The following is a 567,541-nucleotide window of genomic DNA, read 5'->3' on the forward strand; positions in this document are numbered from 1 at the left end:
GTATGATCAACTGAATATACCATCACAACTCACCTAAAAATACATATTTCCAGACAAAAGACTCAGTAAGAACTTCTTCAAAGTGTTTTACCACTTTCTGCCTATTACATGTGTAGAAAGCCTCAAAGCTTTCCATGACCCTGAACAGTGAAACTTACTTATAGAAAATGAAACATTTTCTAAAAGTTTATTGTTCATAAACTGTTCGTCCATGAAGCTTCTTCCTAATAGTGCATTTGTGAGTTGACACAAGGTCTTTTTTTTTCTCACATGCTTCATGAAAAGATCAAAGATTAAACCTCTGAGTGGATAGTTTGAGAATATGCTTCATATGTCTTTGTTACAGCAAAGTGTCTGTCTGTGTGTGTGTGTGTTTGTGTGTGTTTGTGTGTGTGTGTGTGTGTGTGTGTTTGTGTTTGTGTGTGTGTGTGTGTGTGTGTGTGTGTGTGTGTGTGTGTGTGTGTGTGTGTGTGTTTGTGTTTGTGTGTGTGTGTGTGTGTGTGTGTGTGTGTGTGTGTGTGTGTGTGTGTGTGTGTGTGTTTGTGTTTGTGTGTGTGTGTGTGAGTGTGTGTGTGTGTATGTGTGTGTGTGTTATTATAATAATAATGTGACCCCCCATCTTCAAAATATAAAAAAATAAAAAATATATAAGGAATATTACCAGTAATATTATCTATTATCAGTAATAGACACTATATACATATTTAAATTTGCATGACATTTACAGTACAGATTGAAGTTATATTCAGAATTGTGATCTGGTTATTGCAGATAAAACTGTCCTAGGATCAATCAATTGACAGATAAACCAACAAGCTGCTTCCCTTTTGGGGTTAGAATTGCATCATCGGAAAGTGAGTTTACTGAAGAATCTGGCTCCCAAAGATGACATATGTGTCCACACAGACCCTGACCCACAGGGGATTAAAGACTGATGGCGACTAATGAGTTGCATCATCACCTTATCATGTTACTAAAAGATGTAAGAGAGTAACAAACTGGATTCAATGATATTCATTTTAATTAATATTGTTGTTACACATTGCCAAACAAATCAAAAGAAGGATTAAAGTCTCAAGCTGAAGATCTCCACAATGTAATTTGTAATGTACTATAGTGCTGTGTGTATTATGCATGTATGTTAATTAATTATGTAAAAAATATAAATAAGGGGAAACCAACTGAATATTTCAACTCATAAAAGTCATTTGGCATTTTTTTGTCTTCCTCCCTGTAGATCATGATTGTGATCCAAATTCAGGCTATACAATGTAACATAACAGCAGTTAGTTAGTATATAAAGCAAATTGAGTCAATGGTCAGTTGGTTTAGAGGATCAAAATGAAAAAATTTCCAGCCATGAGGCACTGCATATCACCAAGGCTTCCAACAAAGGTTCATAAAACGTCTGGAATTATTGAATGTCTCTTTTTTTTTTTTTTTTTTTTTTACTGGTCCCTAATTAAATGCAGGAATGTTTGTTGATATTTTTGAAACTTTCAAAGTGGTATGTATCGCTACTGTGCAGCCCTTTCTATCAATATGTGAGTCAACATAATTTTCACTTCTGTTTTGTTGGGGACCCAACATTGTTATATACTTAGGCCCAACATGTTTTGATATAAATCACAAATCACATTAATAAGCAAATATGAGTGAAAACAAAGTATGAACTTGGATCTGAGTCAGAGTAGAGACAGACATGCAGATGTATCCCCAATAAAATATGTGCAAGAATAAAAACGTCAACCAAACAGTGATAGAGCTATCATTTCCAAAAAGAAATTCAAACAAGCAAGGATGTTTAATGTAATATTTTATTCCTCCTCAGCCATTTGAGCTCCATTAAAATCAGCAAAAAACTATAAGTAGTTAATTAACATTCTGAAGTCCAGAGAGTTAAAGCCAAACACTGTCTTCTGTCTGTCTGTCTTCTGTGATGCTTGGCAAGTCCTGTACATGGCTGAATGATATTGTTGAGGACTGCACTGACGGACCAGACATGCATTCCTATCTCATGGCATTCAGCTCTCATAGAAAATGAGACACGCAACACCTAGGAACAAAAAAGAAGCGATGTGTAATTAAATTCCATTCGCAAGTAAATATACAGAATGTGTTCATATATCTGCATCTGGTCATCTAAACTTACAAGAAGCCTTTCCCACAGCCCAGAGGTCCAAAGAACAGTTCTGTTGGGAGGCAAACCTTTCTACACACTCCACTTAGACTGGGACAAGACCATGGAAAGGATGCCGCCTCATTCTCCACAACTGCAATCACAGATGGGAAACATTAGCTATATCTAAAGTCAAATCCTTTTGCTGAAAGATAAAAAATGGAAACATGCAGATAAGAGCTGCAAAAACATACAGATATATCATATTAAGACTTACCATTAAGCAGCAAAACCACAAAAAGCACCAACACAGCCACACGATAAGACATTCTTGCGTCTGAAACTGTTGCTCCAAAATGAGGATTAGGCTCTGGACTGTTTGTATTTTGGTCAGAGGGGAGGAGTGAAGATAATATGAAGCAGCATACTGCTCATACTGGTTCTTTATTATAGGATTTTAGACATACTTGAGGGAACGTGCTTTTCTTAATCACATTTAAGAAATCAACGTCTCTGTGCCTAGCTCGTGACAGAGAGTTGTCATGAGACAAGAGAAAAACATTCACAAGAAATTGCAGTTATAGCTGATTTAAAACACATGCACATCCTTACCTCTCACTGCTCTCTGAGACTGAGGGCAAGAGCGCTCATTATCTCTATTTAATCACAGAAACAGTGCTGGCTTACCCAATATTACAGCACATTTCAGCATCTCATGTGGTGTTGTTGATGATTATTATGTTTTGTGTAATGCAAAATTAGTTGTCGTTCTCCTTCTCCAGAAATATCAGTTTTGTCGGTTTTGATCTGGGACCCTGGCAGGGATATCTGGGGCAAATTGTTGTCAGGTGACAGATGAGAAGTGAAACTAACAGAGTTGCTGTGTGATGGGAGCATTCCTTCTTCAATTGGAAATTGTTTAATTCTCTATCTAGATTTTATTTTCTACTTCTCTAGTTAGCGAGAGGAGTTAGTGATTTCAGCACGACATGTTTGATCCCTTAGACCAGTCTGAATAATCAGGGCAAATATCCCTATTTACTTTCATTTTATTATTGAATGTCCGGCCTAATGTGAGTCTATCTGAGGAAAATACAAATGAAGATGGAAAAAATTAATTTTAGAAATCTGCCAGAAAACTCCTTTTGTTGACTGCAATCATATAACCTTTTGCTTCGTTTCTATCTGCATGTACATGTTGACCTAAATGGTTTGAAACAAACACCATTGGTACAAGAGGACACCTGGACCAACTCCCACCACACAATTCAAAGTGAGCACTGCAGAAAAGTCTATTTTAGTGAGGCTCAGATAAGGCACTTGTCCTTTCTTTGGTGATGGCATCCAGTGGCACATCCAGTGTATGCTGTGCCCCGTGGCCATCCATTTCCTTGCCTTGATTACTGCTTTATAGAGATGGTCCAGGTTAGGATGTGGACCACTACATTCATAAGTTCCTCTCCAGACACCATCGCTGGCACCTAGGCAGTCAACCCTGGAAGGTTCCCAGAAGTACAACCTAACCCTAACCCACCTCCTTGGATAATTTGGCATTTTGAGCCCCCTAACTTGAGGACTGTGGCCTTTAGCCAAGAGGAGGTCTTCCATGAGGGGCCTGCCAAACCCTAAAACAGCCATCATAGAGGAATGTCAGGATACCAACCTCCAATGGGAGACATGCTCAAGTAGGACAAGATGTTGATTATGGATGAGAAGACCAAGGATAGCTATACCCAGTGGCTGATCATCATTTGATCAACAATTGTTGTTGTTAAAGGTCACTGGGAAAGTGGGGGAGCTGCATTTGAATGGAGCTGCATGTTAGACATAAAAGACTAGTTTGCAATTTACATTAATTTGGATTGGATTGGATTGGCTTTATTGTCACTGTAACAGTACAAGTACAATTGCAGCGAAATTACAACAATCACCCCGTCAACACATAACATAACAGGATGACTGTAGCAAAAAAAAGGGGGGGGGGGGGACATGTGGAGAGGAGAGGAGAAAAAAAAAGAAATAAACCCAAACTATACTCCGGGGGGGGGGGTACAGTGTGGATTTGATAAAAAAAAAAACCTCGGCAACATAAGCATATATAAGCACATTTTACAACATATCGACGCAAACACTTGCTCCAGGGGAGGGGGGAGGGGGGGAGGAGGTGGTTCCAGTACAGACAGGCAGCCAGCCTTAGCCGCTGCCATTGAGGCGCCGCCATCGGACCCCGCCCGCTGCACTGGATGGGAAGAAGCGGCGAAGGCGTGGGATGGGGTTGGGGGGTTGGGCTGAGTTAAGGAGGGAGGGGTAGGAGTAGAAGCGTCTCACTGCAGCGATCTCGTGGGGGAGTTGTTCCAGCACCGGCTGCGGGGGCCGGAACGCAGATTAGATTATGATTGTTTGGGTTAGGGCGAGCAGTCGTATTTCAATAGACACGGCTTACTCTGTTAGTCCATTCTGGTCATCTCCATCCATTCTCCTTTGCAAAGCTGAAAGCTTCTCCAAGATGTGACCCATATTGCGATTAATGACCACAGTCTGAGCGTTAACAGCTCTGTCTATTGCCACAGACAGGGTGTTGACAGCTCCTTCCAAGGTGGTTCCCAAGTTGCGGTTCACAATCACAGTCTGAGTGCTTACAGCTTTACTCACTCCACTCCAATTTACAATAAAGGCTGGTCCCAAGTGTGATTAGTTACCTTGTCCAGCTTTCTTGGCCCTTCCTGAGCACCATTCATTTATTTTAACTGCCCCCCGCGTTACCTGCCCCTGCCATAAACTACTCCATTATGCTTTTCCACCCTTATGTATACTGTTAGAAATAACGCTGGTGTTTTTCCGATGGAGAAAGCTGACGTCATTTGTGAGTGATGGATCCACAGCTTGTCACAATGTCAAGTTCAGTTGTACTGATATAAGAAGAGGGCCTCTGCTACATTGTTTGTGAATTACAATAAAATCGGCTGCCCTGCTGAGATGCAATTCTAAAATAAAATCCAACCAAAGTTCTGCTGTAAATATGACTGGGTGGTGGGTATAAACCAGTGTGAAGACTTCCATTGAAACAAATGCCTGAACAAATAATTGCTATGAATTGCATTAGTTTAAAGGTCACCATCCTTCAGACACAGTTTCACCAATGTTACATCAGTGTTCTCCAAAGGGAAGTCATTACTGTTTTGCTCTCATCCTCTGTCTCTATTCTCCAGGTGCTGTCCAGAGAGGTCTCACCTGTGGAATAACAGCGGTGTCTAATTGCTTTCTAGAGGAATGGAAACATGTAGTGGACTAATGACCTCTAATGAGTGTGTTTACCCATACTGTTGACACACCAATACATTTCAAGGCATTATACATCATTTAAAAAGGATTAGGGCAACATTTGAAAGAAAAGAAAAAGAAAAAAAAATCGGAAATATAAGAATTTGAAAAGAAATTTAATTCTTATTTTATTCTCAGGATTCTGACCTTTTTCAGGATTCTTTCATCTCTGAATCCTGAGAAAAAAACAAAACAAAACATTTCATATGTGGCCCTAAACCTCCTTCCTATTTAAATTGCTGGTACATTAGTGATAGGTTTGTTTGATTAGTAGAGGTCATATAGAAAAGCTTAAAATGTCAGAGAAATTGTAACATTTAGAACAAATTAAACGAAAGCTTAACAAAGCAAAACATTTTGAACACACATTGTTGATATTCAGGGTTGCAAAGTGTTATTCCAAGAAATCAGCAACCATTGAATCACTTTTCATCACAATTGTTTCACAACAATTTCCCTTTCTGCTACAGCAAGACACGTTTTTAAGTTAACCTGACAAACACTGTAATATGCAGAAGTACACACAACCCCCTTGGTCAGTTTTGGGGAGGCCTTGTCTCAGGTGAATAGACTGTTAGGCTGGACCAGTTCTTGGTCCCTGGTAACCTGAATTGCATGGATAGATTAATTCAGGTTTACCACCAACCTTGGTGGGTTGGTGCATTTTATAGCAGCTGTGGTACCCCTTCACTAAACTCTATAACTAAACAGTCCTATATTATGGTGATATTATGGCCTTGCCCAGGTCTTGGTAATTCACCTCAAGTAGAAAATTGTTATAGGCCCCACGTAATGTCTGGTTAGCAGACATACACAAAACACAGGCTTGTTGTACTACCAGACAATTTTCTGATGATACCCTAACTCAGAATAGCTGCTTTCTTCAAAATGTTTGATTTAAGTTCGGGCTACAAAATATGTTTATGGTGGATGTGTGAACGAGTCAAGTAAAATCCAGAAGTTCAGAAAGTTACATGATGCATTCAGGTTTTGTCAGAATTAACGTGATATCTTTGTTTGCACATGTATACAGTGTAAAGAAAAAATCCAGTTTAATGTGAAGGTACTTCTGCATGAAAGGTTCAATGTGAACTCTAGTTATACTTTATAGTCTTTCATATCTGCTATACACCCTTTGCAAATCAGGTGTCCAAATAAATATCAGCCAATTGTTTTTTTTTATCTTTTCCTCACCAAACACTCACGTTTCTTGTTGTGAAGAAGAATTTTGGTTACTGTGGTAACAAGCAACACATTGATGAAAAACACACTTGAGCCAGTGAAAACAGCACACGTTAAGTCCACCTCAAGCAATAATAAAAGGCCACCCAAGCTTGACCGTGCACTGCATGCAGAGGAGGGCAGCCACACAGGTAACGAGACTCAACAAGAGTTCCTAAAAGTGTGTTTCTGTATCCTGAACCTGTGTTTTTGACAGATATGTCAGTAATTATATTGGTTTATGGCTGAGTAATATTTACCTGCACCCTGGACTGAAATGCCTCATAAAGCCAGAAAGTTTTGTGCAAATTATATGTGATATTTGGTACCATCCAATTACTAATACTCTATTCAAAGATATAAAAAATTTCAACTGTCCTAAAAGCATTGTTTTTCCTTATGTGGCTTTTCAGCTCATGGTACAAAATGTATGGTATATAATGCACTTATCTTTTGGCAAGTAGAATTCTGTTAAAATTCACACCTTTTTCTTTTCAGAGTTCGACTAAAAGATGGACAACACTACAGCACTAACATTCACAATGACTGCATATGCTGCCATGGAAAATTACAAGCATTGGATGTTTATTGTATTCCTCCTGCTTTATCTCATCATTATTATTTTGAATGTACTGCTCATTTCTATCATACACCAAAACAAAGAGTTGCATCAACCTATGAATGTGTTCACGTGTATGCTATCCATCAATGAACTATATGGCAGTACTGCACTGTTACCCTCAGTTATGGCTGTGCTCTTATCTGAGACATATGACCTAAGTGTGAAGTGGTGTATGGCTCAAATCTATTTCCTGCACACATATGCAAGTGCTGAGTTTTGTATTTTAGCTGTTATGGGATACGACAGATATGTTGCCATCTGTTGCCCACTACATTACCACAGCATTATGTCTAATTCAAAGGTATTTATGCTTGTTGTTTTAGCAGGGGTATACCCACTGGTTGTGTTTGGAAGTTTTTACTCACTAACCTTACAGCTGAGCTTGTGTGGAAAGGTGGTGCCAAAATTATACTGTGTGAACATGGAACTGGTCAAAAATTCATGTTCACCTGCATCATACATTAGCACTGTGGGACTTGTGTTTATTCTGCTTCTTGTTGTGCCTCAGGTACTGATGATTGTTTTCTCTTATGCACAAATTTTAAGAGTATGTAAGAAATTGTCAAGAGAATCTCAATACAATGCTCTTAAAACTTGCATCCCACATTTATTATCGTTGATAAATTACATCATCGGTTCCCTTTTTGAAATTATCCAAACCAGATTCAACATGAATCATGTAGCTGTTGAGGCACGGATCTTCCTGTCTTTATACTTTGTTGTCCTTCCACCAATTGTCAACCCAGTGCTGTATGGACTCGGTACTCAAATAGTTAGAGTTCATATACTGAAACTGTTTATTAGGTATAAGATCCTACCAACACTGTTAGCAAAGGCAGTAAATGCAGCTTAAGTAAAGAGTATCCTATTATGCAGTGCAGTGACAAAAATTAGTAGAATTTCAGACACTTCTTTCTTTGATAATTTAGCTTGACTCTAAATTGTATCTAACTGATATTTTTAATAAATCCTCATTGAGTCTTTAAATTTAACAGTGCTGACAATTTTAATTATAACTAACTAACTTAACTATAGATATTGTCATTGGTTCTATTTTGGAAGTGGAAAACAAAAATGCAGTATAGTAGTAGTAGTAGTAATATTTCACTTTAACACTTGAATATGATATGCTGTTGTTGAATTTGATGATACTAATTGATTTTGTGTTAAGTCCTATTTATGATAGGAAAGAAAATGAGTATGAAAGATATTCAATATATAATTGTTTACTGTAGATGATTGCATTTACTTTATTAATTATTTAAAGTTTAATATCATGATATCAAAAGGTTTTGACACCTTTAACAGAGACAGAAAGTTAGAACCACAGATTCATCATGTCCTATTAATTTCATAGTCATCTCACCAAACAGTTGCATGTAATTTGTTTCATTTGTGCATGTACTGTAATCATTCACTGTACCTGAAATAAAAGGTACGGTGAATGATTACAGTAAAATAAAATATACATGTTTTGAAAGATTGTCATATATGTCTTGTAACTTTATTTAATTATAATTCCAGTGAACATATGAATAAACTGTATGTGTTTCATAAGGAAAGAAATGATCAAAACTGTATTTTGTTTGTGTAGCCACTTGTTCAACAATCACATTTTATATATTTCTCACTTTTAAATGTTATCTTAGCTCACCAGTAATAATAATAATCAATAATAACTGTTCATCCTTAAACTCACTTTTATGCCGGTTAAGTGTCACTCTGGCTTTGAAGCTTCAACCTTGACGCTGCCTGGCAGTTACAGTGTGATAACGGTACTTTTATTTTGCAAAGTACACAACTTACTACTTTCATCAGCACAAGGCATGTAGTTTATTCAAGCTGTATTCATAGTATAGTAGTATTGCAACTTTACCACACTGCCTGTCCTATAGTTACTATTATTTAGACTAATTTCCATGTGCTGTAAAAGAGATCCGTGATCTAAATGGGACAAACCTGGTTAAATAAAAGTTAAATAAAAAACATGATGCAAGTTTCCAAAGTTGTTTTTATTACACGTGTGCAATAACCTTTACAGCTGTTGCAGCTGTCCATGAGATATATCACACATATACATATCTCACATGAAGGGGACACTCCTGACAAGTGTCTATCATTAATCACATTATGAAATAATGAATGAAACAATGATGAACTGTACAAATCTCAAAAGTCATTTAGAGCCAACTTGAGGGAAATTCAACAGACATGCAGCACATTTGCATTTAAATGAGGAACATACAACACTGGATGGGATTTTAAAAAATCATAAGATTAAATGATTTATTTTACCCTGAAATAACACTGAGCAGCTGGATAATGACAACTATCAGAGTACCCAAAGAAAGAATATTATATGATTGCAATCAAAAAATACACTCTAGATACAGTATATTGGATTTTTTTTTATCATTGTCATCATTGCGACTTTTTGTATTAAAAGTCAAGTCAGACCTGAGTATGTAGAGCAGGTATAAGTAAAGACAGTGAGTAAGATGAAGATGGAATTGAAGATTATATGGAATGGCTTTCTGTGGGGAATCAAAGAGAAACTGAATGGTTATTAAACAGTGAAAGAAGCTGATGGCCTCTCTGTTAACCTTAACCTCAACCGCAAACAGATCAGAAGAGGGGCCTCTAAAAAAATAGCAAATTACAGTGATTTCATGGTTACAGTACAACAGGAAGCCTTACAGTAATAACTTTGCTACTATCCCTAAACGTATAAAGCCTAAGACCCTGTGAGTAAGTATCTGCAGGCCTTTATTGTGACAAAGTTTAGTTTAGTTTAGTTTAGTTTAGTTTAGTTTAGTTTAGTTTAGTTTAGTTTAGTTTAGTTTAGTTTAGTTTAGTTTAGTTTAGTTTAGTTTAGTTTAGTAATTCATCACATCAGTTGTGTTCAGTTTAAATGACCACATCATTTTGTTTAAAAATGTCAAGTCAAACTTTTTTCACTATGTCTATCACTATTTGGAATTCTTTATCACTCTGTGTGAAGTAGCGATAAACGTGCTCATTAGCAGTCACTGTGTTACATCCCCTTGGAAGCAATTAGCAACTGATTCCTAATGAGAGTGAGATCATACATGAGCTATGGACAATACCTGGAGAAAATTACCTTGGAGAAAATGGGATGAAATGTGATGCATGTAACACATCAGTCAATCAGAAAATTCTAATAACACTGATTAAAAAGGGAATTAAAAAAAAAAAAGTGATAAACCTACATTTACAGACAGACCTATGACCTTCATCATTAAACTCAATTTCATTCCTGAGGAGGGGTTCAGCTGTGTATTGGCTGTAAAACACCGGAAACACAAACATGCTGCAGATCTACACATATTTTTTGTCCAAGGAACAAATGTAGGGCACCATATTCCTTAACAGCCCGAGCAGCTTCTGTCAGACTTGTCATCTCCTGTGAATGTTATAAATTAAATATTGATCTGACAAACAGAACTGCAGCTAATGTATGGATCCATTATGGTGCAGATCAAGAATAAGACACCACTGAGTGTTAAGTTGATGTGCATAGATGTCTGAGTGAAGCACTGAAGATTGAGAATATTTAACACACACTATGAGGGCCTACTATTGTGAAATGTGGGGGTCATAATGTGGATGAGATCGAGCCTCTAAAACTTAGAGGACAAACTAATGCAAAAGTGAAAACAGACCATAGAGGTGAACTGATCATCTCTCACCCCATGCTGATATCAACTCAACTGTACTACTACTCTTAATAAAATATCATCAGACTTTACAATTGTTAAATAACAGGTACCTCAAGATATAATGTTTTTCTTAATAAATACTGAGATTTCTGGTAGCTGCTGTTGTTTTGTTTATGGTAATATTTCCATTAACTGTATCAAATTCAATTGACCTGTAGTATACATTAACAATAACTTCATCAATAGCATAGGAAATAAACTTTTTTTTTTAATTTAAATTGCAGGATGTGAAATCATTGGCCTATAGGTAAGACCACATGACTTCACTACACAGTAATGAATGTATAAAAGCTGCTCAGCGCAGTTAAGCACAGATGGGGGGGGGGGCTAAACTCAAAGATAAAACCTATTTCATCTCAGATCATTGAGCAAAGTGCAAGTATAAGTGTGTATTTGATTCAGCATGAAAAATCTTTCTGAAGTGACATCTTTTCAGCTGTCTGATTACCATGGAATGGAGGACCTGAAGCCAGTGTACTTCTGTATGTTCTTGATTATATATGTAATTATTGTTGCTGAAAATGTTGCGTTAATCGCAGTGGTCTATTGTGAGAAAATCCTGCATGAGCCAATGTATTTGCTGTTGTGTAACCTGGCTGTGAATTCTTTGTATGGAAGCAGCTCCTTTCTGCCAGCTGTCCTGAGCAAGCTGCTGTCACGTTCATATGAGATATCTCTATCGCTGTGTCTGACACAGATCTATGCTATACACACATTTGCCATCACTGAATTCACAATTCTAGCAGTGATGAGTTATGACAGATATGTGGCCATTTGTTACCCGCTGCCATATCATGCAATCATGTCACAGAGACTTGTTAAACTCATTGTTTTCATGTGGCTTTACCCCATGCTGGCATTTTTAATTGTTTTCATTTTTACCCTTCAGCTCAGGTTTTGTGAGAGAACCATAGAAAAGGTGTACTGTATGAATTACTTACTGGTGAAACTTGCTTGTACAGATACATTTATTGTTAACATAGTTGGCTTACTATCTGTAGTACTATATGCAATTCCACAACTTATCATGATCTTTTATTCATATGCACAAATCCTGAGGATATGTTTATCGTCTTTCAGCAAATCCAGGGTCAAAGCCCTCCGGACTTGCACCCCCCACCTACTAGCTGTAATTAACTACTCTATCGGCTGCTTTTTGGAAATAGCGCAAAGTCGATTTAATGTTAGCCACCTGCCTTATGACTTCAAGTTGTTTTTATCTGTGTACTTTTTGATATTCCCACCCATCCTTAATCCAGCCATCTATGGTTTGAGTATCCAAGTGATAAGAGTACGACTGTTGAGGCTGTTCAGCAGAAAAAGTAGGCAAGTACAAATAATGTAGCTCAGAGGGCTGTTGTTATAATGCACTGAAAGAGTGTCCTGCATTGTGCCGTGAAGACTGATGCCTCTGGAAAAAAACATAATATAATCTCCTGTCTCTCCAGGTTGTTTAATCACATTTGCTGTCTTATTACTAAAACAAGATCAAACCAGCCAGTTCACAGAAAAACATGTGAAGTGTTGAATTCATGTCATGCCATGCGCAACTCCTGGAGCATCAGCAGGCTGAAGCTCAGGCTTTGTGCATGGAAAGTAATTTACTGCTTTTCAGTCATTTCGTCTGTTCCTCCATGGATCCTGGATTATAATGCAGGGAAAGCTGTAAAGGCGCATTTTTCAGTGTTGACTTCATTTCATTTGTTTTGCTGGAGTACATATATCACTGGAATTTTGAAAGTAATGACACACCTTTTGTCTTTCACATTTTGTCCTGCCTGCACTGCAAACTCTACAATCACTATTGTTTGTTTAATTATCCCAGTTGATCCAGTGTTTTCAGTTGCAAATAAATGCAAAGATTAATGGTAATGGCAATCTGATAGGTTGTGCTTTTTTAGAGTTTAGATCATAAATAATACATTTTAGTGCAGTGTTGTTGTTAACTGTATCCTCCTTGAGTCATACTCTTTTTTCCCCTCCTGTTCAGTTAATGTCCAGTTAATACTTTAAGTGACACAGTCAGCTGAGGATATGAATTAACTGTCATTGAAAGGAGTCTGGTTTTGATTTGACTGAGATAACGTATATATCATGAAGTAGTGTGTGCTGATTCTAATGTGTTCCTTTTTGTATCATTTACTACAACTAATAAAGCATATTCTGCCCTGTCACTGCCTGAGGTTTTAGTATCATCTTCCATTCCACTGTTTTGCTTCTTCTTGTGAAAAAAATATTTTCACTGAAAATTTGGATAAGCACAATTTAAAACATTTGTTAAGGGTTTCTTAATATGAAACAAACCATTTGTGCATTACGTATGTGAAACCACAAAAAATTACTTCATGGGGAAACATAAATGAACCCTGTCTATCACAGTGTATAGTCAGATTGCATGACTGATGTAGTCAGTTGTTTAGTGTTGAAACGATCACAATCTGCCACATAAACAGTGGAAAATTCCTCAAAACAAGTATTTATCTACATCTTTTCCATTTGTGCCTAACCATGTGTGTTCATAAATACAGTACCTGTAATATTACTAGCATTTTTGGGTTTTTATTTGTATTACATCTACTACTGTATTTCCAAAAAGCAACAAGATAGTTTTAAGGAAAAACTGCCTTTTAACAGGTAGAAACCTTGAGCAGAACTGGGCTCTCCCATTTAGGGCACATAGTTTATGGCTTGCTAACGTGCACTCCTCCAAAGAGTTTTTAGACAGACAGCTGAGATTTTCTCCTTGTCCTGAATTACCAGCAAGCTGTAAACTATAGTCAGGTCCATAAATATTGGGACATTGACACAATTCTCATGTTTTCGGCTCTAAACACCACCACAATGGAGTTGAAATGAAACGAACAAGATGTACTTTAACTGCAGACTTTCAGCTTTAGTTTGAAGGTATTTACATCCAAATCAGGTGAACGGTGTAGGAATTACAACAGTTTGTATATGTGCCTCCCACTTTTTAAGGGACCAAAAGTAATGGGACAATTGACTGCTCAGCTGTTCCATGGCCAGGTATGTGTTATTCCCTCATTATCCCATTTACAAGGAGCAGATAAAAGGTCTAGAGTTCATTTCAAGTGTGCTATTTGCATTTGGCATCTGTTGCTGTCAAATCTCTATATGAGACCCAAAGAGCTGTCACTATCAGTGAAGCAAGCCATCATTAGGCTGAAAAATCTTAACAAACCCATTAGAGAGATAGCAAAAACATTAGGTGTGGCCAAATCAACTGTTTGGAACATTAAAAAGAAAGAACGCACCGGTGAGCTCAGCAACACCAAAAGACCCGGAAGACCACGGAAAACAACTGTGGTGGATGACCGAAGAATTCTTTCCCTGGTGAAGAAAAACCCCTTCACAACAGTTGGCCAGATCAAAAACACTCTCCAGGAGGTAGGTGTATGTGTGTCAAAGTCAACAATCAAGAGAAGACTTCACCAGAGTGAATACAGAGGGTTCACCACAAGATGTAAACCACAGGTGAGCCTCAAAAACAGGAAGGCCAGATTAGAGTTTGCCAAACAACATCTAAAAAAGCCTTTACAGTTCTGGAACAACATCCTATGGACAGATGAGACAAAGATCAACTTGTACCAGAGTGATAGTAAGAGAAGTGTATGGAGAAGGAAAGGAACTGCTCATGATCCAAAACATACCACCTCATCAGTGATGCATGGTGGTGGTAGTGTCATGGCGTGGGCGAGTATGGCTGCCAATGGAACTGGTTCCCTTGTATTTATTGATGATGTGACTGCTGACAAAAGCAGCAGGATGAATTCTGAAGTGTTTCAGGCAATATTATCTGCTCATATTCAGCCAAATGCTTCAGAACTCATTGGACGGCGCTTCACAATGACCTGAAGCATACTGCGAAAGCAACCGAAGAGTTTTTAAGGCAAAGAAGTGGAATGTTATGCAATGGCCAAGTCAATCACCTGACCTGAATCTGATTGAGCATGCATTTCACTTGCTGAAGACAAAACTGAAGGGAAAATGCCCCAAGAACAAGCAGGAACTGAAGACAGTTGCAGTAGAGGCCTGGCAGAGCATCACCAGGGATGAAACCCAGCGTCTGGTGATGTCTATGCGTTCCAGACTTCAGGCTGTAATTGACTACAAAGGATTTGCAACCAAGTATTAAAAAGTGAAAGTTTGATTTAAGATTGTTAATTTGCCCCATTACTTTTGGTCCCTTAAAAAGTAGGAGGCACATATACAAACTGTTGTAATTCCTACACCGTTCACCTGATTTGGATGTAAATACCTTCAAATTAAAGCTGAAAGTCTGCAGTTAAAGCACATCTTGTTTGTTTCATTTCAACTCCATTGTGGTGGTGTTTAGAGCCAAAAAGATGAGAATTGTGTCGATGTACCAATATTTATGGACCTGACTGTATTCTACAGCAGGAAGATCACTTCTCCTATTAGCCTTGGCACAACTACACATGTGCAATAAGTGGTCACCAGGAGGCCCAGTTGGGATGAGACCCCTTCTGACAAATGTCATAAGCTCATTGTCTCACCATTAAATTGGGACCTAATCACCTCAACAGCAGATGGAGGCCCAGCAGGACGACAGGGGGCCATGTTCTGAGTCTCTGCCCCTCACATACAGTCTATTTCAGCCTCTCCTTTATGTCAGCAATTACAATTGTACCTCTCAGTAAATATACAGTATAAAGGTCTAAACAGTCAGCATTAAATCCCCTCCCAAAATTAGGAGTGAAAATAGCAATAAACATGGTCTCAAGGGATGAAAATGTCTTGCCACCCCTGAATGGGAATGTATAATGATATTCATAAGAGGCCATAGACTGAGGGCACAGGAAAAACAGTTTCTTAGCAACACACTCTTACAAGACCTTTTAGGCCATGTTATGAGTCTGGTTCCCATGGCTGAGTATCTGGGTGTCTCGTCTGTCACAAATCCCAAATCCAACAAATACTGCATATCAAAAAAATAAAAAAAATAAGAAAATACAAGTAAGTTTGTGGTTTGTTGCAAAGGCAAATCATGACTGTTTCAATTCAATTCAAATTGTTACATGAGTGAATACCTTTTAGGCTTTTTTTTAAAAGAAAAGATGACATGACAATTGTGCAAGTTACTGTGCAGTGGACTCTCTGTATACTTCAAAGGTCATAAACTGGTCAACCCTGCTACCTAATGCTCGTTTTCCATTCAGTACTCAGAAACCATTTCATATTATCAGTTGATGAGAAAACACTGATAGCTCGGAAGCATTAAAAAAGTCTTATGTCTGTTTGGTGTAATTACCTGGGGAGTCCTGTTCACGACTCTGTATCATGTCATTACTGAATATCATAAATTGTAGTGTTTAGTGAAGAAGAAAAAAATCACAAAGCCAGTGATGAGGTGGAAATCCATTCATAATGAAACTACCTTATCAACAAATGTAGCATTCTGCTATACTTTTCATTGGAGATATTATTCACATCTGTTATGGGGGACTGTATGATGCAGAACCATACTACACACACTTGCATGCATGAGGTCCATCTTGCCATCAGCACTATAGTGTGTGCTGTTATAGTCTGTTGGTGTTATTGAGTGTGATTTTTGTGATATTCAAATCTTAAACATGCTTGCTACTATCCTCTTTATTCAAAAAGGTCTTGAAACAATTACAATTCAGTAATGACTGATGTTTGTTTCTCCCTATCATTAATTACAGTTAATAAACAAAACATGACTTAAAGGCATCACTCAGTAAAGAGCTTGCAGAGGTCAAATGACAAATGATATTATCTTCTAGGTACAGCAATTTCAGGAGAATTATCAACAACATTAAAAAAAAAACATGTTAAGTGCATCATGATCATTGGGATCAAAAAAAATAATTCATCAGACTCTCACTATTATGTTCTGGTCTCCAAGTCACTACACTTCACTGCCCTCTTGGGGTGAAAAGATAGAGCATTCATCCAGCTGTATCTGTTCACCTTGCACCTCTCTATGGATCTCTACTTGTGTGCTGTGTATGCCCTGTGTGTCATATGGAGGCCATGACAAGGTAGAAGGTATGTGCAGCCAAAGTAAATTAAGGGGATGTGGGCAGAGGGCAGGGGGAAGGAACAGACAGTGGGTAAGTCACAACATATCAATGTCTTTATTAGTGCTAAGACTCTTAGATATTATAATACGAAGGTCATTAATATGGTACAACATCTACTGTATAGGGAATTGAGACTCAGTCTGCTTTTCCCTATGTTGCCCTCTGTCTGTGTAAGATTGTGCACCAAGATAAAGATTCAAACAAAAGAAAACAATTAACTAGTTTTAGTTACATTTTTAAGAGCTAGGTCTTATCATTTTAGACTTAAAGACAGCTGTAAATGTCTTAGAGGCAGAGGGCATCATACACTGATGTGAAAATGGACCCTGGGCTGAGAAGATAACATTGCAGCTGTCCTTGTTCTTTGCATTTTCAGGGTGAAACCTACCTTGGAGGACTGAAGCAAGTTCCTTGTGGTTTCTACAGTACAGTACCTTTTTTTGCATCCAAAAATCACTAGCATTGGAAATGTTTACCACGAGCATTGAAACTGTTTCACGCTGACAAGTTCATTCTGTGTTGACAATATGAGATTCCCCTTTGACGTGCATACTTACGCTGCAGATAGGGCACTGGTATCCTGTGTTGAGCCTCTTCTATATAATTCAGTTAATTATAACACTTACCACATCCTATAAGAAGGCCCAAGGCTTTGTATCTACCAGGATTGTGTGTTTTATATTTGCATATTATTTTCATCCTCTGAGTCAACCTTTGTTGGACTGCCTGGAGTCATTTCTAAAAATAGTCATTTAAATGTGATTATGAGAAACCAAAAAAAAAAAAAAAAAAATTAACAATGGGTATCGTGTGTGCCCATGCCATACTTTATTTAATAAAAAAGTAATGTAGCTACAATATGGCACACCTCAGGAATGTCAGTCAATTTCAAATGGCATGGTGATGTGTTTTAGTTATACAAAGCATGCTTGTACATTAAACACTTAATAAATACAATTTTTCCTCTTTTTGTCATGAACATTTAAAAAAAATCTACTTTTCTGGGGTAAACTGTAAAACAAGTCTTAAAAACACAAAGCGGTAGAGGGGTAGACACCAGTATTCTCCAGACCAAACACACTTAGAAATACAAAACTGTTTTACAAACAATCAGGTAGACAGCATGCATACAAAAATAGACAACTATTCTCATCATTCCTTAAGTAATTTACAATACTAGTTCATTATTGCCAAGCGTTATATTTTTGTGCTCCTGTTTTGATGAACAGCTTGCTTTCTATATCTTCCCTCGTCTCTCTTGGAAAAGTACAATGTACATTCACAATCACTGAGGCACAGCACTTGATTTACAATTTGTATACTGTAAGTACCCCAAAACATTGTCGTTGTAGTAATGTAATGTTAAGTATATATATATATATATATATATATATATATATATATATATATATATATATGTTTAACACCCTGTACACTCATAGAACAAACATACCCATTAATCATACACACATGCATAACAAAATGTTGTGTACATCCAAAATAGCTTTGCTTTTAATTCCCCTATCAAACCTTACTGAGCAGCTGTACACAACTCCAGCATGTTGTTCAAAATGATTCACCAAGAAGCAAAGGGAGGCGGCCATGCATGTGAGCGACGAATTACAAAGCTTTCCGTCAAGTCTTTGATGCAGACACAAAGTGCTTATTTGCTGGTCAGAAACCCTGTTACTTTATCAAGCCAGACACCTTTTCTGCCTTTTGTGACAGCCGTCATCTTTAAAAGAGCGAGATTGGGTGAAGAGGGACACCGTGTCTTTGTGCTTTTGCACAATAAGTGAGGTTGAACGAGTAGTAGAAGGAGAAGAGATGGAGAGCCAAGCAGGGAAAAGATGGTTTTTGGTGCCTTTTATATCCAGCAAGGGGATGCCAGCTGTGTGAGGCACAGGCAGAGGCAATACGGTCAAGGTTTTATCAACAAACTGATCCTCTCAGGCTACCCTAAAAAGCCCAATGACCGGTTTGTGTCTTGAAGAGGGACATTCTGCAAGGAAATTAAAAGGCTAATTAGTAATTGGCAAATACAACACATATGGAAAGATATAAATGCTTAGAACATGTTGTTATACCTTCAGTGAGCTATGGAGGAGCCGGAGGCGATGGAGTTTGTCATTTAGCAGGGGGTCATTAACTCTGCGGACAAATGAGCGCTTATACTCCAGGCGGCTGGATGATCTGTGGTCAGCTGAAGTGGACAGACTTGTCTGCTCCAGAGCCCGGTACAGATCCCCCAGAGAGTCTGCCTGCATCCTGCAGTCTCGTCCATGGCCTGGCAAGAAGGACAAGCAATAATTCACAAGATTTTATAACAAACTAAACTCAAGGATGAGATTTCTTACTTTTTTTTCCTTTTTTTTTTTTTTACAGGCAATCACTAGTAAACAATCTGCATTCTGACAATGATTTTAGAGTGAGTTCGGAAAGACCCCTTCAATTTTTTTCACATTTTGCTATGTTGCAGCCTTATGTTAAAATAATTAAAAAATCCATTTTACCCTCATCAGTCTACATTCAATATCCCATAAGGACAAAGCCAAAGCGGAATTTTTGAAATTTTTGCAAATTTATTCAAAAGAAAATAACAAAACAGACAAAATGGCAATTTGTAACCTATCTTTATGGCAGATGAATAAGTCTGTCAAAAATGTCAATATAAATAAAAAGGAGAAACCACCACACTAATTCAGACTGGATTCAGTATTCAGACCGTTCACTATGACACTTGAAATTTAGCTGAGTTGCCTCCCATTACTCTTGATCATCTTTGAGATGTTTCTATACCTTGATCACAGTCCACCTGTGGTCAATTCAATTGACTGGACATGATTTGGAAAGGGACACACCTGTCCACACAAGGTCTCACAGCTGACAGAGCATATCAGAGCGAATGCCAAGCCGCGAGGTGAAGGAACTGTCAGCAGAGCTCAGAGACAGGATTGTGTCGAGGCACAGATCTGGTGAAGGCTACAAAAATATTCTGCTACACTGACGGTTCCCAAGAGCACAGGGGCCTCCATAATACTTAGATGGAAGAAGATGGAACAACCAGGACTCTTCCTAGACCTGGTCGCCCAGCCAAACTGAGCAATCAGGGTAGAGGCAACCAAGAACCTGATGGTCACTCTGGCTGAGCTCCAGAGATGCTGTGTTCAGATGGGAGAAACTTCCAGGAGGACACTCATCACTGCAGCACTACACTGATCTGGGCTTTATGGCAGAGCGACCAAACAGGAGCCTCTCCTCAGTGAGAGTTTACAAAAAAGCTCCGACATAAGAAAATATGAAAAAATGGAAGGGGTCTTCCTGAATGCACTATACATTAATTCCTTTTATAACTGAATAAACACACTTCAGATACATAAAGTTTAACAAAAAATAATGTTCAACCTTGGGGCAGTTTTAGTGATTGAAGACTAAAGGCAAAGCTTGAGATAAAGATCTGTCTGTGTGTTGCATACAGTGCTGCAAGAAGTATCCAGATCGTTTACTTCAGTAAAACTACAAATAAAATGTAATGTAAACATACATATTTACAGCGTGCAGCTAATTTTTTTACTATTTTATACAAGACTGCAATTATTGATTATTTTTAATCTTCAGATTATTTTCTCAAATAGTTGATTTACTGTTTCATTTGTGACACTTCAGAAAATACTGAGAAATGTTCATAATAGTTACCAAGAACCAAAGTGACACCTTCACAGTGCATGTTTTATCTGACCATAGGTCAGATCTCAAAATGATTCCGTTTAGTAACTGAATAATTAGTTAATAGTTACTTAATAGTTCATTTTCTGTTGATCAACTAATCAATGAATCAACAATTCCTTTCAGCAAGACCCTTACTTGTGTAACATCTCAATATACGGTAATATCAAAATTCCTAAAGCAAATTAAACTGTAACTGTAATAAATCTTAAACAAATATTTAAATTTAGAGGACTTTTTTTTTGTATTTTAGTTATGAAAACCTTAGTATCATTCCCATTTTCCATTTTTCCCCCTATTGGCCACACTCCTTGTCATACTGTCTGAATCTTCTCTTGTTTACTCAGATAACATATGTATGTTCTTCCTCGCAGACTCTCAGGATGCACATTTCTGCTCTTTTTAATATCATTCTTCAGGATGAGCAATAAGGGAAAAACACACAGCTTATCCGTACATCATCCTAATAAAAAACCAGGACCCCTCTTGTCTCCTGTTTTCATACACTGCCCTCTGTTGGCATGATACTAACGTTACACTAGAGCTCTGAATCTGTTCGTCGTCACCCTATTTTGTGTTGTAGAAGCAGGGTGGCACGTTCTGAAGCTTTGGGGCTGTGCTTTGAAATGTATCACGCTTTATTTGCCGCCTGTTTTGTGTTTGTCTCTCGTCTTTACAGGCCGTTGAGGAGAGAGTGAACAGTAGAGCAATGGATAAATGAGGACAAGGAGAGAGGACCCTTCGGCGTCTTTCTTTTTGCTGTTCAGAATTCAACATTAACACGGGCTGAAAGGATTCCTCCTCCCTTCACCATCCAAACCGTGCCAAGAGGCACAATAACATCTCGATCAGGCAAGAGAGCGAGAGAAAAGACAGAGAAAGAGAAAGAGTGAGCCTGAGTGTGTGAGTGAGAGAGAGAGAGAGAGAGAGTGGACTGCCAAGATAAATCAGTATCAAATAAGACACTAAATTTCCTCTCACTTAGTCAAGTGCCCCGGAGGTCTTTGAGGGGCGGCAAATGGGCTGGCTTCAAATCCAACCCAATAAAGCAATGATAGCCAGTATTCAACCTCTGACATTTGCTGGCTCTGGCTGCCTGTTAGCAGCTTTAATAAAATAGCTGATGACAAATAAGTGCACTTGCTCAGCACTATGCAGATGAAAAGACTGACCTACAAATAACAGTTAGCAGAAGAGGTCCTTACATTAGGACAAGCCAGGATGAGCTCAGTGATATTGTTCAGTGTGTGATACCTTGATCTTCTCTAATGGTCTACTGCAGTGCCATGTTTCAGATCTGCTCATTTGAGCTGATTTTAAATTGCAATTCATTTAACACTGATGATAAAAAAAAATTTTCATACAAGACCTCGTGAATAGTTCATCCAGTACTTCTAACGATCTGTTTTGACTTCTTGCTAATTAATTTTCACACACTTTCAATCGCAGCACGTGGTGTTAAGGTGCTACATGTGACACAGGTTGGTGGGAAACATGTCTTGTGCAGGAACTTTATATTAAATATCAGCTAATTATTGATCTTATTTGAGTGTTTATGTTCCTCCTAAACACAAATATGTATATATTTGTGTTTGCCAAATATAATATATTTTTTTACCAAATCATACTTTCTAATTGTCTAATTATTATGTGTGATATAGGTTGCAGTTATAATTGTATAATTGTAACTGTAGTTAAAAAGTTGTGAAAAATGTCCCTTACATTTTCTTAAAATGTCCATATTTCTTTGATCACTATCAAAATTGTGTTGATCAGCTAATTGATTAGTCAGCTTATTGTTTTAGCTCAAGTTTAGTTCAATATGGTTTAGAACTTACGATTTAAAGTGTCTCTGCTCGTGTTACATGTAAGTCTGACCTGTGTCTCTGGCCTGGTCCAGCTGATAGTGCTGAGTCTCTCTTGGATCCGATGCAGCGGCAGTGGCAGCCAGGATAGCATGGAGCCCGCTATCCCTGGGTAGCGTGAAACTGCGGGGTTTCCCTCCTGCCTCTGAATCGATACTGGCTCTGAGGGGCAGAGGCAGGGCTCTGTATTGTTCTTGCAGCAGGCTGCGTGGTGCAGGCAGGGTGGACTGCCTGCGGTACTCCATCGCCAGTTGGTCTCTGTCCTCAGGTAGCAGGGATTCCTCGACAGGAAACGTCTGGAGGTAGTGCATCCTCGTGTTGCTCTCCATCTGCTCCTGCCATGAGTTTCGATGGCTGCTCGTCTTCTGCCCAGGGGAGACGCTGTGGTTGCTGCCTTCCTGAGGCTCAGAGTGGAACTCCTCATGAGAAGAACGAGACTGGAACGTGTCGGAGGAGGAGAGGTGGCCACGTTTTGGTTCCAGGTATGGACTCACCTAGATAAAAACAATTAGAAGTAAAATAAAATAATGACACTTCTGTCATGTAGGGTGATACTGACTAGATCTATTCAACTAAAGGCTGACAGACTCACTGAGGATGCTCTGGGATAGGTGTCATAAGGTGGTGGCGGACTGTCCTGTTTTGGCATCGAGGGCATCTCCATGTCCTCGTGATCACTCTCACTCCAGTAATCTGTCATAAACCAACAGATTATATCATGTTTTATTTCTATAACAGATACAAAATCAGCTATTTAAAGGCAGCAGGAAGGACTAAGGGACTGGGGTTCAGATACTTAAAGCTGGAACAAATCACACACATATAGAATTTCTGATTGAAATGGATATTGAACTGCTCCGTCAAGGCGGTATGATCAGCCCTGCCTGTGGATGAATGTTGTGAAAGGTGCAGCTGCAGTGTCGGTGTAATGTAGGTGTGACGCAGATAAGTCCAAGTCTGAGTACTGTTGAGGGTGAGGATGAATCTAAGATGCGAGAACTTCCTGTTGAGTCTCCTGGAGGTGTTAAGGGTCTAATTTAGCAACTTGTCTGTGAAGGAAGATGCCCCCTCTTCATAAAACCAATGACAAACCTGCTCTCACCCGCCCACCTTTGCTAGGTTTCTACATAGGTCCTCTAAATAGCTCAGGGGTATGTATGAGGGGGGTTTTATTTCCTGTCCATACGTAAGAAACCGAAGAACACCAGTATGTGAAAATAAAAAGTACGCCTTCCGCCCCTAAAATTGGCATGTATATACAGCACAAAGCAGAGAAGGTTGAATCAGAAATAAGATCTATTTATTGACTTCTCTACATGAGGTCTTGTTTCGCCAGGTTATTGCATCAAATCACACAATACAATCCAGGGTTGTAATCTAAGCAGTTCAATCCCATATTTATTTCCTTAAACGCCTTCTTTCTTTGACTGTCAACTAACTGCAAAGAGGAAGGAAAAAGAAAGATACGGAAAAAAAGAGTGAGAACTTATCAATGGAAAGATTCAGGACAAAAAGTAGTTCCCCAACTCTTCACTCTTAAACAAGTCTGCAAAACTAAAGAAGCAACAAACACAACTAAAACACATGCACACACTTCATACGCTGACCTGACGTGATATTAAATATCAACAGCAATTTGGTCATATAATGTAAATCTAATATTCGTGTATCAATCATTACTTAGGGAGCAGTGGTTTCTAGAGACGCATTAAGAAGTAAAATGTGAAATGCCAATTGGCAGATTCATTTTATTGGTTGGGCGTTAAGGTCATGAAGCCTGTAGCACTGAGCTGCGTCTTTGGAGCAGGTGTAAGATGGAGCTGAAGGTGCTGATACACTGTGATGGAAAATCACTTCTGTGAACCTGTGTTAGCAAATTAAAACCTCACCAAATTGAGGCTAAGTAAATAATTATCCACGCATTCGTCACTACTTATTTATATGTGGCTCTTCGATCTAAAAGTAACAGCCGGATGTCTCACTGCTTAATCTCAACAGTTTTATGTAACTGTTGACCAGCAGCCTGGAACAGATGAAGAATCTTTTGCAGCACCGTGAAAAGAATCTGTGACTAATCTCACCTTGTTCCTGGCGAATTTTCTCCTGCTCGGAGTAGCCAGCCACTGCCATACTGAGACGACTCAGCCACCTGTGTGGGAGAGCAACAGTCGTGACGCACAGCAGTTTCACATCCAATAAAACATCCTGTGCTCGTGAGTGTATGTGTGTGTGTGTGTGTGTGTGTGTCTCTCCTTGTTTGACCAATCACCTTACAAAACTGCTCTGTTTCAAGATGGACAGTCCCCTAGGGGTTTCAAACGTGGCTGCAGATGTGAGAGAGTTTACAGCGTGACTATCACAGCCTCATTAACTCACCGGGACATGTCGTCTACATTTTCCGCTGCAAAGTAGAAGGTCTTTATCTTCGGATGGCAAGCCTTGAAAGCACTGCAAAGGAAGCGAGGGTATATGTAAGCCGAGCACGGGGACATATAGCGCACGTTAACATATGAATGCAGGTGACTGCCAAGATAAACTGGCACACGATTACATGTACTCTAATCCAGACTGACACAAAACAGGAAGACTTTGCATCATAAGATAAATGGCTCTGTTTATTTTTGGCGAGTTTAAGGGTACGGGAGTACACTGTCATAATTATGAAACATAATGCCGTCACAATCATTTTCAAAAATGCTGTATTTACTGGCATTTAACCCAATAGTGAACAATAAAACCATCAAACACATATTTGCCACCAGGTATATTGTATTCACCAGCACATGGTTAATATTTGAACCATGCTGAACTGTCTATATGGGATTTACAACAACTTTCTTTGGGTACTTTTAAATTTAAGTTTCAAAAGCATAATGAATAATGATAAGGCTAACTTTTTTAACTTATGGTAATTTATTGCATGATCTTAATCTTTTGTTGTTTTCTTAAAAACTCACTGTCACATTAACTCAACCTTGAGACTGCTACATTGCAGCCAGGGAAGGTAGTTATGCACCATTTCCCCCATGAGGTCCAAGTCATCTGTCTCTTTCTTAAGTAGCAAAGAGATTCACGTCAAATTATGATTCTTGCGAAACATACATAATAAAACCAGCTGTGCAAGTAAACTGCTGTCATGCAAATGAACTGCTTTCACAAGTTAAGTGTCTCACTCTTTCCTCAATCTCTCCATTTTACTAAACTCTCTCCATCACTAAAGGCGTCAAAATTCATCCTGAGCAGATTTACAGCCCACAGGTCTGACAAGCACAAATGGGTGGGCTTAGAATTGCTGGAAATATCACTTATAAAATGAGATCTACACATTTCTTGTTTTACATTTTTTTGCTCTAGTTAATTACTTTATACACTATGTACTAATAGATCATTTCAGTCTCCTACAGCTACCATTTTTAGTTTGATGCTTCTTAGTATATTTTTCTTAAACTCAGATTTACATTTATATATAAAATTCTATAAATAAAGCAATGAATATATGCATCTCCTCCTGCCTGCTTACTAAAATGCTGTTGTTTGTGAGTCCAGCATCCTCCTTTGTAAATTGTCTGTTTTGCCTACTCAGTCGCCTAAGATATTAAATATATCTGCTCTTTTTATCTGCCAGGAAACAATTTACACAAGATTACCTCAACACTGATAGTACATTAGCAAGATTGTATCTTCATATGCATCATGAAGTGTCTGCTTTTAGCTTTGTGATTTGTATTGTATGTAAGATATTTCTATCATTTTTTTTTTTCTCATTTTGAGGCTAAATGGAAAAGCAATAGAAATCTGTGAGGTTGGATGTTTGGTGTCCAGATGAAAACTATTACTTACAACTTTCTTCTGCACTCAGTGGCACGATCAATCTTGAATTCTGGGAGGCTGACAAAGCCCTCTGCCTTTTCATCCTGTGACCAGCAAAAGCAGAGTGAAATCAAAGCAACATATAATGAATAAAATCAAAAATAAAGTCAAAATGATGTTATTCACCTCCTCATTCATGTACCAGTACAGGCACGTGTCTTTCAGGATGAACCAGTACTTCTTCCACTTCTGCGAAAAATATGTTTTAGCATCCTTCTTCTTCCACAGCCAGCCCTCGCAGTCTCCCTGACCCAAGTCCCTGCAGGAAATCCGCCGCTTGCTGATTGAAGACATGGGGCTTTCAGCTGCAGGCGCCAGCATGGGAGCAGAACAGACAAAGGGGGTCAGAAAACGCTCCTCATGAAACACCTGCCCATGTTTGAGTTTGAGTGTACATGAGCGCTCAAGTCGAACTCCTTAAACCAGTGCTCCTACCTTTACTCTTCTTCTTTGACCTTGACAGCAGTGAGGATCGCTCAAACACCTGTAATGTAAAGCAAAACAGGATGACGACATTCACCTACTTCTACACTAGCTCACAACGAAAAGTTTGACAGACACAAGGGACTGACATGGTAGAGGGATGCAGAGTCAGAGCTGGATGTGGACAGGGAGACTTCCATCTGGAGGGCGGGGACGAGCGTGTAATGGGTGGGGCTCCCGCCTCGCTCAGTCTTCCTCCTGTTCTGACTCAGGCTGCGTCCCAGCAGGAAGTCCTCTCCTGGCGTTTTATCCTCACTCGCAAAACGCAGTAAGGAATTCTCTGCAGGGACAAAAAAGAAGCAAACTCAGTCACGGCAACTCAGACTTTATGAAATAAATTCATACTTTAAAAATATATAATTTCAATACTAAATGCTCTGTATCACGAGATGCTGCACCATTTCAGTAACCTAAAGAAGATTTTCTATCTTTTACCACATTAGTTGCTACAAACTGATAACACTTCATCTATATAATCTACTGTAAGACCAGTCAGCTGCCTGTGATCAGTGGATGCTGACATTTCAAAAGACTTCCACTACAGTATTTGAAAGGCAATAAAAATCTACAGAGGAAGGCAGTTGTCAGGCAGGAAGGCCACAAAATTTCCAAACACTGTTTCTTGTAGATAAATATAGCACCATCACTTTTTTTTTTGAAAAGCCCAAAGGAGCAACATATCAGCACCATCCCCTGAGGAAACAAACACATCACTCAAGCTTGTCTTTGAGACTGAAATAAAGCAATTCAGTCTCCTCCCACTCCATTTACCACCTAGCTCAACGTTCACCGACAAAATGTGAAAATCTCAGGAAAATATATTTCTACCGTTGCCAAAGCAACAGTGTACTTTTTATATCCAAACACAGGGAAACAGCAAAACTGAGAGCAAGAAAGAGAGAAACAGGGAAAGAGGGATGAAGGGGAAAAAAAAAAAGGAGCAGTGATAGATTATGAACATATGGAGGAGAGAGAGGCAGGACCTGATATCCAGCATGTTATCAGTTATGACAGGCCAGCTCATCCTTCTACTTTTTGGCATGGAGATCTGAGAGGGTGAGGATATAATGAGATATCCACCCACTCACCTCGGTTCCCTCTGTCCCTCTCTGTCTTCCTTCTTTCTGTGCCTCCCTTTCTTTTTCTCCCTCTCCCACTGCCTCCCACTCACCTCTCCGGCTCTCTCTCTTCAGCTTGGCCAGGTCTTCGTTGTCTCCCACCCAGTTGTACTCCACTGGCATTGAGATGGGCCTGAGCCTGCCTGGAGCACAGGGAATGTCAATATTACACAGCTGCCCACACACACACACACACACACATCAAACATCTCAGAAATACACAGACGTCACACTCACAGGGCACTGAGCTCTTGGCTCTGACAATTACAGCAGTGAGTCCTCAGACGGGGAGGGGGGCCAAGGTCTTACCATAGGTGGGAGTGCTCCCCCTGCGGACTGACGACACCTCTTGGTTCTGGTCGTACTCGTAACAGTACAGTATAGCATCCTCCTCCACCAGAGGAAATCGCCGCCGACACTCCTGGTCTAGGTAGGAGTTTGGTGACTCAGATCCCTCTGCGACATGGACGTCCGATTGAGGATCGTCACCTGGCAGATTTCCCTTGTCATCTCTGCCGTAACGGAAAGTAGGAAGCAATTTTAATGTCAGTTGAGATCTGGACTATTATGAGAGAAAATAAAAAGGCAATGGCACTATCAGAATGTACTGCAGTATATAAGCTGTAAAAGAAACAGCAGTTTTTAGTTTAAAGGATAGCGCCATATTTGTTGTTGTTAACTAATCCCATGAAATAATGTGTTAGTCCATAATGCAATACTTTTCACTTCTAAAGCTTGTTTGTAGCTCTAAGCCCAAGGCCAATTCATTTCTGCTTAACATTTTTTTTTTATCCATAATCTCCTAAAACAGTTGGTTTTTAGCAAACGTTACTCTAACAGGAGCAAATAGCGCATTTGTTTCGGACTATTTTCAACTTGTGCATGTGCATTGTAAAGGCGTAACATGTCATCCACTGATTCTGGACAAAAATGGAGCTCCACGGCACACGCCAATAATCAGGCTTTGGCAGTGGTCCACTTGTTAGTAGGATAATGTCACTGTTTGTTTCGGTCATTTCATGTGATTTGTTGACAATGAGAAAAACATAGAAAATTACCAGTCTTATCCTTTAAGTTTTAGTTTCAATCCTTTTACAGTTAGTGAAAAATTTACATTGTATGGGTCTATGAGGCTGTAATCGACCTGATGAAGGTGCTTATCAAAAAGTCAGCAGATAACTGAAGTGAGCAGAATTCATCCTCTTGAGACAGTGTTTCTCTGTATAAAAATTCATGGCAATCCATCCAATAATTGTTGAGATATTTCATTCTGCACCAAAGTGGTGAACGGAGTGAGAAGTTGACATTAAGACATTAAAAAGATGCCTTCATTATTTCACACCTAATTGCAGTTTGTATCCATGGGGCCTGACAAAAATGTGATGAATGTGTTTCCCTCCTGCTAAAACACCTGCAAAGCCAGTTTCTGAAATAATTTAAATTGTGCGTTGTTTACATCCGTGTTTGCGTGCTGCAGCATCTGTCTCCTTCACTGCCTTTGTGGGGGCAATGTTACACTTCTTTGCAAGTCACCACCACTGCCTGTCAATCAATGTTATACCATGAAACTGGTAGCAGGAATGTGTTTCAAGTTGCCTCTGTGTTCACTCGCATGCAAGCACATAATACAAGCCAAACCCCCATAGTGTTACTAGTGGTCAAGGACTCCGCAGTGGACCTTTAATATCTGGTAAAAGAAGCACGGTGTGAACTTCTAAGTGTTTTACGTATGAGTGTGTGTTCACCTGGGCGTGTATGGCTCTGCTGGAGGTGGGGGTATGTAGAGGTCCTGCAGGGCACAGCTACTCCTCCTGGATGGAGTGCTTAAAGTGCTGGTGGGTGTGGCAGCACTGCTGCCGGGGCTCTGAGGGAAGATTGGCTGTGTGTGAATGATTGTGTGTGTATGCGAGAGTATGTGTGAAAAAGAGAGAGCGAGACAGACAGAGAGAGGAGAGAGAGAGAAAGAGAGAGAGAGAGAGAGAGGAACAGTTACAGGGATTGACACATTGAAAATTTGGAGTTCACAGTCAGTCAGTCAGTCAGTCGGGGCCTGCTCCTCCAGTTCAGACTGCGCTGCTGAGCATCTCAACCGTGAAATGAGCAGTGTACTGTATGTTTCTGATGCTCCAGTTCTAACTGGTGCACACAAGAAGACAGGTTTGTGCGCAGTCGAGTCATCCCTCTCATTCAGGTCAAGGAAAATCTGCCCTACATAGTCTGTTAAATACAGTACATTGAGATAGACTGGTCCTTCAGTATTTATGATGTCTTTATAACAATACATGCAGGCATTATCTTCTTAATGACCTTCTTGTCACATTTGTTATATTAAAATAGGGGCTAGGACGGGGGGGGGGGGGGGGGGGGTCATCAACTTTAATAGACAGAGAGATCTAATCCAATCACAAGATGCCTGTTTTGCAGTGATAAAACACTGACTTATTAAATGTGAAAGATTTTTTTTCAACAACAGAATATTAATTTCTCACTAGACAAACTATGCTAATATGTTGCGTAACTCGCAGCTGACTAATATCAGATATGTATTATCAGGAGATGTGCTCCATCATAAAACCATTATGCATGGCAGAGTTACTACAGGGCTTCCACAGCACAATGTTCTTTTCAATACCTTCACAGCTTACCTTGACATGCTTAGTTTTATTCACATCTCAGAACAGGAAACGTGTTCTTTTTGTCCCCTTTCTGTCCTTAAAAACGCCAGCAGGAGAGCAAATTTGATTTAGGTGGAGAAGAAGAATGTGAGAATGTGACGGGGGAGGAGGCTGAGCAGGACTGCGCTTCGGGGCCTCAGGGGGAGAAAACATTTTCTCTGGCCTGGGACTCAAAGAAAGGCTGAGCTACTTTAATACACATCCCTCTCATTTCCACCCAGTCTGGCTCAGGCGCGCGATCCTAATAATGTAATTGGTTTGGCTGAAGTAGGACAGCAGATGCCACTTAGAGCTGAAATGTGAACTTGTGAATGAATGATGCTGGAACCTTCAACCAATTAGTCACAAGTTTTGGGACAAAAAAGAGGTGGACGCAGTAAAATCATTACCTGTGCAATGCAGCGCAATTCCCAGAGCTGCACTATTATGGCTCACAGCCCAAAAGCATCTCTTTGAAATTGCTTTACAGAAATGGAACATTATGGGTTTTACAATACTAAAGTCTCGTCTAATGCTCTTGTTTTAGAGTGTATGCTATTTAAAAAAAGCGTCTGTTTATTTTCTATCCTGGCCATTTATAGAATGACCTGGGATTTTGGTGTCTAGCGTCAGGAGTCTGTGGAGTCTTATTTTTAACACGAGCAGTGACAGAAGCACAGAGAGACACACACTTATAAATAACACAGAGGTCATATTCACATAGAATCGAGGATGGGCACAACATTATCTGTGGAGCATGAAAGCAGGCGTCATACTTGCAGAGCCAATGGTTTCCATCGCATGTTTTTGAGCAGAGCAGGGGTTGAGGTGAGCGTGCTCTGTGGGCGCTTCTTCAGCGTCAGGGTGACACCTGCAGGGTCCCCGCGCAACAAGTTCACCAAGTTCTTCAACTGCCAGCCCACCTAACAAACAACAAAAGCATGACAGGGGTCTTCCTCGGCACACAAACTCAGACAACAGATATTTGTCAGAAAGTGGGTTACGCCTGACCCGCTTCGTGCGTAGCTTCAGCTTGCCAAGCCGCCATCTTATTCAAGGTGCTGCTGTGGTCTTTATTTTAATGATACACATGGATCCCGATGGTTCGGACCTGAGGCACACCCCGGAGCCTTGCAGGCTCATATAGATGAAGACATTAAATGCAAAGCTGGATGCCAAAGGGCATCTTGCACACACCCTGTGACATAAATCTGCGGGCACTGTCCTGATGTGGTACTCTCCAGTGTTGTGAACAGCTGCATGCCTTGTAAATAGTCTTTAACCCAGTTTTGATGACATTTGGCACAAAGAACATCCCGCCCAGAGAAACACACTCTGCTGCTGAACCAAATATGCCAGGTCCAGTTTGGGGAGAAAATATCCTCTCTTGCTTGGCTGACTCCACTGAATTTCAGTACATCTTGCGTATCCCATGCAGCCTGAGAAACCGAACATTTTTCAGGCTCTGACCTACCAATCACTTTGTACCTTTCCATGTAATTTTTTTTCACCTTAACAGCCTCCACACAGAAATTCTTCACACAGAAAGTCCATTAAAGAGACAGACAGGCTGTAACAGACACAGAATAAAGCCTGCTTTATTCCATCATAAAAAGATTGTTTTGCTATGTCTGGCTGACACAATCTGTTTATTTAAAGCAGTTTTTCAGCTTTTTTCAGCGATCTACTGCTCTGCCACCTGAGATTGCCTGCTTTAAGGTGTTTCTTACTTCTGATATTCTGGTAACAGTCTCCGTTGTTAAATTTACTGTCCTGCATGGAGCCTTTTTATGTGTTCGAGGCCCTCCCCATTTATTGACCATTCCTGCACCAGAAATTCAATCTATCATAGCCGCCTTGGGTTATTTATTTCTGACATGCTGTCTTTATTTTTTACAGCCTTCCAATCCTGGGCTCAAATAATTTTTCGTTTCTTTATCTTATTATGCACATGTTATAACTTTTTCAAAGCTTTTGCCTCAGAGGATTTTTCCTTCATTCATTTCCTTTGGTCAGTGTAACTCCCTTCACATCCATGTTCAAGTCCAGTTAACACTGGTCTGTGTCGCACTGCTGGACTTCTCCCAGTTGCCCTAATTATAAATCACTGAACTGTTTCAAACATCTCCTCTTTCCTTTGTGATATTTTTTTTAAATGATCTTTGTTCAACAATCTCTCAACCCTGAAGATTTTTTTTTCTAGCTTTACTTTTAAGTACTTCTCCTCTGGTTTTTTATCTTCTTGTGAAAAGAGATGGTGCAAGGAACCCTCGGCCATCACAGACACCTTGTTTCTCCAAAGGTTTAACTATGAGTCACGCTACATTAAAAGTATTAACATTATCACAGCTGGTTATGGCGGGCTTTGTGAGTGACAGCGCAGTTTTGGATCAGCAGAAATGTCAGCTGAGTTCACAGATTGACATCAACTACTTAAGCTGTCAAGCTCACTCATTTCAGCAACAGCCTCAGCAAGACGTCTTTCCTTCACCTCCAGCCCCTCCCCCATCCACCTCTGAACACTTGTGTCTCAGTTCCATACAACATACTGATACTATCTAGCAAATAAAATATAATAATCTTCACTTTATACCATTTTCTTCCCAGCTAGTATACAAGAAATTCATCCAGGATCCTGGCATTGTGCATGAATGGCCTGCTGGGCCATTATGAATGTTATCAATGACACCTGTGCTTTTCCCTCTATGATGTGTCAAAATGTCTACTGTGGAAAAGGTCTGTGAGGACATAGTGCATTTCTTTTTGTTTCCCACAAGGAGCATGCACTGACACCTCCCTGCTCTCACTTTTTCCAGCTTTTAAACTACACTTAAAGAAGTGAAAAGAACGTGGCTTGACAAGTCTGCGTTTGCACTTATTCTCTTTCAAAATGGCTGCATTCAGTGGGTGAGGTGACTGACTGAAATGAACCTGACTTGAGCTGTGTAATTATCATATGTCTTGCTGTTTCCGACACAAGTAGCAATTATTTTAGACAAAGGTTGCTAAATTTAAATTGTGCACCACAGGAAGTTTTTGCTTTCATTTCCGTAGAATTTATACTATGCTACATACAATTCAGCAACAGGCGGATTGTGCAGTTTTGTCTCACTGGCAAAACCTGTGAAAGGACAATTATTTTGGCTGAATAGACCACTGCTCAGGTTAAAGTTGCTAAAGCAATATGAGGTCTCCAGACTCCCATGTTAGAATAAGAAGGATAAACTTGGTGTTTGGGGGCACCAAGCATGAACAGCAGAACAACAGAACTCATCAAACTCAAGCCCAGCTGGGAATCTTTGTCATTCACCATCCCTCTTTCCCTTGTTTCCTCTTATCCCTCTATTGTGTATCTCCAATAAAAAAGGAGAACAAAGATTGTCATTTTTCTTGCTTTATCAGCTGCAATACGACTAATTGGAGTGGTTTAGGAGAGGTCTAATTAGTAAGTAAGAACACCTCTGTGGGTGCGAGTGTTGGTGTCTAGGAACTAAACTAACAGAAATCCACACTGGAAATGGTGATTTTTATCTACAGGGCTCTAAGCAGATACCCCTGATCAGCTGAAGTGCTCTTGTGAGCATGAGATAAATGACTAGCCCCGTGATGGGCAAGGTTACATATTCATCCAGTCAGAGTAACATATTCACATCCTCAAAAACTCCCGACAAGAGACACTACAGCTAGCCACTTAGACAACAGCAGGTCCAGAGTGAATGTGCAGTGTGAGGGAGTTGCATACAAAAGCACGAAATACACACAATCCGAGGCAGGTACTTCTTTGTGTACAGATCCAACATGTATGAACTCAACTTTCTGACTTTCGGAATCGACCTTAAAACCGAAGAACAATGCACATAAAAATCATATATAAAAATATAAAAATCAATTCAGACAGCAAATACTGTATGAGAAAACAGATAAAATAAGCCACAGAGAGAAAAAAATATATAGTCTCACCACTGTCTGATGATTAACCTGAATGACTTCATCTCCAGCATGGATTTTCTTACAGCGGTCAGCCAGGGACTGATGGATATAGACAGAGAGGCAGAGTCATTAACTGCTGTTCCGTTTCACTGTCATGACAGAGATTACTGTGATACAACCAGAAGTGACACACTTCACTTTACATATTACGCTACAAGTGGATGAGCAGTGAGGCGAAGATCTACATATGTGAACACAAAGGGGCTTGTACTCACTCCCTCTGTCGTCCCGGTGATCACATGCAAACCATCATATGTTGATTTGATATACATGCCCTGTGGGAAGACAGTGGGAATATAAATTGACATTTACATTTGAAACATAAGGCACATTAAACACATTGCATCTCAGCCTCAGCAACACAGCCATTGGCAGAACAGACCGGGGTCATAGCATATCTGCGAAATCACATTTGTTTTAATCTGCTTGTTGTGCAAAATGAGTATGAATATGCTCTATCTCACTTATTTTAAGCAGTGGTAAAAGATGAGAGTGTTTTTATATTGAGATCATATTTGCTTAATCAGAAAAAAATGTTTGAATAACCTGGGGGAGGTCCTTAAACATCATATGGGTGTACTTTTCAAACATACCCAGCACAGTCTGAATTTATTTATGTGAGACCGACTCAAATGCTCCTCCAAGCAGATTGAATCAAACATGGAGGATTATTTATCTGTAAACACTGTTTGTCTGTTGCAAAAAAAAAGCTAAAACTCAAAGCTTCCACTAAAAGGGGTCTAAAGTGCACCACAAACACATAAACACATACACATAAGCACACAAACACACACACAGACACGCATTCACACAGAAATGCATGTGTACACATCACACAATCTCACATACGTACACACACACACACACACACACACAGATACACCATTGCAGCAGGCCAGTCTTCAAGATGAGTGTAAGAGGTTTATTTTTAGGCCACTTGGCCCACTGTTGTGTTCAGGTTTCGATGAACGGTTGAGAGAACTTCCATGCCCCCTGCTAGCGTTTGTGTGGGGGTGGGGCTTTTATTGTGGCCCCAAGCTGGGAAATCGTGCCGGAGTGTAGGTCAGTGCAAAGATGGAGTCCAACTAAGTGCTGACGGACAGTGGCGGCAAAAATAAGTGTCGTCCTTTCAACTTAACACAATATCAGTACAGTTTGTCCCAAAAGTAAGAGCATACACAATCTGTTGATGAATTGCAATTTGCACATTTTAACTGGTTGTATTTTGCTCTTTTTAACATGCACAACATGCTCGTTTCATGTTGCTTTTTATCAGCTGACTCATATGCCCACTAGCTCAGCAAAACCCAGACAGCTACACTGACCTCCATATGATGCTGGTCATGATACCAGCCACAGTCTTTATATTTTTCCTCAATATTCCTACTGTTTAGAAAGGTGAAATAACACCAAGTAATACCAAGAGTTCAACAGCCCCTGTTCCTCCAGAAACAACATACAGGCACTCTGGATAACCAAGACACTTAACAGCAAGGACAGTGCAGCAACAAGGACACTGTTTCTAGAAAGAGACCTTTCTGAATTTTTAATGCTCTTTTTTTTTTTTCAATGCTGTGAGCACCTCAAATGCAATTCAGCTTACCTGCACTGTGCTGGGATTAGGGCTGAAATCTCAGAGATATAAATCTCAAACCCTGGGCAATAAAACCCAAACTATCTGCATGATGATCACTAGCTGCATGATACCTCTAGAGGCAATTTAGTAAATTTGGTTTTTGTAATTTGATTCAACTTGATTCCATTTGTGCACTTGGTCTTTTCTGGCTCCCAAAAACTTTACATAGGTGTGTTTAAGTCTTAGAAAAGAGAATTAAACAACTGTAAAATCTTTTTTTTTTTTTTTTTTTAACTAACCAGGCAAAGTTAGTATTAGCAACTGAATTAACTACTTTTGCAGTGAGTGAGATACATGCTGCAAGATCATTTGCACATGCCGTATTCGAATCAAACAGAAGTCAATATGCTGCTATATGAGTCATGCTGTTGTGATTTCTGTAATTAGTAGGTTTCACCATCATCATCCAGCGTTATTAGAAGGTTCGTACTTTACTTTTTTGGCACAGTAGCTTTTTCTTGCGTTCATTTCATCAAACCTGGAAAACAATTTAACATCTTGATATATTTGAAGTTTCTTAAACCATATTCAAGTAAAATGAAACACATACTGAAGGCCATGTGCAGGTACCACATATGCTTCTTACAGATTGTTGGGTTTACCATGAGAGAGCGCAGTCCGTGCAGTGCGATGCTGTTCAGCAGTAAAAAGCTAACACAAACATTTTTTTCGGTCCACAGTAGCTACCCACCATGTGATCGTCTCCATAGATCGATCATATCTCAAGATGTCAGTCTTGATTATTATTATGAGTTCATTAGATTTGGGTGACTTCACACTACATAGAAACATATTTAAATAACGCAGTGGTCACCTTCATTATTGAAGCTAGAGTGTCAACCTTGTATTGGGCAGCAGTTACAGTACAATTACTGCTGAAAATGTATATTCCTCAGTAACTACCAGCTATTATACCACCTTTCACTTATAGGACAAACATTTGGGCTATTTTCCCATCTTACTATTCATTTCAATACAGTTACAAGCACGGTTTTTCTGCTTTAACTTTCTGCTTAATTACTAACTAATTAATAATTTATTGCACTGCCGCCATTTCTTGTTACATCAAAATTCACAAGTGATTGTTTAATTATTTCTTGCAATTACTATGTAATTAAGCAGCCTGTAATTTTAAAGGTTGCCTAACTTTGTTGATCTTCACTACAAATAAAAAAAAAGGTGACTGAAATCTTGTGAAAGCAGTGATATTCTGCCATCGAAGCATATTTTTACTGACACATTTTTGCAGGTTTATATGCATCATTAACACCAACTAACCACAAAATCTCAGAGCAGCAGCAAGTGCTTTCACCTTTCAGACAAAGCCAATAACTACTTCACATGTATGGTGTTTGTATATACTGAAGACAGAGCTACGCAGCTTCAGTAACAGCACAGAAACACACATGAGCATCCTCTCATGACACTCTGGGCAGGAGGACCAATGAGAATCTCCCAAAAAATGAGTGTGGCTCTGTAAGTCTGACTGAGGGTTAGTCTTACCAATCCTTCAGTGGATTTTATGTTGGCAAGCTGCACAACCTCCAAATGCGCAGCCTGCGACACCATGGGATCCGAGGACAGAGAGATAATGTGGTCGCACACTCCAGACAGAGTTTTACACTGGGGATGACATTATTAGGGACGATTACAACCTTAAAGTATCCGCATTATAGCTTCATTTTCATTAGATGCAGTAAAACAAAGTCATCAACTCACCACATGCAAGATTTTGTTTTCTGTTTCGTACACAGAGCAGTCCTGAGGAACATTCAGAGAGCACTGTTACCTCAAGAGAACGTGTCAAAATGGAGTTATTATTGGTATTTCTGCTGTAGGTGGATGTAAGCAAAAAAACCGAGCTGCTTGGCACCTATAACCCCCAACACTCCCACACAGACATGCACAAACACAAAACAAGTGAATCATCAATGCGGAGGCATGTGTCTCTCTCGCATTCTCTCTCTCTCTTCCTATGCCAGTCTTCCTCTCTCAGCCTTCAACTCTTTCCTTTTCGACCTCTTTCACACCCACTTTTAATTTTTTCCCAAACAAACTTATCTCTGAACTCCGTATAAACATTATCCTCCACAATGACCATGCTAAAACTGATTAAATATCTATTCCCTCATTATTTACTGATCTGTCAGGGTTCTACAGATTGTGATCATTTATGGGCCTGTGTGCAAAGAGGAATATACTGATATTAAAATCATTATAATCTGTGATAAAGCTCTAACATTTGATCTGACCTGCCTGTGTCTTTATTTCTGAAATATTTTTACATGTATTTTAACTGGAGTTGAATGTGTTGGTGCTTTATATGACAGCATATCTAACAGGTGGAAAACAAGTGATTAAGGCTTTTTTATAACCAAGTCCATCTTCAGTCATCTTCTAAGCACTGACAGTTGTAATTTATAAAACTAGAGCATGTGTGCCTACACGGAAAGTTCATTCATTCTCATTAGCTAAACCTGAAGTAGTTAAATATGCATACAGTATGTCAATGATGTTTTAACAGTTAAATGGATTGCAGAATTTCTTTGTCTCTCTTTACTCCTGTTTAAATATGTATATGGATGCAATGTGTGCAAAAATAGGAGCTGTGTTATGGTATTACAGGCTCTAGACTGATGTTTATACAAGGAATTAAATGAGATGCCGCTTCAGTTTTTTCTGTATCAAGCGCAACACATTTTCTAAACTTCAGCTTTTAAAAACAGATGCACATATACAGTCTATGTATAATGTACAGATATTTCTATAACTATTCAATATATGAACACAATTTTGGACCCTTTTGGACATGTGTGTTTTACAACTGAGACAAGGTCTAGTGTATTTTGGCATTACTATAGTATTGATATGTGGGAAATGAGGTTACTATTATCTAGTTAAGCTATTTTGATTTAAAAACATTTAAAACATTTACAGGGTCTGAGCTGTATATTATAATATTATATTGTACATTTTTTTACCTGTTGTACAATTGTTGTGAGCTCAAGACAAAGCTGGATCACATTGTTTCTGGTCACAGAGTAATCTGCCACTGCAGCAAATGGAGACCTGAAAAAGAAGGAGCACCTGGAATGAACCATTAGATCATTCTTCCTTTGAGACTAAATCACTGGTAAATCTGTGGGAACATTTCCAAACACACAATTATGCGCATCAGTGCACATACGTGCGCACACACACACACACACACATTTGGATTATTTCATTTCAATCCATGTTAAAGAGTTTTCTACTGGACATAAAGTCAGATTTTAGAGACTAGTGAAACATTAAATGATTAATGTACATAAATTGTATAAAAATAGCATAATAACAATATAAATATAAAAAATAGCAGTAGCATAAAAATAGTAAATACCAAACGTCAGAACTAATACACTTAAACAATCTTTTTATTCTAATTTACACTCACTCAGTCAACAATTATGGACTTTCAAAATAAAAGGAGGCATAGATTATTGAATTGTAATTAGAATGGATGCTGCAGAATATGGCTGCCTCTATGGTGGAAAAAGAAACAGCAAATCACTTTGTTATTTCTGTTGAATGTCGTCTGCTTTGAACTTCCAAACTCATCAAACACACACAGACACAAACAGACGCAAACACACACATTGGCACAATCCCACAGAGAAGCAAGGGATAAAGCAACATATAAATAGACTTGCTCAGTGCCTTTTTGCCCACCCTGTCAAAATCTACTTATATAAGGCCTTTACTCATCTTTTCTTGTCAGCTAATTGGTCATGGACATAACATAAAAAACAAAACTGGTCTGTATGTGGTAAGAATTGGAGTCTCCACAAAAGAACCAATGCATCATGCCAGATAAACAAGACTGTCTCATCCTTTTTGAAGCCACTTCTTCTATATTTAATCTGATGCATTACAGCAGCACAACTGGTGTGTTATTTTTCAACCAGTGTGAAATGTTAAGAAAATGTAAAATTCAAATAGTCCCTCATATCCAGTCCAACCCAGAGTTGCTTAAAAATAAAGTATGTATTTAAGCTAAACTTCATGGCTAAAATATGCTCAAGGACCAAATTTTCATTGAACAAGGAGGAAAATCTGAGACAAAATGAGTCTGAACCAATGAACATGTAAGTATGTGTGTTTACACATGCCTTTTAACATGTTTGAATGTATAACAGGTGCAGCGTTTTGCAAATCTCACCTGTCCAGCCACGCCAGAAGGCTTTTGGCTGCAGCGATCAGGTCCACCACGGAGGTAAGAAAATCATTGGGTAGCTTATGTGTGGCTCTGCCGTCGTAATGGCCGCTGCGCCGCCTGCCTGTGATGAAGTTCTGCAGGTTCTTGGCAGATGCATTAAGCTTATGAGAAAGAGTCTTCAGATTCTCAGTCTCCAGCCCATAATTCTAGAGGAGAGAGGAAAGTAAATTCACTTTGTTTGACCAGTTTGTCAGTGTTTGTTTTGACTGCAATGCATTCCAGGAATTTCTCCAGCGTGGAGACCGAAGTGCAATTGTTTTCGTGACACTGCTCTGTGAATAAAAAGACTACTGGCAGACCAGCCCACCTTGTCACACTACCAAAGATGCTGCTCATATGATGAACATGTGAGGAATAAAACCAGCGACCCATCTGCCCTGCCCCGCTCTCCTCCAGCTGTCACTTTGCATGCGTAAGGACAGCAGAACGCTCATTACCCTGTGCGTCAAACTGCACGTGCGGGCCTGTGGGCGTCTGACTTTCTTGGGAGGAGAGAGCGCGGCAGGAGGGCCACTAATCATATTTAATACAGCAGTGCCTGAGAGACTTAAAACTAAATCCCAGTTACGTAAGGAGCTTTGAGGCTGAAGCAGGGCCCCCCCTGTGCAGCAATGCAGGATGAGAGGACTTTAGATTCAGATTGCATCTGTGACCTCGGCCCACTAAATCTCCATCCAGTCTCACTGTGTCTCTCAGGCAAACACAAACCCGTCCTCATCTCCATTCTACCCTCTCACCTTCATTCCTTGTTTTAATCAGTTCTTTCCCAACTCTTCCCTTTTATCTTCCCTCAGGGTAACAGTCCATTGTGTCGCGCCTTTGACACTGCTTCAGACTTTGTTATAAAAGTAGTAAATGCTGTGTATCATTGGACTGTTCCACTGATTGAGTGGAACAGTCAATCAGTACTACTATTATTTGTCAGTGCACAAATAATAGTAGGATATGAAAAGGAAGGAAATGACAGCATCTTAAGAAACGACTCGGCAGGGTGCTACAGGTAGATGTCACACCTACAATATCCTTCTTAATCTAAAGAGAGCTTTATACATTTATTTCAATAAACGATTAATCATTTGACTCATTTTTAAGCATAACTTTTAGCTCCTTAAATATGAGGATGTGTTGCTTCTCTCTTCTACGCTGAACGTATCTTTGGGGTTAGGACCATTGGTTGCACAAAATAAGCCATTTGGAGACGTCACCTTGGGCTCTGGGATTGTAACAGGCATTTCCCCCTGTTTTGTGACATTTTATGTACCAAACAAATCATGGCTGCATTGATAAAATAATCTGCAAATAAACCTTTGAAGACAACAATTTGCAGGCCAAAAGAGGTGACCTATGAGTTTTGAACTTTTGTGAGGTAACAGAGGTCTAAATCAAGAATCAAAGATCCCAAACTGCAGTAAACACACCAATGAATAACTGGAGAAATAATGAAAGCAAAGTTTTCCAGAGTTAAAATGTTTCACCTGCAAATTAAAGGAAAACTTTTCTGAGTGAATACATTAATTAAAATGTAGGGTTAGGGAGGAAATTCATGTTCAAAGACAAAATGGACATTTGATAAAGCCTCTCCTGTGAGAGGATAAATGCTACATTCCTGGACTGGGCAGGACAGGTCACTACAGCGACACGTGGAGTGAGTGTTTCACACTTAATATGATGCTCTAACTACTTCAGCAGCACTTCAGCTCAACAGCTGGACAGCAGTCTATCGTGATGACACATGTTTCTGAGACGAAGTGCACAAATCAGTTTAAGAGGAGGCTGTAATCCATGTCAGCGCTAACGACAGCTGTAAGATTTGCGTGTGGAGGATATTTTGGCCAGATTATTAACTCTGGTAGAATTTGCTGTGATGTACTGAGGCCTAAAGCAGTTTCCAGTTGTGAAGTCTAAAGCCTTTAGTGATATATTTGAGAATATCGGGTTTATTCTGACAAATCAAACCAAAATTAAATAATTCCTGGGATAACTGACATTGTTAACTGATTATCAGATTCATGGATGATGACTTAAATACAGCTAACACATAACTATCAGCTGAAATCATACAAACACAAAATGTCGGTTTTTCAGGGCTGAAAAACAACCTCGTTTTCTAGCTCGATCACAACACTTTTTTAAGTATCTTATAAACTGAGGAGGCACCAAATGTGCCACACAAACTTCATTCCACAGCAGTGGTCCGTGACTCTTTGAAGAAACAGTACAAAGTAGTGGGAAGACAGTGTGGGAAGCTTGGACTCACCAGAGCACAGAGTAAGTCCACAGCCTCCAGTATAAGCTCCTGGTGGCCGATTCTGGACACTCCCAAATCCTCCAGCTCCTGGTGGGTGATACGCAGCAGCTGGTCCCCCCCTACTTTCTCCTTCTCGAAGGTCTTGATGTACTGCTGCAGGCAGTCGTCCAAGCCTGCGGGAGCCACACAGGATGACAGGAAAACTTTCAGCACAGCACGTCATTTTGTTCGCTGGCAGTATCAGATTTTCAGATTTCTTGTGAAATCTCTATATTTTCCAATACAGCTTGATATCATTTTCCTTGCCAGAATTCGTGCAGTAAATCTGTAAGGTATGAACACAGGTTGTGTTCGGTTGTATCCTGTGAAACAATCTGTGTCAGACAAGAAATGTGACAGATTCCTCCTCATCAACAGTCCCAAGGTGCATTTTCAGTTTCAAACTAGAAAAAGCTTTCAACTAAAAAAGTGTCAATACGCAGCAAACTTAACATCTTTCACTGCTGGAGCAGGTGTGAAGTCTTTCAGGGAAGCAGTTGATGAAGTGCCGCGCTAAAACAAAGTGTCTCATTCTGTAACTCCTGTCTGCATCAGGGTTTTTAGCTTATAAAGTGAGTTTTATAACTGGAAACTGGAAACACATTCATAAATATCAGAAACTCTTAGAAAATGCAACAAAAAAAATCCCACAAGTTCTGCTACAGACTTAAATGAGACCTCTGTCTGACAACAGAGATGGCACGGTGGTGTTGACTTCGGCAACACGGCACTGAATTGCATTTTAGGCGTTAATGATATTGCGTCCGCCCTCTGCACTTCGCCATAACCACATACAGTTAAGTTGAAACCAGGAACATAATAAAAAACTCAACAAATAGATCTTTGCTCTGCAGATACAATTTGATTTGAGAGCTGATGTTTCTGCATCATGGTTTCTGAAGCAAACACATAAATGAGCTGGAAAAACTGATGCTTATTTTTATATATGTCAAAGCTAAATGTCACTAGAAAGTGCTCTGCATGCTAACTGGCCATCCTTTTACCAGTGGGGACAGAGAGAGTGGCCTTTGTGGGGCTGTCTTCTATACACTCGGTCTGGTCTGTTTCCATTTTCTCAGTGAGAGCAGGACACACACACACACACACACACACACACACACACACACACACACACACACACACACACACACACACACACTGACAACTCTTTGCTCATCTCATCTTTTCATCGCTGTGGACCAATCATATACATGTGACTCAGTGCTGTGCCTAAACCTGATCAGGCATTCACACTGGGTTTAGCTGGCAGCTAAACGGTGGAGAGGAAACATAGGGTGTTTCATGGTTTTGCATAAAATTTAAAGGCTTAACTAATCAGCCTCTTTACCAAGTTGATTGAGGCTCATTACGTCAATGAAGTATTCCCCATGTTGTCATAGAAACCATGAAGCAGGGTTTTGGCAGGGACTCTCCCGCAGGACAAAATAAAGAAATAAGTGAAGAGGGGACATGATGCTTTCCAAAAAGTGACTGCATGGTAGCGAGAGGCATCTAACTAACGTAGCTGCTGATTTCATAAGCGAAAATTCAAAAACTCCCAGAGGATTTAGCATTTTCAAATGTCATCGTCAGGCATCATGTTCTGCTGGTTTGATGGGTGCTGAATAAACAAAGGTTATTACTATAATTGAAACGGGAGAGTTAAGTCTCACATCAAAGAGAAGTGAGATTAAGCCGAGTCACATTTATTTTTAGAGCACATTCAAAAACAACACAAGCTGACCAAAAAGCTCTTCAGAAAAAAATCGATAAACGCCCAGGCAGTAAAATCTGAATAAAAGACTAAAAAAAAAAAAACAACCGCACGGCACACAGCAACAACAACAACAAACACAGTCAAAGGCACAGAAAAAGAAAAAACATCAAATGGATCCAAACGCTGAAGAATAATAGTGCAAATTAAGCCTGTACTTAAAGGAATCAATGGATATGGTGGATCTGATAGAGAGGGAGACACTGTTCCACAGTCCGGGGGCTGCAACAGCAGAGGCCCGTCACCACCGAGCTTAGATCTAGAAGATTACTGTCCATGAATGCTAAAGTTTGGTGGGTTTAACTGAACCGCTATATCTAGTCACATGACTCAAGCAGAACAGTCATAGACGTCCCTGCTAAATGGGGAATACTTCGCTGATTGCGCTGAGTAAATCTCCACTACATCAATTTTCCCGTCCATTTCATTCGGGGGTCAGATTATCAGGCACGCTGAGGAGAAATTAAAAGCACAGCGCTGACACATCCTGATCTCCATTCCAGATAATCCGCTGGTAATGTGAGGTAAGAGATATATCTAAGGCTGTTTAGCATTGTTGTAATGGATTTGTGTTAATCTGACTTGTCATTGATCACTGTCGGTGAGTGTGTCAGACAAGGGGAGAGTGGGTGTGCAAGAAAGACTGAGAGAGCGCAAAGATAAAACTGATACACTTCATGAAACATGAACTACACTAATGCAGACTGTCAGCGAGAGGAAAGAGATTATACTAAGCCTGCATTAAGTCTGCGCCTCAAAACACACAGACAATTAATAAAAACAAGACTGAAAATGGACATATCACACGTGTTTGCACAGCTAAGTTTGCTCGTCAAGAGCAAATTTTTCAGTCAAAGCTGGAATTCTTTTCTCTTGTGTGATGAGAATCTCTTCTGTAAAGCGGCTTTGTCACAGCTGGGAATGGAGCGTCTTCCTCGCACAAAACACTGACAGGGAGGGGTGCAGAGTGGGATTGTGGGAAGGTCACAGGGTGCCCCTATTTGGCCTCCAGTGACATCAGAGAGCGGTATGCTAATAATGGATCTGTGAATGCAAACAACAAAATGCTGCCGTTCCTCAGGAGCTGAGAATGGATGTGAGACCCCCCCCCCCCCCCCCCAGTTTCCTCTCTCACAGTGTCTCTAAGTGCCACTCTGTCCCTCACTTTAAATTACCATTACTCGGCTCTGGGCACAAGAATCGTCTCTGCTCCACTTGTCAGATGTGGGACACTGAAGAGCCCGTGCTCACATCCAGTGTCCGCTTCTTGCTCCCTACATTTCTCACGTTTGCTATCAGCTTATTTACAGATCTGCTCAGATCTCATTTCAACTGTTTAACTGGTCTTTCTGTCTTTGCCTCTCTCTACATCCTCTCATCGCTGTGTCTGTATCAGCCGTGCGTTTGCATTTTGTGTCTTTAGTGCCGCAACACATTCTGAACATCCTGTTTCAATGGCAGCATCAGATTCAGGTACAATTTATAAAACACACCACTCATACAGAGTGAGAGGTCTGATCATCACATTATGTCTGAGCCAGCAGAAAGAGGCCTGCAGGCTTAGAGTTATGACTAACTGTGTGTGTGTGTGTGTGTGTGTGTGTGTGTGTGTGTGTGTGTGTGTGTGTGTGTGTGTGCGCGTTGGTCTTGAGGCAGTAAAGATGTATGCATGTGTACGTTTCATCTGGAGCATCTCTGAAGGGCTGTGGCCTGACACGTGAGCACGTGGCTCTGCAAAACAACACACAACAACACTGAAACCATTACAGTGCTGACAGACAAGTGCACAGACCAGGGCAGCACCCTCCTCCTGCCTTTAACATTTTCTCTTACGTTTTGTATAATTTGGTAGTGACAGGCTGCCTGTGGTGATACATTTGTAATGCAAACAGACAAAAAGCAGCAACGCACTGAGCAATGTGTGCCCCTGGAAGTGTCCTGATAGGCTTGTGTGGGCCACTTACACCGAGTCTTTGGAGACCGAATGAGGAGACAGTTTTCCTCTGAGGAACTTCTCACCCAACGCAGCTACCAAATCCCATGAATCATTAATTCATTTCAACAGCTGTACATTAATATATTCAATTTAGCAGTTTCTCTGAATGCCCAGACTCTCATTAATTACAGCACAAACATTACTTTCTCTCTCAGCAGCTACTGGCCTGAGGAGTCACCACACTGGACCCTATCTGTGCACGTCAATTTGAAGCTCATTATTCTGCTGGATGTTTCCCACATTTAAAGAGACGCTCTAATTTACACTAAAACGCTCTTGTGTCTGACTTCAGAGCTCATATAGGATGCTGTTAAATACTGCTGGATGAATCTCACCTAAGGTTTCAGTGCACTGTGGGCTTTTTTTAAAACTGTTTAATCTCGTCTCAGGCCTACATGACGCTCTTCTAAGTCAGCTGTGACTTCTTAATGACTTGGAGCATCTGTGGATCAACATTTCGCACAAAGCCACGATATTTGTATCGTTGCACTGCCGCGATAGTTCCTATTTTATCCATGCACATGTAAAGCTTGAACCTCTCCGCACAGATTCTGACCCCAGATCCAGAGAGACGGGTTAATTATTCGTGTGTAATTACTGGGTCTCCGCTGCGTTTCCCAGCCTCCTGCGTTAACAATAACCGCCGCAGGACACAATAGAGGTTTTGGGCTCTGGAGGACGTGTTGGTCCTCAGGGACAAGTCGTCTCCACATTGTAAGTGCCTGGAAAAATCGATCAAATGATTAAAGGCTGCGATTAAAAGCCTGTAGAAGGCGAGTGTCGATGAGAAAAAAAAAAAAAAAAAAAGCCCGAGGCTCAGCAGGTGTTTTGTTCTCTCTGGGCATCTCCTGTGAATCTGTGCAGAAACGCATTTCGGCTCGGAGCGAGCGGGAGCGCAGGACACCACAGCAGCGCAACAACAGCAGTTTGCTGGTCTCTGCTCGCATCTGGCCGCCGTCGTGCAGGAAGCCTTACCTTTCATCCAGTCCACCACCTGACCGGAGCTCCACTTGCTCACAGGCTCCATAACCAGTGCCATGGCAGAAGTTTGTCTTGTTCACGCCTGACAAAAGAAAAACACTCCCAACAACCCCGCTCCCGCCCCCCCACCTCCCTCCCTCCCTCCCACCCCTCCTCCTTCAAAAAATAAAGAATATTAAAAAAAAAAAAAAAAAGAAAGAAAGAAAGAAAGAAAACGAAACAAATTAGTTAAATCTCTATTTTTTTTTCTCCGCTGGGGGTTGGGTGTTTACAAACAAAAAGAAGCAGGTCCAAAAGGTCCAGTCTGAGCGCAGCCCGGCGGACTTGTGCACATTCCTGCGCTGCTTGCTCGCTTGAAAGAGCTCTTTTACTTGTCATTCACGTCAGGCTCAGTGGCGCTGATGGCGGTGGGTCGCTGCTGCCCGACCCCCCCCCCCCCTTTCCAAAATACATCCCAGTACCATCCAGAGCAGAGGAGGACAACGCACAGACTGTCGGTCACACTGGTGTCTGGAAAGGTTGGGCTCGCACTGAGCATCCTCCCTCACACACAGACATGGAGTCATAGCGCTCGCCGTGCGGAGGGTATGAGGGGCGATTAATGCCACGGGGGAGGCGGAGGGAGTGAGGGGGTGATGGGAATTGATGACATCAATTACAGGCCTGCCAGATTGTTGTTGGGAATAGGTGGTGAATGAAAGCAAAACGGGATTACGTGACAGCACTTTGTATTGCGAGTTTCAAGGTAGAGAAATTGACTGTTTTTTGTTTGTTTGTTTGTTTGTTTGTTTGTTACAGTACCAGGTAGAGTGGAAACAATGTAGTATTTAATATTCTTCCAGTGGTTTTAATGTTACCTGCCAAACACAGCTTCACAATCCTTCTGGACTAAGTAGGAATTTTTTTTGTAATTTTGGTTACTGACTATTTTTATGATTGAATCTACTTCATTAAACCCCCCCTGCCTAATTTGAAATCTTTATCCCAGCTGCACGGCCAGTGCAACAGTGGAGAAAGCTAAACTAATAGTCAATGGAAAATCTTCTGCATACTGCAACAATGTAAACACAACAGAAGTCGCTAACAGATTCATTCAGCACAACGGCAAATCAGACAATGGTTCCCCTGCTTCTCCTCCCCAGCCCCCCAGCCCCCCAGCCCCCCCCCCCCCCCCCCCCCCCCCCCGGCACTAATCGCCCCTCATACCCGCCACTGTTTCCCCTGCTGTCTTTGTGGCTGCTCACGCCTCCGTCACACAAAGCGCAGCGGAGTGGAAAGTCGTCGCTGTCTCGGCCACTAACGAGCCAAGGATGCCGACGTGCCCCTCTTTTTTTCCACCTAGGCTAACCTATAGGTACACAGCTCAGGGTATAAGTGTATATATGTTTGGGTAAATGCTGCACACTTTTCATTTCTACATGTTTGTTATTATTTACTACTGTGCTTTCTCTGTGTCATTATTTCTTTCATTAGGCTGAGGAAAATGTTTTTTTTTTTTTTAGGCCCAACAACTCTTTCATTAGTAGAATAACTAACAATGATTCAACAGCACAGATAAAAGATGAAAAGTGACTTGGCTGGTTCATTTACCTCGCATCAAATCAATGGGCCACATTAAAATGATAAATTCTCCAGAGAGTGAGTAAAGAGCTGTATGGGGCCAATGCAGCAGAAACCCCTACAGTGTTAGCACTGGCATCCAAGATGATCAATAATCATGAATAAATACAGAGGCAGAAAACCATACAGTGAGAAGCTGGATATGTTTTCCATTAGAAATGAAAGAAAAAATGAAATATATCATAATGATAAACAAACAAACAGGCTTTACAGCTCTTTCACCAACTGCAGAGCCCTTTTTAACCTTTATGAATCATATTTTGCTGTAGCCGGAAGAAAATTGCAGCCCTGCACTGGACATGCACACAAACACTCACAGTACAGTATCTGTCTTGTATAACAGCAGCACCATGATATAAATTCAGGTGAAAAGATCTGCCTCGTGAAGGGATGCAATGAATTAGGCCTACATAAAAAATGCTGAACCATGTTCATAATAGTCAATAGTCAATATTCCTCATTAATACTGAATGACTTTGATTAAGTCTTTATTAACTGCTATACAGACAAACTCCCTAAGTATGAAGAATGTCAAAGAGGAACTTGCAGGTGTTGGGGAGTGCTACTGCACATGAAAAAAAAAAAAGTTGTACAAAGAAAGCCATTTGTGGCTTCAAAACTTCAAGTGATGTCACCTGACTCAAATGATGTCACTTGAGTCAACGTCATTTGGGCTGAAGACTAGAAGTTTGAAAAATATTGTTGGTAACAAAGTTGCCAGGTTTTGACAAGAAAACAAGTTCATTTCTATAACATTGTTGAATTCATGGTGGGCAGTTTAAAGAATAAACATTTTCCATGTTTATTATCATTAATAATAATAATCATCATCATCATCATCACAATCATAAGAAATATTAGTTAAACAGGACACTGAATCAGAACTGACTGGGGCCTTCCCCTGTAAACTGTAACTCTGCCTTCCCAGTCATAGCAAATACCTGTTAAAATGTCCTGTGAAAAACACCTACTGCTGTCACTACACGTTTTGCTGCGTTAATGACTGAAGCAGTAAACTGACGATGACCTCTGTGCGCAGGCTCTGTTTGTTGCAGTGCTTTGAAACTTGGTAAACGCACATACCTCAAAACTGCTCTCATGTGCAGTTAAACTCCACTATAGATCTGAAACAATTTGTCGATTAAGGGATTAGTCAATTGACAGAAAAATTGTCGGGAACTATTTTGATAATGGATTCATTGTTTCAGTCATTTTGCAAAAGCCACATTTTAGATTTCACCCTGTCAACGGAGATTAGTCACGTATCACTGTAAACTGAATATTTGGTGGTTTTTGTGGCTTTTAGGACTTTTGCTCGAACAAAAAACATTTGATGATGTCACCTTAACAAACTTTTTTGAGATTTTTTAATACTTAATATATTATAATTTATATTATACACATGCATATATATCATATTAAATATAATATAATATATATTAAATGTTTTTAGACCAAACAATGAATCAAAAAATGATAATTATATGACTATGAAAAGAATCAGTGGTAAGATAAGCAGTTAGATAAGCGGTATAGATACTGGATGGATGGATGGATGGATGGATGGATGGATGGATGGATGGATGAATCAGTAGTTGTGGTGCTAATCCACTACATTTCAGAAGTCCCAATTTTTCAAAAGTTTCCCCCACTACATTTATTTGTACTTAAACCTCTGAAACCAGGACTTTTGCTTGCAACAAAGTGAAGCATACTGTGTGGTATGTCTACTTTTATCTGAATAAAAGACCTGAAAACTTCTTTACCACTGGATAATCCCCCTCCCCAAAGAAAAGCTGCCTGTTGGACGCATGTTTTTCACACTTCGGGCCACTAGGGGACAGAGTCTGCTTCACAGTGTGTCGCTGCTGATGTTTGGTCAAGAAAGAAGAAGAAACTTTGCTTCCTGAGTCGGAAAGAGACGGAGGGATGTTTTCTCCTCATGGCATAAATAAGTGGTAATAATGTGTTAATGTAAGTACCAATGCGTCTTATTTATATCTATGACCATTAAGAAAGCAATGTTATGCAACGTTATGTTTACATTAAGCTCACTTACCTTGGTTTAAGCTTCTTCTTCGTCTGTGTTAGTTTGCTTATTCCTATAATCAGAGTTACAAGCTAACCTCCTCAGGTAGCGTTAAATTATATCCCTTTGACATTATTTGGCAGGTGGAGGTCCTGGTGTTGTTGAGACATACTGACTGAGTCTGTCTCTGTCATGTGGAGAAGTCAATACGGAAGAGAAAAGTTGAAATAACCCCAGAAAAGTCCAAACTAGCTCAAGTAACAGTTAGCTAAAGCTGCTACCAGTGTTTCAGTCAGTCTGAAAGATATGCAGCTTCAGCTTATTACCAGTTTATTACAGTGTTTTCAAAGGGAACTCAAATTTAATATGAGGGCTCAAAAGTGGATAAAGGGATTTGAACAAAATTACAGTGACTTTTCCCAAAGTTGTATGCATCAAGTTTATGACAGCATTACAACAGAAAACAGAAACAAACATTAATAGACACACTGATGATTATGTCTGTGCTTTATTGCATTTGTTTATCCTCCTGTTCTCTACCTTCCAGTCTGTGACATGAACCTTTGTTATTTCAGTCACTTGCAAGTTCAGCAAACGAAAGTGCACAAAGCTCACACAATAACGATCAAGTGCCTGAAACTGCAAACCACAATGAAACTGAAACCATTACTACAGTTTACTGATTGTTACATTACTGTAGGTTGTTATGTCTGCAAACATATGTTCACCTGATTTACTGATCCTTATATCTCGTAACAAGCATTTGAATGAAGCATCTGATTTATTTGTTTGCACTTTTTTTGTTTAAAAGGTAAATATTTAGAAGTTTAATTGTGTACACCGAAACTCTGAAATTCTTAATGGTCTCAGTTGTCATTGGCAGTTTTCATTCATATGGTGTAAAGGTCTTTATACACCCTGCTAGAGACGTTGAAAGCTGATATGTTGTTTTCTTCCACATCTGTTCTTCTGCAGGTACAGACAGGTTGCTGTCCAGAGTCCAGCACTGGAAAACAAAAAGTGATCACTGTTGGTGTTCGTCATGTTAGTCATTGGCTGACCCTCTCTGTGACATGATGGACGACACTGAAATGGAGGCAGTGGCCTCGCTGTCAGGTAGTTCTTCAATTGGGGAAGCAGTGTCTGGCAGAGGAGTGAATCCACAGGGTGAATCTAATGAAGATGATGAGCTCTACTACATCCCTGAGAGAAGACCATCGCTGGACCTTGGACAGATTCCAATGGATACCGGACAATGGTACTAAGAACATTTTCACATACAATCCCTCAGGATCCTCTGTACCACTGTTGGGTAGTATTTTTATGGCAAGAGGTGAAAAATACAGCTTAATTAGTAAAATAACAACAAGTCTTCTTGGTGATATAGAGACTATAGTCTTTATGTCTATGGGAGAAACCATAAGGTTATCATGTATTGTCTACAGAGGCTACAGGTGGACTGAAAGAAAACTAGACTTCTGCTGCTTCATCAAGTTTTTTTTTCATTTTCAATTTCCACGTATTGTCAATAAAATATATGAATAATCAGGTGTTATATACCTGAATTTAATGTGATGAATGTATCACAAAAATACCTTTGCTTACAATTCTACTTTTTTAATACTTAAGTCATTTTTATGCCTGTGTGCCGACAGCCCGGGCTGGAGGCGTATTGTTTTCAGGTTGCCCGTACGTACGTAAGTCCATCCATCCGTCTGTCCCATCTCATGGACACACTATCTCAGTGACGCCTTGACAGAACTTCTTCAAATTTGGCACCAGTGTTCACTCAAGGATGAACTCATTAGATTTTGGGGGTCAAAGGTCAAGTTCACTTGACCTCACTTTTTAGCCATTACTCAAGACGTCACACAGCAATTATGACAAAATTTCACACAAATGGTTAATATTTCATATGACTCTGGGTATACAGGGATGTAACCTGAAACTAGTCTGAGTTGGGGAGGCATACAACCGCAAGGCAGTAATTCTAGTTTTACTTTGGATTTTAGAAGATGAAACAAGAAAACTGAAGCAGCAGTTCAAGGAGAAAAATAAACATGAAATTAATCATAATACAAGATGGGATTAAATCCATGCTTGTCCATCAACCTTCAAAAGTTTTTGTCGCCCCTAATTCAAACACCCTAGACTTGATGACCTTGGTGCTACTTGTGAAAGACATTGAAGCTTAAATTGGACTGCTTATCTGACATGTGCTATGGAAGTCGGTGATTGCTTGTTATGTGGCCTCTAAGAAATTAACAAACTGTCTTTTTCCACCTTTTTTTTTTTTTCAGGCCGTATGTGGGCCGGGGCCCATCTCCAGCTATGAGCTACATGTCACTGACAACTTCAGGGAGCTCAGTCGAAATGGATGATGAAGATGGATCTTTCACAAGGTGCAAACAAGAAAAAGCATTCAGCAAAACTTAAATCAGTCTATAAATTTATACATTCATCACATCCATAAATCCAGGAAGCAGCTGTGCCTAACAATGTACTGTAACTTGCCGTTACTCTTATTGTCTCCATTGAGAACTGTAGTATAACCTTTTAGTTACACTAATGCCACTAAGTCCTCTTGTCTGCCTGATTTAAGGGTCGAGCTGCAAAGAACAGATTCATACTCTAGCTGCTACTCCTTTGACAGCGACGATTGTGAAAAGAGAACCCCCAAGTAAGAAATACACGCATGACAAGGCACTGACACATTTGTGTGTGACTACATACTAGATTGACAATAAATATTTTTAAATGTCTCCACTGTGGCCTCACCAGGGTTAAAAGCAAAGATGAAACTGTCTCAGAGCCCTCTGACACACCTGAGTTAGTCCAACCCAGGAATGAGAGTAGACATCCTTCTCTGACAGTGTCATTCACATTCAAGGTCAGTTTGTGTTCCTCTACTGCATCAGTTTGCAAGAAATTAAATACAAAACATCCCTCAGTTGACGACAGCAGCACTGAATTTGATCCTTCTTTTGGAACCAGGCTATCAGTAACACTCTTGGGAGGTTGTCCGAGGGGGATGTAATGAGATTCAAGACGATGCTGTGGAGGCGTTACCCACAGTCATTCAGCACTCCTCCCCAAGGCATGGACAAAGTGGACCTTGTGGACCGCTTGCTCGAGTGCTACAGCCTTGAAGTATCTTTGCAGATCACCAAAGCCGTTCTTGAGGAGATAGGGCACAAAAGGCTGGTTAATTATCTCCAGAGTCTGTGCATCAGAAGTAAGTACACACCTGTTTGTCTTATTACTATAAATTTAATCTTAATGAAAGGGGTGGATGATACAATTTATTTATATATACACTTTTTCCTTTTTTCAGATGAAGTGCGTCACGATTTATGTGAGACTTTGAAGAGGAAATATGGTGAGGTATGTGAGGACTTGCCCATGCAGGAAGAGAAGAGGCAATTTGACGATGTCTTCACTAATCTTTTCATAAGCTCAACATGTGATAATGGCCCAAATATTGAACATGAGGTCATGAAAATAGAAAAACTGGACAGCAACCGGGAAGCAGGGTCAAGCGTTTCTACCAAGGAAATTTTTAGCACTGAAAGGCTGGTGCACTCCAACATAAGGTTAATATTGCTCACTGGAGTGGCAGGGTCAGGGAAGTCGATGGCCATCAGAAGGTTAGTCCTCGATTGGATTGAAGAGCAGTCCCAGCAGCACTCGTCCTTTTTGTTTCCTTTGCCGTTCAGAGAACTCAAACAGTTTGAGGGCTCCAGGATCTCCCTGTTGGAAATAATACAAACACTCTACCCAGAAACAAAAAAACTGAGGGATGAGGATTATAAATGTGAAGACTGCCCAATAATGTTTGTCTTTGATGGTCTTGATGAGTACAGTGGGAAGCTTGACTTTGAAAACACTGAGCTTCTCGGTGACCTTACAGATCTGACCACCCTGAATATCATTGTGGTCAACCTCCTCAGAGGGAGACTGCTCTACCGTGGCCTATTCCTGGTCACTACTCGGTCGCAAGTGAGGCGTGCCATTCCTTGGGATACTCATTATGATGAGATAGAGGTCCGAGGATTCTGTGACCCTGAAAAGGACGAGTTCTTTAAGAGGAGATTTAAGGATCCAGATCAAGTAGCCCGAGTTATCGCCTATATCAACTCTTCCAAAACCCTCCGCATCATGTGCCACCTCCCCTTGTTCTGCTCACTGGTTGCTGATGAGTGCCTTCGAATATTTAGTGAACAGGGGACACAGGCAGAGCTGCCCAGGAGCATCACCTACATGTACACAAAGCTGGTGCTAGCACTCATTCGGCAGCATCGCGCATTTAGAGCTCCAGATCGTAACCCAGAGGAAGAAAGAGACTTTCTTATGAAACTTGGAAAGTTGGCCTTCAACATGTTGGAAAACGGCCAGTTCAAAATTACCAGGTCTGACTGGAAAGACACTGGAATCAGCGATGAGGAGGCAGTGATTAACAGTGGACTGTGCACACAATACGTCACAAAGCCATTCGTCTTGTTTCATGAGAAAGTCTTTAGCTTTATTCACCCCACTGTCCAGGAGTACCTGGCTGCTCTTTATGCATTTCTTTCCTTTACAAATCAGGGAAAGAACATTTTTGAGCAGCAACTGAGGGGCAAGTTCAAAGGGATGTTCAAGGGACACAAAGCCATGGAGCTGTACAAGAGCGCTGTGGACAGAAGCCTGCTCTGTGAGGACGGCAAACTGGACATTTTCCTACGTTTCCTGTTTGGACTGTCACTTCCAACCAACCTAGAACTCCTCCAGCCATTCTGCACTTCTCCTTTAAAATGGCCATCACTGATTGAAGATGCTGCTGCCCTCATCAGGAAGAGGACCAGAGAAAATCAGAGTCCTGGGAGGAATGACAACTTGCAGCGATGCTTGGAGGAGCTGGGTGTGTTAGCATCAGGAGCAGTATCCTCTTGATTTGACGCCTTTAAAACACTCATCACTGCACAGAATCATTGCACTACCAAATGTGTGTCAAGGCGTCCACTGAGTTCCAGTCAGAGGACAACTGGGTAAGACAGGTGCCTGTCCTAGTGAAGAAACATGTGTCTCTCCTGTTCATCCAACTTATGATTTTTTCACACTAATGGAGCTTTAAAGCATTTAAGACGCAAACATAATCCCCTCTTTAGTTCAACAGGGACATTAATGTACCACAGATGTGAAAACAGAGCATTTTAAAGAAATGGAGATGGTGTGATTTGATGTGTGTTATAATAGATTTCCAAAAGCTTAGAGTTGGCTGTAAGGGCTGTATGTTTTCCTGTTTTTATAGAATGCATATACAGTCAAAGATGTTTGGTATACATATTACTAAATATTGAGTTGAGCTCCCACCTAGTCTACTGTTGTGCTAGAAATGACTTAGAATTAGGTTTTAATTGCACTGTTAACACAATATCAGAGGAATATGACTCTTGCCTTTGTACAATTGGAAAATTATTATTGGAATATTTGCGAAAACTTCCTCAGGTTGCTCTTTTAAGTTTTGCTATTCAGTTACTCTTTGTTGGCTGCTTGTTGTTTTGGTATATAAGGCAGTAATCACACTGAAGCGCTGCAGTTCTTTAACAGAGAGCTAGATCGAATATTTTATTCATTCCCTTTGGTAAATTCAAATTGTGTATCCAACACGGCTAAAAAGCAGCTCTATTGTAATTCCTGTTGTTTACATCGCTGTGATATTGCTGGTCTCAGTGAATTAAGTTGAGGTTATGAAAATACTGACAGTGATACCCATTGGAAAAAAAAGTTACAAGTAAATGAAGCAATTACAAATAAATCTTTGATGTAAAAACCCCGGGGTTTCATCAGCACTGCACGCTTGAGTTTGTGAATGAATTGCCTGGTTCAACTTTGACTCATTATGTAATGTATTTTCAAATGCTTCATCAGTACACAAATTTAAGATGGCTCATCGCCAGCACACAGACAATGGAATGACATACAAACATAGCAAATAAACTTACACTATTCTCTCTATATTCTGCAGTTAAACGACAGTAACTTTGCGTAGTAGAGTCATGTAAATTACACTGATTTGACAGTTTATCGCAATTTTATCAAGGATGCATTCGGTTCCACATAAAGTGTTGTCTCTGGATGTCGTTTCCTTGGATAAAGAGGGGGGATCCTCAAAATGCTACATCAGATTTTTACATTCTAACACTACTAGTCTCACTGAAGGGAAGCCTTCAAAAGGAAAATTATGTGCTATTGTGGAACCAAATGCACCCCAAGTCACATTTACTCATCCAACTCGTCTTTGTCATAATTCTCCCACCCGACAGTGTAACGTGTAATGGTAAATTCACAGATTACGTTGATTCTTACCAATATGAATCATTTTGCAAGATAAAACATGGCTCAGAGAAATCAATTTTTTTTACATCAGTAACAGTCAGTGTTTCCTTTTTTCCCCTACACCTGAACCTCTTGTTGCTACTAGTTTTACATGCTTTTGGGCCATTCCAACAGCGCTCATCACAACACAGGTGAATGAGGAATTGAAGTCCTCTGATGTGACATTCTTCAACAGCAAACTTCTCTGTAGGATAGCACCCTCCGCCAAAGTTGACCTAAAACAAACAAGTCATTATAGCTGAGCTGTGAGTTTGTTACAATAATCATTGTCTACATTGCTTTCTAAAAACAGTCTGCAGAACTGAATCTGAGGCAAATTGTATATGGATTATTGCTGTGTTATGGTAATTTTGATTGAAGTGTTAATATTAGGGCTGCACAATTAATCAAAATAGTATACAAATTGCAATATGGCAAAGTGCAATATCAGAACTTCAAGAGATGCAAAATTTTTTTGATAAAGATAAAATGTGTCATAACATACATAAATGAAACACTGAAAGCCCGGCCTATGTATAATTTTCTCCAGATGTGAAGGAACATGCTGGTCTGGTACAAGACCCAACAAAAATCACATTTTTTATATTTTTTTCCCCCCAAGTTGAAAAAAAAAATTGTGACTCATCACAATATCTGCCATAATCGCAATATGATTTTTTTTTTGCATATCGTTCAGCCCTAGTTAACACCATAATACTCACTCCTCCGATTCTACTATTCCACCATTGCTGGAGATGTCCTCAGGGAAAGAGCCATTGACGAGCCAGTAGATAAGTGTCACCCCATCCTCACACTTTGTAAATGCATCACAGTGAAGTACCAGCGTCTCACCTTTTAGTCAGAACACACAGACCAGAGACCAGAAACACAACTTCAGTATATTTATGGAAACCCTTACAAATAGCTTCATAATAAAAATCCCCAGGAGCTGTCGCCCAATAACAGGCCCACTGTAAATGTCAGGAAACACTTTATGGCAGTTGGTAATTTGTGTGGGGACAGATGTTACCTAGATGAGCTTTTTTTTGGACTTGATCTGCCCCAATGATTTCTGGAGATCCATCCTCTGAAACTGAAGAACAGAATGACAAACATCAAGAACACAGAAACTGAATCACATCAAAATAAAATGTTGTCATCCACAAAACAAATTGTACCTGGAAATCCGTCTGCGAGCAGCAGACACAGAGAGCCCAGTGCTATTGCAGAGACACGTGTTAACAGCCAATGCCACAATATAATCAAAATGAATGGGTTGGTGTTATTAAATATTACCTTTGACAACAGATGACAGCTTCATATTGACTGCTCCAGTGAGAGGTTTTTGTTGCTCACTGCCGTTCGGAAATACTATATATACACAGAATTCACTTCCCCTTCTCCCACTCAAAACACATGTATGGACATTCAGAAAATACATTGGGGGATTTCCTAGCGAACTGGCCTACTCTTGCTGACACATCATTACATAAATCATAGTTCTCAGTCACCTGATTCCACTTATGTCATCAGTAAACAAGCAGGTGGTTTTAACTGTTGGAAACATAAACAAACCTCAAGCATGCACGTTTGAAGCATCATCATAGACACAAATCTAAACCATGTGACATTTATTAAAGGATCGTGATCAAAACATTGACAACAAAACAAAACAGTCATGTTGGCCTTGTTGTACACAGTCCCTTTGGGACCTCAGACTGAACAGATCACATTAAAATAAGACCGGCACCATCAGCACTCTCACTGAGTTTAAAGGATCATCCTGGGATGTTTTCTTTCCTCATCAGGTCAGAATTTGTTTGAACAGTTAATAATAATAGTTACTAGCTGGTATCTTAGCTTTGTGCTTACCGGGTCACTCCAATTTCAGAACTGTTAAAGTTCACCCAAATTACAGAAAAATATTTTCTCACCTATAGCAATATCTAGCCACGCAGATATAGTTTGGTTTTTATCTGGCCAGGCTTTCTGCTGCCACCCTAATAAAACGGAGGTTAATATAATTTAGTTAGTAGTGCCAGCAGCATAGAAAAAGATTTCAAAATTGTAGCAGCAATGTGTCTTCCCTGAAAATCTGAGTAATCCACACAACACGCTGTCAACAGTTTCATGGGGACTATTTCTTTGGTAGAAAGTAGTTCCAAAGAAAACAGCTGACAGTTAAACCTCGATACACCTACAGCTAAGTGAGAAAATGTTTTTATTTTTTTCCTTTTTGTAATTTAAGTAAACCGACCCTTTTATAAAAACAGTTAATCATGTGAGCAAGTAGACAGTGACATTCCTCCAATTTAAAATCATACAAACTTAATGAAGTGAGATATTACACAGGGTAACAGTCAAAGCAAAGACTGTTTTGCCAGGTTGGTAAGGATGAGTGTCCATGAAGACAGTGGGGGTATTTTGAAATCTAGTAACAAGAAGTTCCATCTTAACAAGCACTGTATGAGGAATCCTCTGTACGCCTACGATGACGACGAGGTCCCCACTCATATGGTGCATGACTCTTAGCGTTTAGGAAACTCTCACCCATGTCACGTCAGCTCAAAATAGGGAATCAGTGTCAAGCAGGTCAAACAGCTATATGAGTGCTTACATAAGTGACGCAGTTGCAAAATAACTCCAGAGGAAGTCTGTGGATACTGGGTTCATGTATTTGAGAGGCAATGGAAGCAATGATATTTGTTGATTTCCATTTAATATTTATTACTCATGTGACCGACATGAGGATGAAAAACTCTAGCATGATCCTTTAAGTATTAACACACTTAAGACATAAATTAGTGAAACTCACCTCTCTAATGATTTTGAGAACCACTTTACTAGGCTGTAAGATGCACAAACCAATTATTAGGTGTAACGCTTTGTGAAGCAAATCCTGGGAAATTGACACAGACATCCAAATTCAGATTACTAATAAAATTCAAATAAACCGTAAATACAGATATGTGCCTATAAATATATACAAAAAGTATAGACACTTTTTATTGGTGTTTTAGTTCAATGTTAGGCCCACTCAGTCTTTTGAGCCAGTGCATATCTTCTCTGTATGGCGTATATGTCCATTTCTGCCAGTTGCAGGTCACTCCAGACCCAGGACATAGTTGATACCTTGCACAAATCCAATTATAACAGGCTGCCAAGCCACCAAGTACCGAAGCCAGTCTAAAAGTTGTCCATACATGACATGCGGCCTCTCCCAGCTATATATAAAAAAAAAAAAAAAAAAAAACAGGTTAAGGAAAAAAAACTTTGAATAGCAATAATAAATGTTGACACTGTAAAGCCTTAGTAACATACAACTGATGGCATATGATCAAGATGAGTCCCTTTTAGTTTTTGCGAAAGTATTATTTAGTGTGTGGAGTTGCACCAGTCATCTCAGCTGTCTGAAGTGTGAACTCAGCCAATCACAAAAAGGAACAGGAACTTGTTATACAACCCATAAATGCCACATCTCTTGTTCCCAACAGCATGCAATGAGCTGCCTGAGAAATGTACCTGCACTTTACTGTCAGAACTTCCTGTTACAAACACCTTTCCCCTCTAACTTGGCACAGATGGGATTCCTAAACGTTGATTAGGTGTCTGTGACTGAAAATGTCCAGGTCAGGTTCAGATCTGAAAGTAGTTTCAGAACATTTGTCCTCCATGATTTCCATGTTTGTTTGCCTATCCTCTTTACAGTCTGTGCATGAACATTGCACATTATTATATATGAGCTCACACTGGTCAACTCAGGATTTACTGACATATTTAGTGACCAAAAAAAAACAGTGAAACAAGCTCATGTGTGAGAATTCAACAATAAAAAGGATACGGGTTACTGAACATCCTCTTCAGATCCACCTTCTCTTTGCAGTAAGGGCACATCTGCTTCTTTCCAACGATACACCATCCTCTTATGCAGAACTCATGGAACCTGGATATGGAGTTAAGGCTCGGCACAGGAAAATGTGAGCAACAGTTTAAAGCAATATAGAGGCCCAAAACTTCTTTCTGGCAGCTTATTGTTGAAATATGAAAATATGTTACATTTGTAGACATTGTGAAACAACCTGTTAGATCAGTATTAATGTCCTTATCTAACCAAGGGAAAAAAGACAAGATCTTTCAATTGATATGAAAAAAATACTTCTATAATCAAATCATATAAAGTATAAATCAGACAAAGATTTGCAGCCTATGAAATTGTAATGTCCTGCAAATTCTTTTTGCATATCTCCCAATATACCGAGCACTTTATTAGGAACGCCTGTACGCCTACTCACTCAATTATCCAAAAGGCCAATCATGCAGCAGCAGTGTAATCCATAAAATCATGCAGATACAAGTCAGGAGCTTCAGTTAATGTTCAAATCAAACATGAGGATGGAGATGAAAGGTGATCTCACTGATGTTGACTTTAGCATGACTGTTGCTGCCAGATGTTCTGGTTATAGTGTTTGTGAAACTACTGATCTCCTGGGTCAGATTTTCACACACAACAGTGTCCAGAGTTTTTACTCAGAATGGTGCAGAAAAGCAAAAACAAATGATGAGGGAGGTCAGAGGATAGTGGCCAGACTGGTTGGAGCTGATAGAGAGGCTATGTAACTCAGAAGCTACTCTTTACAACTGTGGCGAGCAGAAAAACATCTAATAATGCACAACACATGCAACCTTAAATCCACTGACCCAACCTGCCTTGTGTTAACAGTCCAAGCTGGTGGTGGTAGTGGTGAAATAGTATTGGGGAATGTTTTCTTGGCACACTTTGTGCCCCTAAATACCAATCAGTCATGGTTTAAATACCACAGCATATCTGACTATTGTGGCTACTTTCAGCATGATAAGGCACCATGTAACAAAGCAAAAGTCAACTCAAACTGGCAACCCCAGGCATCAGATTTGAATCTAGTAGAAAGTACACCTTCTTTTAATTTTTTTTAGGGGTTGGGGACATGATAGAAAATCATCTGGTCCTTAGCAGGTCTTAAAATTAGGTAAATACAACCTCAGATGAACAACAACACGTGACATGTTACACCGTGTCATTATTTATTTAACAAAAACTGGGCCAAAATGCAGAAGCAGTGTGGTGTCAAACGCCCTTGATTAACTGATCATCAGCAAGTGGGACCACGTCTATAAAAGCAGAGGTTTTGGTAGTTTGCTGGTCTGGAGCATTCAGGTGTGTGTTAACACAATGCCAAGGAAGAAAGACATCAGCAATGATCTCAGAGAAGCAATTGTTGCTGCCCATCAATCTGGGAAGGGTTATGAGGCCATTTCCAAACAATTTGAAGTCCATCCTTCTACAGTGAGGAAGATTATTCACAAATGGAAAACAATTAGGACAGTTACCAATCTTCCCAGGAGTGGACGTCCCAGCAAAGGTCAGACTGTGCATTGCTCAAAGAGATTGCAAAAAAAACCCAAAAGCTACGTCTCAGACTCTACAGGCTTCAGTTAGCATGTTAAATGTTAAAGTTACTAACAGTACAATTAGAAAAAGACTGAACAAGTATGGCTTGTTTGGAAGGGTTGCCAGGAGAAAGCCTCTCCTCTCTGAAAAGAACATGGCAGCATGGCTTAGGTTTGTAAAGTTGCATCTGAACAAACTAAAAGACTTCTGGAACAATGTCTTTTGGACAGACAAGACCAAAGTGGAGATGTTTGGCCAAAATGCACAGCACTATGCCATTGAGTCGACCATGAACTCCTCTGTATTCCAGAGACAAATGAGAGGCCATCTGTCCGACAGCTACAGCTTGGCCGAAACTGGATCATGCAACAGGACAATGATCCCAAGCACACAAACAAATCTACAACAGCATGGCTGAAAAAGAAAAGAATCAAGGTGGTGCAATGGCCCAGTCAAAGTCCAGACCTAAACCCAATTGAAATGCTGTGGCGGGACCTTAAGAGAGCTATGCATAAACGAGTTCCCACAAACCTCAATGAACTGAAGCAATGCTGTAAAGAAGAGTGGGCCAAAATTCCCCCACAACGATGGGAGAGACTGATAAAGCCATACAGAAAACAATTACTTCAAGTTATTGCTGCTAAAAGTGGTTCTACAAGCTATTGAATCATGGGTGTACTTAGTTTTTCACACACAGCTTCTCCATTTTGGCTTCATTTTTGTTAAATAAATAATGACACAGTGGAATCCATTGTGTGTTGTTTTACACCTAAGGTTAGATTTAAATAATTTTAGAACCTGGTAAGGACCAGATGATTGTTTTTTATTATTTCCTGATACGTAAAACCATAGTATTCAAAGAGGGTGTACTTTCTTTTTCACATGACTGTATATTCTTATATATATATATATATATATATATATATATAGGTAAGAAAAATGCACACAAAAACCACTGTGAGAGTCAATGACTTTGCATGCTGTTTACAGTGTACAAGCAGCACAAGATAATAGTGGGGGAAGTAATGTAAATTCAGATGAACAGTCATAAAATCAACCGTCTAATATAAAGGTCAAGTTAACTCTGTCAATTCCCCTTTGGGCTGCTCATTTAGTGCATGGTACAATACCAATACAAATACGTGACTAAACCTTTTATAGAAATGAAATTCTGTGTAGGGTGCCCTAACTTCTCCTTCACTAATAAGCGAGATAATCATATGAACATATGTCAATAACTGATGGGCAGGATACACATGGTTGCAGGATAATCTGTATGTGTTCTCAATAATCCCTTCCTCACTGACATCCACGAGGATGGGCTGACCACACACAGCACAGATATTGTCAGAGAGGTGCTTGGTTGGCATCCCAGATGCACTGTAATACTAAAAAAAAGAGAGAGAGAGAAAACAGTTAAATTTACATTTTACCTTACAGTCAATACCCTCAACAGGTTACTGAAACATACACTGTCTGAAACATAAAGTGTCTGCAATCTATCCACTTACCCCAACGGTTGAAGCCATGAAGTCTGCACACATTTCTGCAAAGTCCCTTCCTAGCACCCCGTAGTACAGACCGTAGAACAGTAGTGAGACACCAAAGTCCATTGCATCCTCTGGCTTTATCCTGGACAGAAAATTAATGTTGTTGCAGCTGTGTTCAGCATCAACTTTTGTTCAGCCAATATGAAAGGTATGTATGTTTTATTAACGGTATTATTTCCATGCTACAATAAGTGTCAAAGAAAATTGTAAAATATGTTTTTGTTTGTTTTACATATTTGACCATGCCTACAAAAGATTTTAAAAAATCAGCTATTCCAGAAAATTAAGAAATCTAAGACAAAGGCTCTCTCTCAAAGGAAAGGAAGTATCAAAATTAAGTGGCATTTTGAGATAGGAAGTGGAAAATATGTAGACCATGTCATTCAGGAAGGATACACGGGAAGTGGTGCTTTCCTTAGTCCATTTTAATTTCAACGTTCAATTTCAATGTTTAGCATACATTTGTTCCTCAGGCAGGAGAGACAATCCACATTATGCAATCAAGTAAGAAGTGAGGAGAATAAGTCCCTGTTGTGAATTTACAACCGAAAAATTACGCAGTTGTAACATTTTCAATTAATTTAGTTTGAAAACAGTCAGAATAGACTCATATGACCTCATATGAAAGATACTAAAACGTGTATCAATTGGAGAGTGCATAAAACTAATGTATCAGTATCAACATAATCTGTAAAAACAGCAAGACATGTTTACTTTAAATAGTAAGCAGTACTAGACTAGGTCAAAACCTTTTATAGGGTTGGACCATGTATGGCCAACAGGACACAGTTTAAAACTATTGCTGGTAGTGGAATCACTACTTTCAATGGAAAGTAGCTAAAGCCTAGAAAAAAAAAGGAAAATGCAAGATGGCAACATGCAAATTAGCATATTCATGGAGTAATTGTGTGATATTCTTATTCTGCCTAGTGTCAACTGGTTTCAGCCCTTAATCTGTTGGCGTCTCTCCTACTGGGCTCACATATATAGTATTTTAATATGACTAAATTCCCAATAAAACTGTTCTCATTCACATGTTTTTCCGTTTCTGTTATCAGACAATGGATCAAATATGAAATGGTCACTACATGTTAACCAGCAATTAATTTCCAAGATGCTGCTCTGCTGCTTAAGTCTTGATTTTATAACTGTGACATTGTCTGACAAAATCACCAATACTGTGCTTCAGCTATATTTACTTGTTAAATGAGAGAAAGTAAGAGGCAACAGAATATATTTCTTATTTTGTCTCTTACAAAGCACACAGCCTCTGTCTGGATAACAAACTGCTGCTCCACCTCTTTGCCACTTACTGAACAGAGTAGACACAGACATAGGTGTGCCTCTCACTAGAAGAGCAGTATTGGCAACCCTCTTCTTTGGAAAGTAGCTATGGTTTTTCCAAAAAGTCACTAGATTTGTCGCTATGTGCTTTTCACATCTTTAAATGTCTTGTTTTGACTGACCAACAGTCCAACATCTGAAGATATTCTGTTTACTTTTGCAGATAACAGGAAAATTCAGATAGTATTCACATTTAAGAAGGTGGAACCACCAATCTTTTTCTTTAAAGAATAACTTTCATCCATCCATAATCTCTACCGCTTATCCGCACAGGATGATGGGGGTTCTGGAGCCAATCCCAGCTGACATTGGGCGAGGGCAGGGTACACCCTGGACAGGACGCTAGTCTATCACAGGCCTGACATATAGAGACAGAAAACCATTCACACTCACATTCACACCTACGGGCAATTTAGAATCTCCATTTAACTTAATTTTAATGTGCATGTCTATGGACTGTGGGAGGAAGGCGGAGAACCCGGAGGGAACCCACACAGGCACAGGGAGAACATGCAAACTCCACACAGAAAGGCCCCAGGCCCCGGGTTCGACCCAGAACCTTCGTGCTGTGAGGCGACAGTGCTAACCACTGCAGCTAAAGAAAGACTTGAATTAATCTATTATATTATATATATGAAATTGCAATAGCCACATACACAGAGACTATCAAGCAGTTTTTAAATCATCTGAAATTAATAGCTTCTCTGTCTGAGTATTAGGATAATGTAATAACCATGTATGTTCGCACATCATTGTGAATGATAATATCTTACAGCGCCAAGATATTTTAATCTTATTATATGATGTTTACTCGTCATGTGACTAGAGTTTACCTTAAGTACATATACCTGAGGTCATTAAGAAGGCAGTAAAACAGTGCTGTTTGCTCTTTCTTTCTGATAAAGACACTCAAATTCTAGTGGTCAAAACTACATAGATTAAAAGAAAGAAAATAAGGGAAAAAAAGGTAGTAAAACTCCTATCAATGGGGTATTCAGGTGAATGTGGAATGTTGTGGGAGTGGTGATCGGAAAGGTTGTCATAAAAAACGTAAATGAAAGATAAAATATCAAGCTGGAATAGATGGCTACTCTTCTCACAGCAACCTAGGGTTTCTTTTTTTAGTGGTTTAACAAAATCTCTACTGAGATTTTTGAACAGTTATGGAGCTGCATTGAGGGGAAAAAAGACAAAATGTAAACAAAAAAGGGGTTAATTTAGAATTGACGATACATACCTGAATATTAGGTTAATACCAAAAAGTGTAAACATGACAACACTGTAGCCAACTATTCCTGTGGCATAGCTGATCTTGTAGAGGAGAAGGAACCACTTATACACCAGCCTACAGAACCCAAAGAAAGGCATTTGTCAGAATATTTTAGAATAAGTTACAGACAGTTCAGTCCTCATTAATGGAAAGGCAGATCTGTTAATATACAGGGTATGGTAAAGTGTAAACGATGGTTATACCTTGGTGTGGTGCAGGCCAGTGGCTTGCGAGTGGCACGGTAGGAGATGTACGCTGTGATGACAGAGAAGATAAACCACGTGGTCAAGAACCTCCACCAGTGAAGTTTGGTAGTAAAGTAGAGAGGAACTACCCACATCTGGAACAGAGTCACCAGCTACAAGATAGGACAGCATACATGTTAGAAGATGCAAGTACATCAAGGATAAAAAGTTATCACAATCAGACATTGTGTAAACATAAAAACAGAGACACCACTGACAAAATCCCATTTTTTTTGATAGCATGGGACAAGAATGAAAATACCATATTTCTTCTTAACTGAGGAAACAAGTATTGATACAGTCACATGATGCTACATTTAATTATGTGTCTTCAGATAATGGTATTTCCATTATTATTATTATTATTCATTGTTATCTTCCATTGTGTCTTTTGTGTCTTACATTGTATGACTTTGGATGTCTCTGTTTCCATTGCACAAGGACTAGCTGGGCGATGACCAGGGTGACTATGAGAATGAGCACCATCTCTGCGTGCATGGCCTCATGGCCTTTGTGTTTGGCATGCATTCTTGCATGCTCCACCCTGTGGAAAAAGTGGAACACAATCAACTAAAGTTACATTGTCGCACAACTTGATGATTCATAATAATGCAGGATAGGCGTGTCTTTAAAGCTGCATTAGACAGCCCTGCACACTGATGTCTCCCAATGGTGAGGACTTGGAACTGTTTGAAACATGTGAAATCATGAAATATTACTGCACTTGGTCAGACTAGGTGAACACCCAAAAAAGAAACAGGCAAAAGATTAAATTGGAATTCAGTTGGAATATAGTTCAGTTGGAAAAAACCTTGTGTATGGGAAAAGAGGGGGAAAAAATATATTATATATGTTCAAAAAATAATACAAAAATAAATGCACAATCCATTAAAAGTCACTAACCTCCACTTTTCTTCTGGTGAAAGCTTGGACACATCAAACTAAAGATGGAAAAAGACAAAATAATGAGTATTACTGTCAACACTGTAACAATTAAGCAGCTAAACACACTGATAATACAGCTTAGGCATTTGAGAAAATGTAAACACTTTAAACATAAAGGAGGCGGTATTGCTGTAGCATGGCTTTGCAGAGTGCACTGTATAAACCTCATTTGAATACTTAAACAATATTTGTCCTTCTGAGACAGATTCAATGATACTTTGTAGTAAGGTAAGAGTTATGTTGGGAGTTCTGAGACAGTCACAACTGATTAGTAATAACAAAATAATCACACCAAACTACTGCATTGAGTATCACCTCTCACACAGCAGGCTTTAGAGGAGCTATTTGTGAGTTTTCTCTGCTGCTGAATGCCGTTTCTTGTCGGAAGTGAGTGAGTTAATTATCACTTAATAAGAGCATCAGCATCATTTTGGAGTACTTGCACGTTCTCTTGTGACTTTACATTGTAAGAGTGAGGAAACTGGCTATCAGGGTACATTAAGTCCCCAATTTACAGACTTAGATTCAAACCACATACACTTGATCATCAGTGGACCAAACACAAGTATCTAATGTACATTTGTGCCAGCCATGCAGCTATTCTGCCTCTGAAGTACACTTACCAACTGCACCTCACATCACAGACAGTAATAGCTTGAAATAGTTCATTTTGTAGCGTTTTAGACTTTATGAGCACCTGCTCTGACATCAGTTTGACTTTTAGGTTTGATGAGACCATAAGATTGAAATTCCACCGGAAGTGGTTTGGTCGGTTCCCCTGACTTCACCCTTCAGAAAAGGCAGTAAGTGACCTTTGACCTCATCAGCCACATCAGCTTTAATTTTACAGTTATAATGTCAAGCTATAAGTCATTTACGAACGAAGTAGTGTGTACGGAGCTGGAATAGCTCTAATAAATGCTAATCTTCTTTTGAAAAATAACATCTCAGCTACTTTAGTCGTATAAAAGCATGATTTAAACGTTAGCCGGCTAGCTAGCTTAGCATTCTTAATGGCTCACAGGGCGTTTCTCGCTTGCCCTGTTAATTTTATTGAACGTATCGCAACCAGTCATATTAAATGTATAATGCACTTACAGGCACTATACCTCTGCTTGGTAACAGATGGCTGTGTAACAGTGGCTAGCTGCTTACGATATGCTAAACCGTGAGAAGCAGCTAACACAATGTTCCGTGTTGGAAGCTAGCAGACCAGTAAAAATTCACCCCCGTCTTTTTTATCCGCCGCGGTGCCTCCGTGTGGCCCATTACTTTCACCTGATTCGGTTCATCATGATGCTCCAGTCCATGGTCGTGCTCTACTCCATCAACCTCCACCTCAAACACCCCGGCCATCTTCGGAGTGCTGCTTTACTATTCCGGGTCCATTAGCATTAGCGACAAGCTTAGGACTGTCACTTCCGGTCGTGTCTGGCTTTCCCCTTCAAAATAAAGGTTTCTTCTTCTAGAGCCTTGAGATTTTACGGTAGTACTTTTACGGTTTTCAGTTTTTTGCTCTCCCTCAGTGTCCATATCATTTTAAATCCAAATTTCCAGTCCAAAAAACTAAATAACCATTTATTCTCTTGAATATTGTCTCCATTTGTAATACTGTATACATACATAATTTTAAAGTTGTCCTCTACCCGCGCTATTTTCCGAATTTGTGTCATCTTGTCTTATATTTGCATTTATTGTAAATTTCGAGTATGGTATGAGGATATACTCGACTGTCTCACCCTCGCATTAATGGAAAAACCCGTTGGATTTTCTCTATGTTGTTAAGTGTACAATGAAAGTGCTGTGCCCAATTCTCGGCCTGTTTATTACTGGTATTGTTTGCCATTTAGTTCCCTTCAAAATAAAGCTCGGAGATAATGTAGGTCAAATAGTGCGCCTCTGACTTTGTTACATCGAGATGAAGTCAAGTCAGTTTAGAAGTTAAAGTCGGAGGGGCTGCTGATTTATTCCAACAGTATGTTTTGAAATTTAGACAGAGCTATTAACAGAGATTTATTTAAGGCAAATTCGATGTGCTTGTGAGAGGTAAAAGCGAAGACTGAATGAAAATTAGATGCTGACATTGGTGGAAGAATCTTTTACAAAAAAGAACAACAATACATCTGTGTGGAAAGACAAGCCAAAGTCATGCATTCAAAATCTGGCATAATAACATACCTAAAGTAGAAATAGTAAAAGTACATTATAGGTGTAACTTTCATGTTGCAGATGGTAGGTGGGGCTAAATAAAAAAAAATAAATAGTACTGCTGGGTAACTTAATCTATAACAGTACATTATAAATAATTTGTTAATCATGTATTAATACGAAGAATCTGTAATATAAATTAGTGCATATAAATGTAGTGGACTAAAAAAGACAATGTTACCCACAGAAAAGTGAAAGAAGTATAAAATGCAGCACTACTTTCTACTACTAGATAGTGAATGTGAAAGCCACTCAGACTAAATGTAACTGCAAAAATATTCCTAACTGCAAATAAAAACAATGCAGTATTTCCTGAAGTTTTACCTTTGATTGTGAATTGCTTATGAGTATAACTCACTTAGCCTGTATACTTGCTGCACTTATACATCTCCCCAGCTTTAAACTTTTCAAATGTTTATTTACATTTATTTAATGTGCAACTTTGTCCTTCTTAAGTGCCACTAAAACTGTCTGATAATTACCATCGTTATGGATGTCACCCCAGAGGTATTACTATAATATACTATACTCAGTAGACACATACCTGATTTAGATCTAAAGACTCGCCATGATATCTACATTTTATATTTTGTGTATTATTTAATTCAAAATGCAGTGCCCTAGTTATTTCAAGTAAGGAAGGAAATGCATCAAACGAGTGACGCTCATGTGTGGTTGTTGTCGTGTTATTACAGCGTGTATCCTCCAAATAACAACACATATGAAGCAGAAATCCTGCTGCTGAAATAAAGTTGATAATTACATATCACAAGAAGACCTGTTGTTTGGAAATATCCCGCCAGATTTCACCCGGAAAAGGCGACCGGAAGTTATAAAAAAAAAGCGTGAGTGGTGGACTGTGGTTGGTTTAGGAGTCGGCCGGGGTCGTCTCTGATTGGCTGAGCCGCTGACACAAAGCGGTGTAACTGGCCTGCGGGTTGTTGGCGCTCTCAGTTTGAGATTGAACTGTGTTGGCTGATTGTCCTCACACTGTAATAACCTGCTATAACTACACTAGCTTCGTTCGTTTGGAGAAGATCACACCACCAACAGCTGTCTGAGGAAACCAGTTGCTTTGCTGCCAACATGCATGTGATCAAGCGAGGTATAGTAGCTAACTCACATTTTCTTGCTGTCAAGTGCTGTCAGATAAGGCAATGCAAGGATGCAGGAGATGTATAGTACTGGAAAATTCCTAAAAAGCTATGATGAGTGTTAATAATACAAAGAAATACCACAAAAATACACTTTACCTAGTCCTCTGCTCAGGTCCAGCCATGTTAAAATGTGTTTTGTTTCTTTGCGCGGGATGTTTCTGTCAAACAAAGAGCAAACAAAGAGTAATGACAGGACAGAAACGTCGTCACAGTTTCTACGATACAATACATAACATTGAATACACTTTTTTTTTTTTAGATAGCGGCGACACAGCCGAGACATTATCGTCTTTTATTCTTTTGCAACTTATAAGTAAAGGCGTTCACGTCCATTAAGTGTCCTCTGTAGTAATGTGTGTGAGGAGGGTTGTTGTTGGCAGGTGCTGGCATCTGTCGTAATGGCGCGAAACAGGTGTCTTCCTGTTGTTGCATTAGTAAGTGGTGGGACAGGTGAGGGAAACCAGCTAACAGCTGATGGCTCTGGTGTGGTTATATTTATCAAACCCGGAAATTAACCGCACTTGAACATGACTACATGGGAGGCGGAGGATGACTCAAGCTGCTTGTTGTTTTTCAGATGGCCGCCAGGAGGGAGTTACTTTTGATAAAATCACCTCACGCATCCAGAAGCTTTGCTATGGACTCAATTCTGACTTTGTGGACCCTGTAAGTTCAAATACAAAAACTCTGCATGTTTTTAAACATTTTTTTTAATTATTATTTTTGAAGAACCATCTTTATCTCTGTGTCTGCAGACCCAGATTACAATGAAGGTGATCCAGGGTCTGTACAGTGGAGTCACCACTGTGGAGCTGGACACCCTGGCAGCAGAGACCGCTGCCACCCTCACCACCAAACATCCTGACTATGCAATCCTGGCTGCGCGAATAGCAGTGTCCAACCTGCACAAAGAGACCCAGAAAGTTTTCAGTGGTGAGTAAAACTGTGGAGTTAACAAAGAAGAGATACTGCTCTATGACAAGCTGTATGATTTATGTAGTTAAATTTACATGTAAGTAAATGATACCATTGATGCGCTATACATGAATTTAGCCATCATGATGCTCTCTGGCGCCACATATTTGTTAAGTGATGGAGCTGCACATTGTACACTCAGGAAAATGCTTAGTCTGGATAGTTAACCACCCAAACACATCTCATCTTGTAATCAGTTTAATTAGTAGATAACTATATATAGATAACAATAGTCACACTTATTTCATATGTGGCATTTGCTGCATCCTTGATCTTTTCCCTAAATTTTTTTGTTTAATTTCATCAAAATGTATAATTTTTTATAATGTTCATGGATGTGCTCTTTGTCTTCTGCTATAAAACAGTGTAGGAAACGCTGACATGATTCATTCAACACTGTAAAAGTGCTGTAATTATTTTTTCACTTTTGTAGACGTGATGGAAGACCTGTACAACTATGTCAACCCGTTAAATAAACGCCATTCTCCTATGATCTCCAAGGAGACGCTCGACATCGTCCTTGAAAACAAGGCTGTACGTTACATATGATATATTTTGTTCATGTTTTCAAACATAAAATCACTGTAATTATGTTTTTTGTATTTCTTAACATAATGCCCTCTATTCTTTGCAGCGCCTCAACTCAGCCATCATTTACGACAGAGACTTCTCTTACAACTTCTTTGGGTTTAAGGTAAATACTAATAATATTTATTTCATACATTTAACATCCTGCTCAGATCCTTGGTGTATAATTTTAATTTGTCCTTTTGCTCTAATAGACTCTTGAGCGGTCGTATTTGTTGAAGATTAATGGCAAAGGTAAGGGTTGATTCTTTTTTTCTTTTTCTTTTTTTTCAACTTCTTGAGAAACATGTCCTCTGTTCTTTGGATGTTTTTTATTGTTTAATTGATTACTAATCAGCCTCTGTTTCTGCAGTTGCTGAGAGGCCCCAGCACATGCTAATGAGAGTGGCTGTTGGGATTCATGAAGGAGACATTGATGCAGCCATTGAGACGTACAACCTGCTGTCAGAGAAGTGGTTCACCCATGCCTCACCTACACTGTTCAATGCTGGCACCAACAGGCCACAGCTGTCCAGGTAAGGACTACAAAAATGTTGGCATCTGTAGTCCCTAAGAAAAGTTGACCAAATGTCTTATTCTTTCCTTTAAACTTGATTTTTTTTTCCTGATCTACTTTGTTTGGGTTTTTGCAGTTGTTTCTTGCTAGCCATGAAGGATGACAGCATCGATGGTATTTACGACACACTGAAGCAGTGTGCCCTCATCTCCAAATCAGCTGGAGGTATTGGATTGGCAGTTAGCTGTATCAGAGCAACAGGCAGCTATATTGCTGGGGTGAGAAAAATACACATTACACAGAGTAAAAATCAAGGAGATATAGAGGAGCTTCAACTTATCATGTCAGTTTTTTTGTATAACTTAATGTGGTTCATGTATTTCAGACAAATGGTGTTTCCAATGGGCTGGTTCCTATGCTCCGAGTGTACAACAACACAGCACGTTATGTGGACCAGGGTGGCAACAAGGTAAAGACTGAGATTTACAATACACACAACAATGATGCTTGACACGGTAGCTATAGAGATTCATCTAGTAGTAACTTTAATCACCTGACTGTCTGTGTTCGCCTGTTCAGAGACCCGGGGCCTTCGCTGTGTATCTGGAGCCGTGGCATTTCGATGTGTTTGAGTTCTTAGAGTTGAAGAAGAACACAGGGAAAGAGGAGCAGAGGGCCAGAGACCTGTTCTTCGCCCTGTGGATCCCAGACCTCTTTATGAAACGAGTGGAAAGCAATCAGGTGAATACTGGAAGAACTCACCACCCAAACTCAGATCTCACATAGGTTACAGTTTGAATTACACTATATATTCTATAATCTACTGTGTGTTTTCTGCTGGCTTTCATACTTTTAAGCTCCTGCTAAAATGTTGAACATTACAGTTTTGATAAAAGTCTCGTTGTTCCTCTGATTTTCTTGTAGGACTGGTCTCTGATGTGCCCCAGTGAGTGTCCTGGATTAGAGGAGTGCTGGGGAGAGGAGTTTGAGGAGCTTTACACTCAGTAAGATCAACACACCAAACTGTTCTCAACAAACAGCTCATTTCTCAGAGCTAACTTGTCCCATGAATCCTGTTTGTCCTCAGATATGAGAAGGAGGGCAGGGCTAAGCGTGTGGTGAAGGCTCAGCAGCTGTGGTACGCCATCATCGAGTCACAGACAGAAACTGGTACACCATACATGCTCTACAAGGACGCCTGCAACAGGAAGAGCAACCAGCAGAATCTGGGCACCATCAAATCCAGCAATCTGTGCACAGAGATAGTGGAGTACACAAGCAAAGATGAGGTGAGGGGATGAAGATATTATATTAGTACCTATTGATTTAGCTTGTTGCTTCTGTGAACTTTATTTGAACCACATTCATTTGTAAATATTATTTTTTAAATTAATTTGCCCTTTCTTCAACTCAGGTTGCAGTGTGTAACTTGGCTTCCATTGCCCTCAACATGTACGTCACCCCAGAAAGGACCTTTGACTTCAAGAAGCTTGCATCTGTCACCAAAGTCATCGTCAAAAACCTGAACAAGATTATTGACATCAACTATTACCCAGTGCCTGAGGTATGCTCTCGTGGTGAATGTTGCTTCTCTATCAACCTTGCAACCAGGTGTTGTGTGCTCAGTATTAACAAATGGCTCGTCCGTCCTGCTTTACAGGCTGAAAGGTCCAACAAGCGTCACAGGCCAATTGGAATTGGTGTGCAGGGTCTGGCCGATGCCTTCATCCTCATGCGTTATCCATTTGAAAGCCCAGAGGCCCAGTTGCTCAACATTCAGATCTTTGAGACCATCTACTACGCTGCCCTGGAGGCCAGCTGTGAACTTGCAGAGGAGTTCGGCTCTTACGAAACCTACGCTGGCTCTCCTGTCAGCAAGGGAGTGAGTAGTGTTCACTATGTCTCAAGTCCGTCCTGGGATACAGTTCAGAAACTCAATCGCAGGTCCTAACTGATTTTATTTTTCAGATCCTTCAGTACGACATGTGGGGTAAAACCCCAACAGATTTGTGGGACTGGAGCGCATTGAAGGCCAAAATTGCCAAGTAAGTCTTCCTAAATGTCTTCCTTGTTCTTGATATTTCTTATCTCATATCTACAGCATGTGGAGTTTTTAGCTCATCCCTGACTTGCACCTTCCTCCGGCCCTGTGTGTTTTCAGACATGGTGTGAGGAACAGTCTGCTCTTGGCCCCCATGCCCACAGCTTCCACTGCCCAGATCCTGGGCAACAATGAGTCCATTGAGCCGTACACCAGTAACATCTACACCCGCAGGGTGCTCTCAGGAGAGTTTCAGGTCAGCACTGAATGTACCCGCTGTTTTCTGTCTCCAAAGTCGTGTGTCCATAGAGGGAAGGGCTACAAGTGTAATTTCTGCCTCTCCTGTAGATTGTGAATCCTCACCTCCTGAAGGACCTCACAGAAAGAGGACTGTGGAGTGATGAAATGAAGAACCAGCTGATTGCTCAGAATGGCTCCATCCAGGTGAAGGGTCACACTTAATAAAATCTTAACTGATTAAATTATTCACATCACTGCTCTAAACGTTCTTATGATTTTAAACCTTTGTTTGTCTGACTTTTCCACAGGACATTGAGGAGATCCCTGATGATCTGAAGCAGCTGTATAAAACTGTGTGGGAAATCTCCCAGAAGACTGTCCTCAAGATGGCAGCAGACCGTGGCGCTTACATTGACCAGAGCCAGTCCCTCAACATCCATATTGCTGAGCCAAACTATGGCAAACTGACCAGCATGCACTTTTATGGTTGGAAATTGGTAAGTCAGGACTGAGGGAAAGTAGGCGTAATGCTAGCTGCATTGTGGGGCCAAGAAACATCTTAAAGCCTATATTCTTTTCTCTGCAGGGCCTGAAAACTGGCATGTACTACCTGCGGACAAAGCCCGCTGCCAACCCCATTCAGTTCACCCTGAACAAGGAGAAATTAAAGGAGGCCCAGTCAGCCAAGAGCGTGGAGGAGGAGACCAAAGAGCGCAACACTGCTGCCATGGTCTGTTCCTTAGCGAACAAAGATGAATGTCTGATGTGTGGCTCTTAAGTGAAATGTTCACTCAGACAAGTGCACTCCCCCTTTAACACGGGTTTTGCCATTGACAATGTATTTTTGGAAACAGCATGTGCTTTTTATTTGTATATGATGTCGAAACAAGTGTTTAACATTTGCCGCTGTCTTCAAGTCACAAATCTTTGCAGCTTTTATTTAATATTTCCTGAATTTTCTTCATGTGGTGTGTATAGAATTAAGAGGGTATAATGAACTAATAGCCACCCTTATTTTTTATATTGTTTTGTAATAAGTGTGTTTGATTAATAAACTATTGGTCTGTATTTTAGGTGTGGAAAATTAAACTTGTTATGCAATGGTCTTGATTTAAGTTTAATTATTACATTATCGTCAAGAATATGTCAATCTTAAATTATCCATCAAAACCAGAGCATATATACATTCTTGATGTTATTCTACACGTTTAGATCTGCATTTATTAAAGTAAACAAAAAAAAATCTATCTAGATAATTTGTAAAATAAGGATGGGTAAGAAGTCAGCTTGCTGATCTTAATATTTCATGTTTAATAGGAAATGAGAGGCAGGGATGTGAAGCTTCTCTGTTTTAACAGCTGCTCCAATAGGGTGATGATTGTGATCCTCTGGTGATACAACATGGCAGTAAGATATCAGTTTTTTGCTGGTGAATAATGTTGGAATATGTTTTAACTTTCTGTGCTTAATTCAGCTGGCAGATCAGGACAAAAGAACAGGCTCACATCACCCGACATGAAAGTGGAAATGGTGGTGACATCAGTCATGTAATACTGCAATAAAGTGCTATATACCAATGTGTTTTTCCAGTGGAAGAGTTTGGATACAGTGTCTTGGGGCAGGAGATGCTGCAGGTGAGGTGATGAATTAATGAACTGGTTTGTTCATGCATGCAACCTCATGGGAACCTCATGGCTACGTGTTAAGCAAGCTGAGACTTGCACTGTCACACTGTAACATCACATGTAGATCTGCCGCCTACCAAAAAGAAACACGAAAAACATATATTCATAACCTCAGTTAACACTGAAGTAGCTTTCCCAAACACTAGGTTCATGGAATACAGAGACTCAGAGCCAAATATAATTTTAAAGAATTTATTTGTTTTACAAAGAAACTTGACTGCAAAAACATTGACTGAACGCAAGGATATTTCCTTGTAATATCTTAATATCATGATGAGAAACCAGTGACTGACAGAGAATCTTTGCTATTAAAAAGAGCACTTGTAAAATGGCAGTGAGGACAGGGACACCCAGCGTAAATGAGCACTAGCTATGAGAGAGTTGCCCTATTCAGCTGACAAATGAACCCCACCCCAGTAATGTACAGTTTGAGGTGGTCACTACTTTTAGTGGCCTAATTAGTGCAACGTCCTTGTTACAACGTACTTAAGTGCCTGATGCTTATTGAGGTGAACTGGTGTAAGTTGTCTGCTATAGTGAATGAATCTCTCCAAGCTGCTGAATTTAAGGTGTACACTGACTTTTTTGGAGTTAAAACCATTGGTCATTTTAAAATGTGATGACAGGATTGGCAACAAAATGATCTCCTTCTTGGTAAATAATTACGAGACATTATTTAATTCTAAATGTTTAAGTCTGACTTGTTTAGAGGATAAGTCATTACATTTGCTAAAAATGAGCTATTTGCATTAACTTTAAGAAGAAACCAGAAGACTTCTCTCTTCCTGTGACAGAAGATACACAATATCATTTTTTTTTTTTTTACACAGCATATGAGTAGATGAGTAATATATGAGTAGGATTTTTGCAGGACTGGTCACACGATATGTGATTTAAATTAGACCCCTTAGAGCTCAAATGAATCTTGTTTGAACCATACAAAAACATACAAAGCTGCAAAAATGTCAGTCTTCTGTTTTATGGTGGATATAGTCATACTATACTATAATTTTCCAAAATGTGGAACTTTTGCATTTTTGCAGTCCTTAAAAATGTAGTAGGAGTGCCAAGAGGCAGCAACATCCATTATTACCTCACAATATGAAAGTGTGGATTATTAAAAAAAAATCTCTTTGGAGTATGTGCTAAATAAATGTCACGACAGTGAACTAATTAGATTATAAAATATCCTGTTTACAAACCGACTTAATATTTGCTGGCACTTATTTTTCAAGGCACCTTGTCACAACCTAAGTGTTGGTGAAGGGGATTAGTGGGTACGAAATATTCAATCCGGTGCTGCAGGCCGTGGGAAAACCCAAACTATTGCACAAATCACAAATCTCCAAGTAGCCTGTGGTCGCACAAACCCTCTTCCCAAATATTGGATAAGGTGACCAATGTGCAAAACCCTAAAAAAGTCAGTGTGATCTTTTGAGTGGGACGTCAGCAACGTTATGGACTCACCAGCGACCCATCGATCGACCCCTCCCCTTCTTGTGAACCAAAGCCTGTGTCCTGGGAGCTGCTGCTGCCTGTCGGCGAGGGAATGGTTTTCTTGACTCCAGGTTTGACGTTGCTCTCCGCTACATTATGGTCAAACATTCTACCCTTCGTCCATCTTGCCTCCACTTTTTTTTCTTGCAGCTCTATGTCTGTGAACTTGTTTGCTAATTGTTTTGTCTTTTCATTGCTGGCTTTGATGCTCTCAGTTGGTTCAGTAGTTGTCTCTGTGTGTTTTTCGCCGACCTTTGCCCCTGTAAGTATTCCTTCTTCCCTTATATTTTTCACCTCATCCTGTGCAGCCTCGGCCTTCGCCTTTTCTTCAACGTTAAAACCTGTTCCTGCTGCCTCCTCCTCTTTGACTTTATTGTAAGTATTTTCATTTTTGTCTGCTTTGACCTGCTCCTCCTTCTCAGTGTCCTCCTCATCCTCGGTCTCTACTCTCGCTCTGCCTTCCTCCATCTTCACCACATCACAGTCCCTTACCTGCGTTGACCCCTCTGCTCCACATTCACCCACCTGACTCTGTTGTACATCTGACCCCTGCTTTGTATCTGAGTCATCTTTTTCTTGATCCACCTCTTCCTCTTCTTGGTGAACTGTCACTTTAAGTGGTGAGTTTTTGTCATCTTGTCTGCTGTTAAAACCTCTGAAATTGTTCTTGGCACCAATTATGTATTTCCCTAGTATGGAGGAGCCATCCTTTGTCACAGCATCACTTGGAATGTGTCCATCATCCACCAGAAGCTGCTGGATCACTTTCATATCATTGTGTATCCTGCAGACCGCTTTGCTCAGATCAGTGATGCGATTACCAATATCTGAGGGAAGAGAATCCTCCAATCACAACACAGCATTCAGACGTTTGAATGATAAATAATGCTACAGCTTTCTACAGGCTGGGAGACTGAATCAAAGTGCGACTTCTTGGCTAAAATGCCATAATCACAAGAGGCACACACCAGGACTGGACACTGCTGCCAGTTCATTAAACTTGTTTTGCAGAGCAATAGTATCATGTCTAATTTATTATATTCAGTTTACAGAATCAAAGTTGTTTTCTTCTTCTGTAAAGTCAATAATTTGTTCCAAAGCTGCACCTATTCTCTTAAGTCGTATATTCAAACCAACAGAACTGAGTGTTCAATATTAAATAGATAAATATTTATGAATTAAATAATCACATGTAACATGTATAAATGAAAAAAAAGTGAAATAATCTAAGAAAAATTTATTTCATGTCTTTTTTCAAAAATCTGTTTATATTTCTTAACATTTTTTTCATGCCTCTTTTCATTATGGTAAATCTTACTCCAAACCACTCAAAAGTATAACATTTACATCATTTGTAATTTTAGAATTTTTTATCTAGAAAAATGGAAGAGAGAAATGGGGTGCCATGCACATGCGAGCCAGGTGTGTGAGCCCCGACAGACTGGTATCAGTGTCACAGTTACCTTTCCTCTTGGTCTCCTCAAACTCCCTGCGAGCTGACTCGATGTAGCGCTGCACCAGAGCCCTGATCACTTGCTGCCGGTAAGGTAACTGGCTGTCTTCAGATCCCTTATCGTTGGACTTATTACATAAAACAGATGACATAAAACATGTTTACAATCATACGCTGCAGTGCAAGGTACAATTAGCAAAAAATGTGTCGACTGAGATCATTCTTTTACTACAGTCACACTGACTCCTATACGTGAGCATTAAACTTACCATAGAGGCTATTGGGGGATATTTTTGCTCAGAATTACAATTGCAGCAGCAGCAGATTTGTCTGAAGATACCCCTGGAACAGAATTTGAATTGAATTAATAAAAAAAACTGCAAAAACAATGATGTGTCTTTGCAAGTTAAAAGTGTTTTGAAGTTTAAGAGCTCACCTTAAGATGTAAAAGATGGCTTTGGGTGAGGGGATGATGTTGAAGGGTACAGGCATGGTGAGGCCCTCTCTGAAGTAACTGAGGTACAGCTTTGACCGAGCAAATTTCCACTCAACATCTGCATCATCCTGAAATAAAAATGTTGGGATGTTAGTGATCATCAGTAGGGTCTCTACTTTTAATGCACATGTGACATAAAAAACATCTCTTTACCTCGATTTTCTGAAAGGAGTTGGTGATCATAGCAATAAGCATGTTGAGCAGGATGATGACAATGACGAGCGTGAAGATGCCGTACAGAATCCTTCCTACAAACTCTGCCACCACAAACTGTGGCATGTCCACGTAGTCCTGGTTGGCCACGCCAAACATGGTCCAGAATAAGAAGTGGAAGGTCTCGTTGAACCTGCAGCACAGCAGTGGAGAGTTCTCATAATGAGGCTGTTTTCATACCATTATTTAACTAACCATCCTTAGAAGAGGAGCATACTGTACCCCACAGAAACTGTCTGGAACGCCTTGTGTATTCACAATTTTTGGGAGCAGTTTTCAGTCTTCACACCACAAATGTTAAGAGTTTGTTTTTAAGATCCAATTTCTGTACATTGTTTAAATCAATATAATTAAATTGATTTAACGCCTGCAAAAAGTCCAGGTGAAGGTCTCAGAAACAATAAACAGTAAAAATAGAAAGGCATTAATCAAATTACCACCAACATTAATCTATTTGAAATTTGTGTATTGGTTAATAAATAATCTGGTTTAGGGACAAACGGATACTGAATTCTTGAGACTGATATTGTTAATTATTGGTCTGACAATGACACATAGTATCAGCGGATGTTTGTTTTTTTACATAAAAACCTAATATATACAAATATTTTGACAAGAAACCCTTAAATTTGAAACTTAACACTTAAACACTGACAACAAGTTTCCAGGAAGTTACTGCTACCAGCCAAGAAACAATCCAGCAGGTACCTCCCAAATAAAACAAATCAATGTTTTTATATTTGAGTTTTAGTACAGATTAAACAAACACTATAGAGCATGTTCATTAGTGAGCTTTAATGGTGCTGGAAGGTAGGTTTCGTTAAGACTTAGTCAAAGTCAGCCGGGCTGTTTCCCCCTGCTTCCAGTTTTTGTGCTAAGCTCGGCTAATCACCTGCTGGCTCCACCTTCATGAGAACGTTAATTAATCCTCTCAACTAACTCTCGGGAAATAGCCACGTAAGCGTATTTCCAACAATGTGAAGCTACTCTTGTAAAAATGCTTTTGCAGCTGTCCTAATTCTGTCCATGTGTACATATATTTGTAACCTCAGAGTTAGCGCAGACTCCTACCTGCCAAGATGCGGAGAGATGACATAGGGAACATAGACATTGTTGATGCCACAGAGGAAGGCTGTTCCAATGATCATCAATATAAACATGAATCTAAAAAAAAGAAGAAAAAAAAATATTCTCACTGGTTTTATAATGTGCACTGGATTCTTATGCAGGCAATGACCAATATACAAATATGCAGATGTATAAATAAGGAGGCGAAATGAAAAGTGCTTATACCTCATCATATCGTCAATCATCTTTCCTATGGAGATCTGCAGAGTTCCCAGAGACTCATGGGCTGGCAAGATGTAAGCCAGACGTGTAAAGCTCAACATGCTGGTCACTGCAAACAGCACCTCTGAAATCAGCTGGGGGTCCTCCTGATGCCAGTCCGCACGCACTTGGGGACAATTTCACAACAGACCAGTTCAGACTTAAAAACTTTAATAGACTTCCAATGGTCAATTCTGACAAATTATGTGACATAATTTTCTCACCAGTCTGGGTGAAGTAAACACAGTCCTCTGCGCCGTTATGATCATTGCAGAGGAAGTAACCTTTGAGCACGATAAGCACGCGTAACGCAAAGGACGCCAGGTACATGCTGAGCACCATCATGTCCAAGCAGTTCCACCAGTCCAGGAAGTAACTCCGCAGCCCCTCAATCCACACTTCCTTACACTCATACCAGAAGAATCCTACAAGCGACAGCACAGTATGATTTAAGACCTTTTTTATCCTTGTTTTCTGTGTGCCATCAGTGAACAGAGTTACAGTAGAGACAGTAAACCTACCAACCACCCACACCATGTGGAAGGAGCTGTGCAAGATGTTCTGCTGCCGGGAAGCAAATTTGTCTCGGTACAGCTCCATTGTTATTGATTCTCCGAGTAACGTGATGAGAAACCACAGATAGGAGGCTGAGTGAAGGAGAAACTTGATCACAGGAATCTTTAGGATCTTTCCTAACTGGTGAAAACACAAGAGAAACTGTTCTTTTACTTCTATTTTCTCAACTGAATGTCTCTCCTGACAGACTGTGACACTTTTACATTAATTTAAAATACAACCGTTTGTCAGAAAGTATAAGACACCTCTACATTTGGAGATTTTTGGGCAATGTGACCTTTGACTTTGGTGCAATCCAGTAGATGAGGCAGAGGAAAGGCATGGTGAGAAAGATCCCCACAGAGACAAACAGCTTCCAGGCCGTCCTGCTGCCTCTCCAGCCTGACAGGCTCCCACACCAGATTGATGAGAGAACCTGTTGGCAGATTGGGTGTGCCACAAACTACACGAAAACACACACACACAAAAGGGAGACAGAAATAGTGGGTCAACTATGGGTTTTCTTTTACTTGTCTCTGGTCGACAGCAGTTTCTACCTCTAGCTACCTGCTTCTGGTTGTAGTTGACAGCAAGCCGCAGTCGTGACAGGTTGGGTATTCCCTCCTCAAAGGCCTGCTCATCTAAGGCATCCTGGCTCTCATCTCCACAGCTGTTAAGGATTGTGGTCACCTCGCTCTGGTTGCGACACATGCCCAGCAACTCAACAGCAAACTCCTGACAGAGCTGCTCCAGGCCTAGGTACTGAGGCTGCGGAAGAGAGGCATCACAGCCGAGGTCAAGCAACAACACAAACACCCAACATGAAGAGTAAGCGGGGATATCAAGAAATTTCGTCAGACCTTGAACTCTGGCTCTTTCTGAGAGAGCTTCCGGAGCTCTCTGCTGAGACTGAAAGCGCTGAGCATGGCGTCATCAGAGGTGACGGACAGGTAAGCACGGCTGGCGATGCCACGGTAGGTGTTGATACGAGACAAGGAGAACTTCAGCAGGTCATACTGCCGCCCGTTTCGGCACTCCAAACAGGCACAGGATATCTTATGTGGCCATGGGATGATGTGACCTTTTTGGGTGAGCATGGTGACTATGTCATATAGGTCTTTCTGGCAGGCTAAGGTCAGAGGGGTCACACCAGGGGCAAACTGGGAATTGTCAATAGAGTGATCAAAGATGGCCTGAGAGAAGGATCGAACGTCCATCTTGTTGCCTTTCTCTTGGTCCAGGCGGTCCAGCAGACGCTTCACCACTCTGGGCTGGTTGGTGTCCACAGCCACCAGCAGGGCCTCGTGAATCTGACGAAAGTCAAACTTGACCCCCTGCAGGAGGGTGTCCATGGCATCCTCGTTGCCCAGGCGGATGGACAGGTTGAGGGCCTCTCTCCACTGGCGGTCCTCAGATTCATCCAGCTGGCGGATGATGCCATCGCCAGTTTTCAACAGTCCACTCAGCAGCTGTATTTTCCCTTCCTGAATTGCACTGATGAGCTCCGGAGGGAACTGCATCTTCTTGTTCATAATCTCGCGCCATTGTTCTGGCTGAGGGACAGGACAGGGCAGTCGGCAGCAGTATTAGATGACCATTCACGCATATTTAAAAAATGAATATCACATATCGGGGAAAACACAGCTTAGTTTGATTTTATGAAAAAAACAAATGAAAGTGGATAAAATGTTTCTGTAGGAAAATCAAAGGATGTACAAAAATTTAAAGACATACTACAAGTGAGTGCACAACTGGGAACATTTTGTATTGCCAAGGAAAACACAACACATCAATAAAATATAGATTATATATTCTGAACAATGAAACTACTTAGAGGCTGCATGAAGCACGGTATCTTTAGATTTAGCCAATTTTCTATCCTGATTACAACATTTTTTTAAACTCTACTCTATTGAATAAAAAATTCAAGTCAAATTCAAACTCTGCTTACCGTAAGGTTTTCCATCTCTGATGACAAAATATTGCAATTTTGAGCGACGATCCTAAAGGGAGAACACAATCACATTCTCTGGAGACATTTAATAAATCTTTTTGCCAACTATTTTGAGCTTCAGCGGTGAAGATGAGAGATATCAGTAGATTTCAGAAGCAGCTCCAATCAGAGGACTGAGCACTTTGGTGTCCTGCGATCATGTGCTACCAGCTGACTGCATGGACCCAGCACCCACAAACTCAATAACACACTCTCATCCCCCATGGGGCAATGCCAATTAAAATGTAACCGGTTATAAGTGTTTCATGCTTGGCTGGGCCCACACCAAACTGTTACTGCATTCAAACAGGAATTAACTCTGGTCTCCCCACTGGAAACAGCACCACGGTACAATTAAAGTAGCTGTTACCGAACAGGCAGCAGCTGTCATCACTTTCCCCAAGAGGACCTGGGAGTTCACAGCAGTGGGAAAAACAAGGCGCCGCAAGTAAAAGATTTACTGATTATTTTCATGCAGTTTGCTTTGTGGAAGCAAATTCCTGTTCAGTTACTAAAATTACACATTTTTGTCTCTTGTTCTTTAATCTTGTCTAGAACATTTCAGCTTCTTAATATAACCCTTAGCCTGGATTACTTTTTTATCCCTATGGTTTTGAGAAGCTTCTCTGATTTAGTTGTTGGCTCTTTGTCAGGGTAGAATCAGTCATGTGTCATTTCAGCCATACTGTATAACTGCACTGACGGGTTTGGGACAAATCCCTTTTGTCACCACTTGTTATATTTACTTTATCATAGTGTCATCATCAGTTCCCAGGGTCTTGTGTGTCTTTCAGTGTTGAATGTGTGCCTACCAGACACTTGATGATACCACACTCAAACAAATTGAAAGGGTGGCCTCATATTTTCCATGGACCAAATATCATTTCTTTAAGGCAACCACTACAAAGATGATCACGGCATGAATCCATTCAGTTATTAGTCATCTTATTGAACATCCATCTTGTTTAGAAGTGAGCCCTGCCTTGCTGCTGCCTCTTGTGAACATAGCATTGCACAACAGAGGGAGGGACAGCACCGCTTTGGAGCTAAAGATGAGGTCTTTGTTGTGGCCGTTTATAATTGTTCCGGTTTTTCACACAATGAGGAGATGGACTAAACTGTCATTTGATTTTAAAGGTCAAAGTGGTGTTAAGTTAGGGCTCCTAAGATGGATGTGACATAGATTTTAGCTTTGATGTGGTTGATACATTTTAGCTTTGATGTGGCACAGTGTCCTGTTTCTTTTTCGTGACAAATACCCAAATGGTATTTTCTCAAAGGTTAGCCAACACAAGACAAAAAGAAAAGAATCAAATGAACGGATGTAAAACAAAGGTCTAAAATGTGTCCTTTGTTAGAAGCTGAAAAAGAATTTAAAAGACTTTCTGACAGACAACAATCAGAGGAATTTAACAACAATGTCAGTGTATCAATAAAAAAAAACACAAACCAAAAAATAAAAAAGTGGTCATTTACCCAAAACAGGCTTTGGCTACGGTCGGCTACAGGGAAACTTTGGAGTTGTGGCAACTGATTAGCAAAAAAGAAAACACCTGCATGTAATGACCTCTATGCAAAGAAGTGCAAAAACATAATCATATTTTCAGAAGAAATATTTACTATGTAAAAGAACTACTTCGTTAAAGTACAATATAAACAGATTTTAATTTACAAACTCTGGTAACTGACATTTCTAGCAATATTTTACCCTGGTATACAGAGTCCACATATTAATTTGCTTTATGTGGTTTAATATTCCTCGTTGTAAATTTTTCCCCTCTTTCTCAGAATACTTCTACTCCAAAAATCAAAATGAACCTATTTATGTGTAGAAAAATGTGACTGCTGAAACACATTAGGAGGTGTTTGCATTGGATGTATAATGTAGTTTTATGATGCAAAAGTGAAGCAAAAGTTACTATAAAACTATGTTACAAAGAGACATTACCTGTAACCAAATACTTTCAGACAACTATATATATATATAAGAATGAATTTTGGTTGAGTGCACATTATGTATAGTGTATTTGATTGTTTTAAAGTTCTCACTTTATGGCACAGACTAAACTTTCTCGAGTTGGAGTAAAATCTCGCTTTAAAAGTAAAACTGCTGCAGAGAAAGATGTTTTGACGCTGACATTTACTCCTTTTTATGGAGATTAATCATGATTTAACACTTGAGATGTTACATCATGATTGAAACATTTTAAGTTTAAAAATTTGAAATTTTTCAAAAAGAAAAAGATCAACATATGACGGTCCTGATGCTGGTAAGACTCAACCAAGTATTTAACAACGAGGAAACCAGCAGTGTGTCCTTACAACACTCTTGATAACTGAGAAAAGTCATGAGACAGTGAAAACAATGATTTCTTATAACATTCACAAATTAATACCACTCTTAAAAGTAAACATACATCATCTCCAACAGGTCAAATTCAAATGAAATTCAATGACGTCAATCATTATTCAGTTAAAACACTTCAGTTAAAGCATCAACAACAAAAAAAAAAAAGAGCGAGAGAGGAGAAAGTCCTCTATATTCACATATAACTCCTCAAACACAAAGTTAAATACTAAAACTAAAATCCATTACTAGATGTACAGAGAAACTCATGTTTCACTTTATGTGTGAACGTAGTAAAGGTAGTGTTCACGTTGTGACAAACAGTGCAGGTCAGTTCAGTAGGTTTTAGAGTTACTCCTTCCTCGCCTCTGCGTCCTCCTTCATCTTCTGCTCCTGCATACGACTCCGAGTGGAGCCTAAAAGAAGAAATTCGTCAACAGAGGAACATATATCCACAAGCTATACAAGTGACAGAATATCAAAAGACAAAAAATTGACTTGAATATGTAAAACTGTTTTCACTTACTCATCTCTGCAAGCTTCTGTATCAGTGTAGATTCTCCACCAGATTTGCTGTAAATTGAAATATATGTAGTGCTTAATTGAAAAAATAAATAAATAAAAAATGGTAGACTACATTTTCGTAACTTTGTTCACCAAACTCCTTCAGATAACATGTAATACGATGAGTGTAATTTGTACTGTAACAATGTGCTCTGTTTTCAGTTCAATAAAAACTGAGGCTCCGTACTCTTGTTATTTCTCTTTACTTGGTTGCCATTAATAATACTGTGTTCATGTGTTGAGTGACTTTGATGTAAAGTTAGTAAATCTGGGTGCTACTATACCATGGCTAATATAACACCATTTGTGACCAACCTGCCATCGGCTTCATCCTGTCCGTCCACATCGAATCGTAACCTCTTCAGAGGCTTTGGAGCAGAGCCGAGATCCAGAGTCCTCTTAAAGGAGCGGTCGCTGCTGTTGACCATCTGGTTGATCTTCTGGAAGCGACTGGACAGCTGCAGATGAAAACAAAACGCAAACAACAGAGCCAGTGAGGAAAAGATTCATGCCACTGCAGCTGTTAAATTGAGATTTTACTTCAATATGTTACAGAGAAAACAAAACAGGCACATACCCCGAAAGATTCACCGATCGATACCAGCATTCTGTAAGGGTAAAGAACAAACATGAGAAAAATCATATGCAAAGAGACTGATCATGCTATTTCACATGTGAACAGCCTTTTCTTTTTTTTTTTTTTTACCAAAACTCAATCAAGTTCTCTGAGGAGAACATCAAACTGCCTTGAATGTAAAGAACTGACCTGGAGCGAGGAGTCATGATCCCCGGGGACATGCGTGGGCTTTTCAGAGGGGAGATGTACACATTATTGCTGCCAGGCACACGCAGAGGTGAATTAGGGAACTTGTAGGGGCTGCGTGGCATTTGTGGGATTGGAGAGAGGGTAGGCGGCTAGAAGAAAAAATAAGGGAGCAACAATGAGAGGGTTTAGTAGGTACATACATTTATCTGATTGTACATGTATTAAAATCAAACCAGAGCCCCTGAAAGGGAAAGTGTCTCACCCTGGTAGACGCATACTGTAGGATGTTGGTTTTCAGCTTCTGCATGAACACTTGGTTGTAGAAGACAATGATGGAGTCATAGTGGCCTTCAGAGATCAGCACATGTTTAAAGGTCTGCAACACAGTGACATGAGGAGACCCAGCGTTAAAAAACTTTTTATATCATAATTCAACATGATGCATGACGGCAAAACACAGCCTGAAGGATTAAAAAATTATTAATGAAATTTTCACCTCCTGGTTGGTGTTGGGCATGTTCTTGTACGCCGTGACGATGGTCTTGAAGCGCAGATCAACACTCTTCACTTTACAAATGGCATACATGGCTGACATCATCAACTATAAGAACAACAAGAGGCAGTTTGAGAAAAAATTCAAAGAAATAAACAAAAACAAGAAAACATGAGAGAGATACTGAGAGATCAAGAGTAAGAGACTGACAAAAAGACAAATAGTGAGAGAAATGGAACAAAGAAGAGAAAGCAGCCTCTTGTCAGGTTACCTGGTCGAGGTGACGGTCTCTGATCAGCTCGTACTCATGCTGCAGTGTGTGCTGGAAAAGTGTCCATATGATGGGCTCCAGTTCAGGGTGGGAGGGCAGCAGGTAGGAGCAGAGTATCTTCAGCCTTGTATAGGCCAGGCGGTACACTACAGAGAGAAGAACCCATGAGAAAAAAAACCTGAAGGATAACTTGTTTGAATAAAACAAACAAAAAATATTTGTTCTTAACACTTTCTTTAGTCTTCTGATTTCTGTTATAAAGGAATCCATCTCTGACAAAGAAGTGGAGATGACTGAATCTTTGTTTTACATTTGTAAAGTGAGGAAGGCAGAGACACAGTTTTGTGGGAAATATAACTTAAAAAGGAATCTGCACTAATCAAAAATAAATGAACGAAAGCTTGAACAACATCTTACACTTTTTATAGAAGAGGCTGAGAGAGTTGGACTTTGGCTGTCGTGGAGTCTGAGCCGGCTGGGTCAGAACCTGAGAGGAAGCTTGAGAGCTGGCTGTGGCCGGGGAATCAGGAGGTAAGACACGATGGCCCGGACGCACGGGGGACAGATATCTGTCAGAACAATGCAGAAACCAGTGGGTCTTGTTAGATATACCATCAACACTAAAGAAAATATCCAATTAAAAATTTTATTAAATGTAAACCAAATCACAGGTAATTGGAGGGTTAAGAGTAAGGAAGAATAAGCTTAAAGCTACACAAAGGAAGACTCATGGTGAGTATAAGTCATGGAATTTAACAGATATAATTTTTTTTTTTTTTTTTTTTAAATACCATGATGCTTATCGATGACTTATAAGTGACAAACTTCTGACTAACAGTGATTTCACAACAGCTAAAAGGGTTTTGGGGTCTAAGGAGATCTCGTAGCTGCTGCATACCAAAAGACAGACTGATAACAGACTCACAGGTCAGCTGCAGTGTGGTTGTGTTGCAGTGGTTGGCTGAAACTGGCTGGGGTCTCCACCTGCTCTGCTGCTCCGCCCTCATGCTCCTGTTTCAGCAGCTCAAACAGTGGGGAGCCCTGGGGTGACACAAACATGATGATTTACACTTTCAACCACAGGTGCACGTAAATCATGTTAAGAATTACTGCATACTGTTTACCTGAAAACATTTCAAGGTGTAAAATTAGGACAAAAGAGAAAAACCTACATTTTATATGATCTGAAAGCACAAATTGATACAACTGTACAGTTATCTTAATCACAACATTCCTCTTGGTGTTACAACTGTTCATTTATCTATTCTATGATTTGTTTGTTTTCTTGATTAATCAATTAGTCGTTTTGTCTATAAAATGTCAGCAAATAAAAAATGTCCATCAGTTTCCTTAAGTCTATGGTGACATCTTTAAATCTCTTGTTTTTTCGAATCAATGGTGCAAAACTCAAAATTGTCCAATTTACAATGATAAAAAAACAGAGACAAGCAGCAAATCCTCATAATGGAGGAACTGAAATAAGTGAAAGTTTGGCATTTTCTCATGAAAGGTGAAAATGTGAATTATCACTGATGATGATGAATTGTCAAAAACGGTAATAGACTAATAGATAGATAGATAATAGTAATAGATCTGTTTCTCATTTTATGTTGATCTGGACACTCCCCACAGTGTCCTGTCTGATTTTAGTGATAAATGGAAAACCAAATGATCATTTGATTAAAAAAAAGTAAAACATTCATTTCAGACATGCAGGTAAAGATCACATACTAAGACAACAATTAGATCATACCGGGAAGTGGGTGTGGTTACAACTCAGCAACTTACACAGCGACTGCAGGTACAGACCTGCTATTAGTGCATTCTTCATGTCATACTGGCCACACCCGCCTGACGCCATTGACACATTTCAAAGGTACACTTGGTATCTGATTGCTCAAACTGCATTCAGTGACGTGTAACTGATACAACACTGCAACATTTTATTGGGATTAGTGAAATGATTGCGCTCATAAGTTTTGTGATCTTTGTGTTCTACCGTAGACGTTTTCAAAGTCTCCAACTTTTTCTGATTATTGCTTTGAAAATTGAAAGTGAAACACCCCAAATGATCATAGTCATGTAAAGAAAGCATAAAGCTCTGTCATATACCATGTTACCAGGAAGACAATGAAATTTCCTGGAGAATGTACAAAATTCTGTGATATTTTGGGAGGTTCATGTAAAAGAAGAAAGAACGAAACCCCCAATTTCATTTTGTAATTGAAAGGAAATTGTGAATATTAAGAACCACGCTTATTTCTGATAGATTCTCGTTACTCAAATTTCAGGTGAATGCAAAAACAAAGCAGCGATGGGAGGACTTTGTCCCCAGTGGAGGCTCCTCCCTCTGTGTTTCAACTGCCTACAGAGTTCTTTGTGTTGGAGCCTCTGATTTGCAGCCTGCTATGAGGTTGCTGATTTATGGTAAGGCAGGAGCAAAGTAACAGTCAGCATGTCCCCCGCCCCAGGGCTACTGCAGGAATAGACAGGAGAACAAGAGAAGGGAAGGACCACTCGACTGTGCACAAAGTTGAGGACAGACACATGATTCTTCTCTCAAAGGACATTTCAACTGTGGAAAAGACTAAAAACTCCAATTAAATGAGGAATACTGGACGTGCAGGACAACTTTCACATAAGGAAAACTGATGTGAAGAACTTTGGATACCAATACAGGTATTTTGTAGAGTTGATGCTTTATTCCTCAGTATTTCACAAAATAAAACATCACAAACTGAGCTTTCTTCAGTATTTCAGCACAGTTTTTCTACACAAATGACATTTAAGTTTTTCCTGCCTGTTCCTGCCTGGATTCACAAGCTGAACTTGGATTTTTATGGACGCACAAATACACGACTGACGAGAAAGTTTTTGGTCTGTAAATATATTAAACTTACCAACCTGCTCTAAAGATGTATAATAGCACGCCACACGCTTATAACACTCAAAATCACGCAACCTGCAATAAGAGTGATGAGTTCAAGTACCCTCTGTACAGCTCGGTTTTCAGCCTGGTGTTTGTAGTTGGACTTTTGTTCAACATGGTGGCTGTATACATCTTTGGCTGCACACTGAAGCTGCGAAATGAGACGACGACATACATGATAAACCTTGTCGTCTCAGACTCTCTCTTTGTTCTCAGCTTGCCTTTTCGAATTGTTTACTTCATTAAACGTGACTGGCTATTTGGAAGCGTGCTCTGCAAGATCTCGGTGGCCCTTTTCTACACCAATATGTACGGCAGCATCCTCTTCCTCACCTGCATCAGTGTCGACCGTTTCCTGGCCATTGTGCATCCGTTCCGGTCTCAGACTATTCGGACTAAGAGGAACGCCAAACTGGCCTGCTGTACAGTGTGGGTGATGGTTCTTTCTGGAAGTATACCCACAGGTTTTCTTTTGGACACCACTTCACCCAGAAATGCCAACGGCTCCGCAAACTACTGCTTTGAAAACTACTCCAAAAAACAGTGGAAGTCTGAGCTGTCCAAGGTGGTGGTTTTTATCGAGACTGTGGGCTTTATCATCCCGTTGATGGTCAATGTATTCTGCTCGGTCATGGTGCTACGGACATTGAGGAAACCACAAACCATCAGCCGTGGAGGGAACCTCAACAAGGTAAAAATCTTAAGGATGATCCTTGTGCATCTGCTCATCTTCTGCTTTTGTTTTATTCCCTACAACGTCAATCTTATGTTCTACGCCATGGTCCGCTCCAATGTCCTGAAGGGATGCTACGCAGAATATGTGGTCAGAACCATCTACCCCATTGCTCTATGCATAGCAGTGACCAACTGTTGCTTTGATCCAGTCGTTTACTACTTCACTTCAGAGACCATTCAGAGCTCCATCAAACGCAAGTCCACAGTGTGGTACAATAGTACCAAGCTATTCGACAGATTACACATGGACAGCTCACAAAGTAGTCCAAATACAACACCGAAAAACTTGATTCTGAGATCAAAAATGTTTGTTAACGAGTCGACAGTCTAGTCACAACTGTATTATGTGACATGATGAAAAATTCACTGAGTGTTGCTGGTGAAATGCGATTTGGATCTGAGGACATAGGTGGAAGCAGTGTGGCCTTGAAGATCATAACAACACAATGGTTGCTAAGGAGTCACTCTCAGTGTCTACTGGACACCACAGACACTTTAGACTGGGACTTATTACACTGATCTCTATTCTGTCAATAAAAGAGTAGGCGAGGTCAAACATTTGAAAATACCAATGTGTGTTGCAAATATCCCTTATCAGGATAACAATTCACAACTCTTTTATTAGAGAACAAGTTATGAGTTCATAATGTGCATTAGTGCAAATGACAGGTGCGTGAGCCTAGTCACGTGCACGGTGCTGCAAATAAGTATTAGCATTTGCACATGACATTGTAATTATAGCGTTTTTCCTCTGTGCGGTTTTTCCTATAGGAAAATTCCTCTTTAATAATTGTGAACCAGTATTACTGTTTTTTTTTTTATGTACTGTGCTGTCAGTTTCTAAGTATTTGTAGACTCACAAAGACTTTTAAGCACTTTATAGAGCAGCATGTTCTATAACAGCATAACCCCTTATACTGAAAACAAATAAAAGTTATTAACTTAATTTTTTTGAGTTTTAAATTCACTACTGGTTTGACAGAGTGGAGTATTGTGAAATGTTTGACATTAACAGGGTATCAGTTATCTTTATGTCTCTTAATCCAAATCCAAATCATTTGTCTAGACTGTTGAGTCATACAAGTACTAACAACTCAGGTACACGTACTGTGATTGGCCAATGCCATGAATGCAAAATGACTCAATACATTTCAAATACAGATTACAGGTGTGGTCAATAATTGACTGCTGCATTGCATGAAACAATGCATTACCACTACCAATGGGCTTATCTACATTACTGGTCACTTCTGTAAAAAAATAAGGAAGTGTAAAAACATGAGTACATGTCAGAAATGTAGAATCTGTTCTGCTGAATTTCTGCATTTACAACAAAACTGAAATATGTGGTAATTAAATTCAAGGTGAGTTACAACACGAAGAATTTTCAATCAACTCCTTTACACAGACTAGATTTTGCAATTTTAAGAAGAATTTAAAGGGAAACACTAAAGAATGAAGCATCTAAGCCAGACTAACTAAATGTGAAAACACAGCTCACAGTGTAAATGGAATATAGTGCAGCTTGAATACATGTGAAATATTTGTCCCTTCTTGTGAAAGCTGTGTGCTGCAAGACCGAGCACTGCTGCATTCCTGTTGAGAGGCGTTGCCTGAGGGTCGGCACTGACATGGGTAGTCTCATCATCACCATGCACTGATGAGGAAGATTGTGAAACTGAAGCAGGCGAGCGACAACATGCCTCCTTAGGGAGAAGAACGTTTACAAAGTAGATCGCAGGGGTGGTTGCTGCAATGATCCCAGTGAGTCCAGATCCAGTGAATAGTGCAGTAAATGAATCTAATCTGGCATCTGAGATAAATAAAAGAATTTCTGATTCTTATTTTTCCATGATTGGACTCCTTACATTTCTACATGTGCACTAGCTCCCCTCCACCTAGCACAAATGAAATATTTGTACTGGATTAATAGTTTTTTTTTTTTGAATTTATTCTAACTCACAGTTGACATGATAATCACATAGACTTGTAATTCTTATGAATATAACAATAATTTATAAAAAAAAGAAATAATTATAATGATGACTGATACATTTTACTGTGTGAAGACGGTTTGTTGAATTAAATGGTAAAAACACACCATCCCCTGTCTGCTTGTATTGATAAATGTAAGATGATTTTTTTGCACACAGGAGAATAAATCTTAACCAGTTATTTTGCAGTTGTGTCCTTCATTTGTTTTGTTACGTTTCTAATTCAGATTTGTGTAAAAAGGGCAAAGTTGTGTGTAGCTAAGTGGTCACATGTGCCACAGTAGCCTAATATTCTACAAATTAAGATTATTTACACATAGACTTTATTGGTTGTTGGCTGTTTTAATTACATCCAAGTTTAACTGGTAAAGTTTAGCTTTGTAAACACACAGTCACAAGACTTGTCCTGGAGGTTTGGACCTTATTTCTGACTCATTAAGTCATATCTTTGGCTCTACTAACCATGAACACAGATCTACACTGAGTTCTTCCATGAGAGCACCGGTCCCAAGGCTGACACAGGATACACTGCTGTGTGACTACAGCACTGTTGCTATTGCTCTATCAGCTGCCTGAAAAATACAGTTAACGATTAACTCCAGTCACTCCTGTAGGTTTTTAACAAGCAGCCATAAACATGACTCCCACTATGACGCTAATGAAACTATGCCAGTTTAATTGTCAGGCTAATCATAAAATTCAGTTCAATGAGGAAAATAATTGGTTCAAATCTGTCTGATCAGGCTCCAGCTCTCTAAACAATTTTACTTAAAGAGCTAAAAATTAGGCAAATAGACTAAATTGTGTGTGTGTGTGTGTGTGTGTGTGTGTGTGTGTGTGTGTGTGTGTGTGTGTGTGTGTGTGTGTGAGAGAGAGGAGAGAGGGAGAGACAGAGCAAGATAAAGGGAGTGAGGGAGGAAGAGAGAGCAATACTCTGGTCTGTATGTGAGTGTAGGTGTGAACTGCTCCAATCAGAAGCATCTCAACAAGTTATCCTGAGGCTGTTATCGTTATCACACTGTCACCGCTCTGATGACCCTGATACTGGTGAGTGATTCAGTTTTATCTGTTTCAAAATCATCCTACTGACTTTTATACGTACAGTATATAATGGATTAAGATATGTAATTTTTACAAAATGAAGTAATTAACTGTATCAGCTTATTAGGGTTTGGTCGAAACTTTAAATGAAAGTGTGTGATATTTTATCATTTCTTTGGCTTGTGATGTGATGTGATGACATTAAGAGTCACAGAACTGCTACATGCTTTGCAATCACATCAAGCTCAGTTCAAGAGTTACATACATCATCAGACACTCTGCATGGGTGGTAACAGCTACTGTAAAATAATTCAGTTATCAAATCACCAAAGCAGTGAAGGTCAATAAAAAAAAATGATGAAAAATTATCATTTCATTTACAGAATGAGGGATTAAATGTGAAAAGGTGACAGATAAAATGAAGGGGCTAGGGAAGAGAAAATTAGTTTTAAATGCTTGAACAATAATAATAATAATAATAATAATAATAATAATAATAATGATAATGTCTTATCAAATAATATGAGAATTAAAAAATGTTAATTGCAACACTACTTGAAAGCTGACTGAAAATGATGATGTGTATTCATTTCACAGTAACATTTTTGAAATTAAGATTCAAATATAAAGAATCATGAGATAATTAGTGTTAAGATAATAGTGGGAGCTCACTCAGTCAGTGGTAGTGATTGGTCATTTGATGACTGGAGTGTTTGGAGCCTAAATTCTTGGTCAATTCATCACAAAAAAGCTAAATTATATAAAACGACAGAGGGAAATGTTTTCATCATGAAAAATGCATTCATGAAGTGCGCTTACAATCAGACCGTCCCTAATCCTGACTGAAACTAGATATTTGCTTATGAACTGAAATCTAGAGTGTAAAAATGTACTATCATTTTAAATTAAGATTAACTTTATGAGCTTTGCTAAATGTTTATTTACTGCAGAGGGGCTGTGTTTCATTGTGAGTTGTTTCTTTTTTTCCAACTGCCTGTAATGAAACCAAATGTTTGCTTTTTTTTATGGGAGCAGTTAAAACTTTATTGACAGAATCCGTTCAACTGTCATCTTGTATATCAAACACTAATTCAGGTGTGTCAGCAGTAGTGGCGTATTTACCTCAGCAAATTTACATTTCCATAAAACAGGAGACATTTTGAGTTTATGAAGTCTTTACTTGCCACAATTTTAACAGCTCCGGCAGCAGCTACTGAACATGTTCCTTACTCCATCTTATGTTCACTACAACCAACCTTATTTCCTTCAGATATGAGAGTGACGCAGTGATTTAAAGTGTTGGAGCAGCAAATCATTTTGGGGCATGGAGCTGTGGAATATGACTGACGAACCAGCCAAGCCATTCTCACCTCTGTCTAACTGCACTGTGGACACCAGCTACCGCTTTACCTTCTACCAAGTGTCCTACAGTGTCATCTTCCTGCTGGGGTTGGCCACTAACAGCCTGGCTCTGCGCAGACTGTGTCTATCTCCCTGCACCATCAACAGTACAGCCATCTATATGGTCAGTCTGTCAGCTGCCGACTTGTTTTTTGTGATCTCCCTGCCTCTGAGAATCTACTACTACAACCAAAGGGCTCGAGCCTTGTCCTCTGAGACAGGAGACCTGTCCACTTGGACTCCTGGGGTGGCATACTGCCACCTCACTTTCACCCTCAAATACATCAGCCTGTATGGGGGCATCTTCTTCCTGGTGTGCATTGCTGTGGACCGTTATTTTGCTGTTGTGCATCCGTTGGCATCAACGCTCCGTAGGCTGCGTGTTGCACAGCTGGTAAGTGGGGGGATCTGGTGCCTAGTGCTGGGGCTGAGTGTGAGTCTGCCTCTGCTGCGCTCTGCAGCCGCTCGCCAACACCAGCCCTGTCTGTTGGACCCGTCATTGCAACGCCACCGAACCATCATACTGGCAGCCCTGGGCCTAGTGCTGGGGTCATTTCTGCTGCCTGCTGTGCTACTTCTCTACAGTTACTGCAGAGTGCTGAGCGTGCTTCGCCACCCGAGACATCGCTCTCGCAGCCGGCACCGCAGCCGCCAGCACACTCTCACAGTCATTTACTGGGTGCTAGGCATCTTCCTCTTGTGCTTCCTCCCCTATCACATTAACCTGCTTGGATACACCCTCACACATGTGGGGCTGCTGCCCTATTGTGGCCTGGCCAAGGTGACCAAGGCTGTACACCCTGTGGTGCTGTCACTAGCCAGCTCTAACTGCTGCCTCAACCCATTCATCTACTATTTCTCCAGCAGCCTGTTGCACAGGGAAGCCCGTTCTTAAGAGCACTAGGGTGCTTCAGTGAACAAATTAAACAACTGAGCAGAACTTTGTCTATTTACATACAGTATTCAGTTACCTATACTATGTGCACTTCTTTGCAGGTAATACTGTAGGTGACTCTGTATGTTACATATGTTATCTGTATTTTGCATTACAATGGGTTGAATGCTCCCTTTAGTGTACTGCAGAGTGTTGTGTCTCTGGAGCAGTCTGAGGTTCAGCGCCATGTTGGGAAGCAATCGGCCAGCTACGGTTGGTTTAGTTACTTTGTTCAGTCCAACTTGCGTTTAAGAGACAATGATATGCAATGAGATTTTTCATATGCAGTGAATGCTTCATTTATGTGGAATCTGCCTCATTTTACAAAAGTGCTCCTTCAAAATTATGGAGCACTTTATATGTTGATCTTATATATAATTTATGTTATTCCTGAAGTGTAGTAATTTTTCAAAATGTGCAGAATGAGTTTTTTTTCCTAGGCCAAAGGAGGCTATATAAGGTGGACATATTTACATATCAATGTCTTAATGTTGTGTTATGTGTGAATCTTATCAAAATACTGTGACACTGTTACATGTATACTACAGTAATAATGAAAGATAAAACTGACCGTCCTCCATGCAATCCTCTCCATGATGAGGTTTTCACATGTCTCCAGATGTTTGATGATGTCTTTGCTCAGTGTGGGCTCAGCCTTGATGAAGCTCTCAATGACTTTGTAGAAGTCAAAGGCAGAAAGTTTGAAAACATCCAGTATCCAGGGGAAACACACATCTGTCTCAACTGGGTCAACACCAACACCACCACCACCACCACCTCCATGGTTGTATCCTCCAGCCTTGAAGCTGCTCTCTAATCGTGAAGAGCAAACAACATAATTACAACTTGCCAGAAGAAGTTTAAACATCGATCTGTATTATTGATAAGATGTAACACAGCTATTTAAAAAGGGTACGCAACAGCATCTGTTTTTAATTTGTACGCAAATTTCATGACGCACCTCCATATGTTGCCATGACCACCTCCAAAGCGCAGGCCAAAAGCGATGTGTGGAATGTGGAGTCATTTAGGAGTTTACTGAAATGGAAATCAAATGACTCAGCTCAAGTAAAATAATGCTTGATGACACTTCAAAACAACAAATAGCTTCAATGCATTTCCAAAGTTCAGCTAAATGAACAAGTGAATATACATTGACATTAACTGGCTTCATAATTCTCCAGTGATGTGATTAAAAAAAAACAAAACAAAACAAACATACCTGAAATTTTGCACAGACAATCGCTTCTCTTCCTACAAAGTGAAAAAATTTAAGTATTGTCATTAAGAGAAAAACAACATGAACGCAAGTTATTTCAGGCACTGTAGCATCTTGAGTCAGAAAGTTTGGGAACTTGTGCTGTACAGTCTACACTTCCTGTGAGCTGCTTCCTGTTGACAGACTTCATTTTCTGTCCACTATGTTGGTATGAAAACAGAAATTATAAGGGAATAGACAGTGGGAAAAAACTGATGTTACATATTTGATAATATAATATGCTTTTCTTTTTCTGGGCAAACCTAAGGACTGCTAAATTTGAATTCACCAGAGCCTCCAAATAGAGAGATGCACAATAAAAATACAAAATTGAAACATTTGAATAATAAGTTAATGACAAACAATCAAACAGGTCACTCACTGATTTCAGCATTTCCTCCATCACTTTGTAATACAGTCTGACTCCAAGGGTAAATCTCTGAAAAACAAAAGAAAGATAGATTAGACATTGCAATCATTTCAGGTTGGCATGTGTTGCCATTGTTTGTCATTTTCTTCTTGAGTATTAGTTCATACCTGCTTGCCAAGTACGACACAACGTGGACCCACTGCCTGACCAAATCTTTGGCTGAACGCCTGTTCAAGTGTCTCCAAACGCTTCAGCACATCCTGCGTCGGGTCCACAGTGCAATTCTGACCAGGAAAGAAAAAAAACAGGATATATGTCAAAATAAGGTAACAAGAGGCAGTTTCATGGGACGTTTTATTTCGCAGCAACACCTCTAGGGACTCACTTTGAAATATGTATCCAGGTTAGTTGATGGCTGGTCCCCGCTCGAGATTAGATCCCCCCTCAACTGCTGAATGGAGGTCATGGCAGCTCTGATGAGACAAAACAAAAAGATAAAACAAAAATGAGATGGTGAAACTCAAAACAATTTGTACTATGAAATATGCCAAATAAACTACATACAGTACAATTAAACCCAGAACCCAATCTCCAGTGTTTGGTTTTCCACGAATGGATTCATATACACAATTAATAAACAATAACTTTGCTTTCTAGACATCTTTAAAGATACTGTGTTATAATTTATTATTTTGCAAAATAAATAATTATCTAAGTGCTGTTTCATCATTACACCCCCACACCAGCTGTGACACTTATGATACACAAAGCTTTTAAAAATTATCTTCAATGTAACGATTGCAGATATGCCTGCCAGATTTGACAACTTTCTTTTTAACCAAGTCAACTAAGCCAAGAGTGTTTACAGACTCTCATGTGAGAAGGTTTGAAATTGTAAATGTTAAAAGTAAAATTAAAGAAAAAGTTGCTGCTGAAAGTAAACATGAGGACTCGCGCTGTATTCATGTAATTTTGGCAGAATGCGAAGAACAGGAAAAACTTCTTATTCTGACTTGGGAGTGTTCATGCATGACTGGCCCCAGTGCTAACTTTATAGTCTCAGCAGATAAAAAGTTTGAGTTAGCTAGTGTTGCTGCGTTAAGTATTTGTATTAATTTGTTACCAAGTAAAACCAGAGAAAAAGTTTATTAGCTATTAATAGATTGTGTTAGTGTATTGGGTTAGTGGTTTTATTTGTATATAACTGCCAGAGATGGTGCATTTGCAGCCATTCTGCCAACAGTTTGCTGACATATCTGTAGTTCTTTTCAAGTGAGACATATTGTCAGTGTCAAAAATTCCCAATATCACTAGATAAAAGTCAGAGGGTGAGGTAGAGGATTTTCCTACTCAGTGGTTTAAATGATATGACATGAACACAGCATCAGTCCCTGGATAAACAATAAACACAACAAAGAGCAGGTGAATGACTGCTACCTGCTTACCTGATTGGAGTCTGTGGAGGGATGAGTACAGCGTCTTCATCTGGCAGGTTTTTCTTTGGCGTTCTCTCCCCCTGTGATCTGAATGCAGGAGGAGATTATTAAACACCTTTCTCTAAATTCTACTAACTGAGCTACCAGAACATTTAAACATTGAATAGTGAAGAAAACTAATTACATTTCGACTTTAGGCACAAGGACAGTCTCATCTCCGTCAAAAAACAGCCGTCCATCAATGTCCCTACTTTTGAGGTAGTGTTCTTCATATTGTTGGTCGAGGTCATTCACCTAGGGTGACAAATAAAGGTTGAGGTTACTTGCAGTTCATAGGCTCCCAAAATACAAAATAAACAGCATCACTGTATCACAGTTGTTCCCAATAGTTTGAATTTTCTGAATCAAATTCTTGTTTACAGTTGACTCAAATCCAAAAGGGCTGAATGCTAAAATACACTAAGGCATCAAAAACAATGATTCACCATGTTAAACAATTGCTGCATTATTATACTTTGATACTTTTGTACATATTATATATAAATGAGGAGGAGAAAATCGTATTTAACAACAGCCTTGACCTACTGTGTAAGAACTATTTCACTGTTGCAGGAAGGCCAACTACTCACTCTTGACCTCTAACAATACATCAAATTTCATTCATTAAATGATATAAATATTTTAGATGTAAAATTTGATTCTGTAAACTACCCCTGCAATCACAGACATCTGACATCAGATAATAATAAGGAATCAGACAATAGAGAGCTAACATCTGCAGGGATTTCTAAACAGCCTGAGGAATGTGTAGTGTCGGTAAACAAACATAAAATCACCTGAGTGAGTAAAAGTAGAAACAACAATTTGGTTTTAATCCAGGCTGGACATAAAGACATAACTCTTTACATTATGTACATCAGCCAACTGACACTACAAGATGAATCTGCAGTCCTTGTTGCACTTGCACAAGACTTGTTTAGAGATTGTACGATTACAACCATGCCAGTCTGTCTGTATCTGATCTGATCTTATAAAACATAAACACCTCTGAAATAAGGAAAGGACCCAACCTGTCTGCACAATGTCAGATACAGCTGTGCAATAAAATTATCTGGGCCAAAATCACACTTCATGCTTCAAATTTCATGTTTTTCCCAATTTATCCAAACCCTTCATAGGTTAGAACAAAAGATGAGACTTACACATTATTTATATAAGACAGTTGTGTAAATATCCGTTACTGGGGTAATGTAAGAGAAAAATAAATATGTCCAGTATCCTTCTTCAGTGGAGTGTGTTGGTGTCAGCAAACATAGTCATCCTGTCTCTGCTGTTGTCATACCTGCCTCTGCAATATACCACCTAGGCACACTACAAAGGATCCACTGTTTGAGCACCCATTTTCCTGACACCATGTATGTCAAAACAAACATGTAAGAGGAGCAAAGACGACGACCAACAGCTGTCAGACACTCAAACATTCAACAATGGCAACAGCAAGCAGGAAAAGATAACTAATGGAGACAGTAAGTGCGGAGCAGACAGAGTGAAACCAAACAGTAGAGCAGGTGTTGTGACGATCACAACCCCTACCTGAGGAAAATCTGGGGATCTCGAAAGATCCAGTGAGTCCAGGAAAGCTGAGAAACTGGTCTGGTATACATTCTTCACCTGCAAATACAATTGATATAAAGGACAAATGAGGCCACAAAAACACAGAGGGGATAGAAATTAGTTTACATGGTGACTGTAAGAACTAAAACATGAGGAGTGAGAGCTCAGACCTCTTCTGTATTGCATTCGTTCTCTTTGCACAAGGTTTCGAGAAGCTGCACATCCATCTCTGGCTCAGGAGGTCGGGATTTGGCTTTGCTCTGGTTTCGACGAGATGTTCGTGTTGGGGGGCTCTGGACTTTACTGATGGATGATTCTGAAAGAAAAATGTTTAAGATGTTAAAAAATCTATGGAAGCCATGAAATATAAATCTTTTCACAACACAGGATCTCTGATGTTGCAATTCCGTTTTTCCATTACCGTACTATATAAATATATATATTATACTTACTCCATTGTGCATATGCTTTTTAAACAAATAATAACTTGAAATCACATGAGGTCTAAATGTGCAGTTCTGTCTACATCATGACTCAAATTTTTTTTTTTCCTGTTGTTTTTGAAGAAATTCTTACATTTTCCAAACTTTCAAACTTAGTTGTTCAGTAAGAGGCCATTACAGTTTATTGAATAAAGACAGATAGCCAAGTAAATTAGCTCAGAGCTTACTGTAAAGAGGCTGCAGAAGGTCTGGAGAGCAACGCTTGATGAATAACTCCAGTGTACAAAGCAACAGCTGGAATGATATGACCAGGTCATCCTCCATCTGCAAGACCCTTCCTGTAGACAGCAGAAATGTAGCACATGAGAAGCACCATCACAATACTACTGCTGCAGACTAAAGAAAACAGAACTGTAGTGGTGAGGAGAAAATCTTTCCCATTCATATGAGCTCTACAGCTGAGAACGGAGGAGGAAGGAAGGATGGAAAGAAGAAGATGGAGCAATGTGAAAACTATTCCATCAAGTGTGTTAACAGCTTGATCCTACTTGTTTTTGTTACTGGTAATGTGTTAAAGACTCAACCTACCTTTGGCCAAAAGAAACATTGTCCAGCAGCTCCGCATGGTCTCCCTCTCCCTTGAAAATGAGACATTGAACCATTAACCTTGCACTAGCATCACATTTTTTATACCAAGCACACAATTATCAAGCACAAGGCAATGAAGACACTAAAAAAAGGAGTGTGGCAAATGCATTTCACTCATGTGGCAGAGAAGTCTCCAACTTACTTGCCCTCAGCAACCAAAGCAAAGATTTTCTTGCAACTCCTGAAACAAAACAAAAATTTAGTTCAGTTGCAATTTTGCCAAAAATAGTTCTACATGAATCCAGCACTTGTACTGATCTGAAGTGTTCACTCACTTCTCAAACCTCTCGTAGATTGCCAGTGTCACATCATACTTCTTTTCCAGTCGCGTGAGTGCTGAATTCACCTTGGTGCTAATTGTGTCCAAGTTCACATCCAGCTTCCTTACCAGAGCCATAAACTGCTTTACACTACAAAAGGAGGACTTTAGGTGAGAAAACCATAAAAGAAATTTGAAGTAAAATAATAGGAATACAATAATACAATAAAATGGTAAATAAATAATTGTCAAAATGAAAAATGTCTGAAATGCTTGTCTCAACAGGAATATTCTTCACATTATTTCACAATCTCTTTTTTTGTACCACAGAAGTGAAATAAAAATCTTGTACATTTTTTACTTAAAGGACCTAAAAACAGCAACTGTATGTTTTAAAAAGCGTCCTGAACAAGACACTGTTGTATTGAGCAGTACTCTTCACTGATGAAACAAACAGTTTCACTGTAATAGCCCCTCGGTGCTCAGACCAGCCATGTAGAGGATATGCCTACTGAAATCAGGGATATCATAATTCAAGCACTATGAATGCTGCCGATTTTTGCCAGTGACACATGACAAGTACTTACTTCAGATTGACTGCTTTCAGAACCTGAGTTAAGGTGAAACAAGCAACATCCATGTCTGTCACAGTCACAAACAGACAAGCACCCCACAGCCTTTTCTGACTGTCCTGAAATCAAATGTAGAAAAGAGAAATGTTATAAAAAATGTGGCATTTTTCTAATCACAGACATTAATGAATATAACAGAATGTTGAGTAGGACTGAAACCAGAATACAACAGATCTGTTACAACAAAGCAATACAATACAAACATAACATGTTTGTCCACCTTTGTTAAAAACTGTTTAAATTTCCTTTAACAGGGTTACCGATAAAAACTGAACCTGTATTTAGTACATGTGCTAATGATTTCATCTAACGTTGCAGAAAAGCCATGATTACCCTGAGCTTTGTCCAACCATAACATGACAGGAGCGTCACACAAGGACACTGTGCAACACCGCCTGATTAGACTAATGTTGGGCACAACTAAAACACTAATTAGACTGTTTGTGACTGTGTGAAATGATACACGTGCCTGATCATTATGTGCAGTGCATCCTCGCCTGCTATCCTTTCACCAGTGGTGACAAGGTAAACTATTTGGATGACATTTCTTTGAGTAGCTTTCTCATCTTCTTGCACTTCTTGAATGCCGTTCAAAATTGGTGACTCGGCTCCTGTTAGAAAGACAAAAACTAAAAAGCTGTCTACAATTTTTATGTCATGCTACGATTACTGCAGGAGGATAATGCACTAAAGCTTGGTTTGAGCAGCCTTCCCCTTGTAGGGCAAATTAGTTTGAAAATGCTGTTTGTTGTCGGGCCATGTTCATTTGAATGGTTAGGGTCTGCATGACCATTTCCTTCTGACCCAAACTATGAACAGTACGCGAGCTGGTCTTGTCCCTTTTGTTCTGTTATGGGGTAGCTGTCAAACACACTAACCCAGTTTCCACCACTGTCTTTTCAATAGGGCAGCCAGCAGGAATAACAACATGACACATTCACAGTCACATTACTGCTCATGAACACATACAGCGACTTCATCCATGGACTCCTGAACGGTTTTCCACAGGGTCCAGGCACGGTCACACACCGAGTCTGTGACGTGAAGGCTCTTGCACAGGGCAACAAACTCAGCATCCTTGTCTCTGTGTCTGGGGGGGATGGAGACCACAAAAGAAAAAAAAAAAAAATCAACGTTATGGAGGGTCTGGAGATCAAAACACGCCTCCCAGAGCAGGTGTATTTACGTGTTATAACAGCGTCACATCACATGCTGCACATTATACTGAAGATTTCTCCCCTGTTGGCGGCCGAGCAGGGTTGAGAGGTTAAAACTCATCGGTGTAAGCTGTAAAAACAGGCCTGGCTTCGTCTGAAGTAGCTAGCTAGTCAGCCTCACGGTGAGCCGCAGCTAACAAGACACAAACTAACGTTAGCTAAACATTAAGGCGGTGGCGTAAAGACATTTTTTACAGAGTAGGGAAGTAATTCGCTGCCGAGACCTGAATGAGGCACAAAAAAAACCCGTCTCTTACTTTTTAAGAGATAACTCTGGACTCTCCTTCTTGTCTGGAGAGGCACTTTCAGCACTGGGCTTCACCCCTTTGCTCTGTGTCGGCCCAGAGTGTCGCTTTTTAGGTGGCATCTCGGTCTACGGTTGGCTGGCGGACAAATATAAAACTTAAAAATAGAAATACGGTCTGAAGGCGGCAAATAATGTTTACTAAGTTTAAATCCCACTGCACGAGTTCCGTAGCAACAATACAACAAAACCTCACTGACTTCCTGAAAGAGCGTGCGTTTGATTTGTGACGCGGAAGTGAGCGACGGGGGGTGCCGGTGCCGCCGGTGTCTCAGCGGTCGTTACACGGCCTCCGTAGTCAGCCACAATCCCGTGGATATTCACCTCTTCGCTGACTTTAACGATCATTTATCTCTATTTAAACCAAGTGCTGCAGCTAATATCATCAAATAACCCGTTTATAGCCCTTTATGTGTCTCAGGCTCCGTGTGAGGATACGTAGGAGATCATGTGACCCAACGAAAACGAACTAACCCAAATCCACGAGATGAAAACGCGGGAAAACACATACGCAACATCCGCTCATTTGCATGTGTCCCGCCATCCAGGCGATTCACAAAAGGCTTATCTACTGCACGGGCAGTAAGTAGAAAAGTAGACGACTCATCACTGCAGTTCATCTAATGTAATTATATAGTTACTACACTGGTTTAGATTGTGCATATGTTCACTTTATCCTCATTGTTTCACTTCATTACACAAGTTACCTTATCACTCACCAAGGAAACACGCGTTTAAATACCGTCAGATCGGCTGTAATCTTTTCTCCTTGGACACTTTAAGTGTGTCTTTTTAGTATATTTTAATGACCATGGATTAAATACACCCAACCAACACCCCACCCATGTGCAATCATTGCCCTCTTGAGGTAAAATTCGCGTATTGTCATTTCAAATGATTAGAAAGTTTGAGAGAAACTTGGGTCATGGTCAGACATTTAGAAAACAAACCCCCCGTTGCCTCCATTAAACTCTATTTAAACTGCAGTGTCATTTTATTTTTGTGTGTGTGCATTGGATGTGAGTCTAACCTCACAGCAGACAGTTAAAAATAGCTTGGCTCTATATACTAATCACAGTTTTAAATTGTTTTCAGAAAGACATATTTGGCAGAAAAATCACCAATAAGTGAAATTACAAATAATAATCACAACAAAAGCAAATAATAGATTAAGATATGAAGACATTGATAATATTTAATCCTTAAGCACAGAATTATACAAGAGAATGGCAACAAAGTACAAAGGCAAAAAAGATGAGGTTTATGACATGACATACACTCAAAACAAACAATAATAAAACGTTACTCAATGGTTTAAAAGTGATCCTGCTTGAAGGATGCTTTGAGCACCCCTTTATATTAAAACACGCAAAATTAAAAGTTTCATGTGACTGAAAGGGTTTAAAAATGCAGACATTGCAGATTTGGCGGATCTACAGTCTACTCATCTGCAACGTGTACACAAGAGCGAGCACACATGCCCTTGAGAACAGTTTTGACGTGAACGGCCTGGAAAACGATGAGGAGCTTTCATCAGTTACTCCAAATTAAATCTTTAAGCATAGATGACAGTAACGAAACTTCAGGCCTCTGTGAGAGAAGTGCACCTAGTATGGTGATCAAATGTTATTTCTCTGGGACAGTCTATTTCAGTCAGCCGCATTAATCGGTGACCAGTGCATCCAGGTGAACTGCCTCATCTGGGGGACGTATGATTGTAATTATTCTTTCACTTATGTCCCTGGTTAAATATCATTGAGCTTATCTCACAAAGGGTCTTCTAAAAAAAAAAGTATTGATCTGATTGTCATAAATTAAGCAGTGAGGTCAATTTACCAAGAACTAACATTTTAACAACCGATTGTGATGTTTTCTCAAAGCAGGCCCTCAAATCAGAGTAAAGCTTGTCCTCTCGGGAAGTTGTGAGAAATACTAGCAAGATGACAACAATCATGTCCTCAAGCGGGCAATACATTTAAGTGATGAGTGCCTCTCCAGATAATACATTTAACCAGTGACATATGATGACTTCAGAAGGGCTTTCTGCCAATAAATAGCGGAGAGGAAATTCGTCACTGTAGGACTGTAAAAACAAAACTCCAGTAAACATAAAAACTAGAAACATACATGTGTGCAGATGTCCACTGATTCCTATCTATTTTTATCTTCTAAAGAAAACAAAGGTTAGTCAGAAACTTCTGTACATCCTCTGTCATCAGCATTAATGTGTAATGTAGTTGTAAGTGTGACTATATCAATTTATTGTGAGCAGCAAAGCTTTCACTAGGAACATTTTTTGCAGGTATCTGCAGGAACTGCTAGTTTGACATGTAGACAGTCGGACAAGATATCTTAGACATAGACAGTACCTTGACAAATAATTCATTTGGCAAGCTATTTTTAAATTAATTTACTTATTTAAGCATTCATGTTAAAAAGTAAGATGAATGAAATCTACTCCTGGCTGTGTCGTCAGCACCGACGGCTGTGAATCGTGGTCACTTCTCCAGGTCTATCAGTGCTGTGGGTAACAGTCAAGAGTCTCTGTGCTTCTTTTTGTCCCTCCTCCTTGGAACAAGATTTAAAAAGAAATCTGGTGCCCCTGACTCCTGTCAGTGAAAACTCATTGTTCTACTCTACAATGAGAATAAATATGACCAGAAATATGCTCATCCAAAAGTCCCGTCTAAGACGAGGATAATCCAGACTTTACAGATGTGACCTTATATTCTACACGATGTAAAAAATAAAAAAAATTTAAAAAAAAATTTTTAAATCCTATCCAATCATAGATAATAGTTTAAATAAAGCAATTCATCCACACTGCCCTGCAGGACACATAGACACCACCAGAGCCTCGCTGGGGCCAATAACATAATGATACATTCCTCTTTCTCTTGACAACGTAGTTTGCTCATCGCTGTGCGTTCATCACTGCTTTCCATGCTGTCACGCCTGGCTTCCCGCCTCCCACGTCATCGCAGTAAAGTCCATGTCTGTGAGCGTGACAGTGAACGGAGCCTCCACTCTCTCGGGCTCCACGTGCTCCTGTACTCTCCCTGTGCTGTTCAAGTTGTTCACCCTCCAGGAATTCAGAGGTCGAATCGCTTTCTGGAAACGCTGCGGAAAAGAAGCAAGAGACAGTCATGAACCTTCGTACAGAGGCCACCTCATCTGCAGGTGTTATATATTTAAACAGGTACAGCGGTGACAGTCAGTTAAGGCTATACTACTAATGGTCTGTTGTAACCAGACCTCACAGTGGCAGAATGACACAGTGGTGATACTAACGTCCTTCAGTGTTCCAGTTTCTTTGCAGATGGCCACAATGGCCCAGATGAGGATCTGCAGACAGCAGGTTGCACCCATGCACACGCCCAGCGCTTTACCCCACCGTGGGTACACATAGGACCCGTAGTGGAGTGATGTGTTGTACATCTCAATGAAGATGTACGTCAGGATGAACTACAGCCGCAGAGGGAGAGGCACAGAGTGAACACAGGAAAGTTTCAACTTCACAAAAAGCCACAGTGGCAGCAGAGGGAGAGAGACTGAGAGGACCAGCAGAGACATGCTGCAGGGGGAACTCAGATTGAATGTCAGTTTCTCCTCCTGAATTATTCAAGACTGTTGTTTTGAAGATTTCAGGCACAGTTGGCTACATTTCAAATAAGTGATGTTATTTTAGTTTCGTTGACCTTTTTGTAGCAGTTGGTAATAGAAATATTATATATTATCATACTTTCTTCTCCTTCAGTTTCTGATAAACTATTTGGTCATTTAATGTGGTATTTTTACCTCTCGGGGACAGCTCAGTGTCTCAGCCCTCATCAAATTACCCTTTGAAAGTACAACAATACATGACAGTAAAGGTGCCATCAAATAGGTATTTTAATATCTATCAGCCCTATTGTGGATGGTAATTCTGCTTCAGGCAACATACGGAGAAGAGGGGCAGAAATAAGAGAGGGAGTGACGTAACATGGATTGTGCAATATATGCACAATATTATATGTTAATGTATATGTTGTTATGTGATATGTGCTTTAGCTCAACAGTGCACTTAAGCTGGTAGTGAAGGTCATAACTGGACATTATTTACTTAATAATAGTCATAATTATTGATTTGTCAAAATAATCTGAATAAAAATTAATATTTTGTTTCTAACCTCCCATTATAAATTATTGACGGCCGGATAAACAGAATCTCAAAAGGTGATGTTCCTTATTCCCTCCTACACAAACAAGATAAGGGGTTTTGTGTGGGATGCTCCATAGAAGCTGCAATGCTGATTTGTATCCAGGAATTAAATCATGTGATGTGAGGTGGTTTGAAATACTAAAGAAAAGCAACAACATAATGGATCAGATAAATGTGAGAATTGTTAAGAACCTAATAGAGGAGATTAGCCATTAGCTAGTGACTGCTAAAGGAATTCCAGCCACAAAAACAGATGAACCAAACTGTCAGAACTAATTAAAATCAATACACTTGACGACTATGCCGTCCTCCTCTTTCATTGTTCCAGCAAATTGAACATTTCTTATTGATTCCGTGGAAGGCACTATAAGAGAAGACAAACCCATGGCCCATGGCCCATTTTAATTGCTTTTTAAATGGCTCTATTTCACAACTTTCTGTCAACTACATTTAAGGAAGTTTTAAATGAAATTCTGAAAAGCATTTGTCATAGTAATTACAGATAACCAATGCTGAAGTCACATTGTACCTGCATCTAGCAGTAACAAATATCAAAACTGGCGTGTTTACTCACCAGAAGAAGAAACGGAGTGAAGAAAACCCAGCATGCTTTGAAGTAAAGCAGCACTTTGCTGCACCAGGGAGGGCAGTGGCGGATCATGTCAATAATATCTTGACAAAACTGGTTGACTCCTTATAAGAAAAGTTGATTAAGAGATGCATATTAGGAACTCAGGAAAAACCAAGATACTTTTTGTAACACAAAAGAGAACATAACAGAAAATGTGTTCAATTTCTTCTTAAGAAGAAAAGAATGGTAAAATGATGTGATGCACAGCAGCTAAAAAAACTGCTTGAAATCAGTGCAGTTTAGAGTAGAAACTGGATTTGCTTTGTAGCCTTCACAACACAGCAAGTCAAGTCTCTCTTCTCACGTGTCCTGGATGACTGAGACTCATATAGAGGAATGATGTTGTGTTAGAGGAGTTTGATGTGAAGGTTAGGGGAGTGAGATGGGCTACCATAGAAGAAGGAGATGCCAATGCACATGAAGAGGGTGATGATGATGAGGCCGAAACTAGTGCTGAAGGAGTCAATGAGAGTGAACCAGTAAATCCCTCCCTATGAAGACACAGACAGCATGGGAAATGTGAGTCTGATCACAGAGAAGATGCATTTGCAGCCACATTCCTCACTTAATAGAGTTCGTGGAAAACACACTCACATCAGTCACTAACAAGAGACCAAACAGGTAGAAGCAAAAACACAGCGCGCCCAAGAACAAGGACTTGTGCAGCGTGTTTGCTCTGAGGTGCGGGAACTCGTCCAGCACGGCAGTGGTGATGCCCTCCATGTTGCCAAACTGTGAGGCGGCAGAGAAGAAGATATCATACATGCTGAGGTGGATCGTGTTTTTGCCAGTATCAAACATACAGTTAATAAAGTCTGCAGCCTCACCAGTGTATCGATCCCCAGCATAAAGAGCATGAGGAAGAACAGAATGGACCAGAACACGGAGCCTGGCAGGAGAGCAAGGGCTTCTGGGTAAGCAACAAAGGCCAAACCAGGACCTAAAATTAAAAAAAATACATGAACTTCATTTATTATAACATGCAAGTTTAAAGTGTAGTAGTAGTAACTTGTTTGAGGATGCCTGTGCCATGAAATCCTATTGACTCTAACTGCAAAGATTAGACTAAATAAGCACACAAACACCATGATGCACCAATGAAATGAAATGATCTTGAGAGAATGTATTCATGAGGTGGTTTTAGAACTGCACACAGGTGAGATGTTTATTGTTTTCACTGGTCAAGGTAACTACCTGTATCTGCCACCTTTCCAACAGGCACCCCCTTCTTCCATGCCATGTGACCCAGGATTGAGAATATAGCAAATCCTGAAAAGAAGCTGGTGCTGCAGTTTCCTGTGGTGATAATCAGCGTGTCCCTGAAATCAAAAGAACCATGATTAAGAGACTGAAGCTGTCAGGACTGCAGCAACAGAGCAAATGTTAGAGCAGAGCGCAAACTCACCTGATGACGTTGTTGTCAAACTTATTGTAAGAGGCCATAGAGAGCAGCCCCCCAACTCCAATGCCTAAGGAGTAGAAGATCTGTGAGGCTGCATCATTCCACACCTGCAATGTTTCAGACAGAAATATACTTTAAAAAAGGAAAATTTCTATCGCCATATCTATCGCAGTAACAAGGCACTGAGTTGACAACCTCATATGTGCCAGTCTACTGTCAGTGGTACCTGTGCATTAGCTAATCGGTTCCAGTCTGGTGTGAGGTAGAAAGCGACACCTTGAAGAGAGCCCTCCAGTGTAGCTCCTCTGATCACCAGAACAATGAGCACAAAGTAGGGGAAGGTGGCTGTGACGTAAACCACCTGGAAACCAGGACAACATATACAAGTTTTAGCAACTTATGGCAGAAAAGGGCAGGAGTGTGTGTGTGAGCTGACAATAACAACATTGTGTTGTTTCACCTTGCCAGAGCTGCGGATGCCCTTGATCATACACAGGAAGATGATGATCCAGGCTGCCAGGAGGCACAGGGCCAGGGGCCACCGGACAGGGCCCGGGTCGTGAAGGCCCTCACTGTGAACTACACCCAGTACTCGCTCACTGCAAGAAAACACAAGTCAAGCACAAACATATATTACAGCACACCTGTTACCACACCTATTGCCATGGGTAATACATATTAACTGACACAAAATAAACAAGGTGCAGTTGCTAGGCTGGTTTAATAAGTAGCTATAAAGACAATTTATCTGAACAAAAAGACCATTATTCATATTGTTCAGTTTTCAAATATTTTTCCTCATTGTTTAACAGAACAATAAATCAGAGAAGATTTGGAAAATTGGCGACATTTTAGTCCAGTGCTTTAGTGCTTTAGTTTAGAAGAAGAAGGAGAATAATATAATTAATATTTTCTTATCTTATCTTTCTGTGACATATTGACATATAATAAGCTGTAACCTGATCTATGCCTTCATAATGCACAATTATGATATACGGTATAATTTAATATACAATGTATTACCATAGGGAGTTGCACATATAATTATAATACTTTATACTTAATATTAAAAATTGCAAATTATAACGGTCTGCTTTAAGACAATGTTGTATTGACACTGTTGTTTTGGATTAACAGTTCCAACACTTTCCGTTGTTCAAGTTTTTTTCTCTACTATAACAAAGATAATGACGCAACACATCATCATCTAGACATGAAGCTCAGTATTCATGTCATTAAAAACATGTAATCCCAATCAATTCATTGTTTGCTGCATATCAATAAACTCTTACTTTCAGACAGCTTCATTATGGCACTGAGGCTGAGCATTACACTGCTTTCACCATGCTCATAACACCATACAGCCTTTCAAGCAAGAAGTATTCAGAGAACTGAGGAGTAACTTTAAAGTATTATAATCATCATGCCTTACAACTGTTGTTATAAAACATCATAATGCTTGATATTGTCAAGGTGCAAGTCTTATATACTTTGTACGTGTTATATAGTATAATATATTTACAGGAATTAAAAGTAAGGTGTGACCATAAAGTTCCTAATAATTAACTGAAAAGGTGACAGTTTAAGTCCAGTTATTGTAAACGATACTGATGTTTGTTGATAAAAAAGTAACAAAAAGTATTTGCACAAGGTTTGTGTGTAATTCCAGAGTCTGTCAAAAATGAATGACAAATGTATTTGTCCTGAAAAAGAACACTGAATATAAAAGCAGGGAAATGGCAGGAAGATGTAAAGTATACACTATATTTACAGTCTAAAGAAGTCTGAAGTAATAAAACAGTCCATATACATTTGCAAAGCAAAAGGTTTGATCCCTTCAAATAAGAGAGGTGGTGAGTGGTTGTGTGAAAAAGCACTTACTTCCAGAAGATTTCTGTGGGGCTGAGGGTTTTACCAGTGGAGCTATTCCCAGTGTTGTTACCACAGAGACCTGCATTGCCTACAGCTTCACAGGACCAGGGCAGAGGGCTCTGGAAGGAGCTGCCCAGGTAGTAAAATGTCCACGCTATGATGACGTTATAGTAGAGACACACCAGCGTGGACACACAGAGCATCCCAATGCCGATACCTGCAACAAATGACAAGAGAGAGAGGCCTTAAGTATCTCAGAAAAACAGGATGTGAACTATTGTGTCAGACACTGTATATAAGATGTCAGTAGGATTCATCTAATGTCTCAGAGCACTTATAGCCCTGTATACACACACACACACACACACACACACACACACACACACACACACACACACACACACACACACACACACATATATATAAATCTTTGAAAAATGGTTGTGTGTATGTGTATAGATTTCTTTATTTCTTTTATTTTTTTTTACACCTCAGAGTGACTGCTAATTACAGCTTTCAAGAAAATTCAATGGTGGGACAGTTTACCAGAAATTATTAATTTCCTTTTATAACACTTGGAGGCCTCTCTCTTAATTTTCAGTTCAACAGACAAACCACCCTCATGATGAAACCTGCTTTTTCTGGCCCTACTTTTTGTTCCTGCAGGTTTCTCTCTCAGATGTTTATATTTAGCATCTGAGCTGGCAGGATCCGCTGCGTGACGTATAGTAATGAGGTGGCGAGCTGATGTGAGTCAGCAAGTTATTGTCCTGGACTACAGTGTCTGGTGACAGTGGCATTGTGATGTCAACTTGAGATCCTGCTAATGCAAATCATCACATGTGGTCCAAACTGGATGCTCAAGATTCCTTGAGAATTACTACAGAGCTGTGATTGGATTTTGTTACACTACTTAACATTGTCTAGATAATTAGAATTAAGTATCGACTCACATTAAATTACCACACTGACATCAACGTGTCTGACTGTTTCCAAGGTATGTGAGTGTGTCGTTACTGGACTAAGAAGCATGAGAGCGCGGGTCATTACCTTTGAGCAGAGGGCAGCATTTCCACACAGTGATGGGGCCAGCTGCTCCGTACTGGCCTAAACTCAGCTCCATAAGAAAGAGTGGAACACCCGTAACAAAGAGCATAATGAAGTAGGGGATGAGGAACACACCTGTGAATATCAGAAATAGGTCAGTGTGAGGAAGGGTGGTGCTGGGAGAGACATCCACAGGAATTATATGGTTTGCCGAGCTCAAAGCCGGCGGCCTGTAGAGGCAGGTTGTCGCGCACACAGACTCTGTCTACTGTAGGTGGCAGACAGATGTTATTCTGCTTTACTGTTCGTTAAGCTCCAACATGCTCGAATTCAGATGAAGATGCCCAGTATGTAAGGCTGGCTTTAACAGGCAGACCACATGGCTGCTGTGTAATCAAGGAAAAACACACTGTCTCTACTTATAGGATTAGTAAATGCTTTGGGTTCTAGCTCCCAGAACCAAAGGCTGCCATGGAGAGCTGTGCAAATCAAGCCAGCATGATTAGCGGGACGACGCACACCCAAGGGCAGGGCAAAGAGTGCCTCTTGTTCAAATGGGTGTAACAAATTATTACAGACATACCACCCGATATTTAAAGCATTTGATACTTCAGAGGGAAATGGACATGCTTGTAAACCACTCACCTCCTCCATTGCGGTAACAAAGATAGGGGAACCGCCACACGTTTCCCAGTCCCACACAATATCCAATACAGGAGAGCAGGAACTCGTACTTCCCTCCCCACTGCTCCCTCTGGACAGCTGGGGTTGGAGTGGGAACAGGACTCGGGGATCTGGATTCAAACTGTGATTGCGGCACAGGTGTAGCTATCGGGTTGTGGCCATTTTGAGTGACGGTATGTCCGTTCAAACGTACTGAATTCTAGAAAGAAAAACACAAGCGCATTGTTAAAAACAGTGAAATGAGAGAGGGAATATACAGTAATACAGACATCAGTGAAATCTGAAACTGATAAGTTCTCTTCGCTTTTTCATGATAAGGTCATCAAAAATGTTTACATGTACAGCAGAAATGACATGATCTAGTTACAGCTCGGAGGTGCTGTGGGTGATCTTTTATTTCAATTGTAAAACAAGCTTTGCCTGAGCTTTACTGTGTCGGCCGATCTAACTCATGAGATGTTAACAATTATCAACTGGACGATTTATTCCTCCTTCTCTCCTGTAGGCCATCCACCTCTAAACAAGAGAGAGAGGAACTGTTTTCTCATGACAGGTTGCAGTGAGGAAGTCTGATTAAGATAACAGCTTCTGCTTTATGTGCTGTTACCGTCATTGTTATATGTTTAAACATTAACAATCCATCGGTGACGCAAATACAGTAAACACGGATTCATCAAAATTTTAAACAAAAGTTTTCAGTTATCCAAAATATAATGTCTTGATATTCCTTATAACACAAGGTGTTATATACACAAGGAAAATATACGTTAACAGGCATAAAGACATGGATATGAGAACCAGGAAGTCGAGATACTGCACAATGTATGTGGTCTGTTTTGACCAGAGGAGTGATAGAGCAGTATGTTTAACCAATTGATGCCTAGAGTAAACCAAGAGAAGAGGGATGGATAAGGTTCAATGAACAACGTCAGCAGTGTTTATTCATTAGCATCTTCAGTATCATTATGATTTAGAAATATGTAGCACAAGAAGCATTAATTCTCTACTGACTTAGGAACTTAGACTTGACAGACATAACAAACTAGTTATTAATGTTTGGAAAATTATGCAATTATTAAGCATAAAGCAATTCATCAATTATAAAAGCAGTTGGCGAAACGACTAATCCAATTAATTATTTATCATCAATTAATATTGATTAATTATTTCAAAAATCTAAAAAATGATTTACTCCCTGAGAATACCACCGTATATTATCTAAATAGAGGCACTGCATATTTATGTGGTTCACAATTGCTTTAATGATGTTGGGTACCAGCAGCATCCCCCTCATTCTGTTTCTGTGAGTCAAACTTTGAGAAAAGTTTGGACAGACACATCTGTTGAGTGGGTTCACCGGCTCAGGCTTTACCTCTGCGGTCCACAGCCCTGCAGCCTGGGAGCTCGGAGCAATGTGGACGGACAGGTTAGACCGCCTCACCCCGAGAAGTCTTACCTTTCCTTCCCGGTAGGTTACATCAAATCGCCCCGAGAGAGGGGATCCCACACTGGTTAGAGAGACTAACCTGCCTCTTAAGCCCACCACACAGGGCTGTGTTTGGTGTGGTTTCAGCGGTAGAAAGCCTTGAACCTCCGCTCCTACCTGCGTCGTGTTTGCACTGCCTGCACCGGGGCTCCCGGGCGCTGCTTTGCCGCTTTCGTCCTGCATTTCCCCCGCGGCAGAGGTGGCGCTTCACCGCCCGATTTACCGCTCGGTTGTCCGCATTTTTAGAAGGAGGGGTCCTCTTGGAAAAACAGCATATTGTTGTAGCTTTGGCGGCCGGTGAAGAGGAGCGTGACACCGCAAGAAGGCATCGGCGATGACGATAAGGAAACAACCCGGTGGGCGGTGAGGTGAAGGGCAGGGAGGCAGGGCGCAGGTGCGGGAGAGACACGGAGGAGGACGGGACGCCTCCTCCTCCTAACCTGCGCTGTTGTGTTAGATTCAGGGATGTTTTTTGGGAGGGGCAAGTGAGTCGAAGGAAGCAACCTGGGGCTGGCAACATGACCAGTTTTTTTTTTTTTTTAAAGAGACCGTGGCCAAGCTATTCACTTTATTTTGAAAAGAATATGTGAAATGTTTTGTTTCACCAGAAAAGTGTGTGTAAGCAAGTTATATGAAAACTATATGGCTGCTAAGTATCATGCGTTTAAGTTGTACTTCAACAGTAATTTTAGGTCATGCACAGGTAGGACATTGCCTTAAACATTAGTACTGGAGCATGAAAGTTCATTATTAGGTTTGGGAACAAGCAATAAAGTTTTAAATGCTGGTAAAAATAAATAAATAAATTAATAAGTGCATGGACCTTGTGCTTAATTTATTTTGTCAAGTGATTGCACTTAATCTGAAATGTTATTTCTGTTTCTTCCTTTTGATGTTTGGGGATTTCTTGACAGAAGTCATAGTTCACTGCTAAATGTAGCTGTTTCACATGCTGGTGTGACCAGGCTTTCAATGTCACACTCAGTTCTGTCGCATAAAGACTACATGCAGAGGACAGTTTCCTGTCTCTGTCCAATGGTCAGAACTATCAGCACCTCTAAGGCTTCTGTCTCTGCAACCCGTTGAGGCACAGAGATGTAAAAACAACAGTTTGTGGTTTAAGTGGGAGTTACACACTAGACTTCCTTCTCGACAAACAATAGTTTTGTGCACTGCCTCCTCTGATGATATACTCTTTCCACACCTGACCACACCCAGCTGCGATCACGGGTATAGTCAGAGATTCAAACTTGTTTACCTTTCAACCCCTAGAGGTCATTGCAGCAATGTTTACCTTCTATACTAGATCTATTGGAGTAGAGTTACTCTTTAAAAACAAAATTAGATCTTCATTGTTTTCTGTTTGATCATTTTTTCCCCCTCTGTCTGTGCGTGGTGTTTTGTGAAGTTAGTCAGTACAAACCATAAGTTACATAAACTATTAAATAGATTTAGAAGAAAAAAGATAAATATAGTAATTTCGTGTCCATGGATTTCATATGATTTACAGTATTAACTAGTTTTCATGCTTGATTTTCGTGACAGGGAGGTTGTGACAGTGACAGATACAAAGTGTCTCTCATTGTCTGTGGTTTGGTTGCGAAGGTAGAAGATTCTTAGGTTTCACTTGGCTGTGAGAGAAGCTGTAAATCTTGTGTTAATCTGCCTGTGTGTGACATAGAGATAGAGAGGGAGGGAAAGAGAAAGACAGAGAGAGAGAAGCAGCATCTGACCACACTTCTCGATGCAACTTCCTGGTGTGTGATGAGTGAGACAGAACTACATCTGAAAACAATCAACCACAAACATTCAGCAAATACATTCAATATGACGACCGCAGAAAGTCGCGGCACAGTATAGAATAGCTCCCGTCATCAGTGTGAAAAGAACATAAACACATATTATCTACTGAACAGCACTTTACTTGGTGCATTGAAGGTGAAGAGTTTAATGTCCTTGAGGGCTAAACAGTAAAACGACTGAACCGAGACAGCAAACAAATACTTTAACAGCTATTAGCTTCACAAGCCTATAGTATTGATGGTCTGATGTTGGGTGTCTCTTTTTCTTTCTTAGTAGCTGTTCACAAACTCTTTAATCCACATAAGCTCATGATGCTTCTCTAAATCCATCCAATCTGTTGAGTGTCTATACTTAACAGCACCACTCAACAAATCTGGGTCAATATATGGCACGGTGAGGCTGCACAGTTGCTGTTTGTGCAGACCAAAAGTTACCACAGTTGGAACTTGAAAGAGTCATATGATTTTAAAACGAGGATTTAGTCAGATTCTGGCACGACAACAGCTAACATCTTCATTACGGTGCACTGAGGTGGAATAAACCAAAACTGGACAAGAGCTTGAAGAAGTGAGAAGCTTTGAGGATTTCACCAAGAAAATGGAAGTCCGGGAGCGACTGAAGAGCCACTGGAGCCGGTATTTTTGCAATCAGTCGCCAGTGGAGTTCAGCTCAGATCCATACAGCAGCACCTGGACTGACACTGAACCAGCAAGGTTCAGGAGCTGTAGCAGTCGGTCATTTGCCATGGATGCTAGGGTAAGACTAGATCATTTGAAGTCAGGGTGTAAGTCACCCTCGCCTTGCTGTGCCATGGATGGGACACTGTACAACTATAACCTCTGGGACGGCAAGCCTAAAGACGAAGAGTCTGCTCTGGACTTGGTAGAGCTGCTTGATGTAGAGGATGATGGGCAGGATGAGGAGAGCTGGTAGGTGCCATCAGACCATCAATAATATTCTTTTGAGAGTGTGGCAATGAAAATGTGTTTCATTTCTCTGGCCTCACCCAGGTCAGACTTTAGTAAGGGACAATATTGAGAGAAACCCAGGTTTGATTTACTGTCCAAGTCACTACAGACTTTAAAAAACCTGTGAAGGAGCTAGAATGAGGTGGATACTGATCAGGGGAGATAACTTCCTCATATGCCCATATGATATTTGAAAACTCTTGGTGAGTGAAGTGAATGTACTCTCTTATTCCTCACAGGTTATATGAGTCTCCAAAGAAGCAGGTGACTGTGGAGAAAACTGAGTCTGCTCTCAGGTGGTGTCGACGTGTCCTGGATAACCCTAGTCCTGAGATGAAGGCAGCGTGTCGTCTGCTGATAAATAAGCTGGATGAAAGTAAGCAAGCAGCACCTATAGGCTCACTCTCTCAGGGGCGATCATTTTGTTCGCAGGTTTACTTTGTGCCGTCTTTCTGTATTGTCAGGACCAAGCAGTCACTTCTACAGACGTCCTGCAGTTTCTCATCGCACTGACACTGTTTGCTCTTCTATGCACAACAACGCAACACAGAGCACCTCTGAAAGTTTAGGTAATCTAGTGATGACAGCTTTAACAGCCTCAATTTATAGGTTATCTTATACAAAATAACCCGAGATAAAGTTTATAATTCTTCAACACTGATCAGTATTTTAGTCACATATTTTGCTTTTATTAATTTGCACAGATAACAATGAGATGAGCATCTGCCATGACTCCATAAACACAAACTACAGACTGGAGGACATCACAGATGTCCACATTATGGCTCGTATACAGGAGGCCAGTGAGTATAGAGGAGTCTTTTTGTGATTTAGTGCACACTGCATACTTAGTGTTGGATGGAGATAACTTTAGTCTTTGTCTTTCAGGCTTACGACAAGACTACGTTTCTACACCTGCTGCTGCTTCACCTTGGAGAAGCCCTGAGCCACCTGCGATGCTTCAGTCTTATTTTAACACCACAGTAGAAAATGATGATGACTTCACTCTAGGAAATAAAACTGAGGTTTCACCTTCCTCTCGATGGCGGCCTGCTCTGTTGTCACTGAGCTCTTCCTCTTCCTCACCAACATCAGCTGCTAAGCAGAGCTGCCAAAGTCCAAAACTGGCCAGACTTCACCAGCAAGTCACCCAATTCAAGCTGCTTAAACTCGCTCAGAATCAAGGTACACAGAGCATGCACGGTCTGACATCTACAGACATCCACATTATCCTCATTAGGTTGATGTAAGGCATTGTGATTACTGATTTAATATAATTTAATTATAATTGATTATATAAATATGAATAAAGAAATAGCCAATGAATACATTTTTTTTACAAACTGGAGTGTTATGTTACATGTAAAAACCGCTCCTGTGATTTTCCAGTTTTGGCAGCACATCGACAGACCTTGTGAGGTTGACTAAGTGTGTGTGAACTAGATAAAACCCTGATGTGTTTCGCAGCAACATCACCAGGCAGGACCAGGTCACCTGCGCGGACCAGCCTCCGCTCCCTCCAGGCTGTTAGGAACAGCCGGAGTTTAGAAACAGAGAGCTGCCACCCTGCTGAGCAAATCATTCACCCTGCATCAGGTGTGCATCTTTTTCCTCACATAAAAAAAACAGAAAAAAAAACAGTCTGCATTGGTCTGATGTGGTCATGTTACATGAGAGCTTGTCACTAGGTTGGCAAAAATGACATGACTATTAAAAAACTTTATTGTTTTCCTTCCGCTGAAGCAGAGACACATCACACAGTTACAACTGATTGTTTTCCCAGGTTCATCATCAACCCAAATGGGGTCAGGTCAGTGGTCTCCATCGCTTTCTGCAGCATCCATGAACTCCAAAGTCTCGTTGCCCTCAGTGAGAGACTCCTCAGCCCGGGTGACAGCCATGAAGAGACTGCAGAGGTCTCAGTCTCTCAGCCCCTGCAGGATTCCTCACCCTGCTAAGGGATACCTGTCTGTTCATGGACGTGTCTTTGCCGCACCTCAGAGGTCGACCGCCGTAGCTTGGGCCAGAAATGCACCATCCACTCAACGGTGAAAGATGTCACCGGTGAATCCCCGATACTTAAAATGACGACTTATAATTAAAACATAAAGAAGTCCATGTAATATTTTGAAGCAATTTACTTGCATGGTGGTTAAACCTGACTAATCATATAAATATCTTTACACTGTGAAGGAGTTAGTGTCTGCTTTAGAACTTTTATTTCACAGCATGATGCTCGTGGGGGAAGATATTGTATGTGCTGCCTCTGTGTGAACTTTCCATTACATGAGCTGGGATATGAGTCATCTTTCTCTCCAGCAGCTTGTAGATAAAGATGCCTGAGTGTGAAGCTGGCAGTGTTGCATCCTGGAGGGGTCCTGAAGTCATAAGAATGTAGAAATGTCAGCAGCCTTGTTCTGCTGATAAATTCACCCATCTGAGACGCCCTTGAAATTATGACAGTGAAGACTAATACTCTGTGCTGCAGCACTCAGTACTATATGTTCTGGACTATCAGTGATTTTGCAAGCATTCTGTATTGCATATGCATAAATGCATAAGCTCAACTAACTTCTAGGGCAGATCTTATAATGCATCAATGCACATAGCGGCACAATGTCATGAATTGAAAGAGTATCAGCGTAGGTCACAAACTGACTCATATAGATGCTGATTTGAATGTGGAAGTGCACTCAAACTTCACTTCAGATTACAGAATGGACTGTTTTCTGCAGATCTGTTGCAACAGGAAGTGTGCCGCTTGCCATCATGTAAGAGACTCTAAACAGGTGACCTCTGCATAAAAGGAAACTTGCTTGTTACCAGGAAACAGAGGTGCAACTTCTCCAAAAACACTCAGTCATTCACTTCAATAGTAGCTGCATTTTTCAGATTTTTCTGTGTTGACAACATGATGTGGCTTATCACAACCAATGAATTTTCATTGTTTTCACAGTTTTTTTTTAAATTCAAAACTACTTGAATCCTCACAGAAAAACAGTTTGGGCCCTTGACATCAAATTAAGTGACTATTAAGGGGGAAAGTCTTTAGATGTAGCACAGGTCTAGTAGATGGTATCACTTGTCTCAGAGAAGCTATATTTCTCTTGTGTTGCTACATGTCATCTGAGGTCCAGCACTGTGTTTACATTGCTGTGGTTTAAAGCCCTTTCAGTCTTTTATTCATCTTCTATCAGTCTGTTCAGTCTCTTTGATCTCTTCTCACTGTGCCTGAATGGGAACCAATGAGCCCAACATGGAATGAATATAAAGTGTTGAAGGAATGACCTCAAGCGTGCAGTTGTTTATCATAATGGCCTGGTGAAGAAATGAGTGTGTTGTACTAGTTGAAATGATACATTTGACAAGAGATTTTGGCTCTCGAGGTGCAGAGTGGTGCTGGAGTACCCTCTGCTGTTCACTGTGAGTTTTATTTATGAACTCATCTGACTGAAGGTGAAAACACTAGAGGAAGACTAGCATAAACTATATATTTATGCTGATTAAGTGATTATATGGTGCATTTTTACAATCAGCAACACACTATAATTCAACTGTTTTATTCTTTTGTTGAAATGAGTCTTGTGTTTTGTCACCTCACCTGCACAAAATGCACTGAGCACAAAATCTGTTGCACTTATGTTTTTATGACAAATAACCCGAGCTTGTCACTAGTGCTATGCATCTTTCATTACAATCTAGTGAATATGTAAATAGATTTAAAAAAATCTAAACAAGAAAGACATAGATATGTCCGCAACTGGCTTTTCCTGATTCTTCTCTAAAATGAGCTTGGCTGATGAGGAAACTTCAACTGCATGGACCTTAAGCCCTCTGATCTACTTCTAACTGGATCACCATGAGACAAGACCAGAATTATGTCTCTTCAATACACAAGAAGAGGAGGAAGAGAAAAATATTTTGTGATCTTCAACTGGATATTATATATATATATATATATATATATATATATATATATATATATATATATATATATATATATATTGTTAGTACGATTTTATGTTTTTTTTTTAAAGACAGCTGTTTGTTCATTTTCAATTTATTCAATTTTTTAAGTTGGCAGTGAAGAAACAACAGAGTTGCTAAACATTTTTGTGAGCGCAGGATATGAACAAGCAATAGTACAAAACAACTGAACACACACTGCCATATCAAGATACATCATGATACATATATAAAAGGCAAATTGAAATTGACAATTAGCTGTACTGTGCTGCGCCCTAAAGGTAGAACAGAGCTAACAGTACATAAGGAAGCTATAAACATAAACCATCATTTACAAAATAAGAAAAATGTACAATATATTTACATGAGAAATCTCAATTTCTCAATTTTAAAACAATGTTTTCTTGATTACTGTGTATAGAAAACAAAAAAATCAACATAAAAGTTAACTAGTTGTCGGAGTCCATGTCGCTGTCTCCCCCAATAGATCGGAACTCTTCGCTCTCCTCGTCTTCACTGAGTTGGACCTGGGAGAGCACAGCTGGGCCTCTCCTCCGTGCTTCATCCTCTTCATCTTCCTCCTCCTCCTCGCTGATGCCGTACTCTTCTCCGTTACCCATGCTAGAAGGCTGCATCTGACTCTGGCTCTCCGTCTCCTCGTAGCTGCCATAACTGACACAGGAGAGAGGCAGAGTCGTTAGGAGGCATCAAAGACCCACATCAGCACCACCGATGTGATTCAATTATAGCAACACAAGATCAGACAATAAGAGACATCTTTATTCTTGGGTATTGTTATAGAGTACTGGGTATTATTTAGTCTGCTGTACCTGACGTTGCTGTCTTCCATGTGAGGCTCATCGGGTCCATCACCATCGTATGACATCATGCTCTCGTCCTGCTCCATACCCATGCGTGCAGTCTCTTGAGCTCTCCGTGGAGGTGGCGGTCGCACATCCACCTCTCTGTCAGAGTCGCTGCCGCTCTCTGACAGGTGAATGGCTGGAGGGGACACACAACGCATCAGCGCAAAGATCAAACACAAAGCACATGGTCTTCACTGATGAATGGTTAATGTTTGTTTACGTCTAATAACTATTTTGATCATCTGTCATTCTCAATTTTGGGTTCACCTCTCCTCACCCATTCTCTTTATTATGTTCCCACTTATGCCATTAAGAGAATAATTCACTTTATTTTTCCCAATTCATCTCCATAAGATGTGTGTTTCTTTACTTCAGTTGTGACCACTTTCTGCCCCAGGTAGACTTACAGGAGAAAGGGTTGTCACCCTCCTCTTCGCTGGCGTCATCCTCTCCGTCAGACATGAGCAGGTCCTGGTACAGCACGCTGGCTTGGGCAGGGCGGTTGGATCTTCCTTCCTCTCCATCATCTTCGTCGTCATCCTCTTCTTCCTCCTGGTCATGCACCCGTCTGCGAAGTGGCAGCAACATCTCCTCTTCATCGTCCTCGTCCTCAAGATCTCCTTCCGCGTCCTCTGCCTGGAGACGAACGAGAAGTTAATAGGAAAGCAATAAGTAAACTAATTACGTAATTATTTAAAAGATATCTATAAAATATAACTCCTAAGATGGTGCAAGAATTAAAAGAACTCATTTCCTGAATTTGTTAATAAAGTACAACACAATTAGGTGCTTTGGGGTGAGGATGATATGTGTATACTTTGTTAAAAGAAAAAATCTGTAATTTTTAGCCTAAAGTGACATGGCTTGAAATGGAGGTGAATCTTATATAGTACTTAGATAAATATACAAATGTTTTGGTGTCAAGTTGGTACATTTTCCTGGACACCTGACATGTCTTATCTGCTATATCTCAACTTCACACGGCACAAATTCCCAGGACTGTTTGGTTCTTCTGAATCAACGTGTTAGCGCTGAGACTGAGAAACTGGCTTTTAAATTTTACGCTCCACATGAGTGAAACAGTGTAACATGCAATAATTTTGAATATCTTAGCTAACTCATGGCAGTGTGAATGTGTGTGCTTTTATATAGTATATATTTATATAGTATTGTATATTTTGTTTCAGAGCTTGCCCTCAGTGGCCTTCCCTGTTTAAATAAAGGTTTGAATGAATTCATGTATACAAGTACATCAGTGGTGACCTCAAAGAACTACAGGACTTTTCATTAAGTCTGTCTGTCTTACAGGAGCAGGAGTCTTGGGTTTGCCGTCGTCTTCCTCCTCAAAACCTTCAATGTCCACATCTGACTCTTCCTCCCCAGGTCTTCTGCTGTGGCGTCCCTAAGAAATAGGATCATAAAAGTCTGAGAACACCTTTGCCGTATGTTGAAGGCAAGAAGCAAACTAACAGTTCACATCAGTTATCCGTAATGTTCTTGTGTAAGAAAGAGCTTTTAGATGAGGTACAACAAAGCAAGTAAACAGGCCTGATGCTCTGAGGATAGTTTGAGGGGAGGTGGCATGTGGTTGCAAGCCTTATTTCTGTCTCTCTCCATACCTGCCCCCCTCTCTTCTCTGGAGCAACCACTAGAGGTCCCTCAGAGAAAAGGCTGCTGGGCTCTCTGGGCAGACTCCCTGAAGCCCCGCTGTCAAACAGATCAGCAGGCTGGCCAACACCACACAGAGTGGCACACACAAACAGGGAGACAGGACAAGACGGCAGGATCGAAGGAGAAAAACAGGTTGGGAGAGAGAAGACACTACAGTGAAGAAACTAGATTGTAGAGAGAAAATGTGAAAGTCTAGACAGGAGAGTTAGTGCAGAGAACGATAAAAAAATACAAGGGCAGGAGGAGCACTACAAGGTGTGGCGAGGAGACTACTCTACGCAGAAAAGTTTAGACTACCTGCCGTGGCACGTTACCGACAGCTCAAGTCTACTGTCAGTGTAGCAAGATACACAGGAAACCACCGATTGCCAGGGTAGTGAACAGAAACTGAGTCCTGGCTACTGTCCTACCTGTGGTGTGTATGGCCCAGGAGTCATTGGGTCCAGACTCTCTAGGTCTGCAGCATCCAGAGCTGCCTCTTTAGCAGTCGAGATGTCCTTCTCCAACTGGGTCAAGTGCTCATCATACTGGAAACACAAAAATAGGTGATTATTACAACACTAGTTAGTGTTTTTCCTGCTCATGGAAATAATCTTGGTACATGTTTGGCTGTTGTAATTCTCCAAATTTGACCCAAGAGAGAAAACACTTATTGAAGCAGTGTAACAATACATGTTGTAATAGTCAAATTTCCTCTCTTTTATAACCCCCCATGTTGTATAAATTTACACTATACTAATGTTGTACATACACTATGGTAAACGGAGGGATTCATCACCTATAAGATGAAGAAGATAGGTTTTCACTTTTTTTAAATCCTGTTCTCAGCTTTCCTGATTTAACCAACTAAGAATCAGACTCAACGCACCTCTGCCAAGGTCTGCTTGCACACGTTGACAATATCCAGGGCTGTCTTTGTGTAAGGACTGTCTGGACCTGTGAAAGACACAAAAAGTAATTTTTAATAAATTACAGAAATCTGTTTTAAGGGTTTTAAGGCCTCAGTAACAGTGACGTATTTACCATTGTAATTGATACTGTTGGTGTGAATGAGAGTGACATCTGAGAGGAAGGCATCTCTGTTCTGGTATTTGTGTTTGGAGATGTTCTGTCGATCCATGAAATACAAACAGAGAGAGAGAGACACTTCTGTTAAATCTCTTTGTATTGCTGATTTTTGAAAATTTGTTTTAAGGCCGACACCTTGTATGACCCTCACCTTGCGGATGCTCTCCAGATCCATGGGGTTTATGATCACCTTATAATAATCGGGTACAAACTTTTTGTTGACAGGATGATGGAACGGCCACGACTACAGAGAGGAGAGGGATTGAGAATGAGCTGCAGATCATTACTTTTATTTCACGTTACCTGTTCCTTATCAAAAAATATCTACCTGCACAAAAAAAAAATAAATCAATGACTGTGGTAAGGAAATGTTGAGAAGAGGTCACTCACATCAGGAACCACCATCATTTTCTGGGTCACTATGTTGTCCAGGATGAAGGAGAAGGCCACTTGATCGTCATCATCCAGCAGTGGGTTGATTGCTTTCTCCAGCCTCACCAGCCTGTCCTCCTTCTGGGGACACAGGTTTAAGCGTTAACGTGGAAACGGACAAAAGGACGGGATGATGTGAAATCAGATGAAACATTTACACTCACACTCACCTCCTTCAGTTTAGCATCGCACAGGTCCAGCATGGACTGTGCCACCTGTGTTATCGGATGCTTTGCCCCTGGTGAAACAAAAACAGAAAGCGATCTTAACACACTGTTGCGTGCTTAAATTAAAAGTCTTACTGAACCTTCGATACAACTTGAGTCACTTTTTGAACCTAACAGATTGTTAAATACATTGTTTTAGCTTTACCGTTGTAGGTGGCGCTGTTTTTGACGATAAGCTCCACCGCTTCACGGAACTCCTCCCTCGATGGGTACATTCGTTTGCGTACATTCTCCCTCAGCGTCTGCAGGTCCATGGGGCGAGTGATGATTTTGTAGTAGTCCTTCACAACCTTGGCATTGACAGGTGTGTGGAACGGATATGTCTACGGAGAGGAGGTGAAGTTAGTAGAGTAGAGACTGCAGAGCCATGTATGGGAACAGTGAGATGTTGGGGTGAATGAGTGTGTTCATCACAGGTCTTACATTGGGGTGATCCCGCATGTCGTTGATGATGCTCTCTAGCACAGAAGACAAGGTCACCATGGGGTCAGTGCGTCTGCGGTGGATGGCTTTGTGTGGTTTCTGTGAACAGGAACAGTGGAAACGTTTAGCTAAAGGGACTCTGAGGTCAAAAAGTGTTAAAACACAAGCTGTACATAGTCATTGCTTACATTGAGATAGTCACAGTGCACAGCGCTGCCCACACGTCTTTTCTTCTTTTGTGGGAGCTGTTGCTTGGGGAACTTGAGCACTAGAGACTTCCTGCGGACCTCATCAGCACTGTAGGAGAAAAAAATGGTTACAAACTGTAGGGAGTAGTTTTGACTAGGAATCCCTCACATACTTTTGAGGGATTCATGGACCCAAGTTTAGAAGATACTGCACGTCTGATACGATGAGATGATGATAAAGGCAGGAAGAACAAGGACAATCCACTACCTCTCAATGAGTTGTTTGCCCAGTACGATCTTGGTGCCCTCCACCTTGATCAGTTCCTCATTGTCATTGTGGATGACAGTCTTCTCCAGCTCCTCTTCCTGCTCCTCTGTCATGGCCACTGGGTTAGAAGGCGGGGCGTTGGTTTGATAGTACAGTGGACAGAACTTGTTGGTTCTCATGTGTCCTATGGCTCCACATGCTCCGCACTTTAGCTAGGGAAAAGAGGCAAACATTAAGGAACACGACAAAAAGTCTACTTGTGCTATGTGATGACAATACTGGAAGAACACTACTACAAACTGACGTAATATCCAAACCAAAATACAGCAAATTGGCCTGAAGCTTTCATTTAGCTGGGTACTAAACAGCTGGTGAAGAAAAGGTGACAGAGAGGAGTATAGTATTGAATCAGCAAGCTTACTTTTACCTTGAGGTCTGGTCTCTCTTTGACCTTCTTGGCCTTCTTCTCTGGGGGTCCCTTGATCTTGTCCTTCTCTTGGTTTCTCTTCAGTCTCCTCAACTGCTCCTGGATACGTCTCCGCTCCTTCCTCATCTCCTCTCTGTGCTGCTCATCGAAGAGGGCAAACTTTCGTCTGCAGCCACAAATGTAAACAACACTGGCTGTTTAACATGCACTGGTTCATTTGTGGTGATGGCACGGACCTAATCAAGAGGCATTTCTATGACATGAGGCATAAGGCTTTCTCCTTAATGAGCTCCATGAATCTCAAATAGAGAATCCAGCATTATGCTGACCTACTGGTCGACATTAGATGCTACACAATTAATAAGCAAAACTCTAAGGATATTCCATTCAGAGAGAAGACCAACTATTTTATTGTAAATACAGGACATATTGCAAATGTTACTTTATTTTATCAATAAGACACAGCTAAATAAAGATGAGACCTACTTTGTAGAGAATCATTTTTTAACTGTAACATCACCACAGCACCAAACCTCAAAGAAGTGATTGATCTTAGCCTGACATGGCTCATTGTGGATCAAATACCACTGTAAAGATAAGAAAGCTTGACTTACATGAATTCATCATCCTTGGTGGTTCTTATCCTGGTGTAGGCATCAATGACTGAAGCCTTGCGTACTGTCTCACAGCGGACATATTCCTTGCCGTCCTCATCCCTGAAGGTGCGATAGATCTTGAGTCGTCGTCCCGTGGCCGAGGAGTTTAGGCTTGTGACGGAGGACGCATCGTCGTCCTTGTGTGAGCTGGTGGACAAGGAACTGGCTGTAGAGTGAAGGGACGTAAAGTTTGGTGAGAGACATAATATTTCTCAACTTTAAACAGCTAAAACATGTAGTCAGTGAACCATGAGAAGTTAATATGACATGAATAAGTACACAAGCCTTTGCGCCGCTCCTTGCGTCCCTTGTTGTCACGGTCACTCTCCTCGCCCATTAGCATCCTCTGCAGCTCCTTCCTCTCCTGCTCCTCCCTCTCACGGGACAGCTGGGAGCTGGTCTTCTTGTTCTGCAGCATGTTCTCAATGTTCTTCCCCATCTCCTCAAAGTCACTGTCCTCTGCCGAGCTGCTGTCTGTGTCTGTGGAGAGCACCTCTGTCGACTCTAACACCCTGTGGTGGGGGTGCAACACGAACAATGACTCCAAGCGTGCTCGGACAGAATTTGTGAGAACATATAAAGAGTCTAAATGAGAGTCTCACTTGTTCTGCAGGTCAAAGATCCTCTGGCACTCTTCCTTGTAGCGCTCCTGGTGTTCAGCAACAGAGAAACGAGACCCTCTGGCAAACTTGCTCATGGGTCCCTCACCTGAACGCGCCTGCTCTGTGGACATGGTCCTCACCACGTCAATCACCTCCCAGCGAGAGAGCTTCTTGATCTAACACACACACACACACAAAGATGAGGTTGAAAAAAAAAAACCAACATACCATAACAGTAAAGACGCATGGGATTCTTACATACAGAGTATTTGCAGATGTTGTAATTAGAATAAGTAAAAGACAGGAGAACAGACAAGTTTTAGTTCCATTGTTGTGATTAACACAGTGGTTATTGCAGCTCAAACATGGGATTCTCTTGTTATGGTGCAGTCTCTTCAACCACTAGACCTTTCTACATCAACTTCACGTGTTTGCATATTGCCTTGTTCTTACTTCTTCCTCTGGAACACCAAACTTGCGCAGCAGCTGCTTGGCATTCTTCAGTGAGAGTCTCCTCAGGTCAGCATCCGTCCCTGTCACTGTCTTCTTGGCAGGCTGCGGCTCTTTGTCGTCCTGAAAGACCACACAGGATCACTGTTTTCACCCTGTGTACTTACACAAAGCAGAACTTGGAGTGGCAGAATTTAGCTTTAACCAGTCAGACCTTCTGTTGTGTGGGTTTGTTGGGCACTTTGACGTAGGAGAAACCCTCTCCACAGCCTGTAGGATCAGCCACTCCTGTAACCTCCAGCAGGCATTTCCCCTTCATGGCAGAGATGAAGGCTCTTGTTGTGTTCCATGGAGCTGTCCGCACCTAGGATGTGTGAAACACATCATTCAGTGTGGTGTAAGTCTGAAAAGCTTTTTGTTATCTCAAGTATGAAACTCTTCATTATTAGGAAACGCTTGGATCCATACCTCATCATCAATCTTCATTTGAAAGTCCTCTTCATTCTCCTCCTCTGGAGCAAAGAAGGATTTCTCACCATATCCGGCATCCTAGAGGAGCAAGATAACTTATCGTGAAGCAGGGGACGCAACCATCAGAATCAGGTTATTTAGAGGCAAACATGGTTGTTACCTTGAGTCTCTGCTCGGCCACCAGCATGCTATAGTAAGCACAGCACTGCTCTGGAGACACCATGGCTCTGATCTCTTCTTCTGTAGGCAATCTGAAGTCAGGCTTCAGCACCCACCAGTTAGAGTCCATGCCTGGCAGGAGGACAAAGCAATTTTCTCTTACCTGCCATCTTACTCTTGATCACAGGTTGCAGTAGAATAAGCGAAAAAAATCTTGCCTTCCTTGTTTCCATTATACATGGGTACATTGTAGAAAATTTGCTGATGTAAATACTAAACATTTGTATCCTGTGTCCTTCTACTGTCCTTAGCCTACGTCTTACCTTGAGGGTCAAATCCATAGTAGGCGTAAAAAGCTCTTTCCCTGTTCAGATTCCTGTCTGTCAAGTCAAGGCGCACACACACTGCTGAGCTCATGCTGCTTCAAACAGCACAGTGTCCCTCCATAATCTCAACATTACACTGATACAAAGCAACTGGGTTATGTTGGTGCTACAAATGATGAAGATGATGAACATGCAGGGTGCAGAGTAAATGAATGAGCAAGCTCTACCTGTACGTTTGAAGTCAGCACAGAGTTTTAGTCGTTTCCTGATGCTGCTCTCAGAGTGTGAAGGAAAAGCTTTCTTTATATCCTCCATGCGGATTCTCCGGGGCCGATCCTTGCTCTTCCAGAACAAGCGGTAAATGAACACCTACAGAAAACAGGCGCGACAGTTCAGTATTTGCAACAGCAGCAGCTGACATTTCTGGGAGAGGTCAGTAAATTAAATGTACCTGAAGGAAGTCTCTGATATGGGTATTGGCTCGTTTGGAGTTGGGACCAGGAACCTCAAACAAGGGGCACTCCTGACCAACAACAAAAATGTCTACAAGCTCTCTGATGTAGTAGCCGTGTCGCGTTCGTAGAACCAAGAAATCAGTCTCTGGCATCTTGTGCAGGTAGATTGGAGCACGGAATAGGTTGTTTTCAAATGCCTAAAAGAAAAGAATAAAACATGTCACAGTTTGCCACAATAACAGACCAGCGAGGAAATACCTCATCTGAATATTGAATCTCTGACTGTGATGGTGTTTACCTGGAGCAGCTGCCCAGGATGCAGAGAACCTAGGAAGGGGGATGTGTGGCAGTACACAGTCTCTCCATATTTACAGTCAGGTGCTCCAGGATCTTTTCCAGGTTTCTGAAGAATACAGTGACAACACCATGATGTACTTAAGATTTTTAAAGACCTATGCACAGCCACGAGAGTGGAAAACAAAGACGAGACTCACCCTTTTGTAGTAGTTTTTGATTTTACTGGCCATGCCGACTTGCATGATGAGAGGGGCGTATTCCTCACTGTACTCTGCCAGGATCAGATCTCCATCTTTGCCTGTCAAGTCCTGCGATGTCCGCATGAAGAACATGTCCCCTCCTCCTGATGCCTGCCGTTCCTGCTCTCGCATCTATACAAAAAACATTGCCACATACACCGCTGACATTAATACAAAAATGGAAGAAAAGCAGCTTATCTGTATGTTCAAAGGGCAAAAAATGCTTGTTCTGAGCAGGGCTCCACCTTGGCCTTCTTCTTGATGTGTTTGAGCAGTGGCTGGACAGCATGAGGACCTGGCTGAGCCAATGCACCAAACGAGTACTTCTTCAGAGTTGGTCGATGAAACTGGCGAAGCTTCATAGGCCCCATGTGAGTGGGGAAGAAGGGTTGTCTCAGCTCTAGTGCCGGGATGGAGTGCTGTTAAAGAAACATTATAACTGGTTTAAACTTACATTTCACAGGTCATGGCTCTGTGTTTATTCTATATGATCTGTCACAATGTTTATTTTCAGGGGCCGCTGCTTACCTGAATAATGTTTCCACCGAAGGTCCCCCTCAGGCCCTGCTGTTTGGGATAGTAGAACTCATCATTGGAGAGGTTCCAGGGGTCCTTCACTTCAGGCTGGGACATGTTCTGAGTTGAGAAGAAGGAATGTAATGTCATTCAAACCTTTACTATTTTTTTAACTTCTATCCTGAGTCCAAAATGCCATAGTTGCTGCTCACACATGGTGGTGAGTTTTGTAACCTCAGGTGAAAACTTTCTTTTCACTCTATTTGCTGCTTCATTATGTAGCCGGATCTTCCTTATTAGAGTCATATTTTACTAGTTCTTCTTTCAAATGACCTGTATCTCCACTGAAGAAGCAGATTTTTATCTGTCATTTCTCATAATCAAACACGCTCCCTCCTCTGCCCTGATGAAGCAGCATACCTGCTGTGGCTCATCTTTTATTACTCCTGTCTTCCCCAGCAGGATGCGGCTCTTTTTGATTGCAGTTTCCTTCTTATTTTCTTTTGAAGGGGAATGGGACGTTGTTTCCTCCTTTTCATCAGGAATCTCTACAAGAAGCAGTGTGGGAGGTGTCAAAGTAAACAGACTAAAAATAAGCTGTGGGTTAGCTGATGCCTATTTTGAATAAAGCAGGACAAAAGTGAACATGCAGCCTAATGACATGAGTTTTTTGAATATACCTAGAATGATATTCTCATCATTAGGATCCAGTGTGAGAACAGGTGGTACGAGCATGTGATCCATCTCCTGGTCATCCCAGATAATGTTGTCTTCCCAGCGTCCGTACACTAACTCCTCGTTGTCAATGGGAAAAATGGAGAACCAGGGACAATCTTCTTCCTGAGAGTCTGGAACAAAAACAAATAAACACAATACAGAAAATGTAATAATTAGCTTTGATGAAAGGCCTAGTGAACCTAATATTTGTATCGTAACCCAAAAATAAACTCACCTTGATTGTCATGGTTGTTTTTTTCCCGCTTTGAGCTAGAGACTGAGGAAGCTTTGGGCATGGGTGGTGGTGTAGGTGGCACCAACTGTGAAATACTTCTCGTCAGCCCTGTAAGATTAAACAGCTTATTATATTTCTTTTACACACATGAAATATTACAGCCGACTCCCTCACCATCAGTTACCATTGTACACAAACAATTGTAGAATTCTGTATTTTTTCCAGGCATCTCACCCTGCTGAGCGTTGTAAGCGTTGGCGTTGCGGGTCATACTAGAGGGGAGCCATCCTGCCAGGCTGGCCCGCTGAGTCTTTGTGCCCTTGTGTTTTACATCCTCTCCATTCCAGATAATGTCATCCTCCCATTGCAGTTGCGTGACCATCAGGAAGAGCTCGTTCTCAAGGGTTGCTCTGTCCTCACCTCGATCATCATTGTCATTATTATTATCATCATCATCATCATCATCGTTGTTGTCGTTGTCCTGCCTCTGAACCTGGAGATATATTATACACAAGATCAGTAACACAATCAGTATAATTTCACTGTGGTGGCTACAGATGTCCATGTTAGCGTACCTCTTGAGCAGTCTCTGTTATTTCTTTAGGTGTTTCCTGCATCTGAGGCTCACTTGGCTGGTCTTCTTTTAGCTTTAAGCCATAGTTGAAATTGCTTCCGTCCTCTGGGACACCTAGCATGTCGTACCAGAGCTGGGCTGGACCATATCTCCATTCTGCTACTTTAGGTCGAGACTCTGTCTCCTTGTCTCCATCACCACAAGTCTGTGAGAACTTAGATTCTACTGGAGCCATCATTGTTATCTGGACAACACAAAAACACAAAGTGTTGAATACAGTTATATAGCGCCTGACTACTACCAAGTAATATTATGAGAACCTGCCACAACATGTAACATATGAAGATTTACCTCATCATCAGAGAGACACTGCTCTGGGGGAGGAGGGGTTGCATACTCATAAATCCATCCAGACTTCTTCTCCTGGCTTTGCTCTGTAGGCTCTCCTTCTGGAGGGGGGGTCCCTGGCTGAGGGTCTCGGTGCTTCCGCTTCTTCTTCCTGCGGGCACTCCTCCAAACTGATGGCATGCTCTTTCCAGGACCAAACAGCCGTAAGAACCTAAGCACCTAGCAGTACGTCCGAGACAACGTGTGTCAGTGCACGAAATATGATCAAATAAACCTTTGGTATGTCTAATGAATGTCTAATGTCTAATGAAGTCCAGATCAGTGCAGTGCCTCTGAGGACGCTTTACCTTTCCAGGCCTAAACTCTGGGAAAAGCTCTGTGACATTTGGCAGTGCTTTGGCAGGATCCTTCTGCATGATGCCGGCAAGAGGCAGGTTGAGTCTGTCTGGGGACCCTCCAACCCTGGAGCCCTGGCAGGGGCGGTCAGTTTCTGACTCAGAGTCTGAGGAGCTGCTGAAGTCAACCTTATCAGCCGTTGAGGATGGTGCAATAATTGAGGGCAAAATGATGCCATCACCCTCTTCCCCGACTATTAGGATAACAGATCACAGCAGCAAGAGAGACAATCAAACTTCATCATCAGATATTTGGGATCTACAATACTTGGACCTAGACTGAATTGCTATTGAATTTACTTCATAATCAAGTGTAAAATCTGTTCTTCAGAAGCAATCTAAACCTTTCACAATAACATTGACTCTCATTAAGTACCCTTCGCAAATTCACTTCCTTGCACACTCTAGAGCCGCAGTTCAGTAAAAAAAAACCTCTGTGGAAGAGGATAAGCCACACAATTTCTCCCCAGGGGCTAATTATGAGTAAACATGTACTTACCATTTGTGTTCTGAGAGGAGGGCTCATCTTTCTTAGCAGACGTAGGAAGACTTGGTGGAGGTGGAGGGGGCATAAGCTTAGAATCAATATCCTCACAGTCGGCATCATAGTCATCCTCATCATCTAGGATTAAGGAATATCAAAAGGTTTACATTAAGATTAAAAAGTAAACAAGAAAAAAGTAAACAAAGTCAAAAAGTCTGTAACTTTTGTAAAATCTATACAGTTTTTAATTTTTTAAAGATAAAAATCTTTTTTTTATTTTTGAAATCATATCAGTTTTATGCATCATAAGAGAAAAAAATAAATGTAAGCAAGAAAAACTCAAATAAATATAATTCTAAGGAGCTGTAAGATGATCACCTGTTTTTTTGCTGGGCTGCAAAGACCCCATGGCCTGACGGTACTTCTTTGTCTCATCCTCAGCAACCTCACTGATATCAGAATAATCAACTGCATCTTCAGTGCTTTTCACCCAACCTGGATGTTGAGGCAAAATATCAAAAATGTTATTCCATCCTGTTTCTGGCTTCATTAATGCAAAGTTCCTTCACATGTTTACCCTCACCCTCTGCATCCACACTGCCAGAGTCTCTGCTCTCCTCCTGATCACCATCTTCATTAGCAGTGATCTCTGTAATGAGTGAACCCAGACCCAGTGTACCCAAACCAGCCAGATGCTTTTTGGACTCCTGGGGTAAGGAGAACAGGTAGAAACAGAACATTACAATGAGCAGATGTGAGCAGTTAATCTTCAAAAATATATGTAATGCATAATAATTCACAATGGAAATTATAATCTTATTTTAAATGCTATGCAAAATAACACTAACTAAAATTTACTCTTGAATGTTGCAGTAGAGAAAGTATTTTTAAAACACCTACATTGTCCAGAACACTGTCATCCTCTAGCTGTCCATCTTCGTTGATGTTTCCAAAGAGGAAACCAGTTAGAGAGAAAGGGCGATCTTGGTCCTCGTCACTGTCGGAGTCTGACATCCTGAAAGGTCATGAGACGTAATATTGACATTGTTGGCATTTGGCCCACCTTCTCATCCGAAGTGACTTGCAACACAGAGACATCACTGCGTTCCCTGAATGATCATGCATGAGTGATGCATCCATGCTGTCTATGTATCAACAAACATTGCTAAATTAAGGTTTAAATCGCTGCTTGGAAAACTTAGATTGCAATACCATATACAAGTGGACAACTTAAACAGATTTTGCATGTACAGACCAGACTGTAAAAATTTGGACAGTTACACAATTTTTTTTCTCCAGGCTCTGTGCTTTAGCACATTCAATTTGAAGTAAAATAATGTATACTACATTAAAGTCTCAGCTGTGTTTACATCAATACAGAAAGTACTGTGTGTAAGATACAGCCCTTAACACATAGTGCCTAAATCCCAAGGGTTCAGAAGTAACTAGACACTTGATACTAAATGTTACTTGGGTAGCTGTTTGTCATTTCAACCTTAGCTTATACACAGTAGAGCTCACACATGGCTCTGAACTGATTGAGAGTTTCCATTTAGATTGAGGTGGAGTTGTCTGTCAATATGAAAGGTAAAGAGGTAATAGAGCAAGTCTATCAAAAAGTGATGTCAAGGGTAATTGGTTTCCCAAAATCAACAGTTGGGTACCTTATAAAAAAGTAGGTGCACATAGGAAACTAGAAAATGAAAATCAACATAACTCTTGTGGATGACCAGAAAATCATTTGCATCCAGGCTTGCATGTTTCCTTGTGTCAACAATCAGGACATGACTTCAGGACCATAACATCATAGGATTCACCACAAGATGTAAACCTCACAAACAGAAATTGCAGTTTGCAGTTCAGAAAAACATACAATAAGAAAGCAGTTCTTTCGGGGAAAGAAGGAACAGCTCACAACCTAAAGTTACCACTTCATTTGCCAAACATGGTGGTAGTTAGAGTGGTTACAATGGCTACGATTTCGCTGCTGATGAAAACAACAGGAGGTATACACAGGAGCATTCTGTGCTCAGATTCAGCCAAATGCATCAAAACTCACTCAAGGGTGCAGAAGCAGAATATCCTCGAGTTGAAACAGAAAAAATCACCTGATCTCAATCTGACTGAGGTCAATTCCATTTGCTTGGGACCAGACTGATGACTGAGACACTCACAGCAAGCAAGAGCTGAAGTTGACTACAGTGAGGCCTTAGAGAGCATCTCCAGGGTTAATACAAATATCTGCTGCATTAGAGGCTGATGTAAACCTGCTCAAATAAAGCTGAGACTTTTAATGTTGCATCCATTATTTTATTTCCAATTAAATGTATTCAAGCAGAGAGCCTTAAGAACAAATAGATATGCAACTCTCCAAATACTTGGGTCTGTTAGAGCATGTATTTGTAAACACAAGGATGTCTTTAAAGACTGCATTTTATGTACTGTGATGTTATACCTGGAAGTAGCTATTAATATTTCTCTTTTGTGGGTGTATGATAAACCTGCTCTTTTTTAAATCATCTGGTTTTCACTCACTACTGACTGGAAGATCTAACACCTGGACAGGCCATTGAAATATCATTTTGTCCCCTTATCTTTACCCAAAGTTGACATTCAGTTGCAAATGGCAGTATTTCCCACCGTTTTTGTGTTTATTTCTGCATTGCAATATTGGGCAAGTATCGTAGCCAACAATGTAACTTTTGTTAGTTCTTTGTTTTGTAACTAGCATTTCAGCGTTATTCAATCTCCTTTTCTCAATTACAGAAAAGTAGTGGGACAATAAACTTATTCACTACCGATTTTGACCTGAAGATTTGCGACATACACCACTGTTAACGTTGTGCTACAATGAAATGGCGCTACTTAAGTTTGCTAAAGTTAGCTTGCTAACTAGTTAGCGTTATATGGTCAAAACCAAAAATGAGAAATTGCATAGATGCAACATACACTTACCTTGCGTGACTTCGCCTCAGATTTCGTGAGCTTGCGTTTTATCCAGCTTCATATACTATCTAATACTACTATCTAATGCTAACCTGCTAAGGTTCAGTCTGGTAACGTAAGCTAGCTCAGTGTTAGCCAGAAAAATAACACAAGACGGTAACTAAAATCTATTTTGTTAAATTATTTTCCCTCTGTGCCTCCATCTGCTCTGTGAGGCCAAGACAAAAACCACACAAATGTATTTTTGGGTTCGGCATAAACCTTGTTTTTATTTGTGTGTCACAGACTGCAGAGAACCGCAGGCTGAATGTAGCTAGCGGAACAACTCCGAGTGACCCGGATGATCAACTTGATGCGTTCAGGTGCTTCTCCAACGTAGTAAACTGTCGAGTTTGCCATAGCGAGGGGAATATTCAGTACCCAAACATCATTATTTGGCAATATGTATTGTATACAGCCGAGTGCTGCAATATTTCAAAGGAATATAAATTAAATTTTTTGGAGAATTTTTTCCCCTTATCACATCATAAATGTTTATACAGGCCCAAAATCTTCAGACAAAAGCTAAAAACAATTCAGATAAAATTATAGAATTATTATAGAATAAATTATAAAAAGGGGGATTAAAACTGAACAATTGCCTGACAGGGGATTAAAATTTGAATTTTCCAAGAGTTTATGTCTAATGTCCAGTGAATTATAGAGATATTTTCTTATGACTTATGACAATTTCTTTCCTATGTTGGAATTTCCTCACTTCCTTTCTGAATGTCAGAGCCATACTGTATTATGTCAGGGATAAGGACTTCTATTATATAGTTTGGAAAGTGCCTGTGTTGAAGTGACCGTTTTGGTCAGTGCTGTCCTCTCTAACAACTTTAACAGTTCTGTTTTGGTTGGTCTTTTTGCCTGCGCTTTTGTAGCATATTCAAACCTTGGCTCCAGAGTGTATTCTTTGCTGTCTTTATGCTAAACATCCAATGAGCATGAATACAGACTTGAAGGCACCTTCATGAGAACACATAAACTCAATAAAAATCAGTTATTCCTAATAAATGTACTTTTATTGATGTGAAAAGTAGATATGACGTTGTGAGCTCCAGTTTTTAAGTATATTGTGATTTATTTATTTAGCATATTAGAAATTTCAAACATTTAATCCTACTTATGTAATCAACCTAGACTGAAGAATGTGCACTTTAGTGACATTATAAGAACAGTAAGAGAGTATGTATCTTAGTGCATGCTTGATCCTATCCACTGTAGAGTTTCCCTTGGTCAGTGGGTTTCAGAATGGATCCCAAAATCTGATTTATCAGGGGGATTTCTTACCAATGTACACTCCTCAAGCAAGCATCTTCACATTTACATGACGGGATGTATTGTAAAATGAATCAAAGGTAATAATGATAAGTGGTAATCCTTAAGTGGTGAAAATGTATTTACTGGAAGCACCGTTTTCTCCCATCTTTCTACTTAACCTGTACCATTATATCATAACTACAGAGGTCCCAAACGTCTAAAGGGAAAGAGGAAAAACGTCAATAAAAACAAATGTACAGTAACAGTTTAGCCAGTTTTAATAGTTTTAAAACACTTGGTTTGGAAAAAAGTACAAAAGTGATCCTGGACGCCACAGTATGAAACCAGCCCAATAATGCAAGGTGAAAGGTGTGTTCCTTTAAAAAGCATCTTCTACAGACATGTTAATTTCAACTGGCCTTACCATACACATACTGTACTCACTAAAACAGATACAAGCAATAGTTTAAATACAATGGCTGACCCCAGTAATACATTTACAAGTGATTCTTAAAAAACTAATTAAAAGGAGCGGGGAAAAAAGAAGTCTGACCACAATGCCATCCGGTATCTGGCAGTAAAATCATGCAGTATTACAATCGTTCCACTAAAGAGAAACAGCAAAGCACTACAGCTGTCACACAGTGAGAAAGAGGGCAGCCAAGAGGTGTCTCTCTATCAGACAGCCTTTCAAAGTGTTCATTGGTTGTTTTATGAATTGTTATTGAGAGAGATCTCTACTGTTGAGCAACAGCTCAGTGGTCACCTTTCTCTCATTTGCATACATTGTAAAGTTGCGCAGGGTCTCCACTAAGGAGAACTTGTCTTCCACAATCGCATCCATTTAGAAAAATATAACTAATTGCTATTGAAGAAAACCCCAAAATGTGGGATATTCTCTTAGTATGTTGTGAGGAAATAAAAAAAGCTAAGAAATACAGTTGAATAAATAAATTGCATGACATCCATAAAAATTAAGTGGATACACTGAGTCGACAGAATGCTATCCACATATGCACACCATGCTTTTTGTTTTGGCCCGGCAGTGTTAAAAATGAGGGCTCCATCCTCCACCCCATCCAAAGTCACATCCTATGATCCAGTGGAAAAGTCACCGTAAAATGTCTAAAATATGTTGACATTTAGAGAAAGGTTTCTTTGATTCAACAACTGATATCCATGTACAACATGGTCTCTGGCTTTACCAATTAAGAAGTAATCAATGTTGATGGCAATGAGGAAACACAGGAGGGAGACTTTCACAGTGTTACAACAATGAAGCCGCTCTGTGTTGTTACCCACTGGCCAGCCTATTGTTAGGGCAACAGCAGTGAGCTTCCTGTCCGGTCAAACTTTTTTCCTTTAGAGAGAGCAGCCACTTGTTTCATCAACTCCCTGTTCTTGGCCTGTGGAGACAAATGATTAACCAAGTAAGAAATTAAATGCATTTTTGCTGTTTTTAATACCTTAGTGGAAGCATCTGTAAAATCACAACACACGAGTACATTACAATTTACCCGAGATCCTGTTTGTGTTTTAATTTGCAGAAAACACACTCGCAGTTTTAGGAAGCATTCAATGCATTTTTTTCATCACTTACTCATCATTGAGCCAATGCTACAAACTAAAGCCTCACATGGGCTACCTTCAACTGCACAGACTGCACTGATGAAAACATGTCTGGTGCGTGAAACATAAGGACCACATCAGCCACAGATTCACAATTACAAAACAGCCACCATAATAAAAAAAAGTTAACACCACAGCGTTTGACAGGAAATGGCTCAACTGATGCACTCATCGTATCCATAACAACAAGCTGCAAACTTACGCAACATGTGATTCATCCATGCTTTTATCTGAGGCAAAAAAGTGATACAGGTCCTTTATGTGTCCATATAGTGGTAACAATATTCTACATAAAACAATATTATTTCCTAATAGTGTTAAACGATTTAACCTGGCTATGCTTTAGTTATGATTATGCCCCCCCCCCCCCTCAAAAAACATGTGCGGGTTCCTACCTGCTGCTGCTCCATAGACTCTTTGTGTGATTTCTCCATTTGGTTCATCTTCACTCTCATGTTGGATTCCTGGTACTGAAAGTCTGCTTTGAGCTCTGTGAGCTGGAGGAGAGTTTTATATCAACACCTCAAACTAATCCAAGCAACCAACAGTGATGCAGCTTTGACTCATTCAAGCTGGAAGTCAGGTGATGCTGATGACCTACCTTTCGGTCCTTCTCAAGGATGGTCTGGTCCCTTTGCTGCAGAAGTCTCTTCAATGACATCACTTCCTCTTTCAGCTGGCTGATGAGAATGAAGTTGTCCGTTCCTCCAGAATCCATTGACTGGGTAATGGAACTACTGATAGGAGAAAGGAAAGAGCATTAGCCTAATGCCGAGATGGGTAGTCAACATGTGGGAGCAAAAGGAATGACTATTTTTAGGTGAAAAACAACGTAAGCTAAGTCATTTATTATTTTTTCAAACAATTAGAACACCTATTATACCTGTCCCCATTGGATGGCTTCATCTCCAGTTTTGGTTTCTTCTTTGGAGTCTCCTTCTGGATTGAAGACGATTTATGGCTAAAAAGAAAATCAGATGTGAAGTCTGGGCCTAAAACCTCCATCAAAACAAAGTTTTCTCAGGTTCATTTAATGGGTGAAATGAGAAGGAACATTTTACCTCTGCTTCCACAGTCCCTGGTCCTGCTCAGGACTCAAGCTCCCACTCAGTCTGCAAAAGATGGGTAAGCTTAGCAAATAACAGCATAAAACAGACACAAAAATCTTCCTTTCTCACCATTCTGGGCTAAGACTCAACGGCCTGACTGAGCAGCCTGGGGATGGAACTGCAGGAGGGAGAAGTGACAAAACAGACAACATACTTGTGGTGAGAGCTGCTGTGTCTGTGTTGGTGGTGGTGGTGATGATGGTGAGGTCTGGAGTGGTGGTCTTTCTCGTTCAGAGATGAGGAGTTGGAGGAGCCAAAGCCCTTCCTCTGCTCCTTGGTCTTTTGCAGGACACGGCGGTAGGACAGAGTGCAGAGCCAGCACAGCAGTTTTCCATCCACCTATAAGGAGACAGTAACTCATAAGGCTCGCTGTTACACATTCACCGTATAATTAGACCACATGTTTATCTGGTTTATACCTTTCTCCTGCCTTCCTCCTTGCGGTCAAAGGCGCATTGCTGTTTGCACTGCTCACAGGTCTGTGGAGGTCCATATTTCTTCTCTGAGTTAGTACAGCGCTGGCACTTTGTCCCAATAAAAGCTGCAATGATGTTACAGTACTGGCAGGGTTTGGGCTGTAAAGGCAGACAAAAGACAAAGTTAGAAGCGCATTTACACATAATGCGAGTTTAAACAAATATACACTAAGTGCAACTGGAATCAGTGAACACAACATGAGTCAAAAGCGTGTCAAGAAAACAAAACAAAACAAAACAAAAAAACAGGATAAACTTGTTACTCACAGTTCCAAACTGTTTGACGTTCTGGGCACATTTCTTGCAGATTGTATTGGTTTTACTGCGAAGAATAAACCAAATGACACAAAATGAAAAAAATCCTTTATATTAGCCTAAATGACAGTTGAAATTCACCATTAGATGCATATGTCTCACCTTTCCTGCTGAAATTCAGATCTGCAATACGTGCACTTCACTATTGGGTGTGCAATGCGACACTCCTATGGTAACAAACAAATAAATGTTCATGAGCATCTGCTGGCAAAAGCTGACAAATTTTATTACATATCCAGTGGACACTCGAACGAAAAGGAAACAAAGCCACCCTTTAAGTTGTTTGTTGTGTAACAACTCTAGGCTACAACATCTGTGGAAAAAGCCATGTACTATAATGTCATGCATATAAAGTCATGCACGAGCCTGCCATGTACTATAATTTCTTTTGTTCAGTCAATGCAGGACAGAGAAATCAAACTGTGACTGCATTAAAGTGTTGATCGGCTGACCTTGTGCTTTAACTATCCCGTGCTAAGAAAAATTTCTCTGCATATTCAGGGAGAAAATAATGCTGGGGATGTTTACAGATTAATAATAACCCTGTCCATTTTGTCCACTTTTATTAAATATGAATCGGTGCAGACTGACTGTTAAGAGAATAATGGTGGGAACAGAAGCCTCCGAGGTTAACTTCCTTCGTTACAACACTTTCCTCTTCATGTAAAAAGAAAAAGTCTGTTCCTCAGCTGTATGAAGCTCTATAAGAGCAACAAGTTGGCAAGTGTGTACATCAATGGCTACTTCCTAAACAATACTTCTTCCGGTTCCCAATGGATAAATATTACGCAGTTAATTACATGGTATAATGTGCTATTGTTCTTTAACAAACAGCGTGGTCGTGCGGAATCATAATAAACAAAGTTTCAGTGACTGCATTTGCATGTCCAGGCTGGAAAGACAGAGGCTGTTACATAACCCGAGCCTTGCTAACTTGCCGCTTGCCGTAATACAATCACACCCAGACGGCAAAAAAAAAAAAAAACAAAAAACACTCGCACACTTCCACAGCCTTTAAAAACCAGTGTTGTTTGTGTCCTGTGTAGAGTCGCTCCCAAACCTTGCACAGCTGCTGGCCCTGCGACAGCTCCTCGAAAGGATACCGCTGGTTACACTTCGTGCAGGCGTACAGAGCCGATGTTGCCATCCTCGCCCAACTAATGTCACCGAGCTGGGAGAAGCGCTAACGGAGTCCAGCTGCAAACTGAACGGATCAACAGCGCCCTTTCCTTCCCTCTCCTCTCCAGCTGCTTGCTAATTGAGACCTAAGAAGCACACACTGTGTTGGCATCCAGCGTTAGCTAACGTTAGCCGGCTGTGCTAGGCAGCGCAGGGCAGCACAGAAATAGCTTAGTTAGCTGGAGGGAGCAGGCGAAGAACAATAAACTGCAAATCTCTCTGAGCTTTCACTGCTTGTACGTTATCCGACCGGACTGACTTCTCATCGATCGCTAGTTATCCCGCCACATAAGCGATCCGTCAGCACAGATCGGGCTATTTGTGTTAAGTTTCCACTGCTCTCCGCAAGAAAGGTATTTTCCTGTTTTCCTCCTCTCTTTTTGTATCAACGCCGTCGTCGTCATGTAACCGGAAGTGGTCGGCTGCTTCAGAAGAAGAAAGGAAACCTATCGCGACACAACATCCGTCCGCGGGATTCACAGTTTGAAAAGCTCCGAGCCAATCACCTGTCTGCATTCACTCAGCCCGACCTGTGCAAAATGTCATCAACTGGTTCAGTCTGATTTTTAATTGACACAATAATCACAAAGTAATATGTGAACACAGGTGTTATTGATCCAGCCTGACAAGCTCTTTCATGGGTAGGTCATTGATGTCAGCTCTATGATTGGTTAGAAATTACAGCAAGTGAATTGCAGTGGCTGTGCTGTTGAACATGGTTATTCATTCTATTTATGTTGGATCCCTATACTGTTGATTCATATTGTTTCAAGGATATTACATTTTAGAGTTTAGTCCTTGTCTGGCGGATGTTTTGTAAATATCAGTTTAGCCTTTCTGAATAAGATTTAATCTTAAAATATGTACTGTATATGATGCACAGTACCATATGAACTAGATCTCTGGTCTGAATTTTGGATGACATATCAATCAGCACTTCCAGAATTATATATATTAGCACAAGTGGTCTTGCTGCTTGGCATCTCTGCCCGGCGCACCTCCGACAGTGCCCTTCTGCCAGCTGCGGGGTCGTCAGCTGGGAGCCACCCTTCATGGATGTTTCCCTCCTTTAATCCCAGAACATCTCAGGGTGGTGGAGCAGCGGTAAGGACGTCTCCCTACTGCCCCCCGCAGCTGGCCCTAGGATCCTTGCTTTCCCCACAACTTATCCTTTCTCCGGAGCTCCTCTGCTCAACCAGATCCTTAGTGGCTTTCTTCAGGGTGGTTCCTCTGATGCCCGGGGACTTTAGGAGGCGCTGTGTGGAGGCTCTGGTGTAGCCTCTGCAGCCACCCTCCACTGGGAATGTGAATGCCCTCCACGCAGCTTGTAAGCACGCTGCTGCCACCTCCGCATACCAGCCCTGTGTTAATGCTGCCTTAAATCCGGAGAGGATGTGTCGAAGGCTTGGGTTCTGGGAGCTGCAGAGCTGGCAGATCTCCTCTGCACCATACCACAGTGTAGGTTCTGGGGACTCATATGTCATATGTAGCTCTGATCAGGAAGCTGAGCCGAGTTTGGGGTAACCTCCACATGTCAGCTGTTCTGTTTGGCCGTCACTGGAAGAAGATCTCTCCCTCTGCGTTCAGCAGGGCAAGCCCTCTGAACTGGCTGATACTGTGAGATTATTAGAGGGTTGATTAATTTCTATTTGGCCTCGTTGTTTTGTGTAGTGTATCCAGTGAGGGGACTCCTGGTTGACCTGGTGTCATGCATAATCCTGTGCAGCAGCTACATTAACTTTGTTGTGCCAAAACCATCTCTGTGACCTGTTGGAGTCAGTTGCTTATTAATTAACAAATAGGATTTCTCAATTTCTCAAAAAGCCTTGAAAGCTCACACTGAAAAACTGTAAAAAGCCAATGCACAACATATGCAAATAATGTTTCCTCCTAAACCATTTTTTACTCACACAAAAAACCTCACAAGTTCATCTGACTACATGGTATCAGCACTTTTATTAATCAATCATTTTAATACATTTTGACATTTGAAAGTACAGTTTGACATTGCTGTCATCTGAATACAGGTTTTGTAGTAGTACATACAGCATTGCAGCCTCACTTAAACTGTGTGGAAAAATGGTTATACTCTAATAGCTCTACATTTTTAAAGGGAGAATAATTCAATATCAGTGGCAATACAAATTTATTTTAAGTGATAGGAATCCATGAAGTCATGGGAATAATGAGTCTGTTAATGGGTAAGGGATAACTTAAATCCAAGTTATGGCAAGTCATCTAATATTTAGTTATGAGAATGAAAAAGATTGAATATGGTCATGCTAATATTTTCAGAGCCATTGCAGTCTGAAACTTAAGACTTTTATATTTCTTCATTTATTACAAAAGGCACTAGTTATCTTATATTTTATGGCAAGACTACTATCATAAGAAGAGGCATTATTGCTAATGTCACTGGAGCTCTGCTACCATTTACAATACTAACAGCTAAACCCAGGAAATAGAATAGATTTTTTTTTTCACACCATGCTAATGTGTCAACAAACCATACTGATCCTGGAAGTTGTGTCCTGTGTTTATTGCAAGTATTGAAAAGTATTGAAAAAAAGTATTGAAAAAAAGACCACTTTCTGCTGCCTGTAAAAAAAAAAAAAAAAAAAAGGCTGATACTAGCAATACTCACTCAAACATTTTGAGAAAATTACCATTAATTAGGACTTATGAAATATTGCATATTCTGTGCAGCTTATTAACATTGCATGGGAACATCTCTAATGAACTTTTGACGTGAGATTGTGTTTGTGAGTCATAAATACATGTCTGGACTAATGATAATAAATAACATTGGCTAGTTGGAAAAAAAGAAACTTACAAAACTTAAATCAGTCAATGACAGGAGTGTAATGACACATTATCTAGTTATAATAAAACAAACAAACAAAAAAAACAAAACAAAAATGAATATTTGGTCACAACAATCTAAAAGCACTGATTTGTGAAACAACTTGCTTTTTTTAATGCACTCTATGACTATTTTTTAATATTGGAAGAAGCTAACATTACAGCCCTTTGGCTACATTTTTAAATCAGTAATTAACAACTCCCAAGCCTTTGAGTTGTTGTTAGAACTAGAGTTTTGACCTCAGAGTAATATTTGCAGCACTGTAAATCTTCACAATTGGTTTAGCTCAACAAATCATTATCGAACAAACGTTTGCAGTGTAGAGGAATGAAGGGAGTGTCCTATGATATGTATAAGGCATACATATTTAACCCGAGTAATATTTTAGTGTACTTCAAATACTATCAACACTGATTGTAGGTAGGTCGATATGCTAAACAGTCTTCATGATTCTGGTTACATTTCCCCTCGACCCTGGAGGGAGAGTACAATATGGCTGTAGTCAAGCAGTCTGAGACAGACACACGTCTGTTACAAGCAGATTCTACAATACCTGTGAGAGATGCAAGTGCAGTAATCTGCTCAATCAAACTTTTGGTGGTAGTGTGTCACTCAAAGAGGCAGTTTGGTACATAGGTCCTTCATGGCGCCAGGTGCGGCCTACTCATTACAACTGCATGGCACCTTCTCACAGGCAGGTTTCAGCTTCTGAAACTATGTTGAGGGTCAAGCTGTGTCAAACAAAAGTCTGCACTGGAGTGATGGAGCGTGTGGGGGAGCCCGCCCGCTCAGAGGAGGAGGAAGCTGAGCGATTGGTCACCTCTCGTTGTAGCTCGTCCACTCTCTTCTGCAGCTCGGCGCGCTTCGCCAGCAGCTCTTTGTAGCGCTGATGTACAGGTTCCTGGCAAAAGAAAAAGGCAGTGTGTAAAGCTCAGGCACTTAAATGGAGTACTTGGAGTGTGCAAACAATTTCCATTAAATACACTGAATTCTGGAACAAGACGCAGGCTTCCTTGACATGCCTGAGGTCTCATGCGAGGGTTCCAGCGGATGTAGTAGCCAACCCAAAGCTCCAGGTGGCGTAGGCTGACTACAGGGAACAGCACGTGGTTGGAGTAGTTCACATAGAGAGGATTGGTAAACTCCTCCAGCTGGCTGTTAATATAAGACCACAACGACACTGTCCTCTTGGGAATCTCCTGTAAAATAAAGATGCAGTTGTCATAACACTGAATGAGCAACAAACTCTATGAGTAACAGACTTTGCACCTCACAGTCTTTTCAATATGTTACTTAAAACATGTCCTTTTGCAACAGTAGACACAATATCAAAATGCTCTTACTTCCTTCAACCTCTGCTGTTCACTGTTACACAAGAACGTCCCAAACAGGCAGCTGTACAAGTGGTCCAGGATGGTTACCAGGAAGTACTCGTTAAACTCAAAGGCTGCAGGAAACTTGGACAAACACAGCTTCATTATTATCCATGAAAAACTGTTATTCTGAAGATTTTTTTCACGTTTCGGTAGCATTTAGTGTTTACCTGACGAGTCAGCTGCCACACGCAGTCAATGAACTGAATAAAAACAGGTGACCGGTCTGCGTCTGTGTGGTTTTTATCGCCATGACCGATTCGCTGAAAGAAAAAGAGGAACGAGAAAAGGATGATCAGTGATGCCACTTGAAAAGCCACCACACATTTTACTGGAATATCCACAGAGTGTATGAAAGCTTGTCTACCAGCTGGAAGCGGTGCCCGAAACTCAGCCACTCTTTCTCGAGCAGCACCTCGAAGCCGCGAATGGTGCGGTAGTAACCGTCCAGCATGAGCATGGCCAGGGAGGTGAGCTGGGCTGTGCGGTCCCAACCGTCGCTGCAGTGGACCACCACTGACGTTTTGCCAGACTCCACCTTGTCTGCAATCCGCAGCGCTCCTGCCAGGATCAGCTACAAACACACACAATTTAGTCAAGAGCCTGGGAATTGAATCATATTCATTAAAAAAAAAAGAACTCATTCCTCTCCACAGCGATGAATCATTATGCTCACCTTGATGTGCTCAAGCCAGTGAGTGGACTCCAGATTGGAGAGCCAGTGGGAGTCCTCGATGTTGGGGTAGACCACATCCTTCAGCTTGCGGAGTGACTCCCTCATCACATGGATATTGTGAATATCCAAGAACACCAGCTCTGCATTTTGATAAGCATCCTCACTTTCATATCCTCCCCCTTTCATCTGAAGAAAACAAGCAGAGAAGAGATGGGGTATTAAGATCGGCAAAACTCTTCAGCAAGATTCTTACCAGCTCCAGTATGTCGTCCTACAAATGAATGTAACCTCTGACCTTCATGTACAGGCGGCAATGACAGCACATTTCCTTGAAAGAATATTTAAGAAAATTAACCTTGTTGGCAGCAGCATTGACACTGGGCCTGGCATCAAAAATGAAGAGTTTATGGGACTGAGCGTTAGCATCCATGATCGCCTGGAGATATTTCTCATCCTCTTTGCTGCGCTTTCCGTTTACCCCAACCATGGGCTGACTGCAGCGCGTCACTGTCGCTTGGCTCTCTGGATGGATCCATGATAAAACCTACACAGGGAGTGTAGCAGATTGTTACCAGACGGTCCGCTGAAACCAGCTGCACAGGAGAGGGTAATTACAACCGTGCTGAGGGGTGGTCACTCACAGGTATCCTGCCCTTTGCTCGGAAGGCAGCTACTCTCTTCACCTCTTCGTCTGGTATGTTGACAGGCACTGCCAGAGTTGATGGGTAGGTGTCACACATCTCGTAATGGTCGTTAATTTTTGTTATCCTCCAGCTTTCATTGGGTATACCCTTCCAAGAAACACACAAACAACCAATGCAATAATCTTCCTTTAACATTTAGCTAAGAAGTCAGTCATCTTCAATTATATGGCTGAATGAAATGCAAAAAGAAAAAAAAAAAAATCATATTGCACTTATTTGACACTGTGATACGAGTCAGGATTTCAGTGAGAATCATCGTTTTTGCATTTCATTTTTACTGAAATGTTTTGAAAATGATGATGTGCTTTTACCAAACAAAGAAGTCACCTTACATCTGGAGAATATGATTTGTAGGTGCACAACAATGTTGTGACACATTTTACCTTTAGCAAAAAAATTACAGCTCCTGCAACTTCTTGCAGGTCCTGCGATTTGGATATTGCACTTTGCTGTATTGCGATATCGATTATATTAGGATCAATTCTGCAGCTACCTGTCGTTTGTACTCTGAGACAGCGTCGTACACCTTCCATCCATTTTCAGGAAAGACTTGGCCATATTCAAAGGCAAAGATTTGCTATGGAGAGTAGGAAAGGAATTTGTCAGTTGCTGGACAGTGCAGAGTTACAGTGTCAGAGACCGCGTGGCTGAGAATCACTCACCAGCCCGTTGGAAACAGGAAACGCAAATTTTATCAGCACTTCGAAAATGGACTTCCTGAGTGTGTCCTCCATCTGCTTGTGTGCAAATCGTAGATTACGCATATCCTGCAGAAAGACAGAGCAGCAGGTCATGGTCAAGTTCAGGGGTCACCAGCAGTACGGTCAAAAGAGTTTCAGTGGTGTAAAGCTACTACATGCAGTCACAGTAATTTCCCATTACGCTATTGTGAACATATTATGATGACATTGTCTCAGATTGTGCTGTTAAGACAGCTGAGATAACAAGAGGTCCATCCTCTGTGATTTAGCACTGTCTTGCATCCGTAACCTGTAAACATCTGAACTGCCATATAAAACAAGTGCAGTTATTCCACATCTTACTCACCTTGCAAACTAGCCCATAGGACACATCACCACGGCTTGATGCACTTCCAATCTTTTCAACACGACTCACCACCCCAAGGGGCAGGTCCAGCACAAATGATGGCTCCTAGAAACCAACTACACATTACACACACACACACTAACAAACACAGAATGATTCATCTACATCTCCATGAATTCATTTTAAAAATTCACAAAACACACCCTGTCCATGCATCTGAAGAAGAGTCTGTAGTTTGTAACTGTCACTGTTCCCCTCAGTGCCCCAGTGAAAGGACAGAAGTAGGTGACATCCTGGGCTGTAGAATAAAACAAATATATCAAATACATTATGCGGGAAAAGATAATAAATGCTGCTTTTCTTTTAATACATGCAAACTACTTTGATCTGAGTTGGGACTGCAGCCAAGAGAAAACCCACCTATGTCCTGCACGGTTTCATTTGGAAGCAACTGTGGTTCCTCTTTGTCTGAATCTCTAAGCACCGGCTGAAAACATGAGATATAAATTAGACTGAATGTGGAGCAGCATCTGGTCACAAACCATGAAACTTGCGACGGTAAAAATCATATGGCATTATTCAATAATTTGTCGGTAGATACCTTGACAGCAGTTTTGGGTTTGACCTGAAGGAAACAGAACAGAGGGGGGGGGTCATGCTGCAGTCATTATCATTAGCTGCTTATCTGAGGCAACAGGAACTATGTGCAGGTTACTGACCCTGAGCTCTGGGGAAAACTCTGCAGAGGTGGACACAGAGTCAGAGGACATCACGGAGGGGGGCTTGGCCTGGGCGGACCGGTCAGAGCGAGAGGTGGATGTACTGTTGACAGATGTGGTGACAAATGATAAAAAAATGAAATACAGAAGCCATCTCGCATCTCACTTCATTCATGTTTTTCTCTCCTGTCTTTGCAGTGGTGTTAAAACCATCGCTTGAATAAATAATTAGTCAACTATGGAAGCTGAGGATTTTTTTTTAACTGTTGGTCAGAATCACAAAAGCAAATGTTATAATAATGCAGCATTTTGGTGCTAAAACAATCAATTATTATAATCATTACACTATGGAAAATTACCAATAACCAGTTTTGATAACCAATTGATCATTTTACTCATCTATCAAACAAATACGACAATGGGTCAATTTTTTTTCCCACCATTTTCTGATGTTTTGTTGCCTAAATAAATAACAGATTGATCGAAAAACATAATAGACACCTTATCGATAATGCATCTACGTGCAGGGGTTTTAGCTGTGAAATGACTCAATGAGCAAATACATGTTGCTGCTCTGGACTGACATCTGCTCACTTATATAGTAACCGATGACGATGACAGCCATTGATCTATGTCCCAATTTACTGTCAACGTAAATGTTCATTTCATGAGAGTTTGTTAACCAGATCACATTATTTGTGGTTTAGCGGTCACTTACACTGTTATAGGGTTGTAAAAAAAAAGCGCACTAGGATCGCTCCAGTTATAAAATCTAAATAAGTAACCCCCTGTTAGTTAGTTAGTTAGTTGGTTAGTTGATAACTTTGGCAGCTTAATGAGCGACGTGCTGCGGAGGGTTTAGCTACCTGGACAATGAATCAACACTTGGCTGCCGTGAAGAGGAGCGCTTCGAGCCCAGACTGTCGACGCTCCCGCTCTTCTCCATGTTCCCCCGGCTTTCGTGTTTGGACAACTGGCGGTGTGGACCCCGAGTGAGCGACGGGAGTCCGTGTATTTACGGAAGAAAGTCTTTACAGACCCTCTCAGAGTACAGTAAATCCGCACAAACAAAAGGAAGCTGCCATCTTTTCCCAGCAGCCTCCCAATCCCGGTCACAAGGATTTCGGAGATTGCGCCCCCTGTTGGTTCACCCCCCCCCTGCATGATACCTTCACTGCTCTCTGTACGTTTGGATATTTTTCTTCTGTGAAATTGTTGTTTTGTTTTTTGTTTTTTTGTTTTTTTAGCTAATAATCAAAAGAGAAATCGCAAAGTGGACAATAACACCACTTTTCAAATTATTTGTATAAATAAATAAGTAAAAATAAATTGAAAAGTTTAAAAACAAAGTTGCATGAATCCCACTCCTCTAAACATCTTTAAGTCATTGATCAACTTGCTGCTGGAATAATTAAATTAAAAAAAAAAAAATGTATTACACTATTGCATCAGGTCACACAAGTAATCACATATTCATAATGGATTTTAGACAGTAGGTTCATACTGCGTTTGGATAGATGTAATAAATGGAGAGTAGTTTTTTAGCTGCGTGGGGGATTCTCTATGAATATGTGTTGAATTGTTAACACTATTCTGGATATTTAAAAAAAAAAGATTGTGTTTAGCATATTATTGATTCAAATAATCCTAATAATCTTCATGCACTTCCAAACTACAAAAAATATTCCAGCATGTGAGCTATGTGTTGTGATGCTGCTTGCAGAGAACCCAAACTGAATGTGATCTATACAAAAATCTTAACAGCGGCAGGGTCACTTCAAAGAACCCCATCGTCATATACATGCACAAAGAAACTTTTTGTCTTTTATAATGTTTTTATAATAATAGAAAACCTTAAACTGACATTAAAGACATGAACTTTATGTCATTCAAGTTTTTTGGTTATGCAACATAATTGATATTCTGTAGAAAGTTCCTCATTATTATTCTATACCCAGTTCAAGCAACTTAATTTTCCAAGGCTCAGTCTGTATTTATTTGAACTTATCAGACCCATTTTACTGAAACTTATATTTATTCTAAGAAGTTGCCCACTAGACACAGCACCATGAATAAATGCAGTACTCAGAGAATTAAGCAAAAGGTAGAATAAATACTTGAAAATCATATTCTCCACATCAATCCTTTGCAGAGAAACTCTTGAGAACCATTTCAAACACAAGCCTTTGTTTATTGAAATTAGTAAAAAAAAAACTTACAAACCCAGCCAGTGAATCACATTTAACAATTAAATCCACTTGTTTTGAGCTTTATTCTAAGGATGTAACTCAATTCATATATATACAACATTTCACCTGTTGACTGTACAGAGACTGATGCATTTAATTTTAAATGCTAAAAACCAAATGGAAGGAGGAGACCAAAGAAATAAGCTAAAAAAAAAATACAGACAGTAAAATTAACACACACCAAGTCCTTTACTTTACATATTTCTCCATAAATTTCTTGTGGAACTCAGAGCGCAGCGTATCGTTGACGAATCGCTTCTCTTTCCGTGCCTCATCCACTCCTTTGGCGCAGTTTTTGAACACGACATCATCATCCCACCTAGAAAGATATAAACAAATTCCTTGTTGTTGATTGGTGATAAGTGATGATAACTTATTTCCCCTCAAATACATCACTCATATTATGCATACTCTATCAGTAAAGAGTTTTAATAGACCCCAATTTGTGCAGTTTTTATTGAAAGTTCAGCAGTTCAAGTCCAATGAATGACCTTAAATTGTACAAAGCTGTAAACTACCCATGCTAAAAAAAAAAAATTACATTGAGACAGTTGGTAACAACTGGTAAATTGGAGGTGTTCGAAACCTTTTGACCAGTCGTCTTCATGAATATGTTTGTGTGTGTGTATGCATTTGTGAGGTACCTTCTCTTGACCCTGAATGTACTCTGACTCTGGTTCATCTGTTGTTGTTGTTGTTGTTGCCCTGCCAAATTAATCAACGGATTGCCACTCAAGATATTCTCCATACGAATCCTCTCCTCCTCTGCCTTTTGCTCCCGCTCCTAAGATGGGAAAAGATATGAATTCACTTAACAAAATTAAGTAACATTTGCCTCACCTCAAACATAATTTCATGTTTTAACTTTCTGATTTTACTGACAGCCCAGTATCAGTATGAAATGACATTTTACTTTGCGTTCTTGCTCTTCAGCTCGCTCCTTCTTGATCTTCTCCAGTTCTGCCAGAAGAGCTGCAGTGTCATCATCATCACTGTCCTCCTCAGAGTCCTCATCCTCATCATCCTATAAACAAACAAATAAGCATCATTTGCGAGGAAGCTCAGTGTGCGCTAATCACTAAGTGTCCACTAAGTCTTTAAGTTCAAGTACTAACATCAGTGAGAGGGTCATCTGCATCAAGGTTGGCTGCTGGGATCTGATCCAATCTGGGCCTCTTTGAAGATGATGATGAAGATGATGATGATGTGGTGTGCTCTGCAAAATTGAGGTCAGTGCAGCATTTTAAGTAGTGGTTTCCATGGGTATAAACTTTAGATAAACTTAATCAGAAATATACAATCAACGACATTGATCAGTAAGTGTAATATCTGCAGAGAGACCAACCTCTTGGTCCCCGCTCTCTGGTCTTGTCACGTGCAGCTACACGCTCCCTCTCCTCAAGCTCCCTGCGGAAGTCACGGGCACGCACCTCCTCAGGGGCATCCTGGGTGGGTTGCCTGAGATTGGGAGAGCATTAGGAGGGGGAAAACAGATGAGAAATGAACAAATATTTAGCTTTCAGTGTATGTCCACCTTCAGAGTGAGCAGATGAAAGATGCAGTAGGAACAGTTCAGAAAGGTTGTAAATCAGTGCCTGACTAACCAGCAGTGCACTCAGTGACACACTGATTACAACCCAAAACTCCATTCATGTTTGACCTACTGACCTGTACTTGATCTTAGTGTGACCTGGAAGATCTCGGCTGGAATACTGCTTGGATAGAGCACTCAAATCACCTTCTCCTTTACCTCTCCCTCCTCTCGCTGGCTCAAACGTTGGTCTTGCAGCTGTAGTCATCTTGGATGGCTCTGTTGTGGCAAACACATGAAAGGAGAACTGACATGAGCTGAAAATCAAGTAATATTCATCTGAAGGTGAAAGTTTGATTTGTGGGAAAATTTATGTTTGGTTTGTGGAGAAGCCAATATTTACTGTAATCTCTCATACACAAACCAATTAAATGGAGAAAATAATCAGCAGAATAATTGATAATGAAAATAACTGTTAGCTGCAGCCCCTTACACAGATTTCAAGTCAATCTCTCAATAGTGAAGCAGCAGTGTCCTCGTCTCAGTTAAATTATTTTAGATTCCTCCTTTATGTTTTTAGAAAGAAAAAAGACTGCTGTCAACTAAAAATCAACCATGCACAATTTGTATGCAGGGGTAGGGGAACACCCCTTATAATTTTCATCTGATCTGATTGTGTAGTAGTCTAGACGATCTAGCAGTGTACTTGAGAGGAAACACCACTTCCCCAGCTGATACGTTATCAATAATTTGATTTGTTCAGTCGTCAGACATGAAATAACTGAAGAACATTCACCAACAAGCTAAGAAATAAGTTACGTAAGTAAGCGTTTTAGCGGATCATTCAATAAACTATTGAACAGCCAGGTTCTTGCAAACCCGTTGTTTGGAGACATGCACCCTTCGTTTTTGAACAAATTAAACTGACTGTTAGAGATTATTCGAGTGAAAAACACATGCTAGCCTGCTAGCCATTACAGTTAACGAGCTGTTAGCAAGCTAACCAGTTCAACAACGGAAAACAAAGCTATTTCACCTCCCCGACAGACTTTATACCGTCAACATTCAATACGAACTGTTTCAGAAAGTTATATGTATATTAAAATAAAAACAGAATTAAAATAATGGGGATTTTAGAAAATAAATTTGGAGCAATAAGACTTACAAAGCTGCTACCACACGACAAAAATGAAGACCCGACACAACGGTGAACGTCACTTCCTGTAGAAAAGGTGCGTTCAAAAACACTGAGAAACGGAACTGAGAAAACTTACGTGCAACAGATTAGTTATTGTTGTTCGTTATTTAGAAATGAGTCTAATTAATAATTAATATGTGTGTTGCTGTGAGTTCTTCAGTTTCTATTTTTTTTCTCCTTTGCTAGCGAGAACAAGTACAGTGTCTTTGCAATGAAGTGCAGTGCTGTAGTGAGCAAGGTAGGGGGCACTTGTATCAGGTGATAAAGAAAAATCAACCAACCCTCCGTTGCATGCCTGCCTCCTGCTGTAAGAGGTGGTCTCAGTTCCGACATGTCAGGGTGTTTCCATGTAATCACAGAGCACAGTGAGTTAAAAGCTGGTATGCTGCCATTGTTAGTTTAGTGGAACATACCGTACGTACCCGTTACCATTGCAGTCTCATGTGTACTACATGGTGATAACAGGACTTTGGAAAGTCATAAGTCATATTTTGGTCGCATTGTAAATTGAATTGCATAGTTTCCACACATAATGTGCAAGCTATGCAATGCAGCCTTCCAAGCTTCCAACCCAAACTTTATTATCCCCAGGGGGAAATTGGTCTACTGCCAGGGGAGACATGAAACGTCATGAAAACATGCATACTTAAAAATAAGATAATAAAGTACATGAAAGAAAAAAAAGCTTAAAGTTAACCAAAAAGCCCATACACAATGTGTGTTAATATTGATATTTTTATTCTGCTGTGAAGTCACAACTCTGGTCTGACAATCTCAGATTTGATCAAATCTGGTATAACATTTTTCAAATTTCTTCATTTCACCGTGGGACATGTTAATGTTTACAGCATGCATTTTAATGACACAGAAACATGGTTAAAATGTCACCATGTCACCTCCGCTTTATGCTGTATGTGATTTATCACGTTGATGACCTTTTGCAACTGTACTGTGGCAATTCTAAGAATTTTATTGAAGATGTTGGCTGATGTTCAAGGAAGCAAAACCAACGGAGGAAGTTCTGCTGGATTCCATACAACATATCATGTGTCTAGAAGGTCTTACTTTACTTTGTCAAGTGTAAAGGTTCTACATGACAGTAAAAAGTGGTGACAATGTAAAATTCTTGCCAAACAATTTTAGGTATTTTAAGAGTGAATATTTCCTGCAAGCTCTTCAGTGGCCTCTTTGTTTGTTGTGATCTTAGTCATAATAGATGCTGCGCATGTGTGTGTGTGTATGTATGTATGTATGTATGTGTGAGTCAGTTAGTGAAGGAACAACAGAAAGTGTGATATTGCCTTTTTAAATATGTCCTTTTCAGGGTATATTTAAAGGGTTACTTCATCCAAATTATAAAGAAAACATATATACATAAAATTCATGAAATATATTTTCTTAGTCATGTATAGTTGTATCAAACAATGCAGATAGATTTGGTTTTTGGTCTGTCTCTTAAAATGATTCCCACCATCCTGATACAGTGGAAGTGAATGGGTTCTGGTGCTCACTGCAACCTTTAAAAATCAGTAGTAATGTTTCTTTATAGAGACAACATGCATGATACTCTGTATAATCTACAGACAAAACTGTAAACATTAAAGTTGATTAATGTAAAATAATTGTATTTGTGTGTGTGTGTGTGTGTGTGTGTGTCTGTGTGTATATGCTTGGATGCATTTTGGCAGAAGTGGCATTGAAGTGTTCTGGTGAAGGAGTAGATTAAATACCAAGCAGTTAAAGATCAGGTCTCTCTTGATTCCTAGCATCACCCCTACTGGAACAGCATCTTTGTGAAGGAATATTTGGAGATGAACAAAAAGGTTTCTTATGAAATGTCTTCATCTAATGAGCTGCAGGGTTTCATTATTGGCCACATTAAAGTGTAGTAAGTGTAGTGTACAAGGGTAAAATCAGTGGAGTAAAAAAAACACTAAGTACAAAATTGTAGGGTTGGTTTAAATGGTGTAAGCTGTGACACATTGGAGAAACTTGAAAGAACGATGCTGGAAAGAGCTCTTTATTTGATTATTTATTTCAGGATAGAGCAACGGTGAAAATCTTGCTGGAAAACACCTATGCAATGCATCATTTCACATGTAAAAAACAAACAATGGCATCCATGTTGCTCACCCCCCCCCACCCACTTGATCAACCTGCATGGTAGCATCCAGGCGCAGCATTTCAGACTGGATGGAATGGGTGGAATCTAAAATGACAGGGGTGGGGTGGGGGCTCAGGTTGAAATATCTCTAGCTTCCTGCCTGTGTGAGACAGAGATCCAGAGGAGGCTCTGACAGCGCCAACACAGCTGACTTCACAGGTGAGAACACAATATGGTGCAGGGAAGGACTCAACACTACTTCTGATGTCATGTTCATTGACTATGCAGGCTAAGGGCTCATTATAAAGTCAGAATTGCTTTCATTTTCTATGCATAATGAATTTGACCTGGTTAATTGGTGCTGGCACATCTTCAGAGAGACTGATCATAAGAGATTAAAACACTGAGCGCAGGTCAAAATGTTAAGAGGAGCACGGTGATGGGGAATGACACTGTAAACACAGGGAGATAACTTCAGAGTGGAAGGGTGGATGGTGAATATGCAGTCTATGTGCATGGACACTGTTACATAACAGGGAGATACTGTTCACACTTGGATGATATTTTTGAACAGGTTTTATTTTAATATAAAATGTGGCGAGCACAGGGAAAAGCACTGAAACAAGATGTACAGATATGTTGTTCCAATGTCTATCTGTGCTCTAAATTCTGATTCAACTGAACAGGCAGAAGTTAAACAGAGGGGTTGGTGACGAACAATAAATACTCTTTGTCACTTGTCACTTTTACATTCTGGGAGAGCTGTTTCTGAGCAGAATGCAGTTTTACAGGTTGTGTACAGAGATGTGGGGGTCATTAAACATGTCTCTGGTCTGAAGTCACTGGTGAGACCAGAGACGGAGACAGGAAGCAAATACAGTACATCACACTTCTGCACACACAGTGAGTACTGTGCTATTTGTGTTGATGTTTAAAAACAAACCTTTGAAATTTTTCATCAGGTTGAACATCTAAGAAAAATATTAGCATCATGTCAAAAGGTAAGTCACAATATTTCATCCTTTTATTAGATTCAATGTTATGTAAGCATTCCTGGTATCCAAGAATATCCTGACGCAGTGTGTGTTGTGGTGTAGATGTTGACAGAAGCCAGGTGTTTAAAACCACCAGGGTGCGGACTGCACTGAAGAATGATGGCAGCTGGATCCAAAAATCTAAAGAGGAAAAAGGGGAACAAGACGAAGCGCGGTACGCTCAGCAGTTATGGCGCAACTTCAAAAGCAGAGTGTTGATTTAAAGCAGTGACTGAAGCTGTCATGTCTTCCTCTGCGGTGTGGTGTAGCAAGGCATCACTCCCACTGTATCCGCAGAAAACACCATGACAGCTATGGGGTGCTCTTTAGTTTTGTCCATTTGGAGAAATGGTGGAAACATGCTGCACATTTACAACAACTTCTTCTGTCTTGCAGGACGGCCCCCGCTGTGGAGAGAAGACCCGCTCCAGTCAGGCAGAACTCATACGTCCTCTTCACAGCCAAGAAATTTGAGTGAGTACAAATGAGCAGATTTCAACATTAATTAAAAAAAGACAAATTAGCCATTGAGAAGTAAAAGGACACCAGGATTCTTATCATAATGTACAGTAAATGTATGAGATCTGATTATGTAATGTTTGGTAAACATGATTTTAACAGCTGTGTCTGAAGCAGGTGCTACTAGATTTGTCATTTCTGACTGACAGTCATTGTTTTACAGATTTACAAACAATTTAGCTGCAAAAAAAATGAAACCATATTTAAATATCAGAGCCCAGTTTGACATAATGAATAATGTTTATAACAATTCCGATATTGGCAGTTCTGAAACTGTCCTTTGACTCTGTTGTGTCAGTGAATAGAAATTAAAATGTTTCAGGCACAAATCATCATCTGTGATATTAACATATGCAAACATTAACTTAACTCTGCTGCATCATAAAGATCTACAGTCTGATGAAAGATTGTTCATCTTTATACAAACCTTAACCTTTCACCCCAAGGCACACAGAAACAACTGCCTTCCTTTCCTATGTTTCCTGTGAGCTTAACCATTGTAACCGTTATAAAAACATGAATCCCCTGTTTGAACGCTACAAATATTTTGCCAGCCTTACATTTTTAGTGATCATGAAAAGGCTGTACTAAATACTAATATCATCATTTTGCTGAGGATAAATAAAAAATCACAATCAATTTCTGCAAAATGGTATTCTGCAATTAAAAATGAATACAGCCATATTTAGTTATCTACTTTATGTTTAATTAGACTGTTAAGATGTTCTGAAACAGTCGCTGACTGTTCGCACAATAATTATGATTAATAATACATATAGTGTTGTTTCCTGCTTGGATATTGTTTTTAGTTGTACCTATTGCATTGATATTACATCATCTGACTTTAACGCTTACATGACACACACACACATGCACAAGCACAACCCCCTTTGGTAAATTATTAAGGGTAAGGACACATTTGTGCTGCAAAATATTTCAAAAAATCCTTTATTCTGGATTTTCTCCCTGAGGTGACACTGTGGGCTCCCTTCTACTGAGAGAGTAGAAAACATCACATATTTGAACAAACCTACGTATATAGACACTCCAGGGCACAACTTTCCTCAACAGTTCTGAGATATTTTAGACAATATATTCCATTTATAAGTCTCACCAAGCACATTTTGAATACGCCAGCAAAGGAATAAAAGATTCACATCTGAAGTGAATCAGTGTTTTCAAAGACATGTTATCATTTCTCTTCTCAGTGTCAGTGTAAGGAAAGAAAAATCATGTTCTGTCAGTGTGTTTCACAGCAGGCTCTCACACCACAAAGAAGCAATCACTTAGCAACACGTTTATAAGTGGATCTTTTTTTGCAAAAAATCCTCTGGATACTGGACCATAATAAATCTTGCCAGATTTTTCTTCTCTCATACTTCTCATGTTCAATGAATATAAACTACATGAGTGAGCAACTTGTCTGATCAGTAAAGAACAGAATTAGAAAACAGCTCAGAGCACACAACTTCATCAAGCATAACACTGTCTGTGTCTATACTGTCTGATGTTAGTTAGCTTATCAAGCTGGCTCACCACCATTTCAACCAGGAAAAAATTACAGAGCTGAAGTTCAATTTGTCACACAGCCGTAGTTTCCAACTATTTGACTTGTGATCTCCCAAAATGAAGCAATGTCTTCTTCTGAGCCCTCCTCACAGTCTCTGTTCGACTAGCTTGTGTAAGTCAGTGCGGTCTCTTGCTCAGTGTTTCTTAATCGGTCTTTGGGAGGAAATAAAGTGTGTTCCTCAGCTTTACAAGACAAATCAGCATTAGCCATTACATCACTTTCTTTAAGAAACTGAAACCTTCATTATTTTAACAAAGTTACACAATGATTACTTTGTGAGCACAGAAAGAACCCACACTGTCATAACTTGGTTCTGTCCATATTAATAAAACCTCTCTCCTATTATTACAGACACGTCTGATTTAGCAGTGACCCCCCCAGCTCACTCAGACTCACCTCCTCTGTTGAGACATGACATTTAGCTCACAAACATCTAGGGCTTATGGGAAATGTTGTTAAAAGCAGCTAAAAACATAAATATTGAATAAACGATATTCGATTATTCTTTTCAAATAACTACTGTACTCATCTAAACACATGAAACGAGCCACGACATGTTCCACAGCTGTATTTTCAGTCATTAGCACGCTCACAAACGTCACTGGGAGTATGAATGTGGTTCTCTTCTCTTGCTTTACCTCAGCTGTCCATACAGAGTTGTGACCAGCTCATAGTAAACGTGTTTTTTCTCCTTCTCAGACAGTTTTATTTGAAAGACTTTGAGGTGAAAGCATCCAACGATTACAGAGTACTCAGAAAAAAAGAAAGCATAATGTTGTACAGCAGAAACGTAGCCTATAATTTTTCTTTATTACTCCTTTAAAAATGTTTTGACTCCTGTAGTTTTATTTTGGGACACCCACAGGCTGGGAAACGCTGTTGTGCAGCATTCAAACATTATTACTCAATTACTAAATCTGAGCACAAATTTGACGGGTAATTAATATCAACACAGCCCTTTCTTCTTTGCGAGCTGACAGAGCACTCTGCAGGAAGGCTCTCTCCTCAGAGGTACTGATGGCTGACTGATAGTCTTGGGTAGTAATGAGCTACAAGGAGGGTCCAGCAGCTGTGAGGTCTCCTACGGTGTGCACCCCCTGTGCTGATGCGGACAATGTGGGTCCAGCTGCCGGGCTCATGCTGTGCGATGGCATTAAATGACCCTCGTTGATGATAAAGTGGTTCAGTGGGTAGATACCACATTTCCTAAAGCCTTCCTTGACAATCCTGATGCCCTCATCTTCCTTTGTCACCTGATATGTCCCTTTAAACACACCTGAGAACTCCTTCTTGCTTATTGCAAAGTGAGAATCAGTGGCACCACCGTCACCTATGAGCGCCGCGAAATGCTGCCTCAGGAGCACAAAGAGACCTGCGTCGAGTGGCTGCAGGAAGTTAGAGCAATGAGGCGGAAGGCACAGAAGGATGACGTCCTCCTTACGAGCTGCCTCCACCACCTCAAGGTTCACAGGCGACTTGTGGCCGTCAAAAATCAGCAGCAGTGGACGCACCTTCGGTGCATGCAAAAGGAAATGTTTGAGGAACCATTTCTTAAAGAGGTCAGAGTTGATACAACCCAAGTCTGACCATCCATAGAGGGCATTTGGTGGGCCTTGTGTCTTGTAACATACTCCCCCTGGATAGGCTTTTGAGTAGATAATAAATGGGGGAATGTCCTCTCCAGCTGCGCTAAAGCAAGCCAGGACGGAGATGTGGTCCCTTGAGCCTGGCGTTGGCTTGTAGCCCAGACTGGCAGGTTTGGGAAGAATCACCCTCTTCCTGCCCAGCTGAAAGCCTGTCTCATTGCAGTTGAAGATTTGGTGAGGCTTGTCTGTGAGTCCGTGAGTGTCCATGACACTGCTCAGTAAATGAAAAAACTGATCCAACGCTTCCTTCCTCACACATACTGTCCTCCCACGGACAACATTGTCTGCTGGCTGAATGGTAATATTCTTTTCTTGCCGTTTTCTAAAATTGAGCCACCAGGTCTGGCCCAATTTGGAAAATGCCACCCTCCGATGCTGCCGCTTATAAATGGATGAGGCAAAGGACACCAGCTGCTGCTTAGTAAGAGGGAATCCATGCTTGGACATGTATAAGGAGAACTCAACTAACAGTTCCTCGTCTGCAGATGTTATAAGCTGAGCTGGCCCGCTGCGACTCCCTGGTGTTACCCTTCCACTCACTCTGTCCCCCAGTGAAGATTTAGGGACTCCAAACTCCTTGGCAGCCTGTCTGACTGTGCACCTCCCTGACTTCACCTCGATCAGTGCACGTTCCATGGCCTCTTCTGTCCATTTCTTCTTCTTCTTCCTCCCAATTTTGTCAAGATGATTTCTCGATGGCATTTTTTCTAGGATGGCACAGGAGATGCAGTCATGAATGATGCATTAAACCAATACAACAACAACAAATACATCTTACTATGTATTATTTAAAATCACAAAACCAGATACAACCAGTGACACATTTTCCACATCACCTATTTAAACTAATGTAGCCAAAAATGAGCCACGCTCTGTCTGGCCTTCTGCCTGTTCTGCTTCCTTTTGATCAAAGTTTTGTTTACAAGATGGCTATCCTATCTGTTGTGGCTTATCTAGCGTTCATTTTCACTGCATAATGGATGGATGCACAAGGCCGAAGTTGGCATCTGATTTGCTAATTAAAGGGGAATATTTCTTAGCTGATTCTCTGTCGCAGCATCAGTTTAAGGCTTTAAGAACCTTTGATCCCCTTTCTGATAAACCTCTTATCAAATTATGAAGACAAAAAAGCTGTAGTGCTGTTTTTAGTCCATCCAAGACACACAAACGGCCATACATGGAACAGTTAGATCAGTTTCTCACCAATAAAACATTTATTTTATTTGAAAAGACAGAAACATTTCTTCATCCAGGCCACAAATACCTACATATAGCCTTGGTGTAATATACCTGCAACAATGCAGACTAGTCAAACCTGAATAGGAGTGTGTGAAGACTTTGATCCTGCTTAGATCTATTTAACTTTCACTTCTTTTATGGCAACAAGGAGATTTCACTGATAGACACTTTCCACATTAATCTTTCCCAGGTTTACTTTCCTTTTTGATGTAGCCTTGATCGTTGCCTGGATGCAGAAAAACAATGAACTTCTTCTTTTTACATAAAAAAATCATAAGTTTAAAATCTGAAACACGGTCTATAACCATCTATGCTCCTCCTTGACCCGCGGCGCTAATTCAGTCTCAGGTTCATGGTGGAGAAATGCGTTAATTTAGCTACTAAAAACGATACTGTCCGTGCATCGTCAGTCCTTAAGAAAAACACTCACTGACTTACTGGTCCTGAGGAGCCGTCGTACTAAGTTTTAGTGGAGGACAGAAAGCAACTCCTGTCCTTTACAGGCTGTTGTGACGCTGGAAATTAACGTTACAACAATGTGAAGCCTGGTGGTTTTTCAGACAAAATTACGCTTAAAAAACACAAACCATGTGGCAGTGTTTGTCCCGAAGTCGCCGCTACATGTCTGTCGGTTGCACAAAGTTAAAACTACGCGGTGGCACTTCACTTTGAGCATGTATTTTCCTGCCTAGCATTAAATGCTCCTTCCCAAGCCAGTAGACAGCGGAACAGAAGCGGAAGTTCAGTGGAGCTGTCTTCAAAATAAAAGTATGCAAGTTCCCGTTTCCAAAATAAGTGTTCGACTCTCTCAAGAGTTATATCGATATCATAAATGATGCATAATTGACTCTAGTCCAGGTTTGTGTGCCTCTCGTGTACAATCGTACTACATGAGTGGCAAAAACTAGGACAAAATTGTCTCATGAATGTAGCAGGATCATATTCCTTGATCAAGAAGTCCCAACCCCGAACATCGGGGTTTAAAACTGTACGCAGTATATGGTTTTAACATCGTTTATACACATTGTGTTGCCAGTTAAGGGTCTATTTGTCAGCTTTACTTCATCAAGCAAAGAAGCTTTTTTTAAAAAAAAAAAAAAAAAAAAAAACCCTCTCAGCTCTTATGCTGTTATCCTTTAGATATATGTGTAATTGGTTGGTACTCACACTCTTGTACAGTTCACAGTTTTTAAAATGTAGCTATTTTTTGGTGCAGGTCATAGATTATTCTTTCACATATATAAAAGTTTAGAAATGGTGTCATATTTTGAAATTGCAAGTGAAAGTGACAAGTTACCTGTTGTAATATTATAAATTTTGATAGCTTTGATAGAAATTTAAAACTAAATAATTCATAAATTGATGAAAGTTTTCATTGGTTGTGCAGGACTTACTGTAATTTTCTACTGTTTTGCAATTTGCTAAAAGGTTATAAATGCCCAGGTTTGTTTCTTATTCTTACCCTGTAGATTGGTGGATCCTCCACTGAGCTCTCCTCTCCAAGAGACACAGCTTTCTTCATCTGAAGGGTATGTTTGTGCTGCATTCTAATTAAAAATAAACTATGTAAACCATGAGCAGCTACACACCATTAAAAAATTGCAAATTCATTATTTTCTGTTCTTTGCTTTAGTGATTCAGCTAATCAGGCAAATGGTGATGTTATTCCTCTCCAAAAAAATGCTCAGCCCGAGGGGTCAACAGTGGCGGCCACAGATGATACAAAGTTAGTATATGAGAGCATCTCTCCACTGACTGTAAATGCTGGTATGGAATTTAAAGATGCTGAGTGTTGGGGTTTCTTATCCATGTCTTTTCACCACATAGTTGGTAATAAGTGACCTCCTCTGTTACAGGCCCCAAGCACCCACAGAAGAACTTATCCAAAATGGTGAAGCGCAACTGCAAAAAATTGTTGCCAACACAGCTGCGGAAAACAAGGAAGAATATGCTGATACACCGGTTGACCAGTCAAATGTAGAACCAAGTAAGAGGGCTGCTGAAGTCTCTGCAGACGTTCATGTGGCAGAACACATCCAACATGGTGAGGCACAAACAGTGTATCAAGCAGTGTCTCCTGTGGAGCCAGCTGAGCAACCAGTTGCCAACACAACAGCAGAAAACAAAGGAGAATATACTGATACAGTAGCTGAGCAGTCAAACGTCGAACACAGTGAAGTCAGGGTCTCTGCAGTTGTTGAAGTGAAACCTCAAGAGGAACCTTCAGTCGAAACAGATCTAGAAAATGCAGCACATTTGGAGGATGTAGGAGTAGAGTCAGCTGAACCACCTGCAGAGAAGAGTTGCAACAAAGGTCCTCCAGAACATTCAGCAGAAGAAATAGTTAAAGCTGAAGCTGTGGTGGAGCCATTGCCTGAAGCGAGTGATGTGGTTCGTGCAACACTAGTTGTTCTCAAAAACAGTCAGGAAGCAGACCCTGACTTATTGGTAGAATCGGCATCCGAATCACCCATTTACTGTGCTACAGAAGCTGCTACAGAGGGGAGTTGTGAGAGATGTCCTCCAGAAAAAAGTACAGCAGAAATTGTTGAAGTTGTAGCTGAGGTTGTGGTGGAGGCATCGCCCGAGACCCCTGCTGTATCTAAAGCAACACCAAGAGACGAGGCTGCCCTGCAAAGCACCGGGGAACCAATCCTTGATTTTGTATCTGAATCTCCTATTCACTCTGCTGCTGAAACTGCAGACAAGTCTGTGGAGCCTAAAGTCGAGTCTGCAGCTCCAACAGAACCAGCTTTAAAGGCCAGAGCTGGAGAGGTAGTTGAGGGTGAAGTCCAGCCTGTTAATAACGTTGTTGTCGAGCGAAGTGCTGAGCCAGCACCTGAGAATTCAGCAGATCGTGTGATGGAGTTGAGCATCGAGGATGCTCTTGAACCTGCAGATAAAGTATGTGACGGAGCCATTGAACTGACCGATGCATTAGATGTGCCGCCATCCACGGCTGAAGCTGTTCCTGAACCTGTGGAAGATCCAAAACAAACCCATTCAGAGGATTCAAAAGTGAACCACTCCGATGACACCAACATGTGAGTAAGCTCTCTTATTAAACCAAACATCACATCCACTGCTTTTGATAATAATATTCACATGTTTTCACTTCTGCAATGAAATGCATCTTATTGTTTGCTGATGATTTATTTTTGTAGCACTGAAATGTTTCAAAAACCCAGGGAGGAGCTACCATCCACGCACACTCTGAAACAGACCAGGTGACATCTCACTTTAAAGACAACAACTTCAAATTTCAAACCTTATTTTAGTCATGCAAAGTGGGCAGCAGTGCAACACAGTTTTAAGGCACAGACCCAAAGTTCATACACAAAGATGAAATTGGGTGATAATCTTTTTTCTCACATTCTTTCTACCTCAGTGATGGCAAAGCTGTTTGTTCGTTCTGTGACCAAGTAATTGATGGAAACATCAAGATCACACTCAGTGAACCTGTGGTGATCTGCCACCCGGACTGTCTAAAGGTTTGTCCTGTCTATTAGAAAAGATACTGTTCATACCGCACATAAATACTGATTGACACACTCTTGTCATTGCACAATGTTAATGTTGAGCATGTTTTGCAGTGTGGTGTGTGTGCTAAAATCCTGGGAGATCTGCTGACCCCAATGTTCCTGCATGACCAAGTGATCCACTGTGGTGGCTGCTTTGCAAAAGCTCTCAAGGCCTGAAGCCTAACTGGGACAAACATGTTGTCAGATGACTCAAAGCATACTGTGATTAATGTGTTGTACAGAACCTCACCACTGTTGCCTTAACTTTGTTTTCTATCTTTTGACCCAATTTTCCTGCCGAACATTTTTTAGGACATAAGAAATCTGCAAAAACAGTTTGGCTCCAGCATATTATTTATTACTATAACTGCCAAAGATGCTTGAATGAAATACTTTGCAGTCAACATAAGTGGTTTTATTGCAACAAACTGTGTAAGGTTAAAATAAAATCCCAGCTCAATGGTTCAAGTTTAAATGGTTTAATCAGGCTTAATTTCAAATGAGCACAAACAACTCTAAGTAGCACGGCTACACATCAAACACTTGGAGGAAAGTTATTGAAGCATCAACACCTCAGTAACATAAAATCAACTTATTTTAAGCAATAACTGAAAAATCTCCAGGAAAGGGATACAAATAGTTCTCCCCCTCTCGACAAAGTGGTATTTGAACAAAGCAAAATGAATTATGAGTAATTGTAAGTGAAAGCAAACAGGGAGATGGGAGGACACATTTAACTCTTGCAGAGAACTTTGGTACATTCAGCTTCACTTGTTTTAGTTCATGCAATGTTGATACACAAGATGGTGATAATGAGGCAGCAGCAAAATCATATTCAGAACCAATGTATGCATCAGTAAACACTGAATGGTGTACACGCAGTTATGATTTGCGAGGCAAGCTGTCATTACTCTTAATTATTCATGAAACGTCACAATCTAACAACAGCATCGGCACCAATGAAGCCTCAAAAAAAGGATAAAATGAGAGATGCAACCTGCGAGGGAAAAATGAACAACAAAGCTAAGAGAGTCATCTGAGAGGAGGATTTGAGGAGAAGACCAGAGCTTGCTGCTAGGGTGAATCATCTTCATCTCTCTGTCTGTTGTTCATACAAAACAGTGATGAGAAACACATGCCTGTTATTGGACAAGTCTAAAGAAATACTAGCAGGTGATCCAGGTTTGGAAGTTGCTGTTTCCAAGAGGATGAATGGAAATCTAGTGCTGACTGTCCATCTCTTAGCCAGAAGCTGGGGCTGACTGGGATGGAGATGTTGTTCTTAGCGAATGCCTTTCCTTCCCAGAAACCGCAAGACTGCATAGTTGTAGGTGGTGGGGACCAGATACAGAAACTGCAAAGAAGACATTGATATGGATGAAGACAGAACAGAACAAAAAAGCTTTTCACTTATGTGCTGGGATAACATTAAAAAAATAATAATTTTAAAAGGTCAGTTCATCCATAATATAAAAAACATACTGGTCTAGCCATGCAGTTAGTTTCGGTTTGGAGTTGTCCAGGCTTCGAGGTATCAGTTTCTAATATTTCTGCTGCTACTACAGTGAGATTCCAGATAATCCACATTCTTTGTTTTGACCTATTTCTTCAGTAAAAAGTAGTTGTGTTAAACTGTTCAGAGCAAGGCCTGTGGATCAGAAAAAGTGGCAGGGACACTGTTTTTGGAGAGAGATGTTGAGTAGTCAAAGCTACTCAAAACACCATAAACTAAAATTCAATCATCTCCATTTTCTTTGGCTGACAGCCAAAATCACAGGGGCAGATATCATGAAATATGACCAAATGAAACCAAAACTCTCTGAATTAAATACCACAAATTATAACTTTGTTAATATTTGGGGTGAACTGACTGTTAAAATGTGGTTTAATTACTGGTATTTATTATAAGGAGCTTAGTTACATAAAAACCTGACCAGAAAGCAATTGCTCACCAGTGCTAAAAGAGTGACTCCAGCACCAGCAAATGCAGCTATGTACAAGTCATAGGTGACGTAGAACTGTAAGAAATAAAAAAACACAGGTCACTTTATTTTTTATTCAGAGAATTGAACCAATCCCTTGTATGTTCGCATCATTCCTTTGCACAAAATACTCACACACCTATCCACAAATCATTTAGAATTGATTGTTTGTTGATTCTGCACACTGATTTTAACGCAAGAATGCTGACATCAAATACTGAATATTGGATATTGGATTCTTCTACTCACCTCACTGGTTTTACAAATAGATGCCAAGGTCATTCCACAAGCCTTGCCTGGCATTGCATTCCAAGGAAGAAGACCTTAAATGAAGACATGACGTAAGTGATTTATCTCTTACTCTTGCTGAATGATGGTGAGTTATGACATATTTAGGTTCCTGTTTGCACACAACACATCAGGGAAACAGCAGTAACAAAACACAGGCCTAGTTATCTTAATTATTTCATAACTAATTCAACGACCAGTTTTGTATCCACTCCCCAATGATTAATTCATTGCTTTCAAGGACACATTAACATTCTCATCAGGTGGACATGCGGTCAGTCATTATAAGAACAACGCACCATACTGCCTGGCGTCCATGCAAATCCAGCCATGCTGATTAATGCTGGGGGTTGTTTCAGCCAGGATGTTAATGTTGTGGCAGGTCTGCTCCATGTTGAACAAGAAGAAGACTGGGATCGCAGTGAAGGCAAACACTGCCAGCCAGATGAAGGCCAAGATATACGTCACTATGATAAACTGTTGAGAAAATAAGTGAGCACATAAGGTCGGAGAAATGTGGTGTTGAAGCTCATGTCTCTGTGTGATAAATGTCCTGTCACTGAATCGGCTATCAACCATAATTCACGGTTCTGTGTAGAAATTGTAGAAACAAAGAGCATTTCACGGAGATTAGGAGCTAAAACAAACCAGAATCCAGCATTTTACCAATGACCTGACGTCATATTACCCCTCCCTCTTCACCCCCGTCCCCCTCTCTGCTCCCCCGTTCCCGCTCTTACCGTCAGGCTGAGGCAGCGGCCGCATTGGGTGCTCCTGAATTCACCAAAGGTCTGCTTGACGGCGCTTGTGGTGTAGAAGCCCTCAGCCAGCAGCAGTATGCCGTAAAGGAAGAAAAACGATGCCAGGCCATAGATCACATACTGGAAATATTTGATACTGGGATAGTAACAGGGAGAAATCAGTCAAACAGCAAAAATGAAGCAATTCCCGAGAGGTCAGTAATCATCATTTGACAGAATTTAATGCACCATCACTCACAAGGAGGCCATGACCTCATAGTCCTGAACGTTGCGGGCGAAGTAAGTCGCGACAAGGACTTCGGTCTGGGTCAACGCCTCGTGCCCGCAGCCACAAAATAACGCCATGCCAGCATAGCACAGCAAGGTGGCCACCAGGGATGGGTAGGGCACTGCCCCAATGCACCGGATACAGCAATCATAACAACCTGAGGGGGCATAATATATCAGCACACAGGCGGCACACACCGCACATATAACCACACAGCACATCTACGCCACGGTGGGGAACCCTTTCACCCTGTCGGGGAGTTATGAAAGAGGCCTCGCTCTGTCTGCAAATCCATGAGCATACACCAAACCCCACCAACAGGCAAGAAAGCAACAGAAAAAAAATTAGACAGCAGGGATAAAGAAGAGTTCAAGCAGCGATTCCCAATAAAGCGTCCAAACAAAAGCAGTCACCACTGACTTCACGACAATCTCACACACTTCTTCCAGGGTAAGCTGTGCTGTTGAAGCAGGTAGCAAATATCCAGAGTGTTAATAAATGCATTGGCAGAAATGGGATAGAGGAAAGCACCTAAGGCTTTGCAAAGCCAAGGCTGCCTGACCGGAAACATTTGCTGCTTCTGATCGTGTACTCCACAACAAGAAAGATCCCAGTGCCAACCAGTGATGTACAGTGCTGCCTACAAGGTATTGCCACTGTAAAATAAGCCTCTCTGCGCTGATTTCATCCGTATGTGCAAGCTCCTCTGCTCGTACCAGCACCTTACAGCTAAACCCCTACTAACTCTGGTCCAGCCCTCTTTCTCCAGAGGTTACAGGCGTCACCAGGCGAGTGAGAGATGGTGGTGAAACACTGGCTTCAGGGCCCTGAAGAAAGAGCTTCTCTTTGTGGCTGCAAATACAATATCCTTTGTCTTTGCAACGATCAGGGGGGAACAAAGGGCAGCGATGTCAAACAAACAAAGACCATAGTGCCACAATACACATACACACACACAGTAGTATGTGCTGGCAGGGGGGTCACCAGGATCGTCTCAACACCACTGGCAATGTCACTACTCAGGCCATCCTCCATCCACAGCTGGCTGAGACTGGTACCATGGCACTGAGTGTCAATGCTGGGGCGGGGGCTGAGTTCAAGTGTTCAAAGAGTGGGTGGAAGCATAATGAAGGAGAGGGGCAATTTGAATATCTTCACAACAACAACAACCCCACTCAAAATTATGATTACGCATTGTGAAATCCTTAAGTGCCTTAGGTGACTGTCTCAATGTGATAAATCATTTCTGACAGTCTCACAAATTATAGGATGAGTTAGTTGGAAGGAACAGAGGCTGAGAGTTAAACAAACTGCCACTACAATATAAATAGTAACAGCAGGAAGATTGCTAGAGTCCCAAAAATGATAGTGCCTGCAGACGCCCACGCTTCAGCTGTGCCCTGCTGCAACAGTGGTACAGTAACAGAGTGATGTAGGCCATCATAACCTCTATCTGAAGCCAGTGCAAAGGGTATAAGTGCATTTGACAGTAGATGCCAGATAATCAATCAAGAGAGCAAAGCTGTTAAAAATTAGTTAAATTTTAAAGTTAGTGCACAAGTTGTGTGTAAGTGAGAAAACATTGTTATCACAAGTTGTTTGGGTCCACAGTCCTCATGGAAAGTTGCTAATTTATGCCAGTAACACATGTGGGAGTTTCTGACCTCTTTCACATGAGTGACCTGGCGTGACCTTGGCATGATGAGAGTCTCTGGCTATCTCTGTCAGCCACTGTGATTTCAGTCTAGTTTATGATTAAAAGGGGTCAGGGGATATAATAATCTGAAATTACCTCCTTCTTTTGAAATCCTTGTTGTATGTTAAACTATGTTATTTATTAAGAACAAGGGCAAAACAGTGAATCAATGATGGTCAATAATCCAGTCAATCCAAATTAAATGATCAATAATCCACATGTGGATATCAAAATACTTTTAATAAATGAAAACACAGGATTAATTTGCAGCAAATCCTGCCCACAGTGCATGAGGGCAACATGATGTCTAGGACACAAAGGACATATTAAAAGCAACATTAGTAAGTTATTGAAATTCACATTTTCAAATCACATTAATAATAGATGATAAGAGTTATTAAAAATTCTATGCACTCACCCATGTCCAGAAAGAAGTGCGGGGTTATTGGAGTTTTGCTGGGTGGCTTTGTGACTGTGATATGAGGATATGAGAAGTTATTCCCCGCCACTCCTATATGAATCTGACTCGCGCTTTTGTCTCATCAACAATAGATAGACCACATCTCCCGGAGTCACATCTTAAAGTCACAAAGTCCCATTTCAGCTGCCAGTCATTATTTATGGAGCAATGGGTTCAGGACTGGGGACAGAGAGTGGCTCATAAATTCTAACATCAACTTTTTTTCTTGGTATTTGGTGCTATTTAATGTAGTTGTAGCTGCTAATACTTTTGATTACCTTCAGATATTTGGGTAATTTAAGTTAGAGCTTTGCATGCACAAATGCATACAGTATACCAGAAAATACATTCATTAAATGTATACACTTCCATGCAAATCTTAAATAATTTTAACCCAATTTTTAAGGACAAAAAATATTCTGTTTTCTTTAACTTAATTTACACAATGCAAATCAGCTCTCACAAATATCCAGTGATTTTCACGTTTTCACCACAGAGTTCTTAAATCGTTGTGCACATTCACTTGGGTTGCAGGGTGTTTTATTAACATTCAACAGTTCATATGTTTATCATCAACATGCACGTGTTGTTTATCTGCACACACACGCTGCATGTCAGCGCGACACAATAAACATCTCTGAGGGTCCTTGGAGCAGCATCTTCAGAAACACACAGATAAGAGGTATGCACAGACAAAGAGTGAAATAAATCGGAGCACCACTGACTGACATTGATGAAGTTGACTAACAAGGGTGACATTGACGGTCGGGTCCAGCTGCTGCCCTCCTTCCCTCCCTCCCTCAAGTTTGACCCAGTTGATGTCAAAGCTGGGTTCAGCACAAAGGAGCCAGTGTGGAGCGGGAGAAAACACCACTTTTTTTTATTTTTGGAGAAGCCCTCATCCTATTTTTGCTTGCCATTTTAAACCCATGACAAACAACTGCACATAAAAGGGCATTAATCATAACATCGTTATATTATATTGCATTATTTTAGATTTAAATTAAACACTTACAATATTTGCAACAACTAGACTACTCTATAAGTTACCATCACAAACCCTGAGTTTATTTTGGGAGCAAGAGAGAGACACTGCCATTTTACCAGCTGGGCTATATTTTATCATTCATGTGATAATCATCAGGTCCCTTCAAACACGAGGACATTTGAGGGACTGATCTATTGCTGAACATAAATTCCCTCCTATTGAGATGGTGGGTTAAAAAAATATTGTGGATTTGTAAATTGTTTGGTGTGAGTTTTCAGTCTGCCTGAGATACACCGAGCAATAACAGATCGAGTCATTAGTATGTAGAAAGGATTAATGACACCGGCTTTGTTAAGCTGAAAGTGAAGAGTGCAGGGGAATGATGCCTATGAAATCTCTGAGAAAATAATGAGAGAGAGACAGAGAGAGACAGAGAAAGAGAGAGCAGGAGGGCGAGAGAGAGCAGCAGAGAGAGAGCGAGAGATGAGAGGCATTAATTAACCTTTGTACTGTATGTGAATGTGTATAATGGCTGTCAGCTTTACTTGTGAGATGTGAATAAGCAATAATGTTGACAATCAAAGGACAGGATGAGGTGGGAGGACAAGTTTTAGAGGCTCGCTTGCTTGGGTGACATGAAAAGAGAATTTATAAATAAACTATATTCCACAAAAAAAGATGCAGATGGTGGTCAGGGATGTGAGCAGCTCGGATGATGAATTATTGGGTAACACTTAATAAGACTGCACAACAATCATTAGATAATGCATGAACTGATTTTGAATGAACACATTATTCTACAAGCTTTCAGCTAAGTTGCAAATGCTGTCAGGGTGCATACATCAAAGTATATTTTGCATAATCAATAGAAAATAGTACCTATACAACGGTCAGCAGCATGGACAGCAGTGGCAACATTGTGAGTGTACATATATCAAGGCACTGTATGTGACTGTGTTTGCAGTATGTGCATGTGATATGGCACAGTGCTCTATCTGTGAGTCATTTTGTTAACTGTTTGCTGTGTGGCCGATACACTCGCCAATATTTACGCACTAAACGTGGTAATATGCATGTGTTGATACAAGGGAGGAGGAAGCCCTGCAAAAATATTTGCACCATCTCCTATCTCTGTTATGATAATGTGTGTTATGTTATCTTGTGGCGAAAGAACAAACAGCCATCAAACAAACAATCAGGCACTTGGAGGACAAAAACATCTCAGGCTCAGTCGGAAATGAATTCAATGTCAATGACCTCCCATGGTGAATGCCTAAATTATTTGTTTTACCGCATGATTAAGTAAGTGCCGAGCTCTTCTCCAACTGGGTGTTTATTTGCTTGCATGTGTTGATTGTCTTTCATGATAATCTCAGACTCTGTTGGCTGTGTATTTGAAACCTGGAAATCTGTAACCAGTCATGGGTTTCAGCATTTTTAAAGATAAAACCTAAAACTGCATGAGGAGCAGAGCAATAGCAGATAGACGAACATTAAGGAAAGATGGATGGAAGAGGGAAGTGGTGATGAGCACATGTGATGGAGAAACATGAGGAAACATGCTATAACCATGCTATAAAAAGTATATAGCAAGGATACTCAAATAGACTACAATAGTTTACACAGCACTACATATGCAAAACTGAATCGTTAATTTCAAACATTACCTAATTTACATTTTTGTAGCGTACTTCTCACCCACACACCCACACAAACACACGCACACCCACACGCACACACACACACACACACACACACACACAGGGGTGCTATATTTTGCACTACCAATATTTTGGACATTTTTACCACGTTTGAGCAGTATTTGAGTAAGATTTCAATCCACTGTTGCTATGATTCCACAGTAATTTCTTATGTATGCGAGTTACAAGGCATTTTAAAGTAATTACAGTAAAAATACATTTTCATAATAAGCAATGTACCATGAGAAATATGTATAAAATAGCTCGATAATAGTAATAATAATACTGCTTTTGTCTTTTCCCAGATCTCATCTCTGTCCACCACGAGTTGTAATGTCACTTTGTTCCACGAGATCAAAATAGAACCTGGAAATCTGTAACCAGTCATGGGTTTCAGCATTTTGAAAGATAAAACCTAAACTAAACCTAAACTGCATGAGGAGCAGCGCAATAGCAGGTAGATGAACATTAAGGAAAGATGGATGAAGAGGAAAGTGGTGATTAGCACGTGTGACGGAGAAACATGAGGACACATGGGGTTTGTATAGTGAAGTCATTCTTACCACACCGTATGCTAATTTGACCAATAATGTAATGTTTATCAGTGTCACAAAGCTGACTCACTCTGATAATGGCCCGACCCGACAGATGTAAGGATGTGAAAATAGGCATTATCTTGGTGGTGAATCATATTTGACAACAACCAACGCCAACCACTGAAACAACCAGCAAGTCAGAATTATTTTGCCTTCTCTTGACATGTTCCATCACCTTTTATATACAGTCCATGTCCATGACTCATTCTGTGATGCCGACCAATAGCACAGTCTTCCATGCACACTTACAAACTCAGCAAATCGAGACAGCAATGTTGGAGCTGCTAGGTTTACACGTTTAACTTAAGGCTAAGGATAAGTTTGTGAAGATGTGGCAATAAAACCTATTTTCCTTCCTGCACTTTTCACTTTTTTCTTTCTATTAAAAAAGCACAAGGGAGCAAGTATCACACCGTTTCGGACACCATTGTGTCTTTACATTGTTGCTCCCTGAAGTTTACCCCTGGTTGGCAACAACTACTGCCTTGTCTCACAGCCAAGCCATGACAAGAATTTCTGACTCTTTAATTGCCCAATTTGACACAATTGCCCTATTGGGTAATAATATTGTGTAGTTTGAACCTGGCATAGTGATACTATGTAATTTTTGCTTAACAGCAGTCACTGTGACCACAAAACGGTAAAATGTAGAGTAACAGTAGTCACATAGTAAGCAAACTGTCAGTTACACAACATTACCCTTTGAAAAGATTGCTATCATTAGCAAACATAAGCCACCATAAGCTACTGGTCAAACCAGACAAGCAAGACTGTCCTGGTAAAACCCTTGAATGTATGAAATTGAACAAGGGTTCCTTATGAATTCCATGTCATTTTTGTCATTTATTTTTTCAAAAATTAAGCAGTCTTGCTTCAAGGGCGTATTGCTATTGCTACACAGCCAACATTAGCATTAACAGCTGTTTAGTTACCAGTGTAGAGCAAACCTTGCGAGTTCAGCATCAACCTTCTCTCCTTTATGAACAAATAGCCAGCAAAAAGGCAATCGTATTGTTTTGCTTCTGTTTCTATCACTTCTTTTTCTCTACTGAGGTTTGCATGCCACTTCCTGGCTGAAGCTTTAAACCAGTAACTAAGCAGCTGTTACTGCTAAAATTGGCCACGTAGCAATAGCAAAACTTATCTCTTTTAACCCTGACCCTAAAATAAACCTAACCCAACTTAATTTCATTCTCAGAATGAGCCCAACTTGGCTCTGTTTATACATTAAACGAGTACTCCACTGATTTAGCATTACGCTCATTATTGGACTCATGATGGACATTAAAACTGATGCACCAGAACCACAGATATTGTCCTTTTTTTTGCCACTGGCAGTTCGGTTGGACATTCAGATGTGTTATGCTAGTAGTGACCAATGTAGCCTTGAGTTTCTAGCCTCAAGCAGAGATGAGGAACAGGCTACAGGTCTGGTAGGCTCACTTTTTTCAATTTTTTTCATTAGACTTAGTCTTCAGCCCTAACTAATTTATGTTTCCGTGCAGCTTCCTCTAAAGCCATGAAAAGCTTATAAAGCGTTTTTTTTTTTCTCATATGAAGTAGTACTTCAAAATACCTGTAAAAAGAGCTTGATGTGAAAAATTGGTGAAGTTCTCCTTTAACCCTAACTCTAAAGTTAGCCCTGACCCAGACAGCTACAATACTACATTTCACACAATTATGATTATCTCCTGAAACTGTAGACCTTTACGTACACATTATCCATATAAAGGGTGATCAAATCCCACCTTGTGACACGACTCATCTTTCGTTCGAAAAATCTTTTAATAGTCGTCTCATTTAGATTAAACAACATTATGATAGGTTCAAAGGATTCAAATCTTAAAGCTTGATGTCCATCGCGTCCATTCAGCAAAGGATGACCCCTGGGTATGCACAGAGTCCAAACCACAATCTGTAAGTTTCATGAAACTCCTTTTTAAATGTGAGTAATTGAGTTGGTATACATACAGTTACAATGTAATTACAGTTATCTTTCTGAAGACCTTACAGTATTCATAAACAAACGACAAATCAAATGTTGGTCTAAGTTTATTCTGTACAAACAAGCCAAGCCAAAAGAACCATGAGTTGGTTAGAGTAGGAAAACACATCTTAAGCGATTCTCTTTTGAAAGTGAAGCATTAGTTATAGTCCTACAATGTATTAAGCAAAAAATATGGACACATGAAAAAAAAAGTATATAGCAAGGATACTCAAATAGACTACAATAGATTACACAGCACTACATATGCAAAACTGAATCATTAATTTCAAACATTGCCTAATTTACATTTTTGTAGCGTACTTCTCACCCACACACCCACACAAACACACACACACGCACACACACACACACACACACACACACACACACACACACACACAGGGGTGCTATATTTTGCACTACCAGGTAGAAATATTTTGGACATTTTTACCACGTTTGAGCAGTATTTGAGTAAGATTTCAATCCACTGTTGCTATGATTCCACAGTAATTTCTTATGTATGCGAGTTACAAGGTATTTTAAAGTAATTACAGTAAAAATACATTTTCATAATAAGCAATGTACCATGAGAAATATGTATAAAATAGCTCGATAATAGTAATAATAATACTGCTTTTGTCTTTTCCCAGATCTCATCTCTGTCCACCACGAGTTGTAATGTCACTTTGTTCCACGAGATCAAAATAGATATCACAGAGTAAGAAAAAGCTTCCCATACAAATCCAACTGTATAAACATTATAGTAAGTTCTTGCTAGGTAAAGTTCCAAAAAAGCCAAAGTGGAAAATGAAATGCACTTTTTTCTTTTTAACTGCCTTTTAAAATGAGTATTAAAAATGACTCTGCAGTTAGACTTCCTATTATGAGAGCAAAGGCAGGATGTTGGTGGTTGTACACCTTTGGAAAAGACAGAACAAACATATTCAATCCTATTTTACGTACACATCCTAAATACAGCTTTACATTTCCATGTTTTACGTATGTCACATTTCTAATCTCCATCTCCTGCCAGGCTATACCCGTGTGGTGGAGTGGGTGCTGGGCAGGCCTGCAGAGCTGTAACCAGCTGGGAAGGTGCTGTAAGGACTCATGTTGGAGAGGCCCATCAGGGAGTTAGGGATCATGGTGATGTTGTTGGGGGTCATCAGAGGGATGTCGTCAGGGGAGCGGCGCTGGGTAAGTGAGTAGTCCAAGCTGGGGGAGACGTGAAGAGGATTGTGAAGGGCCTCACACTGGTTCCTTTGTTGGGATGACAGGGTCTCATCTACAGTGGTGGTGTGGCTCACGTTGTTGCCTTTGCTGTCTCGCTGGGGACTCGGCTGCTGGGACGTGTCCTGCCGACTGCGCTTGTCCTTGCGGTAGTACAGGGCAGCGAATGCCAGGACATTGAGGAAGAGCAGTGATGCCCCTACAGCAATGGTGACACTGAGCTCTGTGGAGTAATCTCTTGGGTTCGGCATGATCAGAGGACCCATCTCCCTCCCCCCTTCACCATCATTGTGAGCAGTGGATACAGGAGGCCGCCCAGTGCTGCCAGACCTTTTGCCATTGGACTGGGTGGGATCCAGCGGGGTGACCTTGGTGGTGGTAGAGGAGTAATGGAACATGTCGTGGAGGTTGTAGAGATGGGGTACCAGGTGTTTCCAGAAGGCCACCTTTGTGGCACGGTAGTGATCACGGATACGAGGCTTCAGGCCAATGTGCAAGTACAGCTGGTCATAGGGGTCGTACTTAGACCAGGCCACCTCCTCGAAGCGGTTGGCCTTGGTGTGGATGAACTTGGTGTCCTGTGGCACTGGCTTGTTAGGATCCCTACGGACACATCATAGAAGATTTGGGTCATAAGAAATAACTGTGTTGGGTGAAAACTTTATGCTATTATGGTTGGTTGATAAATCAATACATATTTATAGACTTTCAGCAGAAACATATTGCAATGATATGATATTATCAAGTTATTGATGTAGGAATTTTGTTGTCAAAATGAATGATTCAGAACAAGCCAACAAGATAAATGAACAACATTTGTTACTACATTTATTTCTCCACACAGTGGAACACAGTTCACTGCACTGAACATTAGGTAGCTGGATGTTTTAAAAATGCAATTTTGCTCATGTTTACCATACCATAATGTATAATGCTATCAGAAAATATACGTACCAAGGATTTCAACCGCATTGCCTAGCCATAGTATAAATGCAATTTTACCATTCCAAATACAAATGGAAAGAGAGGAATTGCACCAACATAAGGGCAAAAAGGAGGTCAACACAATGTAATATCACCATCTCTCCTCAAGGGCTCAGCATTCCCTCATTCCTACACACTGACACTACACAGCAGCCTACATTGACCTGTGCCGTGTTTCCTACTACCCGGGCCATCATCAACAAAGAGTCATTGCCGCTGTGCATTCAGTGTGCAGGAAGACTCCAGTGGGTTAGCAATGGAGTCCTCCACTACAGTGCAACTCACGCACTGTATGTATTGCTTATCCTCAAAAACACACAAATCTTGCAAATCTTTGCCACTGTATGACAAATAACAAAGCAAGCTGTCAGATGGAGAGCTGTGGAGTTTTACTCTGTTGCACTTTCAACAGGATGCTCTTGCAGCGCTGAGTTAGTGTTGGTGTGATATCAGGTCAACATCAGTCCATAGCTAGTCTCGAATAATAAACTCTCATTTGCTGAAAACTGAAAAATGTAATTAAGCTGGAAGTCTCCAGTCTCTTTTGTTCTGCTTATAATTATTATCCAATATGTGTATATAGCATGTACCTAAAAGAAACCTATAGTTAGATACATAGAAGATTTTTCACAACTGCAGTTGGCCTCATCAATGAAGCCAGAGACTGTCACTGTCTAATTTAAGATATCTGCCTTTCAGTTCTTGCTTTGCTTTATCTTTCTTTGTATTTTTCTTCTTACTACGTTTATTATCATGCACTAAAACACCAAAACAAATTCTTCATATGTGAAAACCGATTAGGGCAATAAACCTGATACTGAGTCTAATTCTGAAGGTAGATACATGGATGATTTTTTTGTGGAAATAAATGCTAAACAGCCAGAAGGAAAGAAATCTCCACAGCGAGGAGTTCATCTCTGACCACTGATTTAAAGGCTATAAGGATATACAGTAGGCTAAATACATAATATATATTATTTGTCTGATTATTTGTACCAAATTTACTTGAAATCACAACTCATAGTAAAGTCGGGAAAGGTTTATGGAGTACATCTTAACTGCATCTTCAAATTTTTTCTTGAACATAACCTTTAAGTTAAACAGTTAGGAACTGCTTTAAACATTTATGTGAATTAAGCTGTAAATTTTAAGATCCATCACCTTTGGGAAGTCTGCCAAAAGTGATGAAAATTTGAGAGACAGCCATTTTTCAATCTCGGCACTACTGGAAAATCTGTGTGTAAAAAATGTGTATAAAGAAGCGTATACGCTCTTTAAAAAAGAAACAACTTGGCATTTAAAAAGACACGGCTTTCACTACACTGTGTGTAAAGAATTGTGTGTAGTCTGCAGTTTTCTCAGTAGATTTAACAATACAATGGAGCATAACCTCATTTATTTTTTAGTGTTTGACATTGGGTACAAATTTTTCTCAAAAGTACAGGTGCAAAATTAAGCTGTTTTTTTTTTTTTTACATATATGCTTTCCTCAAATCAGTTAGAGCAAGTGGAAGCACACATAACATGCAGACAGACATGTCAATTTACAGACTTTTGATGTTTGTTAAGGAATTCATATTAATTGACAAAAGCTGAAGCACCACTTTTCATATGCAAGTTCTTGTGAACTAACAAAAGAGAAAAGGAGAAGAGGCTAGAAGACGTGGCAGTGGGAGTTCAGGCTGCACTTAATTAGGAGGAACTACTTAAGGCTGAATCCCACAGTCCTTTAATCAGGGTGATAAAAGAAGGGTAAATGTAGACAGAAGTTTAACATCTCAACACGAATCAGCTCTGCACAAGTAAGGCATGTTATGTTATACCCCCACACTCTCACCATTTCTAAGCCAAGACTAGACTGCAAAATGAGATGCTGAATGAGATTCTAGTGCATAGTAACCATGTGTAAATAAGGCACATTCATGATAACATGTACTTTGGATTTGTTACTCACCCGCTCTTGGCAAAGTTGGTCCAATAAGTCATAACCACAGCACTGAGCATAATGTCATTTCTAGAGAAGTTACAGGGGAACAGGTCAGTCGGGCCCACCATGGGGATGCCAAATACATAAGGCACCTCATCTCCGTGCGCTGAGTCTGACCACACAGGCTTCATAAGGCTCTGGCAGTGGTGGTAGAAGGCGTAGAAGTATGTGGGAGAGCCGTAGCGGGCGTGGAGGTCAGCCGTCACCACTGAGGGCTCCACCCATTGGTGGTCGGTGAACAGAGCCACCAGGGTCTTCCTCCTGGTCTCCGGGTTGTCCTTGTCAGCCCAGTCTGTGTACATGAATTTAATCGTCTCCCTCAGCGTGTCCTTCCCTTCTGGGTAGCCGTACAAACTGTCCACAAAGTCTGACACAGCAAAGTCAAAGTCGCTTCCAGACACACCGTCCTCCAGGTCCATCACGTTCTCCACAAAGCGCAGTCCCTCTCCCTGATTAACCCCCAGCATTATATCATAGTTAAGGAACTCGCCCTGCTCCATCAGGATTTCGGGGTCATCTGGGATGACATCTCCATCAATGACAGGGCCGAAAGCCACGCGGTATCGCGCAGCTTGGATGTCTTGCTCCACCAGCTCCTTAGCACTCTTCTTCTGCAGGCAGGAAACCATGTCCACGGTATCCAGCACGTTGCAGCCAACCCTCTCGGCCAGCATTCGAGTGTACTTGACTGGCTGGTAGTTGACAGCCCAGCTGGACAGAGCTGAGCCGCTCTGGATGATGGCTCTGTGGAACAAACCTTGGGACACAAAATTCAGAACAAAAAAGACAAAGGACGAAGGCCCAGAGAATAGTGGTTAATACTTTACCCCACCAAATCATTATAATTAAAAGCATTCTGAACTGCTCTAAGCAAATACATGATTCACTTTACACTAATTGCTTTTAGTACTTAAATCAATTGTTTGTTGCCACTCAGAAGTTAGGCAGACAAAAGCAAACATGCCTACATGTGATGTAGGTTGGCATACTAGCCAGGGAGATAAAGCAGTATAGAGAGATTACAGGACAGATAGTTGAGCCTTGCTGATGAGAAGCTGCTCAGTGAAGCAGCTGGTAGAAGAAATGAACTGGTAATAGGATGTTGGTCCCATCCATTGTTATTATAATGATGAAAAAAACTAGCTTTTCTCTGTTGATCCTCTTATTTGTGTCATGTGGTGTCATTGCCATATGCAGATGAGGGTGAATACTTGTCAAATTAATGATCAATTTGCAGCATTGTTTCTGCGCGGAGGTGCAGAGATAGCTTACTCTGCAGCAGTTACTGAAAGACATACAGTAGTTGTGGAATTGTTAATACTGTGTGCCTAACAAGCTGCATAGCTTACACATAGACTGCTGATGCCAACTGTGCGGTGGAGGGTCTGTGCAGGGAGCTGAATATGCAGTGACTCTGATCCTTCAATGTTGATACAGTCAACACGCTGCTCTGTTGAATTGTTTATATGCAGTATGTGACCTCTGTCTCTGGGGATTTTGTATCTAAAACTAAAAATGACAAGTGATATGTATCAACTCAAAAAATACTCTGCTGAGGTTAAGGCATTGCAGTCTCTGGAAAAAAGAGTGCAAGGACGGTGTCACTTTCTCCCTCCTTTGCTGTCATTTATTTCAGATTTTTTTAGGGCAGCATCTAGCCAGTCTACTTCAAAGACAGTCGGAGATCTTTGTGCATTTGCTGCAGCCGAGCTAGGGCATCAAATACAAACCTCACAAAGGACAGATGCCGCAGCCTCCCAGGCATTGATAAAAACACACAATTTCTGCCCTTCCTGTGATTCTGTCCAGCATCAATGGGAGGACCAGAGCAATAATAACACAAAGAGATTCAATTCCCGGTGGACCACCCCTATTGAAATACACACCTTTGATTTTTACAAGGAGCTTTGGATAAGTATTCACCAAATGGCATGTTGTCATTTTTAGTGGATATCACATGCTAGTTGCGTGTGGATATTGTATGCTGGATATAATTAAATTTACATTCATTTATATTGTAATTTAAAAATAATCTTACAACAGTTGATGATGAAGAGAATATCCCCTTTTCAATTAAAACACTTGCTGCGCATATTTGCGGGGAAAAATTACATATTAGTTTTTTACAGAAAATATCTGAAGTACTTTGTCTCTGCACACCAACCTTACAATGCATTTAATCAAGGTTTTATAATTGCAGAAGACCACTAAACCAAAATCAATGGTAATTTTGACACTTTTACCACACAGCGCAGGTAGGCAAACAAGGGTAAAAAAAAAAAAGATGTGACACTGAGAGACTGAAAAATTAATCATTCGGAAAAACTGACAGAACAGGTGAACGTGATGACATGCTGAAAACTTTATAATGCCAGTAGGCTTCTTTAAGAGCTTCACATTTTAAGAGGCAAAGCTTTTAGGCTGATTAGATTGAGTAGAGGGGAACAAAAGCAATCACTTACTTAACGAATACCCCCTTTACCCCATTCCCATATCATAACACTTCATCTCTTGGAAAGACCATTTAGAGCCGCACTTGCAACAACATTGTGGAATGAGAACAACACTCCAGAATGTTTAAAAACGACTGTTTGAAAAGTAACGTTGATTATCGTTATCTTCAAGATAAGAAATGAATTTGATTGAGAACAAAATGGATTCTCGCCTGTCAAAGTTTGTGGATTTTGACGTTGCTTTTACATTGCTGTATTTTCCTGTGCATTGATTGCATTGATAATGCGATAACTTAAATGGCAGATTTTTACCCTCTGAGTGGTGGGACAATGTCAGCAGACTGACGCAGGATGCACCAATCCCAGATCCAAAGACTGTGATGCGACCCGGGTCTCCTCCAAAGTAACCGATGTTCTTACTGATCCAGCGAAGAGCTTGAATCTGGTCCAGGAGTCCATAGTTTCCTTTTGCTGCCTGGTCACCGGTACTGAGGAAGCCTGAAATATACAGAGAGGACTGAAATAGAGAGCTACAGTATATGTCACAGCTTTGATCTAAAGATGTAGCCCAGCAGGGCATATGAATAAACTGACACCGTTTCCCCTCAGGTGCAAATATGCCTTTGCTCTCTCCCACAGTGTCTCGACTACTTTAGTCAACTCCTTAGTCTCTAAGCCGCAGTGCCCCTCAGGAAGTGAACAAGGCTCCGCTCATCAAATCTGAATGCTCTCCTCGCAACAGTGACTTTGTAACATTCAGCATGCATAAAAAAGTAAATCTTTCACCTGTGCCTATTTCTTTAAATTAATTAGATGAAAACACACAAAGGTCAGTGGTGTTCTAACAATTGATGCCATTACTTATTGCCTTGTCTAGTTTCATCTAAACAACAAAGCGTTTTGAATGTTAAACACTGGCAAATGAAAAACTCTTGACTTTGTCAATGCTGTACCCTGTCCATACTGTATTTAAAGCATTTCTTCTTTCAAGAACGGTGAAGGCTTGTACACATCAGATAAATCCATCTAAAGGAAGATAAGATACATTTTCAGAATGGGCATAAAACAGCTTGTGTGCAACAAGGACATGGTATGATAAGTATTTAGCTCGCTTTTCCTCTGAGGACAACATTTGTATGCAAATCAAGCTATACCATGCTACCAAAATCTTGTTTACCTATATTTTCTCATATGTCTACTTCATTTTATAGGTTGATAATGGCAACATAAGTGGAAATCAATGACTATAATTACAGTTTATTTATTGCTCCCAGATTAAACAAAGATAAATACCCCATTTGAAAGAGTTACCACACAGAGACATCATAATCACCTAATATTCCAATTCGGTAGTTGAGCGTGACGACAACAACATTCCCATAACTGGCTAGCACGCTGCCGTCCATCATGTTCCCAGTGCCCTCCATATAGGAGCCTCCATGAATGTAGACCATCACAGGTCGGGCTTCAGAGTCCCTTATATCTGCAACGTCAACACACACATGCTGAGCAAACAACTGCAGAGGCAACAGTAATGAAATGGAAAATTAATGGAGCACTGTTTCTAAAACTTTAAATCCCAACTGTTCAGTATGAGGTATGGGTAAAGGCTGCTTAGAAAAGATGCCTAGAAGCAGTGGTAGGCCTATGGTTTGGAAGCTGTAATGACATTCAGAAAATGTATGGTAAATACACTCTGACAAGGGGTGTATGAATAAAATGGTTGAATATAATTTAAAAACAGTGCATTCAAGTGCTCAACCAAGCATACTTGTGCTCTGTACCACATCTGAGATTCTTTGCATTAGAGAGAGAAAGAGAAAAAAACCTATTGATTTGACTTGTGGTTTGATCTCATTTGAGGAGAAAAAAAATGTTTAATGTGTTTTACAGTTCAACATATAATATGCATGCACAAGCATAAAAAACAAACTTTATATGTGTAGACTTGAGCTGAAAAGTAACTAATCGAGCTCTTGTTATGTACAAGCATGACCGAAAAAAGAAACACTGTTATTTTTCCTATAGAAATATAAAATCTATGATATCAGACCAATCTGTTACATAGACTAACGACTGGCTTTAAAAGGGACCATAAGACATATAACTAGATAATGCAATCTATGGATCAATGTGCACGGCAGCAGAGATGTAGCACTTACTGAAAGGATTTCAACATAGCTCAATTCAAAACATAAGGTGCAGTAACAGCAAATTTATGTAATCTGAAATCAGATAACATTTTTCTTAATCCACTCAAAACAAGGGTCCCTCAAGAAAATAAAAACGAAGAATTGTGAGATCTTCATCCACCAAACTCAAACTAAAAGAATCCATGCAGCAAGACTTTGAGCTCTTAAAAATACCTTCAGATATATGAGTCTCAGCGTGTGAGTAAGCCGCCCCCTTTTTCTTGTGTTGGCTCCCTGGGATTCACATACGGGGAAAAAAAAAAAACAAAAAACAAAACAAAAAAAAAACAGAATACAGAATACAGAATTGAAAATAGCATGGTTGAGTGTGCTTCTTATTTAATGTACGGTCCAATCAAAGTGACAGTATCAGGAGAAAAAGGATCCATAAATTAATGGCAAGAGGAAGAATAGCCCATTTACATGCACTATGTTGGACTTTTCCCTGTCGTTGCTTTTTGACAAGATGTAGATGACATTATGTAAAATCTTTAGAGATGTATGACACGGTTAAACACAATTATAAAATGAGTTAGAGTTACAAAACAATATGTGCTGTATTTCTGTCTTAGTCAAGTAAACAAATTGTTGTTCCTTGCTGCACCATTTGTGCACGCACATATACACATACACACACTGTTACCTTTGAAGGGTTGATTATTTGTATCATTATATTGACGCAATTGCCTCAGCTTTGACTGGAGCAATACATCTTTCTCTGTTCACTTTATCTCTCTGTACAACTATATATCTACACAGAATACCACATCGATTCTTCAGGTAAACCACTGCAGGATAATTACTGAAGATAGGAGGTATACGGTTATTTAATGAATAATCAATAAACTCAGACTTGAGTGGGGCACCAAGCCACAAAAATAAATATTTGGTGTGAATTTCAGAAACCCTCGCTCTAATCTGACATGGCAAAAAAAGATAAGCAGATAAGCGAAAGGGAAAACAGCAAAGGTTTCACATCAGTGAAACAAATAATAAAGTCACTGAATGCCTGGGGTGTATCTTAAATAAACAATGGTGGAGGTCTATAGTAAAAAACAATAAAAAAACAATAAAAAAACGATAAAAATGTGTAGAACCAATGGGTTAATTCATTGTCTTTTAAATATGAATACAAATGTGAAATCTAATTAACCTGTGTGCTGGGTGACGTGGCTTTTATGCAGCACACAGACCAGGGGCTTTATGAAAGGTGGGCTGCACCATTTTGGACAGCTACCTCTCAAGCAGGCTGTTTATCTGTTGTTGCTACGCTACCATAGAAAAGGCAGTCAAAGAGTGGCATGTTACACACACCAGCTGAACACTGTGAACGCTAAGTGTCCTGTATTGCACCGAATGCCTGAGAGGGTGACAATATATTCTCAGGGCCCATGTTCAACTGGCTTATTGAAGTAACGTGATTTAGAGAACATACAGTATTACTGTGGTATTACATTGTTCTGCTAATCTACAGATTCGCCACAGACACACAAAATATTCCCTTGCTGGTTCATTTCACAGATCTATTAGATACAAAAAATAGGAAAGCATTCAGCCAGCGATAGACAGTTGACTCCTGTACTTCACTAATTGGCCCCCAACAGACACACTGTCTGAACAAAGCAGTGATTCAGAAGAAAATATAAAGAAAATTGTAATTTTTTTAACAAACATGAAAAGCTAGCTTTACTAAATCTCCTAAGTAATTCTTCATGATTACTTTTGATGTTGTGTGCTGACAGCCAAATGTGCTAGGCTCATCGTTTTAACAGCTGAAAATTACTGCTTAGTTTAAGCGGACCAATACTTGAACAACACCTTACCACAGCAATATTTTACTAGATGTCTATTAGTGAGTGAGCAAGCATGTACCCCAGTGCATTTATATTTACTTACACCTCTCTATGTGTATCTATACACATGTAGCGGTATCAGGCCAGTGTCTTCATTTGCCATGACTAACAAAATATGCGTAATTTCCTGTGTAATCAATAGAACCGTGATTGTTATTTCAAATGGAATATGACTGCAACACGTGGGTCCATGGTGACATCGCTTTGGATGGTGAATCAGCCCTTGGTGGCAGCAGCGACATGAGCAGTGGTCACAAACACATGCTTTATGATGATCACAGGACGCCATCGAGTAACGGTGGTCAATGGATATGGAAAGTCATTGCTGTCCATTTTACCACACCAACTCACCATCCTCTGTCGGAGCGTAGATGTTTAGATATAAACAGTCCTCGCTTTGATCCTGAATGTAAGTGGCTACTGTGTCCAGGTTATAGGTGAACCATATGGGCATCATGATCTCTGGCACGGTGTTGTGGATGTTCTGAGGGCACACAGGCATGAAGTGGGTAGCATTCTTGATACCTGACCAAGAGGAGGGCTGGTCTGGGGGCATGAAACGCTTCTCGCCCACAGGCGGGGCAGCATAGGGGACCCCTAGGTACTGATCAACGGGCCTGAGCACCTCGCTGGGCACAGGAACCCTGAGGCCTCGAAGTTTCCCGAACTGGGTGGTGACTGTTGGGTAGAATTTCTGGCTCGTTGCCTTGGTGAATGACCAGCAGGAACATAATATCCACCAAAGAAGAGCACAGTGGGTGATGGTTACTGTCCCTTGCTGATGTAGCAGGTGTGCAGGCAACAGATGGTCTCTAAATGTAGCCAGCCACATGGTCTGGGCAAGACAGTGCCCTTTGCACAACACAAATGCACACTGTAGTGTCTGTTCAGTCCTGCTGTACTGACCCTGTCAAACAGACATCACTCACTGTGCCTTTCACTCCGGCGGTTATCAAATCCAGATTGACCTCAGCTAGGTTTGGAGCACCTCCACTTCCACTTTTCATTGCAGGGCACACAGATCTGAAAACAACATGATTAGAAAAATGGTCATCAATGAAACATCGAAACTGTTGAAGCTTGATAAAAAAATGAAATTAAAAAAAAATTGTATACCAGCTTAATATCAGTATGGCACGTCCACTGAAACACTTTGATGCTAATAATGTTTTGGGACAAATTGCTGGCTTGAAAGAGCAAATCTATGCTTTTATATCTATAAATCACTGAATACTGATCTCTGTGTATCAGTGGAAGAGGCGATGGGAAGAATCTGAAAAACCCATCTGCTGTGATGTTAGAGTGACGCTGTGAAAGCATCTCAAGATAAAAGGTGTTAAGTACCTCTTTTCTTACGTAAAAGACACAAAGTGAAGAGCAGAGACAAATCTTTAATACGTGTTCAAGAGGGATTAAAAAGACATACTCACTGGGAAAGACATTTCTGATTTCGTTGTGATATTTCAGTCTTCAATACATTTCAAAAACACCAAATATCCCAAATCATAATATAGGGAATGTTTTCGTGTCATGTATGTAGCTGATTTGAAGATGCATAATGGATATGTTGAACAGCCGCAGAACAAACATATCTGATGGGACCACACTAGCACCAAACGCTCCTCATAAAGCAGAATAATTGCAGGTTAACTGAAAGATTTTAGGCACGCTTATAGACAGCAATAGACCATTTGAGTTCAATATCACAGCAAAAGAATCCTTCAACACTTGTAGTCTACATTTTTCACTTCTTTCAGGAAATACGTACAGATCTTTACTCAAAGGAAACTGGAAGGTAAGAAGTTTTTTTTTTTTTCCCCAGTTTTTATGATCAGAAGGAATCTATGTTTATGCTTCACAGCATTAGGAAATACTGCTATTTACAAAGTTGACGTAATGGAAGCCATAAATGAAATCCTGTTGGTTCCATACATTTCTTATTTCTAAGTGGAAGAATTCCTTGATCTTGGATATGTCATCTCAGTTATATCAGACTGCTTGATGCAAACACATGATCTGTTTGAACCCAACTGCAGTCACCAGAGCTTCTGTGCAATGACAAGCGATAACTAGTTACTCGTTCGTCAGTGTGCACGCTTCAGTAAACAGGAGAGTACACATTCACCCGTAATTAGATGTGCATACAGCACGTCAAATAAGGTATCAAAAGTAAACTCACCCATGGAGAACTACAGTGAACAAACCGAGCTGTACTTCTCCTAATTAACTACTTTGTAATCCAAAATGTATCCAGTCTCCGTCCTTACAGTCTAGGAGAGCAGTAAGTATGACATGCTCAGCTCAAGGTTCTCACGGGCTCGACAGTGAACAAAGCAAAAACGAGCTTGTTTAACTAATCAAATTTATTGACGAGTGCTACCTCAGGCATTGTGACAGACTGCAGCTAAACAGCTATCGTTCAATCTGATGAACCTTTCTGTTAAGACAGGGGGACAATCTTTTTTTTTTCCTTGGAATTTGAGAAACTAATTAACCTCAGTTGTGGCGCATTGGCTTTTTCTCTTCGCCTGCAACATTTTGTGTACCCTAGCAGGAACGTAAACACAAATAAAGGCACAGCTCATTCTCAGTTTCACAGATGCAGCACATCACCTGCTATGAACATCATTACAGTGTGTCGGTTTTTATGCAATGAGACAAGCCAGATACATTCAGTCTCAAATATTAGTATCACAGAGGTTCATTGTAGAAATATTATATTTCTCTGCCCTAAGCCAGCTTTGTCCATATTAATTAACACTTCCCCACAGCCAAAAAAAGGACAAGGCTTGTTCCATGCCCATCTGCTATGTGACAATGATGTACGGCTCCCAAGGCATTAAAATGGAAAAGAGAGGGAACCTGATTTTTTTTTTTTTTTTTTTTTTTGTAGGATGGAGCACATCTTCTGGTTTGGAATTGACATTGATAATAAATCATTTGAATTTCCATTTGGAGGCAATAATCCTCTCTTCCCAAAATCTGCTGTGAAATGGTTATCACTTATCAAATCAGCAGTAACAGGCTGTACAGAGGGCATCACCAGTCAGACTTGGTTAAGAAGCATAAAAAAAAAAAAATAAAATAAAATAAAAAAAGACACCGCTGGGGCTTCTGTAGATCAAAGCGATGATATGAATTCTTAAAATGAGCGGCAGCATTTCCTTTTCAATTACACATGCATTCATGATATTAGCGTCAATACATCAGCATACTCTTGCTATCTGACATCAAATCAAACATCTAATTCTATTCACTGGCACAAGGCTGAGGCCGCTTTTTAATGGCCATAGAGTATTTTATTTGGTTTTTCTGATTGTTGCTGCTGCAGACGGTCTAAGCAGCTGAGTACTGTCCTCAACTAGGCTGCAGACCATCCTTCCTCCAACTTATGGTCTGCGATGGGACAGATGTGGATAAAAGCTTTATAGCTTCCACCAAATGGGCCATGTAATAAAAGTGAGCCATCACTCAGTCAAGTTTGATTCACTGCAAGTTTTCAGGGCAACACACCCAGCAACAGGAGAGGAAGAAAAAACAAAACAAAACATGGTTTAAATATTTCTTGCCAATTAAATACCTGCAATGACTCAAGCAACTGAGTGATATGTTCAAAAATAAAAAATGTTTTACAACCATGACATATCATTCCATCAGGCAATTGTGCAGCAGTCAGATGATCATGCATCACAGTGGTGGTTTGGGTCAAAAGACCTGGGCCAAACACTTAAATCCTCATTTGACCGACTCGATCCTAGTTAGGGACCTATTAGAATGATTGCTATAATCGTGTTTCACTCCCACCATTACTATCTCTGCACCTACATCATTGACAGGCACACAATTCAACACCAATTCACCACTAATAAAAATCTCTGGGACAACATTATCGATTAGGTTCTGGTTGCCTGGGGGCCCTTGACATGAAAGCATCTGAGAAGCAGCCTCGTGTGTCAGACATACTGGGCTCCCAATGCCCTTGTAATTCGACTGGTGTGGATCGAAACCGTTTTAGTGGATTCCCCCCAAAATCCCCCTAATTTTGCACTGCATCTGAGGCTGATGCAGATAAGACTGCCTCACGGGAAACATGCAGGTAGCACTCAACATAATGATCAGTGCTTTCTAAATGAATGCAAGGGTCCAGACCCACGGAGGAAACCAAGCCACAGCCCAGATAGCATCGACAAACTGCTGTAGTGTGTGTGCGCTGCCTCACGTTGTGACTGGGGAGCTTGTTTAATCTGGGTCTAGGACGCTGGATAAAACGGGGAAAAAATACTGACGAGCCAACACATATCCAAATATCCATCTATCGCTCAGCAATCGCTTTAAATGAAACAATCAGTGAAGGTGTCAGTGATCAATCTGAGCAAAGATTCATCCCTGCTCGAGAAAAAAACAAACAAACAAAAAAAAAAAAAAAAACAACAACAACCCCAGAATAATCATTAGGTTAACTCACCTGCTTTTACAGAAGCGGATACGCGCTCCATCCCGAGATTTCCTCCATACCATGCCCGTCAGTTTCGCTGTAAGACAATGGGCTGTGTGTGTGTGTGTGTGGGAGAAAAAAAATGTCTCCGGTCCCGGTATCAAACACACCGATCTTTACTCTTATCTCCTGCTTCGCACAGTCTGTGTGCTTTGCGCATTCACGACGCCAAGGTCAGGAGCGCCAGCGGTTTTAATGGAGCCCCACTGCCAGCGCGTTACTAGGCAACCGCCGGGATACGCCAGCGCATTAAACTCGCCCTCCGACAACCGACGAAATCCCAATTTAGAAACCATCAACTAACCACCGCCACCCCGCTTTGTGAAACCCGTCCACCTTCGAGCAGATAATAAACAGCAGGCTTAAGTGGCCGTCCGAGGAGTGCGCAGGCCTGGAGAGGTGCGCCTTTCCAGTGCAATTACGTTTCGCCGGGATCCTTCAGTCTTTTAGCAAATTGTGACAAATGAGGTGGGAAGAGAGAGAGAAGAAGAAAAAAAAAAAAAAAAAGCCAGAAAAATTGCAAATTGTTTTGTTGCTTTGTAATGTATTTTAAATAAGCTAATATGCATTTACTCTAATCAAATGTCTGTTCTCACCAAAAAAAAAAAAAAAAAAAAAAAAAAAAAAGCAGTGCTGAGGAGCTCTGCAATGACAGCCCTCAAACATCACGGTTAACAAACAATGGTTGGACAATGCTGTCTGGCAGAATGGCCACAGGTGGCAGGAGATTAGTTCAGCACAGGAAGGTGAAAGTTGCCTCTTTCTTAAAATAACTCATATACTCACAATGATGATTTTTCTATATGTGTTGATTTTAAGCATGCTTCATTGAGGGATTTGAGATTGCTCAGCTGTCACACTTTTTGCTAAACTTTCTTAGAATCATAATATGAAAGCCAGTCTGGGATCTGCTTTAACCATGCACCATAACATATACAGTATGAGGCGATATCCAGACAGTTGCTGACAGCGCAAACAGTTTCCCCACATATGCTTTTTTTTTTTTTTCTCAAATGCCCACTGGCCATACTGCATGCTGTGCTTTGTGCATGAATAGAGCAGAGAGATTGTCTTTGCAGTTTTTCGGAGAGATACTGCCAAGTGATGTCTGTTTCAAGCTTGGTTACCAAAGCAAGAAAAGCTTTTTACAGAAAAAAAAAGGTACTTCTAATGTTGCTCAAGCAGGGCACAATCTTTGTTTTTCCTCGGAAGCAAATGAAGTGTGAACATCAGATGCAGGTAGTCGATGCATCCCAGGTTAGCTGTGATTGTAGCTGGGTGGTGTGGATCTGCAAATGCAGAGTTTCTTAAGTGGACTATTTTTTGTAGAGTGGACTTACCAGTATTACCCATGTGGCATGTAAAGAGTCCAACAAGCTCATTTTGGAAGGAAGACATTTTAATTAAAAACACTTTTTCCATTGCAGATATTTGCATCATGGACAGTTTCTCCACATGAACCCTAAGTGTGGGCTGAATCAGCATGACCAGGCACAAAAACAAAACAGCTTCTGTGGCCATGGTTGTGCCATGATATTCATTGTCCTTTGGTGAGAAAAGAATAATAATTTTCATTTTCTTTCAAAATGAAATGATTCATATCCAGGGTTGATCTGACATGGGTCGAGCATGTCAGCGGTGGTGCTCGGAGGACTGTTGCCATGGTACCACAAGCTTAGAAAAACAAATTCATGTCAATCTGTCAGGCACCATTTATTTCATTTCAACATGTTCAACAGAATTTGCCCTATATGTGCCAAATGCAAGTGTAGGCAGGGATCAATCTGTCAGGGTCCCCACTTTATCCTAAAGGCCCAACTAGCAATGTATCATAAACCTTAACCTGTCCTGATGAGTTGTTGTTGTGTTGTTGACTGAATGTTGTTTTATCAAACTGAGCCTGATTGGGCCCCATGGTTGCAGGCCTAGGCTACCAGACTCTCTCCTACAAGTTCCTCTGCAGGTCTTGTTTAAGGCTTGTGCCTAAGATTTTTGGGGAGAACAAACCCAGTTGTCTAGTTGGCCATGGAGAAGCACTTTTAGTTGTCCTCATGGAAATTCAAGAAAACTGTCAGATGGGTCAGGAGGGGAAATAAGGTCAAGTCTGAGCTGTTTTCAGCAGGGCTACAAAAATGCTGACCTTTACTGACTATAATCCGGTGGTGAAGGGGCAACAAAACTCATAAATATAAGCTACAACTGGCCTCTGTGATTGCGAGTGTGTATGAAAGATTAAGATCATAGTCAAGTAAAAGCAGAACAACCTCAGACATCTGAAACGCGCACCGAGTAGAGCTGCTTCTCCCTAAAATTGAAAGGAGCGAGTTGAGATGTGTTGGGCATCTGATAAAAATCTCTCCTATGTGGAGGTATTTCTATCATGTCCAACTGGGAGAAGACCCTGGGGCAACGCAATGAAGAGAGATTACATATCCCACCTGGCCTGCTAACTCCATGGGATCCTTCAGGAGTGGAAGAAAACTGTTGAAGAGAGGGATGCCTGTAATACCTTGCTGTTGTTGCTGCAGAATTAACTGCAAATTAACATTTCTGGTAGTAATTTGCAACCCTTCCTCAATCTGCTGTCTTCAAAATGCTCTTTTTTTTTTTTTAGCTGTCATGCATATGTTTCAGACACTATAGGCTATGAACATCCACCTTGCTTAGCTCTTACATATCGCTCAAAGAAACAGAGCTGCATCTTAATTCTGACCTCTTTTTTAATAAGGGTCAGCACTGTCTTTGTTTACCGGATTCCCCGCGGCCCCTTCCCATCCCTATTTTCCCCTGCTTTGCTCCTCAGGACCCACTGCAGTGTCTGCTGTGTGCTGAGAGGATACAATACCAGCATGCCGGAATAATGCGCAGCACTCCCATCGTTCTCCCTGAACAACCACTTCACTACATTATGAATATGAAACAAAGTCCACTGTCTTTGATGCTTCACTAGCATTACTTGTTTTTCTTAGCAGTGCACCATATATTTTTTTGGTAATTTATTGTGGTACTTACGTAGTCATTACCTCTAGCTATTCATTAATTAATTAATTTTATTTTAATTTTATTTTTGTTATTGTATTGTTGGGTGGTATTCATATTTGTTATTATTCATAATAATGAATAATATTAATTATTATTCATAATAATTCATAATAACAAATGTCTATTTTGTTTCTTGAATACACTATAAAAGATTAGATTAGATTAGCTATATGAAACTTTAATGAACCCCAGGGGGAAAGTGGGTCATGTAGCGGTAGAGAGGAGGATATACTGAAGGTGAGAGCAAACAGAAACGACTGCTGTGGATACCAGAGGAAAGTAACACAACAGGACGTATGAAAATATGGTGGGGCTATAGTGAATATAGCCTACAGAATATTGAATATACTGCCAATTTTATAACAAGAAACAGATGCAGTCCTTCATTTTCAGGTGAGTGAATGTTAGTTTGTAGATTTACAGCACAAATGCAGTGTGTGCAAATGTGCATCAGAGTAGATGGAGGAAAGTAAACACACAAACCTGTCAAAATATGCAAATAAACTATTCATATGCTAATAATTCTACAATTGGGGACAACATATTTATAGATGCACCTAAATCCCATAATTTAGTTACATAAGAAAAATTTTCATCAATTACCATTCAAACCTGCACTTAGTTGTTGCTCTCAAACTACGCTCAGTGTTCCCTTTTCTGCAAGACTAGAGATACCCTGCAGAAATTGTGTTATTGTCAGATACTCCTGAGCGCTCTTTTGGTCCGGTAGTCCCATGCAGGCAAAGAAGTTGCTTTACACAGAGATCCTTTTCCACCAGTAATTACAATAATATCTAAACAAAAGGTCTCATGAAACCGCCCTCAGAAGAATAAAGTGGTATTCCCTGTGCCTCATAATTAAGTTCACAAAAAATATGTTGTGTAAATGTTATTTACCTGTGGAGTTTATCACACTAAGGGACAGGTATGCAGATCAAGTAGGTACAAATCATTTCACATTGTATATTGAGATCTCTCCACTGTGATTTCCCTTCCAGTGTCTCTTGTTCATTGTCAGTATCTAATAACAAAACATGTGAGTTGTAATTACTATTTGATAGGCTATACCCTGCACCAGCGAATATGTGTGAAGAAGGACAATGCAGGATTCTTGCGAGATTTTAAGGCAGCCTGGCCGAGAGGAACAACATCCTGCAAGACACGACTGAGGGCAAAGGAACGACAGTGTACTGTCGTGTTCCTTCCACGTTCCCGTGATGCACTGCGCGGCTGTAATCGCTCCGTGGAAGTTATATTGTTAGATAAATCTTCAAGTTCCTGAACATATTTATTGGTCGGGATACTGCAGGCATTTGTAATTTCACCGACGTGTAATTTAAGGATTTGAAAGCAGGGTAGCAAAGTCCAAGCCCCCGAGGTTACCGTTGTGACCCGTAACTAAGGCAACGACGAATGACGTGATCCGCGGGAGAGTAAACGTTAAAAGAGCAGCCAAACAATTCCGGACTGTTTGTGCTTTAGTTCACGGTTTCCTCTGTGGAGTATGGAGAGACATGACTTGGGGAAAGAAAGACTCATAGTACCCACTGATTTCACCTCACCACCGGGTTCAAGTAAGTTGTTTCTTCAGCTCGCATTTTCACATTTGCCAGTAACTTCGAGCAAAGTCGAGTTCAAGATAACGTTAGCTGACATTAGCCTTCAGTGTAACCTAGTTAACGTAACGCATTAACTTAGTCTATCTACAGTTGAAAACTCTAGTGTAAACTCATAATAACAAAAAAAAGAGGTTGCATTTAGCTTAGTAAATACCAGACAACTAGTCTAGTCAGTGCTCACACTTGAACATACTTTCATGCTATGTAGGAAACGTCCAGGAGGACCTGGTACCCCCATCGCATTTTGCATCGAGTGTCCAGTCTGCTGGAGCACACAGAGGCGTTCAAATCACTGGGACGCCGCCATCCATCTCCTGGATAAATCCAGGTGTGACATCAGTACCATCAGGGGATCCCAGTCCTGCCAATCCATGGCTTGCCATCACTCAGGCCCAACAGGAAATCTTGGAGCTGAGGAAGGAAAATCACCGTATTATGATGTTACAAGAAAACAGGTTAAGAGGAAGGATCCCTGTAGATCACCCTTCAGATCTTAGGGCAAGGTATCCCAAAATATGTTTTATATGGTCAGGAATACCATTGTTGTTAGTTGGGTGACGCATTGTGTACATGAACTGGCCTCTTCCTCAAACACAGATGTGCAGAGAGAAGTGAGCAGTGGTCCAGATGGGAGTTAGAGTGGCGTCTGGAGGCGGAGAAGCACAAGGCTGAAGCTGAGAGGTTTAAGGGGCAGGTGGAGGCCCTGAAGGAGAGCGCGGAGAGACACAGAGAAGAGGTTAGAGACAGAGACAGCACTCTGAACAGGTAGGAAATATGTTTATGTTATTATACAGTCAATCCATTTTACAATTAAATGTGACATTCTCTGTGTAAGTAAACATTTCAGTTTAGTAATTGTTTTGATCAAGCTGAACGTTGGATAACCTTTGCATAACAGACAGAGCCATGAGTTGGAAGCAATGCGTGAAGAGCTATGTAAGGCTAAGACTGAACTCAGCCAAATCAGAGAAGAGCTCATTCACAGCAGTGCACAGAAGGAGAAAATAAGCTCACAGGTAATGCTGTTTACAGACACAATATTTCATTTCAACACTGAAGTTCACCAGAGAATTACAGATGTCTTTTAACTCATTTTGGCAGTTTGTATTCTGATGTTTTTAGTACAGTCTAGTAGTCTTAATAATACCATATGGTCACCTGGCAGTTTTAATTTAGTAAGTTTCACTCTGATTAGCTTCACATGTGAATATTCTTCTATGATTAACATTTCTGTTTCTTGCAGCTTGAAAGACTGAAGGCCGAGTCTGGTGAGGAAATAAAAAGGCTGAGGAGAGATGTAGAGAGGAGGAAAGAGGAAACCCAGGAGCTCGCTCTGAAGGCTGAAATGGGCAGATTACAGGCTGAGGAGGAGGCCAAACAGCAGTCCCTTAGACTGTCAGAACAGTTAGAGGAAAAGCAGAGGAAGCAGGAGGTGGAGGTGTGTGTGCAATTAAATTTGAACGGTCATAAATCTTGTACTTACTGATTTGGGTGACCTTTCTTAAGCTCTATGTCCAGCATCCAAGAACCCATGTCAGCAAGCAGCTGCTCTGCTGAAGTATCCCTGAATCGAAATCTGAGCACGTATCTCAGTACTTTTCTGACCTTCCTCTGGAGGGAAAGGATGGGTGAAAGGAGAGCTTCTCCTTGGGGATCAATAAGGTATTACATCATTATTTGTATGTGTCTTAAAATGTCTATTGTTTTCCTCTCTTAACTTTCAGCTGCAACAGCTGAATGCTTCCCACTCTGCAGAGCTGGCTGCAACAAGAAAAACAATCAGTGAACTACAAGACAGACTTCAATCAATGACCTCAGAAGTGCTGCAGCTAAAAAGCACTCTGATGGAGGTATCTACTGAGAGAGATGGGCTGAAAGAACATTTAAGGTGCCACATTCAATCTAAAACTGCTAAAGAGCTAAACATCTATCTACATTTATAGTCAGATTCACTGATTCTTTTTTTGGGTTGTTGTTCATTTTTCAGCCAAATGGGACAAGCTTTTGAGACACAATCTGCAACACTGCACAGCCTCAGAAATTACATCGGCCAGCTTGCCCCAGAGAAAAGAGAGAAGGAACAATTAAATGAAGCTGTTGAGGTGGAGACATTATAAACAGTATTGATTGCGGGCAGCCCACTGTAAAGTACTTGCATGGAAAAGCACTTTTAAATGTTGTTTTTCAGTAGAGCAATGGAAGAGTGGTGGAGGAAATGAGTTTTAAATTTATGAATTAACATGCATATTATAATAATTCACGCTTTATTCTAATACCGTACATTTTGTAGAGGCTGAACAAAGAAAAAGCAGCTCTTCAGATGACCACAGAGCTTTTGACAGTCAGGCTTAACTCTGTGAATGAGATACTTGCCCTCCAGGAAGAGAAAATGGTGAAGAAGGTGAGTGTTCTTCACATCAAAATGCATTATTTTAGCCTAAAAATAGTCTGAAGTGTTGATGCACCTGATGGATTTTCAAGATGCTCAGGTTGACCATGTTTAAGATTTATGATTGAACAGCTCCAGACAGGATGACAAAGCCCTGCAGGAGTAATTCAGTTGGCTGAACACTTCACCTGTGGTGCTCTATTGAGCTGCTGTGCATATATAGTATGACTCTGCGGGTGACATATAAACCGTTTTTTTTTTACTTTGAAAGCATTTTTCCTTCTTTTCAAGTGCATTTGATTTTTAATGCAGGTTATCTTGCAGAAACTTGAAAAGGTTGCTCAAAATAAATAATCACAACAGAGGACAACTTGTATCCTTTAGTTTTTTGATGCTGATGCATTTTAAAGCAGTGACTGTTTTGTCTTATTTTGTCAGAGGAAAGGAAAAAAGCATTTAGTATGCGGTTTAAGAAGCTTTAGTATCCTTCAGAAAACATCATGGTTAATTTGTAAGAAAGAATTAGCCATGCTCATATTAATAATTTGCTAAAGTGGGGTGTGTGTGTGTGTGTGTGTGTGTGTGTGTGTGTGTGTGTGTGTGTGTGTGTGTGTGTGTGTGTGTGTGTGTGTGTGTGTGTGTGTGTGTGTGTGTGTGTGTGTGTGTGTGTGTGTGTACCACACCTGTGTGTTTCAATAGACCTCGACAGACGCACTTGTGAAGAATGGATCTGAAGGCCTTCAAGTGATTCAGCTCTGGAGAGAAAAAGTGTTCAAGTTATGTGTTCAGCTTCGCTCAAAGGACATTGAATTAAGAGGAGAAAAGGAGAAACTCTTTTCAAAAGTATGATCTGTTAATATACAATGGCACAGTGATGTCCCAAGTCTTTGGAACAGTGTTTAAAGTGCAGTACTGTTTTAGTTCAGATCCATGGGCCAGCAGCTCCAGCAGGAGCAGCACCGGGCTAGTGTCCTCCAGCACAGTCTGGATGACAGGATAGCTGAGCTGGACCTGGAGAGAGTGGAAAAGGAGGTTAGTACCAGAGCAAGTGATGTGATTTACTGTTGTGGCTGTCTGAAATTTTGATGATGCACAATAAATTTGGGGCTGCTTCGGAAAGTGATAAACACTTGTACATTTTTACCTCAGCAGAGGATGCTGACTATATGAAAACTTTGCTAGTTTCCAAGAGCAGTTGTGGTTTTAAGAACAGCAGCTGGCAACAAACTGTGCATCATTGAAGATTTGTGTAAGATACTCTATCATATGGATATATGTTTTTCCAACCAGACATTGAAACAGGACTTGGCTCAGGCTCACGAGGAGAATTCTCAGCTAAAGTCACAGAGCCAGAAATCAGAAGCGGAACTTAAAATCCTGACAGAGGCAGTGCGCAGGTAAAACAAATTAGAAGAAAAGCAGGCAAATGCAAAACCACTGTTGTTGTCAGTGCTGAAAGTTTCATCACAGGTAATACACATTTAGCTGCGGTTCACAGGTTCAGTCTGGCATTTGAAAGCAAGGTGGCAGAGGTGGACACAGCTCAAACAAGGCTCAGCACTTTTACCCAGCGGCTAACTTTTGCTAAAAGACGAGTGGAAACAATCCAAGGTGAGGTCATACCGGAGGTTGATGGGATGACTGCAATGCTTCACTTTTAAATGCAGGTCTGTATGTCCAGTAAATAAGTTACACCACAATGTTTTTGCTTTACAGGTTTGATCATGAGGAGGGTGGCTCTGCAGAAAGTTCAGCAGGCCAGTAAACAGGAAGAACAGGCTGCTCACAGGTTTCATCATTTATTGATCACAGACATTTACTCCATAATTCCAAAAGTAGGATCAAATGCACATTACACTCATTCTGGAGCCCAAAGTGATGTCTTTAAAAGTGTTTATTTATTCGAATCAATAGCCTCCAAATCCACAATATTCAATTTTTTATATAAAACGAAGAACGTCTACCACCTCTTTGAATTTTTTAAGCTATAAACAGGTGTTTAATACTTCTACTAGTTAATTGATTAAATGAAAATGAAATGAATCATACTAATCAGATTGGAGTGAATTTATTAGGAAAAGTATTTAATCCAGTAACGCTTTCAGCTCAAATTCAGAGAGTTAGCAGGGGAATTCAAGCCCACTAATGCAGTTCATATTGCAATTATATGTATATTTATGTATACTCTGTCCAAATAAGGGCATATTACTTTACTAAACATGCATAAAATTATAAAAGAATATTGTTTTGTATTGTTTTGTTGGAGGTAGGTAATGGTAACAAGGTTAAAAACCAATACTGTGACATTAATAAGAATATTTTTGGCATATACCGTATCAATATATCACAATATGACAGTTTAATGTAATATTACGGTAGACCACATATAAAAGCAGTTGTTCTCTGGCTGTTTAGAGTTTAGCTTGCTTTGTTATACACTGTGCAGTTGCCTCTCAGCCTCTCTCCTTGACTTTCTGTTCATTTATTTGCTCTGCCATCTTGACTGTGTCGCCCTGCAGCATCACAAACCTCCAGACAGAGCTTAGTTTGGTGTGTGAAGAGAGAGACAAGCTTACACAGGAGCTCAAAAGAACCCCGGAGCTCATCGAGAAAGCTCTGGCTGATCTGAAAGAACAGTGTGAGTAACCTTACAACTCATGACAACTTATTATAATGCATCATCTGTTGGCTGCCCATGTTTTGGCAATATATCTGTCTCAGTTCACTTTCTACATCTTCCTCAGATGAAAGCAAACACAGGCAGCAGCAGCAGGAGCTGGAGCAGAGCTGGGTGGAGGTCCGACAAGCTGTGGCAGGCAGAGAGAAGGCCGAGCAGAGCCTGCAGCAGATCCAGGCCCAGCTGGAGGAGAACAAGGTCAACCTGGAGAGACTCCGCTCTGAGCTGCTCATCCAGCAGGAACACAGCGAGCAGGGTGAGGCAGCAGCTACATTAAGCTGCATTACTGTTTTTCAGCCTTGACTTATCCAGGGAAAACAGAGTGAGCACCCCTGCTCTTTTTCAGAAATGCCCTTCATCACAGTCTCCTTATATTCACGCCTGGGATCAGTCTGCTACTCCCCTCTGCTCAGTAGCTCCACTGGAGCAGTTGGGGATTAAGTGACATGCTCAAGAGCACCTTGACTGTAGTTGTTCACAGAGAGTATCCCCTGAGGGAAAATATCTGGCTCTTTAGCTGCTAAATGCTCCATTATTTTCAATTAATTACTTGCTAACTTTGTCTGTTTTCCGTTTGGTGCTAGACATGTAGAGTACAGCTGGTGTTGTGGAGCTGTTTTTGCTGAAAACAGCTGCCTTCAGTGGCTGAAAGCAGTGCTACGAGAGCAGTGTGAGTTTACCAAAAGTGTGAAAACTAAAATGATGATCTTGAAGTCACTAGAAAACTCTGGAAAGCTGAATGGAACTGTAAAGTTGGGTGAAAATTTTCTCTGTGGGTTTGCCACTATGACCGACTCCTTTCATATACATGTTCTCATGTGAGGCATTGTTGATATGTAAAAAACTGCTACTGATTATACCCACTTGAATGATGCAGACATCAGATCTATACTGTTGGATTTAATTTCCTTTTAAATACCAGGTCTTGACATGCTTCACCGTATATTCCTCAGCCTTTACTCAAACAAAAGATCAACAAATGTTTGCCACTGGCTATAATTTAAAAACTAAATAGAAGTGCTTTTTTTTTTTCTGACCTTTAGGCTACTGCCACTTTACTGTAATGCAGTTTGTTATGCACTACCATGGTCTCATCGTAATGATTGATAAACCTGGAATTTATCCAATCAGCTAAGTTTGTAGAGGTCTTGCTGGGTGTGAACATTTGCTGACAGATGCAATAAGATCCAGTTTATCCCTCAAGAAACATACAAATACAGCATTGCACTCTGTGAGATGCAGAATTAAGGAATGATGCATTTGTTGTTCCCCTTCAGCCCTGCAGGAGAGGGTGTCTGAGACTGAAGACCGCTGTGCCGAGAAGCTGAGAGAGATGGAGGTTCAAGTCAATATGGCCAGGAGAGAGCACACCAAAGCAGGTAGCAGGATTATCACCATGCTACGTCAGCCCACAGAAGCTTAACATGGGGGGCTGAAGTCATATCTCTAACACAGACTGTGATCTAATATGATTGGAGTTGTTTACACAGCATATCGCAACATTTCCCAATGGCTCTTAATCTGTCTGTGTTGTCTGTTGCAGTTATGACTTTGCGGCAGTTTGAGAGAGAAGCAGCAAGGAAACGGGAAATGAGAGAAACTCAGTATTCGGGGGGCGCACACACAAATGGGGGAGTTGAGAGTGACCAATTGAAGGAGACGGAAAAGGACAAAAACCTGCTGCTGGTAAGACTTTCCAAAACAAATGACAGTTGTGAAAAATGTTGTTTCTGTCTTCATTTCTTTTGATGACCTCGTATGACCTGAATCTGTTCCAGGCCACTGCCGCTGAACGAGGGCTGACGAGTGAGTATCCAAGAGTTCACACAACAGCTCCACAAAACTCTGCTGCTCCTAGGGAACAACGACAAAAACCTTCAGAGAGGAGTCGCTCAGTGGGGGTAAAAGTCCAAGTACCTGCAGACGGTAAGAGGTGTCCTAACTCCTCATGCATCACATGTTTGGTTTTTTTTCCCAACATTTGTACAGATATAACTGATGTGACTAATGACCTGTCTGTGTCCTGTCAGAGAGACTCCTGTCTGTTTTGGAGGAGCTCCACACTCTCAGTGCTGCAGTGGTAAACAGCTCTGAGGACTCAGCGGAGGAGGAGGGACATAATAACAGCGTGGGACCATCCACAGGCAGTCTGCACAGCTGATACCTGAAGATGAATCACTGGAGGCAGTGAAAGCACCTTTAATTTGTACAAAAGGTGGGCAGTGTTGGTGATTTAGGAGCCAAGAAAACGCAGTCAGTGGAAACATTTTGAAACAGTTAGAAAAACATATACGTATACATAAATTTAACACAAATGTAAATTCAAGATTATAAAACTCTTTCATTGCATCTTCTGCATCTGTCTCGAGGGAGACTTTTAATTACAGACAATACAGGAAATACACTGATGGAAAAAGTATTTCATTTGCACATGTGTTTGTGAAATCTCTGCAGGCACTCCTCAACCAAAGTGAAATGAAAGATTTAGATGATTATGTGAATAATCAGGTTTTTCATTCTCTTGCTTGGACTAAATCACCTCACCAAGACCATGTTCCACATTCATTCCACTACAGATCAAATGATAAAATTTATCTCCATTAAAAAAGCTGGACAGATGGTGATCACTTAAATAAATGCAAATATATGACTAGATCTGTCAGTTTCTGCCAGATAGCAAGCAAAGAGAAGCCTGCCAGATAAAAATAAAGCTGACACAGTACTTGTGCTTCTAATGCGAACAGAAGTCTGTATTGTTGAAGTTTATGTGACAGTCCAAGTACTTCTTTGCTATGCAGAAACTGGTGTCTTACTTTTCAGTGCAACCCATAATAAAGTATTTTTATAGTGCATGTTCCATGGTCTTCGACAATATGGTCTGGGGGGAAATGCTGATGAAGAAATTCATGATTTGATGTCAAAATCCAAATGAAGAAGAGCAGCTTACATCCGATATCAGAGTTTTACAGTATGTTAGATTTTTGCATAAAGAATTTCAAAAGATACACAGGATCTATAAATCATCTGAGAAAGTTAATGTGATTGGTGCATCTGCCTGTTGCTCTCCTAAAACACATGAACACTTGGGAAGACCTATATGATTTAATCTTGAAAAAAAATCTATATTTTCTATTTGAAGTTCCTTTTATGGAGGTCAATTTTAAAATGACTTCGCAGTCATAGGATGGACGATGATAAACATCATGATGAACCAGATAATAGTGCTATTTGTCACGTTGTCATGAGTTCCAATAAATTTTGCAATAGCTCGAAGTTTTGAGCCCCTAGGTAAAATAATTTCACCGAGACCCAAGTCAGGGCATAGTCAAAATACTAATAAAGTCTAGACTTTTCTACTCTATTTTCTAAGAGCATCAAAAATAATTTGCAGGGACACACTCGCTGCTTGATAGGTGATTCATCATGGCAAGTAGAGGATTAAATTTAATTTTTTAAAAGAATATTATTGGATTTTGGTAGTGCCGTGCTACTCATATCTGGTGCCTGAGAGTTTACAAAAGTTTGCAGCATGTAAGGCATGAGAGTATTCTAATTTGTTTTGTATATTAATGTGTATTGTTTTAAGTCTGTGGTCCAAAAATCAATAATGTCATTGATAACACAGTGAAGGAATTATGTATTACATAGACTTCATGATTGATTCTTAAGGAAAGTGCTACCAAATTTAATATTCCATTTTTGACTATGTATCTTGTGATGTAGCTTAGCTCACACCATGCATTAACACCATGTATTCATGTCAGAAGCAGTCATATTAATATCACTGTAATATTAATAATTGTGAGTCATGACAGCAAATGTTCAGGTACACTGACAGCAAGAAAGAAAAACAATTAACAGCAAATCATGTGTTCTCGTGTCCCGATTAAAACCAGCAGATGGAGCTATTGTCAAAGGTGAGATCAGCACATACAGTGATTTCTGATGTTCCTGTGGACTGTTCTTTGTAAAAGGCATTTTCTTCATTGGAGACAAAATGATAAAGAAGTAAAGAACAAAATGATTTCAATAGGTTATACACATATTCTGACCTGCAACTTTCAATAGTGAAGGGAGTGAGGGTGGACATGTGCACATGTAATGAAAAGGATTCTATCATCTATCAGATTTAATTTAATTTAATTCAGTTAATCTGAACAGGAAGCCTGTACACAACCATTTAATGCTGTGCTGTGTTTCTCCACAAACTGCAAACAAACATGAGAACAAGACTCTGGTGAAAGACTTTCAGGTTGATGCCAAATTTGTTGCAGTAATGAATGTTATAATATACAGCCTGAGTAAATGCATATACTGTATATATCTTCATTGCCTCAGCCGTGTGGAGAGAGTAGCGCTGCAGCCAGACAACACTGTGGTTAACTGATGAATAATTTAGTAGAGCATTGCAATTCAGACAAGACATGAAATAAATGATGTAATAAAAACCAATAAGCTCCTGAACAATTCGGAATTAATGGCATATAAAATAAATGATCCAAACAAACAAACAACTGTTAGCTGATTTCATGTCCAGGTTTCCAGTGTGCTATTGTCGCGTCTGTAGTAACATTACCACAGACCCTCGACCAGTTCTTTGATACCAGCTTCACTGACCACTGTTTTATTTATTGATAGACTGCAAAGCACTGTTATGTGCATGTGTGAACCCTCCTCTCTGTGGTTCTGAGGCTGATACTGTGCTGTCAGAGCGCAGAGTGTCAAATCAGAACATCTGTTCTCATCTGCCCTGCGTGTCATCAAGTGTCTGTGTCAAGGCGCTACGTCTTTTTCTGGTATGATCAAAATGCCCAAACCTTTAAGTTCATTCCACTGTTTGGATGTTGTGGAGTGAATTTAGCCCTTTCACTCAATGGTATTGGTTTATTTTCAAGAAATGATTAATGACCTTATTATTGTTAAATACTGTATCAAATATTTATAACACAAAACACAGAAACTATTTATTTATTTATTTTTTTACAAATACCATGGAACTAGGAAAGGAGACAAATGTCAGGTGCTCTTTGCAAAATTTCTCCATGGTCCAGGTGACCCACTTCTTTTTGCTGGATTATGTTGCAGTAACATTCAGGACACAGATACAGCACACAGTACACAGCTTGTTGCTCACTCAGCAAACCGTGTTTTATACATTGATAGTTGGCCACAGCCAACGTCAAACTTCAAATCAAAAAAGTTTATGCTCTTTCTGTGATATAGTCTGTCACACTTTGCCAAATGTCCCCAAAGTGGGGTCCTCTTGGGGCCAGTCCTCATTCAAGTTTGCTACAGCCAGTGACTGGAATAAGCTGCAGATCCCTGAGACTGGTCAATTATTACCACTGTATTTTCTCTCAGGGACATTTAGCTGTTCCTTTTGAACATCCCAGCAATCTGCCTCTTAATTTTGCTGACCCTAATATGTAGTTGTAAAATGGGTACTGTACAGGAGCGCTAACTGCTGCACAGTTGTTTTTTTAGATGAGATTACAAGAAACATCACATCCCCAGTCCTCACATGACAACAACATTTTGGATTTAGATATTAAACTGTCAAACAAACAGCGCCACGTCTTTGCAAAGCTCCTGCAGGCCAGAGGTCAGAGCTGATTTGGATCTGTGTCTGAGGTTGATGTGATCCAGTAAGATAGGGGTGTCGACCACCAGTGCCGCATGCTGCATCAGAGCCTGGTGGATGGTTGTGCACTGCTGTGGCAGGCCATGCTACAGGGTAGAACAGCAGCCATGGAGGAGGCAGCCAAGTAACCCTATTTATAGATGCAGGCAATGTGGGGCATTGTTTGGAGGGGGGGTTGACAGTGGACTGAACTGTTTTCAAACTACAGCAACTGCTATGCTTTTACCATATTTTCCTGTGGTGTGTTTAAATTAAGCAGAATTTTATTACTGTTTGGTGTCTGTTTTCCTGTAGGCCAAGTTAGTGTACTGACCTCTGAACAGTGACAAAAATAGATGATGAAAATGTACTCAGGGATCTGACTAAGAGCATCAAGTACTGAGATTTTTCATAGAGGAAAATTCATAACTAGAAAAGATTTGAAAAATTATAACATATTTATTATTGATAACTAATTGTACTTTTTGCAGATGAAAAATATTGGGGAAAATCAAGTACAAGTAGGTCTACCTTCTAGATGTTTGTACATTTATTTTAAAGTTTGTGATCAATAAAACACCAGCTTGAAGCCAGATTTCAAGAAAAAGTGAAACCGGCATGCTGCTTCTTTTCGAAGCGGCAACAGTAAACATGTCTTTTTCCATGCATGATGAAGTCTCCACCTGTGCTAATCAGTCACCTTGTTTGGAGCTGTAATTGCACTTCCCCTTTGGGATGATCGGTGTAATTTGGAATGCAGCGCCGAGATGTTGGCAGTGTTTACAAGATGCCTGAATGAATTAACAAATGTTTTAAAGAATACTCACCCGTTGTTATTACCACGGTGCAACTCCCAAAAAGGTGCTTTGCCTGTATGTGATTTTCGTGCTCTTGAAAATAAAAAGAATATGAATTAAATATTTAAAAAAAAAAAAAGAGGAGGGTGGAATCATTGTACTAAAATGATGATCAGTGACTGTGCAGGTCACTCTTGGGGCAAACTCAGTTATTAAAAGTCAATGTATGACACGAGTGACACCTGCTCAGGAGCTCCACAGGGTTTCTTAAACTGTTTGCTGCCAAACTTTCAATCCAGACCTGGACTGGTTTTGTTAATGATTTCATTAAAAATGTGAACTGAGGTCCATCCATCCATTATCTATACTGCTTATCCGTACAGGGTCACAGGGGGCTATAGCCAAATCCAGCTGACATTGGGCAAAGGCGGGGTACACACAGGACAGGATGCAGGGCTGACATATAGAGACAAACAACCATTCACACTCACATTCACACCTACGGGCAATTTAGAATCTCCATTTAACCTGATGTGCATGTCTTTGGACTGTGGGAGGAAGCTGGAGAACCCAGAGAGAACCCACACAGACACAGGGAGAACATGCAAACTACACACAGAAAGGCCCCAGGGCCGGGGCTTGAACCCAGAACCTTGCTGTGAGGTCACTAACCACTGCACCACCGCGCCGCCCTTGAACTGCGGTCATTACTCTTGAAATAGCACCTACTTTAAAAGATCTTAATAAGTAAAATAGTGTGAATCCCTAAGTCTGAATACAAACATTTTTGTGTTTGTGTCTGCAGCCAGCTTCATATTTTCCCCCAAATTCTTCAGTCATCAGTATTTTAATATCTCCATCAGTTTCAGTTCAGTTTTAGCATTTACTGTGCTGATACATATAAAGCAAATCAAACATCTAATATGCATTTAAAAAAACCACCAGAGCCCCTGTTTCTTCGTTTGTGTATCTTTGGGAAATGTTGGCAGTGAACATTTCTTTCACAGAGTGCTTTGCTGTTGGATGCGATTGCAAGTAATTCAGGCTGGGTTCAGCTTCTGCTGGCAGGACTTGAATAAGCAGAATTGAAAAACTGAAAAAACACATTTAGTTTTCAGAAAATAGTAATTGAATATTTGACATAACAGTGAAATATTGAATCATCACATCAAATATCCTGAAGAGTATGTTTGGACGTGGAGTATGTGAACCATGGAGAACATCAATTGAAAGTCAGCCAAAGGGCAGAAAGTCTAATGTTAGTTCTGTCCTTTAAAACATCTGTTGTCGCGATCTCATCAGGCAGAAAAAGAGACAAGGAATATTTGAGAAAACAGAACATAGATAATTAAAATTGCCAGGCTCATTTGTTTTGTTTCTGTGAGTGCTTTGCCTGTGGGATATTCAGTTAAAGATGTGGGAATGTTTAATCAAATTTCCATTAATATTCATCTGTGCTGCTGCACCTTAGCTCCCTCTGGTTACCGACATGCTGTTCAAATAAAGCCTCCTAATTACCAGACTTTTTAGACTTTCATTTCGTCATTTTCTCCATTTGCTCACAATCTGTTCTACAAAGTATCATTTTGATTCAGTTGCTACTCTTCCAAAGGTCCTTTGTTAGAGAGTATCACTATATGACAGTTTAATTATATACTCAATATAGCAATGGACAAGTGGACTTTTCCCCAGAGTGGAATAAAGTATTTTTCAGTTATGTATTATCACAGTTTTTCATCATGTCTAGAAGAAAAAAAAATGTCAAAGTGAAGCAACTGTGCCATCTGCAAACAATAAATACTTTTCAGTTTTTGACAAACCTAATGATTTCATATCACTGATTCACTCCTCTGCATAAAAACATTGCCTTGAGCTCCCCCCCTGTAGACAGATATACTAATGCTTGCACTGGTAATAAAGTAATAGGACATGTAACCCAAACTCATTTTTCAAACACTGTACCTGACAGACATCTGAGATTATCAATTTGCAAATCTGTCTACAAGGTATGCAGATTTTCACTCAAACCAAAGCAGCTGCCGTGATATGTGGAGTCAAAAGCTGAATACTAATTGTTCTCAGTGGCTCATGGTCAGAGACTCAGCAATGTACATCAAAGCCAATAACATTACACTGGATGATATATGAATGTAATACGATTTTTCAAGGAAAAAAGCAGTGAAGACAGCATTTTTGAAAATGAATTGAGAAATACTCAGATATAGTGTCTCATCCCAGTCGCAGTTCTGAATGGATTTATATGCAATGCGAGCTGTGATTGCAGCTTTGAGTCTGTATCGGCTTGGTGCATTTGATTTTGGGGATTTTGCCTCATTCTTTACTGCAGATTTGCTGAGGCTTCGTGAAGATGCATGTGGAGTGACTGAGATCAGTTGCAGTATCTCTTAAGTCACGCTTGGTTTTCAGTCCAAGTCATATCAGAGCTTTGGTTGGGTTATTCAAGGATTTTCTCATTCTTGCTCATGCCTTTGTCACATCCTGTTTAGATTATTGTGATGCACTTTCTGCTTGCGTCACACATTCATTTTTAAGTAATCTCCAGTTTGTTTGAAATTCGGCTCCAGGCAAAGTCTCCTTACTAAGACTCATATTTGACCTGTTTAAGCCTCTTAACACTCGGCACATTTCAAATTGATTTAAAATCCTATTAATTACCTATAAGTCTTTCCATGGCAGCGCTCCAACATGTATGCTTCTAAATGTACAATACATTAATTTATACACATTCACAGTTTGAATTTAGACTGTAAGAATGCAGCAAAGTTAAATTCATAAAGGTAAATACTTTATGAAGGCATATGCACATTATGCACTGCATTTACCTTCCTACTATATCACTGGGCAGTAGTGCGCACAGCTTGGTAATTATCTATGCAGTAAATTTGCCACATGGCATACACACACTTACATTTCCTAATTAGGCTTATAAACACTGTGATCAACACTCTGTGTCCAGTATTTTGTAAATTATGCAAATACTTTCGGGACCAAAATTTGCTCCACTGACTAGATCAGACTAGTGAGTCTACTGGGTGTGTTTTGCACAAAGTGTCTTGTTTTATTGATGACGTTTTATTCAGCCATGCCACTTGTATGGCTCTACATGAACGGCAGTGTTGGTCTGCTGGTTGATTGGTCCTCCACTGAAATATCCCAACAACTGTTTGATGGATTGCCATGAAATTTTGCTGAGACATTTATGGTCCACAGAGGAGCAATCCTGGTGACTTTTCCTCTAGTGCCACCACAACTACACTAAATGGATTGCCATGAAATTTGGTCCACACGTTCATGCCCCCCTTAGGATGATTTGTAATAGCTTTTTTTATTCTCTGACTGGAATGACAAGCATGGCCATAGACTCCTGTTGCCATATTTTCTTTCTATAAGGAAAACAGCAATGTATATATAGAGATTAGGCACACAGAGCAACATATTAAATACGCAGTGATGCATATAAACTACTGGTGATATACTGTAAGTCATTAATTTGTCCAAAATTGCGTTTAGCACATACTGTATAACCCCTGCCAAAGTCAGATAAATATATATATATTTTAGGCTTTTTATGCCTTTATCTATAGGTACAGTGAGAGAGAGACAGGAAAGTTGGTAAGAGAGAGAGAGGGGATGACATGCAGCAAAGGGCCAAAGGTCAGATTCGAACCCCAGGCCGCTGCGGTTAGGACTAAGCCTTAATGGTACACACTGTACCAGGTGAGCCACCAGGGCACTTCAAAGTATGATATTTTCAACCAACAGAACATGGAAAAGAAGTAAAAATAATCTCAAAGGTCTTTCTTTTTTGCAAACACTTGAATAGATTAAATGTGAATCTCTTGTCAGCTGACTCATGTCCTGCTTGTAATCCCCTAAAATAAAGTGATACCTGCTTGTTATCACAGGTAGAGCTGTGAGCTGAGATCACGTAGAAAAATGAAAAAAGAAATCAGCAAAATAACTAGATATTATATCCGTTTGTTCAGTATTTAGAAGCCAAGTTTCCATCTTCCAGAATGTTCTGCAGCCATCACCTGCAGGTCAAACTCTGACACATCCTCTGCTGTTTACTCAGAGATGATTACTCAGAGCTGTCAGATAAGACCAGTGTCATGACAGGACACATCTGCACTTTGCTTCTGCCCACTCAGCTGCTCCAAAGAAATATGTTGGCCCCCTTCTGCCGCCCCAACAGCATCCTCAGTATTCAACACCTTAACAAACTCTCATGCTGATGAGCTGGCTCTGTGCACTTGACATTATCACTCTGGTTTGGTTTTGTGCGCTTGCAATTCCTGAGTGGTATTTCGTCTTGTTTGTTTCTGCTCTGAAAACCCATTTGTTTTGTTTAAACCACAATAACATCATTTTAATGATGAGATAACCGGCAGAAGTAAAATATGTCACTGAATAAGATTTGAATGGTCAATATCAAAGAGACAGTAATTGAAGAGCAGTATAAAATGACAGTGTGTATTGTAAGATGTGGCATGTGGAGAGGCTCAGAGCACTTTCTGTATCCGAGGCTCGACGGTGAGCCATAAATACAGGGGTTTTACAGGAAGCCTTAGGAGAATGAAACACAAAAGGTTTTATCGGGGAGTTTTATAGCACTCAGCGAGCTCTTTTTATCTCCTGACCTTTCTGGGGAGCTTCAGACCACTTATTGCAGCCCTGACCTTGGGTACCATAACACAAAGTACAATGTCATAATTTCATCTCAAGAATTTTACGGGCATTACTCTTGTTTAGTTACACATGAAACCTGTCTTGGGAGCATGTTACATGCTGTTCATGGTTTTGGTTTGGTGTTTTATTAATCCTGGTTAATCCACTGCTCAATATCCCCTCAGGTTTTTTCTCTGTGTGTATGATATTGGCACAATGCAAGTTGTGATATTATGCATTATCACACTTTTTATTTGCTACCTCTTGATCCCTGACCAAGAATAAATAATGGCACTAGATTCACAGAGCGCTGTTTGGTTTTGAAGACTTTGTTTACAACTGTACTTCTCATCTTTAATTATCCGCTGCCAACCCTCATTTACGTTATCTGCCCAAGGAAAATGAGGCTGCACACGCATCAGAGCACTTCTGCTGTGCACTTTTCAATTCTCCCAGCAGGCTTTGGCCCTAATGTCACCTTAAATGTGAAATGCAGAGCTGTACACGTGGCTGCAAAGTTCTACATCCAATTTCACAGGTTCCAGCTCTGAGCAATGACGCCAGAACAGAGACTTTGACTCAGTAAACAAGTAACGAGACAACATGTATTATTTCAATTAATAAACTGTACAACAACAACAACAGCAGGAGTTAGAAAACACTAGCTCTGCCTTATAGCTGGTAAATTCTTAAGAGATTATACAAGAACCAAGTGTGTATCAGAGCTTTCTTTTCAGCCATTAAGGCTGAGGGGAAAGAATGGCAGCTTTTTATGAAATGTAGCGACGCAGACACTTGCACAATGCAAATCTGATTTTTATTTGTATGTTTGCATCTGTCTGACCAATCAGTGGTTTATTTGATGACTTAATTATTGTGGATGGCTGATGTGTCTGATTGTAACTGTGTGCTCTTTCTTAACAGTGCTACGTGTGACACTGGATATGCCTGTATTTAGGCCACTCCACTCCCTCAGGCTTACAACTTGTGTGCATAATTCTGTGGGTTATAACAAGCATTTGCTATATATAAAACAAGGTTAAGTTCACAGAGAGATTGCTATTGACAAGTGATTGATTGTCTGTACGTTCAGTGATGTCTGTGGCTGGCAAAGTATTTAAAGTATTTGCACATTATTTCTACTTTGATGCAAACCTTCAATCACCTGAAACAGTGCTTATGTTTGTCTGCGCTGTATCTCACTATTTAGCAGGACTTCACTGTTTATCATCTTATTGCCAATGTTGCTTCTTGGAGCGATGCCAGAACCACACCACGCTATTAACTGCACCCACCATATGGTCGACACTTCATAAATGCCATTCTTACTTAAACTCCATTGGAAGTTATGGAAAGGCCCGCTGACATTTAGACTCAGCTGACTCTCGCTGAAGAGCCTGTGCATCAGACGGAGAGTGAGAGACTCCCCAAACAGATCTCATTTGCTGCTGAGGGAAAGTGGGAAGGATGCCCAAGGTGGGCTGTAGTGGCAGTGCAGTGATAACCTGAAAGCTCTCCTAAATACTTCTAACACTTATTGAAATGCTGTCAGATATGTGCTGGGGGAACTCCTCACCGAGGCAGACTGTTATCCTCTGTGAAACCAGAGGTTCGGTGCACAACTGTAGAGGCTGCAAAGTCACGCTGGTATGAATTCCCCCATCAGCAACTCATTAAGAGGAAGAATGGATGCTGTTATAAAAATGGCAAATATGTCATCATGATTCTTAACATGTATGGTGATAAATTTACTGCAGAAAATGTTTCATAGATTTCATATCACTTGATACAGAAGCTTATTCCTGCTGAGAAATGTGCTTGTGTCCGACTGTGACACATTAGAGACTGTATAGAAATTATTAGCTGTGCTGGGGGTGGGTATCGTAATTTTTCTTTTGCTTGAAGAAAGGATAGCCTTTCTGATCTGATTTTTTTTTTAGCTTGCCTTTTATAATATAGGCACATAAATCAAAATCAAAAACACGACTTTAACTTACACCATTGTTCAAAATTGGGTATCAGCATTTTTACTGAGGAGCACATCAGTGGCTCACATTAGACGTCCCATTAAGATATTGAGGTGTATATTGGAGTATGTGACATACTGTAGGGAGGACATTACTGTTTTTTCTAAGTCATGATGAGAACTTAAAGAAAACATTAATAATGTTGGGGAGGACGTGTATGTGAGGAAGTACAACAATAAGCTCAGCCTCCCTGAGTGCACCAGTAATTTTTGTACAGTACCTTATCTGGCTCAGGAGCATGGACAATTTGGTGAAGTGTAGTTTATTGCAGGCTGTACTTTGGGCTGTACTTTTATTAACTTGTTGTTGATATTCTGATAACACACTTACACAGTTTATGTGTAAGTGGCCTGAATCTAATTGGATCATTTTTCAAGTGGCAGGGAACTCATACCTACAAACGACACACTAACAGTGGTGTATGTCTGCGAAAAGGTCATACCATCCACACAGTATTTTCCCTTATGAAACTGAACTTAATTATAGTGCAGTTGTTCAACTCGTTGTGTCCTATGAAAGATTAGAGTTGTATGCCAAGCATTAAATCACATCCAGATCAATAAGCACAGACTCTGTAGCCTGTTCTGCTGTGCTGGTTTTGCAGCAGACTAAAAAGGAAGCTGTAATGATTTCTACCGTTCCAGCACACATATACTGTACAGACACACACGTCCCTGTTCCAACAAATCACACTCTGTGAGCATAATTGATATTGTATTGCTCAGCTAGTCTAATGGACTGTAAGAGTCGCCCATAGTGAGTAAGCACTACTGGAGTGAATAAAACGATATAATGTCTTGAAAGAGATAAATAATTAAGGAGGATGAACCTTAGGCAGAAGAGTGCTTGTCCTTAAAAATGGTGTTCAATAACTAATTTAAGTAGATTTAAATCACACTCCTGTGCTCTACTGCAGCTTGGACTACAGAGTGAGCTTTTGAATTACATACAGTGTCATAAAAACGCACTATGAAAGACAACGATTAAATTTCAAAGCCTGAAAATCACCTGTAAACCTAAAAGGCAGCTATTAGGTTTTTATAGAGCTGCAGTGTTTTAAATGAGAGGGAAAAAAACATCCACTTTATGGTGTTTACGCCAAATCAGGCACAACTGCTTTAGCAGAATTTGATTACTGGAGTATATTTGAGATTGGCTGCAGGTTCGCTGACTTTGTAGCTTTTCAGGCCAGACATTATCTGGCAATCTCCATGTGAGGTGAGAGAGATGAGTGCATGCTGCGCTGCCGGTGCACCCATGTTGTTCATGATTCCTGTGATGCGAGTCTTATTGCAAGGCAGAGCACAATTTCCCTGCCATGTTGGTGGTGTAATAATTGGAAGGCCCATGTTAAACCTCAGAGAGTTTCTATAAGATCTGTCTGTGCACTGATCCTTCCCTCATAGACTCTGTGCTGTCTGTCTGGGATACAGCCAGTTTTAAAGACTTAAGATAATGAGCTAAGAATGATAATGACTTCAGGCATCTTACTATATTTTGTATTTTCAGGGATGTGTTGGCCACAACAACGGCGCCTCGGTGTGTATGACACTGAACCAATGAACCTCATGTCAATGATAAATTCAATACATACAAATTAGATTGCTGCTCCTGGACTCCTTGTATCAGCTATTCAGGCTGCCAACAAAACTGACTATGAATTCAAAAGACTAACACAAGTGAGTCAATTAGGATTCCAGCATATAGTATTAGTTGGGACACTTGGCAACCAGTGATTAAACACTGATAAATCAGTGCAGTAGCTCCCACATCTACAGCCTCTGCACCCAGACACCTGCAGGGGACAGCCTAAGATTACACTGCCAGTGTGGAGGGCTACTGCTGCATGGGTGCACACATGTGAACACTAGATAGATAGATAGATAGATAGATAGATAGATAGATAGATAGATAGATAGATAGATAGATAGATAGATAGATAGATAGATAGATTTACATGGCCTCACTCACAAGTCAGCACTATAGTGTTGAACTAGATGCGTGTGTGTGCTGCTCTGACTTTGCACCACACACACCAAATCCAGCTCAGGCTGCACCGCCTCACACACCAACTCTGCAGTGACGTGAGGAGGAAGACTGGAGGCTGCTCTTATTATAATTCAACGTCAGACCAAGTTTGATAAACGCCCCCCACTGCCCTCCCTCATCCCTCTCCTTCTCTCTCTCTCTCTCTCTCTCTCTCTCTCTCTCTTTCTCTCTCTCTCTCTTTCTCTCTCTCCGTCTCTGTGGTCCATTTCAAAGGTCTTTATCCACAGTAAGGAGACCCACTGTCCCTCTCCTCCTCCTCCATCTTTGAGATAGAGCATTGGCTTTAGGTTTCCTCCAGCAGCAGCAGCAGCAGCAGCAGCAGAGACGCTGGCGCTGCAGTTGCGCTGGCACATATTCAACGTGGGTGCACACAGTGAGTGAGAGAAACACCCGCCGCATCTTGTGGATTTCTTTGCGTACAAGCCCGTGTACATGGTTCTCCCTGCTTCTCCTCTGTCACATCCAGACCAGGAGTTGATTCCACTTCTCGGAGAAAAATGTGGCATCGCGCAATAGCGACAGTCGTTGTTGTGTTGTATTTCTGGGGGGCTTCGCGGGCAGGGTTTCCGAATCAAATCAACATCGGTAAGTTCAGTGGGGTACTCTGACTACATGTACATTTCTAATCTAAATAGGACACGTCTCAGCAAGTCGCCCTGATGGGGTTATTTACATAATTCATTGCCAAGTTGGCTTCTCATCAAACCAGGAGCTTGTAGGATTTTGCGCGTCTTTTGTGGGCGGTTTGGTAAAAATAGAGTTGATCCAAATTGTCGGAGCGAGTTTCAGTGTCTGCAGCGCATTGTTTAGTGAGCGCTAACACATTTCTTTGTTGACTTGCTTTCTCAAATGAACTGATCTAGTTATCTAGAAATGCTCTTATATTAAAAGTGCATTCTTCATGTGTGCCGGGATGAGCTCATTGAGCGCTGTCATATGTAACATGTCCCCCCCCCTCTCCCCCCCCCCCTGTAGGTGGACTGTTCATGCGCTCCACGGTGCAGGAGCACAGCGCCTTCAGGTTTGCCGTCCAGCTGTATAACACCAACCAGAATGTGACGGAGAAACCCTTCCACCTCAATTACAATGTTGACAACCTGGAGTCCTCCAACAGTTTCTCCGTCACACATGCGTGTGAGTAGTTACACACTGTATAAACCTCTGAGTAAGACTTGTCTCTGTGTAAGAACAGCAGGGACGCCTCGCTGTTTCCAGTTTGAAATAAGACATGATGCAGATATATTTTACACAGAGATGATGGCGAATGTTGCTTATGAACTGAATCTGGGGTTTGAATGAAATGGATGGTCACCTGCCAAGTGTCCTGCCTAATACACAGACTCCTCAGTCACAGGCTGCCATCCAAAATTCACCAGCTGGATGATAGAGCATGATGGCTTCTAATTGGCCAAACCCAGTGATTTTGTAAACCGAGTAATTCAGTAATTCCAGAGGGGAAAACAAACATTGCTGCATCCTGGTTGTTGTCTGTTTGTTCTCTGGCTTCAGGTGATGGTTGCATGTTTTATTGTGGCGCGGGCTACTAGTGAAGTTGGTTATGTCGTGCAAATTGTTGCATTTGATCTTGTCTTTCTGTTTAAACTTTTCCCATCTCTCCACCAGCATGTCCCTAAAGTAACCTTCACCTCTGACACCTTGATAATTAGGCTCATGTTAAATATTTATAATTTATATATATTTATGTTTAACATTTGTGTAGCTCCAAATCGTTCTACTTGATTGTAGGTCCCTTTGATAATGGTTTAAAATATCACATTAGGTTTTACCTGCAGCACAGTGCTGAAAATTCGCCTGACCGCACTCTTGATGGATAAATAAGGTACTGCATCAACTGTAACATGCTGTAATCCATGTAGTCACCTCCACGTACATGATGGATTTGGTGGGAAGGCCTGTGGAGTGTGAGATGGCTTCATAATTGGTCTACCAGTCACTCCTCTGCCATGTAGGGCACCAAGTTCTGTCTGGAGAATTAATTTGTTATCCTTCTTCCCACCAACTGCACTTCACACTTCACGCTTAAGGATCAGCTGCAGCTCTCCAAACTCTGTCAGCTGCCGTCCAGACGCCTGTGTAACCTAATGAAGTGAGAAAAAGGCCAAAAAAAAAAAAAAAAAAAAAAGAAGAAGAAAAAGAAAGGAGCATGGAGCAAAATTGTGCCTCACACACCAGGGGCTCAGTTATAATCAAAATGCAAAGTGCCTTTGAAGTGATGTAGTTGTTGGTGTGTGTATAGCAGGGAACAAGGAGCAGGCTCGGGGAGAAGTTGCAGGCGGATGCAGGATTACACACATTCACACACTCACACCTTGACGCTGCCCAGTTCGACCACAGCCTTGCACTGTCGGCTGCTGAGTAATTACACTGGAGCAGCTGTGGGGTCAGTGCTTAGCTCAAGGGCACTTCCTCCGTTGTTGTTGAGGAAGAGATGAATCTAACATGCTCGGCTTGTCCAGATCAGGGACAAAGTACAAACTCTTCTACTTGGGCCTGTTGTTCATTTTAAGGAGGCAAAAAGGAAGTCATTATGGAAAATAAGTCATCCAGCAAAGCACAGCGTCAATGAGCTGTTTTTCCTCCAGTCATCTTTAACCCACAGATTGTGTTTTGGTTACGTACAAATAATTGCATTATGTACATAGGGTATAAATACATAGTTTGAGTCATTTATTCCACAGGATAATGTTTCTAATGCAAGTTTTGTAAGGAACTAAAACAACCTTTTCCTTCCACATGTGGAGCCCTGTAGTGAAAATAGAGCCCCGCTGAATGACAAAAGCAATTACTGTGTATTTTTGGATCATGCGCCTATTAACAGTTTAGGCCGTAGCCAGGACTGACTTTGAGTAAACCTGATTCCATTGTTTTTGAAAGAAGCTTAAGGTTTTTCCCCCTAAAACCAAAGAAGAAAAACAGGATAATAAGAGGGATTCATTTCATTGAGATGAGCTGATGCAAGATGAGAACTGGTGCTAGATGCTCTCATGTTGAAAAAGAACAGTGAGCGGCTCATTATGCAGACCAGCCAGTTTGTGACTAAGTCATTGCTTGAAACCGCACCAAGCTACATGATTCTTATTATAGTAGTCTGGATTGTATAATGTCCTGTTTGCCTGGCAGGTGTTGATGTAGCAAATGAATGTGATGATTATGATTTGACACATTTCTATTCTGGCAAGAATTACAGGTTAGTCATTGCTATGCTTTCCTGCAGCTCACATCATTACATTTTGAAAATATTAGCAAAGTGTTAAGATGACTGAGATTTTAAATCTGCTTATTGCTTGTGGTCTTTGGGTTTGCCTACAAAACTCCCTCTTTAGTAACTGAATGAAAGAAAGGATAGATCGGTTGTACAAAAGAGAGGAATTACTTTTTACTCAGAGCTCATTTGTTGCATTTGTTGTATGTATTCTGACTGAAATAAAGCAGGACAACACTGCTGTCCTCCAGCTGGGTCAGTATATAATGATTGTTACAAATCCCTGATGGCAAATGACTCTGTTATTGGCAGTGTGGATCAATAGGTGGAAGGCTATAGTCCAGCAGCAGTGTGTGTGTGTGTGTGTGTGTGTGTGTGGCTCCAGTTTGTTCTCCAGTATGGAAAAATCAATTCTCACCAAGCTTTCATTTTCTCTATCGCAGTCCCTCTCCTCTAATAAATGCCTGATTCTCCAACTTCCTCTGGCCAGAGATGCTACATTTTCAGTTTGATGCTTGCATTGCAGATATGACAGTTAAAAAAAACAAAAACAAACCAACCTGTAAAACAGCCAATGGCGTACTGCAGCAAATAATTCCCAGTCACTGTAAATGGATTGAATTGATCCTGACAAAGAGAACTTCACTCTGCTGTTGTGTTTATTATCTCACCAATTTGTGGCTGGAGTGAAGCTGCAGGATGTATCGATGTGACACCTTTCCCCAGGCCAGGATGGAGTGTGCATAAATGTAGAGATAGGACTGATACATCCATTAAGACTAAGGTCAGGGCAGGAACTGATGAGATAAACCAAGTGGGATTAAAGCCTCTGGATGTAGTGATGGGGCAGATATAGGAAGCAGATTATTTCAAGTTGTTCAACATATAATGAAGCTTCTGTGTTTATCCTCACTGTCTACTACATCAAACATTCTTGCAAAGTGTAAATGCATGACTCCAAATGAGTGATTTGTAAGCTCATTTTATTGAATATTTCTCATCTGATGTGCCACTATGTGATGTTAAAAAAAAAAAAAAAAATCTTAAAAATGCCACATCATGCATTTTTTTGAAGATTATCCTTCTTTATTTTTCTTGTCTAAAACAAAAGCAGGATGAATGCGCTCGCACCAGAATTCATCCAGAGATGAACTTTGATTTCATCAAACGTCAATGTGACTGTGTGTTTCTTCTTAGATTGTCTATTATGGCTACCTATCCTCCCTCTGCTATGACTCAACCAGTGTGATGCTGCTCAGACAGAGGCTAATGTTAGAGCACTTCAGTGTGTAGGCAATGGACAGTCCCACTAATGCAGCATAGACCAGTTTATGTAGCCAGATATCCTCCTCCTCCTTCTCCTCCTCCTCTCCTTCTTCTCCTTCTTTTTCTGCATTATTAAGACTGCATAAGCTCTCTCCAAATAAGGAATTATTATTATTATTATTATTATTATTATTGCCTTATTATGGGAATAGAAACAGTGCATGGGACAGACAAGTAGCAACACACAATGGCAAATGTATTTTTGATAATTATTAGAGCAGAAGAGCTGCATTTGAGAGGAAAGAGGTTATACTCACTTGGTGTGAAAGTCATGTTGATCATAATTAGCTGTGTATACTGAATTATATGCTTGAATGGAATAGTTCAACATTTTGGGAAACACGCTCCCTCTGCTTTCTGAGATGAGAAGATTGATACCACTCTCTAGTCTCTGCACTAAATATGAAGCTACAGCGAGCAGCTGGTCATCTTCGCTTCACATAAGGACTGGAAACAGGGTGTTTCTAATCTCCTAAACTAAGCTAAGTGGCTGCTGGCATTAGGTTCATATTTAGTGTAGAGAAATGGGAAAAATATTCATCTTCACATCTAATTCTTGGCAAGACAGCAAATTAGCGCATTTCTCAAAAAAGTGGAAATATTCAAGACAGTATTTAAGAATGAAGCAACTCAGAAGCAACCATCATTTCAGAAGCTGTGAGGGTTTAGGAAGAAAAAAATAGTTCATCCAGTTGGTCATTAGAGTGTTAGAGCTTTTATAAATATTAAAAGGTAATTGTTATTTTCAATTTGACAATGCTTTACATGATTTTTGCTCTAGTTACTGTTGTAAAACAAACATGCAGGGATGTAACCAAACAATACATAACCTTGGATCCATCATAACTCCGAGAACTCATTTAAACCGACAAGTCATGAATGATGCATGAGCACCAGAGACAAGGTTGTCAAATTGTTAGGCCTGAGGGAGAGCACTCATCATGATCGTTCCTATCTTAATCCACATACTATAGCAGCGCCAGTATCAGTGAGGTCACTAATAATCAGTGGAAGAAGAAGTCCGCTCTTGGCTTTAAAGCTACACTGTGCATGCTTAAATTCAATTATCAAAACTTGCTCAGCATGAAAAACAGCTTCACCACCTTGACTTAGGTATTTGGACAGTCAGACGCTTGTGTTTGCATTTGAAAGCTTTAAATGGATCCTCTCCATTTGGGAGCCCTTGAACAGAAAGAGACACTTACCCAAAGCATGTCCTTTTTATCACGATACACTGATAAAAATATCTGAGTTACTGCTACTGCAGCCAGAGTCCTGTCAGTTTGGATGACCTGCCCCAAGTTGACAAGTACTCATCCTCAGATTTGTCATGGCGTTGTCGTTATGGAGCATAACAAATACATACGAGCTTTTACAATGTCTTTGGAGTCATTTCATCTAACTTAAGAGTCATTTCAGTTGCAGGCAATGCTGTTTTCTAACTGATACTTTCACTGACATGAATAGATGGTTTGAGCCTTAATAATAAGATAATAATGATAGGAGCTTTTAGGATGTACTGCTGTGGGGCAATACAGCACTCATGGCTCATCATGCAGCATAAATGCAGTACCTTTCTTTGGACAAGGGAGTAGTGATGCTAAATAAATTGCCATGACGACAACAGAGGCTTTTAAATATCAGCTGACTGGAGACACCGGTGTCTGTCACGTGCAAAAAGCTCCATGTATTCGGCCGGACAGGCTCGTAGTTATCCTAAGATGAAGCTTATTTCTTGTTTTCCTCAGCGCTGGCTGGTCAAAGTGCTGTAAAATGGCGGAGTAGTAGTGAATAGGTTTGGGGCCAAGCCACTGGAGATGTACAGTTAGTTTTTCATCCTGTGCATCAGAATGTGCTTACATGCCAGTGCTGTAACGGAGCGACAGTGATCACTACTGACAAGCTACAGTGATGCTGCAGCAGTTTGTTGCAGTCTTACACAACGTCTTTCAGCACGACTGCCTCTGAAAGCTGTGATGTTATTCACTAAATGTTACCTGAGATTTTCCAAGGACAACAAGCTGAACTACACAGAGTGATGCAAAAGAAAAACAAAGATGCCACTGGGGCAGTGAATAATTTAGAGCAGCCGCTTTCATACATTTTGAAAAGTTGTATATGTGCCTCAGTGGAGTGAAGGAACTGAATGTTTTTAATGTACTTGAAACGAGAAACAATTCAAACCTCATTACTTTGATATTGATGTTTGATATTTTATTGCCTTTATTCAGTCTAATTTGTGTACATAGTACAGAACACATGGTTGATTAAGCTGATTAATCCTAACAGTGTATTAAAATGAAGAATTTTGATATTGTGTTCAGTTGTGTGAAACATCAGATTCTCCACGTTATAAACATTTGTATTTTCTTGATGTCTTTTTGATGTCAGGCCATATTCCAGTGTCTTCTGCAGCATTACAACCTTTTTAAATTGAGTGTATTCGATTCCTCTGTCTCCTATAATAGTGGTCCTTGGTTGATGTTTTTGCAGAATATGCAAAGCGTGTGTAGGTGGAGTGTTAGCAGTGCTTTTACTGTGGTGCAGTGCAATATTAAAGTCTATTCTTCCATACAAGGCTCCAGTATCCCGAGGCCTTGTCTGTGTATTGCTGCTGTAGATTTCCTTCTGTCATGTTGTTTTAACATGTGGGCTGAATCCAGTTGTATTTCTCAGATTAGGGCTAATCCACGAGTGTTGCCCAGCTCTTTGCTCATAATGAGTATCTGCAGGGGGTAACCCACTGGAAGAAAATGTGTGCTTTTACGAAGCTGTAATCTGTAGAGAAGAGGGAATTCCAGCCAACATGCAACCACACACTGCCTGAGGAGAAACACCTACTCAGGCTTCAGTCCCTATATGCCCTGTGCTTTCTCTGTGGTTGGTCATCTGAGACGAATTGCACAACAATGCAGACTGTAATGCGGATAAAAATATGAAACACTTAAATGTCATAACACAGCGATCATTTAAACTGTGTGCACTTCACCTTCAGTTAGATTTTCATCTCAAAACAAACATTTGCTGTGATTTTATGGTAATATTGAACTAGCGCCTCCTAATGTAACAAGCCCGTCAGTAGAATCAGTGCAGTTTATTAAACTCAGACCACATGAGATGCTGAAAAGAATCACTATTAAAAAGCTCATGCACATGTTGGAAATATTGTCTGAAACACTTTTTACATCACGGTATTTTACAAAGTACGATGAAATGTCATTCATTTTGATTTCCCACCTAAGGCCACTGTAAGACAAGACTGTGCTAGCAGCACTGTGAGGCTTGAGCTAAAATGCCAACGTCAGCATGCTAACATGCTCACAATAACAATGCTGATGTGAAGCAGCACAATTTTGACCTGATGACGGTGCTGGATGAAATGTTAAGTTGTTACAGTTCATCCTAAAGGTGACATGAACTTTCCTGGCAGTCCATCCAATAGTTGTTCAGATGTTGACTACACACGAAACCACAAATGTGAACCTCACGGTGTCACTAGAGGAGAGGAGAGGTCAGAGGGTCTCCAAGGTCATTCGTCTTCTAGCTAAAAACATACATGAAGTGGACACAGTTAAAGCATCACGGTGTTACTGTGTAACACAGCAGCCTTGTCATAACTAGAAGCAGCGTTGACCTTAAGTATGGCAGAATATCAACATCAGTGCAGGATCCATTTTTAATTTTGACAGCTGGGAATGCATTTATTTACAAGGAAATGAAAATCGGATTACTGAATTTTACTTGACTTTTGTCCCACACCACGACTTCAATGTTTTAACTTGTGGAAAGAGGCTTGAAAGAATGAACTGAACTGCAGCACCCTGAAAGGTTAAAGGATGACACATAATCAACCAAGCTCCTATTTTGTGCTTTGAAAACAGACTTCAGCCACAGGTGCGCAGCTACACTTGCACTTTTCAGAGTTTTGGTCTCACGTGTGTCTGTTTTCAAATGTGGCCTTTTATTTAACATGCGTCCACTCATGCTTATTCACAACCCCTGCTGCATTCAGTACAGAGGGAAACTGAATCGCAGATTTTTCATCTTTCCATGTATTTGTGGTGAGATGTTGCATACAAATAGAGTGTAGTTTTATTTTTTTTTCATGGTGCCTGTGCAGAAAAATTTGGAAAGCTACCCATAGCTACCCATTAGATTAAAACATAAAGGATACCTATACTTGTAAACTATTTAGGTTTTTTTAATGAGATCATGCTGGAGATGACAGTATACTGAGTGATTCCTGTGTCAACCCAGTCCATGGATGGTTCTCTGTGTGTGTGTGTGTGTGTGTGTGTGAGTCTTGTTGTTTTCTCTCCAATGCATGCTGGATAGACTACAACCCCCATGACTCAAAACAAGCAGAAGCCCTTAGTGAACTTGGCTACTGATGGGAAAATGACTACAACTGTTGATACTGAGGATGTTTGGAAATTCCTGTGGCTCAGTACAATGTGTCCATGCCCAGGTGTCAGATACAGACAGAGAAATATTCCCACGACATCCTGTCCCGTCGACACATTCAGCAGCTGCTGGCAGAACACAAAGGTTGCGTGTTACCTGGAACAACAGGGGAGTGATGTTGGCTGTGTCTCCTGACCCTGCAAATCATCATTTAGCGAACGACACCAGCTTAGCTGCCCAGCTTGTTTCCACGAGGATACACTGAATCTGCGGAGTGTCTGTCAGTCAGCACATTCCCCAGATTTGTAGGCACCCTCTGTCCAGCTTTGTAATGCTGTCTCATTTGACAATCTCCTTTTAAATTGGAATGGAAAGAGGTCTTCATTGCTTTTAGTTTCTGAGTTCCAGTAATTCACAGCTCTTTGTTTCCTGAACGTTTCCAATTCAAATGAATGGGAAAGTGGTCTCAGAATTTTGGAACCCACTGTATGTATATTATGTAGTACATATGTATCATAATAGGACCTTGATTTACCATTCATAATTGTTTTCACAGTTGTACATCATGCAGAGGTTACAAAAACCTCCATGTGTCATCATGTCATTCTTACAGCTCTATTGCTGAAGGGGAATAGAGGGAGCTGCATGTCACCTACATGTGTCATCATGGGTTAATGGGCAGGATGTGTCACATAAAAGATGATGTAAGAATCAGCGTGTAGCATTCAGTCTGAGTGAGCTCTGTATCAGCTGCTTGTTGAATGACATAAAGTCTTACTGCGTGAATTTAACACTGTGGTTTATTGTAGAAACCCAATCGTCAGCTCAGACATCAGATTCATTCACTGTCTTTAAGATAACTGATCAACACCGGCCACTGTCTCTCTATTCTGGCCACGCCAGCAGTGTGGCAATGTCGGTCGGTTGGTCAGTCGACCACTTTGGTCCGGACTGAAATATGTCAGCAACTACGTGATAGATGGCCTTGACATTCTGTAAGATGACATTCTGCCCCGAGGTTGACATTTGTGGTTTTAAGTGAAATGTCTCATGTCTGCCATAAAATGTGGTATAAAACGTCATGTCCCCCTCAGGATAAATTTGAATCATTTTGCCTCTCCCTTAATTTTTCATCTCGTTCCATCAGCAGAGACAGCAGCTGCATGTTTGTGCTGTGTCCTCTGCCCTTTTCTCTTCATAAACATGTGACCCTGGGACAGGACAGGTATCCCCATGTGAGACCAACACAACCTCTCTCTCTTTCAGTGAAATGAATTGATGCCCTGCTGCTCTCTTCTCCTCCAGTATTGCCACAAGCACTGCTCTTAGAAAAGCGGCAGAAAAATAACTTTCCACCAGGCAGCAGCACACACATACACTTTTTGTGTTATCGTCACAAAAAGTAAAATTGTTGTCCTCACTTTGTGCAAATGCAGAATCCAATCCCTTCAAACCTCAAGGCGCTCACCAGTGACTCTGTCCAAAAAAGTTCATTCCCTCATCTCAGTGTGTGTCCTCCTCTATCCCTTCCCTCATTCTCACTTTCTTATATGCATAAAGTTCAATTTCCTCGCCGCGTGTGGTGTTCAGGCGAGGATAGCAGCGCCTTTCTATTCCCCCTCAGCAATACAGCTTTAAGAATTCACTTTGTAGGCTGGGCCCTGCTGTGCCCATACACTACAACTTCATCTCTACATCAGTTTTATGATAGACTCAGAAAAACATTCCCCCGAACTGTCAACAGGAGAGACCCTAAAAGCTCTGAGTTTCTGGAAGACGTGAGACAGCACCGGTGCTGCTGCATTAAGTTTGAGAGACGGAGGGTGAGGGAGAGAGCCATGCAGATAGCAGCTGTAATGACAGGCAGATGTGGGTGTTCGTTAGGTGATGGAGAAAATAAGATGGAAGTGGACGGAGAGTGTGAGAGGTGTTAGAGACAGAGATGCTCAGAGTCTGCAGTAGCTACAAAAAAAAAGCTCCTCTTTCCCGCTGTAATAAAGTCAATGATGCGTAACTTTATTGCTGACCATGATCAGGGGAATTTACTGTAGTTGAATAGTGTTTACTGCTTGATGAGCCCAAATATACGATTTCATTAGTCCTTTAGGGGAACAGCTGTCTATTTAACCTTGACAATCAAAAAATATCGGTGCCATTTTGAGAATAGAATTGGATGATATTGGCTGAGCTTAGAGGTGTTAATTTCATGGCTGCCTCCTATTTCCGAGATGAACATTGTCTGCTGCTGCTGAAATTTGTGAATCTGAAAACTGAAAAAAGCTCATCTGCTCTGACATTTTTCTTTTTAGGAAGGGGGAGCATTATTTACCACAGGCTATTTATCAAATGCTTTGAGTCCTTGAAATGGTGCTTAGAAATGGTCCTTCAGTGCACAACAATGGTGCAGCACCCCCTGGAAGATTTTTGTGCTCGATTACAGTATCATCTCAAACAGGTGCAGCTATTTCATTTCTGTGGATGCCTGCGTTTGTGTATTTCTTACACCAGTGAGATCTGATGTGATGTGTGAAGGCTGAGAAAATGGTGGGATGGAGGAATGATAAAATGACTGAGAGAAAGATGACTGAACCGAGCTATCAGGCGTGTGTGGGTGAATGAATGGTCGTCTTAATGGAAAAGTCAAGCTGAAGAGAGGCAAGTGTTGAAAAACATAAGAGCGCTGAACTCCAACTGAACACATGGAGGAATCACACAACTGTGAAATTATTTTACCGCATTTGCAGACATAAATGTGTGGGGACATTTTCAACCTTTTAACCGATCATATCTGAAGTGTGTTTATGTAAAATACAGTTCCTTACTGTGTTCCCTTAAATGTGCCAAATGTTATTCGCTAACCCTTAAGGGTACTAAACTAATTCTGGGTGTGTGAAATAGCCCACCAGCTGTTTCTTTGCAATAAAGTATATTCAGTTTTCAAGGGGACACTAATTCGTGCACAGATAATTTAATAATGACTTGAAGAAGCAAACATTCAGTGTTAAACACTGTTTGATTTTACTTGAAGAGACACATTTTTAAAAAAACTTTTAAAGGAGCTATTTGTAAGTTTTGCTATTGCCACAGAGTCAACATTAGCATTAGCAGCTGTTTTCTCACCAGTCGAAAATAAATGTTGCGAGATCAGCAAACTTCAGTCCTTTACTTGCCAAGAGCTGTGTGCAGTGGTGGAAGGCAGTAGAGACAATGTTAACTCTTGTCTCTATTACAGCTTTTCTTCCATTGATTAGCATGCTAACGAGCTAGCCACAGTCCATCTTGTCACTTTCCAATATTGGCTCACTGTAGCCTCCAATCTGCCCTGAAGACCTAGCGCTGCTCAGAGGGTGTATCATAACCACTTATATATAAAATATAAAAACAATGGCCGAAGCTTTTGTCAAGTGGCAGTCACCACCACCTGCTCCCAGCGAGAGACCACGTTTAAGTAATGATCTATTCATAATTAGCAAATACTTGCTTTCAGTGAATCTACAACCACTAATCATTCACAGCTTAGTACCAGGAAGTAATTTCACTTGAGGGATCACATGTCACCCAGGTTACTTGTAAGTGATTTAATTTCTGAAGCAATGATGAAGAGACACTGAAAACTTCACACCTTCTGTTATATGCGTCAGGGCTATGGTCCTTATGTCCATTGTCCCTTGACTTGTTACCTGCTACGTGTTTTTGGTTTTAGTGTGGCATTATCTTATGTGCTGCATCATCTCAGCACCAATAAAAACAAAAGAAAAGGAAAAACCTCACGTGTCAACTCTTAAACTTCCTTTTTGAAGTAGCAGGACCCCACTAATTTGGCGTTATATGAATTCATGTATAAAGAAACTGTGAATTAGCATTAATTGATGATCAGTTAAGTGAAAAGCATATCACATAAACCCATATGTGATTTAATCATTTGTTAATGGGGCACAAAGGGAATTCTTGATACATCCTGAAAAATTCATGGATTAAATCACCAGGAGTCATGCTCCACTTATACATTGCTTCACTTGTCTTTTGTTCCCTTATTATAAAGTGTTAGCAGACATTTACACAGTGTGTTACAGGATACACTTTACACAGAATAACTGGATTTCAGCCTACAGATTCTGGAAAAAGACAGCTCATTAAATCCCATCAGGTAGATAATCACATCATTAAACGCTGATTTGTGATACTGAGCAGCTTCAATGAACAGTGTTGTGATCTATGTGGAGCAGAGGGTCATAAATACCAGAGCAGCATTTCCTTCATTTATTATTAATATTAAGACATAGGTCATATCCCTGATTCAGCCCTGCTTGGTGTTATTAAACTCATTTATTATGTACAAATAAAATAAAATACTTAACACTGTGTTAGACTGAGTGTCTGATGCACTAAGTGTTTATGGCTGGAGCTCATTTCCATAGGCACGCAGATGGTAGCAGATAGAGCTTGATATAAATCTTTTATACTGCTTGCACATTTGCATGCTCATGTTTCAGGGTATTTGTCCATTAAGAGCTGTGGCCAGTGCACTGATTTCCCCATTATATCTAGTTGATTACCCAAGCAGTTGCATTTAGATCAAGGAGAAGTGAAGGGCACCGGGCAGCACAGCATGGCCACGGGGAGCAGACATCCCACATGCCACACATTTATTCAGAGAGCCACTGCTTCCCTCTGATTAATTCCATCATGAATTCTCTCCCATCCCGACCTTACATTTAAGTTTTTTACCCATACATTGGTCACTAGCAGACATTGAAGTGATTTTTGGGCGTCCTCTGTGACAGCAGGAAGAGCCGATCATAAATTACTGTTTTGACTCTGTGCTTGTCTCCAACCTGAACCCGCTGTCTGTCTCCGTCGCCAGTCTGCTCCCAGTTCTCCCGAGGAGTCTACGCCATCTTCGGCTTCTACGACAGGAAGTCCATGAACACGCTGACCTCCTTCTGCGGGGCGCTGCACACCTCCTTCATTACACCCAGCTTCCCCATCGACGCTGATGTGCAGTTTGTCATCCAGATGAGGCCCGGTTTGCGAGGCGCTGTTCTCAGTCTGCTGGACCATTACAAGTGGGAGAAGTTCGTCTACCTTTACGACACTGATAGAGGTAAGAGTAGTAAGTAAAACGCTTTCACACATCTGTGCAAACACCACAAAACTAACACTCGGCAGAAGACAGATGCATAGTAGCAGAAATCTCATCTCATTGCAGGAGAAAGTGGAAAAAGTTAAGACACGCCAGGCACTGCTCATGCAGATGTGTTATTATACAGTGTATATGATCACTCTTTAATATGTAAATCCCTCATCCCCAATTCTCATTCTAAGTGGTCTGATGCATTTTAATCTATGTCAGTAATGGCCCTAAATTGCTTCACTATTTGGCTGAATGCTGCTTACAGAGGCACTCAATAGCTCCTTGCTTCCGAGGAATGAGTCATTCACAGGTGCCGCCATAGTGTGACTCCAGCCGCCTGAGCCTCTAATCCTCAGCACTCTCTGATTATCATTTAGCTCTAATTGGATTATATAAAGACAGAGCACAACATATTCTAACTTCTGCATGTGCTTCATGGCCTCCCGCTCCCCTCATGTAGGCCAACTATTTACAGACTCGGGTCTTTGTCGTCCTCTGAGGATCAGCAACTGCAGAGGCCTTGTGGAGACACAGCACAACAACCTGTCTGTTAGGATTTTGGACCACAAGCTGGTCACGGAGTGATTGTAGCAGCAAAGATGTGCTGTATGATGTGATGCCGTTGCCATGCGTTTCAAATGAATCAGTAGGTGTAGAAGTTTTCAGGGTGCAGTCTCTGCCGTTAAATGTGCCAAACTGTTCAAAACTGTGCATTCTAAGTATTTTTAAACTGACATAGAGCATTTCTAGGACAAGTGCACTCCTTTTCCACTTCCCCCGCCTCACTTTATATATCTCCATTTCAGGTGGGTGTCTAATCTACCGCTCAGTCATGAAACAAATTCTAACAGAGCCATTTTGTGCATCTGTAAAAAATGCTTTTTTTTTGGCAGTATGTTGAACAGATTTACATACATCTGGCACAAAGTAAAAGCTTATTTAAACCCTTATAACAAACACAGTCAACAGCAACACTTCTGGGGGGGGGGGGGGGGGGGGGGGGGGGGCTTGTTTTATTGATCTGACTGATGTGTCTGTGAATCTGTGGCAGATTGCAGAAGCTGATAATTGGTTGGCTGGCGTGGTTCACACAAAATGATTAAGGAGTTTATAGCCTCTCCTGGGCACAATCAACCCTCTCAGAAGTGCTTCCTGATGTGGCCCTTAGAGCTCTGCTTGACTTTGCTGGCCTCTCTCACCTGCTGCGTCGAGGCTGACGGGCCACCATCTGTAAAACACGGCCCCTTTCCACAGCGTGACACAGTGTAAACACTGTAGTTTAGGATGGATTCCCACATGCTGCACAGCTTGTGTTTGCTGAGAGGCTAGTTAGCCGTCCTATTTTGGCTGCCAGTGCCTTCTCCATCAAGGTCCTGGAACAATATACCCACCACTCATCCAAATGTCAGTTTAATCTTCATTATAGGAAGAGGGCTCCATTCAGGGCCAGAGAGGGATGAGCAGGGGGCTTCTGAGAGATGCTTTTGTGAGTGAATGTTGTTGTTTGTCAGGGACTATGACAGTGGCGTTTTACAGTGATACATATAATGTCTGTCCCTTAACAAGACACTGGCCTTATCTCAACAGAGGACCTTCATCAGAACAAAAATCAAAGGCATCTAAAGAGTCAGCTTGAAATCAGAAAAATTATTAAAATGAATCTGTCAGTTCCCTGCAGTAGATCTTGGGGAAGTGGACTCTGTCTCCCATTTCATCACACACCATAAAAGGATTTTCTTTTGTCATCATAGCCTGAAGGCATAACTACCATCAAACCTGTGTCTGTAGGATGAGATTTTGACTGTAATAGAAACTAAAATGCCCAGCGATGCCTCTTCATGTATGAACAGCACATTTAATTTTCAGTGTGTATTTCAAATTGGACATAGTATCGACAGCAGACAAGTTCAGCTTCACTTTCATGTTGGCGATGCTGTCCTATGTCAGCAGTATTGTACTGATTTAAACTATTTTAATTGACATATTCATAATAATTACTACATAATGAATAGAGCATGGTTCACATAGCAGATTTCTACAGGAACCTGCTCCTGTTTTCATCTCATTACAAGAACTGATTGTTTGATAATTGATTAGAAAAAATGGGAAACTGAGGAAGCCGCAGAGATCCAGGAGAAACACAACAAAGAAAAAGACCAACTTTACACTTTTACACACACAGGTCATTAAAGATATGTTTATCTGCTGCAGTGGAACATCACCTATTTATCCTGGATGTACCGAAACGTCCTCATTAAACAGACTAATGGCCGCTGGCAGGAAAGACCTCTTGAACCGAGAAACATCTGGGCATCACCAGCTGGCCACTGAGAGAGGGACCGCACCAGGTTTAGCTTATTTACTGCAAATTGCAAATACTGCTTCACCATTTTGCGGGAGGTGCCGTAGTATAACCATTCACAACAGTTCAAAAGACTTTACAGCACACAGTTTACAATTAACCGATCAGTAAACTGAATAAACCCGTATTTCAGTGCAATGTTATTCTGTAGTTTTTTACGTTCAGTACTTAATAGATTGAGATCAGTGCTGGATGAAATACTTCTCACTTCAAGTTTCAAAAATAATAGAAAACCTTTATATTACGAAAAAAATCTATCGATTAGAAAAATGTTTTCACCCAGTAGAAACCACCGAGGCCCAGAGATGGAGTCACTGTGAAAGTGCCTTGAGCTGCAGTTTTAAGAAAACAAAGGTTGTACTGATGTCAAGAGAAACACAGTCCAACTTCTGCTGTGAAATATAAAATGTGAAAACATTTCCACAAGACATGAGGGTCTTAATAGATAAAATAACTTGCTGTAGTGTTTGTTTTTGGGGTTAGTTTTGAGGATCATCATTCCATTAAAGAAACATAAAGAAGAGAAGTAGTGCATGTTTTCCATTTGATACTTACAGAGGTGATTGTGGTGTATTATGGTTTGCACCTCTGCTCTAGTCCTCTCCCTTATGATGATCTCTATCTCTGGATTCTTCTGTCGTTTCTGCCGCATGGTGTAAAACTGTAGGTAAGTGCAATCGGCTAGAAGCTAGAAGCAATGTCATTCTGCAGTTTTTGAGGATTTTAATGTACTGAGATCAGTAGTGGAGGAAGTTAGATCTAAAAGATATAAAAGTAGCAATACTGCAGTGTAGAAATACTCCGTTACAAAGAAAAGTCCTGCTCTCAAAATTTTATTTAGTAACTGTGTCAAAATATACTTAAATACCACAATGGAAACTCATTATGAAGAATGGGCCATTTCAGAAGAAAGTACTGTATTAGTAGTATTATTGGATTATAATTATTGATACATTAACATGTACAGCACATTAATGTTGCAGCTGGTGTAGGTGAAGCTAATTTTAATGATACACTGCTGGGGAGCTTGTGAATTTCCATGCAAGGTTTTACCTTATACCATAATTTATCTTTAATCTGAATTTGCAGTGTAAATAAAGTCATCAACTAGATGCAGTCGAGCAGAAAGTACAATATTTCCCTCTGAACTGAAGGGTAATACAGAAATACAGAGTTTCAAATGCAAAACACTTAAGTATAGAAGGCTGCTTGAGTAAATGTACTTGTGTGAGATCTAAACCTTGCTGTCTAATGTAGGCCTCCTGATTCAAGTACTCAGCGTAATGCAAACTAGATCTTAATTTCTTTTTGTTGCCATCAAAATGAAGGACTGCAATCTAACCACCTTTAACTGCAGCTTTTCCTGCATTCTCCCGCTGCTCTGACAAATGGGGATGGTCGGGATGGTGGAGAATTTGCATTCAGTGTGTAATCACACCGCCCTGCTGCTGAATGTCTGGTTGGTTTCGTCTCCGCAAGGAAACATCTGATTAATTGCATGCTGCTAAAGAGCTGCACTCAGCAGCCAGGCACACAGGCTCATTAACAGGGAGTGGGAGAGACAGAGAGACAGAGACAGAGACAGAGAGAGTGGCACCAAGCAGCTGTTCCCTTTTATGAACACCTTCCTGCACCTTCACTTCAAGATGGACACGTATCAATGAGCCTTTACCCCCCTCTGTGGGTAAACAATGTTTTCCTCCCGGGCCCTAATATTGGGACAGAGGCAGAGATTCATCAATCAAGCTCGTCTGCTTCAAGAGAGCTGTTTCCCCCCTGTTCAAGGACTCTATTATGCCCTGTAGAAAACACAGAAAGAGCAAAGGAGAGCGTCACTGGGATACACATGTAACAGCATAGACAAGTAGTGACTGAAAGGTGCTAGATGGGTTTCAAAGGATAATAAAAAACAAAGAGATGCAGATGAGAAAGCACAAGACTCTTGCTCTAAATAAAAAAACATGACAAGGTTACACAGGACTATGTCAAATTTAATAAACTTTCAAAATAGAACAGTACTTTTTTTTTTCTTGTATTCTTACAGATAACATATTTATTTGGCTCAGTGCTTTTGAGAATCTTCTCTAACTCAGCGTGTTGAATGAATTTTATATTCTCCATGGGAATCAGATTGCTTTTAGATTTACAGCAGGGAACGGAGTGTGTTTGGAAAGGCAGCTCAGATGCTGCGTGTGTGTAACTGTGCGGTGACCTCATTGGTGAAAACCTCAAAGGGCAGTGTGCATTCACTGAGAAGATACAGCTGAGGCGTTAGCTGTCGGAGTGTTTCTGCATGAACCAAACCTCTGTTATCAAGCTCTCACTCTGTCAGATGCCCAAAATGGCACCAATTGATCCATGCACATCCACGCATGCAGAGGCAGTGCAGCTTGAAAACAACATCAAACAACATGTAAGCTGCAGACATTCTGCTGCACTCTGCAGTATCGAGCCCATTGTATCTTCAAAATCACGTATGTGAATTATTAATGCACAACACCAAACATTTTCAAGAGTTTTTCAACCTGGGAAGGGCGAATTTATCAAATCTGATGGTTTCTCAGCATGGATGACTTGTGAATTATAGACTCAAACCACCATAAAGCACAGATTTAAATGAATACAGCCTCTTATTATGGACATGTTTGCCTTCAGATGTCGAAACTTCTTCTCCATTGAACAGATTTTCTGACAAGCTTGCGTTGCAGAAACAGTAACACACCAATGTCGCTCCAGCAACCATCAGAAAGACATTACATACTTTAAACAGTTGCATCACTCTGTAAATCTTTGTGCTATGTTTTAAAAGGGTAGTTCCAAAGCTTGGTGTCATTACAGACAGTCTGTAGTTTGGGCATCTCCATGTAGCCCCCTCACTCTGCCAATGTATGTAAACAAGCCCTTATTGCAGCAATCTGGCTGCATGATTAATTGCATTGTTAAACTGGCAGCAGTGGATAGAAAATGTACATTTGGATCTTTTCTGCTCTGTGTTCATTCACACATCTTTAATGTTGTTAGCTGAAAGCGTTCAGGGTTGGATGAAAAACTTGTCTCAGTGCAGAGATCGTTGTTTCAGGACCTTGGACAGTTCCTACATCCCACACAGCTCCCTGTACCCTCACTACTGTGAGCCACTGTGACTAATTCATGACAAATGGATGACAAATGAAAGCACAATGGCTCAGTGAAAAGGTCTTTTTGATTAATAAATCCACTATGGTGAATGTAACTGTTGTTAATCTTCTGGAAAATCAATGTAGGAATTGTTAATTCAGACATAGCAAATAATTCTACATGTGCACTTAAGTTTGATGGGAGAAGCGTTTGAGGGAGCTCTCACTTTATATTGTGAAATGTGTGTTGCAATGGAAATAAAAGTTATATTTGACTTTTACTTATATTTATTACATGGAGGTGTCAAAATTCATTTGAGATCTTACACATCTTACACTCTTGTCAATAAGCAGCCTGAAGTGAGATCAATCACATCTGCTGTATCTGTTGCTATTATCAATATACCATCAATGCTTTTTTGGGTGCTATATATACATCAATGCTTTCCCCTCTGCTTCTTGACTCACAATACTGCTACTTAAAAAATGAGGGATCAATACACAGGCTAATTTCAATCATTGATCATTGAACCTTTAACCACCAGGTGTGATTCCACTTATGCCGCTCTTATTTTGAATGTCTGTTCACTCCTGTCTGCTCAGGGAGTGAACAGGGCACAGAGCAGGCGAGCAGCTCAGGAGCAAGAGGTTTATTCCAGCTACAGTTGAGATTTTCCTCTCTCCCGCAGCTCAACATTGTTGTCTCGTCTGCTCGCAGACGGAGAAATAGCCACGTCTTCAAATGAATAGAAAAGAAAATGAAACTGTGACGGAGACGAAGAGCGAGGGAAGGAACAGAGGAGTCAGCAAAGCCTTTGTGTCTCTCCTGCGTCAGAACACAGCAAATGGCACAGAGGGCCAAGCACTGTCAGACATGCTGTCAGATGCACCAAATGTTTTTTACTATGAATTTGGAGCCCCCCCCCCCACCCTCTCATCTTTTACTGTGAGAACCAGCTTGTCATATCTCATCTGCTCTAACCTTAGCACTTTGCAGGGTGAAATAAGAAACCAGGTGACTGCTTCATTAGCCACTGCTCTGTTTATGCCTTGACTTTTGTCTCTGTGTTGCTAAAATGCCTCTTATCTATTTCAGGACACTAGCTATCAGGATAACACAAGGCCATTACAACAGTAGTCTTTTTGCATTATGAAAGAGATTGATGTGATGTGCGCTTCCCTGTTTGCCCAAGAGGAAACGCCATTTATATTTTGCTTAAGAGATGGGAGGGTGTTTTTTTTTTATAGGAGAGTAGAAATAGAACAGGCAGTTAGTGCAGCTCTCACTGATGGTCAAGAGCCAGCTTGCTCCATTTCTCTGTATCTGGTTCAAATCCAAATATCTATGCTTTATATGCATGTGTTTTTTAGTCTCTTGCTCTCTCTTTATGTTTTTATGAGTATATGTATTCAGGGTCTGAATCATCTTAAAGCGCGACAGAAGTTACATAAAAGATGAAAGGAAACAGGAGGAGAAATGCTCAACATTCTGTTAGCGACTTTGCAGCTGTCATTAGATAAGAAATAATCTGTTTGATTAGCTCTGATCAGGGATTTGGCAGGAGTGGGTGGTGTGGGGGTGCAGGGCTCTTTGCAGTTCAGCTAATTTGGAACAAGGAGCTGTTATCTGCATTGGTCTGCATTGGGAGTAGGCGTTGTTAGGCTAATTGTACTCAAAAGTGTCCTTTTACTGTCATTTGGCAGCTCTAATTCTTTTTTATTTCACCGGCTCTGTTAACATAGCCCACTGAAAACACTCCTCTCAGTGGAGCCTCGTATAAGCTTTGAGATTTTTTGGAGATTTCTCTGAAGTAGGTTCAGTGGCTTTGTCTGAGTTCCCTTTGGTGTCGCGCTCAGCTTTGGGCTTCCCATGACAACGGCACAGTTCAGATGCCTGCGAGAGAATTTTAAAGAGGTCACCTTCTCCAGGGAGGGGGAGGGACGACTGAGTCACAGTTGAGACTGCACACCACCCTCAGCCGTCATGTGAGCCGCTGCCCAAGACAGAGAAGAAGAAACACACGGACAGGTGCCAGCAGAGCCTCAGTTACTCTCTTTCTTCCAGCTCTGTCTGCCACAGAGGAAAATAAACCTCCTGCTAAATGTATTATTCTACATTTGATCAAATATTTTCCCTTCATGACTTAAACATTTTTAAGTAACTTGTGAAAGAAAAACAACCAATTATATAATACACCAGTTAGTTTAGTCCAATGTGCAATACATGGCCGTGAGTAGCTTACAATATTATTTTGCTCACACAATAGCTAAACAGTGCTGTGCTCTATAAATCCAATCCTCTGAGCTGCAGAGAACACCACATCAGAGGAGCACAGTCTGATCTCCTGGGCAGTGCTGTGTGGGCTACTGAGCTCATATATTCAAGAGAATCCCACATGCAGGCCGGCTCGGCTTTGTGTTGCCTGCTCTAACAATGGCCGTCATCTTTAGGCATTCCTCTGGGTGCATTTTGTGGACAAACCTCACAGCAAAGTGTGTTTAACAGTGTTTGTGTTTGTGGACTTGAGCATAACCACAGTATGGAACATAATCTCATTATTGTGCTTATAGTGTGGTAGCTTGAGAGGATGTGACATTTGGGACAACATATACAGTATTTGTGTTGTTCTGTGCTTGATTTCTTGCAGCTAGCAAGTATTTTGCCCAACTCGTGTTACGCATTTGACCATTAGTTTGCCGCTCTTCCTGACTGTACTTGGTTCTTGCTCTGTAAATGTCATGCTCATTTGCTTTGACATTAAAACATTTTACCTATTGTCACCATGTTGCAGGTCTGGTTCATGTCACCACTTATCTCTTCAGGAGAACAGTTGTCCTCTCCTCCTTCTCCTTGAGAAGCTGCCCCATTTGTGAGCTGATGAAAGACTGTCTATTTGAGCACTGGGGCAGCAAGACTGCAGGTGATACTGCAGTAAAAACCCAAAGCTTTTTATTCCCTTTTGTTCTTTGCTCACAGATACTGTATCTGTCTCTCTTTGTTTTTCAGACTTCAAATTCCACAGATGCTTGCATAACTGTATATGTGCAAATATAAAGAAGTATAAATGTTAAGAAACAGTACCATAGATTTCGAGTAGTTCAATCATGTAAATATTTCTTTTTTATTATGTCATTTGTTCTTAGTTTTCAATATTTACAGTGGAAGGGAGAATTCGTATTTACTTAAATTTGCAGTGAATGACTTTTGGATACCTGGGGGCGGTAGCAACAGTTGCCCTTTTACACCCAGCAGATATAAAGCAACAAAAAACCTTCTTTTGGAGTCATGTTTCTGTCACCTGGCAAATCTTCCAGTATTCACTCTCCCTTTAGCTCTGTTTTTGGTCTCCACCAACTCCTGATGGAAATATCTGGCTCTTTATTTGCTAAATGTTTATCAGCTAGTTGCTAACTTTGTCTGCCTTTTGGTGCTCAGCAGCCCTATAAACCCACTGTTTTTAGAGTTGCTGTGGCCTAAGTGACACTGACAAGTGAGAATGAACCAAACAGTAAAGTTGTGGGCTAGAAAACCAAAACAAGAAGCTACAAGTCTCTATAAAGCTGTAGAGCTGAGGTGAACTGCAGAGTTAGCTGATTCATCTGCTGAGCACATGTATTCCTGTGATACGATAGTTATAAGACGTTGAAAGAAAAATATTGATTGTAGCTGTTACAAAGCATTAAAACTGTTGATCAATTCATTGCCACTGGGAACAGAAGAACACCAAAACAACCTGATTCACACACAGCCCTAATTTGTCTAATACTTGGCTAATGCTTTAGCAAACAGTTGCCTGTTCAGACATTCAGCTGACACACAGCAACATTTTCATGTATTTGTGTTTCTGACAAATGTACTTCTAGTATAAACTGGTCTCATTGCTCTGTTTCAGTCTCTATCAGCTTCTGAGAGGGAAATATGTGGATTGTGTGCTCGCTAGATGTTCCACTTTCTTCACTTGCTAACATAGTCGCTACGTTTGTTTACTGAAAACTGCAGCTTCCTCATCAAGACCGAAATAGCCTTTATACAATATAAGAAAGTGAAAGAGTGAGCCGTAAGAAGTTAAAAGCCTGGAAGACCTGGAGAGTATTTTGTTCCTGAGTCTAAATTTCTGTATTTATTGGCAAGTCTAAAACTGAAATTTAACATTTAACTGATTCCTATTCCCCCTGAAGTCAAAGCTGTTTCTGCAAAATGTTTTTTGGGTGCTATATATAGCCTTGAGACAATATGCTCATGATTTTGAATATGTATTATTTTTCAGGATGGTACTGAATAATTGACTCTGTAAAATGCCCTTGATGGTTGCCCTGCCTGCTGGCTGTTGTAAACTATACCATCTGTTTACAAAGTCAACCCAAACTCTTTGACCAAAAGACTTTGTCATCTGTGCACAGACTGATAAATCACACCAGTGTTAATATTCACCAAGAGACCGTCGTGTCCTTTGACATTCAGATCTCACATCTGCATTGTGGCTACTGACGTTAGAGTGAACTCAATGTCACATTCAGTTAATTCCTTCAGTTCAGGACATTTTCGAACTTAGCTATTATTTGCACATATCGTCAGTTGAGAGCGTACTCGATAGCTTAACATCGACAAGCTCACACAAACGTTTAAATCCAGAATATCCAGCTTAGTTTAGTGTCAGAAAAGGAATGAAAATAAAACTCTCAAGGGAACCATTTGTAAATCCCCCTAAATCCTTTTCTTAAGCAACTACTAACACATTTCAAAATGTCATGCATATCCCAGCTTAAGGTTTTCAGTGCTATGTGTCAGAATACTGGGAGGAGAGCTGACACTCAGCCTTAGCCTTTTTATTTCCCCTCTGGCTCCGGAGATTTACTGTGCTGGAGTCTAGTTTTGATATCTTTTAACTGATACTGAAAAACAAAAAAACAAGTTTCTGCCTGTTTGACTTGATAAAGGCAGGACAATGACAGAGTTGGGACCAGTCTGAGGTTAACTCAGCAGTTTCCTATCTATAATCACTCTTTACAATGCACTGAGACAGGACAGTCACACAACACCCTTTCTGAATTCCCTGATCTCCCTGAGTATCAGACATGTGGACGCACGTCGCCTCTTTAGACTCCTGGTTGTCTTTTGTAGTGGTGCCCAGCAAGAGCCACTTGTCTTTAAAGGCCATACCTGATCTGAGTGCTGTTTGCTGAGCACTTCACTGTGAAGGTCACCAGCAAGGGATTGGAAGGTGAACATGTCAGCCGAGTCGCTGTGCTCTGAATACAGGATTTGTGTTGGGAACACGTCAGCTCAGACAGTTGAATGGTTGAGCCTGTTGAGAATAGCAAGGTCTTTTTACTGTGAATGCATGATTTTTTTTATATTACTGATTAAATGGTGCACATAAGTCAGAAGTACAGGTCAGCACTGCCTAACGCGTTTTTATACTGAGTTATTTGCACACTAATACTAAAGACAAAGCCCAAAAGCCCTGCTAGTAGCCCCCAGAAGAACATATTGTACATCTGTGGTTTCCAAATAATTTTAAACCTCTGCACGCCTACATCGTAGTATTTTTTTCAGGTTCAGTCATCTCTGACCAAGGTGAATGCTGAGATGTATCGGTGTTTCTCTGAACCTTTTACAGTGGCAAATCTTTCTTTTGTTTGGTTGCTACATCCAACTGCTGTGTGCAGTACCTGGAAGGCACAAGTCAGACTGTGTGTTTGCGTTATTATCACAACAGTAACTGTGATTTTTTATTCCATTAATTGCAGCATAGCTGCATATTGAGTAACAAGGCTTTTGACAAGGTAATTCTCATGTTTACAGCTGATATGTTTGAAATGTAAAAAAGTAGTACATTTGTCTTTTAATGTGTTGATATGTTATTTAAGTGTACATTAAAATGAAAGACGAAAATTAAGAAATGTTTCAGGTCCCTTTAACCTACTTTTGTTGTACCTTTTGTCATAAATAACCATTCAGATTTAATCATAATCAGTGCAACTCAACCAATTGAAGTGGCCAGTATTATCACAGAGGTTCCATCTTTAAAGATATTTTTCAACCTTGCACATTTTAATAGAACTAAAAAGGAATTTAGCACTGATAAAAGCTTAATTAATAATTATTATTCATTCAATTACTAATTATTCACTACCTGGTACAATGAAGAAATGGGTGGTGGGATTCATTGCCATCAGCTAATCCAATGTACACTTCCCTCTGCATCTACAAGAAAACCAGTAAAACCAATATGGCACATAGTTTGACTGGACTGATCTGAATTTAACAATTTTTATGGCATACAGATGGATGTGTTAGTTGAATACTGAACCACGATTGGCTTCCAAACTTGTGATGTCACATGTTCATAGATATGCATCTTTAGTGAGAGCACAGAGAAACTTTCCTCCTGCAGACAATGAAAGTACAAACAGCTTCTAGTGTCAAAGTGTCATTGAGCAAAGTGCTAGTTTCCATTTATAATACCCAACATTTACAAATGATGCATAAATAACTGTGTAACCTGGCCAAACTAAGTCTAAAGTATTAAAGAACACTCATTTATATATATTTCTACATAAGCCGATAAGGCATACATACAGAAACTGATATAAACCGTTGAAGTAGCCATGATAGTGAAATGCAGTCTGGTCTGTGCTGTAGGGAGATCATTAACTGGGACACACAGCGAGAACCAGTGTTCACTGTGTGATGCCTGCATCAGGTAGAGAGGCTCTGTAGCCGACTTGTATTTACATTAACATATTTTACACCAGCTTATTCAACACCCGTAATAAAAACCATTATTTTATGGAATCAGTGGTTTTGGCCCTGCTCTGAGAGAAAAGGGTAACACAGCATACGATGTTGCCTCTGCTCCTCTCGTCCAGTCAGCTGTAGTGTTTTAACTCTGTGCTAAACAGGAAAAAAAAAAGTCTGCACCTTTTTTTTTCCTGTCCATTAGTTATGACCTAATACAGCACGTAATGAGCTTCTGCCACCACGCGCTCTCACCACCACTCAACTGTACTGTTCCACTGATAATATAAATATGCAAATTTCTGATGCATGTTATTAATTTCTACACCCTGTCATTTTGTCTCTTCGGAGCTGTTATACATTCTGCTGGTTTTAATATTTTTTCTGCTTGATAATGTGTTACCTTTTCAAGGTTCGCTGGTCTTCTTACATGCTTTTCAAATGGCTGCACTTCATCCTAGTTTATACTTCTCAATATACAATGAACTGGGTTTATGTTGAGCTGCGCAAATTTTAAGTTTATTCAGTGAGATTAGACACAAGCTTTAACATCTGCTGTTTCAGTACGCAGACGGATTGATGCTAGACAAGAGATTGATCACTTTAAAAAGGCAACATGGCCCGTGGCAGTGAGCCATTTTCTGTCACTTCAGGTCAATCAGCCAAACACTCTGTTTATAATGATCTTGTATCTATTACCCACAAGAATAAACATAATACAAATGTAAATGAATAACCTATAAATCACATTTATTTAGAACAACTCGAACCTGAAAGCTCCAGTGTTGCTCAACCTTTTGGTAATGTAACCAGTCAGATTTTAATGGCATTTTCCAAAAGCCAGGATATAATTACTTCTTGTGGTTGTTAGCATTTGTGTAGACGCTTAGCTCAGAGAACATTTTGTTGGTGTGTGTAGGTCCAAATATGTTGTTGTATTTGTCATCACATAACAGATGTTTTGTTGAATGGGCTCCATGAAACCTTAAAATAGCTCAGCAGGAGATTCTGGCTTCCTGGAACAATCCCAGGAGACTAACGATTCACCTTCACCTCCTTTTAACTTCACCAACAACAGAATATACTCAGATTTACAAAAAAAAAAAAAAGAAAAGAAAAATCATAATGCAAAGTAGCTGATAATGTCCCCACTGATTTTATTGTAACATTAGATTAATGAATTCAAAGCTGGAAGTTATTGTAAGATGCATAAAATGACAATAACATGTTGTCTCTGGAAGGAAATTGATAAGCTGACGGCTGCCTTGCTCCAACAAAAACTGCCCAAAAGAAATAGGCACTAATTATTTTTCTGTCTTAAACTATTTAAAACAAACAAGATCTTTGTGGTTCCTCTTCCTATCAGCTAGAGCCACTGACTTCTCTTTTTGGCTGATTTAGAAACTGGCTTTATGACCAGTCATGACTGCTGACCATGAATTCTTAAACCCCTTAGTAAACTCAGTGGAACTACCCACATCCCTGTATGTGTGTACAGTGGCTTTTCAGTGTCCCTGCTTAGCCAGGCTACTGTTAGCTCAGCTTCTTCCTTTCATATGCCTCATCTACCGATTCATCCCATGGCACAGTGAGCTCCGCAAAGCAGACACACCATTGAGTTTCACCATTTGTGCTTGCTCAGCTGCTTCTTTAGCAGTTCGTTTCACTACATTTGCTGGAATATGTGCTACATGTCTTATTGTGGTGTCTTGTCTCACCTTTAGCCTTAAATTTGGATGTGTGAATATACCTCAGTGAGGCAGGACGGAGGAAACTGAGGTGACTTCCTGTGACACACTGCTAAAGTAGCATAGGACACCAACTATGCTCTGTAACCCCGTCTTTGTTAATAGATGCCACAGCTTTAACTTAATCTTTTGTGGGTGTACAAATCTGTCTGTTTACCTGCTGTAGACAGTTTCTGTCTCCATTTATGTTGGATCACTATTTAAACAGATTATAAGCTGCAGCACATCTGCAGGTAATTCTTATAAGAGGATTTTATTTTTTATTGTTTAGATAAACATTTCAATGATGCATCATGGGTTTGTTAACAATTTTTAATAAAAATCTTTTCACACATTAAACATGCTGCTATTAAACATGTTGCTAACCATTGCATACCCTTGCAGCTCTTGTGTTTGGATTCCCAGCACAGCTTGTATCTGCTGCTGTGCACTGAAATCCAAAAAGACAGTTGTGTGATGGAGCACTTCTCCCTCTGCTCCTCCAGGTTTTACAATCCTCCAGGCCATCATGGAGTCGGCCGTAGCCAATAACTGGCAGGTGACAGCTCGCTCAGTGGGGAACATTGTGGATCCCACAGAGTACAGACGCATCATCGAGGAGATGGACCGCCGGCAGGAGAAACGCTTTCTCATCGACTGTGAGGTGGATAGGATCAACTCCATACTGGAGCAGGTAGAGAGAAACACACCGTCTGCTTTAACTGAGGAAAATATGGCACGAGAAACACAGCTTCTTTCTTTAAATGCCTTTATTCAGCCTCATGTCTCTGCGCGTTTCATTGTTTCTAAAGGAATAAACACTGTCTACTCCTCACTTTTTGCCTTGAACACCAGCTCCATTCACACACTTAGTAAAATAAGGCACATTCGTTGCTTGCTCTGCTCCCTACATTACATGTCTTTTTTGTTATTACCCTAAGCACTTGGAGTGCATCATGATTGCCTCAGATCTCAGCATCCTCATTTAGAGACGATGCTGAAACAAGCAAGACGGGTACATTCAATTAAGGCTTGTTATTTGTTGTTTTTTGTGCGCACATTGTTTGAGGTCACCTGGGTTTAATTCATGTGGAGGAATTAAACAGCCTCCTCATCCTTGTTTCCTAGGTGATCATCAGCTAGCAGTTTTCCCACATGAGTCTTGATTCACATTCAGTGTTTGCTAAGGTGTGCCGCTCACTGTGGCTGCACCATAGAAAATACTTTATCATCAAAAATGTATTCACTGAGGCTTAGCTGGGACTTTGCTCGCTCACTCAGAAGATCGTTACTGTTCATTTGGAGGATTAGAAGCTATGTTGCACATGTGGTCACAGTTTGTCTTGCAAATGAATTTTGAAGTGTGCTGTTTCTCAAGCTTTGTGCAGTTGGATAGAGACCAGTGATTAAATACACTTGCTTCAAGCAAACGGATGGACTTTTATTTGGATAGTCGAATGTTGATAATCTCCACTGACTAACGCAAATCCTGACTTAGACCAAATCTAAATGCTTCTGACCTTACTCCCAACCTTAAAATGAAGTTAGCAATGACAATCTACACCCATGGACTGCTTCCATATACTATAGCAATGTAAATATGTCTTGAAGCCAAGTAGCCTCAAAGTATTAACACTAGACCAATTAAATACAAGACCGTTCTCACAAGAAAAACCCCAGTATTCATCTTTTAAACCAACCTTTGTTCATGTATTGCTGATTTTCATCATCGTTCAGACATACAAATAAGTACTGTCCTTTTTTAGGAGGAAAATTGAAGCAGTGCGACATTGTTATCCTGCTGCAGTGATTTGAAAGTGCTTGGGAAGAGGTCACGGTGGATGTAGAGGGAATTGAAAGCAGTGGGTCAGTTTTTAGGTATGAGTGCTTGTTATGAAATAAAATGAGACCGACTTGACAGCAAAAAGTTGTGTGTTTCTTTTTAGTTTGAGTTATCGCATCCGTTGTACACAGCTATACAGCAGAGTCGTGCTACAAAAACCATTAAGCCCACAAGTATAGTTTGTTTTCTAAATGTGTGTGTGTGGGCTTGTTTGAACCATTACTCCTGAACACATCTTAACCTTCTGTTCCTTGCTGAGATATTTGTGTGTAAAGCCCTCTGCCCCCTACATAATGATCTTCATTACCACCGGCCTAACCAGTTTTCCTCTGACCTTCACTGCGGATCCGTCTTCATTTCCTCTGACGCGGGGGAATATGTTTAGTGACAGCACAGGACATTTTCATTAAAAGAGAAGTTTGCCTTCTTCACGTTGATACAGAGGGTTTCTTCGAATGTTCTCAAATTGCCTCCATATTAGACTCATGTTATCCAATCAGATGATGGTGGTCATTTGTGTGTCATGTCAGGCTGATCTGATCATAATCTCCTCACTCCTCATTAATGTGAATGGTGGCCTCATGGGCAGCATCTGTCAGAGGAGTGTCTCTGCAGATGCTCCAGAGCGGCAAGACGTCCCTGCGTCTCTAGAGAACAACTCCTTGTACGAGCTGTGACATCAACACTTGCTTTAATGTAATATCAGCTCCCACAGTAAGTAGGACACACTGTCCCATAACAGCAACAACAATGAGCCTACTATAAATAGCCTACCCTCCTAGCCTGAGGGAAGATCTCTCACAAAGTCAGGAGTGAGCAAACACATCGAGATCACTCAGGCAATAAGGACGCAACTATTCTGGACATGATTTATTCTGATTTATTATTCTTAATCAGACCTCAGACCTCATGAAGAGACAATAATCATCACAATAATATTTCAATTTGTTTGATACCTGCATCCAGGCCATTACGTCTGCCTAGTGCATTATTAATGAATTCATATGCAGGCGTCTATCATTTAATTTGTGCTAATTACTTTTGTTATCAGGGCAGCTTCAGTTGCAACAGACTGTATTTGTTGATAGATGTACTGAGGGATTTTTTTCCTCCCCTGTTGGCTCTCTTACCATCTTTAAAAATATCAGTCTGCTCATCCCTTCAGTAAAGTAAAGACGGAGCGATAAACACCTCTAAGGCTTCTCATCAATAATAGAGGCACAGTGGATTTATAATCGCTGCCAGAGAGGACCCGTCACCTCCAGCCTCCTCCTGCTCAGTGGACAGACAGAGAAAGAGTTAGAGAGAGAAAAGGACTGGAAAGGCAGAGAGCTTGTGGGAATTGAGCCATGTAGTGTGAGTCTCCCTCCCTCGTGCTGTGGAGGGAAATAGGAGAAGTGCTGAACACCCAGAGGTGCACTGAAATTCCACACCCAGTGAGTAGGATAGTAAAGCAAGATGCTGTAATGGCATTATTCAGATTACATCAGTGTGGATGTTATTTAATCCTGGAGGTGAAGTGTAGTTTTGTCTGTTGCTTTGCGTGATGGCAAGACATTAAAAAATGTTTTCTGTAGCGTAATTATTTTCTCTGAGGAATTGATTTTTTAGGTTTTATGTTTACCATGTTCACTATCTTAATTTAGCCTGTTAGCATGCTAAAATTTGCTTATTAGCGCCGAACACAAAGTACAGCTGAGGCAGAAATTTTGACCGGCTGGTGACACCAGAGAAAATGTCAGAGGATCACCAAAGTCAATAAGATACATACTCCAGGGACCTTGAAAGCGTGTACTAAATTTCATTGCAATCCATCCATGTTGAGATTAGAGCTCCAGAACCAGGCTGCTAGCTGCAAAAGTGTATACATGGGACTCTCAATGACCCCCGATTGCTCAGAGTAGGTTTACCATGCTGTGATCTCATCCTCTAATGCTGACTCAGTTCAGAGACAGAGTGGATGGGACAGTTTTGCAAATGATGCATGTATGTGTAAACTTCAGTTGTAGCATGAACATTTTAACTCTAACTTGTGCTGTTTTTGGCCACTAGTGGCGCTGTGGAGCAACATGCTTTGATGAGGAGCTCCTTGTATTGTTTGTATTTCAGGCTCTACCAGCATGAGCTTGAGGATCGAAATGAAAACTTCATAGGGTACCTTTAATTATTCTAAAGGAAGCAGCGGATAAGACACAACTGCTTATTTATAACCAAAAACAACCTGAAGACCAGTGAACATAACGGTTATAACTCTGGTGAATTTGGCTACACCAAAATAATGGATTATAACAATATAAATATTAACAGGAGAGAGGACTTGCATTGGCCACTTTACATTTATTTGTCCCATTGCATTTGCCTTGTTTCCTTAATTTTCCAAATCTTCTACATTAGGTCATGACTGGGTGGCTACTGTGTATGTGACCTCAATTTAAACATGAAAAACCTCAATGAGAAGTATGTGACACCGCAGCTTGACCTATAATGCCCCACAAATAAACCCCGACAACAACAACCGAGCCCCATCCATGCTCAGACCTTCATTTCCCTTTTCTTAACATTGACTACAAAACGAAAACACAAAGAAAAAAACACATTGACTGTAATAAAGGAAGTTATTGTTCAGCCTACTTTGTAGCCCAGCCGTCCAAAGGAGACCCAAGAGAAGTCTGAGTTAAAAGGAACCCAAATGAAAAACAACATCAAACACACACAAGTAAGAGAGTTGGCAGCTGTAACAAAGATAGTAAGGACATTACAACTTCACACCCATTTTTTATTTGGCTGATATTGGCACTCAATAAGAAGAGTGTATGGTGTTAGTGTGTAGCTGATGGCTATTGCAAATCAGCCACTTGCACCATCAGACAGTGCCCAGTTTCAGGAACAAGCCTAAAAATTATCATTGAAGTGGTTGTATTGTACTGAGTTAATTCTATAGATACTAAAGATAATGTTTTTTTCATGTATTATTGTGTATATTGTGTATAATGTGAGGACAGAAAGAAGTTTCATCACGTGGCACAACTACTTTCCATTCAGAGGTTCGGCTTTGTAGTGAGGATTGGCGAACAATAGGTTTTACTGTGGCATTTGGATCAGTGTTTGACTGATACACAGTTATGTCCTTCGCCTGCTATTTTTTTTTTCTTTAATGCATTTCTTTGACAGTTAAATCCCTCCTCACATTTTGCCCTGTTTCTGGTAGCATAACAACAATTAGTTGACTGGTGAAAAGGGACAGTTATCAACCTCGCGATGGCCGTTCCAGTTCTGAAGAAGGCAGATGACAAATCACTGTAACAAAGAGATGCCTCCATCTTTGGGAAGAGAGTCAAATCCTCTTGAAGGCACTTGGGCAGACATCCAGCTCTGCACAGGACTGTGGCTCCAGTCTGCTTAATTAGAGTCTATTCCCACAGGAATATTTAGGCTGATCATCCTGCAGCTCGGCCCAGCCCAGGTCGGCATCAGGCAGCACAGCGCAGACCTGCCCATACAGACTGGTGTACAGCCGAAGTCCTGAGGATGGACAAATAAACATAATTGAGACCTGAGACAACCGCTTTCACTCTTTCTCTCTGTCTGTATGTGTCCAGCAGTTACAGTTTGTCACAGCACAGAGAGATGGCCCCTTGTTTCTGATTATATCCTGAACAAGGATAAAGAGGTGAATACTAATGTAGAGCTGTAACAGGAGTCTGAGTGCTGGGTTTATTTGTCTGTTAGCGATGATTCATTTGATTGTAATGCACTAGCGTGGGATGGAAGGTGATGTGCTGTGATTTATTTTTAACTGTGAAGTTTAAAACTCTGTCCATATTTGCAAGGGAGCATCCTGCTGATACACCAGGACCTCACTACTGGTTTAGAGACTGGACAACATTTTTGGATTTTTGTTTTGATTTTGATTCTTAAGTTAAAGTAATACATTTTCAGTAATGCGCCTTTTCACTTTCTTGCACAGTTAAATGAGGAGATCAATACCACTCTCATGCCTGTATGCTAAATATGAAGCTTCAGTCTGGAAATGTTTAGCTTAGCTTAGCATAAAGGCATGAAACAAGAGGGAAACAGCTAACCCGGCTCTGCCCAAACACATGACCCCTCATAACATCACATGTTGTTTTTATCCTGGCTGTTGCTTCATATTTAACAGACAGATTGAAATGAGAGTGGTATCAATCTTCACATGTAACTCTTGGCAATAAAGTGAACAAGTGTGTTTCCCAAAATGTTGAATTCTTTTGAATGTACCCAGTGGAGTTATGTTGTAAACAAACACAGCTGTTTTCATTTACTATTTTTTCACCAAAACACATTGTGTGTATCCATGATGCCTAAAAACATGTTGTATGCATTTCCTTCATTATAAAACATTTTTAAAGCTAATTTATTTTGAATGTTTTAAAACCTCCATTGGTTACACCCAAGTCTGTTAGCTTGTGGTCTTCTTCAACCTTAATTTGTCTCGTTGCTATATTTCTTGGCATGTTACCAGCACCAGCTGTCGATCAGCATAAGAGCATGAAACCATGGAATGACCGTCATGTCGCTTGCGTGAATCCACATCAAAGTAGGGACCCGCTTTTAAAAACATTGCTAAATAGCACCACTAGTGGTCAAAAACTCTACAGGAAATTTATACCAGTTGTCCTTTTCTCAGTCATGTCTTGGGTACACTGATTGCCCGCCATAAAACCATCATCACTGTATATGATCCAGATTCAACCTTCTTCTCAATTCTACAGTCTGTTTCCAGATGAAAACATTCCTTAGCTGCACTGCTTATCCTTCAAGGGCTGCTGGGGAGGCTGGAGCCCATCCCATCTGACATTGGGTGAGCGGAGGAGACAGGCCGCCAGTCCAGCTGACATACAGACACAAACAACTATTCACGCTCATATTCACACTTTACACCCACGGGTAATTTTTCCGTGCGTGGGTTTCTTCTGGGTATTCTGGAGGAAACTGCACCACAGTGCCGCCCTAGATGAGAACAGCTGACTGGGAATGGCACCCAGGCTATCATTTCCATTCAATGAGCATTAAAAATTTAGGAGCTAGTCGGTACAATCAGTACTGCAGGTTGCTTCTCCAAGGTCCTCTTTTCTCTGAGCTGTTTGGAGAGACAGTTTTGTTAGAAATGGATTTTGACAGAGAAGAAGATATGAGTCCTGTGACACTAAAGGTGTTGTTCTCTCAGTGACTGTAGTGCCTGACCTCCTCCGGGTTCCTGGTGGTTTCATGTCCTCACAAAAAGCGATTATCTCAGGGGACCATGAAACTGGAGCATCAGGATCCTAAAAATATTTGTTATGCCCAGATGCTTTTTGTTTTTTTTTCAGAGCTCAGCAAATCAAATGAAATGATCCTTTACCAGAAAATTCACCAGGCTCATTTAGTCACACATGGAAATAATCTTTTTCTTCATGCAAGTCAAAATATTTTCAGGTTGTTTTGAAAAGAAGTACTTGACACAGAAGTGGTAACTCAATCAACCAAAGGAGCATGAGAGTGAAAAATCAACAGTGAATGACTTTGAGGCAATATTTGACTGTTTGAAATATTTTATTCATGACTGCAGTAGCATATTAAAACTATTGCACTATTTATCAAAACAAGATACATACTATATGTTTGTGAACTTTTCATTCGCTATAACTAACAAGTTAAATAGAAACACGAACACTCCCACGTCATTATTTGTGTTGGTGTGCCTCGTTGCCACAGTAAGCCATAAATGTTTACAGTTGATTATTTCCTAACAGCTAAATGAGTTTTCAGAAACAGCAGCTGAGGTGTCAGGTTTTGACACTCGTGTGTGAAGTGTGAAGTCTTGTGCTTTCTGCCTGAGTGTGCAGCTGACAAACAGGAGTTGTACCCAGCCACTCCAGGCGCTGCAGCTTCGTTACGTGCTCGCTGCGTTGTAGCGCTGGGGTCACTGCAGCCCCCCTCCCATGTGAAGGAATAGCAAATCAAGGCATTTTGGAAGACAACAAGCAGAAAAGCTTCCAGGATTTCAGATTTGGTGATTGAGGTGCAAAATGACCAACACAATGAAATAATTTTGCATTTCCTAGGAAAATAATTGGATTTATTGTTGAAATTGCTCAAAGTGTGTAAGCCGGTCGGAGGGCCGACTTTGGAGCATCAAGGACATTCTCTCTTTGCGGAGACAATTACATTGAGGTGACCAGAGAGTTTTAAAGTGCACAGGTGGGAGTGAGAGCACAGGTGTGAGAGGAGTCACTGAATCAAATCATGTCAGACCTAAAAGAAAAACATCAGTAGAAAAATAAACCGCGGGGATGCCTGGCCTTGTTTCAGTTCTGTTTTTTGTTTTTGTTTTTTTCATCTGGGTTGAAGCTCTGTATGAAATCTCTTCAATATGATATCACTTTCTCTCTGGACATTTAACATTTAGATGATTTCAGTGCCTGAGTATACTTAAAAAACTGTGGGCGAGCGTAGAAAGTGAAAGGACAGGGGAAAAAAAACACACACACAAAAAAAAAACAACTATCCACCCCCACAGTATCTTTTTGAAGCTCTGCAGTAGAGAACCAGAATCGAGACAGATATGGAGAAAGTGAGTGCACGTGAAAGGGTGAGAGAGAGAGAGAGAGTGAGAGAGAGAGAGAGTGGGGGGGGGGGGGGGGGGGGGTTGGGGTGTTTGGCTGGTGAAGAAATTTCAAAGAAATCAGCAAGTGCAGCGCTCCCTGTGTCTGCTGGCTCAGACAGGTGCTGTACAACGTTTTAGGTTTAATTAAGTCTCTTGTGCAACTGAGACAAGCGGCGCGGGAAGAGGCAGACTGTAGAGAGAGGGGGAGAGAGAGAGAGCGAGAGAGGTTTGCCGGAGCCTTGACCTTATTTTACATGTTGAAGTTAATGGAAAGGAACAAGCACTGTCATCACAGTTTCTCTCCTCTCTGTGTGTGTCTCATCTAAAAACACACAAATGTACAAATGTGCCCACACGCTCCCTCTTGCCCTTGCAAATGTAGCTTTAAAATGTCTTTCCTTTTTTTTTTTTCCTTTCTTTCTTCCAACCGCTCGCTGTGTGTTATGAAATTGAAGGCCTTTGTCATTTCTGAATCTCAGCCTCTCTAAATGTTCTCGGTGTTTCGAGATGTGTATGTGACTCACTGTGTGTCTCCTCCTGCGACTTGTAGGTGGTGACCTCGGGAAAAAACAGCAGAGGATACCACTACATCCTCGCCAACTTGGTGAGAGCTCACAACATGACACAATTTAACACAACACAGTAAAAAAAAAAAAAAAAAAAAGGAAACACAGAACATGACTACACAGTGTGATGAAATTCACTGCAAAGACATGCAACACTCAATATGTACTTATGATAGATTTCATGATGGACAAGCTCGAGCAGTTTTTAAATGTTTTTTTTTTCTTTGCTGCTAATGATTCCTTGCTCCACTACCAGCCAGTTATGCTCTTTGCTCTCAGGGTTTTTCCAACATGAGCCTCGACAGGGTCTTTTCTGGTGGAGCCAACATCACAGGTTTCCAGATCATCAACCCAGACAGCCCCATCGTCCAGCAGTTCCTCCAGCGCTGGGAGCGCCTGGATGAAAGAGAATTTCCAGAGGCCAAAAACACTCCGCTGAAGGTCAGAGAGGAATAGAGTCGATGCTGCAGTTAGATTTTATTCAACATCTTCAAAGAGCCTTTTTTTCCTCTCCACTTTTTCTTCTAAGTTTTAAAGTAGTAACTGTGCTTAAACAAGAGAAATATGTCAGTCTGAATCTTTTCACTAAGACGCTGCTAAAATAACTTGTCACCTGCTTGTCCTTGAATAGAGGCGGCTTTCATACTCCGACAATTTTTATGTCAATCATAATGGCTTTGATTTTCTTACTTTTTACATCAGTGCCACTGCTCTCTGTGCATATCAAGTGCTGCTGCGGAAATAGTAACCTTGCTGTGGTTGCAGTACAGTGTTTGCGTGATGTCACTGGTGGGTCACCGGGGTTTCTTGTGGCCTCTGTCACAGTATACATCAGCGCTGACCCACGATGCCATCCTTGTGATTGCGGAGGCCTTCCGGTACCTTCGGCGGCAGCGAGTGGACGTGTCTCGCAGGGGGAGTGCTGGTGACTGCCTCGCCAACCCTGCTGTGCCCTGGAGCCAAGGCATCGACATAGAGAGAGCCCTTAAAATGGTAGGACTGAGGGCGCTTTCTGTCTGTGATTGTTATTTTTGCATTCTATGGTTGAATCTTTGCTTTATCTCACTCTTCACTCTGTTCCGCTTCAAAAAAGATCAATTTTACTGTTGGAGGATCAAACTATCTTTTTCTGTTTTTCCTCATCTTCCTGTTTCTTTCAATCTTGAGAGATCACTAAACACCAAGCCACAACTTAACAAATCATGACTTACATCTATGACCATTATTGGGTAGACATGTGCACTTAATTTGTACATGAATAAGTGCCGTAACCAATCCAGCACCATATTTCATTCATATAGCACAATTAAATATTCTTAAATTTGTCAGTTCCTTACTGCAATGTGAGAAAATTAACAACTTAATGAAATATTTCAGTTGTTCTGACCTATAATCTTCCCTTTGTCTCTGCAAAGAGTGAAACAATCTTTCCCATCTTTAAAAAATCTGACCTTTTCCATAGTTTTGCACAATATTACAGACTTGCTCCCCCTCCACAATAATCTGATTGGTCCAAAACCAGACCTCTTAATCAGCCCAAACACTTACCTTTCAAATATACTTAGAATATAAGAAAAAACATGATTCTGTTGGAAATGTGTATTAAACAAACTACACAACCAAAAGGCACTGTGGAAAACGTTGGACCATTTGTTGCATGTTTTCATGTGGAGTTTGCTCACCTGCTGTGTGTGAGGAACAGGTGTCATCATTCCTTTCTCGGTGCCTGGCAGGTCCAAGTACAAGGTATGACAGGAAACATCCAGTTTGACACGTTTGGTCGGCGATCTAATTACACTATTGATGTGTACGAGATGAAGACAGGAGGCCCCAGGAGGGTAAGTGAGCACCTAGCCTTGAAAACACCAGTCATAGTTTCAGTCATGTGTAACTACCCTTTGCTGGATTAGCGTATGAAATAGATATTAGTGCTGCATGTTGATGAATACAGGCGAGTTTCAGGCAGCTTTGTGATATGGATCTTGATTTCTCCTGGCATGCTGGCAGCACATGAGTTAGTGTTGATTCTGATTTGGACAGAAGCAAGTCTTGCAAAGCCAGCCCAAATCATGTGAGCACACATTCCCCCTGAGACTTGAATCTGGAAAACATCCACTGAGAATCAGCTGAGCCCTGCAGATAGAAGCTGGACCAGTCTACAAAGTGTTGGGGATTGGTAGTTCAGATGATGACATGGCTCAAAACTCAGAAACCTCATGAAGAAACAAAGTGTAGCTGCACAATGAGGCATCACTCTGCTGCTGCAGGGCATTTGTTTCGCCTCACACTTATTCAGAAACTGATAATAGTCAACAATTTAGAGGCATTTTTCAAGATGAGCTACCAAGTATTTCCAAATTGAAAATTTGATGCTAAAACCGCTGACAGCCCAGTGAGTGGTGCATGTGTGAACATTTGATATGTTTCATGTTGACGCCTGAATAAAGCACAGAGCTGTCAGTTACTTGAAGTGACATCAAGCAGAAGCCTACGCAGCTCTAGCAGACAACAACAAGCAAAGTCAAGCTTGTGGGCCGGCTTTGCAAGATTATAAGTAGCTGATATTATTATATGTATGCATTTCATATTTAAATGTGACTTCAGTTTTCAGCGTTTTCTTCGTGGAAATCCTCTGACAAAGGCTTTAGACCATCATCGCGGTAAAACTCTCCATTAATACCCTCTGTAATGATGCTGTGAGGTGGGTTAGCTTGTGAGGCGGGTTTTACAGCTTAAATCCTATCAGGAGTATTCACTTGCACCTACTTGTACCTGCCCCTGTAGGATTAGAGTGCAACTTAAATTAAAATGCATGTTTATTTTATGCTGTAGCATAGAGATGCACACTGTAAATCAGTATCAAAAGGAAGGAAATCAGTGTTTTTGGCCATATACCCATTTAACATATTTTATCTTACACTATATTTGAAAACAGATTACCCCTAGACATAAACAGAAAAGAGCTGTGAGCTGTGGGACACATTCGCTTCCCTCTTCAGTGTGTCCATTTTCTCTACAAGCATGGACACAAGTCCGGTCTTCTGCATTGACTTACTAAACAAGCCAGCAAACATCCACAGGGGGAAATGTTCACTTGCTCGAAACAGTCATTTAGCTGGTTAGGTTGACAGCTGTAGCACTTGTCAATGTTGGTTAGTTTAGATACTGAATTAGGTCCTTGATCTTCAATACCACTAACAGAACACTGTCTATCCCTTTATAAGCTTGTAAGACACAGTTACCAGAGCAAGTCTAGTCACAAACACATACATCCAGCTTTAGCTTGGAGGTTAAAAAGTAATTTCTGAAATATATTCCTTTCAGTAATGATTTTTAAAAAAAAAAATTATTAACTGTAAATGTGAAAATTTTACAGCAAAAGATTTACTTTTCTAGTTTCAGTTGGACTTTATATCTCCAGATACATGGGGTCTCATTGTGCCCACTGCTCTGCTGTAATTGGGCTTTGTATAGTTGTGCAGACCAAAGGCAAAAACAATGCCGCCTGAGCACACACATACACAGACCCACAATGCTGGCACAGTGGCTTGGCTAGCTCCACGACCCTGACCTCTGACAGGGTCCCCACAGAAGCTGGCACCAAGAGGAAGTGGCCCCATACTGTCCACATAGCTCAGCTCACAAGGCAACATACATCACAAAGACCCTTTAATCCAAACTCAGTGTGAGACAATCTGCAGTGACAACAGAGTGAGTACTGTGCGTTATAGCTACCAGCTTTTGGGGGACATTGATTTCTTCTTGGCTGAATAAATCAGAGTGTAACAGAAATAATCATAATGCAGCTACTGGAAGCAGACACAGGCCTGTGTTTGTTTTTTTGTTAGATTTTACTGTGTGCTATGTGTAGTATTAATAGAACAGTAGAACAACCTACTGCACGGGCTAGATAAGACACATTTAAATTTATTAGATTTGTCTTACTGGTATTAATTTTATCAGCCTTCGAGGGCTCCACTGGTGCTGCATTCCTGTTATATAAGAGAACATTTGCTGAGCCAGGAATAGATTACTCCTACTCTGCTCAAGTGTAGCTCAGGTGAAGTGAGAAGCACCACTACAAGCTTTTAATAAAACTGTACATCAGGCAAAACCAACACTGTCTCCTGCTGCACAGATAGAGCAGACCAACTTGCATACACTTGGAGGCTCTACTGTAAAAGAAGAAAAAAAAATCTCTCTCTGCTTCTTGTAATAACTGTGAACCTTTATGTCATTTTCAGATCGGCTACTGGAATGAGTACGAAAAATTTGTATATATAATGGATCAACAAGTCACCAACGAGTCCTCTTCTGTGGAAAACCGAACAATTGTGGTCACTACTATTATGGTACACTCTCAAGCAGGTTTTAAGTGTTTCACCTTAAGATTTCTGCCACTCAAGGTCAAGGTGTCCATTGTTGCAATCTGTCCTGGGAGGGTAGAATTATTTTATTTTGAGTTGCTTTCCATCCACTCACTACATGTTGAAACAGTCGATTCACAAAGAGTGTTTCAACTGTATCCGTGTGGGTGCCAAAGCATTTTGGTTTTTTTATATTACAGTGGGCTGTTGTAGTAGTGACATCACAATAACGGCTTTGGTAAAGATAACTATAGAGATAGACACCATCGTATTCACATTCAGTGCATACGTAAGTAAAATGTTTCCCCCTCATAAAGTAAAATGTCGGTGACGCTGGGGACAGCTGTGTCTCACAGGAGACATGAAATGATCTGCACACAAGGACATAAACAACTAAAGGCTGCAACCTTTGGCTGTTTATCTCTGCTCAAATTCACTTCAAGTTACCTAAAGGTTTGGCACTGAATTGTAATGTGAGATTTCTCTAAAACCAGTGCTCCCAGTATATCAGGCCCAGGTTTAGACACAGAGCTAGTGAGACTAGTTACAGACAGTAGATTGCAGGTTAGTAATCATCAGCCATTTTTAAATGTAAGATAAGGTGCGCCTTATCTTACATTTAAAACCATGGCCTCTCGCTCCTTCTGACTTTGCCTATTATGTTTTCATCTTAGGCAAATTCAGAATGTAATAGTCATACATTCTCATTTCAACGTCTGGAAACTCATTATCCTCATGACCAGGCTGGAAACACAGCAGTGTTCAGAGTGAGGGAAGAGAAACAGAAGAGTTCTGTCATTGCATTATTTTCTCACTGTCAGGCATGCCTTTGATTTGAATAAAGACAACTGTTATTTCAGATGCATCACAGTCATCTCATTAACTTCATCTTGCTTTTCTTATGTTCCATAACTTTAAAGAAAATGTCATATTCAATGAAAGGCCACCCTATTATTATAGGGAGCAAACCTTTCATTTTGTCTTTTATAACATTGTACGTGACTGCAGGATGGAAGAGAAGGTAAAGAAGGACTAGCTCAATCAAGAAAGGAGTAAAACTGTTGGATACTCTAAAAGCATCACGTAACAGTCTCCTCTGAAGATGACTTCTATTGTGAGTCAAATAACCTCTGAAAAACATGTACATGCCGTGTGACAAAACAAATCACCATTGATGAATATCCCCAGATGACATCAGTTCATCTACAGGAGGTTTAATGGCAATGACATGTTTTAAATGTTGGAGGAATCACATGATCTTTTCTTGAAATCCGAGGCACAGAGATGATGTGAATCAGTCAAACAACATAATGAAGAAAACAAGCAGATTATTTTACTGTCATGACAGAACAAATGAGAAGCAAATTGAATGAGTATAACTTTGTATTTGGCCACTACTTTTCTGAAGTGGTTGACAAGTTTTCTGCACAAATGAATGAGTCTTCCTGTTTCTGATGTCTTTAATCTCTCTGTTGTCACTGACGTTTACTTTATGAACTGGAAAAGTGCTCCATTCAGCTTGTTCTTCCCTTCTGCCACACTGATGCAAAGCACATGCAACCCCCGCCTGTCGCCCATTTCCACAGATTTAGATTTTGGATGAGGACAGCATGAGGGAGCCCTGACATCCTGCTTTGCCTCCTTTTATATGTGTTAGATGCTTCACTCCTCCCGCTGGTCCAGATGGCCTCTTTACTCCAGCAGCGGCCCGCTTTTTTAGTCTGTCAATCCCCCAGTAACATGCCTGTAACTGCTGTTGTGTAGATGTGTTTAACCTCTGCTCTGTTTGTCTTTTTATGTTCCCCACGTGTTTGTTTGTCAACCCTGCATGCGTGCATGCTACAGTACCAAATCAAGGCCCATGACCTATGAGGTCTGGCCACTGTGAATGTGTGCATTTTTTTCTTTACTATGAACTCAAAATTATGTCTAATTAACAGGAAGCTCCATATGTGATGTACAAGAAAAACTATATGCAGCTGGATGGGAATGACAGATATGAAGGCTACTGTGTCGATTTAGCTTCTGAAATTGCAAAGCATGTGGGGATAAAATATAAGCTGTCAATAGTGCCGGATGGGAAGTACGGAGCCAGAGATCCAGAGACCAAGACGTGGAACGGGATGGTGGGTGAACTGGTTTATGGGGTAAGTGTTAGTCTGCCTTGGTCTCTTATGAAGGGAAGGGGGTTAACTGTTTAGCTTTGATCAATTCCTGCTCATTAGATTATTGTAAACCATAATAAATGCCTTGAAGTGTCCTTGGTACTTGAACAGAAGAGAGGTTTTATAAAACTTCCTCAGTCCAGAATCAAACCAAACCACATACAGTATGATGCAAGTTTATAGTGAATATCACCATGTGAAATATTCAGCGTCACCAGCTTCACCTCACTCACTCTGAATTGTCTGATGACAGAGTTGTCTTTGGTAATCTGATAATTCAAAGATAATGCTGATAATCGGTCATGAAAAAACAAACAAACTCATCTCATTTGAAGCACAGCAAAAAGAAATATTGATATCTGGTTGAAGTGGACTTGGTGAGTTTTACAAAGCACTTCTTCAACTGTAAATTCGCCTCGACTGGTTTCATCATCCGTCTTGTGGCTCACTCACATTTGAACTGGCTTTCACAAGACGATTTGCATCTTTTATGAGACCTCAGCTGCTGAATGAATAATGTAAAAAAAGAATCTCACACGGCAGGCTGGGATCCAAACAAATCTGCATGCAAACACTGCTTCAGTGCAGATTTCTCAGTTTAACACCTGTTGTTTGTGCAGTTATGAGTTCACCAGTATTAACAGCTTAGATGAACAGGGGTAACCCCCTGTGGTAATTGAAATGGCCATGACAAGTCCCCAGCTATATTTCTGCGTCAACAATGAATTTGTATTGCCAATAATGAGCCACTCAGATGTAAATGAGCTCATACAAGAAAAAATGCATTCAATTGAGAGCCCTCCTAACTTTATCTAAGATGTGAATCATCTAGGTTAAATATTTCCATGGTTTTAAGTCAGAGTGTGGCCCAGTTACAGTACCACTCTCCCCTGCAAGCCTTTGTCGCTGCAGTGAGATACTAATTGATGAGGCTGTCAGGCGTTGCAGAGGATCTGACGAAGGTGAATTTAACAGGCTGATTCACATTTCATGGACTCCTTACATAATCTCCTCCACCTCGGTCTTCCAACCCTCCGCTTGATTCATGGAGGAGATTTGGATCGAGACAAAGACATTAGCCAACACAAATGCTGAGTGACTCATTTTCAAATGGCAGCCTCACTCTCGCTGCCGTTATCACAGGTCTGACGCTCAGTATATCTAAGCTGCTGAATTTCACTGTGTCCAATCTCTTTATTCCATGAATTCACTTCCCGTGCTTCCCCGTGTGTATGTGATTATAAGCCAGTGTGACTTATATGTAGATATGGTTATTGGTTTGACTTCAGGTTTGTCAATATTGTCTTAACTAACTAAACACTTTGGTGAGTTATTTGTGATTTCTTCTGTAAGACTAACTCCCAGTGTGCCTGTTCCCATTTTCACAGAGAGCTGACATAGCCGTGGCTCCTCTAACTATAACATTGGTACGGGAAGAAGTGATAGACTTCTCTAAGCCCTTCATGAGCTTGGGCATCTCCATTATGATTAAGAAGCCTCAAAAGTCCAAGCCCGGGGTGTTCTCCTTCCTGGACCCACTGGCCTATGAGATTTGGATGTGTATTGTTTTTGCCTATATCGGCGTGAGTGTGGTGCTCTTCCTGGTGAGCCGTTTCAGCCCATATGAGTGGCATCTGGACGAGAACGATGAGGCCAAAGACCCTCAGAGCCCCCCTGACCCTCCAAACGACTTTGGGATTTTTAATAGCCTGTGGTTCTCCCTGGGTGCCTTCATGCAGCAAGGATGCGATATCTCACCAAGGTTGGTTGTTGTGTTCATTCTCCACCACCTCTCAGTTGTCCTCGTCCTCTCTCTGCATTTTATAGTCCCATGCGTACATTTCCATTCTGCCATGGTGCATATAGGTTATTTTGAGATTTGGTGCCGCCGCTGTCCACCTAACCTCATGCTTCACTTCACTGCACTTTCCTCCCATAAAAACCTCACTCTACTGTGCATCCATTTGTTTTTCTAGCTGCATGCTGGCAGTGATGCTTTGCATCCACAAAATAACTTATATCCACCATGCTGAGGGCTGTAAAATGCACAGGGGTCATCACATTTCATCCAAAGTAGCTGCTCGACTTCCTCATGACTCTTGGAGGGCTACCGTGTTTTTGCTGCATGTCCCGTTTTACGGTCATCAACTTGGTGCATATAATGTATTTTGTGTGGAAAAACCGTCATCAGCACCATAACTACATGATGTATTGTCCCAGTACAATGGCCGTCCACTCTATTCATTCAGTCATCCATCCATCTCTTCACTCATCATCACTGTTGTGGTGTCCCTGATCTCTTCGTCGAGGATCCCCGCTTCTGACATCTTCTCTTCTGGGAATTTCAAAGATTGTAAAGAATCTGGTGGAAGACAAGTGACAAGAAATTTTCACAGATTCAGATTAATTTGATATTGAATGGAGCCCTCCATTAATGGATTAATGATGTGCCACTGGGAAAATGTGGGTTTTAAATGATGAGACATTTAACATTCTTTCAGTTTTTATAAATTTGTTTTTAGGAAACCAAAAAAAAAAAAATTTTTTTATTAAGTCCAATGACTTAATGACTGCCTCTAATTTCCACAGTTACAGAGAGCTGATCACTGCATCTGACGGTTATAGATTTGATACCACAGGCTAAATATGAGCTCAGGTTCCCAGGTCTGTTGTTAAGCTTAACTTGAGTCAGTTCCATGACGAACCTTAGAGGAAGCTTTGGGTCCACAGTAAATTAGTGAAAGGAATCAATTAAGCAACAAATTACTCTGGCACATGCAGTCTTTGAATAGAAAATGCTGATGCCATCTTTTTTGCAGAAGTGTAATATAAATCTCAACATAGAGCAGCAGTTTCTAGGTCGTTGTAATCACCAGAAGAGGAAGTGTATTTTCTGATTTAAATACCTTAATCACACCTTCTGTAATCTCTAGTGCTTCTTTTGTTGATACAACTTTGCCTCGGGCTCAACTATATTTAGACCAACTCAAATCAAGTGTGGTAAACTGACGTTAATGTGACCTTTAGATAATTATCCCAATGATTGCAGCCACTTTACAGATAAAACATGAAAAAAAATCTCCCCAGAAAAGCAGTATCTCTCTGAAACCTTGATGATGGACTAAGAATGCAATGCAGATTTGAATGTAACTCTGAATGACAAACAAAATATTTAGATAGCACTGTCAGAACAATCCGGAGCAGTACATATGCAGCGCAGTGATGCGGTGCAGATGGATCCTCATTTGAAATGAGAAATGTGAGTTAATCTGAGAGCAGCACAGTCAATAGAATATGTACGTGATCACAGGAGTTGAGGATGGCACCAGAGAGAGAAGTTAAATTTGAAAATGTGAACCTGGGGTTGAACTGAGAGGTGCAAATTTGAAGTCGGAGCCTTTACGCTGATGTGAAAACTGTGAAGAATTGGTTTAGGACCAGCGAGCAGGATGGGAGTATCTGTGTGACAGAGCGGTTTGGCTCATCACACCCTGACTTCAGTAACAGAGAGAGTCTCATGCTGCTTTTAATTCAGAATAGTTGTATTCTCTGTGATCTAAATTTGTGATGGAGAGTGTTACACTTTGCAACAGAATAACAAGATCAAACACCAACTAAAGCCTTCACTCAACATCAAACACGGGCTGCAGCAGAGACCTCAGGTAGATAAACCAACTACCTGGCACAAGATGATGTTTACAGTTACTTAGCAATGTTAAGTTGAAGATCAGGAACTGATTTATTTCACCAAAGACATGAAATATACACAATATAGCAGGACGCTGCTGTCCTTCGAATGAACCCAGGTAATCTTAGACAGATTCTGGGGCATCACACGAGTCTGCAGGCTGCTGTTTGTTGGGCTGAGCATTTTTGGCTCTGGGATGGTTGCTCACCTAAATTAGTTCCAAAACTAAATGTGGACACATTATACACATTATATTGAATTAATGAGGCTTATTATGACTTTCAAAGATTTAATCAGCTGTAAAGGCTGCTACATTGAGTTAATGATACTTCACTTAAATTAATTTATGCTAATATGTGAGAGCATGGAGCACCAGGGACACGCAGATAATACGGTGCTTCTCATCATCTGATAAGTCACCTGGACAGTTGATCCAACACTTTACAGAGATATTTCATCTGATTCTGAGCTTCACGTGTCAAAGCTGTGAGCTGGAGCCACGGTGGGGAACGATCCTATTTCCCCTCCTTACACAGATCTGAGCACACTGCTCTCGTGTCTCTCTGCTTTATGTCCTCCTCTCAGGTCTCTGTCCGGGCGTATCGTCGGAGGAGTGTGGTGGTTCTTCACCCTCATCATCATCTCCTCCTACACAGCCAACCTGGCTGCCTTCCTCACCGTGGAGAGGATGGTCTCTCCCATAGAGAGTGCGGAGGACCTGGCCAAGCAGACAGAGATAGCCTATGGGACGTTAGACTCAGGCTCTACGAAGGAGTTCTTTAGGGTGAGTGTCTCAACTGGCTGTCATCCATGCAGTCACTGCACCGCATAACTAGAGCCGCTTTAACATAATGTTAATGTTGGCCAAAAGCGCAGAGCTGAATTAATCTCTGGAGCTTTCATGTGGGTTTTGATTTATTACCTGCCGGGTAATAAATTGAATGAATAATCAATAAAAGAATGTCTAGAATTGTATTTTTCCCTGATACAGCACTAATACTACAACTACACTTGATGAATTCAGCACAGTATTTTATGAAAAAAAGAGGAATTAAGTATGACAGCGGGAGTAAACAGCTAAAAGAAAATTGCATGCATTTGTTTTATTAAGTGACTTAAAAGACAGGGATGGATAGCGAAAGAAAGTTCATATTTTTCAAGCAGAGCGTTATTAGGCACAAGAGGGAGGGCCTGTTATCAGCCTGGTTGCAAATCCACTTTGTCCACAACATTAACTTTGCATCTCTTTATCAAAATCAAGATTTTTCTTCCAGCTGTACACTTTTTGGCAACAGGAATAATTCAGCTATGCAACTGAGACAATTACTTTCCCTCCTCCAACCATAAACTGAACTGATTAGCCTCACAGCACCTCCACTAATATGTGGATTCATTTGCAGTGCTCCCAAAGCAAGGGCACAAATACTCAAGCTCACGCACACACACCCATAAAGATCTTATAATAAAAAAACAGATAAACCTGCAGACTTAAAAGCGCTAATAATTGGACATCAATTAGTGTTGGCCGTTTGGAAAAGCAGGGGACAGATTGTATGAGCCCGTATGTAATCGTTTTGATACTTGTGGATGAATGTATGAAATTCTGCATCAGACTGTGAAGCTTTAGTTCTGTCTTGGCCTCTGAATCGCCGTCCATATCTCCGATTTGCTCAGTGTTTCATAAAGAATGATGTGAAAGGAAATGACAGTTCTGTCTGATTATCAGGCTTCTTTTGTGTGTGTTTGAAACTGTAGAGGAAAAAAAACTTTGAAGAACAACTACAGGATGTCATTATAATTCCAATTTGTGGGCCTCTGTAAAAAAAAAAAAAAAAAAATTGCACTCTCAAAGAAGGCGTCCTATTCCTCCGAAATGGAAATGTCATTCACATCCAATGTCCAGCTCTGAGCTGTGCCTATTTTTAGTCTGCCTCGGTCTCTTGGCGCGATTGCTCCGAGTGAGTCTGAGACATTTGATAAATACAAACTGTGCACTCCTTTAGATTTGGGAGTGATCAGGATGGAGCTGTGTGTTGGTTTCAGACAGTGCCTCGGGCCCTCGGGGAGTTACGAAATCACATCTTACACTCTCTACTGAGATTTACAGACAGCTAATGCAAATACGCTGGAATACAGTGAGGATAATAGAGCATGTTTCTATTAGATTTACTTATCTGCTCCATTTTACACCTGCTGCTGGCGGGAGAGGGCTTTCTTGTTAGCACAGTCAAAGCATAATCAAATTAAAGCATGCACAGTTCTCAGGAGAAAAAAAAAAAAAACACATTTTGGTACATTTTTTACCTTTGGGATGAAAGATTCTTCTTCTTGTTTTGTGCTTAACAGTGAAAGGGAGTGATTTTGCAGGGCTGGTGTGTGTAATGTCTCTGTGACCCAACTGGTTTACAGTGTAAAGCCGTTGAGGCAGAGTGACATGATCTGCTGTGCCAAGCTGAACTGAAGCTGAACTGAGGTCGAGCAATCAGCGTGATCAGTGCTGAGGAGGTCATCTGTAACTCACTGTCTCCTGCACTGCAGCGCTTTAAAACATTACTGAAACTCATGAAAAATGTGGCTGTTCAGAAAGAGAAGGAGAATCCAGAAAACCGCAGCAGAGGAGACGGCAGGTGAATCCAAATGGTTGGTTACCACTGAAAATTACATGAACTCTTTCAAAGATCTGTGTAGGAGAGTTATAGTTGTCTCCAAAGTTGCAAAATAAATTTATTAGAATATGTCTCATACTGAATCTCATAGCTGAAAGAAACTCTCTTGTTTTACTGTGTAATAATTCAAACGAGACTTGTTATTGTAACTGGAGAGACAGACAACAGATGCAATATAAAAGGAGACACTAAAGTTTATTGGAGTTGTTTGCCACTTTTACTTCATTTAAATACTTCCATTAAAGTCAAAAATGATACAATAAAGAATGACGATAAGTGATTGGCACATGCATCAGATCTAAATTCACTTTTGACGTGTCTGCTGGGTCTTTTTTTTTTTTTTTTTTTTTTAATTAAAATTCAGCAAAATATCAAACTGATTATTTTTGAGGCTTCCTGGTGAAACGTCAGAATTAAAAGCAGCAGATCCGCTCTGTGGATGTGCTAATCCATGAAGCATTTGGCAGGCTGTGATTTGTCAAAGGTGCTCCCGAGGAGATAATTGACAGGCGTGGAGTGACTTCATCCTGTGTGACAAATATTGTGTTTTTCTTCCTCCAAACTGTCATTGCAGAGGAGCCATTCTGAGCAACGTTATTGAAAACTGGTGATGAAAAGCTAATGATTAGTAGGAGCTGTAAATACATTTACAGTGATCTTCAAAGAGGATGCATCACCTAATCCAGGTCATACAGCCTCCTCAGCACACGTAATACATAATGATATCTCACACAGTCATTTTATGACTCTTATTTTTTCATTTTATTTGAAACGCTTTTTGTTCTCGAGCCGCTGAGCTCAGAGTTATAGCTTTACTTTAAATAGATTTGAACTCTTAATTTCTATTCTCATGTAGATTGCATGTATGTGTTTATGTCTCTCTGCTAATATGACATGAAGGCAGCAGGGAGTTCTCTTAGCTTAGCATAAAGACTGAAAGCAGGGGGAAAAATCTACCCTGGCTCTGCCTATTTTTAAAAATCTGTTTTTTTTTTTTGTTTTTTTTTTTTACATTTTTTTGTGTGCGCATTAAAACAAATGAAATACATGTTAATTAGTCATCTTTAGGGGTTTGGTAGGTGAATTTATATATTTATTTTAAGTATGTTTTATGTATTTGCACGGCCGTTTCTCGCTGTTTCCAAAAGTAATGCTAAGCTAAGCTAAGCTAATCGCCCCTTGGCTCAAGCCTCACATTGAGCACACAGTTATTAGAGTGGCATTCCTTTTCTCATGCAACTCTCAGCAAGGAAGTGAACAGGCGAAATCCCCAAATGGTAAACTGTTCATCTAATCCTCATGTTCAACACATTGTTTTGCGCTGAATTGTTGCATGTTATTTTTCCTTGACCTTCACTTGCTTCTACTTACAGTGAAGTTGTGATTTGGTACATGAATAACTTTCAATAAGCTGCTGATGCTGATGCTAACATGTTGCCTTTGATTATGTGTTACACAGTGAATAATGTTAGATTGAATGTCAGAAGTCTTGGGACATAAGTGGAGAAAAGGAGCATAAGTGTTATAATAAAATAGTTGTAAGAGGTTTCTCTGTATGTGTGTTAGAGGTGATTTTAATTACTGCGGTGCTGCTAAACGAGCCATGCTATTATTTAATAACTTTATTAACTTGTTTCCACTGATCATGAACATACAGTGAATGTGTTTTAATTACATAGTTCACCACGCATGTAGAAGAGCTGCATAAGATAGAAATGAAACACCAGGGTGATTGCACATGCTTTGTTTAGTCTGTCGTCTCTGTTTTGGGATGACAGCGTGACAGACGTACACAGAGGGCCATGAATCACTCTCAGCTCTTCAGCCGACTGCTGACTGGGAGCTGAACTGGTAGCTGGAAGAATTTCAGTTTTGACCAGTTTGTTTCCAGAAGGGATGAGGGGCAGCAAACCCAAATTCCTTACTCGCCAGAGGATATGACCTTTCTGTGGATATGCTGTTCATTAATAATGAATAATTTGTCTTTGTTAAGCCACAACTGCTGCAGTGGGAGGATTTCTCAGTGGATGTATCAGTCTGACAGCATGAGAAGTTTCACAGATTTCAACACAGGCTCCTGACAAGCATACATCTTCATGTAACCCAGAAAAGAATTGCTGTTTTCACACTATGGTCCGGCCTGTCGTCAGGTATTATTGTCATGTTAAAAGTGTTTACATGAACACTCAACTGAACTGAAATCGTGCATATGTCAAGAATGATTCACTCACTAGCCCGAGCCCACAATCCATTACATCTCTGGTGAATTATTTATGTTGCAGTACACAGCACTGAGCTGACATAGTTTGTCAGTTCACTCCGATGTTTTCTTTTACTTTCACCTACCATACGTGATGTTGGACTGACTCACACAGCTGCTGAACACACAATCTGGATAAAACTGGCTACACAGACTTGTTTCTTCTGTATCAAATACTATAAATAACCAAGAAAAAACACATAGCAGTGCCCAGTTATCAAGGACAATCAAATAATAGATAAGAGAGTAAGGTTCTCTAAAGGTTACAACTTTAGAGAACATTCTAAGGATGTTTGTTATAGGTTAAATTCTTGCAACTTGTTTTTGTGAAAATGTCTTGTTCCCTCAAGGTTCTTCAGGGAACCTCCAGGGAACGTTCCCCCAAGGTTTTTAAGAGAACCTTCGGGGAATTCCTAGTATGTTCTCTAAAGTTGTAACCTTTAGAGAACCATTAGGGAATGTTCCCCAGGGAATCTTCAGAGAACCTTCCCTCAAGGTTTTCCAGGGAACCTCCAGGGAACGTTCCCTCAAGGTTTTTCAGAGAACCTTCAGGGAACGTTCCCCCAAGGTTTTCCAGGGAACCTCCAGGGAACATTCCCTGAAGGTTTTTCAGAGAACCTTCAGGGAACGTTCCCTCAAGGTTTTCCAGGGAACCTTTAGGGAATTCCTAGTATGTTCTCTAAAGTTGTAACCTTTAGAGAACCATGAGAGAACAAACAATTAGGGAAAGTTGTAACCTTTAGAGAACCATTAGAGAACAAACCATTAGGAAAAGTTGTAACCTTTAGAGAACCATTAGGGAATGTTCCCCAGGGAATCTTCAGAGAACCTTCCCTCAAGGTTTTCCAGGGAACCTCCAGGGAACGTTCCCCCAAGGTTTTCCAGGGAACCTCCAGGGAATGTTCCCTCAAGGTTTTTCAGAGAACCTTCAGGGAACGTTCCCCCAAGGTTTTTCAGGGAACCTTCAGGGAATGTTCCCCCAAGGTTTTCCAGGGAACCTTTAGGGAATTCCTAGTATGTTCTCTAAAGTTGTAACCTTTAGAGAACCATTAGGGAACAAACAATTAGGGAAAGTTGTAACCTTTAGAGAACCATTAGAGAACGAACCATTAGGAAAAGTTGTAACCTTTAGAGAACCATTAGGGAATGTTCCCCAGGGAATCTTCAGAGAACCTTCCCTCAAGGTTTTCCAGGGAACCTCCAGGGAACGTTCCCCCAAGGTTTTCCAGGGAACCTCCAGGGAATGTTCCCTCAAGGTTTTTCAGAGAACCTTCAGGGAACGTTCCCCCAAGGTTTTTCAGGGAACCTTTAGGGAATTCCTAGTATGTTCTCTAAAGTTGTAACCTTTAGAGAACCATTAGAGAACAAACAATTAGGGAAAGTTGTAACCTTTAGAGAACCATTAGGGAATGTTCCCCAGGGAATCTTCAGAGAACCTTCCCTCAAGGTTTTCCAGGGAACCTCCAGGGAACATTCCCCCAAGGTTTTCCAGGGAACCTCCAGGGAACGTTCCCTGAAGGTTTTTCAGAGAACCTTCAGGGAACATTCCCCCAAGGTTTTCCAGGGAACCTTCAGGGAACGTTCCCCCAAGGTTTTCCAGGGAACCTTTAGGGAATTCCTAGTATGTTCTCTAAAGTTGTAACCTTTAGAGAACCATTAGAGAACAAACAATTAGGGAAAGTTGTAACCTTTAGAGAACCATTAGGGAATGTTCCCCAGGGAATCTTCAGAGAACCTTCCCTCAAGGTTTTCCAGGGAACCTCCAGGGAACGTTCCCTGAAGGTTTTTCAGAGAACCTTGAGGGAACGTTCCCCCAAGGTTTTCCAGGGAACCTTCAGGGAACGTTCCCCCAAGGTTTTTCAGAGAACCTTCAGGGAACGTTCCCCCAAGGTTTTTCAGGGAACTTTCAGGGAACGTTCCCTCAAGGTTCTCTGACGATCCCACTAAAATAAGTTGCAAAAATTTAACCTTTAACATGTGGAAGTATGAAAAGTTTCAATCCAAAGTTAATTCTGAGATGCTTCTCCATTCTCCAAGGTCAGAGTGCAAGGTCACGTTAGCCCAGTTTAACGCAGCTTCTCTATTTTGCCCCTCTATTGTAGACAGCTGTGTACTCCTGCTCCCCGGTGGCCGGCGATCAGCCTCTTGCTGGCCATTTTTAGCAGCGTACTGAGTGTCAGAGCAGGGCTGTGCTGTGCATGTCTGTAGCTGCTCCAGCTGGCAGCTGGCTACGCCACAGAGGTGAAGCTGTCAGTCCCAGAGTGAGCGGGTCAGATGTGTTAAAGACTGTGACATTACAAAACCAACTGTACACACAGTCAAACAACAATCAACAAAACTATTTGAATTGGTATTTGGCCAAATATCATGTGGATTCATGGATATTTGACCATGTTAGAACAGAAATAATGAGCATCGGATCACTCATGACTTCAGTCTACTTTTGGACTAAATTAGTTTATGATAGTAACACACCAAATTACAGGAAACGGGAGAATAATTAGCCAGTAGTTCTTATTTTCCGTGATTGCAGGGGTCATTTGGATACAGTGACCAGAATAATGAAGACAGTTTGTCAATTTGTCTGCTACTTTTAAAAAAGATACAATATGTACTCAAAGGAGAACGTCAAACGTCAAACGTCAAACAAGAAAGTCAGATGTCAGAAAGATACGGGAAGATAATCAGGCACCAAAGTACAATAACAAGAACCAACAGATAGTGTTTTGCTGTTTGATAGAAGATGCTGAAAGGTCCAGGTGGACTGATGCAATCGTAAATCTGTATGTATGAGTGATTTTTATGCATTTACAAAACACATTAGTTCTAAGGGAAAACATGTATTAGTGAAACCTAAACTTAAGTCATTGTGTTCATTTGGTGCCAATATGTTAAAATCCAAGACAGACAAACACAACATCATATTATATTTTCATATTCAGTAACACAATATTGACTAGAAAGACTTGCTTTACTAATATGACTGAGAAATTATATACAAAAAGATAATACATAATTATTAATTAATTAATTAAAATAATTATTAGAACAATTTGTTGAACTCTCCACCCATTTCTTTTTGTTGTTTAGTATATTTCACCACCATTTACCAAAATACATATATGACATGTACAATGTGTAACATATTAAGCAATAATAATCTTTCAAATCTTATTTTGTATAGATTTAGCCCAAAATAGATATATCAATGTACTGAAATATAAAAAAGACAAACATCTAAGTGACTCAGTTAACAACCTGTCACCATAAAGTCCTGACATAACCTCTAAAAGTTCCTTCAATAATATCTAATGTAAATGATTAGTCTACTGTAGGCTACTGGTATAAAAAAGAGACAGACTCCACTTTACATGGAGGAGTGTAAGTGAAGTCTGTGCGCTTAAATATTCAGAACCTACAGTGCAATATTTGTGTCTTCAGTTGCTACATATTTTCAAGCTGTTGTAGCATCAGGCTGCACAACAGGTTGTTATAAATGCACCAAAGTCAAATCAAGTGTACTGATAATATTGAGCCGTAAAAGGATCGATTTGATTGAAAAAAAAAATCAAACCATGATGGCTGTGAATCCAGCTGTAACCTGCTGATAGGAACACACACTGAGGAGGAGGAGGAGGAGGAGGAGGAGGAAGAGGAGGTCAGGGCTGTCTGTTAATATTGATACCAAACATGGTCGGCAGTTTGCTTCTGCTGAGCTGCCAGATTGTCAGACTTCAGGCTGCTGGCAAAAGGCCCACTACCTCTGCTGCACTGTTTGCATTTAAAGGGTAAATCCACTCTGAATTACAAGAGGCAGAAAACTGTCAGTGCACTGCCCTCTATGTGCTGCCATGTTCAAGCATATTGCACTTCAGTGATGTCACAGCAGCTGCTGTAATGACTGAAATCGCCTGCTGTCACTTCACTGATCGGGGCGTGGCCATGAAGCACAGCGGCAGCAGCAGTTTTTTACCTGCGTGATTCAGAGTTTCTTTAAAGGAATAGTTAGAAATTTCGAAAAATTGGCTTAGTTGCTTTCCTGCTGAGTGTTAGTCGAGGAGACTGATACCACTTGCCTGTCTGTGCATTAAGTATTGTGGTAGAGCAGGGAGTTGATTATGTTAGCTTGTCTGAAGTAAATATTTGTAACTCTTGGAGGGATCACCCCCCCTCCTCACTTGAGTAATTTTCATACAGTCCCTAAGTTATGCTGGTCACCTCCTCCATGCTTATCCCACTGAGTGGTATCGATCTTCTCATGTAACTCTGGATGAGACAGCCACTAAGCCACATTTTTCAAAATGTCTAACTAATTCTTTAAGTCAAACCCACAGCGGCTCATTGTGAATGTTGTTTATGTTTTATGAAGTACATAACTAAACTGTTTCTGTCTTCTCTCTGTGTCCTCAAATGCAGCGCTCCAAAATAGCAGTTTATGAGAAAATGTGGTCATACATGAAATCAGCAGAACCCTCAGTGTTTGCCAAGACAACACCAGACGGGGTTTCCCGGGTACGAAAGTCGAAGGGCAAGTTCGCCTTCCTTCTCGAATCCACTATGAACGAGTACATAGAGCAGCGGAAGCCATGCGACACCATGAAAGTTGGCGGCAACCTCGACTCTAAGGGCTATGGTGTGGCCACACCCAAAGGCTCTGCATTAAGGTGGGTGGGATAATATAACAATATCCTCCATGTTGTTATAGTATTCCACCTACCCTGATGTCTCCTTTTGTCATTCTCTTCTTCCTCACCCCTTAATTCTTCTTTTTTTTCCAAGTGCATCAATGAGTGAACAGTATTATGAGTTATTTGAATTGAATCAACATGTTCAGCCATTTTCTGTTCTGTCCTATGTATATCTGGTTTGTGTCTTTGTTACTTTCTTCTTTCTCTTAAGGTTATTGGTATACTAGTCACATGCAGTAAATCCATTTGAATGCTGATGTGCACCGTCACCTTTCCCCAACCTTGTTTGTTTTGCTCTTTCACCTCCAACCTCTCCTCTCTCCTGGTTTCTGTGGTGCCCTTTTGCATTGCTTCTAATCCAACACTGAAAGATTTCTTTAATTAATTTGCTAGTTAAAATGCTGGTCTGTCAGTTGTGATGAATGTTAAGCTGCATGCTGGATGTTCTTATTTCTAATTCAGCAATGACAGAATGTCCCCATCCCGCACACTTCAGTTACAAGCAATGTAACCCTCCATGCCACCTCTCTAATATTTAACATTTTCTTTGCTGTAAAAATGCTTCTTACCCTTCCACACCAGTGAAATTCTTTACCAATTTGTCCCTTCCGTGCTCCCCTTATGAACCATTGATATTTATCACTATTTTTTACTAATATTCTATATTAGATTTCTCACGGACCTGTTCATTTTCTTACAAGTTATGTTTTATCGTTTCAAGAAATGCTGTTAACCTGGCAGTGTTAAAACTGAATGAGCAAGGCCTCTTGGACAAATTGAAAAACAAATGGTGGTACGACAAGGGAGAGTGCGGCAGCGGGGGAGGTGACTCTAAGGTCAGCCTCAATGTCACCAAAGTCGGGTATCCTAGAACAGAGTAATCGGCAAGGCTGTCGTCACTGACTGTAGTCTTTGAGTCCAAATACAAGTTACTAGGTTACTGATGGATATGTTTGTTTTTCCATTTTTATGATGCAAATGTGATCAACTGGGAACCCTTTACTTGGCTAATGGAGGAGAAAAAAGCCCAATAATGTGAGATAAGTGCAGAATTAGTGCCAGAGAAGATGAGAAAACTGAACATTAGGAGTTTAATATTGTGCTTGTGACAGAGTAGTTGTTTCTGTGTTCTTGGTCTGTGGTTATGAAAGACAGAAACAAGCTTTCCCTCTGGTTTTTATATCTACAGGCCAACACGAAAGCTTTGTATCTTCATACGTGACTTTCAAAATACTGCCAGAAGGATAAATTTGCAGATCTAATCTGATTTCAGATTATCAGTATCTCTGAGTTGAACGATGTATGCACTCTCCAATCAGACGCCTGGGCGCTAGGCACAGGAAACAGCGTTGTCTTGAGGGGACTAAGCATCACAGGCAAACGTGAGAATTCTAATGACAGAGTGACAACTAACGGTCCAAACTTTTTTGTCCAACATCCTCTCACCGAAATCCAGCGTAAGACTGACAGAAACCTTTGGTTGGTCTTGATCCAAGGCCAGTCAAAGTCTTTCCATGGCCACCCTGACCTGGTAAACCCTGCAGTAGTAGAGTGTAAGATATGACCAGGGGCTCCATTTGTACAAGAGGATTTGATTTGAATAATTGAATTGAATTGCAACTTTCGCAAAGCAGCAGCAGTTAGTTAGATATAACTGAGATAACAGAGATTAGATAATAACAGGAAAATGGCACACATTGTTTTCTGGTGTTTACTTGTATTACAAAAGAAGTTGCATAGTTTTGCTTTAAATGTGAAGTTAAATCAAAGAAGATTAATTAAATTAAAGACAAAGAGCCTTTTCATACTGTGCACATGTTTCCAGCATAATGTATCCTCACTATTTTAGAGCTGTGCACGTCAGGCTCAGCCCTGCAGAAGAGCTGGGGCCTTTCTCCAGATCAGTCTATGAAAAACTGACACTGATGAGGATTTCTCTTCAATCAAATCTGTTGTACAACCTTTCCGTAAATGAGGCCCCTGATCTTGTGTTTCAGATGCCAGGGCACAGTAAAAGCCCTACTGTGAATCCATCTCTGCCTCTGCTCTTCAGCTTGCCTCATGACCACAGCACTCCTGGCACATTGTGAGAGAAGAGACAAAGCAAACTTTGCTGTTATTAACTGTAGTCATTCATTTCTGAGTGAGCAGAATATGGATACTACCAGTGGGATAACACAAAGAAGCCGTCTCCTCTCGCTGGCAATTTGCCTCGACCCCCTCGGTTAGAAAAAGAGTAAATGATCAGTGTAACACTATCACATCTGACTGCCATATTTCTTTCTCCTTATTTCACTTTCAGAAATGCATGTGTGGGTAATCTAACAATGAAATATGCAAATATATTGTATGTAACTACCACTGAGAAAATATGACATTCACGGCATAACTTCAAATCAAGGAAATGTCATCATTGGGCTGAAAAGTTTTAATTTGGAACATATATGTAGAAATCAGTCGAGATATTTTAATGTTTTTATATTCAGTCATGCTCACTGAAACCAAACAAAACCCCCGAGCGTTAAAGTCACACATCCTGACATGTTTACAGGTATTTTTTATTAATCAAAGCTGGATGATATAAAATATTCACATCGTTGTGGGTAATCTATGTTTCTACTGTGTGATGTTTGTTTCATTTGACATCATACATAATGTGATTTATGTCTTGATTTGGCCATGTGAGTCAGTGCTGTACATGTGTTGTGAGTTATTTTGTGTGGTCGTGACTGTTTTTAGAGCCTGTTTTCCTGTTTTGCAGACAGACTGAAGGGTGAAGTTCTGATATGACTTAAATCAGAGGGACCAGAGGGTAATTTGTCCAAAACAGCTCAAAACAGCTACAGGGGGTGGACACAATAATAGAAACATCTGTGCAATGTGTTAAATCCAATACAACAATAAATACTATCTTTGTGAAGTCTGATAAGATGTAAGGTAATAGTACGGCACCTCCTTGACACATATAATTAAAAAAAACGGAACATTATGAATTATCAAGCTTCACAAATATAAGATTGATAGCACTGGCTGTTGTATTGCTTTCTAACAGTCTGCACAGGTGTTCATGGTATTCTGTCCACCTCCTGTACCTAATAAGAGGGTTGGATTCAGACTCTTTGTTTACCGTTTTCAAAATGAGTCTGTAATGTGAGAAATTTAATTTGTTTACCCTCTGAGTAGCTTCAGTCCTCGAGAGAATCAAGGCATTTCAGAATATTATACACAGACACATCATTATCAAATAGTCCCAGTTTTGAACAAACTCTGATTGATCAACTGGAAGGATAATCAATAAGCCTTCAGATCATCAGACTGGGGAAGAGGTGAAACTGACAGAACAGACAGGCCTTGATTGCTGATGTGAACCACAGTATACAGTGTGTTGGTTGTTAACACATTTTTCAGGATTAGAGTTACACCTGGAGAAGTGAGCTGTGAGTGGATGGGGAGCACTGAGTCAGGAGGAGAGAGAGCCTTTTGCTGAAAAGAACTGATTTTCACATGATATTGTGCAGTTAATTTTACATTTTAAAGATTTAGGCAAACAGGGAGGCACGGAAATGGGTTACAATTGAAGAGATTCAAGATTTAAAGGTTTGATTTTTCACATGCTCATACAATATGTGCAGTAAAATACATGTGAAATACTCTTGAGGCTGGTGTGCACCAATAAGAGTAAAAGAGAAAAAGAAACACAAAGACTTTTTAGTATAACTATAAACCACGAAAAGAAATTATATGAAATATATTGAAATTATATTTACAATTTGAAAGTGTTTGTATGTAAAATTAACATTTAATTAAATGTTATTTTTATATTCTTTTATAATTTAGTTTATATAAATAATAAGCAGTACATAAACATTTAATTGATTGTGTTTATTAATGTATTTGTCAACAACTGTAACGCTTCCTGTGCACACTCATATAGTTAAAGACTTACAAATGTCATTACAGCTGTGTGCAACTACATCATAGTTAGTTATAAAACATTTATTAAATGTTCATGCGCTGCGTATAAATGCAAAATAGGACATTTTAAATTAAAGTGCAAACAGAAAGTTAAAGTAAATTTTCTTGACAGATACATCAGCGGATATTGTAGATTTGGTGAGTGGGTCTAAGCTGTGGACCTTAATTCACCAAACACTTCTCTTTCAGTGTTACTACAACTCATAAATGACTTGCTTTTGCTCTCTACATTTGGTGACATTATGTGTCTGTTTGAAAAATGGTGATCCAGAAACTCAATGTGTAACCGCACTTGGCAGCACAATATTGTTATTGTAGGTTGTTGCATTAATTTGTTTGTTGCAGACCTGCTCTCGGTTGTTTGTGAGTGTGAGTGAAGCCAGGTCTGAGACGTCACGTATTTTCTCTGTTTGGGCAAACTCTGTCGAGCTGTGAGCCGACTGCTTACATCAGAGGAGTGGGAAGCTCACAGTGTTTTCTGTTTGAACAGTGAGTGACAGGCGGAGTTGTTCACCAACACAGACCAAACTGCAACAGGCAACAGAGCAAAAATACTTAACTGCTACAATTTTATGTCTGGAACAAAGTAATTACAAACCCAAGCCGCTACGAGCAGTGGAAGGGAAACAGAAATGATGTGTTTCACTTCTGAAGTTAAAAACAGCCCTTCAGCCATGTCTGCCTCCGTCATGAGTTCTCTTAAAGGCTTCAGCAGGGATGATGATGACAGTTATTTAGCTCTATGCTCTTTGATTATTAGATACAATGTGTAACCAAACAACAAACTTGTCCTTGCAGCTATCGATATATATCTATTTCTATGCAGAGAATATGGATCACATTCTGCTTTTATCTCAGTTTGATGACGAGAAGAGTTACAGGAGAAGGTTTTAATGTTTCTAAACTGTGATCCTGTACAGTGCGCTTCAGTATATTATTTAAGTCCATGGCCACCACCTGGTGGTGTATCTGAGGGTCTTTATCTGATGACCAGCAGGTTGTTGCAGCAAGGTTAGGGAAATGCTTAATAAAAATAATATAAGAACAATATGTGTTTGTATACATACAATAAAAGCCAGTCACTGGAGTAGATCACCCTACCATCAACATTATGTGGCTAGATGACAAAAGGTTATTACACTGAGGAAATCACAGCACATGAATAAATGTAAATATGACACTGAATTGATTAATGTAGCCAAACAGCCTTGAATCTAAATCTTTGGTTTGAAGGCCTCTTCACTTTATCTGTTTGTCACCCTGCTGAACTGAAGCGCAGAGCCTTGTCTGAACACACAGCAGGTGTCACAGGGACATAAAAACCCTTGAAACCAAGACATGAGTCACTAGATACTCCTCAATAACTATCTACAAAAACGTTTTTTATACAGTGATGAATGCAAGGTGCTCAAATAGAACTATTATAAAAAGTTACCAGTTTTTAGGTATTGCTTCCAAATGGATCCAAAAAAAAAAAAACAAAACTCACTTGAAAGCTTCTTTCTTCTCATTGTGAGGTAAAACAAACAAAGAAAATCATCACAGCTGTGCCTTTCACAGAGCTCTAACTGGAGAACAGGACAGCAGATCATTCACTTAACATCATGCATGACTTGTTTTTATTTTATTTATTGACTTTTTTGTGTAAGTAAGCAGAAAACATGATTTGTATTCGATTTGACATACAAAGAACACAGTGGTGAATGCAATATATTTGATGATGTTGGATTACAAACACTGATATTTTTTCTGAAAGGAAATCAGCCTGGAAATCAGGCGGTCAAGGAAATTGAGCGTAATGTCTTGCAAAACAACCCCGCCCCCCCCAAAAAAAAAAAAAAAAATCTCATCATCACGCATTTGGTTCAGAAAGTGTCTTTAGAGACTCTTTCAACCAAATTCTCTCGACCTCTTCTTAGCTTACTGTTGATAAGTAAAATAATCTTAGATAATGTGTGAAATTTTCTTTTGAAATTTTGAAGCAGGACCTAAATTTGCATTTTTTTGCCTTCATGGTTTGTACAAAAAACATGTTTCAGTGTGTGTGTGTGGGGGGGGTTACATCACTTGTTGTGATTTAAAGGGGTGATTTTGTGAGACATTAGCCTGTAATAGCTGTTGATGAAATTGGACTGCTGTGTTTTGTCTGTTAGTCAAGAAAGGGTTCCTGTTAGATCCACCTTGCTAAACATCAAAAAGGCTGCCCATAGCGAAAAAATGTGCCCTCAGCAATTACTGCCTCTGTTTTCTTTCATTCTGTGAAAGCTATGCAGCAGCTGCTTTATTCTGCAAGTTCAAATCTTTCCTCTTCTTGTGATCAGTGTGTGCCGATTACTCAAAGCGATATAGCTGGGGTCTGGCATGCTAGGGTAGTCATGGATTATGAAAGGTCATATTATTTATATTCACATATACTGTAGTGTTGCTTGCTATCTGTGATGTGTTGGCCAGGACCCTACTCTATCGCTTTGCACAGTATAAAGTAGTTTAAAAAGTTGAATAACATAAAATAACATAATAAAATGTTATTTATGTTATTTCCCACGTGAAGAACTCCTGTAAACCTTGCAGTATTGAAACTCAGTGAACAAGGCATCTTAGACAAGCTGAAAAACAAATGGTGGTACGATAAGGGTGAATGTGGAACCAAGGACTCTGGAAGTAAGGTCAGTCGCTGCAGGTCTTTTTATACTGATTGCAAAATGCATTTTGACCTAACTGTTCATATGCAAACATCTAAAGCATACATGTAAATCATGACATGATATATCTGATGTAGTTGCTTGTTTGCCCTCAGACTAACACATAAAAAACATTAAAAACTAAATTTGCTTTACACATAGTCTAATTTATACACACTCTGATCATGATTCATTACATTAACATGAATTCATTACTACTGTGTGTGAACTATTCAAGATTTGTAAAATTGCAGCATGATTGCACACTATTTTTTATTCATACCATAAAATTTTTAAAAAGTTGAATCATAGAATTGAAACCATTATACTGCTATTTTGTCGTCCAAACCTCTATTGAAATTTAGTTTATTGGTGTTCTTATTCATTTGTATGCAAACAGTGCGTATTAACGCTGACATGACCAGCTAGTTTCCCAAAGGCATCCTTATTCTGACCAAGTCCAAACTGACCTTTAAATACCATCTGAGCACAAAGTGGTCAAATGGTATTTAATAGTCATGTCTCGTAGATGGAGTGTCAGAGTAGGGAACTTTTTTAAATTCCTTTCAGTAAGTTTAGAAACCAGTTAACTGACTTTTTAGTTATGAAAAGTAGAATTTACTGCCTTAAGGCTGACAAAAATATCCCCCAGGGTTAGAATGCAAATGGTAAAACTCACATAAATGAATTTCAATATTACTGTTTGGCTTTTAATAGCAGCAAAATGGTTCAATTCGCCTTCCACAGCTTGCCACTTTGATTGTACAAATGCAGTGTGTTGAAGTTGAGCAGCTACAGTATGCTAGTGAATTGAGGGTTTAATCTGTAGACCTGTACGACCACGACCGCCTTCCTTTAGAGGTGGTCTCGTAAAGAGACCATGAAGCAGGATAGATAGCAGTTCTCTACATTCACCTTCTCAGCTCTTTAGAGATAATGTCAGAGGAGGAATTAGACACATTTAAGTTGTTCTAATTTATCTCACTTATAGGTTAAATTAATTAAGCAGCTAAACCTCAGAGGGTTTTGTAGACAGACTTAGCAACCTCCTCAGAGTTTCTGTTCAGTCATAGTGCAGCAGAATGTATATGTAGGATTTATGTTGGTGTGGGTATACAGTACATGTTGTTTGAGGTCAGCCTCAGAGTGCCATTTAAAAAAGTCTTAATGGTGGTCTTTACCTCCCCCAGGACAAGACAAGTGCATTAAGCTTGAGCAACGTGGCAGGAGTCTTCTATATTCTGGTAGGAGGGCTTGGCCTGGCTATGACCGTGGCTTTGATAGAGTTCTGCTATAAGTCACGACAAGAAACCAAAAGACTGAAGCTGGCAAAGAACGCCCAAAACTTTAAGCCAGCCCCTCCGGCAAACACCCAGAATTTTGCCACGTACCGTGAAGGCTACAACGTGTATGGGACAGAGAGTGTTAAAATCTAAGGGGTACGTCTTCTCTTGTTGCTTCCATACTTACCTCCATACTCCAGTGTTAGTTTTCAACGAGTGTTTTAGTTTGTGGTAGTATTTTAACTTAATGTAAGTATAAATGTTTTATTCATTTCAAGTTAATTCACCTTAAAATGTCTAGTTTTCTGACTTGACATCGTTCGTTTTGAAATCATGAATTGAATGCATGAATTGCCAAGAGAGAGTTTATCTAATTAAGTCATCTACAGTATTCACAGAGTTCCCAGCATGCATTGTTGGAGTTAAATCAAACTTGCTTGAGTAAAACATACATAATGGTCATAATTGTTTCTTTTCATAATCTTTAAAATGAAGCAAATGTATGTGACTGTGGTTAAACGCTGATTGAACTTAATTCCTTTAATTCATTGAACTTGATTCATCAAGTTCAACCAACACAACTCAGCTGGTTTTGTGTTTTCACAACTCACCTTGAACTAATTATTCAACTGAATTTCAGTTCCGTCTCCTTCCTAAGGCAGCAGGGGAACTTGTGTTGTTGAGTTAAACCAGGTAGAAATACGGTAGCTGGAGGGTTTGTTTTCTGTAATAGATTCTTACCCTTTGCTCATCTCTTGGCTTTTCAGACATGAAATGTGTCAATCCCACTGGTGCAACCCGATGGAAACAGCCACTCTGTGTGACCCCGACACCCCGAGGCTGGCATCCTGGAGGCAACAGCCTTCTTTCTCATCAGCTTGGACACAAGCCTACAAGTCAACAAGTGCTCATTCTGGGTTGTGAGACCCATCACACTAACAGAGGGCAATGACGCAACAGGACTTTTGCTTCTGGAAACATGGGATTTGCCTCTTGTAGTGCCTTATGGAGCATTTCGGCGTCATGGCAATGCAATTAAAATTTAATTCACTTGAAAACAAACAACAACAACAACAACAAAAAATAAATCTGTGGAACTAGGGGAAAACATTGCTTCAAATGACAAATAGATGAACTGTTGTAATTTCAGTTGTTTTCTATTTTGAAGAAGAAAAAAAAAAAAGCCATGATTTGCAATCGAAACATCCTGGAGTACTTATTAAGTCATTGGAATCCTTTACAGACATATTTTTGTGGTGAAATCTTAAGTTGGATAAATGTTATATTTAGTGAAGTAAAGTCATTTTCTTGTTTTACTATAAGACTATTTTCAGTGTCATAATATTTAGGACAAGCATCAATCAATAAGGCTAAGTATCAATACACCTGACAACATTGTACCCCAGTTTTTACTCAGAAAATATCAGTAATATGAAACTAGTGGTCATCTGAAACTGCTTAGGTGGTGTTACTTTCAAAGCCTGATGGTCATCATGTACAACTGACTCTGTATTCAATTAGATGCTTGTTTTAAATCATCCACCGGAGACTGCATTTGTTTCAACTGCCACAATTTTGAAACAAGACCATTTTTATTGAAATGAGGTCCGCTTTTAATCACTTAGTGCCATACTGTTGAATTCAAAAGAATTATAAATCCTTTAGAGACTAGGAAGGTGACCCCTTTTTATGTAACGGCATATTCAAATGGTTTAACTGAGCTTATGGTTTACACTTTGTACACACTTAGAAGCTGTTCTCATGTAAATGCAGTATCTGCAGCTGTGAATCTCAACATTTTTTGGTAAATGAAAACACACCATAGCTTCTTTGGTTGTGATAAGCTTTCTGTGTCTATGCATTATGCAGAAGGTGAGCTGGTGAACTGTACATTGAGGAAAGAGCTATGAATGAAACATTTGTCTGTTTGTATAAGTGAACTTTTTATAAACTGAAGGAAAAACCTAAAAATGCTACAAACCATGTACGCCTACGTTTGTTTAGTATATCAGACTTTCTCATCCTTTTCTCCCCAGATAAAGTGCATGTGAATTTGGTGATAGTTTTACCAAACTGCAAATCCAAATGGACCCTGGTTTAGTTAGCGTCCGATGACGACATTTGATCCAGTTTGGTTTTAGTTTTTCCAGTTCATTTGTATCAGTACCTCAGCCATGAGAGTTGCATGTGTGGACACAATGAACCTCTGTGGAGAGGTCATGTACAAAGGATTTTATTACATTTCCTTAATAAAAGCAGGTTTATATTCATCTTTTGGACTTACATCTTTTTTTCATGTAAAAATCAGTAACATACATAAACTGCCAGTGTAAATGTTGAATAAGACAACCGAAGCTATTTTGTTGAGGATTCATTTTTTTCATTCATTCAGTTAAAAGGGTTAGAGTTAGGCTTCCATATGTTAGGAAAAAAGTGTCAGTTTTTCTTATTTTACAGGTCCTACAATTTCCTGGTCATTTCAGAAAATATTTTACATTAATAACTTGTTTTCTGGTACAAACCGTACCAAACTTCTGTGACAGTTATTTGAATTTAGTTAGTTGAGCTGAATTTATAAGCAGAACATTTAGATAAAACTGACAGATATCCATTTGAACCCAAAAAAAAAATGTAGTATAGGAAACCTTGTTGTCTGTATTTGCTGAATTATATATTATATTGTTTTAGCACATCTGGAAGGTAAAGGAAATCTGTTGTACAAAGAACAGCAGTTCCCATTTTGACAAGTTAACACAGAGGTGGATTTAGAATCTGATATCCATAAATAACAAGAGAGTAAAAATAAATGACCAGTCTTTTAATTGAACCATATCCATAATGAAGTTCCATTTAAGTGTCAAGCTGGGCCTGTAAGACTCTTTATCAAAATGTACTTCAATGTGTTTCTACCATCCAACTGTATCTGTGGTACAATCAGTAAAGACTTCAGTTTCTACAGCTGCTGAGTGACTGTTCTGTGGATTATCAGCCGCCTGTTTGTGAAGAAGAAAGAAAGGTAAGAGACAATATCAAAGTGACACACTAGGAAAACTATTATTTATTGGTTTTTGTTTTTTTAAAAAAAGCTTACACTCATTGAGTACAGCAGATAAAATCTCCAAAAGTCATTTCAAACAGTTGCATTTGGAGTACAGAGTGTTGGTTTTTTTGTCTGATTTTTTCTTTACAATTCTACATTTGAAGGTTGAATTGGCATTTTTATAAATTATGTAAAAACCTGATTAACACAAAATCACAAAAGGACTGTAAGGGACATCAAAAAAAGAAAAAAAAAAAAAAGAAATAACATGATGTGGATTTCATGTTACCCTCTTTATTATTGTACACAATATACAAACTGGTCCTTTGTATAATTTTCCTCACTTGTGCCTACCGTTTTACATGGATTAAAAGGTGGAGATAAATAAATAAAAGTATCTAAGTATCTCAAAAGGATATGAGGTAAGTGAGTATGGAAAGCATGTTAACTCCAATAAAACGAGCATAAAGCAAAGCCTGCCAACGTACAAAAGAAATTACAAATTTTCAAGCATAAGATTATTGAATCCATGACCAGATGATGCCGAGAGATCATTTCATACAGTAACCATTTTTCTAATTCGAATAATGACAACACTGAATAGAGGCAACGCATTGTGCCCATACTGAATAATAGAAAAAAAACCCCAAAACAAAACAAAACAAAAAAAAAAAAAAACGGCTGTTTGCAGTTGATTTACTGTATACTGAAATGGAAAAATAACAAGGTGATCTGTAAGTTGAAATAACTACAGCTAACAACAATTGGGGAGGGGAGTTTACAGAAAAACAAGACAGGCAGAAATGAGAGCACGAGTTGACAACGTAGTACAGATGGAGTTGCAGATGACTTGCAGATAAAAGCAGCTTCACCAGTTCTGCTGTGGATCAGAGAGAAAACGTACATCAAACACTGACCGCAAGTTGTATTATCAGGAGCTGTTTACAAAGATTCTGAATGCTTCTTACCTTCACTCATTAGTGCACATTATCTGTGCTTGTCAGAGGATTTATGAGTGTGATTGTTAAGGGAAATGGTGAAAGACTGAAATGCTGACAACTACTGAATTATTGTTTGTTTGCCAAACACATGTTCTGACATCGTACAGAGACAAGCCTTTAAGCATTCAGGCTGCTTCTTCTTCACTGTCTGACTGATGTTAAGAGAGTGTGATCTGCTACAGTGTAACATGATGTAGATGAGCAACCTTCAAGTAACAAACAAGTCTTTTTTCCATCGCATGAAATGACAAAAACATGAATAGTTTTGAGGAGTACCAATGTGATATTAACTGCCTGATATGAAGAGAGTGAGCAACAGTCTTAATGCAACATGGGGGCTTTTAGAAATGTCCAATTGAAGTTATAAGATCCAAGTAACAGAGCACATGCTCAGTTTAGTTTGGCACACTGTAGCTACTGAAGACAGGAATGAGCGCATAGTTAAATGCTAAAATTAGACGAGTCAAATGGTTCTAGGTGGATGCTTGGCATACAATTTATGTTTACAAGCAAGTCATGTTGGCTGGCTTCTTAATGGAACATGGCATCTACTGCAATATTAAACGGTTACTGAGTGTGTTCAGTGACATAAAACAGATAAAAATGGAAGTAATTCTCTCATAAACTAATTTAGTGCTGGAAAGGCTGCAAGAGTTTTCATAACTTAAAACAAGCTAAGCCAACAAGTAATGAGCTAAAATGTAGCCTTGAACAAAGCAGGTAATCAAAGCTGATTTGTTTGTGATTCACTGTAGCAGGAAGGAGCAGCTAAGTAAAAAGACTCCATACCTTTCAATATTACAATATCCACACTAAACAATACAAAACAGCCATAATTATGATCTCGGTGTCTCTCTACGTTTAAGGATATTGCTTTTTCTCTTCCTTTCCTCCGCTGCTGTCCCTCTTTTCTTTCTTCTCAGATTTCTCTTTATCATGTCTGGACTCCTTTAGCACATGAACACAAAGAGAGGTATGAATTGAAACATATCAGTAGTAATGGATATAAGACCATGTGAGTATTAAACATTACTTAACATCTTAATCTACTAGCGAATCAAAAACATGTACATTAACTGAAAAAGTCAGAGTTGTTTAGCTGAGGGACAAGAGGACGAGAAGTTCATGAATTAAAGGTCATGTACTCTACAAACAGAGCAGGAGAGTGTGTGACACTGGTAGAGGGTGACAAGCAGAGCTGACCTTTTTGCCTCCGGAGGACGTTCGCTCAGGTTTCACAGACTCAGCCTTCTCTTTACTGGAAGATTTGGATCTTTTGCTCTTCTCTTTTTCAGCTGAAAGCGGGGAGTCACAGGAAGGACTCGTGCTCTTGCTGTTTTTGGAGGAATCTGGGAAGAGGAGATTTTTGTTAGTGTTATTTTTATTTATTTATTTTTTTTAAACACTGCACTTTGTTCCACTGTACTTGCTGGGTTATCTGCCACTTACTGGTTCCGTTCTCATCCTTTCTACGTTTGGATTCTTGGCTTGTCTCACGGTCATTGACAGCATGGTCCTAAAAGACAAACAACATGTCAGACAGTATGTTAATTATGGTAACAACACATCCTGACCATAGTGATTTACACTTCATCATTAATCCAGCTACTAAGAAAGGGCAAACTCTGAAATGTCTGAGGAGTTAGGGGTGGGGTGTGAGACCTTTCCCAAAAAAAAAAAAAAAAAAAAAAAAAAAAAAAAAATATCACTAAGAGCAGTGGTCTCGTAAAATACTGACTCGTTTCCTGTCTTTCCGATCCTTTTCTTCCTTCTTCTCTTTGGATCGGCCCTGTGTGTTCTCTGACTCTTTCTTCTCCGTCTCCCTCTCTCTGCTCTTGGACCGGGCTACTGAATTGTAGTTGATGTGGTGCTGCAAAGACATTTATATATGAACAGAACAAGACAAACGTATTTCAGTGTTGTCAAATAAAACTGTGTCCCATTCTAAAGCCACTCACTGCAGTTTCATGTCTCCAAACAATTATGATTTAACAATTATCACAACTTGGCTCAAGTTGAAAATAACTGGAAATATGTTTTAAGATGTAAGTTGTCCCTAGTCTGTATATCAATACAGTGACCAACACTTTAGTTTCTTATTAACTATTATTATATGCTACTTATGTATTAAAGTGTTACCATACAAGGGATACATACATACTTCTTTTTGCAAAATGTGGTTGTGGTGATGTCTGACAATAAATATGGTCTGAAGCGTGCACATGCTGTTTAGATTCTGACGTTTTTCCATAATAATAATAATAATATTGTCTTATAAGACAGAATCAGAGAGACAGTAACAATGACACTGATCAACAGAAAGAGGTGCACTGTGCAGAGATGATACAAACATGTCCACACAGAAACAAGGCTGGAATTGATGCCTCTACTGAATATCAGCTTGAAGGGGGAAGAGCACTGATGACATCAGGTGAGTAAGCTGAGACCATTTAAACAAAGGGGCCACTTAAACTGAAAACCTTAAAGCTGCACTACTTAATACTCTTTATATTGACAAAAGATCAAATTACTATGCATTAAATAAAGAAAATACCCCAAAGTCATCACATGGCTGCAGGCCTCCTCAGTTTTATGGAGCCTTTCAGCTTCTTTTAATTTATTGTTTTTGTTTTTACATCCTACAACTCCACTCTCATCAACTCAGTTTCCAGCCACACGAGGTACCTGTTTTCTGTCTGGCTGTCTGAACAGCACCAAACAGCAGACAAAAGTAAGGACTAGTTAGTGAACAGTGTGGAGCATCTTACAGTTAATGAGATAGTATCTTGAAAACTGTCTGAAAGCAGAGCAGACTCAGGTGGTGAGAAATATGACTCCAAGTGAATGCTGTTGTCACTTGTGTTTTCTGAACGTATGAAAAGGCGACCGTTTCCCATGACAACCTTAGAAATGTGGTAATATGTCAAATGCAGTGATTTTAGCTTATTCTGCTGCCTCTAAGTGCCTATAAATATCAGTTAATGCAGCTTTAAGGATTACCATCAAATTTAATAATGGTAACACATGAACCAATACACTATTACTTTTCTTATTACAAAGTGTAAAGAAATAGATTGAGAAAAAAAATTTGTTATTTCTTGTCAGCAGCTGTACATATTTCTGGCACAGAGAGAACAGACAATCTGAGAGAAGGTACAAGTAGCAGAGTCAGTTCAAACCTTGGATGTGGACTCCTTGGGTTCGTTGCTATTGTCCTGTAGGGATGAATGGAGATGACAGATGAGCTGGGAGGGGGTGGGGGTTGGGAGGAGGTTGTCAGACAGCAGTAGAGAGTTGGAAGAAGGGGTGGGGGGGTGGGGAGTCGGGGCTGGCCGGACCAACAGCATACTTCTCCCTTGACCTCTGACCTTCAAGGACTAAGGCTTTGACAAGGTTATTACATAGAGGAGAGTTCATAGGCTCAACATCTGGAATGTCAATACTTAAAATAGAAATACCCTGAGCATATATGAAATAACTGCTAGTCTCATTACTACAGACAGCATAATATAAAAATTCTACAGCGCAGCTGGTATTCAATACATCTAAAGTGCAAGTGCTGTATATAATGGATATGTGTCTGCCTGTGTGTGTAAGACAAATCACTCAGTTCTTATGTGCTTGACTGCATCCCTACATAGGTAACTGTTGCTGTCACTTACAGTTCAGGAATGGATAAGACACATGGAGCCTATTTCTCTGGCGGAAGGGTAAAATAAAGACCTATCACAAGCTTCCAGTGGTTTGGGCAATGCTCCAGACGATTCAGGCTTCGCCCACTCTTTCCCTCTCTCTCTTTGTAGGGGCAGGCTTATTTCCTCTGCATTTTTGGCTGATTCAAAACTGTGACATTCATTTTCTCCGTCGATCTCAGTTGCTGGTGGCTCTGACTTTCCATCGAATGCTTGCCAGGAGGTAGTACGACTGATGCTGATGGTTGGTAGTTGAAGGGGTAGCGTTGTAGGGGCCAGCAGGACTGACTGGACACTCATTGTATGACGTGGAGACTGCATGCAGGCCGTTTTAACAAACGGAGATCGAGGATGGGACTGATGACTCAGCTGCAGCAGAGAGACGCTTCTACAGCAGAGTGCTTTGCTGGACATCATTCGACTCTGTGCTGGATCCAGGTACGTTGACGGGAAAACAAAATACATCACTTTAACCAGGAAATCTTCTCAGCTCGCAAAAACGGGGGGAAAAAAATCTTGGGCACCATTTCAAATGGGAAAACACTGGTCTTGATGTTTTTAAAAAAAAAAAAAAAAAAAAAAAAAAACAAACAAAAAAAAAAAACAACTTTGCCATTGGAATAGGTGAAAGCTCTTGATTTGGCAAGCCATTTTTCTTTAGGTGAATATTATTCTCAAAAAAAGCAAAAAATCCACGAGGAATATAGAAATGCTTAAAAATTTTCTTTCTTCCCAAGGCACACTGACTGCTTTCATTAATAGGAAAATAGATAAATATTTCAATATGAAAATACTCGATATATACAATATTCTCTTGGCTAAGTCCTTGAGGGGTTTTCTCCCAATTCTGCAAAATATTATGCTGATGTCCATGGAATGGTTTCCAAATCCCATGGATTTGGTTGGGATTTCCAGATGCCATGCCTGCATGTACGACAACTCTCCTTGGTGATCTTCAGGGCTGCTGGAATGTGCAACGGCAGGGAACGCTCCGGCAGATAGAGAAGAAACGGGCACAGCCTTCCTCAAGCCATACTAACCTTAACAGACGAGGAGTGGGACGGAGAAGAGTGACTGTCGAGCTTTCGTCTTTTGTGATCTGTAAAATTAAAAAGGAAGACATTTGCGTTGATTTGAGCAGCACTTAAAACCAGTTTCCAAAAATTCCTATTCGGAAAAGCACAACTCTCTATCAACATTATTTTTACTTGATATCATGGATTAAAATAAATGTGTTGAAATAACTGCATCAGGCACCTAAACAGATTCATGTGATTCAATATTGTAAAACATGATGAAGTCCAAGGGGGTAGGTACTGTTACAGACATTATGTGGACTGAGAGTCGTCAAATGTTTCCATATGAGCTGTGTGCAGAACGCAGCTGTATAACAGATGCCCAGAAAGGCTCCTTACCCCTCTCAGATTCGGCTGATTCAGATCTGGGAACTGGTGACTTTAGGGACCCAGTCACAGCGCTCCTGTCTCCCTTCTCCTTGTTCTTGGACTCCTTGATGGCATCACGCTCCCTGGACGGCTCCATGGGCTCCCCGTTGCCAGCTTTGGCCTTGTCATCTTTGCTGCTCTTCTCCTCAGCCTTCACTTTCTCCCTGTCTGCCTTGGGGGTCTTTTCCTTACCCTCACGTGCCGCCCGCTCCTCCTTCCCTGCTCTCTCGTCTCTCTGCTTCTCCCTTCGGTTTTCCGCCTTTGTCTCAGGAGTGCTGCCCGGTGTCTTTTCCTTTTTCTCTTTTTTCTCTTTCCCACTCTTCTCTTTGTCGTCCCGTTCTTTAACGGCTTTGGTGCTGCAAAGAGATGAATTTTTCCTTTTTAAAATTCTTCATTCAAGTAGAATAATACGCTTATATGCCTCTGACGCTCAGGCTAGTTTCAGACGTGTTTTATGAGGTCACTGTGATCTTGAACTTTAACCAGCAACATCTTATCAATTCATCCTTGAGTCCAAATGAATGTTTGTGAAGAAATTTTCTCAAGGCATAACTGAGATATAATGGAATGGAAAGAATGGAATGGACAGACATATGGATGGACAACCGGAGAACATAATGCCTCTGGCCCTGGCTGGTGCTGTCGTGGAGGCATAAAAATGTTTCATACAAGAATTTGCTGGTTCTAATACAGTACTATAGTTATAGTCCTTTTGAGCTATTGTATTATATAACTACCCAGTAGATGAGTAGTTAGCCACGACATCACCGCTCACAGTTTTATTGTTTGTTATTTTTTAACTGTTTAAGATAAGTTTGTTTCATAGCAGCTCTTGGTACACCTACCTATTAAGAGCACCGTTCCCATTGCTGGTGGTCACTTTGGCCGCTGCACTGTTGGCTTTGTTCACTGGCTTTGTGGTCCCCTGAGATTTGTCCTTTCCCCGATCTGCAAAAAAAAAAAAACAAACCCAAGAGCTGTATGAGTACAGGAGTTATTAATACTACTCACATGCATGTTTGGGTTTGTAGCCTCCATTAGATTTTAAACAAATGCCAACTGTAACATATGCTGCAGTTACTGTTGCAAAATGAGAATTTGAATGCAAGGATCCAAATAAACTTTGCTTTATAGCAGATCTTAGTCAGGTACAATACCACACATCAAACAGCAAGTTCTTACTAGATAAAACTGTGAAAAAAATTAAGGTGCACTGCATTTAAAACAGCTTTGCAGTGTTTCTAATCACGCACCGCCATCCTCTGATGTCCCCTCCTCTGTCTTGCTTGTGCTGGTGGCAGGCTTGCCTGTGCTGCCGGGGCCATTCTGTTGACTGGCAGGGGTGGCACTGCGCGCTGGCTGCTCCTTGTGGTGAAACTCATTCTCAGGAACCATGTGCACCTTCTGGCTTTTCAACCGACCTGAATAACTGTAAGACGCATAAAGGGTTTGCACAACGCAGAAACAAAAACCTCAAAAAGAACTGAGTGTCACACAGTGTAAGAAAACACAACATTCAGGGAGGACAAAACTCAAGTACTTGAGCTTTATCACCACAGCATTTCCCTGCAAATACAAACCCCTGTACACTCATCTATAAATAAAGCACAAGTGGATACTGATCACCAGATTCAAGCATCCATACTTAAGTACAGACTTCACCAAGAAAAGAATTTGTCCCTGAAGGTTTTCAGAAATCTAGGTTGTGTGCCATTTAGCAGATGTAAAACAAGAGCAACTGGACTTGTAATGTAATTTTAAAGACTCACTACTTCATTAGGACGTGGCTAGATAAGATTATCCTTTCAACTTTCACTTGTGTATCGCTCAAAGGCTGAATGACACACACTGTACAAAAACAAACCATCTCCCATGTCAACTCTAAAGCTAAAAATATAGCGTACTGACCATCTTGAAAAATGTTAAAATCTTCAACAGCCTGTCTAGCCATCCCTTTTGATAACAACTCTCAAATATTTGTGTTACAGTCACCACTCCTAGTGTGTGAATGCATCAAAATAATACATCTCCAAATTCAACAAAGTTAGCTAACTGTATGCTCCACAGAGAGCTGAACAGCACACAACGCTGTGTTACCCCATTGCTAAGGCATAGAGGTCTGGTCTCTTGTCCTTCTCCTCGAGGCAGATCTTGTGGACGCGGCACTCCAGAGCTTGGCCCAGGTTCAGGACCTTGGGGTAGCAGGGCAGGATCTTGGTAAGCACGATGAGAATATTCCGGATGTGGGTGTAATCTCCCGTCTCCAGGCAGTGAACTGAAGCCTAGATGTAGCAGAGGCAGAGGACATTAGTATAGATAAATACAGAGAGCTTCAACTGACATTATCTGGACAGAATTTTCAACAACAACAACGATAAAGAGGGGCTGCTCACTTTAGTCAGCATGTAGTGCCATTTGTGCACCACATGCCTGAAGTTCTCATAATCAAGCTGATCTGCTTTGTTCCCTCCATCGAAGCCTGTGGCTCTGAAGATGGTCAGGAAACCTGGGTAATTGACGCACTCCTGTGACCACACAATAAAAAGAGACACATCAACTTGCAGCTCATCCTACATCAGAAAAATGATACAAATAAACCAATGTTAAGTAGAACAGGTAGAACTGGATACCTTCTCATAGATTGCACGGTCGCTGTGCCAACGGGTCACTGTCTCCAGCATGCAGCAGAGGAAGCGCCCGTAGCGGTGAGACTCATTCTCTGTACAACTGGCCACGGTGTAAATGATCGCAGAGAACACCTGCAGAGTGACACAATGTATTGTGTTTGTTTGAACAACAACATGTGCAATGTTCCATATGGACAAAGTCAGCGTGGTTTGTGCCAGTATCTGTAAATCATAATTGAGGTCTCTGAGTTTTACAAAAGTGGTATTAATAGACCAGCAGTTATTAAGTGTTCCTTTCAAGCAAATTGATGTTGCACTTGAGGGGTCATTGAACCACTCAATGCATTTTTAGCACTTACATTTCTTCTTTAGCGTTATTGGGCCAAATTAGAGCCTCTAATATCCCCCTCCATTAATCACATGATTAATGTTTATCCTTTTTCATATAAAGCACTTTGTAGCTTTAAGAAGACTGCTGTTAAAATATCATAAGTCATCATCATCATAAGTGAATACGAGTCTGAGTGTGTTAAGTGTCTTACCCTGTCATAACACAGAAGGGTGCAGAAGTTGGGTGTCTTCTGCTGGTGGACCAGCTCAACGAAGCGGGCACAGTACACAGCGTCGATCGAAGAGAAGATGCAGCGCGGGAACAGACAGAGCTGGAGGAACTTTGTTATGGTCTCATTCTTTGTGGATTCTGTCAATAAACATTTAAAGTTGTCTTGGTAAGAGAGAAGGATGGTGCAATCAACGTTAGATTCACCTCTAATATTGATGCTGTGATCATGGCAATGACTTGATCAACTCTGTCTGGATGTCCCCCTTAACTACATCATCAGTCTTCTTGTGACTAGACTAAAAAGGACAAAACTGAACTTCGCTTCACATTATTCACCTACTGGTGAAATATTGATTTCATTCCAGTAGGTGCTGTAAGTTAATTTGGGAGAAACTTAACTTTAGCTTTTTGTGTTTAAATATCTATCACACTCTTAACAGAGAATTCACAGCATTGTGGAAGACTGTACACATGCAAACTAAGATCCATCACTGTCACTGGCGCCAACATTTGGATACTTACTGGCCAACAACCAGTTGTCTTTCTCTAGTTTGAGGCGGTGTAGAACTCTTTGGACGTGTTCCAGCTGCTTCTTCTCCTCCTCCTGCAGTTTTTCCTGCAGGGCAGTGCAGCGTTCCTTCTCCTTCTTTTTCTTATTTAAGGGCTACATTGGAAGGAAACCACGGAAATATTCACACCATATATACAAACAACTCAAAGCACTGATGGCAACCTATAATAAAATCTCTTGTACATTCACAGGGTGTTGCACTCCTTTGCATTAGCTGCATTTTGTGATCTACTGCTGCAACACAAATGCTTTGAGTGTAAAATGTAAAAATGTTTAAGAGTGTAAACTACTCACTATCTCTGGATTCTCCTCGATGGCCTTGATCTGGGCCTTGAGCTTGTTGACCTCGCGTTCATAGGCAGCATGAGGCACAGCCAGGTCATACATGGTGAGGGACCAGAAGGTGGCGTAGAACTGAGGGCGGAGGTCGTCCCAGACCCGGGCAGGATGGAGGGACACCACAGCCTCGTGCACCGGCGTCATCACCTGTTCACAGGCTGCCACATACTTGTGAACTTTCTGCTGCTGCCGGTTGCCTTTCTCTGCTTTCTTCAGCTCATCGTACTTAGACTGTGAGTAAAAAGGTTTAGTTAGGGGTCTCTACATTTTCTCCAAAATGTTATCCTAGATCCATATTTTAAAATCTTGATTTAAAATAGTTTTCTTAATGATGAATTAAATGTGGCTTTTGGTACGGGCAGCTTCAACATATTAAGAAAATTAAGCCATAGTGTCTTTTTTTAAATGTTTTTTTTAAGGGCTCAGCCTTAAAATGGGTCAGCCTTAAGACAGCTGAAAGGCAGCCTGTTGAGAAAAACTGCTGCACCTTGTTCCGTTTTAAGTAGAGTAGAGTAGTAAAAGTCAAAGTTGAGCCAAGTCTACCGACATGAGCTTGAATATTCAAAACGATGAAAAATGGTGTCAACGTATAATCAGACAACTCTACAAAACAGATCAAACAGTAAACCACCTTACAAAAATGAATACCTGATCATTGTGTCGATGATAAAAACAAGAAGCTCTCTGGATCACAGAAATATGACATGAAGCGCTGAGGATCTGAAAGAGCAGTCGACTCACCAAAATCTGATGGGCGTACATTGGCCGAGACAGGAAGAAGGCAGCATCATGTGGAGTGTGGAACTGGTTACAAAGGATGTCAATAGAGGGAACCCGCTTGATATAGTCTTCTGTGCTGAGGTTGGAGGCCAGAAAACCACCAAACTGCACCAATGTGTCATGACACTGCAGGAAGACAAAGACTTCAATCACTTCAGCAACAACAACAAAACATTGTAAATCATAAACTGTAATAATTATGTTTAAGATTTATCTTGCTAGAAAGTGAGACATGTGCAGGCACAGTTATATTTTTTACTTTAAAAAAAAACCAAACAAACAAGAGATAGATTGGATTCATATATTTCGGTAGGGTTTATACCTGGTCATAGAGATGGCCAACAAGTTTAAGATGTTTCTCTCCACCTTCTAAGAAAACCACACCATTCCGTTGCTGGGCCATGAGTAGACACAGTGGCAGGGCCAGTTCGTGGTCCAGCAGTGCATCCTTGAGACGCTGTGATGACTTCTTTGTGTTCCTGATCTGGCCAAAGTAGCCGCCCTGTTGATAGAGGTGAGCTAAGATACAGCACTGGTCCAGGTAATCATACACATCTTGCACACAAGACTGCATTAGGGAATGATAACTGTACTTGAATCTATATACCTCAGCTTTGAGTTGCTCCCCTCCGGTCATGGCCTCTAGCTGCTCTGAGGTCATCTCATCTGTGATCTCAATGCCAGCCATTTTCTGCACCACCTCTTTCAGGATCAGCAGGTCAAAACTGCAGGGAGAAGACAGACATACAAACCAAAATGTACATCCACGCATTCAACAAAGATGCATAAGGACTGAAGCAATGGCCAAGCATGGGGTATTAAAAGCAACTGTGTTCTTTCCAGCAAAGACACATTTAAACATCAGTGTAGATTAATAAGGATATGTTAAACCTTTCACAAACACAAACACATTTTCAGGAAAAGGCTTTTATTTTGAAACCTTTGGTCTGTTTTGATGTTTAGGTAGTGATGGTACCATTTATGAGTAAATTAATAAGTTGTATTTAACATTGATTTTTAAAATAACTTTATGAGTAATATTTATGGCAATGCAAATAGTGGGATTGCTTGTCCACACACACACACACAACTATCATATCAATGTACTAAGACCAATTTTGTAGGGCACTGTGTAGTCAATCTCCTGTTGCTCAGTTAAGTTGTAATGTAATTATCTATTAAACCCCAGTAGTGCTTGAACTCAGCATATCATATCTACACCAGTCATACTTTGTCATTTGGAGCTACATACCTCTTCCCTGCTTTTAGCTGATTGGTGACATACTGAAGAAGTCCAGCCAGTTCAATAGGGTATTTTCTAAACACGGCTCCACACAGACTTGCCAGGCCTTGGTTGACAAGAGAAACAGTTGTACATTAGATACTCAATAAATCATCAAACAATTTTCTCCCCTCTTGCATGCTAATGACTGATGTGGCCATTGTACAGCGACAGGCCAGTTAAATGTTAAGCCACATACTCTGAAGCCATGAGGAGATGGTGGTGTCATCATGCTTCATCTTCTCCTTCTCTGGATTGGCTAGAGCCTCAATAATGCAATCTGAAGGTAGAGTTAAGTGGAACAACGGGAAAGAAGCCAACCCATGAACACACAAGCACATGTAAACACACACACACACACACACACCCTCACACAATGGCTGAAAAAAGAAGGCACAGTGTAGGATACAGGCCAAGACATCATAGTTGAGGGATGTGAGGTATTTCAAGGAGTCCACCACTGGAACGATGAGGTTGTCGTACCACTGGATCTGAGACAGCATCTGATATACAACAGGAGAGAGGACTGGGTGAAACATCATCATCTGTAGAGGATATAGATTATACCTGACCTGATGCCACCCCCTTACCTCCACTGAGTGCCCTAACAAGTCTGCTAAAGTCATCTTTGTGGTAGATGTTTAACCTTGTGGGAGCAATGTTTTTAAGTGCTGATGGTGTAGGAGGCAGAGAGGTATTATAATGCCAACCAGGTAACATTATACAGACTCCCACTATTGCAAGTGTAAAGATTCTTTGATAAATGATAAACCCTCCACATTGTGATAGCATTGTATAGAGCTAATAAGTGAGACACATGTGACCTGGACACTTACTGAGAATACTTTCAAATCTCATGTTACAGTTTAGTGTAAGGATATATCATACCATGCTATTTGAAGCTGAAGACGTTTCAAATGTTTGTTCACATTTTATGCCAAAAGAGGAAGAATGTTAATGTTAAAATGATTGTAAATGCAAAATGTCATGTACCCTGTATTGAGTTTTATACTAAATTGCACTATTTTTGTCAGTGCAGCAGGCACAGGGTCCCAATTTTGTGGGTTTTTACCAAGTAGGTTTTTACTTAGATACATGAATGCATGATTTATAAGCAGGGCATGAGGTGAAAGCAATTCCCAGAGGAGATGCAATTGCGAGAGCAAAGAGGGGCTGGGAAAATATAATTGGTATACAGGGCAAGCAAGGTGCTACATGCTGTGGAACATTGTTTATTTTCTACTGCAAAAATATGGAAGGAATTTGTCTTTGCAGTTTGTTGACGTAATTCAAAATGAGACTGAAGCAAAATTAAATAAATCACAGAAAAATACACTTACATAATCAAAGAGGATGGTGGGATTGCTATGGCTCAGTTTGCCAATCTGCCTTCCAGATTGTTTCACATTTTCTTTGGTCAACCGCCTGTGGAGGGAAAAAAAAGCACAAGACAGGAACCAGCAGATTAAAAACACAAGACGATGTAAAGAGTGCTGTAAGCAAAGACTGTCACTTCTGGAAGATTCATAGCAAACTGGAAATGCTCTTATGGCGGTCAGCTTAACATAACTGTCTTCAACAGCATAACAGTGTTTACATAAATACTGGCCCAACACACACACACAAAAACACTGTATACTACAAAATCCCAGTGTCAGTGTTGAACTCTGCTTTCAATGCAGCCAATACATAACACTGACATATCTCTAAATGTTACTATAAATCCATTTTACTGAGTGATGTTTATTATATTTTCAAATATTGTTAATTTTGCATTTTAATATATATGTACTTAACTATTTTCAAAAATTTTATATTTTTTTAATATATTTATTAGTTTGGGCTTTTCAAGACGTGTATAAAAAACAAAACAAAACAGTATTTTCGGATATTAAACAGTCTCACACTGTTCCTGAAGATTACTGTGAAAATGTAGTGGGTGATTCTGTGAGAGAGCAGCAGAAGGATTTAAAGAAAAAAAAAATTGCTCTGACATCTGACAGCAGTGAACTTCTGACAATAGTGTAATGTGTTCAAAGTTAGATTGTTTTTTAGTCCAAAACGTCCGAGTCATTGATTCAGGACAAATGACTGCAAAATGGCGGAGAAATGTCCCAGAAATTCACTTGGTGACTGACACTGGCTACAAACTTAACCCATTCATTCGAGGTTAGCTATGTCTTGCAACAGTCTGCAGAACAGAACAGGTCTGAATTAGCTGGTAAAATTAATAGCAGATAGAACACATTTTAACAAACATACACAAAGGGGAAGCACGCAGTAACAGTGCACTAGGTTTTGCAAAGTGACTCACTTCATTATGTATTTGGCCCTTTCCACAGTCTGTGCTTTGACTTTAACCAACAGCGGATGGCTGGAATATGTCTCATTCTTCCACTGTCCATATAACCGGTACCTGAGGGAGTATGAGCAGAGAAAAAACACAATTAAACAGAGGGTTTAGCTTTGTAGCACTCAAACATTTAAAGGACTGGCATAGTAGGACAACAAGAATGTACACTTTAACAGCTGTAAAAATCTTCACCCTTTCTCACAGTAGGCTTTAGGGAAACAATTTTAACATAAACCAAACATGTCGGCTTGCAAATATTGCAATCCAAAACAGTCCTTGAATAATAAAATAGCCACCTCCAGCCTAGCATATTGTTAAACTGTTATTACACAGTATGTGTGGCTATTTGCCTGATAGCAGGGGGAATTGCCACCCCATTTGCTCTTGCAAATAAAAATGGACTGCTTCTTAATGGTTGACTTACTCCTGAAAATCACATGATCACCAAATTTTTTGTGTTTCATATTTGCAACAAGCAATGTCAAGGAATATCTGAAATATCTGGGATAAAAGAGTGAGCTGCAGCCCTACAATAAGTTTCAAAAAACACACAATCACTGACCAAGTGTCAGTCAAGTGTCTCACACGAAGGCTCCAACATTGACAGGAGCACCAAGTTTGCCTTTATTCAGTTTGCCTGGCAGCTAGCAGCTCACTGTTTCTCCATCTGTGTGTGGTCTTTGACTGCATTTGATGAAACTGCTCGTTGTGCGTCGTCTCCAAAGAGAAAAGCAAAACTCGTCTGGCAGTATAAAAGAGTCAATTGCCTTTTGCGTTTAAAAAAAAAAAAACTCTTATACTTGCTAATTTTGGTGTAAAAAGGGTATTAGAAGGCTGGGAAAAAAATAATCGCTGGAGAAATGCTACTGCCTTCCACTATATTTAAATACAAAATATTTACAAAACAAACCCATTTTGCGCATGTGTCAACGAGACTGTTGCTAGCTGATGCCATACAGTACCTAATGTGAGTTAAATTAACCACAGTAATCGACCATGGTTATAGTGATAATTAAATTTAAATAAAATTTAAATGGTATTACTAACCATCTGGCATTTTTACCTTGATTTATTATGAAGCTGGTAACCGTTTAATCTCTAAGAGGTAGAGGAAATGGTTGAACAGCATAAAACCCCTCCATTCTATTGGAAGCACAAATTTATTTAATTATCTTTATGTAATAATTCATGCTGTTGCAAGCTGATTTATGTATTTTAATTTATTTATTGTGAGTGAATGAAATTATTTAACAAACCAGCGTTATTGTCTAATGTTGTTTTATGTTTGTGCTACTGTTTGTCAACTGGGTTTCCTCTGTGGGGATTAATAAAAAAATATCTACCTATCTAAGGATGCAATAACAAATTCAACACTAAGAGAAACCCACTGTACAATACACTGACACAGCAGAGTAGAAGTAAACTGTGCTACATTTTCAGTTTCTAACAACTTCTTACTTTGACAACATCAGCACAGTTTAGTGTAGAAAACTGTGAAATTATCAACAAAGTGCGACTAACTTCAGTTACGAAGGCAGCTACATTATTAGCTGCGACAAACAGACACAGACAACCAAAAGAAAAACATCACCATTGGGAGTGTGGAGTGTCATTATTCATCAGCAGTGTGCCAAAATATCCAAACAACAAGGTCTAAAAATAAAATCCTTGTATTGCTTGGGAGCAAAAAGAAAAATGCACTTTGCACAATCAAGCATGGTTTGAAGAACTGAGCCTGACTGTGTGTGCTACTCCTTCCATCCCAGGTAGTAAACACCATCCTGTAACCCTGCCTGAGGGTTTACTACCTGACAACTCAATTACAGAGTGCTGCATGCAGTGAGTGTGAGTGTGTGCATCTCACCTGTGCTGGTAGGGAAAGAGTTTGAAGAGACCCCACAGTTCCTCGGACATGCAAGCATTACACTCCATCAGGGAGAGAGAAGGGAGTAGCACCTGGTCTGCAATGCTCAGGAAACAACTCAGTAGTGTTTCCTGCAGTAAACATAGAATTAATATGAATAAGATCCTCACAGTAGCATGTACTGCGGAGTGGAAGATCCACTAAAGCAAAACAGCAGAATGTGCTATTTTAAACATTAATGAATTAAAATAATTATTCTTATATTTACCAGTTTGTCTTTGACATCAGGTCTGCCATCATTTTGGTACTAGGAAGTAAAAGACACCAAATATGAGTATGGTTTAAGATTTAGGTTGCAGACGTAGAAATGTAGTGGTTAAAGTTTTGTACCTCTTTCATGAAGGCCTTGCCCAGACGCACAATCTTGGCGAAGAGGATCGGGTCATGAGAGAGGTGAGGGCCCAGGTAGCAGAGCATACTGAACGTGTCTCTGCGCAGGTCGTCAAAGCTCTCTGCAGGCCGAGGGGCTCGCTTGTTCCTCAGCGGATTCATTACACATCCCCTTGCCCCTTTAGGGACACCAGCCCTGAGAGGAACAGACCAGTGTGTCAGAGTCTGAACATTAATTTTTTTCCCCCAGCACTTTTTTTTTTTTTTTTTTTTACTGGACTTGTAAACATGAAACGTTGGCACTGAGAGGTCAAACTGGAATAAGAGGTACTTGTGCATGCTTTCTGTTCTGACTACATGTGGTGGCCAGTAAGTGAAACATGGCAAAATCAGCACCTTCTGTAAAGAGGTTCCACAGTCAGGTGTACAAGCTGGCAGAGTGCCAGTGCAATGGCCTTATGAGAAGTAGCATAGAAGGAAGGCATCTGGTCCATAATACTCTGGGCGTGGTGCCAGTCTCCAATTCTAAGCAGAGCTTCCAACAGACCAAGCTTCTGGTTATCAGGTGGCTGTGTGGGCACAGAAAAGAGAAGCAACTGAGTGCCTGTGAATTATTAAATATGCCAAAGTTCAGTAACATTCAATGAGGTAGTTAGAGCAGAGCGGTCACAAAACTGAGCACAGCTGATATCGTATACTTAAGTGATTTTTTTTAACACCAATCTTATCCATATATCTATATCATGTTGTGAAGGCTGATAACATGATACTGTACGTTATCAAAGGTAAATAATGACACAGCATCCGACAGCATTTGGACAGAAAAATGTAAACATAACTATCCACAGATCATTTGATTTGGTGTGAATCTTTGTTTAAATATTATTGTGTATTAAAAAATGTAAACTCTACATCTTAATTGGACTTCAGGTGACTGAGAACCAGCTTTAAACAGCAGATATTTCTTTGCCATTTCCTTCTAACATCCATCCAAACCGACAGCATTCCTCCAGAAGAGGCTTATATTTACGGTATGTTTGAATAATATGACAGTAAGTGCTTTCATACCTTCTCATTCTTTTCCTCTTCCTTCTCTTTCTCCTTTTCTTTGTCTTCACTCTTCTCTGAGGGCAACACCACCATGACCAACTTGCGGGCAATCTGCTTGGCCTCTGAGATATCTCGTTTGTGTTCCTCCACAATGGTGGCATCTTGTGGCATAAGCTGGAATGACAGAGAGGCAACAAAACAGACGAGCCTTCAGTCTAGGAACAAATTGTACTACAAGAGGGTTCGCATTTAACAAAGGTGACATAACAACTAAATGTTGCATTTGATCCTTAAGGCATGATTGGATTACACTCACTACCTTCGCTTCTGCAGAATTTATATTCTCAAATTTTGACCGACGTGTGCCAAAAAGCTACACATGTAAAATGAATGAATGGTGATGTCTTTTAATTTGTGTGACTCTTTGCTGGACTCCAGCTGTTCCTTTTCCTTACATGTACATAGAGATCTTCCAGCTCTATTAGGTTGTGGTGAAGCAGAGCAGCAGCAATGTGGTAAAGTGACTTAGGGGTTTCCTCATTGGGCTCCTGAGAAAAGACACAAGAAGTTAATAAACACATTATCATGAAAATCAAGTATAAGTGACAAATGAAATATGGTTCACGCTGTAATCTCTGGATTGTTTTCTGCCATTTAAGATATCAGGCAATGACCATACTAAAAACAGAAGAAGCTCTTGCAAACACAAACACATTATAAAACTACTAGCAAGCATTTTAAAAATCTACAACTTCAATATATTAATATCAGTTTTGGATTTCCCTGCTTATGGGTGAGTTTTTACTACTGGACACATTCTAGCTTTCATCACCCCGGCTTAATGTTCTCACCTGGTAGAATTTGAACTTAAAGCCCAGGATGTGGCAAAGGGTTAGTGGCTCACACATGTAGGACTTGATGAGAGACAGGAAGAACTCATCTTGGTCTGATCGACTCTCATACACCTCCAAGATTATGTCCAAAACACGATTAGGGTCTAAGTTGAAACATCCTGCAGGCAGAAGAAAAAGAGGAACTTAGCAGGCAACAGAACACAATTAAGGGAAAAAACAAACAAACAAAACCAACAAACCACTACAGTCGCTGAGTCACGAAACTGTGTTTGTATAACAAAGACAGAGTCACAAGGGCTTTTTAAAAGAAAATGTAATAGTAAATTTGAGACCAGAATATACCATAAAAAAAACATCTGAACAATTTGGTAATTAAAGACTTGTCTAGACAAGTAAGTCTTTAGTGAATAGGAACAGGTAACTTCAAAGCCTCAGTGCTACTGAGGCCAAAGTCCTGTCAACTCTTGTCCTCAGTATGAATGGGACTGACTGCCAGCAGTCTATGGTGTGAAGATCAAAAAGACTGGCAGGTAGCATATGAGGACAGACTTTCTGTGATACACAGGTACCTGGCCATGCAAAGCCAAACAGCAACACAACAGAGTCAATGCTGAATCTAACAAGTGAACAATGAAAGGAGGCCAAATCAAATCAAATGTGATGTGATGTGGGTTCTGTCAGAGGTTTTGGTGAAAATCCAGGTAATACAAGAGCCTTGGTATGTCCATTATTGTCAAAATCAAGATTGCAAGACTAAAGAAACAGCAGCACCATATTTAATCCAGTGAAAGACTGGTCGGGTACCTATGAGGGACTTGATGCTCTCCAGGACAAGGTGGCTGGTGATGTTGCCCGACAGGTCTTGCCCAAGCTCAGTGATTAGTTTGGCATAACCTTCATTTTCCTCCCTTAGCAAGTTAAACTTCTGTTGCTTGTAACTGAGAAGACATAAAAAAAATAAACAAATATTTAATATACTTTATGAAGCAGAATAAAACGTGCCTTTTTGATTCATGTATGTCTACATCACGACTAAACTCTGCATTCTACTTACAAAAGTTTAGTCTTGATTTTTACAATCTTCTGATTGAACTGATGGGCTTGTTTTATAAGTCCAAGAGATTCAAGGGTCTCTGGATCCAGCCTCTCTTTCAGGATCGCCTCTGGAACGAAAAACTGAAAGAAAAAAAAAAAAAAAAGTTATTCAATTTGTTTGAGTAGTTTATTACAGACCCAGCTGTCAAGAATCAATAATACATCTGTGACACTAATAGAAATGGATGTTGTCAAATTCTTCTAAGTGTATCTCAATAAGAGTTTCAGAGTAGTATAACTATGTTGCAAATGTGGCAATTGTCTTGTATTTTGGGAATACAAATAACTTTATTTAGCCTTTGTATTCAATTTTAGTCTGAGGTGAATGCAAGAATTGTTTTTGTCTTTTTTTCTGTCAGTTATAAATAAAAATCTGATATTAATTGAGCCATATTGTTCTTACCAAACATGCTCCCACCAACTGTGTGTAATGATCACGTTTGTTTTTTTCTTCCAATGCTCCAGTCTCTAAATCTGCAGGAAACATAATCATAAAAAACATTATTAAAGTAAAAATATGCCAGGTTTGCTGACCACTAAAAGCTATAAAAATATTATTTGCAATATTTTAATTACTTTTAATGCTGTATTTCAAATACTGCAACTGAATATTTAAAAAAAAAAAAAAGAAATTACCTAGTATACTGAAAACATCTGCTAAAATTGATGGCATGTCATCTCGGAGTTCCTGAAAGCAAGATTAAAAAAGTGTTTAAGATGGACAGAAACAGTATAGGATTAATTCTGGCACAGTGACAACCAAATCACAAAACTGTATCCCAGACTTAGTATCACATGAAACTCTGTATGTTTACCAAACTTATAAAAATAAACAAAGGCATTCCCTTTCAATATTTAAAAAACAAATAGTTTACTATATAACTTTTCTGTCATATAACATTCAGTCTGGGTGAGCACTAAAATGTGCTGATGTGTGGATAGTGGATATAATCAAACCATGACATCATGAATATGAGCATAACTGTGCCTGAGCTGCCTGTACCATAAAATAACAGAAATACTGAACCCCTTATATGCCAGAAAAAAAACTGTACTGCATTTCCTGCGCAGAATGGAATATATACAGGGAATAAAAGGACTAACACAAAACAAAAGGTTTGTCTATTTGTAAATATACAGCATAGATTACCATCTATGTTTGACTCTCAAGTAAAAATTAAAAAAGACACTAATACCATCATGTCCCCAAGGACGCTGGCGACAACATCCAACTTGAGGTTCCCCTGTACAACTTGCCAGCAGAGCTCGTATAAGGCGGCCTGTATATCTGCAGGGGTAAACAGACAAGGAAAAACACAGTTCATCTAAAACTGAACTGACAGAAAAAGACAGCTGACTATCAACTGTGAAAATTCATGTCTAAAAATTTAGAATTGAAGCCTTGAATGTAAATGGACAGATCTATGTGAACTTTGCACAACTGGATGCTGTAATTTTATTCCGCTCCTCTTTGCAAGTCAAATTCTGCAACGTTGCAACCTTTTATGTATGATCATTCCTGTCTGGCAAACAAAAACAACATAGTGTAGATGAATTTGAACATTAATCCATTCAATGGATAGTTTTAGTTATTCTAATTAGTTGGCTTCTAATAACATTACATTATCATTACATCCATATAAGTTACCTTTTGAATTTCATTAATTTTGCAATTTATAAACAACAGTATATTGACATATCATTTACCTATTTTGATCTAACTTTGGTACATGATACATGTTCAAAATACTTCCTTTTCTTACATAGCTGATCAATTTGAACTATTACAATTGCCATGATGGATGTGTGTTTGTGTTTATTACAGGGACAAAGCAGACAAAGATGTGTGTATAACACAACTGAGGTCATTTTCAACTTACCTCTAACCTCACTTCCATGATCTGTTTTCTCTGTTAGATCTTTGCAGAGTTGTACACTAAGAAGTAAAGAGAAAACATTCTTGTCAGAACAAAACAACTGCATATATTAAACACATCTTTATAATTCAACATTTAGTTTATTAAATTTATGGGTTAACCTTGCCAACACAGTGGCTTCACTGGTTACAATTAACTGCACACCTACTAACATCTGGATTACATATGCAACACCATGCCCTCTCCACAATATCCCAGATTTTTTTTTTTTTTTTTTTTTTTTAAATGGATGAGAAACAAGGGGATATTCTAAAATTCACAGGAAACTAATCAGGCACTTTGTGTCAGCTCAATGTCGCCAATTAAAACTTACAAATCAACGCGCCAGACAGCCCCTGATCTCTGCCACTGATTCAACACATGCAATCAGCTTAATGATTGCGATAAATACAATCTAGCATTAATGATGCTTGGTGCACTTTGAGAACTACTGTACATGCAATGATCAATTACTGATGCTCAATGGCGCCAAACTGATGGCTTGTCTGCATGGTTGATATTCAATTGATGCTGACAGCCCATTTTCACAACTTTGCGCAAAAAAATACAGCACTAAATCAACTTCACAACCTCGCCTCTCTGACTGTGGTCAACCCCACTGTTTCACTAGTATAAATGAGGGGCTGTCAGGCAGATCCAAATATCCACCAAAACTTTAGGAGGCTTGTGAAGAAAATATCATTATTTGACCTGAAAAATAGTGGTTACTTAATAACAACACAACACTTGCTTATCAGTACATGGAAATTACCCTTTTACTTGCAGCTAAGCAGAGATGGCACTGCATCCCTGAAGTTATTGGGGGGGGGCGGGCCTTCTGATATGGGGCCTTTAACCTATACCCTCTGACTGGAGGATTTACCACTGTGCTATGCAGACATACGCTGTAATCATGTATTTAGATGTTTTGAGTGAGGGCAACTTCTTTCCTCAAATGAACACATTTAGCACCTCATGTGATTTCTGGATTGACTGAAGTTTTGCAGCTTCATTCCAACTCTGCACAGAAATCATGTTAAATATATGAGATGCTTTACAGTCAGTGCACAGGGGAGATCTGTACCACAGTCAGAGACACAGCCGAATGGGAATATAAATTTAAATCCAGGTATCCGTGTTTCTGGAGAGCAACATTTTACAGGGTGCTAGTTGCAACTATCTTGAACAAATTTCTGTCAAAGTGCTATCATCTACAGTGACAGACCTTATATGCAGGACTGTGAATTAAGTAGTCTGAGTTGGTGCATCCCACTGCGGGCCTGTCTTAAATACGCAAGGCCTAGAACCAGTAATAGCAGCTAGCACTGTGGATGAGCCTATTGTGCCTCCGCCTGTACGTGATGGTGGCGCTCAAGAAAATGAATGACAATCGTATTCAAGCAACGTTTCTCAATTTGATAATGATAAAGCCAGCAGCACCATTTTACCCTCACTATTGATGTCCAGATGTTGTTAGGAAAAACTTCTCTGCCATTGATGCCGAGATTTCTGCATTTTACATTTTGGTATTTAAGTTGATACTCGCTGTCCAAATATCACCGATTAACACCGAGCGCCTACTTCTGTCGCTAAGTAAAGCTATATTTACTGTGAAATAGCCATCTGCATGCTGGATCACACAATATCTGGCGTTAGTTAACGTTAGCTGACAATACATGGCGTTAGCTGGACGTTAACAACGTTACGACTACAGTCTTCTTATCCGAGAGTTTTATTTGTCACAAGAGAACTTGTATCCCACAAAATAATTAAATTCCCGTGTTATTATTTTTTTCCAACCTCCCATGCCAAGGCAATACGACGTTTAACGAGCCACTCGATAACACATACACCAGCTAACGTTGTAGCTAACTTTCTATAACGTTGTGTGAAGACTCGTCGTTTCCCTCCACTTCACTAATCATTACAGTTAACATTATGCAGCGCTGGCCAAGAAGTGTTTTTTCACCAACTGCGCATCATTTGGCAGTTAGCTATGCCTACTTACTTGAAATCCGGCACAAAATTATTCAATTTATTAACCTAACAAGTACGAAATCGGTGAAGCACAAGAGTGAGCTACAAGAGTGCTAACTAGCTTAGCTGCGGTAGCCATCGTGTTTACAAATTAACTAAGAGTCTAGTGGGACCGTAAGCTAGCTAGATTGCTAGCATACAGCTAATGTTAGCCAGTTAAATTAAAGTGATGCATCCACCCCGTTAAACAGAGTTAATCAACCGTATTAACTATAAAATACTAACTGCACGGTTTTTTATTTTTTTTTCTCAAATATCGGCGCTAGTCGGGATTTGAAGGCCACTGAATGTGTTTTTAGCCTGCTAACGTTACCGTTTATGCTAGCCACTTGACAGGCTGGCCTTAAACTGCATTGCCAGATTGTTATCAGCTATCACCGAACAACTGTTAAAGCACTGCAGCCTTCTAACACAGCGTTAACATTCAGATGTACTCACAACTCGTGTTTTCCTGATTTTTCCCAGTTTTTGAACCATTCACCAGGGAGGATAAGTGTCGCCATTTTCCATACAAACAGCCCGGATGTCTAGTTCATCATGGCACACACAGGGTCAAATGTGGTGGTTAGCTGCCGCCGCTGCTGCTGCTAGCTCAGTGCTGCACGGTGGGACAGTGCAGGCTGTGTCTGGAGGCTTTGTTCACAGGGAACTTTATGTTCTGAGTGGTGATACACGTACACCTTAGTTTCTTACTTTTACATGGTAATTACCACTGTATTTCACAATATAAGGAGTTAAACTGCATTAAGCAATACTATTTCAAACTACCCCTTGTGTTTTGTGTGTTTAAGAGAGCATCCCGAATTTGACAAAATAATGGCACAGACATTTTTTCCCCGAAATCCTCACTGCACTTCTTTCTCATCTGGACAAGCCGATCACCATTTGCTTGTTGAATGTGTGTAAATATATGATAAAGAGAGAAAATATTACATTTGTGAAATATAGGTAACTGCTATAGATATTCAAAGAAAAATTAAAATAAGGACAGTATTTCTGTATATCCTTCAAATTTTCAATTGGAAGCATGGATTGACAGCCATGTTCTTAAATCATCACAAGGTCGCAGATGGTTTATTCTTTCATGTTACATCTCCAGACATAAATACAAATCTTAAAGGATGCAATGGGCACTTTGTAAATAGAATAAAAACACAAATTTAATATACACAAATATTTAAATATGTGTAAACATACAGATGTATGCACATTATCAGCAGTTCAATGCAAAACAGAAAAGATCCAAAATGAAATGATTGTTAATTTACAGGCAATTCTAAGATGTATTTTTCCCATCTGCCTAAAATGAATTGTTATGTGTGTATATGGTAAGACCATATGATCTGTTTCTCCAGTTTATGGTGAGATGGTGAGGAAATAAGGGATTTGTTTGTAACTACAATACGAATACACCCTTTTCCATTAAACCTCAGTCTGCCAGCCAGGCCAATACACAGAGGTAAAGAAATATTGTAACAGTCCACTGAAAGACAAACAAAACAATGTACTCTATGTATACTTGCAAATTAGTCTGTTAACTTTGAATAGTTACATTCTATTTCTTTAACCTTTCCCTAAAATTTCAAGCAAACATAAACTGCAAATATAAAATAAGCACCAATTCACAATATATTACACATTTGTCATTGTATAATATACAATTCTGATACTATAATAGTTGACTAAAGAATTCTAAAACTTTGTAATTTATAATAATCCTATAACTCTTCTGCACACTTGCAAATTGGAAAGAAAAACAACACAAAACAAATAACACACACTCTTAACCATTTTTCAAAACCTTTCTTTTCAAGATTGCAATTATGGCATGTCTGTGTTCTTAGATATTAGATAATATACAATGGAGAAAAATATTCAAGATATAGGAGAGATTACGTGTTTAAGGTTGAGTCAAAATTTTATGTACGACATGATGAATCCTCCAAATATTAAAAAATAAGTTTAGATGCAGCCATCAATTTGTCAAATTACTACAATTGAGCAACTGTAGTTAGCAATTACTTTTTCACCCATTTGTTATAGAGATGAAAAGAAAATACAAACAGCTGGCCATATCTATAGTAACATAATCATTTCCGTTAAAAAGGATTATTTCAGCATCTATGTGAAATAACATGATTAGAAACCATTAATTTACATTTGATTGTCATTACAAAATAGCTATAAATCAAAGTCATCTATAAGGTATAAAAGCAGAACACATACATTTCTAAAAAATACCATCACAAAGAAATCTGAGAATGCCGTATATCATTTGTGGCAAGGCCTTTGAACAGTATGAGACGCCAGTTCACATTATACTTTACTGTGTACATGTTTTGATATATGGCTACATGCCATGCCAAAATCTACAGTTTAAGAGTACACCAGGTGAACACATTATCACTAACACCTTTTACAATGCAGTCCAATTCAATAGCCCTGAAATTAATGCTGATTTTTTTTTTAAGCTTATGATGTTCAGTTTCTGTTTGGATTGCATCAGAGAGGCGTTGATTGGAGGCTTTGATAATTTTTTTTAAATATGGCTGTAAAATTACCATAGAGTTGAATAAACACCCCTGTGACAAAGTGCAGTAACATTATAGTGTTCAGCAACAAATGAACGCTACAAGCATCATAAAGGTCGTATTATTTTGCAGGGCTATAATATTTCTATCAACTTGTGTTTAATGAAATTGTGTTCACCTCACCTGTATATTGGCCACTATGTATTTACATCAGACAATTTTTGTCTACAGAATGAAAAAGATTAAAGGTATATATTATTAATTTGAATTTCAGTCTGTTACTGTCCCCTCACCATGCAACTGCCACATAATTTCTGTACTGGCACTTTTATTTAACCCAAATAGCTTCACCTTGTTTTTTGGGCAACTGAGGAAAAATAGAAACATTTCTCCTGCAGTGTGACAGAAGTCTGGTGTGTGAAAATGACAGAATAAAATTCAAATTCAAGCTCTCCCTCTAAGTTTTAACAAAGTGTTGAAGAGGCAAACATTGGTGTCTCGCAAACCATTTTACAGTAGTCCATTTTCTCCATTCTGATTTTCACAGATAACAGTCGTCCATCTTATCTTCCAAGGATTTTGATGACACATTGTCCTTCTTTTTAGTACATTGAGACATTGAGAACCTACAAACAAACACAAAGTATTTTACAAAAATAAGATATTACAAATCCACAATAAATCACAAAAAACAATATTCCAGCACAATGTACGCCTAATAAATATTACTTATTTTTCACACTTTGTGTGTGAGGGTTATTCAGTGTTAACTGTGGTTTTCATTTGGTCAAAAACAAATAGAAAACAGCATTTGAGACTTTTGTATTTGTTAAAACAGTACAGCATCCGCGCAAATTAATACAGGGTTGAGAAATAACAAGTATTGTAGTTTTATATATACAGCATATTCTGTAAGTATATGAAAAGTACTTGGGTTAACAGTGATTTTAATTGGCATTTCAATGGACATTTTCATGGCTTTTTTGCCATTAGGGTGGCCTGGGAATCCAGTGTAAACACTGTTAATCCAAGGTGACTATTACTGCTGTCCTCCATGATGGAGAAAGCTACAAATGTTTCAGAGCCACCTTTAGCTGATGAGTATTTGATACACAAAAATTTAATTTTTGGTGAAGTATTCTTGTTAAGTTGTGATATCCAACTGTAATGATTATAATTGTCCTTAGACAATAAGTCATGAGAGAACTAAGCTAACTTGAGATAACAAGCCTAAAAAAATACAAGCATCAGTAAGCACCCATGTACAGCAACAAATATAACATTTACATATTCAGTTTCAAAAGAAGGAGCAAACAAGTAAAAGGTGTTATAAGAAGTGGAAAATCCTTACTGAATCATCCATGATGGAAGACGGATCAAAGTAGTCCGGCTTTAGTTCTGTTCTTTCTCTGCGATTCTTTGATGCCGGCTGGAAAAATAACAGTTCAGTCAGAACAATGCACCACAGAATATAGTGGAAATAAGAAAAAAAAGAATTTGAGCTTAATAATAGAAAAAATGTGAAAAATTCATTCATCATCAATTGTGGCTATCAAATGCTGCAAGTTTACTCAGGGAGGATGTAATCATTCACTTTTACTAATATTTAATATTCTAAAATATAAGTGTTCATGTACACTGTGATCCCACACATTCACACTTCATGTACCATCATCAAATCAACATCAGCTGTTCATGTTTTCCTATATGAAAGAAGCTTGCTCTTAAAGTTAAAGCCAGTAAAGCATGACTGGACCATAAAGGGCCATTTGGTTTTTGCTGACAGTAAAATGTGGATGTAGAGCTAGTTACATTTACTATAATATTTACACAAGGCATCGTCTGATGGCATTTCTTTTATAGAAACACAGAATCCTGATTACATTTTATCCCCTTGGAATTATAAGGTTTTATCTCAAACTTTTGACGCGAGTTATTCTATATATACTCTTCAAAAGGGACAATTTCTTAAATTACCAAATCAATGTCCATTGTGTCAAAATCCATGCCCTCGTTGATGTCCTCCAAGCGGTCCTCTGATGACATCATCACATCCTCCACGATTGGCTCCTCATCGTCCTCCATGAGTCCGGAGCCTCGACGACTGAGAAATACACAAATGTGATTGTTAGGAGATTATACTTTTTCACATAGTGTCTATTATTCACAAACTATTAATTGTACTCTAAATCTTACATTGCTTGCTGCATGTGGTTCCTCATCTTGGCATAGTGCATGCTAACCCGCTCTTGCTGCTGACGGGCCTCAGCTTGTTGTCTCTGTGTCAACATCCAAGTAACCTGGGTACTGTGGGACAGCGGGGAATATTTAACATGACATAATAAGGCTCTCAGAAAGCACAAGAGCACTGTAGGCAGTGGCTATATTTGCAAATGTTAATTTCATTGTAAGGCAAAGGAAAAGGTTAAGTTGCTTAAGAAAATTTTTGATTTTTAATGAATTTGCACATGTTCTAAACAAGTTTTCACTTTGTCATTATGAATTACTGAGAGTAGACTCATGGGCAAAATGGAAATTTTATCCATTTAAAATTAAATCTGCAACACAATGAGTGTCTGAATACTTTCTGAAGCCACTGAATGCAGAAAGGCTTTTGTACTTGTAATCAATGGCAGCCTGGTGGTGATGGTGTGGCTGCTGCTGGGTAGGCACAGGCTGATGGGGCTGCTGCTCTGTTGGCATGGTGTATGCAGTTGTGTAGCTGTCCTCTGGCCTCATCTTCTTTGGATCCCTCAGTACTGTAGATGTGAGGTGGGGTGAATGCATCATCACTGGAGTCTGCACGTTCTGCTCACGGTTCATCCAGACTGCGTCACTACTGCTGCAGCTGTTCTCTTCTGCTTGAGAGAATAATTTCTTAAACTCCCTGAACACATGCAGTGGCCATAGTAATGTTTGCACAGAGTGCTGGCAGGGGATGATGGCAATTCATGTAAAAGAGGAGGTTCCTTGCTGACTGAGACACATTGTTGCGTTGCTCACCTTCAGGCAGTTTCCTTTTGCTAGCAGTGGCTGGCTTGGACTTCTTACTTCTGATGGTGGACCCCCGACTGCTGATCCCACTGATGACAGACATGGTGTCATCGTCCCCTCCAGCCTGCAGGGAGTTCCTGTAGGAGATGAGGGGGAGCCAGCACTCTTCTCTCTGCAGGGCCATCTGAAACGTCATGAATCGCTCCAGGTACATGTGACTGTAGAAGTCAGAATGACAACAGTCAGCCCCTTTTCAGAGTTCCTCGTCAGCTCTGTGCTCACCACAAACATAAATCTCTGCATGTCTTGTGCCTCAAACTTACACTGTTCTCTTGTCCTGTCGAATTAGTTTGCTAGAGAACTCGCTCAGAATATCCAAAAACGCTAGATTAAGCGGCGGACTCCCCTCTCCCTGGGGACTAGGTTCTTTAAAAGCAAATTCAATTCCATCCCTAAAACAAATACATGGGAAATAATGAATGAACAGGTTTCCTCATTAAAACACACACATCACTGTAAGAGCTGAGTTGCATGCCAAGCTGTAAACCACATGGTCTTGGATCAGGACTGTTACTTACTTATGTAACATGGCAATAGCCTCCCTGGTCTTCAACTGATCCAAGCCAAAAGTTAATGAGAAGCGCCGGGCAAGCTCTTTAATGCCGCAGAAGGCTGACGAGGAGCGGTCGAAATTGAAGCCAAGTTCAGATAACATCTCATTGAATAGCTAAAAAAAAGAAAACAACAAAACATTACATTTCTTTACAGGTGGTTTCACACCTGAGGGTCTTAAATTAGATTAGATTAAATGCATCTGTGATTTGTATCATTATAAGACATCTTATAAAATCTTAATTCAGTCTAAATAAGGCCATAATCTTTTCTCTGTTCATGTATCATTAAGAAACACTAGAGCAAACTTTAGTAAAAGTGATGCCTCAGTGATTATCATAAAAGTCTGTAAATTAAGTATATTTTGTTTTAAATCAAGTCTAATATTTGGTGGCACCAAAGGTCAACTAATCTTAAAAACAAAAAAAAGACAACTCCACCCAGGCCAAGAATCTTACCTTCTGCAGACTCAATATGAGTGTCTTTGCACATTGTATTTTGTCGATTTGTCTGGTTTTACTCATAGTTTCCTTGATGATATCTCCATAATCGTTGTAATACTAAGGAGAAAAGGATGCAATACTGTTAAAAAGAAGAGCAGGGCTGGAGGAATTCTTTATGATTACTAAAAAAAAAAAAGGAGTAAAACCTACCCTCATATACTGTTTAAATATATCTGCTCCAGTGTTAATTTCCACAACATTGTAAACGATTAATTTGCAATAGGCAGCTAGGAGGTTTCTCCGCTTGTGCAGAGCCTCGATTTTACTGGCTTCATCATCTTGCTGTCCATCTGAAAAATACAACATCATTCAAACATTAAAAACTATACATAATTTGCTGTCTGTGTCTCACTTTTCAAATTCAAATAGTGTGGTTGGTTAACATTTGGTTAACGGTTCTTGGCTCTGACCTGTGCTGTTGCTGTCGTCATCCTGATCAATGAAGACTTGATCCAGGATGAAGTTGAGCAGCTCTGCCTGCAAAGAGGAGTCTGGCATATAGACCAGAGGCTCCAGCTGTTCCCGGCCTGAAGACATAATTTGGTGGCTGAAGATCAATAGCAGATCACATAGTATGGTGAAGGCCTGGAATAAACACAACACCTCAGCATTTATGACAATAGTGACTGACCACATCTTCAGCTGCAGTGAGGAACGCTCACGTAGAAACATCAGGAATAAAAGAACGGTCCTGTCAGCATAATCCCACCTGCTCTTTGACTGCGGTGTTGACGCTGTTTAGGTAACGCTGACACATTAAGGAGAAGGCTCTCATTTGCTTTCTCAAGGTCACCGTATCGCCCTAAATGGAGCAAATGTTCAGTTAGACAGTCCTGTAAGTGAACTGAGTGCAATCCTTTCAAATCAACAGGTTAGCAGTCAGGATTGTCCAAGTATTGATACATCTATATGATTTAAAAATGGCAATTCAGCAGCCCCCCCCCCCCCCCAAAAATGAGAAAAATAACAGCTTTCTTGAAACAATTTTATGACAAAGAAAAAGCTCTGTAAATGTTAATGACTAATAACATGTAAATACCTTTAATGAACTGCCATCTGAAACCTTTGCTAGATGCCATAGGATGATGTAATGTGTGCACTGCATTGCATGAATCACAATCTGGGGGGAAGAAAGTCTGATGAGATGTGATGTTCCACTCAGTGACTGAAACTGTTGTTGTTATTGACAATGAAGAGAAGATTTTACTGTTCGGGCTTTGATACCTGTTCAGGCATGTCACCATTCTGCAGACCTGTGTTGAGTAGTCTGTAGTTGCTGGTGAAGAGATCCCACTTGGAGAGGTCATGTGCACTGGAGGGAGAAGGAGAAACGCAAATAAAAAATAATACATATTGATAGAATTTACATTCATGCAAATGCTATTATTCACATCTTATCAATTTCTTTACTTGTGGAAAGCGCTGATCTTCTTGAGTGTTGATAAAACCTGATAGGCATCATCATCATCTGGTTCTTCACCCTGACAAATAAGAGATCCAACCCATTTAATCCTAGATATCCACCCTTTGCCTCTGCACCTGAGAACATGCTCTTAAACAACCCATGCAAACAAAACATCTTACAGCACCCACCTCCTGCAGGAAGTCCTCCAAGAGTCTGCTGAACTTGTCCACGAGCTCGTCAAGAAGCTGCGAGCGGGCGATGTCCACGCGGTTGAAGATGGTGAACTCTTCGTTGCAGAGATAGTGGTAGGTGGTGGAGCAGGCTTCCAGGACCTCAGTGTCTGTGTGCTTATCTACCACCTCCCAGACTTGCCGCAACAAGGCATCCAAATGCTTGAAAGAACATGACATTGTTTCAGTGGCACTGCGGGGAATTTTCAGTTGCATAATTCAGAACAAATATGAAAAGAGACAAACCTTCTCTAACCGGCCAGTTGTGTAGATTTCAAGATCAAAGTACTTTGGTATTTGTAGCAAATTGGTCACCTTATCGATATCAACGCAGTACTATGACAAGAAAAGACAAAGCAGGGATGAGGAATCAAAAATGTTGTCATGTAAATATACTAGTTAACTGAGCTGGTGGCTGAACATAAGTATTCACCTTTGCCAGTAACAGAGGCAATGCAACGGCAAACATCTCTGTGATCCGCGTCCGATCATCCAGCTGTGTTTTCTTCTCCTTTGCAGTCAGGACCTTTTTCATACACAAAAACCCAACCATGTTAACAACATGAAATCATTCAAGAAACACATTCACTCCTCTCTATGTGGAGACACCCACCCTCTTCCCTGTGCCTCTCCCGACTGGAGGGTGGCATTCACAAGCCTGCCGAACGGCACAGAGCATGATCTCAACCAGAGCCGTCTCCTGTCGGTCGGTCAGGGCTAAAAATCACAGACACGTAAAGTTACTGACAATGTAATGATAAGACTTGCCCTGCTAAGTACCAAAGAAAAAAAGAGCAGACAAAATAAAGGTTCCTTTTCTTCTTACTGCAGCAGATCTGAGCCAGTATGTGTATGAGACAGTTATCTCTTACCCTCCTCTCCTGGCATGGGCTCATCCAGCAGCAGGCTAATCATAGTCTCCCAGTCCTTCAGCAGTTCTGACGCACACTCCCACAAGCTATCCACCAAGTAGGCCCCGTGTTCATGGAGCTGTGAGACATCAAATGGTAAAATTTTATTGTTATTTGATTTAAAAAAATGGAAACAAATGACAATTATCTAATCCCCTCCAAAACTCAAATTAGCTTTTAACAGACCTTTTTATGATTGACAGGACTAACATCCAGGAGTGAGACACAATGGTCTGGTTACCTCGCTCTCCAAGAAGAAGAAGACAGTAGTTTTGATAAGGCTGCCATTGAGGCTCTGCCTGCCCCTCCTGGGTAATCCCTCCTCCTCTGGACCTCGATGACTGAAGAGCCTTTAATCAGCACAATACAAAAGACTGTTAAAAATATCTGATGAAGGAAAGTGGAATAAATGTTTGTCATGTCGGGAAAGTGTGTCACACACACGAAGTCACAGATTACAAGATTTTGTGATTTCACTGGATTTTCCCATTAGTCTTAATTTATCAGAGTTTACATGCTTCATGATAAACAAGCACAGGTTATATGCATGAATCATGTATTTTCAGGTACAACTGATTAATTATTTAAATACTCTGTTGAAGAAGATTATTTGTTTCCCATGTTTTTGATTCAACATAAACCCTTCCCTAAATAGACTTCTTGTTTCTACTTTATTTAATCTAATGTGTTTCACAGTTAACTTGGCGACAGACCAACATATTGTTTTGTTCTTTTTGTTGTTTATGCAGTGAGACAAGGTCACTGCTGCAGTCCACTGTGAGCAGCTGCCATCCTCCATAAAGGAGCCACCTTCCGAGCCCACGCAGGGTGAAAGTAGTGTTGTGGAGTAGAGGTGAAATATATACAGTATGTATATATGTTTATTCCTCTTTGCCCACGTTAGTTCAATTGCACCTTGAAACAATAAAACACTTACTTCTTAAACAGAAATTCTCCTGCTGAAACAGCGATGGGTCGATGTGCTGAGTAAACCAGGTGATAAACACTCTCACAATCCTCTGCTGTCAGAACCTCATCACTGCTCCTGTCAGATAAAACGTGTACTTTCTCAGTGATAAATGCCAGTCTCATGTATTTGAAAATAAGCATTCAAACTTATGCTTAAACGTAAATGTGAACTGGTTTGTTTAAAATGTTCTCATAGAAGTTTTCAGGATCAGGGAGACAAAATATGGATGTATTCTACCCATTTCACCTCAGCAATAAACAACAATAATGACATTTATGAGCATTAATCGACAAGAGTAATATCTTTAATTTGTCCCAAAATATATTGAATTCCAATCTGTATGAGAGTTGGTGTGTTTATCATGTTGACCCTAAAGGATATTATGGAATCAAAGAATCACATTAAGATGCCTTTATAAATCAAAATCAAATACAGAATGTTTCCATTAAAGTGGAAGGGAGGTTACTCACTGTAAGACAAGTGTCAGAAGTTTAATGGCTTGCACTGCAACATCATACTCCTTATCCAGAGTCATAGACACAATGCGATCCTTTCAACGAGAGTGACAGTCTCAGATACAATATCTTAGCCATAGGATTAACATTTCATATGTTGTCATGTCATGCATGGGTGTAATGAAGCTAAAATTATGATGTTACTCTTTATTTATCTGCATCTGAAGGTAACTAATCTGCATCTCTAACTGTGCTCACCTTGAAGCGACTTGTGAAGAGCTCCAGTCGAGCGCTGAGCTCTCTGTTGTAGTAGAGGCCTTGCAGGGCAGTCAGGCACTTCAGTCGCACCTCACCTTGCTGGAGTCACAGTAAAAACACACACTTCATTAACGACATTTGAATGCCAAAAATCAGGTATAACTGTGCCATTACCTCAGTTAAACCTGTTTATTATTATGCAACCAAAGTGACAAAACATAATGATACACTTTAAGAGGTCTGCTAAACAACTGAGCACCACTGGTGCTGAAGAATGGGACAAGATAGTGAGCAAAGATGACTACGTACGACTTGTGTTCTGAGGTGGCTACAGGACGTTTTGACTGATAGTGCTGGTCAGTTCCATTTCAGGTGAGAAGTTGGTCTAAATTTGAACAAAACCTTTGGACATTTTTGCAATTTTAATCACTTAATCAGCTTTTCTTAAGTGAGCTGGTGCGGTGAAAACTTCCCACAAACTTCCAACACACATAAATCAAGGTGAGCAATGTCGTTTTCTTGTGACACTGCTCCTGCAATAACTTTGCAGAACCAAATACGATTATATTAAAGATGCCTTAAGGACCCAGGCCTGAGAGCAGGAAAAAAAAAATCATGCCATGAAAAGTCACCCAACAAAGATTTCTGTCTGCTTAAATTACAGATGCTGTCTGTTAGCTCACCTTGTCATGCATTGTCCAGCCAACATACTTCAGGTAACTGTCATTGAGGAAGGCGTCACTGTACAGCTTCATCCACACTCCAATCTCTTCAATACAAATAGCTCGGATTTCAGCAATGGCATCACTGGAAAAAACAAAAACAAAAACAAGAGAACTGATTACACTTCGTCATTCGGCCTATAAACTCACCTTGTGTAAACACAACTGTTGAGAAGTGATTTCCAACTGAAATTCCTAATAACTTAATATGTACTCATAGTGGTGCTGACATTAATTTTGCACTAGAGGGCGCCAAATAGCAGAAAATGAACATTGCACAGTCCTTGCTTGTTTGAATTGAGACTCAAGTGTTGGCGGCGCCTCAGTGAAATCTCACAGTCAACACAGAGTATGTAAGTCGATTTCAGAGTCACGTACCGATATCTGTGAACAAACACTCCTTTGAAAATGGCATTCATCATGTTTTCAATTTCATCTTGATTCTCTTGAAGCTGGAAAAAAAACCCACAAAGTTATACTTTTTAAATCATTTGCATGAAAATAGCCAAAACAAAATTCAATTGTTCTGCACTGGTCAACCCCCAAGCAAAAAACCCGAAAAGTATGACTTTCGAGAGGTTTTGCAGGAAGACAAATTTAGTGATGTTAAAGGGAAAAGCTGGAATTATTCTTTATTCTTATCTATTTTTATCTATTTTATTTTTGTTTATTTTATTTTTCTTATCCTGAACACCACTGGTTGCTTCTGAAGAAGTAAATCCTTGAAAATATCTTAAAATGGGTCACAAACACTGGATAAAGTTTCATCTTAAAAGGCAAAGTAATGTCCTAAAACATTTGTTGGTGATGATTTCCAGCCATGGATTAACACACATTTGGTTCACTATTGAGTACTTACAGTGGCAGGATGGTGGATGTTGGCCTACTTTCATCATAATGAAGTAACATGTCACCCAGTGTTTTAATGGTTTTGGATAAAAATGAAGGTCTATGAAATACGTTCTATTTCACAGGAAATACTTAAGTAGCATAAATTCAATGAGATTTGTTGACACTGAGACAATTGTAGAACATCATCAGCCTCATAAACCCCTCTCTGCCTGATCAGTGCCACCTGCTCATCAGGAGGTGTGAGTTTGTGAGATTTCATCATTGGCAAAATCTACACCCCCAAAATTTCCATACAAGGAAACCTGCTCTGCTCCGTTCGTGGGAGAGTTTTATTCACAAAAATGTGACCAAATAGTAAAAAGAATTTCATACATACTGATTTATTTAGAAGCGTCAGTAGTGTCGTATTCGAGGAATCCGAACCAATTGAAAAACTCAGAGCGGGGATATATTGTGACAGAAATAAGGAGGGAACAATTTAACATATGATAAATGATTTCTAAAGCAAAGCGCTCTATGACTAATATGGGAGGCAGTCGAGGGGATGAGGCAGTCATGGAGACTGAGATGAGAGGATACTGCAGCCGACAGCAGGTGATGCTACACTGTCTGTGCAACAGAGGATGACAACAGACAGAAAGCTGAGACCCTGAGGCAGCTGTCGCACTGACACAGAATTTTTCTAACAACTACTGGACTACAAAGATTAACGTGCTGACATATACCAAGAAAATCATAAACTCTAATCCTATTCGAATTCTAAACCTCTACTAAACCTCTCTAAAACCTTACTCTTTAAAGTAACAGTTATTTGACGTGTGGATGAGTGAGGTAGTTATCTATAGTCTATAGTGCTGCTAAGTGCTAAATATAGTGCTAACTATAGTGCTGCTGTGGACAGGGCCGTCGGCAAAATCACCTTTTAGGCACTTTGAAAAATGACCACAAAAAAAAGAGCTAACATCGGTTTAAATGTACGCTTTATTTTGAATATTTTCACTGCTTTATCTTGCCGTCAAACGTTCCCTTCCTTTGGCGCTACAGTCAGTGAACCATTGAACTACAGTATTTCTACACGCAAGCACAACAATGGCGCACTCTGTATTATTCTGTTAGAGTCAGACAGAGCTAAGCTTCTCCAAACACTGACTATAGATAAGTACCTCACACAACCCTACGTCAAATAACCCGAACCATCACTTTAAGCACTTGCAGTGACAGTCAAAGTGTAGTTACAACTTATTTTTCTTCTCACCTCTTTTCGCTTCTGTAACAGGAGCTCCAACCTATCATTGGCCCTTTTTGCAATGACCTTGTTCCTTTCCGCCTCATACTGTCTCTGGGTGTTGTCCATGTTGATGCTCAGGTTCAGAGCGACGTTCACCAAGGCTGTCATCAACTTCATGGCTGGAAAAGACGACAAAGTTCAGATACACACCTCCTGACAATCACAGCATGAGCGTGCAGGAAGGCGTGCAGCAGGAATGCAGAGTACTGGAGTGCCCTTTAAACTGACCTGCGAGCGTGCTGGTATGTCTAAATGCTCTGACCTGTGAGTCAGACAGGCCGGTGAGCAGTGAGATGACAGTGTCCATCATATACTCATCGTAGATGATGCTGTACTGACACTGACGCACCAGAACTGCAATGAAGTCACAGAAGCTTATCCTGAATTTCTTCCACTGTGGCCCTGACAGAGTTAATGGATAGTCCCCGCTGTCCTGTTTGATGGTAGCAGAGAGATAACCAGATTCAGGTCAGCGATATCACATCTGTTTTACACCGTTCGTTTTTCCCTTTAGATCAGTCACATTTAAAGCGTCTCTGCTTTATTTTAAAATAAGTTACTTGGATTTAATTTAAAGCTTGCATCACCTCATCAAACTCCTCGGTCATTTTTCGAATGATCTCAGAGTTCTGCATATTTCTGAACATGTCTCCACTCACAGCACCTGTGTGAAGAGTCACACAATATCAGTAAAATTCTGCATATTCCTTTGCTTTCAGACACCTACCATCACGTCAGATACCCACCTTTACAGCCAGAGCACTGAATGAAGAAGTTGATTAAGTCCAAGAGAGCGACGTCCCTGTCCTGTTTGTATGCCTCAATCCAGTCATCTACAATGGACTAGAGGATAAAACATGACCATGGTCATTTATTCATGCAACAAATCCAAAAATCTTAGAGGTGATGCTATGCCAGCACCACTGCTGAAGGACTACAGCCCCATTCCATTTTTATTATAGCAACCACGCCAGCCAAAAACTACAAAGCAATGAAAAAAACACGAGTTTGAAACTACAAATACAGTAATCTTTTCACCATACTGCAGTGCACTCACCTGCGTGGCACTCTTCCCCATTTTTATCACCTCGAACAGGGTCATACTCTCCATCCCGTTCTCCTGATGATGGCCATTCACCCAGCCGGGACCAGGGACCCTCCCTGCTCCCCCACCTTTGGCCTTTTCTCCAAGCGCCTTCCTGCCTTTCTTGGCTGCCTGTTGGGCAGAGAGATGGTCGATGGAAGATGAAAGTGTTACTGTGCTATCATAACTCTGAGCCCAGTGCACAAGCATTACATGTGCATGGAGACTGAATACTTTATCTGGTCACTGGGAATTTAAAATCTGTCACTAAATCATATTACGCAATGATTAATTCATTTCTGATCAAGCACTGCTGCAGCATAATATCAGAGTTCATCCTCTGGGTCAGTTCTGTGATGTACAAGGAACCGGGTTGTTCTATTACATTCCACCCAATGCATTCTGGGATTGGCTAAGGCCTCCCTGTGACCCTGGATGCTCGTGGACAGGTGTGGAAAACGGATAAAGGAAGACATGAGGTTTGAGAAACATACCCCGCCCTTTCCTGCCTTCGCATTTTTGCCATCAGGATCCTCAAGGTCAGTATCTGAAGACAACTGAGAATCTGCCTCTCTGTGAACAACACGTTAAGTCATTACAGACTTCAAAAAGAACTTTTCACTTCCTAGGAAAAGGAATCAAACATTCATAGACATGTCAATTTTCTGTGATCTCCACTGCTTACTGAGGAAACTGAAACTCTGTGTGCAAATCCTGCGCTGCTATCATTTCTTTAACATTTTCTGGATCGGCTGGAGTAGGTGCCTCTACTGCTCTGGACCCCGAACAAGAAGGTATCTCTTCAACTGCACCTGGAAAATAAGACAAATCAGAAGGGTTTGTTCATGAGCGACTACACTGGCACAGGCGGCAATAAGTCACAAACAAATCAAAGCACGTCTTATACGGGGCTCAGTTTCAAGGCCCCGTGTAATACTCTTCACCTCAGTGATATGACACCGGTTTATATGCCATGATGATGACCATGCAGAGGTCTCATGTTGGTAAAAGTATAGACAAAAAAGATGGTGTTTGCTGTGGCTGATTTGAGGTCCCCACAGCAATAGCACTACAACTTATATGAGTCATGTACCTGTAAACACAAGAAATCCCTGAACAATCTTTGTCACACCTCAGTGGTTTCCAGCAGTTGCATGGAAACTTCTCAGAAAATAATGCTTGTGTAAATTACTGATTTTCCCCAACATATGTAGTAGATTGCGAAATTTTGCTCATGACCTCACTACATCAGTACGTCATCGCTTCACTCTAACTGTAACGTGTGTTTATTCTTAGGACCAAACAGAGGCAGTGGGTGCATTTCACAGTTTTTAATAAAGCACCTGCAAAGCCCAGAACATGAAAGATGGCTGAAGTCCAGTCCTGGTATTGTGCATGTTGGCTCTGTCGCACTGTCGTAGCTTATTGAGACACTTGAGCCTTTGTTTATGTTGATAAAAAAACTGAGCTTTCCCTACTATGCCAGAACAACTGATCTGAAAAAGGCCTAGGCACAGAAAATTAATCATCAACACTGATTGATTGATTGATTGATTGATTGATTGATTGATTGATTGATTGATTGATTGATTGATTGATTGATTGATTGATTGTTAACCACTTGTTTGGATTATTATCCATCAAAATTTTTTAATGTGTTTAATCTGTTTTTCAGACAACTGGCCAGACATAAAAAAAAGCGATCGGAAGATACCTCCCTAGGGTCTGGGAAAATGTGAGAAATTTTTCAATATGCTCTGACATTCCCTTAGAGGAAATGATTCATTGATTAATCTCAACTAAATGGCTGAAGAAGAAAGTGAAAATCACTGGATGGAGCCCTGCTTCATTCTCACATCTTGTTCAGAGCTTTTGTAACAGGCTTTAATGGAGAAGTTGTCCTCTGTCACTGCACTTTCTCACTTCCACTCTCCATTCATGTGGCCCACTGAGAACTCACAGATCCTGATTCTGTCTAACTGTGCAGACAATTCTGAGCTTGGAAATCTGTTATTCTTGACTCCCTGTGAATTACAGAAAACACATTTTATTATCGTTTCTGTCACTCTGTGAATCACAAAATTCGAGCTCTCTACAGTGTATTACTACCTAGTGCTACAGTAGTTTAACCAATTAGATGATGAACATTAGGGTGACTAATGTAATTTATGACATCCGAATAACAGTTTGTCATTCATCAAGAGAAATTACCCCCAAAAAATGTAATTTAATGCTTCACACACGAGGATTTATAAACATGTCTCATAAACAACTGGAGTTTATTCCCTGCTGCTCAGAGAAAATAAGCAATCTGGTGACCAAACAGACGGTTAGGACTCCAGCAGAGCTGACAGCTTTGGACAGCACCAGTAAGTGGTGAGGCCAGTGATTGTTAATAGGCCCTGCACCGATCCAGTCCAACACAACAGAGAAGATTCAGGGAGCCGTAGCTGAAGCTGAATCACCAGGTTTGGACAATGAGTACAAATGGAGCATTTCACAGAAATAACCAGTACAGATTCTGTACAGTGGCACTGAATTTTTTTTTTTTTTTTTTTTTTAATCAAGCACATTTCATATAAGGGCACTGTGGGACTTTTTGCAGCTGGGCCGTGAAAAATTAACTTAATGATTTATTTTCTTAAATCACACTTTCCTTTCATAAAGAATGGGAGACATCAGGATGGTGATATTGTGCAGTGTTAAACTTGGCAGCCACACTCGCAGGCAGTCGATGTGTCTCCATCCTCTCTTACAATCAGACTTGTAGAGAGTTCAGAGGGTTCAGCCTGCAGGGAGCAGGACGGGCCGGTGGTTACGAGGCAGAGCGGTGAGACAGCTGTACAGCTGAGGGACCAACACTGGGTTAGATCTACCGCTGACACGGGAAAGTCCCCTGACTACAGCATGTGCTGTAAACACGACAGGGTTTCTCTTACTCTGAACTTTTAAATCCTGAACCCATCACTGGGGACGCGCTCTCCGCAATAACATCAGACGCTTTCTTGGGCTGGTAATGTGGTATTCTCACATGTATTCACGGCAGGTCGTCGCGGTTTGACTTAAACGTGACTTCTCATCTAAAACAAGTCGACTCCGAAACGACTCTGACAGGCGCAGTTGTATACTTCCGAACTACAAACACCACCACAGATGTTTCCGAGCCTGGTGATTTCCATCCTCTCTCATCTCTTCCTGACGTGCCGTCTCTGCTACGACGGCCAAGCAGCTCTCAGGCTAATGCGAGCTAATCTTACTGATATGTGAGATTAGCCGAGACATCATCCAGCTACCTCTAGACCCTCTCCTTGACTACTTTATTCGCACCGAGCTACGAAGGTTAAGCCTCGGATCCACTGCAGGACTCTGATACCTTCACCGTCTCAGAGCAGTTGCTACGTTAGCTAGCATTACCGTTAGCTGGAGCTGGATAAAGAGACCACTGCTCGACACAAGCTGGGAGCTTAGGTCCGCCCATATTAATCACTTTAAATTTAATCTATTCCGATGAAGTCGCATTTCTGTATTAATTACCTCTGCTAACGCTAATGTCAAGTGTGTGGCCAGCTAGCTAGTGCAGCAGCATCAATGACAAACTCCCTGGATGTTAACATTAGCTATCCGCCATTTTACAACTTACCTCGTTTTAAATCAAAGACGGTCTAAAATCAAATAATCCAAACGCTGCGGACTTTGCAAAGAGGACGCTTCCTTTAATTTCCTGCACGAACTGTCATTTCCCAAATCTCAAAAATAATGGTTTTATTTGCTAGCTAACGTTAGGAAGCTCCTTGGTGGCTAACATAGCAAGGTACAGTTTGTATTTTCGTTGTTATGCACGCAGCACACACACCACCTGTCGGTGGCACCGTGAACTGCGGGTAAGAGGGGCCATATCCTGTCCGCCGGTGCTCTCAGGCTGCCCACTGTCCTCCTGAGTCTGCTGACTGACTGTGCTGGAAATATATCTGAAATTCATCTGCATGTCTGTGTGAGTGCAGAGGTAATGTATCTCCCGAGATCACTCACGCATTTGTATATTGCACACAGCCCACAGAAACATGTCAAATTCACAGATGATAATAAAAGCAGCACGGGTTTGATTGAGGCTTATAAGTTGAAGAGATGTTCTCCCACACTCAGGAAAACATCTTTATCTTGAAGTGGCAATTAAAACTGTCGGCTACTTTATAACCCGAGTGTGACAAGAGCATCACTTTGTGTTGAAAAGTAATGGGGACATAAGGGCTCAGATAATCTGTCTTCAGTTTTAGGCAATGTAATGTGTGTGTCATGTAATTGGGGAGGGGGAATATGAGGTCAGAGCTGATAATTACAGTGGGAAAAAAAATTGCCAGTATCACATCTACTGTAGAAAGCACCTGTGTGTTTCAGTCAGTCAGAACAATGACCACAATCACTGTCCAAAATATTACACAAAATAGAAACAACTAAACTAAAAGTTTAAAAACATTTGAAAGAAATTATGATTTTACAAAATCAGCCATTGCAAAAAATGGTGGGGACACAAACTTCCCCATGTAAATGACACCCATGGCTGGCGGTGACATATCTGGTTTATTGACTGATTACTTAAAATCATCTACACACTGCTCTTATACATTCATTTTCAAAATATTATAAACCACTTGACTTTGTTTGACAAGACGAATAAATACACTAAACAGTTCCTCACCATCACCCAATTCATGACTGAAGTGAATCATAAAGATCCAGGACCATCTCAGTCCATTGCATGTAAACAGCAACAATCAATATAAGATACTAATTTAAGTCTTAGGTTTCCTAATGGGGGTAAACATTTGCAGAGCAAATGCTTCTGATTGGACAAAACATGATCGTGTGCAATGTGTTTAATTTATTCTTTCCTCTACCACATATGTAAATGGAGAAAGGCGAAATATTCTCTAATGTAGATAATATATGTTGCAGGGCTGTTGTAACAGAATGAATAATATGATACAGGAGTTCATATCAGTTCATTATCACTGTTGCCACAGTGACATGGTGATTCTATGATTTCTTATTTTTATTGCTGCATTTCAGTTGCTCAGGTCTTTTCACTGGAAGTGTTTTACTATATAGACTGGCCTCCAGACCAGAAAACTCAATTTAATCACCTTGGTTTTAATACAACAATCGCCAATACTAAAGTTAATGTTGGTAATAATCACACTGATCCTGATTCAAATATACTGATATTGGCAATTATTAATACTGATGTTAACATTGTTGTTAGACTCTGTTGGGGACAGGAAGTTCTTAAAAGTGTATTCCCATCTAATGGCCAAAAACTAGTTGCTTTAAAGTGCTATACTGAGTAGTTACTGGATCAAATCATCATATATCAGGTATTTGGGGCTGACAGGTCACAATGCACACACAAGCATAAGAGGAGTTTGGGGATCAATTAGGGCTCAGCAGCTATTTTTGCCCCCTAATGGGTTAATTGTGCCATACAGAAGCTGAAGCTAAATTTGTTTGCTTCAAAACTTCCTTGTCCAAAAGTTGTACAATGTCCGACCAAAATGAAACACAAAAACAAAGAAATAATCTTGGAAGAAAAAAAAACTGCTCTTTACATCTTTGACAGCTTTGACATTTTATTGTTCCATTAATCATATCTTACAGGTTTTGTAAGCAGTACCAACTTGAAAAGCCACCAACTGTTAGTAATTATGACTACTTCTATAATCCATGTCATATCGCTTTCCTTTACATCAGAATGTATGTATACAGTATGATCCATTCAAAGCCATATCTTCATAAGGGGGTGGAAGTTGTGATGGAGACAGATGTGATGCTGTGCAGTGTCACACGAAAAGCTCGAGTCACACGTGAAAAGGAGAGAAAAGTCTAAAGTTGTGGAAGGCCACACTTGGATAGGGGTTTGATTTTTGTGCTGGTGAGGATTCATCTACATGAACTCATTGAGGAAACTGTTTACTGTTCCTTCAGGTGTCTCCTCCAAAGGCTGTCCCAGGCAAAAGGAAGGCACCGTGAGGAGATCAGGGTCCTTGATCTCCAGTTCAACCTCCATGTTGCTGTGAGCGAATGATACAGAAATTACACAGGGATTTTTCAAGGATATTCATTAGAAGTTCTGCAGCCAATACATACAAGGAAGTTGTATAAACCAGTGGTTGTCGAACTTTTTCACATCAAGGACCCCCAGCTGATAGGATTTTGTCTAAGGGTCCCTTTCTGATAGGAATTTTGCTTTTAAGTCTTTTATTACAGAATTTGTTTTGAATGTTTGAATTTGAATTTGTTATGGATGGAAATATAGTGAAAATAAATTATTCCCCTTTTCATTGGGGATCTCTAGGAACCCCCTCAAGGACCCCTGGGGATCCTTTGAGAACCACCGGCATAAAACATCCCTTGCGTGTTAGTTGCCAACCTGAATAGGAATGATGTGGACTCGGTGAAGTAGAATGTGGATACAGGCAAACATCCCATGGTTACAGACATGGAGTAGTGGCCTGGAAGACACAAAATATTTAAGACCCTTTACAACTCTGTCACCAACGAGGCACATGTAATATTTCACAGGGTCTCCCCCACCTTTCGCTTCTGACATTGGTCCTGTCCATACATTGACTTTCAGTCCCTCCCCTTCAATGGATGCACTCCCACTGTGTAGCGCAGTCAAAAACGTGGCGTCATCGGGAATATCTAGAGGATGCATGGTGCATTGCAAGGCTTTTTTCTCGCAGCTCTGGTTTTTGCTGTCAATCTCGTAGAATATTCCCTGCCAGACGTTGACATGGGCTCAAAGGTCAAGGTGCAAAACAGTTTCAAGTGAACTGGGACATTTATTTAAACAAGAAATCACTTACCTCCTCAAAAAACATCAGTAGATCCAAACCTAGAGAGGTGTTCATGGGGTAGCTCTCGTTTGATCTGAACCTTAGTTTCTTGCCCATTGAATCGTAAGTGTATGCACCCATTGCTTTCAACTCACCTTTTCCAGTCATCTGGTGTCATTCGACCATAAACGTTCAGAGAGAAAGAAAGAGGATTTAATGTTTTATTTCCATTTCCTGTCCTGTTCTATAGAAGGGCTTGAAAAAATGTTGACTTACCACAGTCAGTAATCCTGTCATATTGGGTGAATCTGAAAGACAACAGTCAGAGGGTTCATTTGACACATTTTTAAGCTATCAAATCTCTAGAGCTTTGTTTACTATTGACTCAAATAGGAAATCTAATCATCTTGAAAGGCGCCTAACACATGGAAAACTCAAAAATTAAATAACAAAAAGAGCCAAAATGGAAATACAAAGTCTTACGACAAGGCTGATGGTGCTCTGCATGGGTGGTAGCAGTCAAGCACATGAAGACGAAGAGCGTAACAGCTGCATACATTTTCCTGGTCCAGAGGGAGTCACTAAATCACCTTCGAGATGGCAAAAAACAACCCTAAGCGCATCTAACTGAGTGATACTATTGCAGCTTTTATAGGGCTATGGACTCGTGCGGTCAATAAGAATTGCGTAAAAAGACCCAAGATGATAGCCCCCTAGAATTCAAATATCAAGCTGTCTAAACATATTAGCCCCTGTCCCAGCTGGTGGTGACCCAATGAAAGGATTTTGATTTTTCTTTGTGATTGCGCAGCTGTCCTTGTGCAATGTTCTTGTGCAATGTTTATCTGCCTGGCCCACGCTTTCAAAGGCACCTTTGAAAGTGTTGTATGTAATCAGGAGGTCATGTGGGAATAATGTTGGAGGATAATAAAGGTTCATATGAGGGGAATAGAGCTATCTCTAAATATCAGTTTTGGGCTTCATTTAACTGTGTGGTTAGTGATGACAGCTTTTTATTTACATGGATGACAGTTTAGAGATATATCGGCCTATGCGTTTGAAAAGCCTGTGTCTGTCCGAAACTGAAACCTGTCTTTGAAGGATGACTCGTTGTGTACTGTACAGGTTAGATAAATACGTCCCCCTTACTCAGAGTTAGTTGTAATTTCACAATGAACATTTTATCCCATTTATGGTAATGTTTTGACTGAATTAGTTTTCTTCAGAGTCAAAACATATCAACTTTGATTTGATGGGCTCTTACAATAAATGGCAGCCCTGAGCGTTAGAGAGGAGAGTTCCTCACCTCTAGACATCTTGTGATTTCATATGCTCCTGTTTTCTTTACTTCTGCATTTGATACAGTAGGTGTTTGAAGATAAACCATCTACATGCCAGTTTTCATAGTTTTTCAAGTTGATACCCCCTGCTTGTTTCCCTAACTGGAATGTTAAAGTTCTTATACAACTTTTCCAGTAATATCCAGTAATAGCCAGTGCCTGACTTTTATTATCTACATAGCAGATTAGATCCTGGGTGAACAGCACATGAAAAAGGTTTTACCATCTGTAAACTGACTCAAGTGCTTTTATTTGCTACACAAAGAACTTACTACAGAGCCTCAGGGCCCTTACGTAAATTAAAACGTAGCAGACATCGTATTATCTCTAAAATGAACAACATTTTAGAGATTAACTGAAAGAAAGAAAGAAAAGAAAACCAAACACTTGGTATTCAGAAAAACATAGATAATGAAGAAGAAGCGAGGCGTATGGATAATGTCTCAACATCAATAGAGAACTAATAAATTTTAACTCCCCCACTTCTTTTATAAAAGTGATCCAAACTAAATAGAAAGCCTGGGGTGTTTATACCAGGGCAAATGTGTGAGGCAGGTCAGATATGTGTTGTTGTCACAACTACACTTTGTGCAGCTGTGTTTTGTTCTTGCGCATATTGAGATGCCCCTGCTGTGTCATTGCTTTCAAGCAAACAACTGGGTGCACTGGGGTGCACACATGCAATATATATAGATGTATGTATTATGTGAAAGAAACAAAATATTGTTGCTTTTTAAAAAATATGATATGGGTCTTTGAACCACTTAATTATGAAAATGCCTCAAAAGCTCAGCCATCTTAAACACACGATTCACGTGATAGTTCATTTATCATAAATGGAATAAGAGAACTGTAGAGAGTGGACTGTTTATTGAAGACATGTCAAAATAGGAAGGAAATGCATAACAAAACTAAAAGTGGTACCAGAAACCACAAATCTGAATGAGACTGAAAATAGACTAAGAGTAAGTTTTGCACGTCACAAGGGAAATTTAACATTACTGTATGAAGGGAATATGGGGGAGGAGGTTATGAAAATGAGGGAAGCCCTTCTCTTCATGCAACCCTTCCCCTTCTACTGACCACATACCAGTTGAAGAGAAGCATTTTCTCTTTCTAAGAGGAAGTAAATTTATGAACCGGGACTCATTCACTGACCCACAGTTAATTACTCATGTTTCATTTTAGAAGTTATTTCCTCATGTGAAGTACAGTAAGTACAGCAGCAGCTGACTGGATGCATTTTTAGTATCTCTTTTTGTAGATTTAATGGCAGCATCATATCATTAGCCAAAATCTAATTGGTATAAATTTATTTATTTATTCAGATAGTCTCATTAAGACTTTTTTAAAAAGAAATAACATTAACAAGTCATCTCAGTCACACAAATCAGTGATCACACGCAGACACACTGATTAAGACATTCACATATATCAGTACAATTTTAATGTCCCTCGTAGGAATGAGTGTCTCTACCAGGAGTTTGTACCGCAGTTGTGCATAGTACTGAAAAACCAGTGTTTCCCCAGATCAGAGTTAGTATGAGGAATTCTTCAAGCTAACCTCTCCTGTGATCTGGTATCATGTTTGTTCACCTTGAACTCAGTGTTAAATATTCACATCTAAGACGATCATCTGACTTCAGGTGAAAGGTGTTCTGTAGTTTTAGGGTAGTGTTTAGGGAGTAAGCGTAAAGGATACCTCCCTAATCCACTGTAGATAGAACAGTGGATCATATGATGCTGTTGGATGAATGCTTTTCTGTCATTAAAGGAGAAACTAGCTCTGTTATGGTAAAAGACAGCAATCTTCTTTAGTTCTTGAGTGAGGTGTTTAATGTGAATTTTGCAGGAAAATCAAGTGCCTGAATCTTAATTAAGTAGATTTGAATCAGATTAGATTTGTCTTGTAAAATGCATGTTGTCTGTTTAGTATTTAGAACAAACTTTAAATTAATGAAGAATAATAAGATGTCTGGAGGTCATCAAAAGCAAACTATACATTATAGAATAAACATTCTTAATAGCAATGCCACAATAAAGCAATAATGTCTTAACAATTTCAGTTAAAGCACCCAAACAAGTCAAAAAGCTAAAAGCTTTAGCAATCAGCTAAACCATGAAGCTTTTCATGTTGTCCTGAAAAACTGTAGTCTTGGCCTTTCTTAGCCTGCACCAGTCCATCACCCATTCAATAGTTTATTGGCTTAGAGAAAATCTGATGTTGATTTTTGAACAGAAAAGTCTTAAAATTCTAATTCTAATAAAGATTTGAAGGTTTTTGAAATTATTGAATTTGATTTGGGATGCACAAAGTTTTGATCATGCAGTTGCTCTTTTATAGTAATTTGAAAATAAAGTGTAAACATGTAAACAGTTTAAATATACATGATACTTTGAGGCATTACATTTTTTTCACTGACTCTTAAACTGGATAACTTACTAATTACACTACTAACTACTATTGTAAAAAAGATAACGTGAGGAGGAAAAAGTAACATGTGATGTAGGTTAATTGAATTCATTTGGTCATAAATGTCTTTGTGACAGTAGGTTAACAACATCCAGTAAGTAATAAACTGTAAATCAGAGAGAGAACAATTTATAAGCTAGTTTTACCTATCTTCAGGTCGGCAGACAAAGTGAGCTTTGAACCCTCATGAACATTTACAGTAACACTGGCAACCTATGGCCTCAGCTGTGTGTACTGTGTGTAAGTACAGGCTAAAGGAACTATCAAGACTTTCCTGCTGCCAAGCCAAACCAAAACTGTCATGCCAAAGTGAAACCACACCACAGAGAGGTAGGTTGAAACCACCAGTGGTAAGTTTTTCTATTGAAGAGGAATCCTCAAGGATTTTATTTGAATTTTTTAAAATTATGAAACGGGTGTACAGGAAAGTGTTCAGCCTTGGACTTGTTACATAATGGGCATTAACTAACTTGGCTTTTTATTAGTGAGTCCAGTCCCTAACGTGCACACAGCATGCTCTCATGCTCATGCGTACACTGAATGATGGGCATGCAGAGGGGGCCGTTGTTTTGCTGCGTCTGCTGCCCCCCACATTGTGTCTTCAAATAGTGTTTTCCTCTCAGTACGATTATGGTTATGTGTCACCTCACCCTCGTGGTTAGAGGTAGGTTAAGGTACAGTTCAGGTTAAGGTCAGGTGAAACACATATCAGATGGGGGAACACAACACTGGCAAGGAGACAAACAGGGGCGGTAAAAACTATATGGATTTGTTGATGGTCCACCTGCCCACCAATGCAGCAGCTCACTGGGATTTATGCTGGTTTGCCAGACGGGCAGTACACCATTGTTTTGAAAGTAATTGCAGGGCTTTTCGCAGGAAATTTCTTAAAAAGACAGTTCAAACAGTGATTATGGCAATTGTGTCTGTCATTAGATAACCTGCTTTTTTCTTTGTGATTGTCAAAGACAACACTTCACAGTGTTGTCATAAAAATATACTTGCATATGTTAATATTTAACACTTGGGTTTTGTAAAATTCTATTTAATTTCTCTTTCTGACAGTGAGGTGGCACATCCGATCCCGTACTTAACAAACATGACTGTTATTTTAACAGTCAGGTGTGCATATCACACCCTCAGAGAGGGCACATGCCCTTTACTGTGTGGGCTCAGTGGGGGTGAGTAAGTGTGAGTGTGAGAGAAAACTGTTCAGGGTTCATTAAGCTAAGAGAAGAAGTTTTTTTACTGATGATTTGATTTGAGCTGAACCCAACAAATCTGAAATGTGAAGAGTTTGTTGCACAAGTATAGACCAAAGAAGGTCCCAGTCATCATCAAACAATAAACTCTGGCACAGCTCTAGCTGTTCCTCAGTCCTCTTACTGGTTAATGCAGGAATGTTAAATCAGCAACCCTGTATTAACTACCACCAGACAAATAGACACATCTTTAAAGCCACTGTATATATTTCAAACTACGTTACATTACATTACATGATTATTACCACAAATTATTAAAAAATGAATCCGCAGAATTTCATTCAATTTTCAACATGACGACAGAATATCCCCCAATTGTCATTCCTTTGAAAGTAAGGTGGATTTATCATTGGTTTGGAATTTACCTCCGAAGAATGATAAACCATGGTTGATACATTTCTGGAAGAGAGATTTGTTCTTAGGCATGAGGAAGAAATGTATACTTTCAATAGCACTTTCAATTACACATAAGTAGAATATTTGTCCGCACAAATCAGTCTTACTAAGAAACATGTAGTTAAAGGGCTCAGCCAAGAGAAGTGACAGAGGCCATTTGGAAAACTAATGAGTCAAATGTACAGTAAGTTAGAAGAAAAGTTATGATCTTTCAAATTTCACTTAATAATGTTGACTTTGCAGGGCAGCTGTTGTAAGGAAGTCAGCAGATTCCTATAATCAGCCTCAGCCTCAGTTTGTCCCTAAACCAAGAGGAACACATATAATAATAATAATAATAATAATAACAATAACAATAATAATAATAACATCATCATCATCATTAGTATTTGAACTCTCAAACAAGTTATAAAATGGCATAATGTACATAAGGCAACACAGTACAAAGTGACAATAAAGAAAAGCAAGCAGAAAAACATTTGGGTAAATTGGGATATTAGAAAGTAGAATAATATAGATGAAATAAAAAGATTGACACAAAAACAAGATAAGAGCTCCAATCAAAGCATCTGTAGTTTTAAGCTAATAAAAAATGATGAGAATCTAGACAAATGAGGCTAAAAAAATATGTGGTGGAATAAAATAGATGTAAATGGAGACAGTCAAATATAGCAGAATAGAAAATGTGATTTAAGGGTTAGTCACTGCCTTGAATTGTAGAATTAATCTTAAAATCATTATTCTTCAAATGTGTTTTCAAGAAATACTCTATTTATAGCCATATTTAATTTGTCGGAGTAAAGACAACATTACATTCATATTAAATGTAATGACCTGTTTACTCTTCAGATGTAAAACTCAAGCAGGGTGTGTGCCAATTTGTCCTCCTTTTAGGAACTATGACAAATTACTTATTTCTGATAAAGTCAGTCAGTGATGAGTGTCATAATGTCAGGGGCCTTTTTTGAGTGTTTTTCTCTGTTTTGTTTTGTTTTTCGTGAGATTCAGGATAATTGCTTTGGTCATTACTCATCTGCATCATAAGACTCACGAAATATTCCCTTAAGATGCACAGTCAAGACTGAACTTTACGGCCTCTTGAGAAAAAGAAAAAGAAGTTTCAGATTTTAGTCATTTTTAACAGCTTGCCACTTTCGCTGTAGTTGACAGTGCACATTAAAACATATGCCTGTAAATTTACCAGAGCGTGTCGACTTAAGATTAAGATACAAAGCAGTTATTAAAACAGGATATGAGCATAAAAAGCAAAAAAGAAAGTGACATATAGTGTAGTTCACGCTGAAGATTTTACACATGGGCTCCCATTTGCTTTTTTTCCTCATCTGTCTGTCAGTTTGTCTGTGTAATGTTCAATATCCTATTAAAGAGGTAATGCATCTTGAATGCACAGCCATACTCTGTACTTAAAGCCACGAGGACTCACATAATGTTAAAAGAAACTGTTTATTACGGGAGTTCAGAGCATCACTTAAAGTAACAGGTATTATCAACCGGAGCAACCTAAACATTTAATCAGTTCTCTGAAGACACTCATTCCCCACATGCCAGTGAAAAAGTAGTCAAAGATGCATTTTCTTTGTAGTTCGGCTGACATCAGCTAAAGGCAGGACAACCTAATGCTATATCACATTTCTTACAGGACAACTTCCTCACTTCTGCCTGAATCATATTGGTGACCACAAGATGCTGAAACAGAGTGAGTAAGAGAGAGAGAGAGAGAGAGAGAGAGAGAGAAAAAACTCCAGATCTATCAGAAACCGAAAGAAAGATCACAAATATATAAACAGTAGGTGAGCGTCACTAAAGCATGTATGTATTCTCCTCAGAGTGGCGTTCACTGCTCCTCCAAGGTAAGCCCATCTTAAAAATCTCTGATGGTTTGAGCATTTGTAAGTGTGCTATACTGGGAATCATCTGAATTGAATTATTATTTTCTGCATATCAATTTGTTTTTTATTTTCAGATTTTTTTTTTTTTACCATATGACCAAGTGAGCATACAGTATGTAAGAGACACAGATGGCAGATACAGCGTAGTAGAGGCAGTGCATATAAAAGGAATGAGTTGTAAGACACGCTTGGTGTCTAATTTAAATTTCGGGTAAAGGCTCGTCACACTGCTGCAGTGTTTCTGTATTCTTGATGACAGCTGCTATTCAGAATCGGTTCAGATCCAGTAGCTTTTGTGCACTTTATTTGTGTAGAAGTGAGTGAGCTTTTGTTGTCAATAACTGGGAGAGACCATCAGAGAACACTGTCATGCTTTCAGTGAGTGACAAACGTGTTGACTCATCGAGACAAGTGTTGTACCAACAACACATGATGCAACTGAATAAAATGGTGAAGACGTCAAGGAAGATTTGCTTCTTTTTTCTAGGGATTAAATCTGATGGAAAGAAAAGATAGACTTTAGACTTATAGTTCTGGTACTCAGGCATGTGCAGTAGACCAGCAGTGAGTTATGTAAACCACATCACTCACTGGTGGTCTGCTGGAAAAGCCTGCAATCTGAAGTTTGGAGATTAAGATTCAGGACCTTGCATAGAAATTAAACGATGCCAGGCCACAACAAAAAAACGGAGACAATGGTGAAAAAAAACATGCTTCCTTCCACACTGAAAGAGGAATTTCAACACTTCTGTTTCCATTAATGTACAACCAGACAACCAGAGTGTGTTACTCAATTATATAAGAAAGACATTATGTACACCATTGGAAGTGGGACTCTTTTTTTTTTCAGAAATATAAGTGGACTTCCTTTCAGATTCCGAGTATAAAGAAATTGATTACCAAGTTCCCATAAAGAGTGTAGTTTGTGTTGGAAGTGATACTGCATGTCATCTATTTTTACAGCATTGTACACAGAAGTAATACTGTATATCTTAGCTAGTTTATACTTGAAAAGCAACTGTGCAAATTGAACTTATTTAATGTAACTGCATGTGTTTGTTTCAGATGACTGTTTGGTGCCGGGCTCTCATCCTCCTCTGCTGCATTCTGTACTGTGTGGACTCTGCTCCGTCCCCAGTCTCACAGAGGAATAAATACAAGAACTCCTTTCGTCTCACAAGGTCCACCCGAACTCGTGTCCAGCAGCTGCTGAAGGGATATGTGAGTACTGTATAAAACCTCCCTGCTGCCCTGACTGCCCGCCTTATTGCTGGCCAACTTTGTACACATCCAGCATTAACTTTCTCCAACTACAGCTCTTCTTTAATCATTACTGTGTTTACTTTTATAGAATGAGCAGCTGTTGGGAAATAAGCATTTTGCAGACAGAGGCCGACAGTTGAAGGACCTGCCATTGCTTTCTACAGATTTCTACAGCTGGCTGAAGCTGACGGTTAGTATCTGCCTATGCTTAAAAATAATTCCACAGAAAATCACTTTGTGTTTTTAATTCTGCAAAACACATTCTCAAAGTTTTCTGAAAATTTCTTCCATTGTTTTGAGAATTGTTTTCCATATTGTAAAGAAAAACCTGATCACATTGGCAGAATGTTTGCTATTGCAGAATGTAAAACTTGTAAAAATTTGATAGGAATTCCCCTTTTAGACTATCAAACATAGAAAAGGGTGTTGAGCAACATTTTCATTTTGGAATCATCTGACTGTCTCTTGTTGCGCATTCAGGACTGGGAACGACTGTATGCTGCTTTCTGGGACATGCAGGCCTATTGGAATATGCTGGAGTGGAAGAGAAAAGAGCTGGAGGAGGAGAGAGAGCAGAGTGCAGTCCGCACCACTTTAACTCAGAGCATCAGGCACGTCCAGCTGGATCTGAGGGATCTGATGAACCAAGTCAGCAGTCAGGTATCCAGAGTCTGAAATCCACATATTTTCTGTCCCCTCTATAGCACACACAAAGATTTAGAAGGAAGTGACACCAAGACTAGCTGAATTAAAAAAAAAAATTGTTTTGCTTTCTTCACCAGATGAGTCACATGAGGAGCTCCTGGACGAAGCCAAACTCTCCTACGGTACCGATGCCCACGAAGCCAGAAGACAGCTCCAAAACAGTGTGGGACCGCCGTGTGGAGGGTTACATCATTCTAAGGGATCTAGATCTTTACTTCACCAAGCTGGCGAGAGACTTCCTCCTATTGGCTAACAAACCACACTTATGACTCAATACTGAAAAAGTGCTCCGTGACCCCGACAACACACACATGCACACAAACAGAGAAGGGGATGGAAAAAGCTGAACTGACAACAGGCACCTGATAGAAACTTTCAAAATTAGTTGTCTTAATTTTAATCAGGCTTTGGTGCTGTCAGCACTTTATGTGGATCTCTTATTTGAGCGTGTCTGCTTTTGTTTGTTTTTTTTTTTCACAAGTTGTATTTCAGTATATTTAAGGGCTTTCTTGGGTATTTCCCACAGTTTCTGTCTCACCTCTAACTGTAAGTTAGCAATCAGCTCACACAACAGTTCTCAACAGAGAACAGAGCATCCGGTTTTCCCCCCCCAACTCCTCAATCTACTGGACTTTCCAAAGATATATTTGCTATTTATTAACATATTTATTATATGCTATTTATTTCAGAGGTTTATTTTATTTCTCTTACAATACAGAGATACAGTGTTTTACATAAGACATTTTATATTTGATAGATAAATATATTTATGTATGACTGACAATAAAGAGACAAAGCATTTGAAAGTGTGATGACTTCATGTTATGTTTTCCTAATTTAAAAACAAAAATATATCAGTAATCATTGCAACATTGAAGACATTCTTGTAATAATGATGATGTATATGAATCAATACGGGATGTTCTTCATGTTGAGTATGTAGTGTTTGCTTGTGGTATCTTCCTGTCTGCTGCAAACTAACAAACGACTACTTCTGAGCGGCAAACCTCCGATTAGCTAAAAGGATCCCTGTTTGCCTGGCTGCTGTTTTCTGTTTCTTCATGTGGTGTTGGTGCGAGGGACAGTCTGCAGAGAAATCAGATTGAACACAGTCAGCTGGCCAAAATCTTTTATATCAAAACTCCCCTCCCTCCCTGCAGGCCCCCCACATGACTTTAGAACAGCCACTGACTCACCACTAGCAGATGCCCTCGCTTGCCTTTGGCCACCTTCATCTCGGAGCCCCTGACAAAATCAATGATTCCTTCCTTTCCACGAGCCACAGCAAACCTAATGCTGCATGCCACACAGGATGTAACAAATAAAGACAGAAAATAAGAACTGTTGCACTAGCAAAAACTACAGACTTCTGCTGGCATAGATGAGCAGTCAGGCATCACTCACCTGCCCGGGCTGATGTTGACATAGTCGGTCTTGTCGGCCATCATGGCTATCTTTGTCACCAGCTCAATCACATGGTTGCACTGCAGCACAACATCGGTCTGTGGCAGACAGAGCTGGATTTAGAGTGGCTACACGGTTGTATACTTAACAGTCATGACTGCTGTGTCCTACTGTACCTTCTGCTTATTGTCCTCAGTGGGCATGTGCAGAACAAACATCCCATCGCTGAGAGAGCTGACAGAGATTCCTGCTTAGAGAGAAAACCTGGCTCAGACTCACTGAACTGAAGAACACAATGCCAATGAATGAATCCCTAATGTTTAGCCAGTAAAAATTACTGGCTGAATATCTGTCACAATGATATTATTCAAAAACGATGTTTCTATCTCCCGATTTGACTCCTCTGTTGTGGTCCTCCTTGCAGTTGAAAATATCTTTTTTTGAGAGGCAGTTTTTTTTCAGCTCTTTCTTCCAAAGGTTGACGAGAGCTTTAGACATAATCTCTACTTGTTTGCCATGGATATTTCTGCAACAGTGCATGGAGAAAGCACAGTAATTGAGGTATTATGACCGCTGAAGGTTAAAGAAAAATATGCACGAGTTCAGCAGTGATCATGGATTCAAGGATATTACTCAATAACATTACATAATAATCTCTCAATGCCACCCCCATTCCCCATTCAGGGCAGGTCGCCACCTCTCAGAGCTGTGTAGTCAATTTTCTGCTTGATCTTGGTTCTGTCCACCAGCACAGCAAAGGTGTTAGTGAGGAGCAGCTGGCGAGGGCGAGGCTTGAAACCCCTCCTGTCATACTTTGTGACTGACGCACCATACTGCAGAGCACAAGGATGCACATTACTGCCAAACATTAATTATCATCATCATTATCATCATTGTCATCATCATCATTTTAAAAAAAAGTTCAATCCCACCTGCACTTTGTCATTGCCGAGAGTCTGGACCACTTTGAGATTGATTTGCTCACGTTCTGTATAAAGAAATGAGAAAGCCTCTGTTAATGTTACATGTTTTTTGGTACATCTACTGTAAGGTGTTCAGTATGTAGCGAGGTACTGAATACGTATATGAACACACACCAAGCCGAGTGTCCAGAAAAAGCCTGCCAACACTCTGAGGATAGCTGTCTTTCTGATCCTTGAAGAGCTCACTGGCTACAACTTTCTGCACCATCTGGAGGAAAGAAAAAAATAAGCAAAGTAAAACAAACAGCAGGTTCATTGTTTTTCAAAAAAGTTGTGCATATTCTGTTTGTACTGTACCTGTTTCTTCCATTCAGGCTGGACCCTCCTGCAATACTTCACGACCATGTTTCTCATGTGCAGCATCCGCAGGTGCTCGGAGGCCTGCAGGGCCCCATGGAATTGACAGTGCAAAATTTGCATTAATAACTCTTATTACTCTTATTACTTTTATCTGTGTATAAGTCAGCAGAATGATTATCTGCATGTCAGGGCTGTTTGTACCTCAACAAGAGAGGGAGGAGGTGTTGGCCAGCTTTTGTCCAAGACGCTCTGGGGCAGGTTTTTACGTAGATTCTTGAGGAAGGAGTAGCGTACATGATCCAGGAAATACTCATTCTCAGGGCAGTATTCCTCATGACGGTAGATGAAGCCTTTTATGAACCTGATTAAAAACAAAGACAGATACAAGGGAATTACCTATACATTTAAAATGCAGTTTTAAAAATACAAACAGAAACAAACAGTAGTATCAGTCAAGCACCTGCGGATTAACTCAGCAGCCTGTCGACGCCTCTTAGCCCTCCTGCGTGCTTTCATCCCTCGCCACCCAGACTGGATCACTATCACTACACATACACATACATGCATATATCAACACCAACATTTATACTCAGCCATAGAGAACATCCCAAGGTTAGTATAGCATAGTTTACTGAAAGAGAGAGTTACTTTAGGCCCAGATGGACAGAGTGTAAAAATCTACACCATTTAAAAAAACAACAAACCATGTAGCGTATTAAGCCGGTATAAAATCTTCCAGTGAAGAATGAATCCACAAAACTTTGATGACCATCAAAAAGCATTTTCGTTTGCATGTAAGAATAAAAGTAAAACCACATCTGAAAAGTGACTCAAACTAAAGTTGGTTTGGAAGGCTAAACCAAAAAACATCAAAACTACAAGAACATAACTCATCCAAATGTAAATATCCAAAAAGAAACCTGACCAGTTCTATGGGCAGTTATTGCTCTGACCTGCACGTCTGATGCGCTGGTACTTGGCTCTCTCCCTGTAGCCTCGCCATGATGTCTGCAGAGTCAATGCTGGAACAAAAGAAAGAGACGGTTGGTGGATTTATGCTTTTCCATCAAGGCATTACAGAGGTCCTGCTGTGAAGGCCTCAAACAGAGGACCTGATTCGTAGTTCATTGTAGAATGTATTTGACTGGGAGTCATTATCTTCCATTTCATTTCAGTTGCGACATCTCAATGTTTCTAATCCTTATCATGGGCACTTACCTATCTCTGGCTTTTTTGCTTCCAGAGCATCCTCAGTGGTGAAGAGAGTTTTGGGGAAACGGATGAAGATTTTTGATCTGAAGAAAGTAGATAAAAAAGTTCGATCAGCACAAAGGTGATACTGCACAAATTATGTTTTGTGCACACATTTAGTGTTGGTGCACACATAATCTAATCTTGAACTGTGCCAGGATTGGTGAAATGTTATTACTTTATCCTCTATCTCAAACAATACATTACCTGCCCAGTTTGTACTCTTCTGGTTTGTAGCCCAGGTGGTTGACCAGTGTGGACACCCCATCAACGAGCCTCCCATGCCAGTTGGGCCATGTCTCAGGACACAGGGGCTTATACCTAAGGGAGTGTGTAGATAATTATGGTGATGGAAGGCTGAACACAGAGTAAACAGAATGATCACTGAGGCTGGAAGTCGTTTGAGGAGAAGGTCAGTCACCTCTGCAGGAAGGCTTCAAAACGGCGTCGATAGGCAAAACCAGCTCTCCTGACCCTCAGGTTTTCCATCAGGCCCAGGTACTTCACCTGGTGTCTGACCAGAACTTCATCAAACCGTCCTGCGGGGAGAGATCGTATCCACTGCTGACATTGACACACTTATGCACAAATCTTGTGGCACAAAGACTATACTACGTTATACTGTATGATATATAGTACACTAGATTATATACAGTAAGTTCTCAAGAAGTGACTAAGACCTTTATATACTTCAAATGAGGAAACATCCAGGGCTTAGAACAACATTTCTTTTAAGAGTTGGTAAGGTGTGGAAATTTTGTATTATTATATACCATGTGAGCCATTATAGGACAGATGACGTTTTTTGCCCCTTTTATTCCTTAATCTTTATTTAGAATCTGCCTTAATTTGTTTGAACATGTTCTTCTTTGAGACCTCAGATTTTATTTGATAATAGCAGTACTGTAATGTACGGTTCAACATATTCAATGTGTAAATTTGTACCTGGCTGCTTGGCATCATTTGGCTTGATACAACGCACGTAGGATGGCTCTTTAGACATGAGGATCTCCATAAGTTTCATCAGGCTGTTTTTAAACTGAGTGGCAGCCTGTGAGACAGAAACAAACAAGAAATTAGCTGTTCTGTATATTTGTGTGTATGTGTTGGTTTTTGAAAGAGAGAGAAATAGGGTGAGAGAGAGAGAGAGAGAGAGAGAGAGAAAGCAAGAATATTTCTCACCATCTCTGGGCGTTTCTGGTCCATCACTTCCTCTCTGCGGAAGCAGTGACTTAGTATCTGGTTGTCTGACTGGCACATGACCTGAATAGATACAAAACCACATAACCGCATGTCACCATGGCACCCCCCCCCCCTTCCCTTTTGGTCAAGTAATGCTAAGAGACACAGAGGTTTTTGAAAGGTTGCAGTGAGGTTATACCTTGTCCACTTTCATTATTCTTACCTCTTTCAGGTTCCTGTTCAGCAAATCATTGTTCTTATCTAGAAAACCTGAATGAGACAAACAGCTGCAGTCTGTCATTAAGGAATCAGTGTTTTTATGGGTCTTGCTTCATAATAAGTGTCACCTCTTACAATGACACACCACTAAACTGGTTGAGTTACAGCTTACCGTTGACATTGTAGTTGACCTCTCCAGCATAATGCAGCAGCCTGAATTCCTCCCTGCTCATTACCCTGCGAGTTTTTCCATTTGCCAATTTGTGACTGAAAGACACACACATACATGGAGATGTGCAAACATACATGGGTGTGCAGATACAAGAAGCTGTAGTCAGAAGAGTTTTTGTACTGAAGGCCTCTGTCAAATAATATTAGATATAAGATGATGCTTACGTCATGAAATGGGGATGGCCGCCCAGTGTGTCCTCCAGTTTCTCTAAAAAGGAGATGTCGCAAGTCTCTCCAGGTCGCAGACACTCCTCATCCTGAAAGAGTGAGGTAAAAGTCACACTATTTAACTTAAAATACAGTGAGAGATGCATAGATGGCACCATATACAGAGACAAATATATAAACTAGGAGTTGCCATTTGTACCAGAATGGAGATGATGCCTTTGTGCTTCTCCTCTATCAGATCACAAATGATCTTGTTGTCAAAGTACTGCACCGTCTCCCACTGAAATTAGTCAGAAACATCAGGGGGGAAGAAGTCGTGTTAGCATGGAAATATAAATATTAATAAATATGTCAAATTTAATTGTTCTGACAGCCCATCAACACATGGACTCACTGCAATTCCTTCCGTCTCATACTCCTCCTGCTCAGATCTGAGGGTGAGCTCAATAAAGAGCTGCTGGAGCTTCTCATTGCAGTAGTTGATGCAGAACTGCTCAAAGCTGTAGGCAATAAGTTTGGAGGAAACAAGGTCAGAGATCTGTTAAGAGTAGCAGACTAATGTGTAACAGAAAAAGGAAGATGAATGTAATTTATACCTATTGTGTTGTAGGACTTCAAAGCCATAGATATCAAGAAGTCCTATAACAGAGGAGGCCTTACTGCTGTGGTAGATTTCATCCTGCATAACATATTTGATAAACATCATTCAATTAATGGTAAAATAAAGAAACAGCCCCACAATATGATGCTGGAAGTCTTACTCCTGTCTTTGAGTTATTACTGCACCTTCAGAGCCAGCGACTGGTTGATCTTCTCCACCAACCAAGTGAAGGTCCGACCATACACAGCCTTGGCTAAGGCGTCCCGGGCAGACATTGCCTGCTCGAAATTTAGTGGGCTGATCATCTGTAATGGACAGATGCGTGTACAACAAAAAATTATTTAAAAAAGCAACAATATGCATCAAACAGCTGGAAAACGTGGAACAAGAAGAAAAAGGCTGTCACCTCCTCTCCTTTGGCAGTGAGTTTCTTGTGAGTGAGAGCCTCTGTCAGAGCTGAGCCATCAACACCCAGCAGCTGGAAAACAACAGCACATCTGTTCAGTGCCTTTTTGTGACTGTTTCTGCATATTTGAACATCCAGTAATACTAGTGGGAGCTTTCTGACCTTCGCAAGATTTGTTATCTGGGTCTCAGTGGTGATATAAGTTTCTCCTTCCTCCCCTTCACCAAACTGAGTGTTTCCCAGATGCAGAACACCGGCAATGATGTTCAGTAATTTCTGAATTCAGACACAAGAAAAAACACAGTTCACAACAACCTCATAAAGGAGCCATTTGTCTTTTAACCAAATGAATGTCTGGGCAGTTATTAGAAGAGACACTGAGCATATATCAGGAACAGCCAGAACCAGAAGTGAGAGTGAAAATGTACAGTTTAGCAAAATAACTCCTGTATTTGAATGTCACCACAAATGCTTGAGACAGCAAGTTGTTGTAAACAATGCAGGTAAAGTAAAAGTAAAAGTAAACTAAAAACTGAATTTAAAATGGCTAAGCCTAAAGGATACAAAAAATGATTTTTGGTGAAAAACAATGAACGTAAAAACTAACTTTTTTACCATTAAAACTGCACAGAACCCTGTACTTTAAACTTGTAACACTGTGTTTGGATTCATCCAGATTTGCCCTGAATGTTTTTATTATGATCAGAAATGTGGTGTTTGGCCTTTCTTATGTAAGATAAGAAAGAGGGGACATATTCATGACTGAAAACAATATTCCCAGTATAATGCAAACTGTTAGACCAATTCTTGTCTCAGATTCATTCCTATGACTCTACAGTTTAAACTGTTCCACTTTAATTTGGTAAATGTGGTAAACCAGAGAACATGAGTGAAAAATGAAACAGCAGTATTGTTACCTGCATAAGGGCAACTGTCATTCATTGCTGTGATTGTTACTTACCTGCACTTCTTCCTCAGTGAAGCCAATAACAGGCAGGGCCTTCATCACAACTTTCCAATTATTCTTGTCACTTATGGAGCTGACTCTGGGACAGTTACCCTGAACAAGACAATTAAATGTTACACCACAGCTGATGCTATAGTTGCATAGACCTCAGTTTAAATACAAGTAATTCATTAGACCTCTGCAACACACACACCTTGACCAGATAGTGGTAGTTCTGGGGGTTTCTTTCCAGGTTCAGTGTTTTTAGCAGGTCTTCATCCCCACCATCCAGAAGCTGATAGAAGATGTGAAAGTTCCTCTCACCATGGTTCTGGTGCACTACACGAGATTTCTCCAGCAGGTAGTTCAGGATGTGACCGCCCACTGGTACCCCCTTAGAGAGATTCCAGGAAGAGATGGGAGAAGATAACAGCTTTGACAGCAAGTTTAACATTATAGAGGTTTCAGTGTCTGAGTCACCATCTTTGATATAACTACACTAAATGTGATGTTGAATGAGAAAGCCAAGGAAGGAGTGTTTACCCTGAAGTCAAACTGAACATCCATGTATTTCCCAAAGCGGCTGGAGTTGTCGTTCCTCAGTGTTTTAGCGTTGCCAAATGCCTGCACACAGAGAGGGAGCCAGGAAATTAGAGGGAGGAAGTGAAATTAAGGGCAACAAAACAATAACAATATCAAACAATCAAGAGAAAGTATTTAAGGTTTTTCAGATCATATAATAGCATACCATATACTGTGAAAGATAGATAAGTCTAAATTCACTGTGCTGCGATAGTGGCTGTTTGAAAGGCCAAAGGTTAAATACCTCCAGAACTGGGTTGGACTGTAGCAGGCGGTCACCGAGGGCAGCCATGCGATCATTAGTGGGGCAGGTGACAGCGTAGTAGAGGAGGATCTTCTTGGAGGCCTCTGTTTTACCTGCTCCACTTTCACCTGATATGAGAATACACTGGTCTTTCCTCTCGGTCCTCATTGCTCGGTAAGTGTTGTCTGACACAGCGTAGCTGAGGGAAAATGGAAAAGCTGTGTCAGTTACAGTTCAACTAGAAAGTAATCGTTGTGATGGAATACAACAGAAACATCAGTACACCAGCACACTTCAGTGAAATTAATTCATTGGGAATGGTGTTTTTTTCTCTTATGCTGTTCATTTAATTTATACGTTTGTGTGTAAACATTAAAAAATTTGATTAGTAAGTTTTAACATGATATCAAACTCATTGTCCAATAAATAAATCCATAGATTTAGCTAGATTTAGCTTAATAAATGCTATATATAGTTGTAAACATGTTGTGTGATCATCATCATGGTAGCTGACAGCAGAAGAGTTGGGTGGAAAATGTCTGAGGACAATGAAGTGACTCACATGTGAGGCGATATTTCATAGAAGCTGACCCCTCTGTAGCGCTCCATCTGCTGCTTGGAGTAAATCTCCAGCTCTTTGTAAGGGTTCACTGACACCAACACGGAGCCAATGTACGTCTGAGCCAAAACATTAGAAGAACAGACAGTACATTCAAATATGTCTCACCACACCAACTGAAATGTTTTGGAACATATGAGATAAAATTGGCTTTATTACATAGATGAGGTTTTCTTTGAAGCGTCGTCGCAGATTCTCTATGAAAGCAGCCTCACTGTTATAATTTTCCAGCAAGACAAAGTCCTGCACCCCGACCCTGTCCCGTGCAGTCAGAGCACTCTCCATCACCAGGCGCACTCTTCCTTCAACATCCACCTCCTACAGGAAGAGAGAGAAGGAGGGACATTACAGAGAGTAACGGAAGTGAAGCACCTGATACAGTTCAGCAGTACTGAAAGAGTCTGTTATTCTGGTTCACTACTATAGAGCTTGCCTTCTAACTGTTTATATGGGGTGAAGAGGAAAAAAATGTAGTGAATGAATTAATGTGACTTACAATGAATTCATGAGTCACCACACATAAAAAAAAAACTCATGAGGTAAATGATTTCAGTTCTTGCTAATAACCCTTTAATTGATGCAGTTACACTCTGTTGACAGCAGGGGGCACAAAAGGCCTATTCACAATTCATCTGATGCACACAACACTCATCCCGTTATGACAGAATTAACATCTGGTGCTCAGTGTTAGAACAATTGCCACATAACACATTACAAAATCTAATTATATGTATTTCAAAATTATTTTCAAAATATCAGAGCAGATGAGTCAAGACTTAGTGAACTCGTTACCAAAACAACACCCTTTAAAGACACAGAGTAAGAACAGCTCCGCAAAGCTTTGCCAAGATTAAACAATCAAGATATTTGAGGTATCCAAATAACAAACAGACATGTTAGATTCATCTTTGTGATAGAGAGATAGTGCATTATGATGTATATATAGTACACACAGCTCTATGTCACCAGACGGGGTTTAACTATTGCTGCAAGGAAAGTGTGTGTACATGTCAACCCCACTGTGATGACACACATCATAGTGCAGACAGGAAATAAGTACCAGTCGCCAGAGTGAAATTCTCCGTTATGTCCTACAGTACAAGCACATCCACAGTCACAGACACGCATAAACAGAGAGATAAAAATGTCAGATGTCACTAGTCAATACTTACTGATGATAAATATCCAGTCACACAAAGTAGTGTGTAATCAGTGTACTACACCCAAGCCCAACCAGCTGCACCCTATCGTCAGTATCAAAGATACATTTATGAGAAAAGCCTGGCTGTTTCTCTATACACATTCATTAAAAACAACAAGCATGAAAGTGGAACAAAGGGGTTTGACTTCCACAGGACTTCTGTTTTTCTTGAACGCAAGAACCTCTCAAGGGTCTCATTTGGCTGGTTAATGCCAGTAAAAGGTCATTATCTCTGAGCACGAGATGCAGGAAAATCCTTCAAAAAACAAGAGGACAACAGTGGAAGACAGCCAAGAAGTAAGAGCAAAGGAAAGCCAACAGACACTTCCACTGTAGCCCCCTCCCCTCTGCTTCACCTTAGAGTATTGTTCTCCCACTCCTGCAGGTGGGCTTCCTACAGATAGTAATTACAGTTCACAGTCAGATTTTCCAAAGGATACAACAGAGGAATGTTAGGGTCAGGTTTGGGGCAGGCGTTCAGCGGATGCCACCAAATGTTTCTATGCTGTACATGCTTCAAACATGTGAATATGTAGAAGCCTGATTTACTGGCCAACCATTTCCATTCATGATACCCATGAGGCAGAAAAAGTAATTTATAACACAGAATTATCCCTACTGTGCTTGAGGTGTGAGGATGCAATGAAGGTGCAGCTGTGGCCAAATACAACAATTCCCATAATTCTTTCACAGTTTGCTAATTTAAAATGAAATGTGCTTCATTAATTGAGGTCATGCAGGGGATTTTTTCAAGGTGAATTGCACAAGAATTTTACATTTGCTTGAGTTTGACTTGTATGTGGTTGCTTATTACATATAATGTCATATAATTTAAGATGGGCTTATACATCATTATGAAACTTGGAAAATGCCTCCATGTGTTCCAAATAAACATCTGCCTTTCATACTAGATGAAAATGATACGAGCTACTATGCTGACAGGGTCAACCTCTCCAATGTCTGCAACACGCAAATTTGTGTAATGATCATATTATGCTGAGTTGTTTCCTCTAATGATGTAAGACAGCATTAAATGTGCACTGACACATACTAGACTTCCCAAGCAACAAAACACTGTTTTCTCTGATAACTTAAAAACACAGCAAACATTGTTTTCAAGGACCTAACTCTCAGCAGTCATGAGTTACACTTTTCACTTTTATCCCAGAAATGTAATCACCATGACATGCGAGGAGGAAAAAAAAACTTTTAATGGTGTAAATCCAAAAAATTTCTTTGCTTCCAAAACATAGAAACACTGCTGTTGCTAGGGATACATGATGTCAGAGGAAATTTAATGGATCTGAAAATATTTTTTGGAGACACCTTGGCTGAGATACCATAAAGGCTACAGTTCTGTGATGGAGATTTAAGCAGAATATAATGTAATCCTTGCAGCTTTGCTATCAATGAACTGACCTGAGGCTTGCTTGTTACAGCAGCCAGAGTCTGAACAAATTGTCTCCCATCGTGCTTGAGTGCTTTATGTGGGATTTGTGTTTGAGTACCTGGGAGCTTCAGTGAAATCTGCAGGTTTGAAGGTGCAGCTGCAGTGACAACCAGCAAGGAGACTAACTTAACAGTGGGACTTGGCTCCAGGCCCCATGACTAAGCTCTGCTAGGCTGACTCCATTCGGATTGTCTTCCTTATATGGCATGACCCACCACTCTGTCCCCAGGCGAGCTGCTCTGGTACCACAGCTGGCTCCCTACCACTGATGTGCCAGTAATGGATATGGTGGAAAAATACCAAGTTTATCCTCTTTGGACTGCTTGAGTTAAAGCTTATACAAAAACCAAAATACACACTGACTCATACACAGGCAAAAAAAAAAAAAAGAAAAATCTCCAAGTGACTCATTGTTTTGTTTTGCTTTTCCCTCCATGAGTGAGGCAGTGAACTGGTGGATTGGATCTTGTGCTTTACTGTACAAGTAAAGATAATGTATGCACAGTCACACACACATTGAATCCAGTTAGTGTGCAGCAATAACATGAAAACACAACAAAGAGCATCATGGCAGTCAGGATCTTACCCTGCCTTGGTACCTCATCCTGTCCTGTTGTGGCTGGAAGAAGGCTGAACTGGTGGTCCCCCCCCCCGGGCTGGTGCCCCTCCTCCTGTGTCAGAGACTCCTTAACTGTAACCTCTCATCCACCTTTGCCCATGGGCGACAGATTAAATTAACGTCCTTTCCCCGTCAGTCACTTTCTTTCTGCCTTGGTCTCTTTCTCCACGTCTTTCCTTCTCCTCGTCTGGCTCCCCTGTGAGGACGAAGCACAAGCACTCAGACCACAACGCCAGCAGCTCCTCTTGTTTATACCTTCAATTCATCTTCCCTTTGACAGGTCAAAGTAAATGTCCGCCTCTGCACAAGTCCCTCTCCTTCCCTCTAAACTATACTGGATGAAACAAGGGCAGGAACTCCACTCACACGTCACACAACTGGACTGAAAAAAAGTCAAGGGAAAGTATGCTGTTGGATAATGCAAAAAAAAAAAAAAAAAAAAAAAGCTGAGAGCGTTTGGAAAAATTTGCTAAGAGCCCCAAACTACAAACATGTAATCACTCTACAGCTACATAAAAAGGGAAAAAAGGAGAAATCACATGATGGGATCTCAGTACATTCTTTCTTTCCTTCCCTCCCTGTTTAGTTTGCTCCCTCCCTTTTCTCCCACAAGCTGAGACAGATTCACAGGGAACGTGAGTTATGGAAGAGTTTCACCAACAGCAAGACTGCTAGTCTCTTCATGGCTGTCCTCCACTGTTGATGAAATGACTTAAATCAGCATCAAAATATTGCTTTTATCTGAAAGTCTGTTATTAATCTGATATTAGACTGAGCCATCATATTACAAAGCTGGTTGGTTTTCCTGGTAGTATTCGTAATGCAGCAAATTCTTATTTTTAACATCACAATAATTGAACTTAAAATTTGCTGTCTGCATGGATAATAAAATTTCTCTTTTCTGACTTTCCCTCCCATTCTAGGCATTTTTAGGGAGTGCAGCCAAGGCCACATCGTCCCTGTCAGGGAACAGCACCCTCCTCTGGTTTTCCTCCCTTAACTTTCCTCTCACCCCATTTCCCCCCACTCTGTCTCCACGCCTCACTCTCTTTCCCTTGCCAGCATCACCAAATATCCAACACTGAGGAATCCGAATAATGTTACCCAGATGGAGAAACTCTCTTACTCTTCCCCTTAATCTCTGGCTGTCACAATAGTGCTTAAAGGGAGGAGAAATAAATCTCCTTTCTGCTCCCTCCCTATCACTCTTGCATGTATGTATTGCACACAAACGGGGGAGAACTGAAACTAAAACATTCATTAAACAGTTAAAAAATATCATGTACCCTCTGGGGTAATTCAAAACCTAATTTTGGTGCCCTGCCTTCATTAGTGTATATGGAAAGCAATCCCACCAGATCTGGCATGTTCCCTCACAACCTTTCTTTTTGAAAAAAAAAAAAAAAAAAAATTGCCCCTGTGACTCTATAGTTTACTCAGTTACCTCACTGCATCCCCCCTCAATTGTATGTGCTCTAAATGATCAGTCACTGCAGGTCAATTTTGTATAGAGCCAAAATCAAAAGAAACTCAAACAATGAGATGATAGTTGATCATTTAATCTGCACAGAAACGTTGACTGTAGCAGAATGGTGGGAATTGTTGTGTTCCCCTATCAAAGGCAAACAGTGCAGTGAGGAAATATTCAGGGTAAGAAATTATGTGGCAACAGTACAGCTCCCATGGTCATATGGATTAAAGGTGAATATCACTGGAAGTGGCCATAATTTATTCAGAGGACAGCAATTGTCTAAAACATAATTATACAATAAATAAATTATAAATCATAAAACATTCAAAATAAAATAAAATAAACTACTCGTGTCTTTCTCTGACTGATGAAACCTGTGACACCTTAGGTACTGTTTAAAGTTTCACAGTGGGCATGTTTGGGTATTTCTGAAGTCCTTCTTAATTTACTTGTTTGGAATCAACAGAAAAGTCAACTAGAAATGTACTTGACTCATAACCATACACAGGTGTCTCAGACACAATACACAAGCAGATAGATTGCTGGCAGCATGTCTGACTTACTTTTGAAGAGCATCCAAGACTTGCCATGTGCAACCACAAGCACGTGGAAAACATGAGGGTACTCTCCTAAGACATCTGGTTTCTCTACCCTGCACACATTACACATAATGGCATCTGGCAAAAACTTTACTGCTAGCAAAATCGAAAGGACACTAAAGTCAATCTGAAAGAAACTACAGGTTCACTATAAAGTCAATCTTCACTTCCAAAGCTGCATTATTTTCCAGCTGAGTTTTTTTCAATCAATGGTTCCTATCTTTGTTTAGCAGTTCCTGTAAGACGGATTTCCTTCCTCACTGTTTCCTGATGTTCAGGATCTTCCTTCATGACGATTTGCTTACGCTTAACTGTTATCTGAACTATACCTTTCTAGACTTTTGCTCAATTTTCTGTGTGTGTACATCAGTAGTTTAAAATAGAAGGGACCCAAGGTGTTATGTTTAATGAGCTTGGATGCCAAAAGTGTAACTACAAATAAGATATGTATGGCAGGACTGGGTTGATTTATTTAAGTACACCCACTTTCTGTCCATCTCAACTGTCACTACACTAAACTGAAAACCAAAACAAAATCACAATTCTGTTGTAACAGGGTTTCTTTTTTGCAGCTACAGCCCTCTGCCTGACTTCAATTTCAGATAATTACATTAAAAACTCAAAAACTAATTCTGAACATCTGACATATTATGGAAGAAATCCAGAAATCCTGGCATAACCTTCCTGTCATAAACTGACTGCCTGTGTGCACAGTATTCACGGCTGAAGTATAATAATGGTTATTCCTCATTTTGTATTTAAATTGTTAAGGTTTTCCGAGTCTAACAATGAATCACAGAGGAATGATGACTTATTTGGGCGGGGTGGAAAGGGGCTGTTTCTCTCTGCCTCTCTTCTCCGACTTTCTCGCTCTCTCTCTCTTTCACACACACACACACACACACACACACACACACACACACACTAATAGATATGATGGAATAAATGAGATATAATACTTTGCATTTATCTAGCTCATCTAAATCTGATGATGCTAACTCTTACATCTTCAATCTTCAATTTCTCTCTTTCCTCTTTCTTTACCATCTGTTATGTTATGTTTCATTATTTATACTTCAGTGTACCACTGTTGTGAAGTTCGTTATGAAGTTAAATGAAAATTAAAAATATATTGAATGTTGTTTCGGTTACCTAACTGAGCTTTCCCTTCAGCTCATTATGTCCATGGTTTAGACAGCATTTCCCACCTATTGTCTGCCTGTGCTGAGCTCCTCCAGCACCCATCTGCTGTCCCTTTCACCCTGTTTTCACCTCTGCTGCCTCTCATCCCCCAGATCCCTGTTACACCACAAAGGCAACTTCATAAATTGATCAAGGCCTAAAACAAAACCACGTAAATCATCAGGCTGTGGAAACAAAGTTTTATATGCAGTAGGACTTTAGAAACAGAAACACAAAGGAAAAAAACACAAAGGAACAAATATCTGCTGGGGATGTAGTAATCTTAAGCCTGTTTTCCGTCAACATGAGGAAGAGTAAGAGGTAAATAATGTAACTTCTCAGATGATCACTGGAACAACAACCAAGCTTATCACTACATCAACTCCTCTTGATGCTCTGAATTATATGAAGGCTTAGGGCTCTTCCTAGTGGTAATAATATCAATTACACTAAACTGGCTCCTATTCCTCTGCTTTTGTGAAATGGATGGATTGCAATTAAATGTTATTCCCAAATGATAAATCATAATGAGTTCGATGACTGCTTTACTTTTCATGTGTCACAAACACACGAAAATGTCCTTGTCTAAGTTTGTAACAGGATACTTGTTAAAACAACAATGGTACTCTTATCTGCATGCAGAAATTTCCTCATAGTAGTATTTTGCACTGTTACAGTTCTACTTTTTTTTTTTTTTGAGCAAAGGATCTCGATTTTGTTTCCACCACCGTCAAGCACAAAAGCTTTAATAAGCCTACTGAAACACAGTGCAAGCATGGCAAGAAAATTGCATGTATCTTGCACATCAAAAAATATACACACATGCAGAAATATATACAATACATATAAATGTGCTTACCTGCCCTTAGTTAGTCATCAGAGCATAATCTCAGTCAAACTGAGCAGTAGACAGTTTCTCCCATATCCTCCTGCAGCAGCAGCAGCAGTCTGGTGGTGACCACAGTATCATTATTTGTACAGCTGAGGGTGAAGCTCCTGAACTCCACGGTCCATTACCAGGCTGACTTTTAGTCCCACACCAGACCGCTGAATCCAAATGGATAAAAGAACAGTAAAGGTACTTTATAGGGGGGAAAAAAAGCTTTTAGTCTTTTTCGAAGGTTAAAAACTGTGACCGCGTTATGTCTTCATTGCAAAGGTGAGAGATTTCAGGCAGATTATAGTCTATAAATCCACTAGGAGGCGACAACGCTAAAATTAATGGTCTGCCAAAAGTAATCAGATATGACGCTGATGTCTGCCACTGTTAAAGGTGGAAGAGCTGAGAGGTAGTTCAGCGTGAACATCTGTGAACTTGTACAGGCCAACTTGTGAGTTTATCAGACTATAGGTAGAGGTACAGTAGCTACTTTACGTGGTTGCCTCCACTACACTTCACTGTCTAGATGCTTTGGGATGTAATTCCTATATAAATGATTTATTTGCTTTACTTGCTTTGGACCATTGGGAAACTCTTAAGAAACTCTTAATCATTTCCCACTGTTTATTTATTTACTGAAGAGCTTACAAGGACTTTATCAGGTTCTCTTTGTAATATGATATATAACAACTTTTCATTGTGATTTATGCATTTTCATTATTTCTATTACTAATCTGCAGGCCTAGTTACAATACAACACAAGACCTATTAGCCAATTTATGCCAAGTAGCTATATGGCTGTTCCAAGGCCTAATGTTACATCGTACCTGTTTGTCTCTGAACTGACAAGTGTTTAAGTTGTGGCCAACTACTGTTAACGACTTCAATGATAATGGTAGCTAGCAAACGTTAGCTAAACGTAAATGGCATCTTTACAAACCTTTAAAGTACTCAATTTACTTTACTGGCAATATTTTTGGTGTAACAAACAGTACACCAAAAGGTGTAATATAAAATAATAAATAATAAAAGTATAAGATAATAGACTAGCTAGTAGTTATTTTGAAATAGCCGGTACTAAACGTTCAGTTAGCATATATCATAAGGATAACTACAAATCATACACAAATCCTCACCTAAAGTTAGTTTAAACCCATGAAAACATTAGTTGTGTACTCCTGAAACCTATTCTCTCTTGGCGACTATTTCAAACCTTTCTTTACCTTTCTTTTAGCTCAGTTGTACCAAAAGAATAATAATTAAAAAAACAACAACAACAACAAAAAACGTTTAACAGGGTCGACGGACATCAACTACGGCAGCCGTTGAAGTCGTTCAGGTAGTAACGGCAGCCGTTGAAGTCGTTCAGGTAGTAACGGCAGCCGTTGAAGTCGTTCAGGTAGTAACGGCAGCCGTTGAAGTCGTTCAGGTAGTAACGGCAGCCGATAATCAGCGACTCCGGGACATTTTATCAAGCGGGTGAAACCGCAGTTTATTACCCGGTGTAATGGGAAACAATTTATCTCGGTAAAGAATGGCTGCTTTCGGGCGAGTATGGAGCAATTGTGGCCATACTGATGAAATATCGAGAAATCGATTACTTCTGAGTAACGACCCCCGCATAGGCAGCAGGATACTGGCGAGCCGACAGCAGAGGACCGACCTGCTGCAGTTGTGTGAGGGCGCCGCTGGGTGAGTCCCTCTCTCCGCTGCCTCTGTCTCCACAGCTCCCTTTTCCCAAAGAAAAGAAGAGGAGAACTAGGTCCGGGGAGGAGGAGGGCCGCCGCCATTATCGGAAAGCTGGCTGAAATACCACTTTCACGCACGCAATCTGCTTACAAATTGAGCAGGACATGAACAATTTCTGTTGCAGTGGAAGCGTATTTCAGACGAAGCACCACGGGGATTGCAACAAACTCACCGTTGTCTCGATTGCGCGACCGGCCCAGCATTATGTGGGCACAACAATGGACAGAATAATTATTGAAAAAGCAACGTGGTGAACCGAGAAGGAGACGGCTAAGAAGATTTTCATACGCCCGAATTTCTCATGAGGAAAAACTCTTGCAAGAACAAAACTGGATCGCTCTATTATTTGGGATATTTATTTCTTCCTTCCCCGTGTTTAATTGCAACGAAAACAGTAATGCTAAATAAGCGAATCCAGACATGGGTAATTGATATTTAAATCAAATTACACCATCGCACGGTATTATCAGTATTATCTGTGGACTGAGACGAGCCATAGTGTATTCTGCGGCTTTATGCCTAATGCACATCAGGCGGCGAGGGCTGCGGCAAGCGCTGGCCTGACAGATGCAGGAGGAGAAAGGGAGAAATGCGTTGGTATGTACCCTGCATGCTCTCTCCTCTTCTTTATGGGCGATTTCCTAGCGCAGCTGTCGAGTGCTACACCCCAGACACCTGGGTAAATAAATCCCCCTTTTAACGTTTTCTGTCGGTGTGGAGAAGGTAGGCTAACCCTGATTTCGGCTCTAATTTCATTATGTAGACGGCAGGCCTGGCGTGGTCAGCCCCTCTCTGTGCACCCTAAAGCCCATGTTAACTGTTAATCCTTTGCAACATATAACGTTACAAAATCTTATCTCGGTAAGTAGGTTATGTAAATGAAATGGCTTGAAGCTGCGCTTTAGTAGACTGTTTTGATGCTGCGAGATAGGGCTGTCGGGTTGTTTTTATTTGCCGAGAACTTGTCTGTTCATTTGGATATCAGGCCCGGCTCAGCTGAGCGGTGTGGACTGCCGGTTGCTTTTGACCCTGCCAGAGCTGTTTGTTTCTAATGTGTGATCACTTCATGTGACAGTTTATTCGTGTCATCATGAGCCTGTAATTCCTCTTTTTGTCGTGAGGTTTGACTCCAGTGGGTCACATTACACTTAGGTGAAATTGTGGTTGGTCATTTTGGCCCTTCTGTAGGAACTATGAGCTGACTAATGTATCAGAATTGCATCAGTTGGCTACTATAATAATGGAAGCATTCATCAAAGCTATAATGAGTTTCGTCATTAAGTGTCTTAACAGGGTGGACAGATTCAGTTTTCCTTTCTCATAGATTGCACATGTATCTGTTGTTCGCAAGTTCTTTATTCATTCAGTGTTTTTGGAGATGGTGCTGATGGCTGTTGTTTCGTTTAGCTGGAAAAGGTGTTAAGGTAGGCTGAAAAATGGAGACTGAGGTGATAACAACACTCATTTTTATGCCTGTCACCCTACTCACTGATCAGCTGACACTGTCATTTAAAGAGCACCACTCCCAATGTGTTTTCGGGTTGGATTAATGTGATTCTTTTGATCCTGGTTTGATGTTGCAGGAATTCATCTCGCAGCAGTGGATCAGAGCTGAAACAGATCAATTAATCAATTAGTTGATCATTTGAGATTGATTGACAAAATTTTTGATAATCAAAGTGATTCAAAATGAAGAACTATTCAAGCATGTCAACAGATTCACTGGTCTTGCTGCTCACATGTGAATATATGCTGGCTTAGTTTTCTATGATAGTAAACTGAATACGCTTGGGTGTTGGGTTTTTTTTTCAGACAGAGAGGCAATTTGAGAATGCCACCTTGGGCTCAGGGAAAATGTGAAGTACATTTTTGACAGTTTTATACTAAATAATTAGAAAAAATACTCAGCAGATGAATTCAACAATGAGAATAATAGTTGCAGCCCCGGAGTGGACAATAAATCTGCCTGACAATTTAATGAAATTGGCAAAAATCAGTGTGCTTCCTCATTTAAAATTGAGTTTACTTGTACAACTGAAATCCATGACCCCTCTCAGGAGATACAGTGACTGGTTGCCATTACTGGTCCTGTAACACTGTCTTCGTTATGCTTTTGGTGGTGGCAAGATATGATGGCAAAACTACAGCAGTGTTTGATGACAACTTGGTGTGTACAGTGATAATAGTAATGCAGTGATTTCACACATATTAGTTAATTGCTTTTGGCAAATGATCAGACTTGACACACGATCAAGGCCATAGTCATGATTATGGAAAGTAATTAGAGCCTAATAACCAGTTGAAGTCAGAATCAAAGAGGCAAAACGAGTTGCTCTTAAACATTATACCCAGGCTTTACCATTGAGGGGGTCCATTCTTTCAATATCATCTGGTATGCAAAGAAAATTGGCACAAAATGAAATAAAATGTGCCTCTTTTCATTCTTATTTTCCATTATTATTAGTGACCACTAAATGAGTGATCTCTATTAATAATGATAATGGAATTGAGAAGGATAGGTATATAAAAAGGTAATGTTTAACATTTTGAAATCAAAAGTGCTGTCAGTAACACTAGTCCATTACCACATAAAGTAGCATGTTTCAACAATGATGTGTTTTTATTTTTAGTATATTCACCTAATATGTCTTCGGGCTAAGACTGTGACATTTGTTCCATTGAGGGTTTTTACAAATGTTCTGTTCTTTTCCTTTTTATTTTAAAATGTATTTTGTTGCTCGGCCAGTTTATCTGATTTCTTTTTTGTTTTTTGTTTTTTTGACAGGGTCTGATTCCTTTAAGGAATGAGTGAAAGAACCCTCCGCTCATATCACTGCACTGCTATTTATTAAAATCGAAGCCCCCACCCCCCAGAAGAAAGTGAAATCTGATCTCCCCTTTGGATCAGCAACTTTATGGACAAACATTCAAGTGAACTCCTTTATACAGTGCCTGTTTATGGCAGGATGATCATCAGCAGACTATGATGGCGAAAAAGCAAGATGCCCGATCGCCCATTTACAACCTCATTGTGGTGGGTTTGTCAGGAACAGAGAAAGAGAAGGGGCAATGTGGGGTTGGGAAGTCCTGTCTGTGCAATAGGTTTGTGCGACCTAGTGCTGATGACTTCTACTTGGACCACACATCAGTGTTGAGCACCAGTGACTTCGGGGGTCGAGTGGTTAATAATGATCACTTTCTGTTTTGGGGAGAGGTGTCGCGGGTTCTGGAGGAGGGGCCTGAGTGCAGGATGCATGTTGTGGAACAAACTGAATTCATTGATGACCAGACGTTTCAGCCACACCGTAGCACTGCTATGCAGCCCTATATTAAACGAGCAGCCGCAACCAAGCTAGCTTCAGCAGAGAAGCTCATGTACTTCTGTACAGATCAGCTGGGCCTTGAGCAAGACTTTGAGCAAAAACAAATGCCTGAGGGCAAGCTGCAGGTCGATGGCTTCCTGCTTTGTGTTGATGTCAGCCGGGGCATGAACCGCAACTTTGATGACCAGCTGAAATTTGTCACAAATCTGTATGGTCAGCTTAGCAAGACGAAGAAGCCCATTGTGCTGGTCCTCACCAAATGTGATGAAGGAGTGGAACGCTACATCAAAGACGCACATACCTTTGCTATCACAAAAAAGAGTCTGCCAGTAGTTGAGACATCTGCACGTTCAAACATAAATGTGGACCTTGCCTTTCTCACTTTGGTTCAACTTATTGATAAGAGCAGGGGCAAGCCCAAGATCATTCCTTATTTTGAGGCCCTAAAGCTCCAGAGTCAGCAGATAGCTTCTGCCAAGGATCGCTATGAATGGCTAATCAACCGCATCGTAAAGAATCATAATGAAACCTGGTTAAACACCAGTCGACGCATGAACACCTCCCCAGAGTACAAAGAATATGTCTTCTTGGAGGGGACAGCTAAGTGCAAGAAGCTTTTTCAACAGCATGTCTACCGTCTGAAGCAGGAACATATTGAGAGGCGCCGCAAAATATACTTAAGCACTCTTCCTTTAGCACTTAGTTCTTTGGTGCCTGACCTGGATGAGATAGATCAGCTGAGCTGGTCTGGGGTACAGAAGGTCTTAGAGTCCAAGCAACACTTTGCCCACTGGTTTGTTGTTCTGGAGGACTCGCCATGGGAGGATACATCTCACATTGATAACATGGAAGATGAGCGAATCCCCTCAGACCTACTGGAGACTGGTGAAGCAGAGGACATATTCAATGCCCACCTGGAACATCTGCGTAATGAGTGCAGGCGAGCAGAGATGAGGCTGGAGTTTAAACAGAAGTTAGCTTCCTCTCCCTTTGTCACACCTGGTAAACCATGGGAGGAGGCACGCAGCTTTATCATGAATGAAGAGTTCTACCAGTGGCTTGAGGAACCAGAGTACTTGGACCTGTACAACCGCCATCAGAAGGAGATCATTGACCGAGCTAAAGAAGACTTTCAGGAGCTCTTACTTGAGTACTCTGAGCTTTTTTATGAACTTGAGGTAGATGCTAAGCCAAGCAAGGAGAAGATGGGGGCAATTCAGGAGGTATTGGGGGAGGAACAGAGGTTCAAAGCGCTACAAAAGCTTCCAGCTGAAAGAGATGCTCTGGTGCTGAAGCATATCCACTTTGTCTATCATCCCACCAAGGAGACCTGCCCTAGCAGTCCTCACTGTGGAGACTCTAAGATTGAGCAAATCCTAGCTTCACGTTTCCCTACATGTTACCCCTTTTTTGATGTGAAAGCTCATTTTGGAGACACCAAGGCTGACAGAATTAACCTTGTCATACTGGGGAAGGATGGACTGGCCAGAGAATTTGCCAATGAGATTAGGGCTCTCTGCACAAATGATGACTGGTATGTGTTAGACGGGAAGATGTATGAATTAACACTGCGGCCTATTGAAGGAAATGTACGTCTGCCAGTAAACTCCTTCCACACCCCCACTTTCACCCCTCATGGATGTCTGTGTCTGTACAATTCAAAAGAGTCCCTCTCTTATGTGGTTGAAAGCCTTGAGCGACTAAGGGAGTCAACTCTAGGTCGAAGGGATAGCCAGCTGGCACAGCTGCCAACATCACTGCTTTTAGTCACTAAAAGAGGTGTAGGATCATATGTGGATATAGGTGGAGAAACTGCCTTAAACCTAATAACACAAGGACAGCAAGTTGCAAGGAGACTACAGTGTAGCTTTTTAGACCCTGCCTCCCCGGGTGTGGGCTATGGCCATAATGTCAATGAGAGTCAAATCAACCAGGTGCTGAGGAGTCTTCTGGATATTAGGAGGAGCACATCCTTTAGTAGCAGCTCCCCACCCCTCCTCCCTGAGCCTCAAGGTCTCAGAGACTCTCCTCATCAGCCAGTCCCAGAGGCAGACCTTCGCGTTGTCATGTGTTTAATGTGTGGAGACTCCTATGACATTGAGCAACTCCTGTCGCCTTTCCTAATGCATCAGCACTGCAGGCCCATGTCTAATAGTGGCACTTCTGTGTTGCTGGAGCAGACAGTTGGTGGACACAAGCTGGCTATAGAGCTGTCTCTGCTTTCATACCACGCCTCCTTCACTTTGCGCAAGAGCAGGTTAGTGCACGGCTACATTGCAGTGTACTCAGTCTCTCGAAAAGCTTCCCTGGAGACTCTCTGTGCATTCTTATGTGAGGTTCAAGACATCATCCCAGTTCAACTGTTGGCAGTGGGAGATAGCCAGGCAGAGCTCACGGACAGCGACTATGCTTGTGAACAGCTGATCCAGGGGGAGGAGCTAGCCCATGAGATTGAGGGTCGTTTCAATAGTGTGGTGTGTGGATCTGGGGGGGTGGTGGGAGGCCTTCACAGGATAGAAATGTTCCATTCTTTTCTGATGGAGGTGGTAGAGAAACGCAACATTGTGGAGGCCACACACATGTACGATAACGTCGCTGAAGCATGCACCAATGAAAATGTGTACTCTCCACGCTGCAGTTCTCCCAGTCCTGTCACCATGTTCCTGGATTCAGAGGATGACGTAGACCCATCGCCACCATACTATGATGGCACACTCACTTCTCATAGTGTGGGATTTAACCTGCCTGACTTAGATTCCAGTGACATCTCTGTCATTTCTGATATCAGAGACTTTGAGAATAAACTCAACAACAAAGTACCCCCTCAAGTGAGAGTTAAACCGGGTGTCACTTTTGACTTCCGGAAAGTAAGCCGTAACCCATATATTGATACACTAGGACATCGTCGCTCCCTGCCATCTGCTGTTACCTGGGTTCCTGGTGGTGACGTGGGCTACGATCCCTCAGACTATGCTGAACCCATGGATGCTGTTTCAAAACCCCGCCCTAGCAATGAAGAGATTATCTATTCAGTGCCACATGACAGCACACAAGGCAAAATCATCACCATCCGAAACTCTAACAGGATGCACTCGAATGGAAATGGCTCAGACAGTGAGGCAGACAGCAGCTCTCTTGAGCGAAGGAGGAAGTTCTCAGCAGTGGGGGTGAAGCCTCGTCTGTACCGTGACCGTTCCAAGCGGCTTGGGAAGTTCAGTAGCTTCCGCACAAGCTTCATAGGCAGTGATGATGAGATGGGAGCTCTTCCCAAGTCCAAGGAAGATGACTATGGGACCCTAAAAGGAGAAAGTCTTGTTAATGAGGAGAGTGAGGACCCTAAAAAGAGGAACATTCTGAAGAGCCTGCGACGAACAGCCAAGGTTTGTATCACACCACCTTTTTATCTTTTAATCCAGAGAAAGTAGTCCATTTACTTGTCTTTTTAATCTTTTCTTAGATATTGTCCTTATGAAAGACTACAATAATTTCTATAGGTATAATGGCGCTCTTTCAGTTAACATAAAATATATTGAGGTCAGTGTGTATGTTTAAACTGTGGTATGTCCTGGGGAGGTTCTAGACATCAAGCTTGTGACTAGATGTGAGGAACTCCTGATTTGCTGATGATGGGGAACATCACATTTAGTTAGAGGCCATTAAATGACGCTCAACATAATATTAACATAATTATCCCTGTTTCCTTTCTCGCAGAAAACAAGACCAAAGCCCCGTCCAGCTATTCCCAAGCCCCTGGAGAGCAGTTACTTTGGGGTCCCCCTAGTAAATGTGGTATCTCCAGATAGACCTATCCCGCTCTTCATTGAGAAGTGTGTTCGCTTCATTGAGACAACAGGTAAGTTGTTTTGCCTTATAAAGGAGCTATTTGTGAGTTTTGCTATTGCTACATAGCCACCATTAGCATTAACTGCTATTTACTTACCAGTCTTGCCAAGAGCTTCACCCATCATTGCGGTTACAATACAAGAGGTTATAACGCACCCCCTGAGAAGCACTATTCTTTAAGGTAGACTGGACTCCACAGTGACTCCGTATCAGAAAGCAATGAGATGGCCCGGCTGTGCTGGAGCTAGCTGGTTAGCATGCTAACTTCAGCAGAAGAAAAGAAATGATAGAAATCGAAGGAAAACAAAAGGGTTGCTTTCCATTGATAGAGACAATTCCTGATATGTAAATAGCTATGAATTTTAATGTTGGCTATGCAGCAGTGGTAAAACTTACAAATAGCTTCTTGAACCTCTTTTTGACCTCTGTGCATGTGATGTATTCATAATGTGATTTAAACATTTATTCTGATAAATAATGTCAATGGCAATTTATCAGTGTTTACACAAACATCTTCAAAAATCTAAAAATTAATCTTATTTGTTAGTCACCTAAACATGCTTATTGTTAGATCTCTTAAACCAGTGGACCTGTTCATGGCTACAATTGCAAAGTGATGTGAATGTAGTACAGTGGTTTATTCAGTTTCAGTTAAGTACCCCTTCAGAAACTGCCAGCATCTGTATTGTCATGTCTTTTTGCAGTGGGGCTAATGAAGTGTTTGTGCTTTGCTTGTTTCCCACTGTGCCCCCCGCCCACGTCTTCCCCTTTTTCTCTGCTGCGCTCTTTTTCCTCAGGCCTGAATACAGAGGGTTTGTATCGTGTAAGCGGCAACAAGTCAGAGATGGAAAGCATGCAGAGGCAGTTTGAACAGGGTGAGTTGCTCATCAGACTTGTTTGAACCAGCTGTTTGACATGTAATTATGTGGCTCCCTAATCAAAACATAAACAGAGTGTTACCAAAGGAGAGTGACATGCAACTGATTGTTCGGTCCTGATGACAGCTAGTACTGATGGGCTAATTTTCTCTGATCCCTTTAACTCTCTCATTCTCCTTGCGTAGACCATGGATTAGACCTCGTGGAGAAAGACTTCTCCATAAACACTGTGGCTGGAGCCCTCAAAAGCTTCTTCTCTGAGCTGCCTGAGCCCCTGGTGCCTTGTGCTCTGCAGGTGGACCTATTGGACGCTTTCAGTAAGCAAACACTGCTGGGCTGGGAGGGTCTTTACAAGAACATAAAAAGATTATTTCTTTAGGAGGGAAGGGAGGGTTTTAGCAGACCTGCTTAGCTCTTTCAGTGCTGACAAGAACGATGATTTTCATGGTAGTATTAGAGACCGTTTCAAATTACTGTCTGCAATGATGAGTTCTTAGATTTAAAGGTAACTTCCCTCTGTGTGTGCAGAAATCAATGACAGAGAACAGAGGCTGTACACTATGAAGGATGTCCTGAGGAAGTTCCCCAGAGAGAATTATGATGTCTTCAAATATGTAGTGAGCCACTTACACAAGTAAGTTCCCAGTCTTCTGTTTCAATCACTTTTGTGAACTTGATGGTCTTCTGTGATGGACTCCCATCTGTTTTTTTCTGCACCATATGATGGGAATGAATAAATTGTTGTCTGATCGTGTGTTTTTCCCAGGGTGAGCCAGCTGAGCAGGGTGAACTTGATGACCAGTGAAAACTTGTCCATCTGCTTCTGGCCCACTCTGATGAGGCCAGACTTCTCCACTATGGACGCCCTGACTGCCACACGCACCTACCAGACAATCATCGAGTCCTTCATCCACCAGTGTGCATTCTTCTTTTACAACCAGCCCCTCCTCGACTCCCCTACCGGCCTAGCAGGCCTCCCTGCCTCACCCACCACCACCCTCAGTGGGAGCTCTGCCTACTCTTGCTACCGCTCCTCTCCTCCCCACACCACCACACACTTCAGCCCCTTGCAGCAGTCCCCACCCACCACCCCGCAGTCTCCCCTGCAGTCACTGCTCCCTCCCCTCCACCAGCACCCCCACTCCCACCATTCCCCTGCCGAACAAGAGACACTGTGAGAGACAATGAAACCACGTGTGCCCATGATGATGCTGGAACTTATCACCAACACGCACTAAAAGGAAAAAAAAAAAGAAAAAAGAAAAAAAAAAAGTGCACTTGCACACTACATTTCCGATCATGGACAACCTAGGTTATGAAGAGTGGAGATAGGAAGTGTCTGAGAAACTTCTCCAACCTGCCATTTGTATCTGTACTCGTGTGCATCAGGGCAGGCTACTGTTGACAGTGACTCTCCCTCTGCCCTCTGAGTCCCTGATCGCCTGGAATTTGACATCAGGGCAGAGGTAGAGGACAGAAGTCACTGCAACAGCAAGCCTCTCTTCTGTCAACAGCCACCACTTATTCTACACTACCAAGAAATAGAGACCTCTATGCCAAGCTGGAAGAAATGATTTGTGACCACCATGTTTTTATCTGTGTAAAACTGTTTTAGTTTTTTTTTTCTCATGAAAGTACTGCCACTGGATTTATAGACTGTTCCTCTTTAGGTCCTTTGGGCAACAGTGTGCTCCATATAGCAGAGGTTCCTCTGTCTGCCATTGGGGTTTCTCTCATAGGCTCTACTTGAGGGGTCAGCATGGGGAGGGAAGGGAAGGGAAGGGGTAGGTACACATCCAGGGATGCACTTTAATGATCACTGTTGTTTTTTTCCCTCAAAAGGGTTTTTTTTTTTTGGTTTTTTTTTTTTTGTTTTTTTTTGGTTGACATACTGTTTTCTTGTGTGTTTTTAATTTCACAGCTCAAACAGCCATACCCATTGCCTCTACAGAGCTCTGGCAGATCAAACTTTGTTTACATCAAACTTGTTTTTGTATCCACAAACTTATCTGAAGCACTTTTTGATAGTGTAGTGTTACATTTGAAGAAATGCCACATTGATTAATTGTCGATATTGTTTGTTTCGTGGTTGAGTGTGGCATCAGTGCAGGCTTGTGAAACAAGATCCTTTTGTAAAAACTTATGTTCTTTAAGTAGATGCAGAGGTCTCATTTTAGGTTGATGGGAAATCTGAATCTGCTTAAATTCCTCATTCATCCAGCCATGTGAAAACTAGTTTTCTTTTAGTTTGTCCTCTTTCTAGCTGTTGATTGATCAGAGTGGATGTTTAGGGAAGTTTGGTTTAATTAGACCATTATAATATCAGAGATCAGTCAAGTGAAGGAGAAATTTTGCCATTTTTGAATGTGTAACCTAGTCATACCATAACACAACTCTACATTGCCATCTGGTGTCCATGGAAACCAAACGCTTGAAACATGATCGGTGGCTGGATGTGTTGCTGTGGCTGTCTATCAAACCAAGCTCTTTGTATTCATCTAATATTAAGGACCTTTAACTCAGAAGGTTTAGTATTCTCAACGCACTGTTACTGCTAGTCCTGCTATACAATACAATGACCAGTAGAAGTTCAATATTTGTGAATGAGACACATTCAGGAAGCACCACCGGCCGTTTACCTGCTCTAGTGAATTAGTTTTGTGCTGGCATATTGTCCTCCCTTTTCATGGAAAACAAGCAGCACATTTTCAGTGGTAGCACTGTAAATGAAGATCAGATAATTTTAACCATTAAACTTTGAGAGGACGCACTGTCTTTTCATTGGGAGTGAGTAAAAGTGGAACATCAGACATACAAGTTCTGGATGATTGTGGCTCTGTTATGGTTCTTGGTTGCAACAATGACCAGACTAGTTAGATCATTGGTTGTATTAGTATTTGGGATCATCACTTGTGGTACTTTTGGAATCGCAATGCTGGTGGAAGTCAGTCATTTTATATGTTCATCAGGCTAAACTGAGGGCTCTTCTCAAACTGCTCAGAGCTGTAAGCTGTAACATTAAGACTGGCACAGAACCAACCAAGCGGCTGTTCCATTATAACACAATTCTTGGGAGCATATAATCTATCTGCAACACAAACTTGGCAGATCTGCCATTCAATGAGCAAAAAGTGAGTGCATACTACTCTATAATGGTTGTTTATTTGTATGTTGGGGAACACCACCCTTTAGTCAATGGTAGAAAACATTTCTAGTGTGTATTTCAATGATTGAAAGTCCATTTTTACAATTTTTGTGAATGGTTCAAGGCCACTTAAATTTAGTGCATGATTTAAAAAAACACACACCAAGGGAGAAGGATAAAAGCCTCTTCCTGTTTTAAAACATGAAATTAGTACAAGAACAAAACAAATACTAAAGTGAAATAGCTGAAACGTGAAAGTTTATGTACTGTGCACCAAGAGCAAACCATGGGATTTGTCTGACTGAGAATAGTGTTTGAAGATGAAGGCCTTATGTGAACTGTATAATAGTTAATAAATTAAATCTTGTAAAATTGTCCTCGGCTTTCCTGTGGTGTGTGTATGTGTGTGTGTGACTTTCACTGATTCTTTTGAAAGGTACTGGCAGCCATTACTGTCACAATTTGTAAACTTTGAATTTGAAATGACATTGGACCTTCATTTGTAAAAAATGAATTTTCTGTTAAGAATTTACAAAGCCACACAATGGCAGCTAGATTAATATTGTCACAACAGTGGGACCCAAGGAATCAAGCTTATCATTTTGCTAGTTAAAAATTTAAGTACCATGTGAAAATGGAAATGCTTTTTGAAAAGCCCTATTTCATCTCAGACAGGCTATTGTTATCTGCATTTTTCACTGTACAATAGTGGAGTGAGGTTTAAACAAATACAGCAAGGCATGAATATGCAGCCGCAGATGTATTTGGCATAAACAGCTGATAATCTCCACTGAAATATGACTCGAGCAGCATATTTTCCCTGCAAATAATCACGATGCAGATGCAAAGCACTTCCATGAAGCATTCGTCTAATAGACAGGCTGATTCTGCACAATACAAATGACATGAAATAGCTCTGCTGTAGTAACTAGAAGCTGGAGTATGTAGGCACAGGTGCAGGTGACTCTGAAAAACATCAATTATTCACAGCGTATCCGTCATGACTCCCTGCACTCTTATGGCAGGACACTTTCATCACACTATCTGTTAACGTCTATGGAGGGAGTCGGACGTTATTGTGATATGATGCCATCTTGTGGCTGCATGGCTGTAGAGCCACGAAGGTATTTTTGTTTCCCTCCCGTTACTGACAGTGGATTCTCTGGTCCACTCCTTACGCCTCAGATTTCAAATTCAACCCCAACTTCTCTGACCACTTCTCCATGTTGAGATGCATCACTGAGAGCAAACTGAAATCTGCCAGTCTGTGGTGGGAGGGCTGCGTTACTCATCAGGCAAAGTGGGCAACTGCCCAGGGACCCCAAACTCTCAGGGGTCCCAAATGTCTGAGATTCGCTCTTCTCTGTTCCTGTTTACATTTGATTGATCACAGCTTTGTTAGAAATTTGCCCCCTTGTAGTAGAATGTAAGTTGGGGGGACAAACCTTGTTTTTAAACCTTAATTGTTTTAGTTTATGTTGAACTAATTTGTTGTTAAGTTTTATTTTATGAAATTTTTTTTTTTTTTTCTGTGTGGCATATAATTTACATGTAGAAACCTTGAGAACTATGAGGCAGTAACCAACTATTTCTTTCATTATCAGCAACTATTTTCTTTAATAATCAGTGTCTAAAGTGTCAGAAAATTGTGAAATATGTCCGTCATTATTCTTTGAGGCCCAAGTTAAAACATTGAAACTGCAAAACTCAAAACTCTCAAATTTTTAGTTTACTATGATAGAAAACTGTGAAACAGCAAACATTTACGTTGATGAAGGTGCGACCAGTTCAGTTTTGGCATTTTTCCTTAAAATGAGAACAGTTAATCAACTATCATAACTGTTGCCATTTCTGTTAATCAACTAATCATTTCAACTCTTTCTGGGTGAAATAATCAAGCTGCCATGTAAAATGGAGATCAAAAGTGGCCGAACAGCAAAGCTTTGCCCTGTGGTCACCAAAGAGGTTGAAATGATTTGCAAACAAACCTGTTGAGAATGACAGAAGCCGTGACGTATGAAAGATAGCTTTATTGCACAAGGTGTTAGAATGATCTTTTTAGTTTTTGCTTTCTTTTCATAGAAAATGTACTTTTGAACACAAGCAATTGCTATAACAAGCAACTCAAACAAATGTTTGGGATACCCTCAACATTTTTTTTTTTTTTAGCTTTTGATTTTCATACATTTTTTCCTTCAATTTTTCCCTTTTAGCAAGCATGCAATGACTTTTTTGAGGATGAACAAAATACAAAATAATGATAATAAAAAAGTAAATAGGACAAATGACAACATCAAAAGACCTTTAAAAAAGAATAAAAATTCAACAAATTAGTATCAAAAACATAAAGGGAAAGAAAAATGTTTTTTTGCCCATTTCAGAAGTAAAATATTTTATTTTTGATACTATTTCAATTTTGAAATTGGGGCATTCAACCCTGATGTGTCCCCTGATTTATTCTGACGAAAATAGCTCTTCATACAAAACTGTGTTTATGTACAAGACTTAATCTATAAACAACACTGACAAAGGTAGAGATGATGGATCTAGTATGTTTAGGGTGGTGAATTTTTTACTTTAATTTATCTGAACAGGGGAAAAGGACAGGAGTCTGAATGCTTCAGGTTTACAGACCAACTCCAGTCCAGTATATACACAATACAATAGTAGTTTGTGTGACCAAAAGAGCTACAAGTCCCTGATTTCACTTGGCTGAACTGGTTTTAGCCACAGGCCACATACCTTAGCACTGTTTGGCCTCTGGAACCAATATTTTGACAAAATCCCAAACAAATTAAAATGAATATTATAAATCAAAATCAACAGACCCACAGGTACCCCCTCCCCTGAATAAACAAACAAACAAAGCAAATGGATAAATAAATATAAACCACAAAAGACTATCATGGAGATGCTTCAAAAAGACATTCCAATAGGTTCTTGTGTGAATGTACATTGGCGCAAAATGTAGGGGTGGGGGTGGGGAGGTTGTCAAGAAAGTGGGACATATACAGTACTTCAGACAGGGCAACAACAAAGATATCAATTGAGTGAACATTATATAATTTTCAAAACTGAACTCCCTGACATATATCATCTCTCAACATTATAGTATTTTTTCATTCACATCATGACTGGGATTCCTTCAGCTAGTTGTCTGTCTTTCTTTGAAGAGCAAAGATTGGCTGAGCGGCACCGAGGCTGACTGAGAAGTTGGTAGGATGCTTTACTACATCTGTCAGTCTCTGCCACCTCAGCCACAAACAGAGGCCTTAATATTGTATCATAACTCAAGTTTCTAACCGCTTTACAGCAACGTTCCTCCCAACATAAAACCTACCTGGGGATCCTCTGCGATACTGATTTGGTTTCTGAATGTTATTGTATTTACCAACCCATCAGTCTAGCTAGAGTCAAACAGCCTGTATCCCCATGAGAAGGCTTTCAGCCATGATTGTGTCCACCAAACACCCACAGTGAAGTAGGATAGAGAAGGGAACTAGGGAAGTTAGAATCTCTGAAGCCAAAACTAAGTAGCCTCTCTTGCTTTTCCCTCCTCAACATGGGACTTGGAAAGGGCCGCTCTCTGTCAGGAGCAAAATACTCTTCTTTTAGTCAGTCTACATACAGTAACATACAGAAGATCCCGTATATATACTAAACTTTTTCTCTCTCTTTCTTTAGTCCAACCTTTTTTAAAATTTCTTTTTTAAATTTCATGATTGAGCGATTGTCTCGTTCTTAAATTTGACATTAACATTTCATTTCTGTGTGTACTACAACACTATTGTAGTACACACAATTTATACTTTGTCATAATTTTATTTTAATGTCAATAATATACCTACATAGAAATATATATGTAAATTCTTTATAATACCAAATATTCTCTATTTGTAATGTGAGAAATCATAGCTGGTTCATTTGGGTTGTCATGATTTGTTTAAAAAGTTAGACACTGGTCAGCTGGAGAGATTCTGTCACATTAATGTGATAGAAGTTTTTTCCTTCTTGGAAGTGAACCTGAATCATTTCTTTTGGAATCACCTTTAAGAGAAAATCTGCCAATAGCTATTTGGGACTTTAAGAGACACATAGAGGGTGAAAGATACAATAAGAATAGGGAACTTAACTGGAAGTCCTGCAAATTGACAATAATACTCAAACTATGGAGGACAGTATGTGTGTGCGTGAGAGACAGGATGGCCACACAGCTTCATACTGGCTATTGTAGTCTTCATCATCATAAACACAGAGCTTTTAGCTCCTCAATTAAAGTCAATATTTCCAAATGACCACAGAATCGCTTCCTGGTTTTTTTGCTGTGCAACTCCTGTGAGAACTGAGCGGAGCTGAGCACCAGCCGGCTGGAACTGTTAGTTGGAGTTAGTAGTCCCAGGTGAACATGAAAATTAGGGTTAGCTGGGTCTCTGTCTGGGAGAACACCTATCCCGAGGAAAATTAGACAGGACGCTGGGCAGTTCACCATTAGTTGGGTGTAAAGAAAGATGGTTGCATGCCCTTTCTGGCCCAGACTGAAGAGTGCCAGAGTGGGGCTGGCTGAGGAGTGGGACAGCAGTGCATGTCTGTGCAAGAGAATGGATTACACCAGTGTGTATGACTTGGAGTAGGCCCCCACACTCTGTTTCTGCAGTCTCCCCAGTGCAGAGGAGCTGCTCTCTAGCAGCGAGTCTCTGGAGCCCCCCACCTTGTTACTGTTGGTGGGGTTGCTGCTCGTGCTGGAAGTGGAAGCTGTTGCTGCGGTGTTGGAGCTGGGCATGGTGAGAGTCCTTTGGGGCAAGGTGGCAGTGCCTGAGCTCGAACCCAAGCTGCCCAGCCCAGAATGGCCCAGTGTCAGGGCCTGCTGCTTGGCAGGGTCTAGAGTCTTGTGACGGCCCTGGGTGTGATACGCCCGCTGCGTCAGGCTGCGGATTGAAGCTTCCCGCGGTGGCACAGCCGGGCACGGGTCATGCAGTTCCCCTTGCTTGCGGAAGAATGGGTCTGTCTTCATGTAGAGGGGGAGGTTGCAGAATTCACCTGAGAAATTGCAAGAAAAAGATCAGAACACAGATACACTTTTGATTCTTCATGTGTGTGCCTTGGAGTGATTGCTCAGACACATGATTCCTTAAAGTCATTTTAGCCTAGAAGAAGCAAGGATCTGCAGTCTATATTGAGTGTCATACTGAGACAATACGGTAGTGCTACATGTGAACTGATGCAAAATGGTGAATTGAAAACTATTATCAAGAAAAAGGACGAGTTCATGCAGAATTGTCCCTGCCAGGCTCCCATCTTTCTTACTTACTTTTGTTAGCGCGGTGGGGAATGGGCACAGCCACATTTTTACCACGGTCGTAGTCCTGCGGTTTGGGTGGTGAGGCGGTGAAGCGGCAGATGCCTGGTTCAGATGGCGTGCTGAGGGAGGTCATGCTGTCTGCCGGGTCATTGGTGCCTGTGGTCATTTGGTCAGATGAGCTGTCGGAGATGAAACACTCTGTAATGGTGAACTTGGCGTGCTGCAGGTGTTCCTCCAGCTTGGCGTGCTCATAGGCCCTCGCCAGCTCCTCGTAGGTGGAGGAGGCGCTCTCTGTCGACACCATGCTGTTGCGACCCTTATCTGGAAAAACAGATAATAGGTAATTGTGGCAACCAGTTCCAAAGCTGCTGATTGATTTTTCAAACACATATTTTCAAATACATTTTTTATTTACCAGAACCTTTGATGTCATTGAAAACTTACTACATGTTTTATAGAAAGATTTACAGAAATGTTTTAGTGCGTGTTTAGTTTGTGTTAGTTAGGTAGTGAAGGTTAAAAATGGAGTAGTGTATATTTTTTTCCCATCATTTAATTTGGTAATTTGAGAATGCATGTTATGGTGTATACTTCACATGTGCCTCTGGATTGGGCTTAATCCAGATACACTAAAGACTGAACTTCCTCTTGGTGTAAAAAATAGAAACGAGATAAAAGCAGTCATAGCACATAGAGTAGTGTCTTTGTGTCTGTTGTACAGGCTGGGATTGACCCACCTGTGTCTTGGGAGAGGCTGGCGCTGTAGCTGTCACTCTCAGTCGCGGTGATGCCATGAGAGCCCATCGTCCGCCAGTCTGAGGTCAGAGTCCGTGCCGAGGCTGTCGACTGACTCTGACTCGGTCGGCTCAGTGTCCACTGGCTGGAGTATCTGTTCCTGGAGCTGTGAGCTGACTTTATACTCTTCCTGGACACAGGGTCTGAGAGAGGTCACACTGATCAGAGAACTGCTCTGTAGCACAGAGACTGTGAATCCATGTATTGACTGTCAAGAAGACTCTATACTGTCTTTAGCTGTCTCATCATTGCCATGACTGAAGTGGGTGTAAGTGGACGTGCAATACAATAAGGAATCTAAGTTTGCACCTGGATTTACCTGCCCAATATCATTTCATGTCTTGTCACTTTAACACAAGTGTGACATTTATTGCAAAAATCTTTATTTCAAAAGAAAAACACAACTCACTTGTGCCTGGGCGGATGTCTGACATGTCAATCAAAGGCCCTGAATTCTGGATGAGGGCTTGGTGGTGCAGAGACACGCCTGTGCAGAAGTTCTGCGGATTCACTGATTGGCTAAACTCAGTGTCTGTCACTGGCACCGCTGCCTTGTCCTCCCCTGTTGCAGGCAAAAGATGAGGAAATACAGTTTCACAAAAAAATGTTCATTATCTAATATAAGCTAATAGAAAATGATATTGCTGAATAATAGTTGTGTTGCTGTGCAGTTCCGTGCCTATCTGTTTGATGCCTTCCTTGTCCTCAATGAGTAGCTGAACACGTGGGATGTCAATGTGGAGCCTTGGTCCTTGAGGAGGGCCCTTCACAGGAGTGTCTATACTGCGATTGTTCTTGCTGCACACACACACACACACACACACACACACACACACACACACACACACACACACACAAGGACATGACAAATATAGTCATACTGGTTTCTCTTAAAAGATTTTCCCAAAAATATATAAAATAAAAGCTAAAATTATTCCCATACACACTGACTCTTACCTGATAAGCATCTCAGCAAGGCTCTTCGCATCTATAAGAGGACAATATCTTAATTAGATTACAGTTGGCTGTGAAGATAATCGTTTCAGCTTGTCACTCTATGTTACATTAATCCATTACACACAATAACACTGATCTCTCTCTGAACGCTCTCTTTTCCTTTCTCTCACCCCTAAGACGTTTAAGCCTCTTCTCCTTGCGTTTCTTGCGGATAATGAAGAGCAAAGCAACACCCAGAGTAACCAGGATGACGGGAGAGCCAATGGAGAAGAGCTTTTTCACATCATCGCCCTCTCCGCGAGCTGATTTAATGGGGGGGATTGTACCTATAGAGAGAAGAAGGAGAAGAAACAAAGATCAGTGTGAGAGGTAGAGATGACAGAAGAGAGATGGACAGATTGAAAAAGACACGGGATTCACTTACTGCCATCATAGTCAGTAGTGGCAAACTGGGAGCTCTGGTTGCCGCAGCCTGCACTGTTGCAGGCCTTCATTTTGAGCTCATACCAGGTGGCCTCCCGCAGCTCGCTGAGGAACAGCTGAGTGGTGGAGTTGGCCTTGAGGCTCTGCCAAGCCCAGGTACCTTTGGGTCTGAAGTCCAGCATCATGTCAGTGATGGGGCAGCCGCCGCTGGTCCAGCCCTGCAGGTTGAGCCCTGCATGAGTGGAGTTGATGTGGGTGAGCAGCGGCTGGTCCTTATTGAACACTGGTTCTGTAGAGAAGAAGGGCAAAGACACAGGAGAACAGGAGGTTAGAAAGAGAGAAAAAAGCGGTATACTACATGTTAGGATTGAATTCATGATTTTTTTGGTTGTCTCTAAATACAAGACCTTAGTTGTTGTGAAGATTTTCAGTATTATAATATGCAATGTGACATAAGAACACTGACAACAACTCGCTGCATTTTTTATGTGAGTATTTCTTCAGTTGATATCACAGCATAGCAGCAACACTATGGAGCCATTTTGTGTATTTCTATTGTATTTTTATTTTTTTTTAAATTAGAATTAATTAAACAGGAAACAATCAACAAATTCCCTCCATATAAACAGTTTTTTTTACAATTACATTACAATTATAATTATAAATGTTTTCAATGCTCAAAAAATTCGATGGTCAGTAGGCACAATTTATATTGCCTTAAAACAAGCATTAAATATGATAGAGAATCAAGCAAAAGCCAGATGTGAAATTTGTCAAAGTCAGCAAAGTGAGGTCAAAGTTGGACTTTGATTCATTCCTGATATATTTGAAATGAGAAATGACCAAATACAATTTTGTTATGTTATGAGGCCCTAGAGTTACAGCCTGTTTAATCTCCTCTCGCTTGTTTTCTGCTTCACTCATGTCTACAACACCTTTGCTTCCACCCCTCACCTCTTCCATGGGTCTTTGCCTCAATGATCTCACTGATGCGCCCGGAGCCCACGCTGTTCTTCGCAGCCAACTTGACCTTGTACCACGTTCCACAGCGCAGGTTGTCCAACCTGAAAGACCGCTCACTGGAGCTGATGAACACATCCCTCCATTCCTCTGTGTTATCCACAGAATACTGCAACACAAACCCTGAGGAGTCACACAGCACAGCTTCATGTTAAACCTGAGTACTTTAAAATGAATACTGTCAATCCAGGATGATTTGTCACTGCTGCTGCATCTGACAGCCACCAGGGGGCGACAACCAGCTACAAACAGCTCTAGTTTGCCTTCTTCTTACCCAGAAACATTAAGCTCATTGTTTACACTGTTATATGCAGCATTAGTACAACTGATAGCAAGAGGGTGAAGCACGCTGAGAAGGATCTGTCACAAAAACAACTGAACAGTCAACTATATTTAGTTCATGAGGGATCTGCAAGGTGTTCCTCTGTTCACAGTAAGTCCAGTCAGGAGCATACCTCTGATGGAGCTTCCTCCATTGTCCCCAGGGATCCAAGCCAGGGTGATGGACGAGGTGGAGGTAGTGGAGACAGTCAGACGAGGTTGGTCAGGAGGAACTGAGTGCACAGAGACACACAGAGACAGTGGCTCAACAACAGAGCAGATATAACGCAAAGGTAAACACATCTTCCACAAGTCAGTTCCACTCAAATACATCCTCTCTTCCTTCTTACCTTGCACAACAAGATTGACTATGATGGTGTCAAAGCCCAGTGTGTTAGTGGCTGTACAGGTGTAGTACCCAGAATCCTCTGCTTTGACTGAACGCAGCACCAATGTGCCGTTGGATAAGATCTGCCGCTGACTGTCAGCTGTCACTGGAATGGCAGAGTCCTCACTGACAAAAGCACAGACAGGTTACAAGTGTTAACAGCCTCATCCTGGAGTAAGTTGAGTTGTATTTATCTGTGTTTCCCCTCACAGACAGCAGCATCTGTCTGAGTGAGTCATGATGCTGATATATAAATGGCATATGATGAGCTCTGACCTGTCTTTGGTCCATTTAATCGTGGGGGCGGGCTCTCCCACTGAGCTGCAGGGCAGACGCACTTCTTTCATCCAGGGTGTGGTCACTGTGCCCCCGAAGGAGAGGATCTTAGCCGGGACTGCTCACAGAAGACACAAAAAGTGACACAATTAACTTAAAACCTTGACACATACTCTCACACTCAGATGATGATAGATACACCAAGACTAAAATCACAAAGATGTCTCTTTTCATACTTAAAGTTGTATACCTGCAACTCTCGGCTGTTTGCTGCCCAGCTTGTCTGAGGGCAAAGGCCTTTACTTGCTGCTGAAGGAATAATAGGATGGGGTAGTGTTTTAGCGAAGCCCCTCCCTTCAGCTTCAGTCTATCTTTTCTCCATAGATCCTCCCCTCTATTGATTCTCGCCTGCTACTTCTCTCCCCAAGGGTCATTTTACTGGATAGGCCCTGTTCATCACCACATAATTAACAACAGCGTTTCTTGCCACATAGCCGCCACTCAATCAATACTATGGCTGTCAATCAATAGCAGAGAGAGCAGACAGAGAGAGAGAGCGGGGAGGAGAGAGAGTGATCAAAGTGATCTATGTACAAGACATAATGCTGCCGTATCATAGCCATCTTTAGAGCGCTCTCCTTCATAACCTTTACAGAAATCTCTTTACCCTTCTCTTCCACTACAGGCTCGCCTGGAGGACTCACCTTTCCCAGCAGGCTCCACTGTGACCTTTGCGCTGATGTTGCCACGGCCGGCAGTTGTCACGGCTGCAGCCCAGATGTGGTATTGTTTACCACGGGTAAGGTGCGTGATACGGTAGAAGAGCATCTCTGGGTTGGCCTCGTACTCACTGGGCGCCTGGGACAGAGGGCACGCAACATCTTGTTAGCAAACTATGATACCATGGTGACATGACAGGCCTGGTGGCAGCTCGGGCACTGGAAACTCGACCAGACTCAAGAAGTGATACAGGTTAAAGAGCTTCATTGTGCATTGAAAGAAAGACTATGGGGAGAAATAAGTGAACATTCTGCCTTTTTATACAGCAGACTCTCTATAGCAGTGGCTCTCAAAGTGGGGTCCCCAGGAAAAGGGGGAATAATTAATTTTCACTATAATTCCGTACATCAGTAACACAATGGCTGACATGTCCTCCATGAAAAAGGCCTATGGCATTACAGCTGTTTGTAAAGTTGTTCAGAGACCTGTCAGTATCTGGAAACAATGAAGAACTGAAGGAAAACACACCTTTTCAGTGACCTCCTGGTTTGCAGGAAGACATCTGCCAATCAGTCAAATCTCACTTTAATCTTTTTATTTTAAATTCTGCCGAACGACACATGAGCACTTATCTTCTTTGGGCCAGAAATTATACATATCTAGTGTGTAGTGCAAGTATTTCAAATCACTGAGCTCACAGGGAAACCAACATGATCATAGAAACACAGAATCTATTGAGAGGTTTTTAAAATTCAGGGATGCATTACTGTATTTTCTTGTAGACTAATTTTCTAGTTATGTATACTTTATGTTCCTATACGCTTTTCTGTTTTATTTTTTTCCCCCATGTGAATCTTTACATGTTAGAGTCTTCTTAGAATGAGTTTTGGTTCACCTTACACATTATATGTATAACTATGGGATGTATTTTTGTTCTTTTGTAGCCTTGTTGCTTCATTGGAATTTAAGCATCCAGATGTTTTCTACTGTGTGATTTGCATTCTGTGTTTTTCAGCATGTATTAAGTATTTTCTTGTTCTTGGAATTGGAAATGTTCTTGGAATTGGGGCAATGTTGATATTGGAGGCATTTCTCAACTATGAATAATCTCTACATGGACTCCACTTCTATATCTACGCAGATTGCCCTGTGAACTTAGTGACTTGAAAAACTGTATTTGATTGCTGGCACTAATCCTGAAACAGGCAAGACATACTGATCAGTACAATTGTGATTGTCTTGACTGAAGTGTGATAAAGGAAATTTCATTTTGTTGGCAGTGATTCGCTAGTTGTTGAATTTATTTAATGTTTTGAATGATTTTAACATTGTTTCAGAAAATTGCCAAAGTCACTAAGAAAAACAGTGAAATAAAAAGATAAAATAAAAGATACAACAGGAGTGAGTGTGTTTTCCTGCTTTTCTTTAGTGTTTTGCAACGAAAAAGAAAAGGGCAGACCACTCTACTAAATAAAGATAAAGATAAAAAATACTTCATTGATCCTGAGGGAAATTCAAAATAAATTAATTCCAGATACAAATTAATCACATTATTTCACCTCACACACACACACATATATATATATATATATATATATATATATATATGTATATTACTGGATTAATACAAATAACAATTGTGGCTGCAACACTGGATTAAATGATGTGTTCCAGTGAATATTTTATCAGCAAGCACATCTTTGAGATGATGTTCACACATACACCTGCACACACATGCCAAGGCGCACAAAAAAACACTGTTTTCTCTCAAGTCGAGCCTCTGTTCTATCTGTTTAATCTGTTCATCTCTCAGTGTTCATCTTCAGTTCCTTCACCATTTGCTTTTCCCTCTTTCCCTCTATCCCTCTCTGTCTAGCTCAGTGAAGAGGAGAGGATGGAGAGACAAGGGGAGGGAGGGGGGGAGATGTGCGTGCGTGTGTGTGTCTGTGTGTGTAGGGGGTGCATTCGAACATTCCTCCGGCATAGCGGCGGTGTTGTGGTGATCCAGGGAGTGATATAGGGAGATAATGAAAAGACGGACAAAAGCACTCTCATCTCGATGTGACTGATACCCTCCTATGCTCCTCCCTTTTTCTCTGCCTGTCTCTCACTCTCTCCCCCTCTTCCTCTCCCCTCATCCCTCACTTTTTCTCTCATTTCCCCTTGGTCTCTCCCTACCTCTAATGGTGTGTCTCTTTCTCTCTCTCAACCTCCTTTCCCTCCCTCCCCTCCCTGCCTCTCTCCTCCCTGCCTGTGCTCATTTACATGGCACTCATGCACAGAGAAGGAGGAGTATTTGTGAATAATAAGAAAGTGAGATTCTAGCCTGATATCAGATTTCACCGTGCGCTGGTGTTTGTGGTGTACATGATCTAACCACAACTGAAATGCCGCACATACGTGTATAAATAGAAAATATTGAAATGTGATGTCTGTGTGTGTGTGTGTGTGTGTGTGTGTTTCTGATGCGGCAGTGTGCATGTGTGAGCTTGTTCTCTGCCTCATTTGCATATCTACGTCTCATCACGTTGCCAAGACAACCTCATCTGTTCATCTGGGAGGGCAGGAAATAAAGCGATGGTGCAAACACAGTGAAAGAGAGACACGCAACAATACACACATACACACACACACACTCACAGGTTCAATTAATAAGAGTGGTTACAAATTAATTGTTTCAAACAGTAGTTTTTTATCTAGTTCAATCGCCTGGAACATTTTCTACTGGCCCCTTGTGAGTCACACCCACAGACTTACCGGCTGCCCAGACCCTGGACTGGAGCAGTAGATGGTGTACTTGCGGATGACACCGTTTGGTTTGTGAGGAGGTAACCAGGACACAACCACACTACTCGGAGAAGATGGAACTGCCTTGATGCCAGCCGGTGGTCCAGGAACTAGAGAAAAAAAAACACAGGAACATCAGAATGGCGGGCATGTATATACATGTATGTGCTTCTGTGTGTGTTTTTGTACACACACATGCTGGGTGCTGAGTGTCTATTAAAGTGAGCAGGCTTGTTTGCAGATTGTTGGTCTTATCCTGCACTAAGCCGCTCTGGGAGGACTTGGAAGAACTCCCTTTGGGTAGACAGCTGTGACATATGTTCATTTAGACTCTGGTCAGCATTTCTGACTCTGTGACACCCAGCATTCTCTTAACTCTCCAACACACAAACAGATTAGACACCAGTGTCTGATCCTTTGCTGGCCACTTCAGCTTGACACTGGACACCACCTAATACGCTTATTACAAGCTAAAGCACAAGACGGGTTTGAAATGGATGCGCACATTACATAAAACACATCAGGACGCAGGATACTGTTAAAGGTGAACAACAACGCTTTTGTCACATTGGCTTTACAGTGTGGGGTTCACTGTGTCAAATCTATTCAGTTGCCCACATAAATATAACTTGTGCCTGACAGTGGGCCTCTACAGAAGGAGGCTACCATAGTTCAAGACCCCGCCCTCTAAATCCCTCCCCCAGTTCCTCCTTTTCTTGTACGTGAGGCCCCCTGGTCCAGTCATTCAGCTGGTCCATGCCCTCAGACTTCTCCCTGCACATTACATGAGCAGGGAGGAAAAAAAACAACACAAACTCAGAAAGGATAGATGTAGTGAGGCAGGTTTTGAAAGAGGGAGGCGGGGATGAAAGAATGGCGAGAATGATAGGTGCAGTTCCTGGGGGAGAGATGATGATGGTGGTGCTGGGGAGGGGAAGAGGAGGCAGTCATCATTATCATAACTGGACCTCCATGTCAAAGTAGGAGTGGCAGTGGGAGGGGGGGGGGGGGTTAAGTCCCATCTGGTGCCCGAAATCTGCCCAAAATTTGCTGACAGTCTGCCGCACAGCCCTTGTGATGGTGAGGAAGAGAGGCACAATGGTGCTGAGTGAACAGCCCCACCTACATGAATATATTATGCACCAGTGTGCCAATCAGAGGAGGATGTCAGAGTAAAGGGCTAATACACTTTTTAGCAATGACATTTCTATTTTGTCTTTTTCTTAATGCCTTATTCATTTAGTCAGCCAGGAATACGCTGTGTGATCACCTTTCTATCTTTCCATCTTCAACCCCCCAGGCCCCTCCTCCTCCTCTATAAAGAGACATGGATCTGGCTGTAATCCCGCCTCCAATGGTGTAAGCACAAAATTAATTCTCTCTAATCCAAGAGGAGTTAATCCTTATGCCTATGGCAAGAGGGCTGGTGGAAAAGACGCAGACCCGGGCTGATGGCTGACTCCTGGATACTATACGGTCCCAAAGAGCACCCCTCCTCTCCCCCCAGTGTCTCCTGCCAGCCCTCCCTCAGCCCTGAGCCATGGACCAAAGCCTCTTAATTCTCATTAGCACTGCTAATGGAGGTACCCAGCATAAATGAGCTTTTGTCATGGGTTTGAGATACAGCCCAGCGCCCTTTTTTATCCACCCCCCTCCCATCTCCCTAACCCCTTTACCCTCACCCCGTACACTTTTCTGCACTTAAATGTAAGAATAAATAAATCGAACACCGATATCTTTCTGTTTGTGTTTATACTCACGATCCTCGCGGGTTTGGATGTACAGGACGTTGCTGCGGACCCCATCTCCAGCTTGTGTGTAGGCCAGCACCTGAACACTGTAGTTGGTGAACTTTTCCAATCCTCGCAGCTCCACCTGTTCACGAGTTGTGGTGATATTCTGCATCTCTCCCCATTCTGAGGGAGAACAGGAAGGGAAAACATGTTTGAGAGAGCACTGGCGATTGTCTGGTGGACAGACGACAAAGACTCTTGCTTTGCTAAAAATGTTTCGAAGGAAATGTTATTACTGCCTGGATTACAAGGCAGTGGCTGTAGGGAGAAGTTGGTGGAAGGATATTAAAGCAGAGACTGGGATTTGTGTGCTGTGACCCACATTTTGGTTAAGATTAAAAAATAATTGTGGTTTCCTGGAAACCATTTCCGACAAAACATATTTGCTTATGCAAATTAGTTGAATACAAGAGACAGGGTTGAACAGTCATAGGAGCACAAACATAGTCAACCACAGTGCTGTAATCTCAGTGACCATCAATACTGATGGAGCCTAGATCTAACACGGAAAGAAACGAGGGCAAACACAGACAAACTCAAAGATACAAAGGAACAGGAAGTGCTTCATGAGAAAGGTGCGGACACACATTAACACATTCTGACGCACAACACTGACAGAGAGGTAGGTGTTGGGTGGGAAGGTGGGGAAGTTTAGAATGAGATAGGTGATAATTACTCTGCATTGGCCACTGGGCCTGGCCCCCACAGCACCCACCTCCGTCAGGGAAGAGGGACCAAAACACAACCCGGTAGCCTTTCAGCACACCGTGCAGTGTCAGCCGTGGAGGCTCTGCCCATGTGATCACCGCCTCGTCCGACGTCACCGAGATGGCTCGCACATTCTGCGGAGGCTCGCTGGGCACTGGAGGAGAGCAGGGGGCGAGTGTTAGTGCTGCACGTTTTAAACATGAGTTTTGAGGTTGTTTCAAATGATTTCTACTTGTCAAAAATCCTTGTTATTGCTGTCGCTAAGAAGACCTGACTGATTTGGCATGGCGGCTGAAGCACTGATAATTAATGACTACTCAACACCACAACCCAGGGGCAATCTCTGCTGAAATAAATCAGTCAAATAAGCTCAAATTAGCTCTCAATAGCTCCTTGTTCCCTGCTAGCTTTTAGAGCACTGACGAGAGAGGGAGAGGAGGTGTAGTGGGGGGTTGTTGGAAGGGAGGAAGAGCACTGAGAGAAAGCAACATGAATAGTAAAAAAGCCACACCTTAAGGGGTTAAAATGCAGATGAGGTGGGTGGGGTGTGCCGAGATGTGGAGGATAAAATCTGAAGGAAGACAATGTTCATCTTTAAGGTAATAGCCATTGTAGGGGCAACTCTGGACAATTACCATCACTGTTACTGTTACCATGATCAGGCATATTATTACTGTCCACACAGGAAGGGAGGGTCCATAGAAAAATATAGGAAATACAAAAATAGACAGAGATGTGGAAGAAACCAACTGGAGGAAGAGGAAGATAAAGAAAAGGGGAGGAGGAGAAAAGGAGGTAGAATGGGCAGACATTTAGAGAGTAATGGGGTTTCTTGTTCCTCTCTCGCTCTCCACCAGCCTAATGAGGGTGCTAATTAAAGTTGAAAGAATAATGGGGGATGTGCTGAAAATTCATTTCTACCATTTTGTTTGAGCATGTGTGTCTATATATGTATGTTAGCTGCTTTAATTTATGTGTCTTCCATCCTGTTTTTGCACTTGACTCTTGACAAATCAGATAGATACACGCTGCATGCTTTTAATTTCTCTTTCATTTTGCCCCCCCCCCATCTTGCCATCTACTTTTCCTACCATCTTCCAGCGTTGTAGCATTGATCTCAGTACTGGATGGGCCAGTCCCAGCTCTGTTGAAGGCCTGAACCACTACCCCGTACTGGGCAAACTTCTTTAGGTTGTCCAAGGTGTACACCTCACTGTCCCCTGTGGCCTTCATCTCCACTATGCTGTACTGGCCGTTGCTGCCTGGACCGTTCTCCCTGTAACCAATCTGGTAGCCTCGGATCACCCCATTCTGCAGCTCCTTCTTGGGAGCCTGAATGAAATGTGGTGATAGCAGTTAATATGACAGTGCACATCAAACTTATTAAGGTGCATTGAAATCCCAGTGTAACATTATAGGCGGAGAGCTATTGTTTTTGAATTTAGCTGTAATATTTAAAGTGATAGCTGTTAAAATAAACTGCAACACAAGAGTGCAGTGAATGAAAGATTTCTAATATTTTTTATGCTGATGTATCCAGTTTGAGTTCTACTTGTATTACTATAACTGACAAGTGTATTTGTTAGCATAGAATACTTTGGCTTTAAGTCACAGAGACTCAACTTGATTTTTAAAAAGAATCTATCTCAGGGCTAAATGCCTGTTCCTCATAGGACAATACTAACAGCACTAGCTCAAACATTTGTATCTCTAGCACTTCATTCTGGCTATAAAATAAGAGCGTTGTTTCTATACTCGTGTGAATCAGAAGCACAGAAGGTAGAGAAACGAGCTGCCTGTGACAGTGACGTAAAATAACTTTTAATAGATGAAACGTTTGGTCTTGTCTAAACTGAATTATGTTTAGGTCAAGACAGTTTTTTTAGGACAATGAGTGGTTGGTTTTGGTTGGTATATTCATTTTAAATTACCTGTTGTGCAGCTAGAGGTGTGTATTCACTTGGTATTGTATAGTTATTTACACTGTGACTCAGTTTATCAGAAATAAGCACCACTGTATAATAACACACATTTACAGTTAATTGATAACATTAGTAAGTTTACCCTCCATGTAACCCGTATGCTTTGGGATGTCATCGGTTGGAGGATTACATCCATCGGAGGCCCATCAGGTGCTGTTGATGGAAGATGCCAGATAAAGCATTACTGTCAATATGCATAGCCCTGTTCCATACAGAGAAAAAGTAAGACAGACAAAAGAAAACAGCCCCGTGTTTTTTAGAGGAGAAATCCCAATCACTTACGTGCTTCCTCAGTACTGATTGTGAGCTCTTTGCTGGGAAGGCTGCGTCCAATTTTATTGTAGGAGTACATGCGGATGCTGTAAACACAGGCTGGGTGCAGCTCTACAATGTTGGCTTGGTTGTTGGTGGGTGAGATGTTCCTGGTTGTGTACATGTGATCCCAGGAGTCTGCCAAACACAAAAAGATTTTTCAAGACATGCATCTTAAAAAATATCTGACATGCATGTTTAAACTTAGGATACTCACCTGACTTGTTCTTGTACTCGATGTCATAGCTGGTGATGATGCTGTTTCCATCAAACCTTTGGATCCACCGCAGGTTCATGCTTCTGTCCTTCACCTCCCTCACTTCAAGCTCTGGTGGATCTGGTGGTTCTGTGTGTTGGAGAGAGAGAGAGAGAGAGAGAGAGAGGAGGTGAGCGCTTTTCACCACTAGAGATGATTCGATAACATTTCTTTTACTGGACTGTTTATATAACCAGCCTGAAAGCTTTAGCAAGTGAAAGAAGCTTCATGAGACATGTATAGTACAGTATGCGGTATAGATACCTTGCACAGTGAGTTGGATGAGCCCTCGACCCTCTCCATAGGAGTTGATAGCATGGCAGGAGAAGAAGACAGAGTCTCCTCGCTCGGCTGGGTTCAGCTGTGGCATCAACACAAACAGGACAAGGTTACAATGCGTGTAAAAATACACAAAAAATGCACTACGGCAGTGACAGACATCACAAACATCTTCAGCAATAATACAGTATGTTTACATCAATATTGTGCCTAAAAAACCTGAGCCCCTAAAGTCAGGTGATTGGCACCACTCTCATGTCTGTACGCTAAATATGAAGCTACAGCAAGCAGCCAGTTAGCTTAGCTTTGGCTATAGACTGTAAAAGAGGAAACAGCTAGCTGAAGATAATAACAATCCTCCTACCAGCATCTCTAAAGCTCGCTAAACATGTAACTTGTTGAGTCGTTACCTTTAGAGGTGCTAGCAGGCAGACTTTGTTAACTTTGCATGCAGTTAAGCTAGCTGGTTTCCTGTTTCCAGTGTTTATACTAAGCTAAGGTAAGCTAACCGACGGCTGTATTTACAGTGAATTTCCTGAAATGTCATGCTATTGCTTTAAATTCAGAGCTGAGAGACTTTATGTAGTGTTAGTGATTTGATCTGCCTTATGTGTCCTCATTTTGAAAACTTTATTTCACTGGCAGTATTTATTATACTGAAATAAAATCTTTAACCTGTTTATGCAGCTAAATTTCTCCTGAGTTACTAGTTTCCAGTTTTACCAGATGTTTCCGCTACTCATTGCTTTATACATTCACAGCATCAAACACCCTCAGTTTTTGAGTTCAGCATCTGCTCGGTATTGTATTCTGTATCTGACCTTTAGGGTGGAGATGACTTCGTCCCCCTTCTTGTTGATGGTGATGGAGTAACGGGGGTTTCTCTCTGCGTCGATGACGGTGTCCCCTCTCTCCCAGCGGATGATAATGGGTTGCTCGCCCCGCGCTGTGCAGTTCAGCTCCTTGGTCTGGCCCTTTCTTGCCATGGTGGTGTTGGGGTGGCTGGTGATCATGGCAGGAACTGAGCAGAATCACAGACACATGTCAGTGTGACGAATAGCATTATATGGAGTAATGAGATGAGGGAACAGGGATGTGGTATTGGAAACTGAGGATATATTACAGATGTATAGACATCTCTATCTCTGGCCTTCGTTCTCCATTTTCATTTCACGCTTCAAGCCCCACTGGCCCTCTTAGACTACCTCCTCCCTGTCTGCCCTCTTCTTCTCTTCTTTCCAAACTCCTGCCTCTCTTCTCCTCCTCATTTCCTCAGACATAGATTATTGATTGAAGGGGTTCCTGTGGTTTTGTTTTCATCACTAATTCATCAGCCCTTTTCCCCACCAAGCTTCAGGAACCCACAGACAGGCAGCCAGAACACATCAATCAATATCAAAGATAGCTCTAGTTAAGGATGTGCAAGACAGACAAGATTTTGTTAGGTTCTGTACAGGCCGCACTAGCCCGGGGCAAAAGTGCATCTTAGAGGAGCTGATCCCTCTCCAAAAAGCTATGACTTATCTCTGTATACAGTATACAAGCCAGGAGATGTGGTTATGAAAGGAAGTGTGTTAAAGCCAGAAAGAGAATGACTGACACTTACTCTTGACAGTGAGGATCATGCTCTTACTGATGTCTGAGCCCACTCCATTGGAGGCCTGACAGAGGTAGTACCCTCGGTCGTCCTCAAGAACATGCCGGATGAGCAGAGAGCCGTTTGACATGATCTGGATACGGCCAGTTAGAGGGACTGGGTGGTACTGCTGGGGGTTTCCGACACCTGCACCACACAACACAAAGCAAATGCATGTCACTGCCTTAATTTTTCCTCGTTCGCGATATCTTGTTATTGTAAGGATAATGTGTTGATTTTACCTTTGGCATGTTTCCACATCACTTTTGGTGGTGGATAACCCTCCACAGAGCAGTTGAGAACTCCAGCTTTGCCGTAGATGCAGTCCTGGTTGTTGGGCTGCACCACAAAACGTGGCGGCACTGGGAAACGAAAAGATTCACTGAACTTAAATGAAAGAACTAAAATAAAAGCTTACAGGAAGAGGGTACAAAATGGAACTGTTCCTAAAATAACATGTACAACTCCAAGCTCCCTCTGCACATTAGCTATCACATCTGATCTGACCTAATTCATTATCACTGTGCCATTCTCCTCTCTCTCAGTCCCTCACCAGTAACAATCAACTGTCTTTCCCAGCTGACGGTGGCGGCGGCATTGCTGGCGATGCAGGTGTAGTTTCCGTTGTGCTTCAGTGTCACCTTGGAGATTTGTAGGGAGCTCATGAACTCTTTGGTCTCTATCGCGACGCCAGAGGCGGAGCCTGGCACGATGAGCTGGCCGTCTTTGTGCCAGGTGATGCGTATGGGCATGTCCCCAGATGACACCACACAGGCGATGTACATGAGCTTCCCCACTGAGGTAGAGGGGATATCAAAGGGCTGGATGAGCGGCGGCACTGGGGGAGAGAGGAAGAGTGCAGAGAGTCAGTGGAATACAGGCGGCGATAGATGTGGAAGAGTGGCAGTGTGGCCATCTGGAGCAATGCTGAGAGAGAGAGAAGGTCATTGGCCAGTGGGCCCCTCTTCTTTCCCCCCCTTCAGCCCTCATCTCCTGCAGCCCATAATAGCTGCTCTGGTTAGAGTCCAATTGGCAGGAGGAAGTCATTCCGTTGCCATAGTAATGGAGGTTGGGGTGGGGGTACTACAGCTGAGACATCTGGGGGATTTAATCTAGGCTTCATTATTATTCATCTAATTAAATCAGAGACACACTCACACGCAGGCACATGCTCACACCCTTAAACACCTCTGCAGCTGCCCTGCTACCATCGTGACCCAACTCACAGACTAAACAAAATACAGACATAAAGTGTAACATAAATCTGCCATCTACCTCTGTCGTAAAGCATTAGTATAAAGCTGCACTCGACAACTTTGAACATTGGTGCACAAATGGTGTAATTTATTTACCAACCTGACGATTCTGAAAGCAAAAAAAGCAAGTGTTGGTGATTCCAGGTTTCTTTGGAAAGATTGCTCTCCTACTACTTTTTAAGATCGACATTTTGCATTTTGGTTATGCACAAAAAAGTGGCTATTAAGGCAAGAATACTTATTTTTGGGAAATAGTGTGAAGCCACAGTAAATCCCAGTCCGGTGGCTGGGTCACATGCTGCTTCGCTTCATTACTGGGATTGCTAAAACATTGCCCAGTGCAGTCTTATCCATTTGAACCCACTCTCCTCTTCATGTTTACCTTTGACAGTGACGTGGACGGTCTGATTGATTGACACCTGGGGCTGGATCAGAACGCTACACAAGTAGGTGCCCTCGTCCGCGCCCTTCTGCACGTCCGTCAGCCTCAGGGTGCCGTTCTCAAACACCACTTGACGATGATTATCAGGCAGCTGCATGCCGTCCTTCAGCCACTTGATGGAGTAATACGGGTAACCAATCACGCGGCATGTTATATAGGTGTTCCTGCCCGCCACTGCGGTGATGTCCCTCATGGGTCTGATTCGAGGTGGACCTGGAGACACAGGGAAGAGAGGGAGGGGATGGAGGGAGGAGACAGAGAGAGACACAGAGGTCGGAGAGAGGGGCAGATGAGGTGAGGGAGGTCATGGCAGAGTAAGGGAGCAGCCACGGAGACAGGAGGTGAAGAGATAAAGGTTGAGGGATAGAGTGATTGGGGCAAGTTGACAGGTGGAGAGGGAGGTTAGTTGTGCTCCCTTTACTAAAATCTGATTGAGGATATTTGTTGATTGTAGCCTAATCAGATGTTCCTTGTATCTAAGTGATTGTATTTTTCAAAATAACCTTCGGATAGATAGATAGATAGATAGATAGATGGATGGATACCCTACAAAGCCAAAATGCATATTTAGACAAAACTGGGTTACAGTGAGGCCCAAATCGGACTTTTTAGCTTCTGTTTTATCATAAATAATTAATATGCCACAGAAATGCATAATTTCATGTAAAAACATGTAAAGCAGGATAAAACGACAGCTGTGTCAAGAGAGATAACTACATCTAGCTTGATGGCAAAATAGCCACGGCTAACCTTAGCTAAAGCTAAAACAAAAGTTACTACTCACTGACTGTTCCTTAGCTGTTGTCTGTTACTGAAAAATATGCATTTTGATGAACTGACAGCTCGGTAATTCAGCTTCTTATTGCACAAAACTAAATGGAGACAGTTGCTACATCCAATGATGTATCTAGCGTACCTGAGCAGCAGTAACTAGCATCTCTGCTTTTGGATCTAGTGGAATTCATGCTGCTTGGTGTGTGATAAGTCACTTATTTAAATGTATCAAATTGTAAATTTTTTTTTTATTTATTGGTTTAGATCTAGATGCATTAATCGCTATGAAGTATGGGCTGATATAAAAGAAGCATATTTTCCCAAACAAACTAATTATGGTCAGGACAACTGAAAGGGCACACTTTGTAAAATGAAGGTTTATTATAAGCCTGCTTCTGTTTTACTATCTGTCTCTTCTACTGTTTTATAATCACTGCTCTCTGCCTTTGTAGGGCAAGATAGATAGATAGATAGATAGATGTGTGTAAAATGCGATCTAAGCTTCTCACTAGCCCCTGTGTGTTTGTATAGAGTCAGGTGTAGAGTGCATTTATATTGAAAAGCAGACAGGCACCTCTTACGTTTATGCGCGCTTGGTACTCGGCGCTACCGGCCGAGTTGCGTGCGACGCAACGATACACCCCCCCATCTCGAATGAGCGGGCTGCTGACGTTGACGTGTGACACAGTCAGGCCGTCCGACAGGGTGTACTGGCTGGTCTTGTAGGTGGAGTCCCGCACCACAGGCTCGTCGTCCAGCGTCCAGGTGATGGAGGGGGGTGGGGCTCCTTTGGCCGCGCACATGAGGGAGAAAGGCTCGCCGGGGTTGACCACCCGCTCGCTGAAGGAAGACACAATTCGAGGAGTACCATCTGAGGGGAGACAGAGAGGGATAGAGAGAGAAAGAGACAAAATAGAGAAGAACACAAACAAAGAGGGTGAGCCAAAGGTTTAGTTCATGAGCAAATGTGCATCTATCAATGAGATTTTCAGTGGCAAACAATTTAGTCAGATGGAGAATAAAAGTCAACAATAACAGTGAAAGCATCAAATTTAAAGCCCATGGTTTCTTGTCATTTTGCTGTTACAAGGCTGTCATAAAATGCAAACTGCAACCCTGCTTAAACAGAATCTGTACTTCCTTGACAATCTCGGTCCACATACCCTCTAGCAGTATAATGGAAAAGTCCTGAGCAGTGTGGCCCTTTCGGGAGGCGAAGCACTGGTAGGCCCCAGAGTGGAACTTCTGCGCTGCAGTGATCTGCAGGGTGTCGTTGTGTTGTCCCTGGATGGAGATGTGCTGGTCAGGGACGATGGGCTCTGTGTTTCTGTACCAAGTGATGGTGTATTCTGGAGAGCCCTCCACAGTGCAGGTGAAGAACAGTGTGCTGCTGATGCCCGTTTTCAGATTCTTGGGGGATAAGGTCACACGTAGTGGATCTGAGAGAAGGATGAGCGAGGTCAGAAAACACGTCCACGTTTGTCTGAGCACATAACAGAAAAAACCCTGAATAATACACTTCCCTTTTTTTGGCTTCTATATTTTATGTGTTTATGTTTCACTCAAAACTAGTTTGTGCTGTGTCATCAGTAAAAATTAATATAAGAATAATATAAATATATATTATTGTTGCAGATGTTTAAAAGATACTCAAAGCTAATTTAGCTTAATTTATTTACACATTATATTAGGTTATTACTCATTTACAAAATATAATTATTTCTTAATTGATTTATAAACTAAATTTAAATCCTTTAAGTACATCTAATTGTAGACAATCTTCAAGTGACTTTAAAAGCAATGAACTGGATTCAAAACATGACACATGGATTCATACACACGGTCATAGAAATGGGGAGTAAGAGAGAGAGAGTACAATCAGCGGTGGTGACTCAATCAGTTTGACGCACTCATTAAAAAAGCAGCTGGAGATATCTCTTCACATCTCTGTCCACTTGTGTGTGTAAAGTGTGTCTGCATGTGTGTGTGTGTGTGTGTGTGTGTGTGTGTGTGTGTGTGTGTGTGTGTGTGTGTGTGTGTGTGAGAGAGACAGAGTGTGTATGTACATGTGTGTGTGTGTGCAAATGTCAGTGAGCAATAAGGCAGCTGGTGGTGTATGCTGGGGGGCATTGCTGTGCCTCCCAACCCCCCCCTCACCCTGTCAGAGTCACAGAGTGTGCTGCCATGATGTGCCCACTGGCAAAGCCTACCGCCTCTCTATTCTCTCCCTCTGTCTCGCCTTCTCCTGCTCTTTGTTTCTTTGTATACTTTACACAATGTACATTTATCTCCGCCACTCTTATTGTGTTGTTATTACATTGTAGATAATGTCATTCCAGCACTGTCTGGATATCTGATCGACCCTTCTGTGACCCCTCGCCCTTATCGCTGTCTTCTTCACCCTCTTTCTGTCTGATGGTGAATGGTGCTGGCAGCTGTGTTACGGATTCAGTCTCAGTGAATTACTGCGCTGGCTCTCTTTTTGAGACTTGATATGACGGGGCATCATACAGCTCACACACATTTGTTACAGATCCACTCTAGGTGCGACTTATATATGTGCCTCAAACCAATAAGAGAGGCGTTTGTGTCTGTCTGCCAGGTTGATTCACTGAGAAGACAGCGTGGGAGTCTGTCAGGGTGTTTGCGAATGTGTGTGTGAGTGTGAGTGTGTAGTTGTGCTCACACACCTATAACGTGAAGCTGTCCAGACACCTCCTTTGAGCCAAAACTGTTGGTGACCTCGCAGGCGTAGCTGCCGCTGTCCTCCTGCCTCAGGTCACTGATGGTCAGCCCTGTCAAACGCCGTGTCCAGCGGGCATCCGAGGGCAGTGGGCGACCATCTTTCAGCCAGCGCACAGTGGGGCTGGGGTAACCTCCCGCTATGCAGGGAAGCTCGATACTCTGGCCTGCATACACCTCCCCTGCTTGGAAACTGTCCAGGATGGTGGGTGAGGACTCGTTGGGGTCTAGAGGGCGAGATAGGGTTATCTTTTGTCAAGACCAAGAGAAATATCAGACAAGCATGAGTAAACTGACAACAGCAAGCTGCTCACCCATTACGGAGAGCCTGGCTCCATTGCTTTGCCGCGTCTCGCCGCTGTACTTATGTTTGGTGATGCACCGGTACGTAGAGAGGGCATCCTCCTTCTGAACATCAGAGATGTAAAGAGCTCCGAAGGAGGTCAGCGAGAACCTGTTACCTGAGGGAGACACATTCAGTAAAGACCACCGTTAATTTCCCAAAAGGAAAACTCCTGATGGACAGAAACATCTAGTAAAAAACCTACACAAAGATGATCATTATGGTACAATGCCTTTGTGCTCATCGCAAAACCGTATTGTGCTAAGAACAAACAGCTGCCTGAACAGTTGGCACTACCTGCCTGATAATGTTGCTTCCCAAAACTTGGCACTCTTTCAAGGCCTGGAGGACACGTAGCGGTCACTTACGCCACCCACAGACAGAGCGGAGACAGATTTATTGCCCCTTTATGCACAATGTAAAACTGTTACTCCAACGCTCTGTCACCACCAAACTATCTGCATGTTATTCTTTTCAAATGCTGTAACAAAAATCAGAAGGCCCACAATCAAGTGTGCCACTATGTGATGGGAGCTCCCTGCTCTCTTTCACAGCATTTGTTTTGTGTCTCATATTTCACACATGGTTATGTAAACAACATAAAGTTTTCATGCTGTGCCCAGAGAAACTATACGCAGAAAGAAGAGGGACATTTCTGTGCAACGAGCACTAGTTTGTTTAACCAGGCTCTCTCTGTATAACTGTTAATATTGCATATTTCTGTGCTGCATACAGGTACACGTGCACACACATTTGTTTGTGTGTCTACTTGAATTCAGCTGACCTTACACCTGAAACGTCATGCCATTCATTTGCCCATTCTATAGCAGCAACCCTTTTTAATGGTATCAAAATGGTTGCTGCTATAGAACAAGAGGTTAGCTCAGATTTCTCCACACTGACTATCAGCTGTTTCGGTCAGGATCCAAGCCAGCAGCTGGATTTGTTGCATTCACTTGCACCTGTGTGTTTATCATCATCAATGTTTTACAAGCTCTGTGTTTGCCGGGGTCTTGCAGAGGTTTGAGTAGGTATAGTGAAGGTAGCACTTATGGACTGTGCACGTGTTTGCATGGAATATACTGTATGACCCGAGAGGAGGCACAGGCTGCAATTTCACTGCAGCCTTTGTTTGCCCCCCGGAATGAAGCCTTACAGGATAATGAGCACTTTAAGACTGCTACTCCCACAACACCGACGACTCGCCTGTCACAACACTCTGACATAGGCAGGGAGAGAGAGAGAGACAGAGAGAGAGAGAGAGAGAGACAGAGAGAGAGAGTCAGCTGGATCTGTCAAAGCCACACTTTCTGTCTTCAGCAGGGGGCTGAATTCATCCCATCTGCAGCGTCTGAAACAATACTGATTACACAATACACATCACATTATTTCCCTCACTGTCTGTCCAGCTTAACTCAGTGGTTTGCTCGTGGAATCAGTCTTTCGGCGACTCTCTTTATCTCTTTGTGTAAACCCTCTTATCGTCTGTCTCACCCTTTTCCTCTCTTTCGCTCTCAACCTCTCGTTCTCAGTCTCTAAGCAGAGTGGCAGACAGAGTAAAATATTAATTACTAAATCACTGTGCTCCCTCAGCTTTTATTCATGCTGACTTGACTAGATAACGAGAAACTGAGCCAATGTGCATCACACACGCTCAAAAACACGCACACACGCAGACACAGCTGCAGCAAAACATGCACACATGCAGGCGCCCTGAGTAGCAAAAGGGTGCAGCAGTCGGTGTTGCATAATTTTTTTTTTTCCAACTGTGCCACCTTCATATGATGTTATAATGTTACAGTCTCTTTTTTACAGAAACCTGTGATTTGTCCTCTGCTTTAACTCCATATTTGCTAAGGAACATGTCTTAAACTTGGCCGTCTTTATTCCATCTGTTTGGAGAAAAGATATGTGAACAAACAACCTGCACCCATCCTGGAGACTGCACCCAGGATTGAGACCTAGGGCAGCTTCTGCTGGTGTGTTGACCTGTGTTTCAATAGTGATCTTTTAATAGCTACTAAAACTATCATGTGAACCAAAGGGACCATTAGATAAAAAATGGAAGCACTCATAGCTCTGAAGGAACCATTTACGGTTAAAGTATTTTTTTTATCAATGGTTCTTTCACCCAGAAAGACGCTCTTTGAAAGAAGCTGCATTTTGCCTAGAGGATGGCGACATTGTTGGGTCATGTATGAGTTTGAGTCTCAGTGAAACTCAGTCATGGAAAAAATTGCGCAAAGTTGTTTGTGATTCCTGGATGCAGACGGAGTCCTACTACTTTAATCTTTTAATGTGAAGGGGAAAATGATCATGGTATGGAAAAGTGAAACTATTAAAGGTTATTCTTAATTTTTACAAATATGTTTTTTAAAAACACAGAAAAAAGTGACATTCTCGTTTAAACAAAAACAAGATTATTACCTCTACACTCACCCATACAATTAATTAATTACAAAGCTTTCTTGGATTTAAAAGGCCATTTAAAAAAGCTTTCGTGCGTAGCTTTTCTGCACACGGACACATTCATATTCAGCAGATTCAAATCCACTGACCTGCTGAAAGGGGGAAGTAAAGCAATGTCACCTGTGAGCAAGGCACTTAAAATCCACCTGCCTTCGTGACTGCTCAGGGGTGTTATACTTACATGTGCTCAATAATGTGGAAAACAGGCAAACTAACTGACTCAAACACACCGTACTGTATGTCCTCAGCAAACCTCTCCTGTGTAGTGAAGGTTTGCATTCATTTTATGTCTTTAATCCAACAAAACGCCCGCGGCCTCGCAGTCACAACAACAGGCCAGACCTACTGCTATGAGAGATTCCAAAGAGGAGGAAAGAAAAGGGAAATTAATGGAAGTATAAATGTGCAGGAGAGAATAGGAAAAAAATAAAGGCCTGACAGAGTCTATAAATAGGATATATACTGTAGCCCGTGTGTGTGTGTGTGTGTGTGTGTTAGTAGCAGCCTCATTTTCTCACATGCAAATGAAGGCGTCGGCGCAAAGATAACGAGGCCCATATTTCCACCTCCTCAGTGGGGCCATTATTTATTGATGTTCTGCATCTTCCCCCCCCCCTCCCTCCCACTCACACGCTTTCTTCATCCTCTCCCTGTTGCTAGGGTCTTCTCACTGCCATCCTGTTACGAATTCGGTGTACTTTCAGCAATTATTAAAGCGCAACGTGTTTACAATCATCAAGGACAAAACTGTGAAACCCTCCATGTTGTGCTACTGCAAAAACCATGATGGCGAATAGGTGGTAGACGTCAGTGAAATGAATGGCGGAATAAACAGCATCAGTATGAAGTTGCTAAATATAGCTTTTCAGAAGCAAGCGGCCTTTGTGCGTAATAACAAATATTTTACAGAAACATACAATAGTTAGGATAAGTCAGAATAAGGACAATAAGCTTTTAAACCCTCAGGACTAAGACTTGTGTTAGATGTCAGCATGAGGCTCACCTCCTCTCAGAAAGTAGTTAAAAATACTTGGGTCCTGTTCATTAGCAGTTTTATGAGCAGTTCAGAAACTAACTTGGCCCACTCTACCCTCGACAGGAAACTAATTTAGCTCTTGGAAGAGAATCTGACCTACATGCTTTGAAGGGGCAAATTTCCACACTATCTAGACTAGTCTATTTTAGGAGAGAGCCTTTTTCCTCTCTTAGCAAGAATTATCTTGTGACACTAACCTGTCTGAGAGTCAGCACACCCTGTGTACAAAACAAAACAAAAAAGAACTGCATGAACAGTAGCTCTGAGTGAAAAACACTGCTGTTCCTATGGGAGTTCCCAGTATGGACCCCATATCTAATCACTTTGGAAAAGGCTAATGAGCTATCGAACTCACATCCCTGCATCCCTTCTGGCAGATCACTACAATCCTGTCCCTGGAGTCTGCATCTTACTCAACACTGTGGATGGTCAAAGGCTGAAGTTCCTTGCCTTGAAGGGCTTTCCCAGTTAAATGCTTAGTGTATCTTCACCACTTATTACGACGACTATAAGCTAACGCAAGGAGAAAATGTGCCAGAGCAACAGAGGGTCAGAGGTGTCACTCCTCCACAAACTGACATCCTCTGATAGACGCCTACAGCACAACATGTTTGTCTATTACGGAGATGGGATCTGAAGTTATAAGATAAGAAGGACAATTATTTAAAAAATCTTGATGCTTATGCGTGAAGTAGATATTACACATATACTGAAATATCTACTCTTTACTTGAAGCTTTAATATGAAACAATATGCATCATAACTTTTATTACACATCCATATGAAGAGTGAACATATATAAAAAAAGATTATGTGTAATTTTCCAGCTCCACTAAAGTGTTCATAGGATGCAGTCGCTCTCAAATTTGAATCAAACATCCATTGTTGTCCTGGAAACAGATTTGTGATTTTCACAAATAAATCATAAACCTTCAGAAGAGGAGTCAAGACGTAACTTCAATGATTAAAAAAAAAAAAAATACAGATTTCATCAATGTTTTTCATCAGTGCAGCAGTGAACTGATGTAAACTTGATGATGGAGAAGCATTTTGCTCCACTAGACCTGAGTCTACCTGTGCACTGCCAAAGGTAACAGTTTGGTCTGAACTCCAGATATCTCCAAGACACAGAGAGACTCAAACACAAACGTGACCACACACGACGCAGGAACGTAAAAGTTTAGTTATTCATTTTTATTCCGCAACTAAATGAATTATAATCCAAGTTTGACGTTAGGAAAAAATTGCATTCCGTATCTCTGCCTTATATCCCTGCTCTCAACGGAAAGGTGCACATAGGAATTTGAAAGAAGGTGAGAAGAGCGAGAGGAGGAGGAGGAGGAGGAGGAGTGGATCAAAGACTTGTGACTGTCACAGAAAGAAGAAGAAAGAAAGACAGAAAAAAAAACGCAGTGTATTCCGGAGATATTCTCTGCAGTGCTGGAATATGCTTGGTGCTCACAAATGCAGACATGCCAGGCGCACTGGCATACACAACACACACACACACACACACACACACACACACAAACACAGGAACACCTACCAGGCTTAAAATAGGACAAGAAAAATTCTCCTGCTGGAACAAAAAATAATAAACTATGCGTTAAAATTAGCAGCGTGGAGTCAGTGAATGGCAGTGGTCCAGTTATGCAGCAGAGGAATGTGTTAAAGCAGAAAATCAGCAACATGGGACTGAATGACTTGATTTAGAGAGGACTGAGAATGGAGGGAGAGACGGAGGAAAGACAGTAAAAGCGAAGGGAAAGATGGAGGGCAAACTGTGGAGGAGATAACAGTCCGTCTGTGTTCTCCCCTCCTTTCAAACCTTTATGCAAAAAAAAAAAGGGGTGTTGCATCTGTATTCAAAGCGAGAGCCCACTCAACCCTCCCTTTGCTCTCTCCCCTCTCACTGCTGTGTACATTAAAAGCTCAAGCAGAAGCAGGTGTCAGCCAATTAAATATATACACTTTCCTGGCTTTTATTCTGCTGCACACTTACTTAACATCTATGAATGGCACCCTCTTAACTCCCTTCAATTCACATTCAAGGCAGGTTTTATTGGCACAACTGATGTGCAACAACTAATTGTGCGATGGGCGCCCACCCCGCTGCATCTCCACCATAAAAGAGACTTTGTTAACCCGACCAAACTGTTCAGACAGCGCACGAGTCACGCTGCCAGTTAAGACTAACACTGCATGAGCAATATCTGAATCTCAGCGTTCACTTCTCTCGTTTTTTTCCCCCTTCTCGCTTCTTCTCTGTGGCTTTTTTCGTTTTCTGGAAGGGGGTGGTCGAGTTGCAAGACGTAGAAGAAGCCGCGGCCCTGTCATGTTTTCATTAAAAAGCCACGCTTCACTGTCTAATCCTAACTGCTGTCCTCTTTCCTAACCAATTCTGACTGCTTACCTCATCTTTCAATCATGGTCTCCCTTCCCTGACCCTTGCTGCTGCTGCGTTGTGTTGTGTTGGACACAGACTCACCGTGAGTAAAGAGGATGTTAGAAAGTTTGGGGTTTTTTTCGGGGAGGGGGGGGCAGAGGTGAGGAGCAGACACAGGTGAAGGTTGAGGACAGAAAGAGGGATGAGACAGAGCAGATGGGGAGAGCAGAGTCCAGTTTCAACTGCGCCGGGACCACGTCTCTTCTGCTCCACTGACTGCTCTGTCCCAATTTGCCCTGTGTGACTTTAAACAGTAAACACTGGGGGAGGGGATGATGTGGAAGGGGGCGGGCAGGGGGCAGCCTATTGAGAGGCTGAATGGACAGTCGGGGACAGACATAAAACTGATCGTATGCAAAAGATGTCGTTCGCGTAGATATAACTCAACACAACACTGCAGAGACGCCATGTTCCCCCCCATAAAGCCATCCTAACCAGACAGGCCGACGGTGCTGCATAAAGCTAAATGGACCATCTCAGATAGAGACAGCGCTGAGGAGATTAAGCATCAGTAGAAGCATCAGAGGAAACGAGGGATGGAGGGGCGAGAGGGTGGGAGGATAGGAGAGAAATGGGGAGAGATGTAGAAATAGGGCTCCATTATTCATGACGTGTGTTTCATGTGCTTGGTGACATCTGGGACAGCAGTGATAATGAGAGTCCCGGGAGACAGAAACCACATACACACACATATACGCACACACATCCCGATGCACTGCACCGTACAGAAGCGTGCCACCATGGTCCAAAAACCTACCCTCCACTGGTTATCCCATTAACTCCTGTTTAACTGTTAACTGCATGTACACCAAGGATTAAACACTGAACTAACTCAGTCCTTTAGACGATGTCACTCAGTGAAAGTAAACATCCAGCGGCACCAAAGCTCCCACCCCTCCACCTTGTTTTGATTTAGCTGCAGATAAGAGACAGAGTTGGGTATATGGTGTGTGTCTGCCATCATATGTGTGTTTCTGTGTGTGTGTGTGTGTGTGTGTGTGTGTGTGTGTGTGTGTGTGTGTCTGTGATGCGGTGTACTCCAGCTTAGCCCATGGCCCGGGGCAGTGAGCTGCATTAGTGGCACTGAGTGAGCTGCCTGGTCCCTCCCTATTAGAGTGCTGGTGGCAGAGGAGTGTCACTGCCCAGCATGAAGAGAGAGAGAGAGAGAGAGAGAGAGAGAGAGAAAGGGCTTAACTGCTGCTACACACACACACACACACACACACACACACACACACACACACATACATTTACAGTGTTTACCAGAATGGACTGTTTAAATCCCTACACGCCAAATTACTATAAATAACATAAAAAACACAAATTATATATATATATATATATATATATATATATATATATATATATATACATATGAAGATATTACAGACTCACATTTACCAAAATTAAACAACGGAACATCATCATTGTCATCAATAGTGGCACCAGGAGTCAAAAGTAAAAAGTGGCGTGTAAAATGCTCTGTGTTACACCTTAGAGGCAGAAAACACTGATCTGAAAGCACACGTGACACCAACAAGTGACTGCCTCTGCACAATAACATTCAGCGGGTAACGATCAGTGTAAAACTACTCTATTACAAGTAAAAGCCCCACATTAAAAACCTAAAGCATATTATCATATAGGCATTTAAATTACCACTGATGCTTTCAGATATAAACAACATTTCAGTGGTAAAGCTAGGTGAGTATAAGCTCATTTTATCAATACTTTTAGGGTAGTTTAATCATTAATAAAAAATAAATAAAAAATCTATTGTAATGAAAAGTGATCATTTTGTGTATTAAACGTGAATATGCAACAACTGCAGCTGCCAAATAGAAATAGTGGAGTAAAAAGTGAAATATTTCCCTCTGAAATGTCATGGATTAGAAGTATGAAGTGGCAGAAAAAGAATATACTCAAGTAAGATTATTTATTACTTAGGTGGAGACTTTGAATAAGCCCATCTGGGCTTTTTGCCTCTCTCTGCACTGAATGTTATTTGTTTTCCTTGTCACTTTATGTGTATTTTAATACCTCAAAATTATACTGAAGTACAGTGCTGAGTTACATTACACCAAGGTTTGAGGAAGAACAGGAAGAAGGCCTGGTCAACCTCTCTTAAAAACTCTTTTTTGTCTTTACACTGCTTAAGGTGCCGACACGATCCAGGTGACCATACAAATGAAAATCATGAATAATATCACTGGGTTTTGGACTGTTTGAAGGGCCACACAAGCATTTTGAAGATGTCATTTTGGGTTTAGGAAAAGTGTGATTTTGTTGCTATTTTCTGACATTATACAGATCATACAGTTGAAAAAATAAAAATAATGATTGATAATGCCGATAATTGTTGGATTGGCTCTTGCACCTCCATCCCTAAAACATACATTACAAACGTGACAAAGTGAGCATACTGTATAGACACAAATTGAAGTAAAAGTGTAAAAGACAATCATTTATAATCAGACTGACCTTATGTTACCATCCACAAAGAAAACAGATCCTGCTATTTGCTCTATATCTTCCACGTGGTACAGTACATACAGTATGCTGAATTGTTGACTGAATCTTAACAGAGTTTTACTGTAGAGAGAAACAGGAGGAACAAAAACTCACGCGCTGTAACCATGTGGAATTATTGACTTACGCATGGTGTTTACTTTGTATACAAACTACAGCCGAGGAACATCACCCTCCTTTCCTCTGACTTTTCTATTAGGTCCCACTGCAGTCAATCATGGGGTGTTGATCTGACCTTTATGTGTGTTTGGACAGCGAACACTGAGGCGGATCAATAGGTCTGACTGAGAGGTCATGTAGGAACATGGCACTTGGACGACCACCAGGGATCCCATTTGATCCTTAATCATTTCTCCTCACCAGCCAGCGTTAAAAAAACAATCACTCCACCCGTAATGTTATAGTGTAAATCTATCGCCATAAATCACAATATACCCTCTCACTATCTTTTCTTTTCTTATCTAAAAATCGAATGGTCATTCCAAACATTATACATTTAGTCATAATTATACTTTTAGTTTGGATGCTTTTAATTTCTGACTCTTTGTGGTAATCCCATGAAATCCGATGACGATGATGATGGTCTCTGAAATGAAGATGGACGGGGAAAATCTGAAACAAACTTCTTGCCACTGCTACGAGCTTTTGAGTAAATAAGCATTTCCTTAAATACAATTTCTTAGTAGAGCTTGCTGTAATCTCCTCGCACTAATCCCTCTTTCCCTGGCCTACACAAAAGAGTGGAAGGAAGCAAGAGAAAAGGGGTAAAACCTCTTTGCTCAAATCCTATTTCTTAGCCCAATCCAGGCCACATAAACCCTCCAACTCTTTTTCTCTAAGCCTTGACACAAGCCGTCCTGCTCTCACTTTCCTTAATGACTCTGGATGTGGTTAGAAGTGCAGATTATCACCTATCCTTTACAGAGCCAGCGAGGAAACATCATTTAGACACGCTCATCTGATAAAATACTAAAAATAACAACAAAATAATTGATTTGATTTTCATTTTTGTTGTAGGTGCTGCATGTTCTTTGACATTTCTTGAAAGTCCGCGTAAATAGAGGTCGGTAAAGTTCATAATGCTGGCACTTCAGTAATCGTAGACTCCGTTGTAGTAGTGTCTTTAAATAACTATAATGGCACCAAAATGAAAACGAAAGGCATCGTTTATTTAAGACTAATAAAACCACTGTCCAAGGAAAAGAAAAAACAATTCAACTCGGTTTTTCCCATCAGACTTTGTAGTAGGATTATTGTGGTCGCTGAGCAAATACATCTGTGAGTTTGATATTATCAATAGAAACGAAGAGAAAGCTGGAAAAATAAACTGTTATTATCTTTTAAGCCACGTGATTTGAAATGTCTCCCGCTGTCTCCCTCCCTCTCTCTCTCAGTTGTTGTGTTCTCACACAGCCGGGCCTGAAGGGTGAGACAGTGGCCAGCTTTCTGTCAGAGTGACGTGCTCGCAGGGGCTTTCCCATCTCTCCCTCTTTCACTGATTGACACTGATACACTGATGCACTGTAAACATGTGCATACTGCATGTGTGTGTGTGTGTGTGTGCCTGTGTGTGTGTAGAGACACAAAGAGAAAAAGAAAGCGAGTGAGAGTGGCGGTGGCGGTGGCGGCGGCGGCAGCGGCGGCGACGATCGTGTGTATACATTTCTGTGTTAAGTGCATGTGAGCAGGCGTGTGTAGTAGTGTGTAAATAGTCAATAATAGCCGACACTTGTCAGCCCTCTGCTCTGTACACACAAAGCCCGTGGTTGGGCCATTGTTGAATTTCGCCTCTCCACGCCTGCACCCCCCCTCTACCCCCTAACTGGGCCTCTCAAGCAGAGATAATTATGCCTATTGTGCCCCTTGCACACACAGGCAACACACACTCACACACACACACACACACACACACACACACACACATACACACACACTTGTTTGTGCTAATTAACACACCCACCCACGTGCCTACTCAACCTAACTGAGTAAAAGATGGCTGCCAGCACCCCATCTGTTCCTGCCCTGCTCTCAGACACTCTCACAACACTGGGGCAAATGTGAGAGGGGCAAAAATATCCAGAGAAAGTGAAAGACGAACAGACATAGGTGAACAACCTGCAGAGCAACTGTCAGTGACATTTTTTTTTTTTTTTTTTTGAATGGAAGCTGGATTTGAAAATGAAGACATTGTCACGTTTCTGTGTTGCTCTGTCATTTCGTATAGGAAGGTTATTTTACAAGAAGCTGCTCATTGTTTTGGTGTTGGTGCCATATGTTTGCATATGTATGTACATAATAACAGCGCCTTCAGCTGTATGATTTAGTCCCCCACTACAGATCGTGGCCTGCTGGGTCCCACATGGGACAGAGGCAGGAGCAGAGGAAGGAGAGGTGAGGGAGGGATGGTGTGAGACCGGAGGGTGGGGGTGAGAGAGGGCGACAGTCGATGGGGTTATGTTCCATGAGCCCTGGGGACGCCACGTGCTCCCCGTCCTCCTCTGTCACACCATGTCCTGCTGCACCCAGGCGGCCCAAGCACAACAACAGGACAGACTCACACAGCAGAGCAGAGCAGAGCGCAGCCTTAATGTGTCCTGAGTTAATGTTTAATGAGTGCTCCATATTCAGGCAGGTTCATGCAAAATCTGAAAATGGCTTTATTGTGTTACTTGTGAGGGGTTGAGTGTATGAGTGTATGTGTGTGTGTGTGTGTGTGTGTGTGTGTGTGTGTGTATGTGTGCAGGGGCAGGCTTGTACATTTGTACTTTGTAGAAGTGAGTGAGTGTGTGTGTGTTAAACCGGTGTTTACAAGAGTCTGCGGTGTCCCAGACAAGTGCATCTATTAATGTATTCCTGCTCTGAGTGCACAAGCACAGATTTACAAACAGACATTGTGTCCTTACACACCACTGCTCTCTATGTGGTCCCTCTGCCTCTGTCACCTCTCTCCTCACTGCACCTATGTAGAGCCTTATGACGCTACCTTTCTAATTACTGAAGAAAAAACTGTGTCCATTAGCTTTCATCTTTTCAGAAAATGCTTCTCCAGAGTTTCACTTTCAAATCTTGTTTCTGTGTTATTTGTTTTTTTTTTACTGTTCAATAGTTTTTCATTTTATATTCATTTAATTATTTTTCTATGATGCACTAGTTATAATTACAACTGGAACTATTAGTCCATTAATTGATTAGATGATTGACAGAAAATAAATAGATAATAGAATTAGAAAAATAAATTGCTGGCTGTAGCTCTGAAATGTGAGCTGATACTTTTCTCTTTTTATATTTTTGTTAATTAAATATCTTTAGACTGTCCGTTTGAGTTAAAGGCCTATTTTCTTCTATCTTAAACAATTATTGGAGAAAATTTTGAACAAATTAGTTGATAATCAAAACAATCATTGGTTGCATGATATAGAAATGTAGTCTTTTAAGCCAAATATGGAGAGGAAGAGAGAGCGCTGCTCATCATCATAAAGTCACTCTGTAAACTTTATCATCTTAGATTCTTATCATAATTATTTACTGTAACTTGCTTATGCCACAAATAGATCAACTCGACTGTAATTTTCCAGCTGTTCCCAATTAACCCCCATGTGTTGTGTTTATGGTTGTGTGTTGCATCTCCGTTGAACCGCCTGACTCCCTGCAGGGACCCCAGGGGCAGAGGATTGATCTGTAACGTAGCCTGTCAGTGACCCCGCCACCCGGTGACACCCATTAGGATCCATATTCACATTAAGGCCTGATAACTCAGCATTTACACACTCTTAGAGTGAACACAGGTTAAATCCGCCTGACTTTCAACGACAGGGACTGAACTAGACTGATGTGGTTGAATATACCCTTCCTTTCACAGTCTGTTTTACACCAGATCAACAGCCTGCATGGATGCAAAACGTAGTAGAACAAGATGGAGTGCAGAGAGAGTACACAGGGTGTTTAGTAATGGGAAGGTTACTGTTAATGTACAAGAAGAGCTTCCTAGGCTTGTTTTTTCTAACCTCATCTACACACTATAACTTTTTCCCTTCTATTACTGCTCTTCAACACTGGGCTTTATGGCCCTGTGCATCAAATTACTGTGCAAACACATAAACAAGACCAAACTGTGTGGCAGGTGGATTAGATGGAGCATGGTTGGGCATCTTCTGTGGACCACCATGTGGTCGCAGCCATCTGCTGGTCCAGTCTCTATTCATCGGAGCCACTCATTAGCTTTCTGCTGGTTAGACTGACGGCCTCGATCTGCGAGCTGAACCCTCTCTGTGTCCCACTGTTGTTTTTATGTCTGTCCACAGGCCCTCCATCTCTCTGTCTCCGCTCCAGCTCTCCTCCTTCAGATCATTGCTCAGACTAGCTGGCCTCCATTGTCTCGTGAGGGTCTTTCTCTCTCTCACACACACACACACACACACACACACACACACACACACACACGCACACGCACATACACACACGAAGCTTAGCTACAGGGATGGGACGGGGAAGTGAGAGGGAAATAGGTCAGTCTGCCTGCACCCCTCCCCTCTCAAACCCCTTCACTGTCCTGGCTGGACAGGAAAATGGGGCAGGCAAGAAGGGGACACACATATACACACTCACACACACACACACACACACACAGACACACATTGCTCCAGATGGGGAGCATGTGTGTTTGACAAAATGGAACCTGTTGGGGTTCAGAGGGCACGGCTGCGTTGTGTTATGTCATCAACTTAACCTTCACACCAGTATGTGATCATGATACTGATCAGAGGCTGCACATAATGATTCCTCTGTGCAAAGGCACGGCTATGAAGAGTAGGTGAAGTGGACAAATTAGATTCATTAATTAAAATTGGGCAGTCTAGTTATTTTTGCATTGTTACTGAAGTATTTAGATGGTGGGAAATCAGAGAAGAGAGACACAGGAGTGAACTGCGGTGGGTTCGGCCTGAGGCCCAATGGCAAAAAAGTTGCATTGAAGGTGGAGGATTTGAACGTCATTTCCTCTAATAGAAATCAATTAAAATCAGACAATTAAAACATAAACAAAAAGTACTTTTAAACACATTTAACATAACTAATGGAGAGAGAAGCTCAGATTTGGACAAAGGCATCTCCTGCACTCAGACATTTGTTGCTGAATAGCACTACTGGCAGCGAACTGGCCAATCACAGCCCAGTCTGACGCCAAACGTTGTTTTTGAAATTCATAGAGTCCAGTGACGGTTGAATGCTTTGACTTGCTGTTAGTAGTGGATTTCAGCAGACCATGTGCCAATTTGTCAATACTGCACCAGATAACTTCCTAGGCAGAATATGAGTTACCACGGAGACAACTGATGGGAATCTGAACAAAATGAGTGATTGTCTGTTTGTTGTTTGATCATCTGGAAAAATCAGTCCTGGGTGTTTTCCTGTCATCTGCAATCAATATTTCCAATTAATTTCAACTGAAACTTCTCCTGCTGTGTTTCTTAAGCTGAGCACAAGAAATAGTGACAGACAAGACAAGCAACCACCCCTCACACACACACACACACAGAGGGCTTTCAGTCACAAAATCAATTTTAATTTTCACTTCTTCATTAGACCAATCCAGCCAGCCCTTTGCTTGGGGGGCAGGGAGGTTGAAAGAGAGTTTTATGTTAGAGTAAGAGATCAAGAGAGTTGGAGATTCATATCAGTAATGTTTATATGACCACATGGATCTGCTGTATATAGATATTCACGGTATGTGTCCATGTGCACGGCTGCACATATCTTTTGTGCATCCATGTGACAGCGCAATCACAATATTCAGATCATGAGCTGTTCTGCAGAGATGTTGTGTTTCAAAGAGAGGGCGTGCTGCAGATAGGTGACTGCACTGATTGGCTGTAGGGGGTGATGAGGTCACTGTGTTGATTAGTGAGGAGGTCAGGGTCAAGGTTGAGCACAAACATGCTGCTGAGTGTTTGCTGCGTTTGTGTGAGCTGCTGTCGTAGGGAAACAAATGCTGAGTTCAGTGAGCAGCTCATCGTGTTCAGCATCTGATCCTCACACTCACTGCTCATCAACTGACCTATATACCCCTAATTACACACAAGCAGCCTCATGACGGTACACACAGCAACACCCCATACACAGAAACCATAAATACATACACAGAGAAGACTGACACATCTAAGCTATGTCACCTATGTTTATGTTTAAGAATAACCGGAAGTCACGGAGTCACTGTGAACCAAACTCTCAATGTAAAGAGTGAGTGAGCCAAGCGGAGGAAAGGTAAAATGAGATGAAAATAGGAAGTTAAAATAGAACTATATGTGTGTGTGTGTGTGTGTGTGTACAATTTTCATGTATTTAATTAAAACACAGTACAGGTCGTGCACGGAAAAAATAATCTGCATTTAAAAATGTGATTTTTGTGTTTGTGTTTATAGTGAGAGCCAACACTGAGGCACGGACTAATGTCATAGCAAAAAGATTGATGTAAAAAAATCAGTTGTAAACATGTTTTGGTATTTCCCACAAACTATGTAGCTCCTTCATGCAGCAGCTTTCTGCCAGGATGGTACCTGAAAACAAAGAATTTGTACAAAACCTGGTAATGACACTATATTACATGAACACTGAAAGTGAACTAAAAAAACTGGAGACAACAAACTGCTGCAACCTTGGTGCATGTGTATGTGTGACACACTGTCTCTGTGTTTTACATACATATAATATAAAACGCCATCTGCCAGGACCTGAGGCCATTCTTGCCCTACTACCCTCCTTGCTTCTCTTCCTTTGCTTCAGTTTTCTCCTCTATCCCTCATCCCTCTTTCCTACATTGTTATTGTCTGCATTTTAAATGCAGAAAATAACCAGGCATAGGCAACTTCTAAAACATACATTGTGCTATGCTCAGTATATGATCACATAATCAAATACATATAATGGTACAAACAACTAGACAACGGACATAAAGTCTGAACACCTCATATCTCATTCTCTCTCTCTTGCACACACACACTCACAAACACAAATGAGGTTAATGAAGATGAATGTGGGGGCACAGTCCTATTGACATCCTGTGTCTCATTGTGGCACTGTTCTTCAAGGACATGGTGCTAAGACAAGCAGGGAGAGGACAGAAATAGATCTGATGAAGAGAAACTGTGGAGTAGTTGTGTAGTTGGAGGAGAGTCTGTCTAATGTAGTGTCAATCACAATTAAAAATCGTATGTGATGAGATGGAGATGTAAAAGCAGTGATATCAGGGAGGGAAAGAATGAAATGTCTCAGAAAAAAAGAAGGAAGATGGTGGAGAGGGAGGGAGGAGATATGTGCAAGAAGGAAGGAAGGCGGAGGAGGAGGAGGAGGAGGAGGAGGAGAAGGGGGACCAGATCAGTGATCCAGAACAGTGAGCAGACAGAAGACACGAGTTAAGAGTTCGGTCAAACATAGAGCACAGTGGTGCATCAACTGTCCTCACACACCCACCCACACACACACCTACACACACACACACACACACACAGGAGATAAAGACATACCTAAATTCACCTGTGTGAAATGAAACTGCCCACCCACAGATGCTCTGAATTCATCCATGTGACGTCTTACCTGGGACAATGGAAACGGTGTCTCTCTCCCAGGACACGACGCTGACGTACTCCTGCACGGCAGCGGGGATGAGGCACTTGAACACAGCTACGTTGCCCCGCATCGAGCGTTGGTCTGCCACCCGCACAGTGTAGGGCTCCCTGAAAACTACACAGACACACAAACATTATTAAGATAGCTGACATCTATACAAAATTATTTTCCTACCACTTAATAGTAGTGGTTTGGTGACTTGTGATGTCTTGGTTGAGGAGCTTTTCCAGCCAGAAGCAATAAATTCAGGATTTAGTTTTTTTTTATCATACAGGAGGTCAAATTTGGAGATATTCATTATTTTCATAAAATATCCTCCATCATCTATGCAGAAGATGCGCTGACACGGGATGAACATCATGGCAATCTCACCACCATGTGAGCATTTAGACAAAAACCATAATCTGCTCGTGTTTACATCATCAAAAACAACATATTAACACTCCAGAGCAAAACGCCCTTTCGTCAATTACCACAGCTCTCCACATGTATTCACTGGAAATTACTTGCCTACTCTTGTGTATTGTTTGAACTCTTCTAATCCTGCCTGTGCTTTCACCATAAATGGTGCAAGCCGCCATTAAGCAGGATAATCATGGAAATTATTTTCTAGCTTCGGCATGACATCATCATGAAACACTGATCCACTGTTTTTGTACAGAACTTCACATGGAGACAACAGAGTCAGCAGCACATTCAAAGTAAAGCGTAAGCTGCTCCGGTTTATGCAGGTTCATGCAATATTTTACACTCTGTTGAATGAGCAGGGACTCATTAGCAAAATCACATGAAAGCTAGGACGTATCTGAAGGTTGCTAAGAAACTGGTTCGGAATCCCTTCCCTGGTAACAGACACGATGACAGCATGCATACATTCCTGCTGTAAGAGGGACACACATGCAAGTGCACGGAAATTTACATCTTCTTTGAGTAGATGAGTAGAATAAAAAAACATCTTTCGAAATAATATGGAACTGAACCGCCACTGATGTGAATTTGTTTAGATGTCGCTGTTAGCCGTGAAGCACTAAACGTGATTCAAATGAGACCCCTGTCAATTATTGTTCAATGAAAGGACTGAGCCCCAAAATAAGAAGTCCACATCCAGTCTGACTGTAACCTGTGCACCAGAGCTGCCAGGGCCCGGCAGAGGCCGCTGGCTGCAGGATGTTTGGTTCATGCTAATCCCTCGTCTCCTGAGGGCAGGCTTTTGGGTCATGTGGGAATGAAGGCAGCAACCGGCTGGCATGCAGCTCAGGGTCCTGGCTCAAATCCTCAACTTGGCGCTTGTATTAGTATTAGAATGAATATGAGTATTAGTTCAAGTCGGTGTTGGGAGGCAGAATATGAAAACAGATGTTGATGGCAGGAGGGAAGGGGGAGGGACAAACTGGCCTGAATGGACGACAGGAAGTGTGTGTGTGTGTGTGTGTGTGTATGTAGCCCAGCTGTAGCTTTGTTCCAGATGTGGTTTGATGTAACTGTCCTTCAGGTAAATTTCAAATGTATCTCTGCTCGTTGAAGAGCTGAAAGAACCCAAACCCACAGAAGTACTGTTTTACTTTAGATGAGTTCTCGCTTATTAAAGCAGCCTCGCGCGGTCTAATCAATGGAAAGCACCAATTAGGTTTGTTAATGAGAGATAATTAAAGAAGTGTGCTGTGGCTATATTTAGTCTGGCACAAGAGGACAGTTTGAAGAGCGAGGGAGCAGGGAGCGGAAGGAAGACAGAGAAGAGAATATGATGGCAACAGAGGCAGCTTCTGGTCAAAACTTCCAAAAATAGACAACCTACAAAATCTGCTGGTGTGTATTGATTGATTCTTTACACCAACATCACTTAAAATAACTCATTTCCTCTGTTACTACCAAATAACTCACTTACAGCTCTAAAAAAGAGGCCTGGGATGTTTTTATGCACAGTAACAGTGTATTCCTAAATAGTGTTTTCAAATTAAAAATCTAGTGTACAAAAAAAGTGGTGATAAGGTCACTGACTCTTAAGATCATATGTCTTCAGTGCAAGGTGGTAAATTATCTTCAAACCTTTACAAGGCATTGCTAAAAATATCCAAGGGCCTGTGAAGTTCCTGGAGGCTTTGGTTGTGCTGACCTTTAAAAAAAGTGAAGGACTGTCAATGAGGATGAGCCTATAAAGTGATATAACCTATTGTCACACATTCTCCTCCTTATCTGATCTTGTTATATCATCCAAAAATCACATTGGAGTCACCACTTAACTCTAAGTGCTGTCGTGTGTTTTGGATTTGATCCTACCAGATGGCGCTGTGCTGTGGACGAAGCTGAAGGGTTATATCAGTGTAAAGTGCAGCGGTTCATCACCGGCTCAGTCAAATAGGTGTGAGCGAAGGCCGAGGCCTGGTATAGTATGTGATGCAGATGTTCTCTCTGCAGACTGTGTTCTAGGTCAATCTGTGTTCAGGTCGAGGCGGGCTATTTTAGGGCAGGTGCTTCTGTGTGTGGGTTGGGCTTTTTACAGCTGCCAATCACATCTGCTCTACTTTATGCTATCACAACGGTCTCTTTTGCTCCAGTCCTCATCATGTTGTGACCTTTTGCTCTATAGCCCTTCTTTTCCATCTCCATCTCTCAGGCCCCTCAGTCTCTTTTTGCTCTAAGGTCCATTCCCTCCCTGTCCAACTCACCAGCTTTGATGCGGATGTTGGGGCTGCGGATCTTGCCGGCCTGGTTCTCGGCAGTGCAGAAGTAGTCGTTGTCGTGGATGTAGCTGTTGTAGGCGGAGGGCGAGAAGGGGTACAGCTGTAGAGTGCCATTGGCGTGCACATGGCGGATGTGGGGCACGTCGTAGATGTCGTCGCCGGTGGCCAGGTACCAGCGCAGTATGGCACTGGGGGTGCCCCCTGCTGGACAGGGCAGGGACACCCCCACCGAGCTGGAGTAGGTTACCCTCTGCAGGGAGGCATTCACAAAGTACAGCCTGGTAGAGCCCACATCCTCACTGTGTACTGCAGGAGCAAACAGACAGCACAACATCACTGAGCAGGCTGAGGTGGAGGTGAGAGGCTGACACTGAGCACCTGTTATATGCTGTATACACCATGTAAACACACAAAAATAACCGAACAGGATTCCATTGCCATTGATTTGAAGCAATCAGCATCACGTTAATGGACAAAAGACGGACAGAATGGGAATGTCCTTCAAATGTGTTGCAAAATAATCATAACAAATGTATGTCAAATGTCCAGCTGCAAACATCAGTCATGTGATGCAGAAAGCCAGGGATTTGGGCTAAAGCCTGTGGTGGTTTAGGTGGATCGGAGGGGGGAGGAGCCTGTTACCTCAGTACAGTGAGTGCACACATACACAAACAAAGACAGAGAGAGAAGAGAGGGAAACGCTGATAGGTTATGTGATTGGAATTTCTATGCCAGACACAGAGATTTAAGTCTATTTAATCTCCTTACATATTTAACACACACACACACGCACACACACAGTCACACTCACACTCACAAACACACACACGTACAGGAATGTTCTTCACTGGCATTCAGATTAAACACATACAGTGAGAGTGAGAAAGGGGGGGGGGGGGGTCCGTCAAATTTGGGGTTATTATAGGAAAGATTAGAAAAGAAATAAGTGGGGGGACACTGCTGACGGACAGATGTGGATGTTAACCACCATTGATTCTAAATTATGTCATCTGATACACACCATCCCACCACATGTTCACCCTGTTAATATTCAGTGCAGCACAGAAAGAAGTGCAGGAACATCAAGTTACTAACAGATACTGATGGAACGAGCTGTAGCACTCAGTGTACTGCAGTAGTTGTTCAATCATAACTGAACTTTTACTAAATAGATTAAATAGATTTGTCCTGTATATTTTGTGCTTGTTGAAATGGCTGAATTTTCAAAATAAATTGTATCTTATGTTTTGAATTTATGGTTTTAATATAAAAAGCACAAAATGGATTAAAATAAATAATCAAATAAATAAGTGGCAGAATCTGCAAGTTTGGATATATTGATATATTTTTGATTTATTAAATTACATTAAATTAAAATTTTAATATTATATTATGTATTTGTTCTCATAGACATTTTATGATTGAACATCTTACTTTTGACAAACCTTTCTTTTTTCTTAATTCTTAATTTTTTTTTTTTTAATTTTTTGTAAAAAAAATTAAGTGAACAGAAAAGTTGAAGTCTGGTCTGGGAATCACATGAAAATGTCCCTTTTTTTAAACCACAGAAAACTGCCAAAATATCATATCAAACAAGAGATATGTCTGTTTTCCTTACATGACTGATTATATGCAGACTGTTTTTTAATATAGAGATTAATCATTTGGTGCTATAAAATCTCAGAATGTACTATTCAGTTTCCTAAAGCCCAAAGTGCTGTCATCAAATTGCTGATTTTGTCTGACTAATACTCCAAAACTGGAAGATATTCAATTAAAAAACAATTTCATTTCAATTCTCATGACTGAGAAGCTACAATTAGAGAATAATTGGTATTTTTCATTGAAAAATTAAATAAAAAAAATGAGCTCATTTTCAAACCAGATGGATATTATTTTTCTTTCAATCAGCTATTCAATAAATAGTTTCAGATCATCTGTTGTTATCTGTCAGACTTTTCATGAGTTTGTTCTTTGGTTAAAACCCACTGTGGGAAGGTCAGAAGAGGATAGCAAACGACACTTTGTCACAACACGAGCTAATTGTTAAGCTCAGTTTAAACAGCATCACAGCAGGTAACAAACAGCACATCAATCACAGCCTGTGCACTTGAAAAGTCATCATGCTTTCTGACGCCAAGGTGCAGACATCTTCACTCTCTGCAGATACAAGTTTCATAACTTTATTTGTCATAATGAACAACCTCCATATGACTGCAATTGTGCCGTACCAGGATCACAGTCAAAAAATCATGAAATCATGCTGTTAAGACGAGGAAACAGGATAATGGAGAAATATCCCTCTTGTTCACCTTATATGAGCCACAGTTAGGTTTTCACAGATGCACAATAGCCAAAGTAGTTGTAACAGTCAAAAGCAATTGTTTGAACAGTGACTATTAAGTTGGTGATATTGTCACTTAACAAATATTGGATCTGATCATCCAGTGCATTTCTTTAGTCAGCCCATCCAAACATTTAAACTTTCTTGTTCATGAAGTGTGGCTTTAAGTTAAAGATGGTGACATAAAAACATTAACAGACACTGTCAGTGCACCAGGTTGAAGAAAGATGCAACTATGTCTTCAATCCACTGTATTTCTTCAACTTCCAGAAGTGCTGCTGTCCCTACACCAGAGATTGATAAAGCTGGGCAGCATGTTACAGATGGTATATGAAAATGTGTCTGGCAGTCCGGTGGTGGGCTGCAAAAACCAGGTCAGACTCCCTCCCCTCTGCAGATTACTGATAATGGCCCCTGAGCATAAAGCCCATATTAAAGATTGCAATATCTATAATCTCCCAATGGGGGGACAGGACTAAAGTGGAGGAGTGAGGGGGTCACCCTGAGAGCTCAGGGGGGCTGGGCAGCAGAAGAACCAGTAGATTATATGGCCTGGGGGCCCAAGCACTGGGGGGCTTGGGAGCACTGGGACTGATGGAGTGGGAAGTGGAATATAAAAGGGATCAGAACAAACTCCCACCAATCAGAGCCTGTCAAAACCAGACGCACCACACATGCACTCACCCAACAGACACACACACACACACACACACACACACACACACACACACACACACACACACACACACACACACACACACACACACACACACACACACTCCAAAAGCAGCTCTCAGCGCTCAGTCACACTAGGAGGAGACAGAGTGGGTTGCCATGGTGGCGCTGGCACTTGAAAGCTGTGACTGAATAAAAAACAATGCAGCAATTTAACCTAACAACAGTGACCCAGTGAACAATCTAAATTTAGAAACTTTAACTTACAGAGCCCCAAATTCAAGTCACACTGTCTCAAAAAAACAAAACAAAACAAACAAAAAAACAGCTGGAGTGACAAAATCAAATTTTTTAAATGAAATAAAAACAGAACAAATGGGCTGCCTACACAGACAGTGTTCAGTGTGCATACAATTAAGAAAGAAGTGTGCATCACTGAATGACATGCAAGTTAGTGATAGGATGACAGTCTGCTGTTTGGTTAGGTGTGGTCAGGCACAGAGTCACTGGTGCACCACACTGGGTGCACTCCAAAACTCAACTGGCACAGTCCTGGTTTTTTGCCGGACTGGCACAGTTTCCACTCCATTTAAAAGCAGCAGATGAAACATTACATACCACCTGTGCCAACCTGTACAGACAGCTTGTGTGGCAAGAAAACAAAATGCCACATGTACCAACAGTGAAGTACATGACATTGACTGCACGGTAAATGTATCTTTCTCACGGCTTGTCATGACCGAATCCGAAGAGAAAAACACGACAATTTCAGTCAGAGACTGAAGCTCAAGTTACTGCTCTCACCCTAATGTGCAGCTGTTCATAATGTTCAGAACATTGCATCCTCAACAGGAAGCATTACCACAGCATCTCCCACTGTTGGATGCTCAGCTGATTCAATGTCATACTCTCTACCTTCGAACACTGCCATGGACAGACTGAGACACAAGTACATCAGAGAAAGGAACTATTCCCCAAGTGCCTGCGTTTAGCAAAGAGCTGAGCTTATGTTTAAACAATGGACGGCTCAACTAAAGACCAGGCGATCATTGCTAAAGTTGGGTAATCGGCCAAACATGGTATCATACAAAAGTTTAATTTCCTCCAGTCAACTTTTTACAAAACCTTTGTTTGATAGGGATCATTATAAACAGGACGTTATGTTTTTTATTACAGTCAGTCAGTGAAATACCTCAAAAAACAAAAGCTGTTAAAAAGCAGCAAACTCCCAGACTAACTGTTTGAACAGATGAAACAACAGAGGTAACACAGTTTACATTGTTGTCACCTCATTGTAGTGACACTAAATCACAAAACAGGCCACTCCTTGTTATTATATTGAAATTCCATCACTTTAACTGAGGGCTGCAACTCAACAATTATTTTATTACTGCTTAATCTATCGATTTTCTTCACACCTCTCATTTTGTCGGACCAACAGCACAAAACCCAAAGACATTACATTTACAAAGACATAGAAAAGAGAAAAGTGGCAAAACCTCCCGTTACAGAAACTGTAAGAGTGTTTGGATTTTTTTTTTTTTCTTAAAAAAATGACTGAAATTATGAACTGATTGCTGAAATCTAATAGAAATACACATAAATAGCTTGAACAATTTGAGAAAATATACACCACGCACACAGCGGGTGCCCTCGTTCATTTCAGTGACACCACCTCTCTCGGTGACGCATGTCCATTCAGCTCTAACTCCAGCAGCGTGTGGACAGTCAGTACCCTGGTAGCAGTGTTGACCAAAGCTGCGGGGTTCCCGTGTGGCTGCCGCCGCAGCTCACCTGCCCCCAGGAGGCTTCATCAGCCTCGTTCAGACACAGCACCGGAGAGGAACCCAGCCCTCACTGGAAGGTGTTGCAGCACTGACGGCGCTACTGGAGCTTAAAGCTTAGGCTGTCAGAGTTACAGCCACTATTTTATACATCCTGCCAGAGAGCCATGCATGAATATGTATGTCAGCTAGGCAGAAGTCATAACCTATGCAAGGTTTCATCATGCATAATGCAGCTGATCTACGCCTCTCCAGGATGTGAGTACGCACAGGAGTGTACACACATGCACACTCTTGACACTCAAAACTGTATTGTGATGAGGAGGTAAACAAACCCCAGAACCCGCAATGTTTCACATACACACTTTCCTCATACCTGGAGCTCCCTGTGCCTAACCAGAGGCATCATACCTCCACACGTGCCTCCTTTTCTTCCACCTCTTCTCTCTCTCACCCATCTTCCCATCTCCTTCGCTGTGATGAAATCGTTTTCACAGCTTTTCAACTGCATTCGATTTGATGACAAATGAATGAATGTGACAAAGGCCAATAGCAGGATTCATCTTGACAGAGAGGTGACGTGCACATCAGCATCATGATCTGTCAAAAACCTCTCACTCCTCTCCTTCAGGGCTTGCTATTTTGGAAACAGCTTCCAACCAGACTCTTAACTCCTGTGTTCACTTCCTGCCATCTCTCCATCACTCCTCCTTCAGGTGTTTTTGGCGTAGAAAGTTGTTATTTTTGATCAGGGGGCACAAGGATTGAGACGCGCGCGTGGAAACATAAAGGAGGAAGCAGGAGGAGACGCACTGTAAGAAGGGGTGTGAATTGAATATTGGTGGGACGCAGGGGTTATAAAGATAGGTGTGAGCTTATGGATAATCCTCAGGGGTCTGGCATAAGTAGATGGTTGGTGGGTGGGGAAGTAGGGGATAAGGTTGTTGGGGTTACATCTAATCAGCGAAGGGGTATCGCCTCTCCCCACCCACTGTCTTTCTGTACACCCTGTCCCCAACAATCTGCTCCCCACCCCACCCACCACCCACAAACCCCCTCAGCCCCCCACCCACGGCCTGTGCTGTGTCAGTAAAAAAAAAAGTGTGCTACTTCAGCAGTCCCCTGGGACCTGCTCCCCCTCACATCAAAGCAGCCAGTTTCTCTCTTAATGTGAATATCAAATCTGTGGATCACAAGTCCCAGCACAGTCTGCATAAACTGCCCCTCCCCCAACCTTTAATTCTGCCTAGTGATGAGGGAGAGAGAGGGAGGGGAGTTACTGCTAGAGGAAGTGATGGAGGGAGGGAGAGATGGAGAGAGAGATGGAGCTAGAGAGAGAGAGAGAGAGAGAGAGAGAGAGAGAGAGATCCAACAAAAACAACTACTTGCTTCTGAGATTTGACATTTGCTGAACGCACCCTCCTTCCGAAAATGTGCAGCTCCAGCATCCAATAAAATTTGGAGGAGGTCTGGCTCAATTTAGCATCAGTGTGGTGTTAACACAGAGTTCTTGTTGGAAAAAATTGATTTCTTACTGTCCATGGTGTTCATTTGCATCTTTTTTGTTGTTGTTCTTGTTGTTTTTTTTTTAATGATTAGTTCTTATTCAAAATCTCATAGGGATTTCTGACAGACTTAAGGACGAATGGGAGATGCCAGTGACAGAGATGTAACATCCTATTGGTGAGCTGGGAAGTGCAATGAGCTCCGGCGCACACCAGCACACTTTATCCACCATTTGACAACATTGGTGAAAATTTGAGTGCAGAATTTTTTTCTTTGATAATTTCTGAAAGATGGCTGACACGTGGGTTGTTATATATGACATTATTATATAAGTGCTGGTTTCTAGAGCTAAAAGTGTGGAGGATATAAGTCAAATTGTTCATCATCAGATGTTGATTTTTTTTTTTTTTTTTTTAAGGCCAGCAACAGTCAGATTTTAAGACATTTTAAAATTTTTGTCTCCATATTTCAAAGAACAAGAATCAGAATCATATACAGGAGCCCCTCAAATTACAACGTCACAATATGAGGGAGTTATTTCTGCCTTAACCCCGCTTAAAATGGGTGTTTTTGCTGTCTTAAATGTAAAATTAAATAATGCCAGGTTTGAGCTGGTAAAAAATGGGGGCCTGTGCCCTGCCTGACTAATGATTGGCACCCCTGTGGACCACACAGCTTTGTCATTGAGTGGTGCCTATAGCTCAGATTGCAGCCTTAATTGTGTAGCCTTGCAAAGGCAGCACAGGGAATTGGACTGGAGAGGGGAAAGGGGGGATTTTTGCATATATCTATTAGTAAGGGGGGGGGGGGGGGGGGGGGGGGGGGGGGGGGTGAGCAGTGTGGAGAAGACTGTGCCAGGGTGAGGGATCACCTTATTGCTTTACACACCTCAAATTAAAATTCAAGGTATATTATTTGAATGTTACAGAGATCATTTTTAAATTTTGTTTAATTAATTAGATATTAAATTTAAAGTTCCAAACAGGCCCACAGCAGGCCTGTATATATTAAACTTGATTTTGTTCACTGCTAATTAATCCACAATTATAGTAAATACAGTCTTTGAATTCGATTTAAAATGATGATGCTAGAAGAAAACACATAAAAGTTTTTGATTTCAAATCACCAATTAATTAATAACCACAACAACATCCTTCTTTAATAGTGTGTAACATTTGAAATTGCTGAAAGAAAATTGTAGGCATTTTGCTCTAATTGGTTAACTCTTCTTAACCCTTCAAGCATTTTTTTTTTCCAGCACCCTTATTGCCTCCAGAGTGTCTCTGCCATCGTTTAGCAACATTTTTTTGAACACAGTTGTATATAAATTATGTAGCCCATGTTTTTTTTTTTTTTTTTTTTCTTGTGAATAATCCAGTAAATAAATAAATGAGTTGACTCTTGAGCTCCTGCAGAAATGACATCCAAGAGTGTCCAACATTTAACAACGAAACCAAGTGGGGGGTGTCCCCGTCACTTCCCCTTCACTGCGCGCCGGCCAACACACACACACACACACACACACACACACACACACACACACACAGAAGCGCACTAACACGTCCGCGGGGTCCAGGTGGGCTATTAGTGAGGAACATGACCGGGCAAGTCTATAATCTGCACCCACGCCCCTGGAGTTTCTCGTTTGGTGAAATAAATTTGCGCATATTAATCTGATTCCTCAGAAGCCAGAGAGGCTCTGAAACCACATCTTGAATTATTGCTGTAAATCAACAGCAGCAAACACCCGACAGATGCAGTGAATTTAAGAGAGCTGAGTGAAACACAGCGCGGACAACAAACACAGGCAACACACATGCAGCTATATTTGATATTTAAAAAAAAAAAAAGAAAAAAAAAGCTAATTTAATGTTAGAAAATGTGTTAACTCGAAATGGCGAATGGACCGAGGTTAATGGCCTATTTGTGCTCGTTTGCATTGAGGACAGCCATATTCCTCTCTCAAGCCAATTCACCACATCCCAGACTTTCTGATAAATGTGCACCTTCTCGGGGCCTGTGCTAATAAGGACGAAACAAAATGTAAACATGGCTCCAAACAGACAGGCTACACAAAGGCCTGGAAAATGCTCTTATGTGGAGATGGTGTTGAATTTCTGTTATTTTCGACGCAGATTTGTTCAGGATTATTATAATGCACTGTAATAGCAGAAGATCAACTTTGCAATAGGGTCAGGGATTTGCTGCATATACTGAACAAGGAAGGGGGGGAAAAATGATCCCATTTAAACAAACACACCACCTTTTTTACATTCACAAACAAAATTGATCAAATGAATTAAATGAGAAGGAGGGATTTGAATTCACTAATTATGGCCTTTATGTGGGTGTAGACCTATTAAACTAATAAGGCCGTCGAGGGGAGAAAAAGTCCCTTTTATTTGTCATCTAATTTAAAATGGCACTAATTTGTCATTACACAGGAGAAGAATTAAAAGCCCTTAAAATCACATCCTAAAAATAAAAAAAAAAAATAAAAGAAATAGGAGCATCTTTGTGGAATGGAGGCTTGTGCTAAATACAGTCCATGAAAACAGCTGCAATTAGCACAGGCGACACAATGAGAGCACCAAGATGTCAAAAATCACAAGCATCCCCCTCAAAACTTTACAGGCGTGCAACATTTTCAGCGAATTTGTTCTCAAACGGCCAATCAATTGATATAATTGAAGGCCGACGCATGTTTTCATTTGTCTCTCACCCTCCCTCTGTATTTGCACCTCATTCTCCCTATTCAGCCATTTTACATATTCATAACTGGAGTTGGTAATGCGAAAACAATCCGTGCTATCAGCACCATCTGAGGCATCAAGGGCCGCTGCATAAAAGCACAAAACACCGGGTAAAAAAAAAAAAAAAAAAAAAAAAAAAGGAAAAACCACTTCACATCTTGACTTTCACAATATTTCTACCTGTTCCGCCGCAGCAGCTTTATACATGTTTATTTAAAGATTCAATTTCGGCCAATTCCTCATCACAAGGCAGCCAGTGATTGCACCAAAGCGCAAGCCACACGTATCATTCAAGGCTATAATGGAATAATAATTTCGATTATCACTTTTCATCCAACTTAAAAGCACTCTGTGCACAGGGTGTGAAATATTCCCAGCATTTCTTTTCTTTTCTTTTCTTTTTTTTTTTCCTCTTACCTTCTTGGAGAGAGTACAGCAGGAGTAAAGTTACAAGCCACATGCCATAAATAGCAGGTATATTTTTCAGGAATATCTGGCAATCCTGGCAAGTGTGAGGCGCGGTTTTTTGGCCAGGCGGGTCTCCGTGCTGGACTGGCGACTGTGCTCCCCGGAGGTCTCTCCAGCCCTGCTGCCCCGCTAAGCGTGGAGGGGAAATGAGAGGCGCCTCAGCCCCGCCCATGTCCCCTCCTCTCTTCTCAAGACTACCGTGCATACAAATCCATCCTCCCTGCACTAATCGAAAACACCGCGGAACGACGGGTCACAGCAAAGTCGAGGGTTGGTTTGAGTTGAACACTGGGTTTTGGTCCAGTTGTGTCCAAAGTGACTGGTTGTGTGAGCGGTGGAGCTGCGCAGACAGATCTCTTGGCACCTTGGAGAGCGCACCCACCTGTGCGCCCCTGATGACCGCGTTTCTTTGCGCAATATGGATCGACAAAAGCCGCTCGGACCGCCGCTCAGGCTGTAGAGATTTGTTCTTATCTTTTCCTCAGAGTTTGGGTTTTAATCACAGGGACGTGGAGCTACACCACAGACTAGTAACTGTTTCTCTTTGTCTTTCCGAGCCGCGAAAGAGCGTAGACATTTGCGCACAGAAATGCACTGCAGATAGAGAGGAGGAGAGAGAAAGAGAGTGGCGGGGTGTGGGGCATTGGCCGACACTTCCGCACAGCAGGTAAAACACACAGCAGCTCAATCGAACCAAGCATGAGAGACGTTAGTGAATTCTTGAAGGACACTGAGCAACTTTCCACGCCGCTAGTTTCCCATTTCGCGGTGCTCTCTGTTGCGCCTGATGCGAAGAGCTGCACTGCATAAGCATAAATTAGCGGAGGACGGGAAGTTGCGCGGCACTCCCAGTTCATGGAATATTTAAAATCACTGTGGACGCCAGTGGTGGATCTGAAAAGTGATCCTCTTCTGCACCAGCAGCTTCAGATCCAACTGTCCTGAGACCAGTAAAAAAAAACAAAAAACAGTAAAACAAAACCATGATGAAATAATTTAACTGTAATAAAGTGCCTTTATTATTATTATTATTATTATTACATTGATTTCAGTTATATGTATCAGAAATAAACAGGTGAGAAACAGCTGTGCGACTGCATCAGATGGTTTTTAGAGGCAGATTTTCCTTTCACATCACTACCAGAATGAATAAAATGAACACACACACAGAGCTGTGTGTTTTCTTGGTTTACGTAGGCTATAATTCATCAGCCCCACAGGACACTGTGAAACTGCTTAAAATTATCTTTATATTTAACCTGTTCATGAGTCACAATGCTCAAAATAGTATGGAATTAAAAGTTTCTCACCATGGCCACAGTAGTAAAGTGAAATGTAACTATGGGCATGCGATGCTCAGGGGTCAGAGGTCACCGACTGAAACTTTGTCTTTGAACTTTACCAACTGGAAGGAAAGCTCAGCAGCATCTCGTCTCCTCCTCATCTGATCTGATCTGAGGTTCAGCCTCCGACTCTACGTGCAGGTCACTGCTGACATCTGCTGGTTGAACGTACAACAGACATGCAAGTGGCCCCGTTACTGAACACCACTGCACAGTGATTTATTGCTATATGACCTTGGAGATGTCGATGTGATTATGTTTGTCAAGTTGCACTTTGTTGTGATGTTTCAAAGCAGCTCTGGCAGATGATATAAGAAAAGGTCCCTGAATATAGTTTTGCCTGAGCACAATGTTAAGTAACTGAATTAATAATGTTAAGAATGACATGACATAAATCTAATCTTAAGACTTTCTTATTATACAGTTTTGAAATGTTATACACAGTTGATCAATGCAACATCTATACACGATTAAACAATCTAAGCCCCTTCAGATATTAGAGAGGTGGAGAGTGATTCATGAGAAGGAAATGAAAATAAGATCATTTACAACAGGAATCTGGCTTGTTTAAAGGCAGAGCAGGATGAACGAAGGTTATGAATGTTAATTTGCTGATTGGCCGATGATGGGATGATCTCCCCTTGTAAGTGCTGCTGTAAAGATATAAACTGTAATCCTTAAGATTTCAGTCCTGGTTGATTTGGCGACACCTGTGGTTATCACAGCAACAGGAAGTGTGGCTTAATACTGCAGCCAAAGAATGGCAGACAAACAAGTGAAACTACTACATAAAAAAGTAATTACAGAATGTGAATACGTTGAATGGCTATTGGACAAAAAATGTCGACCATAAACAAAATACAGGGTTTCATGAAATCTAAGGATTATAACTCTATAAAGTGGATACTTCAGTGTTAGTTTTACATTTCCATGAAGCTGGGGGATTTGCTAGTGACAGGCTTCTAAAAGAACAGTGACAATTGAAAAAGCAGAGGCTTAGATATCCTCACTCTCAGTCCCTGGTATGGGTCAAGCTCCAAAAATACCACACTTCCCCTACTGCAACTTCTCATCTTATTTCATTAGTATATCCTCATCTTTCAAGCTCCATGTGGTTTATAGGTCAGGCCTTGATATGAAAACTGATCTTTGTGTGTAAAATCAGTGGAGTGTTCCTTTAAAGTAGACATTTTTGATCTCCATCTTAAACTGCACAAGTTCACCTTGGTAATGATCTGCCCAGCAGGAGGCAGTGCTGTCAAACATCTAGTGCTGCACAGACACAAACAGAGAGACAGGACAGATTTTATTCAAAACTTTATTAGATTTCATGTTTCTATAATAAAGAGATCGAGAGCTGATTGCACGGGTGAGAGGTTGAAAATGTGGACATCATTTGAAGGCGAGCCAGAGCATTATTACTGTATATCTGTGTGCAGAGAGCAGCAGTGGGATATGACTTTGTGAGTCTATGTGCTCTGCAGGGTCTGACTGAGTACAGGGGCTCCGGTCCACTCCATGCTCCTCCCTGGATGCTCCCCAGTCACCCTGCGTCTCATCACCACGACCCCCTGATCCAGGACATCTACAGTCGTATTGCTAACAGAACTGTCACAGTAACTCAAAGGTGCAGTGCGACAAACTGTCACTTCTGTTGTGATTTGCATAGAGTTGCTTGTCATCATAAGGCCCTCACACACACAATCTCAACATTCACCAAAAGATGATAATTCAAACAAATCACTTCAACTACTGACAGAGATTAGCCAGAGAAAACCCACTTTCTACAGTTACATAAATCTACAGTTGTCCAACAACAGTTTAAAAGTGAATACAAGTCACAGTCCTGCTCGAGGGTGGATTTTCTCTTTAAAGCAACACATGTATGACAGATGTATTTTATGTATATACTGTGTATGTACCTGCAATTTCTTTCTAAAAGATCACATGAAATGAGGTGATGAAGTCATCAAATAAATAAATAAATAATAAATAAAAATTCAGCACGTTTGCCTTTCTACTTGTCCCATCAAATCATGCCTTCCTCTCCTAACTAACAGTCCATTGGTTTATACCGAAGGGGATAACTTTGGGAAATACATTTATTCACTGTCTTACCAAGAGTTAGAGGAGAGGATCAATACCACTCTCAAGTCCGGAGACGGTTAGCTTAGTTTAGCATAATGACAGGAAACTGATCCCTCGCCATCTAATGCTGCAGCAACAAGTACTACATCACACAGACAAAACCATTTCATTGGACCGTGAAGAATCCAAGCTCCTGACTCGTTCCTCGCGTGCGTGCTGTTCGGTTTCTTCTCGTCTCATTTGGATGAAAAATGTGAAAAACCAGCTCTGATTTGGATTAAACAAACACAAAAAGTGCCCAACACAGGCCCTTTATGACATATTGCTTCACACCAGGGATTAAAGACTGGAGGCACATTATTATTGGCATGACAGAGGGTTTCAGAAAAACACCCGAAATTCACACTCCACTGTACAGTACACTCATGTAACACCTGTTGCGACTGGGGATGTACATTTATATCAGTCCTGACACAGTGTTTATCCACACGACTGCCCCACTCTACAGAGGTATTTCTTTTTAAAGCCAGACATTCAGTGTCTTGAATGTGCAATAGATGGACATTGTAAATGCAGCTGTTTGAGTTTTGACACAGATACATTCATCTCCTGATGTGATGCTCAGTAGCACTCATCCCTGTTTGGCACAGTCAGTGGCTACATGAGCATTTATACTTGAACTACAGCCCCCCTACTCAGCCTGCTGTCTGAGACCTGAGCCCGTGATCATTAACATTGAAGTGTGTATGGATCAGTTACTGTATGCATGGGCAGGGCGACCAGGTGTGTCTTTTTCACTGCAGTGCAGCAGGTGAAAAATTATTTATTGCAAAGAGTAAAACACTGACGTTTGTCAGTGTTTAGGAGAAACAAGCCATTTCTATGAGGAGGCACATACTAAGCAAAGGGAATATGTAGAGCTTGATCCAGGCATACAGAATCCAGGTCCACATCACTGAATAGTGCTTAGCCTCAGCCAGGGTTGGCACGATTGAAGTAGCATGGCATAAAATGGGATTTACAGTTAACCTCAGCGCTGTCGCTAAAAGTGTTAGTATATTACATGTTTTTTTTTGTCAAAAAGTATGCGGGTCAAGCACTGTGTCTAAAATCTGCCCCATGTTGCACATGCTTAAAATGTATTGGTTATTTGTCTTCAAAGCAGCATCATTAGAAAGTCATTCACTTTTCTAGAGAGGGGGGGGGGGGGGGGGGTGTTAAGAAGCTTGTTGTATTATTACTGTCTGCTGAGTTTTATAAACTGTGTTGCAATATGTAGCTGTCCTCGCTGACAGAGGAGCAGAGAAGCACGAACAGGCACCTGTGTTTATATCAAGCAAAGAGAAGGTACAAGATGAAGAACTGGGCTGAATCCTACAATATGTGGTTAGTGTAGCCTTTGGGTTAATACTTCTTCTTAAGTCGTCTTTTGTTTTACTACAGTCGTTTGAATAAGTCAGAATATACTGGGTGTTTTGTGGCAAGAAGATATTAATGGATCAGTAGATCTGTCCAATAGAACTGCTTCAAATTATAGGACATCACTGTGATTTCAAAATCAAATGTTGATTTTGACTGAGTGCACCATGTTATTGAAGGGCTACTGTAAAGTTGTTGTTGGTTAAAGAAGGATTCAGCCCACTTCATTAGTCCCTGTTTCAAGCACATCAACTAATAAGTGTTTGTTTTGACGTCAGATGAAAAACAGTCAAAGATTATTTAGTCAACGCACTCTGGCTGTGGCAATAGACAATTGATATATCACGGCAACAAAGTAAACAGTACACAACTGTGCAGTGACGTACAACTGTGTTACCCATTTTAGTGATCAGCCCACACAATATCATAACTGTGCACATAACATGAAACATCCCTATAATTTCTTAAAATGTGCACATAATTTGGCTTTAATGAAATTAGTTCAAAAGGAACTCATCTACTAGAGACATGTAGCTCACTGATTATAAACAAGCATGCCTTCCCTCAGCTTGAACTCACTGCATAACCACTGCAAACACATTTAACCCTTTACTAGTAAAACAAATGCTGTGTTTTAAATCAGGTATCCATGGCACACTTTGAACGACAGGATAACAATCATTTAGTTTAACTGCTTGGATGTATCAGATGATGAATGATTAGAATGACCATTTAGTGAATCAACATATCTGCCTATACATACAGAGCCTGCAGAGAGAGGAGAAACAGTTAACAGATTGTGAACAGTGAGTTAACTGTTGCAAGCTGTAGATAGTTAAAGAGCCGTGTCTTCCTTCCTCTCGTACTTACTATCTTTAAGGTTGTATTTCCTTCATTGATGTTGCCAGAGCAGTGAGTTTTCCCACAGTCTCTCAGTCAAAGCAGAGATAACTTGGGATTCATGTTTTCCATTGAGGACTTTTTAAATGTGATATTCCCGTTCTGTGTGCCAGCAGGACACATTTCATTAAAACATAAAGTCATAAAAGTGGACACTGGCTTTACATGTCTAAAAAGGCCCAGTTACTGGCTCCCTTCTGCTTCCTCTTTAAAACACACACAAAGGTAACACCTTCAATATATTTTTCTGGTTATGTGTTGACCAATGTGGAAAAAAAAGAGGTGGACGTATAGGTGGTGAGGTGGGTTGTAAATATGCATAAACTAGGACATTAATCCTAAACCAGTCAAGCTGCAGTGTCTCTAGTATGTGCAATTATCCTTTGATGTAGATTATTAAATTATGTGCACATTTTATATAATTATGTGCACCCTCGTGATTTGCACATTCTTTAGTTGTATATCATTTGCACGTGTACTGTGCACACGTGGTCGTATTGTGTGCACATGGATGTATTCCCACAGCCAGGCAGAGTTTTTAAGATTCCAACTTCAACAAAAATGAACCGGCATGTGTCCAAACACATGTGCATATACAATTATATGCAAAGAAGGTATATAAATATGAGCACTCCTGTGGTTTTATATACATGCACCTTCTCATTTCTTTTTTGGTGTTGGTTTGGAGTCAGCTTTGGATCCTGAGAGGCCATTTTCTGTGTTGTCGATCCCTGATGAAGTTACAAGGCACTCCTTACTGCAGCGGGGTCGGAGGAGAAGAGAGGAAGACAAAGTTAAGAGCAGCTCAAAGACACATTTCAAGATGGCATTATTTATGAAAACTACTTCGGCATGTACAGTATCTGAGCTAGCACCGACAATGTGTTCTGATGAAACAGTGTGAAATGGTTGCGCTGCTGATAAATACCCGAGCGGATGCGAAAACTCACTTTTTCTCCTCAAGCTTGGAAATAACAAAGAGAGTGAAGTTCTTGAGCAACATGAAGCCCATCAGCACCGCAATGGCTCCGCCTACAGCTGAGGCTATGATGATGGTCAGCGTGTTGTCCACCACCCTCACTGCAGACATTAGACAAAGACCAGAGGAATGAGGGCGGAAAAAAATCTACATAAATCTACATGATTTTTAAATGAACATTGATCTACCACCACACCATGCAGCGAGGGAGCCCTGGCTGCCTGCTGCGCTGTTACAAAACCTCTTAACTCCCGACAAGTTGGTACCTCCACATGAGATTAGAGCTGCAGCTTTCTCCTGATGCCTCACACACACAGAATGATGAGGAACTCAACTCCCATGACCTTTGGTTCTTTTAGACTTCTATAGCTACTGTCGAGACTTTCCCAGAAACATTTTAATGATATTCGCTGTCAGCTGTCAGTAAATGAAATGCTCTGAGTGGATTGTTTTTGATGGTGGATTATTTTTGCTCATTCCTCCAATGTTTCCACCAGCAGATTAAAAAAAAACTGTGATGCTGTGTCAATTCTGAGGCTAATTTAGGATTAATTAATGTGGTCGCAAGTTTTTAAAATTGTTTTTTTTTAATGCAAAATTGCATGATTATAACTTCCTTTTGCCTAAAAGCTAGAAAATGCTAAGTTTATTTGGAAAGAAGAATTATCAATTGTCCTGGACTGATCTACCAGCAGCATTTGCACCTGTCTATATCAGAGTGAGTTGGTGTGTGCGTGTGTGTGTGTGTGTAAAATGCACCAAAAACTGAACACGAAATCTGTCAAAGATTAATTGCACATAATTTATTTTATCTTTAACTGTAACATCAGAATTTATGTTTTTCCATGCTGGGTTCATTTTTTCTCAGCTGACTGTCTTTGTGTATGAGGTTTGAGTTGTGTTAAATTTGTAGTTGAATAATATCCAGTATATCAGGGCATATAGATGAAATATGTGAAAAATGTGACATTGGGCAGTTTTCAATATAACTGGGCTCATTTGAGTTGCTGAAAGTGACTAAAGGTAGAGAGGCAGATAAATAATGGATAAATATATAATTGCACATACAGTATAAATAAATAACTAACAGGAATAATCACCTATCAAACAGCTTTGTGCTTTACATCTGTGGCCCTAATCTATATGCATAATGAGAGGAAAATAGTGTACCCTCACATATATCAGCACACATTATCAGCATAGACTTTGACCACTCACACTCGTCCACCACGATGAGGTTGAAGATGGCGCTGTGGTTCTTGTCCTTCTCCTTTGGGTTGCGTCCAAAACATGTGTACTGGCCCCCGTCCTCGAAGGTGATGTTCCACAGCAAGATGGAGATGTTGTTGTTATGGTTCTTCCCCACAAACTCCACCCGCTCTCGGAATATACTCACATGTGGTATCACCTCCTCTGACGCTATCACTGCCTCACACACCTGATAGGAACAGCAAGCTGTCAATCATCCCAAACCACCACTCAGAAGTTACTGAAACCTGAACAGAAACTTTTCTCTCAGAACAGGAGGGCTCTTACCTTCTGCATGGTGCCGTTCTCATTGAACTGCCAGTTGAAGTAGAGGTTCTGGATGCCAATGCAGCTCGAGTATGTGCAGGGCAGCATGACTGTGCTGCCATTCACTGCCTCGAGGAAGGGAACCTTCCCCACAGACATCTCGAGGGCCTGAGCAGACCACACACCTGAGGATGATGGGAAGTAGAAAACACAACAAGATAAGACTGCACAGGGGAAAAATCATCTTACAGCTTTAACCAGCTGTTGGCTGTAGTTGTATATTTTAATCTGTATCAGTCTCCTGCAACTCTGCTGAAGAAAGCAAATGAGCATATTACCAAAATTTCAAACTCTTCCTTTGAGTCCTGTAGCCTGAGTCTTGGATGACAAAACCATATCATTCATCTCACTGACATTTAAAACTTTATTTCTGTTCATTCTACCAACAAATAGATAAATAAACAAGTGTCATGGTAGAATAAATCCTTCCAATTTTCACTGTGCTGATAAAAACTAAGGCATCAGACTGTTGCGTAAGCTGCTCACAACACAGTCAGCCCGGCCTCATCATCAGATACACATGAGAATGAGTGAAGTGACAGTAAATCTGCCTCACACATACAAGATTTATCACTTGTCTGCAGTGTGGCACAGCAGCACATGCTGTCCGGCTCTGTACGTTACTCTGTGCTCACTAACACTATATGTAATAGGAAAATGTAATAGGCATCGAACAGAGAGTTTTCATCATAGCAACAATTTAAATACAATTTTCATGATTTTAATGAACACATTACAGCAGTGGGTCTCAAACTTTATCACGTCTAATGAGACTTTGTTGCAGAGTCCCCCATCTGATAAGATTTTTGCTTTTGTTTTATTACAGAAAGTAAACCCATGATACATTCTCACATTGTGCTACTTATGGAAGAAATTATAGTCAAAATAAATTATTCCCCTTTTACTGGGGACCCCAAGGACCCAGGGGATCCCCAGACCCCACTTTGAGAACCACTGCATTATAACATGTCTATTATTGGCACTTGATGAGTCAAACGCTGTGTAACATGACACCACAAAGTCCTTGTCGTGACATTACTGTAAAATAAGAGAGGATGAAATCTGCTGCTCCTCGTGAAAACAGTAACTGTACACCAGGGAACACAGTATCAGGAAGTCGCAGTCATTAAATCTTAGGTCCAGCATTCAAGATGGGTCAGGAAAACTGTCAGGCCTTTTTCAAATTGTCTGTCTTTTCCTTTTTTGCACAATAAGAGTTTGCAGGTCGTCCACCTTCAGCTGCTCGCTCCTGTGATCAGACGAGTGTCAAGGTCACAGGTAACAAATAGCTGCAGTAAATAATTTCAGCAGGTCAAGGACAGACTGTGCTATAGCACTGTTTTACACCATCAAAGCACCCTGTGCTTAATGCCTCCATCTAGTGTATGTGACGTAAACTACATGCTCACAAGGTGCTGTGCTGAACCACAGTGTCACCAACATGCAGACATGTATACCCACATGACGTAACACTTTTAACAAATGATTCATGGCCACAGGAGCGGCTGTAACGTTTTCTGCTCTCTTTCTAACATTCCCATGATCCTGCCCTCTGTTTTCCGCTCGCTCTGATAAGCTTTCTTCAAAACATGCTCAAGGTCAGCATCTGACAAGCACCACTGCAGCAAATAACAGCGCTGCTCACAACAACAGACGCCACCAAACACAGCCAAGAACTGCCTACTGTACTGCATGTGGGAATGTTATTGATTCATTCCCGTCTCACTCTTGCTTTCTCGCAAACTCACTCGCTTCAACCTTTTCCTCAGCTGGTCCAATGCAGCACAGTGAGCTTGCAAAAACCAGTAACAGAAACAGTGACGAGAGAGCAACAGCATCACCCCTCCTTTCTCTTTCCTCATGCACATTTTCCACTGTCACTCACGCTTTTCTTTTCTTTTCTTTTCTTTTGACAATATTCCATTTTCATTGTTTATCAAATTCTGCTCCATGTCCCCCTGTGTCCTTAAATATTTGTTTTCCATCTGAGTTTCCTGTTTCTATCACTGTCATCACTGACATGAGTCCAAGAGCAAAATAAGTAGACATACAATAACACAGTAACTACTCTTCTTTCAGGCACCTTGATCTTCTTTGTGTTTTGTCTCCAACAACTCTGGCTCTCCCTTGAAAACCACTAACCCCTCTGCACATTGTGTCTTAAATGTCTTATCTAGGTTCTCAGTAGAAGTTTGTTTTGTGAGTTTTGGTGGTTCAGATAAAAGTAGAGCAGTGGTGCTCCAGTTTCTAGCCCACATATGTCAACTTTAGAATAACGTTTTCTCATGAATAGACAAATATATGCACATAACATTATTTCAAAAGATATATCAAAGTTACAGAAAAAAGCCAGCTAATAAATGCAAAGGCAGACCTGACACTGATGGAAGTATAGGATTTCTTTGAGCTTGTAAGAGTGGGAATTTAGGTGAGGAGTAATGTGTAATGTAAACAAGTGTAGGGTACAAGGAGGTGCTTCCTTCACCACCTCACAGTGCATAGAAAACAAACATGAAGGTGTATCCAGAATAAAAATGTGTTCAGGTATCTGATGAATGTTATCATGTTAGATACTGTATCTTTCTCTCTGCTACTTGGGCACCTGCATCTGCTGATTAAGTCTACCACGCAGTTTTTCTCAGGTGGCCAAAATGCTTATCGTTCATTTTAAATAAAGACCTTTGAGCAGCCTGTGATAAAACATCTGAGCTCGGAAAAACATTAAAAACTTCACCTGGCAACACAATACCACTGATAAGTTTTGTGTATTTTCTATATAAGGAGGGGATAAGCAATATTATTAATTTAGAATAATGTTTGAATGTAGTTTTTGAGCCTTCAGTTCCTACACATAATGCCACTTTCTAATCTGTGTTTGCTGCACTATCGCTGCACTGATGCTCCACACCCATAAGTAGGTTCAGAAAAAGTATAAAAGTGATGAATGAAAAAATGTATTGGCTACATTAATACTGACAGATGTATTTTAAATGGCTACAGCTATAACTAACACCGGATCCTAATGAGATGCTTTTCATTTAGGTCTAATGCAATCTCTATACGCAGCTTTTACTGAGTATCCACCACACCTTTATCCACTAAGAGGCTATCTACGTGAATTTACCTCCAGATTCCTACAGTGCTGTTGTGTTACTGCACAGTCTCTGCCAAAACAAACTCCTCAGTCTTTCTCTCTGTACACAAAGTTTATGACTCATATAAAAACGAAAAAGATGGTTTACTGGACACTGCTCGAAGTGGCTCTGCTGCTCTGTTACTGCAGATACACATGCAGTCAAGCACAATATGCTTTGAATGGCAGGGCCCGGAGTGCCTGACACAGCTCTTCCATCACAGGGTCACTTTATACTGCTGACATTTCCTCTTGTGGATTTTCAATCCCAATCCAAACCAATATGGATCACAGATAACACCAAACTGTTTGATTCTTAACTCTATCAGCCACAGACTTCATTCCAAACTACCTAATCTTTCATGAAACCTTCTTGTCTAGTCTCGCCCTCTCTGCGTTTCCAAGCAGAACAACCAGCACATTTTGCATATAAAATGAAACACAACTTCATGGAAGGAAAAGTGCTAATCACAGTATTCTGTCCCGGCCAACGAGTCCTGCCATCAACACAAAGCCTACTGCAGCCGCACACATGATGAATACACTTGCGCCTAAAACCTACTCCGCATAGGTCAGAGGCAGATGAAGGTCAATGCCAGAAAAGCTACAGCATCATTGCTCTGCGGAGCAAAAACAAATACAGCTGAAGGGACAACAACAAATATGAAGTTTTCAAAACAGAGCTTTGAATAGGTACTACTGTTGTGTGACGACAGAGCAAAGAAAGGGAGGCGATGTACAGTATAGAGATAGACATTACCAAGCAGCACAGAGAAGATCAGGCTGACGGCTGTGTATGGAGGGCCCAGCCTCGGGGGTTCAACCCCAGCACACAGGACCTCCATGGCAGCCAGATCTGCTCCAAAACAAATAGTGCTGCAGGATCCAGCCCGGGCTCAGGGTAGCTGGTAGAATATCCTTTAGCACAACGTGGCTTCTCTGATACAGTGGATTAAATCTGGAAGCTGGGGTCTAGGTGTCTGGACCCCAAAAGAGTTAGTCCCAATGTGTTGCACCAACAGTGGTGCTTGTGAGACTAGTTGCCTGCCCAAGCAGCACTCCTGTGGAAGAGCCTGTAGGTTATACAGAGGGCAGAGGAGGAGGAGGGGGACAGAGAGAAACGGAGAGAGAGAAGGCAAGAAGCAAAAAAAATGAATCACTCAAAATCTTAAAAACGGTACACTGAGTCACTACAAAAACACAGTACAGTACAGTAAAAAGTGTGTGTCTGCATGTTTCCTGCACGCATGCACGTCTGCACATGTAATTCTGCCTGAATGTAAACAGGGTAAGGCTGACAGAAGGAACGCGATTTGATGGTAAGTACAGTTCAAGTTTGTCATGCCTACCTGCTTGTGCAGCCGGTGCTCACTCAGAGGCTGGCAGGCTGCTTGCACAGCTGAGTCAGTGTGGACAGGACAACGGCGGAGCGGCAAACGCTCACTGCGCACAGTCAGGGTTCACTCAAGGAGAATCTGCCAGCCAGCACTTTCACTGCAGAGACAGCCACATTGCAGCGCCGGCTGGGATGAGAGACAATTAGAGAGGAGAGGTGGTGGCGGTGGTGGGGGGTAGACAGAAAGACAAACAGTTATGTGGAGAGACAGATGGACAGGAGGAAAAGCTGCTGCTCTTGTTCCTCCTTAGCCGAGCCTCAGTGAAGCTGATTCCTCTCCCTGCCCGTCCCTCTGGCTATTTCACAACTTTTTCCTGTCCTCTCCATTGGCTGCATGCCACCTCTCTCTCTCTCTCTCTCTCTCTCTCCCCCTCATCCCTCTGTCTCCCCTCCCTCACCTGCCTCCATATCCCTCTTATCCTTCCCCCCATTACTCTGCTACTCCCACCTCTCCTCTCCCTCACCCTCCTCCCCATCTCCTGACTCGGGGCGTGTGTGCAGACTCAGGCACTTTTGTCAGTGTGTTTGTGAAGATCAGAGAAAAGTTCTGCAGTGCAGGTTGAGGAGGAGGTTGTGTAATGCAGCCCCAGGGCCGGACACTCAGTCCCATATCGAAACGCTCCATTCATAAACAGACAGGTCCTTTCACTGATAACGTCACCTTTAAGGCTCCAAAAACTCAGCGTCACAGAAATGGGAGGGGGAAACAGTTTATTTTATTTCTGCGCGTCCCCTTCCTCAGACTGACAGAGTTAAGTTCTTCTATGACTCTCCTCTCCTCACCTCTCGCTGAGAGGACTCATATTCCCCAGGCTCAGGAGAATTGGCATCCGTAGCCACCAGTGATGTGTGTATGTATATATGTGCGTGTGTGTGACATGGGTCCCACTCGATGCCTGGAAGGTCAAACTATCTTGTACATCATGAAGCATTCATTACTCTGTTGTGATGAGGGTGATGCAGCTGCAAGTGCAATATGGAATGAGATGCAGTGATTTTTCGCAACAGGACAGCTCCTTTCTCATAAATGTACAAACACATCAGTCAGCAACAGCTCACCAATATCTATTCACTGCAGGACACACCAGAGGAAGTGCTTAGCTCAGAGTTTCCAGATTTGATTTGTCTGTTTTAGACCTGACTAACGTTTCATTTATACACTTACGACCATATGCCTGTCAAATTCCATCCATTACTGCAAATAGAAAGTGACTGCACTGTAATAATGGCTGTTTGCTACGAGCTTATTAGAAAAAAGTGGTTGGTAAGAGGTTAAATAGCAGTTTCGTACTGGAGCAAAGGAGAATTGAGAGCTAACAAGGATGCAACGGAGACCATGTGACAGAGCATGCCATCGGAGCCAAGGAGCAGTTACACAGGCAGAGGACACAGGGACAGCTGCACATCCATTTTGGATCTCCAGGCTGTTTTTCACTGCTTACAGAGCTGGCATTTCTTTTACAGGAAAAGGACGGGTGAGGTTTGCAGCCGTGAAGAGCTCTAACTCAGATTTGCATCGGCAGATTAAACTTGTATGTGTTTTACTTTACTTTTACTGCACTTGCAAGTCCTGTACTTAAGACAGTTATCTATTATTCATCCAGCAGGTTATTATGAAGAGGCTATGGGGTGACGTGTTCTCTTCTTCACAGTATGTGTCTTGTGTTATTCACATGAAATTTGTGTCATTGGGGTTCAGCTGTGGGTGCAGGTTCAGCTGCAGGGTGTGAAAAACAGAAGCCAGAGGATTGCAAACATACACCTACAGTGACCACTGATATGGACCACCAAACTGGTTCAGGGCTCCACAATGAGCCTACATAGGTAGGTGAAAGGTGAAGTGTGGTGTTAGGTGATAGTAGATAGAGTGGAGGGTTGTTTCATGGGCGTGGAGCTCTAAATGAGAGACACCATGTCCGGGCTGCAGGCTCACTGCTCTCCTCTCCAGGCCCCTCCACTGGAGTAGCAATGCAGCAGCGGTGGGAACTCTTCCAGAACTGCAATAAGAAAAAAAAAAAAAAAAACATTGCTGCAGAAAGACAGGGTGCTGCTGCAGACCTGTGCAGGATGACTGTTACTACACAGACAGCATGTCCAGGGACAATCACACTCACACAAAATTAATCACACCACACATGCACTGTATAGATATTCATTAGCATGTGTTCTGTATTAGTGTATGTGTCGTCATGTAGGTGCACACGTAAAGCACATAGATGTCATCTGCTCTCACTGCAGCAAAATGTCTGCTGCTCCACAGAGACCAGGATGCACATCACAGCTCTTACTGTACATTAGTGAGTAATTGCAATATGACTGTTCATCAGCAAAATGTAACCCACTTACAGTACAAAAAGCATGAGTACTGTTTCAACAGAAAAACTAAGCTACTGTATATTTACTACATCAATACATCGATACATCAATGCACATGAAGCATTTTACAGAAACTACTGTACTTAACATACAGTAATGTAGGTTAGTCTTTGTTCAGTGGTTTGCAACCTAGAGGTCGGGCCCCTGCAAGGGGTCAAAAGATAAATCTTGGCGGTGATGAGTAAATCAATGAGGCAGGAAAGAAGAAGAAAAAAAAAAAACTCTGAACACAAATTTGTGTTCAGTTTTGGACTTCTCATTAATCTTTTCAGTTTTTGTAAAATAATGTGCAATTCTGAGCCTAAATCAAATTCTAAAATGGTTATAATTTATATTTTTTTATTACAGCATCAAATGAGAAAGTGAAAACAATGTGACAATGTGAAAGGCGTCACTCACAGGGATGAGCACACAGAGAGTGATCACCAGCAGACCCCTCAGCTTTACAGAGAGTGTTTTGAATTTCCGCTTGCAGCTGTTTTGGTTCACTCTCACTCCTCTCACAGCTGTTTCCAGAGAATAACGTCTAAAATCCCACTGTACAATACCTGTCCAGCACCAAACAGCAGTCATACACGGTTTCATATTTGCTGACTGAAGACAGATGTTGTGTTACCCTCAGGAGGTTGTAGAGACCAAAAACAGAGCAAAAAGAGTGAATATTGGCCTTACATTCATCATGTGGACACAAACATGTATAAAAAGGCGCCTTCTCCCCCTCCCAACAAGTCGTCAGTCATCAAGGTGTTGAGGAGCACAGTGAAAGTGGCCGTTAAATACACAAGAACCAAATAAATAAATAATCCATCCACAACCATTAGCCCAGGCTTGTATTGCCTTGATATGCTTTATGGCGGTGCTGACAGTTAGCCAGCTAGCAATAGCAACATTTGCCGGGTATGGGAAACAACAAGTTAGCTAACTTACTCATATTTACTGTAGCCAGTCACTAATGAAGACAAACATGTAACATTACATAGCATCAAATCAATTACTTGCACACTGAGCAGAAGAAAAGCCAGTGAAACAAGCTGGAGCTCTTTAGCAGCTTTGGCAGCTTTAGCAGTAATGGCTCCATGACACTGATGAAGCCGGCACAAAGTCAGAAAACTTTCTGGATGTTTTGACAGTCCACTGGCCAACCAGGATCTGAGCAGGCTGTTCCCATGGCTTGTCCACCTGTGCTCTGTTCTCACCTCTTTCTTTGTTGGGGGCTTTTTCAGATGAAGAAGTGGTTTCTTCAATGGAGGAAAGTCTGGAAGGTCACTGTCACCTGAAGGCTGAGTACTGAACTATGTCAGCTCATGTGTGGGCGGTGCCTGTGTGTTTACAGGTGGGGAAGGCCAACAATTTAACAGTAGGGACTCACAGGCACGAACATGCCCATCAACTAACATGCAGGCACATCCAGTTTATTGACTGTGACCCAAAAAGTCTCCTCTCTTGCTGGCCTTTTCTCTAATAACCATAAGAGGTCATAAAATAAACTCATGTCATGTTCCTTGAAAATACACAGTATCTGTTGACAGATATATCATTTAATTTATTCATACAAAGAAAGAACCCAATCAACAGGACATATTTTCATTCCAGACAAAAAAAAATAATGCACAATGTAGACTGAGCGAGACAGTAAATGTGGAGAAGTGTGTGCCTTATGTGTATTCCCAGACAGGTCCCTACTTGTTGCAGGTTAAGGCCCCTCTCCACCCTGACTCAATAACCATCAACGTCATACTTCAGTGTTGTTTGTCTTATCTTAAGAGGACGGATATGAAAGCATGGACTGTTAAAAGTCAACAGAAAAAAACAGTTTCACTTCAGGACCATTTCCATTAGTGAGTGATTTAATAGTCAGTATCTCAGGATTGTTTGGTGGGTGTTAACTGACCCTTAAAAATTTCAAAAAATATCCCAGTGAGATTATTTTAACCTGTGTCCAGAACAAATCATCTCATTTCAAGACACAAGCAATTGCATAAAAGAAGTTTTGAAACGAGTTGGTCAGACAAACTGACATGTCAGGACAGAGATTATTTGTGCAGTGAGATTTGAACATTGAATGAAGTGTGAGCTCTGTTTTCAGGGCCAGGAAGTGTGACTGTACAATAACTCATTGTCATGTGTGACACACAGGAGTGGTGATGGTTAATATTTCACATGCAATGTGTTCTCCTCAAGAGCTGATCTGTTCCCTCACACAAAAATACAATTCATGCAACTTAATAATTTCAAAAACAGTCCATTTATTTTAAAATTGCTAAACTGAGATAAATGACAACATTTCAAAACTTGATTTAAAAAAGGGTAAAGCTCTGCTTATTTTACACTATGTACATTATCAAAATAAAAAAAAGAAATCACCTGTTGTCGCTGTAGTAAACACCTTACTTTGTTACCGCTCATACATCTTAATAGCAATTCTCTCATTTTTCCCAACAACATTCAAAACCCTCTGTAAAGACACGTTACAGCACAGTAAAAGAGAACAAGCCGAGACAAAACTTTTGTCTACTCAGCTGGTTCTTTTAGGAACTGAGTGATGATGTGACACTGGAGCAGACAGAGAACCATTATCTGTGTGTGTGTTGGCCACAAGCTAAATTAAAAATCTATCATCCATATATGAAACCTGAAAATTCATGAATTTTCACATTGCTCTGAGGCAATAGATTTCCAGCAGCAGGTGTATGGAAATGCAGTCAAATTAGCACAAAAGAGCAAAGTCACAATGGTCATGTACAACTCACACCTATCAGTCCACATCCATAAAACAGGCAGAAATTAAAGGGGAAGTGAACTGATTTGAGGAGTAGTGCTACTGCTAGAGAAAAATGTCCTCATGTGATGTCATGTGGGCCAGCGCTGGTTGGGTGGCGTTAGAAAGAAGTGAACCTACCAGACCTCTGTGGCCCACTCCTCATGGGGCTTAGCGGCTCGAAGCTACGTTAGCTGCTACTAGCCTAACACATCTGAATCTCCAACCGGACTGTCAGTGTTTGAATTGCATGTGGGTAATGTAGGCTCCAGGTTATTAATAGGGAATAACAGGAAAGATGGTTCTAATCAATAGAGTGGCAATTTAATCATCGTCATCACCACCATCATCATCATCGTCGTCGTCATCGTCATCATCATCATCATCTTCAAGGCCATCCTCCTCCTCATCATCTCCGCTGCTGGGCTCGGACTCTTCATCATCTGAACTCTCAGCTTCTTTCTCCTTCTCCACAACTTTCAGATGAACCGCCTCTTCAAGTGTACTGACCCAAACCCCCGTGAAACAAATTCAATCACACACACACACACACACACACACATGCACGCACACACACATAAACAGTGAGATGGGCCATTGGTGGATAACTGGGTGAATGGAAAGTGCAGCAAATATATTAATGGCCCGCACTGGTTTACCTCAGCAGACATCCATTGCCAAAGTGATCAGGGGAGGAGACTTTAGAGATACATTACCCCAAATCCTCAGCTTGAAACACACCCAGCTGGAGTACCACAAAGAATTGATATATTGCTTCTTTCAGTGGACAAAGATGACCAAAACCTCAGTTCATGAACATTTCTCCACCAAAACCACCGTGGTTCTCTGGATTAGTAAAGTTCTCTGGATTAGTTAAAATTCTTCACCTGTAGCAGACCTGTATTCACAAATCAAAGTGACACAGCAGCAGTGAAGCAGCAGTTTTCACAGAGAAAAGAGAAGATTTTGCCCCGTAAAAAGTTGATCTGCTCTTATCTGCCATGTCTTGAAAACTTAACCCATCAGTAGCAGGCAACAGAGAAGATATAAGACTCAATTCACCACAGCAGTATCTTGTCTGAAGTGCGATTGTGCTCTTTAGGGATAAAAATTAATAATATACACTACTCACTTTCAATTGATGATTCAGTTAAAGCATAGTTCCATAAAACTTGTGATAAAATAAGTGATCATTTAAAAAACAACAACTAAAAAACACATTTAGCTGATGATGATTGCTATATGATAAAAGAGCAAATCAATTCAGAAAAAACAGCCTGATTGGTGCAGTCAGCACTGCTGCTGTGAATTGAGGTTAATGAACAAGTTTAAAGAACTCCACTTATTAGAAAAATCCATCCATATTTACATCCCCTGGTCTACAGTTTAACAACATTAAGTTAGTAGTTACAATTACTAGCAACATTTGGTATGAACAAGTGTATAAAGATTTAGCATTACAACAAATTGGATGAGTGGCACATTATATCACTAATACTGAAGTTAATAAACTGTAATAATATCTGAGCGGTTCACATTGGAGGAGCAAACATGGAAGAAAAAGACACCTTCCCACCCACAGCTTTCATTTGTCTCTTCCAGCAGAGTGGAACCAAACAGCCAATCAGACTCAACACCAGTCCGAAAAGAAGAGAAGCAGAGGGGCTCCAGCTCTCTGGCCCTCACCACACTGTCGGGTCCTTCCACTCGCGCTCCTGTGGATGTAGCTCAATGTCGTGTTCCATGCGCTTTCTCCTGCAGTACCTCACCGCCACAAAGATACCGAGGAGGAACAGGATTACACCACAGGATCCTCCAACTGCGAGTGCCAGGATGCCGATCTCAGAGAGGGAAACTGGAGGGAAACATCAGTGATAGAAGTGGGTGAAAGCAGCGGCAGAGAACACAACAGGGACAAATTAGAGATAACAATACATAGATAGAGCTTCCTAGTGGTTAAAAACACCCTCCATTTTCTTCATGCTTAAGTGCTGTTGAGCAATACACTGAACTCCATCCCGCTCCAGGGATGACCTCTGACCTACCTGTAGAGAGGCCTGAGTAATACCCCCGAGTTTTTCTGCCAGAACCAATTAAGTACTACCTTCTAAAAGCATTCCTAACACACTGATATCATGACTTCTTCCACATTTTTGAATTTCCTTTCGCTGTAGTTTACATGATGCTGATGAAATATGACAGACTTTTTATCTTCCCAGGGGTTAATGAGTCTTCCAGGTATGCAGCACTGTGAGTCTTACCTTTGTTGACAACTTTGAGGACAATCTCTCCATTACTGCCGTGCACATCTGGGCGGTTACGCACTTGGCAGATGAAGGTACCATTAAAGGTTGGAGGCACCTCATGCAGGGTGATGGATGCGTCCCGTCTCATAATATCTCCTGACCACACTGCATGGTCTTTAAAACGCCCTTGCATGGGAGGGTATGGTACCTCATGGTAGTAAAACACCTGGCACACACACAAAAACACACATCCATAAATACTGCAAAGGCTGCAAGAATCCAAACAAATTAGTTAGCATGAGAAAAATCATTCAATTAATACAAAATTTATAAAAATGCAGCTACTGTTAGTGGGCAAACATAGCCCCATATTTACCATAGCTCAGCTTGACATGTGTAATACAATTCAAATAACCTAATAAATAATTTGTATTAAAATAAATACAAATTATTTATTTATTAATATATTTTCCTGTGGGTTGCTAGCTCTATTTGAATTTTGCCTGTACTCAGTGCTGGCAACAACGGAAGAGAGCAAAGTCAGTCAACTTTATTGACTGACTATTGATACAAGTGTATGGAAGCCCCGAGAGGCAAGTGGAAAAAGTGTTTGTTTCTATAATACTCATTCCAGCCACAAGTCTAAATATTATTTCTCCATATGTGCTAAACAAAGAGGTACTTACATTATGTGTTGGCAAGGTATGTAACAATGCTGTCATGTCTTTCTTTTGGCTAGAAATGTATCTTAATTACAAAAGTCTTTCTGCCAGAGAGGCTTTAGGAAGTCAGGTAAGATAATATAAAGTGCTATAAAGTCAATATAATGGGCAGGTCACAGATGAAGCATTGGTTAAAGTAGGACTTCCACCCAAGACACTGGGGTTTGAATCCTGGTATTATTTTAAGGCTGCATAAAAATGATGATTGGATTTCATTAGTGATGACATTAAAACATAATAAAACAGCTTCTACATACCGACTCATCTGATCCTGAATTAATGGGGCGGAAGTTCCAGGACACTGTGACTGACTGGGACGACACTGGGTGACTGGAGGTGAAGGTGCACTTCAGTTTCACGTTTGTCCCATTGACCACTTCCACCTCTCCTGGAGTGTAAATATCTATTCCACTGACATGTCGAATCCCTGTGATAAAGACAAGCTAGTGAGAAAGAACACTTATCGGGATGGAACACAAACCTCCACTGACTGACTCATGAACAAAACACTAATTTAAGTGTCAAACTGACCAGGTCACTGTTTCTTATTTCAATCCTCAGTTTCAGAGCAGTTCATTAAACCATCCAAACAACAGAGTTTTTCACACCAAATATAGCTTAGCTATCGCCATTTATTAAACAGAAACATCTTTGACAGTTGAGTGCAAAAGACTCATGGAGATATCTGGTGTTCATTGTTTGTAGTTATAAACTGTGTCAGTTTTCTTGTGCCAACAACGGCTCACATTTTTTCTCACCACTGCCTGAGGTTGTACGACCTGATTCTCCACTCAGCTACATGACTTTGCTCGAGCAATTCAGCACAGCAAACAAGAGAGCAAATAATTCACATTATTCAATAGCTGCTACGCCAACTACAGGTTAAATATTTGAAACAATTCAATAGACACCACCTTTACAGGTTCCTTAAAACAATTGGAATATTAAATATATCATCTGAAAAAAAGCTGGTTTGGATGTTTGTAATCACTCGTCTTACCAGCGGCCCAAATGTAGCTTTCAACAGTTCTCCATCAGGTTTTACTTGAAACAATGTTTAAGTATCCTACTACAGTAAGTGCAATTTGGCAACTGTTGGTCTGCATCAAACGTTGTGGTTGAGCTGAATCTGGATCACATTGTCAGCCACAGTGATGAGCAGACCTGCAGACTCTTTGTGCGGATTAAAACATTCCTTCTAATAAACCACAGAGATGAGGAAGCCAAGAATATTCTGTAATCCTGCACAGAGAGGCATGACATAAAATGTAAATGAAAATTAAACTGAAGAGGAACCGAACAGAATTGAATGGGATGTGGTCAGTGACTCTGTATGAAGAACCTGCAGGCACTTGCGCATTACTACACAGCAGCTCTGTGAATGAAATCCAGCTGAATGATGAAAAGACGGTTTAATAACACCTGAATCTAAAAAGAAACTCATCACTAACATCTACAACTTCCATTGGACAGTACACAGGGGATAAAAAAACAACTTGTAAGTAGAAGAAATTTCAATATTTCTCAACTCAGAGATCTCAAAAGGTCACACAGGTAGCATCTCAAACAAAGCTCTTTTATATACTGGTGTTTTCCCCCCTTTTCTTTGTCACTTGATCTATTTATTAAATTATTGATTCATTCATATGCACAGTTGTTTAGAGGACTGGAAATCTGTTTCTATTTATGAGAGGTTTCCTTGTCTAATTCCTGAGACCTTGTTTAACTCCAGCATTATCACTTCCTCTTATAAATGTGTGGGTGTTTTTTTCCCCCACGAACTAGGCAACAGTGACAAAATGCTACATGTTCATGACACTCATTTCAGCCAAGACTGGCAGAACCAGAAATATGAAAAATTAGTTTGCAAAACACACAGTTACAAGGTAACACTATTACTACGATTACTATTATGAGGGAGAGTGGTTTTATCCACCTTTAGCAAGTAGCTACACCCAGTGCTTCTGGTTAAATCAATACTGGAGCCAAGCAGGAAGTCTTGGCACAGTATATTTTACCTTGAATATTATAGTAGATAATATTAAAGACATTCAAAATTCAATTCTATGTTTTTAGTTATTACTTTTCACGTTCACGTTCAGTAGACACTGTAATGAATGTTTCTCTCAGACAAGTTCAGTATTTGTCTAGTAATGAAACTGCATTCACCCCATTGAAACCTGCATGTACTTGTACTATGACTCCTCTCTGCAACATTTCACTCTCTTATAAAACTTATTCATGAAAAGCTTTTCCAACCCTTCCCGAGGCTCTGCAGGTGAATCCTGTTAATTAAACAGGTCTGTGCTACTTTCAGGACAAGTAATAGTGTAGTTTCAGCCTTCCCATAATAAATCCCTCACTGGAAAAAGCCCAGGAAAATTAGGAATGATTATTTGTGTTGCAAAGCCTGCTCCATGTTATGTGTTGTGACGTCACACATCCAGACATCTATAACTCACTGGCTTTAACCTGAACTCTCTAATCTTTGCCATGGATTCATCTGTAGGCTACAAGTCATTTTCCACCATTCAACCATAAAATCAGGCCTCCCCACCAGGCCAGGTATTTTTTCCAAGCTTGCCTGTCCAAACAGCTCTTCCGTCCTCAATATTTGCAGGGTATTTGAGCAAAACAAAATCTGATGCCAGCACAACATTGAGATGGTGTTATGCCTCCTTCAAAGCCAACACACTATGGAATCAATGCGAACTGTTGGACGGTCTTTAGAAACTGCAGGATCTGTGAGGAATGTGTTGTGATTAAAACATTCCCTTAATTAAGTAATTATGCCCTTAAGTTACAAAGCATTTCCTCAAACTGCTAATGACTGTGCTCAGTATACAGTACAAACTCCATTTCCTACATTAGGCAATTTAGTTTGAAATTTTACTTCAGCAGATTGGTCAATCCATTTAGTTTTACCAAAGTCAGACAAATAGCATCTGAGACAGCAGCATACATTGCTGTGCACTGCTGTTGTGCCTTCAAGATTTTTGACATTCTTCCCCTCTAGTCAAGCTGATGCATGTTGCTAATTGATATTCAATCCAATATAGTGGCAGCAAGAATGTATTCCCTGACTTACACTACTGAAACTGATTTTCTGCCCATGATCGAGATGGATGTTTCATTAAACTGAGACATTACATTTGAGTAAACATTATACAAAAGCTGAAATTATCAGCCTCTTTCAAAAATATATAATTTTTTATTTAGAGGTATAATAAAAAAATAATAACTTCATGGTGGAATCATCAAAAAGCACCTTTTCAAAACATAATATATATTATTATTACATAATATAGAATATTTCTGAAACTGTGACGGTGACAGTGACCAGTTAGGGAGGGGTATTGTTCCCATGCCTTCTTTGCTTTAGGAAAAAAATGCTAATTGTGCATTTTTGTGTTCCTCTATCTTAACTCTCACGGTCAAATTCTGGACGATATATTCCAAATAAAAAATAAAAATCCATGGCCTCAGAAACTACCATGTAGGCTACTTATGCTGTGACATGCTTATATGTTCAAATTCTATACAAATGACTGAACATTATATGACTCCATAATACTCCTTTACCCGTAGGTTGCGTTTCACTGTTCACTACTATGAGCAGCCATAATGTAAAGGTCGATCTCGGCCAACATCAATTTAACAAGCTCTGAACAGACATCAGGTTTCTCGCTGTTCGACAGTGAAGGTGGATCATAACCTGCCCCTCCAACAAAAACAAAACAGCAATAAACGTAGTCTTACTTTGTTTTAGATTAAAGAACAGACAGAAAAGAAGAAGGCTCTTATATCCAGGAAGTTGTTTGGACTCACCTGGCACCACGAAACCTCCCAGGAGAAGCAGAGGCCATATCCGAGACATAGGATAAAACATTTATACGGCCTCAGCTCCGGTGGCTCAGTTCCTCTGTAAAAGTCCCCTCACGCAAGCTTACTGAGGGGAGTCATGAACGTGAACGCCCCGCAGACAGTCGGAGAAACAAGTGTTTTGTTTTTTTTTTTTTGTTAATCCACACTTGCATTGGTGAAGAGTGAGTCACCCGCCCTACACACCTGATGGGCGGTGTTTAGCCCATTCACCGGCCTCTTGCATAACCTGAATACCGACCAGTCAACCTGCCGCCCAGCGCCTGAACTGCGTTGGTTTGATTGTCACACTTCGTCGCCAAGAAGTTTGGATTTACAGTCAGACTGGTTATAGCTGATAACTCAGATTGAGAACTGACAATCGAGTTAGAGTTTGAATTACAAAGCCAGCTCTCCACTGACTGGTACCACCTTGTGGCCGTGGTGGAAAAAAAAACAGTCACTCTTCACTTCAAGATCCAAAGTCAGCAGATGTGCATGTGTTGTGGTGATATGGGCAGTATTGTATGTTTTATTGTATCTAATGAGGTGAGGACGAGGCCAGAGTGGAGGTAGTTTACAGCTAATTAACTTCACTATGTAAAAGACCCATATAGGCTGGTTCACACAAGTTTTTTGAAGTCATAATTGTTGAATCTGAGTTATTGCTAAAACTGTACTCCTGCTCTAAACCACCCCAAAACATTAGGCCTACTGATTTCCTCTCTCTGCCTCTGGAGAAAACATGATACTCTGAATTACTTAATTTGACATTTATGACTTATATTTATTGCCCCGTCCACAGACACACCTGGTTATTTATTGTGCCCCATCCGCCTTGATTCCAATCTGTTTATCATGACTGTTTCTTGGACTTTGACTTTTGCCCACTGCTTTTTTTTTCTTTATCCTGCGTGCCTGCTTGTAGGCCTCTGTTGTCATCACTATTTTCATTGTTCAAGTTGTACTCGCCTACACCATTTGGGACAGAATCATCTGTGATGAATGGCAGAACATGATGACTAATGACTAATTACCTTCATTCTTCTCGGGCTATAAACAAATAAACTTGTATTGAAATTACTTCACATTTCAGTAATATTTGTTGTGCACTGTATGGGTGCTTGAGCTTTCACATCCCCACATCACATTTGTTTCTACTACTAGTTGCATATTGAGCCTTGATTGGCGTCTAGATTTGTTGTTATCGCACATAATCATCTTGTATGAGCACATCTTAAACTCAGATTTAAGGTGAGCACCAACACACTTTCCCCTTTTAGCAGATGAATGTGAAAACAGCTTGCAACTTTGCACATCAGTTCAGCGAAGGAATGACATTCAAGTTAAATAACAATAAGCAAAACACATTTTTAATTAGAGTTGACTTAAATTTTGTATTTTTATCAATCAACATGCTGCACTTTTTTGCAAAAAGGTCATTGGCTTATTTATGTACTGCACACTGAGGACATTATCTTTTGTAATAATTTCTCATGTTATGCTTTCTATGATATCAACAATGGCGCCCACTGAAACAACAGCCCGTTCAATGGATCACAAGCACAGTGTTCCTAAAGAGATCAATAACCTATCATACCTTATAAACACAGAGCATGTTACAACAAAGGACATAATGATGGTAAGAACACTGACACAAGCCTCATTGAAAATAGAAAACAGACCTCCCAGATTTCCATACCAACAGAATATTTATTTACTAGTAAAAGTGACTTAATGTTCCAACAGTGAACTCATAATTCAGTCACAGGGATATTCGGATCCTCCATTTATTACCTGACATTTGTACCAATGCCTCGTTTCCAGCTTTAATAGATCTTATAATAATGCTTGACCTTAGAAATGGGAGATACTTGTAACTTCACTCAAACTCCTGCAGCAGCCACATTAAACAAAGACATGAGCCAGTCAGATAGGTCAAACCCTGCACAGGGAAACAGAGAAAGAGGGAGTTAGGGAGCAATCGTTGTTTTATGTTGTTTTAAAATTGTGGCTAAAGAAGGTGACACTCAACAAAGACCGAACCTACCAGTGCATCCAGATCGTCCAGGTCAACTGTTAGAGCTGGACATGTCCAGGAAGAGGCCAATGCATGGCTATCAAAGAGATAAATATCAGTGTCAAGCCTGGGACTCCACATGATTTTGTGAATATCAATCAGTCATTAATGAAAGTTTCCTACCTGTCTTGTTGACGACTCTGAGGGCAACCTCGCCATTTCTGCCCTGTACATCTGGCACGTTGAGCACCTTGCACATGTAGGTACCACTAAAACTAGGGGACACCTGCTGCAGGGTGGTGGAGACATACATGGCGTCTAAAACGCCGTCCGTTGGGGGGGATATGGCCTCTTGAGGCGGAAGAACACCTGAAACACACACACAAGTTATGCATTCTAGTTTGTGGACAATATGCTGTAGAATTTAACTCTTATAGAATAAGAGCTGGATAAAAAACACTGAAACACAATGAAAACATCCTGCACTACACAAAAGTAACTCAGATTTCACACTGCCAAGTGTAAGTTTGCCATTTATACCTCAGATTTATCCTTCAGTTTTGAAGCATTTCATTCAAGTAATACAAACAAGAACACATGTTGATATTGACAGCTTTTGAAAGAGATCTGCCATCTTTTACATCAAGAAATAGATAGATCTTTATCATTTTATAGACTTCACTGTGCTAAATAAACACAGAAAGCCTCTGACACTGTAGAGAGAAAAATGACACAAAGAGCCAGACATTTGTTGTGTTTCTTGTCTGTGCCTATTGATCTATTGTACTCCAGCTCTAGATGGTAAAGTCTGCAATTTTACATCCACATAAAAGTTTGATACTGAAGCCAGAAATGGTCCTTTTTTTTGTTGCCCTACATTTTGGTTAATGTTCTCCTTTTGTTGCTGGTTAATGATTGAGTGAGTGCAGAGAATTCACAGGGTCGACAGGACTGTGCGTGTGTTTGCCAAATAACACTGATCAGCCCGAGGGAGGGTACATGTTTTTATTAGCACACCCATGAGCTACAAAGTTTCTGCTTTTACAACTCAAAGTGGTCTGTTAATAACTGTGCCTAACACTTCATGTGAAAGAAGAAAATGCAAAAGACCTCCATCAAGTGCACACAAAAGATTCAAATGGAAACAAAAATAAATGAACAAAGAAAGATTAATTTATAAAAAATAAAAAAAAAACTACATCACATATATATAGAGGCTGGGGTCACTGTGTGACAGCAGGAAGCATGTGTGTGTAAGGGTGTGATATATGCACCTACAGTATATATATCACAGAGTGTTGTTGTTAACCTGCGCTTGCATTTTGGGAAGATGTAGGTTGTTCAAACTCATCAGGCATCATCTGACACATGGTAATAAACATTCAAATGCCCTCATGCACTTGCACACCCCAAATACTGGTCAGGTAATGAGAGACTTAATTTTAGGTGTCTGTTCACACTGTTTTAGTTGTACAACAACAGTAAATGTTACAACATTGAGCCATTGTTTGTAAATGTTGACAAGAGCCACTTGAGGACACATGAGGAGCACAAAGAAATCACAATTAAGATAAAGTAAAACGCAAGAGATATATAATATATACAATTCTTACATATATAAAGTCATACGATACAAAGATATTCAAGTTTTCACACTCAGTCTCAAGTATTCAAACTTGGAGGCACTTGAAAAGCATTTCATTAGCCACACATCAGCTTCAGAGGTGGATTATGAAGACTCTGGGAGCCTCTTATTTCAATCTAAATGCATCTGATTTCTGTGCATACTGTGAAACATAAATCCATCACTGGTGAATTAAGTTTATTCCACCTTATTTGTGACCGTTACTTGCCACCTAAATTCCCAAACCATATTACAAACGTTACAACCATAAAAATGTCATGTAAATGTGACTTGAAATTTAGGACGCTGACCTTGAAAATCAGTGACTTCCACCAGTGCTCTGTCAAAGCATGCATTACAGTATTTACTTCAACAGCTGGAAAATAGGAAGCTGATATTTCCTGTGTTTCCTAAAGTGCTGGAAGGCAGCAGTCGGGCTAACGTGACCATGATGCATTGCGATCAGCTGACACAGAGAGCCGGGATCAGAGATTGGTCAGGACCGGAGGTGACAGATCATTTTACAGTATGTCACAGCAAAGATGTCGGCAATGCTTTACGTTGTCTAAACCAAAGTGTACCCCCCCACTTTGAGGTACTGTCCTCCACAGCTGGTGTCCGACTTCCAGCTAAATTTTTCGTTGTCTGGGATCCCGAAGTGAAACATTTCAGGCTGTTTTAGATGCTTTTAATGAGATGCTCAAACCAACGAACCACCCATGAGTCATTGCGGGATCAGCTCATGGGGGTTTCTTTGCCCTGGTTTTGACCTTTCAGGAAAGCTCACACGGAAGCTGAGCGACCTCCTTAAGTTATAAAAGACATCAATGTTTAGGTTTATGTAAAAGACGGTTAGCTAAGATTAATAATGGCCGTGATATGAGTTTGAGTCTGCAGCCTGTAAAGAACAGCCGCCTGACAGTCACTCCTCAGGGTGAAAATTTCCTGGCCATTGTACGCCGCTGCAGTGCCCTCCGTCGGTGTTACGGCTGGTGGAGGCAGGTCGGCGCTCTCCCTGACAGAGTCTCGGTAGTTCCCCTTCTTGACACACCTTTTGTTGTCTCGTCGAGCTGGAGGCAGCTAACGGTTGCTACCGAGCATCACCCGCGTCGACTACCCGACACCGGTGAAGTGAAGCCGGGGTTAAAGAGTTACTCTGAAGCCGGCGGCCGAGAAGTGACAACCAACACCCTGCAAGGTAGCTCGTCTTGTAAATAAAGAGCAAAGTCATTTCTGGAAATTTCCACATTAACGACGGGCGTGTCAAACGTTAAGTATCAGGGATGCAGCTACAGCAGTCTCCAGGCATTAGCTGGCTAGCTAGGTGGCTAACAGGCTAACGGCAGATAAACAGTATCCCAGCGGATTTAACGCGATCTGCTTTGTGATCTGTAAGCAGCCGCCTCGAAAGCGAAAGTGGCCTACATCCGTGTTAGGACAGTCTGTCTGCTCCTGTAACGCTAAGCTGCTGCATCACAGCAGTGGTTGCTGCTAGCTGCTGCTGCTAGCTGCTGCTGGTGGTGGTGGGGGTGGTGGTGGTGCTGCTGCTGCTGGGGCACTTCTCCTCATACTGTCGCACCAACCCAAAACAACATGAACCCTCCCTCGTTTTAATAACTGCAGTGTGTGTGTGTGTGTGTGTGCATAATTATTTATTGTTTTATTAATATGTGGGGGAGTAATAAGCGGTGGCGTCTCTTGTAGGATGAGTGGTGATGAATTGAACCCAGCTGCAGTGGCCCAGCCAGTAGAGGATGTACACGGAGATGGACGGTGGATGTCACAGGTTGGTGCTATTTATTTTTACCGGAGGAAAAAAATCACTCTTTGCCTCCATGTATCATGAAATAAACACCAGACTTGTTCCTCATGTGTGCAGGCAAAATGCTACATTATTTCTTAAATGATTTGTCCTGTTCCTGGGCTTCTGCTTTTCTATAGAATTAATTACATAACAGTTTTGAGAAAATGCCAGCAAGCACTTGCTCTAAATTCAGGCAGGTTTTGGTTGCGCTGTTGTCATATTCTTAATCGTGCATGCTGTAAAATCATGAAACAAATAGAGGATAACATCCCACTTTGACATCTGACTCATATTTTCATGTGTGACATACATATCCCCCCACATTTTTATGACTTTATCACTTTATTTGTTCATCTGCAATCACAGCAATAACAAAGTGAATCTTGAATTTACCGTTGATGTTCATGGTTGTGCTGTGATGTGGAAGTGTTGTCCTTTTAAATGAAGAGATGCAAGCTCGATCTGCACCAATGATAAGACAGTGTTTGGATGATATTCTCAATATGAGTGACAAAAGGGAGGTGAGGTTATCATTATATTAGTTGATTCCCAACACTTGTATTTCTTTCAGACACTCACCTTTTCTAGCTTGTTTATTAGCTCCTACTAGCAGGTCTATGCAAGGTTAATCCTCCAAAGCTAATAGGACTGAGACAGTCTGCTTTGCTCCAGGCTCTCTATCAGATGGGGCACCAGACGTGATGAACTTGCAGGATTTTTTTTCTAACTTGGAAGGCTAATGAGTATTATCGTTCTGCTAAGAAAACTTGTAACACAAAGGCTTTAATTTAGACTGAAAGGCCCAAAGTGGGACTGATTAGATTGTACTGTTTTCTGTAAATCTCCCACAATTGTGGACTACATCATGAGCTCTGTTGTGACGAGTCTGTGTTTTCTACAGCACACAAGATTTGTGCAGGAGTGTAAGGATGGTGAACCAGATGTGCTTTTTGTGGGGGATTCTATGGTTCAACTAATGCAGCAGTATGAGGTGAGATAATACATCAACTATTTGACTACACACATGTACTACTACTCTCAATATTTTCACCCACTACTCTAGATAGACAACTTTGTGTACTGTGCCGTACATATGCTTGTGTGGCCTCACCACTAGTCTTATATTGATACATATGTAAATTGTTGTAATGCACCTTGTTCCCTATTGGCATTTGATATTAGTCACCAAAGTAACAAATTCTTGTATGAAATGCAGATATATGGTTTCTTGTCCACAGGTCTGGAGGGAGTTGTTCTCTCCTCTTCATGCGCTCAACTTTGGCATCGGAGGGGACACCACCTGTAATGTGCTGTGGAGGCTGCAGAACGGAGAACTGGAGAACATCCGTCCCAAGGTAAGACAAGCCTGCTAAGATCTACAGAGGAAAACGGTGTAGCATAGAATAATTTTATTTGCCTTCCAAATGTGCACTGTAACATCTCAGGTGTGAAACAAACTCAGGTGTGAAACAAACTCTTGCACAATATACAAGTTATTTCTGTTACCTACAAAAAATGTACATACACTGCTGTAGCTCTCTGACACATAGAGACTTTGCACATGCACTTTTTGCAGAAATGTGCATGTAGCTGTTCCTTCTACTCCTCATCTTGTTGAATGTAGCAGGAGCAGGTGGCCTGATCGTCCGTGGTTCTTAGAGGAGAGTTTGTCCAGAACAGCATTTATGACCACAGCAGCCATGTTATTTCGCTGCAGTGTGCATTTGGGAAACACTGTAGCAGCAACAGTCTGTTGTATCACGCTGGCTGTGCTTATTGGCCCTGCTGATGATGTAGACACTGTGGACACCTCACACTGCTCACCCATTACCCAGATATCAAGCCATGAGGACTTATTTTCTCAACACAACTAACAGGAAGTTGCTTAGTTTTTACAGTATATCAGGCTTTGGCAGCAGTTCCTGAGATTTGTGCGTTCAGTGAGAGTGAACAACATGCCTGTCTGTGGTCTTGTCCAGGTGGTGGTGTTGTGGGTAGGAACCAACAACTATGAACACACAGCAGAGCAAGTTGCAGGAGGAATTCTTGCTATTGCACAGCTGCTCACGTCCCACCTCCCCAAAGCAAAGATAGTTGTACTGGTAAGTTCAGTTGTATATTTTGTGTCTTTTGTTGCACCTAGTTTGTTTTAGACAGGTATGTTGACGGGTATGTCTTCATTTTCTCTCTGCAGCTGTCACATTGAGCCAAAGTAACTTTTAAAAGCTAAGGAAACACTGACATAATAGTGTTATTTAAGTTCATCCACTTGAAAGTGATGAACGTTGCATGAGTTGTCAGCTGTCATTGTGGTCATGCTGGTTAGAGGTGGTAAAAGATGGGGTTAGAAAAATCACTTGAATGAAAACAGTCAAAGTCAAAGTAGCTTTATTGTCAATTTCTTCACATGTTAAGACATACAAAGGAATCGAAAGGACGTTTCCCACTCTCCCGCGGTGGAACATATAAAGTGCACACTGCACAGGCACGACAGATAAGACAAGACAAGACATTTCCTAATGCTAAGTATACATTCAATTCTACATAAAATAGGACGTTTCCTAGTACTAAAGAGATAAATAAAATAACTAAATGAGATACGTATAACTGGGAGTAGCAGCAGGAGTTTCTGTGCAAGTTGGGTTATTGTAGTGTAAAGGTGATTCAGTAAAGGCAGCAATTTGACATTAATAGTGCAAGTAGAAAGTGGACAGCAGCCAGTTTCAGTTCGTGTGGTAAGTGGTCATGTAAACGGAATACAGGTAACGGAAGTGCAGGGGACAGAGTCCTGAGTGATTTTTCCTTTCGGCGGGGGGGGGGGTCAGCTTCCTGTCAGTTTGGGGGGTTTGGCTGGGGGGGGGTGAGGGGAGAGAGTTTAGCTTCCTGATAGCTTGGTGTATGAGGCTGTTGCTGTCCTATTATCTGTTTTTTGTTTGTTTTTTCAAAAACTTGTTTCCATATTAATATGAGGTGGAACAAAATTATTCTTTCTTCTCTCCATTTAGGCAAATGCAGGCTCGGTCAGATGAACAAGCAGCTGCATTGTCTTCCATGAATAAGAAATTTTGAATATGAAGTGAAGCGGATTATCTTTCTGTACATATGCTCACTTTAAGATTCAAAGCAAGTATATTTTTGAGTCTAGGTGGCATACTGTTGAGGCCCTGTCAAAAGGCTAGTGTGCTTTAAAGAGTAATAACTAGAGTACAAATAAAAATTAGAAAATGAAATATTCAAAATTTCATAGAAAAAGTGTATTTAGCTCATCAAGTATGTAGAGTGCGTCTACCTACAGATGATCCATGCTGCTGAGTTTCAGTGGGAATGTAAATGATAGGCCTGTAAAAGGTGATAGGCCAGTTATATTTAGGTTCTTGTACCCTAAAGGATGTTTTTAAATAACAACCAACAAAAAAAAAAACTAAATATCACGGTTTAGCTGTCAACATAATGAGCTTCAAAATATAGTTTTGTTGTCCTCAGGGTCTGTTGCCTCGAGGAGAGCGGCCCAACCCACTGAGGGAGAAGAACGCTGCCATTAACGGGTTCCTGCGCTCCTCGCTGCCGCGTCTGGGCCAGGCTCAGTTACTGGATGTGAGCGGGGAGTTCGTCCACTCTGATGGAACCATCATCCCACAGGACATGTTTGACTTCCTTCACCTGACATCAACAGGTTACCGCTCCGTGGCCAAGCCCCTCAGTGACCTGCTGCTTCAAATACTGGATGAGACGCCAGAGGAGAGACGGGCGTCGCTGGTTTGAGGGCCGCGGCTGAGCAGCACATTTACCCAGAGGCATGTCTCACCTGCTGCTGTGGGAGATGGGGGAGATGTGCCCCTGGTACCTGGAGGAGGAAGGGCTCACTCACAGGGGGGAAGAGATACCCTGATGTGAGTGGGCCCACTAGGGTTGTGGGATGACATTCATGAGCGGAGGGTTGGGTGTGGAGAGGTGCTGAAGAGGGGGAGAGACCTCACTACAGACGTAGACACTGTGATCGCAGTAGTAAGCTCTATTGCAAAAGGATTTACCAAGGTCAGACTACTCTGAATCATACACAGATATACTGAGATATGTGGGACTGCAGTGGCACACACACAGATTAATCTTGGCCTGTGGATAAAGAGTGTTTCCCTCTGTCACCTTTACCTCGGATACATGATACAAAACAGAAAAACCCAATCTAATTTCTTCTCCCATGTTTTGTTTGACGTCCGCAAATGTGTTAACTGTGCGGCCTCACTGTTAAAACATGAGAAGCCCAGCACACAACACACAGCAGGCAGAACATTATCCAACATTGTACAATGTTATGAGTCTGACCAGTATACTACAGAGCAGTGGTTCCCAACCTGGTGGTCAGGGCCCACCCAGGGGAGGCCAAAACAAATCTGAGGTCACAAGAAAAGAAGGAAACTATTTCTGTGACACAAATCAATGTTTATTTTTTCTGACATTTCTGTATTTCTTGCTTTTTTTCAAAACCACGAAACACTGGATACTTTCACCTCTTCAGGCTTCTAAAAATCCAAGAAGAAGTAAAAATCACCCCTTGGTGTGACATGAAGTGAAATAGGTTGGGACCCACTGCTACAGAGGGACTACTGCAGTGATGCACACTATGTAATGTGAGCAGTATTTTAAGAATAACTCTCACAATTAGATGATCTTGCTTACAATGTAATCCTGCAACACAAACAACGGCATATAAAATAATTTATACAAATTTACTCTGATAGTTTTGTCAGTCCGGTTCTTTATGCATACTATTTCATATACTTAGCCAGACGGGGAGCACTTAGTCTACTAAATGTTCACTTTTGAACTCAGTGTGTAACTATTTAGATGTCTCTACAAATTGTTAATCAATATAAAATAGATCAGTGGATATCTGGAAAGACCACACATACAGTAGATCACGACTTCATTTCGTGTCACTTAAACCATCACTGAACTAAATGTTCATCTCATACCTGATGTTGGTGTTCGCTGCATGCATGTTTTAAGGTCAGCCTCAGCTTTGGTGTAGAAAGTCAGCCAATGCGTCTGTATTCCATTAAGTATAAATTAATTGTTTATGTACATTAAATGAGTGAATGTCAGCCAAAATCATGTATCCATACGTATCAATTAGTGATGTTGCGCTGTTGACTTGTCAGATAATCTACATAGGTCTTCCAAACACCCCCAACCCTGCTGCTTACGTGCAAAGTTTCTATCACACAGTTGTAAAAATAATATTTCACTGTTTTGGTCCAAAAAAGAAAAATCTACTGTGACATTTCATTTTAATGTCTGAAAAAAGTAGTAGTTTAACCATTTCACGTTATTTTTATTGCTTAACTACATTCTGTCCTACTTTTTAAACTGATCTCCTCACCACCTCTGGACTATGTCCTGTCTTTTAAGGGACATTTTTGACAAGAACAATATCATAATTTCAGGCCATGATATCTGTGCACTTGATTTTATTCTTTACAACAAAGTAAGAAATTTTGAGATAAACAGGTGGTTGTGGCATTAGCTCTGGTCCTGCCTTTATCTTGCTTTGCTTATCAGGAGTTATTCCTTATGAATACAGACTGATGTGGGACATGCACAGTCTCACAGATGCACGGCATCGGTATCTCACACTAATCTGTCCAAATATTGATAGTCATACCCTCAGACTTTGACTAGCACAGGCTCTCTCTCCCTCTCCCTCCTTAATACATGAGTATACAGTATTTTTTTCTTCTTCTCACCACCTCTTTATTTCTGTCTGTTGTATTCATAGTTGACTCCAGCCCTGCTGCCCTGGGGCATGACATCTTTACATGGTATAGTTATTGATTTCTTTTATTTTTATTTTTTGGAATATAAAATTGCCACTTTGTTAATCTACTGAACACAGCTATACTGAATATTGTCACGCTAAATGCTAAAAAGCAATCACAGGTCATGTACATAGAAGCATTCGTCTGTGAGCTTATACTGTAGCTGTTTCTCCGTGGCTTCAGATTGTGGCTGAGAGTCTTTTGTCGAGCATCAAATTATACTGCTGTCTTAAGCTCTGCACATTCGCGTGCTGTGTTCAATATGAATAGTGTATGTGTGTGCCTTAAGTGTTCATGGGGATGGTTGTGTACAGTATGTCTGGTACTGAGTTGTGTAAGTTGGATGTATGAGTGTTTAGAAGTGATCCCAGTTGTATATAAGACAAGTGAAGCTTGAGAAAATGGTGCTTGAAGAGGGTTCAGATTGTGAGAGTCTGTGTTTGGTGCAATACAGTATTTGCACTGTTTTGACTCACGGTCACGTTATTGCGTTAAAGCATTCCAATAAAAAAGAAACAAAAACAAGGATCTGATCATGTGTTGGAGTGTTCTTTTCTGTTTTTGGCCATTATCAAATCATATTTGAAGTTTAAACAAAAGGATTCTTTTGTGGAGGTTCTGAAATTAACAATTTGTGGCACTGCGTGTTAGTGTTACACACTGACTCACCAACAGAGGGAACCATTTCATCAGAGAACTAAATTGGGTAAGACACTAACAAGAATCACTGCTTGTTCCACGCCTCTTCTCTTCCAGCTAGAGAGTGTGTTATTGCCTAATTAATTTGCTTTCCCCAAGTTTATCCCTCTAATGTTGTAATAATTTACCAACAGCACCCAGAGGTAATGCCGGAGAGGCAATCTCCTGTTAAAAACCTCCTCATTAACCATTTAGTTAGGTGTGCTGAGGAGTGTATGTGATTACTGGCAAGTTGTAAAATACCTATTTAATAAACCATTTGCTCACTTTCAATGTTGCTCTCATTAATTTTAACTGTGACCTGAGACTGTCCCAGTGTAGCAAAAATAGTGAAGCTCTATCATCACATTAAACTCAAGCTAAAACTAAACAGGGTGAAATAAATTTCACATTAATCAGTATTAAAACATACATGTAGGGAATTGAAAATAAACACATGGACACATATATAAATATCCACTTTACGTCTTTAAACTGGCCATGTAGACAGTAGATAAATATTTGACTACTACTCCTTTCAATGTGTGAAAAAGAGAAATGCCAATCCCAACAGGCGTCAACAGAGGCGGAGGCATCGCAGCCAAGTTAGCTACACCCTGATAAAATCTCCAGCCTTGCACATTGTTCCTGCTTTATTGACCCCGTTTAGCATCTGAAGGGCCTGTATCAATTGGGAGGGCAAGAAGAAAACATTAAATAAACATTGTCACTCATCAAGAGGTTACTTGACATAAGGACCCGTTGGGTCAGAGTTTGTAAAATGCTGCCAAATGTGAGAAATGGTGCAGCGGTAACAACATGCACGTGGGTGTGTCATCTGCTGCAGGCTATAGCTTTAATACTGTGTCTAATAACATAGCATGAGAACTCAGCAGGGACACTGATCATTTGCTATTAAACGTTTGGCCCAGAGTGGAAATAAGCAGCAGTACACATACTCTGAATAGTTGTAGGCACCACTCACATACTGATGGTGTAGTTCTCTGATTTGACAAGCTGTCCTTTCACCGTGTTTGGCACGCTTATGAATGAAATGTGAGTGTGCTCTAAAAATATTCCAAAGATGTATTTATTTAAATAAGTGACTTTGTGCTTTGTTTTGTCTCAATTAGTCAAATTTTTCCTCGTGTGGTTCAGTTTTCTTTGATCACCATGTGATGTGACCCATGTTTTAGGACGATGCCTCTCAGATGTTGTCTCAGTGTTTCATGTGCATATTTGTGCCAGCGCCATGTGCTGTCACCCTTGAGATGTTCTATTTCTTGGTCAAACATGAAAATAAATCACATGTCACATGTTTGAACTTCACAATCAGATTATATTTCAGAGGAAATGAGATACAGAAGTCGTTGTCATGATAAAAGCAGAAGTTTGGAAAGCACAGAAAACCCCCTCGAGAAAGTTTTTAGTGACTGGGCTATTTTTGATTTGATGCGTAGCAGCAGAGCAAATGTTTACTCTGCTGTCACCAAGGTACTGGGGGGTTTTTATGAGGTGCTGGAGCTGCGGTAGTAACCTGCATCAGCCAGGTGAAGGCCCTCATGAGCCCTGTCTAATGCAGCAAGAAGCACTTTACAGCTTCACTGCAGCAGCTAATGTGACATGATAAGGTGCAAAAATGTCCTGACTGCTTATTTGGGTGATAAACTGCAGATGTTTATCACCCAAATAAAAGAGGTGTTGACAGGTTACAAAAAAAAAAAAAAAAACTGAGATCAAGACTGCATTTTCTCAACAAGGATTTAGATTTTGAGCTGATTTAACAGCTTTGTCTTCCTCTCACAGCGTTTGAATTGAAGCGTTATCTTTCAATATTTGGCCTCAAACCAACAGATTCAAGGGGACACACCTGCTTCCTGACTCACATTACCCACCATTTACACCTGATACTCCTGTGACCTACATTTCTCACCCTCTTGTCATTCATTGCTGCAACATACAGAGCGTTTGACACATGCATTCATACCAGAGCTCCTGCCTCGGTGGTTTGTGGCCAAACTTATTTGTACCCATGAGTCATTCACACCCACACACACACACACACACATATAGTATTCAGGCTTCATGTTCCCCTCAGCCTGGAAGCTTTGTTTATCATATCTGATGTGACATCCATACTGAACCACTCTTCAAACCTGCAGTCTCTGAGTGCCTCTCTGTTTCATAAACAAAGTTGCCTGTCAGGATTTGGAAAAGTACACTAATGCACAGACCATCTACACAACCAATTACACCTCCATGAAACCACTTTGGTAGGAAATCAAGGGGGGCTTAGAGTGCAAAAGCTGTTGTCACCTGCATTAACACCATCCATGCGTCACTCGAACAGTGCAGAAGAATTCCAAAGGGTGTTTCTACTCCATGACCAGGTCGTCGAAATTCATTTTTACCCATTGATTTCTGCCTTGCACCTCTAATTGTCTTGGTTCTAAAGCTAATTCAGCAGCTCACAGGTCAGGGTCATCCCGTCCTAGTTACTTCTCTTTCACCCGTGGCAATCATTCCTTGACTGCAGCCTTTCGTGGCATCACTTACAAATCAAAGCAGCCTAACATTGCTTCTGCTGTCAATTAATCAGTGCACACGCGTCTCATAGAATAAGAAATTGAAATGTTTTTTTTTTTTGGTGCTGTTTTGGTTCAAATACTCAGCAGGAGCTGTTTTGGGCATGCAACCAATCACTGCAGAATCTCAATAGGTACGAGCCTGTTTTTCTTTTGTCCCTCTAGTTGTGAGATTTATTGATGAGCATTGTACCTTGTTAAAAGGGCATGTCACTCATAACCTCAGGCTTGACATTTCTTCCTGACATTGTGTTGAAACCCAAACACGCCTACAAACCAAATTAAAATTTCACTCCTTTCTCATTTGTTGTAAAACAAGATTAGCATTGTCAAAATATATGTGATATGAATTACCCCATAATAGAGATTTATCTTGACAAATGTTACATTCAAAACTACAAACAGTGTGTGTAATAGTGTAATTGATCTGCTTTTGGGGAAAAGGTGTAAATCAGGGACAAGCCCTGGAAACCTGGACTCCTGTTTGGATCATTTAAGTCATCTGTTTTATCTTTAAGGAAAACTGGGGCGGCATTGTCGCTCTTGGAGCACAAAAACTTTTCTTTGTAATCTACACAAGGGCATTAAGGTACCCTGTATTTCAACGTCTTTTTGTGCCCATACCATGTGTGTGAATGAGACCGCATGAGACAGTACACACAGACCAGGAGGAGTAGGAGTCACTAGCGCTGCAACAAGAACATAATCCCTCGCAGACTTCCCACCCACTGAACAAGCCAAAAGCTCCACTGCCGTGGATTGAAGCCATGTCTCTGCAGTGGTGTGTGAAAGGTTTTTCCACTGGGTCTATCAGTGTCCTTACACCACCTTGCTGACTGTACTTACCGTAGCATTAGTTCCGGCCTGATAATCAGACTGAATGACCATTTCATTTGCTTGAGTCTTGAGGTCTGGAGCAGGCTACAGCCTTTCAACCTTGTATCCCTCCTGAAAACTAAGTTTGAGAACATAAAGCGGTACGGTATATGGTTCCTGGATTTTGAAATGGTAAATGGTCTGCATTTATAAAGCACTTTTTTAGTCTATGGACCACTGAAAGTGCTTTACAGTGATGACGCAGCATCAGGAACAGTCAGAGATTCAGTGTCTTACTCAAGGACACGCTCTCTTGAGGAGTGAGGGATCGAACCAGGCTCAGAAAATGACCCTCAAGCGGCCTTTGGATCTTAATGGAGTCAGTACTGTATCCTCCAGAGCAGTGAGGGCTCCATCTCTTGTCTTGCTCAACAATACAGTGACACCTGTTAAAGGAGGAAAAGGTGTTACATCAGCTTCTCCATTAACATTTTCCCAGACAGCCTAAGGACTCAAACTGGCTTCTGTCCAGTCACAAAGTCCACCTCTCTAACCTCAACGCTATCATCGCCCCTGTTATGCCCCTGTATGGCAGCAGAGTACATTCCACTGCGTGAAGCCAGTGACGTGTTGGTGTTTCCACACTTTCATTAAAACCTAATGGAATGAAGAAAATAGCTCCTGAGTCAAAAAGGCCAGACACCACTGCTCTGCCACAGCGTAGCTGCAGACACATTAGAAAGATTGTGGCCACAAGATAGAGATCAAATGTGTGTTTGTTTTAGCTTGCTTGGGGAATATTTCAAATGTGACAAGTGGGTTTTGCAATCTCATTAATTTAACTGGCCTTCCACAGTGGTGCGGTAGGCCAGAAGTGAAATGAAGTTATGAGTTATGAAAACTCAACCTCAGAGTCATTGTGTCATATTTTTCCTCACATTTACATAATTATATCATTCCACAGAGTAGAAAGAATACACCCACAGTGTTTTACAGAGTACCTGCGCTGCATTACTTTTCTAAAGTACCTTGAATAGCTGAATAAGAAGAGGGGATTTATAGTTTTCAGTAACCTTCTTGTGACAAAGCAACTGCTGCTGCTGGCACAATCAATGTGTATTTGGATAGAGGGTCAACCACTAATCAGAAGGTCAGTAGTTTGATTCCCCGACTCCTCCGGCATGTCGAAGATACTGAAGTATGCATAGAAAATGCATTGAGTGAATGGGTGAATATGGCTCATAGTGCAAAGCCGTACATATCTGTCAACATTATTCACAGCTTTCTAACAACACAGTCAATATTTCAAAGCACTGTTTTCACTCTTCATATGTCTGAAAATGAGCAATTAACAATAAATGAATCATGCACTAATCGTGAGTCACTTAACTGATTCATGAAATAATCATCAATAAGTTACACTTCACTACAAACAATGCCTGATAAAATTGCTAAGTCAGGGAGTAAATCTTATGAGATGAAGTTTGTTATCTCAGAGGTAAAAGTAGTTGTAGCTACTTGCAAAGTCTAATTGTCTAACAGAGCATGTTAAAGACTGAAACAGTGTATAGCTTTCATTAAGCTGGTGACACTTATCAATTTTCTGAGAATAAAGACACATGAATGGTGGAATCTGAGTTACTGGAGTAAAGATATACAAGAGGAACATACTGTATTATGGAGTGAATGGTAAAGTCTTCTATGATTACCTCCATATCATGATCCTCCAGTGATAAAGTGGTTGATGATACTCACACACTATGAATAAAAAGCATTAAAATAGACAGTTTAAAGGTCTGAGATGAATCTATTTTTATCGGACCTGCCATACACATTTCATGAAACATGTTTGTTTCTTGACCAAACAGTTGACGGTGTGGCAGTGATGTTTGCTGCAAGTCTTAAAGAGTCTTGGCAGGTTATGGTTATGGACCCTTGAGATAAACTAGAGCTGATGTGTTGAGCACTGTGAGACTCAAAGAGCTCACTTATGCCAAAGCAAACCAGTCTGCTGGTGCTGAAATAAATATTAGTGTTGAAATAATAAATACTTTCTGACAATTATAATCATCTAAACTACAGCTGAGATGACAGCCGCTGTCCCGTAGAGACTAACGTGCTGCAGCCTCAACAGGAAAGTAAGTTTTAATATTGAAGACATTATAAAAAGATTTATAAAGACGTCACAACATCAGGGGGAGTAGACTCTGTAAAAAGTCTTCATGAACTATTTAATGTAAGTGTGACTGCACAGTGATCAAGCATGTTGGAGAAGCAATTTTCTAATGCTTTAATTGTGAAAATAATATATAAGAAACCTAAAAATGAAAGAATAAAACATAAGAATACGTCACCCCACTGGCAAACTGCATATTTATCGTATCGTTTTCACTTGTTTTAAAGTAGTACTTATTTCTCATGAATATACAATATACCACTTTAGTCCTCTGTGTCAATACTGAATACAGTTTCCTGTTAACACACTGAGCATAAGAAGGAAGAGGAAAAGGAAGTCTTTTTGTTTGTCCTCCCTCTGCAATGATCAGTCCTTTTTTGGAAATGCTCTCTTATTTCTTAAGTCCTATTCTGTCTTGACCTGTACTCTTCGTGACCCCAGCCACCTTAATCTCCTGTGTATGACTCCATCAGGACATTTCTCTTCTTTTTTTTTTTGTTTTGTTTAAGAAAGCACTTCTCCTTCCCGTCAAGCCTGACTTTCTTCTTTTACTATCTTCTCTCACCCACTTTTCTTCTCCATCTCTGGTCTTTTTCTGAGTCAGTTCATGCTGAACAGCTTAGTCTGTGTCCTAGAAAAGACACAGCATAAACAAAACCTTGGCAGGGGGACAGTGATCGTCCTCCTCTAAATCCACCTTGTTTCTCTCATTCCATCCAGCCATAAAAATCCAGGCTTTATCCCCTCCCATCATCACTCCCTCCCATCATTTTTTCTCCTCCCACCTTTGGGCAGATTGCCTTTTTTTATTTGCTGACTTTATCACACGTTCTTATCTCTGTGTGGAGCACAGCTCAGGTTTAAAGCAAACAAAGCTCGGCGTTCAGCTGCAGTTACCTGAAGAAACTCTGACATGTTTGTTATAGGTTGCCATGTACAAGACATTAGTTCATCTTGTTTACTGTTTAACTGGTGCCAGGTTATCAAGAACCATACAGCACAGTGTGTGATCAATGGGATTATCACTATCATGTCAACAAAGGATACTATTCTCTTAGTTAATCTATTCATCACACAAGAGGCCTCTTTACAATTAAATCCAACTTTATTTTAATATTCTCCATTAAACTCTAAAAAGAAGGTCCAACATTGATGAGAAATTAGTTAACAGAGTGTGTTATGGAGCAGATAAAATGAGCACAACAGTATTTTATGTTTTTCTTTTTTGAAACCAGGCATTTCACTCTCTAAACTTACTTGACTATAGAGGTGGGTTTGCTTGCTGTAACCTATTAACTTCAAATGTTGTACTTGACATTATTGTAAACCACGGCACTCCAGACACTTTTTATCTTCCAGGTTGCCACTTGTTTCTGTTTAATCCGGTACATAATGAATCAGCAGAGACTTGAAACTTTCTCGAGACAGGTAATCTATCACACTTTGCTCAGTTTGCTCTTTGACATTCATTTTTGTTAAAGTAGCTTTATAGCTGTGTTGAACTGCAGATATGAGCAGGGAACTTTATCAAAACCCTCCTTAGTGATGCATTCAAGGACACCCTGACACAAGAATTGATAGCAGATTGCACGGTGAAAAAACAAACATGGATTTGGTTGTTTTATCCATTAAAATTTCTGAAATCTCGGTGTGTCCTTGAATGCACCAACAGGAAAGCGTTCTTGACTGCATTACCATGTTGCAGTAATGTTGGAAACTTCATGTGATGGATTGCTTCTCTCAAGCGAGTTACAAGTCTCTACGTGTTTTTTGTACAGTGCACTGAAATGAACTGAAACCAGTGGATGTCTGGAAGGTAAGAAATCTAAAATCTTATGGTTTGCACATTTGATTTTAAGTAGTTAGTTAAGACATGCAAAACAACTGGAATGATCCTTTATGGAAAAAAACATATATTTACAAGGCCTAGCAGAGTGTAGTTGTAAAAATACTATGTAAAATGCTCCATCTAAATGTTTAATCACTTAAAGGTCTCTATTTCTGTTTGTTTCCTCAACATGGAGTGTGTGTTGTGTATGTGCACATGTTCCTGTTGGTCCCTGTTTTGGTCCAGTTTTGTCTTGAAAGCAGTCAGGTCACATTCCTCCTAATGGCCAAGGTAAGAGTGGAGATTTTCTCCATCTTCACTGGCTGGCCTTTCAGGGGACAGAGGGAGGAGGGTATTGGAGGAGTGTTTAAGCACTGCTTGGGTTCAGGGGTTGTTGATAATCTGCCTGGGTCGTCCGTAACCTGTCATGCCGGCCTGAGATGCTCCTCTATTTGTGCCCATTTGCAGGCCGATGATATTCCTGCCTTCGTTCAGCTGTTCCTCCGAGAAGTCTCTCCTGTTCTCTTGGGCTTTCCTGCGCACATACAAACACACAACTCTCAGTCCACAATGTCATTCCTCAGCTCTGAAATGAAACCTCCTTTGTTTTACCGGAGTAGTTCATGCACGGGGGGGGGGGGGGGGGGGGGGGGGGTGTTCTCATACTCACTTATGGAACCAGTTGGGGTCTCCTCTGTAATTCCCATCATCCTTTGTGACCGCCAAGCTACCCAGAGCCATCAGGGTCCTCTGGACGGCAGCCAGGTCTTTGGCTGAAGACATGCAACAATTTGAAATGAATAGAGCCCACACAAATACAGGGACGAGACAGTGACTTCAGTGCAGCTTCATTCCCTCATTTCTACAGTAATAACAAGACTCTGTTGTAACAATACAGAGGAGTTCTGCTGGTTACCTCACCTTCAAACAGGTCTACAGTCTGGAACATGTCAGTTTTGGTGACGCCATAGCTTTCCGCCGCTTTGAGGAACATGGAAATTAGCTCCATCTGCTTAAATGCCATGCCCGAGGTCTTGATGGTCTTGATTGGCTTGTTGGCTCCATACAGGCTGTTGATGAGTTGAGACAGCACCTAAAGACACACAGCAGGAGCAGATCCCTCTAAATATACTGCACACAATGCAAATTATGATGCTGTAAACAGACATTTATGTTCAGGGAAACCCAACACTCACACATCCATCCTTCAGCCAGATTTGGAAGCCGGTCTTGCCTGCCTCAGGTCGGCCGATGTCAGAGCCACACTGGGCGACGATCCACTCCACCAGCCTTTCCTCCAGTTCCGGGTCGTATTTCTTATCAATTTTACTCTGAACTTCACGGCTCAGACCGTAGGCAGGACCTTTGTTTGCCATGCTGATCCTGTTGGGAGGAAAAGTTGGCGTTAGATAGGCAAGTAGCTCAGCAAACTTCACTCACTGAAAGCCTATTGTGTCCTTTTCAATATGGATATTTAATGGACATAACAACCTTCACATCCAAATCCCTACCCTGCTCACACCCAAAGTCCTGGCCTTCATTCAGAGCAAGATAATAGATATTAGTCGCCCGCGTCCTGATGTGAACATGTGGGTGTGAATGCGTTTCAGGTGTGTGTTCTGTTTTTTGTGAGCTGTTATAAGACTTTCAGAATGAGTAAGCAAACAGCACAGGGGCTGTTTTACTGTGCAAACCTTGGTGAGGTCAGATTAAAAATAGGTTCAAGTCGAGGTTATGGTAAGTGCAGCTAGTGCTGATGGTTAAAGGAATAGTTTGCGAATAGAGTTAGATGAGAATATACAAGAAGATGATACCTCTCTCATGTCTGTGTGTTAAACATGAAGCTATGGCCAGCTAGCTTAGCACAAAGACTCGAAATAGGGAAAAACCGCTAGCCTGGCTCCATCCAACAGCAATAAAGTTAGCTAACTCTAAAGTTCACAAATTAAAATGTTATATCTTATTATTTTTGTCCGTAAAAAAAAAAAAAAAAAAAAAAAATATAGCGTGGAAAATGTAGTTTTACAGTTTGGGTTTTGTATGGATTTAATAAATGATCAATGATATAATGATTAGTGAGATTTGAGAGTGGTATCAATTTTTTCATCTTACTCTCCACTACCAAATAAGTGTATTTCCCAGAATGTCAAACCATTGATTATAGGCTAGAATTAAGAAGCAAGGACAGTAGTCAATGGCAAATTGCGGACAGAGGTACAAAAATCCATGTGTGTGACTTTTCTCACATTACTAACTATTAAATATTTTGTGCATGCAAATTGTAAACACCAAATGTCTTGAGGAATTACAATCCTGCTGTTCACTGTTAGTAATTATGTTTGGCCTATCTCACTTATTAATGCAGTATGAGCTTCCTGTTAGCTTCAGCAGAACTGCCCCACTCCCTGCATCCTGTTTGCTCATTCAGCTGTCACTTCCTTCCTCACTCCCTGACAAAGGTAGCTATGTGTATACAGGACTCTAAACAAAACAACACACTGCTGCTCGCTATGGAAACGACCTTTAAGCAAAAAATTCCATCAAGGCTGTTAAATGGCGAAAGCATGAGACGCTATGCCTTAATAACCACCATGATGCAGTTATTGCTTTTACTGATCAGAATCACTTAGTTACACATTCCAGTGACATTTGCGAATGTCTGGCACAGCAGATAACATATGAAGATGTTTATAGCTGGTAGGAGAAGTTGATAAGAAGCTCTTACTTTTTTTTTTTTTTTTTGCTTCCTGCCCAAGTATGTGCACAAAAATGCCCACAGTATGGTACTTACTGTATATATTCTGCAAATACAGTGAAAATGTATCATTTTTGCATTGTAAAAGGCTGGAAATACCATGTCGGATTGCGTGCATCCCTGCATTTAATATACGCCATAAAGTACATTTGTCCCCCCAGGCCAGAATGGCAGACCTATTACATCCCTTGCAAAAACAGAGGCTTGTCAGTCTTACACAATATGTGTTGATAGTTTGACAAATCATCACTAACAGCTCCACACTTGGGCCCTAGCTGCCATAGATCACACTTGTGTCTCTGTTTATTGTCTGAGGGCTGAACTGCTTATGTAGGCATGTGGATGAGAAGCGTCTTCCTGTCCATTGAGTTGTTCCAAATCCAGTTTGTTACAGCAAGAAGGCTGAAGTAAACATCCAAACATCTGAACTCTTGAACAGCCTCTTTCTCAATCAGAGGAGCTCTGTCTGTGGTGTCCCACCACAGCCAGGGAGCATCCAGCAGCTGCAAATATCAGGACAGTGAATGGTGAAGTCAAGAGTCTAACCCTGACTCTAACCTGCACTTTGATCCCTGAACTACACATGTAAACCACTGATTGGCTGTCACAAGATTAGGTCATACCTCTGCCACTCTGCAAATTCCAGCACCGATTTTTCTGTCAACGTTTTCTGTCAAAGTAGACTCCTAACAGACAGAGCAGAGCAGGGACAGAGTGGGACTGGCCCCCGCCAGAGCCTTTTAGAAATCGACTGGGAGCGGCCTGGTAGTTTCTGGGAACATATTGTAATCATACAGTCACAGCTACAACCCCCCACAAAACCAGGATGTCGATAATGGATGTGTGCTGCTGAGGTTACTGAGGTGATTTCTAAATATAGAAAATAAGTATCATAAATTGGTCGATTCATTCATTCATTTACATGCTCTGGCAAAGAGATAACTAACACATTGTCATTTCCAATCAATATATTTTGCCTTGTTTGTTCTGTCCTGCAGTTGTTAACATTCTTTGCTTTGTGTTCAATATGCCGTCTCACACCCAGTCAGCTTTATGGCTTCTGTAATGTAACTATATAAACGCTGTTACCCACTAATTACTATATATAACTACCTTTACATTTGCACTGGCATGTCTCATAAATGGTGTCACTTTTCAGCTGGTAATTATTTTAATTCAAACCATCTAAGTCAGACACTAATAGTTTGTCTCTTTTACCAAATCAATTCAAACAATAGTAAGTGGGAAATCCTGCTGCATAGTGATATAACTGATTTTGTTACCTTCTCACTAAATTACTATTTTTACCTTCAGTAACCCAGGAGACTTTAGCACACTTAGGCTTTTCCATTAACCCTCTGCTTTACCTTTACACAGTGGCACTTCTTAGTACACATGCACACTGCTACTCTGAGCAAACCCCCTCCCTCTATGCTCACCCACCAGTCTCCCATGTGAAGTTTGAGGGTTAAGTGTCTTACTCAGATGCAACTCCAGTTGTTACTGTTGTGTTAATCATTCTCATCTCCCGCCCAGATTCTTCTACTTTTGTATCATAGCGATTTGGAGTCATGTGTTACAAGATGTTTCACAACTCTCATGCTGTTGCAACAAAGCTGCATAAAACTACATCATCACTGGTCACCGCTCTTTACAACTCATCACCATCGCAGCTCAATGAAATCTGATTAGTGACTCATTTAGTTTGAGAAAAGACTAAAACCTTTGAAACCTTTGTGCCATGAATATGCACAGTCCTATCTGCTGCTGAGCCACACTGTTATTTCAACGCTCTTTAGTTTACCTTGTCACTCAAGATAGCAAGAGCAGCCCATAAACCACTTAAAGTCACAGTCTTAGAGTTATCTCACAGCCCAAAGCACATGCTTGCACTTAAAACTGAACGTTGGTCCATAAATGTCACAACATGTGTAACAAGCACACGCAGGGTTTTACTGCCATATCCTGAACCAGAGCAGCCTGGTGTTCAGAGCATATATTAAAATGAAAATGACATATTATTAGACAGCACGGGCTACATTTTGAGGAGTCTCTGATGTGTGAATTGTCAGGAGCTGAACCTGTTAACACTCCCTGAAACTGTGAGGCCTCACATTTTTGCTGAGGGTATTTGTGAAGAGAGCTGAGAGCTGAGAGGTAGATAAGGAGGAGGATTTCATAACACAAGAATTTACAGACTCATGGGTCATTCAGAAGCTATCTATTCCACACACAAAGAGCTAAACTTTAACTGGGCGTTCAGCCCTAGTCTGTTCATGAACCAACATGAGCAACAGAGAAGGAGACGGAGAGAGAGGGTGGGGTGTGTGATACATTATAGTCCTTTTTTTTTCCCCCTCATGTTTCCTGCACAGTGGTAGCCACAAGCTCCACAAAGCAGCAAAGAAATCTTCTGACTGGCAGTGTAGAAACTAGTAAACAGAGACTGATGAGTGAGGCCAAGAGAGAAGTGTTTACTTACTTTGTGAAGAAGCTTTCAGGTGAGTACAGGTGGGTTTGAGCTTGTGTTGCTGTGTTCCCGCTCTTCTTCTTCCTTACAACTCAGTGCAGAGTGCACTGTAGAGAAGCGCCAGTATAAATACAGCAAACACCCTTGTCTCAAATATATGACTTCACCACATTCATCAGAGAGAGGGAGAGAGAAACACGCCCTCAGGTCCTCTTGTTTCACTCTATGACCTGCCCCTTTGCTTTTTCTCCTTTTCCCCACTCAAATTGTAATTCCTTATTTAGGAGAAGGACGGGAAGGAAAAAGAGGGCATGTGACTGGAGAATTTGGTGTGGTCACTGAAAAGAATTCTCCAAATTTCTCCCTCTACCGCTAAAGAACAAGACAGGATTAGGAGGGAGGAAGGAGGGAGGGATGATAAAATCCTCGAGAACAGTGAAGTTTGTGGGAGCACAGGAAGGGAGTTACAGTAATTAGAGAGCAGTGAAGCACATGGAGGAGATTATTTATTGCCTTAATTCAAAAGGGTGATGTTTGTGGTCTCTCAAATCTGTCTGAAACTGAAGCAGGCGGCAGGCAGCTGTGGAATGTAAATCCTTCCTCTCTGCTGAGTTTCATGTCAAAGCACAGTGAAGAGGAAGGAAAAGAACGGGTCATGACACATAACAACTTTTCCTAATAGCTGAAAATGTGAATCCATGACAAATGCAAGTGACTCTTGTCCTTGCGCACACTTTCAGTACATCCAGGCGGTTTCTATGACAACAAGGGGAGCTACTCCCTCCGAGGCATTTCAGTTATGTCAGCCTCGCCGACAGGAGCAAGTCAGGACCTGGCGGGGCTTTGAGATGAAACCATGACATCAGACATGGTAACCCTGTGGGGACTTGGCAGTGTATGAAGTCACTGACTGGGCCCATCGGTCATGAAAATGTCGGTGTTAAAAACAGCTGGGAAACATTTATGTCATCCATCTTTTGCGTCATTTCAACGACAGAACACCCAGCTACAGTCTACAGGGTTAATGATCACAACCTGAATGTGGCGTTGTTTCAGGAGAATATTTCCTCTTTTCCTGCACACAAATACTGAATCTGCATCAAAGCTGTCAGTGTCACTTTCACTATCACCTCTTCTTCTTCTTATTGTTTGTTTGATCAATTTGTCAACTTCAAAATAACACAAAATGAAGAACAGGGACATGTAATGACGTCTGTTTCTACTTTTGTTTGTTTTTAGATCTATACAGTAAATTCTTTATCCTTTTCCTATTAAAGATTTAATATGCTCCCCGTACATGGGAAAAGTGGGCCCTCAAGGCTCTCTGGATGAAAGGTTTGACATAAAAATAAAGAAAAAAAGTAAGAGTAAGTTAACTAAATCTATAAATACAACAGGATTCATACCCCAGTCTCCTGGGTGAAAGTCCTATGTGTGATTCATTCTTCCATCACACTTTGCTCTCTCTCTTGTTCATACGATCTCATCTGACTACCCAAAGCGTTTCTGGCAGAAAGCCTTCAGTGATTAAAATACATTTCTAGCCAAAAGAAAGAACAGAATAGTAATGTTTTCACAGATACAGAAAAAAAAATCACAGTAAAAAACAAAATAAAATAAAATAAAAAAAATCTTCCATATTTTCTTCTACTTCAGCTTTTTTAATCAAACCCAGCTTTTGTCCGGTTTTCTACTTAAGGCTCAGTTTCGATTATTACTTTCTCAGGACTATTTCTTTTTTAAAATGTTAAAACTCAGCTGCACATTAATCTTCTGTTTGATTAACCAACAAATTGTTTCAGCTCTGTTTTGATGTTAGAGCACCTATGAACAACAACTGTGTATGAATCCCCTTTTTTTAAAGCAATTATCTTTTCCCTTTTGTATCTGCTGCTGAGACTCATCCTTGGGTCCTAATACTGATCCTTTTTATTGAATAATTTTGTCCTGCCAAATTGACTTTTACTTGTATTATAGTGTTTATGCCCTCTGGTATCATTATGTTTATCAAAATAAAGGCTCTCCATTGGCAACAAGCCCTATCTAGTGAATAGGACTGGTTGACATGTTGGGTGGGAGTTAGAGGGGTGTGACTTGGAGGAAAGTTCATGTTGAACCAGATGATGGATCGCTGTGTGTGTGGGTGGGAATATGGGAAACATTATCCAGCAAACCTGTAAATGGTGAAAATACACACAGATGAAAAATTCCACACGTGAGTGAGCTCTGAACGACGGGAGAACACACTCAACCTTTCTTTGTTTTTCACCCTGAGAATTTTCTTACGTCAAACTATAAAAACATCGTCCTTTTAACTTTATCAGCTGTCCTGAACATGACGCTTCCATGCCATACCTAACAGAACTAATTCTATCTCGTGTTTCTACTTTGCATCTTCAACTTGTCATGTTTGCAGGAAGGTAGAAATCCAGCTTCCATCTGCAGCTATTTTGTGCCAGATACCAATCAGCCCCCCTGTGAGTCTCTAAAGGCTGTTTCTGCTCCACAGCAACATCTGGTGGCTCAGCCAGCAGGTGACATTCACTCATTACTTCTTCCTCTGTGGTGCAGTTTTAACTCCACTGCAATGGTGCAGACAAATGAAGGCAGCATTACATTCCACACTAAGCAAGCAATGTGTTAAACGTGATTTTGTTCCAAGGGAGGACAATTTGACGTGTTATACTCACCATCCTCCAGAGTCGACCTCATTCTGAGAGCAGATTTAACAGATTTAATTTTATTTTGATGTAGATGGACACACTGCTGGGTGTTGATGGCCCCGCTGAGAGCTGCTAATTGAAAAAGAGCTGCCTGGTGGACACAAAGCTGTGATGTCATCAGGGTGTAAAATCCGAAGCTATTATACAGAAAAAGAAACTTAACAGATGGAGGGGAATAAGTAAGCACCGAGGGGGATCATCAAAGAAAAGTGGTGGGGATTTTTGTTGTTTTTTTGCCTCACAATGAATAATTCAACTTCAAACCTATTTTAGGTCCAAAAACCAAAACAATATGTGATGTTCCATAAAATCTGTCTCAGTGCTCTCTGACTTTTAGAGAGTTATAAATACTAAATAATAAATAGCAGAGTGGGCTGTCTATGCTCAAAAAATAAATAGATAAATAAATAGATTTTAACAGTACGGCTGCAGTACTGGGGATGGTCTGTTGCTCCATCACTTTCATCCAGACTGAAATATCTCAACAACTGTTGGATGGATTGCCATGAAATCTGGTGCGCACATTCTCGTCCCCTCAGGATGAACTGAATCTGCCTTGCCTCTCCTTTAATGTTTCATGTAGCGCCATCATCAGGTCAAATTTTTAACGCAATACTTTCAGTTATGACCAAATACCTGCAATACTAATGTCACCAACCTCAGCAGCGTTTTGTGTTTGGTGCTAATCAGAAAATGCTATCATGCTAACATGCTAAGCCAAGGTGATGAACATGGCAAATATGATATTTGACTATAACATGTCATTTTAGTACACTGTAATTTTTTTGTCAACAGAACTATAGATTTTGTTATTGTTTAGTCTCCTCTTTTGTTCATCAAAGATTTTGAATGGAGATTTAGTCACAGTTATTGTTTAATGGCTCGTTAACGTCTGGTCTTTGCCACGGAAAAAAAAGTTATAAAAGAATAAATATTTCATCACAATTTTTATCAACAAAATTGACCTTAACCTGAACATGACATGTTGCTATTTTCTTTTTTTTAATGTGCAGTTGAAGCTTTACCTACTTTATGATTATCAAGACAATAATATCATTAAATCTTAATTTTTGGACGCAAGCCAAGGATCCTGCTTAATCTTTTAATCTTTGATAATATATTGGCTGTACTAGGCAAGGGACCAAGGTCCTGATTATATTTTCATATTTCTGTGATGGCTCCTGTGTAAAAAATAAATGCTAATGTAATTGTGCACTGTAGGTCCTCGAAACTGGGTCCCTGCATATTGAGTAGTTAGTTGAAAGGGAATTATTATCATTTCAGTTTCTTTCTACTTTGTTTCAGGACATTTCATGCATACGAGATATCATTCTGCACTCATTTTAAAGGACAGAAAATGGAAAAACAACCATTACAACAAACGACGAAGAAAAGATCTTGCACACTGAAGCTCACAGCTACATGTACAATGTTGTATCAATAAACAACAATTTTTTGAATCAGTGTGCTGGATCACCTCCTTATCTAGAAATGTCATGCACACAACCACAGATCAGCAGTATTGAGCTGTGGGAGGTGTGATGATGAGATATGTGGATGAATAAAGAAGTCTAGATTAAACCTGCAGGTGGTCCAGCAGTGTCTGACCCTTTGGGACAAAATACCAGAGAGACACAGCAGGAAACATCTATTTAAGGTCCTCATTTATTCACAACCCTTTTTCCCCATTTCATTCTGTACCAGGTGGCCAGGGTATAGAATTATTTTTCTCTCGCGGCACATTTAGCCCAGTACAAAACTGTACTATTTGAGTGGTGAGATGAATAACATCCGTACAGTGTGCCCTCAGTGTAGAAGAAACTTGACACACGTGATGACAACCTGATAATTACCATCATGCATATCATGTTTCCTGTCACATACGAGAGCTGTAGTGTGTAGTTTGGTCCTCTCGGAGGCGCTGTGTTTCAGTGTGACTCTAACCACTAAACACACTGTTCACTGTGCTGACACCCAGCCTCTACACTGTGACCCCTAAATGTCCATATAAATCTTCTGCTCTCCACCTTCCCCCTCTAATAATGCAATGAGACAGCAGCCAGCTGTGCAGAGAAGAAGGGGACTGCCCTGCAATGGATGTGTTCAAGGTGGAGATGTTGCGTGTTAGTCACTCAAATCAGTAATTTGCTATAATTACTTGGTAACATTCATGCCCAAATCAGATGATTGTATCCTCTCTTCTTTAGAAATATGACTGCATACCTTTTTTTGTTTGTTTGTTTGTTTTTGTTTGGTTTTTTTTTTAACGTCTCATTTTGAACCTGCAGTGGGAAAATCTGCATCCTCTGCTATTCCGTTACTTGACTTCACTGCACACAGCTGATGGATGCCAACTACATGCTATCTGGTGCAATTACAAAATAAGATTAGACTTCTACTTAATTTATGTGACCTCTGTGTATTGATCCAGGAGGCAGAGGTGCATAGGTGGGGGATGGGTGCAGCGAGAGAAAAACTGTGAGCCAAGGGTGCATGGCCAACCTTGTGTTTACAAATGATCCTGAGTGCTTGTGTGAGGTAGAGTTAAATGTGGGGGATCCAGTGCTTTATGTGCAACTCTCCTGGTTTGTATCTACCTCTGCGCTGGTTTGCTCTATCCTTGTATTTCTAATCCAGCTCTGAACAGAAACGCATACTGTAAAAAAGGAGCATTTGAGAGTTTTTAATCAAAACACACTCCTATTCTTATGTGGTAAAGTGATATTAAATGTCTTTGAGTTGTTGTCAGAGAGTGGAAGCAGGATGTTAATCCTTGTTATTCCTGGCCATAGGGAGAGCCTTACCTGTTAACAGACGGTTTTAAACTTACTAATGGCTTTTTCCTCTAAATCACAACCTCAGGAGACGGGACATCTGAGACGGTGCAGGTACATCTCCTTTGCTCATATTGATATAATGAGACTAAAGTGGGATCGCCACAAGTATTTCTTCCAGAGCTGGATTTTAGCGTCATATTTAAAGTACATTTACATACATACATTTGCTTGTCAGTAGTTTAACAGCAGAGTAACAGTCAGTAGGATTAGAAAAATAAAAACAGTATCAAACGACCCAAGTCTTTTCACATCGTCAACCTTCTGTAAGGAATGAAGGAGTGTCCTGTCATGTGATGGTGACAAAGAGTGTGGCATACAAGCAGAGTCTGTGGTGTCCACACTTGCTGAATTTATTGTTGCAGTGGCTCATTTGGGCTCCCGGTGGAGGATTAAGTGTTCTTAAGCAGGATGTTTAAAGATGCGTGGGGATGGGTTGCTCTCTATGTGCATCAGTCTTATTTTACTTTAGTAGAATACTGTCCTCAGTGTCATGAAAATAACTCAGTCTCAGTATTATGTCCCTCTTTCATAAATTACTAAAAGAAGTCATCATTTTCCATTCCAGCTAAATATATCACAGAGCTGGTTGAGGGGATAAGCGTCTGTTTTTGAGATACACCCCAGATCTGTCTGACACTGACAAGTTCCCAAAGATGAATTTATCCACTCAGATGGCAGAATGGTCATGACTGCATCTACATGGCTGGTTGCTTAAAACAGTCTTAAATAAATTCATTAGACAAACTATAAATGTTGTGTGCTCTATATAGATCATATTTCCAGGATTATCAAGGTGTCGGGCCAGCATCAGCAGAGTTATAAAAGGAGGTAATGAAAGCTGGTGAGCTGTTTTGAATCTCATTTTTTGTCAGCGCTCGCTTTGGAAAAGGCGTCAAAATCCCTTTTGGTGAGAGAAAAGGGAGTTATCGAGGTCAAAGACACTTTAGGAGAGAGAAGAGGGTGAGAAAGGGCTTTCCTGCAGTTTAGCAGAAGACTGGATTTTAGGTTCAGCATCCTTGATCGAAGCAGAAAAGCCAACATTGAAAGAAGAGGGAATATAGTGATTAATTCAAGGGAGAGCCAGGTGGAAAAGCCCGAGAAGCCTTTTGAATGAGGACAGAGAAGGTCAGACGAAGGCAGGAGGGCAGAATAAAATATGGAGGTGCAGGAAGCAGTGGAAAGAGAGAGGAATGAGTCAGGTGGAGGAGGAGAGGACCAGATGGAGACAGAGAGAGAGGAAGGGCAGAGAGACTGTGCTAAGCAGGGATATCACGAAAGGAGACCAAGTCACTTGTGGAGAGCAGGATGGAGACTGACACAAATTGATGGTCCAAAACATTAAGAGGCTGGAAGCAGAGCAGGCTCCAGAGAGGAATGAGCCAACTCCACTTTCATCTTTATGAATGAGTGAACAGGCAGAGAGGGAGCTATCCAAGGAACACAGGAGGGGAATAATGAAATGATTCCTCTGATTGTGCTGTCTTATCACTGGGATAATCATGAATCAGCTGTGCAGAGTGGGTCACACAGCAGTTGAAAATTTGATGAGGATACAAGAGTGAATAGCTCAGCAATGTAGATCAGTCAATATCATTTAGAGATACAATTGTCAAAGTCAGACAAAGTGGGATCAAACATTGCTGCACCTGTCCGGGCTTCCTGAGCATTACACCGAAAGACTCACAGAGATGGGATCTGTGTCGCGACGACACAAATCTCATCTGCATGGTGACAGTGAAACCTCCTCTGGACTCAGATTTACAGAAATTATGATTGTGCTCCTGTTTCAGAGATAAGATACCAAAATAAAAGTCACATCTGGTCGCTCAGACTGCCAAATCAAAGTCTTAAAATAGCCTAAAAGGAGTGACACACTGGTGACACAGACACTGTGTCTGCTAAAATCCATGTATCCAATATCACCCTACTCCACTGACAATGAAAAGAATTTCCAAAATATGTCAGTCAAATTGATTCTTTTTTTCTGTCTCGAAATGATGCAGATGCTGATATAGTCACCAGAATACCAGGCTGCTGTGAAGCAGTAAGAATACAAGGTTTTTAGCAGCTGATGTACAGGCTTGTTTTTCAGGGGTTCCTCAGTGCACCAAGAACAAATATGAGAATTTAATTCTGGATAATAAATGCATGGGGTCAAGAAGTTCAGATCTGAGCAGGGTCAACATGTGAGAGCTTTAATCAACTGGTGAATTACACACTGTGGTCACCACAGAAACAAGGTTTGTGTAGGAACCTGTGAGCGACCTGCTGTGGTTTTTTTGGTTCATTATTTTATATTTTGCTGGTGTTTGTTTGGCTTTGCTGGTGTTTTAAAGTGAGTTTAGTCACCATTACTGTCTGATGTGATGCAGACAGAATGTGTCACAGTATTATGGGGCATAAACTCACTGCATAGCTGCACACAAACAGATTTAAAATGTTGCAGTTTTCATTTTATCCACTTCAGTGCAGAGCTTAAAAGAACATCTAAAAAAAGGAAAAGAGTTCAGAAAGCAAACTGCCCTACAGGCACTGCAAGATATCGCAAAGAGGGGAAATGTATAAAGGATAGTGAAAACATGATTATCTTACAGCTGACATCTGGTTAAATATATTCCCTGACCCACTCCAGTGGAAATTACTTTAGCTGAAGCTCATCTGTTGGTTTCCACCAGCTTGCCCATCCATATTCTATTGGACAGCACACACTTGTCTGTTTTAGATTAGTTTGTACAGCAGGTTGGTTTGTGTTCTGGGGCATCCTCTTACCTTATGTGTACCTTATTTGTTCTATTTCTCGTTTGTGCTCTAGCGTGTCAGCACACTCTGCGTAACTTTCTTATTTGAATTCAAAATTCATAAACCTGAAGCGCCCCGAACCATTCCTGTGATTACACGCTGAGGTAAACCCTCCATTTGCATGGTTTAATGCATGAGTAAGCAGGGACGATGAATTCCTAAGTTGTAGTTAATGCAATTTGCTATTCTTAAAAGACTGTAGTGAATGCACAAACCTGCATAGCTCTTCATGCAGTCAGGCCAGGCTCCTGCTCTGTTCAGCCCAGTTGTCAGTGTATAATAATGTATTGTCATAAAGCAGAAGGGGCAGAGTGGCAGGAGCCATAGCAGTTTCTTTTTAAATGCTGCTGTGCTGTAACACTGCACCTGATGGGAGGACATGAAGTGCATTCATTTAATGTAAGTGGTCTGTAAAAGTCCTGTAAAGAGGCTGTGTGAAATGTGACATCTTCCACTGTATTAAATTATGTTAATTGTGACTTAGTGACTCATACAGCTAAGATGATTAATTTGAAAATGAAGTAGTCTGAATGTGGAAAAATTGGTTGCTATGCTCATTCCTATGGTAACCGGTGTTAAGAAACAACTTTTTTAAAATTAAATGTTAGGTAACATTGTAATATTAGAAGCACCAATATAATCTAAGAACACCTATAGTTTCTGCTCTATTATCCATTTTTTTTGCACCAAATTATGTGAGTCATCATTATGTCATTATAACTGAAGATATCGTCAGCAGGCCATTACTGTATTATTACTGCACTTACCTGGTATTTATTCACACTTGTGCTGTAGCTGCAGTGCAGCAGAATAAAGCGCAGCATGCTTCTAACTTTCACCATGAATAAGTATAAAGTTGAGCGTGTTCTGTGGGTTGATGTGCTGCTGTGGAGTGACAGCAGGAGAGATGGTGCAGTGCTGTTTCTGCCCTTCACTACTGTCGTCTCTGTGGTGCTTAACATCATTACTGCCCTCCTGTCACCACAGCAACCGGCCCGGCTACATCCTCAGCACTGCTTTTGGTTAGGCATTTATTGACTCTGTGTGTGTGTGTGTGTGTGTGTGTGTGTGTGTGTGTGTGTGTGTGTGTTGTTGTTGCTGTTGTTGGGTGCTTGTTGATGTAAATGTATATCACACACAGCAGAGAGTCAATCACAGCTATCCTCATGTCAATAAGAACACACAGTGTGGCATTTAGGTGAATGAATAACCACAACATTCATTACTCCACATCCTATCAGACAATCAACTTTATTAACACACCTCTCCATCACCCCCGTCCCTCTTCTTCTTCTGGTCCCACTATACCTTCAGTGTTCCCCAGGACATGGCCACATGCCGCCGGCACTGACTGAAGGTTTAATAACACTAAAAGGTTTGCCGCCCCCCACACTTCTCTCTTCTTTCCCTCAGTAACCTCACTCATTACTGAAATGATCAGGTCCAAGTCACGTTGAGCCTGAGAAACAATAGTGTGAGCATCATAAACATCTTTGTGTGAAAAATTACATTTTCTCCACTTTCATAGTTTTATGACAAATTTACTTTCCTCAGGAGTTTTATATTATGAGAATGAACAGGTCAAATATCTATAATTTACCAGCAGAAACTCAGGGAGAGAACTAATGTATCTCTCTGAGATGTATCATTTCACAGTGTTGAATAATAAATGTTAAAGCAGGTTTTGAATCAGTGCAGCTGAAAGCACTGTACTCTGCACTCTGTGTTGTAAACACCTTTGTATTCTATACATCATGAAAAGTAACAGTATATTTCATGTTACGGTTATTCTACACTGCCATGTGCACTGCCAGTGGTGGAAAGTCGAGAAAAACATTTACTCTAGGATTCTTTTTAAGTGCATTTACAAGTACTTCTACTTCACCTGAGTATTTCCATTTGCTCCTACTTTATACTTCTGCTCTACATTTTAGTGTGAAATTTTATACTTTCATACACTCAACTTTATTCACTAGTTAACAGTAACTTTGCAGATAAATATTTTATGTACCAAACATATGATGAACATCTGCAATATAATACATTTTTATAGCTATAACCACCCAACTGTGCGTAAAGTATGTAAAATTAGCTCCACATTCAACAGCAAAAACAATAAAAGGCTACTTGCACATTAATATATGAGCATAAACAATCATTAATAATAATTCTCAATCTTTAAGTACATTTTACTTGCACTTTTATCTGCATGTAGCATTTTGAATACAGGAGTATGGTGACATTGTGGTATAGGTTGTGGTATGAGTTGTTCACGATGTGTAACTGTGATAAAGTTATCTAACACTTATCTTACCTCACAACACAAAGTCAAGTGGCAGCAGTAATTATCATTTGTCTGTTAAATACAGCACAGCCAAAATCAGTGTTTGCATAATAATTTATTCACATATTATTTTTTTTCACATACTATATATTATTATTGCTGCAGTTCTGGAGCCTTTCGGTTATTCACTTTCAATATTCCCACAATGGGATTCTATGATATCTCTTTATATTTTTCATCTTCATGCATGCTGAGTATTACATTTCACAGGAGCAGGATGCAAATAAATAAAACAGTCTCTTTTTAAGTACATGTCATAATCTATCCATTCTATTAATGCTTCAGTAACATGCCTTTTTCAAAGTCCATAGGGGGAAAACACTTTTCGGGACATATACTCTCCATTAGAGGGTGTAGGCTTAACAAAGAGCACATTAATAATACATATTGTTAAAGCTGGCAATCTATGATTAATCTTCATTACGACCCAAACCCCTGTTCCCCCATCCAAGTGAAGCCCATCTACACCGCACAGGGAAAAGGCTAAGTGTAAGTATTACATTTCATCTATATACAGTAACTTCGAAATATGGCACCAAATCTGCTTGTGAAAAAAAGCTTGAGGTTACATGTTAAAATATTTGTGACTACAATACTTTTCCTGTTTAATTGAGAAAATCTTTATGTAACTCCGCTCCTCCCCTTAGACAGTGATCCCACTTTACAAGCCAAAGTGGAAACACTGGCGCACATTTCAGTGGGTTCTGAGAGTAAACGACATACCTCGCAGGCATCGGGAGCCCTGCAGTGCAAAACACAGTGTTGAAAAGTAAATCTAACTCGTCTTGAATGCACCATGTCTCCCACATTGAGCAACGTCAGTCTGTGGTCTGACTGGCACCTAATGCAACAAACAATATGAAGAGGAGTGACAATTTTTTAAGAAAATGCCTGGTACACTGACAACAAATATGGTGTTCCAGTTTATGCTCAGTGTGAGTTTCTTACAACATGTTTAAAAAGGTGCTTGTTTGTCTGCCAAGTGGCTTCACTCAGACCATGGACAATGAGAAATAACACTATCTCTCTCTCAGTAGCTCAGATTAGCTTAGCATTCAATTTTCTATCTCAAAGTCAGAGATTGGCTTTTTTTTCCCACACACACACATGCGTATGCATGCACACGCTTAAGCTCTTGCATATGCACACAGCTAGAAACTGAGGGGATTAATTCTGACCTACAGCAAAGGCAAATAATGAAAAACTTCCGATAATTCAACCTCAGACTATCTTTACAGTATTTTAATTTCATTTAGTTCTTAGTAATTGCTCAGTTTTATCTGTAGGGTTCTTTGAAGGCACCTAGTGTCACCTAGGCAGAGCAGAACTCTCCAGCGTGTAAGCTTTAGGTGTAAGCTTTGTTACAGCAACACAGTTGCCTTTTCAGGAAGGTGATTCTTCTTTCTGTAAGTGTTAAAGTCTCTACTTTGTGAATTGATGCTTCATCATGACTACACAGAGTCTGTCTGTGCTCCTGAATAATAATGCAGTGGTGAGTCTTGTGCCCTAATGATCGGGGGTCCTGGGCCAGGGAAAAGCTCTTCTCCAAAATTTAAGTGGTCCCTGAGCCCCCAGGCAGAGAAGCCTCTGTCAGACGTAGGCTGACTCACTAGACTGGGTCCTGCCCAGGTTAGGGGCCTGGGACAGGTGTGAAACATCCTTCTTGCGCACTTCACAGATGGACTTCCTTCGGGCCTGCACCCCACGGATGGCGGTCTTTATCTTCCTCCAGCCAAGGTGGTTGAGCTCAGCCAAGTTGAGCAGCACACAAATGCCGCTTACTGCAAACATAAAGACCAGAAACACAGTCTTTTCTGTGGGACGAGACACGTAACACTCCACCTCCTTCACACATGGGTAGCGATCACACTCAAACATCCCTGGCACATTGAAGCCGTACAGGAAGTACTGGCCGGCCAAAAAGCCGATCTCAAGCGCGTTGCGGAACACCACCTGGATGACATAGAAACGTGAGATGCCTTCCTGCCGTCGCACTTTAGCACTCTTGTGTGTCTGAGGGAGTCCTCGGGGTCCATTAGGGATCTCCTTGACCTCCAGGCAGTCATGATCCTCTTTACTGCTGTCAGGATGCACCAGGATGCCATTGATGTTGCGAGAATGAACCTTGCGAGCATGATGGTCATGATGGCGACCGTGGTGGCCGTGACTGTGGTGATCCATGTGAGGATGCAGGAGAGAGTAGCTTCGGTCTCGTGCTTTAGCAGACTGGTGAACAGAATACGTGATGAAGCACAGGCTCGGCGTGCACACCAAGATGATCTGAAAGACCCAGTAGCGGATGTGCGAGATGGGGAAGGCCTTGTCATAACAAGCCTGGTTGCAGCCGGGCTGCATGGTGTTACAGATGAACATGATTTGCTCATCCTCATACACCTTTTCTCCCACTATGCCTACTATTAGGATACGGAAAATCACCACCACAGTCAGCAGGATCCTGCAGAGAGACAGAGGGAGAAGGAAAGGGCAGCAAGGGGAGGGGGTTGAAAGGGAGAAAGACATTGTCAGTTAATGAGGAGCAAATGCACAGAGGTTCAGGAAATATCTGGGTATGATACTGACAATGTAATGATTGCCTTGGTTCAGTATAATCTAATTGGTGATTGGATGTTGAGTATTGGCTTTTTCAACTCTAAAGCAATAGAATAACAGTATGTCCCCCTTGTGCTTTAAAATTATTTCAGAGCAAAGGAAAGAAAATGGTTTTCAGGCTAAGAACACCGGTCGGATCTGACTGTCCATACATGTGTGTCTGTGCATGGGTATGTGTGTGTGTGTGTTTGCTTGTGTTATCACTCAGCCGCAGTGACAAACAGCACCATAGGATCATAGAGTTGCGCTCCAGATGACATGCACACATGAGCTCACTACTCATGAGAGACTGTAGCAGGAGGGGCTGTCAGAGGAGGAAGATGACTTCACACTCATCTTCACTGCTGGTTCTGACATGTAGCACCACATTCACTGATATCAGAGCGTGTGACTGTACATACATGCTTCAACAGTGATTGCTATCCACTGATTTAAGGAACAGCATCGCGAAATGCATTTGTAGTGGGTTCAGATGATAATAATTCCTGCCCTGCATTGTACTCAATCATAAATCGCGTCACTGCTGCAAAGCTGTTTAGTAAATATCAAATTGCTGCACAAATGACCCCTTTTCACTGTTCCGCCCCCACTTGGACATCAAGTATGGGTCATCGAGTGTCACAGCTGCAGAGCTTTTAGGGTGCATCTGTTTCAAGAGCTTAGATACCAAAAAAGTCAGTCAACTCAAATCTGCAAAAATGGAGGCAGCTCCTGCTTCAAGGGTCACAATACGCATGCCAGTTATTAGCAACTTAGTGCTGAACCGCATATGCTGAACCATACAGGTGGCAGCTTCTAAAAACTGGGGGACCTTGCACCGAGCATCATTAGTGCATCACTGCAGTAATAGAATACTGCGTCCAGGGGCCAGTGAATGTAGCGAGCAGTGCAGCTGCTTATCAAGGCCTCTGAGAGACTGGTGTGCTGTAGTGTTATCCTCTGGTGTCGATCCAGCATGGGCACTGCGGAGGAGGACAGAGGCTTTGGGGCTGCACCGTCAGCTCTTTATAATGAGCGAGGAAAGCCTACACATTATGGGGCTCCCCGGTATTTATGCCACAATGCAGTGGATGTGCATGTTCCCTGCATGGAGGAGCCAATTACTTAGAACGCACTTGTTTCCAAGCACAAGAGGGCCACCCACAGCAGCTAAAGGCACAGACGGATGGGAGCTGGCCCCAGGTGGATTAGAACAACAGTGGTAAATGGCAGCTATGTATGACAGTCGCCTTTGATGCAGGTGATGTGATGTGATCCCTGAGCATTTTAAATATGTGCAGTAAAAGTTGGTCTTTGTTCTGTTGTTTTTATCCTCATGTCAAATGAGACTCCACGGTGTATCTTTTAATGAGGACTTAAAAATGCCCACACCTGCCTTCCATGGCCAGTTACCACAGCAACCAGCAAATTAGTGAAATGTAAGGTTCAGCAAAGAGACGGGAGGGGTGATAGACACACAGAAACGTCAGAAAAGTTTTTTCATTCCTTGGGGAGTGAAAAAATAAATGTCTTTGAGTTAGGTGATCAAGGAGGCAGCTTGTGAGAGCTGAGTGGAAGACAGGTCTGAGGTAAGAGGTAAAGCAGAGGAACATGTGTTATTGTGAAACAGACTTAAAATAGAGCAGCGTGCCGCTGCAGGACTGTTCTCGCTCCACCTGCACACCCGTGTGTGTTTTTGTGTGAGAAAGACAGACACGAGGACACAGAGACAAAGAGGGAGAGTCAGCCATGTGTATGACTTGTGCAAAATGGCAAACGTGTCCGGCCGTCTGTGCTCGGAGCAGCTGCAAGCAGATACGCTACACTGACTTTCACTGGGTTTGGAAAATCAGCAGAATAAAGCTTCTCTGCACCTTTGGTCTACCAGAAGTGAAATGCAGGTCGTGTATGTAATTTAGGTAAAGACATTCAGTCACTCTTGGATCCTTTGCTGTGAGCCATGTGTATCTCCCTTCATTGGTCTTTTGACAGCAGTGGATTTGACCTGAGGGCTGTTATTGATGGCTCTCTGCACCACAAGGAGTCATCTGAGGCATACTGCTCACTGAGGCAGAAATCTGTGGTTGACGCTGCACATTTACATGCAAATATGTGTTTAAATAATATCGGAAATATGAAAGTAGCTCATGTTCAGTGTCAGTTTGAATCTTGTGACGCTGGTGCTGATTTACGACAATGTAATATGCTAAAGAGCGGCTTACAACATGTCTGCGTTCACTTTCTGCCTCTATTCACGGTCTGCCTTTTCTCCTGCCTGTGGTAATTACTACATCGTAATAACATTAACTAAATGTCACTAAGTCTGCCTGCTATCCACATCTCTGTATAATGACATAAGCTCATAGACTGAGAAGGCTGTTCATAGTAAAAAATGTATTTGTAATTAAAATTCTCTCAAATATTTTTTTATAATCCAGACATAACAGATGGTTGTGTTTTTTTTTATTTATCAATAGCTGTTATGGACCCTCTGCAAAATAAAAATGAATACACTGTGTGTATACTGTGCAATAAACTGGCTATTCTTTCTGTTCTGTGGCTCTCATTACTAGTGGACAGAGTCTATTCCTCATCCTAATATGTACTATTCTTGTGACTGTACTGTATCTGAGGCTTGTTTTAGTGGCAGCCTGTTCCCTCCAGAGGTCCATTTATACATTGATTTTTGTCTTTGTTTAGCCCATTCTAAACTCTTCTACCCCACATGCATGGTGTCCCTTTCTCCAACACAAACTCAGCTATAAGTCTGAATGATCCTTTTGTTAATTTAATTAAGTATAAACTGCCAGGAACAAAAATCATACAGTCTATTTACATATAAAGTGTTTGTATCCCATCTCATGTTATCCCACAAGTGTAGGCTACTGTAAAAACATTATTAATTCACAGTTTTAAAACTGTCTTTCTAAAAATGTTTTATGGTCTACAGACATCAATGAGATGCTGTGTGAGAGGCCCACATCTGCACTTTCAGTTTGGTTTTTTCAGCTTGTCGCTCCATGATAAATGAATAAAGTTATGTTACTTTGAAATGGAACATGCTCAGCATGTTCACCAGAGCAGCTGCGAACGTGTGACATTTGAACTGAAGGCGAGAGGACTGAACCTGTGTCTCCTCCCTTGTGCAAGTTTTTGATGCACAGCTTCAAAGAGATGAAAAGTAATGATGCATCCGGGCATCATGTGTTCATCACCATGACACTGCCCTCAAAGGCAGACAAAACGGAGAATTTTGCTGTGATGTTTTATGTCAATACAAGGACAAGGGTACAACGTTAATCATAAATATAATAACTCAAATGCGTAAATGGTTGTGTGGGTCTAACAACATATCCAGGCTGCTAACAAGAACAGAAAAGCAGTTTAGAGCTATAGCCCCTCTTAAATCTTACAATGGCCTTGCATAGGTGCCCTTCATGAGATGTATTTACAAGTGAGTGATTGTCTTAATCAGGCAGCTATATACTTGTGATTGTATTGTGCCTCCACAGTAACGGTTTTCAAACGTTTCCTTAGGAAACTTTTTCAAACTGCTGTAATGCAGATATCAGTCCGCACTTGTTTAAAAAAAATTCTAAGGCATTGCAAGTATTGAGTGGTGTGCTGTTTGTGTGTGTGTGTGTGTGTGTGTGTGTGTGTGTCTGTGCTTGCGTGTGTACTCTACTGCTGGATAACAGGATAATCAGCACAGGGCAGATTGCTGCATTAGCAGAAAGCGGTGGACGAAGGTTATCTGCAAACATCAGTGTTTTAAGTTCTGCAGAGTAACAAGCCAATACTGTACATTAGAGCAGATTGGGACAGGACAGCTCCGAGGCCTAAACCTGCAGAATATTTAATAATCTCCATAAATGATGAAAACGATTTTAGAATTTTTAGCATCTCAAGCCTGAGGGACTGAATATGAAAATAAAGCCACTTACTGAGTGGATTCAAAAAGGACAACGTGAAGAAGATGCAGGCACTTAACCACTGCTCTTTCTATCACATGGTTTCTTAAAGTTCCTTAAGTGGGCAGTAAGTTGGCTCCCGCATCAGTCACCACTCATCACCTCATTTAGCTGCCTGCTCCTCTCCAGGTAAAATAATCATTACAGTTTTTGAGACTTTCTAAATCCCTAACACTGAGCCAGAGATTTAATGAGATTTGAAAGAAAATTAATCTGTCTGTGGCACTGAGCTGGGCTCACATGTGAAGCTTTCACTTTCTTATTCTGCATCGCTGACAGCTGGCAAATTTCATAAAGCGCAAAGACCAACAGCAGCTAATGGACATGGTGGTAAAGATTAAAGACATGGTTCTTCATCCCTGTGTAACTCTGTAGGCAGCTGACTGACCTGTAAGATTGTGTGTATAGTGTAACGTTAGCTGCTCTTCAGCTGGTGTGTCGGCTGGACATGCAGGCTTTGTCTTTCCCAGAGGCTTTCACACACTCTCTCTCTCACACACACACACACACACACACACACACACATACGTTCATTCATAGAGCAGCTGCTGTCGCCATCCTCAAGAGATAAAAACGACCCAGAGCACAGCAGCAGATGCATTGGGAAAACACACACATACACACACACACACACACTTTACTCCCACACGCACAAACACATTGTGAATATAAATCACCCTTTACTGTATATAAGCAGAGTAGCAAACATACAAAGGTGTATATCTGCACATGCACACAGACAGTCCTCTGAAGGACCATTGAGTTCAGCATTATCTGTAGAAGGACCCTGAGTAAAAATATTCTTCCCGCCCATACACTCTCAATAATAAGCTCCACTGATTGCTGATGGCAGCACATAATGAATAAAGACCTTACCAGGCATAGAAATTAGGCAGCTTAATTACCAGAGTGCAGACATTTCTTTCCGCCCGCCCCTCATCTACTGTTCGTCTCTCAAACTGTTTTAGTTTTAGGCCTTGCCCACGAATCAGGCAGACGTGCATGACCGCCTGAGGTGCCTCTTAGGGTCGGTGTGACGAATTTATTAATATAAGCCAAACTTGTGCATCTTCAGCTGCGGTGCGTCACTTATTTCAAGCTTCCTCTTCAAATACTTATCAGAAGTATTTTACTGTGAGTACAAAACATAAATGGTTTAAGAAAAGAACTCTGTGATTAACTTTGTGATTTTAGACAAAAAAAAAAACCACGACGGCCTTTTCATTCTGTGAATTTCCTTTGTGCCACAACACAGTCAACATGTGCAGAAATGTAATTATCTCACTTGCTCCCTCAACAACTCTGAAGGAAATGGCTTCCAGCTGTTTCAGGAATAACAAAGGAAATAGAGAAAGCTAATTGGGGGAGACTACTGGTAACTGTGCCAATTATAACTAATCTGAGACTGAAATGAGCAAAACTTTTACATTAAAATTAAAATATCATAAATAGCTGGTGCTTAAATCTTCAGATGCAAAATGTTCCTCAACTGTAACTGTTTTCTTTTGCAAAAATCCTTGGTTGAAACAAATGGATAACACAACAACTGTCCAAAGCTGGAGGATATTGTGTTTGAAGAAATTCCATTAATTTTTCCATTAAGTCACTGCACGGCCCAACCATGCGTGACGACGATGATGATGATGATGATGATGATGCAGTGTATACCAGATGCAGCCATTTGTCTTTATGCCATCTAAAATTAGCCTTTCATCTAAAATTGCGCTTTCATCTCAATTCTAGCTAAGGGAAGCAAACATTATGCAGAAGTGTTTCTATCTGAAATAACTTGAGAGTTAAAAACCTTCGAATCAACGGTATCAGCATTTCCCTTTGGTTCCTAACCAGCATATTCTGCTGATTGCATCAATATGTGATTTTAGAATATTCATTAAATCACTTTTTGGCTAATCAGTATCTAGAGTCTTCTTCTCCATAATCAACACCTTTTTCATGGAAAATATAAAAGTAATAGCAGGATATGGGTTCTAGTTCAGTGTGAAACTCTGAGTAAACTGTGATAATCCATGTAATCATTTAGGGATGTTAAACATAAAGTGACTACTTACATGGGCTTTTGCATTGAGACAGATTAGATTGGGCTGCTTCTTACTCACTGACCCTCATCGGCCCACTCCTTTAATGTCAGTTACTCATTTTAGCTCACTACATCTAACTTTTGGGTGAATATAAAAGAGGTGGATCCTCACGTGCACATAATAAGTTCGTCCTTAGCACTGCAGAACATGTCTGGTCCTGTTCCTTCGTTCTAGGTGCTGCTGCAGGAAATTGAATTGCCTCTCAAACTGAATTCTGGCTGCTGAATTTCTGGAAAACTATATTTGTTCCTCAGCTCCTTGGCAGATTTGCCGCAAACCCTGTGAGAAGCATTCACATCTGAATAAATCAGTAGATGATGTAAATGACCAAAGTAAATGATGAATGCTTTGAACTTTTGTAGGTTAATATATTATAGCATTTTATCAAGCATTTACCCAGTTAAACTTGTGATTAACTGGAGTTACATGGTTAACCTGATAGTCAATTTATTATGTCCGCTGAAGTTGTCATCATGATTTATTAAGAAGTTTACAAGTTACGTGACCCAGTCCCTTTTAAGAGTTGTGGTTAATGTTGCGTGTGTCAGTCTGGTACAAATCTGCTCTCATAAATATAATTTGATTATAAAACAGACAGACAAGCATCTAAGCCCTGTTATGCAGTTTTTAAAGTTGGTCAAGCTGGTAACAATTATCCAGAAGCACACAGGACTGACATGACTTCTCCTCCTCAGTCATAATGGTCACTGACTCGGCTCACTAGGCATTGCCCCACTTGGCCATCTTGTGTAGAACAGAGTCAAAGACGGAGGATTCAAGGATGTAGAAATAAATCTGACCTGACATGAACAATGAAATGTTCCGAATTGTTTTCGTTCTGAAAGAACATTTTCATCAGTGTATGTGTGTCAGTTTCAGTCTTTGGCCAATCACACTGATAAACTAGTTGTATTTATGATATCTGTAAAAATCCAAAGGTGTAGTTGATATACCGCTATTTTTTAATTAAAAGAGACTACCACTTCTACTGAGAATTAAAAAAAAATAAAATAAAATAAAAATAATGAAGCACACCTTTGCTACAGAATTAACCATGACAACTACAATGTGTGTAGCAGTAACTTGTGTTACTTTGAAACAGTATTAATCTATTTTTGGCCACAAAGGAGCAGGCTGTTAGCATAACAGTGACATATTATCAGATGATAAATTTGATACGGTGAATGTGTGAGCAAACAGTTGCTTATTTACACATTAGCACTGATTTGTTTTGTGAAAACCTAGCAAATGTCAATCCCACACTCACTCTCCTTTCAGCTCTGTTGTCGGTCTCCACCAGTTCTTTAGCGGCTAAATGCTAAACTATGTTCCCCAGCTGGTCACAAACTTGGGCGCTAGGAGAGAAGTGAACAGCACAGCCGCCTGCAAAACTGGAAACAATGTTGATGAGAGTAGTTAAGAGTGAATCAAATCAGTTCGCTAAAAGATGCTAAAAAGCTCTATAGAGTTGAAGGAACTGCAGAGTCAGGTGTTTTTATTCTGTTATTTTGTCAGTTATTTCTTCTTGTTATTATTTTTATTTGTGTGACTTCTACTACATGGCAAATACAGCAACTGCCATTAGACGTAAGGTAAGCTGTGTATGTGCTGCTGTAATGACAAACATTAAACAGTATTACAAGAGTGGAAAAGTCCTGAGGCCACCAACTCTGTAACAACACCTCCTTCACTTATGACTTTTGCAAACTCTTTGGCAGGTTATTCTTGTTTCTACTAATGTGATAAAAAAATTAAAAAAATAAAAACCTGGCTGTTGCTGCTGCCAGAACTTTCTTCCTGGCTGCAAATTTCTGTCTTAGTTTGACACTTTTAATTCCATCATACCTTTAATTTGATTTGTCACCCATCCTGCTTTTTCTCTTCATTTTGAGTAAATTTTAATTAGCGATCTACTCTGAAAATTAAAAGCACTCTACCCACACTATAAAGAAAAGACATCACAGCACTTCCCACATGTAATAGCTTACCGTAGTCATACACTATTATTATGAAGATAACTGACTGTAATTAGTGCAGTCCTTACATTAATGAACTCCCATGGCGCAATAATAGTAATGTTTGCCTTTGGAACACAACATTAAGGGAAACAAAATGCACAGAAAATACCATAGATATGTTGCCTTACATTCTCTTCATCTTTTAAAACAACCTGTGTTTTCTCATGATGAAGTTAATGTCTATATTAGTCATGGCAGTGACTCTCTAATACACAGCGTGGTGTTCATTGGACTACATTAATGACTTGCCCATTACAACAAACACGCAGACAGCACTATAAGATGTTTTTTAGACCTAACATATCGTTAGGTGTTGGATATATCTTTACTGAAAAATACACAGGTTTAAAATGTCGGCTATTGTGTCTCTCTACGCTTGTAACTGCATTTATGAGCTTCAAAATACAGCTAAGAATTATGCCCTCAATCATACATACTTGTGGATTTATGAGGGGTTTAGAGTCTAAAAACAGGCCCACAGGAGCTAAAAAGTTAAAAAGTAATTTCACCACATGTGAAAAATCATTTGAATAAAGACATTTAAGCTATGTATAGGGAAACATTACACGCCTGGTGAAGCTCATACACGCACCATCGATGTGTTGCTGAGATGAATAATAGCCTGTGCTGAATGAAAGCTGAGGTCAGCTTTACTGTTGAAATCCCCCTGTCAAACAGTATAATCAATAGCATTCAACATCAGGGGTTGCTGCACAAATAAACTAATGACACCTCTCGATGCTCAGAGAAATGGTTTAATTTGAAAGACAGCGCCGCTCCTCGCCACAGGATGATGGATTACTAATCCTGTCAGATGCTGAGATATAGCCGCCTTTGTTTAGCTTTGCGACCCAATCTTCCCAGACAGTATAGATTTTATCCAGGGAGATGACCATTAATGATTTGTTAAATACATTCCAGTTTACTATTAGACAGAGTGATGCCCTCAATTAAAGCAGAGTATTTCTACATATCAAATTATTTTGGGAGAAGTAGGGTGCCCTTCTAAAAGTAGGGTATCTCCTTCTTGTGGGTATCCTGACCTATTTAGGAAAAGTGGAGAGCGAACACAAATATGTGCATGAAAAACTGCAGGAGTGAACAACTTCAGGGCAAAGGAGGAGATCGTCATTTCGCTTTTAGAGCCAACAAACGTGTAGATATATTTGGTTTCATCAAACCTTTCAAGCCTGTCTATTTATGTATTATTTTTATCTATTTATTTATCTTTCCATTTTTATTTTCATACAATATAAACAGAGTTAAAAACCAACAAGTTATTATATATATCACATCCTCTCGTCTTTGTCCATTATATTAAAAGGCTGGTCAAAACTGCATACATTTTTGATGAGTGGCTTGACATGAAGCACAACTTGCAACAAGGGCCACATAACACTTATTAAGATTTTATGAAGTATTTATAATCCTAAAGTGGGGAGTGATAGGTGTTGAATAATAGAATAGTCTGTTATGCAGAAAAATATAGATACATTCTCCTCTCCTATTCAAATAGGAGATTTACTACAGCGTTCATGAATTAAACAATTTCATTTTTTTATCCATTTCCTAAAATAACTATTATTCTCATTGAAATAAACTATATGAAATGTAATGCAAAATACATGAGAGTTCATTCGCTTCAACGACACAGAGCCTCTGCCTCTTCTTAGAGGTGCTGTTTATTCAGCCAAACCTGCACTGCTGTGTTTGCATAGACGGTGAAAACTGCATGTCATTTCTCTCAGAATAGCATCGTCCTCACCTTTTCCAAGAGCCACAGTAAGAGCGTTATATTCAGACAAATGTGAAATTAAAGAACGCAAAAGGTCTTGTGTATTCTTAGAAAAACCTTATCAATGCAGCACACATATTGAGTTTGTGTGTGTGTGCAGACAGTTTCCTCAGCAGCAGGGTCAGTCAGCAGCTCCAGAGGAAGGAGCTCTGACACAGATTCTCTGCTGAACCTCTGCAGAGGGAAAAACTTCTCCCTTCCTTCCTCTGTCTTCCACTTCCACCCTCTGCACCCTTTTTGATCTGCCTCTAGAGATCATGTCCTTCCATCCGACAACCTTTATTTATTTATTTAATTTTTATTTTTTATCTTCCATAGATCACTCTAGTCCTCCGTTATCTCTCTTTTTTCGCTCTACTTGTCTTTGGCACTGACCTCACTACGGCATTGCAGTGTAAGGGAAGATGCATCAACACACTTCCTTTGTCTCTTCCTTCCTACCTGCAAGGTGAATAACTCAAACCCAAAGGCTTCATCCTCTCATGGTAGAACACGTCTTTTATGAGACACACAGTTAAAACACACCTGTGGTCTGAAAAACATCTGAGCACCCCATGTGAAAAAGAAAATATGAAGTATGTCATGTTTTAATATTACCTGTCCCATACTTTTTACTGCAGTATGCTGTAAGTTTGGCTTACAGAATTATGTTTAAATGACACATAAAATAGGTAGCAGAAAATTTGGATTTTTATAAACAGTATTCAGGGCAGTCCGAGAAGTTGAATTAAAATGTATGTGTCTTTATCAAAATAAAATCAAAGTGACATCTCACATGGAAAGAACAATAGGTCACACAGACAGATGGCCCGAGATGCTAGTGAAATGCCACATTCACTTGTTTGCAGTGTTATGTGAACAAATCTGTTTTTGGCAGATCAGTAAAGTATACAAGCAGTTGTTTGTCTGGACTGGAACAAACATGTCTCATTTGTACAAGAATGTATATTGTGGAGGTGTTCAAATATTGGTCTGACATGGAAGAATAATGAGGAGGATGGAGGGAAAAGTAAATTATTAACTTTAATTGTAGAAATGATTTTTACATGGTTATACTATATAGTGCTACACCAGACCTACCAGAAAACCTCTGTCTGACAGCTTAATACTAGCTGCAAACCTGTCAACTTTTTTATGAATTACAATAATGTATTTACTATAGTAGAAGAGTGTAAATGAATCATTATGCGTACAAAACTTTGAGACATATAACACAACTGCAAACATTATCAAGGCTGCTGGCATCGTAGTTTACACAAATACAGCTGTACATCATCAGCATATCAACGCGAAAACATTTTATTTGTGTTGGTGACAAAAATCGGGTGCGTAGTGGTCTATAGAAAGTATGGAAATCAGACGCTGCTCTGTAGCGACATGCTGCTTTTTAAAGTTAAAGGTCAAGTCACAGTTTCTGCTGAGAAAGGTTTGTAGGAATATTTACACATGTACAAGTACAAATTTAGATCAAAAGATCAATGTGAGGCTGTATTTCTATTATATGCACCAAGTATAAAATTGTAGCCCTGGTTTTCTCGTCACTTCTGCCCATCAAGAGCAGAAACTCAATTAATTTATCCAATTAACACACATAGTGAGAAAGGTTGTGATACTACTGTGGTGCAGGCCATACTGAACTGCTGGGTGTCCAATGCTGAAAACCTCAGGGTCATTAGAACTGTGAATAAAGTAAAATACAGTAAATTGGGTTTGGGCTGGGGAATGGGGTTATTGCAGCCTTGACAATGATTTCTGTCACTGTATAATCACAATTAGAGTCATTGGTTATCCATGCACACACTGCACATCACCCAGTTAGAAGTCAGGCTTATGGAAATCACAATACACAACATTAATCTTTGAATGAGTCGTATTATGCAAGCCACCTATGGTTAGTCAGAGGCACAAAAGCAACTCTCAATTTGTCTGTCTCTTTCAAAGACCATAATTAAGCTAACCTATGCCACTGTGTAGTGTCGGTCCTTTTCTATTTTTATCACTGTTCTGTATTCCTAGGCTAATTATCTGTCCTATGCCAGGGCATAGGTTAGCTTAAAACCTACAATTAAGAAGGAGCTTAATTGTAGCTGGATTAGACGGTCTAGACATCCAACAATGCTATCTGACAGTGTCTCATGGTGGAAGTACGTCCTCGTGTTGCAAGAGAGAGGGTTGGCACTCAAACAGATGACCGACGTGCAACTTTGTTCCAATGTTTTGATGCAGGGGAGACCTTTCAGCCATGGGGAGATATCACTGTTCTGTTCTTTGGAAATGCATCAGTGGGACTGCAAGCGGACACATGCAAACTTTTTGAAAAGACACTACACAAAGGCTGAACATCCTATATTTGTGATGCCATCTAGCAGTTGCTGCATGCTCCGGCCACACCCTGTGAAGTGCAGGACTTCACAATGCACAACAGTGCAACAGTGCATCAAAGTTGGTTGTGTTCACAAGTGCAATAGACCACACCTGACCACACCCAACAACACAGTTGGGTGTGGTCAGTGGTGCAACAGACTTGAACCTTTCAACCCATAGAGGTCAGTGCAACAATTTTGACTCCATAGATGATTTAGTGTGGAGTTGCTCATTAACAATCTAGGAGGCACCTTTATAGCACAAAACTGTGCCAGTGGTGAACAATTCTCCAACTTGCTGGTACATCCAAACACATCATCCTGATCATTTAAATGTTAAGTGTCACTGATTTCCTGACCATGCAGACACATGCTTAGGATTAGGAGTCAAGTCTTTATCTTGAGTAGTTTTTTTTTGTTATTGCTAAGATTGCCTCAGAATGTCTAACATCTGGTATGAAAGAGTGCCTGTCTACAGGAAAAAAGTCAAGATCCAGACCACCACTTAATTTTAAATTGATACACCCTAACCCAAGGCCTCTCTGTCCACCAAACTGCATAAGAATTCTCCAGTATGTTTTTTTTTAGATATCCTGCAAACAGGATAGCTAAAAGGGACAAAATAAAAAATCAGCTTGGCAAGGGTAAAAAGAAATTCAGGGACCTACAGCCTAAAATAGCTACTCACAAAATAACATACAAAGTGCCTCCAAAGACAATGTTTCTTGGCTCACGTGGCATAGACAAGCAGAATAGAAGGAGGGAACCTCATTGGGAAGCAACTAATGTTACAGCTAATGCCCTAGGGTTAGCTACAGAGCCTTGTAGGACAAACACAATCTGAGGGGAACCAAAACACACAGGGATCATTTACAGAGCATTTCGCTGTATTCAACACAGTAACACATAGCTGTGGGCATCATAGAAACTACTTCCTGTATGACCAAATGTTTTCACTAGTTCAAATTATAAATCAACTCTTTAATTTTATGTCTTTTTGGAAGGTGGGTAATTCATCTAGCATACTCTATGTGGTGTATAAAGGACTGTTCTAACATGACCCAGAAAAGCATTGCTCATTTTACTAATGTATTTTAGGTATTCGGAAAACCCTTTATAATGTTCAGCCAGTGAAGTGCATGATCAACAAATAGCTCAAATAATGCATATAAGAGGAAGCCATTACATCATCAGAGTATTCACTATGACTTTTGAAAGAGGTAGCAGACAAATTGAGAGTTGCCTCTGTGCCTCTGAAAAACTGTAGGTGGCTTACAATGATCCTCCAAAGATTAATTTTCACCATTTTTTGTACCCTGTGCTTCCAGGGTATTACTGATTCATCTGCCAAGACTGGATTTTAAAGCTGCATTAAGTAATTTTTGACCACTAGGGGGCGGAAAGACTCCAGAACAAGTTCACAACAGTTAGCAATTGGCTTATGAAGTTGTTATGGCTAACATGTTAGCAAACAGTTGCCTACTTACATATCCAGCAGAAACAGAGCAACACGGACATCCCTTTGGTCTCCTTTTTCTGGCCACCTGTTGAATGTAATCCCAATATTCACTGGCATTTAGCCCCTGCTTGGTCTCCCAGCTCATGAGAAAAATATATGTATCTTTTCCTCTTGCTAAATGTCCGACTTTCTTCACCAGTTACTTCGGCTCTTTGCCATTTCACGCTGGGTAGTTTGCTTTTTTAAGCTGCTGCGCTGGGAGAGCCCACCAACGGTCACACAGGCCACAAGCCAACATTGTTTTGGTTTTGGCGCTCCGGAGAACCAAAACAATGAGCTGAAAATGGCTGAACGCTACATACGCCTTCAAAGTGGGATGTTGATTCTCAGTGGTGGCAGTGATACTACCGATCCCATAAGTAGAAGGGAGTCGCATATTAAATGGTTCAAAATGTTTATATCGCTTAATGCATCTTTAAATCAAGTCAACATGACTAGACCAGGTGATTTCATTGGTTAACACACTCTCACCCACAGAGGAAGAACTCACTGAAATGACTTGGTGTAGTGTTTGGTTGGAAGGAAAATCTCCATCTTTCATGGTGTCAGATTCCTGATCAACACAAGTTTTGGTATAAAGGGGCTCACATCATCTCTGTCGCTCTGATGCTGTTGCAGCGTCGTTTATTTTGGAGGACACAGCCTAATCGCTCTGTGTAGTCAATGAAAGTGTGAGCCAATTTTCAGTCCCTAAACATACACACAGAGCAAGACACACACTCTCACATACAAACACACACACACACACACACACACACACACACACACACATACTGGAACAGAGAGGTTAGGCCGTACCCTCGTTGTGGACTACCTGTGGTCTGGGGTAATGAGCACAGCAGTGCAGTCCAATTCGTTGTCTTTGTGGCTTTTTTTTTTTTTTTGGGTTGTTTGTTTTTCTTTTTCCTGAAAATGTTCAAATCACAAATCTATCCATCCAGGTTTCACAGGCTAAGCCATGTTGACTGCTCACTTTTCCAAATGAGCGTCGCAGCGTGACATTTGGATTGTGTTTAATGGGTGGAAAAATCCACTTTTGCTTTTAATTAATCACACAGAGATGATGTGGAGCACATTTTTCGCACAGATTTTACAGCATGTCTCCATGGCATGTCTCCACTGCTGATCAAACGAAAAGCTCATCTGTTCAACCCTCCACCACGAACCATTGTCACACAAAATATAAGAAATGATTTCATCGGACTGTTCCTGGGATGCAAATAAGCGTCTGCTGATAAGAACAAATTGAATGAACTGAATTTTTCTATCTCAAGTTCACACAGAGTTCAGAGCCATTTGCTCCCCTTTGATTCTACCTTCCACACCTGCTTGCTCACCATCCTTTCATCTTCTGCACCTCTGCTCTCCCCTCGCTCCCACTCCCCTCTCCTCCTTCTGTCCTATTGGTCTGTGGCCAACAGCATCAAGCGTAATCTATCAATAGCTAGGCTGTTAGGTAGTATCAACACAGAAACCTCTCTGAATTAACCATAATGCCCAGTAAAGCCTGCTATTGATTATGTGCAATTAGCTTATCCCTTAACTGATGATGGGTGTGGAAGATATGGGTGAGGAGAGCAGGGATGAGGAAAGGACGGGGGAAGCAGGAATCACTGTGGGGGACTGTAGAACAGAGGAGAGCACTGGGACAAGCCTGAGGAGGGTGGTTTCTGTCGGGATGCCATCAACTGATACACACAAAATTTCACATATATATATATTCACATATGTCTATACTGTACATAAAAAAAAACACTCATCAGTTCATCAGTATAAACAAAACCATGGATAAATAATACCTTTACACACAAAGTCGATCAGTGTCTTACCTTCCAATCATGGTAGAGTGCTGCTGGACAGCTGCCTCCAGCAGCCTCTCCAAAATGGTCCATTCTCCCATGGTGATGGAAATGTGGCAGAGCTGTCAGAAGAAACAGGACTTGGGGAGCTGACCCCTCTTTCTCTGACGGACTCCTTCTTCTTCTTCTTCTTCTTCTTCTTCTTCTTTTTCTTCCCAGGACCAGCCTGCACTCTTGTGAACCTGCCGGCCAGCTGGGGTACACCCAGCCCGCCCCCCTTTGTCCCACACTAGCTCCTTCCTGACCTTTACACGCTGACCTGGCTGCTCGTCAGTGCGTCTTTGACTTTGTGTGTGAGAGTGAGTGTCTTCTCCTGGGCCTGTCCCGCTGTGCTTCTCTTCCTGGTGGAGGAGAGGTGCTGAGCTGATTGCCTCCCCCTCCTCTTTCCCTCAGTCGCTCCCCCTCCCCTATGCAGTGATGCTTGTCCTCCCCCTGCCGCACCAGTCTGTTCTGCGCTACAGCATATGCTATAGCTCACCATATGACAGCCATGTTCAACCTCTCTTTTCCACTTGCCTCTCTTCGTCCTCTTGCTCTTTTCTCCTCTCCCTCGTCTGTCCCTGCCGTCGTCCTCCACCCTACCCCCAGGGCACTCCTTGTACTTTAGCTGCACTCCCTGCCATCAGTACTGCTCTGCACTTGTCCTTGCATTGTGCAGGATCTTTGCCTTTGCTGCACCCTTCGCTACTCTAACCTAAACACACACCACATACAGATGATCCTCCTTGGCTCACCTCAGCAAACAACACCGTAACCGTAACCACACACACTTGCACACGATGACAGCTCTGAATCCCACTCTCCCACTTCCTACTGAGGACTGCAGATGCACACCAGCACACAAAGCTCCTGCCTGCTGAATGTCATTTTACGACTGGAGGAATGGTCGCTCCCACAGCTCCGAGCGCTTCAAGAACCCATAAAAACCTGCACACACACATACACACACGCATACACGCACACACACACCCAGCCACACACGCAAACACACTAGCACCCAGCCCCTCAGTAATAAATCAGCTGCCTTGCTGCATCCAGTGAGGCTGAACCAAGGCAGTGCGCTGCAGACCTGCTGTCCTGTGTTGTCCCCCTGGCTAATTTCAGCACAGTCCAATGCCCAGAGTCATGTCTGCCGCAGAGAGCGGGGAAGAAAAGCTGTCCTGTGAAGCCTATTTCTGGGTTCCATCATCTTGCATCCCTCTCTCTCCCTCTCCTCCTGCTCTCCTTCAACCTCCACTCTCTTCCTCTCTCCCCTCCTTTGCTCACGTCTGTGTGCAGATCTCAGTCCTGCCAGTCTCAGTGTTCGGTCCCCATCTCTGCTTTGTGCGCTCCCCCTCTCTGTCTTTGTGTCTCTTTCTCGCTCTTCAAATCACTCTATCTCTGTCTGTGTGAGCATGCAACAACCCCCCCCCCCCCCCCCCTCCCTCCTCCTCCTCCTCCTTCTCTCATAGATCTGTTCTCTCTTCTCCCTCTCCCTCCTTCCCTGCCTCCCTCCTCTGGTAAATGTGCTTGGATTGCTACCCTGGTCGCTGCTTTACTTATGCTTGCAAGAACGCCTCCCACTGTACTGCTGTGTCTGTTCCTGCCTGCTGTTGCACAGTAAGAAGGGATTTGAGATCTAACTGTGCCTTCTGCCCTGTCTTCACTGTCATCCTTTGTTCCAGTCTGGAGGCTCGGTGGTGTTTCCCATACTCTTCCTCTCTTTTCTCACTCCCTGCCACACATCATCCAGCCCATGCTTCCAGGAGGGGGATTACAGGAGAATTGCGACTCTGCTCCACCCCATCCCCTATCTATCTCCTCCCTTTCTCCATCTTACTGTATCGGTGATGACAACACACCTATTTTACCCTGACCCAACCCTCATACCTTTTTTGTATTTCCTCTCCCCATCTTCTCTTTCTGTTCCTCAATCGCTCCATTTCCCCCCTCTTCCATTACAACCTTCATGCTCTCTCTCTTCCTCTCAGGAGAGATCACTCCTGTATTGTACTTTGCTGTGACATTGAAAGCTGCATTCATTAGATTTATATTAAGGTGGTGAGGAAATGGGATGGTGTCCCTCCATTACACACAGATACGGGCAGATGTATGGCATCTAATTAGCATGCTCTCACACCCATACAGTAGAAAAACGCAGGATACCCAAAATATGTATGTGCATCTTCATCTACAAGACAAGAAATTAGACAACTAGAGAAAAGAAAGACCCACATGTTTTTTTTTTTTTAAAGAGGTGAGTCATAGCAAGGTTTTCCCATCTAGAGGACTGAGTCAACATTTGCAGAAGTAAATGATGTAGTGGCATGACATGAGACCAGCGCACCAGAATGAAGTCATGGCTTGAGGTGACAAGTTCAGTTCATTTGCACTTCTCTTTAGTTACACCTCTTTGATTTTAGATGACGTGCTTTTCTAGTTGACGGTTTCTTTGTTGGAGAATAAGATGCATGGCTTTAGGGTGTTTTGGAAATTTTAACACCGCCTTAATAACCTCAAATCCTGTGCTACTGCATTCCTTTAAAAAACCAGCAAATAGAAGTGAGGTGGGCAAATTCACACTCACAGCCCTTACACAACAACCTCAACAGTGCATTAGAGATCGATCCATCTTCTTGTGCACGTGCATGCACACATGCAAAATCCCTCAATGTGTGTGAGTGTGTGTGAAAGAAGGAGAAAGACTGTGTGGGGTAGACAAAGAGCAAAAGAGGATTTTGTTAGTTCAGCATCTTCAGTAGGGGGGATTTGGGGTCTTTCCCTTACCAAGGACATATGGCATAGGAGTGCTTTCGAGGAGAGTAGCAAGGAGAGGTGGGCAGTGGGGTGTAATGGCTGTAGTTTGGTGAAGCTTGGGTTGCAAACAGAGCAGCTGAAGCGATGGCATCAGCTGGTCGGCCCTCAGTGAGAGATTTCAGAGTTGGATGGCCCATGAGTGAGAACGTGGCGCAGGTGTGTCTTCAGTGACCTAGAACAGCCAGCTCAAGCATGCATAAACACCCATACTGTACTCACACAATCACATTACATATACGCTCACATCAATGATAACATAAATGTAATTCATACTGGTGCAAGTGGGAGGGTCCTAAAGCAGGGAAAAGCCAGATGTGTCTTTCTTTTACAATGCATACTTGTTACTAGTGCAATTATTATATCTATCTTGCTTACACTGTATATTTCATAGGGATTCAACATTTTACATACAATACAATATAATATCTCTTTTCAGTTTGATCTTATGTTTGATCTCATGAAGATGGCTGTGTAAACATTACCCGTATATGTCCCTACGTACTGTACATATCTTGCAGGGATAATATTTTATTTATTTATTTCTGTTTAATGTTTATAAGGGTTATGTAAGAGTTAAATATTCCCCACTATCCTCAGAACAAGGGCACTTGATGAAATATGGAAATCACATGCGATTATTAATAAATGTGAGTATGATTATGATGGGTCATGGTTTAGTATTCAAATGAATGCAGATAGAAAGAGCAGACCCCAGCTTTCTCAGTACCTCAGACAGATCCCAACTTTCAACTCATAGTGGATTATTTCTGTCTTGAGCTGAAGAAACATTGAAACAAATATAGGAGTCATGCAAAATTTTATAAACATGTAAGCTGTGTCTCTCATGGTCTGTTTATTAATTATTTTAGATTTTCTGTCTTTGGGAAGCAGTGTACTGAGCAAAGTCGATCTGCTTTATGAAAATTTTAATGAAAATTAATGAAATCAAAATGTATTTTCATGAACTTTTCATTGTTGTAATAAAATGAGACATTTGAAACTCTTTTGGTCATAGGTGATTCATCACTGCAAATGTCTAAATGGCTAATATCACAGTAATTTGTGTTTCAGGCTTCATTTTATGAAACTAAGGCCAGTTGATTTTTCTGAGACATGGTTTATTTAAAAGTTTTAATAAAATACCATACTGAATTCTATTTAAAAGGTAATCAGTAATCTGTAAAATTAATTACAGTAATAATGTATTGACCATAAACACAGACAATATAATTATCTCATGAAACTCATCATACCTGCAATTTAATTTCTTAGTCTGTGTTTGGGTGAAGTAAGTAAATCAAATCAACTGTATGTTGCTGCAGGGCTTCAACAGTCTGGACAGCAGCTGTCCGATGAGCTACAGGTCAAGAGTAATCAAACAGGTCTTGTAAACATTACAGCATGATACCAATTTTAAACAGTGTCTGACACAACAGAAACTAACAAGTTAGATTTTCACTTTGACACCTACATACTGCTACCCATAACTGTGATTTTAATTTTTATTCACAGAGATAATTAACGCCAGTTGGCTGGGTGTTTTAAGGTTTCTGGAGAAACCTGGCATAAATATAACAAATATAAGACATGACTCTGATGTCTCAAAATAGAAAGCACTGAACAAAGAGAGGTGTGATTCTTTCAACATCAACAAAGCGCCCTAATACTGTCAGGGATGGGTGTGGCGAGCTTAAGCATTCCTGTCTAAGTATTAGCTATATAGAATATTTATATAAGAGTTACACAGACAGACACAGAGAAGTACTATAATATGGAGGGATTTCATAAAAAATAATATAAAACATATACATAAAGTAAATTAGATAGATAGATAGATAGATAGATAGATAGATAGATAGATAGATAGATAGATAGATAGATAGATAGATAGATAGATAGATAGATAGGAATATAATCTCAGTGTGAGTACAGGACACTTTCAGGCCTCTCTGGACAACTAAATGAGATTAATAAAAGTTGCTTAGCAGGTGAGATATGGCGGTGGGGTGATTACGCCCTCCTGTGGGTTCATAAAGATACAACACGTGTCTACCACACAATGGTTCTCGTGGTCCAGTCCACGGCCCGCCAGCGGCAGAGGGCAGCATATCGACATGCCTGTGTGAATGGGGTGTGTGAAGAAGAGTGGCCTGGGGGAGGCTAGCTGATAGTGGGCCAGACGTGTCGGAGAACTGGCAGTAATGCTAACTTGGCAGCGGTAGCTAGTGAGTTATCCAGAAGTGCCTTGAAGCTTAAAAGGGGCGATTTCAGAGCACGAAGCCTCGCCAGCTGGTCTGTGTAGAGGGTCGGTAAACCGGTAAAGCGTTACGGAGCCCGGACCTTTCATATCTGACAACAACTGGTTAGCTAGCATTAGCTGGCTAGCTGGGGAGCTCCCGAAAAGTAACGCCAGGGCTTGTTTCATACAGTCATGTCTTCGGCCGGAGACTTCGGAAACCCTTTAAGAAAGTTTAAATTGGTCTTTCTCGGGGAACAGAGTGGTAAGTGAAACTTACGCTACAAGTTTGTCGGATGTCGACTATGAATTATGCTCTGGAAAGATGTAGCTAACACTAGAGTTTGACGGGTTGGTCGAGTGATTAACATTAACGTTAGCTAGCTAACACTAGCTACGTAACGTTAAACTTGGCACAGTCGAAGCATTGCGACACCGTAACTTGTTACCAACTGCTTGTCCGAGCTGAATACAGAGAAATGTAAATGTCTTTTCTCCTCAATAAGTAATCTTTGTGGAAACTGACTTCTTCCTCTGTGAGCTAACTTGAGTGGCGAGCAGTGGTAACAGCGTTAACGACGGCAGCAGCAGCTAGTAGAAAGTTACAGGTGCCACTTACATTGAGAAACAGATTGGTAAATAAATTAAAAGTGCTTTTAGTTTAATAGTATTAATTACATTTCCTAAAGATTAGATTGCAGTTGCATTACAGCAGTTATTTGCTTAGTTACTGTATTTGCTGGGGTATTCATAAAAATGCTGTCAATCTCGGTTAAAGTCCTCAAAAAACAATCTCAGCAACTACACAGATCCAATCAGTGTGTCTACCCTAGGGCCCGGGGGGGGGGGGGGGGGGGCATTTCTGCTCAGATGTTATGCATCCCAATTACCTAACCTGCCCAGTGGCATTCCTGCACTCCCCCTACTCATTTCCCCCTTCTCCATCCAAACTCCACACAGGGTGTACTTGTGCTGGAAATGGGGGGGGGGGGGGGGGGGGGGGTGGGTTGCCTAGTTTTCAAAGGCAAAGGTGGTGGGGTCATTGATTATATAGTCCAATACAGTGCTTCCACGGTTTCCCACTGTTTCCACAGCTGTGTGTTTAGCATGCTAACTCAAAGCATGAGTGAAAGGTGAATCTGGGACTTTATGTAGACCTGGGGTGAAAAAGAAACTTTTTCTCTCCCAGTACTGATTCTGATGTTTCAGGGATAGGGTAAATGCTGATAAGAAGTACTAATATGTAGTACTCATAACTATCTCTTCATCCCATTAAAAATGGGAGTACCTAGTTGCATGGAACTCATTGGAGTCATTTTTTGTGAATGGCAACACGATCTTAGGCTTTGCTTTGGTGCTAAAAACAGTTAGTGACTCACTGTGACATGAGTAATAGATCTAATAGTAGAATTAATCTGTGATAGAAGTGTGTGACCTTCATAAAGAAACTACGCTTAAATTGATTCTTCTGGTTTGATAGTAACCAGTCTGCATAATAAGCTCAGTATCGGCACCAATACTGATCCAGCTGATGTGATTAGCGGATCACAAGAGAAGAAACAGGATATAATTTGACAGTAACTATTTTTCCACAGGTATCATGTCTAGTCATGTGACTCTCTGCTCACATCAAGATAAGACCAAAAGGCTGTGATCAGCTGTGGTTCCTTGTAGCCTTGTAAACAGCAGTGTTGGCTTTGGCCATGTCATCATCACTTGATGCACAGTGTAACTGATAATGTAACTCGAGCTCAGTAAAACAGTCCGAGGTGGGGGAGCCCTTTCTGGGTACTCAAAGCAACTCTATGAATGTCTCGCTTGCTATTGATGCACTCAAAATAATGTTTTACTAGTAAATATTCGCAAGGTCAAAAGAAATTTTTTGAACCAGTATACAGTTGCCATGTTTAGAGAAAGTGGTAAATGATGTAATAGGTTCAAAGCATAGATATGGAAGATCCAAAACCTTCAAAGCTGGGTTGGACGCAGTAAGGCAAAACATTTTAGAAGGGAATTAAATGGGGAGCCTGATTCCCAACCCTTCCCATCCCTCTTCATTCCTCAACCCTCAAACTTCTCGTCAAATACTTAAAATGACTGTGCACCACACCCATTGATGGATAAGAGTTTTCAGGAGGGAGTAGGAGTTGCTTGACATGCTGCTGTCAGCCGCAGTCCATTAAAAGGGCTCTTCATGTGTGGCTCATAATCCATTCCTTTATTCCTTCATTTGCAAAGATTTCATAATATCAGCAAAGTTTGACCACAGCAGTTACTTTGAATTTGAACAAATGTACTTATGTTTCATCACGACAAGCTGAGAATAATGTCTTGCTTATAAATAGTAAGAAACCTTTTAATTTCTCACAATTGTTCATTTATTGCAGTCAGTGGTTTTATTTAGCCCCCATTGTTGTTCGACAGAAAATAAATTGGAAACATATTTGATAATTGAATACAATTGTTTCTCAGTCATGCAGCCAAACAATCACTGGTTCCAGCCTTTCAGAGCATGAAATTTTCTGTGTGGGCGTCTGAGAGATTATAAAAGGCAGTTTTCACCATTTTCCTAAATTTTATTGACTAAACAATTAATCTCCCGATCCCATTTTTTTTTTTTTACAGATATAGAATAGAATCAAAAGATGAATTTTGATGAACAATCACTGTTTTAATCTGATAGCAACACTCTATTCGGTTATTTTGAATAAGAACTGATTAATATACAGAACTGAAGTGGAAGTGGGATCATTGCAGATGCACCATTGTTTTTGATTGTTTTTCAGTGGGAAAGACTTCGCTAATCACCAGGTTCATGTATGACAGCTTCGACAACACTTATCAGGTGAGACGAACACCTCCACCTGTTTGAATCACCATTCATTATCCTAATATTATTAGTAGCGTTGACTGAAGATGGCTATGAATATTTACATATTTCTTACCTACTTTCAGGCCACAATAGGAATAGATTTCCTGTCGAAAACGATGTACCTTGAAGACAGAACAGTAAGTTTTATTTTCATCACTAAAACTGTTAAATTGATCCACTTTGTTGCTGGTTATGCTGACCTTTGTTCAGATTGGGGAAATTCTTCAAGTGACTCTAAGTCTTTGGTGTTAGGAATGTCAAGGGACACTCACATACTGATTTCTAACATGTTTTTTTGTTTGTTTGTTTGTTTGTTTTTTTAACAGTTTAGTTTTGTTCTTTCTAGCAAACACACACTGCCTTTCTAGTGTGAGCTGGATGGCGTACTCCCTGGACCGTCCTCCCCTTATCTGTTTCTTTCCTCCCTCAACACAAGTTTTCTTCCTCTCCTTCCTACCCCTCCATCTCTTCTCTCCATTCCTGTTTTGAAATTAAACACCTTACTTGATCAAAAGAGGAGGGTTGATGACAAGTGAAGGGTGATTATTTCTCCCCACGAGCCCAGACAGCTTGCTCTTTCTGGTGGTCATTCACTACCTGCATGCACTACGCTCTCTCTGGCCTCTCTCTGTCTTTTACCATTCATCTGACTTCATTTGGTTTCCTTTTAATTTGCTTTTTGTCACCATAACTTACCTCATTTCTGACCTCGGTTTTTCTTGTTTTGTTTTCATCCCTTCTGTTATTTTCTTTCTCTCTACTTTTATTTCTCCCATCCTTCTCCCCTTCCTGCCCCACAGATCAGGTTGCAGTTGTGGGACACGGCAGGGCAAGAGCGATTTCGTAGCCTCATCCCGAGTTACATCAGAGACTCTGCTGCTGCTGTTGTAGTGTACGACATAACAAGTAGGTGGACTACCTGTGCACCTACCTGTCCTCCATTATGTGTATTGTGCTTTTAATGTTCAGAAACAAATGGGTTTCTGTTTAGATCCACTTAAATACTAACTAATAAAAAAGTTTGTTGTATCATGTGACAAACAAACTTTGCATTTACAAAATCCTGCATTTCCACATTTATACATCAGACTTGGGGACCAAGTATACAACTTGTGGTACTTCCTTATGGTCTTCCTGTCACAAACTCATCCGCCTTCACAGCTGCAGCTTTTTGTCTCTACTGATGCTCTGCTGCCTGTCTCTCCATCGTCTTTCTTTCAGATGTCAATTCCTTCCAGCAAACCACGAAATGGATTGATGATGTGAGAACGGAGAGAGGAAGTGATGTCATCATCATGTTGGTGGGAAACAAGACAGACCTTGCAGACAAAAGGTAATCTGTTCTTCCCTCTTCCTGCCTCTGTGCAAACGGGCATACTAATGAAGCCATAGATCGTTACTGCTGGCCTGTCAATACTGACTTCCTCAGCCATTCCTGAGGCAGCACACAAACACAGCAAGTTATCATCTCTGCTCTTCGAGGATGTCAAAGCTCTGACTATTTGATTTCATACTAGATGTCCAACTTTAGATATTGATTATTTGCTCTTTAACTGATCAAGCTTATAAGTAAATCGATAATTGTCAGCAGTGATATGTAATAATATTAGATCTGAAATACTGTGTGAACCACTGCATTTTTAATGCTGCATTGTATTGGGCTGTACGTCTTTTAACCCCCTTATCTACCACAGGCAAGTATCTATTGAAGAGGGTGAGCGGAAAGCCAAAGAACTAAATGTAATGTTTATTGAGACTAGTGCGAAAGCGGGCTACAACGTAAAGCAGGTAAGAGTGTTTGTGAGTCGTGCTCTGTAGTCCTGCTGCAAATGCTGCTGCCTGGGCTTTATCTCCAAAGGTCGCCTGTCAAAATCAGATATAGAGCTCTCAAATAGGCATTTTGTACATTTAGTAGCAGTTCCAGCAAATGGACCTTAAGGTGATTCTATTTTCTGTCCATATTTCTAAAGGAATGGTTCAATGTTTTTTAAAATAGGGTTTTTTTTCTTGCTGACAATCTAGCAACTGTACCATAAATAAGCAGCTAGAACCAGCAGCTGCTTAGCTTAACATGGGAACTGGAAAAAGGATTAAACATCTAACCCCTGTCGAAAGATGGAAAGAAAATAAACGTACCAGCAGTAAAGCCAACTTTAACTTTACTAAAACTCAACTTGCCTGGGACCAGTAACTTACTGGAGTCTCCACTGGTGGCCTGGGAACTGGTTTAGGGCCAGATGTAATCCGGTGCATAACCTGAAAAAAGGGCAATTGACGTTTTTACACTTTGGGTTTAAACAAATACATAATTAGCATGTTACTTTGTGAGCACAAGAGGTGATGGTATGCAGATTTTGTCAACATTGGACAGAACCAGGCTAGCTGTTTGCCCTTGTTTCCAGTCTTAATGCTAAACTAAGGTAACAAGCTGGCGGGTTACAGCTATTTATTTACTATACACATGAGAGTGGTAGCAGTTGTCAAATCTCACTCTCTGCAAAATGTCCAACTATTACTTTAAGCCTTCTCTTCCTGTTGTGGAACTCAGCTGACACAATGAACAGCCAGAAGGTCTATTAGGAAACTTTTGGTCTTGAGCAAAGGTGACAGTAGCAGCAGGAAGGGGCACGACTTATTAATCCCCTTCAATGTAATCACAGTTTGTATTTTTTCCCTTTTGTCTTCTTGTCGATGTCTGTGGCGGTATGTGCGTGTCCCTGTGGGTGTTTGTGTGTCATGAACGGTGACTCGTGGCTCATCACAGACAGATAACCACAGAGGAGGGAGAACAGAGAGCGAAAGAGATGAATGTTCTGTTTATTGAAACAAGTGCAAAGACAGGCTACAATGTCAAACAGGTAGAGCGTGTGCACCTTTTCGTGTGTGTGTTCATAGTTCTCATGCTCTCTTCTGATTGGCTTATCTTTCACACACGCATGCATGCATAAAGGTGTGCTTTAAACATTGGCTTCTGGTTACATGTGAGATGTGTGGATTTGTTTTTCCAAGCTCTCTCCCACCTGCTACAAGTAATGATTTGCATTGGCCAACCTTCAGACAGCCCTGGAGGTGGGTCAGGGTTTGCAAACCAATACTCCCCACTCCACTGATGAGCACAGTAACAGTATTTTGTTGCTGTGAAATCTGCATGTAATCAAGACTAGTTCTACATGATGCTGTTTAGTGGGGGGTGGGCATGTTTAGCATCATCATACATTCAACACACTTTTCTTATAATTCATTTGAATCCATCGATCACTTTAAAGCCTCCAAGCTCTGTCAACAGAAGGTCTCAGTAAGGCACAATCCTCTTTTCTGCAGTGCGGAAATATGGCCTCACAGTAATTCAAACACATGCTCCATAATTCAAATCAAATTTTGTAAAGCTCTGTTAGGGGGTCTTCCTCTGTATGAGCTTCAAGTGGTCCTTGTGCTTATTCATGTGAAGGGAATATACACAGCACGCCATCTTGATTGGATCTTGTGCTTTGGTCATGCTGTGAGTATATTTCCTTGTCTGACAGAATACATCTGGTTCTCTTTCCATCCAGCTTTTCCGTCGTGTGGCAGCCGCCCTCCCTGGCATGGACACCACACAGGACAAGAGTAGAGAGGACAGTATCCTTTGTGTACATGTTTGTGTCTGTCATGACAGATGGGAGTCAGGAGGTCTTCTTGTTCTTATGTCCTGTCATACAGATCTGGAAAATCTGGTACAGTGCTGTGGCACTTTGCTATTATGGTTTAACCCATGTGTACTTTTAAATTATTTAGATTTAGACTATTCTTGCAACATAAGCCTGCTCAGCTGTTGAGCCAACAGCCTGTAGTTGATATTTATTTTTTATTTAACTAATTATACTATTCCTTTAATCTGTCCAGACTTGGGTGATGATGGTGAAATGGATGTCATGTAGGGCTGGGTATTGAAACACTTTTTTGATCTCACCATAATGTATCACATTATTCTTTGGTTCCTGATTAAAATCCAAATTAAAAAAAAAAAAAAAAAATTAAACAATGTTCTCTTGGGGGTTTCTCTTTAATTTTTCTTTTTTTAAATAAAAATCTGTTTATCACACTGACAATGGTGCTGAAAGAAATTCCAACCCTAATACCCAGCCTTAATGTAATGTTTTTGAGCAATCAATCTCTCAAATAAGAGTTATGTATGTATTGTATAGCTAATGCACTTGAAACTGTAGGGAGGTGTGCTCAGCTGCACAAGACTCCTAAATAATCGTAGTCAGCGAACAAGCAAAAATACTTAAAATACAGAGAGGGCAGGAGCACTCTGATGGTGATGGAGCGCAGACTTAATTCCATAAGGTGATGTTTCAGACCTAGTGTGCCAGATCTTATCACAGACAGTCTTTTACTTTCTATTTTTATTTAGTTTTTTTTATTCACGGTAACAACCTCTCATGAACATTTTGGAGTTGTGTTTTTCTCATTCTGTGATGTTCCTTAACTCCTAAACCCTTCAGTGATTGACATTAAGCTGGAGAAGCCACCAGAGCAACCTGTCAGTGAAGGAGGCTGTTCCTGCTAATGCCGGCCTATGCCATGGCTAAATATTACTTTTACTGGCTTTTTCTCCAACCCAGTCCGTTTTTTCTGTATCTGTACCCTTCACTACACCTGCCTCTGTGCCCCATCTTGAAAGAGAACACTATATCCGTTACCTTCGCTATTGTGGAAACCTTGCTTTCTCATCAGGATGCTCTGAAAGTCATAAATCAATTGAATATTTGCGCTGTAACACATGTATTGAAACAGTTTACACAGTTGGAGCTCAGACTTCTTTACTGAGCTCCTGTAGTCTGTCATTTCAGACAAAGATGGTGGCACATTGCTGTAGTTTGTGTCGAAAGATGAGTTTTTGAACCAAACGGAAAGAATGTGTGTGTTAAAGATATCAACTCAAAGTATGTGTTTAAGAGTGAGAATATTCTTTAAAAGTTTAATATTGCTTTAAGCTTAATAAGCACAATGTGGATGCTGTGTGCATTTGTTAACATAATTTTTGCTGTTGCAACTGATTGGCAAAGATTAATTCATCAATTGTGTAATCAACAAACTGTTCTTTCTGTTGCCTGTCTTGAGTAATTTGTGGAAAAGGTTGTGTTAAAGTAAATCAATAACATATTTGGGAGATCTCAATGTCGACAAGTATACTGTACACATGTGATGCAGCTGAATTTGGAGGTGGCAGCCATGAGTTTATGTTAAGATGAGTTTGTGCTTTGAGGCGCCTGTACCAGCAGAGTCACAGTTCTCCCAACATGTACCAGCATGATATGACAAGTTGACACATTGAAACCACACAGTCACAAACCAGCACAAACACGACACCTTATACAAGAGCAACACTACCATTACACTATCCACATTACCGTCCTTCCTCTTCTCCCACACTTGTTCCTGTGTGATGGGTTGTTTTTACCCTGGCTTCCATTTTCTATTACCTTTTTATTTGGATAGATCTTTTTTTTTTCTAAAGACTACATCTATCATAGATTTAAACTATTTCTTTGATAATAGTGTTTGGGGAAGATTTTCTCATATATTAAGAGTCATAATCATGGAACCCACCATAAACATTAGATATGGAGATATATGCCTTTTGGAGTTTAATTATAGAGGGCTTCCTTGGCTTTGGGTTTATCTAGTTAAGTTTGGTATGATGTTTTATGAACAATTTAAAGAAGTTTTCTTTTGCTTGTTTTTATTTTTTGGCATTGATCTTTTGTTAGTGATTATTCTACATGTGTATTTAATCCACAATGACTTGTAATATTTATTTCTGTTGGATTCATGTTTCTTTTTTTATGGCTGTTAATATTCACTTTTGGTATGAGTCCTGAATCACTAATAAAATATGCATCCACCTGGACCACGTTTAACAGAATCAGTAGAGAGTGTCTGCTGTTCCCTCCGCCACCTCTAAACGGAAATTTGATCATACTGATAAAACTGTGCAATTTTGGAGGAGAACTTATGGATGAGAGTCTGATTTGTATAGCAAAGTAGTCCTTAACGTTTCTGTCTGGAATGGTTTTAAATGAAAATAAAAAACACTTGTCACCGCTGCTGAAATTGATGTCTTATTGACAGCTGTAAGATGTTGTTTTAGTGATTTGAATGGCTTTTTAAACATTTTTTATTTTATTTAAATCATAAATCAAAGATAACATACTCTTGAGTACTGCTGAGATCTTAATCTGTTTCCTTTAAGTTTTCAGCCTGTGTCTCAGCACTGCAGCAGTGTGTAAAAACCACAGGAACAGAACAACTCTAAGACTTACTGTATTATTAAAAGCAAGGCTTGAAAAGTATTGTGGTCATGGAGCAGAACGATGCTCAGTCATGTGACTGAATGAAGGACAATAATCAGCCTAGTTATCTCTCCTGCAGGTGCAATGTGCTGGAGCTGGATTAATAGGCTATTTTCACAGCAGACATTTTGACTTGTTATTGCAGGAAAAGCACAGGTGAAACTAATGGCAGAAATGATGGCTCTAAAATATGCCATGCCACTGAAACAGCATTCATAATACCAGGGCCCTTGAACTGGTACACCTAAATGGAATCTAGTCATTGTTCATGCCTGAGTGTCTATGGTCTGGTGGGGCACAAGTATTCATATGAAAGGAAACTAGAGGAGTCATATTCACCTGTATGAACCTATTATTGCTATTATTATTATTATTATTATTATTACTACTGCTAAACTGCCTCAGACACAAAGGGCCCTAAAAATGTTCACTTCATGTCAATAGTTGCAATTAGGTTCAATAATTGCAATATGGACTAGCAACATTGGGGTAAAAATATCAACTATTTGGGGTTCTGCGTCATTTCTTAATCTTGTGGTCCTGTCTTTTGGAGGGGCCCTGTCTCAAAGTAATGGCTGTAGCATTGCAACGAGTTTATTTTCAGCTCACATGGTGCATATTCCTAAATATGCTGAACTGTACTTAATCAGATCACCTTTAACTGCAGTAACAGGGTACATCACGTAGAGGGCAGGAGGGATCCGCACATTCGCACGAAAGTGGTACAGCTGTCTATCAAATAGTCAAACTTTGTATGTCATGTACCTTAGTGCAAAACGTGGAACCACAGGAATCAAATCTTTTGTCAGTCTTTGCCGTGGGTGTATTAATCTAATACATCCACGGCAAAGACTAATTAATAAATAATAATATATAATATATATTCATATATAATATAATAATAAACTACATTAATCTAATAATACATGGTCTCTGCTCTCATTCCCTGTCCGCGATTGGTTGCAAGTCCCGCGAGATTTTCGCAAGCAGGTGTTACCCTGGAAACCAAGCTAAACAACTGCTGCTCTGTGTTTTTAGCTAATTTTGTCAAGGCGGGCTGTGTCACTAAGCTTTCATCTGATTTTTAAATTAGTTTTACGCATTTAATTCCACAATGGGTAACGATTACTACGAGACGCTGGAAATAAACAGAAATGCAACAGACGCAGATGTCAAAAGGGCGTAGGTCTTGTTAAACTACCAACCGTTAAGTTTCTTACAAGGCGTTCAAACTTGAAGCCACTCACAAATGTTTGATAGCAGTTTTGTGTTTGTTGTCACTGTTTTTCCTCTTCTGTTTTCCCAGATATCGACGCCTTGCTCTGAAGTTTCACCCGAGCAGAAACAGAGAACCTGGAAGCACCGAGAAGTTCAGTCAGCTGGGTGAGGCCTACGATGTTTTGAGCGACCGTGAGTATCTAGAACAGGGAAGCTGGAGTTGGTCCTGCCATGAATACTGTAGATCATTCATTACACTAGTGCAACCCATCACGTAGGCCATACTGTATATTTTACCTTAATAATAACAACTCAAATTCTGGTGTTACGGGGCGACTGTGCTTTCTGATGTAGACCGGTTGTTTGCAACATGTGTACTTCTGTGCAACCTGAAGTATTCATGTTGAAAAGATATTGTTGTGGCAAGAAGGAACACACTAAAATAGAATAAAACACAATAAAAAAAAAATAGTCGAAATATTACCAATAATCAAATAAAAGTGGGAGTAATGTTGTCTGTATGATATTTTATTTTCAGCTTATTTATTTCTAATTAATGTCAGAGAATCTGCTCATATGTCTCAATATGAACAAATTATTATTAATACAAAACATTTTACTTAATGTATCATGTATTTACAGCTGAAATTGGGATGGAAAGTGCTGGTAGGAAAGCTTGTTGTATTAATATGTGATTAACTCTCACCAAAGTCTGTATAATCAAAGCTACTGTAGATTACACTAACAGTGTTCAGGGCAGTTATGTAAATCTATAACATTATCCACCTTTTACCATAATATCAGTAGCATTTTACTCTCGTAACAGTATTTAAACAGCAGTTGCAGACTGGCAGTTTGAGTCTATATGAATATCTATTTTCTTTCTCATAGCTCGAAAAAAGGCAACCTATGACAAGTTTGGTGAGGAGGGACTAAAAGGTGGTATCCCACCTGAGTTTGGCAGCGGTGGGGCTTGGTCATCTAAATATGACTACCATGGAAATCCAGACAAAACATTCAGGCAGTTTTTCGGAGGTGACAACCCATTTGCAGGTGAGAAAAACAGAGACAAACATCATTCAGTGAATGTGCTTTTTCAAATTTAATTACAACTGCATCAGTCAGACTTTATTTTTATTTAGTTTCTTTTTTTTTTGTTTGTTTGTTTGTTTTTCTAGACTTCTATACAAATGACGTACCACTTCAGTTCAGTGGTCTGCAACCAGGAGTGGTGAAGACACAGGATTCCCCAATAGAGAGAGACCTTCATTTGTCTCTGGATGATCTCTTCCATGGATGCACAAAAAAGATAAAAATATCTCGCAGGGTAAGAACTGTACACAAGATGAATATCTTTTCTCATCCCACAGATTTTCAGTGGCCAAATCATTCAAACATTCATCGGTTAGACCAACAGCAATTCAAGGGGTTTGGAATGACTTTACATAAAATACATTTACATCAAATAAACCACACTGAGTGAAATACATGTATTCCTTTTTGCTTTAATTGTTTAACAGATAATGAATGAGGATGGATTCACATCGAGTATCAGAGACAAGATCCTGTCAATAGATGTAAAGCCTGGATGGAAAGAAGGCATAAGGATCATTTTTTCCAAAGAGGGAGATCAGGTAAGAGGTACACACCATCATTTTCTGTAAATATTTAAGACAGCTGTAATAACTCATTAACAATTTAACCAGTCTGATATCTGAAGCAATATGTCGAAGGGTGAGCTCATCAGTCAGTATGTTTGTGTTTTAAATCCGGTTAGACCACTTATTTGCATGTGGTTATTTCAACAGTATGACTTTAATCAGATTGAAGGAGACCTATAGGCCCTCAGCCTGGTGCCAATGAAAAGAGAATATTTACCTGTTGATGCTACTGGCCTTCCTTCTCACCAATATCTTTCTCTGTGAGAGCAGTCAGAAAAGAGCTGACAACATGTGACTTGTAATGGTTTGTTGACATATGTTGTTATGATTGAGGTTAGGATGAGTAATTTGCACTAAAAACAAGGTAAAGCTTCCATGATAGTCCCCACTGTTTCCATATTTCCTTGCTTTATGCAAACTCTCTCACAACAAAGTGTGTTTTTGGTTTGTGGCGCTGTCCCTGGTGCTGATTTACCCAACTCTCTGCTGCCGCATACATAGAGATATTATTTTATTGTAAATAATCCAACCTCTTATAAGCTTTAGAAGGAAGTCTAGCAAGTGACAAATATGCTAATATGTATATTTATGGATGAAAAACACAAAACATATTCCTAAAGCTGACAGATTTGGGTTAGAAGTATATGAAGAATATACATTTTTAAAGACATTATAATAATGCGACATTGTGCAAATTCATGTTGGATTATCATGATCATAAAGAAAGTGACAATAATAACATTTGTAGGCTTCTCTGTTGGAGAAAGGCAAATGCTTGGGATAATATTGGATCAATCATAAGGGAATTAGTAACTTGCTTAATACTGAAAGTTTTTTTATTATCTGAATGCATCATTTTATACTAGATTTTTAAATCTCATGCTTTTACTGTTATTCTACCAGTCCTATTGTAATTACATTGGAATAGTAAGTGCTTGGGACGGTACTGATGATTGGAAACTTGCTCAAACTGTTGACCACAGAATACAGGTGGACAGTTTTGAAATGGTTTATTATGTCAGAATGAGATAAATATTAACATGAATGGGTAAGTAATTTATATTTTCAAGGAAATTCTCAAAATGTATTTATTTGTTCAGTTGTAAAGTGTTTTAATTTCCACTGGATCTGCTTCATTGTTACCAGTAGGTGGCCTCAGCAGATCCCCCTGTAATATGGGCTCAATTTAGGGTCAGTAAGATTCAGAGATGTAAAGAGATGTTCACAAAGTTTGTTGTAGTAAATCAACCTTTATAAACCTGTAAAAATCTGTTTGTGCACATTTTAAAAAAAAGAGACTGGATAAAATTTGCGAGTATCACTTTACAAGCTCAAAATCTTTTTGACCCTAAGTTGAGCCCATCTTTGTCAAGTAGCTCAGAGGTGCTTATATAAACGTCATCAAATATGCTTTTTGTATGATATGATCTTATCAATTCAGGTCAAAAGAAAATATGTGCATGAAACTATTCTTTCTCAAACTATACATAGTAACAAGTTATTACTAAGCCATCCTTTAGGGAAAGGGCCTAACTACAATTTAATTATGCTGGTGTATTTTACTTCAAGGGACCAAACAGCATCCCTGCAGATATTGTGTTCATAGTGCGACAGAAGAGTCATCCTGTGTTCGTAAGACAACACAATGACCTGATCTACAAGGCCAAGATCTCTCTGGAGATGGTGAGTCATGTAAAGAGGATTTCAAACTTATATATTTGGGTCAAGCAGAATAAACACTGAAGCAAAAAACCTCTCCCACAGGCCTTGACTGGCTTCTCTGTGGATATGGAGACACTAGATGGCAGGCTACTCAATATTCCCATCAATAACATTGTGCAGTAAGTGCTTTCCTATATTGGGGTCATGTATAGGTTTATGTGTAATACTGTATTTTGTAATTTTATTAATTAATCTCTAATACTTTAAAAGCTGAATGAATAATTTGAACATCAAGATCAGAGCAGGGAGAGATTGTCATAAGAAATTCAAGCACTTTGTATCACCAGTACAGTTTAACAGGGACATTCCTAGAAGGGTATGTTTTTTGATATGTTTCCTGTCTCTGATTTGTTTGTCATAACATATCAGCCCCATGTACAAAAAAGTGGTGACTGGAGAGGGAATGCCGCTGTCCCAGGACCCTTCACAGAGAGGAAACCTCATCATTACTTTTGACATCCAGTTCCCAGAGAAGCTCTCCGCTGAGAGAAAGCATCTGATCAAACAAGCTTTAAAATAAACATTAGAGCAATAAATACTAATCACATTTTAATACATGTGTTGTTATACTTTGACAAGTGATTATTGTAATTACATTTATGTCATCATCGGTATAAACACAATTTGTATAACTTTGATTCTTTGAGTTGAAATATACTAGGAGGCAACAAAAGGTAAAGGAATGTGTAAACAACATGACTTGTGCTACCAAATCAGCCCTCTGCCAGCCAATAATGATTACAGTATAGTTGTGCAGTTGTGATTCGTCGCCATCATAGCCCGTTTCAACTGCTCGTATGTCACGAACATCACCACGTTCCAGGAGCCCAGGCGTAAGAAAGATGGCATGAACCTCAAGAGCAAAAAAAAAAACAATACAGAAAAATAATATGATTTATTGCAATCCATTCATATCAATAGCTGTTTTGTTTACAGTCATTAGTCTTCTCACCCTCTTGTATAAATGTTTGATTTATATCCTCATTAACCATTTAAATAATGTCCATGCAGTCAATGCTTACCCCTTATAAAAGGCAAGCGGCCCTTCTTTTGTCATCATGGCAGCAGCACAATTGAGGACACTGCTGTACTGGCCAAGAGCAGAGTTCATGTATCTTGTCTTGACCACATCAACTGGTGAGGCAATCACTGTTGTGCATAACCCTGCACCAAAGGCTGACACAAAGTGGCAGGGCAGATTGTCTGTACAGGAGAGGTGGAAAGTTACTCTTCCAGGGAGGAAAACACTTGGGTTTTATTTCATGCCAGTGGATCATGTTGGTGCAGCCATTGTTTTTTACCTGTCAGGGGAGTGGACTGAAGAAGCGTATCCTTGATGAAGTCATATGTCACCAGCTCTGTGCAGTTGACAATTGCATTGCGTGCAATGTTTGGAGCTGTACCTGCATGACAGAGTAATATAAGTAATAAAAATATTAATCATAAGAAACTGAAGGATAACCTTCCAGACCCACAGAACCATCTTAAGCTCAAGCTACCTTTCCATAGACCACGAATGCCTTCCTCCTTAGCAATGGTCTTGTAAGCTTCAATGGTGCTATAGTAGCGTCTGGCGTGCCCAGAGGACCTGGCTTGTGCCTGGAAGCGGACTTTAACCACATCTGTGGGCTGAGCAAAAGCAACTGCCATGGCTCCTGTGGTACATCCCGCAAGCAGCCGACTGCCGATGCCTACATCTGAACCAGACAGGAGGGAGATGATTGGTGCAGGACGCCCTCAACTGGACTACCAATTATAATACATTCATGAATACTCACGGTCAGAGCCTTTAGTATAGAACTGTTTTACAGAGTCGTAGAGACCAATGCGGACAGAGGCAAAGCTCATCTGCCTCTGGAGTCCTGCGACCAGTCCACTGTAAAGACTCCTGGGCCCCTCTGTACGCACCATGGTGGTGATGGTGCCAAATACTCCTCGATACTTCACTACAGACCCTTTCCCTGCAGCTGCTGAGGCTTTGGCCTCCCCTTGGATCTGTGCAGGACAAAAGTTAATGGAAGCTCATTTAACTAAAGATAAGAAAGGGTGGGGACTTCAATACACATTATGCATCTTCTTCAATTTTTAAGCACTAAGAAATGCATAAAATGCCCTATACTCTGTTTGTTTTACCTACAGTATATTCACATATTTGTATGTACTCATGCAATGCAGTAATTTGATGTTTTGATGATACCTGTAGTCGCACTTTGGCTGTGTCTAGGGGAAAGGTGAGCAGGTCAGCGATACAGGCTGCAGTTCCTGCTCCTACAAACTTCACAGCTGCTGATGGGGGCACATCTGCAGGTCCAAATCCAACCATTTTTCAGGATTATTTTGATGAATGTAAGGACTGAAGTGTGGCTGATTACCATGGACAGGGCAAGAAGCTCCTCCAGAATCTGAAAAAATAGACCCAGAACACATCCCATCCAAAGATGGATGTAATTCATGTGAAACTGAATCTCTACAAAGTTAGCACATTAGAATCATTAATGCCATGCAATAGATTTTTTTTTTTTAAATTTTATTTTATTTCACTTGATTCTATGTCCTGACTCTGTGCACTGATACCTGCTGGGTGACTTATGTAACATTAAGCAAAAGGGACATTCTAAAGATGAGGTTTTACTGATGCTAAATGAAAGACAGCTGTTCGGTACATTCTGTTCACACAGAAAAAGGTTGCATGGACAAGGGCTAAAAAACAAAGACCTTGCAAATTCAGTGGCACAAATGAATGATTTCTCTCATCATTCAATTCCAAACCTCCAATCAGAATTGTGAACTTTGGCTATTAATTCTTACCTTTCTGCAGGTGTTTCAGACAGAAACTTCAGAGATCAGGATTCTCTAAAGGTGTCCCTCTGGCTGAACTTTGTCCCAGATATAAATTGGTGTCCTTGGTTTTCCATAGAAGATTTTTCAAAAACGATGAGCCTTAAAATCATACTCCAAATCCTGGGGAAAACAGAAACAAGTTCAAAAACAACATAGTAATGTAACTAACTATTGGCAGAAATACCAATATACCGAGAAAAAAAAATCACATTAAAGAATTTGATTGTACCTTGATTTGATTTGTGAAGTGAAACTGCCCGGTAAAATGCACAAAATCTTGAAGTGAGAGTACCCAAATGAATCTGAGCCGATGAATGGACAGAATGCAGTAGTGTGGGGAAGAGAACTGCCTCTTTAAATACTGCCATGATGCTGTTACATCACGACATGCCATGTGTTGCTGGTAGGGCCCCACCCCCAGTGTATCTATATGGGCTGCCTCCTGGTCCCATGGGCCAAGTGTTAACCAGTCTGTGTAGCAAACAGGCTGTGGTAGCATTTGTCTTTTTCTCTTTGTCTTCCTCAAGCTTCCTCTATAATGTTTCCCCAGACTCAAAATAATGTCACAACAAACACTAAAAAAAACCAAAGTTGTGATCGATGAGACAGGCTGAATGTATTAAGAGTTGATTTTGTGAAAATAAAATGTTGCATTAGAAAAGTGGATTTTCTAACCTGCTAAATGGACTGCATTTATGTAGCACTTTTCTACACTTAGAGACTACTCCAAGCACATACAATACGTGCCACATTCACACATCACAGTGAGGAGCAAAAATGGGGTTTAATATTGCCCACATTGCAAGACTGAAGGAGCTGGGATTTGAACCACCATCCTTCCAATTTGTGGATGACCCATTGTACCTCCTGAGCCGCAGAGAGCACAGGCATGCAGAGCTAAGTGCTGAGTCATGCTGAAAATACAAGAACACAAAGTACACCAGACACTAAATCAGATCCATATGTTCAGACCCATAAACTTCTCACCATAGTTTTATGTTAAAATGTTGTTTCCCATGACCTGTTGTTCCTGTACATAGTCATATCATATAGTCATAGTCATATCATATGAAATACTTGTGAATTGCAATGTCATGAATGAATTCTTGGGTACGTGTTGTCCTACATGTGCAGCTATATGAAGGCTGTGTAACTCTATACCTTTGACAGACCCAGGTCTGATACTGCAGCACCAGGAGCAGGTGACTCTGGATACATTCCAGGACAAACGAATAAAGAAACTGCCTTTATTCAGAGGCCATTTCACTACATCATGTTTTTTTCCTCTATTTAATGTCCCTGTTTAAACTGCATACCAGTTGTTTGATGGAAAATAGGCAAATATTTCAAAAAATGGTATTTTATTTATCCATCTTAGCATTATTTATTATTGTGCACAACTTATTCCATTCTATTGATATTGACTTATCGACCAGCAATAAATCATGCTATTTACAATGAGCAGCACATACTGTAGATAAACCTATAAATCCCTGACCACATGCACCACAAATAATGTTAGATGTTGTAAACAATTCACAATACAGAAGACAAAGTATAGTGTCGGTCTGCAGGGCCAGATTCTATTGCTTTCATGGAAAACTGGCCTAAATGACAAATAACACTGTAACATTATTCATATGCGCTTCCAGTTCCCTCTTGTAAACATGAAAATCCACCTTCAAAGTGAACAGCCAGCTGATCAAGGCTTTTGAGTATCTATGTGAGTACGAGATAAAACACAACCTCGTGGAATTAGCCTTTCACATTCATCTTCTGCACCTTAATAAATATTTTCACTATTTCAATGCACAAAGTCTCTTTAAAATTGAATCCTTAAGTTCTTAAATTAAACAGTGCCCACAGAGTCAGTGTTCATTCAGGAATTCACTGAGCCACATCTTTCTGCCATGAGTCTTTCCAAGTCCACCTCTGAGCCACGTTGGTGGTGTGATCATGGGGCCCCATGCACCTCCATTTGGAGCTCTCCTTTTCCAAATACAGGTCACCACTGCAGCATGGTGAAGGCAAATCCATTGGGTCTTGCAAGCAGAGGTCAAAATGGTGACTCCCAGTACTGTTGTGCCCTGGTCATACCCCGTTTAATCTGTTCATACGTCACAAACATCACAATGTTCCAGGACCCCAGTCGCAAGAAAGAAGGCATGAACCTAACGGAGGCAAATGAAAGAAAAGTAAGCAAGTGTTGCAGACAGGTTATTTTACTCCTGTGTGGTTCACTGTTAGGTTAGGGTGTGTTTACCCTTTATAGAAGGCTGTGGGTCCTTCATTTGTCAGCATGGTGAGAGCACAGTTGATTGCACTGCTGTACTGACCAGCACCTGAGTTCATGAACCTTGTTTTTACTACATCCACAGGAGAAGCCACAACCGTTGTGCAGAATCCTGCACCAAAGGCAGCTGTGAAGTGGCAGGGCAGGTTGTCTGTAGGGGAACAAAAGCAAGGTCACATTCTTGCGTAACATTTGATATTTCGTCATATGACATGATTTGTGTAAGACGTTACAGTACTTGGAGTGATATCTCTGCTTTTTTTTGCCTCACCTGTCATTAGGTCATACTTCAGGATGAGTTCTTTGATCATATCATAGGTCACCAGCTCTGCACAGTTTACAATGGCATTACGGGTGATGTTGGGCATGCAGCCTGGAAGAAAGCAGAGGATGGTTCAAAAACCAGTGGAAGCTATTTTAATATTAAGAAAAGACAATTTTTTTTTTTTTTTTTTTTTTTACTAATTTTAAGTTAAAATAGGAAGTACCTCTCCAAAGGCCCCTAACTCCCTCATCTCGTGCAATCGTCCTGTAGGCATCCAGCGTGCCGTTGTATCTCTTCCCACCATCAGCAAGTCGCACCTGGGCTTGGAAACGCACCTTCACCACATCTGTTGGTTGTGCAAAAGCCACAGCCATGGCTCCTGTGGTACAGCCCGCCATGAGCCGAGTAACAATCCCAGCACCTGTGAACAATGTTTGTATCAGTCACAATGACGCCTTGTTCATACAACATATTGCTCATTTAACAGTGATACTCAGGTTATGAAACGCACTCTCAGTGCCTCGTGTGTAGAATTGCTTCATGGAGTCGTAAAGACCAATTCGGACAGACGCGAAGCTCATCTGCCTCTGGAGTCCTGCCACTAGTCCATTGTAAAGACTCCTGGGCCCCTCTGTACGCACCATGGTGGTGATGGTGCCAAACACTCCGCGATACTTCATTGTGCTGGCCCCTTCAGTTTTAGCAGCCTCCCCCTGAATCTGGGCAATAGAATGGCATTCAGAGCTTCTTAGCAGTAAGTAAAAAAAATACAGACATTTAGAAGAAAACATAAAGTCTAAATGCGTCAAGCCATTTTAAACACTGTGCTTCCAACCTGTAGTCTGACTTTGGCGGTATCCAATGGAAAGGTGACGAGGTCAGCAATGCAGGCTGCGGTGCCTGCTCCGAAGAACTTAACTGCCGCAGAGGGCACCATGTCTTGGGGTTTCATGCCAACCATTTCTACACCTGGTTTAATGACACAAATGGAAAAATCTGCTCTCAATGCTATTTGCCCTGGACCTCTGTGTATGTCACACGTCATACACATTCTTCTGAGCAAGACAGACACACACAGAAAACTCATCTTTTCTCACATTTAATCACTTTTGTTTGCTCCGATTATAACATCTAACTGTAATAAAATCAAAGTGTACAAGTAATCTTTAGTGCACTAGGTGGTTTAGCTCTATTTAAAGTGCCCATGCTAAAAATTGTGCATACCTGGAATTGTGTGTAAAGAAGAATTTCAAGTTTTTCTCAAGAGGAACACTAGTTTTTGGAAGTGGTTCTGTTGTGGAAATGCCTTTGGCCATAAACTCTATTTGAAGTGAGCCAGCCAGCATACCACCACTCACTGTAAAAAAAAAAAAACCCAAAAAAACCAAGCATTTGTCACTAACTTGCAATCGAAGAAGAATTTCACTTGTTGGTTTCATGTATTTCATCAGTGGTTTAATCATTATGACGACTGATTAGTACATCATACTTCAGAAATAGGGGAGACAGACATGCAAATATATATATTTCAAACAAATATTGAATATAACTGATATTCATTGTAAATATTATAAATCTACTATTTATATATTAAGTGACATAAGTGGAGTCTGAACCAATGAAAAGGTTAGTTTACCTGGAACGTTCTCCAGGAAAGTTGTAATCCAGCACAGTGGAGGGAATATAGAATCCTATAGGCAGTTAGTCCCTTTGGCGTCTTTGTGGCCTGCTGTGTTCTCACTGTTTCGGTGACGAAGAAGCTCCTGAATTTATAGGCACCTTTGGCACATGACTGCATGGTAGTCTGACAAGCTGTACACATCTGTTACGTGAATCTCGTGTTTACCAGAGTCTGTGAGAGGCAGACAGATATTTGAGCACTTGTTGATCTGCTGCTGGCGGTCTCATTATAGTGGTCTGCTATGGACTTATAGTCTATGAGCACATGTTAAAGTTTATAAGAATTTCATTGTTTCACAGCTAATATCACAAAATTTACTTGCAAACAATATCATGAAAATGTGTGTTTCAAGTTATAACTTCAGATCTTGGAGGTTACATAAAATTTCAACTTTAACATGTGCAGATATCAGCTCATGAACAACACTGACATCAGGCAGCAGGCCTCATGTTCCAGTTGGCTGATACTGTGGGCATGGATGTGACCAATCAGACCAAGAGGCCTGTCAGGATTCCCTAAATGTTTTCACGGGGCATTTGACTGGCTGACAAGAGGTCTCTAGTGGACAACATTTGCGCTACATCCTTTAAGTTTTAGTGCCCCTGCCCCACAACAAAATGCAAAACTAGTTTAGGAGCTGCAGGAATTCCCTCATCCCTCCTCCCTGCAAGTGATAAAGTCACAAAATGTTCCAGGCTAAGGAACCGCCATGCTTCTTAGCCAATCCATTCAATGAACGAGGGTGGGTGGACGCACATAGCATCTGTGTGCAATCATTCAACCATTAGCATCTGTTCAGGCAAACTAGCAGCACCCAAAGAGAGGACTGGATGCTGAGTGGAAAGTGTTGAAGTGGGCAGACACAAGTGTTGGTGTTCTTGAGTGTGCATGCCTCCATACATGTGACTTTCCATTGCAGCTCCAGGTCATGGCCCCAGCAAGCTTACGTCACTCATGCGGTTGACCATGCAAAACAGCCTCCACTATGTTTCACCTGCCGTTACATGTGTTGTTTTATTCCCAAAACTGCCCTGCTAATCCTCTTCATGTACCACCAGTGTTTCCCCCCCCCCCACACAGCTGCGTTATCTGTTTGTCTTTATACTGTGAGTCAGACAGACATCACTGTATTAAGTTACAGTGATTTCAAATTACATGTGTTAAGGTTCACAAGACCCTCGAGTTTGTTTTTGTAAACAAGGCTGAAGAAAATGCTTTGTTTATGACAATCATCTACACCTTTGACCTATGACACATTTTTGTATTTTGTATTTCCAGTTATTAAAGTGGCCATAAACTGAGTGTGCATGTACAAGAACCTTGTGTGGGAAGTTTTGGTGTGTCCATTTTGACTTTTAATATTTATTAATATTCACTTTTTTAAAAATATCTTATATTTAATTTCTTATATTTAATCTCTTATAATAATAATAATAATAATAATAATAATAATAATTATTATTATTATTATTATTATTATTAGAGGTAGTAATAGCAGTAGTGGTGGTGGTATGTACTTTTACTTGTGAGAGTTTATTCACATTTAAATATTATGGTGATATACAAATAAATGTGATCAAACTGTCCACCGTGTACAGGTGTTACTGGTGGTAAAGAGACTGAAGGCAATAATACATTTAAAATTAATTTCTACTGCAATTAAGAACTTTGATTCATGCATTTTCTGAAAAAGTGATGCTGCTTTTCACCACCTGCTTCCTTGGCCGATGCTAAAAACAGATTCTTGAGAACACAGCGTGAGTAACCTTTGCACAGACAGACCAGTAAACAACTCACTGGACCAGCTTCAACCAGTCTGCAGTGACCTCCCCTACAGACCATGAAAATGAAACTGAGCCGGCAGCCTCTCGTCACTGTGTTCTCATGCACTTTGAATACCACGAATCTTGTATCAGTCCAGTGAAACAGCTAATCTCCGTTACACTATAAATAAAGACTATTATGTTATAAATAAAGTCAGCCACTGCGTCACTTAAAGGTTAGTAGAGCACAGTACTGCTGTATAGCCCACCATGCCTTTTTTGTTCATTCATTCATTCAAACCTGTTCACATGTGAACTTCTGTCTTACCTTTATTTTGACTAATTATTTGGTAAGACAGGAATGAAAAGAAAACAACCGTCATGTGGAGTTTTTTTCTTTCTTTTTTTTTTGGAAAATATTTTCGAAATATCAAATCTGAGCCATTTGTACCTGACTCAAGCTTCGAGGTCCTTTCTGGAATTCATTTTTGACATATAGTACTTCACAGCACACGTGAAGAGATACAGTATTTCACAGGGACAACAAATGAACCCACATACCAGGAATGACTCAGCTGTCTGCTAATTTGGCTCGCCTCGTTTTTGGTCAGACTATACAACAGCAAGTAACAGTCTGATATACTTCCACTGTGGCAGGACAGGATGTTCATAAGCTAAGGCTATAGCTGTCTGAGGACATAAATGGGCTTCTAACATTGGGCTAAATCACAAAACACAGCACTCTATAAGCACATTAAACTCAGTGAATATATACCCAAATCTACATCGTCATAGAATGTTATAATTATGAATTAATTTGCCTGAAAGAGGGCAAATATTGCCTTAAAAATAAGTATAATACAGAGATTATTTAAAAAAGATTAAATACAAAGACTGAAAAAAAAATGAAAAAAAAAAGACAAATATGTCTCCTAAAGCTCAAAGAGCACAGAAAGAAAACATCCTAAAAACATCCTATCACCCCTTAATGCAGTCCAGCTAATAGCCACTAAAGCACCAGTCCATGAAATGTTTTTCCAGCCAACCAACAGGGAAGACACATGGTCTGCCTTCTGATGTGCTCAGTGTAGTATAGGCCACATGTTCCACATATGAATATTGTGCCCTCTGTTGACTACAACTGGATAGTCAGCTGGGGACCTCTGGGCTTCACTTTCAAAATGTCACTGAAAGAGACAGACACCAACTACGAAGACACTAAATGGCTGCAGAGACAAAAGGCAACATCAGGAGGCAGAACGTTCACAAAGAAATGCAAAATGACCACAAAGAGGTGCAAAACAACTATAGAGAGATGCAAAAATGACTAAAGACACTAAACAATCAGAAAGAGATGCAAAATGAGCACATGATATGTAGAATTACTGCGCAGACACAAAATGACCAAAACAACCACAAATAGATGTAAAATGGCCTCAAAAAGACACAATAAAACTACAAAGAAACAGAAAACAACCACAAAGAGCTAAAAACAATCGCACTGACTGACCCAGCGATGAGGGGGTAAACCCAACATTTTGACCATGGTCCTGTTTCTACATTGTGTCAGTGCTGATTGAACAAGATGATTATCACCCGAGTCATCACCACTTGGTGATGAATGCATCTTTGTCACAATTTGTAAGGGAAAATTGTATGTGAGCAGCTATGTCCTCTCTTGTGCATCTCACAATCAAATTAGCAAGTCTGCAACTGTAGACGATCAGCTGTCACAACACACTCTTTATGTAACCGCATTTACAAATCTCTCAAATGTCTCCCATTGAACAACAGTGAGTCAGATAACAAGACTGAAACTGCAGCTACAGTGTTCATGAGGCTGCAGCTCCCAGTGATCATAGCCACACTCTGAGGCTCTCTCTGACCTCTAGAGAAGTCACCGGCAGCAAACACATTATTCTGCTCTGCACATATATTTGTTTTGTTCACTTATTGACAAGGGTGTCTCCAGTGGTTTCGAGTGCGTGGTGCAATTCCACAAAGTTGGGGGACTTGTGAAAGTCAAAATAAATTCATTGAAGTCAGTGCATCAGAGTCTGGAAATCCTGACTTTTTGCCCATCATATAGGCCTACATAATAACTACATTTCCCACAATGCAACATGCATTGTTGTAGCCTCAAAATGCAAGCTGAGATAACCCTTATGACATTACTGACATTCCTACTTTGTCAGCCTTGAACAGGCTCCTTCAGAGCCACAGAGGACATCATTCATCTGTTTTCACAGGCTGAGTGGAACTAACCACGACAAGTAAACTAAACTTCATGTGGAAAACTGGTGGAGCTCCCCTTTAATTAAATTCAGTCTCAGCTACATGGGTAAAGATCATAGCGTACACGACTGCCACCTTGTGTTCAAGAATATTGTAAGCTAGAGAACACAATTTGCTGTTGCTGTCATGAAGTCATTTAATTAAATCATATGAATGTGGAAAATTATAGTATCCATTGAAAAATCAACTTCAGCTTGAAGTGATGTGATGTCGGGACGGGCTTTCATTCAAATTTCAACTCAAGATTTTAGGAGCTGGCCAATACAAGACAAAAGGTTTAGCAAATGTTGTATTTTGTAAAATTTTGTGTAGTATATTAGGTCTGTGATGGTTCCCAAATGGGGGTCAGGTCAACCCAAGAAAGAAAGAAAGAAAGAAAGAAAATAAAACAATGGGAAATGGGAAGCAATGATTACAAAACTACAACAAAGGACTCACAACAATAAATGTTGTAAACTTTTTATATACAAAGGTTGTACACTGTAGGCAATTTTGTGGTCAGTAGATGGCAGTAATGATTTAAAAGGTCTATGTCACCCTGCAGGGAAAGAAAATCGACGAAGAAGAAGAGAACCGACCCAAAATAATAATCACAGCAGCAGCAGCAGCAGCAGAAGAAGTGAAGATTAGCGCTAGCTGCTAGCTGCTAGCTTGTCAGGCAAACGTAGTCAGCGTCAGCTGATATTTGTTCAATGTCTGGCTAGCGTCGGTGCAGGTGTCAAAGCAAAATCATATGCTGCGAAAGAGAGGGAAGGTCATATTAAACAGTCCCTGACAGAGACCGACCCACTTTCGACAACATGGAGAAACAGTTGCATTTGAACCTGTTAGCTTCCAGACCTCCCATGGCAGGTGGTTTTCAGTCCAGCTCCAAGATGAAAATGGGGTGAGTTAGCATCTTAATAGCATGCTGTCAATTGCGTCGGCTCTCTCACGCTACATTTAATATAACCCACCATCACATCAGCTGCTCTCTATTCATGAAAACACAGACTGGACTCGTATCTTTACAGTTCGTCAAAGCTAAACTGGTGGTGTTAGCTCAGGCTAAGTTAGCTAATGCTGCCAGAGTTTGGACCGTCGGTGGCGGATGAAACGCCTTGTAAACGTTGTATAATATGATTATTCTTGACATATAAGCATTTTGGAAGTGTATCAGGTCTCAGTTCAATCTGGCAGAACTGATTAGCTAAGATATGTCAGGGTGGACAGTGGCCATTCATGACAATACACCCAAAACAGTGTCTGAAGATATTAATCTCAATACTAAAACTAAGGCAGATTTTATTCTCAAGAGATCCCATGGCAGGGTTTTGGGCACCATCGATTTCCATGTAGACAGCCTGCGTAGGGAGGGTCAGGACTTGTTATTGCTTGTTTCTATCAACATGTTACAACAGTTGTATAAACAAGTGTGTGCTTTTGGTAGAGATGTAGCCATATAGTATCTTTTGCAGTTTGAAAGAAACAGTATCCAAGCTGTCTTGAGTGTGTGTGGAAAAACTAAAAGTAAACCAACACACAACCCTAAACAAATATAGTTATGAGTGTTTTTAGTTTGAGGTAAAAGCATAATGATTTCAGAAGGAATAATACTGAATGAAACAGTGAGTTAAGTTGTTGCATGTGATTTGGTCTTGCTGAATAATATTGTGTTGAATTTCACAGTTTGTTGCTTGCATAACTTTGAATATCCCTCTCTCTCGTCATAGTCTTTAGTCTGCATGAGTGATTTTGTCTCTTTAAACGTGCAGCATTTGACCATGAGAAAAAGCTGTTAGAAATGACTGTGTATTTTAATAACCCTGCTGCAATATGAGATTGGTTTACATTTTGCTTGTTTGTTTTTAATACAGACCTGGACGGAAGAGAGATTTCTCCCCCCTGCCCTGGAGTCAGTACTTTGAAACCATGGAAGATGTTGAGGTGGAAAATGAGAATGGCAAAGATATATCCATGATTTGTGAAAATCCAGCGTGAATTGTTGAAATTCTGGGTGTACGGCATTCACATCCATTCTTTATACCAGTGTGTGATCCAACTTCAGGGTGGTACAGAACATTTGAAGATAATAATTTACAAATAATGTTTGTTCTCCATTGAGCAGCATCTATTTACTGTGTAACTCTTGCGCAGCTCTGGTGTGTATTTCCTTGACTACTTTGAACATTTTCAGAATCTACTGCAGTGGTTCCCATGGTCCTGTGCTCCTCCTGCTCCATGGAGGAGGCCACTCTGCACTTTCCTGGGCAGTGTTCACTGTGAGCATAATAACTATTACAGAGGCTCTGTAAAATCTTTATTAAATTATATGTTCAAATACAGACCAACACAGTGTGGAATATTCATGAAGCTGCTATTTTTTTTTTCCAGCGGTACAGCGTATCCTGTGCAGTATTCAGTGTGAATGTTTTTATGTATGTGTCCTTGTAGGCTGTCATATGCAGCAGGATCAACTGCAGGGTGGTGGCTATGGACCTTCGAGCTCATGGTAAATATATAGGTAGTCGCAGGACACAACATTAGGAATAGATTTTATTCACAGTTTGGGAAATGAAGATCCTGGTAGAGATTGGTCAGTTTGGTTAGATAGTATTATCAATCCCCTTTGAAATAATGCTCTGCAAAAACATGTACATCCTGTGATTTCTGGTCAAATGTATTCCACTTGAGTCAAAAAGGGAAATCCCCGACAGCTGTCGACTTCACCGCATCCCAATACATTTATCTTATTATTGGCTTTATGTCATAATGTATTATATTCAACAATGTAGAATGATTAGATAAAGAAGTCACTTTTTACTGACAACAAGAGTTTAGGTTTATATGGACTTAAAATTGCCACTCCAGTACTACATGTTAAGCAGTAAAATTTCTGTACCAAAGTAGCTTGATGACATTCCTACCCATCTGTGATTAGAGGCCAACACTCCCCACATCATGTATCCTCCTGTATCAGCTTGCAGGTCTTTTTTTTTTTTTTTTTTTTGCTTTTTTATGCACTTAGGTGAAATTTGCTCCTCTCTCTTCACCTGCAGGCGACACCAAAGTGAAAAATCCTGAAGATCTCTCTGCAGACACCATGGCCAAGTAAGTTTCTTTGTGTGCAGTTGAGACAGATACTGTGTAAGCACCACTCACTCTCTTAAACAGCTTAGTTTTGCAACACAGAAAAATTTGGGAAACCTACTTGACTGTCTCTTTAAACTTTAAAAGAACTTTAAAATGATTATACGTCACAGGTTTCTCATGTCATTGTTGTATAATTAACCTTGTCGTATCTGATTGTATCTTCAGAAACACTGACATGTAGGATTGAAACGTAGCAGCATTAACAGGTTATCCTTGTTTTTTCTGTCAAAAGGGATATTGGCAAAGTGGTGGAGGTGCTGTATGGAGAGAACCCTCCTCCGATCATGATTATTGGACACAGCATGGGTGGGGCTATTGCAGTTCACACAGCTACTGCCAATCATATACCATCCCTGCTTGGCCTGTGTGTTATCGATGTTGTAGAAGGTAAGTTATTGCGCTCTCTCAAACAGGAACATCAAAGATAGATATTTATCACTTTTTGCTGCTTGATTGAGCAAACAGCACGTTGATTTTTACTGCTACTTTAAATTAGCAGTACATGTATATGATAAATAAATAATGAAATAAAATCAAAATAATGATTAGCTCAGTACAGTGTTAGTGGGTATATTAACAAAATGTGTTGATTGCATTCAGGTACTGCAATGGATGCTTTGAACAGTATGCAGAATTTCCTCAGAAGTCGACCAAAGACGTTTAAATCTCTGGAGAATGCCATTGAGTGGAGGTAAGCATGAAACCCTTTGATCAGTATGATCAGGCCAAAGTTTACTCTTCTGCTGTTTGGTAAATGTTAGAAAAACTGACAAACATTATTTACTACAACCAACAGGAGCCTTGTTTAAAGATTTTTTTTGTGTTTTTTGCTTCTCTTGAAAAGCTTTCAGGGTTTCTGCCAGAAAAGTTATTAGGCAACTTATGTCAGGTGGGTGGCAAGTCAGGCTTGCAATAAGCTGGCAAAACCCTGGCTTTACTTAGAAGAGCCTCTATTCTTAGAGTTTAGATCATCAAGCTCAAGCTTGGTTTGCCTCCAGGGATGGAAGTAATGAGTTACCTTTGCTCTCATTACCCTAACAAAGTTGTTTTTTTGTGTACTTTTGTGTACTTTTTTGTGTACACTCTTGCTGAAGTACTTTTTAACTCAAGTATTTTACTTTACTATATATAAAGTTAAAGTTCACAGAATAAAAACAAAAGTCACCTGATGAGGTTATGATTAATGCATTAAAACATTACAAATGAAACGAGCCAAATCAGCAGCTGCAGCAGAGAAGAAGCTGCTGATTTGATGCACAAGTGTTCCCAAATCAAACACACCTACCATGTTGCAACCAACAGATGCATGCTGGGTCAGGCCAAATGTTAAAATACTGACTAGTGGATCCTTCAGCTGTGAATTCTACATTCACTTCTGGCGTCAGTGCGGTGTGAACCACCCTTCTGCTGTTTTTGATAATGCCTGTGGCGACTACAGAGCTCATCAGCGCAGTGTTTGAAAACTTGGAGCAGCACAGTGAGACCGAGGCTGAGTGGACTGGTTATTCTTGCACTGAAAATGAACAAGCAGAGAAGTTGGATTTAGAGCAGAATGTGGAGGACTTCACGGTGCACAAGACTCAGAGTGATGTTCAGACAGGTTTGTGCAACAAATGATTGATGACTCACTGCGCAGCATCAACAACTACTGTGTTGCCGAGCAACGTAGAGTTTCGTCTGAGTTTGTTGACTGCAGTTGTTGTGTACTTGAAATTGTTTATGCATCTCTGCATTTTCTGCTGCTTTATTCTGTCAATAATTCTACAAAAAGTGGCAGCTATTTGATTTATGTTGCTTAATATTTCTACATTTGTTCTGTTGACAAATTATACGATATATAGGGACACATTTTAACTAACTTACTTTGTACACTTTTACACAAGTATTTTTACTCCTGCTTGAGTAAGAAATTTCTTATAAGTAACAGTACTTTTACTTGAGTACAATTTTCCAGTACTCTTTCCTACCCGACTGCTTCTTGTGCCTAAAAATGTTCTTTTCCTTTGCTGTCAGTGTGAAGAGTGGCCAGATCCGAAACATAGAGTCAGCACGGGTGTCAATGGGAGGCCAAGTGAAAAAGTATGTCTGCTCTTTCTCTCATCAGCACATTAAGTGCTGAATGGGTCTGCAAGATTTATTTACCACTACTCTGACATTCACAGATGTGAGGAATCCTCCAGCAGTCCAGGTGTCTCTCATAGCATCGGTGAAGGTATAATAGAAGAGGAAGAGGATGAAGAAGTGGAAGAAGAATCCAACAAGAAAAGAATGAAGGAAGATGATCAGGAGGTTCTGTTCCCCTTTGTCCTTATCTTTTTCATGTAACATATATGTGTATATGTATGTGAAAAGAGGTTGAAAAATACCTAAAAAGGTTGATTTCACCAATGCAGATTAAAAAGGAAAGCATCTTTACCTGGCGAGTGCAGCTGTCAAAGACAGAAAAGTACTGGGATGGCTGGTTCAGAGGCCTGTCTGCTCTCTTTCTCACCTGCCCTGTGCCAAAACTGCTTCTGCTCGCAGGTTAGATCTCTCACTTAGATTGTTATTTGGTAGTTCACACATAAAACGTACCTGGATTTGAAGTTTGGGGCAGTCCCACTTGTTTTTTATTTTTCCAAGCTCTTTTGCCATTGATTGCACAATTTCACCCTTGACCTGTTTTCGTTGTACAGGAGTGGACAGGCTTGACAAAGACCTAACTATTGGACAAATGCAAGGTAAGGAGCACAAATGGATATTTTATCCTTAGGTTCCAGTTTTCATTTGTCACGTCATATACTGTCAAATATAGCTCACAGACCACAATCGTAACCGTGATCTCACTGTTGTCAACAGGGAAATTTCAGATGCAAGTCCTCCCTCAGTGTGGTCATGCTGTCCATGAGGATGCACCTGAAAAAGTAAATGGTGTTTACCTGAGCATATACTGTACTGTAGCATTGGCCTGTGATGGTTTGGTTTAAATTAGGGCTTTTTTGTCCATTTGATCAAGATCAGTTTGTTGCTATTTTTTTTAACCCTTGTCCTCTGTCATCTGTTGTTAGGTAGCAGATGCTCTAGCAACATTTATGGTCCGGCACAAATTCACTGAGTTTAAGGAAGGATATCTGTGGTAAGTGAACTCCCTACCAAAGAATGTGCACACTGTGCAAAATTTGTTACATTTTCAAGCATCTCGTTGATTTTTATTGAACTTTAGTGTATTCAATATAAAATAGACTGAAATGTTGGACAAAATTTAAGTGAAAATTGCAGATCATAGAGCTGCAGTATGCATACTTTGATCTTTGAAATTTGCAGTGACATGAAATGAAATAGTTTTGTTTGAAGATCTGAGGCAGTAGTTGCAATATAGGATATGCAGATGCAGAACCTACATTGTCTTCTTTTAATCCATTGTCTTTATTTTGTTTTTCTACAGCTAATTTCCAGTTTTCAGTTTAAATATAGCCAGCAGCCATGGAAGAAATGTTTCAAGTTTCATCAACATCATCGTACAATTTAACAGAAAATTAAAGAAAATATACCAAGCATAATTATCATTATCATTATTATGATTATAATTATTATTATTATGTTGCTTTTGTTATGTAGATACTTTGCCTTTCAGCTTTGCCTTATTTTTATTTTGACACACTGGGATTTGATTATACTTCTCCTTTACAAAGCTTTTTTTTGTATTATTATTTCTGAAAATGTAATGCTCTCCTTGTTTTAATGTTATATTTCGAGTGAGTGCATCATTGTTAATATGTGTTTGTAATGTTTGAATTCAAACAACAATTAAAGATGGATGCAGCGAACAAATGTCACTCATGCTTGTATATTTACTATGTGTATTAAAAATCTGGTACTTTATTTGACATGGTATCATGTAGGAAGATAAATCTAACTGGTGAATTGTATAGGTGACAAATGTATGGTGAAATCAAAAATTATAGTTTTCTATTATCTCATTACACTTACTTAGTATGAAATTCATATTTCACATACACCATATTTCACATAAACCAACCTTGAAATGTCTGAATGTGTTGACAAGTTTTTTTAATTCCAAAGCAAAGGATGAAGCTTAGCTTACCTTCACAGCATTAATGTCACTCAAAGTGATTATAGATTAAAACAGAGTTTGGTTTAGTCCGACAGGGATGGGACTGAGCTTTAGTCTTTCTTGCACATTATTGTGTAGGTGATTTAACATAAACTCTTTTATGAGATTCTGTTGCCCAGTCTAGATTTGTACACATGACTTGACAGCGACTGCTTTCTGTGCTGCATCAATGGTTCAGGCTGGACGGTCTTAATCAATTTGATTAAGGTAAAACTTTCTCAAGCCACCATCTAAGTGGTGTTATGAATGTAAATTTCTCTTAATCTAAATATCTCTTTATCTAAATATAAGAATTCATTCCACCCTACTCTTCCCTCAACTGTTTAGGATATATACCATCTTGTTTAAATGCTTTTGCTTTATTTTGTTACTGAAAATGCTCCATTCCCATTCATATTGTAGCTATATGTAAAATGTGTATTAGGAATGTAAAGATCATTGTGCTAAAATTCAAAGTTTGGTCAAACTGGTGGAGAAAATTACTTTTTCGTTCTTTTTCTTTGTTTTGGGGTAGGAAACTTCTGAAGAAAAATCTCATTTATTTTTGCATGGGAGTTATTTTACATGATGTGTTTTTTCAGAACTGTAGCTTCATACACAATATTGAAACATTAGTAACATCTATTAATATATAATTTTTAACGTTCTTCCTTGAGAGCATCCCAAAGAAGATCTGTTCTCCTGCGGTTGGTTAACAAAACAGGATCCAGCAGAAACGTTGTAGTTAGGGTTAGGGTTGAAAAGTTGTAGTTTTCTAAACTTAATGACAAAGTGACATGTTTTTCATCATGTGTCTGGTATACGCTAGGGGATGAAATGCGAGTTTTAATTGTCCCTCCATGGATCAACACACACTACGTATGTTGTGATGTGCAAGACAAAACATTTAAATTATTAATCAAATGTAATGACAGTCCTCCAAAGAGCTTATACTGCTGGGATCATTCTGTGTTTTGAGTATGTGCACAATGCAGATATGAACAGGTCTGAACAGGGACATAGGTTTTTTGATGGCATCATTTTGGGCCAAACATTTCGAAGATATATCCTAGGATGCGTTGGCACATTCTCAGTGATATTTCCATAGGTCATTGAGTGAATCAGGTCTTTCAGCATCATACACCCTCGCTCAGTCAGGGTCCATCAGACCCTGGCTTGTGACCCAGCAGCATGACAATAAATTGCCAGTTGTCAATAAAGAAAATATAACACAGTATCAACTATTTTAGTGAATAATTACTTTTATCTCCCTACTGTTTTGATGATATTATGAACAACAGATTTTTTTCTAATGACGTGACACTGTGGCACTAATTAACCTAAACAGATTTACACACAGAATGTATTTGTATGTGTAAAAATACTAAGATTAGATTTCTATATTTAGTACAGATCATTTGTTTTAAAAGACCTTGCCAGATGGTGAGGTTTTTGGTGGTCAAAGGTCAAGGTCATGGTGATTCACAATACATGGTTTTGGCCTGGTGAACGTGATATCTCAGTAACACCCTGAGGGAAATTTGGTACAAATGTTCACCTGGACTCAAGAACAAACTGATTAGAGTTTGACCATTTGTAGCTATGCTCTGATTGGTTGGTTTGTAACCTTATTCTGGTTGGTTGGTACCTTTATTCTGATTGATTCATTTGTAGCTATGTTCTGGTTGGTTGAATTGTAGGCGTGTGCTGATTGGTTAGTTCATTTGTAGCCATATTCTGATTCGTTGGTTGGTTTGCAGCTCTATTTTGGTTGGTTAGTTAAATTGGAGCTTTATTCTGATTGGTTAGTTGGTTTGCAGCTCTATTACAGTTGTTTGGTTGGTTTGTCACTGTATTCTGTTTTGTTGATTTGCAGATGTGTTTTTGATTGTTGGTGTGCCGTCATACTCTTATATTCCTATTAATTGGTTGGATTTTTGCAGTATTCTGATTGGTTGGTTTGAAGCCTTGTTCTGATGGATTGATAGAAATTGCTACAAACCAACCAATCATTATAAGGCAACATAGCACCCAATCAGAAACCTGCTACATATCAACCAATCAGAACACAGCTACAAATCAACCAATCGGACAATCAGAATGTGGCTAAAAACAGACAAATCAGATTATGGCTACGAACTGACCACTCAGAGCACAGCTACAAACCAAACAATTAGAATGTGACAACAAATTGACCAATCAGAACGCAACTAAAAACCGACCAATGAGAACTAAGCTAGAAATCAACTAATCAGAACATGTCTACAAACCAACTGATCAGAATGCAGCTACGAATCAACCCTTCCAGAACATGGCTGTAAATCGACCAATCAGAACACGGTTTCTAATTGACCAATCGAAACGTGGCTACAAGTTGACCAATTAGAACATGTCTGCAAGCCCACTGTCCATAACAAAGATAAAAATCAACCAATCAGAATGCAGCTTCTGATCCATCAATGAGATCACAGCTACAAGCCAATCAATCAGAATGTGGCTTCTAATCCACCAATCAGAACATGGCCACAAATCAGCTAACCAATCAGAATATGGCCACAAATCCATCCCACTACCTTGAAGGAATTTCTTCAAATTTGGCACAAACATTCACTTAGACTCAGAGATGGGCCGATTAGATTTCAGCAGAGCCCTTGAAAGAGAGAGTTGCATCAGGGGGTTAAAAATGCTAAAAACTTAAAAATTAGTTACTGGTGGAGGCCATACAGTCTATGTTTGAGGATAACAGCTAGCATCACCTACCTTGTTGACATTTTTAGACTAACCTCACCTTGGTTAAAAACTGTGTTCCTGTTGGAAAACAGAATGTTTCAAAATTCAGATTGCATTTTATTTTCTAATGTTTCTTTCAGTCATCCCATGGTAACTGAGGGATAAATAGGATAGAAGGAGACTGATAGATGACCATCAATGATTGTCACGTATTCATTTAATAATCTAAATAAATAAATTCAATAAACTCAGAAACATGAATAGCATGTTACGTGGTTTGTGCCCGTCTTCTGTCTTACTTATAGTCTGCACCATGGTTTATTGTGCTGCATGGGGATGCTTCATTCAGTCAGAAAAATGAGTATTTCGCTCAGGTCAGCAGGAGCTACCTTACCATCACTAAAGAAAAAATATGTAAAAAAAAAAATATGTGAGGTAATTAAACACTGCATTTGCACTTTTTCTGCAAAGAAATAACACAATGGCTTAATGTTTGGTTTATTAAAAACAAGGAACAGGGAAAGCCTTTTAAAACTCAGGGAGTCAAGACAGAGTGAGAGTGCTGTCTCACTGGTCCTCACCCTGTAGCACCTCTGACCAGCAGTATGATTCCTTATCATATACATTTTGTATTCAGTATGATTACTAAATATAATTAATTAATATGCAATTTTAAGTGTGATTGTTTATATAACATGGAAGTATAATAGGCATTTACTATGATTCCTTATTGCTGGCTTATTAGAAACATATCATGTTTTGTTCTAACCATGGTCCACTCAGCACTCCTGACCTGCTGCATCACTGCTCCTCCACCACGCACCACCTAGTGCTCCTTCAGTAGGTTACTAATATACACCAACAAGATTCCTTATACAATACAGTAATAGAATACATGCGTGAAGATTACTTTTATAATATGTTAGTATAATACTTGTAGTATTAAGTGTGAATCCCCATTTATTTCCTTACCTTTTAGTCTCAAATATGCAATTTTGGTTTGTATTACAAATATAGCGTGCTTCTTTATTATCGTGTAAAGGTAACTTGTACTCTAAAATGGATATTCATACACGCCCCCACCGATATATTTAACTATACTAATACATATATTTAACTGATATTTAACTACCCCTAAAAATCTCATTTAGAAGCCTGTAACTCTAATTCCGTTGGAAAAAAACATTGGATGAAATGACATTACGAGAACGGATTTTAAAATAAATGGTTGTTGACCATATCCATATCCAGTATCTGAGTCTAATTTATCTGTTAACATCCCCAAATCTTATAATTTAGTGGGGGGAATCCACTAACATGCTTTAATGTACATGTTAACTTGATTGAGCTGTACTGATAATATACAATCGCATTCTTTAAACATCTTTCCTCTTAAACGTGTGTCTCAAATGGCATATTCTGTTGCCACTCTGCTGCACTGCTTGTGTTTGCTGCTAACTCCAGGAACTATTGAGACACTCCATGATCCACCATTGCTGCAAAAAAGTGATCCATTGGAATGAACGGAGATGACTCGACTCTCTCTTTCAAGGGCTCTGGATTTCAGTACTCAAAGGTCAAAGGTCAAGGTCACAGCGACCTCACAAAACAGGGTTGTGGCCTTGTGAATGTGATATCTCAGTTATATCTTGAGGGAACTTCTACAAATCTGGTACAGACATTCACTTGGACTCCAGGACTAACTGACTAGATTTTGGTGATTAAAGGTCAGGGCCAGCGTGACCAAACTAATTTTTAGCCATAACTCAAGAATTTACACAGCAATTACAGCAATGTTTTACACAGATGCTTAATATGACTCTTGATAAAAAGAGATGTGACCTGAAAGTAGTCTGAGTGGCAGAGGCATACAACCGTGAGGTGGTAATTCTAGTTTTAAAGTTATATTTAAAGTGAGTTCATCATTGTTAATATACTGTATACATTCTGTATGTATTTTTTCAGAATATTAGCTACATACACAATTTAGAAACAACATTAGTAACATGTATTAAGCATTTCTTTTAAATGTTCTTTCTTCAGAGCATCCAAAAGACGGGAAACAAGACCTGTTGGTTAATAAAAAACAAGATCTTGTTTAGACAAGATGTAGGTGTCTAAACCTTATGACAAAGGTGACATATTATTTGTCAAGTTCCTGTCATACTCTAGGGAATAAAGTGCAGGTTTTAATTGTCTCTCCATGGACCCACAGACTCAGAAATAAGTTAGTAAAAAGTTTCACGCAATATAAACATTTGAATTATTAATCAGCCATAATTACTGTCCTCCAAAGAGCTACCACTGCTGAAATCATTCTGGGATTTGAGACTATAAAGCTGACGTGAACAGTTCTGAACAGGAACAGAGGCTTTTTGTTTCATCACTTTGGGCCCAACAAAGATTCAAAGATACAACCTAGGATGCACTGGGGCACATTCTCAGTGATGTTTCCATAGGTCATCGGGTGTTTAGGGTGTTTCAGTATCATACACCCGTGCTCAGGCGACCCCGTCAGGGTTAATTAGACCCTGGCTTGTGTCCCAGCAGCACTGGCCCATGGATCACTGCTCCTGATCCAAAGCCATCTGGAGGCCCTCTCTGCAGCCTCCATGGTGGACTTGGTGGCTTTCCTTTTTGCAGCTTCAGTGATGTCACTTTGCACAGTGAGCAGCAGTAAAGCATCTACACCCCATTTCAATAGGTTAACAGCACACCTTCCAGCTTCTCCTCTGGCACTGATTTACCAGGTCCTGGTACTACTTGGATAGAGGGCCTCTGCACTCAGAGCCTGAAGTTCCCATAATAGTTTAGAATGAGGTCCTTGAGACATGGTATTGGTCTAGGATAGTCCCGACCAGTTAGTATAATGAATAAATGATATTCTATACTTCATACATATTTTCAGCAAAGAATGACAAACAAAAAAGGCAGAAAAAATGCAGGATTTATAGGACAAGCAGTATCACCTTTGCTACATATGCCAGCAAACTAATTATGTACAGTAACACTATCTTTGTAAGTCATGTTGTGACTTTGACATAATAGGTTCAGTGTAAATACTGTAGCATTTACCTACACTGAAATGTTTTAAAATTATTTTTCTTGCAGGGAATAATAACAAATTGCTGTTCATTTTTACTTGTCAGTCATTGTCGATCACACACCTGCATGAAAGTGGAGGAGCTGTCCATGGTGCTGAGGCGCTGAAACAGTTAACAGGTATGACAGACATGATGGTCGAAATGGTAAGAGGTGCTGGTCAAAGGAGAAAAGAGATTTGAGTTTGTCTGTACAAATACAAGTTGTCAGTTTTACAGCTACCATTTTACTAGAACAATGTCCATCACTGTCAAACATACTAGTGAAATACTATATCTCAACAACACGGATTACATGAAATTTGACACAGACATTCGTGGTCTCCAGAGGGTGAAACTATATAACCCTGGTGAGGCTTCATCCAGCTCTACCAACACCTTAATATCTCCACTGTATTTGCCCAATACTTAATGAGAAAACTCCAGTCAGCCTGAGCTCTACTTTGAGTTTAATGCTAACATTGTAACATTGCTAAACACAGAGATGATGCTGAAGTTGAAGGCAACTGGACTTCTTTTGATTCTTGAAGACATTTCGCCTCTCATCCAAGAGGCTTCTACAGTTCTACAGACCAGTGTGGGAAACCCAGGTATTTAACCCTAGGTGGGGACAAACACCTTGGAGGTGGTCCTGAGAGTCGTTTACTAGCCATCGTGTAAGTCATTAGGGTCACATGAGCCAAGGTGTGACTCAACAGAGAGTCTTTGTGACTCGTTAAAGTCACATGGCTCCAGGTGTGAATGGGGGTCAAACCGTCTGGGCATCATACAGCATTGTAAGTGGCTGACAGATGGTGTCGTAAACCACCACCTCTGTTCAAGGAAGGTTTTTCCAAGTCGACATAGATGCCTTCCTTTACTCCTCTCTAAAATCATCTGTCCTCTCTGTCCAAAATGTGGACATTGGTATCCTCGAACGAGTGTGCTTTCTCCTTGAGATGTAGGTGTACCACTGAGTCCTGTCCCGCTGAGCTATGTTGCGTTCTATGTTGTGCCATGCGTCGGTGGAGGGGCTGTTTAGTCTCACCTATTTAGAGGTCTGAGCATTCCTCACTGCACTGGACCGCATACACAACATTGCTTAGTTTGTGTCTGGGTGTTTTGTCCTTGAGATGGACCAGTCTTTGCCTTAAAGTCCGGCCAGGTTTGAAATTGACCTGGATCTTGTGTTTGTGGAAGATTCTTCTGAGTTTTTCAGATAAGCCTGCCACATCTGGGATGACAGTGTTTCTTTGTTTGTCATTCTGTTCATCTGAAACTGTCTGTGTTTTCTTGAGACGCCTTTTCGAAGATTTGATAAAAGTCCACTTAGGGTATCCACAGGTTTTAAGTGCTGTCTTGATGTGTGACAGTTCTTTCTGTTTTTGCCCCGCCTTTGAGGGAACCTTCAAGGCCCGGTATTGTAAAGTTCTGATTACCCCCAGTTTGTGCACCAGTGGGTGGAGGGAGTCAAACAGGAGGTATTGGTCTGTGTGTGTGAGTCTTCGGTAGACTTCAATGCCAAGGCTACCATTCTCATCAATGGACATAGCACAATCCAGGAAGGGCAGCCTATGGTCCTTGGTATCCTCCCTGGTGAACTTGATGTTTCTGTCCACTGAGTTAATGTGCTCAGTGAAAGCCTCCACTTCTTGGGTTTTGATTTTTACCCAACTGTCATCCACGTATCTAAACCAGTGGCTGGGAGTTGTTCCTCTGAAGGAGCTCAGAGCCCGGTCCTCCACCTCCTCCATGTAGAAGTTGGCCATGATTGGAGACACAGGAGAACCCATGGCACAGCCGTGCTTTTGTCTGTAGAAAACCTCATTGTACTTGAAATATGTTGTGGTCAGGCAGAGGTGTAGAAGAGTGCAAATCTGATCTGATGTGAAGTTGGTCCTGGTGTGCAAAGTGCTGTCTTGTTGCAGGTGTTTTCTGACAGTCTCTACTGCCTCGCTAGTGGGTATGCAGGTGAAGAGAGAAGTGACGTCAAAGGAGGCCGTGGTCTCATCCGGTAGTAGTGTGAGGTTTCAGACCTTGTCAGTGAAGTCTGTGGAATTTTGGATGTGGTGTTCCCCATGAGGGGTGCCAAGATGGTAGTGAGGTGTTTCGCAATGTTGTAGGTCACCGAATTGATGCTGCTAACGATGGGTCTGAGTGGAGCTCCCTCTTTGTGTATTTTGGGGAGACCATAAATGCATGGTGTTGCTTCTCCAGGGTAGAGGGTAGAGGTTTGGCAGTCAATGGTGTTTTCTTTTTCCAGTTTTTGTAAGCAGTCTATGACCTTCTTCTTATAACTGCTTGTGGGGTCCCGCTGTAGGGTCTCATAAGTCTCACCGTCACTGAGAAGTGAGGTTATTTTGGTGTGGTGTTCAGGTTGTGTTGAGAACAACGGTGCATCTTCCTTTGTCGGCTGACAGGATGGTGATGCTAGGATCCTTGCTCAGGGAGGATATTGCCTTCCTTTCTTGGCATGCTAAATGTTAACACAGCCAACTATACCCATGTTTAACTGCAAACTGTGGGTCACAGCACGTTTAGATCTTACTGTAGAAGCACTAACATAAGGTTTTTGCATATCGGTGTCATGCAAGGACCAAGAAAATGGTCGCCAAAAAACAAAAAGTACCTTCTTCTGCCACAGATTTAGCCACTGAAGCCAGCCTTCATACTGAGATTGGCAAAGTATACAGCTTAGGCTGATGAATGTCACACCAAGACTGAGAGTGTAGGGCTGTGCCTGACAAGTTGACAATGTGCTAAAATAGTCACATGTGAAGGGGATAAACTGTTTGGTATGAAACAATACCTTTTGGACCATTTGTAACTAAATTAATTTAAAACCATGAATATAACCATTTTGAACTAAATCACATTTAGTTCTCATGGTCTTCTTGTTAGTTCTACTGGGTTTCATTGTTTACTATAAAGACAGGCTTAAAGCTTCTCTGATAGCTCTGATGACTAAAACGATGAGTATCTTAGGCTACCATCCGACTGTCATTGAGTGATGTGGCCCCATCCTCTCAGACCTTTTTGTATCATAAATTATTTATAGTAAACATTTTTTGCTTTTACACAGAACCTCTCAAACTCATAGGCCACTCCTTCAAAGAGACCCTAGCCAATGCAGAGCTTTGACTGGTTGTTAAACTGACTTAGGTGATGATGTCAAGTCACAGATCACTTATAAAAAAGGATACAGTCAACTGGAGCCTGATTCACTTCTCAGATTTGTCCGTCAAAGCTTCATTGTCAATTGAAGTCAGACCAAACCGGTGGCGTGTAGGTAATATGTCTCAGACAAACAGTAAATCTATTTATCATGCCTTTAACTTCATGATTCAACATAGTTGAACTGTCTGATTGTTGTATGCTTTGATTCAGGCCACCATGCTAACTTAAGATATTTCTTGAAAGAATAATATTACACAGGCTTCATGATTCACAACTGTTCATTATGTTGATTGAGGTCTGTCTGATGTGTTTGTGCCTTTAAAGACACTGCATGAAGTTTTTGTCATGAATGAAACAAAAGTAGTAACCCAGGCAATGTCATTTCAGATCCCTGTCAAAGCTTTGCTGTCTATGCTGCCATGTTTTCTCTTCCTGTGTGTAAACGGATTCATGTTGTCTGCCTTGTTGAAAAAGCCTGTCTTGCTGGAGTCATCTCGCTATGTCCTGTTTGGTCATTTGCTCTTCATTGACTCTCTGCAGCTTCTATTCGCTATGTTGCTGTACATCTTTGCCATAACCATGGTCAGAGTGATCAGTTATGTTTGTATTCTTCTCACATTGCTTGCAGCCATTTTTGTTAAAATGTCTCCCATTAACCTCGCTGTGATGTCTTTGGAGAGGTATGTTGCCATTTGTTTTCCACTGAGGCATGCTGATATTACCACTACCAAGACAACAGGCATAGCCGTCACTGTTATGTGGACATTGGCCTCTATAGATTCATTCATCCTGCTTTTCCTGTTTGTCAGTCTCGAGAACACAGGCTTCACTGTGCCAGTGTCCTGCAAAACGAACAGTATCTTCCGCCTCCAGATTTATTCTACTTTAAACCTCGCCTTCACCATTATTAATTTTGTATTTGTGAGCTTGATTATCATTTATACATACATTGCTGTCTTGATTACTGTGAAGTCAGCCTCTTCTAATGTCAGTAGTGCCCGTAAGGCCCACAAGACAGTGCTGTTGCATCTGTTTCAGTTGTGTCTGTGTCTCATTTCTATTCTGTTTAATATGATTAACACAGATGACCTGTGGATCATTTATCCTGCTCTGGCAGTTCATATTCAATATGCCCTCTTTTTAGGTCTTATCATTTTCCCTAAGTGTTTGAGCCCACTCTTATATGGCCTCAGAGATCAAACCCTCAGACACGTCTTCAAGTACTATTTCACCTTTGGCTTCAAAACCACTGTGAGGCCAGTTACTATGACTTAATTTCAAATAAGGTAATTGTGTTATTGTTTTTTTTTCTTGCACAATCATGTTGAGGAGAAATGCCAACTGTAAGACAGATCAGATTCAGGATAAAATTTAAAAATCATTACAATTTTTTGTCTGTTTCTTTCAGATCACTAATATTACTGTTTACTGATTTCCAATTTTGGTCACTACAATAGAGCTATGTGTAACTGTAATTTCTGAGAAGTAGCCTACTGACTAAAATCATCATATTTATCTCTGTAGTGAAGGATGGACTCAATATCTTTACTGTTTCACAAAATTCATAATCACTTTCCATCATTTATTTGTACAATATATGCTAATCATAAACATATTTATGTTTTTTTAGTAATAGGGTTAATAAAATCATGTAATGAGCCAGAACCCTTGAAGATGGTTTGGAAGTGTATGATTTACAAAAGGGTTGACTGTTTTAAGCCGCAATATAGTTTTTATGCCTCCACAGCAACCACAGCCAGGACGGAAGGCATTATGTTTTCAGATTGTCCATCCATCCACCCCATTCTTGTGAACACAATATCTCAGTAATACCGTCAAATTTGGTACAAACATTCATTTGGACTCAAGGATGAACTGATTAGATTTTGGTGACCTCACTGTGACCTCACACAACATGTTTTTGGCCATAACTCAAAAATTCATACACTAATTATGACACAATTTAACTTAAATGTCTATCAGGATAAAATGAAATGATGGCATTTTATATCCAAATGGTCAAAGGTAAACTTCACTGTGACATTATAATATTCTGCAAAAATACTCATGCTGTAACTCAGGAAGGGGAGCTTGTGACCATAGTTCCTGAAATTTGACTGGCTGGGGGAAGCATACAATCGTAAGGCGGTAATTCTAGTTTACAATTACCTGGTTTTATATTATAATAAAAATAAATATAAGACAAGTCTCTGTTTTTTAGAGTATTTGCCTCTTGTCATTATGTTTGGCTGATCCCAATTCCCTTTGAAATTCTTTATCCTTATATATTGTAACCATATAATATATAACCTGTTTCATACTAATGATCTTAAAATCATAAAGTTATATAGCCAATGGTGAAAATGACACAAGAGTGATGTTCCAGTGTTCAGAGATACATTTTAAAATGTGTAAAACGTATTAGATGAAGTCCAACTCTACATGTAAACAGTTCATCCTTTTAGCCAGCAGATGTCACCTTTGCTTTGTAAATACTTCCATAGTACACACTGTGGTTCTTACTGCAGCCCTTTCATTTTACTCTGTAGGATGTAATAATACCCAACAAGAAGAAACTTCTTTGAGGTTATGAAAAATAGGGACAGAACATAATGATATTATTGATGAAATTCTTGTCCCCTCTTCTTTCTCACAGTCCAGATGGACACTTGTGTAGGAGCAAGGATAGAGACAGAGCACGGAGAGAGACCAATTTATGTGGGTAAACAGGGAGGGAGGTGGTGACCCGCAGAATAAAAGAACCGTCTGAGAGGGAGGTGGACTAATTTAACCGATCTTTACTCCACCACAATCCTGAAGCCCTCTCAATACCTCTCTGGCCTTCACGAAAGAGCACTTGAAGGGTTGAAAAACATTCCAGAGAGAGAAAGTACCTGGCGACAGAGAGCAGCTTTCACATTGTCAACCAAGAAAATGGATTCTGTGGTTTTAGTTTAATAATGCCTAGTTTCATGAACATAGCATTAGTTTTAGTCAGGCTGGTTATGTGTCACTCTTTCCACCTTGTTGTGGTGTTTCCACAGGCTGATGTGTTCACAAGGAGTGCATCCAGAACAGAGAACTAATTCAGAGCCAAATGCATGAACAAGGGATGACACAGTTGATCTCTGCGTTTCCTAATTAACTGAGATGTGATTTGAGGGAAAAGACGTTTTCTAATAACTTGTTTATGCAATGTGTATCGTGTCCTTCTGGGCTAAATACGAGGAAGAAAAACAACTCTTCTGTTCTAATCTTAACTGTTCTATCAACTCGGTCTGTAGAAACTTTACACAGTAGAAAGGGATACTTTAACAAGAACACATAAATACCTTTTTGAAAGAAGAACTTTTGCCCTGTTATGGTTTGTTGAGTAAGTGTCTGAGAGGTATTGATTAAAATCAGTGTTAATTTCTGTTAGATTGCTCATCATACAGGGGATGGACATAAAAAGAAAACTCAGTTGAATGCACCTCACTGATTTTCCCAGAAAGTAAGTGTCATGGTCAACAATTATTATTACAGGGCTATTGTATTGGATTGCAAATGTGTTTCTGTTATTTTTTTCCATCTAAATGCATTAGCTTCAACCCCATTGCAAAACATTCGACTGTGTTTAATGATTTGGCAAGTTGTAGAGATATTTGTGAGACATTAGAAAGAAATCGAGGTTAAACTGCAAAAAAAAAAAGCTGTAGATGAAAGAAAAGGGAAATATGAGACAAAGAGCAAAAAAGGAAAAAAGTGTAATAATGGAAAATTCTCCTGCTCCCAGAGAAGCAGTTGTGGGAAAGTCAGGGGAAAACCTCATAATGTACAAATTCTAATACAGCTGTTATTTTAGAAGAAGTCCCTGTATTGAATTATACAGTCTTTAAGTTTACCCTTCTCTCTCCCTCATCATAAATTCTTTGTCACAGCAACATATAGCTTTCAAGTTGATGCATTACACTTGAGGCAAAATTTTATCTCTGAATTTATGAACAATGGGAATATTTGATGCATTCATTTTACCCACTTCAAGACAGATTTAAAAAAGAATACATGCTGTGATGCTCATACACACACTCATGTGCACTAACTACTGCACTGTCAAGCTGCACATGAATGGGATGGTGGGAGAGTAATTGTATCCCTTGTGGCTCTCCAGAGGACAGCACTGAGACTCAAATTAAAGCACTGACCTGGTTAGCTTTCTGTTAGCGGGAGGGGGGTGCTGCCCCACAACCCCCCACCCCATCCCACTCACGTTTACCTCACAGAGATTAACTTGTTGACTAACTGAACTATGGGCAGCAACTCAAGCAACATATGTCTGTGTACGACAGACCCATGCAGCCATCAAGTTCCCTTCAAAGCATCAGTGTGTGATAGCCGTCATCTATTCAAGTGTTAGATTCAATGAGAGAAAATTAGAACATATTATATTTTTTGGAAGTTCAAAGACCATAATGTTATGACACCATTGTAGATTTTAAACACCATTACCATAAACCCCTGAATACCACAAACACATTATTATGCACGGGGTTTGAAATGTCATGATTTTTTACAAGCACCTTTTTTTACTGCAGATATTTTGAACTGTCTTTGCAGGAAAAACACTGGTGGGAGTAGGGTAATAAAAGTAACAATGGCTCAGTTCAAATTAAGTGCCCCAGCAGGCCATAAAATGTAGCTACTAGTGCCACAGAACTAGCAAACCTAAATGGGAAGCAGTGATTACACCTGCACCGTTCTGCTGTAGCATGTAGGTTTGGAGAATTGTTGATGAGAGCACATTTTATCATTTTATCTATATGGTTGCAGTTACATGATGCAAGAATTATGGCATTTTTAATCAAATAAAGCAAGCTTGCTGGTTTTTTCTCTTTTTTTTCCCTTTTTTTTTAAGGGTCAGTCAAATGTGTTATGTGCCAAAATATAAGAACACTGGATTACAGTTACTGAAAAAATACATTTTTAGACAGGTAGGTCTATGGAAATTGTTTCCACCCTTCAAAGTTCAGGCGTTATGAGAGAAAACGTTGTTTCTTAAATGTTTACATGATGGCCTCATTTGTACCCAAGTGGATCCGTTCTTCCTGATTAACTGAGCTAACTTTCAACCACATTTTATTCAAATATAATTCATTTATTCCAGAATATCCTGCTGATTAAACTGATATGTAAAGAAAAGAAAATGCGCATATTCTCTCTACCAATGGTAAATATATATATAGATAGATAGATAGATAGATAGATAGATAGATAGATAGATAGATAGATAGATAGATAGATAGATAGATAGATGTGTTTTCAGTGACTATCCGTCAAAGACAACGAAGAATAAAGTGATTAGATGAATCAATATATGTCGGGTTATCAACAGAGATGACGTAATGTGTATACTAATGGATCCTTCCTCCAGGGGGACGCTGCTGCAGGACCTCGACAAATGATCGTTCACTCCTACAGTCAGGTGAGCGGCCGGCCTCCCCGCTCCGCGCCGCGCAGATGGTACAGTCCACATACAGTTCGGAGTTGTTGCTGAGGAGGCTCCCCTGCTCCGCACATACCGTTGAACTGGCATGCAGCCTACGCCTGGGTCCTGTGGCAGGAGGCTGCACTGCTTTTCAAAATGTTCCCGTCTTCTCACCGGGGCTACCTCGGACGGCAGGGCAAGGTCGCGTTGTTTCACCTTTTGTGCAGTATAACAGGTGAGTCCTGCATTTTTTTTTTTTTTGTTAACGGTAGTTTTATTTGTCCGACTAACGCTACACAGAAGTTTTGAGAGGGGAGCCGAGTGCCTCACGCATCGTGCGGAAATCTCAGTGAAAACTGGCGACCACGGCGAGCTTTAACTGGGGGTTATTTTAAGTTTCAAGTTTAGCAAGTTTAGCAGGTGTCATCTTAAGACTGAAGGAAACTTGGTTACAAGTTCACTTCAACAGAGGTAGCTAGCCAGCGCCACCGCCGTGGACGATGGTGCGACCCGAGGCTGCCATAGAAACAGTCCACAGAGACCACTGAGGAGCACAGGCAGAAATATTCAGTTGTAGATACACCCAACCTGCACTTTGGGTCAGTGCGGAATCAGTGGCAGCCATATTAGCTCCAGAAACATGATCTGTTAAGGTAACATTTAGTCTCACTGGTGGGGAACTTAGATTTGTGTCACCAGAGAGGACAATGCTAAATGTCAGCGCCTCCCAGGTCGGGATGAGGGTCAGCCACCATGTGCCTGCAGAGGAGCCTCAGCTCATTAGGGTTCAATCAGAGGGTGGGCAACTAACTCACTCCTCCCTGAAAAACTCCTCATTAACTTGGTGGCATGCTCTGTAGTCATATGCTTGTATTAACAACTTTAAATTCAAAAAAGCAAGGAAACTACAGTTTAGCTCCAACTCTCCCACAAGTTAGGACATTGTGTGTTTAAAAGAAACCAGTGAAAATTCATGGGTGAATATCGCAATGAATAATATATGTTGCCCATGGGCAGCTTTTCAATAAAAACTGCTCAATGAAAAGGAACGAGATTCAGGATTGAATAATTCAGATGAATTATTAAGAAACTTGTTGAATATATACGTGTGATGACAAGCTTTTATCGAGTGAGACTCATCATACCAGGCTCCCTGAAATACAGTTTTTATGACAATAACACCAAATTTAAAGTTTGTTGTCCAAGTATAATCAGTGGTTTAGTGTTCTGCCTTTGCAGCCATGCATAACCTTCACTGAGTCATGACTGAATCAGGCCTTGAGATTTCTGTTTCTCTCCCACACTTTTTGTCTTACCATATCTGAAGGTAGGAAAACGACTCTCTAATATGCTGACTGAACATGTTTCTGTGTAATACATTTCAATGTAACACCTTTACATACAGCATTCAGCTAACTATCTCTCACAATTTAACTTTTACAAAATTTTACAGAGTTAGTATTTGTTGCAGTGCTTCTGTTTGATTGTATTACGTTGCAATAGGATTTCTCTAACAGAACCAAATGTATCTTATGGACAGTTTTATAACTTAACAGTGGCTATACTTTACCCATAAAACTGACATGTACGTAATATAAAGCACTCAGGGTGGACCCTGAATGACAGGCACTCCGAGAGGGTCAGTAAAGATACAGACAGGGCCGGTAAAAACTTTTAATACTTTTTAAATTAATCAAAGGTGCTGCTGTTCTGTCCCACTTTAACCCCTGATTATATCACTGAGTTGTGTTGTAGAGGGGCTCCCATGCATGTAAGCCCCTTCTCAGCAGCAGACCAGCACTCCCACAGCTGGACAGTGTGCACAGAGGAAATATTCTGGGCTACAATACCAGGAATCCCTAACTCTTTTGCTTAAAACTTGACCTTAGACACAAGCAAAATGATCCAGAGACTCTGTACCACATTATTAATTTATTGCATATTCTTTCATTAGGTCATGCTATTACCCGGATCCATTAGTACAAACCTAAACAGACTGTTTACCTTCTTCAGAGAGTTCAAGTAATGGAGGAGAGACATGTGTCCATCTCACTAGCTTCAGTTTTAGTCTGATGTACATTTCAATGAGGGGTTTGACCTTGTGCCCTTTTCAAATGCAGAGTATACGTCCCTATATAACACTTACTAAGTCAATTTCATTTGAATATTTTAAATATTTTTAAGTTTTAAGTCCTTCAGTTTTTTACATCTTCCTGTCACAGATTGATTTTTGTACAGTGTGATACTACAAGACATTATACATTACTGCTCTCTGCAGTCAGCTAGAAATGTGAATCACATCATCCTTGGGATTGTATGTATGGAGTAGATCACAAAAGGCAAATAAAACAGACTCACTCAGTAAAACATTGCTCCACAGCGCGAGTAGTGGTGAGAAACGTCACAGTGTACCTTTAAGTTTGTACGTACCTACTGTATAATGCTGTCTGGTGGACAGCACATCAGAAACAAGAAGGCAGTTAAAGAATGTGTGTGTGAATGATTTCAGTGCAAAAAGTTGATATGAAGGCCACATAAGATCAATCTGTCAAACGGCCATTCAGTCCTTCCCTGTGCGGCTCTGTACAGCTGGCTTTGCCACCTCCACCCTAACGCCATCACCATCTATGTTCTGATTTCCACTTTTAACAAGACACGCTGCCCTCTGGCAAGACACACATATTAATACTCTTGCTGCCACATAAGTGGTGCATGTGAAGGTAATATTGACTAAAGTGAGAATGAGTAGCAGGGTGTCCCCAGGGAGCAATGTGTCCTTGATGCCAGGATATCTATAATCTGTTTTCTGCTCTGTGTGTGTGTATGTGACACATTGTATCGCTTTTGCAAACCAAACTCTTAAGTGTTTACATTAGCTGCTCTCTTTGAGGATATAAGGATAGCAAAAAACTTAAAGTGGTTTCTTTTCTTTGTCTTTGAAAGCACAAGATAAAGAGAGAAAACATTGTTATTGCTATATCAAGATATGCTGCATATAAGATCAGATAGACTTTGCCCTTATTCTCATCACTTTGTTATTCTGAGTTGGAGAAACGAGGGCACGCTTATGTAAGGTTGTCCTGATGTCACCAGTAAAAATTTAATACAGTCCCTATATCTCTTCCATTACATATACAGTACAGGGAAAAGGCTGTTTTCTGTCCTCTTAACTGTGCTATTATTCTTGCGATCTAACCTTATCATTGTACCCAACAGATACAGTAAACTGTAAAATCAGTTTTCTTCCAGGGAAAGGCTGACTCACAGTGTATTTTACAGTGGTTACCATCTGGATTGAGGTGTGGCATTTTGCACATTTCATACAAACCACTTAAATTTTTGTTTTGCAAATAGTATGCATGGTGTTTTCATTCAGAAAGTTTGAAACTTTTACTGCGTCTTTGTTTATTCATTAAATTTTCCAAATATTTTTTAAGGAGTGACCGTGAATACCTTGCAGAGAGTCATTTGTGCTGACATGCACAGTCTGTGCAACTAAATACCAGTTAATTTAAATGTGTTCTTAGCTCGCTACCTCCTTACATGATCACTTGACTTTATCCCTTGTATGGAGGATACTTTTTGGGGCTGACTTGCTATTTAACTTCAGCAACTGAGCCAACAGCAAACATTAGCTCGGGGGTACCCCTTTATATGCAGAACAGCCTCACTCCTCCTAAAAGAAGTTGTGAGCTGTGCGTAGTGTGAAATTTGGGATATGGGAGTGACCAGGAAGGAAAGCCTCTGTTTTTCCATTGGTGGCTCATCATCATCAAACCATCCAGTCTGTTGGTTTAGGATTTATATTTTTTGGTTGTCATAACTGAGTGTGTGAACACTTGACAGGTAATCAAATTCTACATAATTATACACACAACTATAATATTTTGACATTGAATTGACATTATCAAGTTTTTTCTTCACCTTGCCCTCAATTATAGTGCAATCTATTCATCATATGCACAAATATACAAATAACTCTGTTTACGTTGTGTTGATATTGTAAGATGCTTTTCTAATGGAAGTGATGGCGGGCAAATCCACAGTGCTTGCTCTGCGTAACACTTTAAAGTTTATTTGAAGCTGATATGAGGCTTCAGCAGTCTGAGTTAGTGAAATCAAGAGGGTTAAGTCTTCTTAGTACAATATTCCCTCTTTTTGTTTCTTCTTTGCTGAGGGATAACAACACAAAGTGGAAATTTCCGACTGAAAAGACGGAGTATGAATCATTACAACCAGAAAAATCTGTTTCAGGGTACATATGGGCATCTGACTATTGTTCTTAGACAAGGCTTGAAAAAATATTAACCTACCCTTTAATGCAGACTAAACCCATGGGTCATGTGTAAACTTTAAACACAGTGCTGTTTTTTTGTTATCAATGAATTATTATTTTACAGAACTCAGTGTGTGTGTGTGTGTGTGTGTGTGTGTGTGTGTGTGTGTGTGTGTGTGTGTGTGTGTGCTTGGTTCTAAATAGCATATAAAATCAGGATTAATGTATCCACAGCCTCCATAGCTGAATATGTCCCCGCTGTTGCACTGATATCTGCTTCCCTCTCTGTCTATTGCAACAGAATGACTCATGGTGGCTTCTCTGCCAAAAAAATATGCTATCAAGATTAATATCATCAATTAAACATTTGTTGTGTATTTTATATATTTATTTACAGCCCCATCTGGGCCAACATATAAAATGTGTTAAATCATTTGCTCTGTCAATCATTACATTTTACAAGTGAATTAATAAATATTACAAATATAATCTACAGTATTTATTAGCAAATTTGGTAAATGAGTCCCACTATGAATGGATTAGCTGTCACAATAATCTGGATTTCTTGTTATCATTCTTATTGTCATATACGGAAAGCTGTAATAACTAACCTTGTAATTAACCTTTGAACCTAACATTGGTAAAAAAAAAAAAACTAGGGAAAACTAGAGGGGCTGTCAAATAAGTGCGGTGTTCTGACAAAAATTTACATCAATGGCAGTACAGATAAATAAATAATAAAAGTAAAAAATGTATTTAAAAAAGACATTTGTTCTTCATTCTTTAGGCTTAGGGAAGTTTCCTTCTACAGTATTAATATTTGAGGACATGGCTTTTTAGAAGGTGATTGGCCAGAGACGGAGCTGTTTTTGGCAAAACAACAATAGAATATTTGAAGTCAGTTGCCAAGCAGCACAGCAGGTTTTGATTTATCATGATGTCTTCCTGCTGGCAGCTTGTTGCAATTAGTGATCTAGTTGAAGGCTTGGGCAGTCTAGTAGTGTTATATTTTCTTTTCTAAATCAGTGACTTAATTCCTCAGTTTTTTTGTTTGCTGGAATGCTGGTGATGCATTTCCTCTCACTTGTGTTTCATACGTGACTTTGCTCTCGCCTCCCCTCACTCAGCCCTCTTTTTCTTCTCTCAGCGATGATGTCATCCTCATGTTAGCATATCTCTTCCCTTCTTTTTTTTTTTCCTGCCGGTCGCAGTCTGTTCTCTTCATATCCCTTTGACTTTCCTCACCACGATGCTGAGCTCCTGCTTTCAAGACATGCCACATTTCTGACAAGTGCAGGTGACAGAGTGCATGGGTTAGTTATATTTGGACAAAGGACATACAGACAGCCTGCTTTTGATTCCTGAATTCAGGTCAGGAGGAGGAAAGCTAAAGAGACAAAACAAATTCATCAATGGAATAGTCAGTCACACAGTCAGCTGTGCATTATTTGATTAAAAAGCCCAACGCCTGCTGTGGTGGTATCAAGCTCTGAGTCTAGTCTGATACCCACAGATGTCAGATGCTACTGAACTTGTACAGATATGAAATATTTTTTAAAAGCTGGCGTCAGAGGTGAGATCAGAAATACACTGCACTCACTGATGCTGTCATGGTGTTCTTGATTTTTCACTCAGTGCTAAATTGTTGACTCGCCCTCTCTGATAATCCTACCTGACATTTTTAAATGGCAAATCTAATCTGTGTCATTGAGTAGAATAAAGCAATACTAACTTATTTACAACCAGAAAAGTTCACTGTCTGCCATATCGATTATGGCAGCAACTATCTATGTTTTTCATCATGTATTAGTAGATTATTTTATAATCTGTAACACATGAAATGCCAAAAAATAATAATTCTGTCACAGGTTCTAGGAGCCCAAAGTGAAATCTTTACATGTCTTGAATATGACCAGTTTAGAAACCAAAGATTTTCAAATAAAATCTTGTACACAGAAAACACATCTTGCATGACCTAAAGGTGCAGTCAATCAATCAGTTATTACCATTTGACAAAAAATCACTGATTCCACCACCATTAATGTGAATATAAAGCATTTATAGGGATTAGACCAAAAAATTATTGGCAGGTTTATCAGTAATGAAAACATTTTTTAGTTGCAACCCTAGCTTTGAATCAGAGAGTGTGAATTGATTACCAAAACTGTTACAGATTATTTTTTTATTTGTTCAACTTTCTGTTCTAATATACAAGTTGAAATGTATTTACTTTCGTCATTTCAAGGAATTGGTTTTGGTTTTGAAAGCCTTTTGTTTTCAAGGATAAAAGTGTTCCTTCATAACAATGTTAGTGACATTCAATAATTTTAAGTTTTCTGTTTTTTGCCAGGAATCGATGAATTTCTTCTATTGAAGTATAAACTGTACAAATGAACAACTACAGTAGTATTTGGTATGAAGGGATTATGCTTCACAAGTAGTGGGCATAGTACTTTTTTTTTGTTTGTTTTTTAAAAGCTGTTTCAATAATCAAAGGTGCAGTGTTAATGTTGTTAAATTATCCTAAATGAACACATGACTGCATGTGGCTACAGTCTTGTTTTTGTATGTGTCTCTGACAGGTGTGTGGTGCAGTCAGGTGGTGGTGCCTCAGAGGGTGAGTGCTGTGCTGGGGAAGAATGTGACGCTGGAGTGCAGGGTGGAGGTGGGCGCAAACCTTACTCTTACTCAGAGTTCCTGGGAGCGCCGTCTACCTTCAGGCTCCGTCACAGTGGCTGTCTACAACCCAAGGTTTGGCATCTCCATCCCTCCAGAGTTTGGCCACCGCTTGTATTTTCGCTCGCCCTCCTCTCATGATGCCACCATCGTACTGGAAAATGTGGGCTTTGCAGATGTCGGGATCTATACCTGCAAGGTCGCTACATTTCCCCTGGGAAACAATCAAGCTTCCACCACTGTCAATGTGCTTGGTAAGTATGTATATTTACACGTGTAATATTGAATATTTATCAAAGTATAGATGAAATGTGAACACACTGTGTGTCTTCTCTGACTGTAAATCAAACATCTTTGGGGTTTGGATTGTTGGTCTGTGAAAACAAGACTTTTGAAGACATCATCACTGCTCTGGGAAACAGTGATTGGCATTTTCCATTATTTTCTGACAGTTCATAGACCAAATGAGTAATAGTTTAATCAAGAAAATTATTGACAGATTAATTGGTAATGGAAATAAATGTAGAAGTCCTTATGCCAAGCTGTGGATACTGACATTATAATGTTTTTTCCTTTAAAAGGATTCAAGATTGTTAGGGCTGGAAGACAAAAAACATTGAACAAATGTTTTTTCAGGTATCATATCAAAGATATAATTAATGTATGCAAAATCACATAAAAAATAAAAATAAAGTATTGACAATAAGTGTTACGGCATCAGAAAACATTGATTTAGTCTGTACCCAGTATTAGTCCTTGTGTAAAGGGCATGATGCTCAATTTGGCAGCAATAGCAGGTTCCAATTCTGTGTTTTCAATTTTGCTGAGGGGACTAACCTTTTTGTGCTCATTTGGATCACAGGTTGTCACTGCTGGATCATGTGTATATACTCACTCAGTCTGATCACAGGGGTGGATGGAGCTGCTAATGATGGGTTAGACTTGGTTGTAGTAGAATGACAGAGGTGAAGAAAATGGAATTAAAGATTCAGGAAAAGAAAACTGGTACTGACGTCTTGAAATTCTAAAGCATTTTTTCCCTCCATGTGTTTTCTCACTCTCTGAATCACAGTCGAGCCGAAGGTCTACGTGTCTGCGGGTTCAACCGCCCTGATCGATGGTGGCAATGAAACTGTGGTGGCCACCTGTATTGCTGAGAGGGCCCGGCCGCCTGCTGAAGTGTCCTGGGAGTCCAACCTTTTTGGCCAGTCAGAAGTGCAGCTATTTGATGAAGTCAATGGCACCACCAGCACACAAGTGCGCTACCTCTGGCAGCCTACACGCCACGTCCAAGGCCACACACTCACCTGTGTGGTTCGCCACCCAGCTCTACAGAGTGACTTCAGGATCCCCTACCAGCTCAATGTGCAGTGTGGGTGCCTTATAAGTGGCTATGTGGCGTAACATATTAACAGCTTAAAGGAAACCTTATAGTAAATATGATGATTAATACTGATTCTGTCCTGCTTCAAGACATTAATTTGACAGACCAGTGAAACAAAGACTAGAATGAAATGTTTAGGGAAAAAGACTTTTGAACAAGGGCAGTTTTTAAAAAGTGTTGATAAATTTATTAGACTGATCATGTCAGAATAAACATGAAAGCCTATAGCGAGTAGATTAAAGAGTAGAGTGCAGTAGAATCTACACTCTAAAATGAAGTTGATTTAGGTCCAAGCCAAGCTGTCCTAGCTGCTCCCTTTCTTTTCTTTCCTTGAACATTGTATTTAGCAGAAAGAATGGGAGGAAGTCTTAAAAGTAAAGGTATTTGATTTCCAACAGCAGACAATTGATAATCTTTGGCCTTGTCATTGCTGACGTTTGATTTATTTGAAGCACGTCAACAACAATTTAGCAACAGCTGAATTACCGGAGATGAAATGAAACTAACCACACAGGCTCCTTACAGATGTTAATTGAGGTTTAAGAAAAGCTGTCCTTAGTGTTTTCCTTGTTTTCTTTCATAGTGTTAAGACTTTTCTGTGTGCCCCTAAACTGTCAAAAGTGAAAATGTTTTCTGTCAGTAAGCCCCCATAGATAAATACGAGTACATATCTGTATTTGTGGGGCACAAATGGGTCTCTTTGTATGAGCTACAAATAGACTGAGAGGGGTAAAATGACCTCCTTGAAAATCTTTTTTTGTGACAGATGGCAACAAAGGATTTTATCCCCATATATCACACAGCAAAAAAAAAGAAAACTTTCCAAGCATAAGGTAAAGAAAACATTTAGCCTTGGAACAATACCCTGCATTCTAAAGTAAAGTAGCTTCCCATGAACAAATGGTAGCTAACAGAGGATATAGATGGCTGTGAAAACCCCTTGATAACTCGGCAATGAAGAGTAAAGGAGAGCACCATTATTGATCTGGTGTCGTGACTGTTTGCTTCTCTATACAGTGTACTGTGTTTCTGATTTTCGCAGATTATCAAACACCTTAGTGCATATTTGAATGACACAGGTTCATGTCTTGAGGCCATGACTGACCTCAGACTCCATATAATGTTGCACACAAACTAGGCAAATAGTAATCTTGTTTGTTTGTTGATGTAAAGGACAGAGTCTGTGCTAGAGGTAGAAGTTCTGTATCACAGCAGAACTATTTTTAAAGTATGGAAATTCACCTTGGTATACCAGACTATGACCTTGTTATGGTAGAAGGCTGTGGTGAACACTTAGCAGTGCGTGCAGCTGAACAGTTTTCTGAGGTTGTTTGTTAGGTTGTGGTGATTTTTCAGTATTTGTTTTTGTTTTTTGTCTTTCTGTAGTTGCTCCTGATATTTCAGTTGTTGGCTATGATGGAGACTGGTATGTGGGTCGGGAAAATGTTCAAATGACGTGCAAAGCCAATGCAAACCCGCCAGCTCATCACTTCAGATGGATCAGGTGTGTATATCTGTGTGTGACAGTTTCCTTTTCTCTTCTGAGGTTTTGTTAATGTTGGCTTTACTTTAAAACCTTCAAGATATTTGTTGTAGGTGTGTGTGTGTGTGTGTCTAAATGGTTGTGTCTCTCGTGTATCACAGATTGGACAGTGAAATGCCAGGAGGGGTGGAAAGAGTGAACAGCACTTTGCTCTTCCTGCGTCCCCTCCAGCGGAACGACTCTGGAGTTTACAGGTGTGAGGTTGCCAATGACATCAACCTCCGCAGTCGGGATGTGCGC

At 40.6% G+C, this 567,541-nt stretch overlaps 42 protein-coding genes and 1 pseudogene across 76 annotated transcripts in view; 18 read left to right on the plus strand and 25 right to left on the minus strand.

The window, feature by feature from the left end:
- Window positions 1-7,173: 7,173 nt before the first annotated feature.
- Window positions 7,174-8,214, plus strand: LOC139608106 (olfactory receptor 52D1-like). The gene has a single exon (XM_071461589.1). It carries the CDS (start codon window positions 7,174-7,176, stop codon window positions 8,134-8,136), a length of 963 nt encoding a protein of 320 aa, XP_071317690.1. The 3' UTR covers window positions 8,137-8,214.
- A 3,212-nt stretch (window positions 8,215-11,426) lies between these two features.
- On the plus strand, window positions 11,427-12,547 carry LOC139608084 (olfactory receptor 52L1-like). The gene has a single exon (XM_071461559.1). The coding sequence runs from the start codon at window positions 11,427-11,429 to the stop codon at window positions 12,366-12,368; it is 942 nt and encodes a 313-aa protein (XP_071317660.1). The 3' UTR covers window positions 12,369-12,547.
- A 5,371-nt stretch (window positions 12,548-17,918) lies between these two features.
- On the minus strand, window positions 17,919-47,872 carry LOC139607977 (connector enhancer of kinase suppressor of ras 2-like). Of its 4 annotated transcripts, none has more exons than XM_071461374.1 (22): window positions 47,742-47,872; window positions 42,967-43,130; window positions 40,653-40,855; window positions 39,436-39,523; window positions 38,174-38,215; window positions 37,958-38,077; window positions 35,034-35,093; window positions 34,789-34,857; window positions 31,605-31,751; window positions 29,920-30,038; window positions 28,484-28,686; window positions 28,228-28,317; window positions 27,146-27,336; window positions 27,009-27,057; window positions 26,700-26,878; window positions 26,544-26,617; window positions 25,080-25,151; window positions 24,785-24,852; window positions 23,296-23,396; window positions 22,717-23,197; window positions 19,200-19,399; window positions 17,919-19,114 (listed from the first exon to the last, which is right to left on the minus strand). In XM_071461374.1, the coding sequence occupies exons 1-22, from the start codon at window positions 47,803-47,805 to the stop codon at window positions 19,067-19,069; spliced, it is 2,832 nt and encodes a 943-aa protein (XP_071317475.1). In that variant the 5' UTR covers window positions 47,806-47,872; the 3' UTR covers window positions 17,919-19,066. The 4 variants fall into 4 exon arrangements, with proteins under 4 accessions (XP_071317475.1, XP_071317474.1, XP_071317473.1 ...); XM_071461373.1 differs by having other exon boundaries at window positions 29,920-30,053; XM_071461372.1 differs by having other exon boundaries at window positions 39,436-39,541.
- A 3,381-nt stretch (window positions 47,873-51,253) lies between these two features.
- Window positions 51,254-57,232, plus strand: nlrc3l1 (NLR family, CARD domain containing 3-like 1). The gene is made up of 7 exons (XM_071460568.1): window positions 51,254-51,341; window positions 52,372-52,654; window positions 53,697-53,798; window positions 53,999-54,076; window positions 54,178-54,286; window positions 54,391-54,631; window positions 54,731-57,232. Exons 2-7 carry the CDS (start codon window positions 52,470-52,472, stop codon window positions 56,326-56,328), a joined length of 2,313 nt encoding a protein of 770 aa, XP_071316669.1. The 5' UTR covers window positions 51,254-51,341; window positions 52,372-52,469; the 3' UTR covers window positions 56,329-57,232.
- A 441-nt stretch (window positions 57,233-57,673) lies between these two features.
- On the minus strand, window positions 57,674-59,342 carry LOC139607582 (interleukin-1 receptor accessory protein-like). Its single transcript, XM_071460570.1, has 5 exons — window positions 59,050-59,342; window positions 58,932-58,973; window positions 58,784-58,846; window positions 58,476-58,605; window positions 57,674-57,989 (listed from the first exon to the last, which is right to left on the minus strand). Exons 1-5 carry the CDS (start codon window positions 59,192-59,194, stop codon window positions 57,812-57,814), a joined length of 558 nt encoding a protein of 185 aa, XP_071316671.1. The 5' UTR covers window positions 59,195-59,342; the 3' UTR covers window positions 57,674-57,811.
- A 27-nt stretch (window positions 59,343-59,369) lies between these two features.
- Window positions 59,370-69,967, minus strand: rnf121 (ring finger protein 121). The gene is made up of 9 exons (XM_071460569.1): window positions 69,814-69,967; window positions 68,494-68,531; window positions 67,993-68,134; window positions 67,549-67,703; window positions 67,313-67,420; window positions 64,693-64,813; window positions 64,436-64,569; window positions 61,595-61,696; window positions 59,370-60,977 (listed from the first exon to the last, which is right to left on the minus strand). Exons 1-9 carry the CDS (start codon window positions 69,889-69,891, stop codon window positions 60,857-60,859), a joined length of 999 nt encoding a protein of 332 aa, XP_071316670.1. The 5' UTR covers window positions 69,892-69,967; the 3' UTR covers window positions 59,370-60,856.
- Window positions 69,968-71,698: 1,731 nt separating this feature from the next.
- LOC139607489 (ribonucleoside-diphosphate reductase large subunit-like) lies at window positions 71,699-77,343 on the plus strand. Its single transcript, XM_071460387.1, has 19 exons — window positions 71,699-71,848; window positions 72,478-72,566; window positions 72,656-72,833; window positions 73,309-73,409; window positions 73,510-73,569; window positions 73,658-73,697; window positions 73,816-73,978; window positions 74,096-74,237; window positions 74,345-74,428; window positions 74,539-74,700; window positions 74,884-74,963; window positions 75,047-75,248; window positions 75,374-75,523; window positions 75,620-75,841; window positions 75,928-76,004; window positions 76,121-76,256; window positions 76,349-76,444; window positions 76,549-76,737; window positions 76,827-77,343. The coding sequence occupies exons 1-19, from the start codon at window positions 71,830-71,832 to the stop codon at window positions 77,016-77,018; spliced, it is 2,382 nt and encodes a 793-aa protein (XP_071316488.1). The 5' UTR covers window positions 71,699-71,829; the 3' UTR covers window positions 77,019-77,343.
- Window positions 77,344-79,231: 1,888 nt separating this feature from the next.
- LOC139608119 (short transient receptor potential channel 2-like) lies at window positions 79,232-85,434 on the minus strand. Its single transcript, XM_071461606.1, has 13 exons — window positions 85,420-85,434; window positions 84,329-85,021; window positions 84,036-84,236; window positions 83,767-83,931; window positions 83,435-83,609; window positions 83,138-83,338; window positions 82,878-83,040; window positions 82,656-82,748; window positions 81,525-81,717; window positions 81,312-81,439; window positions 81,145-81,217; window positions 80,886-81,003; window positions 79,232-80,249 (listed from the first exon to the last, which is right to left on the minus strand). Exons 1-13 carry the CDS (start codon window positions 85,432-85,434, stop codon window positions 79,381-79,383), a joined length of 3,087 nt encoding a protein of 1,028 aa, XP_071317707.1. The 3' UTR covers window positions 79,232-79,380.
- A 1,350-nt stretch (window positions 85,435-86,784) lies between these two features.
- Window positions 86,785-107,321, minus strand: rb1 (retinoblastoma 1). Its single transcript, XM_071460386.1, has 27 exons — window positions 107,071-107,321; window positions 106,566-106,686; window positions 105,552-105,655; window positions 104,981-105,115; window positions 104,848-104,886; window positions 104,646-104,695; window positions 104,285-104,395; window positions 103,785-103,930; window positions 103,594-103,671; window positions 102,185-102,294; window positions 102,010-102,087; window positions 100,950-101,037; window positions 100,732-100,848; window positions 100,577-100,633; window positions 100,159-100,190; window positions 99,898-99,974; window positions 99,508-99,749; window positions 90,828-90,943; window positions 90,320-90,471; window positions 89,903-90,048; window positions 89,635-89,739; window positions 89,401-89,514; window positions 89,139-89,287; window positions 88,950-88,980; window positions 88,688-88,830; window positions 88,335-88,381; window positions 86,785-88,224 (listed from the first exon to the last, which is right to left on the minus strand). Exons 1-27 carry the CDS (start codon window positions 107,178-107,180, stop codon window positions 88,160-88,162), a joined length of 2,763 nt encoding a protein of 920 aa, XP_071316487.1. The 5' UTR covers window positions 107,181-107,321; the 3' UTR covers window positions 86,785-88,159.
- On the plus strand, window positions 92,393-95,741 carry LOC139607493 (lysophosphatidic acid receptor 6-like). Its single transcript, XM_071460390.1, has one exon. The coding sequence runs from the start codon at window positions 92,818-92,820 to the stop codon at window positions 93,895-93,897; it is 1,080 nt and encodes a 359-aa protein (XP_071316491.1). The 5' UTR covers window positions 92,393-92,817; the 3' UTR covers window positions 93,898-95,741.
- On the plus strand, window positions 97,804-99,031 carry LOC139607492 (lysophosphatidic acid receptor 6). The gene has a single exon (XM_071460389.1). The coding sequence runs from the start codon at window positions 97,926-97,928 to the stop codon at window positions 98,895-98,897; it is 972 nt and encodes a 323-aa protein (XP_071316490.1). The 5' UTR covers window positions 97,804-97,925; the 3' UTR covers window positions 98,898-99,031.
- Window positions 107,322-108,286: 965 nt separating the features above from the next.
- slc6a7 (solute carrier family 6 member 7) lies at window positions 108,287-118,882 on the minus strand. Its single transcript, XM_071460388.1, has 14 exons — window positions 118,558-118,882; window positions 116,916-117,153; window positions 116,274-116,405; window positions 115,233-115,440; window positions 113,812-113,950; window positions 113,578-113,712; window positions 113,355-113,458; window positions 113,144-113,268; window positions 112,777-112,889; window positions 112,544-112,681; window positions 112,341-112,440; window positions 111,893-112,011; window positions 110,409-110,582; window positions 108,287-110,237 (listed from the first exon to the last, which is right to left on the minus strand). The coding sequence occupies exons 1-14, from the start codon at window positions 118,621-118,623 to the stop codon at window positions 110,067-110,069; spliced, it is 1,962 nt and encodes a 653-aa protein (XP_071316489.1). The 5' UTR covers window positions 118,624-118,882; the 3' UTR covers window positions 108,287-110,066.
- A 764-nt stretch (window positions 118,883-119,646) lies between these two features.
- Window positions 119,647-123,406, plus strand: LOC139607802 (SLAIN motif-containing protein-like). The gene is made up of 7 exons (XM_071461018.1): window positions 119,647-121,172; window positions 121,451-121,587; window positions 121,676-121,780; window positions 121,916-122,014; window positions 122,100-122,396; window positions 122,679-122,807; window positions 122,995-123,406. The coding sequence occupies exons 1-7, from the start codon at window positions 120,841-120,843 to the stop codon at window positions 123,261-123,263; spliced, it is 1,368 nt and encodes a 455-aa protein (XP_071317119.1). The 5' UTR covers window positions 119,647-120,840; the 3' UTR covers window positions 123,264-123,406.
- Window positions 123,407-125,253: 1,847 nt separating this feature from the next.
- taf1 (TAF1 RNA polymerase II, TATA box binding protein (TBP)-associated factor) lies at window positions 125,254-140,961 on the minus strand. Of its 7 annotated transcripts, none has more exons than XM_071460556.1 (42): window positions 140,627-140,961; window positions 138,572-138,686; window positions 138,255-138,378; window positions 138,050-138,166; window positions 137,687-137,809; window positions 137,140-137,381; window positions 136,796-137,011; window positions 136,446-136,688; window positions 136,105-136,363; window positions 135,871-135,978; window positions 135,599-135,766; window positions 135,339-135,466; window positions 134,931-135,038; window positions 134,648-134,821; window positions 134,361-134,534; window positions 134,165-134,269; window positions 133,863-134,063; window positions 133,639-133,780; window positions 133,409-133,465; window positions 133,087-133,217; window positions 132,924-133,004; window positions 132,670-132,819; window positions 132,459-132,578; window positions 132,006-132,181; window positions 131,689-131,915; window positions 131,362-131,569; window positions 130,742-130,913; window positions 130,321-130,532; window positions 130,053-130,161; window positions 129,865-129,963; window positions 129,587-129,764; window positions 129,385-129,452; window positions 129,173-129,295; window positions 128,934-129,026; window positions 128,738-128,822; window positions 128,583-128,650; window positions 128,125-128,241; window positions 127,663-127,770; window positions 127,350-127,445; window positions 126,451-126,679; window positions 126,008-126,179; window positions 125,254-125,849 (listed from the first exon to the last, which is right to left on the minus strand). In XM_071460556.1, the coding sequence occupies exons 2-42, from the start codon at window positions 138,683-138,685 to the stop codon at window positions 125,627-125,629; spliced, it is 6,048 nt and encodes a 2,015-aa protein (XP_071316657.1). In that variant the 5' UTR covers window position 138,686; window positions 140,627-140,961; the 3' UTR covers window positions 125,254-125,626. The 7 variants fall into 7 exon arrangements, with proteins under 7 accessions (XP_071316657.1, XP_071316658.1, XP_071316656.1 ...); XM_071460557.1 differs by having other exon boundaries at window positions 130,748-130,913; window positions 131,683-131,915; XM_071460555.1 differs by having other exon boundaries at window positions 131,683-131,915.
- A 1,218-nt stretch (window positions 140,962-142,179) lies between these two features.
- On the minus strand, window positions 142,180-147,095 carry fam76b (family with sequence similarity 76 member B). Its single transcript, XM_071460563.1, has 10 exons — window positions 146,509-147,095; window positions 145,551-145,615; window positions 145,401-145,455; window positions 145,077-145,232; window positions 144,812-144,996; window positions 144,610-144,660; window positions 144,432-144,509; window positions 144,150-144,285; window positions 143,944-144,045; window positions 142,180-143,325 (listed from the first exon to the last, which is right to left on the minus strand). Exons 1-10 carry the CDS (start codon window positions 146,593-146,595, stop codon window positions 143,236-143,238), a joined length of 1,005 nt encoding a protein of 334 aa, XP_071316664.1. The 5' UTR covers window positions 146,596-147,095; the 3' UTR covers window positions 142,180-143,235.
- Window positions 147,096-148,564: 1,469 nt separating this feature from the next.
- mtmr2 (myotubularin related protein 2) lies at window positions 148,565-155,149 on the minus strand. The gene is made up of 16 exons (XM_071461223.1): window positions 154,876-155,149; window positions 154,010-154,112; window positions 153,892-153,915; window positions 153,711-153,777; window positions 153,494-153,588; window positions 153,291-153,395; window positions 152,906-153,010; window positions 152,737-152,820; window positions 152,181-152,330; window positions 151,895-152,083; window positions 151,540-151,725; window positions 151,231-151,437; window positions 151,034-151,126; window positions 150,834-150,947; window positions 150,513-150,689; window positions 148,565-150,391 (listed from the first exon to the last, which is right to left on the minus strand). The coding sequence occupies exons 1-16, from the start codon at window positions 154,953-154,955 to the stop codon at window positions 150,227-150,229; spliced, it is 1,944 nt and encodes a 647-aa protein (XP_071317324.1). The 5' UTR covers window positions 154,956-155,149; the 3' UTR covers window positions 148,565-150,226.
- A 1,030-nt stretch (window positions 155,150-156,179) lies between these two features.
- On the minus strand, window positions 156,180-159,082 carry cwc15 (CWC15 spliceosome associated protein homolog). The gene is made up of 7 exons (XM_071461370.1): window positions 158,955-159,082; window positions 157,927-158,068; window positions 157,604-157,716; window positions 157,374-157,474; window positions 157,172-157,282; window positions 156,903-157,042; window positions 156,180-156,577 (listed from the first exon to the last, which is right to left on the minus strand). The coding sequence occupies exons 2-7, from the start codon at window positions 158,055-158,057 to the stop codon at window positions 156,448-156,450; spliced, it is 726 nt and encodes a 241-aa protein (XP_071317471.1). The 5' UTR covers window positions 158,058-158,068; window positions 158,955-159,082; the 3' UTR covers window positions 156,180-156,447.
- Window positions 159,083-161,212: 2,130 nt separating this feature from the next.
- LOC139607681 (fibrous sheath CABYR-binding protein) lies at window positions 161,213-171,095 on the plus strand. Its single transcript, XM_071460767.1, has 10 exons — window positions 161,213-161,310; window positions 162,054-162,092; window positions 162,189-162,300; window positions 162,522-162,599; window positions 168,569-168,628; window positions 168,733-168,825; window positions 168,956-170,143; window positions 170,264-170,326; window positions 170,488-170,590; window positions 170,693-171,095. The coding sequence occupies exons 2-10, from the start codon at window positions 162,083-162,085 to the stop codon at window positions 170,795-170,797; spliced, it is 1,812 nt and encodes a 603-aa protein (XP_071316868.1). The 5' UTR covers window positions 161,213-161,310; window positions 162,054-162,082; the 3' UTR covers window positions 170,798-171,095.
- On the minus strand, window positions 164,767-167,835 carry LOC139607682 (uncharacterized). 4 transcript variants are annotated; one of them, XM_071460769.1, is made up of 2 exons: window positions 167,687-167,835; window positions 164,767-166,567 (listed from the first exon to the last, which is right to left on the minus strand). In XM_071460769.1, the coding sequence occupies exon 2, from the start codon at window positions 166,560-166,562 to the stop codon at window positions 165,264-165,266; it is 1,299 nt and encodes a 432-aa protein (XP_071316870.1). In that variant the 5' UTR covers window positions 166,563-166,567; window positions 167,687-167,835; the 3' UTR covers window positions 164,767-165,263. The 4 variants fall into 4 exon arrangements, with proteins under 4 accessions (XP_071316870.1, XP_071316871.1, XP_071316873.1 ...); XM_071460770.1 differs by having other exon boundaries at window positions 167,530-167,835; XM_071460772.1 differs by having other exon boundaries at window positions 164,895-166,567; window positions 167,538-167,808.
- Window positions 171,084-176,204, minus strand: plp1b (proteolipid protein 1b). 3 transcript variants are annotated; one of them, XM_071460774.1, is made up of 7 exons: window positions 176,034-176,204; window positions 173,890-174,076; window positions 173,631-173,787; window positions 173,190-173,367; window positions 172,852-172,925; window positions 172,573-172,638; window positions 171,084-171,974 (listed from the first exon to the last, which is right to left on the minus strand). In XM_071460774.1, exons 1-7 carry the CDS (start codon window positions 176,035-176,037, stop codon window positions 171,903-171,905), a joined length of 738 nt encoding a protein of 245 aa, XP_071316875.1. In that variant the 5' UTR covers window positions 176,038-176,204; the 3' UTR covers window positions 171,084-171,902. The 3 variants fall into 3 exon arrangements, with proteins under 3 accessions (XP_071316875.1, XP_071316874.1, XP_071316876.1); XM_071460773.1 differs by lacking the exon at window positions 176,034-176,204 and adding an exon at window positions 174,451-174,667; XM_071460775.1 differs by lacking the exon at window positions 176,034-176,204 and adding an exon at window positions 174,482-174,624.
- Window positions 176,205-181,393: 5,189 nt separating this feature from the next.
- Window positions 181,394-196,707, minus strand: nlgn3b (neuroligin 3b). Of its 4 annotated transcripts, XM_071461076.1 has the most exons (7): window positions 196,511-196,707; window positions 192,397-193,068; window positions 190,367-190,426; window positions 189,334-189,483; window positions 188,313-188,498; window positions 185,515-186,304; window positions 181,394-183,179 (listed from the first exon to the last, which is right to left on the minus strand). In XM_071461076.1, the coding sequence occupies exons 2-7, from the start codon at window positions 192,875-192,877 to the stop codon at window positions 182,381-182,383; spliced, it is 2,466 nt and encodes an 821-aa protein (XP_071317177.1). In that variant the 5' UTR covers window positions 192,878-193,068; window positions 196,511-196,707; the 3' UTR covers window positions 181,394-182,380. The 4 variants fall into 4 exon arrangements, with proteins under 4 accessions (XP_071317177.1, XP_071317178.1, XP_071317179.1 ...); XM_071461077.1 differs by lacking the exon at window positions 190,367-190,426; XM_071461078.1 differs by lacking the exon at window positions 190,367-190,426 and having other exon boundaries at window positions 182,234-183,179; window positions 192,975-193,068; window positions 196,511-196,611.
- Window positions 196,708-200,801: 4,094 nt separating this feature from the next.
- Window positions 200,802-209,119, plus strand: cchcr1 (coiled-coil alpha-helical rod protein 1). The gene is made up of 19 exons (XM_071461240.1): window positions 200,802-201,156; window positions 201,410-201,704; window positions 201,799-201,966; window positions 202,100-202,217; window positions 202,445-202,639; window positions 202,926-203,089; window positions 203,189-203,303; window positions 203,492-203,602; window positions 204,290-204,433; window positions 204,512-204,622; window positions 204,881-204,987; window positions 205,089-205,201; window positions 205,307-205,379; window positions 206,110-206,228; window positions 206,335-206,523; window positions 207,545-207,646; window positions 207,811-207,953; window positions 208,046-208,193; window positions 208,298-209,119. The coding sequence occupies exons 1-19, from the start codon at window positions 201,087-201,089 to the stop codon at window positions 208,426-208,428; spliced, it is 2,616 nt and encodes an 871-aa protein (XP_071317341.1). The 5' UTR covers window positions 200,802-201,086; the 3' UTR covers window positions 208,429-209,119.
- Window positions 209,120-221,665: 12,546 nt separating this feature from the next.
- Window positions 221,666-288,560, plus strand: gria3a (glutamate receptor, ionotropic, AMPA 3a). 6 transcript variants are annotated; one of them, XR_011684851.1, is made up of 16 exons: window positions 221,667-222,034; window positions 222,425-222,583; window positions 235,267-235,506; window positions 249,990-250,177; window positions 258,502-258,555; window positions 258,797-258,958; window positions 259,343-259,510; window positions 260,251-260,355; window positions 262,762-262,869; window positions 264,825-265,031; window positions 266,438-266,811; window positions 269,323-269,521; window positions 278,080-278,327; window positions 279,073-279,187; window positions 284,878-284,992; window positions 286,198-286,337. XR_011684851.1 is itself a non-coding variant. In XM_071460259.1 (16 exons), exons 1-15 carry the CDS (start codon window positions 221,947-221,949, stop codon window positions 286,441-286,443), a joined length of 2,661 nt encoding a protein of 886 aa, XP_071316360.1. In that variant the 5' UTR covers window positions 221,670-221,946; the 3' UTR covers window positions 286,444-286,446; window positions 287,058-288,560. The 6 variants fall into 6 exon arrangements, 5 of the variants coding, with proteins under 5 accessions (XP_071316361.1, XP_071316362.1, XP_071316363.1 ...); XM_071460259.1 differs by lacking the exon at window positions 279,073-279,187 and adding an exon at window positions 287,058-288,560 and having other exon boundaries at window positions 221,670-222,034; window positions 286,198-286,446; XM_071460258.1 differs by lacking the exon at window positions 284,878-284,992 and adding an exon at window positions 287,058-288,560 and having other exon boundaries at window positions 221,671-222,034; window positions 286,198-286,446.
- A 759-nt stretch (window positions 288,561-289,319) lies between these two features.
- Window positions 289,320-313,851, minus strand: thoc2 (THO complex 2). Of its 3 annotated transcripts, none has more exons than XM_071460249.1 (39): window positions 313,627-313,849; window positions 311,116-311,171; window positions 310,432-310,523; window positions 309,872-309,923; window positions 309,639-309,709; window positions 309,195-309,316; window positions 308,945-309,078; window positions 308,138-308,298; window positions 307,742-307,834; window positions 307,305-307,460; window positions 306,633-306,805; window positions 306,237-306,432; window positions 306,115-306,153; window positions 305,847-305,977; window positions 303,944-304,045; window positions 302,970-303,054; window positions 302,039-302,132; window positions 301,829-301,909; window positions 301,600-301,696; window positions 300,955-301,072; window positions 300,670-300,849; window positions 300,309-300,473; window positions 299,523-299,798; window positions 299,180-299,321; window positions 298,638-298,795; window positions 298,099-298,227; window positions 297,862-297,993; window positions 297,566-297,750; window positions 296,722-296,897; window positions 296,314-296,416; window positions 295,439-295,824; window positions 295,064-295,122; window positions 293,511-293,546; window positions 292,070-292,201; window positions 291,781-291,847; window positions 291,535-291,680; window positions 291,203-291,279; window positions 290,299-290,345; window positions 289,320-290,207 (listed from the first exon to the last, which is right to left on the minus strand). In XM_071460249.1, the coding sequence occupies exons 1-38, from the start codon at window positions 313,689-313,691 to the stop codon at window positions 290,318-290,320; spliced, it is 4,695 nt and encodes a 1,564-aa protein (XP_071316350.1). In that variant the 5' UTR covers window positions 313,692-313,849; the 3' UTR covers window positions 289,320-290,207; window positions 290,299-290,317. The 3 variants fall into 3 exon arrangements, with proteins under 3 accessions (XP_071316350.1, XP_071316349.1, XP_071316351.1); XM_071460248.1 differs by having other exon boundaries at window positions 289,320-290,210; window positions 313,627-313,846; XM_071460250.1 differs by lacking the exons at window positions 290,299-290,345; window positions 291,203-291,279 and having other exon boundaries at window positions 289,320-290,210; window positions 313,627-313,851.
- Window positions 313,852-314,246: 395 nt separating this feature from the next.
- stag2a (STAG2 cohesin complex component a) lies at window positions 314,247-331,856 on the minus strand. Its single transcript, XM_071460254.1, has 34 exons — window positions 331,644-331,856; window positions 328,689-328,815; window positions 328,498-328,576; window positions 327,977-328,135; window positions 327,666-327,762; window positions 327,507-327,583; window positions 327,148-327,352; window positions 326,887-327,038; window positions 325,158-325,231; window positions 324,741-324,864; window positions 324,058-324,156; window positions 323,815-323,894; window positions 323,312-323,419; window positions 322,616-322,724; window positions 322,336-322,453; window positions 322,077-322,180; window positions 321,897-321,989; window positions 321,710-321,799; window positions 321,422-321,625; window positions 321,239-321,309; window positions 321,053-321,140; window positions 320,868-320,948; window positions 320,538-320,630; window positions 320,239-320,413; window positions 319,979-320,118; window positions 319,784-319,885; window positions 319,292-319,440; window positions 319,037-319,165; window positions 318,723-318,931; window positions 318,340-318,577; window positions 317,916-318,026; window positions 317,697-317,823; window positions 317,071-317,148; window positions 314,247-316,345 (listed from the first exon to the last, which is right to left on the minus strand). The coding sequence occupies exons 2-34, from the start codon at window positions 328,730-328,732 to the stop codon at window positions 316,322-316,324; spliced, it is 3,831 nt and encodes a 1,276-aa protein (XP_071316355.1). The 5' UTR covers window positions 328,733-328,815; window positions 331,644-331,856; the 3' UTR covers window positions 314,247-316,321.
- A 1,751-nt stretch (window positions 331,857-333,607) lies between these two features.
- Window positions 333,608-335,597, minus strand: epd (ependymin). Its single transcript, XM_071460269.1, has 6 exons — window positions 335,320-335,597; window positions 335,113-335,144; window positions 334,867-335,004; window positions 334,592-334,778; window positions 334,428-334,509; window positions 333,608-334,068 (listed from the first exon to the last, which is right to left on the minus strand). Exons 1-6 carry the CDS (start codon window positions 335,393-335,395, stop codon window positions 333,942-333,944), a joined length of 642 nt encoding a protein of 213 aa, XP_071316370.1. The 5' UTR covers window positions 335,396-335,597; the 3' UTR covers window positions 333,608-333,941.
- A 53-nt stretch (window positions 335,598-335,650) lies between these two features.
- On the plus strand, window positions 335,651-344,994 carry LOC139607429 (uncharacterized). Of its 3 annotated transcripts, XM_071460267.1 has the most exons (7): window positions 335,651-338,979; window positions 341,968-342,024; window positions 342,155-342,178; window positions 343,283-343,438; window positions 343,569-343,670; window positions 343,961-344,140; window positions 344,263-344,994. In XM_071460267.1, the coding sequence occupies exons 4-7, from the start codon at window positions 343,283-343,285 to the stop codon at window positions 344,452-344,454; spliced, it is 630 nt and encodes a 209-aa protein (XP_071316368.1). In that variant the 5' UTR covers window positions 335,651-338,979; window positions 341,968-342,024; window positions 342,155-342,178; the 3' UTR covers window positions 344,455-344,994. The 3 variants fall into 3 exon arrangements, with proteins under 3 accessions (XP_071316368.1, XP_071316369.1, XP_071316366.1); XM_071460268.1 differs by lacking the exon at window positions 342,155-342,178; XM_071460265.1 differs by lacking the exons at window positions 335,651-338,979; window positions 341,968-342,024 and having other exon boundaries at window positions 342,140-342,178.
- Window positions 344,851-362,085, minus strand: myo1ca (myosin Ic, paralog a). 3 transcript variants are annotated; one of them, XM_071460255.1, is made up of 34 exons: window positions 361,947-362,085; window positions 360,703-360,890; window positions 356,559-356,787; window positions 353,481-353,639; window positions 353,265-353,380; window positions 352,703-352,901; window positions 352,420-352,500; window positions 352,091-352,270; window positions 351,892-351,990; window positions 351,093-351,206; window positions 350,931-351,002; window positions 350,710-350,829; window positions 350,520-350,602; window positions 350,318-350,423; window positions 350,123-350,203; window positions 349,921-350,012; window positions 349,697-349,791; window positions 349,529-349,575; window positions 349,306-349,386; window positions 349,069-349,174; window positions 348,545-348,662; window positions 348,331-348,444; window positions 348,091-348,167; window positions 347,826-347,894; window positions 347,333-347,417; window positions 347,074-347,233; window positions 346,870-346,953; window positions 346,687-346,780; window positions 346,522-346,577; window positions 346,287-346,422; window positions 345,766-345,836; window positions 345,590-345,687; window positions 345,382-345,481; window positions 344,851-345,271 (listed from the first exon to the last, which is right to left on the minus strand). In XM_071460255.1, exons 3-34 carry the CDS (start codon window positions 356,574-356,576, stop codon window positions 345,245-345,247), a joined length of 3,138 nt encoding a protein of 1,045 aa, XP_071316356.1. In that variant the 5' UTR covers window positions 356,577-356,787; window positions 360,703-360,890; window positions 361,947-362,085; the 3' UTR covers window positions 344,851-345,244. The 3 variants fall into 3 exon arrangements, with proteins under 3 accessions (XP_071316356.1, XP_071316357.1, XP_071316358.1); XM_071460256.1 differs by lacking the exons at window positions 360,703-360,890; window positions 361,947-362,085 and adding an exon at window positions 358,626-358,689; XM_071460257.1 differs by lacking the exons at window positions 356,559-356,787; window positions 360,703-360,890; window positions 361,947-362,085 and adding an exon at window positions 354,494-354,638.
- Window positions 362,086-362,275: 190 nt separating this feature from the next.
- On the plus strand, window positions 362,276-374,038 carry arhgap35b (Rho GTPase activating protein 35b). Of its 2 annotated transcripts, none has more exons than XM_071460251.1 (7): window positions 362,276-362,415; window positions 365,258-369,175; window positions 369,507-369,648; window positions 370,436-370,513; window positions 370,702-370,833; window positions 371,045-371,150; window positions 371,283-374,038. In XM_071460251.1, exons 2-7 carry the CDS (start codon window positions 365,456-365,458, stop codon window positions 371,692-371,694), a joined length of 4,590 nt encoding a protein of 1,529 aa, XP_071316352.1. In that variant the 5' UTR covers window positions 362,276-362,415; window positions 365,258-365,455; the 3' UTR covers window positions 371,695-374,038. The 2 variants fall into 2 exon arrangements, with proteins under 2 accessions (XP_071316352.1, XP_071316353.1); XM_071460252.1 differs by lacking the exon at window positions 362,276-362,415 and adding an exon at window positions 362,558-363,069.
- Window positions 374,039-375,671: 1,633 nt separating this feature from the next.
- Window positions 375,672-427,744, minus strand: LOC139607420 (cell adhesion molecule DSCAML1-like). 3 transcript variants are annotated; one of them, XM_071460246.1, is made up of 33 exons: window positions 427,431-427,743; window positions 417,937-418,257; window positions 415,238-415,384; window positions 399,142-399,288; window positions 398,776-399,054; window positions 397,249-397,524; window positions 396,660-396,956; window positions 395,252-395,524; window positions 394,167-394,451; window positions 393,856-393,975; window positions 393,584-393,760; window positions 392,799-392,998; window positions 391,963-392,059; window positions 391,660-391,788; window positions 391,413-391,580; window positions 391,213-391,283; window positions 390,240-390,480; window positions 389,156-389,302; window positions 388,408-388,563; window positions 386,618-386,757; window positions 383,845-383,998; window positions 383,141-383,258; window positions 382,827-382,990; window positions 382,611-382,709; window positions 382,090-382,278; window positions 381,137-381,424; window positions 380,883-381,038; window positions 380,713-380,743; window positions 380,435-380,553; window positions 380,165-380,317; window positions 379,698-379,898; window positions 378,970-379,281; window positions 375,672-378,698 (listed from the first exon to the last, which is right to left on the minus strand). In XM_071460246.1, exons 1-33 carry the CDS (start codon window positions 427,684-427,686, stop codon window positions 378,265-378,267), a joined length of 6,345 nt encoding a protein of 2,114 aa, XP_071316347.1. In that variant the 5' UTR covers window positions 427,687-427,743; the 3' UTR covers window positions 375,672-378,264. The 3 variants fall into 3 exon arrangements, with proteins under 3 accessions (XP_071316347.1, XP_071316346.1, XP_071316348.1); XM_071460245.1 differs by having other exon boundaries at window positions 389,117-389,302; XM_071460247.1 differs by lacking the exons at window positions 375,672-378,698; window positions 378,970-379,281; window positions 379,698-379,898; ... (20 more) ...; window positions 393,856-393,975; window positions 394,167-394,451 and having other exon boundaries at window positions 395,351-395,524; window positions 396,667-396,956; window positions 427,431-427,744.
- Window positions 427,745-429,785: 2,041 nt separating this feature from the next.
- Window positions 429,786-440,660, minus strand: scn4bb (sodium channel, voltage-gated, type IV, beta b). 2 transcript variants are annotated; one of them, XM_071460264.1, is made up of 7 exons: window positions 440,268-440,660; window positions 439,679-439,991; window positions 435,747-435,910; window positions 435,429-435,648; window positions 434,182-434,311; window positions 433,888-433,988; window positions 429,786-430,096 (listed from the first exon to the last, which is right to left on the minus strand). In XM_071460264.1, the coding sequence occupies exons 2-6, from the start codon at window positions 439,761-439,763 to the stop codon at window positions 433,892-433,894; spliced, it is 696 nt and encodes a 231-aa protein (XP_071316365.1). In that variant the 5' UTR covers window positions 439,764-439,991; window positions 440,268-440,660; the 3' UTR covers window positions 429,786-430,096; window positions 433,888-433,891. The 2 variants fall into 2 exon arrangements, with proteins under 2 accessions (XP_071316365.1, XP_071316364.1); XM_071460263.1 differs by lacking the exon at window positions 429,786-430,096 and having other exon boundaries at window positions 431,204-433,988.
- Window positions 440,661-444,916: 4,256 nt separating this feature from the next.
- mpzl2b (myelin protein zero-like 2b) lies at window positions 444,917-452,641 on the minus strand. The gene is made up of 5 exons (XM_071460471.1): window positions 452,245-452,641; window positions 448,674-448,843; window positions 447,710-447,920; window positions 447,135-447,303; window positions 444,917-445,953 (listed from the first exon to the last, which is right to left on the minus strand). The coding sequence occupies exons 1-5, from the start codon at window positions 452,303-452,305 to the stop codon at window positions 445,773-445,775; spliced, it is 792 nt and encodes a 263-aa protein (XP_071316572.1). The 5' UTR covers window positions 452,306-452,641; the 3' UTR covers window positions 444,917-445,772.
- Window positions 452,642-456,874: 4,233 nt separating this feature from the next.
- pafah1b2 (platelet-activating factor acetylhydrolase 1b, catalytic subunit 2) lies at window positions 456,875-464,066 on the plus strand. Its single transcript, XM_071460472.1, has 6 exons — window positions 456,875-457,119; window positions 457,626-457,707; window positions 458,627-458,716; window positions 458,964-459,080; window positions 459,705-459,827; window positions 461,209-464,066. Exons 2-6 carry the CDS (start codon window positions 457,627-457,629, stop codon window positions 461,485-461,487), a joined length of 690 nt encoding a protein of 229 aa, XP_071316573.1. The 5' UTR covers window positions 456,875-457,119; window position 457,626; the 3' UTR covers window positions 461,488-464,066.
- A 6,816-nt stretch (window positions 464,067-470,882) lies between these two features.
- On the minus strand, window positions 470,883-477,000 carry LOC139607679 (transgelin-like). Its single transcript, XM_071460764.1, has 5 exons — window positions 476,862-477,000; window positions 472,821-473,007; window positions 472,546-472,717; window positions 472,295-472,397; window positions 470,883-472,159 (listed from the first exon to the last, which is right to left on the minus strand). Exons 2-5 carry the CDS (start codon window positions 472,998-473,000, stop codon window positions 472,009-472,011), a joined length of 606 nt encoding a protein of 201 aa, XP_071316865.1. The 5' UTR covers window positions 473,001-473,007; window positions 476,862-477,000; the 3' UTR covers window positions 470,883-472,008.
- A 10,588-nt stretch (window positions 477,001-487,588) lies between these two features.
- LOC139607678 (gap junction delta-2 protein-like) lies at window positions 487,589-506,100 on the minus strand. Its single transcript, XM_071460762.1, has 2 exons — window positions 505,736-506,100; window positions 487,589-490,007 (listed from the first exon to the last, which is right to left on the minus strand). The coding sequence occupies exons 1-2, from the start codon at window positions 505,804-505,806 to the stop codon at window positions 489,143-489,145; spliced, it is 936 nt and encodes a 311-aa protein (XP_071316863.1). The 5' UTR covers window positions 505,807-506,100; the 3' UTR covers window positions 487,589-489,142.
- A 4,594-nt stretch (window positions 506,101-510,694) lies between these two features.
- LOC139607680 (ras-related protein Rab-6A) lies at window positions 510,695-519,768 on the plus strand. Of its 2 annotated transcripts, none has more exons than XM_071460766.1 (8): window positions 510,695-511,062; window positions 513,584-513,642; window positions 513,753-513,806; window positions 514,470-514,575; window positions 514,891-515,002; window positions 516,434-516,527; window positions 517,221-517,287; window positions 518,157-519,768. In XM_071460766.1, exons 1-8 carry the CDS (start codon window positions 510,993-510,995, stop codon window positions 518,219-518,221), a joined length of 627 nt encoding a protein of 208 aa, XP_071316867.1. In that variant the 5' UTR covers window positions 510,695-510,992; the 3' UTR covers window positions 518,222-519,768. The 2 variants fall into 2 exon arrangements, with proteins under 2 accessions (XP_071316867.1, XP_071316866.1); XM_071460765.1 differs by lacking the exon at window positions 516,434-516,527 and adding an exon at window positions 515,364-515,457 and having other exon boundaries at window positions 510,714-511,062.
- A 1,216-nt stretch (window positions 519,769-520,984) lies between these two features.
- dnajb13 (DnaJ heat shock protein family (Hsp40) member B13) lies at window positions 520,985-525,161 on the plus strand. The gene is made up of 8 exons (XM_071461036.1): window positions 520,985-521,189; window positions 521,314-521,417; window positions 522,117-522,278; window positions 522,404-522,552; window positions 522,746-522,859; window positions 524,456-524,569; window positions 524,651-524,727; window positions 524,978-525,161. The coding sequence occupies exons 1-8, from the start codon at window positions 521,122-521,124 to the stop codon at window positions 525,126-525,128; spliced, it is 939 nt and encodes a 312-aa protein (XP_071317137.1). The 5' UTR covers window positions 520,985-521,121; the 3' UTR covers window positions 525,129-525,161.
- ucp2 (uncoupling protein 2) lies at window positions 525,145-527,802 on the minus strand. The gene is made up of 8 exons (XM_071461037.1): window positions 527,679-527,802; window positions 527,417-527,569; window positions 526,806-527,010; window positions 526,387-526,603; window positions 526,108-526,305; window positions 525,910-526,011; window positions 525,631-525,811; window positions 525,145-525,461 (listed from the first exon to the last, which is right to left on the minus strand). Exons 3-8 carry the CDS (start codon window positions 526,929-526,931, stop codon window positions 525,347-525,349), a joined length of 939 nt encoding a protein of 312 aa, XP_071317138.1. The 5' UTR covers window positions 526,932-527,010; window positions 527,417-527,569; window positions 527,679-527,802; the 3' UTR covers window positions 525,145-525,346.
- Window positions 527,803-528,793: 991 nt separating this feature from the next.
- On the minus strand, window positions 528,794-531,799 carry LOC139607817 (dicarboxylate carrier UCP2-like). 2 transcript variants are annotated; one of them, XM_071461039.1, is made up of 8 exons: window positions 531,644-531,799; window positions 531,232-531,364; window positions 530,843-530,976; window positions 530,519-530,726; window positions 530,231-530,428; window positions 530,014-530,115; window positions 529,713-529,893; window positions 528,794-529,620 (listed from the first exon to the last, which is right to left on the minus strand). In XM_071461039.1, exons 3-8 carry the CDS (start codon window positions 530,966-530,968, stop codon window positions 529,506-529,508), a joined length of 930 nt encoding a protein of 309 aa, XP_071317140.1. In that variant the 5' UTR covers window positions 530,969-530,976; window positions 531,232-531,364; window positions 531,644-531,799; the 3' UTR covers window positions 528,794-529,505. The 2 variants fall into 2 exon arrangements, with proteins under 2 accessions (XP_071317140.1, XP_071317141.1); XM_071461040.1 differs by lacking the exon at window positions 531,232-531,364 and having other exon boundaries at window positions 531,644-531,796.
- Window positions 531,800-536,358: 4,559 nt separating this feature from the next.
- ppme1 (protein phosphatase methylesterase 1) lies at window positions 536,359-542,693 on the plus strand. The gene is made up of 14 exons (XM_071461207.1): window positions 536,359-536,632; window positions 537,603-537,696; window positions 537,915-538,007; window positions 538,180-538,237; window positions 538,785-538,836; window positions 539,111-539,265; window positions 539,479-539,569; window positions 540,892-540,957; window positions 541,041-541,167; window positions 541,272-541,401; window positions 541,554-541,598; window positions 541,717-541,781; window positions 541,926-541,993; window positions 542,303-542,693. The coding sequence occupies exons 1-14, from the start codon at window positions 536,547-536,549 to the stop codon at window positions 542,304-542,306; spliced, it is 1,134 nt and encodes a 377-aa protein (XP_071317308.1). The 5' UTR covers window positions 536,359-536,546; the 3' UTR covers window positions 542,307-542,693.
- Window positions 542,694-549,378: 6,685 nt separating this feature from the next.
- On the minus strand, window positions 549,379-551,879 carry LOC139608120 (uncharacterized; annotated as a pseudogene).
- A 179-nt stretch (window positions 551,880-552,058) lies between these two features.
- Window positions 552,059-554,076, plus strand: LOC139608048 (odorant receptor 131-2-like). Its single transcript, XM_071461502.1, has one exon. The coding sequence runs from the start codon at window positions 552,304-552,306 to the stop codon at window positions 553,231-553,233; it is 930 nt and encodes a 309-aa protein (XP_071317603.1). The 5' UTR covers window positions 552,059-552,303; the 3' UTR covers window positions 553,234-554,076.
- Window positions 554,077-557,467: 3,391 nt separating this feature from the next.
- Window positions 557,468-567,541, plus strand: part of nectin3b (nectin cell adhesion molecule 3b) — a 17,155-nt gene continuing 7,081 nt past the window's right edge. The window contains exons 1-5 of the mRNA XM_071460730.1: window positions 557,468-557,657; window positions 564,281-564,628; window positions 565,447-565,746; window positions 567,145-567,262; window positions 567,403-567,541. The exon at window positions 567,403-567,541 is cut by the window's right edge and continues 13 nt beyond it. Coding sequence (XP_071316831.1) covers window positions 557,579-557,657; window positions 564,281-564,628; window positions 565,447-565,746; window positions 567,145-567,262; window positions 567,403-567,541 — 984 coding nt within the window. The 5' untranslated portion in view covers window positions 557,468-557,578. The remainder of the gene's footprint in view (window positions 557,658-564,280; window positions 564,629-565,446; window positions 565,747-567,144; window positions 567,263-567,402) is intronic.

This window comes from Trachinotus anak, unplaced genomic scaffold, assembly GCF_046630095.1.
Source record: "Trachinotus anak isolate AG129_WGS33_773 ecotype Australia unplaced genomic scaffold, CSIRO_AGI_Tana_v1 ptg000024l, whole genome shotgun sequence".
In the NCBI taxonomy this organism is placed as follows: domain Eukaryota; kingdom Metazoa; phylum Chordata; class Actinopteri; order Carangiformes; family Carangidae; genus Trachinotus; species Trachinotus anak.

What these genes read in the sequence shown, in the direction of transcription:
- slc6a7 (XM_071460388.1), bottom strand. Translation starts at nt 118,623, where the DNA reads ATGCAGGACGAAAGCGGCAAAGCAGCGCCCGGGAGCCCCGGTGCAGGC. An exon ending in GCAGTGCAAACACGACGCAG is followed by an intron (nt 117,154 to 118,557) that starts GTAGGAGCGGAG and finishes TTTTCTTTCTAG; the next exon opens with AATTCAGTACGTTTGAACGG. An exon ending in TGCTGGGGATCGATACACTG is followed by an intron (nt 112,682 to 112,776) that starts GTGAGGCTGCAG and finishes GCCGCCTCACAG; the next exon opens with TTTGGCAACATGGAGGGCAT.
- pafah1b2 (XM_071460472.1), top strand. Translation starts at nt 457,627, where the DNA reads ATGAGTGGTGATGAATTGAACCCAGCTGCAGTGGCCCAGCCAGTAGAG. An exon ending in ATGGACGGTGGATGTCACAG is followed by an intron (nt 457,708 to 458,626) that starts GTTGGTGCTATT and finishes TGTTTTCTACAG; the next exon opens with CACACAAGATTTGTGCAGGA. An exon ending in AACTAATGCAGCAGTATGAG is followed by an intron (nt 458,717 to 458,963) that starts GTGAGATAATAC and finishes TCTTGTCCACAG; the next exon opens with GTCTGGAGGGAGTTGTTCTC.
- LOC139607492 (XM_071460389.1), top strand. Translation starts at nt 97,926, where the DNA reads ATGGAGCTGTGGAATATGACTGACGAACCAGCCAAGCCATTCTCACCT.
- dnajb13 (XM_071461036.1), top strand. Translation starts at nt 521,122, where the DNA reads ATGGGTAACGATTACTACGAGACGCTGGAAATAAACAGAAATGCAACA. An exon ending in GACGCAGATGTCAAAAGGGC is followed by an intron (nt 521,190 to 521,313) that starts GTAGGTCTTGTT and finishes CTGTTTTCCCAG; the next exon opens with ATATCGACGCCTTGCTCTGA. An exon ending in CCAAGATCTCTCTGGAGATG is followed by an intron (nt 524,570 to 524,650) that starts GTGAGTCATGTA and finishes CCTCTCCCACAG; the next exon opens with GCCTTGACTGGCTTCTCTGT.
- gria3a (XM_071460259.1), top strand. Translation starts at nt 221,947, where the DNA reads ATGTGGCATCGCGCAATAGCGACAGTCGTTGTTGTGTTGTATTTCTGG. An exon ending in TAGAGAGAGCCCTTAAAATG is followed by an intron (nt 259,511 to 260,250) that starts GTAGGACTGAGG and finishes GGTGCCTGGCAG; the next exon opens with GTCCAAGTACAAGGTATGAC. An exon ending in AGACAGGAGGCCCCAGGAGG is followed by an intron (nt 260,356 to 262,761) that starts GTAAGTGAGCAC and finishes TGTCATTTTCAG; the next exon opens with ATCGGCTACTGGAATGAGTA.
- LOC139607802 (XM_071461018.1), top strand. Translation starts at nt 120,841, where the DNA reads ATGGAAGTCCGGGAGCGACTGAAGAGCCACTGGAGCCGGTATTTTTGC. An exon ending in GATAAATAAGCTGGATGAAA is followed by an intron (nt 121,588 to 121,675) that starts GTAAGCAAGCAG and finishes CTGTATTGTCAG; the next exon opens with GACCAAGCAGTCACTTCTAC. An exon ending in GGCTCGTATACAGGAGGCCA is followed by an intron (nt 122,015 to 122,099) that starts GTGAGTATAGAG and finishes TTTGTCTTTCAG; the next exon opens with GCTTACGACAAGACTACGTT.
- LOC139608119 (XM_071461606.1), bottom strand. An exon ending in AGAAAGAGCCAGAGTTCAAG is followed by an intron (nt 84,237 to 84,328) that starts GTCTGACGAAAT and finishes TCTCTTCCGCAG; the next exon opens with CCTCAGTACCTAGGCCTGGA. An exon ending in ACTCCTTTCAGAAAATCGAG is followed by an intron (nt 81,440 to 81,524) that starts GTAAAGAGATGT and finishes TTTTTATTTCAG; the next exon opens with GATGATGCAGATGTTGAGTG.
- rb1 (XM_071460386.1), bottom strand. Translation starts at nt 107,180, where the DNA reads ATGCCACCTAAAAAGCGACACTCTGGGCCGACACAGAGCAAAGGGGTG. An exon ending in AGTCCATGGATGAAGTCGCT is followed by an intron (nt 105,656 to 106,565) that starts GTATGTGTTCAT and finishes ATTTGATTTCAG; the next exon opens with GACAGTCAGAAAAGGCTGTG. An exon ending in CCTTCTGCAGCCTCTTTACA is followed by an intron (nt 103,931 to 104,284) that starts GTAAGCTCTGAG and finishes TTTTTCTTTCAG; the next exon opens with AATCATCCATCAGTAAAGTC.
- LOC139607817 (XM_071461039.1), bottom strand. Translation starts at nt 530,968, where the DNA reads ATGGTTGGCATGAAACCCCAAGACATGGTGCCCTCTGCGGCAGTTAAG. An exon ending in AGTTAGGGGCCTTTGGAGAG is followed by an intron (nt 530,116 to 530,230) that starts GTACTTCCTATT and finishes GCTTTCTTCCAG; the next exon opens with GCTGCATGCCCAACATCACC. An exon ending in CCCACAGCCTTCTATAAAGG is followed by an intron (nt 529,621 to 529,712) that starts GTAAACACACCC and finishes TGCCTCCGTTAG; the next exon opens with GTTCATGCCTTCTTTCTTGC.
- ppme1 (XM_071461207.1), top strand. Translation starts at nt 536,547, where the DNA reads ATGGAGAAACAGTTGCATTTGAACCTGTTAGCTTCCAGACCTCCCATG. An exon ending in TATGGACCTTCGAGCTCATG is followed by an intron (nt 538,238 to 538,784) that starts GTAAATATATAG and finishes CTTCACCTGCAG; the next exon opens with GCGACACCAAAGTGAAAAAT. An exon ending in ATGAGGATGCACCTGAAAAA is followed by an intron (nt 541,782 to 541,925) that starts GTAAATGGTGTT and finishes ATCTGTTGTTAG; the next exon opens with GTAGCAGATGCTCTAGCAAC.
- arhgap35b (XM_071460251.1), top strand. Translation starts at nt 365,456, where the DNA reads ATGATGGCGAAAAAGCAAGATGCCCGATCGCCCATTTACAACCTCATT. An exon ending in GCCTGCGACGAACAGCCAAG is followed by an intron (nt 369,176 to 369,506) that starts GTTTGTATCACA and finishes CCTTTCTCGCAG; the next exon opens with AAAACAAGACCAAAGCCCCG. An exon ending in GTAGTGAGCCACTTACACAA is followed by an intron (nt 371,151 to 371,282) that starts GTAAGTTCCCAG and finishes TGTTTTTCCCAG; the next exon opens with GGTGAGCCAGCTGAGCAGGG.
- nlgn3b (XM_071461076.1), bottom strand. Translation starts at nt 192,877, where the DNA reads ATGTGGCTGGCTACATTTAGAGACCATCTGTTGCCTGCACACCTGCTA. An exon ending in TGAGACTCATATATCTGAAG is followed by an intron (nt 189,484 to 190,366) that starts GTATTTTTAAGA and finishes TTGACGTTGCAG; the next exon opens with ATATAAGGGACTCTGAAGCC. An exon ending in ATTGTCCCACCACTCAGAGG is followed by an intron (nt 186,305 to 188,312) that starts GTAAAAATCTGC and finishes TTGTGTCCCAAG; the next exon opens with GTTTGTTCCACAGAGCCATC.
- LOC139608106 (XM_071461589.1), top strand. Translation starts at nt 7,174, where the DNA reads ATGGACAACACTACAGCACTAACATTCACAATGACTGCATATGCTGCC.
- LOC139608084 (XM_071461559.1), top strand. Translation starts at nt 11,427, where the DNA reads ATGAAAAATCTTTCTGAAGTGACATCTTTTCAGCTGTCTGATTACCAT.
- scn4bb (XM_071460264.1), bottom strand. Translation starts at nt 439,763, where the DNA reads ATGGAGGTCCTGTGTGCTGGGGTTGAACCCCCGAGGCTGGGCCCTCCA. An exon ending in GATCTTCTCTGTGCTGCTTG is followed by an intron (nt 435,911 to 439,678) that starts GTAATGTCTATC and finishes CATCATCCTCAG; the next exon opens with GTGTGTGGTCTGCTCAGGCC. An exon ending in CCTCATCGTGGTGGACGAGT is followed by an intron (nt 434,312 to 435,428) that starts GTGAGTGGTCAA and finishes TAATGTCTGCAG; the next exon opens with TGAGGGTGGTGGACAACACG.
- plp1b (XM_071460773.1), bottom strand. Translation starts at nt 174,490, where the DNA reads ATGTTTCCGGTCAGGCAGCCTTGGCTTTGCAAAGCCTTAG. An exon ending in TTGGCTTTGCAAAGCCTTAG is followed by an intron (nt 174,077 to 174,450) that starts GTGCTTTCCTCT and finishes ATGCCCCCTCAG; the next exon opens with GTTGTTATGATTGCTGTATC. An exon ending in CATGGACGCCAGGCAGTATG is followed by an intron (nt 172,926 to 173,189) that starts GTGCGTTGTTCT and finishes TCTTCATTTAAG; the next exon opens with GTCTTCTTCCTTGGAATGCA.
- thoc2 (XM_071460249.1), bottom strand. Translation starts at nt 313,691, where the DNA reads ATGGCGACACTTATCCTCCCTGGTGAATGGTTCAAAAACTGGGAAAAA. An exon ending in GTGGAACCTCTTTACAGAAG is followed by an intron (nt 306,433 to 306,632) that starts GTGCTGATTTTG and finishes TGTTCCTCTCAG; the next exon opens with GGCTGGTGTCCCTAAAGGGG. An exon ending in CTCTTTCCCTACCAGCACAG is followed by an intron (nt 304,046 to 305,846) that starts GTGAGATGCACA and finishes ATACTCCCTCAG; the next exon opens with GTACCGGTTATATGGACAGT.
- LOC139607678 (XM_071460762.1), bottom strand. Translation starts at nt 505,806, where the DNA reads ATGGGAGAATGGACCATTTTGGAGAGGCTGCTGGAGGCAGCTGTCCAG. An exon ending in CACTCTACCATGATTGGAAG is followed by an intron (nt 490,008 to 505,735) that starts GTAAGACACTGA and finishes GTCTCTCTGCAG; the next exon opens with GATCCTGCTGACTGTGGTGG.
- LOC139607420 (XM_071460245.1), bottom strand. Translation starts at nt 427,686, where the DNA reads ATGCACGGTAGTCTTGAGAAGAGAGGAGGGGACATGGGCGGGGCTGAG. An exon ending in AGCCAGGCTCTCCGTAATGG is followed by an intron (nt 399,055 to 399,141) that starts GTGAGCAGCTTG and finishes CTCGCCCTCTAG; the next exon opens with ACCCCAACGAGTCCTCACCC. An exon ending in TGGAGGAAGCTCCATCAGAG is followed by an intron (nt 382,279 to 382,610) that starts GTATGCTCCTGA and finishes GTGACTCCTCAG; the next exon opens with GGTTTGTGTTGCAGTATTCT.
- cchcr1 (XM_071461240.1), top strand. Translation starts at nt 201,087, where the DNA reads ATGGAGAGACATGACTTGGGGAAAGAAAGACTCATAGTACCCACTGAT. An exon ending in AGAGACAGCACTCTGAACAG is followed by an intron (nt 201,967 to 202,099) that starts GTAGGAAATATG and finishes TTTGCATAACAG; the next exon opens with ACAGAGCCATGAGTTGGAAG. An exon ending in GAAGAACAGGCTGCTCACAG is followed by an intron (nt 205,380 to 206,109) that starts GTTTCATCATTT and finishes GTCGCCCTGCAG; the next exon opens with CATCACAAACCTCCAGACAG.
- mpzl2b (XM_071460471.1), bottom strand. Translation starts at nt 452,305, where the DNA reads ATGTTTTATCCTATGTCTCGGATATGGCCTCTGCTTCTCCTGGGAGGT. An exon ending in GGGAGGTTTCGTGGTGCCAG is followed by an intron (nt 448,844 to 452,244) that starts GTGAGTCCAAAC and finishes TCTTTATCACAG; the next exon opens with GGATTCGACATGTCAGTGGA. An exon ending in TGGAAGGACCCGACAGTGTG is followed by an intron (nt 445,954 to 447,134) that starts GTGAGGGCCAGA and finishes GGTTTGGGTCAG; the next exon opens with TACACTTGAAGAGGCGGTTC.
- taf1 (XM_071460555.1), bottom strand. Translation starts at nt 138,685, where the DNA reads ATGTCAGACTCCGACAGTGACGAGGACCAAGATCGCCCTTTCTCTCTA. An exon ending in ACATCAAGAAGAAGGCCAAG is followed by an intron (nt 134,535 to 134,647) that starts GTGGAGCCCTGC and finishes TTTTTTGTATAG; the next exon opens with ATGCGAGAGCAGGAACGGCA. An exon ending in GACCAGACCTCAAGGTAAAA is followed by an intron (nt 130,533 to 130,741) that starts GTAAGCTTGCTG and finishes TCTTTTCCCTAG; the next exon opens with CTAAAGTGCGGAGCATGTGG.
- mtmr2 (XM_071461223.1), bottom strand. Translation starts at nt 154,955, where the DNA reads ATGGAGAAGAGCGGGAGCGTCGACAGTCTGGGCTCGAAGCGCTCCTCT. An exon ending in AACCCAAAACTGCTGTCAAG is followed by an intron (nt 153,778 to 153,891) that starts GTATCTACCGAC and finishes TCATGTTTTCAG; the next exon opens with CCGGTGCTTAGAGATTCAGA. An exon ending in ACCCTCGCATGAGACCTCAG is followed by an intron (nt 150,392 to 150,512) that starts GCATGTCAAGGA and finishes TTCTTTTGCCAG; the next exon opens with GAACCTGTACATCAGCGCTA.
- LOC139607680 (XM_071460766.1), top strand. Translation starts at nt 510,993, where the DNA reads ATGTCTTCGGCCGGAGACTTCGGAAACCCTTTAAGAAAGTTTAAATTG. An exon ending in CTTTCTCGGGGAACAGAGTG is followed by an intron (nt 511,063 to 513,583) that starts GTAAGTGAAACT and finishes ATTGTTTTTCAG; the next exon opens with TGGGAAAGACTTCGCTAATC. An exon ending in TGTACCTTGAAGACAGAACA is followed by an intron (nt 513,807 to 514,469) that starts GTAAGTTTTATT and finishes CCTGCCCCACAG; the next exon opens with ATCAGGTTGCAGTTGTGGGA.
- LOC139607682 (XM_071460769.1), bottom strand. Translation starts at nt 166,562, where the DNA reads ATGCCATCGAGAAATCATCTTGACAAAATTGGGAGGAAGAAGAAGAAG.
- LOC139607489 (XM_071460387.1), top strand. An exon ending in ATTCTGACTTTGTGGACCCT is followed by an intron (nt 72,567 to 72,655) that starts GTAAGTTCAAAT and finishes CTGTGTCTGCAG; the next exon opens with ACCCAGATTACAATGAAGGT. An exon ending in TTGAAGGCCAAAATTGCCAA is followed by an intron (nt 76,005 to 76,120) that starts GTAAGTCTTCCT and finishes GTGTGTTTTCAG; the next exon opens with ACATGGTGTGAGGAACAGTC.
- LOC139607679 (XM_071460764.1), bottom strand. Translation starts at nt 473,000, where the DNA reads ATGGCAAACAAAGGTCCTGCCTACGGTCTGAGCCGTGAAGTTCAGAGT. An exon ending in GACTGTAGACCTGTTTGAAG is followed by an intron (nt 472,398 to 472,545) that starts GTGAGGTAACCA and finishes GCATGTCTTCAG; the next exon opens with CCAAAGACCTGGCTGCCGTC. An exon ending in GACCCCAACTGGTTCCATAA is followed by an intron (nt 472,160 to 472,294) that starts GTGAGTATGAGA and finishes GTATGTGCGCAG; the next exon opens with GAAAGCCCAAGAGAACAGGA.
- cwc15 (XM_071461370.1), bottom strand. Translation starts at nt 158,057, where the DNA reads ATGACTACAGCTGCAAGACCAACGTTTGAGCCAGCGAGAGGAGGGAGA. An exon ending in CAGATGACCCTCTCACTGAT is followed by an intron (nt 157,283 to 157,373) that starts GTTAGTACTTGA and finishes GTTTGTTTATAG; the next exon opens with GATGATGAGGATGAGGACTC. An exon ending in ACATTCAGGGTCAAGAGAAG is followed by an intron (nt 156,578 to 156,902) that starts GTACCTCACAAA and finishes ATATCTTTCTAG; the next exon opens with GTGGGATGATGATGTCGTGT.
- fam76b (XM_071460563.1), bottom strand. Translation starts at nt 146,595, where the DNA reads ATGGCAACATCGGCTCTGTACGCCTGCACGAAGTGTAACCAGCGGTAT. An exon ending in ACGTCAAACAGTTTGGAACT is followed by an intron (nt 145,233 to 145,400) that starts GTGAGTAACAAG and finishes CTGCCTTTACAG; the next exon opens with CCCAAACCCTGCCAGTACTG. An exon ending in AAGCCATCCAATGGGGACAG is followed by an intron (nt 144,286 to 144,431) that starts GTATAATAGGTG and finishes TTCTCCTATCAG; the next exon opens with TAGTTCCATTACCCAGTCAA.
- ucp2 (XM_071461037.1), bottom strand. Translation starts at nt 526,931, where the DNA reads ATGGTTGGATTTGGACCTGCAGATGTGCCCCCATCAGCAGCTGTGAAG. An exon ending in CATTCGTGGTCTATGGAAAG is followed by an intron (nt 526,012 to 526,107) that starts GTAGCTTGAGCT and finishes TCTGTCATGCAG; the next exon opens with GTACAGCTCCAAACATTGCA. An exon ending in CCGCTTGCCTTTTATAAGGG is followed by an intron (nt 525,462 to 525,630) that starts GTAAGCATTGAC and finishes TTTGCTCTTGAG; the next exon opens with GTTCATGCCATCTTTCTTAC.
- rnf121 (XM_071460569.1), bottom strand. Translation starts at nt 69,891, where the DNA reads ATGGCCGGGGTGTTTGAGGTGGAGGTTGATGGAGTAGAGCACGACCAT. An exon ending in GGTATTAACCTAATATTCAG is followed by an intron (nt 64,814 to 67,312) that starts GTATGTATCGTC and finishes TTTTCTGTCCAG; the next exon opens with GATAAAGCCAGAGGATGCAA. An exon ending in TCATGGCTTCAACCGTTGGG is followed by an intron (nt 64,570 to 64,692) that starts GTAAGTGGATAG and finishes TCTTTTTTTTAG; the next exon opens with TATTACAGTGCATCTGGGAT.
- epd (XM_071460269.1), bottom strand. Translation starts at nt 335,395, where the DNA reads ATGTATGCAGCTGTTACGCTCTTCGTCTTCATGTGCTTGACTGCTACC. An exon ending in AGAGCACCATCAGCCTTGTC is followed by an intron (nt 335,145 to 335,319) that starts GTAAGACTTTGT and finishes GTTGTCTTTCAG; the next exon opens with ATTCACCCAATATGACAGGA. An exon ending in TGACAGGATTACTGACTGTG is followed by an intron (nt 335,005 to 335,112) that starts GTAAGTCAACAT and finishes GAATGACACCAG; the next exon opens with ATGACTGGAAAAGGTGAGTT.
- nlrc3l1 (XM_071460568.1), top strand. Translation starts at nt 52,470, where the DNA reads ATGATGGACGACACTGAAATGGAGGCAGTGGCCTCGCTGTCAGGTAGT. An exon ending in CCAATGGATACCGGACAATG is followed by an intron (nt 52,655 to 53,696) that starts GTACTAAGAACA and finishes TTTTTTTTTCAG; the next exon opens with GCCGTATGTGGGCCGGGGCC. An exon ending in TGTGAAAAGAGAACCCCCAA is followed by an intron (nt 54,077 to 54,177) that starts GTAAGAAATACA and finishes TGGCCTCACCAG; the next exon opens with GGTTAAAAGCAAAGATGAAA.
- LOC139607493 (XM_071460390.1), top strand. Translation starts at nt 92,818, where the DNA reads ATGTATAATAGCACGCCACACGCTTATAACACTCAAAATCACGCAACC.
- LOC139607429 (XM_071460265.1), top strand. Translation starts at nt 342,140, where the DNA reads ATGTATTCTCCTCAGAGTGGCGTTCACTGCTCCTCCAAG. An exon ending in AGCAGCTGCTGAAGGGATAT is followed by an intron (nt 343,439 to 343,568) that starts GTGAGTACTGTA and finishes TTACTTTTATAG; the next exon opens with AATGAGCAGCTGTTGGGAAA. An exon ending in TGAACCAAGTCAGCAGTCAG is followed by an intron (nt 344,141 to 344,262) that starts GTATCCAGAGTC and finishes TTTCTTCACCAG; the next exon opens with ATGAGTCACATGAGGAGCTC.
- myo1ca (XM_071460255.1), bottom strand. An exon ending in TCACTGAGGAAGAAGTGCAG is followed by an intron (nt 351,207 to 351,891) that starts GTAAGTAACAAT and finishes GTCTGAATTCAG; the next exon opens with AAATTACTGAACATCATTGC. An exon ending in TCGGCAATGACAAAGTGCAG is followed by an intron (nt 346,423 to 346,521) that starts GTGGGATTGAAC and finishes TGTGCTCTGCAG; the next exon opens with TATGGTGCGTCAGTCACAAA.
- stag2a (XM_071460254.1), bottom strand. Translation starts at nt 328,732, where the DNA reads ATGATAGCAGCGCAGGATTTGCACACAGAGTTTCAGTTTCCTCA. An exon ending in TGACCGAGGAGTTTGATGAG is followed by an intron (nt 327,353 to 327,506) that starts GTGATGCAAGCT and finishes ACCATCAAACAG; the next exon opens with GACAGCGGGGACTATCCATT. An exon ending in CGACAGGACAAGAGAACAGT is followed by an intron (nt 318,932 to 319,036) that starts GTAAGTTTGAGG and finishes TGACTTCTACAG; the next exon opens with TCACATGTACCTGGAGCGAT.
- LOC139608048 (XM_071461502.1), top strand. Translation starts at nt 552,304, where the DNA reads ATGAATGAAACAAAAGTAGTAACCCAGGCAATGTCATTTCAGATCCCT.
- LOC139607681 (XM_071460767.1), top strand. An exon ending in GGGGAACAAGACGAAGCGCG is followed by an intron (nt 162,301 to 162,521) that starts GTACGCTCAGCA and finishes TCTGTCTTGCAG; the next exon opens with GACGGCCCCCGCTGTGGAGA. An exon ending in GCCACCCGGACTGTCTAAAG is followed by an intron (nt 170,591 to 170,692) that starts GTTTGTCCTGTC and finishes CATGTTTTGCAG; the next exon opens with TGTGGTGTGTGTGCTAAAAT.
- LOC139607977 (XM_071461371.1), bottom strand. Translation starts at nt 47,805, where the DNA reads ATGGCACTGGTTATGGAGCCTGTGAGCAAGTGGAGCTCCGGTCAGGTG. An exon ending in TCACAACAATTGTACAACAG is followed by an intron (nt 38,216 to 39,435) that starts GTAAAAAAATGT and finishes AATGTTCCTCAG; the next exon opens with GACTGCTCTGTGTACGAAAC. An exon ending in TCCTCCATAGCTCACTGAAG is followed by an intron (nt 19,115 to 19,199) that starts GTATAACAACAT and finishes ATTTCCTTGCAG; the next exon opens with AATGTCCCTCTTCAAGACAC.
- LOC139607582 (XM_071460570.1), bottom strand. Translation starts at nt 59,194, where the DNA reads ATGTATTTTCTGAATGTCCATACATGTGTTTTGAGTGGGAGAAGGGGA. An exon ending in GCTCGCAGACGGATTTCCAG is followed by an intron (nt 58,847 to 58,931) that starts GTACAATTTGTT and finishes TCTGTTCTTCAG; the next exon opens with TTTCAGAGGATGGATCTCCA. An exon ending in CCAAAAAAAAGCTCATCTAG is followed by an intron (nt 58,606 to 58,783) that starts GTAACATCTGTC and finishes TCTGACTAAAAG; the next exon opens with GTGAGACGCTGGTACTTCAC.